Source organism: Alternaria triticimaculans (genome assembly GCF_023758025.1).
Source record: "Alternaria triticimaculans strain BMP 0046 chromosome Unknown scaffold_18, whole genome shotgun sequence".
Lineage (NCBI taxonomy): Eukaryota > Fungi > Ascomycota > Dothideomycetes > Pleosporales > Pleosporaceae > Alternaria > Alternaria triticimaculans.
The window spans coordinates 805-547,387 of NW_026055975.1; the positions used below are offsets into that span (position 1 = coordinate 805).

At 50.2% G+C, this 546,583-nt stretch overlaps 158 protein-coding genes and 4 non-coding genes across 162 annotated transcripts; 67 read left to right on the top strand and 95 right to left on the bottom strand.

Moving 5' to 3' along the window:
• Nucleotides 1-35,529: 35,529 nt before the first annotated feature.
• J4E78_008981 (uncharacterized protein) lies at nt 35,530-37,827 on the bottom strand (the record flags this gene model as incomplete). Its single annotated transcript, XM_049369579.1, has 1 exon — nt 35,530-37,827. The coding sequence occupies one exon, from the start codon at nt 37,825-37,827 to the stop codon at nt 35,530-35,532; it is 2,298 nt and encodes a 765-aa protein (XP_049218540.1).
• A 1,799-nt stretch (nt 37,828-39,626) lies between these two features.
• J4E78_008982 (uncharacterized protein) lies at nt 39,627-43,133 on the bottom strand (the record flags this gene model as incomplete). Its single annotated transcript, XM_049369580.1, has 3 exons — nt 39,627-40,442; nt 40,493-41,608; nt 41,658-43,133. The coding sequence occupies 3 exons, from the start codon at nt 43,131-43,133 to the stop codon at nt 39,627-39,629; spliced, it is 3,408 nt and encodes a 1,135-aa protein (XP_049218541.1).
• Nucleotides 43,134-44,865: 1,732 nt separating this feature from the next.
• Nucleotides 44,866-46,119, bottom strand: J4E78_008983 (uncharacterized protein; the record flags this gene model as incomplete). The annotated part of the gene is made up of 2 exons (XM_049369581.1): nt 44,866-45,505; nt 45,620-46,119. 2 exons carry the CDS (start codon nt 46,117-46,119, stop codon nt 44,866-44,868), a joined length of 1,140 nt encoding a protein of 379 aa, XP_049218542.1.
• Nucleotides 46,120-46,786: 667 nt separating this feature from the next.
• Nucleotides 46,787-48,596, bottom strand: J4E78_008984 (uncharacterized protein; the record flags this gene model as incomplete). The annotated part of the gene is made up of 3 exons (XM_049369582.1): nt 46,787-47,713; nt 47,762-47,944; nt 47,991-48,596. 3 exons carry the CDS (start codon nt 48,594-48,596, stop codon nt 46,787-46,789), a joined length of 1,716 nt encoding a protein of 571 aa, XP_049218543.1.
• Nucleotides 48,597-51,244: 2,648 nt separating this feature from the next.
• On the bottom strand, nt 51,245-52,575 carry J4E78_008985 (uncharacterized protein; the record flags this gene model as incomplete). Its single annotated transcript, XM_049369583.1, has 4 exons — nt 51,245-51,564; nt 51,611-51,865; nt 51,915-52,215; nt 52,267-52,575. 4 exons carry the CDS (start codon nt 52,573-52,575, stop codon nt 51,245-51,247), a joined length of 1,185 nt encoding a protein of 394 aa, XP_049218544.1.
• A 1,335-nt stretch (nt 52,576-53,910) lies between these two features.
• J4E78_008986 (uncharacterized protein) lies at nt 53,911-54,899 on the top strand (the record flags this gene model as incomplete). The annotated part of the gene is made up of 2 exons (XM_049369584.1): nt 53,911-54,643; nt 54,832-54,899. 2 exons carry the CDS (start codon nt 53,911-53,913, stop codon nt 54,897-54,899), a joined length of 801 nt encoding a protein of 266 aa, XP_049218545.1.
• Nucleotides 54,900-60,308: 5,409 nt separating this feature from the next.
• J4E78_008987 (uncharacterized protein) lies at nt 60,309-60,878 on the bottom strand (the record flags this gene model as incomplete). Its single annotated transcript, XM_049369585.1, has 3 exons — nt 60,309-60,493; nt 60,595-60,802; nt 60,870-60,878. 3 exons carry the CDS (start codon nt 60,876-60,878, stop codon nt 60,309-60,311), a joined length of 402 nt encoding a protein of 133 aa, XP_049218546.1.
• Nucleotides 60,879-61,391: 513 nt separating this feature from the next.
• J4E78_008988 (uncharacterized protein) lies at nt 61,392-62,279 on the bottom strand (the record flags this gene model as incomplete). The annotated part of the gene is made up of 1 exon (XM_049369586.1): nt 61,392-62,279. One exon carries the CDS (start codon nt 62,277-62,279, stop codon nt 61,392-61,394), a length of 888 nt encoding a protein of 295 aa, XP_049218547.1.
• A 1,327-nt stretch (nt 62,280-63,606) lies between these two features.
• J4E78_008989 (uncharacterized protein) lies at nt 63,607-65,576 on the bottom strand (the record flags this gene model as incomplete). The annotated part of the gene is made up of 4 exons (XM_049369587.1): nt 63,607-64,458; nt 64,508-65,067; nt 65,114-65,238; nt 65,293-65,576. The coding sequence occupies 4 exons, from the start codon at nt 65,574-65,576 to the stop codon at nt 63,607-63,609; spliced, it is 1,821 nt and encodes a 606-aa protein (XP_049218548.1).
• A 927-nt stretch (nt 65,577-66,503) lies between these two features.
• Nucleotides 66,504-68,156, top strand: J4E78_008990 (uncharacterized protein; the record flags this gene model as incomplete). The annotated part of the gene is made up of 3 exons (XM_049369588.1): nt 66,504-66,570; nt 66,618-66,679; nt 66,771-68,156. The coding sequence occupies 3 exons, from the start codon at nt 66,504-66,506 to the stop codon at nt 68,154-68,156; spliced, it is 1,515 nt and encodes a 504-aa protein (XP_049218549.1).
• Nucleotides 68,157-68,393: 237 nt separating this feature from the next.
• J4E78_008991 (uncharacterized protein) lies at nt 68,394-69,551 on the top strand (the record flags this gene model as incomplete). The annotated part of the gene is made up of 5 exons (XM_049369589.1): nt 68,394-68,459; nt 68,512-68,533; nt 68,623-68,691; nt 68,745-68,836; nt 68,886-69,551. The coding sequence occupies 5 exons, from the start codon at nt 68,394-68,396 to the stop codon at nt 69,549-69,551; spliced, it is 915 nt and encodes a 304-aa protein (XP_049218550.1).
• A 288-nt stretch (nt 69,552-69,839) lies between these two features.
• On the top strand, nt 69,840-71,454 carry J4E78_008992 (uncharacterized protein; the record flags this gene model as incomplete). Its single annotated transcript, XM_049369590.1, has 3 exons — nt 69,840-70,029; nt 70,082-70,614; nt 70,666-71,454. The coding sequence occupies 3 exons, from the start codon at nt 69,840-69,842 to the stop codon at nt 71,452-71,454; spliced, it is 1,512 nt and encodes a 503-aa protein (XP_049218551.1).
• A 221-nt stretch (nt 71,455-71,675) lies between these two features.
• J4E78_008993 (uncharacterized protein) lies at nt 71,676-73,067 on the top strand (the record flags this gene model as incomplete). Its single annotated transcript, XM_049369591.1, has 1 exon — nt 71,676-73,067. One exon carries the CDS (start codon nt 71,676-71,678, stop codon nt 73,065-73,067), a length of 1,392 nt encoding a protein of 463 aa, XP_049218552.1.
• Nucleotides 73,068-73,471: 404 nt separating this feature from the next.
• On the top strand, nt 73,472-74,537 carry J4E78_008994 (uncharacterized protein; the record flags this gene model as incomplete). Its single annotated transcript, XM_049369592.1, has 2 exons — nt 73,472-74,307; nt 74,513-74,537. The coding sequence occupies 2 exons, from the start codon at nt 73,472-73,474 to the stop codon at nt 74,535-74,537; spliced, it is 861 nt and encodes a 286-aa protein (XP_049218553.1).
• Nucleotides 74,538-76,501: 1,964 nt separating this feature from the next.
• J4E78_008995 (uncharacterized protein) lies at nt 76,502-77,878 on the bottom strand (the record flags this gene model as incomplete). Its single annotated transcript, XM_049369593.1, has 3 exons — nt 76,502-77,057; nt 77,108-77,643; nt 77,699-77,878. 3 exons carry the CDS (start codon nt 77,876-77,878, stop codon nt 76,502-76,504), a joined length of 1,272 nt encoding a protein of 423 aa, XP_049218554.1.
• Nucleotides 77,879-78,988: 1,110 nt separating this feature from the next.
• J4E78_008996 (uncharacterized protein) lies at nt 78,989-80,377 on the bottom strand (the record flags this gene model as incomplete). The annotated part of the gene is given in 4 exon segments (XM_049369594.1): nt 78,989-79,978; nt 79,993-80,055; nt 80,120-80,256; nt 80,374-80,377. 4 exon segments carry the CDS (start codon nt 80,375-80,377, stop codon nt 78,989-78,991), a joined length of 1,194 nt encoding a protein of 397 aa, XP_049218555.1.
• A 1,532-nt stretch (nt 80,378-81,909) lies between these two features.
• J4E78_008997 (uncharacterized protein) lies at nt 81,910-83,586 on the bottom strand (the record flags this gene model as incomplete). The annotated part of the gene is made up of 1 exon (XM_049369595.1): nt 81,910-83,586. One exon carries the CDS (start codon nt 83,584-83,586, stop codon nt 81,910-81,912), a length of 1,677 nt encoding a protein of 558 aa, XP_049218556.1.
• Nucleotides 83,587-84,759: 1,173 nt separating this feature from the next.
• On the bottom strand, nt 84,760-86,443 carry J4E78_008998 (uncharacterized protein; the record flags this gene model as incomplete). The annotated part of the gene is made up of 4 exons (XM_049369596.1): nt 84,760-85,540; nt 85,591-85,711; nt 85,879-86,233; nt 86,255-86,443. 4 exons carry the CDS (start codon nt 86,441-86,443, stop codon nt 84,760-84,762), a joined length of 1,446 nt encoding a protein of 481 aa, XP_049218557.1.
• A 308-nt stretch (nt 86,444-86,751) lies between these two features.
• J4E78_008999 (uncharacterized protein) lies at nt 86,752-88,335 on the bottom strand (the record flags this gene model as incomplete). Its single annotated transcript, XM_049369597.1, has 1 exon — nt 86,752-88,335. One exon carries the CDS (start codon nt 88,333-88,335, stop codon nt 86,752-86,754), a length of 1,584 nt encoding a protein of 527 aa, XP_049218558.1.
• A 951-nt stretch (nt 88,336-89,286) lies between these two features.
• Nucleotides 89,287-90,629, bottom strand: J4E78_009000 (uncharacterized protein; the record flags this gene model as incomplete). Its single annotated transcript, XM_049369598.1, has 2 exons — nt 89,287-90,486; nt 90,549-90,629. The coding sequence occupies 2 exons, from the start codon at nt 90,627-90,629 to the stop codon at nt 89,287-89,289; spliced, it is 1,281 nt and encodes a 426-aa protein (XP_049218559.1).
• An 879-nt stretch (nt 90,630-91,508) lies between these two features.
• Nucleotides 91,509-92,961, bottom strand: J4E78_009001 (uncharacterized protein; the record flags this gene model as incomplete). Its single annotated transcript, XM_049369599.1, has 3 exons — nt 91,509-92,656; nt 92,707-92,873; nt 92,924-92,961. The coding sequence occupies 3 exons, from the start codon at nt 92,959-92,961 to the stop codon at nt 91,509-91,511; spliced, it is 1,353 nt and encodes a 450-aa protein (XP_049218560.1).
• Nucleotides 92,962-93,470: 509 nt separating this feature from the next.
• Nucleotides 93,471-94,076, top strand: J4E78_009002 (uncharacterized protein; the record flags this gene model as incomplete). The annotated part of the gene is made up of 1 exon (XM_049369600.1): nt 93,471-94,076. One exon carries the CDS (start codon nt 93,471-93,473, stop codon nt 94,074-94,076), a length of 606 nt encoding a protein of 201 aa, XP_049218561.1.
• A 646-nt stretch (nt 94,077-94,722) lies between these two features.
• Nucleotides 94,723-95,372, bottom strand: J4E78_009003 (uncharacterized protein; the record flags this gene model as incomplete). The annotated part of the gene is made up of 2 exons (XM_049369601.1): nt 94,723-94,888; nt 94,942-95,372. 2 exons carry the CDS (start codon nt 95,370-95,372, stop codon nt 94,723-94,725), a joined length of 597 nt encoding a protein of 198 aa, XP_049218562.1.
• Nucleotides 95,373-97,160: 1,788 nt separating this feature from the next.
• J4E78_009004 (uncharacterized protein) lies at nt 97,161-100,380 on the top strand (the record flags this gene model as incomplete). Its single annotated transcript, XM_049369602.1, has 2 exons — nt 97,161-99,051; nt 99,101-100,380. The coding sequence occupies 2 exons, from the start codon at nt 97,161-97,163 to the stop codon at nt 100,378-100,380; spliced, it is 3,171 nt and encodes a 1,056-aa protein (XP_049218563.1).
• Nucleotides 100,381-100,832: 452 nt separating this feature from the next.
• Nucleotides 100,833-102,872, bottom strand: J4E78_009005 (uncharacterized protein; the record flags this gene model as incomplete). Its single annotated transcript, XM_049369603.1, has 2 exons — nt 100,833-102,309; nt 102,382-102,872. 2 exons carry the CDS (start codon nt 102,870-102,872, stop codon nt 100,833-100,835), a joined length of 1,968 nt encoding a protein of 655 aa, XP_049218564.1.
• A 1,596-nt stretch (nt 102,873-104,468) lies between these two features.
• J4E78_009006 (uncharacterized protein) lies at nt 104,469-106,201 on the top strand (the record flags this gene model as incomplete). The annotated part of the gene is made up of 3 exons (XM_049369604.1): nt 104,469-104,659; nt 104,713-105,853; nt 105,917-106,201. The coding sequence occupies 3 exons, from the start codon at nt 104,469-104,471 to the stop codon at nt 106,199-106,201; spliced, it is 1,617 nt and encodes a 538-aa protein (XP_049218565.1).
• A 384-nt stretch (nt 106,202-106,585) lies between these two features.
• Nucleotides 106,586-107,164, bottom strand: J4E78_009007 (uncharacterized protein; the record flags this gene model as incomplete). Its single annotated transcript, XM_049369605.1, has 2 exons — nt 106,586-106,856; nt 106,989-107,164. 2 exons carry the CDS (start codon nt 107,162-107,164, stop codon nt 106,586-106,588), a joined length of 447 nt encoding a protein of 148 aa, XP_049218566.1.
• Nucleotides 107,165-109,102: 1,938 nt separating this feature from the next.
• On the bottom strand, nt 109,103-110,132 carry J4E78_009008 (uncharacterized protein; the record flags this gene model as incomplete). The annotated part of the gene is made up of 3 exons (XM_049369606.1): nt 109,103-109,319; nt 109,370-109,860; nt 109,911-110,132. The coding sequence occupies 3 exons, from the start codon at nt 110,130-110,132 to the stop codon at nt 109,103-109,105; spliced, it is 930 nt and encodes a 309-aa protein (XP_049218567.1).
• Nucleotides 110,133-112,483: 2,351 nt separating this feature from the next.
• Nucleotides 112,484-113,710, top strand: J4E78_009009 (uncharacterized protein; the record flags this gene model as incomplete). Its single annotated transcript, XM_049369607.1, has 3 exons — nt 112,484-112,649; nt 112,697-113,626; nt 113,679-113,710. 3 exons carry the CDS (start codon nt 112,484-112,486, stop codon nt 113,708-113,710), a joined length of 1,128 nt encoding a protein of 375 aa, XP_049218568.1.
• Nucleotides 113,711-114,636: 926 nt separating this feature from the next.
• Nucleotides 114,637-116,907, bottom strand: J4E78_009010 (uncharacterized protein; the record flags this gene model as incomplete). The annotated part of the gene is made up of 1 exon (XM_049369608.1): nt 114,637-116,907. One exon carries the CDS (start codon nt 116,905-116,907, stop codon nt 114,637-114,639), a length of 2,271 nt encoding a protein of 756 aa, XP_049218569.1.
• Nucleotides 116,908-117,502: 595 nt separating this feature from the next.
• Nucleotides 117,503-119,374, top strand: J4E78_009011 (uncharacterized protein; the record flags this gene model as incomplete). The annotated part of the gene is made up of 1 exon (XM_049369609.1): nt 117,503-119,374. One exon carries the CDS (start codon nt 117,503-117,505, stop codon nt 119,372-119,374), a length of 1,872 nt encoding a protein of 623 aa, XP_049218570.1.
• A 116-nt stretch (nt 119,375-119,490) lies between these two features.
• J4E78_009012 (uncharacterized protein) lies at nt 119,491-122,863 on the bottom strand (the record flags this gene model as incomplete). Its single annotated transcript, XM_049369610.1, has 2 exons — nt 119,491-122,571; nt 122,852-122,863. 2 exons carry the CDS (start codon nt 122,861-122,863, stop codon nt 119,491-119,493), a joined length of 3,093 nt encoding a protein of 1,030 aa, XP_049218571.1.
• Nucleotides 122,864-123,236: 373 nt separating this feature from the next.
• PHO85 (negative regulator of the PHO system) lies at nt 123,237-124,720 on the top strand (the record flags this gene model as incomplete). Its single annotated transcript, XM_049369611.1, has 3 exons — nt 123,237-123,252; nt 123,466-123,752; nt 123,800-124,720. The coding sequence occupies 3 exons, from the start codon at nt 123,237-123,239 to the stop codon at nt 124,718-124,720; spliced, it is 1,224 nt and encodes a 407-aa protein (XP_049218572.1).
• Nucleotides 124,721-132,736: 8,016 nt separating this feature from the next.
• J4E78_009014 (uncharacterized protein) lies at nt 132,737-135,052 on the bottom strand (the record flags this gene model as incomplete). The annotated part of the gene is made up of 4 exons (XM_049369612.1): nt 132,737-133,438; nt 133,689-134,142; nt 134,195-134,944; nt 135,003-135,052. The coding sequence occupies 4 exons, from the start codon at nt 135,050-135,052 to the stop codon at nt 132,737-132,739; spliced, it is 1,956 nt and encodes a 651-aa protein (XP_049218573.1).
• Nucleotides 135,053-139,450: 4,398 nt separating this feature from the next.
• On the bottom strand, nt 139,451-141,949 carry J4E78_009015 (uncharacterized protein; the record flags this gene model as incomplete). Its single annotated transcript, XM_049369613.1, has 3 exons — nt 139,451-141,343; nt 141,390-141,754; nt 141,805-141,949. The coding sequence occupies 3 exons, from the start codon at nt 141,947-141,949 to the stop codon at nt 139,451-139,453; spliced, it is 2,403 nt and encodes an 800-aa protein (XP_049218574.1).
• An 808-nt stretch (nt 141,950-142,757) lies between these two features.
• Nucleotides 142,758-143,673, bottom strand: J4E78_009016 (uncharacterized protein; the record flags this gene model as incomplete). Its single annotated transcript, XM_049369614.1, has 2 exons — nt 142,758-143,402; nt 143,455-143,673. The coding sequence occupies 2 exons, from the start codon at nt 143,671-143,673 to the stop codon at nt 142,758-142,760; spliced, it is 864 nt and encodes a 287-aa protein (XP_049218575.1).
• Nucleotides 143,674-143,871: 198 nt separating this feature from the next.
• Nucleotides 143,872-145,218, top strand: J4E78_009017 (uncharacterized protein; the record flags this gene model as incomplete). The annotated part of the gene is made up of 2 exons (XM_049369615.1): nt 143,872-143,981; nt 144,078-145,218. 2 exons carry the CDS (start codon nt 143,872-143,874, stop codon nt 145,216-145,218), a joined length of 1,251 nt encoding a protein of 416 aa, XP_049218576.1.
• A 1,209-nt stretch (nt 145,219-146,427) lies between these two features.
• Nucleotides 146,428-148,559, bottom strand: J4E78_009018 (uncharacterized protein; the record flags this gene model as incomplete). Its single annotated transcript, XM_049369616.1, has 2 exons — nt 146,428-148,370; nt 148,412-148,559. 2 exons carry the CDS (start codon nt 148,557-148,559, stop codon nt 146,428-146,430), a joined length of 2,091 nt encoding a protein of 696 aa, XP_049218577.1.
• A 1,587-nt stretch (nt 148,560-150,146) lies between these two features.
• On the top strand, nt 150,147-150,578 carry J4E78_009019 (uncharacterized protein; the record flags this gene model as incomplete). Its single annotated transcript, XM_049369617.1, has 1 exon — nt 150,147-150,578. One exon carries the CDS (start codon nt 150,147-150,149, stop codon nt 150,576-150,578), a length of 432 nt encoding a protein of 143 aa, XP_049218578.1.
• Nucleotides 150,579-152,832: 2,254 nt separating this feature from the next.
• On the top strand, nt 152,833-157,462 carry J4E78_009020 (uncharacterized protein; the record flags this gene model as incomplete). Its single annotated transcript, XM_049369618.1, has 11 exons — nt 152,833-153,195; nt 153,256-153,391; nt 153,441-153,613; nt 153,672-153,693; nt 153,754-153,916; nt 153,967-154,046; nt 154,132-154,239; nt 154,290-154,404; nt 154,464-155,102; nt 155,999-156,222; nt 156,270-157,462. The coding sequence occupies 11 exons, from the start codon at nt 152,833-152,835 to the stop codon at nt 157,460-157,462; spliced, it is 3,216 nt and encodes a 1,071-aa protein (XP_049218579.1).
• Nucleotides 157,463-160,444: 2,982 nt separating this feature from the next.
• J4E78_009021 (uncharacterized protein) lies at nt 160,445-162,784 on the top strand (the record flags this gene model as incomplete). The annotated part of the gene is made up of 1 exon (XM_049369619.1): nt 160,445-162,784. One exon carries the CDS (start codon nt 160,445-160,447, stop codon nt 162,782-162,784), a length of 2,340 nt encoding a protein of 779 aa, XP_049218580.1.
• Nucleotides 162,785-164,658: 1,874 nt separating this feature from the next.
• Nucleotides 164,659-166,302, top strand: J4E78_009022 (uncharacterized protein; the record flags this gene model as incomplete). The annotated part of the gene is made up of 4 exons (XM_049369620.1): nt 164,659-165,174; nt 165,230-165,737; nt 165,792-166,194; nt 166,254-166,302. 4 exons carry the CDS (start codon nt 164,659-164,661, stop codon nt 166,300-166,302), a joined length of 1,476 nt encoding a protein of 491 aa, XP_049218581.1.
• A 929-nt stretch (nt 166,303-167,231) lies between these two features.
• On the bottom strand, nt 167,232-167,945 carry J4E78_009023 (uncharacterized protein; the record flags this gene model as incomplete). The annotated part of the gene is made up of 2 exons (XM_049369621.1): nt 167,232-167,376; nt 167,431-167,945. 2 exons carry the CDS (start codon nt 167,943-167,945, stop codon nt 167,232-167,234), a joined length of 660 nt encoding a protein of 219 aa, XP_049218582.1.
• Nucleotides 167,946-170,546: 2,601 nt separating this feature from the next.
• On the bottom strand, nt 170,547-172,084 carry J4E78_009024 (uncharacterized protein; the record flags this gene model as incomplete). The annotated part of the gene is made up of 4 exons (XM_049369622.1): nt 170,547-170,833; nt 170,931-171,332; nt 171,381-171,992; nt 172,039-172,084. The coding sequence occupies 4 exons, from the start codon at nt 172,082-172,084 to the stop codon at nt 170,547-170,549; spliced, it is 1,347 nt and encodes a 448-aa protein (XP_049218583.1).
• Nucleotides 172,085-172,800: 716 nt separating this feature from the next.
• On the bottom strand, nt 172,801-174,903 carry HSP90 (heat shock protein 90; the record flags this gene model as incomplete). The annotated part of the gene is made up of 1 exon (XM_049369623.1): nt 172,801-174,903. The coding sequence occupies one exon, from the start codon at nt 174,901-174,903 to the stop codon at nt 172,801-172,803; it is 2,103 nt and encodes a 700-aa protein (XP_049218584.1).
• Nucleotides 174,904-175,920: 1,017 nt separating this feature from the next.
• J4E78_009026 (uncharacterized protein) lies at nt 175,921-177,794 on the bottom strand (the record flags this gene model as incomplete). Its single annotated transcript, XM_049369624.1, has 2 exons — nt 175,921-177,719; nt 177,788-177,794. 2 exons carry the CDS (start codon nt 177,792-177,794, stop codon nt 175,921-175,923), a joined length of 1,806 nt encoding a protein of 601 aa, XP_049218585.1.
• An 808-nt stretch (nt 177,795-178,602) lies between these two features.
• On the bottom strand, nt 178,603-179,562 carry J4E78_009027 (uncharacterized protein; the record flags this gene model as incomplete). The annotated part of the gene is made up of 2 exons (XM_049369625.1): nt 178,603-178,683; nt 178,798-179,562. The coding sequence occupies 2 exons, from the start codon at nt 179,560-179,562 to the stop codon at nt 178,603-178,605; spliced, it is 846 nt and encodes a 281-aa protein (XP_049218586.1).
• Nucleotides 179,563-180,135: 573 nt separating this feature from the next.
• On the bottom strand, nt 180,136-181,838 carry J4E78_009028 (uncharacterized protein; the record flags this gene model as incomplete). Its single annotated transcript, XM_049369626.1, has 3 exons — nt 180,136-181,558; nt 181,614-181,696; nt 181,785-181,838. The coding sequence occupies 3 exons, from the start codon at nt 181,836-181,838 to the stop codon at nt 180,136-180,138; spliced, it is 1,560 nt and encodes a 519-aa protein (XP_049218587.1).
• A 1,311-nt stretch (nt 181,839-183,149) lies between these two features.
• Nucleotides 183,150-188,118, top strand: J4E78_009029 (uncharacterized protein; the record flags this gene model as incomplete). The annotated part of the gene is made up of 3 exons (XM_049369627.1): nt 183,150-184,031; nt 184,529-186,047; nt 186,110-188,118. 3 exons carry the CDS (start codon nt 183,150-183,152, stop codon nt 188,116-188,118), a joined length of 4,410 nt encoding a protein of 1,469 aa, XP_049218588.1.
• Nucleotides 188,119-188,228: 110 nt separating this feature from the next.
• J4E78_009030 (uncharacterized protein) lies at nt 188,229-189,250 on the bottom strand (the record flags this gene model as incomplete). Its single annotated transcript, XM_049369628.1, has 3 exons — nt 188,229-188,734; nt 188,788-189,133; nt 189,182-189,250. 3 exons carry the CDS (start codon nt 189,248-189,250, stop codon nt 188,229-188,231), a joined length of 921 nt encoding a protein of 306 aa, XP_049218589.1.
• Nucleotides 189,251-190,317: 1,067 nt separating this feature from the next.
• Nucleotides 190,318-191,268, top strand: J4E78_009031 (uncharacterized protein; the record flags this gene model as incomplete). Its single annotated transcript, XM_049369629.1, has 1 exon — nt 190,318-191,268. One exon carries the CDS (start codon nt 190,318-190,320, stop codon nt 191,266-191,268), a length of 951 nt encoding a protein of 316 aa, XP_049218590.1.
• A 391-nt stretch (nt 191,269-191,659) lies between these two features.
• Nucleotides 191,660-192,745, bottom strand: J4E78_009032 (uncharacterized protein; the record flags this gene model as incomplete). Its single annotated transcript, XM_049369630.1, has 1 exon — nt 191,660-192,745. The coding sequence occupies one exon, from the start codon at nt 192,743-192,745 to the stop codon at nt 191,660-191,662; it is 1,086 nt and encodes a 361-aa protein (XP_049218591.1).
• A 904-nt stretch (nt 192,746-193,649) lies between these two features.
• J4E78_009033 (uncharacterized protein) lies at nt 193,650-195,178 on the top strand (the record flags this gene model as incomplete). Its single annotated transcript, XM_049369631.1, has 3 exons — nt 193,650-194,536; nt 194,600-194,997; nt 195,126-195,178. The coding sequence occupies 3 exons, from the start codon at nt 193,650-193,652 to the stop codon at nt 195,176-195,178; spliced, it is 1,338 nt and encodes a 445-aa protein (XP_049218592.1).
• A 728-nt stretch (nt 195,179-195,906) lies between these two features.
• Nucleotides 195,907-197,940, bottom strand: J4E78_009034 (uncharacterized protein; the record flags this gene model as incomplete). The annotated part of the gene is made up of 1 exon (XM_049369632.1): nt 195,907-197,940. The coding sequence occupies one exon, from the start codon at nt 197,938-197,940 to the stop codon at nt 195,907-195,909; it is 2,034 nt and encodes a 677-aa protein (XP_049218593.1).
• A 1,275-nt stretch (nt 197,941-199,215) lies between these two features.
• On the bottom strand, nt 199,216-200,780 carry J4E78_009035 (uncharacterized protein; the record flags this gene model as incomplete). Its single annotated transcript, XM_049369633.1, has 4 exons — nt 199,216-199,647; nt 199,714-200,478; nt 200,549-200,617; nt 200,739-200,780. The coding sequence occupies 4 exons, from the start codon at nt 200,778-200,780 to the stop codon at nt 199,216-199,218; spliced, it is 1,308 nt and encodes a 435-aa protein (XP_049218594.1).
• A 734-nt stretch (nt 200,781-201,514) lies between these two features.
• J4E78_009036 (uncharacterized protein) lies at nt 201,515-203,737 on the bottom strand (the record flags this gene model as incomplete). Its single annotated transcript, XM_049369634.1, has 1 exon — nt 201,515-203,737. One exon carries the CDS (start codon nt 203,735-203,737, stop codon nt 201,515-201,517), a length of 2,223 nt encoding a protein of 740 aa, XP_049218595.1.
• Nucleotides 203,738-204,518: 781 nt separating this feature from the next.
• Nucleotides 204,519-205,893, bottom strand: J4E78_009037 (uncharacterized protein; the record flags this gene model as incomplete). The annotated part of the gene is made up of 3 exons (XM_049369635.1): nt 204,519-205,139; nt 205,397-205,704; nt 205,755-205,893. The coding sequence occupies 3 exons, from the start codon at nt 205,891-205,893 to the stop codon at nt 204,519-204,521; spliced, it is 1,068 nt and encodes a 355-aa protein (XP_049218596.1).
• Nucleotides 205,894-209,395: 3,502 nt separating this feature from the next.
• Nucleotides 209,396-210,436, bottom strand: J4E78_009038 (uncharacterized protein; the record flags this gene model as incomplete). Its single annotated transcript, XM_049369636.1, has 2 exons — nt 209,396-210,279; nt 210,382-210,436. 2 exons carry the CDS (start codon nt 210,434-210,436, stop codon nt 209,396-209,398), a joined length of 939 nt encoding a protein of 312 aa, XP_049218597.1.
• A 627-nt stretch (nt 210,437-211,063) lies between these two features.
• On the top strand, nt 211,064-211,701 carry J4E78_009039 (uncharacterized protein; the record flags this gene model as incomplete). The annotated part of the gene is made up of 2 exons (XM_049369637.1): nt 211,064-211,126; nt 211,267-211,701. The coding sequence occupies 2 exons, from the start codon at nt 211,064-211,066 to the stop codon at nt 211,699-211,701; spliced, it is 498 nt and encodes a 165-aa protein (XP_049218598.1).
• Nucleotides 211,702-212,522: 821 nt separating this feature from the next.
• J4E78_009040 (uncharacterized protein) lies at nt 212,523-215,330 on the bottom strand (the record flags this gene model as incomplete). Its single annotated transcript, XM_049369638.1, has 3 exons — nt 212,523-214,151; nt 214,199-214,383; nt 214,430-215,330. The coding sequence occupies 3 exons, from the start codon at nt 215,328-215,330 to the stop codon at nt 212,523-212,525; spliced, it is 2,715 nt and encodes a 904-aa protein (XP_049218599.1).
• Nucleotides 215,331-217,004: 1,674 nt separating this feature from the next.
• Nucleotides 217,005-218,014, top strand: J4E78_009041 (uncharacterized protein; the record flags this gene model as incomplete). Its single annotated transcript, XM_049369639.1, has 2 exons — nt 217,005-217,473; nt 217,530-218,014. 2 exons carry the CDS (start codon nt 217,005-217,007, stop codon nt 218,012-218,014), a joined length of 954 nt encoding a protein of 317 aa, XP_049218600.1.
• Nucleotides 218,015-221,764: 3,750 nt separating this feature from the next.
• J4E78_009042 lies at nt 221,765-221,836 on the bottom strand. Its single transcript has one exon. It is a non-coding gene; the product is annotated as a tRNA-Met (tRNA).
• Nucleotides 221,837-222,171: 335 nt separating this feature from the next.
• Nucleotides 222,172-224,388, bottom strand: J4E78_009043 (uncharacterized protein; the record flags this gene model as incomplete). The annotated part of the gene is made up of 6 exons (XM_049369640.1): nt 222,172-222,773; nt 222,824-222,943; nt 222,997-223,123; nt 223,227-223,427; nt 223,481-223,902; nt 223,953-224,388. The coding sequence occupies 6 exons, from the start codon at nt 224,386-224,388 to the stop codon at nt 222,172-222,174; spliced, it is 1,908 nt and encodes a 635-aa protein (XP_049218601.1).
• A 1,907-nt stretch (nt 224,389-226,295) lies between these two features.
• On the bottom strand, nt 226,296-228,265 carry J4E78_009044 (uncharacterized protein; the record flags this gene model as incomplete). Its single annotated transcript, XM_049369641.1, has 3 exons — nt 226,296-227,164; nt 227,214-227,667; nt 227,777-228,265. The coding sequence occupies 3 exons, from the start codon at nt 228,263-228,265 to the stop codon at nt 226,296-226,298; spliced, it is 1,812 nt and encodes a 603-aa protein (XP_049218602.1).
• Nucleotides 228,266-228,467: 202 nt separating this feature from the next.
• J4E78_009045 (uncharacterized protein) lies at nt 228,468-231,454 on the top strand (the record flags this gene model as incomplete). The annotated part of the gene is made up of 3 exons (XM_049369642.1): nt 228,468-228,611; nt 228,659-228,719; nt 228,963-231,454. The coding sequence occupies 3 exons, from the start codon at nt 228,468-228,470 to the stop codon at nt 231,452-231,454; spliced, it is 2,697 nt and encodes an 898-aa protein (XP_049218603.1).
• A 162-nt stretch (nt 231,455-231,616) lies between these two features.
• Nucleotides 231,617-232,288, bottom strand: J4E78_009046 (uncharacterized protein; the record flags this gene model as incomplete). The annotated part of the gene is made up of 1 exon (XM_049369643.1): nt 231,617-232,288. The coding sequence occupies one exon, from the start codon at nt 232,286-232,288 to the stop codon at nt 231,617-231,619; it is 672 nt and encodes a 223-aa protein (XP_049218604.1).
• A 1,865-nt stretch (nt 232,289-234,153) lies between these two features.
• Nucleotides 234,154-235,809, bottom strand: J4E78_009047 (uncharacterized protein; the record flags this gene model as incomplete). Its single annotated transcript, XM_049369644.1, has 2 exons — nt 234,154-235,187; nt 235,239-235,809. The coding sequence occupies 2 exons, from the start codon at nt 235,807-235,809 to the stop codon at nt 234,154-234,156; spliced, it is 1,605 nt and encodes a 534-aa protein (XP_049218605.1).
• Nucleotides 235,810-240,151: 4,342 nt separating this feature from the next.
• On the bottom strand, nt 240,152-242,356 carry J4E78_009048 (uncharacterized protein; the record flags this gene model as incomplete). Its single annotated transcript, XM_049369645.1, has 1 exon — nt 240,152-242,356. One exon carries the CDS (start codon nt 242,354-242,356, stop codon nt 240,152-240,154), a length of 2,205 nt encoding a protein of 734 aa, XP_049218606.1.
• A 1,586-nt stretch (nt 242,357-243,942) lies between these two features.
• On the top strand, nt 243,943-247,407 carry J4E78_009049 (uncharacterized protein; the record flags this gene model as incomplete). The annotated part of the gene is made up of 3 exons (XM_049369646.1): nt 243,943-244,169; nt 244,219-247,306; nt 247,390-247,407. The coding sequence occupies 3 exons, from the start codon at nt 243,943-243,945 to the stop codon at nt 247,405-247,407; spliced, it is 3,333 nt and encodes a 1,110-aa protein (XP_049218607.1).
• Nucleotides 247,408-248,178: 771 nt separating this feature from the next.
• On the top strand, nt 248,179-251,620 carry J4E78_009050 (uncharacterized protein; the record flags this gene model as incomplete). Its single annotated transcript, XM_049369647.1, has 6 exons — nt 248,179-248,533; nt 248,588-248,749; nt 249,604-249,967; nt 250,173-250,297; nt 251,039-251,222; nt 251,293-251,620. 6 exons carry the CDS (start codon nt 248,179-248,181, stop codon nt 251,618-251,620), a joined length of 1,518 nt encoding a protein of 505 aa, XP_049218608.1.
• Nucleotides 251,621-252,398: 778 nt separating this feature from the next.
• J4E78_009051 (uncharacterized protein) lies at nt 252,399-253,799 on the top strand (the record flags this gene model as incomplete). Its single annotated transcript, XM_049369648.1, has 3 exons — nt 252,399-252,726; nt 253,245-253,709; nt 253,765-253,799. 3 exons carry the CDS (start codon nt 252,399-252,401, stop codon nt 253,797-253,799), a joined length of 828 nt encoding a protein of 275 aa, XP_049218609.1.
• A 610-nt stretch (nt 253,800-254,409) lies between these two features.
• J4E78_009052 (uncharacterized protein) lies at nt 254,410-255,684 on the bottom strand (the record flags this gene model as incomplete). The annotated part of the gene is made up of 1 exon (XM_049369649.1): nt 254,410-255,684. The coding sequence occupies one exon, from the start codon at nt 255,682-255,684 to the stop codon at nt 254,410-254,412; it is 1,275 nt and encodes a 424-aa protein (XP_049218610.1).
• Nucleotides 255,685-257,016: 1,332 nt separating this feature from the next.
• J4E78_009053 lies at nt 257,017-257,120 on the top strand. Its single transcript has one exon. It is a non-coding gene; the product is annotated as a tRNA-Glu (tRNA).
• A 188-nt stretch (nt 257,121-257,308) lies between these two features.
• Nucleotides 257,309-257,430, top strand: J4E78_009054. The gene has a single exon. It is a non-coding gene; the product is annotated as a tRNA-Val (tRNA).
• A 331-nt stretch (nt 257,431-257,761) lies between these two features.
• Nucleotides 257,762-259,113, top strand: J4E78_009055 (uncharacterized protein; the record flags this gene model as incomplete). Its single annotated transcript, XM_049369650.1, has 2 exons — nt 257,762-257,768; nt 258,116-259,113. 2 exons carry the CDS (start codon nt 257,762-257,764, stop codon nt 259,111-259,113), a joined length of 1,005 nt encoding a protein of 334 aa, XP_049218611.1.
• A 479-nt stretch (nt 259,114-259,592) lies between these two features.
• On the bottom strand, nt 259,593-260,558 carry J4E78_009056 (uncharacterized protein; the record flags this gene model as incomplete). Its single annotated transcript, XM_049369651.1, has 1 exon — nt 259,593-260,558. The coding sequence occupies one exon, from the start codon at nt 260,556-260,558 to the stop codon at nt 259,593-259,595; it is 966 nt and encodes a 321-aa protein (XP_049218612.1).
• Nucleotides 260,559-261,770: 1,212 nt separating this feature from the next.
• On the bottom strand, nt 261,771-262,844 carry J4E78_009057 (uncharacterized protein; the record flags this gene model as incomplete). The annotated part of the gene is made up of 2 exons (XM_049369652.1): nt 261,771-262,417; nt 262,484-262,844. 2 exons carry the CDS (start codon nt 262,842-262,844, stop codon nt 261,771-261,773), a joined length of 1,008 nt encoding a protein of 335 aa, XP_049218613.1.
• Nucleotides 262,845-263,274: 430 nt separating this feature from the next.
• Nucleotides 263,275-264,735, bottom strand: J4E78_009058 (uncharacterized protein; the record flags this gene model as incomplete). Its single annotated transcript, XM_049369653.1, has 2 exons — nt 263,275-264,410; nt 264,510-264,735. The coding sequence occupies 2 exons, from the start codon at nt 264,733-264,735 to the stop codon at nt 263,275-263,277; spliced, it is 1,362 nt and encodes a 453-aa protein (XP_049218614.1).
• An 853-nt stretch (nt 264,736-265,588) lies between these two features.
• On the bottom strand, nt 265,589-267,368 carry J4E78_009059 (uncharacterized protein; the record flags this gene model as incomplete). The annotated part of the gene is made up of 4 exons (XM_049369654.1): nt 265,589-265,926; nt 265,983-266,429; nt 266,489-267,063; nt 267,115-267,368. 4 exons carry the CDS (start codon nt 267,366-267,368, stop codon nt 265,589-265,591), a joined length of 1,614 nt encoding a protein of 537 aa, XP_049218615.1.
• Nucleotides 267,369-269,322: 1,954 nt separating this feature from the next.
• Nucleotides 269,323-269,982, top strand: J4E78_009060 (uncharacterized protein; the record flags this gene model as incomplete). The annotated part of the gene is made up of 3 exons (XM_049369655.1): nt 269,323-269,359; nt 269,535-269,824; nt 269,863-269,982. The coding sequence occupies 3 exons, from the start codon at nt 269,323-269,325 to the stop codon at nt 269,980-269,982; spliced, it is 447 nt and encodes a 148-aa protein (XP_049218616.1).
• A 1,023-nt stretch (nt 269,983-271,005) lies between these two features.
• J4E78_009061 (uncharacterized protein) lies at nt 271,006-274,011 on the bottom strand (the record flags this gene model as incomplete). The annotated part of the gene is made up of 7 exons (XM_049369656.1): nt 271,006-271,040; nt 271,090-271,185; nt 271,329-271,527; nt 272,555-273,234; nt 273,295-273,516; nt 273,569-273,706; nt 273,813-274,011. The coding sequence occupies 7 exons, from the start codon at nt 274,009-274,011 to the stop codon at nt 271,006-271,008; spliced, it is 1,569 nt and encodes a 522-aa protein (XP_049218617.1).
• A 3,030-nt stretch (nt 274,012-277,041) lies between these two features.
• Nucleotides 277,042-277,852, bottom strand: J4E78_009062 (uncharacterized protein; the record flags this gene model as incomplete). Its single annotated transcript, XM_049369657.1, has 3 exons — nt 277,042-277,446; nt 277,597-277,759; nt 277,821-277,852. 3 exons carry the CDS (start codon nt 277,850-277,852, stop codon nt 277,042-277,044), a joined length of 600 nt encoding a protein of 199 aa, XP_049218618.1.
• Nucleotides 277,853-279,767: 1,915 nt separating this feature from the next.
• J4E78_009063 (uncharacterized protein) lies at nt 279,768-286,325 on the bottom strand (the record flags this gene model as incomplete). The annotated part of the gene is made up of 5 exons (XM_049369658.1): nt 279,768-279,797; nt 279,854-280,644; nt 280,900-281,078; nt 282,215-282,382; nt 282,442-286,325. 5 exons carry the CDS (start codon nt 286,323-286,325, stop codon nt 279,768-279,770), a joined length of 5,052 nt encoding a protein of 1,683 aa, XP_049218619.1.
• Nucleotides 286,326-287,821: 1,496 nt separating this feature from the next.
• J4E78_009064 lies at nt 287,822-287,930 on the top strand. Its single transcript has one exon. It is a non-coding gene; the product is annotated as a tRNA-Lys (tRNA).
• Nucleotides 287,931-291,173: 3,243 nt separating this feature from the next.
• On the bottom strand, nt 291,174-292,988 carry J4E78_009065 (uncharacterized protein; the record flags this gene model as incomplete). The annotated part of the gene is made up of 1 exon (XM_049369659.1): nt 291,174-292,988. One exon carries the CDS (start codon nt 292,986-292,988, stop codon nt 291,174-291,176), a length of 1,815 nt encoding a protein of 604 aa, XP_049218620.1.
• Nucleotides 292,989-293,772: 784 nt separating this feature from the next.
• J4E78_009066 (uncharacterized protein) lies at nt 293,773-294,504 on the bottom strand (the record flags this gene model as incomplete). The annotated part of the gene is made up of 1 exon (XM_049369660.1): nt 293,773-294,504. The coding sequence occupies one exon, from the start codon at nt 294,502-294,504 to the stop codon at nt 293,773-293,775; it is 732 nt and encodes a 243-aa protein (XP_049218621.1).
• Nucleotides 294,505-295,009: 505 nt separating this feature from the next.
• On the bottom strand, nt 295,010-296,127 carry J4E78_009067 (uncharacterized protein; the record flags this gene model as incomplete). Its single annotated transcript, XM_049369661.1, has 3 exons — nt 295,010-295,171; nt 295,226-296,005; nt 296,056-296,127. The coding sequence occupies 3 exons, from the start codon at nt 296,125-296,127 to the stop codon at nt 295,010-295,012; spliced, it is 1,014 nt and encodes a 337-aa protein (XP_049218622.1).
• Nucleotides 296,128-296,994: 867 nt separating this feature from the next.
• Nucleotides 296,995-298,310, bottom strand: J4E78_009068 (uncharacterized protein; the record flags this gene model as incomplete). Its single annotated transcript, XM_049369662.1, has 2 exons — nt 296,995-298,238; nt 298,307-298,310. 2 exons carry the CDS (start codon nt 298,308-298,310, stop codon nt 296,995-296,997), a joined length of 1,248 nt encoding a protein of 415 aa, XP_049218623.1.
• A 1,125-nt stretch (nt 298,311-299,435) lies between these two features.
• Nucleotides 299,436-301,496, top strand: J4E78_009069 (uncharacterized protein; the record flags this gene model as incomplete). The annotated part of the gene is made up of 2 exons (XM_049369663.1): nt 299,436-299,472; nt 299,542-301,496. The coding sequence occupies 2 exons, from the start codon at nt 299,436-299,438 to the stop codon at nt 301,494-301,496; spliced, it is 1,992 nt and encodes a 663-aa protein (XP_049218624.1).
• A 104-nt stretch (nt 301,497-301,600) lies between these two features.
• J4E78_009070 (uncharacterized protein) lies at nt 301,601-305,023 on the top strand (the record flags this gene model as incomplete). Its single annotated transcript, XM_049369664.1, has 5 exons — nt 301,601-301,607; nt 301,923-302,512; nt 302,576-302,924; nt 303,010-303,323; nt 303,644-305,023. The coding sequence occupies 5 exons, from the start codon at nt 301,601-301,603 to the stop codon at nt 305,021-305,023; spliced, it is 2,640 nt and encodes an 879-aa protein (XP_049218625.1).
• A 136-nt stretch (nt 305,024-305,159) lies between these two features.
• Nucleotides 305,160-305,906, bottom strand: J4E78_009071 (uncharacterized protein; the record flags this gene model as incomplete). The annotated part of the gene is made up of 1 exon (XM_049369665.1): nt 305,160-305,906. The coding sequence occupies one exon, from the start codon at nt 305,904-305,906 to the stop codon at nt 305,160-305,162; it is 747 nt and encodes a 248-aa protein (XP_049218626.1).
• A 2,852-nt stretch (nt 305,907-308,758) lies between these two features.
• J4E78_009072 (uncharacterized protein) lies at nt 308,759-309,361 on the bottom strand (the record flags this gene model as incomplete). The annotated part of the gene is made up of 2 exons (XM_049369666.1): nt 308,759-309,088; nt 309,320-309,361. The coding sequence occupies 2 exons, from the start codon at nt 309,359-309,361 to the stop codon at nt 308,759-308,761; spliced, it is 372 nt and encodes a 123-aa protein (XP_049218627.1).
• Nucleotides 309,362-311,250: 1,889 nt separating this feature from the next.
• J4E78_009073 (uncharacterized protein) lies at nt 311,251-312,569 on the bottom strand (the record flags this gene model as incomplete). Its single annotated transcript, XM_049369667.1, has 7 exons — nt 311,251-311,282; nt 311,338-311,404; nt 311,463-311,790; nt 311,846-312,018; nt 312,062-312,126; nt 312,190-312,296; nt 312,343-312,569. The coding sequence occupies 7 exons, from the start codon at nt 312,567-312,569 to the stop codon at nt 311,251-311,253; spliced, it is 999 nt and encodes a 332-aa protein (XP_049218628.1).
• Nucleotides 312,570-315,276: 2,707 nt separating this feature from the next.
• J4E78_009074 (uncharacterized protein) lies at nt 315,277-317,217 on the bottom strand (the record flags this gene model as incomplete). Its single annotated transcript, XM_049369668.1, has 2 exons — nt 315,277-315,882; nt 315,940-317,217. The coding sequence occupies 2 exons, from the start codon at nt 317,215-317,217 to the stop codon at nt 315,277-315,279; spliced, it is 1,884 nt and encodes a 627-aa protein (XP_049218629.1).
• An 831-nt stretch (nt 317,218-318,048) lies between these two features.
• On the bottom strand, nt 318,049-319,305 carry J4E78_009075 (uncharacterized protein; the record flags this gene model as incomplete). Its single annotated transcript, XM_049369669.1, has 1 exon — nt 318,049-319,305. One exon carries the CDS (start codon nt 319,303-319,305, stop codon nt 318,049-318,051), a length of 1,257 nt encoding a protein of 418 aa, XP_049218630.1.
• A 1,799-nt stretch (nt 319,306-321,104) lies between these two features.
• J4E78_009076 (uncharacterized protein) lies at nt 321,105-322,128 on the bottom strand (the record flags this gene model as incomplete). Its single annotated transcript, XM_049369670.1, has 4 exons — nt 321,105-321,490; nt 321,542-321,882; nt 321,938-322,043; nt 322,095-322,128. The coding sequence occupies 4 exons, from the start codon at nt 322,126-322,128 to the stop codon at nt 321,105-321,107; spliced, it is 867 nt and encodes a 288-aa protein (XP_049218631.1).
• Nucleotides 322,129-322,893: 765 nt separating this feature from the next.
• J4E78_009077 (uncharacterized protein) lies at nt 322,894-326,484 on the bottom strand (the record flags this gene model as incomplete). Its single annotated transcript, XM_049369671.1, has 5 exons — nt 322,894-323,857; nt 323,906-324,735; nt 324,788-324,955; nt 325,005-325,288; nt 325,341-326,484. The coding sequence occupies 5 exons, from the start codon at nt 326,482-326,484 to the stop codon at nt 322,894-322,896; spliced, it is 3,390 nt and encodes a 1,129-aa protein (XP_049218632.1).
• Nucleotides 326,485-327,862: 1,378 nt separating this feature from the next.
• On the top strand, nt 327,863-329,441 carry J4E78_009078 (uncharacterized protein; the record flags this gene model as incomplete). The annotated part of the gene is made up of 3 exons (XM_049369672.1): nt 327,863-328,176; nt 328,240-328,816; nt 328,938-329,441. The coding sequence occupies 3 exons, from the start codon at nt 327,863-327,865 to the stop codon at nt 329,439-329,441; spliced, it is 1,395 nt and encodes a 464-aa protein (XP_049218633.1).
• A 4,747-nt stretch (nt 329,442-334,188) lies between these two features.
• J4E78_009079 (uncharacterized protein) lies at nt 334,189-336,024 on the bottom strand (the record flags this gene model as incomplete). The annotated part of the gene is made up of 2 exons (XM_049369673.1): nt 334,189-334,370; nt 334,422-336,024. 2 exons carry the CDS (start codon nt 336,022-336,024, stop codon nt 334,189-334,191), a joined length of 1,785 nt encoding a protein of 594 aa, XP_049218634.1.
• Nucleotides 336,025-337,697: 1,673 nt separating this feature from the next.
• J4E78_009080 (uncharacterized protein) lies at nt 337,698-338,490 on the top strand (the record flags this gene model as incomplete). The annotated part of the gene is made up of 3 exons (XM_049369674.1): nt 337,698-338,041; nt 338,098-338,296; nt 338,350-338,490. 3 exons carry the CDS (start codon nt 337,698-337,700, stop codon nt 338,488-338,490), a joined length of 684 nt encoding a protein of 227 aa, XP_049218635.1.
• A 625-nt stretch (nt 338,491-339,115) lies between these two features.
• Nucleotides 339,116-340,398, top strand: J4E78_009081 (uncharacterized protein; the record flags this gene model as incomplete). The annotated part of the gene is made up of 4 exons (XM_049369675.1): nt 339,116-339,186; nt 339,233-339,393; nt 339,491-339,822; nt 339,880-340,398. 4 exons carry the CDS (start codon nt 339,116-339,118, stop codon nt 340,396-340,398), a joined length of 1,083 nt encoding a protein of 360 aa, XP_049218636.1.
• Nucleotides 340,399-340,784: 386 nt separating this feature from the next.
• On the top strand, nt 340,785-342,461 carry J4E78_009082 (uncharacterized protein; the record flags this gene model as incomplete). Its single annotated transcript, XM_049369676.1, has 1 exon — nt 340,785-342,461. The coding sequence occupies one exon, from the start codon at nt 340,785-340,787 to the stop codon at nt 342,459-342,461; it is 1,677 nt and encodes a 558-aa protein (XP_049218637.1).
• A 4,291-nt stretch (nt 342,462-346,752) lies between these two features.
• Nucleotides 346,753-347,769, bottom strand: J4E78_009083 (uncharacterized protein; the record flags this gene model as incomplete). Its single annotated transcript, XM_049369677.1, has 1 exon — nt 346,753-347,769. One exon carries the CDS (start codon nt 347,767-347,769, stop codon nt 346,753-346,755), a length of 1,017 nt encoding a protein of 338 aa, XP_049218638.1.
• A 3,671-nt stretch (nt 347,770-351,440) lies between these two features.
• On the top strand, nt 351,441-353,351 carry J4E78_009084 (uncharacterized protein; the record flags this gene model as incomplete). The annotated part of the gene is made up of 1 exon (XM_049369678.1): nt 351,441-353,351. One exon carries the CDS (start codon nt 351,441-351,443, stop codon nt 353,349-353,351), a length of 1,911 nt encoding a protein of 636 aa, XP_049218639.1.
• Nucleotides 353,352-357,672: 4,321 nt separating this feature from the next.
• On the bottom strand, nt 357,673-358,526 carry J4E78_009085 (uncharacterized protein; the record flags this gene model as incomplete). The annotated part of the gene is made up of 2 exons (XM_049369679.1): nt 357,673-358,392; nt 358,473-358,526. The coding sequence occupies 2 exons, from the start codon at nt 358,524-358,526 to the stop codon at nt 357,673-357,675; spliced, it is 774 nt and encodes a 257-aa protein (XP_049218640.1).
• A 1,535-nt stretch (nt 358,527-360,061) lies between these two features.
• On the bottom strand, nt 360,062-361,878 carry J4E78_009086 (uncharacterized protein; the record flags this gene model as incomplete). The annotated part of the gene is made up of 3 exons (XM_049369680.1): nt 360,062-360,904; nt 360,954-361,371; nt 361,502-361,878. The coding sequence occupies 3 exons, from the start codon at nt 361,876-361,878 to the stop codon at nt 360,062-360,064; spliced, it is 1,638 nt and encodes a 545-aa protein (XP_049218641.1).
• Nucleotides 361,879-362,470: 592 nt separating this feature from the next.
• J4E78_009087 (uncharacterized protein) lies at nt 362,471-363,343 on the bottom strand (the record flags this gene model as incomplete). The annotated part of the gene is made up of 1 exon (XM_049369681.1): nt 362,471-363,343. One exon carries the CDS (start codon nt 363,341-363,343, stop codon nt 362,471-362,473), a length of 873 nt encoding a protein of 290 aa, XP_049218642.1.
• Nucleotides 363,344-363,673: 330 nt separating this feature from the next.
• On the bottom strand, nt 363,674-364,144 carry J4E78_009088 (uncharacterized protein; the record flags this gene model as incomplete). The annotated part of the gene is made up of 4 exons (XM_049369682.1): nt 363,674-363,756; nt 363,806-363,869; nt 363,925-363,956; nt 364,003-364,144. 4 exons carry the CDS (start codon nt 364,142-364,144, stop codon nt 363,674-363,676), a joined length of 321 nt encoding a protein of 106 aa, XP_049218643.1.
• A 598-nt stretch (nt 364,145-364,742) lies between these two features.
• Nucleotides 364,743-365,725, top strand: J4E78_009089 (uncharacterized protein; the record flags this gene model as incomplete). Its single annotated transcript, XM_049369683.1, has 2 exons — nt 364,743-365,373; nt 365,427-365,725. 2 exons carry the CDS (start codon nt 364,743-364,745, stop codon nt 365,723-365,725), a joined length of 930 nt encoding a protein of 309 aa, XP_049218644.1.
• A 4,214-nt stretch (nt 365,726-369,939) lies between these two features.
• J4E78_009090 (uncharacterized protein) lies at nt 369,940-371,652 on the bottom strand (the record flags this gene model as incomplete). Its single annotated transcript, XM_049369684.1, has 3 exons — nt 369,940-370,904; nt 370,957-371,245; nt 371,296-371,652. 3 exons carry the CDS (start codon nt 371,650-371,652, stop codon nt 369,940-369,942), a joined length of 1,611 nt encoding a protein of 536 aa, XP_049218645.1.
• A 1,259-nt stretch (nt 371,653-372,911) lies between these two features.
• On the top strand, nt 372,912-374,048 carry J4E78_009091 (uncharacterized protein; the record flags this gene model as incomplete). Its single annotated transcript, XM_049369685.1, has 1 exon — nt 372,912-374,048. One exon carries the CDS (start codon nt 372,912-372,914, stop codon nt 374,046-374,048), a length of 1,137 nt encoding a protein of 378 aa, XP_049218646.1.
• Nucleotides 374,049-374,343: 295 nt separating this feature from the next.
• On the bottom strand, nt 374,344-376,096 carry J4E78_009092 (uncharacterized protein; the record flags this gene model as incomplete). Its single annotated transcript, XM_049369686.1, has 3 exons — nt 374,344-375,141; nt 375,191-376,036; nt 376,082-376,096. The coding sequence occupies 3 exons, from the start codon at nt 376,094-376,096 to the stop codon at nt 374,344-374,346; spliced, it is 1,659 nt and encodes a 552-aa protein (XP_049218647.1).
• Nucleotides 376,097-376,547: 451 nt separating this feature from the next.
• J4E78_009093 (uncharacterized protein) lies at nt 376,548-377,917 on the top strand (the record flags this gene model as incomplete). Its single annotated transcript, XM_049369687.1, has 3 exons — nt 376,548-376,614; nt 376,692-376,918; nt 376,970-377,917. 3 exons carry the CDS (start codon nt 376,548-376,550, stop codon nt 377,915-377,917), a joined length of 1,242 nt encoding a protein of 413 aa, XP_049218648.1.
• Nucleotides 377,918-378,242: 325 nt separating this feature from the next.
• Nucleotides 378,243-379,128, top strand: J4E78_009094 (uncharacterized protein; the record flags this gene model as incomplete). The annotated part of the gene is made up of 2 exons (XM_049369688.1): nt 378,243-378,467; nt 378,538-379,128. The coding sequence occupies 2 exons, from the start codon at nt 378,243-378,245 to the stop codon at nt 379,126-379,128; spliced, it is 816 nt and encodes a 271-aa protein (XP_049218649.1).
• Nucleotides 379,129-379,466: 338 nt separating this feature from the next.
• Nucleotides 379,467-381,938, bottom strand: J4E78_009095 (uncharacterized protein; the record flags this gene model as incomplete). Its single annotated transcript, XM_049369689.1, has 1 exon — nt 379,467-381,938. The coding sequence occupies one exon, from the start codon at nt 381,936-381,938 to the stop codon at nt 379,467-379,469; it is 2,472 nt and encodes an 823-aa protein (XP_049218650.1).
• Nucleotides 381,939-389,530: 7,592 nt separating this feature from the next.
• Nucleotides 389,531-391,574, top strand: J4E78_009096 (uncharacterized protein; the record flags this gene model as incomplete). The annotated part of the gene is made up of 7 exons (XM_049369690.1): nt 389,531-389,548; nt 389,593-389,761; nt 389,818-390,263; nt 390,358-390,404; nt 390,460-390,804; nt 390,853-391,049; nt 391,102-391,574. 7 exons carry the CDS (start codon nt 389,531-389,533, stop codon nt 391,572-391,574), a joined length of 1,695 nt encoding a protein of 564 aa, XP_049218651.1.
• Nucleotides 391,575-391,717: 143 nt separating this feature from the next.
• J4E78_009097 (uncharacterized protein) lies at nt 391,718-392,848 on the bottom strand (the record flags this gene model as incomplete). The annotated part of the gene is made up of 1 exon (XM_049369691.1): nt 391,718-392,848. The coding sequence occupies one exon, from the start codon at nt 392,846-392,848 to the stop codon at nt 391,718-391,720; it is 1,131 nt and encodes a 376-aa protein (XP_049218652.1).
• Nucleotides 392,849-394,902: 2,054 nt separating this feature from the next.
• Nucleotides 394,903-396,998, top strand: POB3 (FACT complex subunit; the record flags this gene model as incomplete). Its single annotated transcript, XM_049369692.1, has 5 exons — nt 394,903-394,908; nt 395,170-395,903; nt 395,954-396,559; nt 396,606-396,678; nt 396,729-396,998. 5 exons carry the CDS (start codon nt 394,903-394,905, stop codon nt 396,996-396,998), a joined length of 1,689 nt encoding a protein of 562 aa, XP_049218653.1.
• A 7,104-nt stretch (nt 396,999-404,102) lies between these two features.
• Nucleotides 404,103-406,400, top strand: AMTR1 (Transcription activator amtr1; the record flags this gene model as incomplete). The annotated part of the gene is made up of 3 exons (XM_049369693.1): nt 404,103-404,122; nt 404,172-404,401; nt 404,452-406,400. 3 exons carry the CDS (start codon nt 404,103-404,105, stop codon nt 406,398-406,400), a joined length of 2,199 nt encoding a protein of 732 aa, XP_049218654.1.
• Nucleotides 406,401-411,376: 4,976 nt separating this feature from the next.
• On the bottom strand, nt 411,377-413,164 carry J4E78_009100 (uncharacterized protein; the record flags this gene model as incomplete). The annotated part of the gene is made up of 1 exon (XM_049369694.1): nt 411,377-413,164. One exon carries the CDS (start codon nt 413,162-413,164, stop codon nt 411,377-411,379), a length of 1,788 nt encoding a protein of 595 aa, XP_049218655.1.
• A 10,006-nt stretch (nt 413,165-423,170) lies between these two features.
• J4E78_009101 (uncharacterized protein) lies at nt 423,171-426,357 on the bottom strand (the record flags this gene model as incomplete). Its single annotated transcript, XM_049369695.1, has 4 exons — nt 423,171-425,058; nt 425,107-425,596; nt 425,654-425,872; nt 425,922-426,357. The coding sequence occupies 4 exons, from the start codon at nt 426,355-426,357 to the stop codon at nt 423,171-423,173; spliced, it is 3,033 nt and encodes a 1,010-aa protein (XP_049218656.1).
• A 3,250-nt stretch (nt 426,358-429,607) lies between these two features.
• CWC22 (pre-mRNA-splicing factor cwc22) lies at nt 429,608-431,952 on the bottom strand (the record flags this gene model as incomplete). The annotated part of the gene is made up of 2 exons (XM_049369696.1): nt 429,608-429,889; nt 430,063-431,952. 2 exons carry the CDS (start codon nt 431,950-431,952, stop codon nt 429,608-429,610), a joined length of 2,172 nt encoding a protein of 723 aa, XP_049218657.1.
• A 240-nt stretch (nt 431,953-432,192) lies between these two features.
• On the top strand, nt 432,193-432,561 carry J4E78_009103 (uncharacterized protein; the record flags this gene model as incomplete). Its single annotated transcript, XM_049369697.1, has 3 exons — nt 432,193-432,195; nt 432,249-432,329; nt 432,382-432,561. The coding sequence occupies 3 exons, from the start codon at nt 432,193-432,195 to the stop codon at nt 432,559-432,561; spliced, it is 264 nt and encodes an 87-aa protein (XP_049218658.1).
• Nucleotides 432,562-432,709: 148 nt separating this feature from the next.
• Nucleotides 432,710-436,060, bottom strand: J4E78_009104 (uncharacterized protein; the record flags this gene model as incomplete). Its single annotated transcript, XM_049369698.1, has 3 exons — nt 432,710-433,173; nt 433,226-435,849; nt 435,900-436,060. The coding sequence occupies 3 exons, from the start codon at nt 436,058-436,060 to the stop codon at nt 432,710-432,712; spliced, it is 3,249 nt and encodes a 1,082-aa protein (XP_049218659.1).
• Nucleotides 436,061-436,742: 682 nt separating this feature from the next.
• On the bottom strand, nt 436,743-439,892 carry J4E78_009105 (uncharacterized protein; the record flags this gene model as incomplete). The annotated part of the gene is made up of 3 exons (XM_049369699.1): nt 436,743-437,536; nt 437,588-439,627; nt 439,712-439,892. 3 exons carry the CDS (start codon nt 439,890-439,892, stop codon nt 436,743-436,745), a joined length of 3,015 nt encoding a protein of 1,004 aa, XP_049218660.1.
• Nucleotides 439,893-441,875: 1,983 nt separating this feature from the next.
• Nucleotides 441,876-443,577, bottom strand: J4E78_009106 (uncharacterized protein; the record flags this gene model as incomplete). The annotated part of the gene is made up of 3 exons (XM_049369700.1): nt 441,876-442,439; nt 442,495-442,955; nt 443,010-443,577. 3 exons carry the CDS (start codon nt 443,575-443,577, stop codon nt 441,876-441,878), a joined length of 1,593 nt encoding a protein of 530 aa, XP_049218661.1.
• A 1,726-nt stretch (nt 443,578-445,303) lies between these two features.
• On the top strand, nt 445,304-446,565 carry J4E78_009107 (uncharacterized protein; the record flags this gene model as incomplete). Its single annotated transcript, XM_049369701.1, has 2 exons — nt 445,304-446,102; nt 446,153-446,565. The coding sequence occupies 2 exons, from the start codon at nt 445,304-445,306 to the stop codon at nt 446,563-446,565; spliced, it is 1,212 nt and encodes a 403-aa protein (XP_049218662.1).
• A 6,551-nt stretch (nt 446,566-453,116) lies between these two features.
• On the top strand, nt 453,117-454,157 carry J4E78_009108 (uncharacterized protein; the record flags this gene model as incomplete). Its single annotated transcript, XM_049369702.1, has 1 exon — nt 453,117-454,157. The coding sequence occupies one exon, from the start codon at nt 453,117-453,119 to the stop codon at nt 454,155-454,157; it is 1,041 nt and encodes a 346-aa protein (XP_049218663.1).
• A 204-nt stretch (nt 454,158-454,361) lies between these two features.
• Nucleotides 454,362-456,036, bottom strand: J4E78_009109 (uncharacterized protein; the record flags this gene model as incomplete). The annotated part of the gene is made up of 2 exons (XM_049369703.1): nt 454,362-454,616; nt 454,672-456,036. The coding sequence occupies 2 exons, from the start codon at nt 456,034-456,036 to the stop codon at nt 454,362-454,364; spliced, it is 1,620 nt and encodes a 539-aa protein (XP_049218664.1).
• Nucleotides 456,037-460,674: 4,638 nt separating this feature from the next.
• On the bottom strand, nt 460,675-465,740 carry J4E78_009110 (uncharacterized protein; the record flags this gene model as incomplete). Its single annotated transcript, XM_049369704.1, has 5 exons — nt 460,675-461,731; nt 462,135-462,445; nt 462,497-462,714; nt 462,764-465,112; nt 465,617-465,740. 5 exons carry the CDS (start codon nt 465,738-465,740, stop codon nt 460,675-460,677), a joined length of 4,059 nt encoding a protein of 1,352 aa, XP_049218665.1.
• Nucleotides 465,741-466,503: 763 nt separating this feature from the next.
• Nucleotides 466,504-468,021, top strand: PFT1 (Protoheme IX farnesyltransferase, mitochondrial; the record flags this gene model as incomplete). The annotated part of the gene is made up of 1 exon (XM_049369705.1): nt 466,504-468,021. The coding sequence occupies one exon, from the start codon at nt 466,504-466,506 to the stop codon at nt 468,019-468,021; it is 1,518 nt and encodes a 505-aa protein (XP_049218666.1).
• Nucleotides 468,022-468,802: 781 nt separating this feature from the next.
• Nucleotides 468,803-469,625, top strand: J4E78_009112 (uncharacterized protein; the record flags this gene model as incomplete). The annotated part of the gene is made up of 3 exons (XM_049369706.1): nt 468,803-468,944; nt 469,006-469,275; nt 469,342-469,625. 3 exons carry the CDS (start codon nt 468,803-468,805, stop codon nt 469,623-469,625), a joined length of 696 nt encoding a protein of 231 aa, XP_049218667.1.
• A 193-nt stretch (nt 469,626-469,818) lies between these two features.
• On the bottom strand, nt 469,819-471,561 carry J4E78_009113 (uncharacterized protein; the record flags this gene model as incomplete). The annotated part of the gene is made up of 2 exons (XM_049369707.1): nt 469,819-470,780; nt 471,102-471,561. The coding sequence occupies 2 exons, from the start codon at nt 471,559-471,561 to the stop codon at nt 469,819-469,821; spliced, it is 1,422 nt and encodes a 473-aa protein (XP_049218668.1).
• Nucleotides 471,562-472,251: 690 nt separating this feature from the next.
• J4E78_009114 (uncharacterized protein) lies at nt 472,252-473,954 on the top strand (the record flags this gene model as incomplete). The annotated part of the gene is made up of 4 exons (XM_049369708.1): nt 472,252-472,331; nt 472,381-472,407; nt 472,473-472,984; nt 473,032-473,954. The coding sequence occupies 4 exons, from the start codon at nt 472,252-472,254 to the stop codon at nt 473,952-473,954; spliced, it is 1,542 nt and encodes a 513-aa protein (XP_049218669.1).
• Nucleotides 473,955-474,158: 204 nt separating this feature from the next.
• On the bottom strand, nt 474,159-475,100 carry J4E78_009115 (uncharacterized protein; the record flags this gene model as incomplete). Its single annotated transcript, XM_049369709.1, has 2 exons — nt 474,159-474,449; nt 474,504-475,100. The coding sequence occupies 2 exons, from the start codon at nt 475,098-475,100 to the stop codon at nt 474,159-474,161; spliced, it is 888 nt and encodes a 295-aa protein (XP_049218670.1).
• Nucleotides 475,101-475,493: 393 nt separating this feature from the next.
• J4E78_009116 (uncharacterized protein) lies at nt 475,494-477,301 on the bottom strand (the record flags this gene model as incomplete). Its single annotated transcript, XM_049369710.1, has 3 exons — nt 475,494-475,505; nt 475,557-477,186; nt 477,258-477,301. The coding sequence occupies 3 exons, from the start codon at nt 477,299-477,301 to the stop codon at nt 475,494-475,496; spliced, it is 1,686 nt and encodes a 561-aa protein (XP_049218671.1).
• A 3,286-nt stretch (nt 477,302-480,587) lies between these two features.
• J4E78_009117 (uncharacterized protein) lies at nt 480,588-481,811 on the bottom strand (the record flags this gene model as incomplete). The annotated part of the gene is made up of 1 exon (XM_049369711.1): nt 480,588-481,811. The coding sequence occupies one exon, from the start codon at nt 481,809-481,811 to the stop codon at nt 480,588-480,590; it is 1,224 nt and encodes a 407-aa protein (XP_049218672.1).
• Nucleotides 481,812-482,580: 769 nt separating this feature from the next.
• J4E78_009118 (uncharacterized protein) lies at nt 482,581-483,141 on the top strand (the record flags this gene model as incomplete). Its single annotated transcript, XM_049369712.1, has 1 exon — nt 482,581-483,141. One exon carries the CDS (start codon nt 482,581-482,583, stop codon nt 483,139-483,141), a length of 561 nt encoding a protein of 186 aa, XP_049218673.1.
• Nucleotides 483,142-483,645: 504 nt separating this feature from the next.
• Nucleotides 483,646-485,547, top strand: J4E78_009119 (uncharacterized protein; the record flags this gene model as incomplete). The annotated part of the gene is made up of 3 exons (XM_049369713.1): nt 483,646-483,857; nt 483,906-484,304; nt 484,359-485,547. The coding sequence occupies 3 exons, from the start codon at nt 483,646-483,648 to the stop codon at nt 485,545-485,547; spliced, it is 1,800 nt and encodes a 599-aa protein (XP_049218674.1).
• A 258-nt stretch (nt 485,548-485,805) lies between these two features.
• J4E78_009120 (uncharacterized protein) lies at nt 485,806-486,666 on the bottom strand (the record flags this gene model as incomplete). The annotated part of the gene is made up of 1 exon (XM_049369714.1): nt 485,806-486,666. The coding sequence occupies one exon, from the start codon at nt 486,664-486,666 to the stop codon at nt 485,806-485,808; it is 861 nt and encodes a 286-aa protein (XP_049218675.1).
• A 624-nt stretch (nt 486,667-487,290) lies between these two features.
• On the top strand, nt 487,291-490,073 carry J4E78_009121 (uncharacterized protein; the record flags this gene model as incomplete). Its single annotated transcript, XM_049369715.1, has 3 exons — nt 487,291-487,295; nt 487,520-488,488; nt 488,600-490,073. The coding sequence occupies 3 exons, from the start codon at nt 487,291-487,293 to the stop codon at nt 490,071-490,073; spliced, it is 2,448 nt and encodes an 815-aa protein (XP_049218676.1).
• Nucleotides 490,074-490,893: 820 nt separating this feature from the next.
• On the top strand, nt 490,894-492,665 carry J4E78_009122 (uncharacterized protein; the record flags this gene model as incomplete). Its single annotated transcript, XM_049369716.1, has 4 exons — nt 490,894-490,975; nt 491,031-491,536; nt 491,593-492,114; nt 492,171-492,665. The coding sequence occupies 4 exons, from the start codon at nt 490,894-490,896 to the stop codon at nt 492,663-492,665; spliced, it is 1,605 nt and encodes a 534-aa protein (XP_049218677.1).
• Nucleotides 492,666-492,965: 300 nt separating this feature from the next.
• On the bottom strand, nt 492,966-494,515 carry J4E78_009123 (uncharacterized protein; the record flags this gene model as incomplete). The annotated part of the gene is made up of 2 exons (XM_049369717.1): nt 492,966-494,048; nt 494,099-494,515. The coding sequence occupies 2 exons, from the start codon at nt 494,513-494,515 to the stop codon at nt 492,966-492,968; spliced, it is 1,500 nt and encodes a 499-aa protein (XP_049218678.1).
• A 342-nt stretch (nt 494,516-494,857) lies between these two features.
• On the top strand, nt 494,858-498,090 carry J4E78_009124 (uncharacterized protein; the record flags this gene model as incomplete). Its single annotated transcript, XM_049369718.1, has 3 exons — nt 494,858-495,163; nt 495,935-496,883; nt 496,940-498,090. The coding sequence occupies 3 exons, from the start codon at nt 494,858-494,860 to the stop codon at nt 498,088-498,090; spliced, it is 2,406 nt and encodes an 801-aa protein (XP_049218679.1).
• A 543-nt stretch (nt 498,091-498,633) lies between these two features.
• On the bottom strand, nt 498,634-499,871 carry J4E78_009125 (uncharacterized protein; the record flags this gene model as incomplete). Its single annotated transcript, XM_049369719.1, has 2 exons — nt 498,634-499,141; nt 499,192-499,871. 2 exons carry the CDS (start codon nt 499,869-499,871, stop codon nt 498,634-498,636), a joined length of 1,188 nt encoding a protein of 395 aa, XP_049218680.1.
• Nucleotides 499,872-500,787: 916 nt separating this feature from the next.
• J4E78_009126 (uncharacterized protein) lies at nt 500,788-501,451 on the bottom strand (the record flags this gene model as incomplete). The annotated part of the gene is made up of 4 exons (XM_049369720.1): nt 500,788-500,882; nt 500,933-501,082; nt 501,136-501,365; nt 501,429-501,451. 4 exons carry the CDS (start codon nt 501,449-501,451, stop codon nt 500,788-500,790), a joined length of 498 nt encoding a protein of 165 aa, XP_049218681.1.
• Nucleotides 501,452-502,434: 983 nt separating this feature from the next.
• On the top strand, nt 502,435-503,910 carry J4E78_009127 (uncharacterized protein; the record flags this gene model as incomplete). The annotated part of the gene is made up of 2 exons (XM_049369721.1): nt 502,435-503,197; nt 503,477-503,910. The coding sequence occupies 2 exons, from the start codon at nt 502,435-502,437 to the stop codon at nt 503,908-503,910; spliced, it is 1,197 nt and encodes a 398-aa protein (XP_049218682.1).
• A 447-nt stretch (nt 503,911-504,357) lies between these two features.
• Nucleotides 504,358-505,614, bottom strand: J4E78_009128 (uncharacterized protein; the record flags this gene model as incomplete). The annotated part of the gene is made up of 2 exons (XM_049369722.1): nt 504,358-505,560; nt 505,612-505,614. The coding sequence occupies 2 exons, from the start codon at nt 505,612-505,614 to the stop codon at nt 504,358-504,360; spliced, it is 1,206 nt and encodes a 401-aa protein (XP_049218683.1).
• A 346-nt stretch (nt 505,615-505,960) lies between these two features.
• Nucleotides 505,961-508,445, top strand: J4E78_009129 (uncharacterized protein; the record flags this gene model as incomplete). The annotated part of the gene is made up of 2 exons (XM_049369723.1): nt 505,961-506,670; nt 506,717-508,445. 2 exons carry the CDS (start codon nt 505,961-505,963, stop codon nt 508,443-508,445), a joined length of 2,439 nt encoding a protein of 812 aa, XP_049218684.1.
• A 339-nt stretch (nt 508,446-508,784) lies between these two features.
• Nucleotides 508,785-509,687, top strand: J4E78_009130 (uncharacterized protein; the record flags this gene model as incomplete). Its single annotated transcript, XM_049369724.1, has 1 exon — nt 508,785-509,687. One exon carries the CDS (start codon nt 508,785-508,787, stop codon nt 509,685-509,687), a length of 903 nt encoding a protein of 300 aa, XP_049218685.1.
• A 331-nt stretch (nt 509,688-510,018) lies between these two features.
• Nucleotides 510,019-512,387, bottom strand: J4E78_009131 (uncharacterized protein; the record flags this gene model as incomplete). The annotated part of the gene is made up of 3 exons (XM_049369725.1): nt 510,019-511,384; nt 511,435-512,339; nt 512,370-512,387. 3 exons carry the CDS (start codon nt 512,385-512,387, stop codon nt 510,019-510,021), a joined length of 2,289 nt encoding a protein of 762 aa, XP_049218686.1.
• A 1,391-nt stretch (nt 512,388-513,778) lies between these two features.
• J4E78_009132 (uncharacterized protein) lies at nt 513,779-515,053 on the bottom strand (the record flags this gene model as incomplete). The annotated part of the gene is made up of 1 exon (XM_049369726.1): nt 513,779-515,053. One exon carries the CDS (start codon nt 515,051-515,053, stop codon nt 513,779-513,781), a length of 1,275 nt encoding a protein of 424 aa, XP_049218687.1.
• Nucleotides 515,054-516,292: 1,239 nt separating this feature from the next.
• On the top strand, nt 516,293-517,600 carry J4E78_009133 (uncharacterized protein; the record flags this gene model as incomplete). Its single annotated transcript, XM_049369727.1, has 3 exons — nt 516,293-516,320; nt 516,510-517,261; nt 517,310-517,600. The coding sequence occupies 3 exons, from the start codon at nt 516,293-516,295 to the stop codon at nt 517,598-517,600; spliced, it is 1,071 nt and encodes a 356-aa protein (XP_049218688.1).
• Nucleotides 517,601-518,179: 579 nt separating this feature from the next.
• Nucleotides 518,180-518,695, top strand: J4E78_009134 (uncharacterized protein; the record flags this gene model as incomplete). Its single annotated transcript, XM_049369728.1, has 1 exon — nt 518,180-518,695. One exon carries the CDS (start codon nt 518,180-518,182, stop codon nt 518,693-518,695), a length of 516 nt encoding a protein of 171 aa, XP_049218689.1.
• A 743-nt stretch (nt 518,696-519,438) lies between these two features.
• J4E78_009135 (uncharacterized protein) lies at nt 519,439-521,144 on the top strand (the record flags this gene model as incomplete). The annotated part of the gene is made up of 3 exons (XM_049369729.1): nt 519,439-519,670; nt 519,720-520,100; nt 520,156-521,144. 3 exons carry the CDS (start codon nt 519,439-519,441, stop codon nt 521,142-521,144), a joined length of 1,602 nt encoding a protein of 533 aa, XP_049218690.1.
• Nucleotides 521,145-521,795: 651 nt separating this feature from the next.
• J4E78_009136 (uncharacterized protein) lies at nt 521,796-524,192 on the top strand (the record flags this gene model as incomplete). Its single annotated transcript, XM_049369730.1, has 1 exon — nt 521,796-524,192. One exon carries the CDS (start codon nt 521,796-521,798, stop codon nt 524,190-524,192), a length of 2,397 nt encoding a protein of 798 aa, XP_049218691.1.
• Nucleotides 524,193-524,583: 391 nt separating this feature from the next.
• Nucleotides 524,584-525,046, bottom strand: J4E78_009137 (uncharacterized protein; the record flags this gene model as incomplete). Its single annotated transcript, XM_049369731.1, has 4 exons — nt 524,584-524,719; nt 524,834-524,876; nt 524,929-524,968; nt 525,041-525,046. The coding sequence occupies 4 exons, from the start codon at nt 525,044-525,046 to the stop codon at nt 524,584-524,586; spliced, it is 225 nt and encodes a 74-aa protein (XP_049218692.1).
• A 1,197-nt stretch (nt 525,047-526,243) lies between these two features.
• Nucleotides 526,244-528,066, top strand: J4E78_009138 (uncharacterized protein; the record flags this gene model as incomplete). Its single annotated transcript, XM_049369732.1, has 4 exons — nt 526,244-526,254; nt 526,395-527,633; nt 527,681-527,762; nt 527,815-528,066. 4 exons carry the CDS (start codon nt 526,244-526,246, stop codon nt 528,064-528,066), a joined length of 1,584 nt encoding a protein of 527 aa, XP_049218693.1.
• Nucleotides 528,067-528,406: 340 nt separating this feature from the next.
• Nucleotides 528,407-529,726, top strand: J4E78_009139 (uncharacterized protein; the record flags this gene model as incomplete). Its single annotated transcript, XM_049369733.1, has 1 exon — nt 528,407-529,726. The coding sequence occupies one exon, from the start codon at nt 528,407-528,409 to the stop codon at nt 529,724-529,726; it is 1,320 nt and encodes a 439-aa protein (XP_049218694.1).
• A 799-nt stretch (nt 529,727-530,525) lies between these two features.
• Nucleotides 530,526-534,097, top strand: J4E78_009140 (uncharacterized protein; the record flags this gene model as incomplete). The annotated part of the gene is made up of 4 exons (XM_049369734.1): nt 530,526-530,665; nt 530,746-530,915; nt 531,030-533,785; nt 533,837-534,097. 4 exons carry the CDS (start codon nt 530,526-530,528, stop codon nt 534,095-534,097), a joined length of 3,327 nt encoding a protein of 1,108 aa, XP_049218695.1.
• Nucleotides 534,098-535,497: 1,400 nt separating this feature from the next.
• J4E78_009141 (uncharacterized protein) lies at nt 535,498-538,228 on the top strand (the record flags this gene model as incomplete). Its single annotated transcript, XM_049369735.1, has 5 exons — nt 535,498-535,641; nt 535,689-536,516; nt 536,581-537,063; nt 537,117-537,416; nt 537,953-538,228. 5 exons carry the CDS (start codon nt 535,498-535,500, stop codon nt 538,226-538,228), a joined length of 2,031 nt encoding a protein of 676 aa, XP_049218696.1.
• Nucleotides 538,229-542,310: 4,082 nt separating this feature from the next.
• J4E78_009142 (uncharacterized protein) lies at nt 542,311-543,528 on the bottom strand (the record flags this gene model as incomplete). The annotated part of the gene is made up of 1 exon (XM_049369736.1): nt 542,311-543,528. One exon carries the CDS (start codon nt 543,526-543,528, stop codon nt 542,311-542,313), a length of 1,218 nt encoding a protein of 405 aa, XP_049218697.1.
• Between the last annotated feature and the right edge of the window lie 3,055 nt (nt 543,529-546,583).

Consider the following 546,583-nt stretch of genomic DNA (forward strand, 5'->3'; position numbering starts at 1 on the left):
TATATTTACTAGGCCTAACCTAGTTTATAGTATAAATTACCTAGCTAGATTTATGTCTAATTCTAGTCTAGAACATTATAAATATTTAAATTTTATATTTAGTTATTTATTAAAGACTAGTAATTACAGCTTAGATTTAACTCTATAATCTTTAGAATCTAATAATTCTAATAATAATACTATTAATAATATTAATAATAGTATTAATTAATTTATTAGGTATTAGCGATTTAGATTAGGGGGGTAATTTAGATTCTTGAAAATCTACTATAGGTAATATATTTATTTTAAATAATTCTAAAAGTAATTATAATAATAATATAGCTATTAGTTAGATTTTAAAATTGTAAAAAACTATAGCTATTTCTAGTGCAGAAGCAGAATATATAGCTTTAAAAGAAGCTACTAAAGAAAGTTTATATCTTAATAATTTTATTAAAGATCTTTTTAATAATAACTCTATTAAAGAATTTAGTTCTATTTTTAATAGAACTAATATTATTAAAACAGATTCTTTAAGTGCTATAGAACTAGCTAAAAACCTTGTTTTTTACGCTAGAACTAAGCACGTAGATATAACTTATTACTTTGTTAGAGAAAATCTACTAGATAATAAAATAAATCTAGTTTATAAAAATACTAGTACTATTCTAGTAGATAATCTAACTAAACCTACTAGTTATCTTAAATTTAAGAATTTTATAAATAGAATTAGTCTAGTTAAACTAGATTAATTATTTATAACTAGTTATTATTATTATTATTTATAATAATAAAAATAGTATATTAATACTATTACAGGGCTTAGGTTTTTAACCTCTAAGTTCTTATACCTTAGAGATTCTAGTCTAGGCTTTATATTTAGTTATTATTATATAACTATTTATATCAGTAAATAGAAATAGAAATAGAAATAGGTTTTTAGTTTTAAGATAGTTATTAAAACTTCTTATAAAATATTATTAATAGGTTAGTTATAAAAACTACTTATATTTTCTTATTATTAAGTTATAAAAACTATAGCTTAAGAGAGTGTGTAAAGATTATAATAACTTAGTTATTATTATCTTTTTATTATTAAGCTTTATTAAAATTACACTTATTATTTTTTTGTAATAAACTAGAATAATTCCTAGTAAATCTAATTACTTACGTAATTAAGATTTTAGTAGCTAGTTTTAATCTACTATACTAGAAGATTCTAAAATACCTTTATTTTTTTTAGCCTAGCTATTATTTAAGTTATTACGTAAAATAATATCTCTTATCTTTCTTATCTCTCTTTTTGCAATTACTAAAAGATCTAGTAATAAACTAATTATTAGTCTATACAATATAACGTATAGACTAATATAATTAGTACTAGTCTAGATTATAAATTTAAGAAGATAAGAAGAATTTAGTAGACTTAGATTATAAATCTAGAAATTAAGCAAATTTAACTATAAATTCTTATTTTTAGGCAGAAATAGGTAGATATTTATATAATTATTCTAGTAGCTATTTTCTATAAAAGAAATAGTAATTCTCTATAGTTATTCTTTACTTAGTAATAATATTATTATCTTTTACCTATTATCTACTTTGTAATTACTTTATTACAATCTTTATTAGTTATACTATTTATTACAGTATTTAACTACTTTGTTCTAACAAAGCTATATTCTATTATTAGAGAATAGTTTCTATTACCTATCTATTCTTTACAAAGATATAAGTAGAATAATTTATATAAGTAAGCCTATAAAACACTAGAATTAAGAAAAGAATATATAAAATTAACTAAATAGGTTCTTAAATAACTATTACAATAACTAATATATAATTATATTATAATATTAACTTATCGAAAATTTATTAAATAGAGTTTACTAACTCTAAATAATAATCTTAATTTAGATATACTTTCTAAATACGTTTTATTTACTATAATAGAGTATTAGGTAATAATAATTCTCTTTTAGTAACGATTTCTATAGATTTAGATTATTAATAATAAATACTAATACTTAGTATATTCTTTCTAAAAGCTAAAGTTAAGAACTAATTCTATTACTACTAGTAGATCTATTTAGAGTTAAATTTTGTAACTACTATAAGAAAGTTAGTAATTATAATAAGCTTTAATTATTTTCTAGCTAAAAGAGCTTTACTTTCTTATAGATTATTTAAATAACTAGTTAGTTTACTACTTGTTAGTAGATTCTCTCTAAGTTTTTTTAGATTAGCGTAATACTTATTATCTATCTCTTTTTTTCTTAAATTTGGAGTTTTAAGTTTATTCTAATTAGAGTATATTATTATTCTTTTATAACTTAATATTTAAAGTAATAATTAGTATAATACTTTATACTTATAAATAAAGATAACGTAATTAAAAGAATCTAGTTTTTAAGTATATAGTGTCTATTATAATTTAAACTTACACTTTAGAGACTATATTTTTTTAATACTAAAGGTTTTCTATTTTTAACATTAATTAAAGCTTTACTATAGTTTTACTAACTAGAGCTAACTAATATACTACTATAGAATAGTATAGAAAATATCTTATACAATATTAGCTATATAAAAAAATATCTAGTTATAACTTTACGTATATTACGTTTATTTCTTAGTAACATAATTTATAATATCTATTATCTAATATAAATAGTAGTATTATAAAATTTTAGATAGCTATATAAAAACTTTAAAAGTTAAAAATTCTATAAGCTAATACTATATAATATAGTTATAAGTAACTCTATATTTTAGAAAGTACTTAATAGTATAGTTAAAGCGCTATTTCTATATTATAATTTAATTTCTATAGTATATATTTTCTAAGTATATAGTAGTATATTCTAATACTAGTAAGAACTTACTATATTAAGATAGCTTCTATAAATTACAGAGAGTATAAAAGAACTAGAAAGTATGTAATTTTTACTAAAGCTTCTCTAGGCCTAGGAAATAGAGCCTATAGTGTACCTTTTCTAGAATTAAGTAATTCTATTATTACGTAATTACGTAATAACGTTTTAGTATATTAGACTTAATAGTAGACTTAAGAATTTCTAATAAAAGCGTAGATTTATAACTTATATTACTTTTACTTATACTACTACTACTATTACTACTAATATAATAGTTACTACGTACGTAATAATAATAGGCTAACTACTTTATATTTATTTTACATTACTAATAGCTATATAGACTTTAACTAGTACTAATACTAGCTTTATATAATTATATAACTCTAGAAAGTAACCTAATAAGTCTATCTATACTAGTATAAAAGTACTAAACTAATCTAAGGTACTTATATAACGCCTATATAATTCTTCTATTAATACTAGAAACTTATATTTTATATATAATTACCTATAAGCTAGCTATATTAGCTATATTATTATATTTTTTAGTATACTAACTATCTATTTTATCTATTATTACGCGTCTATTAGTATAGTCTAATACTATATTATATATATACTACTTTATATAGCTAGTAAAACGCTACTTACTTTTAGCTAAGAAAGATCTTACTTACTATATTCTAGATAAAGTTAAACTTATCTTAGTTTACTAGTATATATACTAACTTAGCTAGCTTTCTATTTAATATACTAAGTTAATTAAACTATTTCTCTATTATTATTATAATATTATAAGAAAGAGTTATTTAAGGTAAAATAATATTTACTTATAATATATAAAGCTATAAAGTATTTCTTATTAGTAGAAATAAATATATTTTATTTCTACTATTTTAATAAAATTCTTTTTTTAACTTTATTTTTTAGCTACATTTTGTAAGTTTTTAATTTTATAATTTTTAAAAGAAAGCTATAAAGTTAAATATACTACGTATATAACTAGTAAAGTCTACTAAAGCACTATATTCTATTATACTAGGCGTTATTATTATTATTATTAAAACTAAAGTCTTTATTATAAGTATAGAGAAATATTTTAGTATTAAGAGTTCTTTTTATTTAGTAGATATATTAGAAGATATTTTAGATATAAATAAAGAACTAAAAAAAGTTATAAAATAATAAGAAGTATTTTTTATTTTAATATTTTCTATAATTTTCTTAAGACTACTATTCTCTAAACTATATTTTAACTACGTACTTATCTCTAGATTTATAATACTATTATTTAATGTTATTTTAGATTAAGAGTTTATTTATATAGTACTATAGTTATTTATTTTATTTTATAGCTAATAAAAAGGCTCTAGTTTAATCTAATACTATATAATATATTCTACTTTATATTCTGCTTTATATTTTACTCTTTAAACTAAGACTTCTACTATAAAAGCTTTCTTAGAAATATTTTAATATTGCTATAGGCTTATAGCCTTTAAGCTTACTTCTTACTATCTTTTAGTCTACTTCTTAGTTAACTAAGAAAGCTTCTATTACTAGTACTTTTTAGAAGTATATAATTATTAGTATTTAAGTACTATATTTATAGTAAATATTATAAAAAGAGTTTTTTTTATCTTAATAGTTATATATAGTAAGTATAAAGTAGTTTAAAAATATCTTTATAAATAGAATTCTTTGTAGAGTTATAAAGTATATATTATTACTCTACCTTATATTAATACTCTACTATTATAAGTATTATATAGATATCTTAGGTTATCTTAAAGACTTTATACTAGTAATAAACTTACTAAGTTTCTTTCTAGTACTACGCAAATATATAAAGCTAGTGCTAGTATTACTAGTTATTAATTTAGATAGCTATTAGTAATATATAATAAATGTAAACTAGTTACTATATTCTAATTATACGTATAGTAAATATTATATTAGTAGTAGTAAAGGTATAAGTACTATAAGTTATAGAGTTTAGCTTATATTTAAAATATTAGAAGTTTACTTTTAAAGTCTAATATAGTAGATTATTCTTATATAATTATATAATGTTTTAATTCTTTAATTTTAGAAATAGTATAATATAGACTATATCTCTTAGATCTAGAGAGAATAAGTTAGTTATAGTATGTAAAATTATAAAACTAAAGAACTAAGTTAAAGTCTAATCTTTTATATTTAATACTCTAAATCTATACCTTAAGCTTAATAATAATATTAAGTACTTTTAGTGTACTTGTTCTAACTATAAAACTATAGCTTATATACTATAGACTATTAGATCTAAAAAGAGTTTCTAGAATAGTATTAATATAGAATTTAAGAATAAAGTTAATATTAATTAATATAAATGTATTTTTAATAAGATTTCTAGACGTACTTAGAATATAATAAAAAATATAATTACTATATTAAACTACTAGTAAGATTAAGATACTATATTGTACTATTTCTCTTATACTTCTTATAAATAATTTAGACTTAATTAAAACTTAATTATTTACTTAATAAACCTAAGCTCTACTATTAAAAGCTATACTAGCTAAAACTATAGAAGATTTTATACCTATAATTACTATAAATAATATAAACTTAGTAAAGAGCTTTCTAAAGTAGATAATTTTAAAAAATCTAATATCTAAGTACTTAGCTAGTATAGTTATTTTAAAGACTTAGTACTTAGCTCTCTTTTTTATACTACTTTATCTCGTCTTCTTATAGCGCTTTCTAATCTTCTTCTAATTTAAAGTTTAAAGGTATATTAGTCTAATCTTTAGTAGCTTAAACTTAGTAATTATAGTTTAAAATTAGTAGTAAGTAATAAGGTTTTACTTTTAAATCTAACTAAGCTTACAAAGCTAAGATTTAAGTATTAAGTCTAACTATTTATTACTTAACTAAGTAGAAGTAAGCTTTTTAGTTATAATACTATTTAGATTATATTAGACTAGTATTATTATAATAAATTCTCTTTTTCTTTAAAATTATAGCACTAGATATTATACCTAAATCTGTAATACTTTATAAAAGATCTATAATAAAAATTAGTTATCTATTTTATAACTACTTGTAATTTTACTTATTATTAACTTTTATCTACTATAATAACTTTAGTAATTGTAAGTAGCTATTCTACTTTTAAAAGCTTAAATATTTCTATTTACTTTTAAAATATTATCTAGTTAATATACTTCTTTTAAGTAAATATCTTTTAGATTCTTTTAAAATAGGTAATATACTTAATATAAGCTTTATACTATATAGTATAGTTTCTTAAGTCTTAGTTAAAGTTATCTTTATAGTTAAAAAATCTTACAAGATATTAAAAGAAGTTTAACAGCTCTAAGCTAGTCTCTCTTAGAACTAGTAGAATAATTTTAATATTAATTTAGAATACATTACTATTAGTAATAAGGTTATTACTAGCTTATAGTATAGACTAACTCTATACTTATCTATAGCACTTTCTAGTTTATATTATTACTAGAAATTACTAGAAATAACAAAATATATAGTAATAGCTCTAGTACTAATAGATCTTTATATATTTATTCTCTATTAACTAAGACTTTAACGTTATCTCTATTTTTTAATAATTATAATAAATTTATAATTCTCTTATAGTTATAGTTTTAATAGCTTTAGTAAATCTTTAACACTACTACTATCTATATAGTAATATTAACCTACTATAAATAACTTATAAATAATTTATTCTTATTATTTCTTTTATTACTTTTTCTAAGAATTTTCTATAAGGTATACTATTATAAGTAAATACAAATCTATATTTTATAGCTAAGGTATAATTTTTACTCTATCTTAACTAAATATATAGTAAAGTATATATAAATATTATCTACACCTAGAAAAGAGTACTTACTTATTAGTTTATTAATAATAACCTCTAGAACTCTAGTAATATATATAGCTTTAGCTACTAAGTACTTTATAATATCTAGATCTAGGTTATTAAAGAAGTACTCTATCTTATAAATAAGATTATTAAAAGCTAAGATCTAGTAAAGAATAATAGAAAAATTAATATATTTTATATACTTTTGTAGAATACTTATTAAATAGTAATTATTAATAGTTTTAGTAAGAAATATATTATTACTAAAGTACGCCTTTATAGCGTATATAGTTAAGAAAGTAAAGTTATATAATATTCTATAATACTATCTTATATAAAAATCTTTAGAAAGTCTAAAGAGGTAGATACTAATAGTAACATAGTATAGTAAAAGGTAATTTAGTAAGAATTAAGTAACTAAGTAGAGCTATAGTAAGTAAAGTAATATAACTAGTAAGAGATATATTTTATAATTATAAATACCTAGAAGAATAAAAAATAGTTATAGATACTAGCGTAGTATTTAGTATTAGATTTAACCTAATATAAAATATTTTTAGATTTCTAAGATTAACTTACAAAATAGAAATAGCGCGCTTTTACTAAGATTATAGAATATATATTCTAACTAGAAACTTTTAGAATATATTACTCTATTAGTTATAAGCTAATAGGTATATAAAGTTATATTATAAACTTTATAGAGATTAGTATTAAAATTATTCTATAAAGTGCTTAAGTATTAAAATAGCTTTATAGGTAGTCTAAATTTAAAAGCTTTAACTACTTAAAAGATAGTAGTACTAAGACTTTAAGCTCTAGTCTATTTTTTTTCTAAAGTAGAAAAAACCTTTAGATATATATTCTTTAGTATACTAGTAATAAACCTTACTCTTTTAAAACTAGTGTATAGACTATAGAATTATTAGTCTACTAATATAAATACTATATAGTTAACTTAATAAGTATAGAAAGTGTCTTAAAAGTCTTAATATAACATAAACTTTTATCTAGAGTTACTTATTTAATAAGTAATAGGCACTAAAGTAAAGTACTATAAATGCTCTAGCTCTTAAAAAAATATATACTATTACTAAAGTAAGATTTCTTTCTTAGTTTTATAGATAAGGTAAGCTATAGAGCTAGTGCTACTATAAATTTATAGTTATAATCTTATATAAGAGTAATCTACTAATATTAAGCTTTAGTATAAGTATTTATCTACTTTTAAGTTACTTCTTAAGTAAGATCTAATAACCTCTTAGACCTTAAGCTAATACTCTACCTAATTCTAGTTTAATAATAATATTTATTTATTATTTTTAAACTAAAAGTTAATTTTCTTATTAAAACTTCTAATATAAGAGAACTATATAAAAAGTATAACTTACGTATTACTATAGATTTACGTTTAAAGAAGAAAACCTATTATAATAGCTCTATTAGTAAGTATTATATCTAGAAGTTTAGTGTTATTACTCTATAAATTAAAATTTAGAAAAATTACAAATATACAAAAGATAATTAATAAGTATATAGTAATTATATTCTTATAATTATATTTATATTATACGTATAGAATATTTTAGAGCTTAAGATATAAAAGGTTAGTTAATCTATTATATAATAATCTTAAATATATAGTAGAAATTAGCTCTACTATTAGTATTTAAGGCTAGTTACTATTAGAGCTAGATATAAAAATTACTATAGAAGATAGTTCTAGTATATTATAATTATTTACTAATTTACTAAATTAGAATAGAATACTCTACTCTATATCTAGAAGCTATGTAGCTATGTATTTAAAAAAAGAAAATTATATCTACTTTCTATATTAAATAAAGCTATAGAAACGTACTCTAGAAGAAGGTAAGGTAATAGTTATAGTTAACCTTCTCTTAATAAAATTTATTATTAATACACTAGTGTATAGAGCATTCTTAAAGAATTATATTCTTAATTATCTAAAAACTACTTAGAAAAAGAAGATTATTTAATAAAAGCTATTAGAGATTGTCTTATTATGTACTATATTTCTTTTAATATAAAACATATTAGATTTAATACTTATATAGTAGTCTAGATAATTATACTTTTTTATAATAGAAGTTTTTATTACAAAACAAATGTTTTTTATAATTTCTATCTATAATAGCTACTATACGCTCTAATAGTAATATATTTTTATACTTTCTAATAAAGCTCTACTACTTTCTATATTTCTCTTCTATTTCTTCTTTTATAATTAAATAGAGATAATTAAAAATAGGTATTAAGTACTTAATATAGTTTAAAATAGATTTTAAGTTAGTAAGCTTAAGCTTTAAGAATAGATACTATACAATAATAATAGTACTCTAGTAGTTTCTTCTATAATATAATTATAATATTTTATATTCTAGAAGAGTCTTCTAATCTATACTAAGTTTTATACTAATTAAAATTTAGAACTTTTATTAATATTAAGAAAGGTTTAATATATTAAAATAAAACACTTCTCTATATATTATTAAAGATCTATAAACTATTAACCTTAAAAGAATTAATATAATATATTATCTTAATTAGTATATTATATAGTAGAGTAATAAAAAGAAAAAGATAATTTAAAAGTTACTCTTATTAAAGCTAAGTTTTTAAATAACTAAAGTAGCTAGAATATAACTTCTTCTATAATCTTATAAAGAAAATAGTAAACTAATCTTTATTAATTTAGTATCTTAGCTTAGTAAGTCTTAAAACTATAATATACTAGCTTAAAAATAAGATTTAAGTTTAAGCTCTTTAAGTTAGCGTATAACTTTTTTTATAGTAGAAAAGAGAATAGTTATAAAATCTTAGTAAAGTCTATATAGTTTTACTAATTTATTACTTATATATCTAAGTATTAGCTTTTATAAGTTACTTTAAAGTTAAAATAATAGATTTTAACTTTAAACCTTTTTAACTAACTTAGACTTATTTAGAAGAAAAATAATCTAAGAGTAAAAGATTAATAGTTTTAGATTAGAGCTATAGCTTTATTCTAAGAATAGTAATATTTATTTACAGAATTTTTATACTCTATAAGTAACACTACGTTAGAAGTATATAAGTTAGACTATTTAAGTTAGTTTTAAATAGAATAGAAGTAAACTCTTCTATTAGTAGATTAAAGCTATTTTTTTATTAGCTAAATTACTAATCTTATTATAAAGAAATATTAAAACTTTAAATAATTACGCGTACTATAAGGTATAATATATTAATAGTTTAGATAGAAGTAAAAGACTTTAGATATAAGAAGCGCGCTTACGTAAGTAAGCTAAAAGAGAAGACTAGCGTAGACTTTAAGGTCTATATAACTCTTCTACCTTAAAAAATTCTATTACTACTTTCTAGTAAAGCTAGAAGAGTAGAGTAGCTTAAATCTATCTAAATTAATATTAGATTTTAAACTATTATAAAGTTAAAGTAGCTAAAAGAAAATAATTATATAATATAAAGTAAAGTATACTTATTAAAGTAATTTATATAAGTATATACTACTAGTTTTTAAAACAAAATTTTAAAAGATAGAAACTTAATATATTAAGAATTTTAGACTTAATAGTAGTATAACTTAGCTAAAACTAAAGATTTAAAGCTAGAATTTTTAGTCTAGGCTATATAAGATAGAAGTATCTATATTAGAAAGAAATTACGTAATCTATATAAAGTTTTATTTTTAGCTCTGTTTTATATTTCTTAATAACTTTTTAAGTATGTTCTCTTTTATTCTAATAGTATTACTAAAAGTAGATAAAAATATTTAGATTAATATTAAAAAATAAACCTAGTAGTTTAAGGCTTTGTTTAAATTATATAGCTAGTTAAAGTAGAGTATTTATATTACTTATTTATTAATATTAATTTATAAGCGCTACAGACTTACTACGTATAGATAATAGTAAATCTTCTTAAATAAAAAGTTTCTAGCTTTCTAGATTACTATAAATCTTAGTTCTAGCTATTATAGTTATTTAGATATTAGACTTTAAAGAAGATATCTTTTTAGTATTTCTTTCTTTTATTACTCTACTACTCTACTATATCTTTAATATAATAATAAAATTTTATTTATAGAAATTATAGTATATTTTAAAAAGATGTTAATATTTAAACTACTAAAGATATTTTTCTTTTAAGTTCTACTACTCTACTATACTATATTACTTAAAAATATAAAAAAGAATAAAAATATTCTTAATAAATTAACGTTATCTTAGAATACTTAAAGAATATATTTATTACTTATTCTAAAGTAATATAAAACTTATATAGATAATAATAACCTTATTTAATAGTGTACTATCTTTTTAATAGATGCTAGCTAAAAACTTTAGAAACTTAGTATAGTTTCTACTAGGCTAAGTAAATAATTTATAAGTGTATAGCTATATATTAACTTACTATATTATTAGACTTTTTTCTTCTTCGTTTTTCGATTCTTTACTTAAAGTATAATACTTTAATAGAATAATTAAATTATAACTCTAGAAATATTTAAAAAACCTTTTTTTTATTATTATAGTTTTTATTCTAAAAGTTTAAAGCTCTTACTATTATTATTATACTACTACCTTTATAGTAATGTAAGAAAAGAGTTTTTTTATTTAAGGTTTTAAGCTCTTATATATATAAGAAAATATACTAAAATTATATATTTATTATTTTTATTTATAGCTTTAATTAATGCTTTATTATACACTTTTAATTATTGTATAATTATTATTATAATAAGTAGTATATTACTATAAGTTATTACTAGATAGTTAGGTTTTGTATTTACTAGATTTGTATATTTAGTAAGAGTTAGAATAAAAGCTAATAGGCTAGCGTAGAATTACTATAGGTAAATAATATTTTTTAGTATATAATCTTATAGACTCGAGCGAAAAGTAGATAGATCTTTAAGAATCTTATAAACTTTTTTAATTAAATTTAGATTTTTATAGTTAGTATTTACTTTCTACTCTATATTATTATTAAATAGAAAAATTAATTTTTAAGTCTTAAAATTATTTATTTAGTATTATAACTTATTATAAACTATTCTAAAAGAGGTAATTTATAAATAATATATCTCTCTCTAAACCTAAGAGATAGAGTCTATAGCGTACTTGTTTTAAAATTAAGTAATTAGGTAATTATATAATTATATAATTACGCGTTACTATATTAGATCTAATAGTAAACTTAAAAATCTCTAAGATAAGTCTAAATTTATAACTTATAATACTTCTACTTATACTAATACTACTACTACTACTATTACTACTAATAAAAAAGTTACTACGTAGATAATTATAATAGACTAACTACTTTATAGAGCTCTTAACCTAGACTCTCTAGTTTAAGTTAGAATAATCTACCTATATACGTCTACTGTAAAAGTTTTCTAAGCTCTTATCTTTAATAGCGTTTGCTTTAGCTAACTTTATAAAGTAATAAAGCTCTTAAGCCTACTAAGGCTGTGTAGCGCCTTAGGCGCCTACTACTTTAGGTAGCTATCTCTAGTACTTTTATAATACACCTATACTTATATCTACCTACTATATATCTATCTTACGCACTACTTTGCGTACTATATAATTACTCTACACTATATAGATTATATTATATTGCACGTATATATATACTAATATACTAAATATAGCTTTATATTTAGCTACCTTTATAGAAACGCTATTACTAGTAATATTATAATACTATTACTCTTAATATAAATAATTACTCTACTATATAAATACTAATACTAATATAATACCTAACTAATATATTATACGCGTCTTATAGGCGCTTATAAAATACGTAAGTATAGCTCTAACTTATTTTATACTTTTATTACTACTATCTAATTCTTATAGACCTATTCTATCTTCTTCTTATTTTTCTTAGACTTTTTATCTCTTTTATTCTTTCTAAGTAGTACTTAGTCTCTTAAGTTCTCTAGCTTCTTAAGCTATACTTTTAGAAATATATTAGTACTCTCTATATACTATTAGCTATAAACTATCTTATATATATATATATATACGTACACATATATATATATATATATATATATACTTTATATATTAAGATTTTTAAGAAACTTACTAAATAACTTAATAATATCTTTATTTATTATCTTATATAACTACCTTTTATAGTTTACGCCTGCGTTCTTTTACTTCTTAATAGTCTTAGCGTTTAGATTTATAAGATCTACTATCTATATAAGCTAGTATCTCTCTATATACTTAAGTAGTAACTATATATATATATACACGCATACGCTTATAATACTTACTAGCTTTTTAGAGTAGTTTTATAAAAATCTTCTATATACTTTAGCTTAATTATATATTTCTTACTTTAGATAAAATATATTTAATAATACTTTTTTTAAACTAAATAAAGTTCTTTTAAAGTGCGCTTTTTACTACTATACTTTTGTAACTATACTCTTAATTAGCTCTTTTTCTCTTAGCTCTTTAGCTACTATAGTTTAATATATAACTTAAATTAATCTAAATCTCTACTACGTTCTAGCTACTTAACTTACATTTACTATACTTACGCTTTCTATTCTATTTACAGCTACTATAATTGCGCTTACTACTTCTTCTTAACTACTTTATATTTATTATATATTACTATTAGCTATTTAGACTATTAACTAGTAATACTAGTACTAGCTTTATATAATTGTGTAATACTAAAATAAACCTAGTAAGTCTACTACTAGTATAAAGTCTATTATAGTAAAGATTTAATATAGAGTAAAGTAATAATATATAGTTAGTAACTCTATATAGTAATCTTAATATAAGTATACTTTCTATATATCTTATACTTACTATATATACTTATAATAATTAATAACACTCTCTTTATAATATTTACTATAAATATAGTACTTTAATAATAATAATAATAATATACTTATAAAGACTAATAGTAAGAAATACTTTTCTAGTATACTTAGAGATAGACTTAGAGGTAGTAATAGATAAACTATAGAGCTATAGAAATATTAAAATATTTCTAAAGTTAATATAGAAGCTTTCTAAAAGAAAGCTTTTAGTAGAAAAAGTAGAAGTCTAAATATAGTATAATATAGCCTTTCTCTTAGCTAGAAAAGTAGATAGATAGAAGTCTAAATAGCTATATAGATGAACTCTAGATCTAGAGTAATATTAAATTATAGTACTATACTACTATAAAATATAAATAATATCTACTTAGGTAAACTATAGTATAGAAAATAGTAGTCTAGAAGAGAATTATTAAGCTTTATATATAGAGAATACTTTTCTTTATTTTATTTCTTATTTAATACTTTTATAAATATCTAAGAAATCTACTACTATATTTACTAAATATAAAGAACTCTTTATACTAATCTTTCTTTTTATACTTATAATAGAGGCTTTAGTTTTTAGAATAATAATAATAATACTTAGTATAATAAAAAGTAGTACTTTAGTAGTTCTAACTTATTAGACGCTTAGTATATTAAACTTTTTAGTCTATTTTTAAGAGTTTTTATAAAAAAACTTATAAAATATAGCTTTAAGAATAAAGCTAAAAAAGAAATTTTATTAAAATAGTAAAAAATAGATAAAAGTAGTTACTACTAATAAAAGATATTTTATAGCTTTATATATTATAAGTATATACTATTTCTTCTAAATAGATTATCTTTTTAATATTTTAGTAATTATAATAAAATAGTTTAACTAGCTTAGTATATTAAATAAAAAGCTAGCTAATAAAGTAAAGATACTAGTAACTTAAAATAAGCTTAACTTTATTAAGCTTAAAGTAAGTAATACTTATTTTAGCTAAAAAGAGGTAGCGCTTTACTAGCTATAAAAAGTAGTATATATAGAGTATAGTATTAAGCTATTCTAATTAATATATAATAATAGATAAGATAGACTATTAGTATACTTAAGAATAGCGTAATATAGCTACTAATATAGCTAGGCTTATAAGTAATTATATATAGAATATAGATTATAAGTATAGATATTAAATAGATATTATATAGGTATCTTAGATTAGTTAAGAGACTTTATACTAGTAGTAGACTTACTTAGTTTCTTTTTAGTATTCTATAATTATATAAGTCTAGTACTAGTACTAGTTTATAGTTTAGATTGCTATTAGTAGTATATAATAAATACAAAGTAGTTAGCGCATTATAATTATATATATAGTAAATATTATATTAGTAGTAGTATAGGTATAAGTATTATAAGTTATTATTCTAGACTTATATTAGAGATTGTTTAATTTTACTTTTAGAGTCTAATATAGTAATATATTATTATATAATTATATAATTATAAAATTATAAAATTTTAAAAAAAGTACACTATAGACTCTATCTCTTAAGCCTAGAGAGAGTATAAAGTCTAATCTAATTTAAGATACTTATATAATACTTATATAATAACTAGTAACTTATATTCTATATATAATTATCTATAAGTTTAATAACTCTAAGTATATTATATAACTACTTTATATACTAATTCTATTTACTTTTACCTATCTACCTATCTATTCTCTATCTATATTAATAAGTCTCTAGCTCTTACTAGAGCTTTTAATACTAAGCTTTACTATTTATCTCTAAGTAGCTTTATAGTTATATATTTTATAAAAAATATAAAAGACTTTCTACTTCTATATCTTATATTACTACTCTAGAGTAAAGTTAATAGAGTTCTATATTTTTATTATTAGTAGTTTACTTTTAGTAATCTTAACTTTAAAAGCTTTTAGCTACTTATATTACTAAACTATAAAAGTCTCTTTTATAGTTAATAAGTCTAGACTTATTAGTATATATAGCTTACCTACTATAAAAATAGTAACTACTAACTACTTCTTATAATAAAGTCTATTTAATATTAGCTTATTTTTAAACTTTAAAGTTATACTTTATAATATATATCTATATATAGTAGTATATAATACCTATATATAGTTAAGAAAGACTTTAGTTTAAAATATAACGCTTTAGTTATAGTAATAGTTATTATATAACTTATTTAATATAGTATATTCTAATTTACTAGATTATTAAGTAATTTATAGAGAGCGCGCTAAAAGTAGCTCTCTTAGTAGTAGCTATAATTATAGCCTTTATAGTAATATTAAAGTAGAAGTTAGATATCTTTAAAAATATTACTTTATATTAAGTTAAGAAGATAGTACCTAGGTATTTAGAGTTTATATAAGATATAAAAAGTTCTTAGAAATATAAAATAAAGGTTCTTTAAGATAGAAAGTTATATAAAAGAAAAGAAGAAAAAAAGAAAAAGTATTCTTTATATATAAAGCTTGTTATAATTCTCTCTAGCCTACTATTCTTTATACTATAGTTTACTTACGTTAATATCTTTTTAATATTTCTAGTATAGTACTATAATTTAATATTACTATAGATCTAAAGTTTGTCTATACTACCTATAATTCTACTATCTACTTCTATAGCTAAGATCTACCTATTTAGTTTTATAGCTAAAAGAAAAGCTATATTATACTACGCTCTAATATCTACTCTAATTTTTACTTTTTCTACTAAAACCTCTACTAAGAGCTTTCTCTTAGAAAGCTTCTATATTAACTTTTAAGAATATTTTAATATTTTTTTTTAGCTATTTAGCTTTCTAGCTTACCTTTAACTACTTTTAAGTTTACTTAAAATACTTCTATTACTATTACTCTTTCTAAGTATATTATTACTATTTATATCTATAGTAAATATTAGAGAAAAGGTTTTTTTAATTCTTATAGTTATATATAGTAAGTATTATGTATTTAGAAAATATACTTATAATAAGATTACTATATAGAGTTACTAATTACTTATTATTACTCTTTTTTATATTAATACTTTACTATAATAAATAATATATAATAAGTAGAATTATATATAGTAATATATATTTAAAGGTAGAAAGTTAAAAATAAAAGTATAGTTAAATTAAAGTCTAGAGATAAATATATATATAAATAGAATTATAAATCTCTAGCCTAAACTTACTTTATATTATACTTTACTAAAACACTATAGTTTTATAAAAGAGTTTTATTAGTTAGTACTTTTATATATTATTTTCTAAAACACATTATAGAAGCTTAAAATCTTAATACTAAAACTAGATATTATACTACTAAGACTAAGAGTTATACTACTAAGACTAATAGTAACTATATTAATTACGCTATTAGTTCTATAGCTACGTTTTTCTTAAATTAAAAGAATATAGCTAGAATAGAGATAGTGTCTACTACTAGATGTAATTTAAATTATAATATTCTAAGTAGTACTATAATAGATTAAAGGCTATAGACAGATAACTTTAAATAAAAAAAAGAAGTAGTAGTTTTAAATAGTAATTATTTATATTAATTATTTTTTTACTTTTACTTAGTATTATAAGCTTAGCGCGTATACTATCTAAATATAAGTTATTTAGAGTTTTAAATAGATTAGACTTAAAGCTCTATCTACTTAAGCACTTTAGAGTCTTAGCTAATAATTAAGATAAAGTTTTAAAAAAGCTTTTAGCTACTTCTTATTTTATATATATTAATATTCTAGTAAAGCTTAAATTTATAAGGTTAAGCTTTATCTAAGCTTTAGCTCTATTTTTAAGTTAGTAGAGATTTAAAAAAGATAAAAAGAAAATTATAAACTTATCTTAAAACTATATTATTACTTAATATTTAGAAAGAACTTATATAGATACTTTTTAAGCTTAATACACTTATAAAAGTACTAAGATAAGTTATACTAAACTTTATAGAAGCGCTTAAAGTACTTAAACTCTAAAATACTATCTTAGAGTTAACTATAAATATAATAATTATATATTAGATATTATAGTATATTATATTTAAGCGCTTCTCTAACTAGCTTATATAGATAATAAATATAATTTAGATACTTAAGTTAAAATGTCTTAAACTTAGAATCTTTACTTTTAGATTACTTACTAGATAGAGTAACTATAATTTTAGCTTAAAAACCTTTACTCTTTTTTATTTTAGATACTTTATTTCTTAATATAATTAAATTATTAAGTACCTAAATTCTAAAGCTAAAAGGTAATAATACTAATAAAGATACTACTTCTAAAATAATAATTAATAGATTAAGACATATTCTAATTAGTAAAACTACTAAATTACTAAGTATATATATAACTTAAATAGAGAGATTAGTAGTTTAAACTAAAGCTCTTTTACTACTTCTTTTAATCTAAATATAAGTTAGTATTACTAATTAATATATTATTTTAAGTTGTAAGTATAAATATAAAATAAATACTTAGAAGAAAGTTAATTAGATTATTACTCTAAGTTATTATTTTAAAAGAAGAAAAATATAAATATTTATAAGTAGCTACTAAACCTTAATTATAAAATAAAGGTAGATTATTAGTATATAGAGCGCTATTATATAGAGTACTATTACGCTAAGCGTTATTATACTAAACTCTAATACGTGTACTATAGTTATAACTACTAAGATTGTTATATAAAATGCTATAATAATAAAAGCTATAGCGCTAATACTTAAAGCTATAATTTAAGTTAAAAGTTAAGTTATTAAACTAGATTATATTAGTTAGCTTTTAATTTAAAATAAAAATATAAACTTACTATAGTAATAGAAAGAATAAGAAGTAAGTTAACTAAAGTTTTAAGTAAAGTAAGATTTTAGATATATAAGATTAAAAGTATAAAGGCTTTATAGTAGTAGATTTTAAGTAAATTAAAGATTTAAATAAGTAGCTTATTATCTTCTAAGCTTATGTAATTTTATAATATAAGAAAAAGAATAATTATAGTAAAGAAGAAAAAAATTAAAACACTTATTTAAATTAATAAAGTCTTTTATTCTAGTCTAAGTATTTCTTATATAAGTAGCTAGTATAGCTATTAAGCTATAAGATATACTATAAATCTTACTTTAGAAAGGCTAGAAGCCTAAATCTGCCTATAAAATCTATTTATTACTAGTTAGATATCTTAATTCTTATAGCTATTAGCTAAATTACAAAATATTATAAAGTAATTCTTAACTTAATAGAGTTAAGTCTTAGACTATTAAACTATATTATAATAATTAAAGGTTTACTACTATTAGTATTAAATATAATTAAAAACTTATTTAAACTATAATTTACTACTATACTTTAAATTCTTAAGCTTAAAATCTACTAAGGTATACTAATTATAATAGATTTAATAAAAATAGTTTTAGTAAAGTAAATTAATACTATTACTACTTTAAAGAGTATGTAAAAGTAAAAATATAGTTATTATAAAATAATTATAGATATGTAATTTCCTAACTCTTAGATATATAGCTAGAGATTTTATTTTATCTTTCTCTAGTAGTATAATAGTTATAATATAGTTTTTTATCTCTAACTATAAAATATCTCTTTAGCTCTAATAACTATTTATAGTATATATTATCTATTAAATATTTACTTAATACTAAAATTATTAACTATATATCTAGATAAATAAAAGATAAGTAATTTACTAGAATTATTAAATAAGACATTAAAAAAGAAGCTATAAAATGTATACTACATATTAGATTTTACTAGAAAGAAATAATAAAAAGTAAAGTTGTAGATTATATTTAAGTATTCTACTAAATAATAAGTTTATAAACGTTCTTAGTAAATATATATAAGAAAAGCTAGTAAGTCTTTTCTAAAAGAACTTCTAAGAAAATATCTAAATAAAAAGTATTCTATATAATTTTATAAGCTAATAACTATATATATATTACTATAATACGCTAATACTTTAAATTTATTATATATAACTAATAGCTATCTAGACTATTAACTAGCACTAGTAGTAGTACTAGCACTAGTTTTATATAATTGCGTAATACTAAAAAGAAACTAAATAAGTCTACTACTAGTATAAAGGTTCTAAGAAAATCTAAAATATCTTTATAATACTTATATAATATCTATATAAATACTAGTAACTTATATTTTACAAATAGTTATCTATAAGCTTAGCTATATTAGCTATATTATATAACTAATACTTAGTATCTATATTTACTATTACTTATTTACTTATTCTTTATCTATACTAATAGGTTTCTAGCCTTTACTATAGCTTTCTATACTTAATAATAATACTTTAATTATTATATAGTACTTAAAACTACTATTTCTTAGCTTACTATCTTTATTACTAGTATACTTATACTTATAGCTTATCTTTAATCTCTCTAATAATATTAAGTATTTTAAAGTTTTAGATAAAAGTTTAGAGATAAAGTATATTTAACTAGATCTACTATTTTACTAGTACTTATACTTGTACTATTATTACATTATAAATTACGTTTACTTTTTCTTAATACTTAAATTTGTTTTATATAAATGTTTTATTTTTCTTTTTACTTATAGTATAGTCTATTAATAGCGTATTAATCTAGAATAGCTTAATAATAAAAAGTAGATTTTAATAAAAATAAGTATATAGTACTTTATTTTATAAGTAAAATTTATTTAGTAAAATAATATTTATAAATATTATAACTATATCTTTTAAAATTATCTTTATATATCTATACTAAGAGATATAAAGTATTAAAAACTATATTAGAATTACTAATCTTAGCATTATAAAAGACTTAGCTTATAAGTAGTACTAAGTAACTATTACTTAAGCTAAATCTTAAAGAGTTAAAAGTACCTATCTAAGTAGTAGGTATAAAAAGAAAAGTAAAGTTTAATCTCTTTAGAGTAATATTAGTACTAGTATTTAGCTTAGAGGTTATACTTAGATATTAAGCTAGGTATTTCTATTTCTTAAAAATATAAAAAGTTAATTAAAATTAAAAGTTATAAAATAAAAATAAGAAAAAAAAAGTATTTTCTATATATAAAGCTTTTTATAATTCTTTTTAGACTACTATTTTTTATACTATAGTTTAATTATCTTAATATTTTTACTATTTTATAGTAGTATAGTACTATAATTAAATAATACTCTTAATCTAAAGTTTACTTATACTATTTAAACTTTTGTCTATTTACTTCTATAGCTAAGAGAAAGGCTATATTATACTACGCTCTAATTTTTACTTCTTCTACTAAGATTTTAACTAAGAGCTTTCTCTTAGAAAGCTTTTATATTATCTTCTAAAAAGATTTTAATAATTTTATAGCTTTATAGCTTACTTATTACTACTTTAAAGTTTTTTTCTAAGTATACTAAAGAAGCTTTTATTACTATTACTTTTTATAAGTATATAATTACTCTTATAATTTTTAAATTATTATATTTATAGTAAATATTAAAAAAAGAGTTTTTCTAAATTTCTTACTATTTATAGTAAGTATAAAATAGTTAGAAAATAAATTTATATTAAGATTACTATATAGAGTTACTAACTATATTTTCTTACTCTACTTAGAATAAACACTATACTATTATAAACTTAGAACTATTATTAGTAATAATAATTAAAATGTATATTCTTAGATAAGAAATTAAAGAAAGTAGAAATAAAAAAACTCTATATAAAGAGTAAAATAGAAAGATATAAAATTTTAATTATAATAGATTCTTTAATTATAATATTAATACTAGAACTATAAAGATATATAAGAGAGTATAGAATAACTAATTATAATATATATTAACTAGCTATAATATATCTAATAAAGTATAGTAAAAGAAGCTAAAGAAGCTAATTTCGCTTAAAAGCTTTACTACTTCTACTACTCTTAAAACTAGTAAAGATATAAATACTTTTGTACTTCTTCTAAAAGACTATATTTTTCTTTCTATACTAATTATTATTAGTAGCGTTTAAAGTTAAAAGAATAATATAGTACTTCTACTTATTATAAGTATAAGTGCTTATATCTATTATAAATTTAATGTAGTAAAATAATTAAATTATAGAAGTTATTAATTTATTAGTAAACTAATAATTCTATAGCCTATAAACTAGTTTTAAATAAGTAAAGTCTATTACTAGTATACTAAAGAATATATAACTAAAAGTTTTAGTACTCTAAAAGTAAATAGGCTAAGGCTTAGAGTCTTAGCGCTACTACTTCTAAAGTAGTTAAAGCTTCTAAATTTAGACTAGCTATAAAGCTATTCTAATACTAAAGTACTTTATAAGAGAATTATAATATAATTATACACGCTTATTAGCTTATAACTAATAAAGTAATATATTCTAAAAGTATATAGTTAGAATATATATACTAAAATCTTAGTAGAAGCGTAGTTTTCTAATTCTTTAAATTTTTATAACTTTTAGAACTCTAAAGATATATTAAAAACGCTAATAGTAACTTAAAGCTAATACTAAAAGCTACGCTATTTAACTAACTCTTTTATAAGTTTTCAAGGTAATTATAAGTTAATCTAAAACTAATCTTATTACTAGTTATATTACGCTACTTTACTAATACTTAACTAAATTATTCTATTATTAATCTACTTTAATTACTTACTTTTAAATTACGTTACTATTACTATATAAGTTCCTTTAAGATTATTATAAAAAATAGCGTTATAGTAAATTTTATAACTTTTTTTATTATTCTTATAACTACTACTATTATTTACGCTCTTAAAGTGTACTATACTAATAATATAGTATCTACTAGAACTATTAAGAGTTATTACTTTATATACGTTTCTTATAAGTACCTAAAGTAGATAAATTCTACTATTATTTTTTACTAAGACTTTACGTTTAAGAATCTTATTAATAAGATAAAATAGTTTTTTTATAAGCTAAATCTTAATATTATAAATTATCTAGTAGCTAGAGATTTATATATTACTAGAATTCTAGAGAAGCTTATTCTAGGTATACTAATAATAATTAAGTACTCTATCTAGAGTAGAGATACTATTTATAATTACTTTACTATATATATTATATTTATAATTAAAATAAAAGTAAAGCTACGTCTAAATAAAGTAATAGAGAGTTATATTTACTAGTAGTAGACTATATTAAAAAAGATTTTTAAAAAGAGTAATAAGAAAAAAAATAAAAATAAAAAAGTGTTTATAGATTATCTTTAGTAGGCAAATACTATTACGTAGATAGTAGTAGTATTAGAGTTCTACTAAAGCTATTAAGAGTTTAACTATAAATAGTTATTATATTATAGTTATTAGAAAATAGAGATAACGTTATAGTTATAGTTAATAGAGAGTAAATATAGTAAGTCTTATTAGATTATTTATAGTTATTTCTAGTTATAGTATTAAGAAAGTTATATAGGCAAGTATAGAGTTAGTCTATAGATTAGTAATAATCTTATTACTATAGTAATATCTAAATAAATATTAAAATTATCTAGTAGCTTTAAAAGAGCTAGCTTAGAGTCTTTTACTACCTTTTAATATCTTTTAATATCTTTTTACTATAAAGATAACTCTAAATTAAGCTTAAGGCACTAAGAAGTTATTAATAGTATTTATTATAATATATATTTGTTACTATAGCTATTTCGCTAAAAGAACTATATTTAATAAAACTAAAAGTTATAATAATTATATAAAGTAATATACTAGTTAGTTTAGCTATAGTTCTAGACTTAAGATACTAGAGAGAATACTAAGAATAAAATAAAATAGACTTTAAGCTTCTTAAAGAAAAAGAAATCTAGATACTTCTTTTATAAAAACTAGTAATAGAGTTTATAAATAATAACTACTTAGCTAAGACTTATATGTAAATATAACTATACTTTATTTTCTTAAATAGAACTTATAATATTATACTTCTAGAATTAAAGATATAGTAATAGATTAAAGAAAGTAATAAGTATATATAAGTAAAGTTAGTATAAACTTTTAGTAATACTAATTAATTATATTCTAATATAGTTAACTAGAACTAAGTAAAGTAAAAATATAGAACTTCTTATAGTATACTTAGCTTTTACTTTTCTCTAATTATTAAAAGATTTATTAATTTAGTCTAATACTATATTATTCTTTTATTATAAGAAGATATATCTTAATCTAGTATTAATAAATAATAGATCTTATAGAGTTCTTACTTCTATATCTAGTATTTCTATTAAGGTAAATTAGATTTAGCTTATAAATAAAAACTTATAATACTAGTACTTAAATTTAGTAGATTTTAGTTTAGTATAGTAGGTAAAAATTTAAAAGAATATATAAAATATCTACTTAATAACTATAAAGTTTTTAATAATAATACTAGTACTATAGACTTTAATATATTATTCTAACTAGATTTAGAAAGCACTAGTAGTATTATATATATAAGGTATAAGAAGAGAAAAATAGTATAACGTAAGTAGAATATATAGAAATAATTATATAACTAGTATAAATTCTTCTTTTCTTAGAATTTATCTTATTAAGTAAGTTATAAATAGAATATACTTTACTTTATATTTATCTAGATAAGATACTATTATCTTATATATAATAAGAATATCTTTTAGTATTTCTATATTATAGACTATACTATACTAAAATTATTAAGAGTATAATTTAGTATTTTATATTAAAGAAGAATATTATAATTAACTATAGTTAGAAACATTCTATCTAAAAGCTATAAAATTCTAGTAGAAACTTAGAAAAAGTTAAAATACTTTAAAAACGTATATAGCTTTATAAAACTTTTTACTTTCTAAACTTTAATACTTATATATTATTCTTTAGTATCTACTTTTTACTCTATTAGATTAAAGTATAAATTATTATTATAGTATACTTAAGAGATATAGTATATAATAATAATATTAGTATATTTCTTAACTTCTCTATTCTATAGTATATAGTAGTATTCTTTTTCTTAAAATTTTTTTTTAGAATTTAAGACTAAGCTATAATATTAAAGGTTAACCTAATAAATAGAAAGAAAAATTATAGTAGAGTATATCTATATTCTAGATATCTATAGAATAGTATTTAAAAAAATTTAATCTATTATAAGCTTCTAGCTCTTACTTTAATAAAGTACTTATACTTAAACGTACACATAACGTAGTTAAGTAACATAATATATAATTATAATATAAGTAAATTTTCTAAATATCTTTAATTATAGTATCTAGCTATATATATATTTTTTTAATTTCTTTTAGCTATTAAGAGTAAGCTATAAAGTTCTAAGTTCTATAGCTTTAGAGAAAAGAAAAAATAAAAATAAATAGTACTAATTCTATATATTCTATAAGCTTTAATAGTAGTAAAATATATAGGCTAGTATATAGTAAAGTAGATCTAGGTTAAGAGAGTAGTAGCTAGAAGCTTAATACTAGAATTATAATACTACGTTAGCTAAAAAAAAAGCTAAAAGCTCTAGTAAAACTAAGTTCTAAGAACTAATACTTAAGGTATATACTTAGTTTAAGGTATATATCTAGTCTAAAGTATCTACTTAGTAGCTATACCTAGTTAGTTAAGTAAAACTCTAGCTTAAGATATATATACTTATAATATAAGTACGCCTTTATTAGAGTAGAACTATATTTTTAACTATAGTACTATAAATAGATAGAACTATTTAATTAAAAAGATTTTCTATAGTCTATCTCTTTTTTATACTTATACTCTCTTTTTTAAATATTAAGCTCTATAATTAGCTCTTAGAACTTTAATAAAACTTTCTAAAATTCTTAATATATCTCTTATTACTACTAACTATATTATAGAAAATAAGCGCCTATACTATAAGCTACTACTAGTATCTACTAATATTAAAGCTAATATAGCTATATACTAGTATACTTATAATAAAATAGAGTAGTACTTAGAGAAGCTTATAAGTATCTATATAAGTATCTATATATTATAAATATAGACTTATATTTATTCTCTCTACCTTAGTAATAAACTTACTAAGAATAAGCTTATCTACTAGCTCTATATTAATAATAGATTTATTATAAGTACTTTTATACTAGATAGTATCTATATATTAGCTAGTACTAAGATAAATAAAAAAAGATAATATATTACTTTTAAGTAGAATAAGTATCTTAAGAATTAAGCTAAAGTTTTAGATAGTAGGCCTACTATATATTTCTCTAATAAGTAGCTAGCCTATATTAATAAGATTATAAATAAATACTTTAATAAATTAATCTAACTAGTCTTAAATCTTATTACTTACTTATAATAAGTAGTAGTAGTCTATATATATATAATATAACGTAATAAAGTAGTAAATAATATAATAACTTTAGTAGTATAAATAGCGCTAGCTTTTTTAATAAGCTTATAATAAAATATAACTAGTATAGATAAGTATAAAAAGCTTTAAGGCTAGTATAATATATTAAGATAAAAGGCTTTTTTCTAGATACTATAAAGATATTACTACTACTACTAATTTTAGAATCTTTCTAAGCTTTTAGATAATAGTAACTATAATAGAAGTAGTAGTAATAGCGCTTAATAGACTAAATATAGTATAGTAGTAACTACTACTAAGTTATTATAATCTCTAAGTAGTGTTAGTAGTAATAAAAAGTTAATATAGTATTATTTATTATAAAAGTATAAGAAAGAGAAGTATAGATAAATAGTAAGACGTGTTTAAGTTTAGACTTAGTTTTAATAGCTTAAAAGTTTATTTATTTTTTATTTATAATATAGTATAATATTATAAGATATAATATAGTAGGCTCTATCTCTAAAGTCTAGAGAGAAAGCTTCTAGCTCTAAAAAGTCTAGACTAACTTAGTATTAGCTATAAATCTCTTATAATTACTATTATAGCTTAGTAGTTATTTACCTTTAGTTTTTTTAGAATAATATTCTAAATTATAGTTTAATATAATATATCTAGTATTTAACTAAATCTATAATTGTATCTAATATAAAGTAATAAAGTAAGAAAGTAGTAAGAAGTATTAACTTTAAATATTTAGTTAGAAATAATAGATTTAAAAAAATAACTATACTAGACTATTTAGCTATAGCTTTAAAAATTAAGGTTATCTAATTTTTCTTTACTTTTTTCTTATTTTCTCTTTCTTCTATATCTTTATTATCTCTTATATCTTCTATACTAAGTATTAATTAAAAGGTTCTACTATACTAGAATAGTAGTACTAAAATTCTAACTACTAGTTTTTTTTCTTTTATTACTCTACTTATAGAGCTATATATACTTAACTAATACTAAATAAAAGTATAGCTACTAATTAGTAAGCTAGAAGTAATTATCTAATTAGCTATAAAATATAATTATAGTAAGTACTACTATAAGCTAAAAGTTAGCGTTTTAAGCTTTAGTAAAAAGTATTAAAACTTAATATAGTCTAGAGAGTTAGCGTTTTATAAGCTTACTATAGTAAGTAGATATAATACTTATATTAACTTACTATATATACTATAAAGTATAAAATTATATATAAAAGTACTTATATAAGTAAGTAAAAAAGTCTAAATAAACGTAAAAAGCTTTAAATAGAAGTAAAATAATTATATATTATATATAGTATAAAGCTTAGTAATACTAAATAGTATAAACTCTAAGGTTAATATAACTACTAAGCTTTACTAAAATCTAATAATACTCTTTAGTATTAGCTAAAAAGTAAAGTGTTTTAAGTTTAGTATAGGCTTACTTTAGATTTTAACTAGATAAAAGTTTTAATTTTCTATTTATAAATATACTATAATAAACTTTATATATTAGGTTATAGCTCTAAAGAGCCTAGGCTAACTTAGCACTAGCTATAAATACCTTAGAATTGCTATTATAGCTTAGTAGTAATTTATCTCTAGTCTTTTTAGAATAATATACCTAATTATAGTCTAATATTATATATCTAGTATTTAACTAACTCTATTATTTAATATTTAAATTACTCTACTTTATTATACTTTTATATATACTAATTAGATATAATAAGCTTTAAAGTAGATCTCTTTAGCGTAATATAATATAGTAGTAAGTAAGCTATACTATTCTTACGCGTAATAGATAATAACTAAAAGAAATTAGCTTTTATATCTCTAGAAGTAGTAATATTACTTACTAAGAAACTTATAGATCTATTAGAAGCCTCTTTAAGTATTACTAACTTAGCCTTAATTATTAGAAATAGTAATATGCTATTAAAGCTTATTTTAGAGCTAACTAAGCTTTTATAAACTACTACTACTAAAAGTAAAAATAAATAAACTATCTTAATTTATAAACTTAAGAAGTTATATAAGTAGAAATAATTAAAGTATACTTATTAAAATATAGCTTATCTTAAAAAATTAAAGTATAAAGTACTTATAAGTAACTACTTAGCTTTTAAAGAGAATATTACCTACTATACTTTAACTATAAGAAGTAAGTTCTAGTTAAATTTAAAAGCTCTATACTTTAAAAACTTAAAGATATTTACTATATATAACTACTTATAGTATAACTACTAAGTATATAATTATAAGACTATTTTTAAAGAAGTACTTTTTATCTTTCTAATAAGTACTTAAAAAGTAAACTTTACTATAAAATTTCTTAATAAAACTACTTACTTTACTTAAAATACTTACTTTTAAAACTATATAAAGCTTAAAATGTCTTAGATACTTACTTAGAAGAAACTTAAAGTAGTTATACTTAATATACTTAGTTCTAAGTTATTATAGTACTTTATAGCTTATAATAAACTTAAGTAGACTAAATAGAAGCTAAATTAAAATTTTAACTTTTTTTTAGCTTACCTTAATATACTTTAAAGTAAACTAAGTAACTACTTAAAAAAGTAGCGCTATATAAACTTTATAAGCGCTTTTCTTTTTAATATTTAAAAAAAATATTTACTTTAAAACTAGAAAGACTATAATATAGTTTCTAAGCTTAATACTTTAGCTTACTACTATTAGAGTAAGATAAAGTATACTACTATACTTTTTAAGTATTTAGCTTATAAAAAAAAGTTTTATAGCTATTAAGCTTAGAACTCTTTTTTAAAGCTTTTTTAGACTTAGAAAAAAGCTAAAAAAGTAGATTTAGTAAAATCTAACTTATAACTAGCTAAATTAAACTAAAATAGTTAAAAAAATACTAATATAACTTATTAAAAGTATAATAAAACTAAATACTTCTAAAGAAACTATCTAAAGTCTAAGAAAAACTTTAAGAGCTTATTTAGCTAAAAATTAAAAAAAGATAGTAAGTAAAAAAGCTAAAGTTTTTTTTAGCTACTTATATTACTTTAAACTTAGTATTCTAGAACTTAAGACTTCTTTATAATATACTTTACCTAAAGCTAGTAAAGCTACTAATAGTAAAAGTATTACTTAGCTAATTAGAGTTTATTAAAACTTTAGTAAATAAAAGTTTCTAGTTAAATTTTATTTTAGTATTACTTACTATAAAGTAAAGCTTATTAGTTTACTTTCTACTTAAGCTATTAGTAGATAAAGTAAATAGTAAGAAATTAAAAATTTATAGTACTACTATAGTAACTATAAAAATAGTAAATTTTTATAGAAAATAAAAAACTTAGAATATTCTATATATTATTATAAAGATTTATAAGTATTAAGTATACTTAGATCTACTCTAGATAAACGCGTATTACTTAAAGATTAGCTACTTTATATAAAAACTACTTTTTTAAAGTACTAAGTTTAAAAATAAAACTATTTATAAAAAGATTATACTAGAAAAAACTAAGAAGTTTAAGAAGACTATACGTAATTTTATAGTAAATATATATAGCTATTTTATTATTTTAATACTCTAGTTTAGTCTAGAAGAAGCTAAAGTAAGTAGTTTATCTTTATAATATACTAAGTTTATATACCTTAAATTAAAAGATAACTTAAGAGTTCTTACTAACTATAGTTTATAAAACTTAGCTATTAATCTACTACTTAGAACTATAGTACTTTATTAGCTATTATATAATTTATTTAAAATAAAGTTAAAGCTTTTATATAAGTATTTAGATAAGTACTTAATATAAAAGTAGATTAAGTATAGTAAGTCTTTAGTAAAGGTGTCTATACTCTTTATAGAAAAAACAAATAGTAGTATATATTTATATATTAACTATAAAGGCTTTAATAAAGTTACTATTAAAAATTATTTCTTTTTACTACTTATTATAAAGTTTTTAGAAAAATTAGCTAGTACTAAATTTTATACTAAACTTAATATAAAAGAAGCTTACTATAAAGTATATATTAAGAAAGGTAATAAGTAGAAAACTATCTTTTATATAAGATATAGTAGTTTTAAGTATACTATAATACTTTTTAGCTTTATAAACGCTTTTATAGAGTTTTAGACTTATATTTATTAAGTTTTTATAAAATTAATTAATATAACTTATATTATATGCTTAGATAATATTTTTATTTTTTTTAATACTAAAAAAGAGTATAAAAGCTATATTAAGAAAGTTTTATATAAATTACGTAATATAAAGCTATTTTTAAAGCTTTTAAAGTATAAGTAGTATACTTAGTATACTAAGTATCTTAGGTATATAGTTTTCTCTAAGAGAATATAAATTAATAAGAATAAAATTAAGATAATCTAAGAATAGCTTAAACTATATATAGTATATAAGATTTAGATATTTATTAGCTTTATAAACTACTATAAGTAGTTTATTACTAAATTCTTCTAACTTACTCTACTATTAACTAAACTAATTTAAAAAAAGCTAAAAGTAGCTAAAAGTAGCTACGCCTAGTAGAAAGAGAAAAGTTAGATTCTTAACTTTAATAAAAAAGCTAAAAAGGCTTTCTAAAAGCTAAAAAACTCTTTTCTAAGTATTTTTATTTTAACTTACTTTAAGTAAGATAGAAAAACTAAGACTAAAATAAACGCTTTAAGTAGTATAATTATAAGTATATTAAGCTAATATATACTAAATAAGACTAAAAAGTACTAATAGTATCTAGTTAACTTCTTTTTATATAAGCTTATTATAGTAAAGTATAATTATAATATATATAACTAGAAGCTACTTATAATAGTTAAGAGCCTATAGTATTAGTACTAATATCTAAAGAGTATATACTTTAACTTCTAGACTAACTATTAGAATCTAAAATAGTTTATAAAAACTAAAACTCTTAACTATTAATAGATTAGATCTTATATTATACTATCTAGATTTAATTTTAATAACTACTATAAAGTAGAGTCTACTAACTCTATAAATAAGTCTTCTTACTACTTTAACTATATAGTAGAAGCTTAAAAATCTATATAAAAGTATAATAAAGCTTTTATTTAGTTTATAAAAGACCTTATAACTAATAGTAATAAAACTTCTTTTTTAGTAGCTATAGTATAGATACACTTTACTAAGTATACTAAAAAATAATAAAACTTTACTAAGAGTTTAGAAAGCTTTAATTAAGCTAGTAAATATACTATACTAGAGCTCTAAACTCTAGAAAAGTATAATAAAATAAATTACGTCTTCTTAGATACTTTAGATAAGTCTAAGTCTAAAGTTAACTAGTTTAGTTTAGATAAAGCTAAAACATACTATTATATAGTAAAAATACTAGTAACTACTAAAAAAAAGTTATAAGCTTTTTATAAATATTATAATAACTCTTTAGTAGACTACTTTAAAGTAAAATATACTTTAAAAAAGCTATTAAAACGCTACTTTTAGAAAAGTATATATAAGAATATAAAGTAATACTATAAGAATTACTTTTTATATAAAAAGTCTACTTCTATAAAGTATAAGCTTTATAGCTTACTATAGCCTTTTTTAATATTTAACTACTTTTAAAAAATTATAATAATAGACTTTATTATAAAACTACTACTTAGTATAGTTTCTAGTATAAAGTATAATACTATATTAGTTATTATAGATAGATTTACTAAAATAGCCTATTATATACTAGTATAAACTAACTAAAATAGTACTAATCTAGTATAGACTTAAATATATAAAGTTATCTAACTTTATAGTATACTAAAGCGTATTATTTTAGATTAAGGCTTTTTAATAAACTCTAAGTATTAGAATACTTTTCTTTACTACCTTAATACTAAAAAAGTTCTTACTTTTACTTTTTATTTTTAAACTAATAGCTAAACTAAAAGATAAAACTAGACTTTAAAGTAGTACTTTTACTACTATTACTTTTTAGAATAAAATAATTAAGCGCGCTAAATATTTATTAGAAAGTTTATATATAATAATAGTATCTACTCTACTACTAGAATTACTTTTTTTTAAACTTACTATAGAAAGTACTTATATAAAGTAAATAAGCTTAATTTAGCTTTTAGTAAGAGAAAAAGCTTTATAAAAGCTAGCTTTACTAAATAAGTAATTAAATTATAGTAAGAGTACTATAAGAAAATTAAAATAGTAAATACTTACTAAAAAAAATATACTAATAAGTACTACGCGCTAATACTCTTTAAGGTAAAAGACTAAGTTCTAGTTTTTAACTAATATATTAAGAGTACTTATCTAAAGAAAAAGCTAAATTAGAAGTTTCTTAGACTTAAAAAGATTATAAACTAAATTAGCTTTTTAGCTTTTTAAGTTAACTTTCTAAAACTTAATAGTATTTATCTAGTATTTTATATATTACTTTTAGAGTCTTTTAATCTAAAAAGTACTATTTTATACTTTAAAGCGTCTAAATAGAATACTTTAAGAGAATTTAGTAATAATATATATAAAGTAAAATATATTATTAAAAGATAGTATAGTAAAAATAACTAATAGAAATATTTAATTAAATAGATTAGATACTTAGAAAAAGAAAACTTATAAAAACTATATTTAAATATCTTAGCTAATACACTATAAAAGTTTTAGAATAAGAAAAGTATTTAGTAGTATAAAAAGTTTTTAAAAGTATAGCTTATAAAGTAATACTATAAATAGCTTTATAAAAAAAGAGAATAAGTTATATTAAGCTATAATAAGCTATTCTAGTATAAACTAGAGTATACTTTTATCTTTTTTCTTTATATAGAGTTTTTTAGAGTATTTAATAGTACTTTAAACTAGAATAGCTTATAACTATCTAACTCTAACTTACTTTTTAGTATAAAAATTATTAGTTTTTTAAGCTTTATAATTAGTTTTAAAGAATTTAAATATTATACTTTAAATAAATTTATATAAATAAATAACTTTAATTATAAATATAAACTTTTTTATATTTATAAAAATAAATCTATTTATAAGTATTAATTTAGACTAGACTAAGCTATAATAGTCTATATAAAGCTAAAAAAGGCTAGTTTTAGTTAATACCTCTTAACTCTAGTTAATTCTACTTAAACTCTATTAAACTTTATCTAAATATACTAGAAAAGCTTATATTACTCTAAGATAGACTAAAATAGGCTATAAGAAACTATTAGAGATTAGTTAAAAGTAACTTAAAGAATACTAGCTCTAAAGCGCTTAATCTTATTTTTTTTAGTTTTAATCTACTTCTTAATTTAGCTCTTCTTAGTAGTAGCTTTATTACTTTTTAGCTAGAAAATAAGCTTTATCTAAAAGTCTTAAATAGTATTTTATAAAGTATTAATATTAGAAATAATAGCCTACTTAGTAGGCTTTAAAACTAGATACTATAAAAAAAGTTAGTATAAGCTAAAATAGACTAAAAAAGGCTAAAAAAAAGTAAAAAAAAGTAAAGTAGCTACTAGTAACTTATAAAAAGCTAATTTAAATTATAAAAGTTTAGAAAAGAGTATTTTAGAACTTACTAATTACTTATATAGTAATTTAGTATTAAGCATACTAGTAACTTTAGTAGCTCTCTTTTTAAATATATAAATAGTACTATTAGTAAAGCTAGTAACTATAGCTTTAGCTTTAGTCTTATTATTAGAATATATACTAAACTTAGTAGTAATATAGCTATAGAGTATACTAGAATAAAATTATAAGTACTTTTAATTAAAAAAGTAGTTACTACTAAAGTTAGTTAAAAAAGTTTAAAATAAACTATTATAAGCTAATTTAGCTTTTTTAAGTTTTATAAAGACTTTACTAACTTTAGAAAAAATAAAAAAGTTTATAAAATACTTAATTAAGCTAAAATAAACTAATATAAGTTAAAACTTACTTAATAATATTATTATAAACTTTTATATACTTTTCTACTAAGTTTATTTTTAAATAGTATAAGTTACTATACTTAAAGTTTTTTATAGCTAGTAGAGTAAGTATTAAAGTATTATTAGAGGCTTAAAAATATAAAATAATAAGCCTTTTACTAAAAAACTTATAGTTAGCTAATAATTAGTAAATAATCTTAAATATAGCTTCTAAGTTAATAAAATTCTCTAAAAACTGTATTAGTTAGTATTAGTATAAAAAAGCCTAAAATAGGCTAAAATAAACTAAAACTACTTATTTTAGAGCTATTTACTACTTATTAGCTTTATAAAAGCTAATAAAGAGTAATAGTAGCTAAAAAAAAGTAAAATAAATACTTATAGTAAATTACTACTTATTTATAGTTTAATACTAGCTATATAGAATAGTTTAAGTAATAAAATCTCTAAATAGTACGCTAGTAATCTTTCTAATTATACTAGTAAAGATAGCATACTTTTTCTTATTACTAAGAACTAAAAAAGTATAGCTATAGTAGTTAAATATATAAAGCTTATTAAGCTTTTATAACTATAAATAACTAGTATATAGTATATAACTAATTTTAAAAAGCTTAAGTATATAGAAGTAGCTTAAAATAATTTAATTATTACTAAGTATAGTTAAGTTAAAGTAAAAAAGGTTATTAAAGCTTAGAATAAAGTAATATAAAGTATGATAAGTAAATATAAATAAAAAGAAAGTAAATTAGTATAAAGTATATATTAATAGTTTTAGTTAAAGTACTAGAGGCTAGTTAGTAGTAATTTAGTATAATTTATACTAGAAACTTTTAATTTAAGCTAAACTACTTTATTATACCTTAAAATAAGCTATAATAAGTTACTTTAGACTTTTTTAAAATTTTAGAAATAATAAGTAAAAAGAGCTAATACTTACTATTATAAAGTAATTAAGAAGTAAAAAATAAAAAAGAAAAATCTAACTAGCTAGAAATACTTAAAGTATATAAGCCTATACTAGCTTTACTAGTATAAATAGTAGCTTTATATATATATTTATATATAATTTTTTAAAGCTACTACTTTTTATAATAGATTTTTACTCTTTTTATAAATATAATATACTTACGCTAGCTTAAAGTAAGCTATTATAAACTAAAATAGCTTATTATAAGCTATAGTTACTTTATTTAGCTTATTATATAACTTTAAAAGTAGATTAAAAGTAATCTACTCTAAAAAAGAAAATAATATTAAGTTTTAGCTTTAAAGAGCTTAGGCTAACTTAATACTAGCTATAAATACTTTAAAATTACTATTATAGCTTAGTAGTAATTTATCTTTAGTCTTTTTAGAATAATATATCTAATTATAGTCTAATATTATGTATCTAGTATTTAACTAACTTTATTATTTAACACTATATAATAAGAGCTAAGTTTTATATTATAGAACTATATACTTACTAATATCTAAAAAGTAAGTAAGAATATATAATATACACTAGTAAAGCGCTCTATTTATTTAATATAAAATCTTAAGCTAGAAAAGTATAAGTGTATTATAGATCTTTTTAGTTTTTATTCTAGGCTATAAAACTCTACCCCGCAATAGAATAATAGTAGTAAACGATCTAGTATAAGCTATAGAGGTGCTATTTAAATTCTGCTATGTTCGCTCTGCATGTGTTTGTACGTCTCGCCTCCGCTGCTAAGCGTCTTCATGCAGAACCAGCAGATGTGTACCTGGCACGAGGTGCATGTCATGTGATTACAACCATCCGCTTTCTCGATCGGCACCCCGCACTTTGGGCAGTCTCGTACATCATGGTCTTTCTTCCACTTCGCGAGCTTTTCGTCTTCCTCTAAGGCAGCCTTCATGAGAGCTTTGCTGGCCTCACATGTGTGCCCGTCATGGGGTCCTTGATGGCAGCTCGTGCAGATAGAGGTGAGGCAGCCGTCGCAGTCAAAGTTTCGAGGTGTGTCAGCGCTTGAGATCCTGTAGAAACGATCGCTGTCGGGTGTAGAGCAGTAGTGGAATTCAGTTGGTCGACTACGAAGGTATGACGTCAGGGATGTCTGGAGAAGATCATCGAACTCCGTTCCTGAAAGAACTTTCTTGACGTCGGAGAGATGCAATGGAGAGTCACAAACAGCGTCCTCCCCGAGACATTTGACCGGGAAAGAGTCGGCAAGTGTGCATTGTGAGACGAGGCAGGAGTTGCAATAGACGTGGCCGCACGACGTCTCGATAGGGTCTTCCGGTGGGGTGAAGCAAACCGGGCAGAGTAGCTCGCAGTCATACTCGCCATTGGAAAGCCCGGCGGTTTGCGTTTCCAATGAAGACGATGTACACGATGCGAGAATCTCCTGTACCTGGACCGCATCTTCCGTGGAGCCTTCCACGATGATTCGCTTTGGGGTGTTGACGATGTCTAGCTTTACTTTGTCCTTCCCTAAAGCGGCGACGATTTTTCGAAATCCACCTTTGAGGGCAAATGCCAAAGCCTCGGGATGAAGAATGACGGTGTGAGATTGCTCCCTCAATTCTGCACACTTAGCCACTAGAGCGCTTTCGACTCGTTCGATACCCTTGTGATCTCCGTATAGTCGAAGGACTGATCGACGTAGATCCTGGTGGATGAAGACCCCATGTGAGGCTCCCAGATCGTTCAGAAAGCTCTTCGACGAAGGCCTGAAGTAGAATGGGTCTGTGATCGGGCCATGTCCGTCGGTGGCGATCTGACCGGCAAGCAGCTTCTCCACGGCCGACTTGGCTTTGGCAACTGGTTCTCTGGACTGGCCGAAGATGCGCACTTGTGCGTATTGTTTGCCCAGAGTCTTGTAGCACTTGATCTGAACGTAATCTGTTCGCCATGTTTGGTCGACTAGAGGGTCAAGCTGTGGTCGAATGGCTGCTAGGATTCGAGAGGAGACCGACAGTTTGATGGAAACCAGAGGAGTGACCTGTATCTTATCATTCGAGCTGGGATCGAGACTAGTTTCGTGCATCTTCTTGACCGCATTTCGTGCTGCCTCTGCTTCGCTAAACTTGGCGATGATCTTCGTTCTACTTCCTCCCTTCTGGGGATAAGGAATACACTCTTCGATGAGAGTACCGTGCGATCGAAGTTGCGTGATAGCTTTTTCTTCTAGCTGTTTTGCAGTGAGACTGTGAGATTGAGGTCCCCAAGTCACCTTAGTGGGCGGTGGATATGGAAGAAAGCGTCGAAGTTCTGCTTCATTCGTATCCAGGTCTAGATTGCCTACTTGCAAGGACCGAATTGGTTGATACGTGACATCGAGCTTCCGGCCCTTGAACTCATTTGAATCCGGGCGCCCGATGCGTTCGAGCGCCCGCTTCGCTTTCCAGTCCGCGTCATATTCGAGATAAACCACCTTGGAAGGATTGAACCATGAACATGTTACGCTGGTGAGCTGAAGTCGATTCATTCCGGATACTGTCTCTCCTGCAATTTGCATTTTCGACACGCGAACTTCCAAATCCCCAAGACGAACCGGAGCGTCCTGAAGACACTGGAGAAGCTTGTTGGCAAAGTCTGGATCACGGACTTTGATCACAGCTGTCTTATGGAGCTTCTCAGGGATTATTTTGAAGCGAACACAATCGTGGGTGACCTGGGGAAAACCCCTGTTGATCAAGAGGTCGACTAGATCCTGTACAGATGTATGTGGAGATAGGTCCGATGTGAACACGGCGGAGAAGTCCGACATCAAAGAGATCTTAGAAACAGATGCACCGTTGGCGAACTCCAAGGTGGCTCCTCCGATTGTCCTTGGTATTTCGGTTTCATTGTGCTCTTTGAAGGAAGGATTGGCGCGCGCCGAAGTGGGTGCAGTGAGGCCGACGTCCCTGATGGGCGTGTGATCCGGCAACGTCTTCGGCATGCCTAGATTCTCTCCACTCTCATGACTGAAGGGACATTGCTCTCCCATATTACAGATGCCCCTCTGAAAGTACCTACACTGTATACTGGGCCTGGTGTCCCTTGGTGCAGAACGGAAGTCTGTAGATGTGACTGCAGGTGTGGTCGGATTTGAATGCTCGAAAGTACAAAAGTGTCCCTTAGTACATGTGCCTTGGAGATAGAATTTGCAAGGTATCTTCGCTCTTGGGACAGAGGCGCCCAACTGCGAGCGAGTAACAGGTTCCGCTTTGCGTTCGGAGGAGGGAGGGGTGGGGACCGTATCGGGATGTTGGAAGCGACACGTCGACCCGTTCACGCAACGTCCAGCCACAAAGAAGTGGCATATCTTGATCGCCATCGTTGAGAAGAGGTGGTAAGGCGGGGTTCGAGTTCGGGCTCCAGCGTCTTTTTGCTCAAAGTTCGAATGGGCTGTGTAACGTCAAGTAGGCCAATCGCATATTGCGGCGCCGGGCCAATTTCGTCATGTGACGTAGTATCACGCGTTTTAGGCAGCAGCGATACGTGCCCAGTAAAATTACTGTATGCAACAGAACGGGTGTGACGTATCGCTCGCTTGATAATCGCCCGCATCGGTGTCACCCACCAAGTATCTTGCTACCCACCTACATTGTTTCATCTCGCTATCAAGCGATACTATTAGCGTAGGTGATACATTCATTGGCGGGTTATCAAACGAAGATGTGCTTCGCGATCAAAAGCTTTCACCCCACGCCGTCATGATTATTGGAGTCAGTTCTCTGGTGCGGAAGATTTGGGGAAGAGGATACCCAGTGGGCCAGCTCGACGATTGCGGTTCACACATTTGACATTCGCCCGGCCTACCTGCACATAAGAAATTTTCTGTCGTTTCCTTGATGAAAGCGCAGATGTTGCTGCGCTCAACCCCGATCGCTCGATATTGCTCAGTTGAGTGGTCGCAGCGGATTAGCTCAAGCACGCAGGGTTTCTACCCGAAACCCTGCCTGAACGAGTCTAGTTCAAAGCAAAGGGCGACACAAGCTTACAGATCGCCGTGTCCGGCGCCGGGCATCGAGACATGTTCAAACTGATCGTCTCGCACGTGAGTCAGATGGATGAGAAGGAGTCTTTGCTTGGAGCCAGAGATGAATTAGGCTACACGACCTTTCACAAAGCCGTGCTAGTTTGGAGAAGTCAGAATACCCTGAAGATCCTTGAAGAGATAGGGGCCAACATCGAAGCAGTGAATGGTGAAGATGAGACCCCAGTGCAGACCGCCGTTCGCAATCAAAACGATGGCTTAGTCTTACATCTTCTTCCAAGTGGCGCCAAGCCTCAAGTCAAGTCGAAGGATGGACTGGATATCTTAGAGCTGGCTGAGGTCTCCTTCTTGAAGAAGTTCATCGAACACAGAAAAGCGGGAATGAACAAAGCTGTGTATTTGTTAGCTTGCGAAGGAGTCGACAACTGTTTCCAGGGGTCTGACAGCACGATGGAGGAGGCCCACATGGCCAAGATCGACCTGATCAAGGCACTGCTCCAGTCTTGTTTATCGGGACGACTCTTCAGTCATGCGCAAAATGAGCAGCGCGTCTAGAGAACATTGGGTGGTGTAGCGTTAGTGGAGAACGCTTGCCCTTCCATGTTGCTTGGGTATTCGATGAATGATGCAGACTGTCACACCTACTCTCAATTTTGTTCCACTTCCTACAGTCACTTCCAAACAGCGCGAAAATAGCGTGATCCCGGGGATTCAAATGAAAAGCGTCAAATTCTAGGGTATCGTGTCTCATCTAAACTAAGTGTTGTACAAGTGCGCAGTCTAATGCCTCGGTCCAATCATTACGTTCATTTCCTGTTCTCAGCTACGCTCGCGTCATCACCGACCACGACGATCGCTGGCGCAGCACCAGCCTCAGCCTCGCTCTCCTCGCTCTTCTTCTTGCGGAAGGTGAACAAGGTCTTGACCTTGCGCATACCCGTGCAGCACCATCGGTACACGACGACGACAGGCTTGCCGACAACACGCGCGATGGCAGCAAACCACTCGTCGGGGAAGTACCTGATCAGCACTGCCCAAGGAATGCAGACAAACCCGACGACGATGCTGATAGCCCATTGTGTACCATCGATACCTCCGGGCTTGATCTGGAATGCGCGTCCACCGACAAAGACGATGAGAACCTGGAGGCCGATGATCATGACAACGATGCCAATGAAGAACCAATTCCTGAATACACCCTCAAGCACGTTGAGCTTGTTGTCCAGACGCCTGTTGTTGAAAATGTTGAAGATTTGCATCCAGACGAAAGCGTTGAAGATGACGGTGTCGAGCTCGAGTTGCTTGTTGGGGTCGGATAGATCGTAGCCAAGGATGTCGCCGCCAGCGAAGTATAGCACGAAGATGACAGTGATCTTGTAGATGTTCTGGCCCATGATTTGCTTCCACATTGTTGTTGTGATGAGAGGGCCTTTGCCCTGCGGTGGGCGGTCGAGGATCTTCTCGGTCGGTGGGTCGGTAGCGAGGGCGAGGGCGGCAAAGGTATCCATGATGAGGTTGACCCAAAGAAGCTGTACGGCTCTGAGGGCTGGCTTCATCTCGTCATCGTAGACCGCGGTCACGAATGCGAGAACCACGGCGGTGATATTGACAGTAATTTGGAACTACGCATGTTAGCTGGCTAGAATGAACTGGAAGATGGTGTATGGCTTACCTGGAGGAACTTCTGGACGGCGTCGTTAACAGCCCTACCCCACATCAACGCGGTGATGATGGAGGCAAAGTTGTCGTCCATGAGAATGATCGAAGAGGCTTCCTTGGCAACCTCAGTGCCAGAGACCATGGAGAAGCCAACGTTGGCTGCTTTCAGTGCTGGAGCATCGTTGGTACCGTCACCGGTCACAGCGACAATCTCGCCAAGGGTCTTGAGACGCTGAACAAGGATGCGCTTGTCTTCAGGCGATGAGCGGGCCAGCACCTGTAGTCGCGGCAGTACCTCGTCGAGCTGCTCTTCAGTAAGGCGGCGGAAGTCTGGTCCTTCCATCACCAACCCGCCCTCGGTGTAGATCAGGCACTCAGTCGCGATCGCTCGCGCAGTTTGCATGTTGTCACCGGTAACCATCCTGACCGTGACACCAGCCTTCTGTGCCTTGCGAACAGCCTCAGGCACACCAGGGCGAACGGGGTCCTGAATACCGACTAGCCCGAAGAATGTAAGATCGCGCAGCAGGGAGGCGAAGTCGACACTGCCACCCTCAGTGAGCGTGGCGTTGACCGGTGGCCATTGCTCGAAGTCGCGGTACACTAGTCCAATAGTCCTGAGAGATCGGTTCGCGTATGCGTTGATCGCCTGGGTCAGTACCTGGCGGTGCTCTTGCGACAGCGGCTCTGTCTCCAGTGACTCGAAGTGCGCAAATTCAGACGCAAAGCTGAGGAGGATCTCAGATGCACCCTTGACGACGAGGCGGTAGTGTCCGTTCGAGAGGTTCACAACGGCACCCATGCACTTCTTGGCCGAGTCGAAGGGGAACATGTGTACCACCTGCTCGCTGTCGCGGGTCTCTGACAGCGAGACGAGTCCGAGATGTTCCTTAGCGAGCTCAAGCAGCGCAGTCTCAGTCTTGGATCCGACGAAGACAGACTTGCCGTCCTCTTGGCCTTCGAAAGCTGTAGAGTTGATTGCGATGGATTGGATGAGAAGCTGCTTTGCAGCAGCCGAGACCTTAGATGCCCATGCCGAAATGGTTTGGTCCTTCTCGGAGGCGGCGTCCGCGTGAACGAAGCTGGTGGTGCCGAAAGTGCCGGCAACGACCGTCATTCGGTTGGTTGTCTGTGAGGTATTAGCATATGTTAATGTCCAATCGAGAAATACCACTTACCAAAGTACCGGTCTTGTCTGAGCAAATGGCTGTAGCATTGCCCATTGTCTCACACGCGCGCAAGATCCTGACAAGGTTGTTCTCCTTCAGCATCTTGGTTGTCGCGAAAGCCAATGCCAACGTGACCGCTAGTGGAAGACCTTCTGGAACTGCTACCACGATGATGGTAACAGCAACGATAAGGATATCCATAAACGCTGAACCCTTCTGAGATGCAGATCGGGTATCACCAGATAGCCCACCAACAAAACGGAAGAGAAGGACAAAGAAGAGGAGACCAGCAGCTGCAGTTCCGAGGTAAGCGATAGCCATGGCAAGCTTAGCGAGCTTCGCCTGTAGTGGTGTCTCCTCGATCTCGACGCGGACAGACATCATGATACGGCCAAAACTGCTGTTCTCTCCGACAGATGTCGCCATGAAGGTACCGACGCCCTCGAGAACCTTTGCGCCGGAGATGACGAAGGGGTCAAGGCCCTTGGTGGACTGACCAGACTCCAGTGCCTTCATGACGGCGGCGCCTGGTGTCTTGCGCATGGCGTCCGATTCTCCCGTAGCAGAAGACTCGTCGCACTTGACGTCGGAGCCATCCACAAAGATTCCGTCGACTGGAATGACATCGCCAGGCTCCAGGTGTATAATGTCGCCGGCTAGGACGTCGTAGATGCTGATCATAGCGGTCTTTCCCGATCGTGTGACTTTGATGTCGCGTTGTTCCTTCTTCGCATTGAGCTTTGCGAATGCCGCTTCTTTCTGCCAGTCATTCACGGCGGTGACGAGTACAACGATGACGATGGCTACAACAATTGCGCAACCCTCGACCCAGTCGACAGGTGTGGGAGATCCTGGTGGATGTTCCGCACCAAACGTTTCGTAGAGTCCAAGTGCAAGCGAGATGGCCGCTGCAACAGTAAGAACAATAAGTACAGTGTCATTGTACGCGTTCCAGACAAGTCTCCATAAAGGGGTGACCTTCTTCGGTGGTAGTACATTCCGTCCGTGTATGCGTATGCGATCCTCGAAGGGCTTTCCGTCACTTGGCGGTCGACTTGACTCTTTCTCCTTCGTAGGTGTCTGTGGGTTTGTTGCTTCGTCGAAGGAAATGTGCCTCGCAACTGTCGATTCGTCGGCACTCAGACCGGAGTGAGTGTCGGATTGTAGTCCGGCTGCGATACCGTGGATGCCTCCCAATGCTTGATATACAGGAAGCGATTTGGGGTTCAACAGCTTGCTGAGCTGTGATGGTGTGAAAGCAAAAGGGTTGTTCGTGTCGGCTTTAGCTTCAGCGCGCAACTCATTTTGCAACGCTGCATCGTAGTCTCCTACTACCGTCGATGCACCACTTGTGGACGCATTGCTTGGTGATATTGGTGTCCGGAAGGGGTCTGATGTTTGTGATGTGACCGTGTCTGCCTGACTCAGAGCACGCTGTCGCGTGTTGATTTGGAGTGTCGGAGGGGCAAGTTTGCCGGACTCCATATTTGAAGTATGAAAGTGATGATGCAAATGGAATGCTGGAAAGATGCAGTTGATGATCGTACTTCAAAGAAATAGAAACTATGTGATAACAGTATAAGAGCTGGATTGTAACAAGGCGGAGGACGGAAGCCTCTCAAGCTGCCATATACTCTTTCAAGGTTGAAGCGGGCTGTGTAAGTGTGGGCCACCCCCAAGACTGCCAGGCGCTTGGTGCGCGATATTGGTCTACCTGATGTGATACGTACTCCGCCAGAGCCTCGCTTGGCACCTAGTAGCCTCCTGAGGAACGATCATTCCGCGGCGTTTTTTTGCCTTCGCGGCCCAGGTGACATCTACACATCGAACACTTGGTAGAATGACCGAGAACTCAGCCTTCTTCCTACGTCGCATCGATGGTTGAGCTGTAGACTTGTCGCCAAGGAGGCGAGATTTGATGCTTTTGGCCACTAACGGCGTTCATAGCGAGATGAGCGGCTGTCAAGAAGTCCGGTGGTCTTGGAAGGGGGCAGTGCAAACCCCATCCGAGCGCAATGAAGCGCGGAGGCCCTCAGCGTCCGCTTCCATCGCATCGCTATGGACGACAGCACAAAGACTGTTGAAACAGAAACAAGGTGAAAAGAAGGAACAAGCGATAGTCTGAAGTCACGATTGAGTGTCGCTTCGATGTCCAACGTGCAGATCAGGACGAGGCTAGCAGGGCTTAACCTGCGCCACGGTAGCGCCACTGAGGCTTTGCTCGTCGCTTAGCCATCTTTGGTTTAGCTTACTCGACTCTCAGCTGCTCCAGCCTACCTATATAACATCTCTGCCTGGGGCTATCATCAAGAGTTCAGGTATTCAGCCTTCTGCTCGTGTTGCTTGGAGGTGACAAAGACGTAGATGCATCGAACCGTCAATAACCTTCCCGAAACCTCGCCACCCATGGGCACCTTGAACAAGAACCCCGATAGCATGATCGATCAGGCCGATGGAACTCTGCATCGCACATCGCCGTCTGAATCTCTTGAACATGCTTTGGAAGGTCTCATCCGTGGGCATATGCCCGATGAAACTTCCATGTCTCCGTCGAGACATGCTTTACCGCCTGAGGCTAACTTGACATGGCATCCAATCACAATTGACCAACTGCGCTCATCAGATTCTGCCTTGTCTTGGAAAGCGCCTGTTCGGTCTTATGTCGTGCGCATCTCGTCACACCCTCCCGCTCAGTAATCTCAGCGGGGCAAGAATGACAGCAACGATGAGAGTCGTGTTCTGGGCGTGCGCATCAGGGTGGCCGTCATCGAAGCTAGAAGAGCATTATGGCTGAACCTGTGGCGCAGTCGCTGTGGCGCATTATCTTCGAACACGGGGCTGCCGAGGTTCGACTCATTGGGATCTGGCGACTGCTTTTCGCGAGGAAATTGTCAATCTAGATGGTCGGAGGCGAAGTAGAAAGGAGACGCAAGGATACACCCGAGGAGGTTGGGACATGTCATCAAAGGGGAGAGAGATGATGTCATACGTGGGTGCACCGACTATTTGCCGCTTGCGACCTGGCAGCTGGGAGCTCGTCCTCGCGCATGCCTGATTTCAAGTTTGATTGCGGAAGCCTGGACGGCTATGCTTTGCACTGCGCCCATCTCGCCTTGTCAAGGCTGCAACATCAACAAAAGACCTTCAGATTATACGACAAAGAGTTTTGGTTTCCGACCGCCCGGATCTCAAAGCATCGTCTCGGCGGATGTCCATTTCACGCCTCCAGTAATCCCTTGTGAAGAATGAACTCGGGATCCACCGCAGGGGCCTTGATATACGGCATGTATCTCGTCTGCTCCAGATGCACGCTTCCATATCGCAGTAGCCCTGCCAACGTACCAGGTGCAGCATCTACACCCTCATTTTCCGGAAGGTCCAGCAACGTGCCAATATGAATCGTTTCGCCCAGCCCTTTGCCATGGGTGATCTTCTGCATCACGCTCTGCGTCAACATACCCCACGTGGCCTTCTTCGCCTTCTCGTATACCGCATCGGACTCGTCAGCATCCACGCTCATGGCCAAAAGCTTCAAAAAGTCTGCGCTAATATCGAAGCCAAGGGTGTGCTCAGCAGGAAAGTCCTCAGATAGCGCATGCCACAGCAAGACCTTCTCAGCCCAGTAGGTGACGCCATCGAAACCGCCGTTGGGTTCTTGCAGCCACGTCAAGCGTATCCAGGCGAGGCACTGCCCAATGTAACCGATGAGAGTCTGCTCGTCGACTTTCCACTCCCATTTAAATCCGGAGTCTTGAAGATCTTTGCTATTCATCTGCTTGATGAAGCTGATGAGAGGCGACTGCACCACGCCAGTAAAGTCGGTACGTCCCTTCCAGAGCTCCAGGAAGATCAGGTGCCTGTTCACAGTCAGTCTGATGAATCATGGCTGAGTGGGTATAACGCGCCAGTTCTTGATGAACTCGTCGCCTTTTCGAGAGGCGACGACATGATTCGCCATGAACTGCCCATACACCAGTGGCGCAGCGACTGTAAACGGGCTGTCGTCGTCCCCAAGCTGGTCCCAGCAGACTTTGTCGAGGTTGCGGAACACGATGCATCCGACGTCCATCCAAACACCACCATACGTGTACAGTGCTGCGCCACGCAGGAAGTCGGCGCTATGAGGACCTACGTATGGCCCCGTCATCGTACCCTTTACGAAGGTCTCTGGAAGAAGGTCGGTCGATATCCAAGTCAACGCGTGATTTGGCGAGTCTGGTACCGTGTCGAGCACGCGAATCGTCCACTCAGGGCCGTGAAGTCGCACCCAGTTGATGATGTTGCGCTGTGTCCATGTTGGCATCTGCTGTACGCCGGCATGCCAGAACGTCCAAATGTTCTTCTCAGACGTGATGGGTGCATGCTTCGTCAAGGAATCCAGAATCTCGGCATCGGTACGGCTGTCTTTCGACTCCACATATTTCAGCTGTGACTGGTACTTTTCTGGGATCTTGTACGTGGATTCCGCCATGATGCACGTGGAAAGAGGGTCGATGATGCACGTGATGATGCAGTCACCTAGGTATCCAATGCAGCCAAAGGACACTGTATACTTCGTTACGCGACTAGTGGGAGCTAAGGCACGCTTTTATATGGCTCTGAGGGTAGTGATCGGTCAATTGAGCTGCACAGCTCATCCATGCGTTGTGTTTCATTCACGGATTTAACCGCGAACACAGCATGATAGGAAGCAGGGTAAAGTGCAAACATGCATTTATCTCGCGCGCAACGTCGCTCCAGAGCATGACGAATCTGCCAATAGTTCCACAGAAGGGAGTTTGGTCCGAGATAAGCGCCAAGAGTAATGTCGTGTAACGGGTTCGACGTTGGTCGTTCGCCATGATCGTCAGCTCGTCATACTCCTTCTGTGTATGACTGCATTCCAGTAATCTTCGTCCTGCAGCTCTCATGGGCAGACAAGGGGTCATTGTCAGGGTATGTAGAGTACTATGGCCGTGGATAAGTCGTGATTGCTGGACATCAGCGGCTTCCTGACCTACATGCGACAAGGTACGAGTAAAGTCACACCACTTATGCGACGGCTACTGCCAATCGTAGGAGTCTTCTCAATGTACCTATCATGGTAATATGCACACAACAGCTTTATCGTACATCTCAACCTTCCACCGTTTCCAACCCTACTCCCTCAACCTCAAGTGGTACGTCTCCAACTGCTCCTCCGTCATACGATTCGGACTCTTAACCAGCTGATCCTCTCCTCTCCCACTCTTCGGGAAGGCAATGACATCCCTCACGCTATCCCTGCCGCACATAACAGCCATCAACCGATCCCATCCCAGTGCGATACCCGCATGCGGCGGGCAGCCGCTCCTCAACACATCAAGCAGATGTCTGAAGTCCTCTACGCGTTCGGGCTTCATCTTGAGAATGTCTTTGAAGATGAATTCCTGCATAGCGGCGGAGTGGATACGGCGACTGCCGCCGCCGAGCTCGACGCCGTTGACCACAATGTCGTAGTGCGCTGCTACCGCAGATGAAGGCGAAGTAAGTAGCAGGTCGACGTCTTCGGGTGTCTTCGGAGCGGTGAACGGGTGGTGCGTTGATGAGAAGCCAGCTGAGCCACCTTGGCCCGGTTCGCTGTCGCTCGACGGGGTGAACAATGGGAAGTCTGTGATCCAGACGAACTTGGTACTTTTAGGTGCTTCAATCAGTCCCTTTGCCATGGCTGCTTTGTGGAGAGCAAGACGCAAGTTTCCCAGCATGGTTGAGCCGCCCGAGAAGGGCGCATTGGGCCGTGCCTGGAGGACAAGAAGGTCGCCGTTTTCCACCGCCAGCGCTCCAGGGCCCTCCATCACGTATTGGTAGCCCAATGGTCCGAGGCCTTGCATGGGCTGAGAAAGGTCACCGATGAAGATACCCGGTTGACCATCGGGGTTGTCGAGGAAGACCTTTCCGTCCGGGCTGTCAAGAAAGTCGGCGACGAACTTGCGGGTCGTTTTAGGGTCATCTGATATGCTTATCTTCATTGCATCGACGGCTGGATCTTGGAGAGAACTGATCTTGCCGATCAAATCGGCTGTCAGGTGTTCCGTAATGGTGTGAATCTGTACTCATTAGCTTGAGGAGACAGCTAGGTCGCGTCAGCTACGCACCTTTGCCTTGAATCTTAGGTCTGGTTTATCAGATCCATATGCAGCCATTGCCTCCTGATAGGTCATTCGCGCAAATTTCCTCTCCTTCTTTATTCCAAGGACTTTGTACCACAGATCTCTCAGTAGAGCTTCTGTCTCGTGCATGACGTCTTCCTCATTAGCGAAAGACATCTCCATATCCAGCTGTTCCAGTTAGTGGAGTCTGCATCAGGTATATGATAGTGCTGACCTGGGTGAATTCTGGCTGCCTGTCGGCCCTCAGGTCCTCATCTCGGAAACACCTAGCAAATTGGTAGTATTTCGTGATGCCCGATGCCATGAGTATCTGCTTGTATTGCTGTGGACTTTGTGGCAGCGCGTATGCAAATCCCTTCTGCCGTGTCGGCACGAGAAACTCTCTTGCGCCTTCAGGAGTCGATTTGAACAGTATAGGCGTTTCGATCTCCTTCCAGTTGTAATGGTTCAAGTGCAGTCTTGCTCTAGCCATGGCTTTCGACCGTTGGAAGAGACCGTCGCGCAATTTCGAGTCTGTGCGAAGCTGTAGATGCCTTTGGTCTGGGCCAAATACAGTGTCATCTTTAATGATGATATCATCCGATATGTTGTTCAATGGCTGGACGTGCTCCACAGCGATCTCTCGGGTACCGAGCAGGTTCATACCCGCGAATGTGTCGGTTTTGGCCCCTTTACGCTCCACTAGCTTTCCTCGGACTATGACGGGAGTCCACTCTTTCAACAACCGCAGTGTCTTATGGGCGTCCGGTCCATCCGCTTCATTGTCTAGAGGTTTAGAGACGAGTTGGACACATACTCCTTGGTTCTTGTGGCGAAGCATCGTGAAAGAGAGTTTGCTGCTAACATCTCGCCGTGCGCTGATATAACCGGAGACCTCAACTTCCGTGCCTGGAGGACTATGAGTGACTTTATTCCATTCATCATTTAGGTCCTTCCATGAGGATGGTCGAACTATGACTTGGTGAGCGAATGCATTTGATATGTCGATGAAGTCATACTGGTGGCCTTGAAATCATCAAGAGTCTTTTGCAGATTTTCATCCTGATTGCGTGTCTGCGAAGTCGCAAAGCCTCGCGTTGCGTGCCCCCAACATAGGCCTGCACGAACCGGCTTGGTCCCGTGATGGGGTGTTCGACAAAACCGCGAAATCTCTGCGTAGGAGCTGCGCAAGCTGTTGTCCCGTTTCAGCACACCTCGTGAGACACGCGCAAGACTCATGGTGTATTGCAGCGAGCGATCGAGCTCTCGCAGGTATCAGCGGGATTACAATATCTCCAACGAGCGCGCAGCCAAATCTCGAAAACACGCCAAGCCCCACCCGCCACTAGCCCCACCCAGGTTAGCGTCCGCCCAGACCATGCTGCAGAAGCTTCAAAAGGTTTCCGGCGCCCACACCCAGTTCCTCTCGCTATCCCTCCAGTTTATAACACGTAAGTCACCCTGCTGTTGCGAATTTCCCTTGCGCCAAAACTAACAAACTCGCCAGATGATGAAAGCCTAGCGTGTATCAGCTGAGCAGCTCTCCTCATCCGCCTTTGAACTCTTCCTTTCGGGGGCTCAAGTGGTTCATTGGTAGATTTGGATGTGGTTGCATGACTTCCGCGTCCGGCACACACACCTTGTTACATAACGGACGCTTTGACGGCATCTCTGATTCAATAAACTGGTCGGTGTCTTATACATACCGCGCACCCCGCACGCGATGCAACGACGACGGCCTCCGCGACGCAATCACGACAGCCTTTGCGGCGCAATGAACACCGCCTTCGCGATCGAGGCGCGCAACGGCGCAATCGCATACTTGGTGGAAAGGGCTGTATATACTAAAGTGGATAGCAATACAATCAAGTTCCCCATGTTGCGCATGACATGTGAGTACCGGATACGTGATGTTGGAAGTGAGGATGAGCTCTTGAGGACCTGCGTTCAGCGCGAGGTACTCAACGACATCATCGCCGCAATTACTGCGAGTGGAGAAGTAGACCATCTTCTATCAACTCTCCTCAGTCGGCGAAAGAGTAACGCTTTGTCAATTACCCCTCCACCAATACTCTATGGGAAGAGGGGCGTAAAACACTTGCGACATACCCGTGCAATTGTGATTTCGGTAGAAGCCATCAGTAGAGGGGCCTTGCGTCTCGGTGTACCTTTGGACTGTGCAATGTCTGCTGGTTGACTGTTCGAAGGTCGATCGACCGCTCGTACCTGATGATACTATCCACCTTTGCACGGCCTAGACCATGTCTCCGGTCGAGCAGACATCAAGGGCATTCGCGGTCTACGTGGTGGCGTAGCGAGGCTTGATCGAACGCATGTTCCGGAACCGAAAGGATTTGTTCGTTGGTCGGCGCAATGTAAATGAGGCAATTCATCAAGAGCCGTCGATTGTTGGCTTCGGATCCGAAACCATTGTCCAAAAGGTGACTGGCTCGATGTTCTCGGTTTGCAACGGTAACCGAAAGGATGTGTTCGTTGGTCGGCGCAGTGCGAATGAGGTAGTAGTCGAAAGCCGTCGATTGTAGATTTCGGATCCGAGACACCCTCGCAGTTGTAATCCCTTCGCCATGACTTCGGGTCCGAGACGACGCAAGCATAAGGACATCTACGCAGTCCAAATGCGGCAATTTGTCGAAAGCTGTCGATTGCTACATTCGGATCCGAGCCAAACCAAACTCAAAGATAGGCTTTTATTCAGTCCATATGAGGCGATTTGTCGAAAGGCGTCGATTGCTGGTCTCGGATCCGAAAACGCTGGTTGCGGTATAATGAAGCCAAGGCTTACGCTCCTGCATGTGGTTCGGATCCGAGCCACGTCTGCGCTCTCCAAACGAGGCAGTTTGTCGAGAGCCGTTGAATCCAGCTTTCGGATCCGAGCCAAAGCAAGTCTAGGGGTAGGCGTCCACTCGAGGCAATGTATCGAAAGCCATCGATAGTTGGTTTCGGATCCGAGCCAAATCAAGCACTTTCGGATCCGGGCTAAAACAAGGTTAAAGATAGACGGCTACGCAGTCTACATAAGGCAATTTGCCAGGAACTGTCGAATGCTGCTTTCGGATCCGAGCCAAAGCGGGCTCGGATATGAGCGTCCGGATCCGAGCTCAAGCAAGCTCAAAGATGGGCGTCTACTCGCAATCGGTGTAAGCCACTTACGCCACTAATGGAAACTCAAGGCTCGCTGCAATGTGCACTCAGTGATGTCAAGGCTTGTGTCATTTTGTGAAGAAATAGAAGAGATCCCCTAGGTAGCGAACCATCACCATGCCCAGTCCCTTCCACCAAGCCCGCAACGCGGCGACACCCAGTTACAGCTTCTCACGTATGTGGACAGAAACACACCTGGAGTATGAAATGTGGTAGGAAACAGCATGGCCAATACAAGGCGCTACCGAATATACTCTTCGGCTGCTTGTCATCCTATGCGCTCGGCGAACGGCGCGACCCTGAGCTAGAGCTAGTCGACGAGCCGGTCTATGACTCCGAGCTGCCCGACTCTGCACTCGGTCCATTGCGGTAGCTCGAGTCGGATGTCATCTCGTACGACGACGAGCCGCGGTTGTGGTGGGCGCGAGGCCGATCTTCGGGATGGTTGACGGTGTCGGATCGGTGGCCATCGAGCGTCTGCATATGTACCGGCAGCGGTGCCGCTGGCTTTTCAGTGTGGCCTGTGGAGGTAGAAAGGGTGCCGAAGGAAGGCATCGCTTGACGTTGGGTCATGGTAGGCTGTCTGGTGCCGGATCGCAGCTGCTTCGCAAAGTCATACTCGTCTGTTCCATCGGTCGCCTGACGAGCTGCAGAGGGGTCAGTAGTGTTTTCAGAAGAAGCATGGGAACATACCAGACGTGGCCTCGTAATGGGTAGAGCTTCGACCAGCTCCATGCTCGTGGTAAACTTCGCGGCCATCGTGGTCTGCGCCAGGATTGGCAGTCTCGTATTCGAGCATCTTCATCAGACGGTAGAAGATGCATGCTAAGATAGCGCCGAAGAGGGGTCCAATCCAGTAAATCCAGTGATGTCCAGGCCATACACCGGTGACGACAGCAGGTCCGAAAGAGCGCGCTGGGTTCAGTGAGCCTCCAGTGAAGTATACACCTGTGTTTGTTAGCATTGATGTATTGCAAACTTCGAAGTTGGTACAGACCGGCCAGCTCCGCGATGAAGAGAGCAAGGCCGATGCCGATTGGCGCAACGAACGTCGCCTTGTGCTTCTCTGCCGCCAACATAAAGATAGTCAACAGCAACATGAATGTCAAGAACATCTCGATGAAAAGGCCTCGCGTTACTGAGGTTTCCTTGCTGAGGGTCGTGTTCACGGACAGTGGTCCTGGGAAGAGACCAGATACAATTGCAGCGGCAGTGATGGCTCCAAGAAGTTGCGCAATGATTAGCAGTAGGGCCTTCATCCATCCGAGTGCTCCGATGATACCCATGGCGACCGTGACCTAAGCCTCATCAGCGTGTCAACTTCTGCCAAGGAGCTTGCGTGTACATACAGCAGGGTTGAAGAGGCCGCCACTGATGCGAAAGAAGACCCAAGCCGTGACTGCCAGCGAGAAGCCAAATGCCAACGAGATGTACAGCAGTGACCCAATGTCCATAGGTCTGGTACCGCGGAGGTTGTTGGCGACCTGTGTAGCAGCGAAGGCGAAGAAGAGGAAGAGGAAGGTGCCGACATATTCACCCGCGAAAGAGATGAAGAGATGGCGAGCTCTGTTGGGTAGCCACCCGAAACTAGCGAGGCGTGGCTCGCCCGGTCGATTGGGGTCCTCGGTGTATCTGGACTTCATGCCTGGCAGAACCATGACGCTATCCGAGGGGGCAGCTAGAGGTTACCAGTGTCAGTTGAGGACTGATGAATGCCACAAACGGGTTTCTTACATGTGCGAGTGCGTAAAGGTAGGTCGTAGGTGATAGGCTAGTGAGCTGATGTTGGCAGCCAAGCAGATGAGACTTAGGAATGATACGAGTAGGAAAAGGGCTGCTGAGAGGTATGGAAGCTCGTAGTAGGGCTGGGTATAAGAGGAGTTGAGGGTATGAGAGGCGTGTAGGCTGGGAAGTCGAACGAGGCAAGATATGGGAGCAGCGTGACGACACGAAGGGCGAGGGGAGAGCGCAGGCAGTCGTGAAGGTGATGTTGATGGGGTGCTTTCTAATCCATACAGATCTTGTCGTAAAGCAGAAGCTGCGAGCAGACTCGGATGATTGACGAGGAAGGAGCGGCCCATGAGCACAGTCTAGGTGACCGTAATATCTCCAGCAATATTACCTGGGAGACATCGAATTTGCCATCGCTTTGGGCAGTCTTCCTTTGTTCACTGTCCATCCATGTCTGCTTCACCTCCACTCTCGTCATTGCAGATGTGACGAGGTGAGCATGTCTGCTAAGGTCAGGTGAGTGACGGCCGTGTATAACTTTGGGAAAGGGTGAGTGCATCTATTTGCGCAAAGCTTGAGCTTCTACCACAGATCTTTGCCGCTTAAACCTTCTCCTCATGCCAATCTAGTAGATGAGTTCTGAGAGCTACAGGATATTCGCAAACTGGTTGTTTCCAGTCGGCACGCTCTGGACGAAAGCGAGGGGAGGCGGTACGCAGACCCAGACAACGCGTCGCTCATCATCAGGCACTCCATTGCGAAAGGTGAAACGAAGTCATGGACCATTATGACAACGCAGACGTGGTGTTTGGTGTTTCTGACGTTTCTAGCATGGTCGAGTGCGGGGAATGGCATGCTTGGCACTCATCGCGCGCACGCGCAGCTGCCCGTGCCCCGATTGCACCAGGGTCTCGCATCACGACATCATCGGGCGCCCACCAGCCTTTCACTCTGGAGCACGCGCTTCCTTATCGCCTGCCTCCAACGCGTTTCCCGTGCTGTAATCGCTGCGCCAGCTCTTCCTGCACATGTGCGCCGTTCGTTGTCTCGCGCCACCCGAGTAGTGACGACCTTGACGTCCGTTTATTGCCGCATCATCCATCGCTTCCTGCCCTTCACTCGCCCGCGTGACCCTAGACAGGACCACATCCCGTCTGTCTCCTGATCTCAGTCGATGCCTCTACACTCCTAGACATCCAGCACTACTTGCTGTTCTTCCCTTCTTCACCTCCTCCTGTCGCCGCCCGGCTGCTTCCGCAAGCATGCGCCCTCTTCGCCTACTGCTTTCGCTGTCTACGAGCCTGGTCGCCGTCACGCTCCTCCTATACATGGTCGTGGGAACATCGCAAAACGAAGAACGGGAACGCATCTCAGTTGCGTCGAGCCGAGGCAGTTTCAAAGCCATGTTCTCCTCCCCATTCCCCAGCTCGTTGTTCCCGCCGTCTGCGATTATCAGTTTGACCGACGACAATTCGACCTTCTTCCTCGCCCGACCCGCTGCCTTCGGCCCGGCGCTACCCAAAGGAGGCTTGAGCGGCTCTCTATGGATCGGTAGCGGGTTTGGAGATGACTCCATGGGCGCGGGCGGTGAGCTGGGTTGCAGCGACGTTCCGGGCTGGGAAGATGGCAACGATGACCTCATGCGGGCTTCACGGCCATCGGGCTATTCCAAAGGAAAATCAAAGGACACCACACTGGACAGGAGTTTGCCTTCGAAAGAGGGAGTACCTGGCCTTAGCGAAGACAACACCAAGGACGCCGTTGCGGACGATGGAACGGACGATCACCTGCAACCGGGGCTTCCCAGCACGCACATACTGCCACGAAGCAAACACGCCGATATACAATCATTACAAGAGAGTGCTGAAATTGCTGGCAAGGTTGTACTCCTCAAGCGAGGGGGTTGTGGTTTCCTGGCCAAAGTTCAATGGGCACAATCGCGTGGAGGAGTGGCCGTCATCGTTGGTGATGACGTGCGTGGCGGCGCCCTCGTTCGTATGTACGCCAAAGGTGACACCTCTAATATCACGATTCCGTCCCTGTTTACTTCGCACACAACCGCGCATCTCTTGTCTTCACTCTACCCAGGAGACGGCATGCTTTCAGATTCTGCAGCCTCTCATGCCAGCGTCAAGGACACTGAAAGTCATGCGACTCTTTCAGAAACGCCACAAGCTGCACAGACTTCGGCTCACGGGAAGCAACACTCGCTGCCATCCAAAAAGAAGACTGCGGAGGGACAGCGCTCTAGCTTTTGGCACTCATTCCTCTCTGCATTCTTCGGTCATGGTTTAAGCAACAAGTCTCCCAAGGCTGGCAGCCGACGACTTCCTAGTAGCGGTGACCTGGAATGGGTCGAGGTCAGTGATTGGGAAGATGACCAAAACCCCATCAAGACAAAATCGGCAGTGCCCACGGCAATCCCCACCAAACTCGCTGACGGTTTCGTCATTGGCGAGCACGACTGGCGCGATCCTGACCTTTTGCCACTCACTGCAGCTACAAGTGCATCAACAAAAACAACTAGCGCAACTCCAGTGAGTACCAAAGCAGGTAGCAATGCCTTGCCTGGCAGTGGTGAGTATACACCAGCCAAGACAAAGACTAGTGTGAAGAGCCCTTGGAGCTGGTGGTCTGGCTCTAAACACAGCACTGCGTCTTCAGCGTCATCTAGTCGTGCGCGCACTAGGAGCATTACCTCGATCATCGATGTCCACTCCGCGTCTATCAAAACATCCTCGTCTGCGACTAGTGCTCACCAAGGCCTGTGGGTCACGCTTACGCCCACGAACGTTTCAAGCAGTCCTTTCTTCGACACTCTACTCGTACTCGTCGTCAGCCCATTGGTCACTCTGACGGTTGTGTACGCCCTTCTTCTTCTCAGATCTCGTATACGACGTCGCCGTTGGAGGGCACCCAAATCCGTTGTTGAGCGTTTGCCTGTCAGGACCTATCAGACGATAAGCGATTCTTCATCCGCAGCAACATCTAGCGCTGCTTCGCCTACTACTCCCTTACTTCAGCATTCTGCAACTCGTTCTAGATCTCCCGAATCTCGGTCGCGCTCGACTACCGTGTCAGAGACTCCCGCCACGTCGACATCCGTGCAGCATGCATCTCGTGACCGCGAAGAAGAGAAGCGAGAATCTGGGCTGGCGGCGTGGAGACGACGCTATGGTGGCCGTCAACGAGAATGCGTCGTCTGTTTGGAAGAGTACGTCGATGGTGTCAGTCAGGTCATGAGCTTACCGTGTGGCCATGAGTTCCATGCGGATTGCATGTAAGTATCTCTTCCATCTTATCGACACAGCCGATCTGACGTGAGTAGAACACCTTGGCTTGTCACGCGCCGGAGGACTTGCCCCATTTGCAAAGGCGATGTTGTACGTTCCTTGAGTCGAAGCTGGCACGATCGGCTACAGTCAGCATCACCAACGCGCTCGCCCCGACTATCTATCAGCGAAGAAGACGTACAGACCGAAGCTGCCGAGACTCGCAACATGTCACCTTCCGCGTCGCGACCTGTACCCATGTCCAGATCTGGGCCCGCCGATCCGTCTCCGCATGATGACGATGTTGAAGCCGGCTGGTCGGGGGACAACTCTCGGCGCACCTCTGGGGAGATCCCGCGAGCTTCCGAAGCGGGCCCCTCATTGCGTGAGCTAGCTTCCTCTGTTTCTACTGTAGTCTGGCGCGGCGTCGACGCGGTCCGATCGACGACTGGCCTCCAGCGACGGTCTCCGCCTGAAGACGTTGACAGGAATAGGTGATTTCGCTATTAATGAGTTACGGTTTCATATAATGGTTCTTGGTTGCATTGAAGGCCTATACCCCTGGGAAGCACACCGGCGTTGCATCTGAGCTTGCATTGGTCATAGACATAATTACACGTCAGCGAGTGGCTCGCTTGAGAACGACTTGGCATAGCCTTAGACAACTTACGCACCCTACTCAATCGATAAGTCGCTCCTTAAAGCTGCTGAAGCTCTGCTAAGTGAAAGCTCCGTAGGGTTTGTATTGACTAGTCCTTCTTACACGAGAGCCTCAGCTTCGCATGTTGTTGCTGCACTGCGTAGAGTACGATCAATGCGTGTGAAGATGAGCGTCGTCTGACGTAGTACGGAAATATAACCAGGCTCATGGCAAGAACGACGGCCTAGCGCCTTGGCGTCAGCGGCCCGCGTAGGTCATCCCTGAGCTTCAAATCACCCGCATTCTCTCGCATCCGTCCGTCACTTTTGCCAGATTTGTTCACCCGCGGACCTCTCATCGTCGAGCTTCGAGGACAGCAGACCCGATTCGTCCTCCACCGCGACTTTCCTCACCATCAGCATAGCTTGGCCAATGGCCATGTGCTTCGCGGCCACACCACGTGAGATCACCCTGCGACAGGCAAGACGAATGGAAGGGCGTACGACGTCCCGGCTGAGAGATGGAACCCCGGGAACCCTCGACTGAATACCCGGCATGCATATACAGTACCTAATATACCCATACAGAGTTGTCGTATTTCAGCCGCAAAAGCCTCCGTTCAATCAATATGCCGTCCCACCCAACAGGAAGCAAATGAGAGCTGACTCCAATTGCAACGTGCGACGGTGCCTGGATCCGAAGGCGTCTTCTATCATGATCTGCACCTCGCAATCGATAACATTATTCATGCTACCCGGTTACGCGGAAAGTGAGTTAGTGCTAATTTTGGTCTCACGTCACGGTTTCGCGCTTGCTCCCTAGCATGAGCTTGAACATCCAAACATCATTGCGTAATTACCGGACTTTTGACCGAAATAAAACGTCGCCCCGTCTGACGACACTGTTGGTGTTGTCTTAGGTAGTGGCTGGAGGGTACTTCCTTATACGAAAAATGCAGCATCATCACATAGCGGAACGCGCATGCCTAGGACGAACTGCCAAGAGCTTGGATGGCAGCTGTGAACTCGTGTTCGCCAGAACACAAAGTTTGGTGGCTTCGGAAGGCGTCGTCTGGTCTCCTGAGGCCACTCTGCGACTCTGACATGTCTTATAGGCTTCCTTGGCGATGAGTGTAAGATGACTACGCTGGTAGGTGAGACCAAGTATGCTTTCAGGGCGTCCAACGTGCTTTCCGAATATATATCCGGTCCGATCTCTACCTGCTGGACATTCAACCTCCAAGGCATCTACCGGTACCACTGCATTTTTATTGCTTGGTCTTCTTCTTGTTGACGATGAAGCTTCTCTTCTTCCTTCTTCCTCTTTTCGGAAGCGCCCTTGGGCGTGCATTGGAGTCGCCGCCGGACAGCTGTGTAGCGACATGCCCACCACCTAACTGCCCCGGCGACAGTGCATTGGTATGCACCCTCTTGTTAAAGCAGACAACGCCAATCACTGACGAAGACTTTTACAGGAAGCATGCGCGTGCCTCAACCAGCGAGAGTACGATTGTCAGGCGAAATGCCCCGAATACGAGCCCCGTATTCTGGTAAGCTAGGATCTCACCCAAGGACATGACAATGCTCATTACACATTTAGCACTGCCCTAGGTTGCCTGTCAGCACGCCAGAGCCCACACCCACCGAGTGTGTATGCGAGGAAGTCTTCTGCATCCTGTCATTCCCCGAGGGCTGCTACTGCCAAAACGATGCGAAGAAGGCGTGCTTCGAGAAGTGCGGTGGCGAAGAGCCGACATACCAGGACTGCAGTATTCCAATTGACTCCGTCAAAGCTCGCGCCCCGGAGCCGGAGCCCGTTCCAGAGCCCGTACCTGCGCCAGTCCCAGCACCCCAAGATGAAACCTGTGTCTGCGAAGATGTCATCTGCATTCTTTCTTTTCCCGAGGGCTGCTACTGTCGCAACGACGCGAAGAAAGCGTGTTTCGAGAAGTGCGGTGGTGAAGAGCCAACCTACGACGACTGCACTGTCGACATCGTAAACCCCCAGCCCGCACCAACACCAACGCCAGTGCCATTGCCAGAACCTATTTGCGTATGCGAGGACGTGGTTTGCATCCAATCTATACCCGAAAGCTGTCTTTGTCGTAATGCCGCGGACAAGGCCTGCTTCGAGAAGTGTGGTGGGGAAGAGCCGACCTACCAGGACTGTGGCGTTGATCTCACACCTCGTGCCGCAGAGCCCGTACCGGAACCAGTACCGGAGCCACAAGATCAAGTCTGTATCTGGTGTCCGGAAGCCGATTGCACTCTAGCTTTCCCTGAGGGCTGCTACTGTCGCAACGACAACGCGAGAAAATGCTTCGAGGAATGCGGTGGTCCAGAGCCGATTTACGAGGACTGCAGTATCGATATCGCACCTCGTGCTCCAGAGCCCGTGCCGGAACCAGTACCCGAGGCACAATCCGAGACTTGCACTTGTGAGCCCGTCTTTTGCCTTGGACCCGAGTCTTGTCGGTGCGCCTACGACGCAGCGGTAGCGTGTGCCCAGAAATGTGGTGGTCCCGCGCCGCCTGACTTCTGCCCTCCTCGCCCCATCGAAGCTCGCGAAGCAAAGCCAGAGCCTGAAGCCGAGGTTTGCACTTGTGAGCCCGTCTTCTGCATTCAATCTTGGCCCGAATCTTGTTGGTGCGCGTACGATGCAGCGGCAGCATGTGCCGAGAAATGTGGTAACCCCGTGCCTGTCGACACCTGCCCACCTCGTCCCATCGAAGCTCGCAACGCAGAACCAGAGCCGGTCCCGGAACCCGTAGCTGAGCCACAAGAAGAGACATGCGAATGCGAGCCCGTAGTTTGCATCGCGCAATGGCCCCAGTCTTGCTGGTGTTTCTACAACGCGGAAGTGAGGTGCGCCGCAAAGTGTGGCAAGCCCGCACCACCTCCCTCGACCTGCCCCCCAATCCCCGTCAAGGCTCGTGTAGCAGAGCCAGAGCCTGCTCCTGCGTCCATTCCTCCTCCCCCTCCTCCTCCAGAGTGCGAATGCCCTCTGGTCAACTGCATCTCGACACAGCCTGAGCTATGTGAATGCCTGAATGCTTCTGCACAGAGATGCTATGAGCTTTGTGGTGGAGAGAAGCCCGTACCTCAGGTAAGCCAACTTGCTACTAAAAAGTCTGAATTAATCTAACAATACAACAGGTCTGCCTACCCGACGCCAGCACAACATTTTCAACCAGCATCATACCCCTTCCAACCCCCGTCAATCCTCGCCAAGCTACCCCCACCAACCAGATCTGTGGCGGCGGTCGCGCAAGTCCTCTTCAAGAGTGTCCCGCAGGCCAGACTTGCATCACTGACCCTTTCACGCCTGACTCCTGCGGTCCCGCTTGCGATATGCTAGGTATCTGTGTCAGCGAGAAGCTGTGTGGTGGTTTTGCGGGCTTTGAGTGTGATATCCCAGGCCAGATCTGTGTTGATGACCCGAGGGACGACTGTGATCCGTTGAATGGCGGGTCCGACTGTGGTGGACTGTGTGCTTGGCCGCAGTGAGTTTCTGAGATGGGCGGTTGGTGAGAAGGACTTTGGGAATGAAGAGCGTGTATGTCAGAGGTGGTAGATGTGTTGTCATTCTTTACGACATTCCTTCATTGATATTAGCGAAAAATTCCATTCTTTTACCAAAATTGCAATCGTTTGATCTCGCCAGACTTCTCCGCTGATTTGTCTTTGAATCCTTTTTTCTTCCTTTATCCCCGCTTTTGGTTGACCATGCATGCGAACTGGAACCCGCCTCACATCCCAAGACTCCTGTTCATCTTGTTCCCCGCCTTGACAAACATCGTCATCAACACCGCCACACTAGCAGCCCACGTCCCACTCCTCAGATAACTCGTCTTGTTCTTCTCAACTTTCACATACAGGAAACTGTAGATGACGCGTAGACCGATGTACGACGCTACCATGGTGTTCATCGTTGCTGTTAGGTTTCGTCGTCAGCATGTATTCACATTCGCCCCATCGTACGCAGATGCCCATTCATCCCATCGCCCTCAACTGAACCACAAATAGAGGACTTACCAACATCCAACCCCACCGCATTCCCCGCCGACACCGCCCCAATGAAAAACGGCGCATTCTCCATGCTATTCTGATGGCAAGCTTCTGCACGTTCTGCTTTCGTGTAGATGGCTTCTGGGGTGCATTTTCGGTAGTGTTCTAGTGTTGAGGCGCCGCGCGGGTTGTTGTTGTTGCGCTGGCCGTTTGTGGCGGCTTTGAAGAGTCCTTGCTAGAGGGGGATGTTAGTGTAGGGTTAAGAGGTTGGAGTTGCGGAGGATGGGGGAAGTGGAACGTACAGAGTACATATGTGGGTAGAGAGCCATGATCCAGTATACAGGGATGGCGTGGAGGGAGTAGTTTGCCGGCATGGTGGGTTGTGTGAGGTTTCCCAATGACAAATTTGTTCTTTGTGGAATCCAGCGAATTGCTCGTTCTTGATACGCGGAAACGGTGAGTCTCTTATGCTTTCCAGATTTCCTTGATGTTTAGTCGTGTTGGTAGGTTGTTGGGTAGCCCCATACGCGCATTGACGCTTATGTGCTGCTGGTATGAGTAATCACAGGAAAGCGCTGGCAGTAGCAGACTATCTCGCAAGACTAGCCACGATGATGGTCGGATCGTCGCGAAATGTAGACGTTCTTTCGGCCGAAAACTTGTTTCGTCGGATCGTTGATCCATTACACACAACTCGGTATGGAGAAATAGTTGCGGTTCCCACGCTGTCGAAATCATTCTCAACAACTCTACACTTGTATTACTGATACATCGACAATCAACACATATGCGTCCGCTATATACACTCAAGCCCACAACACCATCTACAACACAATCTTATCCGCCATCCCCGCCCCACCCATCCACTCAATATAACTCTCAATACTCTTCTGCATCGCATCCGTCGCCTTCTCAATCAACCCCGTAATCGGCGTTAGACCCGCCTGCTCCTTCATAACATCGATGAAATCATTATTAAACGCATCATTAATATTGACCTTCGCAACACCACACTCAATACACTCTTTGAGCAGCTTCTCCTGGAACCACTCTTTACCCGCACCATGCAGAACGAGAGCAACGCGGTCCCCAACTTTGCTGTGTACGTTGCGCAGACGGGGGTAATCGAGTTGAGGACCTTTAGGACCGTATTTGCCGTGTACGTTCCCGAAGGCGGGGGCTAGCCAGTTGATGCCTGTTGCGACGAATTCTTCTGCTTGCTCTGGGGTGGTGAGGATGGCTTCTAGACCCATTTCACTCAGGTCGCCGACACCGTCTTCGCCGCCATCGATACGGCCTGGTTCGGCTTCTGTAATAATACCGCGCTCATTGCAGTACTTGACCAACTCCGCCGTCTTTTCCAGATTATCGTCAAAATGGCTCATGTCGACCATGATGCCGTCGAAGCCGTTCTTGAAGTTCGCTGCTTTCTTAACGATTTCTGGGGTTTGCGCGTGGTCCATGTGCAGGGCGACGGGGACGCTGGCGTTGTCGGCGGCTTCGCGGGCGGCGTGCAGGAGGATGCCGTCGGCGTAGTTGAGGGCCCAGGGGAAGAGTTGGATGATTAGTGGTGCGCGCTTTGCTTCTGCTGCGCGGACAGAGGCGAGGATGCCTTCAACGTTGTAGCAGCATGTTGCGCAGATGGCGTATTTGTTTGCGGCGGCGTGGGCGACGAGCTTGACGGCTTTGTTTTGGGAGAGGTCGGGGGCCATGGTGATGGTTGTGTGGGTTGTTCCAAGCGTAGATTTGGTATGATGGTATCAAATATAAGATAGAAGATTGAAGGAAGAGAGACGTGATATGAGCGATGATGCAACTTCCCCTCGTCGTTCCGGTTCCATTTCCGACATTCCGATGTCTTCTCTTATGGTGGGGCTGTCGGCAACTGCTGGATAGCCTCAGCGGCGGAAACACCGATATTCGGGTCATCTGCCGGCTAATTGCAGCACTTGCTGTTAAGCGTTGGTACCCGCGGAATGCCTAGTCGGGCATTACTTGCCGCGGTCTTTGCTTTACCCCAGATTTACCCAATAATTGTGACCTTAGAACTTCCACTCGATCCTCATCACCTAGATATCTATGGAATCGAAGGAGACATCCGAGATCTCAGGATCGTGAGAAAAATCGACGCATACTTGCTTAGAGTCGCGAAGTTCTCTAACATCATAGAAGACAATATCGGGGACACTTCGGATAGAACCCCTCCTAGACGATCGTGTGCGAAACCGCATGCCATTTTACGCACCGGCACTTCCACTAGAATTTACCTCGCTGACAATGAAGTTCGTCCAGCTAACAGATACTGCTCCCGTCAGATGGGCATGTTTCCTCGTACACTTGTTGGAGTCATTGCTCCTCCTCCTTCACACCACGACTCCCTCGCACAGACTGCAGGATGATGGATTTTGTTTGAAAGTTTCACGTTTGGTTTGCGTGATATCTGAGCTACTAATGTACAATCGTAATCATGAAAAGTCCAGCCCAAGTCAATCGACGGCCATGTACCCAAAGGGCTGTGATCCCTAGAACCTTGAACTCCAGCTTCAGCCCAAGATCCGCCGAAGCAAATGCAAAGAAGCACTACTCATCTGAGTGCCTAGATAGAAGAATATGGCATTCGCAATGGCCAGGAAGGATTAACCTTCAGGTCCATATCAGATAAACCACCCAAGCCCGAGACTATAGCATGTGCCTAGCTGTCTGAACCAACGCCGCCCATAATAAGATCCCATGGTATCGAGCCGCTTATAACGCCCAGAACGCCACACATGCTCATAAAGAAACACCCGAAGTTTTCATCGTAACCGTACAAATGCCGCTGAAATCGTCGAAGAAAGGAAGTAGGTGGACTGTGTCTGCGAATAACGCAGAGTGAACCGCAACAGTAGCGCGCTGTGATGAACTACACAGACACGTTAGTATCCCATCTGAGAAGTAGCATAAAAGCTATTCAGAGGTCCGGTTCACGAGAGGTTCGGCGTAGTTCGACATCAGTCCTATAGTACACTATCAGTAGAAGAGCAAAGCAGATAGAATAGTTCAGCGAATGACGCCCCAACTATCCATGCTGCTAAGACCTCCAGTGCGCTCCTTCTTCTTGAACGCGTTCCAGAAGCGAAGCGTCTCATCACCAGCACCAGTGACGATGACCTGACCATCCGGGCTCATGGCCAAGTAGAGTACACGGTAGGTGTGGCCCGTCAACGAGACGACTTGCTGCATGCTCGGGTACTTCCAGACAATGATCTGGTTCTGACTGTAACCGTGCGTGGATACGATCTCGTTGCTGTTCTTTGACCATGCTAGGTTGCAAACTTGGCTACCAGTATCAAGACTGTTGATGAGGTTTGCTGGTGCTGTAGGCGATAGAGGCACGTTGGCAGTGGTTGCAGCTGACGCGGCCGCCGATGCGGAGGCGAGTGCTGAAGCTGACGGGCCGCTTGAGCTGACGAGTGTGTTCCAGAACTTGATAGTACGGTCTGCTGTACCACCGCCGCTAGCGAGAAGACCACGCTGATGTGGGCTCCAAGCAATGGCCTTGACGGCAGCTTGATGCTCACTCCACTTAAAAGTAGGCTCGGCGTTGAGCTTGTCCCAAACCATGAGCTTGTTGTCGTTGCCTCCGGATGCGAGTTGTTGATCTTCCTGATTCCACTTGAGGCCGCAGACTTCTTGCTTATGGCCAACAAGCTTGCGCAGCCATTGCTCTGGCTGACGCACGTCTCGGTGGTAGATTGTACGGTCTCGCGAGCCTGAGGTGAGGATGTGTTCGTTCCATGCAAGGGCGCCGACCCTAGCTGTGTGACCTGTCATGGTGCGAAGACGGCGCTGAGTCTGCGCATCCCAGATTTGTACTTGGCCTCGGTTGGTTCCGACCGCAATGTGAGAGCCCTGATGGAGATTAGTATGTGCGAAATTTGATTTAGATGACAGAACTTACGCGCTGTATCCAGTTGACACTTGTAACTGAATCATCGCCAAGTTCACAAAGCTTGGTAACGCGACCACTACTCGAGTTCCACATGTAAACACATGATCCTAGTCCTACTCCCAGGGTGTTTTGGCTGCCCCAGTCGACGAGATTGAGGTAGAAGTCGTCTGCAAGATCCGGTGCATCCAGAACTTTGTATGGTACCTTGGAGACGGCGCGGGCCTGCCGTTGTGGGCTAAGAAGCATGCGTTGACTGCTGTACTTGATTGGTGATAGGCTGTAAAGATCTGAACGAGCGTTGAGGTTGAGAATACCATGTCGACTTGAGGGCGTCCGCGACGGAGTTGGCTGGCCCGAGTAGGAGAACAGATTCTTGTGCGGGGTTGATGGGGTTCCAGAAGGCGGCGGTAATGTCGCTGTGGTTCTAGCTGGAGGTGTGTGTGAGCGCCCTGCCCCTCGCATGTTGGCACTATCTGTCGGCGACAGACTCTGAGGAAAGGCTTGGGGCACGGAGCCCTCGAACATCTCTTGTCGGAGAACGGCGGAGTAGGTGCGATTGGCTTCTTCGGCTATGGCGGGTTAGTGACTGTATAGCAGAGGACTGCGAGTGCTTACTCTTTTGGAAGTGTAGCTCGTGGTGCGGAGTGCGCCTCGCTTTGGACGGAGTTGCTGGTGAGGCTTCATCGTGGAGCAGATTGTAGCTTGCCTGGAGGTCTTGACCTGCGCGATTTGGGATGAATCTGAGGAGACGTCAGTACAGATAATCCAGTGCGACTAGACTGTTGCAATCTCACCTGTCGCCATATATGCGCGGGCGCTTTCGGCTTGGGCTTGCTGTTGGTGTCCGCTCCCTAACTCGGCCAGCCTGTTCAATATGGCCAAGCGCTTTCGTTAACGCCGCTGCATCTATAGGTTCTGAGCCCCGATCGAGTGGGTTGGAGGGGAAGATCTGGTTGCGCTTGTGCGAGGCGGTAGGCGGTGTCTTTGACTCGGGCGGCGATATCAGTGTCGGGGTTGCGACGCCCTCTTCGGTCTGCGCATGCGCCGCAGCGGTCTCCCCTGGGTCGTCTCGCGCCATCGAGATGGATGCGCCTGGTTATGGGTTTGTTGTTGTGTAGATCGGTGCACTGTGCGAAGTGAAGTAACAGAGTCGTGGCGGGGTGAGGGTAATCGAAGATCGCGAGTGGCGGGTATACTGCAGCTGGCAGGACAATGGTTGCCTGAAACGAAAGTGAAGGCGGGAACAATGAGGTGAGTCGCGCAGTGACGTGGAGTCGTGGTATTGTGATGATTGATAGCCCCTAAGTCGTTTGCCCTCCTCTTAACCAATGACAGGTCGTCGCGGCGCACAACAGTGCAGACAATAGGTATGCTTTTTATTCAATTTCGCAGCGCATCGAATTGCGGTAGACGTGGGTAATGTCGGCGTGGTGTTGGCGGTGGGCGCGCAACGGGCGGGGTGGGCGGCGGTGACCTTGTTGTGGTTGCGGGTCGGAGCTTGTATGCTAGACAGGCGCAGGGTGCTGGGGGAGCAACGAGAGACACGGCGGGCGCACGTAAGGAGAGACAATAGTAATGGGCTGATCCGGGGCCAGCTAGGCTATGTGATGGTGAAAGCGAAGATGGGGTTGAAGATGTCGTCTGAACAGAGCAGCAGGCGAGGTGAGGGTGGCCGCTGCGATGCGCCAGGGCAAGAGCCGTCACGTCGTCGCTGCCATATCCGCATGTTTTGATGTTCGTACCTTCCACCACGACGCGTTCCTTGGGGTCCTCTCATCCAATCAGCGTCGCGCAGGGCCGCCGAGTGGAGTCTAGCGCTAACCTCCGACGTGCCCTCCATCGCCTCTCAATCGATACCCCACACCGCCCGCGGCCAGCTTGTAGACGTCGTGTCCAATCCCTGATGCTGCCATCATCCAAGCTGCGCATTACACTACTGCACCTCGCACCGACAACACCCCTTGTTGTATCACCTCCCAACTTTATACTATCGCGTGTACGAACCATGGCGACCAAACCCTCCCTCAAAGCTGCCGAGGACTTCCTTTCTTTTGTCAATGCCTCGCCCACACGTACGTCGCGTGCTGTCGTTACCTGAGTAGACACTGATTGTAGATAGCATTTCACGCTGTCAAGTCAGCAAAGGAAAGATTAGAGAAGGCGGGCTTCAAGCAGATCAAGGTACGCAACTATGCAGTCTGAGTGTCGACAGTGGGGTATCATGATCCCGTTCATGTATTCGGTGGTAGAGGCAGATAGTAACAATAACCAGGAGCGCGACTCATGGGCACCCACCCTGCATCCCGGAGGCAAATACTACCTCACCCGTAACACATCCTCCATCGTCGCATTCGCTATCGGCAACAAATGGAAGGCGGGCAACCCCATTGCCATGATCGGCGCCCACACCGACTCTCCTTGCCTGCGCATCAAGCCTGTATCCAAGCGAACGGGCGACGGCTTCATCCAAGTAGCCTGCGAGACATATGGTGGTGGACTATGGCATACCTGGTTTGACCGCGACCTCAGCATTGCAGGTCGCGCCATGGTGCGCACAAAGGACGGCAACATCGAGCAACGTCTGGTCAAGGTCGAGCGACCAATCCTGCGGATACCTACTTTGGCTATCCACTTGGATCGCCAGGAGAACTTCCAGTTCAACAAAGAGACCCAGCTGTTCCCCATTGCCGGTCTTGTCGCTGCAGAGCTGAACCGTCAAGGCAAAGGCGAAGAGACTAAGGAGGAAAGCAACGATGCGGAGACCGAAGGCCCCCTCGCTGCGCCCACCGCGAGGCACCACCCATACATAATCGACATCATCGCGGAGGAGGCCGGCGCTGAACCAAGCGACATCGTAGACTTCGAAATGGTCCTGTACGATACGCAAAAGTCGGTGATTGGCGGTCTGAACAACGAGCTTATTTTCTCTCCACGACTGGACAATCTTATGATGACGTATTGCAGCGTCGAGGGTCTTCTCAAGAGTCTGTCCGACTCGTCAGCACTGGAGAAGGATTCGACTATCCGATTGATCGCATGCTTCGATCACGAGGAGATTGGCTCCCAGACAGCACAGGGAGCAGACTCCAATCTGCTACCTGCTGTCATTCGCCGTCTCTCGGTATTGCCAGCGTCTGAGAGCAACTCCGACGCATCCTATGACAAGGTCGAAGCAGACACTGCTACGGCCTACGAGCAAACGCTTGCCACGTCTTTCTTGATCTCCGCCGATATGGCTCACTCAGTACACCCCAACTACCCAGCCAAGTACGAGGCTCAGCACAGGCCTGAGATGAACAAGGGAACTGTCATCAAGATCAACGCCAACGCGCGTTACGCCACCAACTCACCAGGTATCGTTCTGCTCCAAGAAGCAGCCCGCCGTGCCAAAGCGGCTTCTTACAACCCGAAGTCAGGAAAGGAGGGTGTTCCGCTCCAGCTCTTCGTTGTTCGTAACGACTCGTCGTGTGGAAGCACCATCGGGCCTATGCTGTCGGCGGCCATGGGCGCGCGTACTCTTGATCTGGGAAATCCTCAACTCAGCATGCACAGCATCCGTGAGACTGGTGGTGCGCATGATGTTGAGCACGCTGTGAACCTCTTTGACAGCTTCTTTGAGAACTTCGAGGAGCTTGAGAAGAAGATCATCGTGGACTGACTCGATCGATCAAAGCTATAATGAACATAGTGTCACAAGAAAACATAGCATGAATGAACGAATTGAAGCGTGAAATGCTGAGCAAATCAATGGGAGGTTGTGTGATGAGTACCTTGTGGACTTCGGAATCCGTCGGTATCGTTCCGCTGGATTTCAGGGTCCACGCCAAGCACCCCACCAGTGTCATCTTTCGTCCGTGTTTACTGACGCGGGAACTGTAACGAGACAATCGGCATTATGGCAAAACCTCAATTCCTGTCTGGTGACAAGAAAGCCATAGACGAGTTCTTGGACAAATTCGATGTATGCGCCTAGAATCTCCGGTTGCCAGATACTTTACTGACGAGATGCTAAGGTCTTCCTCTTTGACTGCGATGGTATGCGCCAGCCTTGTTCCTACGATCATGTCTCTCGCTCGCGACCACTATAGTACCCGTGGCCATCTACTGATCGTGACGAAGGATAGGCGTCCTCTGGTCCGGCGATCACCTGTACGAGAAGGTGCCAGAAACCCTTGAGATGCTGAGGAGTAAAGGTAAGACGCTCACCTCTAGGCAGCATGATTACATTCCAACTAAGTAACCCCAGGGAAACAACTCGTCTTTGTCACAAACAACAGCACCAAGTCGCGCGCAGACTACAAGAAGAAGTTCGAAAAACTTGGTATCCCCGCCCAGGTGGTAAGTAAGCAGGAGCCCAAAGTATGACCACCAGCTGACACGATATCAGGAAGAAGTCTTCGGATCGTCCTACAGCGCCGCCGTATACATCGCTCGCATCCTCAAGCTCCCCGCGCCGAAGAACAAAGTATTCGTGCTAGGAGAGTCGGGCGTAGAACAGGAGCTCGAAGCTGAAGGTGTCCCATACATTGGTGGTACAGACCCTGCCTACCGGCGCGAGTTCCGGCAGCCAGAGGACTTCGAGGCTATTGCGGACGGCAGTCTGCTCGATCCAGATGTCGGTGTCGTGCTGAGTGGTCTGGACTTCCACTCCAACTACTTGAAGACGGCGATTGCGTTCCAGTACCTACAACGTGGCGCGGTATATCTCGCGACCAACATCGACAGCACATTGCCAAATGCGCACTCTCTGTTCCCCGGTGCTGGCGCATCAGGTGCTGCGCTTGAGAGAGCTATTGGTCGAGCCCCGTTGTCTTTGGGTAAGCCGAGTCAGGCGATGATGGACGCGATAGAAGGCAAGTTCAAGTTCGACCGAAGCAGAACATGCATGGTGGGCGACAGATTGAACACGGATATCCAGTTCGGCATCGACGGGAAGCTGGGCGGAACTCTGGCTGTGCTTACCGGCGTTAGCAAGAAGGAGGACTTCCTGGCTGAGGGTGCGACAACTGTTCCGATGGCTTATGTGAACGCGCTGGGTGACCTCATGGGCTGAGGAATGATGTGATGAGAGCAGGGCTGCACCTAGAAGCAGGGTTGCAAGGGCATAGATAGGGTTCGGTATAGAATACAGGGAAACGATGCTAAGACTCGCATGCCATTCTGAACCGCTGGGTCTGGGAACATGGCAAGTAATGATGACCCAATCAGACACGCGAACAGCGCGTGCGCTACATGTGGCTAGCGTGCTATACGCGTGCACGCGAACGCGCCTGCCACTTTAACACCCCCATCAACCGTGGAGACGTGCAAGCCGCCGAACAACGCACGAAACCTCAACATCATGATCCGCCACGACTACTCTCGAGTTGACCCCAAGCGACGCGCGCAAATTGATCCTAAGAGGCAACAATTTAAGAAAGCAGAGTTCCAGCAGCAGAACTATGAACACCGACTGAACTTCTACACGCTGCCACCCACCGCAGAGATTACACTGGAAGAATTTGAGACATGGGCAATCAACAGACTGAAGGGTATGCACCTTTCATCACGATTACCTGATCGTGCTAACAGTGTGCGCTGCAGTCCTCTCCGAACTCGAAGCATGCAGTTTCCGCAACAAAGGCCCCGAAGAGACCGCCGAGTACATGAAGAGCATACTGGAGAAATACCTACCGCTGCGATCGGACTCGTCACGAAGCCAGAAACTACAAGAAGAGCGGAGGAGAGACCACTATTCACACTTCATACTGCGCCTTGCGTTTTCGTCAACAGAGGACCTGCGACGGCGGTTTTCGCGGCTAGAGACTATGCTGTTTACGCTGCGGTTCAAGGATGATGATCTGCGGGAGCGGCAACAATTTGTCAATAGCCTCAATCTGGATTGGACAGAGGTCAAGGAAGATGAGAAGCGGGAGCTGAGGGATGAGTTGCATGCGGCGAGTGGTATCAAGAAGACGGAGGATCAGGAGTGGTTCAAGGTTGATTGGGAGAGGGTACCTGAACTTATTGCGCAACGGAAGGTACTCTTGAAGAGGGGAATGGCGTATGTTCCGCAACGAGAACAGATGAGTCTGGTGGTTGCTGAGTTTACGAAGAAGCTGGACGAGGCACTAGAGGTACGGACTCCGCTACACACATCACGGGAGGCATTACTAACAAACACGTAGCTAACAGCCCGCGCCCTCCCCCGCCTCGACGAAGACGACCGCCTCGCCCCCATCCTCGCCCACCTCTCCCAATCCTTCACAACGCCCGACGCCGCCTACTCCACCTCCGACGCCAACATCGACGGTCTCTCCACCATCACCGCAAACAGCATCGACACACTCTCCCAACACTTCCCCCTCTGCATGCGCAACCTGCACAACAGACTGCGCGACGACTCGCATCTCAAGCACTTCGGGCGTCTACAATACACCCTCTTCCTCAAAGGCATCGGCCTCAGCCTCGACGAATGCCTCGTCTTCTGGCGCCGCAGCTTCAAGCTCATCACCGACGAGAAATTCCAAAAAGAATACAAATACAACATCCGCCACGCCTACGGCGACGTAGGCGGCGACGCAAACCGTCGCGGCCGCGGCTACACACCGTATTCATGCCAGAAGCTCCTCACCGAGGCCCTGCCTGGGGCTGGTCAATCGCACGGCTGCCCTTACCGCACATTTACCCCGGAAAACCTGCTCACGATGTTGCAGCGTGTGGGTGTTAATGATAGGGATGTGCTCAAGACGGTTAAAGAGGATGTGGGGAAACAGAGGTATCATGTTGCGTGTAATAGAGTGTTTGAGTGGAGTCACAAGAAGGAGATTAAGAAGGTCAAGGAGGAGGGGAGCTGGAGTAGTAATGATTTGGATACGATTGTGCATCCGAATACGTATTTTAAGAGGAGTTGGTTGTTGAAGCATTTGGGGGAGGGGAATGCGGGGGTTGTTGGGGGGGAGAAGATGGAGGAGTAGGGGGTTATGTTCTTAGTAGAATTGTATTTCAATGCCAGTTCATGCTGACTTTCAGCGACTTTCATCATACTTTTACGAGACGATTGGATTCCGTGAGGTAGTCGCAGCTTCCTAAGGCGCTATGGCATCTGTGCGTTTTTCGGTTAGTCGCCTATTTCGACACTCGCGCGAGCTCCTACCTTCACAATTCTCCAACTCCATATTCTGCCATCATTTCCAGCATGAGTTGGAATGTAGAAAAATCCATTGAGTTGCACAACCAGATTGTTGCCCATGCGCTCTCACATCTTCCGCCTGGACACCAACCCAACGTCGAGCGTGATTGGTTCGCCACACACCGGCTGGATCCAGCTTCCACGAAATCTGAATTCGATCTTGACGATGATCTCGTAGAATTCCTATCTGACGTCAAAATCGTCGCACCCGAATATAACGGTCATCTTTTAGATTTCTGTCCAGTTCTCGTCGGCGTTGTAAACCCTCGCGGTGATCACGGGCTGCGACCCCAGTCGTGGGAAGGATCTCGCGATCACGCTGGCCTCATCTCGCTATACCACAATGAAGGTCCCTATCCAGGCGGCTTGGTCTACAGCCTGGATACGCGACAGGTTACCTACTTGAAGGATGCGTCTACCTCACCCTTTGAGCCAGAGCTTCCGTGGGCCAATTTGAACGACGTCCTACAACTCTATTGGAACTGCATCGAGTCCGGGAAGTTCGTTATAGACGCCGGGAATTTCTTTGGATACAGCAATCCAGGGTGGAGGATCGAGCATTGTACGGAGAAAGAGATGGATCAGATGTTGGATGTGTGGGGTAGCTTGGTCGATTTAATTGCGAAGAAAATGCCTGCATCCGGCACGCATGGAAGACGAAACAACGCTCAAGACAAAATGGAGGACGAAGGACCCCGACGCAAGAAGAGAAGGACGCAAGAAGTAGGCTTGGTTTCTACCGAGGTCTTGAACATGTACCCAGCGATCCCGCCGTTCGTGCGCGCCTTCCTTTCGAGAGCTAAGAAACCTCCGTTCAAATCCATCGCGCCACAGCTCGATGTTCCTGATGAGGCTTTCGTTCATCGTATAGGAGCACAGATGCAAAAGAAGGACCCACAAGCTACTCTCATAGAGTCTCAGACCGAGGTTATAGGAGAACGTTTATTTCTGCTTTTCCCGTGGCGCACACAAGGCATGCCGCTCATTTCCGAATGCGACCAGCTGCGTTGGGAGCCTACCAACCGATCTGGAATTTTGGACAATCGGGGAGGACTATACATTCATCACAACAAGTTCTACTCACATTGCAGCACATTACTACTTCCATTTCCTGTGGGGGGTAACGGTCATGTTCTCCGAGGTGACGACACCAAAGTGGAGGAGCCGGGCCAGGACGTGCTGTATGATCTTGGCCTGCGCGAACCTTTCCTACCTGACATCGGAACGCCGCTGATTCCTATACTGCTCAACTGGTGGGAGCAAGTCGAAAATGACTCCTGGGCTGTTGACAAGAATGGAGTTGCAGGAGGAGGCGAGCTTTGGAAGAAGGCGGATACCGAGCAACATGCGGAGGACTTCCAAATCGAGTGGGGAATGCGTCTGGCCGATCTATACTAGTTGTTGCGCATCGCCAGATCGGTAACGACGAGGCTTGGATACGTGGCAGTTTGCGGATACATGCATGATTGCTTGAGCCAAGACGCGATGGTGCGGTGTCACGCCCTGCGAGTTTGTCAACAACAAACATGTACCTGCTCTACTCATTATAGGACGATATGTCTGGCAAAAGATGCTCAGGGAACTACGATCAGCCAACGATGAGCGACCGGGCTTCATCCACGTTCATTGGGGACAATACCCACGGGTCTACCCTGAACCAAGGGTCTATCGTCACTGGAGATGGCTCACACGTCGGTAACATAAACCATTTTCACACGGCTACACAGGAGGATTTCGCGCGCAAATCATGTCTGAGAGACCTTCTGGCAGCTTTGGGGGATGATCCAGACGACTATCGGCAGATGCTCGAAGACCGCAAAGGACCGAAAACACTGGGCACTTGTGAGTGGGTCTCGGAAACCGATGCATACAAGAGCTGGATCGCGAAGTCTTCCGGCCTACTATGGATCTCCGGAGATGCCGGCAAGGGGAAGACTATGCTTTCTCTCCATCTCGTCAGCAGCCTGAAAAGCGACTCTTCAGCTGCGCATGTCGTCCACTTCTTCAGCAGTCGAGATCAAGGAAGGAACAATGGTGCTTCTATCCTCCGCGGCCTTATCTATCAACTGCTTTCCCAACGTCCATCGCTTTTCAAGCATGTCTTGGATGACTACGACAAGCATGGTACTAGTCTTTTCGATGACAGAAAGTTTCAAGCCCTCTGGACCATCTTCGCTCGGATGTTATACGACAAAAACATCATACCCATTACATGCATTCTCGACGGTTTAGACGAGTGCGACGAAGACGGTCTCGAGGACTTCTGGGTGAAGATCAAGAGCCTATATGATACAGATCTTGAACGGGAAGTGGAACAATTTTCTCACCACTTGAAGCTTCTCGTTGTCAGTCGCAATCACCCTTACTCTATTGAGCAAGCAATGCATGCATTCCCCCGACTGCGTCTTGAACCCGACAACGAGCCGCAAATTGGATCTGATATCTCCAAGTTCATCGACGATCGCATGGCTGATCTACGCTGCCCAAGAGAGACATACGCATACATCAAGAGGAAGTTGTCTTCTCGGTCGGAAGGCACCTACCTGTGGGTCAGCTTTGCTATCAACGCCTTGAAAAAGGTTCGGGTCATCGACATGGAAAGCACTGTCAACGCTTTTCCACGTGGTCTCGACGCCATGTATCGTCGCATGGTGCTGGTGATATCAGAGCGCGAACGAGGTAGAGTTATAGAAATACTCCGATGGGTAGTCATTTCCGTCCGGCCACTCACACTTCGCGAGCTCGCCGTCGCCGTGAATACAAATCCCGCAAGGGGCCAAACGCTCGAGGAGGCCGTCTGTGATGAAGTCACCTATGCCGGAGACTTATTGACCATGAACAAGAAGCTCTGCGCGGACGACCAAGTAGTGAGCCTTGTACACTCATCGGTTCTGGACTTCTTTCGGTCTATCCCTCAACATGATATCAGCCTAGAAAGCTTTAGTCTCCAGGCGACAGCCACATACGCTCACGTGGCTCACCGCCTCCTCGATTACACTCTCCAGTCTTTGCTTACTCTGGCCCCCTCCGAACATGAAAGTACGAATCGCGATAGCCCGGTCCCGATCCAATGGAAAGAATATCCTCTTCTCGACTATGCACTTACTTATGGCATTCGACACTTACTGCAAAGTGGAGACGTTAAGCTTTTCGGAGACCACCATCGGCTACTGAACCCAGCCGAACAGTATCACATCTTGTGGTTGCAGCATACATTGCATGCAATGCACGGCTATTGGCCCCGAAAGAGAGTCACTATCGCACATCTGGCAGCCTTCGAGGGTCTTACCAATGTTCTCGACTACCTTCACACAGAGCAAGACGTTGACGTAAATGTCCAAGATGGCGATGGGCGAACTTTGTTGTTCTATGCCACCATGCGCCACAAGTTGGACACTGTGGCCTGGTTAATGAGCCGAGATGCAGATCCAAGCGCTCAGGACGTGGCTGGACAGACCCCCTTGCATCTTGCTGCGAGCTTCTACGGAACCGAAATGGTGGAAATTCTCACCCGTCACGAATCACGAACACGTAGCCATTCTTCCACCCACAGCGCAAATGGTGATGTCGAAAGTTTCCTACGTCAGGAGAATCAACTATTCAACCATGATTTAATTGATATTACCAGCAAGAGGCTTAAATGTGGCGGAACGCCTGCTCATATTGCTGCGACTGCTGGAAATGCTGACGCACTAAAACTCATACTCGACTGGTTCCTGCGTGAAGGTGGATCGATCAACGAAGCTGACGCGAATGGTCGTACTATCCTCCACCAACTGGTAGCCGGTAACCCATGGATCCCACGGTCCTCTTGGCATGTTTTGAACCAATCATTCAGATCTTTCGACGACTTCAATCTCGACATCCTGGACAATCATGGAGAGTCTGCTCTGCACATCGCATCAAAAAATTACGAGCTGACATACTTTTTGAGGCATTGGGAGGACTTCGATGGAAATGCGGAATTCGAACATGGAAGATGCGACTCGGTTTTCGCACTTATAGATATATTCGGCGCAGTTGTCGACATCCGAACTACCACTGGAGTAACCCCGCTACACCTCGCCTGCGAAATGGGGAATTTCAACTTGGTCGCTTGCCTTCTCCGCAAGGGAGCTAATCCGCGCTCATGTGATCAGTCTGGACAAAACGCACTGCACTGGCTTTGTAGCCAAATGCAACGCTGCAATGATAGCAGACCCAGGATCTTATCCATACTACTGCAGGACATTACTCTGGTGGATATTGAAGCTAAAAGAGCCGACGGTCAAACAGCTCGAGACCTTGCTACCAAGTGTGACGATGACTATGTTGAGTATACATGTTATTATGAGAAGGACTCGAAACTAAGTCGCTATGGGAACGACCAGAAACTAAATCTCGCGATGCGCGCGACCCCACAGCGCAAGTCCCTGAGCGCAGAGGTACGCTGGGTCGAGCGAAAATACTTCCTCTATTGGGCCTTCGAAGAGCTTCAGAGTCTCATCGATTGTAGCCTCATCATCATCAAAGGCGAGGGGTCAAAGAAAGATTTGGAGTTTCTGGAGCGAATAGTCAGCAAGCATCCGTATTTACAGCATTGGCTAGATAAGAGACGCCGGTACCAGGAATCTGAAGCGAGCAACTAATGACTGATCGGGTGTAGCTGCTGGCCACTTTTCGGGTGTGGTTGCATGACTGAGATGCAAGTATGGGAGCTTTGCATGGGGAAGGAAGAAGTGAAGATGTCAGCAGCGAACGAGCCGTATTTCCATGACTTGAATAGCATTTCATCGACTGGATGATACCGAGGAATGATGTATCCCAGACTGAGCCTTCTCCGGTATCAACCTTCATTTCTTGAAGATCTCAATAGGAAAGGCATCAGCGATCGCCTGATAACCGGCAACACTCGGATGCAACCCATCACCACTATCGTACCTCTTATCCAACCTCTCCGCATTCGTCTTATCCGCAACTATACTCGCAATGTCAACCGTGAAATCATAGTTCCCACTCTCCAAGATCCACTTATTCACCCTCTTCCTCGTCTTCTCCCTCTCAACACCCTGATACCCATTACCAGCAAAAGGCGCAATCGTACCGCCGATAGTCGTGTAACCAGCCGTCTTCGCATCAGCAGAAATCTGCTTGAACGCTGCAATGAGGCGGTCGCCAACGGAAGTTTGTGCGGCAGCGGTGTTGGCATTACCGCCGATGTCGTTGACGCCTTCGAAGACCATGACCCATTTCACGCCTGGTTGCTCGATGGCGTCGCGCTTGTAGCGGGTCAGGAGGGGTGGGCCGAGACCGCCGCTGAGGACGGTGTTGCCGCCGGCGGCCTGGTTGCAGACGGCGATGTTGGTGTGGTTGGTGGATTGGAGACGGGCGAGTACGAGGTCGGGCCAGCTGCGGTGGTATTAGACGGGAAGTAGTTTGCGGGGTTGAGTAGTGCTTACCGGTTGTTCTTGTTGTCGTCTGAACCTCTTCCGTCGGTGATGCTGTCACCGAGGACCATCAGAGAGCGCGTGGTGGTTGGTACGTAGGCTTGTACTGCGCTGACGAAGTACCAGTGTACGCTTTGAGTACCAGAGAAATTCGTAGCATTGACCTTGTTTCCACTGACGAACCAGCTCGTCGTCCTACTGCCGGGATGACCAGTGATGCTGCTGCCGCTCTGACCTTGCTGGCTGTACAAGCTCACAGTGAGCATGCTTTGAGGCTTGACTTCGAAGGCAATCTCATCGCTGGTAATGACCTGGCCCTTGGGTACCGTGAAGCTGGACTTGCCACCAACGGTAATGGCTGCGAGGGGTGAGGCTTGCATGCCACTGACGCCCGCAGCGCCACCTGCAGGAAGACCGACAGAGCCTGCGGTGATGGGAAGATCCGAGCCACCGAACGTGTTGGAAATGGTGATCTTGATCTTCGGCGCGCCAACGGACATGTGGAGGGTTTGGCGGAGCGTTGCATCGCGCATTACGCTTCCGGAACTCTGTAATCATGTTAGCATTTCTGGAATTCAACCTTGGATAGTTCAGATCGCATACAAAAGGCGCTGGCGGCATGTTGCTCGCTTCCACCAACTGCGGCATGCTCGTCCAGGTATTGATCCAATGCGAGCCATCCTGTCTCTTCTCAATCGCATCAATTGCACGACCATTAACGGTGGGAGGAAATAAAGAAAGCGTCGCAAACGCGACAGAAAGAAGTGATGTGTAAAACATCATGGCAAGAAACAAAGTTTCAATCGACTGGGATGATGTTGTCGCAATGCGGCTGACGACCGGTATTTGAACAGTTCATCTGGCATTTCGAATTAAGCATTTCGGTCATATTGCGTATGTACTGCAATTAGTTCCCAATTTCAGCAAAAGCGACTGCTCTGTCAATGCGGCAGGCGCAAATGATGTGGGGAGTCAGTCGTTCAGCGGGCGGACGTTTGGAAGTAATTAATCCGGCAGGGTGTACGGTGGCCGTGCTATAGCCAGTGCCTTTTGTCCTGGGGAGAATAGCCGGAGGCTTGGTCGACTTCGAGATTGGTCCATGTAGTGGTCTCACGAAGGACTGCCGAAGGTAATGTGAGATTGATGCTTGTGAGTGCATCGTCACTATGCTGAGAGTCGGGTGGGCATTAGCTGAGTGCACAGCATTGCAGCTCTATTGTGCGGACGAGTGATAGGATAAGGGGCGTCTGGTACTTATGTGGATGAAGTTACGGGTGAGCTCGCATTGAGCGTTGACGAAGGTGGCTCCAGGACAGATTGAGCGTCCATCGTGCAGGCACGAAAGTTGTGGTAGTAGCGACGCGCTTAGGTTCGTGTGTGAAGGAGAAGTCCGAGCCCTGGAGAGGACAAATGGGTATGACGTCATGACTCTGCCCTTTAGCATGAGGCCTATCCAGAATTTCTACACAGCACTGCCGAGTGAAAGTAAACTTGGGCGTGGCATCTAGTATCGCATTGGTCTTGGGCAGAGCGCAGCTCGATGATTGTGGACAATCGTTGCACGTGACGCGGTGGAGCTCCTTCGTGCACGGACCGCCGCGCTTTCAATCAGTTCCACGCCTCGCGTCTTGTTTCATCTATCACGCCATCAGACGACGTCGAGGCGCAACCAACCCTTAATACTACAGATCATCATATCCGCACGTCCTGCCGAGTCGGTATTGATCAAATGACACGTCGCGAATGTGCTATGCGTGCCGCAGGGCATACCAGTCGGGATCAGGATCGTGCAGCTATCTACGGGACCACGACGCGTATGTATTCCCGATGCAAGGCTTTGCGATACTTGGATGAATGCGAATTAATTACATTTTTAGTATTTTGTATGGTCGTCTACGGCACCTGAGTGTTCATTGCAACCTCGACAATATCCGTCGCGATCCTGTCGTGTTCATAAACACCAGAGCGACTCGTATCCCAAGACATTTTCTCTTTGTTGTATCGTTCAACAGCCTTTAGAAACTTACGATGCAACTCTCCCAATCGCGGAAATTGTGCATTGGTACGCTTGGACTGTTTCTTCTTCGCACAGCTGATGTTCATCAAGCGCACCAATTCTGCCCATGCAAGGAGTTTGAGGAAAGCGTCCTCATTTGAAAAGAAGCGGCTTCGCATAGCGGGATTCCACCCTTGGAAGAGTTGGACGGCGGGACGTACTACGCCTCCAAACCAATCGGGCTCTGCACGATTACCTTCCCATAGACGAAAGATCTCTTCGGCATGGACATCGACGTAGTCCTTGAGTAGACGAAGCTGCGTGACAGCAACGCCCTCCTCCGTACTGCATATTATGCCCTTACTCCGCTGTGGGAACTCGAGGGTGACCTCCTCTCGTAATGGATTGACTTGCAACTCAAAGATCTGTTCGATGTCATTGCCGATGCGCTCAGCCAGACTCCGCTTACACAAGGACATCTGGCATACTGGACACCTGCCGATCTTCTCGTCAAGCGTACGCAGATTGTCCATGAGACATCGATCATGCATAGAGCAACCGCAAGGAGGTGCTATGACAGGATTCTTGTCTGCGTCATGGTAAGACTTGAAGCACAACTGGCAATTCCCAGTAGGTGTAGGGTCTTTCCAAGAATTTGGTACAGCACAACGCTCAAGGAAATCCACCTGATCAGGAAGTGAAGACGGGATGGTTTCGGAAGCCTTGTGGAAACGTGAGCTTAATCGTTCGGTGTCGTGTGCAGGAGTAGACGTACTAGGGGGTGCCTCTGTACAGCGAACGCTGAAGCGTTTGGCCTTGGCCTCCAACTCCGACCTCGTATCCCAAGTTCGACCTTCAAGCTTCTTTAGCGTTGCAGTATGCCGTTGCTGTGGTGGCTTACCTGGAAGTTCGACTGGCGACCCACGCGTGGGAAGTTCAATTGGCGATCTACGCGCGGGAAGTTCTGCCACTGGTCTAAGAGTTGCTGACGCATCAAAACCGAAAGAATTCGCTCCATCGCCGTTCACGTAGAAAGTCGACGGTAGTAGCTCTTCGCTACCCTGCTCAACCACCCATTGAGGTGGGTTGCCCTGGTACCATTCGTCATAGGCAAACGGTGGCGACCTTTCGCTTTTAATGGTCCCAACACTGGACTGCCCGCTCACTACAGATAGGTTAGTGGATGTGGGAGGGCTCGTCTTGTTCGTGTACAGACCAGTCACACCCAGCATATCTCTAGCCCTTGCTACACTTGCATCTGTCTGGATTCCGGGAAACATACCCATCGTGGCCTGGGCATCTGCATAGATCGAGGACGTATCGTGAACGGAATCGACCCGATGATGGCGCGTGTGCGGCACGGCTGGTGAGGTTGCGCGCGTGGATGGGGGAGCCGAGCCCATGGGCGTGCTATCACGCGAAGAGCTACCGTGTTGAGAGATCAAGACCGATGGACGACCTTTCTGCCATACTTGAGGGGGCATTTCTGGCTCCCGTGCTGGAATCGAAGCACTGCGATGACGGCCTGGGATGATCGAAGATATACGCTCGGCAGTGTCACGTATCCTCGTCTCTAGCGAGGCTCGTGGCCTAGACTTCTCCCCAGTATGTCCGGACGAGCTTGGCCGCGAATCAGGCACGGAACTGGACGTTACAGACATGGATGTCATGGAACCGGATAACAAGTCTACACTGGGTGTGTAAGCCGGGGGCTCATCGCCATTCACGCCCTTCCACTGGTCTTTCGTAACAGTGTTCTTATCCTTGTGCATACAGAAGAACTCCGCACATTGCTCGACGATCTCAGGATGGCGCGGCGTCTGGTAGCTATGCTTCCTTGGTTGTGAGCAGCGGCATACGAAGTCTTTGTCCCGGCTGGTATAGTGAAAGTCTTCAACAAATACGCCTTCCATCGCCCATTTCGCTTCTCGGGCTGCGCGATACTTCCGGAAGTCAGCGAAATTGCAGGATTCAAGGCCATGGCGGTCGAGGTATAGCATTATGCTGGCGCTCAGATGCCTCGATTCGCATGCTACGGTGGACGTCCTCTCGCCATGTCGTCCCGCATCTGCACAGCGGCAGACGCGGGTGCGCTCCTCGCCAACGTAATGCAAGATGCGTTCCTCGGATGATAAAGAGGATAGGGAGTGGCGGTGGAGATCATCTGCGCGGCGGACTTCGACTGATCTTGTGCGCTTGCGGCGGACATAAACGTAATTACCCTTGTTGTGCGCGTAAGACTGCATCTTGCTATAAGAGTAACAAGACTTTGTGGATTGGCAGGTAGACGGGGATGTCTACTGGTAAATGTGACCCAGCGGTCTGTATAAAAGTACTGGAGTGACTATCTAGGTTCCAGGATCTGTGCATTCTTCCCCGAGTGAAGAGAACTACAACTAGGTTCTCCTTTCGTGACGTCGTGCACGCACCAAGTACAACGGCATCGTTAATACCAGAGACGTCACGAAGTTGACGTTGAGCACAGGCCTGCACAATGCGATTCATCGCAAGAGACCTTCAAACGCGTTGTGAGAAAGACACTGATACGATCAAACCATGGCTCGGTCACGAGGTCATGACGCGAAACCATTGTGTTTAGATGAGCGATGGTGGGTAACATTGCATATGAGTGGTAATCTTCGTTTCATCTTCTATTCGAAGTTGGCCACTATCATCAAGGACGCTGTTGTGGCCTTGCCAGACCTTTTGACAACCCTTCACATCGGCCGAAGCCACTGATGAGAATCGAACAGGTCGGAAACCCTTCTTACACTTCCAAACCGTCGTCCTCGAACAGATCGTCCAATGCTGAACCATTTTACTGGACGGCTTCTTCCGCATCCTCGAACAGTTCGTCCAAATTCGAATCATCAACCTCAGCACTCTCTTCCACGCTCAACGGCTCCTCAGTGGGCACTGATGGGCTCTCAGCCTTTTTCTTAGTAAACGCGGGATTCTTGTCTGGAATTCCAGACGGTTCATCGCTCTGCGAGATGATTACCTGCTCTGGTGAGAGCTGCAAACCCTGAGCCTCAAGATGTTTGATCTCCCAATATTCATTGAAGCGTGGCCAATTAGGCCACTTCTTCATACCCTCTAGACGCTCACAGTACTTGAGTTTGTGCTTGTAGTCTTTTAGCTTTTTAGCGACTTCCTCTTGAAATGCGGCCTCAGCGGCAGCAGCCTGCTCTTCTGGAGAAAGCTCAGAATCAACTTCAGAAGTAGACGCGACGTTCTGTTCAAGCGAATTCGGTGCCAGAATAGGTCCAGGTGCAGCTCCTGCATCGGTCGCATCGTGTGGCTGCTCTCGCCACTTCTTCCTCTGTTCCTGTCTCGCTTCTTTCTTCGGGCTGGTATCCGCCTTCTTTTCACTCCGTAATCGCTCTTTCTCTGCATGATGCGTCTTCTGGTCTTCCTTTTTATTGGGTGACTGTTCCGTCTTCCAAGTCATATGACTCTCATGCAAGTCGCCCTTCTTGACCAACTCTTCCATCTTTCTTTTCCACACCGATTTATTCCTAGAGATTGAAGCTCTCTTTCTTTCCTTTGTGACTCCTTCTGTGCAGCAGGCCCCGGTCAACCATTGGTGGTTGCATTTGTACATTCCGGTGACTTCGTGCGGCATGAAGTCCTCGAGCTCGCCGGGGTGTGGAGGAACCGAAACCTTGTCCAGGGGATGTGTTACCTGGTCTGGTCTGATGGGTTCTACCGGTATTGACGGGGCGAGGATAGATACAGGGGCTCTAGAAGTCTGGGGCTGTGGCAGTGGATTCTGCCCTGCTAGAACTTGACCAGATGTGGGCAGACGAGTCGTGACTGCGACATCCATCGGGGACGTCCCAGATGCAATGCCGCAATACTGGTCATAGGCAGCTACCATATCCTGGTCGACTAGAGTCCCAACTGCCTGAGCCGCTACAATCCGATCCCACCTTGCCCTAGTTTCAGCTGTATCTTGCTTGAACCTATTCGCAAACTCCACCTCGGCTCCAATCAAGCTCGCTTCGAAGGTTGTGATACGCTTCCATAGCGACTGGTTTTCTTTGCTAGTTTGGTCATACTCGCTCATCTGACGTCCTAGCTCTGCCATTTGGCGGTATGCGATATAACGTTTGTAGGAGGTTAGGGAGCGAAGGCGCCACACATCGCGTGGTACTAGCATCTCATCTTTCTGATCGACAGCAGATCCGATAGTGCCTTGATCGGCGGAAATGGCTGGTATGATCGTTATAACCGTTCCTTGGAGATCTGGATGCGCATTAATGAGCCACTGCTCTTGCTGAATGCGCGGCGTCGTTCGCGCGGCTTTCACATTCACAGCGGGGACTTGGGCACCGCGATGAAGCCCTTCTACTCCCGTCTGGTGAGAAGCACACCGTGTGGCTGCGACTGGAGTTGCGCTGTATTGGTGTGGTCCTTGTGTACCCACTAATGGCTGGATACGCTGTTGCTGCTGTTGCTGGCGCGGAACATTTGCGGTCACTGTAGGTACCATGGGGCCAGTTAGCCCATGACTACGCGTAGTCTGGGGTGTATGTACTCTCGGCGCATACTCGGGCCGTGTCGTTGGTGCAGGCTGCTGAACCGCCGTAGGCCCCATGGGGTGATTTGGCGCGTGACTATGCGCAGCCTGGGATGCATGTAGCCTCCACGCATAGTCAGGTTGTACCTCTCGAGCAGGGTGTCGGTTCACGTGAGATCCATAGCTTTGGTATAGATTCCCAAACCCCATCTGTGGAGCTGTCGGAGGCCGTGATGGGTGGCTGACACTATAATGCTGGTTGTTGCCGTGTATATACCCTAACGTGGAAGTATATAAGCCGTTCACGGAAGTCGTATATCCTGAGTTGACTTCCCGTGGGTTCAGTGGGACCGATGGGTGAGTATGCGGCGGGCTTAAGTACGGAGGATGGACAAGAGGTGACGATGGTGTTCGCGGAATGTAAAGCGAGGGTGTTTGGGTGTAGCAATCGTGGACGTCGCTGGAATCTTCAGGCGGCGTCCAAAGTCCATACTGGCGTTGGCGCTTGATCGGCCCAACTAATTCCTCTTCGTGCGCGCGCTTCGGTGGGCGCGGTAGCGTCGCAGGCGTAGATGGTAGCTGAGACATAACAGTATAACTACCAGCCGTGTGTATGGCGAGACGTTGTTGCTTGGAGACTTTTGGAAGCTCGCGAATTCGCGATCGAATTGTTGAGCGTGGCAGTGGATGGGTGGAGGTGGGTTCCAGAGGCTCCGGTGTTGCTGGAAGACCAGACCCACCGTCAGGACCAGCTAGCACATGATTCATTCGGTCACTATTGTTCTGGATACGGAGCGATGCCGGCGAAACGCACTGACGGTCACTCGGAAGTGGCAAGTGCTGTGTGGTTTTCACTTTCACTTTGCTTATGCTACCTTGCGTAGGTACGTGGTAGTCTATCCAGGAGCCTGTATTCATTGGAATGCATGCTAGATCGATGATATAATCAGGGGGGTTTTGTTTTGGTACTAACGTCTACATGAATAGGGTTCGTGGTCAGAGAGATCGTGTCGCTTGCCGCCTACATGGACGCTTGTATTGGAGAAACTAAACTGCATATTGGGACTTGGGGTATACATTGTCTTCTATACTACATATATGTGCCTATAGGACTCTGTGTATGCAGCAAAGTAATACGGATTATCTCTATTCGCGCGTTGAAAGGTGGTGCAAGTAGTCCAACGAAGTTCTCCTCCACTCCCAATCGTCCTCATCAGTGAAATTGTCACTGTCGTAGAGAGCCTCAAGATCGTGTTTTCCGTCGAACTCGAGATGCACTTTCAGTCCGTCGGCGCCATGTTGGTTGAGAATTGTGCCACGTTCAGTGTTGAAGAACATGTAGTTGCCTGGAATCTGGTTCACCTGAACTCCTGGTAACAGCTTCCTTGAATAGTCTTGTAGGGATTCATCCGGACCTGCTTTAGGCCAGTAGTCGCCTTTGGCGGAGCTCATGCCGCGGAAGGTCAAGGTCTTGAGATTTGGCCATGGTTCGGTGAAAGCTTGCTCTACCACCCGATGACGAAATCGGATATCAGGGGGGCATTTGACGTCTGCATCCGCTTTGATGTGCTCATCGACCTCGTCATGGCGGTCGACGAATATTTTCCGGTGTTCCAGCACGATCTCTACCGCGGTGAGACGAATAGATCGCAGCAGAGACGCCCATTGCTTCATTTGAGGGGCTTCGTAGTCAAGATCATTGGGTCTCTTGCGGAATCCATTGAACCAAACAGGCTTACACAGTAGCAAATGAGTGAGCGAGGCGAATTCAGGCCATGCTGCATCATGCCATAGGCCACCTCGGGGACCAATGTAGACCGGACATATAGTCTCTCCATACTCCGACAGCTCCAATTCGTGGCCTCTGAAGAACTCTGGTTCATCGAGAAGGCCGAGATCGAGACTGACGATAGTAGACGCTGAAGCCCTACAGATGGCCGAAACAAACTCCACAGGAACATAGCCTCTCAGACGTACATTCTGTACACTGGTTGCCGCCGGATGCCGGAGGCCCAGTTGAGCTGTGGGCGGCCCTCTCCGATCTTCGGATTAAGATGAATATATAAGCCAGTGGGTATCATCAAAAAGGTGTCCAAGTCTGGTATAGCCCTCTACCAGTATCAAAAAGGTCGTAAAATAAGAGTGAATGCAACATATCCTCGGCCTAGGGAAGCTCGGGCCAAGCCTCGCGGCTCGGCACCCGGGGATTACCCGGCGAGGTAGCTCTCCTCACAGTGATCAGGTAACAACAATAGCCCCACGTACGACCGTGGGATCTCCGATCTTCGGAGTACTCGCCAATAACCTCAATCGTACGGAGATTAGGGAGTGAGAGAATAGTGTTCCAGATGTCGGGCGGGCTCTCATGCGTCACCGTGAGGCACAGGTGTCGTACGACCGGCTTGATCCGATCCCAAGCTTCAGATTTGCCATTGGACGCATACATCTCCCTGATGGCAGCACGAAACTGCTCGTTTCTGGTGTCGTATTCGGCATCTACCCCGTCGTAATCGCGGTAGCACCATGGATGTAGCAAGTAGTCCTCCAGGTAGGCTCTGGGAGGCTGCTTGTGGGAAAGAGTGAAGCAGTTATCGTGGGCGTCTTGGCGGTGGAGCTCGATCTAGGAAGTGAAAGTCAGTACATGCTTCAGATACAGTGCTGAGTCACCAACACTTGTCCAGAGCGCAGACTGCGCAAACCCGCGATACCGTTTTGAAGCTCGTGCCAGCTGAGTCAGATCGTGAGGTCGCAGGTAGCTCATGACGTCGATGGTCAACTCGGCCGGCAGCTTATCGATCATGGCCTCCGCTTTCAATGAAGACACTGCCATGGTGGCGGCTCTGTTGCAGGGCACTACAGATGTATGTGGCTGTGGGGGAATGAGAGGCTGAAGATGGGCCCAACAGGCAGCCGTGACGCGATAAGACAATAATAGTGGGAGTGAGTGCGCATCAGAGGGAAGAGCGGAGGAGCGAAGCGCGTTATCACGTGCGCGATCCTGAAGTGAGACGACACTACAATAGAAAACTTGAGTTGCTGCATACAATGTACTATCTATTAACAACTGATCTGCATTGAAGGCAATGTATACTCCAGGGGTAGTCAAGTACTCAAATACATCTCCATCACCATCCCGACCTATGCTCCGTAAATGCGGAGATCATCATAACCATTCCGCCAACCTCTAGCCTTTCTCTGCACGGCCTTCACCACCGAATGCGGCAGTGGCGCCGTCCACCCCTTCTTCACCAGCAATTTCTTCTCCTTCTCGTAATACCCTTCTTTGCGCCACACCTCGAGTGTAACACCCAGCTTCTCAAGCTCATCTGCAGCGTACCGGAAGAAGGTGACATCCACCGGATCCAATTCATGCAGGCGAGGTGCATCTTCCCTCGGGTTATCCATCTCCATGATCACAACAAGAGCGAGGCGTTTGAGCGGAGGGAACATGGCGGCTAGAGAAGCGAGGCAGATTTGGAGTGCTTCAGTTTCGCTCATCTCATCGCTTTCTTCGATGGTGTCGTGGAGAGTGGTGGTGAGATGGTGGAGCTTGTCGATGTCGACGCAGTCCAACGTCAGATCTTCCAAGCTCGCGGGGAAGACGGCGTGAGGGTTGGATAAACACTTCAAGTTGGTGGAGTTGGTGTCGCTTTTGGGGACGAGGAGGTCGAAGTCGATGTGTAACTGGCGGAGATTTGTGAGATCTTTGAACGTGTCGAAACGTGGGTGGCCTTCTTGTCGGTCAGACTTCTGATTTGACCACTGGAGTAGTTCTAGGAGTGGGGTGTGTTTCTCTAGGCTTCGCAGGAGTTCGGCTAGGTTGTCGCCACGCAAAGCGAGAGGCAGATTGCGTCTGCTGCGTCCGCAGTCATCGACTACGAGTTCTCGGAGGTTGGCCATTGCTGGGTTGCTGACCATATTCTGGATTATAGCAGGAGTGATGTTTCTAGTTGTCGTAAATCGAATTCGGCGGAGGACGGGTTGCGCAGGCATAGGGGATGGATAAGCGAACATGGATGAAGTCGCTCGTGCTTCGACGTCGAAATACCCGACGTTGTACTCTAATGTTCGTAGGGTTGGCAATACCACGATGGAAGGCATCAGAGAAAGACCGGCGTTGTGGACGAGATGTTGAACGTTCTGAAAGGGGCCTTTGCCGTCACTCCAAGGTGCCCAAAGAAGGCGTAACACATGTGTAGGTGGTTCTTTGGAACCAAGTTCTAGATACTGGACCTTCTGCGCCATAAACAGAATGAGCGTGAAAATCTGATTGCTGGCTGTATAGTGATTCATGGGAGCCGTCAGAATATCACAATACAAGGTCAGTTTTGCTGAGAGGAATTCCGAGAACCCGCATCCTGGAGAGAGAACTTCATCCAGCACCTCTTGTATCGCGTGCGTGTAATTCCATACATCATATTGGAGCTTCTTCCTCGTCGGCGGCTTTATGTCGGCGTCGTGAGAGGACCAATGCTGGGCTGGTATGTAGCTCAAGCTCTTGATGTGAAGGGCGAGTTCCTTGCGGTCTAACAACGTGAAGAGCAGTCGCAGTGGTCTTTCAAGGTCAGATTCATACACTTCGATATTCGTATAGAGGTATGGCTCAGCAATGCCCCGGTAGTATTTGTTCGTCTTGGAGAAGGCGCTGAGAGCCTTAGTGTCGCCGACGAGGCAGCTGGCGATTTGGCCATCAAGCTCCGTCGATAGCTTCTGGAGGGACATATTGTATACTGTTGGGCCGACTTCGTTGAGGTGGTGGAAGAACAGTGGTATGAACAGAGGTCGAGTGGAGAGTCTGCAATTACGAAAGCAACCGCCTTAAAGTTGAAAGTTGAAGCCAGTGGTCGCTCGCGGTAGTTGATCGCTATACTTTTGGTAGCGGCGTTGAGACTGGCAGAAGAGCGGCGTGGATAAAGCCTGGAGCCGAAAGTAGAACTGAAGAAAACACAGTCGACCACACCGCTCGGACCCTCCTCTTTCGATTTACACACCACCAGTAGTGAAAGACCCATGAATTCCTACCTGTATGCGTAAGGGTGTCCATCTTCCTCTCCCCACCAACTCAGATGCGACTTAAGACCCTCTTCAGCCCAGTCACCCGCATATGCCCAGTTTGGACCATAGCTTCCTACCTGAGTGCACGTGAGTATTCGTTTCCATCTCCCCCAACGACCCAAATTCCACTCAGAACCCTCTCTTTCAATAATCACGTGTACGCTCACCAGCAGTGAAGAACTGTGGGATGTTTCCGACCTGCGTGCATGTGGACATCGCGTCTACTTCCCTTGCGCCCTTCAACACCCTCGCACCCATGACGTACCTTCAATCTTCAACTCTTTCTTGCTTGCACGCTGAGCCATCTGAATTCCGCTGCTCACGTGTTGGCGATACATCATACTGTTGCCTTCGCATCTCCTTATACTCTACTTCACCTCTCCCACCGCCTCAGCCCCATGAAAAAAGAAAACCAACACCGCACCCACTTGTGATGTAATACGATTAAACATTGACCAGCCCGAGCACCCCACTATCTATGTATACATATGCTCCTTTCCCATTAACGCCACTTCATAACCTTCGTTGAACGGATTTCAGAAAACGAACACGCTGATTCCGAAGAAAATGTTCCAAATGCGAGGAAAAAGATGTGCGAACGAACAAAGGTCTTTTCCATTACCTCAACGGCGACCCGGCCCTACCCTCCACCGGCGTCTCACCCGTCGTAACGCGTATACTAGGCAGTCTCTCTAAATTCAGATTCAACGCCGGTAACTGCGGCGCCCGCGTATTAATAGGACTTTCGTAGTTGGGAGGATCTTCATACGCAGGCGCGTCTTCCCCTGGTACCGGCCCACCATTGCTTCCACCAACTCCACTTCCACTCCCACTATAACTCCTCTCCGGATTCAAACTCACAACCTCAAACCCTTCGGCATGCGGACTAGGGCTAGGCCCAGCAGTAGAATGCGAATTCGAGCGCGACGCATCCGCAAAGTCGTAATCGTCGGACCCGCGGGATTCTACGGATTGCGTGAGAGAAGTGACGGAGAGGCCGCGGGCGTGGGCGTCGCGGCCGCGGGATTGGCCGGAGAAGGAGGCGGCGGAGTCGAGGAGGGGTCTGTTGTCGCTTTCGGAGGAGTTGGCTCGGAGGCGTGTGCCGTCGTGGCGCGCGACGCCTAAGTCGCCGTATGCGACAGCGCTCACGCGTCTGTCTCTCGACCGGGTCCGGGCTTGGTGCTCTGCGATGAGCATCTGGGAGACGGAGAGGTCGGCGGCTTCTTCTGCGCGGCGTCGTATATCAGCCAGGGCCTGGACGTCGCCGCGAGCGCGGGCTTCTCGTCGGGCTTGACGCCGGGCTTCGCGGTCGGTGGCTTCGATGCGGCGGGCGAGCCGGATTTGATATAGAGATTCCATTTCTTCTTCCCGTTGGCGCTCTTCTTCGTCGATGGTTTCGGGGAGTTCGAGGACCGTGTCTACGCCGCCGCGTTCGCCTTCGCGGGCTAGGACGCGCTCGTTTTCTCGTGCGGCGGACGAGTAGGCGGGGAGTGTCATGACGCTGCGGACGGATGTGTTTCGGTCGACGCCAGCACCGGTCGTGCTGTTTATTTGCCTCTCCGGATCTCCTGCTGCTGCTCCGCTCATTTCACCACTCGCCCTGCTTGTGCTCCCCCGGTACTCGGTATCCTGCAGACTGGTCGAGTAGTCATTTCGGCGCGGGCGCTTGCGGAACGCTTTCCACGAGAATAACGAGGGGAGTTTGTCGGCGGACGACTGTTGTGCTTTCTTTGCGGCGCGGTACGGGGCGCGGAACTTGAGGGTGGAGAAGTATGTGATTATGAGGATGGCGAAGATGGCGACGGCGATGATTCCGACCTGGGGAATGCAGGGTTAGCCAGTGCGTGGTAGAGTATGGTAGAGCGATGGCGTAAACTTACTACGACAAAGGTCCTGCCCTGCTTGGAGACTTCTCTCCTCTCGAGGGCGCCGTCCCTTGCATGCCGCGCGGGTAACAACATGGCACCCAAACAACCATGCACCGGGCCCGTCCAAACGTCAAATGCGTCAACCAGAGCCTGTCACCGGAGTCTTGTTTTCACAATGAGATCACTTGTTTGGAGAAGTGTGGATCGCCCAGGCTGCCAAAGGCCCGCCTTCTTGGTTCTGTTTGGCACTAGGGAGCTGTCGAACCGTTGTGTCGTGCGAAGGTTAAGGCAAAACGTTAAGAACAAGCGGCGGGAAGCGATGTCGTGGATGCGGTTAGGATATTGGGGGTTAATGGGTGTATAATTTGGCGACTACGGAATGGCCGAACAACAATGGGGGAGAGCCGCGAGTAATGGTCTGGCTAGGTCTGCGCCCGGAAGTTGGTCTTGGCAACCTGGCTGAGTGTTGATGCGGTTGCCGGGATGATGGAGCTGTGACCAGGGGCTGTGGCACGACGAAAGAAGAAGAATGCAGTATGTACAGTGTATGTACAGTGCATGCAGTACAGTGGCATTCCAACGATTCAATTCTATTCCATCTCAACAGTTATGCAAGATGACAACCAGCCAGCGGCAGACGCCAAAAGCAAGCCTCATGTCATCTCCAAAACCTGCTGCTATTCTTAGTGCGCCATCTCCCAGATTCAAGGTCCCCACTAGCGCCGGCTCCTGATTGGCGCATTCTACTGCAGGATGATCGCATTCACATGTTTGATCTACAGCGCCGTGGCACAGAGCCACAGACAGACAAACGGCGGTCGCAATAACGGTCGTGAACAAAATTTCGAAAATGGTTATACAGTATATTTTTTCGAGTACATGATTTTTGAATGATGTCGACGCTGGCTAATTCAACTCCGACATGAATACAATAGATACAAGAACCTGGATGCGCTTTCATGACATGATAGACTAAAACTTCTTATCCAACTTTTTCAAGAAACTGCCAATCCCCTTCTCCACTTTATCTACCCGCTTTCCGATGTTGGAGTTGCGTTGTGGTGCATTAGGATTCTCGTGGTCTTGTACTGCGGCTTCGTTCTCCGTCGGCCGGTACAGCTGCTGATGCAGGTTTTGTCCCTGTGGTGGGGTTCCTGTGCTACCGTACTGGTATTGCGCGTAGCCGGGAGAAGCCATTGGCTGGTATTGCTGGGGAGGGAATCCGGGAGATGGTAATGCAGAATGCGCGGGAGGGGATTGGGGGGCAGGAGGGAAGCCAGGCGAGGATGGGTAGTTGGCGTATTGGTGGACTGGTGCCGTGGATGTTCGCTTCATGGCTGGCGGTGGTGGGGTGCCGTTGTATTGGCCTGGTGGAGGGGCAGACGGAGGGGGTGCGAAGGACGGCGGACTTTGCGATGCACTCGGTGGGCCTGTAAAGCCCTGGCCGGGCGCTGGTGGTCCTGGGAAGTATGCCCCTGATGTCGGTTGAGGCGCGAACGAAGCTTGTAGCGGGTTGCCGTATTGCGCTGCATGCTGATCGTGGACTGCAGCAGACCCAAGTCCCGTACCATCATTGGCGTCTGGGGGAGGTGGTGTTTTCTCGCGATGAGCAATTGGCTCAGGCGCAGCTGGAGCTGCCGGGTTGTATGCCATTGGAGCGTAGTTGGGTGGCTGCTCGCTGGGAGGAGGTGATGTAGGGGCAGGTGCTGTGGGAGGGCCGGGGAACGACTGTGTTGTGCTGACACTTGGAGTGCGACTTGTGTGTGATATGGCTGCGCTCTCTAGCCTTGCGATGACTGGGCTTAGGGCATCGTTCTTGTGTTCCGAGTGCGTTGGTGTGGCATTGGGGTTGCGCACAATCTGCATTTGATGTGGCTGCAGCACCCTCCGAATAGAGTCGAGGAAGAGGCTTGCGTCTTCTGGCGTCCAGAAGTACAAGTCCACCGTGTGTAGCCTGTACATGTATTTGCCCTGGTTCGAAGGATCGGGTGTGGGGAGATGCCATTGCGACGTGTCTTGGTGGGGGCTCGCGCTGCCATTGTGACTCCTGAACGCGTCGACGGTGAGGGTAAACAGGCATGGGTGTTTGTATGTGTGTTCGATCTTGACTGTGTCCAGCTCTACACAGCATGTCAGCTCGTGTGTGATGGGAAAATGTGTCAGCACTCACGGCCTGAAAAGGCATCCTGGTTGGGAGTGCCCGCATGGTTCGCGACTTCTATGCGCCCACTCTGGCGCATAGGGTTGTGGTAGAGGTAGACATAGGAGCTCTTGTCGAAGCGGTGGTGCGGGGGGACCTGGGTAGGCGGGGAGATGTAGTAGTGGACGTCCGCGAAGCTATTCACAGTCAGTATAGGTTCAGGAAGACCCAAACTACAACTACTCACAGCGTCAAGAGGGACACTTCTCCCTGCTGCGGAGGCATGGTGTTAGTGTAAGATGGCAGTCTATCAGGCGTCCAAGATATGCTTCAGCCAAGATGTGGAGTACTAGGAGTAGCTGTAGTGAAGTAAGACGGAAGTCAGCACGCTTGCAGCAGCATCAAGCGAACAAAGACATATATAGGGTCGCAAGGCTGTCATCTCAGCTCCCCACGGGTGCAGCCAACAGCTGCGCGCTCTTCTATTTGCGTCGTGCTCGAAGCGCCCGCGGGTTAGTGCTTGTTTAGTAGGCGCCGGCCCAAGCTCTGCCGAATGGCCAGCGGGCAGCTCTGCTCCACCCGTGACTTGCGGACCTCCGAGCCAATCCAGAAATTTGCTGCATCGAGCATCGTCGAGCACGAGCATCCGCCCACGACACGCGCAATTGACCTGCATTGAGCCTCGCTGTCGACACTCGCTATCGCATAATCAATCGCTCTGCATACAAAACGCATCGCGCTCGCCCACCGCCGCAGCCCAGCGAGGGCAAATTCCCACGTCCACACCCGCCAACATGTCTCTCGTCAACCTCGCCCACGTCTGCTCGCACATGCAGAATGCGTCCAAAGCCCGCCTGGGACTGACGTCAATACCCGTCTCCAAGATGCACGTCAACATCGCACTCGGCCTCCAACGCGAAGGCTTCCTCTCCTCCGTCACCCTCGGCGGGCCCACACCACCCAAGCCCTTCCTGCTCCAAACGCAGCAAGACCCAGAGCAACACGAGCAAATGGCCCAGAAGCTTGCAGAAGAGCCCTGGCTCGCCTACCCCGTCGACGCCCCCGCCGGCACAAAACAAAAGTCACCACTCGGCGCCGAACAAGTCCACGACATACACGTACCCCAGAACCCCGCGCGGAGACGGTTATGGCTCGGCCTGAAGTACTGGCAGAACGAGCCTGTCCTGAAGAATATGAAGCTGATATCCAAGCCCACACGGAGGATATGGCTGACGAGTGAGGATCTGGCTAAGATTACGCGGACAAGAGAGTCGAGCTATGTGAAGGGTTTGACGAGGCCGGGAGAGTGCATGTTTGTCACGACGGATCGGGGGATACTGGAGGCGAGGGAATGTGTGGAGCGGCAGTTGGGTGGCATGGCGCTGTGCAGAGTGTGGTAGAGAGACGGGGTGGTTATGGACTGTAAGACTGCATTGTACCAGTATCATGATGAGGTGTGATTGCATATATGAGGGCTTGCATGGAGTAACGCGCGACGCATCTGTAGAAATATCAAACCCAATTACCATGTATTTCGAGTTTGACGGGCAGGAATTGGTCGGATGCGTTAGTGCGCTGACACGAGGGTTGGACTGGAGGGGTGCAAGAACCAAGGCGATGCGAGTCAACGTCACCAATGGCGAACAACGAACATCCTGGTACAAGAGACTTCGCAACATGGTCAGCCTGCTTGTCATCGCACATTGGGCAGCAAAATTCTTGTTGTGAGCTAAACATTGTTGTTGGAAGTGGTTGTTGACATTTCATTTCGCTGTAGTTCAGAGCATGGATTCGCTCGCGACCAAAGGCCAAATGAAGCAATTATCTACAAAATTCGTGCTAATCTACATAACATCCCAGGATATATCCTCGTAACAAACTTCGTAACCACGTTGCTTGCATCCCAGCGTCCCAATTACCAAAAATCAAAGGGGGAATATGTCCAAAGAAATTCGTAAAGATCTGACCATGGCCTTTTGCCAGATGTTCCCAAACCCCAACTCCAGTACCCGTGATAATCCTCATCATGCAGCTCTCGTCTTCTTCTTAGACGTAGCTGCGGCGGCTCCGGCTGTGGCTCGCGCGGGGGCTGCGGGAGTGGTGGCCGTGACGCGATCGGTGGACTTCGCGCTTGACGACGACACGGTCGTTGCGGTGGTGGCGGTGCACAAGGAGGGCCAGGATGGATGTGATGAAGAAGAAGATGATGTTCCTGCACAGAGATTAGTTTCGGGGATGGTTTCGATTTCGAAAAGTAGAACTTACATGATACCAAACGCCCACGAGGCCTTGAGCATGGCGCATTGGCGGTTGGTGTCGACGCCGAATCCAGTTCCACTGATAGTAGCAATACCCAAGTCGGCGCTGTAAGCACCACGTCTGCTGAAGTTGGTGCAATCAGCATCGGCAATGCCGCGCAGAGCGTAGACGGCTCCGATGAAGGCGCCCATGAAGAGAAGGTCGATAAAGGCAACGAATTTGGCCGAGTGCTTTGCGCGCGTGTAGAGGAAGAGGGTGCCTAGAGCCCATACTGCGCCGAGGACGGATACGATGAAGAGAACGAGGATGGACGTGGGTGTGAGCAGGTTGCGGCTGTTGTACCAATCGACGAACCACGCCAGCATACCCAGCGCAGGTATGAGGGTGATGATCTGGAAGATGCGCCAAAAGATGAAGGATAGTCCGGAGAACGACATGATGCAGTTGACAGGTACCGCAGATGCTTCGTGGGAAGACGAGCTTGCTTTGGTCGGGGCTGTCAGCTGAACCACGGTTGGTTGATGCCGTGTATTGAGGCAGGTGCGATGCGACCAAGTGAGAGATGCAAGACGACGACAAGGCGCTGAGGAAATGCAGGGCAGCGCGCTTTTAAGATCCTGCAGCGACAACAGACCAGGATGCGTCTTGCTTTGCGATCGGGTTGCAGAACGGTCGCGGTGTTGCGGAGTGACGTATAGTCGATGGAAACCGGGATGTATACTTTAAAGTGGGATGTCTGCTCGGGTGGTGGGTATTGGTGAAGGCGGGGGAGGCTGGTACTGTGTGGCTGGATCGTGCCTTCCTCATTTCGAGCCAACCACAACACCAAAACACTGCATCCTACGCCTACACCTCAAACACGCCATGCGCCGGCGGTAGAACACGCTTTCAAACCACGCCGGAGTACTAGAATGTGTTCGCATCCTGCCATGCTTTGATTTTCGCTGCTCGCTGCTCAATGCGCATTAGCTGCTTCGCGTGGAACCACAACAACACACGCCGCAGCTGAGAGTGGGCCTAGACAGCTGTCGGCGCCCAACCCGCTTCCCTCAGCCTAGACGGCACATGGGCGTCGACGTTATTCGTGGATGCTGGGCAGAACCGCCGAGCAAGCGGCCGTTGACAGCCAGCAATCACCTGAGATTCGACCCGACCAAACGTCTTTGCGCTCATCACCCAGCGCCGTGGGCCGAGCGCCCCAAACACAAGGGATACCTTGCGTGAATCCGGACGTTATGGAGCAGCACCGCGGACCACCTACACGTTCAAATCTCACGCCGCTCGCCTGTGCCGCTCTTCCTTTGCATCCTCGCCTGCGCCTAAGGATTGTTTTTCATTTCCTGCTGCATGGTGATGGGATGTGCTGACCGCCCAGAAGCACAAGAATCAGCCGGACTTATCACAGACTGCCATTGTCTGCCATCCAAGCCATTACACTGGGGTCGCTATTGGTCTCTCCACACGCACGATGCACCTCGTCCGCAATAGGGACTGCCATTGTGCTGGGCTGTTCGCTTCGCGGATAAACCTGCAGCAACTCGGTAGGATGCGTTCCTTATCAGCAGCCAGACCGCTTTCGATCACTGCTTACTGCCCTGTGCTCCACATCCTGTACGGCGGGACGAGCGGACATGGGTTTTCGAGAATAGGTTCAATATATACAACTCCGTACCGCATAGCTGTCACCCTTTTTACCCCTCGCGTTTTTCTACGCGCGTGTGGAATTTCTTGCCAATTCGATTCCGTACATTTTGATGCCATTGCACTCTTTCAGCCGTCATTTTCTAATCAAGTACGACCACGCTCTCAGCCGGCGCATCTCGTTCTTTCCGTGTCTGGATTCACGCGGCAGATATAGCATCCATCCGAATATACGAGGAAGCGAACCCCTGCATCTTCCAAGTCAATTTCCACTGCCTCCCGACGTATCTCTTAATCTTTCGAAGCCCTTGCCAGGAACTGACAGAACCTTGGGTGTATTGGAAATATCAAGCGACATTGTCTGAACAAGTCATACAGCCTGTCGCCGATCGAAATTTCGCTATCGACTTCAAGAGGACATGTCAGCACGAGGCGCTCGTAGTCGCAAGGTACAACAGAAAGAAGTTGAGAAAAAGGAAAAGAAAATTGCTGTAAAAGGAAAGGTGCCAGAAGCCACACAGGAAAGCCGAGATGGGTTTGCGGAATGGCGTCCATCACCAAACCCCAGCAATCCGAGAAGTGGCATGACACGCTCCTTTACAGTATCCAGCAACAACAGCCATACAACATCTCGGAGTAGTTCTACACACGATGGCGGAAACGGTAGCAGGCCGCGACTAGCCACCCTTCCGTCTGACGTCTCCTCTGGGTCCCGACCTCCGCCAACGAAATCATCAAAGGCAGAGTCAGTCTCAGACACATCTTCGAAAGGCAAAGAGAAGATAAAATATCAGGCAAAGGGCAAAGACACAAAGGCGCCTCGTGGTAGAGGTGGAGGAGTGCCGATCAAGAAGACCGTCGCGCCCTCACCTGGCCCTCCCGTCTTCAGATCTGAGTCGTCAGCGGGTTCCTACGCTCTTCCGCCTGACCAGAAAACATGGTCGAACTTCAAGATATGGACCGACGGAAGAGAAGAAATGCGTCCATACGCCGGGTTTAGCTATGACGAAGATATGCAACACGGCAGTGTACTCATATACTTCAAAGAGGAAGTAGACGAGGACCACCCAATCCCCTCAATTCGGGCAGATTTAGATGTCCTCCAAAACTCGGGATCCACCTGGCTGAGCAACGCCCTGCTGTATAGTCTCATCGATGATAACGACGTGGATGACTGGGCTCTCTCGGAAAATGCAAGTTCACCATCTCAACCTTTCTCGCCGAATTTCCCACAGCCAGCACAACGACGAATGCTAGGACCCACATCACCCGGTGGTCGGTCTCCACCGCCCTTCGACATTGATCAGTCACATACCAGTATAGATTCTCGGGCTACTTCTAGGGCTTACCATCCATCTGAGGCCTCTCATGGACGCCAACCTAACTCACCGCCTCCTTTCCAGCAGGGCTTCCAACGCAATCCAACTCACGAGATATGGTTTACTGCGCCTGACAACGTGAAGACACCACAGGCACAAAGACTTCATCATGTTGCTATTCGTAATTTCCTGGCCATGCTGCACGGCAAACCCATAGTTGGATCGGACGTGTTCGATATGCTGAGTACGCTGCAACCTCAAATACACGTCATGTACGATCTCGACACGGACACACGTTCTGGAATGACAGCCAGAGAGCGAAGCGTGCAGATGATAGTGGAATATCTTGGCCGGTATGGAATTGACGACCTGCGCAACAACATCCGACGAGCTCTAGGGCTTCTGGCTTGGGCAGAACAGGATAGCGTAAAGTGGCGACAGGGCTACCTCGAAAGCTTTGTTCACCTGGCTGGTGTCATGACGCAGGAAATCGAGGATCATCCAGATTTTAAGCGACTGTCAGTAGTCACAAGGCGGAACCTTGGATTGGCTGCCAAGACGCTGCAGTTGCGCGTCATGGAAGCAGAGGAAAAGTTGTCTACGTTTGATTTCGGTGATCTTTGGGAGGACAGGTTGAAGACCGCGAACAGCCCAGTCTATCAAAGCTATCAATCGTTTCGCCAGTTCCTTATCGGGCATTTCACACGCATCTACGGCAACTGGCCGCCGACTTCCGACAAGACATGGCTTAATCGCAAGGTTGTAAACGCCATGCAAGAAGACTTTGGTTCGCTGTATGATTACTTCGTCGATAGGGAGGTGATATGGAATCCTCGGGAAGAGCGGGCCTCCCGTAAGTGGGAAATGGCTCATCGGAAGAACGACAGCTTCAGGGCAGACCTGCCAGAGCTGGGGATGACAGACATGCTGGTCACCTACGATGCGAAGAATGGGTATGCGCATATCCCGCATCCGTACCCGTTACTTCCAAGAGAAGTGCCAAAGACGAGTAAAGACAAGGAGAAGAAAAGCTTCTTTTCGTCGTTGAAGAAGGACAAACCCAAGGATGCTACGAAAGACGCGAAGGCACAGCTGCAGCTCTCCATCATCTTCAGTGATGCAACGAATATTGAGAAGCTGGACGTCAACTTCAACGGTAATTAACATAGTACTGCTCTTCGATGGCACGTACTGACATCCCACAGGATCTACACTCATAGACAAGTTTGAACAGTTTGAGCTCACCACCGACCTGAAGCACATGTCACCACGCGAAGCCCGTCTCGGACGCTGGGTCCTCCTCTACGGCATCCTCCAAGTCCTCTCAACCCTATCCGTCGATGTCCAGGGTCTCAGACACACCGACGGCGTCCGCTCCTTCCTCAACACCGACTTAAAGCGCATGCCCGAGTGGGTAAGCAACGGCCAGATCGAGCACTTAGAAGCCCGTCAACAACGATCCTGGTGCTGGCAGCGCGCCTGGGACCCCATGCCGGCGCAGTCCGCACCCGTGGAACTCGAAGCCACATCAACCAATGCGAACGAGCGTACGAACCACCACGATCACCAAGAAGCACGACGTGCGGAGATATCCGCGCATAATTTCCCCAGTCCACCGCCTCAACACGCTCTTCCGCCGCCGCCTCCGACTGCGGTGTCGCATAATCTCGACGGCGCAACATTGATGCAAAACGACATTCGTCGTCTCGGCGAGAAGATTAATAACCTCTCCTTGTCCCACAACGCAGGTGTACATTTCAGGCAAGAATTTGAACGGCGCCGCGAAAACGAGAAGGTCATCCAGGATGAATTCCATGACCGCAAACCGCGATTACAAGGCGAGACTTTTGGCCCGAGGGCGGCTCGGGATCGAGTGGACAACAACAACAATATCAACAGCATCAACAGGAACGACACCTACTCCCCACCCCGCCTAGACTCCCTCGCCCTCCCCCCTCTCCCAAACTCCCACGCCAACACCCGCCCCCGATCCCGCGACCGCGACCGCACCCACCCCTCCCAACGAAGCACCTCCCGCCTAGACGCCACATTCCTCCTCACAGACTCCGACTACTCGAACTCCGGACACACCAACGACTTCATAGACCGGCAACAAGCGTCTCTCCTCCCACCGCCCTTATCCCTGCACGCCAACTCACGCAGCCATACAGCTAGTTTGACAACAGACATAGGCCACTATCCGTTTGGTTCGGGGGAGAACGAGGGAGACGGGGAGGGGGAGATGCAGTGGCCGGTTCCGCCGGGGTATAGTGAGAGTAATAGGGATAGACGGATGGATGGGGATGGGGGGATGGGGACGTGGAGGGAAGGGAGGGAGAGTACGGTGTTGGGGGATGGGTATCGGGTTATGAATTTTGAGGATGAGGGGTTTGGGGGGAGGGATGGGGGGAGGGGTGCGGGTGCGAATGCGGGTGTGAGGAGGGATGCGAGACGCGTGAGGGAGAGGGGGACGTGGGATACGTGAGGCTGGGGTTAGGTCCGGGTGGCGGTTTGGTGGCGGAAAGGAAAATTTGGCATGCATTGGATTCGGAAATTTCTTGGCCTGGATATACCCTTGGTTTTCGTTCGTTTTGTTTCTTTCATGGGCTGGAGTATAGTATCAAAAGCAAAAGATTGCATGTAGGGAAGAGGCTCCATAATGGTAGGGTACACTAGTCTTTTCGCATCGTGGATTATACGTGGTGACGGTGCATCCTTGTTATACTCCAGTAAGTTCTACTTATATCAGTCGAGCAGATGGGCGCTAGTGTACATGTACCTGTGTGTACTCATTACAACTTCACTCACATAAACTTCATCGTTATACACTCCATAAAACCACAAAAATAGAAAGCCGAGAAGCATATTTCCATACAACAGGTCCGTTTTAGGTAAGACTATCTAACAACCAGCCACACCAGAAACATACACACCACTCTACTTCTCCATCAAACTCTTAACCCACCCCGGCACAGCCGGTCTCTTCTCCCAGCCCTCCTTCCAACTCTCCCTCCACCCTTCTTTACTAGCCGGCATGGCAAACACCGCCGTAACAAACCACACCGTCTCCCCTTTCTTAACATCCTTCTGCAGAACCGGCAACACCGTCCTACTCTCCTGCAGATTACTATTCGCATCTGCAAGAATAACGCTTCCCTCGCGGTTCGTCTGGTAAACATCCGCGATACCCACTGCGCCCGTACGGGGCGAAGCCGCGAACGCGGATGTAGAGTCTGAATCGCCGCCCTCGGGGATGGACGTGTCAAGTGTACGCAGTGTGCCGTTCCATTCGGTGAGAAGACGGCCGTCTGATTCGCGAGCTCCGTACACAGCCCACGCACCCTCTGCGCTCTTGATATCGCGACCAGACGTCACGCGATGGACGCGGAGATGCCAGTTCGGCGTCTCTTCCGCCGGCGGCACAAGATACGACGTAATCTCCACATCACCCCAAGGCTTCATACTCGACACCAGCACGGGCACGCCATCGAAGTTCTCAATCGACGAGTCCCCGTTCAGCGCTCTTCGCATCTTCCACAGCTCGCCGCCGTCGTCGGAGAAGGCAAGTTGGGATTCTGGCACGAATTGCTCGAGTTCTTGGTAGCCGGTGGAGACGGAGTAGGCGAAGGCGGCGCTGTAGGCGAATTTTCCGTATTTTGCGTTGCTGTTCTTGATGGCGTAGTGGCAGGATTGGCCAGAGGAAAGCATGAAGCTGTGGCCGCCTGAGCGGCACACGATTTGACGGGGGTGAGGTAGCGGACGCACAACGCGCGTGTTGGCATAGGGATGCGGTTCTTCCTTTGCGGTCCAGAAGGGGTGGGATTCAGGGACTGCGAGACAGGCGAAGGCGAGCATGCACCAGTACGGGCTTTGAGGCGAATTGTAGTTCTCCGCGAGGTAGTAGTTGGGGTACGAGTAACCTACCGTGAGCATGCCGTTGGATTGAAAAATGTCATGTTGCGTTGTCCACCACCGGAGATTGCGCATCCAGATTCCTTTTACTACGCCCCAGGAGAGGGGGGCGGGCAGCTCGAGGTCTGCGTACGCGATTGCGCCCCAGAAGGCGACCATGGCCCAGCGGTAGGTCAGTGAGCGGCCGAAGGTGATGGCGCGGCCTTCGGGGTCGAAGAAGTGGACGAAGTCTTGGGCGTACATGCGTGCGCGCTCTTTGTACTCTGCAGCTTGCTCTGGGTCGATGTCTGCGGCGAGTTTGGAGTAGAGGAGTTGTAGGTATTGGATCGCGAAGGAGCCGGAGTAGTAGTCCATCTGGCGGTAGGTATCAGGTCCGTCGTTGGACCAGCCGTCACCGCGGTAGTACGTGTTCAGCTGTTTGATGTCCTTCTCCAGTTGCTCTTTCGACCACTTTGCGCCATTCCTCTCGAGTCCCAGGTTGGCGAAGACACGGAACCAGAGCCTGACAGAACGTTAATATCACGTCTCATGACACACGACAAGGGGACGTGAAGGAATAAAAGGGCCATCATACCAATTCGTGTCCGGCATCTTCTTATCATTCATACTCCCCAACCACGTCTCTACATTCTTCTTCTGCCTCTCCGTCAACGGATCCCAAAACTCTTTATTCGCAACCGCAAGCGTGAATCCAATCGGACACGCCTCCACCATCCTCTGATCCGTATCCTCCATATACCCCCAAAACTCCGGACTCTCAGGATCCGTCCCAGAGATCAGACCTTGAACAAACTTGTCCGTTGCAGCATACTTGTTACCCCCAGCTAGCAGAGGCGCAAGACCCCATAGCGGGCGAGCGAAACCTTCGACCTGCGCACCTGTCTCATCGAAACGTGTACCCGTGCTGCCTACTTTGATCAAAGCATTGTTGGGTGAGAAACCCGGAATGAGGGGATCCAGCAGTGAGCCCACAGCGGCAACGACATCGTCGCGCGTCTTGAGCGGATTCGTGGAGAAAGGATGGAGGTTGAACGCCCGATTGGCGTTTGCCGTCTTCGCCGCCATGCTTCGTGTGACCTAACGGTATTTGCTTCTGCGAGTGGCTTGACAACAATACGTGACGATCACTGACTTGACGGTGGCTATCGCAACGCCAACTTCCGTGTTCCGCTATCTCCGCTGCGCGGGCGATTATGTTCAGGCTTCCTTGGCGATGAGTTTGGCCTGGAAGAATCTTGATGTAAGATGCGGGTGGATGCGTATTGGTGGTGTTAAGCGCAGCCGATTAATGCCCAGGAGCCCAGAACCCCAAGACGGTAGAACAAGATGCAGGCAGCGGATTGGGCGTACTGAGGCGAAAGGCTTGACTCCAGTTCGGTATTCGATTTCGCCGTCGTCGAGCACAATCACAGACACACAGTCTTTCCAATGTTTGACGCTGTTCTCTTCGTTCGTGGGGTTGTTGGGTTTAAGTGACGGATGCAACGTATTGGTGATGCGCAACCTCGGTGCAAGATCGTACCAACACAATCCCGAACCCTCTCTCATCAGCCTGAACACATACAAAGTAGACAAGTAGACCAGCACCCCACGACCAAATTCGACAGGCCACAGACGTCCATAACCGTTCCACTCCACAAGTCATCCACAACGCCTCGTGCTCGACCCATCACGCGTCGGCGCGGCCGTGGGGCATCCCTCGCCCCGACCCCATCGCAGGTCTAATACGCGGATAAATAGCCACAACAACCGTAGCGCCTTCCTCAGCGGGGAGAAGACATGTGTCGGATTACTCACCTTGCCCAACACGGAAAGGTCGCAGGCCGTTGCTTCCCATTCCACGCCCCCGCAAGAAAACGGAAGGACAGCGGGGGGAGACCCCAGACCGTGATCGAACCTGGAGATATTACTCTTGGCAACCCTTTGATATGCAATCCAACTCGCAACGCCACCCAGCCGTCAATTGGACGGAAAAAGAGCAGGACTTGGCACTTCCAAGACGGCCTTTCATAGCTCCCACTAATCCCACCGCGTGCTTTCCGCCGAGCCAAGGCTATCTCACTACCAAGCATGCTTCGACAGAGTGCGGCGCTCGTCCTGCATGTGCCCCATTGGCCGGAGCCACAAAGGGACGTTCATCTGATGCTCTGGGTACCCTGTCTGTGTGGCTAGCGGCAGCAGCTCTCGCTGTGTGTGGAGAGAAAGAGCAGTGTGGAAACGTGGAGTCTGGGGTCTTGAGTCCGGGGTTGATGGAGGATCACGATAGCTTGCAGGCCAGCCATGGGGCAAAGACCGCGGTGACGGACCAGGCGAGTTACCCCGTCTTGAGCAAGGAGCTAGTGCTGCGAGGATAGCGCATGGGCCGCTGTACCGTCTGGCTGTTTATATATCATGGCCATGCACATCCCACTGGGGAGCTTTTTTAGACCAGCAATCTGCGGAGACCTTCACTCTTCTCTCGCTATTCTCTTCGAACGACACCTGGTGTGCTATACACCAGCGTCTGGTCTAGGGTCAAGCTTGTGGTTTGATCGTTCTGTCTGTCGGTATGTATTCGGTCCTTGTGTCCCACAACAGCTTCTCCATGCGTCATACATACTGACGAGAAGATAGATTCATACTCCCACCGACACGGTAGCATCCCCCGATCTACCCGACATCATGGCAGCTCCATCCACCGGCGCGAAGTTTATTCGCATGATCGTCAAGAACGACTCCATCAAATCCGACCCTCACGAGATCTACGGATGGCGCGCTTTCGCCATGGCGGGTTCCGCCTGTTTTGGTGGCATGTTGTTTGGTTTCGATATCGGAACCATTGGCGGTGTGCTTGAATTGAAGGAGTTCCAGGAGTGAGTCTTTCTTCTTCACTCCAATCGCTCCGCGACACTGACAATCCACGCAGCAAATACAACATCACCAACCTTGACAAAGTCGGCAAAGCCAACTTGAACGCCAACATCGCTTCCACCCTCCAAGCCGGATGTTTCGCCGGTTGCTTCATCGCCTCGTGGGTAGCCGACCGCTGGGGCCGCAAGACCGCCCTCCAAATCGCCGGTCTCGTCACCATCGTCGGTTGCATCATCCAAGCCGTAGCCATGGGCGCCCTCGCAGCCATGTACGTCGGCCGCTTCATCGCTGGACTAGGTGTAGGAGGCGCCTCCATGGTCGTCCCTCTGTACATTTCCGAAAACGCACCCCGTGGTATCCGCGGTGGACTCACCGGTCTCTACCAACTCTTCATCGCCACAGGAACCTGCCTCGCCTTCTGGGTCAACTACGGCTCCCTCATGCACCTCTCCGGCGGCGCACAAGTCTACATCGTGCCTCTTGCTCTCCAGGCTCTCCCCGCCGTTCTCCTCGTCGGCTGCATGGCGCTGAACAAGGAATCCCCTCGTTTCCTCGCTAAGCAGGATAAATGGGAGGAAGCTACCACAGTCCTTGCTCGCATGCGCAACCTACCGCACTCGCACGCCTACGTCCAGGACGAAATCAAGGATATCGCCGACCAGCTTGAACACGAGCGTATGCTCGTTGCGGGTGCAAGCGTCAAGGACCTTCTCAAAGAGATGTTCACCATCCCTGGCAACCGGAAGCGTGCTCTCATTTCCATCGGTCTCATGATTTGCCAGCAGATGACCGGAACAAACGCCATCAACTACTACGCGCCCCAGATCTTCGCCGCCCTCGGTCTCAAGGGCAATTCCGTCAAGCTCTTCGCCACAGGTATCTACGGCATCGTCAAGATGGTCGGCTGCTTCGCTTTCCTCATCTTCGCCGCTGATTCTCTCGGTCGCCGCCGTTCGCTCCTCTGGACATCGATTGCACAGGGAATGGCCATGTTCTACATTGGCATCTACATGCGCGTCGACCCGCCGATCATGGGCGAACCGGTACCAGGAGCCGGATACTTCGCTCTCGTCTGCGTGTTCCTCTTCGCTCTGTTCTTCCAGTTCGGTTGGGGACCTGTATGCTGGATCTACGTGTCTGAGATCCCCGCCGCTCGTCTCCGCTCCCTCAACGTTGCCATCGCCGCTGCTACACAGGTTCGTTCTAATCCTACACCCCCCTCCATCCACATAAGAACACATAACTAACAAACCCCACAGTGGCTCTTCAACTTCGTCGTCGCGCGCGCAACCCCCAACATGATGGCCACCATGGGCCAAGGCGGCTACGGCACCTTCTTCACCTACGGCGCCTTCTGCTTCTCCATGTTCATCTTCGTCTGGTTCCTCATTCCCGAGACCAAGGGCCTGTCGCTCGAGAAGATGGACGACCTCTTCGGTATCACCGAGTTGGTTAAGAACATGGAGGCGGACCGTGAGAACCACGCTGATGACATGGACGCTAAGAATGCGACTGTGGTCAGGGAGGAGAAGGTCGGTCATTAGATCGACTGGTCTCGGGATAATTGATGTTTGCTGGTTTATTTACTGTTTGGGGTTGGCTAGGCGGCTGGAGCTTAGTAGCCTGGACATGTTGTAATGAAGTCATGGGCTTCGTGCCGCTCTTTGCACAGATTCTTGAGTTTTGTGACTTGAATACTGTGATGGTGAGGGTGTGTGAGATGCGAACGCTACTAAATGACTGTATCAGCAAGAAACATTCCATAATTCGTGATATATATACTGTGCAGATACTCAATGCCGAAGCAAAACCCCGTACAATTCCCCTCTCCATCTCGCCACCAACGCCGAATGCATTTTCGTATCGTTGTGCACATCCCCCATCCATCTCACCCTCCCCTGCTTCCTCCTCTACCCCCCTCCCTCCCCCTACTCCCTACCAATCTCCCCCTCATCCAAAATGCCCTTCTTAACCAGCTCCTCTGGGCTCGGCCTGGCCTGCAACCCCTTCTCCAAATTATCCGCGCGCATATGCATATCGAGTTCTTTCTGGTGTCCTTGCAGGGCAGGCGCGGCGTTGGAGGCAGGCAGGATGTTGCGCTCGATGAGGTCGGCGCGTTCGGGGCGGGCGTTGAGGCCTTTTTTGAGTTGGTCGGTTGCGCGTTGGCGCTCGAGTTCGAGGGCTTTGGCTTGGAGGGCACTAAGAAGGGGAGGGGGTGTTAGTGGAGGGTTCGGAGCGTGGGTTCTAGGGGTGGGGGTGGTGGATGGGTGGTAGAAGGGTGGTGTGACGGACGGATGGTGTAGGGAGGGATGGCGAGGGGAAGGGACGTACGGAGCAGTCGTAGTATCCAGTAGAATATGTCTGTTCTTCAGATCCTGCGGCTCAGGCCTATGCTGCAAATGTTTCTCCAAACTGTTCCGGCGGTCCAGAGAGCGAACGGGCGAGATGGGTGTCTCGTCGACGATGACCTCAGCCGCGCTTTCGTTCTTGATATCCTCAGTCGCCATGTTGGAAGTAATTCGTCAGTTCGCTCGTCGATATTGAGGTTGAGTGAGTAAGTAAGTAAGTCGAGCAAGTGGTAAGTAGTGAGTGAGTGAGTGTGTGTGATCAAAAGGGAACTTGTGAAGCTGCAGGTATGGGCTAGCTCCCAGGTACTTGTACTTGTCCGCACTCGAAGGGCAGCAAAGCAAGCTGGTTTGTCGGGTGCCTGCCTGAGCTTCCAAGCTCCCTCCCCATCACGTTGCACCGCACCACCCCGACCGCGGCTTGGTTGCGGGGCAGCCGCACATCCCTGCATGAGCAAACCTTGGAAGCGCGTCAGGTGTGTGACGGGCGTCACCTACGCACGCCGGATGAGCGACAAACAAAACATTCTTGTCTCCCGAGGTTTTTTCATCTGACATTCTGCCATGGCAACAGCTGTCATTCATCCTTCCCTCCTACCCTTGATTGTGTTTGGGGGGTCATCCAGGTACACAGCCACTGCCTTGATTTCGCTTTCGCGTCAGCCGGAAGCCCGTACCTGACCGCCAGAGCGTCCATGCACCCCAGCCGCCTGATGTCACGATGCGGCGGATGAGTCTTTTTACGTTTTTTCCTCGTTCAAGGCGCCGAAAGGTGCAGCGTCGCAGTTGTGAGGCTGCAGTACAGATGGGGGGACCCATAGCTTGGGCAGCTACCTGCGGTCGGTCGATCATCTGGGGCGCAAGTGCATGAGTGGGTAATTACGGCGTTGGCCGGCTTTACTACTAGTTAAACGACAAACACGCTAAGCTGAATCTACACGAGAACGGCCTGTACGACAACGTCAATGCTAACTATAGTTAACTTCTGTCATCTGTTTGGAAATATGGGTGAGTGTTTGGATGAACAGAGCAGTCACGGAAGGTGTGTTCTGAAGAGAGGAACAGAGGAGTATAGGCATATTCTTTGTATACAATATCCTACATCTCATACTAAACATCAACACCAAAGAAAGCTACAAGAAAAAGACCGACCATCATCTACCACCACCTCACACCCCACACTCATCTCAACCTAAGCCGACTGACAAGCCGTAACAGTCTCAGTCTTCGTCCCCGGAACCGTCGTAACAGCGGCGCACGCCTACACAAATCACCACCACAGTCAGCTTACTAGATCCACCAATAGCCAGAATAGTATAAAGAGTACGTACCGGTCCAAGACCACCGAGGTTAATCGTCTCAAGCGCACATCCGGCACAGTCGGTGAAAACAGTAGACGTCGTTGTTGTGGCGTTAAAGGTACAGGTTCCGACTTGGATATCTGGGAATGTGAAGACAGTCTTGGTGCAAGGTGTAGGCGATGGCGTGGGAGAGAGAGAAGGAGGTGGTGTCGTGAGAGGCGATGAGGATGCTGATTGCATCAGGAGAGTTGCGACAGCGACGGAGAAGAGTGAGGAGAACATGGTTGGTCTTGGTGATGCTGGAAGGTATCGATGTTGAGTGACTTCAACAACGAGCCAAGCATGCCAACTATATAGACATATGAACAAGACATCTCACTAAGTGAGATGAGATGAGGTCAAAGGGTTAAAGGGCCAAATTACATCACTCGTATTGTTCATTGTACTGGTGCGGCAGCTTAGAAGAGCTCGGCGGTAAGCCGGCACGGATTCACATGGAAGAGAGTTCGAGATCAATATCATTATCGCATTAACTATGAAACGTCCATATTATGGGCGTCCAATCCGTGACTATTGACAAGCCTCCAACTCCGGTAATGAGAAAGTTACATCATTGAGGAGAGATACTGCCTAAAGGACAGTCAGAAGCTGAACATGCCGCGTACGCTTTTTCCATCTTGGTCACTGGTTCCGGCCCTCTTAGTCAAGGTGAACCATGCTTGTCGAATCAATCTGTACTCGTGCTATGACACAGCTGACATGCTCACGAGAGTAAGACATTTGTGCTGATGAGGTACATTTAAGCACCGTCATCCTCACCAATGCGGATGGCACCCTCGCGGCTGAGACCGTTGGCCCAGAAGCCGTTAAGCTCAACATCGCTCTCGCGCATGTTAGCGTGGGCAACCAAGAGCCAGGCACCGAAGACAGCCTTGGCGAGAACATCGAGGACAGCGTAGGCAATGATCTCAGTGTCGACGCTAGCCTTGCGAGCACCATCGGCGATACCCCAGACGCTGGAACGGATTAGTATGAAATCGGAAGCGTGAGTGTTCATGAAACTTACATGGGGTAGGCAGTCCAAAGGACAGCGGTGTAGGCAGCGATGGAGATGAAGAAACCGCGGAGTTTGTCACCCTTGGCGCGGGCGTTGGCACCACCGTTAAGACCAAGGTGCCAGAAGACGAAGAGGAAGGCAATGCACGAGATGGTGTACCAGCCCCACTTCTGGGCAGTGTCCTCAGTACCGAAGGCAGCGAAGAGACCAGTGAGAACCATGATGATGTCGGCAACAACCATCATGATCATGTGTCCACCGGACATGCCAGCAAGGAGACCGAGGTCGAGGAGCAGGAGAGGGGTGGTGATGGTCCAGTCGACGTAACGGGCCCAGTAGACCTGGCGGTAGACGACATTGTAGGTGTCGGGGACGTGGTCGTGCTGCTCGCGCTCGACCTCCTTCTTGAGGGAGACACCAGCGCCGGAGGCCATGGCGAAGTAAGAGAGGGCAGCGGTGAGGGTGATGATGGTGGTGATGACATGGTAGAGGCGCTTGTTCTGGGGGGTGTTAGAATCTGCTGTCTGGAGTAGCTCCAGATGGTACTCACCAAAGGCACCTTCCAGGACATGACGGTGAAACCGGCAGAGGCGATCAGCATGAGAACAAAGACGACCCAGAGGGTCTTCATTCCAGCATCGCCGGCAACCTCGTAGGTGGGCTCAGGTCCGGGGGCGACGGTTGGGATGGGAGCAACCGAAGGCAGCGACGAGGCCGTCGCGGTGGGCAGCGGGAACATCTCCGAGGTCTTCTTCAAGACTTCCTCAATCATGATGGCGGTTTGGTGTTGTGATGGGACTCCGGGACCTGTACAGCAACAATTGGTGCTGAGGGATCTATGGGAGAGTTGACAATGAGAAGCAGGAAGAGGGTGAGACGAGGCGGAGTTATAAAGAGGAGAAGCTAGGCAGCTATGCGGTCACCTGTTGGAGCTGCGGCAGGAGCTATACGAAACAGGAATCGAGACGTCATAGCCCCTCACGGCATGCACTATTGATTGGTTCCCGCTACGGCCTGCGTGAGAAGCAAGGATGCGCCAACGCCAGCTCTGCGCCTGGAGCTTCAGAATAAGGGTCTCCGCCGGCTGCGCGAACATGTTGTAATCATGGCAGCGCTGTCAAGCTGGCTGTCAATTCACCCACTCTGCCCATGTGGTTGCGACATTGGGCGCTCTCGTGGGGTGGGGCGGGCTGGCTGGCGAGAGGTACTTTGGTACATCATCAGTGCTTCATCACGCCAAGCCGTCCAGGATGTTCCCCACAGCAACGCGCTGTGCACGCCCCCAGCAGCTCCCACTGCTCCCATTCTAGCCCTGGCAAACCGGTTTCAGTACCACCGATTGTATTAACTTTTCGATCTCCTCCTCCGTGCGCCGGCATGTGTCTCATGGATGGGTCCCACGATCGCCTCGATTCTATCGAGTTTGCTGACATCGCCATGCCCATCGAGCTGTACTCCGAGTATATGCGACGCGACCCCGCCCACTGTACATTGGCGCGCGTTTTACATTCCGTCAGTCCACAGCCCCTCACGGTGGTGTGATGTGGACCAACCATCCAGAGCTACTCGACAGCCGAACGGCCCGAAGTGCATAGCTTTGCACTTTATAGCCAGCATCCCAGACGACTCTTCATTGTAGACGCGCATCGCCGTCCATCACCTCATGTGTTGAGACAATACCTAGGTACATGTCACCGGATCACGCGGCAGTGCGGAGAAGGCGGAGTGCATACGCCTGTACACCCTCACATCAGCGCGGCCGGCCAAACCTAGATGCAGCTACCTGCTACAAGTGGTACTGCGACTTGCGTAGATCGACAGCCTTGTACGTTGTATCTGGCAATGCGCCAAGCAGGTACATCGCGACAGCCTCATCAGCTGAACAGAAGATTTCCACCGCTTCACCAATATGTATAGATCTTCGCGCAAGCCTGCCAGGCCTTGTCGGCTACCTGCTCGGTACTTGATGGCTTTGTAAGTCTCACCACCGCGTAGCCCGCCTCCTCTTTTTGGCTGTCGTCAAGGTAATCTTCTTTGTCAAGGTTCCGGCACGGCTCGGAATTGCCCTTCAAGATCTTTCAGCAATTTCGAAGCGCCAGCTTGATCGTACCTTCTGATCTGGGCGCCTGCATCGTAAGGAACTGTCATTCGGAATTCGGAAGAGTCGGAATGATTGCGCCGTTGCACTTCAAGTTCAGCATTGAATGCGCGCAAGCTAGCGACTTCAACTTTTCATTCCAGCCAGGAACGCGGCCAGTATCTTCCATCAGTGTCTGCAGTAGATGCACCGCATCCTGCAGTACCGCGCGACGCCGGTGACCAGACACTCTTGTCTTTGAACCACTGCGTCTATTCCAGCCCGTCTCGTATTTGAACGAAGGCCCAGGTCGTGTAATACGGGCATCGCGCTGCCGCCTTCATGTCCCTCGGTCGAGGCATGCGGCAATGCGGCTTCAGAGATTGATGTAGACGTGGGCCTGTTGAGGTTTCGGCAGGTCCTAGCTCAAGTAAGTGGAATCGGGCCTAGGATTGCGGCTGACTACTACTGAACGCACGTTCGCCGCATCGTAACAACCGCAGCGTCGCACATGCCACACCAACACCATGATTGAAAAAGTCCCACGTTCAGCGCGCTCTCGAAGGCACTTTACATACGCCTCCCCCCACGGGTGACAGCTATACTGGACCCCATAGGCTCTGCAAGCTATGCACCAGTGGAATATTTGCCCTTAGCGTGCCATCAGGGTACTCTGAGTAAGACCCTTCTGGTATATCGCCCGCCTTCACACGTCCAACCAGTTCCGTACTCCGTGAATCCTTCCTGAAGACCCATCAAAGCACCGTCAAGCATTTCCATCTGTCCATCAGGGTGCTTGATTGCGTTCAAAGGATCCAATATATAGTGCTTGTTGTTACCCAAGACTGCACAAGACACGCCCAGCCGAACCAAGCTTCTCCCAAGGGTTGCTTCTCCACTGAACCATTACCAAACATCTGGGTCACTCGGGTCCACGCCAACCAGAGATCGACAATATTAAAGTACATCTTGTCTAAATTTGTATCAAACGGACATTCCGTGCTATCACTACTCTTCACTCAGTTGCCAGCGTTCTATACACCAACATGGCTTCTACCGCCCTCGATATTGCACGTCTCGTCCTCCGTCAAGATGACGGCGCAGAGTCACAACCTGAGGAGGTCATCACCTGCGGCGGCGACAACGAGTACGATGGCCGCATGGGCACCCGTATCTCATCCATCTTCGTCATCCTGGTAGCATCCAGCTTCGGTGTGTACAAGAAACCATGCCGATCTTCGCATGCTAACATCGCACAGGTGCCATGTTCCCCGTCCTAGCAAGACGTTCCCGTAGCAAGCTGGTCCCCAACTGGGTCTTCTTCGCCGCCAAGTACTTCGGTTCAGGCGTCATCATCACAACGGCATTCATCCATCTCCTGGCCCCAGCAAACGAGGCTCTCGGTAACGAATGTCTGACCGGTGTTATTGCCAAGTACCCTTGGCCCGAGGGCATCGCCCTGATGACGCTCTTTCTCATGTTCTTCCTCGAGCTCATGACAATGCGCTACGCCAAGTTCGGCAGCGACCACGACCACAGCCACAGCCACGAACCCACTGGCATCTCCCCAGCCGCCCACGCTGACGACAAAGCCCACGACCTCGAAGGCAGCACCGGAGGCAGCAGCGGCAACCACAACATCCGCGGCGACGACCACCTCGGCCACCAACGCGACCATGAAGCCGAGCTGAAGTCCGACATGGCCCCCCGTCCCCTCGTCCCAGACGGCTACGCCTCGCAACTAACCGCCGTCTTCATCCTCGAATTCGGTGTCATCTTCCACTCCATCTTCATCGGCCTCACCCTTGCCGTCGCCGGCGAGGAATTCATCACCCTCTACATCGTCCTCGTCTTCCACCAAATGTTCGAAGGCCTCGGTCTGGGAACCCGTCTTGCGGAAGTCCCCTGGCCCGCGTCCAAGCGCTGGACCCCGTACTTCCTTGGTCTCGGCTACGGTATCTCGACCCCCATTGCCATTGCTATTGGTCTGGGCGTGCGCCAGTCCTTTGCGCCTGAGAGCAGGACTACGCTGTTGACGAATGGTGTTTTCGATTCCATCTCTGCTGGTATTCTGATTTACACGGGTCTTGTGGAGCTTATGGCGCATGAGTTTATGTTTAGTCCGTATATGCAGAAGGGACCTGTTAGTAGGACGCTCAAGGCGTTTGGTCTTATGGTTCTTGGTGCTGGTAAGTCTTGTCCGTGCCCCATACTATCGACTTTATACTAACGTAATATCAGGTTTGATGGCTCTGCTCGGTTACTGGGCTTAGATCATCGTCATTTCTTCATTACTCTTTCCACTGCTCTTTCTTTGCTCTGATACCCGTAGATCAAGGCTGGCTTCTGTGCTAACGAATTTCTCACCTCGATAGAGGGGTGCATGACGGATTAATGGATTTCACTAGAGAGGTTTATACATAGACCGGGTTCTTACCATGCCTTAATGGAAGCACATGTTCTTCATTCTTCTCTCTGGTCGATATTCGACTCGATGTTGTTCTCATCCTGCGCACGCTGGAGTAATCTATTGCGGGATTAACAGGAGAGACGGTCATGTGATCGAGTAAAGTGTCGTACTCAAGTGTGTGCTGAACCAAAAGTCAAGCGACGTAACGCGTTGAAACGACCTCATCCCAATAACCGTCAAGCGCATGCAACACTAAATCCCAACAAGGTTCTTCCAAAGTGTAAAAGCGACGTATATTGGCTATGTAAAGATTTCTTATATAAAAACTCTCTCTCTCTCTCGCAACTGAGTAGTAGTAGTTGTGGGGGGTATCATAAAAACCGAACTGACTTTGTGCACACAACACGCGTAGACACGAGCCCAAGTAAAAACAGCCAGACGACAAGATCTTTTCCAAGATTGTTGACGTAGGCCGTAGATTCAAAAACATTATTGGAGTTGAACGAGAGTATGTATGTATATATGTTGGCGGCCGTGAGAGAAAGTGGAAAAGAAAAACAAAGGAAACGGTCGTGGGGGGCGTCGAAATCGCATTCGACGCATTGTGCCGTTGTGCGCCGGTTTGGAAGTAAGGTGGAAAATGCAAAATGTCCTTTATGGTGTAACGCCGTGGTGCCCTATGCATGCTGCAAGATGAAGTAAGAAGAAAAGGTGGGTATGTGCAAAGCTGGTAAAGCAAGAGAGAGATAAGTGTGAGCTGTGCGTGCGTGCGTATGTATGCGTGTGTGGTTATGAAGATGCTTCCAGAGCGTCAATCGACGCGTGGAGGTATCTGATCCGTTCTTCGAAGGGGGAGCCAAGGGGACTGAGGGTCTCGTGTTTCTTTAGGTCGGACTCGCGGGTCGTTGCGTAGGAAATCCATGTACCGGGTAGTTTGGGACGGAATTCTTTGACAGGACTTCTAGACTGATCTTGTCCGTCGTCCGTAGGCGATGCTGCTCGGGAGTGATCGCTGTGATGATCCATGTGTTCGAGACCTTCGAGATCTATACCGCTGTCCCGGTCGATGACGCGATCGGATTGAGGGAAGAAAGGCGAGTCTAGAGCGTCGATGGCGTTGTGAATTGGACTCCAGGGGCTGAGAAGACCCCTAGATTCCTGTGGTTCGGCGGCATCGTTGTCGTCGTCTTCCGCAACGAGCACACGGCCACCAATCTTGACATCGCTGACGTGCACTTTGTACTCCAACGCCTTCTGGCCGTCTTTGATCAGCTGTTCTGTCCACCCGAGACACTTCTTAAGGCTCTGGTTCATCTTCTGGCTGTCGTTCAACATCTCGCGATGTTTGGAGAGGTCGAGCTGGAGACGCTTCTCGTCACGTGAGCGGTGTGCTTCGTCTCGCTCTAGCTGAGCGCTCGGGCTCAGAGCACCCTCATCGAATGAAGACTCGCTATCCTCTGGATCCTCCTCTTCCTCCTCAGGTGTTTCGTCCTCCTCTTCTGCTTCAGACATGTCCGACAGGTCCCCTATATTTCCAGAGCCAATGGCAGAAATTTCAGGAGGCGAGCTAGCCATATCAGCAGAGAAGTGCCCAGCTCGGCTCATGCGACGGAAGCGTCTAAGCTCCGCCTTTTGCTTTCGGACCTCCTTTTCCAATGACCGGTTGATGGCGAGGAGCGAAGAGTTGCTGATTTCGAGGTCAAGCACTTTACGCTCCCTTCGTGCATTGGCAGCAAGTTCGTTCATCATCTCGAGTGCGCTCTTGCTATCACTGTTCCTCTTGCTGTCTCGCGTTGGACTTGCTGATACCGGGGATCCAACAGGGGAGAATGCGGTGTAGCGACGAGCGGGCGTAGGTGCTGCATCATCGGGGAGGGAGGCACGATTCTCAGTCTGAAGTGGGCTTGGCTGCATGGCGGATGGTTCATTAGTCGATGCCTTCTTCGCACTCGTCACAGAGTCGATGGACGACAGACTGGAGCTCTTGACATGCCCTCGCTTTATAGTGGAGGCGACGCTAGATCTCCGTCTGGGGCCATCAGACACATCTGGCGTGTTCGATCCAGTCAACATGGCGAGAGCGGAGTTTCCTGAACTGCCTCTACTGAGGGCTGGCCGGACCTGAGAGGCTCCCTTGCGATATGAGAGATGTGCAAAGTCCTTTGTAGGCGAAGGCGGGCGAAGCGACCCCCCTTGTCCGCCTTCTAAGGGCGGGAGCAGATCTGGAGATGTAGGAGGCGGCGGAGTGAGAATCGGCTGACGGTCTTTTCTCTCGGAAAGGGAGTCGGCGTGGAAGAACTTGCTTTCGGGTTGGGAATCGGCATGGAAGAACTTGCTCTCGGGTTGGGATCTCCCTAGGGACGACAGCGGTGGCGATGGTACGGTGGGCTTCGCAGGGGGCTCATCCTGTCTTCCGTCGGCATAGAAGAATGCAGGCGCCTTCTTCGTGGGTGCCAGTACCGGTGCTGGTTGTTCGTGCGGACGTGCGTCGTTGGCATGGAAGAACAGGGATGAAGCGTCTTTCCTGCCAGCGTCGGACGGAGCGGTATTGTACATGGAGAGCGAGGGCCTCGGGGTCGGCGTGACATGGCTGCTGCTTGGTCCCGGTGTGCTGCGCGGTCGCCCCCCTACCGCTGATGAACCGCTCCTTCCAACAGCGCTGTGCCCGCTGAATCCGCCAGTCTGCTCCCTGGCGTGGTGGTCTACCGTGGAGCCTGGTCGCGAGCTGCTCGGGGTAACAGAGGGGGTACCGCTGGGCGTAGACGAAGCGCTGTCTACGCCGACCCGTGACTTCCTCGTGGAGGAGCGAGGCGTGACATTGCTGCTCAGGAAGGGCTTGATGGGCGTCACGTCGTTGTGCGAGGGCGCCGGGGCCGCAACCTTGGGCGTGGTGCCATTGCTGGTGCGGGCGGTGCGGGTGCTCGAGGAGCTGACGGTGGAGGAGGCGGTGGGCGCAACGGCAAGTCTCGGGGTCAAGGGCGTCTTCGCGGCGGTTCGGGTGCTGGCGAGCGTCGGCTTCAGCGGCCGTGGGTTATTTCGGTCGGTTCGTTCGATGGGCATCCTCTGGTGAGTGCGGCTATAGTTGTGGTGTTATACTGCGGATGCGGAGGGAGATCATGGCCTTGCCGGGGGGCAATGGGCGCGGCTCGGGGGGTAATGGCGGTGTTGACGATGGTGTGTTGATGGACGCTAGTAGCGTGTCGGATGTCTGCAGGTCATACAGCACGGCGCTCTACGTGTATTGCCCCACTTCTACAATGCCAGCGGTGGAGGAGTGCAGATGGTTGGCGTCCAGTCCATGGTCGGGGGCCAGACAGGAGCAGGAGAAGGGTTCAGGTGGGGAGGCGTCTGTGTTGGTGCGAGATGAAGTAACTTTGGTGGCCCTGAGTGATCCCGGAGGGTTTCAAACGCCGCTAGGCCCTGTCAGGAGTAGACGTGAAAGCGCGTCATGACCTCGAGAGGGCCTCATCTCGCGTTTTTATGGGGCCTCCTGTCGCCCTCACAAAATGACCCCCCACTTACCATGAGCGATGCAGGGTCCGCCCATTCACCACCATCATGCGCGCAGCCCCGTCGCGCACACGTGCCCCGGCATGCACCGAGTCACCGTAGTCACGACGCGTCCGACCTGCCTCGAGTGGCCACCACAACCACCATGACCACCGCCAAAGGAGATGAAGCCTCCCGAGATATACCAGAGCGGCCGCAGCCTGCCCGAACCACGTCCACCGAGCACGACTCCCTAAAGTACCACCTCCTCGGCCCATCGCTCACCAAAGCTGGCCAAGACAGTGTAGACCAATCGAAGGTCTCTGAGGTCATCTACAACGCGTCCAAGGGCTCCAAGTTCTTCAATAATGAGGAGGTCAAGGACAAGAACCTTACCGAGAAGATCAACAAGATCCTGGAGAAGAGACGCCAGCTGGAGAAGATCGACTTGACCTCCGACCAGCGAAGAGCCGATGACTACATCGCAGAGCTGGAGCTGAGCAGGGACCTGAGCCAGGTGATCGTACACCTCGACTGCGATGCTTTCTACGCGGCAGTCGAAGAGCTAGATCGCCCGGAACTGAAAGACGTTCCGTTCGCCGTCGGCAAGGGCGTGCTGACGACCTGCAATTACCATGCACGCAAGTTCGGCTGTCGCTCCGGTATGGCTGGGTTTGTCGCCATGAAGCTGTGTCCGCAGCTCATCTGCGTTCCTATGAATTTTACGAAATACATGGCCAAGGCCGAAGAGGTCCGCGAAGTACTGGCGCTATACGATCCTGACTACCAAAGTGCGAGTTGCGACGAGGCATACCTCAATCTGACAGAATACTGCCAGGAGCACCACATGACACCCGAGGAAGCTGTGAGCCAGCTGCGCGCAGACGTCTTTGAAAGAGCCAAGATCACCGTCTCCGCTGGCATCGCCGCCAATGCTAAACTCGCCAAGATTTGCTCAAATCAGAACAAGCCAAACGGGCAGTTCCTGCTTGCCAGCGACAGGCAGACGATCATGGAGTTCATGAAGACCCTGCCTACGCGAAAGGTCAATGGTATCGGTCGCGTCTTCGAACGAGAGCTGGATGCCATAGGCGTCAAGACATGCGGAGACATATACGCACATCGAGCGTACATGGCAAAGCTATTCGGGCAGAAAGCATTCCAATTCTTGATGCAGTGCTATCTCGGCCTAGGGCGCACTGTCATCAAGCCAGCGGAAGACCATGAACGCAAGAGCGTCGGCACTGAAACTACCTTCAGAGAGCTACAGGGTCGCGATGCCCTGCGTGACAAGCTTCGGCATATCGCTGAGGAATTAGAAGGGGATCTCAAACGCACCGAGTACAAAGGAAGAACGCTCTGCATCAAGATCAAGCTCCACACCTACGAAGTCCACACGCGACAGACAACGCCGCCTTTTGCCATACATAAAGCAGACGACCTCTTCAAGTACAGTCTACCGATGCTCGAGAAGCTCATGAAAGAGATACCGAACATGAAACTACGCTTAATGGGTTTACGAGCTACGCACATCATCAGCACGAAGAAGCCTGGAATCGACTTCTTCGGTCGCGCAGCGAAAACATCTTCAACCACTACCACTAAGACTCCCGCCTCCAAAGACGAAGGAGCATGGGAGACATGGCCCGAGGAAGAGTTCGAAGAAGCCGCACGACAAGAACGAAACAACGAAATGAACGAACTAGAGAAGCTGTCTCAGGAACAGGAGCAACAGCAGGATGAACAGCTGCCAGCCGAACCACAGTGGCAGTGTCCTATTTGCTCCATCCCGCAGGCGCCCGATGATGCAAGCTTCAATGCACATATAGACTTTTGCCTCTCGAAACAGACTATCAAGGAAGTTGTCAAATCTACAACACCGCTGCCGCCCCCGCCGCCAGCTTTCGAGAAGCAGTCTAGTGTCTCCAAGACGATATCCAAGAAGGGGAAGCGCGGACGACCCAAGAACGAAGGCACGTCTTCGGAGCAGGAAGCTAGGGAGAAGAGACGAGCGTTCTTTTCGCTCGGGAATGGATGATCTGGAATCACACATAGGTAATGCAGAAGTTAATCGACTACTCGTAATGCCGTCGTCGGCTGTTTGCGTTCGTGATGTGATCTAGAGACAAGATCTGTCTTCAATCCCAAAGCCAACTAACTAAACAGATACACTTGAGAAGGTAGATCCATAATCCACCACAGCCCTTTCACTTTCCTCAGCACACGCAAGTCCAGATCCCGTCTGTCCAGAAGTTTCCTGGCCTTTGCATCATCAGTTTCCATGTCAGGTTCAGTTTCGGATGAGTCATCCGCTGCTCTTTCCTTGCCCTTCCCTCCAGCTCCCGTTCCGTCCGCAGCGTCAGAACCCATTACACCAGGAGCGTCGTCCTCCACCCCAGCACACATACCTACAGCACCGCCGCCATCTTCCTTGACTTCAACAACCCAGCACGTACTCGTGCTCCTAAGCTTCGGCCTTGGCAACACCTCGCGTTCTGGATCATACGGCGTAGCCACCAGACACGGCCCATCCACATCAAAAGCCGCCAACAGCGTCCTCTCCCGCAACCTCTCTTTCCGATCAGACCATAGATCCCTCCGCAGAATCTCCGGGTACGTAACCATAGTGTGGCGCGTACCCCCCATTTTGCCATTCTTCGCAAGATCGCTCTCGATGGCTACGGTGAGGAACTGGCGGGCAAGTTGACGGCTTACAACGGACCGCATGGATGATGGGATGGCGGATAGTTGGTCGTTGTGTGCTTGGAGGTCTTCTTCGAACGTGGTCTTAAGGTGTGAGTCTGGAGGTGAGGTAAGACGGGCTGGTTGTTTGGGTGGCGTGTAGGTTCCGCACCAGAGGCGGCCGTGCTGCATTATGCGGTCGATGAACCATAACTGCGCGAGGCTCGCTTCGAGCGTCTCGTCGAGCTGTAAGGTGGCAAACGGGCGGTTTGCAACATCCGGGTGGGCGAAGAGCGTGTCGTCGACTTCATCTGGGAGTTGGTGCTGTGAGTCTGGGACTTGATCCGTTCGAACGGAGTGCCATATGCTGTTGGCCAGTCCCTTCATTAATTCTCCTTCTTCCTCGGGTGCGGCCAGCGTGTACCTGATGTAGCGGAGAATGCTAAAGACAATCTGAGCGATTGTGTCACGCATTTCGGGGACTTGCTGGACGCGCTTCGCATCGAGTTTTCGTTTTACTTGTATTCCAGCGTGATCGAGGTTTCCCCACACAGACGATTCATTTGGGATGTGGCCCCAACGGCGGAAATCCTGACGAGCCTGCGTGGCTACATTCGGTTGGTTGAAGCGCTGGAGGAATGCTACTTGACGCGCACGAGCTTGTTCCACTGTCTCGTCTTTCTGCCGCTCAAACAGTATGACCCAGCATTTGTAGGATTCCCATGTATCGGCCCACTCTGCTTGGATGGGTGAAAAGTCGATGTCGCGTTCCACGGACCAGAGATACGAATGGAGGAGCATTCCTTCGGCAGTGAATCGGCCTTGTCTGCTTGTTTGGAGTCGTATATTGATGTAGTCGCGAACTTCACAGTATTCAATCCGATGAGCCTCCAGGAAGATGTTCTGGAACAAGTTCGAGCTCGATGCACTTCCAGCGTAGATATCTCCTTGGTCTTCGTGGCCCTCAGGTAGATATGCCTCTGGTACTAGCAAGGACAGGTCGCCATTACTCAACGCCAATGCCAATATAGCTAGACGCAGTGAGTGGCAATTGGCGTTGACTTTCCTTGTGTCCAGTCGGAAGTCGTAATCGCACATGTTCGCTTTGATAGCAAGTCTGTCAGCATTGAAGTAACATTCGCGATGCTTCAGCAGTGTCGGAGCTCCCGCAGCGTTGATCGTAGGACGCTTTCCGTAGAACCCCTCGGTGTGAGCCTGCACGATCTGATTGATTGTGTTTGCTTTCTCGGTTCTTGGATGGAGGCGGTCTGCTACTTCCAGCACAGATCGAGCTCCCGGATAGACTTCTTCTGATCCGAGCCCAGATCTGGCAAGATAGTTTCCCATATGAACAAAGTCGCGTGTAAGCAGAGATCGCATCTGGTCGAGAATACGCCAGAATCCACGCAAGTGTATGCAGACGAGCTTTGACTCCCAGCTTCCACGATTATCGTCGAGCGAATGGTAGGGACGAAGATCTTCTCCCTCCGCTCGCCCAAACCGAAAGCTGGATTGGAAAGTAATCCCTTGGCCGCGCCGGAAAGCCAGCATCAGTCCATTCCCAGCACAAATCGACTCTTGAACAACCCACGCACGGGTGTACCACCGGTCTTGACTGGTTCGATGAAGGAAATCGAGGATTTGTTCGCAGAAGCGGCGATCTATTACGCTTCGCTTCCCTGTTCGGCCAGGATACAGCAAAGACTCAACGGCTGTAAGTTGCTCCTGCGATGTGATCTCGACGTCGAGTAGACCCGCCGTGACGACGGCTCTGTTATACACAATGTCCATCGACTGTATCCCGAGCTCTTGCTCCTCCCAGTCTTCTTTGGAACTGGTTTCAGTCGGTTGAGGGAGACACTCTTGATCGATCCATATCATGCGGAAGCCGTATGAAGTGGCAAAGTCCACGGCACGATCTAGAACATCGTCGAGAGCGCGACTGGCGCGGACGCGTCCGTCGAGATCACGGACCGTGTAGGTTCTCGGAGTCGGGTTCTCTCCACGAGGAGGCCAGCAGTATGACACCGCTACATAATGTATGCATATGTCGCGCGAGCTGACGCCGTTCCCACTGAACCATTCCGGATGATCAACCACCGGATTGACCAGACGGAACTTTCTAGGCTTCCACCTGTGCGGAAACTCGGGATATGATGCGCAAACGCGGCATTTAGTTTGTGTGGATTTGTTGGCTTGTTCTGAGTGTTCAGCGACACTGCCTCCCTTTGCATTTGGAACCTCGCCACCTCCTTCTGGGTCTTGGGCTTTGTGATTTCCAAGACTCATGTTTATAGCGTACTCCTCCTTTCCCTCTTCGTCGTCGCTGTCAAAATCGTCGAGTTTGACATCTGAGTCATCATAAACCAAGAAGCGAATGCGCCTTGACGCCCAATGTCGAGCATCCGCTCGCTCGAAGGCATGTTCGGAAATTTTCGCCATGTCTCCGAAGAACCCTGGTCCTATGGATGTCGAAGTGTTCATAAGATCATTCTCCATATTCGCTGTTTCGTTCTGACGATCAGATTTGCGGATGTCGATCTTCTTCTCTTGCTGTCAACCGTATTGTTTGTCTGCTCGAGCGTCGTCTTGGACTGATATACACGTGATTTGCTGCTGGTTCAGTAAGGTGCTTGAGATCGTACTGAGGAGCTCCTCATGTCCTGAGAATCTAGAGCATTAAATACCCTTACCGGTCAGAAGGCTACAGTTGCGAGGCTGACCACGCCCCATTCATTCCAAGTAGCTTGCGCGTACGGTATCACCAACCATTCAGGAGTCTTTGGCTATATTGGAAATAAGCACCAAAATTTGCGTGCAGACAATCTGTCACCCATTGCGGCATGCTGTGCGATGTGCAGTTGAGTCGTCTTACAGGAGGATACGTAGAGACGGATTGTATGCGTTCTTCCAGGAGTGTTGGCTGATCGGACGCGTGTACGACACGATACTCGGCATATCATGCGTGTATTGCAGCGACGTGGTGGAAGCTGTAATGAATAAGTGTGTGTCGTAGTTTATCGTTCAATGTCTAGCTGCAGTGCGAAGTCTCGCGTGTGTGTGAATGCAAGCGGCATCAACCATGTCTATGGTCTCTGCATTTCTGTAACAGCTGATATCGTGATTGTAGTCATTCCTGGCTTGAGGCTCTAGTGTCCAGTAAGAGTGCTCCAAAGCAATGCGTTTGATGAGTGCATCCAGAAATAGCAGTCAATTTGATGAAGAACAAAGCCCGTGGCTGAAGGCAGAAGTTTGGCGGGCATAGCGCAAAGGCAGGCGGCTACTCTCGCCCCACCAAACCCACTCACATCCCACCCGTGGACTCGTGCAACAGTCATTCTCCACCCAAGCGCCGACGAAGATCCCCTGCCCTGCTGTTCTCGCGACTGGACCCTTTTATTTAATCATCACCCCCCTCGCTCACCACGACGGCGTCACCAGCCCCAGCCCCCGACAAGCCCCCAAAGCCGCCCTCGCCTCTGCGCATCGCCAGCCAGCTCACAACCGCCTCGGCCATCCTCTGGGACCCCAAGTTCACCTCGCGAGCGCCCCCGGGCAGTCTCCAGCCCGTCCACGCCGGCACGCTTGTCGCCCCGCACCGCACCGACTCGTCCATCAGCGTCCGCAACCTCGGCGACGGCTACACACAGCCCATCGTGCCTACCATGGACAACCGCCGCCACCCCAGCTCCTTCCAGCAGCTCGAGAAGCTCGGCGAGGGCACCTATGCCACGGTAGGCAGGAGCGCCATGTCGGCTATACTGTGTGCTAATGTGCCCAGGTCTTCAAGGGTAGAAATCGCCAGACGGGCGAACTCGTAGCCCTCAAGGAGATCCACCTCGACTCGGAGGAAGGCACGCCCTCGACGGCTATCCGCGAGATTTCTCTCATGAAGGAACTACGCCACGAGAACATCGTCCTGCTGCACGACGTCATACATACCGAGAACAAGCTCATGCTCGTCTTTGAATTCATGGACAAGGACCTCAAGCGATACATGGACTCGCGCGGCGACCGTGGTGCTCTGGACCCCGCCACCATCAAGTCCTTCATGTACCAGCTGCTTAAGGGAATCGCCTTCTGCCACGAAGCCCGCGTCCTCCACCGCGACCTGAAGCCCCAGAACCTTCTGATCAACAACCGTGGCCAGTTGAAGCTGGCCGATTTCGGTCTCGCTCGCGCCTTCGGCATTCCAGTCAACACCTTCTCCAACGAAGTCGTAACCCTGTGGTACCGCGCCCCCGATGTCCTGCTCGGCAGCCGGACCTACAACACCAGCATCGACATATGGTCAGCAGGCTGCATCATGGCCGAGATGTACACTGGGCGGCCGCTGTTCCCCGGAACCACCAACGAGGACCAAGTGCAGAAGATCTTCCGGCTGATGGGCACACCGTCTGAACGATCATGGCCAGGCATCTCGCAGCTGCCAGAGTACAAGAACAACTTCCCCGTATACCACACCCAGGACCTGCGTCTCATACTGCCACAGGTCGACCAGGTGGGGCTTAGTCTACTCAACTGCATGCTGCAGCTGCGGCCAGAGATGCGCATATCGGCTGCTAACGCGCTGTCACATCCATGGTTCAACGATCTCCCACAACGGCAGCAGGAGATGCAGATGCAGGCTCAAGCACAGGCACACGCGCAGGCCCAACAAGCGCAGATGGGCGGCTACCAGGTGCCTCAAAACGCATACTAGAAGAAATACTGGAGGAGCGCATACTAGGCGCATGGCGCTTACTTGGCGTATGGCGTTTACCAAGATGCGCGAATTGCATGGTTTTTCACTCCTGCGCAGCTGGATGCTTGCCGCTCTGCAGCGGTAACTTTCGACACTGCTCCCGGGTTCCAAACGACGCGAGATGCGTTTTTCAGTCTAGGATTTTAGTATGTCTGGAACGGCCAAACGTACGTGGTCAATGACGTACCGCCTGGACAGCCTTTTTGGCAACATGGCATGCGTTACGCATGGACGTTGGGATTGGGTCACACCACCGCGTGCTCTCAGTTGCCTCAACGCCCGTACGTGTGTGATGGTGCGCTGCATATATGGCACGTGGACTTGTTCGTTCGATGTGGGTGGAATGGGTCTGGTTTCGTGGCTCCACCAGGCGTGCAGATTGCAACGCACAGATTGTAATGCATTGGGACCATGCTTAACGTCGCATTTGACAGCTGCGGATAGCTGTTAGAGTTATATTCATACCATGAAGCTCTTTCTTATTGGGTAGCTACTCCCAAACAACAACACATTACTACGAACTTTACTCTTCTTTGATAATGACACCACATATTCCTTTGTTCAATGTTTCCAGTGACGGGTACATTGAGTACGGACGAGCTTCTTCCCTCTTTTTAACACCAAGCAGGCACTTGTATTCTTCTGGTATAACAACTAGACGATAGCATCGTCTTCGCCATCGTCACCAAGGTACTCACCCGCACCCTCAAGCCTGTTTACCACCTCATATGTTAGTCCTGCCAGGCTTGACTAGACCAGTACATTGAGAACTGCCAATTAACACCCGCTAGACTCCACTTTCTTCGTCTCATGTCAGTTCCTCGAATAGACCTGCGTGCATTCAAAGTCACATACACCAGCAAATTCAGGAAGGCTACTATTGTAGAGCAGCTGTGATGGTTTGGTTACAGCAGCTTCTAGTATGTTTACTGCCGGAGCGGCGAGATCCAACTTACACATCTCTCATGATAACCCTACCGTCTTTAGTACTCGTTACAGATTAGTTAGACTTCTTATTCTGCCCGTGACGTGCTAGCTCTATTATTGATCTTTTTCCTCGTCCGCGTGCAATCTCAGAACAAACATACAATATATCTAGCCGAGCTAGACGTTCTAAAAAACATCGGAATAACCTCGAGAAGCCTACGAAGTGGAGCTTACACTGTAACACTAAGCTCTTCTCTAGCCGTCTGCTGCTACAACTACACTGTCTTGCCTCGCATGTATAGTTATTCTTTTCCGTGTTAATGCTACCGTTATCTATAGTACAACCCCGCTCCTTCTATTACAATGCCTAATCTTCTACTCTCTAGTATATTATACTTACGACTTCTCTCATCTGCGAGAGTGTCCCGTCTCTTCGTCTGGGTCGTCGATGTTAGGGAAGTTGTGAGTGAGTGGTTTCGCTCTGCGTTATTGCAGTACTATTGGGTAAAATGGAAGTTTACTCTGCAGAATGACATTTGGAAAGGTAGAGAGTAAAGCGCTATCTTCTTATCTTTGCGCTCGAAGCTATGCGGGCGATGTTACGAGATCGAAGGGTGCGATAGCGACTAGTTTGCGTGCGCTTGTAGAGTATCTGAAATGGGGAGATGAAGTAAGATGATTTACTAGAGAGGATGTGTGTTAACAGGCTTTTATTAAAGAAGAAGCAGAGAGAGTGAGAAGAGGAGATTAAGAGGGTGGTGAAGAGCTAGGGACGAGCTAGGAAAGCAGGAGTTAGTTGTGCTACTCTAATAGAGCAAAGGAATTGGGATAGAGAGATATAGTGAGGGATTTGGGCAGATTCTGTGAGTGACGACAGATTTATTTAAAGTGTCGGACTCGATGTATATCTCACACACACACTTCGGGCTGCTAACACCGATTTTTAATATGTACGGGAAAACTGCCTCAAAATTGTCATATCCTCGTTCTACAATCTTACTAACCTACTATCCGCTTAACCACAAGCTCTAAATATGACTGACAAGATGTTCGCGCATCTGATCGCGCATCTGATCGCTTAAATGTCTATATATGCTTTCTTGTAGCACTTAATCAAGTTGAACTACGCTGAAGTGGTGAGGGAAGGTAACGAGATGTATGCGCGACCTGCTCGAAAAGAGAAGTATCGTCAACACAAGAGCTTGCCTGCTCGGAGAAGCAATAAGTTCTTCTTAGATTTGTTTGTGTTCTTGTGCATTGTTGTTTCCTTTAAAAGACACGAGAGCTAAGTCTCGCGACTTACGCGCTTGCTCTAGTTCTTATTAAGCACTCCGATCTTGCTTCTTTTGCTACTTTGCGGCTTCTTATCCGTCTTTTCTTCGTTGCTTGGGTGTTAATCTTGTAATAATTGCAGCAACCGTGCGTATACATTTGTGTAAGTTAGGTTATCTAGTAGGATACAGATGTGAAGAGCTTTCCTTCCTTGAAATTCCCTGGTTGAACTATAAGTCCTAAGCACTACGAGCAGACTACACGAATTGTAGAAGCCTTGAAGACACGAGTAGATTGTTGCAAACACACTAGATATTATGCTATCAAAACAACTGAGAGGTGAGACGAGACGCGAAGGAGCATATTTGAATCTCTTCTGCAGTATTCAAATCCTGTATATGCATCTAGCCAAGAGCGACAACCACATACTGCAAACCATCGCGCAGATATCTTCAGCATGTACATCTCTACCAATCCATTCGCCAAACCCTGCCGCACTTGCTTTCCCCAAACCCAACATTCCCAGCTTCCAGGCGCTCCGCGGCAAAGTCCCAACTCCCACGCTGAGCTCATCGAAGACCAGGCATGTACCCAAAACGCGCGCGACAGTAAAAATCGGCAACACACATCAACCTTCGCTTGCTAAGCGACGCCGCGGAGCAAATCTGCAAGTCATCACCACAGCCCTACACCGTACTGAATCTCCGTACGACGACCCGTCTATACTCGCTCGACAAGCCACGCTGCGTGTGAAAGCCTCTACAAGGAATCCCCCCCCCTGTCCCGAGTCCGCCCGTGTCTATACCCCATCTACGCGCCATGCGCTCGCTCTTGGCCCGCATACTCACCAGCGACGTGGTCAAGCAGGCAAAAGAAGAAGAAAGAAGAAAAAACGCCTCATTATACCCAGTCTCAAGAAGTTTATTCCCGGCGGCACAACTAGCGGAAGCCCTCCTGCATCCATGTAGAATTGACGTAGAATCTTCGACGGAAAGGGAAAAAAAGGATATAGTAGTGACTGCAGGTCCTAGTTGCATCGGATAAGGGCGAATGTGGGTAAGTGGAGATGGGACGGGAAGGGGGGATGTGTAGAGTGGCTTTTTGCCGAAGATGCCGAAGATGCCGAAGGAGATGTCGTCGTGGTTATTGCTATATATCCTCGCGTGGTTAAGCGACAAGGAACATTATCTGCAAGTCATCACTACGTATATACGGAGAAATGGCTACGCATATACGGAGAAATGGCTACGCCTAATGGCGCTGATCTTTGTGACGTACTTTGTGAATCATGTTCAAACCATAAGCTTTCTCCGCGGCTGCGCGGCTACAACGGGTTCTTTGCTGCGATAGTTATAGAGAGAAAGAATGATGCGGAAATGTCTGATGAGCAGAAAGGGAAGTCGGAACGCAGACTTCGCAGTCCTGGTAAAACGGATAAAAGCGACTTTGACAAGTGGAGATGAGCGGGAAGTGGTACATCTAGAGTGCCTTTACCGAAGTCGCGCAGAAGGCTGAAGAGTTAGTTGCTGAGTAAGAGGTATGTGGCTATGTGTATGTTTGGTGTGAGATGAGGCTGAAAGTCAGTCGACGAGGCATTGGAGGACAGCGGGGCATCGAAGGTACTTCGTTTTTATGTCTCTTGCCACCATCATCCTCTTTTGAACCTTGCAGCAACCGTACTTGCATAACGCTAGATTTCTGCCACGTTCAAGCTTCGTCCCGTCTGCATGGTAATGCAGCTACGCAGATGTAGTCTCCGCGGACGTTGTGTAAGCGGGGAGACGGCATCGAGCCCGAGGATATGTAACGGTGATGCAGGGCCGGGTAAGGAAATAAAAATCTGGTGTAGGTGGTGGTCCGGGGTGGTTAAAGTGAGATATTGAGATGCATGGAATAGGCGAGACCGCTATGACGACAGCGACTTGCATATAAGAAGTATTGGCAACTTGGCTATGGAACTTGAACGGTAAAGTGATTTAATCGGTATGTAAATGCGACGCCTCCCGGGGGTTTGCTTTGATTGGCTTCGGGGTTCCATTGCGAGTGTATAGTCGGACTTGAAGGTGGAGAGTTGAGATCTAGAATGTGTAGTCGTTCTGCGTATCTTCTGTGATGGTTGTTAACTTGCGACAATTCGGGCTCAACCGGCTATTGCTCTATCCTATGTCAGTCTTGAAAAGAAATCACTATACCAGAGAGCAGATGCTACCATATGTGCATGAATTCGACGGGCGACCTTGCCGCTGGCCCAATGACTGTCCTGGGCTCGTATGCTACCATTATCAAAGGAATACCCGACGGGAATAAGTTCGCCAAAAACAATTCCGACAGTATCCATACACGGCAGTGTATTCCCGAGAGGATGTGTAGGAGTGAAGTCGCGTTTGCATCTGAATATGCAGCGTAGATTACATGACCCGGTAATCAGCCACAGCAATCGGATGGTGACTCGCAGCCACCAAAGCAGAATTGATAATCCAGATGCAGGAATAATTCTTATTCGGAGTACACCGATCAGAACAAACTTAACGTTTCCGCACCTCCATCGCTTGGACAAGATTCGGCTCAGCGCATAACAGCCAGGAAGGTGAAGGATCCAGAGGCTTTACTGGCGTGTATCGATAGGACCCTGAACGGGAGAAGGCGATCCGCGCATCCGGATCCTAGGGAACGGAGCTGCGCTTGTGGCACACCGATTGCAGTAGATCACCGCTCGCATTCGCGCGCAAAGAGAACGATTACGATGTATCTCTGCTTATTTTTTTTTACACACATATGCGCGGCGATTGGACGGCAAGGTTGGTTTGTGGCTGCAATTATTGGCCTCGGGATACGATTCCCTTTCCCAACTGCAGCCTTTGCGATCGCGCGTCGCGATGCGCATCCCCAGCCGCGGCTTTTGAAGTACGCGAGGATCGAGTTGGACCATGCCGGATATGATTGGGCCAGGCGTTCTTCGACAACGCAAGGCTCAAAAGCAAAAGGCGTCGTCACGATTGATACCGCGAACCGTCAAAGACTAGGATCACGAGTCCTTTTTCAAGTGCAACGCTGGACGTTTGCAGCCTTGCGCAGCGACGGCGCGCGCGTCCGGTGTAACGGTGCATGCACATGCCAGCCACACGACGTCCCGAAATTCAAGCCGTGCTGAGGTATGCCGCTGCAAGACGCACAATGGCGTGCAGGAAAAGCAACTCGTAGTGTGGTTGCAAGGACAATACTGCGGTTTTTTCTGCCCACTGCCCGGGCAGTTCCGCTGATTCAGCGGTTCAAGGAAGACTCCGCGCCAATGGGAGTGAAGTGAAGCAATTAGACTCCGTCCCGATGTCGCTATGGATCAGATGATGTCTGGGTAGATTGCGAAATGAGTATCCGTTCCGTTGTCGCTGCGCGCAGCAGAAATGTCGCATCGCATCTTGCCGCTGCATGCCGTGCGTTCCATTCCACATCAGTACAATATTGAACAATAATAATTTGTGCAGCTAACCAGGGAGCGAATGGGAGCATCCGGGGATGCACAACTACCACCGCCTGGGATTTCATGTGCCGCACAAGCCAGCCGAGAGCGAGTCAGCGGCCTCTTTACCCGCCAATCAGCGCCTGCATACGTCTTAGTCAGCTGCGCCTACCACATACGACGTAGCGCGAGAGTTGATGCGACGACCTGCAAGTCCGCTGAACGATTGCCATGCTCACATGACTAACCCGTGCGCCGAGACCCTTTGCATCTCCAAGCGCCCAGGGAGGGGAAGTGTGCCCCATTTCGAAGAGCCCGGCGATCGGTTCCTGATCACTCGGCGTGGTCATCACTGGGATGGCAGCGGAGTGCGAAACGTAGCGCTGTGGAATTCGGTCCGACCGGAAAGAAAGCATGGACGAAGGAATGCAAAGAGGGTGGAAGATACCGGTGCATGGGAGGAGCATGGAGTGAGTTGGTATAGTCGCCACTTTGCTACAACAGGAGTAGGGGATTAGAGTTTTTTGCAAACGATGGACCCCCATGGTCGAGCGTCACGACGTCGTAGGACCACGTTGGGCAATTGGGCCAGCTGTAATTGCAGCAAATCTCAACAATGCTAATGCTCAAACCGCCAGTCTCAGACCCAGTGCGTGCGCTGTACCAAACTATGCCCCAAACCTCGCAATACTAACGTGTCGTACGCGACAGCAACGTACGACTAATCGCGCAATCCCTCTGTTCCTCCGTCGCCAGGGCGGGCAAAGGCCACCGGATGATAACGAACTCTAAGACGGCGATTGTCATTCTTAGACGGCGATGCATTTCTCACCATGAGAGACTAAGCCTACCCTTCCCATGGGTTCACGGTCCATCTGATCACGTTGCGCCAAGCCTTTCCGTCGCCGTTGGAGGAGACATGGCCTTTGTTACCAAGACAGGAACGCGCAATCGACTTTCTTCTCGAAAAGACCAAGCCTTTTTCTTCCTTCCCACGAGGCTGACCCGTCCCTGATCCCCAGGGTCCCATCCAACGCCTCCAGCGCCAGAACCGCGACATGGTCCACCCCCGTCCCCGGCCGGCTGTCACTCAGCCAGCACTCGGAGGAAACTTTTGCGAAAAGTGCCTAAGCAAACGCTCCGACGTTAGACGGGCCGACCCCAGAGATAAAGCTTGAGACACTCTCAACGCGAATCGTGTGATTGGTGCCCAGATGGTAAAATGAAAGCCCTGTTGCAGCCCAATGGACATGAGTCGCTACCTTGTTGCATATGGCAAAGTCGCGTGGGATATGGCATGTGGCATGACGACGTGTTTCGCGAGTTTTAACGTATTCGACGTGTCTTGTGTAGCTAAGGCTGCCCAAGTTGCTTCACCACACCTATCATGTTTCGCTATTTTGGAATTGTTTTATGCATAAGCGATTGACTTTACTACAAGCAAGTTGAACGCGTGTACATGATGCTAGGCTGACTAGGGCTCACTTCACCCTATTCTTCCTTGTGAACCATTTATCCGGGTTCGCATACCTTGCTCCTTGAGCTTCATGATCTTCGCTCTGCACGCGTCGGTAGATTCCGAACTCGTGTTGTAATAACGACAGGCCGGGATTGCCATACCCTTCCCTGGTTGCGGGTCCCGTCGAAGCTACACAGCCGCAATAGTGTGCGACCATGTCATGTCAAAACCGGCTTTCCCAGACCTAACCGCCTCGTTCCGCAGTCAATCATTGTCCACCTCCAAGGATTCCGAGTGCCAGTGCTCGTCTCTTGGCTACGCTTTCGTAATCCTCGCGATCGAGAAGGGCGTCCGGGCCATGGCTGCGGTAATCCAGCACATGGATAGCCCTTGACACTTCATCTTGAAGAGGCAAGCCGGTGCTTCGATTAACCCATGGTACACATGTCAAATCGCTTAAAATATCCACGGTGGTCTTAGTCCTGCATGCAAGCTCATCCTCCCGCACGTGTGCTTCTGACACCATGAGCTCCTTCCCGTCGGAAGAACTACCGGAGGATTGACATTCGTAGCTCGTTAGATCGCTAATGACCGGGAATCGCGGTATTCGTGTGCTGAGCCCTGGCAACATGACGCTTTTGGATCTTGTGACATGGCGGTTCAACGTCGTCCGTGTTCCACGTGCTCCTTTTCGAAGCTTTGATCACTCGAAGATTGTAGGGCGGTTGCCGTTGTAAAAGCTGAACGTTACTTGAATGGTCAAAAGCTATACCATGCTACCGAATCTAAAATTGGCCCATTGTCGGGACGGAAACTCCACCGCGCCGTTGTTGATATTCCTACTCTTCAAAGAAAAAAACTATTGCTTGTACATCATAGGGTCGACAGGGTAACTCTGAATAGAAAACCGTGGGTCGTATGCTGTGGCATTAACGCCCATGTGATGACTCTGCATGTGGCCGTGCGAAGTGGGTAATTGCATGGTCGGATGACCTACGAGTTGCGACCCCCGTTGTGCCATTGGAGTCTCGTAGGGGCCCGGTGTCGTGGAAGTGCTCCTAGGAGCTGAGCTAGAAGAGTGGGAATGCGCTGCACTGTGGGAGGAGTCGTACAGGGACATGTCGCCTACGTGCGTAGTAGGTACATTGACCATGGAATGCTGGGTCGTATTGAAAGGGAGTTGGGCTCCAGTCTGCGCGGCCAGTCGACGAATCAGATCGTTGTTAGGATACGAGGGCGACGTTGCGTTCGGGTTTGCCGAGTAGTCGTCGGCGACATTGGAGGGAAGTGTCCCCGAGCCAGTAGAATTTAAGCCGAGCGTCGAAGCGGGAACCGTCTGGGGGAGGTTCAGAGACCGGGGAAGCGGAAGGTTCGGGAGCACTTCAGAGAGCTTGGTGAGCAGTAGAGGGAGGTATCGAGTCTGTCCTCCACGGAGAGTCGATATCAGGGTGAGGAATCGCGATACATAGTCGCGAGGGCCCAAAGCGAATGCGTCAGGCGAAAACGAGGTGCATGCAACGACATCTGCTAGACAACACGCAATGTCGAATAGCTTCTCGATCTGCAGAGCTGTTAGCTAACGTTTGGCGTGACAGATAGGGTAAAACGTGGCAGGGGTATAGGTGGAAGGGACAGTGCTGCCAGTTTGGCTAGTCAGGGCATGGACGTCAGAGATAGACGTTGCCTAGTGCGGCACTAGCGCGATCGAATACAACAGGGATTGTTGCAGCTGGAGATGGAGGGGCTCTAGCGGTGACAATCTCCAAAAATTGGGGGATGATGATGCGGAAAATTAACGGGAAAATACTCACCAGTCCGACGCCGTGCATCTCCATGGCTTGTTGCGAGAATTGATGCGAGATTGTGAGGAGGTCCCTTGCGATTTCGATTGGGTATTTGAATGTGAGGGGGATGTCGTTGGAGACGCTGCTCACAAGACCCTGGCAAACACTAAGCTGCCATGTCTGCGATCGCAGCCATTGTTGAGTTATGCGAATCTGGACTTCCTGGACCTCTGTGCACTCGAAGTATGCTGGTACCGCCTCGGAGAGCTGGGTTTGAATTTGCGTAATCCATGCAGCGCTTGCATGTGTGTTGTGCACTCGGTTCCAGAGGTTGATGTATGTGTCGTCGATAATCTTGAACATGTTGATCATAAGTTCCAGGCCAACGGCAATGGGTCGATCGGAGGGGACCTCGTCCAGCGAAGGAGGGTGGATGGTGGGGTATAATGTGATTGGGCGGTGTTTGTGTAGGGCATAAGTCCTGCGGGCAATTAGCAAAGGGTCTAGCAAGGCGCGTAGGTGTGAAGTCGTACCTCTCAGCGATAAAGAGGAGCCAGTATAGGACGCGCTTGCGCGATATATCCAGAGGGTCGTGTTTGTAAGTCTCCTCGTCGTGCATGCCTAGCAGTTGCGCTTGTGTGGTGGCTTCCCGGAGGTATGCCCATGCTGTGTTCTCGCGCGCAAGTCCAAAGTAGCAACCAGAGTAGAACCATGATGTGAGCACGCTCATCTGGGAGGGGTTCTCGCGGTGGTCGTAGCCTTGTCGCACACGGACGGACTCTTCCAGCAGGACATGGCCGATGCCGACGTTTGACATGTGGGCCATCTCTGGTCGTGGTAGGACGTTGACGGGTGGTTTGTGGTTGGCCTGGATCATGACGTATGCGCATAGTGCGACTACCATGCAATACGCCTCGGTGGAGCGGTCCATACCAACGGCGGCTTCTTGCGCTCTTTGGCGGTGCAGGACGGGTTCTGAGGGGTAGACATGGGCGAAGAAGTATTCTATGCAACTCTCAACGAGAGCGGGGGGCATGAGGCCCGGCGTGCGAGCGAATGTCGAGGATAGTGACCGGCCATCGAAGCCAAGGTCAGTTGGGAATCCGGCAGCAAGTTGGGCATTGCGTTGTGTTTCGCGAAGTTCGGACAGGACTTTGGCACGACTGCCTTTAGGTCCTTTCTTCTGTGGGATGGCATTGTATGTGCATGCAAGGCCAGCAGAGACGCAGTTTTTGCAAGGGGCCGTGCCTTCGCCAATGCACTTTACTTTTCTTCGGTGACAGCTAGAAGTTGATGATGTTAGTGGTGTGGCATGTGAAATGTGTACCGACGGCGACGTACCTATCGCAAGCCCGCTTGACCGGAGCAGTGGTGGTAGGAGTGGAAGCCATGTTGGAGGACAAGCTAGTGTGGGAACGTCTCGTCATCTACTTGATGAGGAATGCAGTCGCCGAGCGGATCCGCTGGTTCCTATTAGTACAACAGACATGTTGCGCCTACACTCGGGGAGATATCATCGAAGGTTCCTTGTGTCATTGTGCTTGAATGAATGCTCATTCGCACCTAGGTAACCTGGACGATTGAAAAGCCCAAGCGTCCAAAGTGCATATTAGACTCAACTAGTTAGCATCACTGCGCGAGTTGACATGGGGGTGATGGTTTGCGAGTCCAATGATCCAGCATGGAGAAGCGGCCTGCGTCCCTGGTTCCACGGCTGGGGAAAGAGTCTGCAGGGCAGCGCGTCGGACGCCGGTCAAACGCCTACCACACGGTCGCAAGCCATGGGGCTTAGGCGGTCTGGTGGGCTGGACCTTGCTTGGAGAAACATCCTAGCCTGACCGCTGGGCATCCTGCAGCGTTGGCACGGGCGGTTCTTGCAAAGCGACGGGAGCTTCGTTAGTGCCTTACTAGGGTGACTGTAACTAGCCGAGATTCCCCCGTTGGGCTGTTATGGGCAGGTATTCCGTAATGGATGTCCCGGGGTTTTTGCGATATATTTTCCAAGTGCTGATGCGGCTCTGGTATGATAAAGGGAACTGTGCACGCAAAATCTGGCATGGGCAAGGACGAGGGGTTCCGTCCGTGAGGCTGAATGGCTCCATGACGGGATGTCAGGCCTCTGAACACTGCTCCAACTGGCGACAAGGCCTCAACTCCGGACTGACCGCTTCCCGAACATCAAAACTGGTACTGACTGGCCATGTCCCACGGGATGGTCATGAAACGGAGCAATGGCGCCGACAGTTGCTCCATACTCGAGAGATTTCATGTACACCTAATTGGCGGTATGGGCCGGTGTTTGCCGCCGCAGTCGTCGTCATGCCACCCAACAGGTACGACAGAGGTCATGCATCTGGTCGGGAGGTAAGGTAGACTGTAGCCATAATCCGAATCCGTATTCGATGGGTAGTTTCAGCGAGGCGCAGCTGCGATGCGTTGGTAAGGTTCGCGGAAAATACCCCTGGTAAGCGTAGCGAGTGAGGGCTGCATGGGATGCCGCATTCGCCACGAGGCGTCGTCGACCATTGTGCTTCTCCGCACGAGATAGCAAACTCAGAGTTTCTGTACTGGGGACAGTAGCGACTCCCTCATGGCTTATATCCTCTTTCCTAAAGGGCCTTTTGCGGTCTCCACCGTCGGATCGAGACAGTCAAGGTTCCGAGATGCTGCCGGCAGCGATCAAAATTGGTTCAACGGCGTCGAGACCGCGAATGAGACACGCTGGACCCGCCTCCAGAAGTAGGTTTGCCACCAGTCGTATCACAGGTACGCCACACGTCATGGCTCGGGAGGCAGCAAGATTGCCCACTGGAAGAAACTCAAAAGTTCGTGAGATGCAGTCAGTCTTGGTAATGGGTGAATAAGCGATGGTGTTGAGGCTTGTTGTAGATCCGGGGCGTTGGCAATGCTATGTATGTACCTTCCCATGTCTATGCTCCGCTAGCGGCTGCGCCATTGGTAAGATTCGTGATGCTTGGCATGAGCTCCGCGGAGGACTGAAGCCAACGTCACTCGTTAGCATGAACATGGCGTTTTGGTGTCTCGAACATGCGATATGGCTCCATAGAGATGGATGTTGGGTCAAAAAGAAGCGGTTTCCTGCGATGACATCATGCAGCTTCATGCATGGTGTGGATAGAACTCTATCCCCCGATACAGAAGGCACAACTGCCCGTCCGATTTGTCGAAACAATGTAAGGCCATCCGTCTATGGTGGTTGAGTCATGGATCGTGAAAAGGCAGATCAGAAACTAGATACGGCAATACCTCCGGCACATCATTGTGAGGTTCGTACGAGGTACAACGCGGGAAGAGTCAGTGCCCTGAGCTCAGGCTGCACATCACAGGTAAGACTCAGCGTACATCGTCAGACGGGTTGTTTGTACATGGAATGATCATCATGACCTTTGCATATCTTGTTTGAACGTCAGATGTTACCGACTGTACGACGACTGTGTCTTCAGTCAGGTACGCACAGTATGGAGTCCATCTACCAACTTGCTTTGCTAATACCGAGTCTTCCCTTAGTGCTATGTATCGAGAAAAGCACCATGGCATCTCCGAGACGCCCTCTTGATGGATGAAGAGACTTGTTGACAAGTGATATGACTAGAACAGCACATCGCAGTACCGTGGATACGAACGGAGACGTACCAGTTCAGACTCTGTCGGCAAATCAGCGCCATTCCAAGGTTACACACCCAACCACCCAATGTACCGCTTACAACCGCTACAATCGAGTTATCACGAGACGAGTGCGATCGCAAGACGCCTGGGAGAGCATACTCACAGTTACCGATAGAGCTTTGAGACTACCAAGGTACCTATGCAGCAATCACGCCACCACATCACAAGTCTATTCGTCAAGGGAACAACAGCCGTCTCACCACCAGTGACTGGATTGGGGTAAGTATCCTGCGCAGAAATGTTGCCTTGCATTTCTATTCGCGCGGTGGACGCATCACTCGGACTCCGCGGTGGCCGAGCGGAAGAGTACCGTCTTCTCCAACTTCTCACCAACACCCAAAGCACCTTGGTATCTTTCACCACAATCACGGCATTCACTCCCGAAATCTGAAACAAGTAAGCGAAGTACCAACCTAATCTTTCTGACATCTCGCCTAGATCCGTCTACCCGTACAAGCTTTCGTTGGAAAGTCAAATACATGATAGAGATTGAGATCGTCGATTTCCAAACACTACTCATCCTTCCAACTCCCAATTCTCACCGGTCTACATAGGTACATAGTCAACTGGGCTTCACCAGACTAGCTCTAACTTCGCATCTTATCTGATCAATTGCTGTGATGAATGTACCGGTGCTGAGATGCAGACACTACGATACTATCTAGGTAAATAACACAACATAGTCTCGTGATGCTCGTCCATATCCTACGCTCACCCATCACATAAGAAGTACAGACTTTCCAGAATTACACTCGAGGGCTTGCAACAGCCCCTCATAAGCCACATCAATCCACACAGCAATACCTAGGTATTACCCATTCTTAGTCAAGAACATCAATCATCAAATATGTCGTCTTTGCAAAGCTTGATTCCGTAGTGTAAAGCTCGCACCGGCGTTCCATACTTACAGGGTAAGGGGGTATGACTGGATTCAATATATCGCAACCATCGTTCTCAGTACAGTTCCATCTCAACAACCAAATACATAACGATCATGTGCTGCTGCTGCTGCCTAGAAGAATGATGGAAGAAGAACACCGCGCACTAACGCTCACTCTTCCAGTCTTCATCGAAACCCATATAAAGTCCTCGCGCTTCCTTCTAGGTGCCTAGCTGAGAATCAGTCAATAGGTATGGTCGAGCCTGGTAGCTGAAGGCAGCACACATCTCAACCCACATAGTTCGTTGTGCTTTTCCACGACTAATTTCCAGTTGAGCCATTCCATGCCAACGCTCGAACATAAGTTGCGTGTTGCCCTCTCGTCCCATCACACCTCTTCATTGCTTGTAACTAGAGAAGAAGAAAAATTGCCAACGCCGTCTATCCACATACTCTTCTGTATATATGCTACAAAGGAGAAAAGAAAGACCCAATGAACATAACAATAACAACACAACCCATACACCGAATTATAGTGTCAAAGTCTTTTCGCTTGCTAAAATACAGCTTCGGTGACGAAAGCCCAGACAAGATCAGGCCCCAGTCTGCGTCAAAGGCGAAGTTTCTTGTTCGCTGAAATTACTAACTTACACAACATTCCACACTCCCCGCCTCTCCACCACTTCCTCCACCACCTCCTCCATTACGCAATAAAATACCGTATTACATCATACAAAGCGAATACCATGGAGCATACTACACCATCATACATATATCACTCAACATCCCCACTCTCTCATCACACCACACCACATCACACCAACTATCATATCAAACCCCACTTCCAACAAACATCACTCAACCTAAATCACTGAACCGCCGAAACATGCAAAGCTTCTACCACGCCGAAGCGCGTACGGATCCATTTATACAAAAAATCACACAGCTATGCTCAATCTATTTACTTCCATTCATCATCCATTCCATACCATTCTCGCAACGTAAACATGCCATGCCATAACGCTTCCAAACCCGCCCAAAGCAGGCCAAGCTCACAAAGCAAGACATCAATCGCACAAAAACAGGGCTAAAACAACCCACAAACGCCAGAGAAATGCCAACCAAACACGCTATATCAGCAACCATGCATCGTCTCCAACCTTTTTTCCCTTTTCTACCTCACCACCTCAACCACCTTCAAATACCGCGGAGTCAACCACCATCACGAAAACTCAACGCGACTCCCCCCCAACCTCGCCTGCTTAGCCTGCGCCCTTTCCGCCCTCCGTCTCCTCCTGTTAGAATCATAATTACTAAGATCCGTCTCAGTCCCATAAACCGGACTACTCAGCACCGTATCCGCGGCCGCAGGAATAGGAGGCGGAGGAGGGAAGCCGGCTTGCTCAGGCGCGAGATGCTGTTGCTGGCCATTACCGAACATCGGAGGTGGACCAGGTGGAGGCGGAGGAATATTGGCTTCAGGCATGCGCAAGGTGCTCGAACTGGGCATGGGCATAGGAGGAGGAGGAGCAGCAGCACCAGACTGTTGAGCCATTTCCGCGGCTTGAGCAGCTTCCATGGCTTCGGTTCTGCGCCAGCGGTCGCCGCCGACGCCGCTCATGGAACTTACGCTGCCGGCGCGGTTTTTGCGCTGGCGTTCGCGGCGGCGGGCTTCGCGTTCGGCGGCGGCTTCTTCTTCGTTGAGGCGGCGGAGGGTTACGTGGCGGCCGTCGTTGTGCATCTTGACTTTGACGGATACGGGAGGGGAGGCTACGTCGTCTCTGCTGCCGCGGCGTTCCCGTTTGGTGGGTGAGCCGGCAGAAGTGACTGTAGCTGCCGCAGCTGCACCAGCGGGTATTATTGGAGCGTCTCCCGTGCGGCGTCGGCTGTGGTGACGGCCTCCAGGTGAGTCGTAAGCTTCGGAACCGGAATCTGACAAGACACTGTAGACACCGGCGCGAGGGGGACGACTGGGGTTGGGCGTGACGGTAGAATCCATGGGTCGAGATGGGCGCTGCGCTACTGAGGGCGTGATACCGGTCATGTCGCTCTCAGACAGAATGGTGGACGGCGGTCTATGGCCTCTCCTTGGAGGTGCTCCATCACCCGTGTACTTCTTGCGGCGTTGGCTGTTCATGCGGGCGACCCGTTCCTCTTCCAGATCTTGTTGTCTCATCTCTTCCACGCGGTCGTCTTCCTTCTTCTTGCTGCGTTTGCTGAGAGAATGCTTCAGGAAACCGACGACTCCCATGGTAGCAACACCCTCCTTTAGTCCATACTGTCGATCTCTAGGCCTCATCTCAGTTTCTTCGCTGAGGCTTGTCCGGCTATCGAAAGAGTCAATGGATGTAACACTTCCATTCGTGCGGTGACCAGGTCGCATAGCACTTCCAGACAAAGCCGATGCTTGTGGGTTGTCTCGACGCCAGTCGTTTCGACGGTTTGCTGGAGATTCGGGTGCCCTTCCTTCTTCGAGCCTGGAGATATCGGTCTGAGTGACTTCGGATGGTCCCAACGGGCGGCTGTAACTGAAGTCGCTCCCTGTCTCGGTCGGAGGATGTTTTGGTTTGCGATTGAATAGTTTCTTGACGGCGAAAATACCACCAGCTGCAGCCCCAACTCCTAGGAGCTTGTCCTTCCATGTGGAACCTTTGTTGCCATCGGCACGGTATTTTTCATCGCTCAAGTACGATTCAGTGAACTCAGAGTCGGCGACGCGAGAGCGGGAATCACGGCGGGACCGAGAGTCGGGTCGGGAACTCAGAACTGTGCCACCGTGCCTGCTGCGGGTGCGGCTTCGAGATCGTCTTGACCCCAGCGCGGCTAATCCTGCACCGGCTGCACCGGCTGCTGCGAACTTTCCAGCGCCAGGGCCTCTGCTCGTGCGTCGACTTATCCTGGTACTGTATGAGCGGTCGGTGATGTAGGTGCTACGGTCATCAAAGTCCATCTCGGGCTGGGTCCTGTAGGAGAGGACGAAGTAGAGGATGACTAGGATGAAAGTCCACACTGCGAAAAGGATGAACAAGGCCAGTGGTGACCCGTATAGTGTCAGGCCAAGTGGGATCTGAGCAAGTCCAAGCAGTGCAATAGTGCGGCCTAGCCATTGATGAACCTATAAATGTTAGTCTTTCCCGTAGCTGTGCATGTTGTTCACTTACCATAAGCTTGAGAGGGATCTTGAATCGCTCCTTGCCCTTTTCTAGCTTGTGAATAAGAGCGCCACCAAGAAATTGGACCATAACGAGAGTGTATAGCGCAACGCCGATGCCGTGGTGAGGGTTGGTCAAAGATCTCTCGAGGCCAACAGCTTGGAAGCTGCAGACGATGGCAGCAGTCGAGAGTAGGACTGCTGCTACCTGCAACCAGATGTGGACTCGCAGGGCGGTTCGTGGGTTGCGATGGTAGAAGCGAGCCATGAAGATAGCTGCGGGTATTACGAATAGGAAAGCAATGACTGCTAATACGCCGTGGGCTATAATGAGAGCCTTGTAGCTGGCCATGCTGCGGAAGCGATTGCCCATGCCTGAATAGTCAGTCTCTGTATTCTTTTTTTTAAACAACAAAGATTCTTACCATTCAATCGCATCGTCTCAAAGTTCGGGGCTTGCAAGTTGGGCAGCAGAAAAGTGTTGCGCTGCGAGTCCCATGTGCCATCTCCCACATGCATCGTGGCCGAGTCGTAGACGCTCGACCCGGGGTCTGAGAGTTGATTCGACATTATCGCAATAATGTTCCGTTTCGCGCTCAATGGCCAATTTCTTCAGAACAGTCGTCAAGTAGGTGCGTAAGTCGTTAAACACACCAGGCTGACGGACGAGGTAACGACTGAAAACCGGATTCTCGCTAACAACGCAGGCAAGCAACAATACGTGGAAACAGAGAGTCGTAACGTCGTGACAGGCGTAAGAATAGCGAAAGTAGGCCGGGACGGGGTGGTATAGTCGTGCAGTCGTGTAGAGCGTGTCCGGTTGGACAGCTCGCGGTGGTGGGGGAACGTCAGCTCCTGGCGCCGTGCAATGGACGTCGTTGGGAAGAAGCGGTTTCCGTGACTGCAGGGAGCGAAAGTATTCTCTTCGGTGCTGCAGCTGCAGATGTCACGAAAGGATGGAATCGGTAGCCAGCTCAATTAGCTCGTCGAGGGCTCCACCAGCCGCATGTTTATGGGTGGAATGGCCTGGCAACGTAATCGATAGGTTGAAGGGCGGTGAGTGGCTGGGGCCGGCCAACCACAGCCCGCCGCACCCCTGCACCCAGCCGCCCAGTTTCTGAGACGACTCGAATTTCTGGTTTCCGAGGCCGATTGATTAGCTCGGCGCGCTGCTCTTGGGCGCGCATGCGCTGGCAGTGAGGCGGACCGTCGCTAGGCCTTAGGGGACTTGTTCAAGCACCGTGTTCGCAGTTGCATGGCCACGAATGAGAACACGGATTAACACGAGTTGGATCGCGCAGAGAAAAAGTCGTTTCATGCAGTGGTATCTCGAGTCCAAACGCCGTAACAAGCCCAACACACGCTCACCGCAAGGACGTCATCCCTCAACATCCAACATGTCCCTTAGCGCCTTTTCAGACGCTCGGAGCCATCTGCCTCTCTCTTCTAGTTCATCTCCGATTCCACCGCCCTCTTCCTTCCGTCTCCGGGCCTCTCTAGCTGCCGCCACGGTTCCCTGTTTCTGAGTCTCCAGCGGCCTCAGCTCACGCTCCAGCTTCTCCAAGTCTCTGGTTCGGTTCGGGATGGTAGCCTGCAGACTTGCGATCTGCGCATTCAGGGCTGCGAGCTCCGCCTCCCGTTCGCTGAGTACCCGTTGAGTTTCTGGAAGTGGGAGAGACAGCTCAGGGTTCGTCGAGACTGGTGTTTGCTCGTGCTTCAGTTGCTCAATGGTCGCTTCCAGGCCTGCAATCTCAGCCGGAAGTGACTCAAGCTGTTGCGTGCGTAGTTGGAGACCCTCATAACGCAGTGCGAGCTCTTTCCCCTTGTCCTCCAGCTGCTTCAAGATCTCAGCTACCTCCAGCTTGCGCTCCTTGAGCTCTGCCTTCAGACCCAGTATCTCCTTTTCCTTCTCGTCGTTCTCGTGAGCGTCGACCAGGCGGGGTGGGTTTTCCGTTATGCTGCGCAGGAACTTCTCCTTGGTGACCTGCTCGACGTAGCTGAAGCGTAGCTTGCTGAAGAGTTCCTGCAACAATGTTAGGCCTGTATCTCTCTCATGACGTTTCGAAGACGCGTACTTTGTAATGTAGTAAGTCAGCCTCGAGGGCAGCCGGGTGAGTGTCGCCATTCTGCTCGCTGTCCTCCGACGCCGCCGAGTTGCGCTTCTTCGCGGCCTGTGGGAGATCCTTTGGCGACAGTGTTTCTGCAATAGCCAAGAGCTTGAGTGACTTTGACTGCTGCAACTGCTCCAACACTGCTGCTGGTGTTGGCGCTGCCGATTTCCGCTTGGGTCCCATTGTATCTGTTGCAAATGAAATGGAGGATTGAATGTTTGTTTGGGATCGCGAATGCCCGCGTAGGGCTGAGTTCCCCGCGGCGACTACCGCATGCAGCTAGCACGGCTCACCGCGTGGAATGATTTCACATGGCCGCCCGGGATCTCAAGGTCAGACTTCTGCGACCCTTCCTCTCCACCCCAACAACAGTCGCCCACCATGGCCAGGGACCTGAACGACGACGCGTACATCGCAGAGCTGCTGAAAGAAGATGCAAAGAAGGCGACCAAGACATACGAGCTCGTTGGCATCGATGCCTTCAACCCGAGGTGCGTCATGAGCCTCCGTACACGCTGTGCAGTCGCATGAGCGTTGAAAGTACATGAGCACTCCATTATGAGAATGCTCGTGCTAATATACTATAGGATGAAGTCTCGCGCACCTAGACCGAACAAGGGCTTCCTGCAACACCTCATCCGACAGACTGACAGCCACAACTCTGCGCTCCTTGCCAAAGAGGCCGCCGAGTCTCGCGCCCGACTCAGAATGATGGATCGGGAAAAAAGACAGGCGGCAGAGCAAGGGGACGCATGGGCGCCAAGCCGACGCGATGTCGAAAGCGCCGGCAACCAGGGACGATTGGCGCCATCAGGAAGCGACGTCGACCGATGCGAAGCAGAGTCAAGCAGACGACAAGATCGCAGCAAGGATGAGGATAGGCATACGAGGAAGCGCAGAGAATTAGCCGCAGCGCTTTCAAACCCGATATCTCGCCGGCATCGAGACAGAAGCAGAGATGGACACAGACACAAGAGGAGACACGATAGTGAAGACGAAGACCACTCCAAACGCAAACGGAGAAGATCAAAGTCGCCCCGAGACAGATCGCGTAAAGACAAATACGGCAAAGAGCAAGAACGCTACAAGCCCCGGGGAAGAGACCACAAGGACCGCGAGCACGCACGGCGCACATCGCACAGCCGAATACCTTCACGGTCACGATCACGATCACCTCATTCCTCAAAGCACAGAAAACACAGCCGACACCGCGACCGGACTCGCTCCCTCAGCCCAAAACGCAAATCCGCCACCTCCAAACCGCCCAAACCCAGCCGCCACCCCACCAAACGCTCCCCCTCCCCAGCATCCTCCTCATCCGACCCCCTCGAAGCCATCGTCGGACCCCTCCCTCCCCCGCGCTCACCGCCCGTCCGCTCCAAAGGCCGCAACGCGTACAAACCGCAGAACGGCGGCATCGAATCGCGCTTCTCCTCCACCTACGATCCCACCACAGACGTGCGCCCGGCATCCGACGTAGAAGACGACTGGGGCGACGCACTAGAAGCACTGCGTGACCGAGCGCGCTGGCAGCAACAAGGTGCCGATCGACTGAAACAAGCCGGGTTTACGGATGATCAGGTGAGGAAGTGGGAGAGAGGGGATGTGCAGGGGGAGGAGGACGTGGTGTGGAGGAAGAAGGGGGAGGGGCGGGAGTGGGATAGAGGGAAGGTTGTTGATGAGGAGGGGGATGTGGAGGTTAGGGCTGATTTTGGGAGGTTGAAGTGATGATATGATCGAATCCATTTTGCAGGAGGAAGTTAATCGGTATTCCAAGATAAGGAAAATTGTCTTTCACGTTCCTGTTCCGTCTCCGACTCCAATCATTACTACCATCCCCATCCCCATCTCCATCCCCACTCCTTCCTCCTCCTCCCCCTCCCCTCACCCAATCCACCCTACATACTCACTCCCAATGCCTACCCACCAACCCCATCTTCCTCCCATCCACTTCCTCCTCATAACTCGCACTATCCGAATCCGTATCCGGGAAACTCAAATCACTCCTTAGAGTCTCGACGTCCGCTTTGTCGCCTACGACTGTCGTGTCGTCGTCGCCGAAGGAGTAGCGTGGGTTGCGGGGGGCGGGGCGTAGGGGAGGGGGACGCGAGCTTGACGCATTGTTGTTGATGTCGGTGGGGTGGGTGTTGTAGTTGGTGGTGTAAGGGTTGGGGTTGTGTTGGGGTATTGGAATCTTGGGCGGCGGCGGTGGTGGTGGTGGTGGTGGCACCGGACGACCAGCGTACGTATCCGGATAACGATGATGAATGCCTTGTGGTGAGCGCGGGAGAACGTCGAGTTCCACCGGATAAGGCGGATACCCTGTCATACCATTATGACTCGAATCCGGCATCCTCGCTGGCATATTATCAAGTTCAACCGCCCTCCTCCTCTCCCCTTCCTCCCTTCCTGCCCCAACCCGCCCAACCTCCTCATTCGAACTCGAGAACCCGGACCACAACCTCGGTATCCCATCATTCCCATCCCCATTTCTTCTCAGCACAGCATCCAGAGGACCACTGATAGTGAGCTGCTTTCCCGCTTGCTCCTCTCCCGGCGTTCCGCTTGTGCCGTCTAGGAAATTTCCTTTGTGAGGGGTCCTGATGAGGAAGGTTGCTATGAAGACGAGGGCGAGGGAACCGAGGAGGGCGCTGATGGCGAGGGAGGCGGGTTCGACGCTGGGGGTGTGGGGGGAGGGGAGGAGGGCGGGAGGGGGTAAGAGATAGAGAGTGGGTTGGGGGGTGGGTGGTGTGGAGGACATGGTGAGGATTGCAATAATACTAATATATTAGGGTGGTAGAGTAATATTCAAGCTGCTGAAATTGTATGTACGGAAGAGGAAGTAGGAAATATATGTATACCCCTCAGCAACAACTACTTGCAAACGCCGTACCATGCACTTCACATAATCATCCCTAGACATCCCCCTTCACAGCATCAACCACTCTTGACAGCACGCTGGCCAACCGCCGTAGCCTCGACATCCTCCTGCAACGTCCTTGTCTGCGTTTCCTCAGACGCCTTCCCACTCCCCTTGCGCTTTCTCAACTCTGCCATGGAGATGGGTGGTTTCGCCTTCCTCACCTTCTCGTCAGACGAACTCATCTTGCGCATCTCTGATTCCAACTTCATCGCTAAACGCTGTAGTAGCCATTGGGGTTCGGACTGGTTGCCCATGAGCGGACTACGGATGCCAAGCCAGCTCCAAGCACGCTTCTTCCCATCGTCCGCAGAGCCGATATCAGGAGCTTCGCCATCATCGTGCTTATGCGGAGTGTTGGCTTTGGGCTGGCGGTGGTGCGAAGGATCGTTTTCGTCCTGGCCGATTAGACGCAGGTAGTACTGCCATTCGTGGTACTCGTATTGTTTTGACGATGAGCTTTCGACGTCTTTCATTAGCTTGCGGACTTCTTTTGCGAGGACGAAGTGGTAGAAGCGGATGTCGCGTTCGAGATAGTCGCCATGTTCGCCGGCCTCTTCCGCTTTGCCTAGCTCTTCTTCTTCAATGTATGCTGCTAAGCGGTCCTCAATGCGGTGTTCGGTAGGATTGGTGGAGCCTGTCTTTTCTTCTTCGCCAATCTTGCCGGATCTGATGCGCGTCCATCCGACTTTGAGTGCGGCGCTGAGCCCTTCCTCGTCTGGTAGGACGGTGAGCGAACCGAGCCAGATGGTGAAGTCCTTGAAGGCTTTGATGACTGTGTCGCCCATGTTGGAGATGAGGATAGTTAGTGTGGGTACGGCGAGGAGGCTCCAGAAGACCATGAAGGCTTTTCCGGCATTGCTTTCGACAACGTAGTCTCCGTACCCGATCGTTAAGAGCGAGACGTAGGCGTAGTAGAGGGCGACGAAGTAGCTGAATCCTTGCGGCTTTTCGGAGTACATGAACACTAGAGCGCCCAGGAACCATAGTAGCATTGCTGCTGTGGTTGATAGGGCTAATGCGGTGTATCGCCTCTTGCGCTCGGATAGTGTTTGCACGCGGCGCATGATGTGGAATTCCTGCTCTCGCCTTTGGGCTTCTGTCAATCCTTTCGAGGAGAACTCAACCTTCTCCCATAGTGAGATGCGGATTGTTTGTGTGTCGCCATCGATAGACTTGAGGACCTTTTGTCTCTTGACCTCCATGAAGCGAGCAGCCATCTTCTGCTTTCCATGCTCTAGAATAAGAGATCGAATAGAACCAATGACCAAACCAACTGTGACTAGGCCACCAATTGCATATGGAATGAGGAGTGAGCGGCCAGTATGCGTTTTAGGCACAAACTCCCCGCCGAAACCTATTGTAAGAAGGGTAAAGTTGGCCCAGAACACGGCATCCAGGAACATCCAGCCTTCCACGTAGGAGAATATCAGAGCGCCGATAAGCAGGTAGACCATGAAAGCGATGGTCTGCAGCATCAACGTCCTCTGACTGGCCGTCAGCCGGAAGTCTCTAGCGTAATGGCCCTTCCACGCCCCGAAAGCCGTAAAGGCCATAAGCGAAGCGATAATGAAGTAGATACCCGCAGCGATGATAGCGTAGTAATACGCTTGGCTGAGAGCATGTTCTTCCATAGGCTGAATCCGGAACACAGATGACGAAGCGACCCCCACGAGCGCCATCAAAAGGAATCCAGCAAGATAGAAGCCGATGATAGTGATAGGTTGCGCAATCTCAAACGTCAGTCTTCTTGACATGTTGAGCAGCAAACTGATATTTGCACTCAGAGCAAAGACGAGCGAGACGGAGTTGACCGCGATAAGCCATTTCGGATCCGTAATCTTCGAGCCGTGTCCCTCGTCGCTTCCAGGCGGAATGTACACTCTCCATTTTTCAACGAGAGCGCAGATGGAGAAGCCGTTGGCGATGGGGCCGAATGTTCCTGCTATGAGGGGACTCGCTGTGGAGGCAAACCACCATTGACTGAGTTTGTCAGCGTACGTAAAGCGATGTCGAGGCACTGGGCGACATAACTTGGATCGAGATATTCCCGCTCTTCCTGCTCGGCTTGTTCGTCTTCGTCGTGGACTGTGTCATTAACATCTTGCGCTGCCGCGCCTGCTGGCTCGTCGAGGCCGGGGTCGTTCATTGCCAGTCAATTGGTAGTGTGGTGAAGACTGCAGTAGACAACAACGAGTCTGGGTGCATGTTGTACAAAGAAGAAAATGGAATCTGGAGATCTGGAGATCTCCTGCAGGTATGTGCACGAGGGGCGTGCATGTGAGATAACCAAGATGTGCGGGTTGTCGCGTGGACAACGCCAGGGAAGTCAGGGAGTGATGACGTATGTCTCGCTAACTTTATCAAGCCACCAATTCCGGGTGGCTTCAAGCACAACATCAGAAAAAACTAAACGTAGAATTATCACGATGGACGGTGGAATGCATTGGTATGATGTACTGTTAGAATACCATGTCGGCCCGAAATTCATAGGGTGACGACTTTGTAGAAGCTCACCTAAACTACATGCGTGACAGCCTCGCGTTTAGCGGCTGACTCGGCTACATGTTTAGCTCTCTAGGCATTCGTACGTGTGTGATGCCCAACGTCTTTTTGTGGAACTATGCTGTAGATCTTATGCAGCAATCCACAAGCGTTAGATAATGAGCTCGCCTTTGAGCTTGACATTGCTCGCCAGCCGATTGCACGCTACACAAGTAGAAGCTTACTGTGTCGACGGGATACATGTCAGAAGGAGAAGCAGAAGGCATAGCCCCTAGGAATGTTGGAAGAATGTATCCAAGGAACAGTGGATGTAGACTTGAGCAAGTGACAACACAGGGGACTATGTGACTATATATACATGCGGGCACTGTGACTTGGCCCAGCATATCAGAAGATCGAGGGGCGTGCTTTACAGCGATACTTCTTACGGGCTTCACTAAGGACAGTCTGTCGAGCTCGAGGACATTTACCTTCTCCAATTGCCATACTATGACTCGGACAGCTAATAAGCGGGCTGGCTGTTTGCTGTATCTCCGCCTTGACATCTCAATTGTTTGTTCAAGTCCATGCTCGTTGGATGATCGACTGTCTCGAGAGACAACAGGTGAGCATGACTCGGCCTGCTGCTATCTTCCTTCGCGACCTCGTTGAAAAGCGGTTCCGTCTGAGGCGTGTCGCAAGCTGGGGACATCGATCGGTATCCGAGGACTGCTTTCGAAGAGATGAACTGGCTCAATGAGCAAGAGGGATCTCGGAGGCGCCAGCGGCTAGCGGCGTCGCATGCACTGCTCCCAAGAGGTGGCAAAGTACAAGGTGATGGGGTGAGTGCGGAGGTGCAAACAGATCGTCCGAGCATTCCCAGGCAAATCTGCCTGTTGCTTCGTGCTCCTAACACAATCACCGCACCACCCTCAACGCCACCTTTATAATAAGAACCCCAGCTACCGACACATAAGTACCCGTAAGTTTCTCAATGCTCTTCGACTGTCTCGCAGTCGCCTCGAGGTATTCGATCAGACCACGGTCGCGCCATCGCGAGCATACACACGCATGACGGCGGGGTAGCAGTCTACCTATGACTACAATGCTACCTGCTTTGGGGAGAAGCTCAAGAACATTGAAAGACTCAATAGCATACTGACTTATAATAAGAGATATATCTGCATTGCACGTCTCCGCCGCGGTAAGCTTCAATCCCCGCCACTGTTGACTAACGCTGACGTAATATTAGATGGACAACTCGAGATCTTCCGCGCACTACGGCTCTATGTTTCTCGGTGGCAACCGTCTCGTCGACGGCAAGACCAAGCGCTTCGACCTAGGCGGCTTCGAGCCTACCAGCGTCACCCTCGCAAAGAGGGAGGAACGACAGAAGGCGGAACAAGAGAAGGCGGAGCGAAAGAGGGCAGCGGCGAAAGAGGCGGAGAAGGTGGTGGTGAAGAAGGCAGCCCCTACCGTCCCCAAGGTCAACGAGCGATACCCGCCGCATCTTCTTGCAGAGGTGGAGAAGAAGCCGGTTCCCGACGGCCCCAGGGGTGACGAGCAGTACATGCCGCTCCGTCCTGGAGAGTCGCTGTGGGATCCGAGCATAGATCCACGCCGCTACAGCAACCTCTTGGGAGGCTGGGGCAAACCGCCTGCAAAATGGAGGCGCAACAAGTAAGCCCAATCCACATCGACTTGAAGGAAGTCAATGCTTTTCCATTGATGGAGACAACATCCTCTTGGAATACACATAACAAACAAAGCTGACAAACTTCTAGTTGAACGAAGCATACGGGGGGGTTCTGGAGCAGAGAATGGGACTTCCGGAACGTCCTGTATCCTTCGTCATCTCAAAGGACTGTTGACGACGACTTGGACTTCGCGGCTCACATTGCAGTGGCCGGCTTCCAACATGACAGATGTGAGAGATGCTCTCTCGTGTAGAGAGAGAGAGCGCGCATCACCATGGCTGTGTGTCCGTGTTATTCCCCACCTCTTCAGGCGTATAGCTTCGCATGTCGGGCTAGAGACCTACGCGTGAGGTACTCCTATGGTGTGGGCTCTTCACCAAGAAGTTTCGGTCGCTCGTGAGGCGGCGTGTGCCATTATGGCGAAGAGATTTTTGTATCTCGCAGTACAGTAATCTGATACTTCGTCGCTCTGGTCGCTGGAGTCTATGCAGCTACGTGGTGTCGTCGGTACGTTGGAGTACTCCTGAGACTCGTGTGCATTTTCGGCGCTACATCTTTGCGGCACAGCTCTGTCTATCAGTTAAGTCCCATCGTCCTGCTAAAGCCTCTAGGTGTCTATGGCCGTCGACAAGGCACTGCCGATGCAGGTGGGTTTGCGCGTCTAAGTCAGCGCTGTGGCTGCTGTCGAAGCTGCGGTCGGCAGTGTCGAGATCGCGCAAAGAACAGCGGTGTAGTGAGGGAATACTGTGGGTTCTATCGTAGGGCACGCGTCCGACGCGTATTGCTATCGTGTACATGGTCGTAGGGCGGCGATCGTGGGTAGAGCGATCGAGGGGCTGAGGAAGCTGCGGAGGCTGCGAAGAAGTCTGTCAGTAGTGCCTTCCCCAATGCGCCGCAGAACGTATAGCTGACAACGACCATTCCGTAGTCTCGATCTCGGAAGTCGTAGTCAAGAAGACGAACGTAACGGCTGTGAGCGAAGTTGGAGTCGGCATGCATAGCGCGTCATCGCGCGTGTGAATCAGTCGGCCCGCCATGCATGAATCAGGCACGGTACGCCAGCTCGGTTCCGGCATAGTGTCCTCCTTGGGTCACGTCTTGACGACGACTGCTGCAGACGTCTTCTGTAAATCTTTACATATTCGCGACTTCTTGCGGCCGCGATTCCGTACTATCTTACACGTCACGGGTAACATACAGTACAGAGTCGTGCTATGTGCAGACAGGCCCGTTTGGGCTAAGTGTATTGCATCTACCTCACAAGGGGTTGGAAATGTAAGTTGGTCTCACCCAACGACTTGTAAGATGAAGCGAAGTCTTGACAACACTGGCCTTGTTGCAAATTTGAACCATGCGATAGTACCTAGGTAGGTTCAGTACGTGTGTACATGTAAGAAGATCTCCCATTGCGACCTTTCCATTCTTATCGACATCTCCCAATTCATTGTCAAGTCACTTCTCAGTCCTCATCTTCGCAAAGCGCCCTGCCTGTCACATATTTTAGAGGCAGAAAAGTACACCTTCGTTCAAAGTAAGAGAAAAGGAAGCTAATAGCTATTCGCTGCTCTCAGCAACAATTCTTCCATGTTGCTGTTGTGTGAGAAAATGGCAGCGAGCATGACAGACGTGTATGGTTATGAATCGATCTAAATGCCCACCGACACATCACTTTCAGTCTGATAGGATCCCTCATGCGGGCCTCGCCATCTCCATAACTCTCACCATTGTTCTCACCGTGGGGCCATCGCCTCGAGCGTCACTTCACCGCTGTGCCTGCGTGCTAGATATAAGAGCTCGGGTTTCATCTGGCCAGCTGCTTCTTCAGTTTGAGTCGAGTCGTTCATGCTTGATCCGGGATGACAGTCCACTCGTCAGAGCTGCCAGAAACTGCTGCGTCATCGTACAGTGCGTCGATATCATCTTGATACCGCAGGACAGATACCGGCAGTCCCATCACTATCTCCTTCACCTATCCTCACTCACCTCAAATGTGGAAGCTTCTGGCCTCTCGCTTATCGTCGTGGTCACCCAGGCACCAGTATCTCCTTTGGAAAGCGCGCTAAGGGACGCTACTGCGCACAGCTCCTACCCTTTACGTCCATATAAACAACACAAACTTTTCTCCCCGCGACCTCCAACTCCCTTACCCCACATCCCCAACTCTCATCCACGCTGCATTTAGCAACCTCGTTCAAGCAACAGCTACACTTTCTACACTTACTACCTTCTCCCCTCATCGTCATGTCTGACGCAGGAGCTCCCGAGGCAACTGCGACCGACGCCGGCGCTGCCCGCAAGGAGCAGCAGGCTCAAGATCTTGCGCGCGCCCAGGAAGCCGGATGGAACAACCCAGTTCCCTTCCAGTATGAGACAGTCGTTGGTGGCACTCCTGCCGAGGACGATACTCGCGACACTGCTGTCTGGCTCTCGGACGCTGCTATTTACCAGTGGGACGACGAGTTCGGCGATGTTGGAGAGCCCAACCCTGAGCTCGAGAAGATGCTCTTCACCGACCAGTATCTCCAGCGCGCCGGTGGTGCAATCAAGGCGCTCTCCTTCGACGTGACTCTCTCGGGTCCCACCAAGATCAGCCCCGTCCGCAACGTAAGTCACCGAAACTTGGGCCTGCAGGTCTTCGCGTGCTTCTTTGCTAAACTTTGTCAGTTCGAAGATGCCGGTCTCCACCCGATCATGCTTGACAACGTCAAGTTGTGCCAGTACAATGCCCCGACCCCGATTCAGTCCTACTGCATCCCTGCTATCTTGACTGGACACGATGTGGTCGCCGTTGCACAGACTGGTGAGTTGCCTCGTCCGTACTCACTCTACTTCCTACTAACACTACTCAGGTTCCGGCAAGACTGCTGCGTTCCTCCTCCCGATTCTGTCCAAGCTCATGGGCAAGGCCCGTCAACTCGCTGCGCCGCGCCCCAACCCGGTCCGCTACAACCCTCTCACCGACAAAGTCCGTGCGGAGCCGCTCGTCTTGGTCGTCTGTCCTACGCGTGAGCTTGCTTGTCAGGTAAGTTTCCATCATGTGAAGTACATGCTGAACGTATACTGACCTGGTTTTGTGATAGATCTTTGACGAGGCACGTCGTCGTAGGTACCCCAGTACAACATTCATGTGAGACACATACTGACTTCATAACCTCCGTTTAGTGTGCTACCGCACTATGTTGCGTCCTTGCGTCATCTACGGTGGCGCGCCCAGCAGGAATCAGCGGGAACAGCTCGAGATGGGCTGTGACATTCTCATCGCGACTCCGGGTCGGCTCATGGACTTTATGTCTAACATCAACCTGCTGTCCTTCAACCGCCTGAAGTAAGTCAAGCAATCCTGTAAGGTACTTAATAACTGACTAACACGAACAGGTTCACCGTAATTGACGAGGCTGACGAGCTCCTTTCCTCTGGTTGGGAAGAGGCCATGGAGAAGTTGTTCGCTGGTTCAGGTATGTCGACACATTCTCCCCAGCAAGGATTTCCAAGAATTACTCGCTAGATCATCTTTTGTATTACCTACTGACCACCGCTTAGACCAGAACGACGACGCCGACCACACGTATCTCATGTTCTCCGCCACATTCCCCAAGTCAGCTCGTCGTCTGACACGTGAATACATGGATGAGGATTGCGTTCGTATCAGTATGTTTTCATCTCCCCTGCTTAACGAATAGCCCACTCACAATATACAGAGGTTGGTAGGGTTGGCAGCACCCATCAAAACATCACCCAGCAGGTCATCTTCGCAGAGGAGAGCGCCAAGAGCCAGGCACTGTTTGACTTGATCTTCAGCGAAGGCCCTCAGCGGTACGTGCAGCCCCTCTGACATCCAAAACGAGCGCAAGATGCTAACTTTGTCACTACAGCACCCTTGTCTTCACCAACTCCAAGGTGAAGTGCGACATGGTCGATGACTTTCTCTATAACAAGGGCATGCCTGTCACCTCAATCCATTCAGATCGTACTCAGCGCGAGCGTGAAGACGCTCTTCGGTCCTTCCGTACCGGCCGCTGCCCAATTCTCGTCGCTACCGGTGTCACTGCGCGTGGCCTTGATGTCGCAAATGTCAAGCATGTCATCAACTACGACCTTCCTTCAACCATGCATGACGGCATTACTGAGTACATTCATCGCATTGGTCGTACCGCGCGTATCGGCAACGAGGGCAAGGCCACGTCTTTCTTCAACGACCGGAACGAAGACATTGGCCCAGATCTCTGCAAGATTCTATGCGAGAGCAAGCAGGAAATTCCAGAGTTTCTCCAAGAGCACATGCCCGAGGATCCCAACACCATCGAGTGGCACGACGGCACTGACGATGAGTCTGATGATGGCCTTGGTGGTGGTTTCGGTGGAGGCGATGCAGGCGGTTTCGACGCTGATGCTACTGGCTTCGGTGGAGAGGCTGCCGCTGACACTGGCTTCGGTGGCGATGACGGCGGTTTCGGTGGAGGTGGAGGAGGCTTCTCTGCTGATGCCGACGCCGACGACAAGGCCGCTGCCTGGTAAGCTGCTTTGGTTTTCCAAAGCCCTTCACCTTCTTCCAAAAGTGCTTAGCTAGCCTGCTCCATGCGGCTTGCTTTCGTCGCCTGCGCCTCCACGGCTTCAGGCTGAGTACCCCGGTTAACGATTCACGCTTCACGACATGACGCGAAAACGACTTCTCTTTCGCGGTGGTCTAGGGCCTTGCATATGAGTTGCAGGGTGCAGTACCGCTGATATGTGGCATGATGATTATGGTCAGCTAGTCTACGTATATCAAATCTCAGAGTAAATCTGTAACTCATGTGCTTGCCAATGCTTTTGTGATGTGACGTTCGGTACTTTTGACATTGCTAGGTGTAGCAACAAGCGCGTTCACTCAACGGGTCCTTTCGCACAGGCGTATGCCCCGGAGTTGTCAAAACCAGACTCATAAGGTATCTACATTGGGCATGAACTGACATAAGGCAGTGCTAATAGGAAGTGCCCAGGTGTGGTGGATGACCCCTGCGATGCTTCGCGCAATCAAGCTTTGGCCTAGCCGGGGCCGGCTTGAAACACCATCAACAATTTCGGCAACGCACGATCTCCCTGTATCGCATCGCAGCGCGAACAACATCTGACGTCACACCCGACCATGGCTTCCGTGCCTTCCAGCTGGGCACACAGTCCGCGTCCCCCTTAGTCCTTTTGAACGCGCAACGCACATTGCTCACTCAGCATTCAATGCGTGACGCAGCCGCATACAACGAGTCCTCCGCGTCATGAACGCCGTCGCCCTGTCCACCTTCATGTCATAATCACGATGAGCAGCTATTTCCATTCGATTGCCTATTTTTTCCGCCTCCCCTTCCACATACAATGGCGGTAGGAGATCCCGTAATGAATAATGCGCGAGGCCGACACTGACTGCATCCAGCACTGCGCTTGTCCAAATACCGCGATTCGTTCCTCTCTCCATCCTGCACGTCACGTCGCCTAAGGGGCCGCATCCTTTCCTCATATCGCTGCCGAGTCGGAAGGACAACCTCATCTACTGCTACGTCTTTGTTCCGCCGAAACCGGTCGATCTCGATGGCAATGGCGACCAGGAGAGGAAAGAGACTGGGGAATGGCGTGTGCCTGTGGTGCTGGATTTTCATGGTATGGAACTCGCATGTCTCCGAGAATGCTATGGCTAACGAAACCAGGCGGAGGCTTCATAATGGGATCGCCCTTGGAGCAAGCCCCTTATGCGTCGATGATGTCGCGTGAGCTCGGCGCCGTAGTCATCAGCGTATCCTATCGCATCGGACCCTTCCACCAATTCCCCGCCGCTATTCACGACGCGGAAGACGTGCTGTCCGCGATCCTAGACACCAGTGGAGTTTCGAAAGCCGGCAAGGTCCTTAGAGAGGAAATTCAGCGATACTACTCCATAGTACGGGATGGCGCACTGGAAAAGAAGAAGAAAGAACCTCTTGCACCACATCTTGAACACGTCAAGACCATCACCCTCGACCCTACACGTCTTGCGATTTCAGGCTTCTCGGCAGGAGGAAACATTGCCTTGAACATGGCTATATCAGTACCGCCCTGCCCTGAACTCGGCATGTCAACTACATTCGGTCCTCGCTCACGCACGAATGACCCTGCGCATGCAGACACCATGTCGCCTATCATGCCCGAAAACCGCAGAGCCACGATCCTAGACGATCCCTTCGAGTCGTGGCCCTCTCTCCTCCCTCCCCCTCAAGCACAGCCCCGCATGCTGCCGCTCCTCCTATTCTACCCTTCGCTCGACGCACGCCTACTCCCACACGAGCGCCCCATGAAGCCCTTGCCCAATGCGCTGCGGCCAGACGACCACCACAAACAGAAGCCGAAAGCACCTGGCCTATTCTCAATCATGGGCCCGACCTACCTCCCGCGCAAACTGCGACCGCACCCGCGAGCCAGCCCCGGCCTGAACGACCCAATGCACATCCAGAAGAACGCCGCCATCCTCCTCGTCCTACCCGAAAAAGACACCCTAGCCGTGCAAAGCGACGTCTGGGTCGACAAGATGAACAACAACGACTGGAACGGGCCTGTACGCTTCGGCGACGGGCGCTCAGGCGACTGGGATGGACGCCAGGGTGGACAAGCGGGATCGGACAATGTGCCCAGTAGCCAGAACGGAGGCATGGAGGTCTGGCACGCACCTGGGTGCAGACATGGTTGGACGCAGTTTCCGGATACTTTTGTACCTCAGCATGAGCGTAGTGAGAGGGAATTGGTGTTTGCACGGACGCTGGATTTTGTCAGGGATAATTGGAGGAGGGAGTTGCAGGTTGAGAAGCGGCAGTTGGGGAATCAGATTCAGGAGTTGAGGAGGTTGAGTATACCTGGTGAGGATGAATAAGATGGAGTTTTAAGTGCAGCTGTAGGCCTGGTAAATAGAATTCACTACACCGAAAGCGATATCTTTGCATAGGGGCAAGTCTTGGGGCGAGACGAGAATCACCACAGTTGTTCTCGATAGTGAGCAGGTGTTCTAACATGAACGTTTCGCAAAATTTCTGTATTGTTGTGCGATGTATGAGGCACGTATCTGGTACTACATCCTACAGGGAAAGAATGTTAGACAGAGTACCTGTCTTGTGTCCCATACCCAATTTCCAGCAATCGTTCTTACCCCATAGCCTCCACGCACTCCCCGGGGTTTACCCCAGTGTACTATATGCTGTTGGTCTCCTGTGTTCGGTCTTACTCGCACTGGATCAGCGGGTCGTGAAACAAGCAGATGACTAGGAGAATTGCCGAGGTGCTTGGCTGAAGTAAGGAGTCTCTTGGGGGGAAGGTTGTGTGTTGCTTAGGCGGCTTGGCTTGACAGCGCAGTTGGTGCGGGATGGACGGGACGTTGTTGTGTGACGGTGGGTGATGGGTGAGATGGGATTGGTGTGGTGTGAGTGGCTTGATAGGGAGGGAGTGTCTGGTGATGTGGGATGATGATACGAGGAAGACGTCTAGGTCTTGTAGAGGTGTGCAGAGTATATATTCTTCTTTCATAACGCATCTTCGATATACTTCTCTACATATTGTGGAACGAGGGTCTTGTTCGCAGTAAAGCAACATCCCAGTCTGTCACTACTAGCCCTTCGCATGTCGCGACGAGCAACCCAGCTTCTAACGTTTTAGCCAGTTTGAAACGACACTGCACACTTCAGGCAAGTATGGCGCAAGCAAGCAACATTAGTACGCGCGCCGCTGCCGAGTCAAACTAGCAAATGAGGGGTAAGAGCAACCTTGAACGCTGAATGTCCTTCTCTCCACATTCCAACACGTGGTGCTGGTGGAGGAGAGCGCCGATGTATGTGTGTTTACGACGCTGCTGATATCACGCGCATGTGAGGATCGGTTGTTCGGGAATGAAGGAAGGAACTACGTCATATTGCGATGCAGAGACAAGGATTAGATGTAAGAGGACGGCAGACAGCTGTTCAGGCCTGACCGCAAGTAGCAAGCCGTGCCGGATACCGGGTAATACCCAAGCTGCGTACTGTACACTGCGTAAGTTGTGTGGGGTACCTTTCTTCCTACACAGCCGTAGCATATACGTATGTATGGAGGAGTACGAAGCAACAGGACGCTGGTATTGGCGCGAAAACCACGCGTGGGGGTTGTTAAGCAGGAGCGTCACGCGTCATGGGGTACGGATACCTTCCCCGCGAATACAATGTCGGCGATTGGGACAGGCTCGTTTGGAGCCGGCTGAGGCGCTTGCTGGCGAAATGTTATACTGCGTCTCAGCGAACGGAACCCCAGACGTGAGATGGACCCTCTTGCTGGGCACTGCACGCGGCGATGCACGACAGGTATCGTGCAGCTGCAGATTGGCGGCAGAGCACGGTGGGTTAAACCGGTATCCCGTTCTTGAGGCTTGAATGGAGTCAGATGATGGACTACTTTCTACAGTGTAGACGCGTCCTCTTTGGACTAAGGTGAGGCGCGGGTGTAAGAGAAGCGGCGGTCAAGTAGCGGTGTGGAGGTGGTAGCAAGAGATGAAGCTGCCATGTGGAGCTGAGAGAAAGGAGAAGGAAGGAGGTATGGAGACATGGCGAGGAATGAGGCATTTGAAGAAAATGGGATCAAGCCGCCGTGCTTGGGGTTGAGCAGAGGGCGTGCATGTGGTCGTGTTGATGCATGCGACGTCGGACAGATGGTACAAAAGAAGGTGTGAGGGCTGGCTAGCGGGGCGTTGTCGGCGGCGTCGCGTTGATCAGGGTCCTGCTTCCGAAGCTTGCGGAATTCAGCATGGCATGGGCTGCGCTGCTCGATTGCGTCTTGCATCGGCTGTGCTGGAAGGATGAAACCTGCTTTGGCATACTCCCAGGTGCTGGAGTATTCTAGTCGCAGATGTCATCTCCGCACTGACAAGGGGAGGAAGTCAATAATCAACAACAAAGGCGATAACAAAGCAATACAAAAGCCGCAACAAAGTTCATTGATTGTTGATGAGTGAGGGTGACTGTGCGCAGAGATTGCCGAATCTGACGGCCAGAGGGCTCGTGTCACGGAAGTGCAGGTGTGGCAGCGTGAGCAGGTGCATTGCTAGACCAGTGCACAATTGACAAAGGCCCAGCGTGGCATTGGCTGCGCGGGCGTGGGCTCGAATTAAATTGCCGGCTACCCACTGTTTGTGCTTTGCAGACCATCTGGTGCCGAGCCGCCAGAGCGCATATCAAATTCCTCTCTCCCTCTCTCCTACGACCAGTCCCACCTGCGTTGCGCCACTACTGTTGCAGTCTGAAGTCGTCTGACAGCACAGCTTGGCTCTCGATCTGCACCGTCCCTAGCACCGCTCACTCACGCACTTGTCAACGGGCCCTCTGCTAGCCTGCGGCCCGTCGCCACACGTCGCTGTCGCTGTGGGAACTCGACCTCATCCTCTCCAGGTACCCCTTCCCACTCGACACTGCCCGACGCTTGTCGCTTCTGACACGTCTTCGAGCCCGCTTCTAGTTCCACCCAAGGCTCCTCACACACTGCTCCACCATGTTTCTGTCCATATTATAACACTTCGCCTCACTGGGGCCCCACTCTCCCACACACCCATCCATACCGCCCAGCAGTAATCCGCCGAACCGCCTCTAATTGCATTGCACTCGACACGATCGACATAGCACGCCTCCTGCTCTAACGAGGGTCCAGGAACGCTGCCGCAGGTGCATTGCGCCAAAAAGAAACCGTGAAACGCCTCACCCGCTTGCATCACGACCACACAACTTCACTATTACGGCATCACTTCGAAATATCATTCGCACCCAGCAATTGAATCTGATACACGACCTTGCACCGACCCCACGCACGTTCCTCGATCGATACACCACCGACTACAGAACACATGGCGAACGAGCAGGATTACTTTGCTAGACAGGGCGCGTTGCAAGTAAACACACAGCAGAACATGTCGAATACATGTCCGCCAGATATGACAGCAGAGGAGGAGGCGGTCGGCGACCTAGACGAACCCCCTGAACCTCGCGCGCAACGCCCTGCGCCCCTGGTGCTCCAGCATTCCTCCTCCACATCCTTCACCAAATCGAAACCCGTCATCGACCGCAAAGCATCGCTCCTTACCTCGGCGCTCAAGTCGGGCTCGAACGCGAGCTCGCCTGTTGAGGAACACTCGGATGCGAGCCCCGTCCGCGGCATGTCGTGCGTCTCGACATGGAGTAACAACAGCGGCACCGCAGATCTCACTAGCGACGGAGGCTTCACGAGCCCTGGCACACGGCCCTGCACGCCGAGCCCGCCACTTCCTTCGGCAGCGTTCCACAGCATGCTGCCCACGTTCAACAACAAGCCGTTGGAGCTACCCATCTCTGTGGTCTCACACGACGACGAGAACATCACCCCAGTACCCAAGACCGCGCCTGCTCAGAGCACCGAGCAGAGTATCGAGGCTGTTCTGGGAAGGAAGAGGCGCATCATGTTTGCGTGCGGGCCCAAGGAGGATAAGAAGCCAGCAGAGGCACCTGCAAAGCCTGCGCCTGTGCCTGCACCTCAGGCCGAGGAACCTCCCAAGCGCGTCTGCACCATCAAGTTCGCGTGCCCGTCGAAGCCATCGACAGAAGCAGCGCCGAAACCCCGCCGCATGGCCAGCCCCGCACCGCCACCACGCCGGATACCCTCGTCTCCCAAACCAACCACCAAAGTCCACCGCGACTCCGATTCTACAGTCCGCAACAATTCCCCCGTGAGCGTGCGTAAGGTCCGCCCGGTTGACCACACGCGGCGCTTGAGTTCCAACTCCGACCTTGCCCGCTGTGAAGCATACCGGTTCCACGAGTTTGCTAGCTCAGAAGAGGAGGTCGAAGAGTGGACGCAAGAAGTTACCTGCCATCGAAGCCGGCTTACGGTCCAGGATACGCTCAAGATTGAGAACAACCTGCGCAAGCTAGGCGAGGAGGTTGCTGAAGAGGAGGCCATCGATGAAGAGGACGAGGACGACGATGAGGACAACGTCGAAATGGATGACGACGATGACGATCTGCTAGACGAGGATGAAGACGATGCCGCGTACAGCGATGCGACTGATGAGGGTTTCCAGACTGATGATGAGAACGGATTTGCCGTCTCAGACGATGACAGCGATGCCGGGTCTGACTACGACTGGTGGGCGCCTGGAGCATCAACTGCAGCGACATCTGTAGAGCATCTGGAACAGCTTCGACTGAAGACTCACCGAACCGTCTCTGAATCATCGATCGGGTCTTTGGAGAGCCGCGAGGGTCTCAAGATCATGGACAAGCCTTCCAAGCGCAGAAAATCGTCAAAGCCGGTCAACATTCGCGTTCCTACCCCTGAGCTGCCCGACAGCACAGACTTCGTCTGCGGTACGCTTGATGAGGACAGGCCCGCTGAAGCGGCGTACATGTCAACACTCGAACGCCGTCGTGCGGCCAAGCACAAGCCTACTCCACAGGACATTGACCCTACGTTCCCGACATCGGATCCCGAGCTCCCTGACGATGATGAGGATGAGGTCTCTGAAGATGAGAAAGCTTCCGAGACTGATCATCTCATGATTCATGGCCGCATGGACCCTGTCAACATCGATGGACGAGGTCGCCGCAAAGAGGTTTCAAAGAAGCGTTCTCCTCTACCGTCACCAAAGCGCTTGCGATCACCTCCACCCGCCAAGCGTGCTGTGCACCGTTCTCCCCCACCACGCAAGCTGTTTGGAAACTCCCCCAAGCGTCACCATTCTCCTCCGCCTCCAATGCGCCTCAGGTCTCCACCACCTACACGTCGCGGCTCCGTCAACCCTGTGAACATGACCACACGTCAACGCAGCGACACTTCCATCCGCTTCGCCGGCATCGCCGAGCGCCCTGCACCAACAGTCTCAGCCTCTGTCCCACGCACCCCCATCACCATGAGGAATCCATTCGACCTCGACGAGGACGAAGACGCCGACGGCTCCGACATGCCCATCCGCCGCGCCATCGACATCAAAGTCGGGCTCGAGAAGAAGAGGCAACGTCGCAAGGAGAAGCTGTACCGCAAGCAACACCGCAAAGGTGCCAAGGAGAAGCGTCCCGCTCCTGGTCGCGGTGCAGAACGCATGCGCGAGATGGGACTCGCGGTACACGCTCACAAAGGCAAGACAAATGCCTTTCAACCGTTTGGTATCCGCAAAGATGCGGATGAGGAGGATATGCATGTTTTGTCGGCGTAGACGACAGACGTGTTGTACAAGTGAGGATCAGCGCCGCCGTATACTTTCGGCAATTTTACATGTTCCCTGCAGTCTGTTGTAGGGCTTGTTGGTCGCTGATCCCACTTCTTTCGCTCGCGTCGGGTCTAGCTTGAGTGAAGCAGACAGACAACGCAGCGATTTCAACTTCTTAGGCCCTTGTTTTTCCCTTCTTTGCCTACTTACCTTCTTTGCCTACTTACCTTCTTTTCCGAGCTTCTTTCACTACTTCAGGCTTCTCATGTACATAGCCTTTTTATCTATATTTTGGTCAAAGACCTTGGTGTGGCTTCTTCATGTTATATGGTTTTAGTGTCTCTTTTGTTTTTGACTATTGCATCTAGGAGTCACGCATAGCATTGATGGCCTCCTCGTAAGGTATAGCGGGTTGAGCGCCGGTTGGGGAGTTTGTGGATGCATTGTATGGAATGCGAATATCCCATGAACTGAATATCGTGCCACTGATCAAATCTTCTTCTGCCACGTTCGACTGCATGTCCATCACCATCATAAAGCCGACGTCCTCATATCTGTCATGACTCTCGTATGCTCCACCCATCACACACAACATGGTTCGATGATGTAAGGGGTACTCCACACCGGCACTTGCGCAGATGCAGACGTGCAACGGGTGACCCACTACCCACGAGTGTGACAACCATGGAACTGAACCACGACCCACAAACGCAGAAGAATTTAATGCCCGATGGATCAACACCTGCTTTGACGTCGGTTACATTTCAACTGCCGCAGGACGCTACTGGCCAAGTATGCGTAGAAATTGTATGCGCTATGCGAACACATACGCGTCCTACCGTATTAACTTGTATACTTGTTTGAAGCTAAATAGGTGCATCTGCATGCGCTCGCAGTATAATGTAATGATGATACGAAGACTATTGCCCTAGTCAATAGTCTCGACAATACACCTAGACACGTTTGAAGCAGGTGGCTTGAATGACATCAAGGAAATGCAGGTGGGTCGCGTGCGCCACCTAACTGGATTGGGCTGGCAGGTGCTAGAGGCCGCGCGTGCTTCAACAGTTCCAAGGGTAGCGCGCGCAGGGTCGCATCTCACGACGGATGCAGTGCGGTTGTGCTGGTATACTGTGATAGTTGCACCCTGAGTTGCACGGGGGGCCTGAAGTTGATAGACGAGGATCCTATGCTCGTATTCGCATCCTGCAGCGGGTGCAGCCGAATGCTTGATATGCGACTGACAACGCGTGGGGAAGGCGGGGCGTGTGTGGTGGAGGTCATTTGTACAGTACTGTATGCAGTTGTAGTCTATATTCTTCTTGTTTTCGCACTCGAGGTTAGAGTATCTGCTTGCGAACAGTCTGGAGATATAGTGTTGAGGTAACGACGAGGAGGCGTCGGTACCTTCTCGCCCCTGTCATACGTACTACTGTAATGTACTAAGCGTTGACCGATCTAAATATCCCGCCGCGCACTGCACTCCGCAACGCCCTCACCGTATCTCCCATTGGGGGCAACCCGTCTTGTCCATCACCATGCCAACTCCACCGTGAAGCGTCTATCGTCATTCCTCCCGCCGGCTGTCCCCATCGCCGCCCCTCTTCTTTTTTCACAACCGTCTTTGGAACCCTTCACCTCTGCCAGTCGCGTGCCGACCCTCGTTCCTCGTCGACGCCGTCATAGCGCTTCGCTTCCCTTTCACTTGTACATATTCATATTGGTAGTGTCGCCATCCATGTCGCCTCCAGCCACGCTCCGAAGCTCCCCAATTTCGATAATATAGACACGCGCGACCGACTTCGCTCGCGTGACCGTCCACGCTACCCGCACCCCCCATCGTCGCTCCGGTTCACGTCGCCCGGATCCCGCTAGCACCCATGCTCATGAAGAAGATGTGGATAGTGGAGGAGCGGAAGGACAAGACTGTATACCGTCGCCGCTGTCCGACTGGCGGAGAAGTCCTCTCCTTCTTCTTCGTCTCGGCATGCGCCCTGCTCTTCCTCATCATCTGCACCATTCTCTACGGCACGCGCACACAGAACCCTTCTTTGCCCCCGCTGGTCAAGGAGTACATGCCCGCCGGCCGTTGCTTATGCGAGTTCAGTACCACGTTCTCATGCGACACTTGTCTGGATTGCGCTGCAAACCAGGCTATTCTCACGACTAATGCGACCGAGTTGGAGGAAAATGGACTGTGGACTTTTACGTATCCAAGGGATAAGAATAATTATGGGCTTGATGAAGCGCAGTGCGATAGCGCTTTTCCGGGGCAATATGAGGATATTGAGCGTGCGGTTAAGGTGCGGAGTCGCTGGGGCAAGGTGACGCAGGCGGATCTCAATAGCTTTGAGCTTACCAAGGGGATGGTGAGGGCTATGGTTTATGATAGAGAGGTTTGTTGAGTCCCGGATAATTGGCAAGTGCTGAGCACATGCTAACGTACAACAGCTCTACATCCTCGAGACTCACATGGTCGATAACGTCAACCGCCAAAAAGCCATTGCAACTCTCAGCGCCATATACCGCGCCGTTCTCGCCGCCCCCTCAACCGCCGATATTCCAAACATCGAATTCGTCTTCTCCGTAGAGGACCTCCCTGCGCAACCCCACAAACCGATATGGTCCCTCACCCGCCGCGTCCAAGACCACAACCTCTGGTTAATACCCGACTTTGGGTTTTGGAGCTGGGACATGCCCGCGCTGGGCACACTGGACGAAGTTGCTCAAGAGGCGGTTCAAAGGGAAGCCGTCGAGTCGTGGGACCAAAAGATCGAGAAGCTGGTCTGGAGAGGCAAAATCACTTTCGCGCCTAAGCTGCGGAGAGCGCTCCTCGATGCAGCAAAAGGCAAGCCATGGAGTGATGTAGGCCAACTCAAATGGACGGATCCAAATTTCAAAGAGCAGTTTCTCGGTCCGGTGGATCAGTGTAATTACATGTTCATTGCTCACGCCGAAGGTATTATACCCCCAACCACTAACAGATTTCTGCATACTAACAATCCCCCCTCAGGACGTTCCTACTCCGGCTCCCTCAAATACCGCCAACTCTGCCGCTCAGTAATCGTCTCGCACAAACTCCAATGGATACAACACCACCACTACCTCTTCCGCTCGAACGGCTCCAACCAGAACTTCGTCGAGGTCGAACGCGACTTTTCGGATCTAGCATCCGCTATGGAAGATCTGCTCGATCACCCTGAAAAGGCGAAGCGCATAGCAGATAACTCGGTGCAGGTATTCAGGGAGAGGTATCTCACGCAAGCGGCGGAAGCGTGTTATTGGCGCAAGCTCATGAAGAGGTGGAGGGATGTGGTTGATTGGGAACCGGTGTTGTTTGCTGGGAGTGGGGAGGATGGGATCGCGAAAGAGAGGAATAGGGTGAGGAGGAGGGGGGTAAGGTATGAGACGTTCATGTAAGTTGCCTCGATCTCAAGTAAAAAGTGAAGATTCGGTTGGCTAACAAACCTGACAGGCTTTACGAACCCAAAATCCAACTTTCGTACCCGGAATCGGCGCATTGAGCTTGAGTCTCAGACTCGCTCGCACAATTATATAGCAGCTGACCTTGTTTGGCCGGTGTTACATCTTCTGGAGTATAGGAGGGATAGCTATTTGAGAGCGTTTATACCCCTTTCGCGTTTGCGAATTTTGTTTACTTGTTTGGCCGATGGGGGTTTCTAGAAGAGGGAAGTAAAAGCGATGTTAACTGGTTACGATACTATGTAGAGTAATGCGTAATATAGCATTGATTCAAACATAACTAGTTCACATGCATGAGATCTGAACTTATCGGCGTGTATCTTATGTGATAGTCTTATGACGTGATACAGACGGCTACAGTACCGTTTCAGAGCTGTTGAATCTGCGACACATGGTAAAAGACATCTCACACTTGAAAGGAGTGCAGACACGTGAAAGAGGGAGTTGAATAAATGTAACGTTTTGTTATTGATACAAGATCTCGTAGACCGTCAGTGCTATTCCCAGACCATCTATATGTATTCCCTGCTTGGCTGTTCCAACGATCCTGACTGTCCCCCAGCCATCGTGTGTGTGGTGTTGGCCCGTGTCTCCCAACGGTCCCCATGAAGGTGGTCGAAGTGCGGGATAACACGATGCAAAGTGCAGGAGCGTGTGTATGGAGACAGATCAAAAAGCCTCTTGGATGGTCTGGGAGGGGTACTGCGCTGTGTTGGCCTCTCCAGAGACGGAAGTAGAGTCCAAAAAGGGCAGTGCGGATGATGATGTTCTCGGATACGCCTGTCCAGGACGATGGCCGATGGTAGGTGTGGGTGGGTAGCAAGGAGCTCGGTCGAGCGTTTCTCGGCCGTTGTCTTGCTGCTCGTGGGGGATGTGAGTACTGGAAGTCGTGCGCTTCGAAGGAACCTCGTAGTAAACATCTAGCCGTGGTCTTGTGATCAGACCGGATAGTCAATCATATCGAATCCCCTCAAGAGTAGTCGGTAGGCATCCTCCTCGTCTCGGCCTTGACTTCCGCAGTCAGGGCCTCGACCTCAGCCGTCAGAGCGTCGAACTCGGCTCTGAGAGCCTTTTCGTCGCCCTCCAGCATGATAGCTCCAGTCCTCGAGAAGAACCTGTGCCAGATATTAGTATGTGCGTCTCTTTCACACAAGCTGTCAGCAACCCACCTCATCCACACCCACTCCCCCGCAACCCAAACCATCGTAGCCAACATAAACAGCCCCAGCACCGTCCCCACATAATGCACCTCCTGCTCGACGCCTCCCCTCCCCCTCCCACTCACCCCGTCAACCTCTTGTCCAAACCCACAAACAACCCTATTCTCACTCGTGACCCCGCTGCTCGGATCCAGGGGACTAACCTCCCCTCCCTCATGCATACTCTGCAGCAGATTGAGCGGGAGGGGCTTGGGAATGGCGAGTAAGGTGTCCATGGTGGTTTGGCTGGCGAATTGGATGGGCAGCGCGTTGGTGATGGAGAGGGAGAAGGCGGCTTCCCAGTCTAGAGTGAGCAGCTCTTGGTAGGAACATGGGGTTGGGGTGCGGCTGGTGGAGAAGGTGAGACAGCGGCATTGGAGGTCTTCTAGTTGGGGTGTAGGCTGAGGCTGTGTTGGTGCGGCAAGAGATACGCTGGTGAGGGCCATGATGGTAAGGAGGAGGGGGATTCGTCGGTTGGACGACATGGTTGTTGTAGTGGTGTGCTTGGTGGGTTGGATCTTTGTTGCGGTTGAAATCGCAGGCGTTGAATCTGGGCGAAACGAGGAAACCCAACGACTCTAGATTCGCAGCGGCGGAGCGGAGAAACCTCACGATATAGAGTCAACCTGCTGCTTTGGGTTGGAGGTAATATGGTCCAAGAGCTATGCGCAGCAATCTAGACCCTCGTTAGCGCAAGCCCTCACTCTCGTATATCTGCTCCTCTTGATTAAGCGAACAGACAACACCCTTAATCATCAACTCACCAATGAATATATCTGCGTACCTCGAAGTAACAATCGTCGTGAGCCACATGTGCAGTCGAGGGGGCGACAGAAGTGGCTTATGAACCCGTTCGAAACAAGCGTGGGTATGAGCGTTGGAACCAGGGCATGTATGCGCAAGCTTGCATTCACCCTCGCGTGGCGCTAAACCTCGGTAACTTAACTGGGGGCGCCCAGATGTGAGTGAATTCCACACACACCCGTGGACGAGCTCAGGACCCTTGCAGCGATCCTGACTTTCCGCAGGCACAATTCAAGTCTCACGAACAGATTTCACGCGTGCATGAGCGGCCGCCGGAACGGTGGTCATCCTATACGCCGGCTCCGGCGAGCCAATAGCTCCGATACATAGTCACATTCCAGCTTCAAGACCGTCTCCAGAAGGAACACCGGTACGGTGTCGTCGCACGCGCTATTGTTTTACTCGTTTCGTGAGAGGAGGATAGTGCCGGTGATAATTGCCTAGCTCAGCCACACGTTTCTGTGCACGTTGCGAGGGATGTAGGCGGATTGGTCCCTGATCGACTGGTTTGCGGCCGGGATGGGGTTAGTGCGTAAGCTCTCCGCGTCTGTGCTTGTGGCTTGAATCGACGCGCTGGCGTCAAAAAGGGCTGATGATGCGCGAAACAAATCTGGAAGGTTACGAGAGTGGTTTGGGGGGTCCCTGGGGATCGTGCTACAGTGTCAAAGCCGGGATTGGGTGGCTGAGTGTGCCCGGTCGTGAGATGTTGCCTGATGTCTTGCTCGAGGGGGATTGTCTGCTGCGTGCAACCGATGCCACGAAAGCAAAGTGGTGCAGGTATGCCCATGTATGCAAGCTAAGCAGCAAATCGCCTGATCAAAAAGTCCCATCTCCAAGCTGATAGGAGCAACGACTCCCCGATCGTCACCAGCCATGATACCAAGCTTTCCTAGACACCTGTCAAAACGATACCAAGCATTCTCAAAAAAGCTTATCCCTCCACAAACCCTGACGCGCAAGCCACGATATTCCCGGCTCTCAGACCATGCAGCCCTTCAAAATCCCTCACCCCCTCTCCCTGTCCGGACGCAACGTGCCTCCCGAAAGCCTAATTAGTTTCGAAACCGACCCTACCCTACCTATCACAGCCGCCGCAGCGTATATCGGACATTTAGACCTGCGTCCATAACACCGCGGACCGGCGTAGACTCCGAAAGTCCAGTTCGCGAATAATTACAATTCTGGCGTGAGTGCGTTTGGGTACACGAGATGGCTAGCGGGGCAAGCGCCGATCGTGGTGCTGGGTTAGTGGCTGAGGTGACGACGCAAAAAGAGGCGCAGGTTTGTGGTTCATTTCTGATCGAGCCGGTGTGTTAGGCGTGCTGGATAGGGCCGTTGGGTAACCAGATGGGGAGCTTGGTAATTCGGTGGGTTTGGGGTGAGATAGCGTGGATGATTAAGTACTAACGACCATTTTCACATACGGTACATACGACTTGAACATGGCAACGTGGAAAAGACTTGCATGTCTACCGCAAAATGCCTCATAAAGCATTTCGCTAGCCTTTACGTCCACGGGTAGCTCCTCCTCTTTTTCCCTTACCCTCCTCCCATACCACCACCAGCATCATCACTACCACCCTTTCCCCACCCTCTCATCCCATCACCTCAATCTCTAGACCCAACTACACCCCCTCCATCAAACCCCATCAAAACAAGACCAACCCCCGAACTCAGGTCCCAAACCTAGTCCCGCAACACCCGTATACCGCGTATAATATATCCACCGCAGAAGGAGCGGATTCGGCGTTATTTCTCCAAAGTGATCAGCGCGAGGTTTCGTGCCAATTGTGGCTTGTTTCCAAGCGAGGGCGGGCGGGTGAGCGTTAGTTAGGCTGTGCAACACAACGCCGTTTCTGCCGGTGGGTTTGGAATATGGCCGTTGGGTTCTATTGTGAGATAGGGGGACATGCGCCTGCATACCTACGCGCTCTCTCTTTGTTTGGAGCATTAGAACAGCTTTGGGAAGGCGTAGAGGAGATGTTGGTAAGCTAACAGTACTGTAATGATGACAACAATTTACATAGACATACATGCGATAATATCAGGTTTCCTTGCTATCCCCCTCCGCCATGCACGGAATCTGCTTTCAACCCCTCCTCCTCAACAACATCAGCCTTCACGTTCGCTTCCCCTTCTCCTCCTTCTTCGCGCACGCCATCGCCCTCTTTGGCGTCTTCTTCTTTAGTTTTCTCTTCCTGTCCCACCTCCAACTCCTCCACATCCTCATCTTCCTCATCACCCTCCTCAACCCCCACCAACCACCTCTCAACCTTGCACCTTCATTTCTCCTTGTCCTCTCCATACCCTGTAATCCCGCCCAGCAGGCCACCTACACCCTTTCCTACACCACCCAGTGTACTGCCTACGCCACCAATCACATCGCCCTTGCCGAGCTTACTAACGCCGTCGCCGACGCCGCTGGTGATGCCGCCAACAGCGTTGTTAGCACCTTTGCCTACGTTGCCGACGACGCCGCCGACAGGGCCGCCGACAGTGTTACCCAGGCCAGCGAGACCGTCGCCGACGGTGTTGCCGACGCCTTTGCCTACGCCTGTTACTGTGTTGCCTGTGGAGGTGTGTTAGTAGGGGCGTTCAGACATATACGACAAGCGCATATCGACGTAGCGAAGTAAGAGCATGAGATAGGAAAAAGGGGAACATACCAACACCACTGCTCGCCCCAGCAACAGTCCCCTTCGCATCACCCCTACCAATCGCCCCCGTCGTCTTACTAACCGTGCCCTGCAGCCCCTTGGTCGCAGACCCAACCGTATAATACGCGTTATCCACCGCGCCCGTCGCCGTCTTACCCACATTATCAGTTACATGCTTGACCGGCTTGCCCACACCACCCGGCAACTTATCAAGGCCCTTGCCCGCATACCCCGTCACGCCACCAACCGTATTATTCACACCCGTAGTCACAGAATCGGTAACGGTGTTCAAACCCCCCGTCGTCGTCCCAACAGTCTTGTTCAGCGTGCCCGTAGCCGTGTTAACACTTTTACCCACGATACCCGGCTGTTTCTTCGCGGTAGCGATGGTAGACTGGGGGGTAGGTTGGCCTGGAGCGGGATGAGCTAGTATTACGTCAAGAGGGGTTGGGTAAGTACCGTCGATGTTTACTTTGGTGGGCGCTGTGCCGTCGGGGTTTACCTTGGTGGGTGTGCGCTTGACGGGGCTTGCTTTCGCTGCCGGAGTGGTCTTTGCTGCGGGCGTCGATGCAGCCGTCGCTGTCTTCTTCACGGGCGCTTTGCTGACTGCGCTTGCGGGCTGCGATTGCGCGGCACCGGTTGTGGGGTTCTTGCGTATGGGCAGCGGCTTTGTGGTGCCGAGGGGGGTGCGTTGGCGGGCGGGCTTGGAGGCTTCGCTGACGGGTGTTTTGCCTGTCGTGACGGGCGTTTTCTTTACGGGTGTGGTGGTAGAGGCGGGCTTGCTTGCTGAAGCAGCGGTTACCGGCTTCTTTACTGGTGTTGAGGATGCTGCTGGGGTCGCTTTCACGGGCGTGGTCTTTGCTGGAGTTGAAGCCGACGCGCCGGCTGCATTGAGCTTCCGCGGTACTCTCTTTACTGGTGCAGCAGCTGATCCTGCGGTATCCGTAGCTGTCGCAACAGGCTTCTTCACAGGGGTAGCTTTAGTAGCCGACGTCGCTGTCTTTGCCGGAGTCGTAGAAGCCGGCTTCGTCGCGGTCGATCCAGCGACTTTGGAAATGTTTCCAACACTTGCTGAGCGCGCATTAGTCCCCGTCTTTTACATCATCTACCAACATACATTGCAGCGCAGCATTCTGCTGCTTGAGTTGGTCCACGGCCGACATATCGAAATAACAACAATGTAAGCTTTAGGAAGTTGGTGCTGGAACGTCAAGGTATCGTAATGACAGCGAAAAGGGAGGACAGAATCTAGTAGTCTATGGTCCTGTACCAAGAAACCGCGTTCTAGACATCTTGAACGCGGCTCCGTCCTACGTCATGCACGCTCCTCATCCCTGCTGTTGTGGAGGTACGAAACGGCCCAGGCTTGTGGAGATTCCTGTTTTTCGGACACGGGACGATCGCCGTTGCATGGGTTGGACCCTGACGTTGTGAGATGCGTCGCAACACCAAACTGGCATCTGTCAAATCTGACATCTTTCAAACAGGGCGCACAGTTAGTGAGGGATGACGGAAAAATGTGAGTAGTCTTGAGACGGTCGGTGGCTAGCTGGTATGGTGGACTACGCCCAGCCGCGTCGACCAGCAAGGCTGTGAATCAACACCACAAAAGCAAAAGCAACATCAAAAGCACAGTCAAGATTGTTTGAACATTTCATCATTCATGAAAACTACCCAGAGGCAAGTCTACGTAAGATACATTTCGGGATATCCATTACTCGTGATGCATAAAGTACCACCACTCTAAGACGCCATCGAAGATTAAGCTTCGTGTTACCATGCAAGTGAGGTGTAGAAAGTGAAAGAAAGCCATGACACATGAAAGGGATATCAGAGCGCCGACCAAACTTTTCAAAACCAGTCAAGACGGGCGATGCGCTTAGTCGACCTCCTCCATGGCGCTCTCGCCAGCCGCTGCGGGTGCCTCGGCGGCTTCGGTCTTCTCTTGCTCGGTCTCGACCTCCTCGTCGACGTTCAGGCCGAGGGAGACAAGCTTGTGGATGCGCTCAGCGTACTGGACGGGCTCGTCAATGGTGAAACCAGAGACAAGGAGCGAGGTCTCGAAGAGAAGCAGGGTGATGGACTTGACGGTGCGGTCATCCTCACCATCGGCCTCGACCTTGCGCTTCAGCTCCTTGATGATGGCGGACTTGGGTGAGATCTCGAAAGTCTTCTTGGAAGACATGTACGAGCTCATGGAGGTGTCACGGAGAGCCTGGGCCTTCATGATACGCTCCATGTTGGCTGACCAACCGAACTGGCCGGTACGGATAGCGCAAGGTGAGCCGACAAGCTTGTGGGAGACGACAACCTTCTCGACCTTGTCACCGAGGACAGTCTTGAGGCTCTTGGCGAGACCCTCGAACTCCTTCTCCTCAGCCTCACGCTCCTTCTTCTCCTCCTCGGACTCCTCAAGCTCGAAGTCCTTGGTGATGTCGACGAGCTTCTTGCCGTCGAACTCCTTGAGCTGAGTCATGGCGTACTCGTCAATGGGGTCAACAAGGAAGAGAACCTCGAAGCCCTTGTCCTTGAGGGTGTCGAGGAAGGGCGACTTCTGGACAGCCTTGAGCGACTCGCCAGTGATGTAGTACATCTGCTTCTGGTGCTCAGGCATGCGGGTGACGTAGTCGGTAAGCGAGGTCTGCTCCTCACCAGACTTGGTGGAGTTGAAGCGGAGCAGCTTGGCGAGGGAAGCGCGGTTCTGCGAGTCCTCGTGGATACCGAGCTTGATGTTCTTGCCGAAGGCAGAGTAGAACTTGTCGAACTGCTCACGGTCCTCAGCGATCTCGTTGAAGAGCTCGAGGGTCTTCTTGACGATGTTCTTGCGGATGACCTTCATGATCTTGTTCTGCTGGAGGGTCTCACGGGACAGGTTGAGGGGAAGGTCCTCAGAGTCGACGACACCCTTGACGAAGCTGAGCCACTCGGGGATCAGGTCGGTGGCGTCGTCAGTGATGAAGACACGGCGGACGTAGAGCTTGATGTTGTTCTTGGTCTTCTTGGTCTCGAACAGGTCGAAGGGAGCGCGCTTGGGGACGAAGAGGATGGCGCGGAACTCGAGCTGACCCTCAACGGAGAAGTGCTTGACGGCAAGGTGGTCCTCCCAGTCGTTGGAGAGGGACTTGTAGAATGAGGCGTACTCCTCGGTGGTGATGTCCTGAGGGTTGCGAGTCCAGATGGGCTTCTGCTTGTTGAGCTCCTCCTCCTCGATCTTGGACTCCTTGACCTTCTTGGTCTTCTTCTCCTTCTTCTCCTCGTCGTCGTCGACCTCCTCGACCTTGGGCTTGTTATCGTCGCCCTCGGTGGTCTCCTCGGCGGCGTCCTCATCCTCGACCTCCTTCTCGGTCTCCTTCAGGACGTGAAGGTAGATGGGGTATGAGATGAACTCGGAGTGCTTCTTGACGACCTCCTTGATCTTGGACTCGTTGAGGTAGTCCATCTGCTCATCCTTGAGGTGGAGGATGATCTTGGTGCCGCGGCCGATCTGCTCGCCCTCGGTGTCCTCGGTGATCTTGAAGGTGCCACCGGCGCTGGACTCCCAGACGTACTGCTCGTCATCGTTGTTCTTGGAGACGACGGTGACGCGGTCGGCGACGAGGTATGCGGAGTAGAAACCAACACCGAATTGACCAATCATGGAGATGTCGGCACCGGCTGACAGCGCCTCCATGAACTGCTTTGTGCCGGAGCGGGCGATCGTACCCAGGTTGTTGATGAGGTCGGCCTTGGTCATACCGATACCGCTATCTTGGATGGTGAGGGTCTTGGCCTCCTTGTTGGGGATGATGTCGATGCGGAGATCCTTGCCGCTGTCGAGCTTGCTTGGGTCTGAGAGGGCTTCATATCGGATCTTGTCGAGGGCGTCGGAGGCGTTGGAGATGAGTTCTCGCAGGAAGATCTCCTTGTTTGAGTAGACGGTGTTGATGATGAGGCCGAGCAGCTGAGAGATCTCAGCCTGGAACTCGAAGGTCTCCCCAGACATGGTGGCGGTTGTGTGGGTGTTGAGCTGTGAAAGAAGAGTCAGTCTGGGCTCAATGGTACTAGGCTGACGTGACAGGCGGGTGGGCGAGTGTGGGGAAGACGTACAGTTAGGCGGGGTAGTTCGGTTGCTGAGCTCTTCTAATGCGCGTGGGTAAGAGCAAGCAGAGCGACGTCGATGTCTGTGTAGTGGCAGTGGGAGAGAGCAATTCGATGAAGAAAAAGTAGTGGGAGGAGTCGAGTTTGGGGCTGATATAGTCTTTGGTGGAGCTCGAGAATCTTCTAGACAGAGCGGCAGAAACGCAGAGAAGGCCGCGGCTAAGCCAATCACGGTGGGGCGCGCCTTCCAATTGCGCCTCACCGCCAAACGCGCCTTCCCCGGCAACGTCTAGTAGCGAGGGGCAGAACAATCGCGACGTTGTCGATGCACTCACGAATTGCTTGTCCCGCCGGCGACACGCGCATAATTTACTTCTAGAAACCTCGCTTCTATTATTGTCACCGTCTCGATGGAGAGCACGAGCTTCCTCGGCGGCCGTCGCAGCTTCCCCTCACGAGCGCGCGCAGAAGCTCAGAGCATCAGCCTCGCCTGGACAGTCTCAAGCACCTGGGTAGTCTCGTCCAGCCTTGCGCATTGCTGAACTTGCATAGCTGCCTACATGCTCGCTCCGCCACAGCAATCGCTACTGCTGCCTACTCGCAGTGCAGCAAACCACAGCTTGGTCCACAAATCATCGCTGGTGCCTTCGCCCGGCTTCCCAGCAAGCTCCGCGCGCTCACCTTCACCACCCGATACCGCCGCCTTTCACCACGCTCGAATAACAACGTTGGATGCGAGATGTCGGCTGGATGAAGGTGTGATGTAGGAATAACCAGGAGCGCCAAACATGGCTGGACTACAAGAGTGACATGATGTAAAGGTAGGTGCGGAGTCTATTGTCACAAGGACCCCAAGACCCTCAACTGCATTGGAGAACAAGGTAGGAGGGGTTCCCCCTAAATTACGAATACATACCGCCCATCAAAAAGGCTCCGTCTGCCAGAAATCCAAGTTCGTAGGCGCAACCTGACCCAAAAACGTCTCGTCAAACCCAAATCCATAAGAACCAATCAAATCGTACATGTTATACTCGTTCCCCGCCGTCACATCTACACCCTCATCATTGCGCACCGTAGCCGCTTTGACAGGATCAAACACAGTCGTGGCAGCAGGCGAAGCAGCCGGAAAGCCTCCCTGGGTCACAGACCCCGACGGCGTACCCGCAACATCCAGCCGTTTCAACAAATCATTGATGCCCTGGACAATATGCGTCGTGATGTGTTTCTCGTTCAGATTCTCCGCTACTTTCGCTAGGAAAGAAGAAGAGCGCCGCGATAAGGATAGGACTTGGTTGATATTGAAATTGAGGCCTAGGCCGACGGGTTCGGTTGCCCACTCGGGCGATTGCACTTGTGCCATGCCGCCCCAGGTCTTTGCCATTTTCAATAGGAAAGTAGCGCAGAAAGCGACCATGGTGTGCGTGAAGATGGGTACTGCTGTCATGGCCTTGCGCAGATCAGGCTCCTCGAAAATTAGAGTGAGGGTGCTGGTTGCGGCTGTGATGGCGATGTTGGCTGCTTCGCGGCGGTCGTAGGAGAGGGATTCGGATGTGGCTGCGCTGGGCGGAGGGAGAGCACGCAGCGCCAGGGAATTCAGTTGGAATCTGGCGAAGTGGTAGTATAGTACCACGCCTTTCGACGGGTAGGATCCGATGGATGGACTGTCAGCGGATCGGGCTTGCCACGCGAGCCGCCATTGCTCAATGGCGAAGTTGAAGAGGCGGAGTTGTTGGAAGTCGGGTTCCGTCAATGGTTGCTCTGGATCGCTGCCGTAGGCAATGTATGCTTCTGTCAGGATCTTGAACAAAGTGACCTGCGCTCCCAGTCTGATATCTCCCGGTGTCGTTTTCGGACTGTCGAGGAAATTTTCAATGTTCTTGATGGCAATGTCTTCGTGGACGATAGATGGTCGTCCATATGCGATGCTGAACTGCTTGTCGCAGACATACAATGCGTACCATAGACGCACGTTGTCGCGCTGGTCCTCGTGCCCTCGCATCAGCTTCTGGTACGACATATGCAGATTCATCTCGACAGCGTTTCTGACAGCCAGGCCAGCCAACTTCCAGCTCAAATTCGAGAGATAGAAAGCGGCAAGAGCCAGCGCGCGGATATCATCCAGATTCTGAGGCCGAGCGAGAAAGGCACTGTAGACTAATGAAACGAAGATGTTGTAGCACTTCTGCAGTGCTTCGTCTCGGCCAGGCGTGTGTAGTGCTGAGATGGTAAGCACAGCCGCAGTGAGAAGAGTGGACTGGCGACGGACTGCATCCAGAGAGTCATACGGGAAAAGTACACCAGCCCAGAGATAAAGCCGAATGTCCTGCATATACCGTCTGAACAGATCCTCAGCTTCCGGTAACGACACAATGCCTTGAGCTATGAAGTCTTCCTCCACAGAGTTGGAATTGGGCTTCCATCGCACGCTACTCCGAAGGTTCCGGATCCGGGTGAGGTCGTATAAGCTCTTCATGGGCGCTGTCACCAAGCCAGACTCTTCTCCAGACTCGCGTTCGACAGAGGTATCTCTCGTCATATCCATGGGCGGCGGAACAACGAACGTCGCATGTCCACTCTCGGACATGACGTTTGTCGGACTGATGGTCATGGTGCGTCCTGTTGAATGCGGCGGCGTGTCTTGACTAACTGGACTATCCAAGCCGGGCAGTTTGTTGTGCTGCAGCAGACGCTGCACCGCAGAGCGCAACTGCGACAACTCGGCTGTCGCATTTGATTTCCAACTGAAGTACTTAGCGACGGTGAAGAGAGCACGTGTGATATGAACCTACGCCGCATCTTCATCCAAAAGCCGTTGATTCAAATTATAAGGAACGCATTCCGTTCCGCTGCGCAAGCACTTTGCGCATTTCGCTTCATTGTCGACGGGCTCACATTTGATCTTGTGTCTTTTACACTCCGCACCTACAGCAACACATTGTAAGAAAAAAAAGAGAAGCAATGATGAAGTGGGGCGCGTCCATCGACTTACAAGCTCTAATTCTCGGCGTTCGTGGTGCAGGTCGGCGCCCATCCTCATGCTCCGCATCCTCACTCGGACGCTTCAGTGGAGACATATCCAAGGGGCCATGGCCATCGGAGCTGCAAGAGATGGAAATAGTCGGAGATCTTTTCGATTTTACTTGCGGGCTTAGAACACCGTGCTTCCGTTGCTTTCGTGCTCGTGACGTGCTGAGATTATTTGGGAGGCTAGCCAGCCATCCTGAGCGGGATCTGGCGCTTTGCCGCATGCGGTGGCGGGGTGGGGTTGTCAGCTCGAGTCGAGCCGTGTGTGAACTGCGTGTTCCCCACCGGCTTGCGTTCTTGCTATTAACCTCCCTTTCTACCTGGTATAAGAGCCGATGGATAAATCCGGAAAATCTCAGGGGTACGGTGGCTAGTAGTTGTGGCAAGGCGCACGCTTGTAGAAAGCGACGTAGACCTCGGGGTGCCTTGAAGACGATTTCACAGTTTGACTCAGCTTCACCTAGCTCATCCACGTATATCGTACGAACACTCTTTTTGCCATTGCCTACCTACAATGATCTCAATGGTGAGGTTCGAAGAAGCTGGCATTTATGATATCACCAGCCTCGTCAACAGAATCCTAACCCATGTCACCACCACCAGAATCATCTTCGTCATCGTCGAAGAAGCCAACCATATGAGCCATACTATCAAGGTAATGCTGTGGCCCGTGCATTTGTAGCTGGAGGCGTACAGTCCTGTGAATCACAGAACCATTGTGGCTGAGTTGATCACGTTGGGGGTTAGGAATGGCTTCGTCGGCTCCAGTTCTTACCGTTTGCCCAAACATGTCGTCAGAAATATGTGGACCGGCAGTGGAAGGAGCCTGCACACCTTCCCTCGCTCCAACCGGGACAATGCTACGGTTCACAGGCGTGATCATTATATTCTCGGCGATGCTGTTGGCCAAATCTATATCTTCGCGCGTGATGTAACCTGCGGCCAGCCCTTCCGCAAGGTCGCGAGCATCCAGGTAGCAGTCGATCGTAACTTCGTTCGCAAGCTCCGATGTACGTCTCTGCACAGTCTCGATCGCACTTTCAAGCAGATTGCCCACGAGTGGACCGATTGTAATGACCTGATGCGGAGTGAGCATTGAGATGAATGCCTCGTTTCGTGCCCCGGTAATGAAGTTCAAATCATCAGCTGAAAGACGTCCTAGGTGGACGGTACCGTGTGCATGCGGGTCATGGCCTGGGAATGTAGTATACGTAGGAAGATTGACGGGCTCCTGGGGTACACGTACGCCACCGTAGCAAAGTGTACGATCGATAGGGCAAGTGTTTAGATGAGGGTTACCGGACTTCCACCATGACTCGATGCAAGTTCGGTGGAAGAAGTGTTTGTCGCCACAGACCTTGGTGATAACGGCTTCCATCCCAGCCTGGTGATTCGTGTCGGGTGTATGTTCATCTGTTGAATCGTAGACAGGAGGCACGTCCTCTAATGACTCCTGGCAGATAGCACACTTCTCGCCAGAGGGCGAATAGCGAGCTTCGAGAGCGGTGGACAGCGTGAGGGTGTGTGGGCTGACCGTCATTGTTTTGCGTTGGGACTTTGTGATGGGCTGCGCTGATCAGGAGAAGAAACATGATCTTGTTCACACCCCACCGGGAAGGCTGTATTGTGAACGAAGTAACGTGAGTTGCGATCCGCCACATAGTATTCACCTACCGCTTTCTGTTATTTCACACTGTCTGACCGGTCTTTAGTGGAGGTCATCTTGTTCGATCATCGAGCAATGTGGATTGGGCGAATATGGAGTGGTATGGACGCACGATAATTATCGCTTGAATAGGTCAACTGATTGCTGTATGTAAAAGGCGCCGAGAAAAGAAGGTATATGCTCCTTCTCCGGTGCACCACAATGCAAAAGGAGATGATATGATTCAGTACGAGGTTGAGAACTGTGCCGCTTGCTCAGGTTCTGTGGGTGAAAGAAAAGGAAGCTATTTGCTCCAAATTTTTCTGAGAAATAAAATGTTGAACGAAAGTGGTGTGAACCTGGCGCAGCTGACCGTAAGCGCGACAGCCTTTGGAAGCTATCACGCTAGCGTGCTTAGTCATCGGCGCGTCTCTCGTTCGGCAGGCGTCATCCGGCACCAGCCCTCCTTCATCGAACGCAATCGGGGTGCAACTCATGAACATGCTCCTCCCTACCCAGCTCTGGTACTGTCACAATGTCCTCTAGTTCGCTATCCCCGTGTTTGGCTGGCAACTCATGAAAGGTCACACTTGTCAGCTCCGGAGCTGGATCTGGCGCGTCGTGAGCCCCCTTCTCTTCTACCAGCACCGTGCTCTGCTTCCGCATTCTTCTAGGTTTCCATACAAAAACCCATGCGCATAGGATGCAGAGTACGATCGCTGCTACGCAGCCCACGACGATCCCAGCTATCGCACCACCAGAGATGCCCTGCCCGCGGGCTACCTCGGAATCACGGTCAGCAGCTGGGATAGTTACTATATCAGCTTCCCCATCATCCCATCTCGCCGCGCTGACGTTGAATATGCCATTTTCGAAGTCAACGCCGATGTAAGCTTCTTGTAGGAACGCCCTACCAATGGCGTACTGGCTCTCATTATCAGCTCTTCGAATCGGGAAATAGTTCGTCGCATTCGCAAAGATTGGATACCCTGCCTGCAGATCGAAAGCCGCATATGGGATTTGAATCAAAGTAGTGTTGCCACCCGTGAAGGCGTTGGTACCAATAGTGAACGTCAAGGTGGGATTGAGTCCCCGAAGTCGATCCCTGGCCGAATCCCTGAGGACGTATCTGCCCGACCTCTCATGATACTCCAGACCGAATACGGACTCAAAGCGATCGCAGACAGACTTCGGAAGCCATATCTCTGGGATGGACGAATCGATCGGAGCAAGGATTCGCTCATTGTCAACCAGCGAAAGTGTTCCGTTCAATGAATCGGTTACTATGATATCCTGGAGACCGACTGTAAGAGCTCTGGACATGTCGGTGTTGATGTCGATTGTCAAGGGCTCTGATGCACGTGCAAGATCATAGCCTCCAAGAACGAGGCTGGCGGCTATCTTCGTTTTGCGATACGGGGCGCCAGCCTGATATCCATACGTCAGACTGGGTATATGACCATCATCCTTGAGAGCCGAGATCAAAGATGGCGAGCTGATTGTCTCTGAGAAGTTTAGTGACAGCGGCGACAGTCCCATCTGTCCGATCCAGAAGCCGGGCGAGGCATACGCGGTGACCGCCAGATGTTCCAATGTGAAGTTATACAGCGCAACACTATCAAACCCATGGAGGCCGTTCCCGGTGATTCCGTGGATCCTTCCCATTCCGAGTTCATAAAGACCAATGGCTTCCCAGGTCGACGACATGTTCGCTTGGAACCCAGGACTTGGACTTTGTTGGAACGGAGATGCACCGCGAGAGCTGCCGCACGAGGCTGATCCGCCTTGCAGTCTGACACACTCATCGGAAATCGGAAGCCAGATGTTCTGAGCCTGAGTCGCCGGTAGCACATTAAACGTTTGCGGTGGCGTCCCTACTTGAACCAGGAACCTATTATTGTCAGCTCAGGCCTGGATACATGTAAAACAAATTGCGGAAGACGTACGTTGACCAGCTTCCGTCGTTACCAAACCAGCCCCCTGACGCAGCGAGCGATAGTGCTTCCGCCATCTTTTCAAAGTCTCCAGGCTGTAAAGGATAATGGTATTTTGCAGGTGGCGGCGATTGAGAATAACAACAGAACTGCAATTCTCCGCATGCGTCGATGCGCCTATACTTGATTACTACCGGAGTTCTGCGGCTGGTCTCGCCCTTCTCCACAACCAGACATTCGATGATATGGTTGGTGGGCTATGTAAAGCCTTACACCATGTATCCTGCAGAGAAAATCAAAGTTTATCGTATTTCGCCGGATTAAGGCATTGGAGTACACTCTAGCCAACCACGACGGTCGTGCCCAGACCATGGTTGGGGGCCGGTCGCAAGGCTGAAAAATGCTGGCTGGTCGCCCACCGATCAGCTCACGCCATAGAAGATATCGTATCTAGCCGGCTCTCTTCGACCACTCGTCCTCATTTTGTCTAAGGCGTTGCTTGTAGGTTGATACATACATCGACAATCCCCAAGATCTCGTATATTTCAACATGTGGTGGTCCCTCGCGAACACAGAGTTACTGTGCCGGATGAGAGTGGTTGCACTTGCTGTTTTGCTCTTTTCAGGTAGCTTTCTGGCTAGAAATACATGATATAGACTAATGAGATACAGGTCCTGGCGTCGCGGTAAACTTTGCTCGTTCTTTGACACCAACATCGGAATGTCCCGCGTTCATTACTAGTCTCACCTACGTGTCGACTGTCACCTCAACCCCGACCGAATTTGCTACCCCTCCTCCAAACGTAGTTACTGTAACCGCTTCCATAATTGTCCACATCACCCCTTTCAAAAACGGCACAACATCGACCAGAACCGAGGTAGTGGGAGTTACATCCAACCAGGCAGTGCCAATTACATCCGATGAGGGAACGAGACTTACATCTGATTCAGCCCTTGAAAAAAGGGCGGCGAAGGCCGCTGCGACGACTTTCACGTAGGTTCACCATGCTTGGACTAGCAGCATGCTCATCTTTCGCAGGACAAATCGTTATCTGAATAGCTCTATCGCGATGATGACAACTCGAACAGAGCCACGGACTGACTGCCCAAATACTACCCAGACGACAATATTCACCAGCGTCGTGACGATAGTGCTGCCGGGAGCACCGCAATCGAGTGCTGAACCTCCATTCACCGAGACCGTTATAACTGCTTCAACACTGTTCGATTATGGTCAACTTGATCCGGCCGTCTTGGAGCCCACCATTTCAGAATCCAGGTAAGCAGCAAGTTCATGTTAGTAACACTGCCAGCTGACCAGATCGAAGTACGTCTACAGTAGTATTGGCTCCCCGGCCCACAATCATCAGAACTACAACCCCGGAAAATCTCCAGACTAGTACGACTGACCAACCAACTATTCCTGCATTGCCTCAAAATACTCTTCCAGGTCGTCCGACAGCAACAGGTCCTGTGCCACCTCCGGTTATACCCCCTTCATTACCCATTAACCCTCCGGCTTCCACGGTAATCTCTCGTCCAGACGAAATGCAGACTACAGTCTTACCTGGTGTTGGCCCCATTGTGATTGACCCATCACGCTCGGCTATCACAGTAAGCGATGCTACAGGAGTAATCACACCTGGACAACAGACTACCATAAACGACGTTGCAATCTCATTCGATACTTCCGCTTCGTTCGTTGTCATAGGCGGCACTACGACGTTGGAGCTTCTTCCGCCGACCTCGGCAACTCGAACAGCACCCGCAATAATCGGCGGGACGACCGTTGACATTGGTCAGGTCGCTACACAGCTCGACCCAGGCGAAGTGACTACCATAAATGACATTCCCATCTCACGAGACACTTCGGCTTCGTTCGTGGTCATTGGAGGCACACAAACCATTCCGCTTCAGGGAACTACTCGACTGCCGGGTCCATCTGTAGTGACCATAGATGGGGCGACTGTCACCGTCAGCGAGCTTGCTTCTGAACTTGAGCCTGGCGAGGTGACTGTCGTCGGTACCTTGACTATCTCACGCGACCCTTCCGCTTTGATTGCCGGTACCACAACGATAGCGATCAATGCAGCAGCAAGCAGCGTGGTCCTTGGGGGCACAACGATTGCTCCGGGTGCTCTTCCTCCTGGATTCGCTTTCATTCCCGCAACCGATGGGGGAGGCTTATTGCTGCCGAACAGTCAAACCTTGATGCCGGGCGCCATGACGACTGTCAATGGTATCGAGGTTTCACTCACTCCTGGAGAAACACCCGTGGTTGTAGTCGAGGGGTCGATGTCCATCACCGCATCTGTTACCGCGGATGGCAACGACGGCAACTCTATCAACCGCGGTAGCGGCGGGTTCGGGCAGCCAACGAGCACCACTACAGGTGTTCTAGCGGATTTCACTGGTGGTGCGATTGCGAGCGTTCATGGTGTTTGGGACGCGCTGTGCACATTGGCTATGACAAGCTTGTTTTTCGGTCTGGTGCAACGTTTGTTTTGATTTTGGACATTAATATTTGGTATACACTCAAGCTGGAAGTCTGGAGCTCGCATGCTTCTCCTAATGAATATCCAGTCATGGCATGACTTCCGCAGTTGGGTGATGCGTACGTGCCCATTGAGGCTGTTGATGATGACGTAATTACGGGGTCTAACTTCCCGTGTTCAGCTCGCAAGGTCTGCCTAATTGGTCCTGCCTCAGCCTCTCGCGAACGCATGCGCATCCTTCGCAGGCGCAATGCTTACCACTAAGACGACTTTGGCATCATTGAGGACTGGTATACACGAATGCACTCATGCGATGCCTCCACCAGGGCGTAAGCCGCTCTTCGACGATGGAGTACTTACTGGTGTCGCCCCTGCTTTGGATGGCCAGAATAGTGCACTCCATATCCTCTCCTTGACACCATGACCACGCAGCTTCACCTAGAAGATGAAGCCTCTATATCGGAGACCAACGCGCAGCATGCAATGCTTCAACAAGCACAAGCTGCTGCTTCTGCCGTCCAGACTGAAACCGCAGGATCAACGAGACATGACGCTCCCTTACAAACGACTGACCTCGTCACTCCCGATGCGACCGACGAGGAAGTTCCGCCTCCCCCATATGGCGAAATCTATGGCGAGATCCGGAACGAAAAAGACGGCCTAGGCACCAGCGCAAGCGTCACCGAAGACGGCCGTGTCAACATCCGCATCAACCAGCTCAACCGACGTTTATCTCAAGTCTTTACCCCAACTTTACGTGAACACGTTCAGAATGTTCAAGACAGCAGCCCGCCTCTTCCTGCATACATCCCACCTTCATTAGGAGGTAAAGAAGGAGTCCCACCCCCAGCCCTAAATGTGGTTATCCAGGTTGTCGGCTCGCGCGGAGACGTGCAACCTTTTGTTGCTCTCGGGAAAGTCTTGAAAGAGACCTATGGCCATCGTGTACGTCTGGCAACTCATCCTACTTTCAAGAAGTTTGTGCAAGAGAACGGTCTTGAGTTTTTCAGCATCGGCGGCGACCCTTCTCAGCTGATGGCTTTCATGGTCAAAAATCCTGGACTGATGCCCGGTTTCCGCAGTCTAGCAAGTGGAGATGTCGGCCGTCGAAGAAGAGATGTCGCGGAATACATTCAAGGCTGCTGGCGATCGTGCTACGAAACGGGTGATGGGATGTCCGACGACCACGGTTCAGATCGCTCCGCAAACGACGCCGGTTCTTTCCCCTTCGTCGCGGATTGTATCATTGCCAATCCCCCAAGCTTTGCACACATTCATTGCGCAGAGAAGTTGGGAATACCCCTTCATATCATGTTCACCATGCCATATTCTCCCACCCAGGCCTTCCCTCACCCTCTGGCGAACATTCAATCTTCCAATGCTGATACTCAACTCACCAACTACATCAGCTACGCTATGATCGAAGCCCTCTCATGGCAAGGCTTGGGCGACATCATCAACCGGTTTCGCGCTAAGTGCCTCGGCTTAGAGCCCGTGAGTATGATCTGGGCCCCAGGAATGCTTCAGCGCCTCAAAGTTCCTCATACATACTGCTGGTCTCCAGCTCTTATTCCGAAACCAAAAGATTGGGGCTCTCACATATCCATCTCTGGTTTCTACTTCTTGAATTTGGCCTCTAATTATACCCCTACGCCTGAGCTGCAAAAGTTCCTTGACGATGGACCACCGCCGGTGTACATTGGATTCGGAAGTATCGTTTTGGACGATCCGAATGCCATGACCGAACTAATCTTCGAGGCCACGAAAAAGATTGCAGGCGGAAGACGTGTACTGCTTTCTAAGGGTTGGGGAGGTATGGGTGCGGAAGAACTTCGCGTTCCTGAGAACGTCTTCATGTTAGGCAATGTGCCGCATGACTGGCTTTTCAAGCACGTCGAATGCGTCGTTCATCATGGTGGTGCAGGGACTACAGCGGCAGGCATCGCAGCAGGTGAGTTATGTGCCTACTGAGCAACCGACCAACAAGAAGCTGACCTGTTGACTTTACTTCAGGCCGACCTACGTTAGTCATACCTTTTTTCGGCGATCAACCTTTCTGGGGCGCAATGATCGCGCGAGCTGGTGCCGGCCCCGATCCAATTCCTTACCGACAACTCACATCGGACACACTAGCAGATGCCATCAACTTTTGCTTGAAGCCCGAAAGTCTCGAGCGTGCCAAAGACCTTGCAAGTAAGATCGCTACGGAACGAGGTTGCGACATGGGCGCTCAGTCATTCCACCAGTATCTCGATCCCGACCGACTTCGTTGCACCCTCGCACCATCTCGAGTAGCCGTGTGGCGCATCAAGCGCACTCAAATCAGACTGAGCGCTTTTGCCGCCTGCACATTGGCCAATGCCGGTGTTTTGGATTTCCATGACCTCAAACTCTTTAGGGCGCAAGATTATGAGACTGATGAGGGTCCTCTGGAGCCTATCTCTGGATTTGGTATGGGGATACTGAGAACCTTGGGCAGTATGAGTATGGGAATAGCTGAAATGCCTTCAGAGACGGCGAAGGCAGTTCAAGCTCCATTTGTACCTAGTAGACAGCAGTCTGACACTTCAGTACGGAACGCCGCAAAGAGGAGCGAGCCGTCGCTATTAGGAGAGAGCTCCACTTCATCAAGCTCACAACAACACCCCCATTCCAGTGCAATGGAGCGGAAACCGCTTGCTCGCTCTCAGACCACCCCCAACCTCCCCACTCCAGCATCTCGGACTCCCAGCGTAGCATCCAGCTCCAGCAAAGACAATGACATGCTGCGCCCCACTGGCCTACGAACAAGCAGAGGCTTCGGCCGCATCGTAAAAGCCGGCGTCCAATCCCCCATGGAACTATCCGTGGGTATAACAAAAGGCTTCCACAACGCGCCCAAGCTCTGGAACGACACCACCGTGCGCCCCCAAGAAAAAGTCTCTGACCTAAAATCTGGCATGGTAGCTATAGGCCGCGAATTCGGTTTCGGGTGGTACGATGGTGTCACCGGTCTCTTCACACAGCCCTGGAAGGGTGCCCAAAAAGAAGGTGCTAGTGGTTTCTTCAAGGGGGTAGGGAAGGGTATTGGGGGGTTCATAGCTAAGCCGGGGGCGGCGCTGTTTGGTATTCCGAGTCATATGATGAAGGGGGTGCATAAGGAGGTGCAGAAGCGGTTTGGGAGTAGTGTGCAGACGTATATTGTTACGAGTCGGACGGCGCAGGGGTATCAGGAGTGGGTGCAGAGTGGGGAGGAGGAGAAGGAGGATGTTGTTGAGAGGTGGGGGTTGATTCAGAAGTATTTGAAGAAGAAAGATGGGCTTGATGAGATGATGAAGGATGTTTTGGATGCACAGCGGAAGGGGAAGGCGGTTGATGAGTCTACTGCGGATTCAGTCCGGTCTGCGGATGCTTCTATCCAGGATCTCGAAAGTGCCACACTCACCTCGGAGTACAATTCGTATACTACGGATATCGAGCCTGGAGTACCGCTCGGAGCGGCGGAGACTAACGGGTCCATCCATCAGCCAGTACAAGATACGCCGCGCGCAGACGCTGAAGTAGACTCCAGTGAGGAACTACTCCAGGCGATGGCTTCCAGCGAAGTCGAAGCGCAGCAACACTCAAGGGAAGCCTTAGAATACGAAGAACAGCTGAAACAAGCCATGGCGCAAAGTCTCCAGGAACAGCGTGAGATGAACGAAGACAATGGACGGGAAGATCTCGATAGGGAGCGAGCAGGAACATCAGAGCAAATGGAAGCTGTAACGAGTGATGGATCGGCAGGCGCCCATCGACCCCCTTCGTATGACCTGGGTCATCTTGCAGGTACAACGCAAGGTGAGTTCCAGGCGCAGCACCGAGGAGAGAAGACGATGGAGGAAAAGACGGAAGAAGAAATTGTGATGGCGTATGTCAAGAAGCAAAGTCTTTTGGAGGCGCATCATCAGAGTAAGGGCAAAGGGCGGGCTTCGACTGCGGAGAGTGGGGATGAGGAAGAGTTGCAGAAGGCGCTGAGTTTGAGTATGCAGGCGCATGAGTGAGATGTGAAGGAATATGAACAGGCTTGTTTCCATATCGCATCTCTCATAAGATATATACACATTGTTGATACATGATTCTTCTCTTACATTCCATTCATGCCGTTCGTTCCTCATGCCTTCGAAGTCTCAGCCGCCATCATCCTACTCGGCGCCTTAACAACAGGCGCCTCGTCTCCGGGGCTACCACGGAACGTCCACGTCCCATCCGCGACCTGATCATCCGTAGCACTATCCAGCCTCTTAAGCTCTCTCCGCATGTACCCCACAATCTGTGCCAGCTTCTCAAAGTCAACATCTTCCTTTGCGCCGAGCAGATTACGCCAGATAGCCGCCGCAAGCATAGCGTCGCCCTTCATGAGCCCCTCATCGTACGACAGCAGCACCGCCCGCCACTGCGAGAACATATCCTTGAGGTGCTTCTGACGCAGCGAATTGGCGTTGAATTTGTGCCATATGACCAGTCTGTCCTCGGCCGCGTAGAAGGCTTGGTTGGTGAGGTGCTGGATCCATACTGGCGCGTGTGACTGGGGGAACATGCGGAAGCGGACTTGTAGCATGTACATGTGGATGAAGGTGATTTGGGCCCAATTCGAAAAAGTTGGCTTGAGTCCGAGGGCTGTGCAGAATGTATTAGCGAGAGGCTTGGGTATCCTCATTGTGAGTACTTACTGTCATACCACCACCCTTCGGCCTCGCCCAGGTGTACACCGTTCTCGTCGACGGGTATCTCGCCCCGCTTTAGCAGGGCTTGGGGTATCTTGTATTCACCGGGCTTTGTGCATTCCTTGATGAGGTCTCGTGTTGCGCCATATGCGACGTACGTCTCGGTCATCAGCGGTGCCTTTTCGCGCAGCTTCTGGGCGAGGCCAGTCACGCCTGACGCAACAGCGGGATGCGGCTTCTTGATCGCTTCGGGCCTGACATCTGCTGACAGCGATTGCGAGGCATGGTAGGCGGTGGGTGAGGTGGTGGAGATTGTTCGACGTGCTTGGCGCAGAGACGCTCGATTCGTTCGCTACGAGAGTCAATTATCCGCTCTGGGGAAGGGATCGTGGCTGTGTACCTGGAGCAGCGAGGTAGAGGACCTCAATAGGGCCTTGGAGCAGGCTGTGCAGGTGTAGCTGGACGACATGGCTGGCCGTGTTGGTTGGGACGGGCGTGGGCTGCTAGAGGGTCAAAAAGTCCAGAAGTCGCGAGTCGCGCCCTCCATCGATGACGGCACGACCCCGGCGCCGCCAACACCACCAATGAGCATCACCACAAAGCGCCTCGTCATCGCGCAAGACACCTGCAAACACCACGGCAGGCCTGACAGACGGAGATTTGACGGCGATCACGCGAGTATTGCTTGTCGAAGCGTCGAGGCTGAGCCACCGGTGCTGATACGCGGGTCTTTAGGCCCATAGGGCGTCCAGGACAATCAAACCCGGGTTTGAATACCAAGATGGAACTTCGGCTCCAACTCGTGACACCCTAGGGCTTGGTATGGCAGGTCCCGAGGAACAGGGGCGGCACCGAAGCGACATCGCCGTCGATACTTGACCCCGTGGGCAGCCTTATACAATGCCATTGTTTTCCATAACTTCAATCATTCTCCTATTCTTATCATACAGTCGTCCATCGTCCATTAGCTGATCATGGTATTAGCAATAGCTGCGAGCGGCAGCCGAACTAATCGCAGAGACAATCCCGTCTACATCGAAGTGCTCAATCCGCCACCGACCTACACAAGCGGGGACTGCGTACAAGGCCAGCTAATCGTGGTGCCCACATCACAACCTAAACGCATAAGCATAAGTCTAAAAGGCTTCTCTGCTGTTGAAGATGCCCATGGAAGAAGCGTGCACCTCGAATTCTATGGACTTTCGCAATTCCTCTACATACACGAAATCGCAGCCGATGATTTCCACCTCCGCGCCAACAACGCGAGAGATCCCGCCAGAGTTGAGCTACCTTTTTCCTTCACATTCGGAAACCATGCTACGATACCGCCTCCCGCTGGTAAGAAGTATCGCTGTACAAACTGCACGTGAGACATGTACTGACTTCGTACACCTACGTTTAGGTAGAGTATGGCTTCATCCAGGGGACCAATGGAACCACCCCCGATTCCAGCATTCTCCTGGATTCCCTTTATCTCCAACGCTCAACGGGCCCACACCCACAAGTCCACGGGTCGTATATCACCTAGAAGCGTACATGGAGTCCGACCTACCCGGCACACCACCAGTGCGTGTCCGACAAGAAATCACCTACATGCCACCAGCACCCCCCTACGACCGCTCCCTCCTGCAACCCGACCTAAACTTCGGCACCAAACTACCCAAACACTGCAGCGCAGCGAAGCTAATCCGGACACGCAAACTCCTCCCCAACTACGGCGAAAACTCCAGCAAACTCGGCCGCTTCAAAGACAAACTCGCCGACAAAGAACTCCTCTTCGGCATCGAGTCCTTTGCAGAAATCCCTTACGCCCAATTCAACGTCCTCGCCACTCCACCCAGCATTCTAGTGATCGGTTCCCCCCTCCCAGCCATCGTAACAGTGCAACACACCAAACGCTCAGAATCACTGCCCTCACCACCCGATCTCTTCATCCGACGTTTAAAAGTGCAGCTAAACGCAAAAATCAACGTCTTCCTCCCCAACGAAGCCTTCTTCAAACACCCCAGCAGAGTAACCAACCACACCGACCGCCGCACCATCGTCCTCTGCGACCACAAATACGAAACAGGTGACGGCGAGCCCCTCTACGACGGCCTCAACCTGCTCGACGTGGCGAACATCGAACTTACAAAAGACTACAACAATAATACCATCGCGCCGAGCTTCACTAGCTACGGCCTGAATCTAGAATACGAACTCCAGATCGAGATCACAGGGAGATGTGCGGATAGAGAGTGGTCTGGTATCGCGTGTACGCAGCCTGTGCAGGTGGTTACGGAGTGGCAGGCTGCACCATCGATTGAAAGTGCGGGTTTGTTGGAGGCTGGGCCGGGGCCGCTGGCGTATCATGAGCTGGATGCTGCGCCGAGGTTGTATGAGATGGCTGTTCATACCGAGGAACCGCCGCCTTATCATGATGAGCCGCCGCCGTATAATAGGATGCTTGGTAGAACTGATGTGGGGGGTCCGGTGGGGGCTGTTTGAGCGGATTAATGTGTTCGTTTTGCGTGTTCTGGTTTTTTCATGGACTTGGAGCGGGGTAAGACATGTGGGGAGGAAGTTTTGTTGATGGGTTTGTGTAAGAAGATGGAATGTTACGCCCAGATCTGTTTGAACGATGGGAAACAGAAATATCAAGGAGAAATTGGTGACTTCGCTAGGGTTGTTGCGTTGTAAGATGAGGGCTTCGGTCTAACTTGTAGGCCAACTTCACCGTGTCTTGTCCTGGATGCGGTAGAAAACGATTGCAGAGCATGAGTATGGCGGACATCCCTTCGAAGCCGTGGTTCGATTAGGCCGTGGTCACATTAAACATCTGTACTAGACGCTTTGCGCAACCCGTGCCACATGCCCACCTCCACTCCGCCTCACCATCCTACTTCTCCCCCCTCGCCCTATTCCTCTCCCTCCTCCTTTCCCGCTCCGCCTTCCTCGCCTGATTAAAACTAGGCGTAAGCCCCTCCTCATCAATCTTCGCCTTCACCAAACTCTTCTCATCCACCTCGTCCAACAGAAAGCGTCCCATATTGCCTTGCCTCCACTTCTGAATCATCCACAACGACGTCGCTTCCGTGTCTATGACCCCGCCCTTGCCCAATCTACCAGTCTTCTTCGCGATCTCAGTAAGGAGCTCGATGATGTCGTTGGTAGGCGACGCGTATTCGGAGTATAGCGACGGCGACTGGAGGTTCAGGTGGTAGAGGAGGTAATCCGCGAGCATAACAGGCGCAATGATGGTATCCTTGACGGAGCCGCAGAGCGCTAGTTTCATCATGGCTTCTGCGTCGGGGACGTATGGGATGAAGACACCGGGTGTGTCAAGCAGATATACACCTCCTCCAACACCCTGAAGCTTCTTCTTCGCCGCTGCCTCCGCTGCTTCCATGTCGTCTTCGCTCGGTATGATTTTTACGCCGCTGCTGCTCACTTTGCGCGTTACACCCGGTTGTGCGCCCGTGGCTGCGACTTTGCCTCGACCGATTCCTTGCGCGCGCAGGGCGTTGAGGAGCGTGGATTTACCCACGTTGGGCATGCCGACTACCATGACGCGGTGGCCGACTAGCTTCCACCTCTTTTGCGCATGTTCACGCAGGATGTCCAGGAGCTTGATCACGCTCTTCCGTCCGCTAATTTCGCCCTCTGCTTCTTTCCCGTTCCGCACGAACATTGTCGTAGTAGGGTGATGCCATTTCGCAATGACATCCTCATTCCGGTTGTCGCGCGAGCCACCGCCCAAATCCCTCTTCGTGTACACAATGACCCGTTCTTTTTCCTCCAGCGCATCTTCGAATAGAGGGTTGCGCGAGGTGAGTGGGACACGGTAGTCGCGGCATTCGATTACTAGGTCGATGGAGGACAGGAGCGATTTCATCTTTGCCAGGCCCGCTTTGTGGTGGCCCAGGAAGTAGGACCGCGGCAGCGACGGGATTTGCGGGAAGGCATGGCGGGGGATGAATGACATCGGTTACATTGGTGTGTTGGTGGAGGGGAAGATGTGGTGGAAGTGGAGGATGGAATTATTGTGGATGCGAGTCAGACGAAGGCTGCGTCTTGGCGAGCATGACTGGTGCGAATGTCGGCGTCTGGTCTCGCTATTGCCATTGCCATTGCTCGCCCACCTTCGCATCGCACCTCTAAATCCATCTATCTGCATCGGTCTTATCACCACATGGATTTCAACAGCGTCGCAACTTCTAACAGTATCCCTTGCAGCTCCAGATCGGCTCGTTCATATCTCAGAGCGAGGGATAACAGGCCCGTACGATGGAGATCCTAAAGCGCTACCCACCGAAGCAATAGAAAGTGCGCTCCTATGGAATCCTTGCCGTCTGCAGGTTCAATCCGTTTTCGATTTGCCTGTTCCTGAATCCTTCGAAAATCGACTCTGTGACTATAATGGCGTAGTCCCAGGTTGGAATATGCTGTCAGCATTGCTTCCCCGTCACGGGTATTCCGCGGAATACCCGCGAAATGCTTGGCACTCACCCGTAGACATACCTCATGCGACCAACCATCTTCCTCCCCAGTCTAGAGAATATGGTTCTTGATTTCTTGTCACTATTCTCTGATTGCGATTGCCTACCAGGATTTCAAGAACCGTCATGCCAGCTTCCGGTGAGAGAGAACGTTCCAATCGCAAAGGACAGTACTCCTGTAACTTCTGCCGGTCGCGCAAGATTCGCTGTGATCGACCACTGCCATGCACAAGTTGTAGGTCGCGAGGAAAGACGTGTCAATTCGATCCTACGCCAGCGGCACGCGAAGTTCAAGGCCCTCAGACACCAGTCTCGATCGGGGCTTCGCTCACACAGCAACAGCCATATGAGAGCGTTCATATACCTTTATCTTCGACCGGAAAACCTGGCATGTTGGCTGAGATGGTTGCACTCCAGATTCGTGTGCAGGAGCTTGAAGAACGTATCGCACAAGAGACTACCTTTCCTCTGCAGGCCGGCAATGACGACAGCGAAAGTGTTCGAACGACCTTCGTTTATGAAACCACTCGAGACGAAATCGAGACGACCAAACCTTCCGATATTCAAGAAACAAAAGACATGGTAAAACATCTCGAAGGCGTCTCCATGAGTCAGAGCTCTTTCGAACTGTCTACCACAAACCATGTTACCTTCAAGATCGGTCGGATCCGCACAATACCACCAAAACTGACTTACACAACGCAACTTGTTAGACTAACACTAGATATATGGCTCCCACTAAGGGAAGAAGCCACCATACTCCTCGACATCTACATCACCGAGCTCAACTACATTCAACACGTAACGCACACCCCCTCTCTACCAGCCGTCCTGGACGAAATTTACCGTCCGCTCGAAAGCGGTGAGCCTGTTCATCCCAGCAAAGTCGTTCTACTGCTAAGTATCATCGCTCATACAACGCATGTATGGAGTATGCCGGACGGACTGAACAGAGAACGTCCCCTATTCTTGTCCTCGACCCAAGCCCGCTCTCAGACATCCACTTGGATCAAGGCCACATATACTGTGCTTGATACTTTGCAAGAGGGGCCCTCACTAGCTCTGGAGGCTATACAAGGCATCATAATCTTGTCATACGTCTTATGCAACATAGAAGGTGTATCGCTACGATACCGCTCCTTGATAACAACTGGCTTATTGCTATGTCGGGAAATGGGTCTTCACCGGATCGACCACGAATCCAATGCCGATGCGGCCCAGACGCTCAAAGCAGAGGTTGGCCGTCGTGTGTGGTGGTACCTGACTGCAACGGATTGGTACGTCTCTTCTCGAGAACTCAATACATGAAAGCTACAAAGCAGACTGACCGCTCACCCCAGGCTCCTCGCAGCGCGCTACGGCGGACCCAGCGGCGGAATCTACCAAACCAACCCTCTCCACTTCCACGTAAACAAACCCCTAAACATCAACGACATCGACCTCCTCCCCACCGGCCCCCAACCCTCCCTCCCCCTCTCCCACCAAACAGACATGTCCTACTTCCTCCAACGCATCCGTCTCGCAGAAATCTCCCGCACCCTCGTCGACCAACTCACCTCGGACCCTTTCCAACGCTCCGCCCACCTCATGGCCATGGACCGCCAACTCGTACAACTAATGCACGAAACACCCGCTTTCTTCCTACTAGACTACTACGACAGTAAATTCTCATCGGAAAAGCCAAACCACGTCTTCATCCAAGCCTACTTCCTCAACACGCTCATCCACACTCAGCGCTGTAAATTGCATCTTACTACGCTGACACGTCCATCTGCGTCGATGGATACCCCAACAGCGCCTTCGTCGCGCACTGCGTGTCTGTACTCTGCCCGGCAGCTTATATACCTCGAGACGAAATTACTGCAGTCGCGGCACCTGTTTGCGAGACGGCCGCAACGGCCTCCGGCGGGGCTGTATAGTATTTTTATTGCTACTATCGCGTTACTGATGGATGCTTGTGTCAATAGGTCGGGTGAGGTACATGCTGAGCTGCAAGAAGACAGTGATTTAGCGAAAGGGTTGCGTATGATTGCTGATGCGAGGGATGATTCGCTTGCGGCGGCGAAGTTGTATGAGTCGCTCATACAGATTGTGGTGAAGTATCGGGATGCTGGAGATACGGGAGAGAAGTACGGAAGTAGTGTGCGTGGCCAGAGTGCCGTGGAGTCTTTGCAAGATTTGCCCCCGGATGGATTGAGGGAGCAACAGCATTCTTCTCATGTGAATGATGCGATGCAGCTGGATTTGGTGGATTGGGATGATTTGTTCTCGAGTGTTTCTTCCTCGCCGTTCTTTTAGTTTGGATTGAAATGTACTGGAAGAAGTCTGGTGGGAATATCACCGATGTGTTATATATGCATTTAAGAAATAATTTGAAGGCAACAGCAAAGAACCAGAGCAATGTTTCCCATGTACTACACCGTAAGCTACCAGTAGTTGAAACGCAAAATAAAGATGGACGCACATCAAGCGGCGTTGAGCATGAACAGGAAACAGGTATCGCACGAGAAGGGAACAAGAGCAGTGTGGTGGCCTCGGGCCCAACAATCATACTTCAACTAACGAAACAACACTAAACAATACAAACAGAATCATGCTTCAACGTCATCTCCAGCCCCGTGCAGTCCTTCTCCTTTCCTCTGATAACTCAGAGATCGCGCAGCTGCTGGCGCTTTGAGTAGAAGGTGGTGTAGGGCGTGGGCGCAGATCTTCCGACGACAGTGACCGTGTCGCAGGGTGGCTCGGGGGAGACGGTGACCGTATCGCAAGGTGGCTCGGGGTCGACGAAGACGGTTGTGGTTGTGATGGAAACAGGTGCGGGGGTGGTGGTGCAGGGTGGCTCAGGGTCGACGTAGACGGTTTTGATGGAGTAGGGTTCGGTCGTGCAAGGTGGCTCGGGGGCGGCGATTATGGTTGTGGTGACGGCTGCAGGAGGAAACTGATGAGTGACGGTGACCATGGCAGGAGCCGAGATGGTGGTGATAGTAACCACGGGTTGAGAGCCAATGACCGTGACGACGGACGGAGGAGCGACGGTGACGATAGACGGAGGAGCGACGGTGACGATAGCCGGAGGATAAACCGTGGAGGTGCTGAAGATCACAGAGACAGTAGAGTAAGGGAGTACGACAGTCTTCGTCTCTGGAGTGGCGTCGATGTACTGCACTTGCTGCTTCGGAGTGCACTTCTTCATGTCTTCCTTGGGTTTTTGGATTCGGACTTCTGACCCCTTCGATCCACGCTCCTCCCATTCAGCATCTGCGCACATCTCTGTGCCAGGATACCACGGGTGGGTGAATCTGACAGCCCTGTGGAATGAGCGGCGTTCTAGATCGGCTTCCTTCTGGCCGAGCGTAATGGTCTGCATTGGCTGAATTGGGTTGCCGCCGATGACCGTTGTAATCGCATGCCCAGCGGTTACTGTAACGACTGACACGCTGGTGGTCGCTGCACCCTGGGTTACCGTGACATCTGGAGTATGTGTGACGGTGACGGTTTCGTTGGGATCAGGTGCCGGGCCCTCGCATGAGACGGGGTTGTTCGGTCCAGAGCGGCACTCGAACTTCCACAGATTGTCATGAGCCTTGGCGTAGCATTCGTAGCAAATGACCGCCTGAGACCAAGGGTGCTTCATCCATACACCAATCCGAGGGCCCTTCCACTTGCTCCTGCGGCGTGGCTCCAGAGCATGGGCCTCGGACTGAGGGTCGGAGCGACGCTCGCGCGGGTAGTGGCTGTCTTCGACATAGGCGGTTACGGTATGGGGCCGAGAGCTAGGAAGCACGGTTCCGTAATGCATCGGGGTGATAGTCTCTATGGAGGTCGGCATGATGAAGGGTCTTAGCGGGATGATCTCCGTGGGGTTCGGGATGATAGTCTCGGTGGAGGTGGGGACGGTCCTCTTCGTGGAATACAAAGTCTTGGTGGAAGTCGTCAAGACAGTCGAGACGTAGTTGGTAAAAGAGCTGCCAGCGTGCTTCCATGTTGTGAGATAGCCGACAATCCCAACCTCGGTGACCACGGTGGAAGTTGTGATCGGTTGCTGAATGATATAGGTGCTATTCGGTTGCGGAAGTACGGTGGTGACGGTGATCGTTGGTGGATATACGGTGACGGTATCCTTCGCTTGCTCAATTACCGTAATGGTGGTTTTGGCCGGTTGTTCAATGACCGTAATGGTGGTTGAGGCCGGTTGTTCAACTACCGTAATGTAGGAAGTTGAGATCGGCTGCGGAGCTACGGTAACGATGGTGGGTGGTGTCACCACGACGGTAGTCGTAAAGTTCTCTGACTTCAGGTCTCGACATCCAAACATTATGGAGAGAAACTGTTCGTCTGGTGACAAGCACTGATCGATGGCCCCGGGGAGTTCTTCGACAATTGATGGGTAGCCTGAGCAGCCGTGATGCTTGTATGTGGCGACCCAGCACTCTTGCTGTCCGAGGTTGATCTGGTTGAGCCACTCCTGGTGCTTGTTTGTGGAAGGCCTCATGCTGTTGGCGCCGCTGACAATGTCGTGACACTTGTTAACCTTGAGGTCCTCGTTGCCGCCGATAGTTGGTCCATTGCAGTCGTCGCTGGTGAAGAGGTACGTGCGTATTTCGCTCTTGATCTTGGCCTGGGCGAGGGGAGATAGGAGTGCGAGGACTGCACTCGCGACGACGAGGGTGGAGCGAGGCATGGTCGAGGAGCTCTGCTTTGCGTTAATGAAGGTTCATACTGTGTCGGAAATAAGAGGAAAGAGGAAGATGAGGAGACATACCGGCAGTAGTGTTCAACCGCAGCTCAGTTCGACGATGACGGCTCAGATCGATAAGAAGGATCGACTAAGTGCATTAGCACTTGTTGATGTAGAGCAAGACGAGGCGACCCACTCAAACAAAAGGCAGGATAGGAGTTCGACTGAGGCTGTAGTTCAAAGGTATGATGTGACCCTGTAATGTGTCAGTACACATGCCTGGAGCAGCATCGGATGGGAGAGGAAGTCGAAGGGGTCGCAGTGCCGGCATGGTGCGAACCAAGGGTGAGGAGGAAAAGCAATAGAGGGACGTACCAACTGAGTAGAAAAGCGGTGCAAGAGAAGCAACTGTCCAACGGTACTGTTGCTGTTGAGTGGTTGGGTGAAGAAGAAACGGAGAGACGGGAGAGGAAGTGGGATTATAAGGGTCTCGAAGACGCGCTAGAGCCAGATCTCGGGCTTCGTCACCGAGGTGTAGTTGAAGAAGGTAGCTTCCGTGGGTTGCGGAAGGAAGATGATCCATCTCGTGTGGTGGCTGCGCTTTGCGTGGTGGGATGACGAAGTCGTGGCGCTTGCGAACGGTTGAGCTGGGCAGGAAGTTAGCAAGGAAGGCAGTCGCGCCAAATGCTGCAGCAAAACAGGTCAGAGTACTGGACTAATGGGGCAGCAACAAGCTCATGGTTGTCATCACAATCGTCGAGCTTCTCAGACGTCTCCTTCTCCAGTTCCCCAGATGTGTGCAAGCGAAAGGCTTGATCATCTCATTGAGCGGAAAAGGCATCGATGACTTTGAGCGCTCTTCCGTGTCCATGCAGTGGCGTGACAGTCAGATCTAGCTGAGAAAGGTGGCTAGGTGAGATGAGATCGCGACGCAGGAAGGCATAAAAGTGGTGAGAGTGGCTGTTGGGAAGGTACGGTTTCCACGGCGATTATAGGAAGGAGCGAACCAAATACGCTTGACACGATCCCTAGAGATGGTAAGCTTGATTGAATCAGATGGGAAACGAATATAGCGCAAAAGCGTACCTGAGACCTGTGATGTTTACCATGTTGGAATCCATCGATACAAGTGAAGCCACATACAAAGAGTAAAGACGAAGCAACCTTCACAAACCGATAACAATACTTCCCATTCTTTGTCTAACCAACAACCAACCATACCAACCCACACCCGCGTATCCAACGCCCAAACGCCTCATCCCCCCCTCAAACCCTCTCTCACCACTCCCCCCACTCATCATCCTTCTTCGCCCCTCCACCTCCACCACCACCCATCCCCCCACCAGCACCCCCCTTCTTCATAGCACTCGTCCCAATGCCACTCGGCTTCTTCCCTGCCATGCCCCCAACTCCACCACCACCAGCCCTAGCTTCCCCCGCACTCCCAAACTCATCCCAAAAGTCCTGTTTGTCCTTCGCCGGCCCCGCTGGCGCCGCACCAAAGCTCTCCCAAAAGTCTTTACGTTCAGGTTCGCGCTGACCAGACAACGGAGCCCGCGAAGAAGAGGAAGAAGAAGAAGGGTGTGCAGAGTCACCTCCTTCGACGAAGCGGGAGAACTGTGTGTTTGCGTTTGCGACGCCGGATTGGAGGGTTTGGCCAAGGGTGCCGGCTGTGGTGCGGGCTTGGGTTGCGAGGTCTGCTTCTGCGAGCTGGAGCATGATGTGTTAGACGTTTGTTTGTGGTTCACGGGGTTCTTGGGGGGAGGGGAGATGTACCTTTGCCATACCGGGTTTCACCCAGCCTTCATACCCCGTTTTGCCTACTTTACTCACGCTTGCGCCTAGCCAGCCAAAGCCCTTGGTAAGCGCTGCAACAGGATCTTTCTGGAAGTCGTCCAGCGCAGGAGGCGCACCAGGCTCATCGTCCTTCTTCCAGGCATCTGGCTCGCTGCCAAAGCCGCCGTATTTTCCGCCTTGATTCGGCGCAACGCCATCGGGTCTGTTGGCGTTCTCCTGGCCCATCTTGGCGAAGTAGGCTTCGTTCTTCACTTTCTGACTAGACATGGCGTTGGTCCCGAGAGCAGGGGAGCCGGACCGCTGAAACCCTGCGTCGTTGCTTCGTGTCTTTCCGAGGGGTGTCTGGCTTCGGCTTCCGGCTGCGCTGGCGCGTCCGCTCAAGGGCGCGCCCATGCCGGCTGTAGATGCATTGTCCTTCTTGGGTAACCGCTTGGGTAGGTTTGCCTTGTCGAACTCTCTGTCCTCGACCTTACAGCTGAGTCTCTCCTTCCACTCGTCGCCCGCTTCCGAGTCGTATCGCTCTGATATAGATGAGGCCTCGAATGTACGTCCGTCTTTCGTATTCGAAGGATGTGTGTTGAAGAAGTCTTGGAAGGGCTTGTTGCCGCCGGCAGCCATGCGCACGAGTTCCGAGCCCTTGAAGGCGTCCATGGTGATACTGCGGATGAAGGAGATGTGCACACCCAGACCGCGGTGTACGCCCGAGCAGGAGAGGCACATGAAGATACCGAGCTTGGGCGAGGCCTAGGACAATTCATCTTAGTAGGTGTAGTCGGTGATCGCGTGCGCAGGTGGAGGAAGGGCGGTTGCATACCCATTGCGGACTCGGCGCATTGCAGTCGACGCACTTGTTGTTGTCGTTGGTCTTTTGTATCTCGAGCAACTGCGTACGGAATTGATTAGCCTCTGCTATATGCGCATGCTCGACTCATCACCTGTGCTGCCTTTACGCCGCAATTGACCCCTAACGTCCCCCTCCTTCAGCCGTAGAAGGCGCAACGTACCTTACTCCGCGTCTCCGGATCTACCTCCCACATTTTACTCATGATGGGCAACCGAGAAACTGTGCGATTGTAGTGGAATAGAAGTTGAGGTCTGGTCCCAGGCTGGGGGAACGTGGACGGGGTCGGTGTTGCGGTCGAGATTCAGGGTACGTGGGCCTAAGAACGCGTGGCGCGTGTGCAGTTGAGCCTCACAGGGATCTGCGTGATTTGGGTATCCACGCAGTCAAGGGGACCACGTCTGATGCTGTCGCTTTTGTCGCAACATGATCTTCATATTTTGCTCTTCTGATATGGCTAACAATACATCATGAATATGCCGAACATGATGGCCTCATATAATCGTGGAATGGATTACTTCGGTGACATTCTTGTAACGCATGCTGAGCAGCATGTACGCAGAAAGAGAATCAATAGTCTGTATGGAAGAAGCAAAAACAAAGCTATCTTGGCATTAGTGAGGGGCGCAATAAGTCTGCACTCGACTACACTTTTTAACCTCAACCAACTCCGCGTTGCTGGCTGAATACAAAAATAGCGATATATCCTCTCAGTCCCCAAAACCCACATCCCTTACTCAAACTTCCACTTCACCGATCCACCGATCCACCGATCCATCAATCCATCATCGCCATCACATCAACCCATACCCCTCTTGGCGGCCCCCTCGCTGCAAGATACTAATCTCATCCTCGATATCCTGCCTCGTCAACGGGCGACCTCCGCCAGGTTGAGGACCCAAGGCTGGCGGCGCATCGTCATCATTGTCGTCATCGTTGTCAGACTCTTCCTCCGTAGTTTCCTCCGTAGTTGAACTCGTCATCCTCATCCTCATCCTCCTCCTCACTGTCATACTGATCTTCCGGGTTGAAATGAGGCATACCAGGCAACTTGAACATGCGCTCCTGAGCCATCATCGTTTTCATCTTTTCCTCGATTTCTTGTAGGGTCAGGTTGCTGGCGCTGGGTAGGGGTTCCATGGCTGGCGGCGGATCGTCGTCGTTGTCGTTGTCCAAGTTGTTTTCATCTTGCTCGGCATCGCTATCGTTCGACCCTTCTTCTTCATCTTCATCATCCTCTTCCTCATTCTCCTCATCCCCGGCCTCCGGTCTATAACCAGGCATACCAGGCAAATTCAAGATCAGTCCCTGACCCATCATGATCCTCATCTCATTCTCGATATCCTGCATGGTAAGCGGGCGGCCGGGGCCAAATTGAGTGTTTGAGCCTTCTTCTCCATCATCTCCATCCTCCTCATTATCGTCGTTTGTTGGCTGCATACCAGGCATACCCGGCATTCGCCCCTGAGCCGCAAGAATCCCCATTTCCTCCATGATATCTTGCATATTCAGTGGTCGGCCACCAGCACTGGGATTAGGAGTTTCGTCGTTGTCATCTTCATCTTCCCAGTCGTCCCCATCACTGTCTTCCCTGTCCCCATTGTCATCATCCCCATCCTCATCCCCATCTACCTCTTCCTCATCATCATCTCCCCCTTCCTCTTCCTCATCACTATCCCATACATCGCCATTCAGCTCATCCCCCCTATACGAGCTCCCAAAGCGTGCCACCCACGGGTTCTCCCTCTCACCCTCAAAGTCCTCCAGAAGATGCACCCAGACATAGTCTTCTTCAATCTTGCTCGAAGCACCAACGCGCGTTTTAGTGTACCAACGTTCAGAGTCGCCTACAGTATCATGTTCCGACACAATCTTTACCCCTACCTGCGCAAACGCAGACTGGAGGGCAGCGATGCGGGTCTGGCATGGGAAGGTGCCTAGTTGCGGGTGCCAGCCAAAGAACGTAATGATTTCGAGATCAGGGAGGAGAGTTTTTATAGCAGAGCCCAGGGTGAGCAAGACATCGAAGCAGGTTTCCGTCACGTCGTGATAACCCGTCTTGGTTGAGATGCGCAGGTTCTTGAGGTGCTTGGGCAGGTTCCCGAGGTTTCGTTGTAGCGACTCGGCGAGGAATTCCTTGGTAACAGCACGACAATGAAGTTTTTCGTAGAAGATGGGCGTGGACATTTGGAAAGTCTCCACGTTTTCCAAGCCGCGCAGTTGTTCAAGCGCGCCTGGGTTCATCACTAGACGCTCGTCGTTGATGGCCATGTTGTTGAGGGACGCACAGTGGTTTCCGATGGCTTCGAAGAGCGTTTGTACGTCTCTGTTGTGCTTCTTGACCGAACCCCCGCCGCCGCTGAACTCGTAGTCGAGTAATTTGAGGTTTTTGAGGCTTTTCAGCAAGCGGGCGAGATCGAATATGTCGGTGGTAGTATGAGAGATTTCCAAATGCTCCAGATTCGATCCTTCTTTTTCCAGTCGTGCCCAAACGAGGTTGATGGCTTCCAATTCGGCGTCCTCGTGTAGAGTGGGTGCCAGTAGATCGGACATGATCAGCGTTTTCATCTTCGGCAGCAGAAAAAGCGGAAGGAGGTTTACAACGTTCGCTCCGCCGTCGAGTATCACCTTCTGTAGGTTTGTGCCAATCTTACCGACCAGCGATTGCACGAACCACATGCTTTCAGATCCCCACCGCTTCGTGGAGATGCAAAGCTCCTTGACGTTCGGCGTAAACAACATGAACGTACTGAGATACAGATCGCGTTCTGTACGAAGACGCATCCAGTTATTCACCTCCACCAGTTTCCCGGTGAGGAAGGTACTATGTCGTGGCCAGGCTGCGGGGAAGGGAAATCCCACTTTCTCCTTGATTTGATCGAACTCGGCTTCTGTGATCAGACGGGGGAACTTGAAGGCACCTTCATCATGGATGGGACTGTTCCACTTGACGCGTTGAACGCATCGCTGGAGATTGGGATTCGATGCAAGCGCTCGGATGAACAACGACGCGTCCTGACGGTCAAGTACGTAACAGGAGTATATGATATCGTTGGCAATCGCATGCAGCTTTTTGTTTGTGTAACTGATGCTCCAGAGATCCTTGCGGTCGCGGAGCAACTCGACGATCTCGGCGAGGACTTCCGTTGGAAGTTTATCCATCCTGAGGGGTTGAAGGGGCAATAGTGAGAAGTAATGGATTGACGAGATTGACTTTAAGGTGAACGTGTAAGATGCGACAGGTCGTGCTGGGTGTCTCCTTTGTTAGCGCCTTGGCGGGACGCAATATGGCCAGGGTTGATGATTCGGATCGCCGTTAACAAATAAACAGCAGGAACGAAAGTCCGAAAACACAAATTGACAAGTAATTTCTAAATTCAAGTATCGAGTGGTGATGCAGCTACTCGCATTCACGTACGCGTAGCAGTCCCATCTCTTCCAACTAAACTAATCTACCAGCAAATCCCTATTGCGACTCCGCCATCCCCATACACCATGACGGTGTGACCCATTAGGTGTGGCAAGGTGTGTCCCTTTTCTGCCGAGTGCCGTGAGGCCTTTCTGATGTTGTTCTTTTCCCACACCCCCTAAATAAGTATATACATTGCCGCATAACAGAGATCCAGCGAAGAAGGAGAAATAGTGTACACAGATGCTGGCGCCCATTAATGATGTGATCGAACCGGACAGGAGTGTCTCGAGTAGATGTGTGGCGTGGAGGCCCCAAAGACAGTAATGAAACAAACTAGACGGCCGTGCGTCGGTGCTATGAATTACGCCTGGTTATTTTGGATATGATGTTGTAGGTTCGTCAGTCGTAGCGCGGTGGTGACATCCAACTTTTCTGATGGTAGGTGTGCTCTGTGAATGTACGGAGTTTCTCCGGGTCGTGATGTAGTCGCACCCGTTATCGAGTCCGCAGATGATGGTTCAAGCTCTTCCCCTAGTTGACGTTCGGATCCGGATTTCGCACGTTCAACTGTCGTCCGTAATCTCGGCTGTCATCGATGCTTCCAAGACTTTCCCGGCTGGCGTTCGCGCCATGGAAGGTCAAAACAGCGGTTGGGTTGAGGCGCGAGTCGACTAGGATAGGTTGACTCAATCGGCGGCTCGATGGAGTAACGGGCGTGATCGATTCCTCGTCGTGGCGGCTCCGTTGCGAACCGAAGTTGGTGACAAGCTGGGTCGGTGACTTTTCGCTACGTCCTCCTAGCAGGCCGGCTCTGCTCATGGTGCTTACATTGCGCGAGATCCCGGCGGAACCACCGTCATGTCCGCCGTTTTGCTCGTCTTGCTGCCTCTTCCTCCGCCAGAGGACGAATAGTACACCACCTACGATGGCTAACAAAGCTATGACACCGCCAGCAACACCACCGGCAATGGCGCCCACGTTGGGACCGCTGTCATGACTGGTTTCCTCGGAGGCAGCCGCGGTCGGAGTGAAGACGACTGTTCTGGTGACGACACGACCGCTTTCGGTCAGGACGGTTGGCGTTGTGACAGGTGCCATGGCTGAGGTCGGTTCATCGTCGGCTTCGGATTGAGTCGCAGATGGCTTTTCGGTCTGGTTGATGTGTTAGCTATGTGCTACAGACAGGATTGAGAGCAAATACAGTAGAAGAAGAAGTAGAAGACGGTGCCGTGGTGACCAGAGAGATGACAGTCTCCGGGTCAGGCGTCACAGTGACTGGTGGCGGAGCCGGAGCAGACTACCACGAAGTCAAACACCGGTCGCACGATAGAGTACGCATAGAAACCAAAAAAGCAAATAGAGATGAAGAACAGCAAAGACGCGCGCAAGACAGGAGGGGTAATACTAACAGTCGGGGCTTCTGTAGGTTTATCTTTGGTCTTGGAAGTCTCGGCGGAGGACGTGGGTTCCGAGCCTCCAATGGTACCGGATACCTTGCCGTCCATTTGGATGTACATGAACAGGTTGTTGTCCTTGTCGCCGCACTTTTCGGCCGGGAAGCCAGGGCAGTCCTTCTGGCAGTCGCTGATATCGGCCGTCTCCCCGGGAGCGTAGTTGGAGCACCAGCAGTCGGTGTATTTTAGAACGGCAAAGGCATAGGTACCTTCCTCCTTGCAGTGGTTGGTGCAGTTGCCGTTGGACTGGTATGGCCATGTGTCTGAAGACGTTAGTTGTGGATCGTGGAGATAGGATTGACATGTCACTTACAGACGTCGTCATCGCTACCTGTGTTTAGACTGGAGCAATATGATTGCGTGAAGCCCTGTGCACTTGCGCGCTGGATGGACGATAGCAGAACAAAAAAGGCGAGGAAGCCCAGCAGCGTCGAGGCGAATCTATGCTCCATGGTGATGGATGTGTGAGGTTGTGGGTGGGGTGGTCGAGGTCGCTTGTATAGGCGCGGTCTTTGTGCGAAGGTCTTGACAATGCTGTTTGTCCCTCGGTAGTGAATGGGCGCTTGCGGCGATGGGGACTTGGAACAGCGATTGAACGCCTCCGACGTCGTGAACGAGCGATGAAGCTGGTGATGGAAGTTGGGAGGGCCTCGAGAGGACTCCAAGTGGGGTCGATGGGTGGAAGTGGTGTGAGGTGGTACGGGCCAGTCGCTGGCAGAAAAGCGCCGGCTCGGTGGGATAGGCTACTGGGGGTGGTCGCGAGGTGTTGCTGGTATGCTTCACACTATCGTCAGCATCGCTGCCCGTGATGTATTGTCGGACGGGTGTCGCCGGTAGCACAGCTGGTGTGGAGAGGGAAGAGGTTGATGGCGATGCGGCTGTTGAGGATGGGAGCTGGTGGAGCTGCAGGACTTACCAGCGCTAAGAGAGGTCTGTGCTGGTGAATGGAGCACTTTCTGGCTAACTGATCTCTCCCGCTTTGGCCGTTAGTTCAAGAGTAGCCTCTTCCGCCTCTTCCGCACTGGCACTAGGTCTGACTCGAACCGCGGTACTCCCTGCACTGCCAACTCTGGGTTTTTGGTTGGCGCCCTGGGTGCTCCGCCGGCGTCGTGGGATGGCTGTGGGTGCTGAAACTCGACGAGGGAGTCGTGTGGTCAAACGTGAAGCACTCGGCCTATCTCGTGGGCATGACGTGCTCAACCTCGGACACCTCGCAGATCACGACTCTTTCGATCGCGATAACGCAGCGGACACGACACACAAGCCGTCGGTGATTCGCAAAGCCGTCTTGGTGCTCCCGTGTCCAGTGTTACTAACGCGGACCCTTTCCCGGAACTGATATGTCTCGCGATAATCGATAAAGCGACCGTCCTGGGCAGTCCAACTACTTCTGATCTGTACCAAACACCACACAAACGAATGTATAAGCGCACTTTCGATAACGAATGTATGAAGAGAAAAGGGAGAGAATGTAATGGTTGGGTGCACAGCGCGGGACTTGCTGCATGTTTTGTCTTTTGATGCATGCTGATCCTCTGGCACGGGGCATACTAAACACCTTGGTGGCGTCGTATCGGACGCCTCCCTGTCGCTTACACCCAACCCAACCTGCAGCGACATCATCGCTACCTGCAGCCTGCAGTAAACAACATAAGCAGGTGTCCGCGCTATGTACCTGTTGTACCTGCAGCCCTGCTTACTGGCCGCTCTGTTATAGTCCAGGGTACAAGAAAGGTCATCCCCTCCGTGTACCTCCCACCCGCACCCTGTGTATGTACAACCTGCAGAATTCATGCCTCTACCTGTGCGACCTTCCAAAACCAAGTTGAGGCTTGCCATCCCATGAAATGCGCATGGCGCTTGGGCGCGCATGACAAAAAGCGCCGGCGCCCTCACGCCGTCGTCTAGCAACGGCGTTAAGCCTCGTCGCTCCCTCACCACTCAAGCGGCGCGCGAAGAGCACGGCGACGCGCCCGCGAATCGAAACGTGTCAGTCAACGGCACCTCTACGACCCGACAACCAGTCTGCACACCTGCATCTTCAATCAACATGAAGTCGCTTCCCCCTCGGAAGCTCACTCACCCTATCTCTCCTCATCTCTTTTACGAACCCTCCACTTCAGCCTAAACCCTCCGAGAATTGCCCAACACCACAGTAACCACACAAACACGCGCGCCGACCTTTAGCCAAACACAACGACGGCCCTACCCACCGCAGCGAAGATGCCGGCCAAGCACCCGCAAGCCACCGCTTGACCACGCGTCTTAGCCCACGCCAGTCCCAAAACACGCCAAACCTAAACGCTCAAATTTCGCTAACCGGGCACCGCGCGCTCGCGCCTGTCTCCTGAAAAAGGGCTATGACGCATGCATGGCCAGCCACCACCAGCCCAGTCCAGAAGGAGCACCCCTGGGTATCGATAGTGCGATCGACAGGGGAGCAGGGTAAGCCGTTGCTGCGCATTTTGTATTAAAACTGGAGCGCAGGCCTGGCATGTGCGGCTCGTCAAGGGGCGCAGATGAAGATGTTCACTCGCTCCAAACCTGGTGCTGCAATCCATTTCGTCATTCCGCGGGGACAAAGTTGGTAACGAGTGGGTTTTATTCGTGGATGCCTTGATGTGCGGCTGGCATCACTGGGTAGGATCGATGTGCTGGCATGTTGATCCGTGGGGAAGTGTGAGATTTTCTTTGATGTGCTGACGACGAGATGGGTTCCCGCTCAGGGTCGATGATCTCACACTCAAAATACACCTAGTCGACGATCTGATGCTTGGATGTTGGGGCGCGATGCTTACTGAGAGATTGACTGCTATATTCGTCCGTCCGCCTTTACGCCCAAGGCTCGAGGCGGAGGTAGGTCCTTGGACAAGTCTCTCAACGTTTGGTGAGATTGCAGCACTGATACCTGATGATCTCTCTCGATGATACTTTTGCTTTTGCTCAGCCACTACAGCCTTGATACAAGGTTCATTCCGTTTTGAACTATCGAACCTGGTCCAAAAGTCGTTGAGATTCGATTTCGATTCCCGGTGCTATAGTGCTCCGAGGTATGGAGTGGGCCGCGCGCTATACAACAGCTGGGATACTTAGTGCTGCCCGAGCGTGCCTGCACACCTCAGTGTCAGCCTGGTCTAGCATCACAGGGACTGTGACCAGGCGTGGTATACATGTTTGTTTACAGGAAAATGTTGAAAAGGCTGAAGCTCTAGGTAGGAATGCAACTGTTTGGCATCAGACGCTGACAGAGAGGCTTGCCTATGTACGCGATACCTTATATGCAACATAGATGTACACATCGTGCCACGTCCTCCCTGAATCATACTCAGCACTCCTCGGAACAGACGTATACATCACCTTCTGCTATGCATATATTGCATCATACATTATACTCAGACGCATACATACACTTTTATTGCGTCAGTCTACGAACCCGCGGAGACCAAGTACATCCTCATCATCAGATACGCTACTGTTGAGCCGGGTTTCATCCAAGCTTCTGTTGCTGATCCGAATACTTCCATGTACATGATACTCGTGCAGATGGCTTCGCGAAATGACAGGCGCAACAGATACGTCCAGGGCCGCTTTACCAAGTTACTCACGGTGCAAATCTCGTCATTGTAGACCCAAACAATTATACGTGAACGAGAATAATTAAAGGGACACAATGCACACATGGCCGGGTCACATACGCTTGAAATGCAATCTCATGTGAGAAGTGCTAATCTTACTACTCCGTTTGACGAAGACGCTCGTTCTGAAAAGGTTGTACGCGTTACCAAGAGACGCTCTGACAGATACATCGCCGTTAGATGGACACGACTATAAGCAAAAGACCTGTTGACTGCCTCCACGGCAGCGTCAGAAGGTACAACTCATATTATTCAGCGTCCTCGTAGCCCGCAAACCCGGTCTTCAATTTCCACGTGTACCAGTCTCTACATATCCTCTCTACAACTTACTCTTCTTCCCGCCCTTAACCCCCGTAACACTCTCCCCACTAAGCATGAAATCAGGATACTCGAACCCACCCGCAAAGCCCGCGGTATGCCACGCGCCACCATCCACAACAAGCGTCTCGCCATTAACAAAGTTACCCGCATCCGAGAACAGATAGATAGTCGCATCAGCAATCTCCTTGACAGCTCCAAAGCGACCAGACGGCACAGCCTTAGCCACCTTACTCTTAGCATCCGACTTGGACAGCCTCGCCATCCCCTCAGTCTCAGCAATAGGCCCAGGAGCAATGATATTGGATGTGATGCCCCGCGGCCCTTGCTCAATAGCAACAGACATAGCCATGGCGTCTACACCTGCTTTCGCGACCGAGACGTGGGACTGCATCGGTGTACCTGTGTAATGCAGTGTAGCGCTCACAAAGATAATACGCCCACCCGTCCCCTTAGCCGGCAGCGTCGTCCCATCCGTCCTATACCTCCCCGCCGATTCCTTAAGATACGGCAGCGTCGCCTTGACCGTATTATAACTCCCCAGCACATCGATATCGATAACGCTCTTCATCGCATTCGGACTGATCTGGTCGATGGTCGCGAGGAAATTGCCGGCTGCACCTGCGATGACAAAGTCCAGGCTGCCGAGTTCGCGCGCGCACCGGTCGGCGGCTTCTTGTAAAAGTTCGGGTTTGCGCACGTCGATGGCGCCGATGCCGAGGACGCGGGCGCCGGGGCGCGCGGTTGCGATGTCTTTGGCCATGTTTTCGGTTTTCTCGACGTTGCGCCCGATTATGCAGGCGTTTGCGCCGAGGGCGACCATGGCGCGGACTTGGGCGGAGCAGATTGTGCCGGCGCCGCCGGTGCAGAAGACGACTTTGTTGTCTGGGTGGTTGTTAGCTACTGACCTGGAGGTTAAGCAGTCTGCATAGTGGCCATAGGCCAGCTCTGCCTATCCACGCCTGCTGTCCAGTATATGGGACATACCAAAGATGCCATCCCTCCAGACATTGCTCATAAACTGGTACTTCTCCATAGGCATGGTGCGCGGTGTTTTCCAGGCGGGTTCTGTGCTATCGGGGTCTTCGGACTGGAAGCGTGCAGGACTGGCGGTGGTGAGTGAGCAGGTGACGACGTCGGGAGTTATCGTTCGAGCGGATGTACAAATATGGAGTGGAGTATAAGTAGCTGAGGTTGCTCACGTCGTGTGAAAGTTACGGCCGCAAGCCCCGGCTGATGCGTGCAGGATACGCGTTGGTGTTGTAAGCCGAGGTACGACTGGCGAGATTACTCGATTGATGCTTGCGATCCGCCCTGGGCGATACATCGCGCGCATCGAATACATTTTATAGGTTTGAGAGACTGTGCAGCGTACGTACGGTAAAGAGCGTCCTGACAATGAATCAACATCTTTCTTTCTATAGGGCGTGTGGCCTATGATTACTGATTGACATGTGCTCTTTCTCCGCATTCTGGGAAGGGGAAGCTTGGGCCATCCCGATTTCTCCGAAAGATGACAGCCTGCTCCGGATGATGCCCGCAGCATCTCCGCAATCTTCCAAGCGCTGCATGCACGTCAACCTGCATTGCCAACAGATAACTCCACGACAAAGTACCCTCGCGATAAACAGAGCGACTCAATCTCCCCAAACCTCACGGTACCATCACAATGGCCGCCCAAACAGTCTCAATATGTAAATTCGTCGGAACAATCACCCTGGGAATCGCAACTGTAAGATCACCACCCGCCACTTCCCTTCTCCAAGCTCCCCGCTTGAAAGCTATCAGAGCTCCAACCCACGCCTCCCTATACCAAACCCCCCAGCACAAACCCCAGAAGACACTGTCCAGATAACTAACACACCCCCTTAGGGCGTCTCAGCAACCGTCTCGACCATCGCCCTCCCCTCCCTCCTCGCCCTCCCCACCGCCATAAACGCCCGCACCTCCCTAATCTACCTCACCACCAAATCCACAAACCTATCCTCCTACCTCCGCCACATAACAACCTTCACCCTCTTCTCCGCCTACTGTCTCTCGCCCGCCCGCTTCCGCCACCCGTACTTGCTCTACACATCTATTTTCTCGTTTGTCTCTGGACCCGGTGTGGACTATGCGGTTGGTCTGACCGAGGGCGGGAACGAGAAGAGGCAGGTTATGGAGTTGGAGGCGCAGGGCGATGAGGTCAATGGCGAGCAGGTGCGCTTGGCGGTGGAGCGGAAGCAGGTGGTTGAGTGGGTTAAGACGGGGTTGGCGGGCGTGGCGTTTGCGATGCAGGTTGTTGGGCTGTGGGGGGATGGCGCGTAGAGGGGAGTTATGTTGTGATGGTGCAGAGAAGATTGTAGGAGTCTGTGTGTTGGATCATGGGGGCTGTGGGAGATGGGTGGTGGATATACGATACTGGTGTTCTTTGGGTTTGGAGTAGGAGATGCGGATTGCTGTTGGTGTACTGTATGGTTTTGACTCTCCTTTCATCTTTCGCGTGCTGGTACATACACATTCTTGTTAGCGTCTATTATTATATCCCTCTCAATTCCTCTTAACAGACGAATATCTCAGTGTGCATTGGAAGAGCGTGAATGTCTATAGCGTGTAAGAGGCATCGAGCTAGAGATATTCAGTGGACGACCGGGTTGATCACGTAAAGCATTTAATGTAAGCAAAGGTATGCTGGTATCTTGAATGTGATTCATGTTGCTATGACTGAGTACGGTCGAAAGATCGCTCGATGATGAAAAACTTTTGCGCAGGATAGACCGAACCCTGAGAGTAGGCTCAAAGTCGCCTGCTGAATAGAACGAAAGAAATCGCCAAACCAATTGCTGCTGTCGTTGAGAGAAGACATCGTGAACGCTGGAAAGAAAACAAGAAGCATACGCCCTAAATGATACTTTGCATACGCCTGCACGGCGATTGCGGCGTGACTCCAAACTGAAAAGCTGGCATGCAGCATAGCTCCGACTTTTGTCTAGCAGAGTGTTTGAAGTAGAGAAAGGATGATATGTAGCCACGACCATCCCATTGTCGGATAGTTCAATTGCCGAATTCGTAGGAACTTTAGTTGACGAGTAGATGATCAAGACTTGGTTCCGGAGGTACACGCCAGATCCTGTGTTGTCGAGATAGCCTCAGGCAGGCTCTGTCTTGATCCTCTTCACCATAGCCTTTGAGTTATCAGGAGCCTTGCGCTTGGATTTGGACACCTGCTCGATGAAGTATCCGAGGTCGCGAATACCATCACCAGCGTCATCGAGGAACTCTGCATTGGCAGCGGCTTCATCGCCATCCTCAGAGCCTTTGGGGAGATGGCCAAGTAAAGCCTCAGCTTGGCTCTCAATATATGGGAGGTGCTTCTCGAGCTGCTCTCGGACTTGCTCGCCCAGAGGCATGATTTTATAGTCGACTGGAGCGTGATCGCGGAGGTTTGTGCTATACTCGTCGAACATGGCGTTCAATTTCTCGAAGTGTTTGTCGATCAGAGCGCCCATCTTGTCGTCGAGCTGAGTCCGGAATGTTGCGATGGCTCTGTCAACGAAATGGTTCTCGGCTTTGAGGAAGCGCGCTTCCAGCTGAGATTTCTTGAACTTCAAGACTGGCATGTGGTACCGCTTTTTTCCTTTGACAATGGATTTGATCTCAGGAGTGGCGGCGAAGACGTAGTCGTAGATTTCATCCGTGATAGTCGCAATCATGTTGTTCTCGCGTTCATCTTCCAGGGTAGCCCGGTGCAGTAGGCGCTTCTCCTCAGCGATCATCTCGTCCATCATAGCCAGAATCTTACTCTTCATTCGATGCTGCATCGGAAGAAATTTGAGCTTGGCTTTCTCGACAGTGATGAGGTTTGCCGCGGAATCCTTCATCAAAGCCATTGTCTTGTTGAACAAGTCGTCCATGGTAAGCGGTAACGCAGCTCTCAGTTTCTTCAAGTGCTCCGAATGTACAGCGTACCACTTGTAGAAGCCGGGCCTCAGTAAGGTAGCCAGCTCCAAATTCCAGTTCACTGTGTTCTCTAGGCCCTTGGCCTTGGATGTTCCCTGCGGAACGTAACCCCTGTTCTTGAGAATGCGGTTCCAAGCGGCGTTCTTTAGGTCCAACCACTTCTTCAGTATACGTTTGTCCAGGGCCCCTTTGTAGACATTGATGTCCTTCTCGATCTTCGAAATGCTACTCTTTGAATAGCCAAGACAGTGCCAGTGTAGCATCTTGGCTAGATCACCCAAAAACCTGCGGCGGAGGTCGTCGAACTCGTCAGCAATTGTCACGAATCCAGCGTCTCGGTCTGACTGCGTGACAACACGTTTCAATTTCTCGACGAAGGCGGGAACCGTTACTTTTCCGTGCAATATATAGGAGCGCAGGTTTTGAGGGGCTCCTAGGTTGTACAAGAACCTGCGGATCGCCGGTACTCCAGTATGCTCCGCGGATAGTGCAGGTTGCTGGTCGTACTGAATCTTTCCAGACTTGATCCAGCTCATGTAGTTTGCTGTGGATGTATGGAAGATTTCCACGGTATCGTCGTGAGAGAGCTCTTGGAGGGTCGATCCGAGTATCCTGGAGATAGACTCTGCACGCTCTCTGATCATATACGCCTTCCTGTAGCGCTGAAGATACGACTTGTAGCGTGAAACCAACAATATCTTGGTGTTATCATCTTCTTCTTCCGCGGTGGTAGCGTCTTCGTCAGCCTGTTGCATATGGGTGTTGATTTCGTCATATACTGCACCAGAACACTGTGCGAGTTGATCTTCCGAAAGTGACTTTGGATGAAGTTAGTACATTCCCAAGTGAAACTTAAGATACATACGTCAATTTTGGTTGCCACAACTTTCACGTTCGATGCACCATGATTGAGCACACCAGCTCTTGCGTTGCTGATCACCATTTCGTCGGTACCGATGCGAACTGTGTCACCGAGGATGATCTCGACGTCGACAGTGTCTTTGACCTCATCGGCGTGTCGCGCTCGTGACATATTCGTATCACCAGACCCTAGAACTTGTTAGCTGTGATAAGCTTTCCTTGTCTCAATACTAACCTGGCAGATCGATAAACTCCAAATTCTGTTGAAGAAGAGGATGATTGAATCGAATCGTGACGCAATCGACAATAGGCCAAAGACAAACCTCGCCCTCGACGTTGGACAGAAAAGGTTTGATGACGTCTAAAAGTTCCTTCGGGGTGTTCTTGCTGAACATTGCAATCCCTTGGGAGTTCATGTCCTGATCTTGCATTGCTTCTTTGCACTTGAGCTGGCATAAGCTCTTGAATTCTGGGGTATTGACAGGGCTTGAGCTCCAAGCATCGAGGAACTCTTCTCTGGATCCAAAGATGGTATCGAAGAAGTCTTCGGCTGTTTTCTTGCGTTTTCGCTCGAGTTCATCCTGCTTGAAGGATCGAGTTCGCGGGCCATCTTCGTCTTCTGAGTCGTCCAGATCGTTATGGTAGTCCATATAAGAGCGAATATGTTCATCTACCATGGCTTCACGCTTCTCTGCATTGAGAAACTTGACTTCGGCAGAGAACTTGTCGCCCGGACCGTATGCGTATTTGACGATGGCGCTGGTACAAGCAAAGCCTTTTGCACCTGTCAGTGACAAACCGGTACAATCAAACAGAGCGTTGATCAGAAGGCTCTTTCCAGCGCCTTGGGCTCCGATGAGGGCAATCTTGATCGGGGATGCGCGTTCGACCTGGTCTAGCATCACTGCGGTCTTTACGACGTGCTCAAGTTCTCTGTCGAGTCCCGTCTTGCCCTTGGTGCATGAAGCGACTTTCTCTGAGATGTCTTTGAGTATGGCGTGGATCGTGTTTCGGTCCAGATCCCACCAATCATGTGGAGTTTTCGACTCAGCACTTGCATCGTACTTGAGGACAGTCTTGAAGAGATGGGCATGATCCTGGAACCCTCCAAAGTTGAGGAGCGGCTCCATTGCCATGCTTCGTAGCTGATACTAGACCTTTTGCTCTCGGCGAGGTGTAGAAGAAGAGGGAAGTTGTTGCAAAGCAAGTGGATTGATGGAAGACTGGAGGAGAAAAGAAAGGGAAGGATGGTGAAGGAGTGACGGTTACCAGCAGAGCAGCGGATTAAATAGTAGGGCAGTGACGCTAAACCGCCGGCCGTTGAAGGTGAGGGGAGCAAAAACCCGATTGCGTTGATGGTGAGTCTGGACGGTTGCTGAAAACACTCCAAGGTGAGAGTCTGACGATAGACTGGCAGGGAATTCTGTGCCTTATCGGAGGCAAAGGAAGCGGTGGGATAAGCAGATATTGTGCATTGAGGTAATTGACTGCAGACTGGACGAGGGTAAGTTTGGGAGACCGATATTTCAGATGCGTATGTTCAAAGTCCACCGCAACAACGTGCACATAGCGTATAGCAGATGTCCAGGCCCAGTTTGCTCATCATGTTCATCCAGACCTCGTGTCCCAAAGTAAGGGCATGCAAGCTTTTGCGATAGCATAGAGCATAATGCGCAGATGCGAACATTCCAAAGAACACGTAGAATTCAGTGAGTCTGCGGCTGGAGAGCTAGAAGCGCATGCCAGACGCGCGCATCTCGCGACGCGTCTGACCGCGCGGTAAACGATTCTCCAAGTATGACGGGAAGATGCCAGAGACAACTGCTGCGGCGGTTGTGTGATGAGCTCGGCAGCGGCATATGTTCGCACGATAGCATTTTGCGAACAGGAATGTAGGTTCAGCGTCGGGGAGGAGCGGAGTTCCAGGGTCCGCGCGAGATGCATTAGCGCGATCATGTGATAGGCTAGTTCCCTTGTGGAAACCACCCACTGGTCGCCTGCAGCAAACAGTCTGAACACCCTCGTGCATTTCTCTACTATGCCATTTCTTCCCCATCCGAAAATTTCGTACATCGCCAGTATGAACTATCCTGGAGGAGTTCGTAGGTTTCCCTTAAGCCCCAGAACTTAGCGTGAACTATCTTCCACCGCGACGTCCACATCGGCCCTTCACTTCATGTTCTGCAATCTCGATACCTTTGTATACTTTTGAGCAACGAGGCGCACTCTATGACACGATATCTCTTCGTGTTCCGTGCGCATCTTGGAGCCTGTTAGATGCTGTCACAACGGCTATATACCACCTGGGCAGTGTCTGCACCAGCTGAAGCTTCGAAGACCTCGGGAGTTCGTCTGATCTTCGGTTTCGGTGTAAGCCGGATGCATTTATACTTCCATGCGCGTTCATTCCATGTCAGCTAAATTATCTCAAGCCTAGTCGGCGGGACGTGACGAGCACGAACGTGACAGGCACGGCGCGAACGTGGCCTGCACGGCGCGAACGTAGCCTGCACGGCGCGAACGTGACAAGCACGGCACGAACGTGACAAGCACGGCACGAACGTGACAAGCGCAGCACGAACGTGACAAGCACGAGGTCTCCTGAAACGCGACGCGTCGCGCCCGCGATGTGGTGGGTATGTCGTCGTCGTCCCTCAGGCGTACCCTTCGAACACAACGCGAATTCCTACAAAGACATCTATCCATGAGCAAGCATGGCGCACATGGTACCCAGTTCTTATTTTGCAAGCACTCTTCCTTCGGAGGTTGTTAGGGCTCGCGAACACACCCACGCAACACGCGACAGCATCATGAGCTCGCCTCCGCGCTCACGTTCTTCAACCCCAGGCTTGAACGACTACGCCAACGAAGTTATTCCCGGAGGCGACCGATGTCTCAAATGCAATGCCCAGGGGCATTGGGTCCAGGACTGTCCGTTAGCAACTTGCTTCCATTGTCGAGAGAAGGGCCACATCATGGATGATTGCCCTGACAAGGCCAACATAAAGTGCTACGGATGCAGCGGCTTTGGACATCTTCGCAAAGAATGCCCGAAAATCGAAGATAATGCTAGTAGCATCGCGGTACAAGAAGAATTGCGTGAAACGCGTCGAAAACTACAAGACACGCAGGAACAGCTGCGGCGCGCGCAGCAGAAGGTTAGTCTGCTGAGCGAAGACTTGAGGGAAGCAAACGATAAGCATGAACGTTGGCGCAAATCCGCACAGAGCAACACCATGGATCCCTACGAAGCACTGAGAATGCTGGGACTGCACAAAAGTAACTTGCCCACTGATTCTTAAATGTTGCTCTATAGTACTGACGAGAACAATCAGATCTACAATACACCCAACTACGCAAGGTTAATCCCTATGCAGCGGAAGCGCAACTGCAATTCTATGGGCAATACGTACGGAATACCTTCAATCAAAACCCAGATATTCTAAGCCGCACGATAAACATACTCGTACACGACATCAACATCATCGAGGTCAAGCAGAGCAATGGTAACTTGAGATGGAGATATGACGTAGCCTTCGCTCTCGCGAGGCAGATATCTGAAGCACTGCTTAAGTACGGCTACGGCAGGACTCCATTGGATGGTCGCATATGCTTGGCACTGCAAGCCGTCGATACCCAACTGAGTCTCATCGTCGAGGAGATGCTTGAAAATTTCGGAGACGAAGTGAATTTGAGAAACCCTCATGATTGGATCGCGGCAGAGCAGAAACGCCTTAAGCAAATTCACGGTATCACGGAATACTACCCGGGTACCACAGTGTTGCTAGGACAGCGTATTCAACAGGTCGGATATAGATGAGCTCAAGCCTTCGTCAAAATAGGTCGCGACGGTACTCTCAATATGTACCAGGCTCACTTTCTTTGTAGTGCTATTCTTGGAGATAACCATCCATGTAAACTTTCCTGGCGTCTTACACACTGATGGTTCTTATCCACGATGCGTTTGAGTGTTCCTCGTACAGATATAAAACTGAACAGATCTGCAGCCTACACTAAGATGGACACATGCGAATTAGATGGCCTGAAGTCAATGTGGGCTTCAGAGCGTTCATTTTGTCTCTCGAATGGGATGAATTTACACTGATGTCTTGGATTCAGAGCCACCAAGGCCTGGATTTGATCAGGGCTGGGTCGTCTCATCACTGCGCATCATCACTGTAATGAGAATGACCTAGAACACAGTGGAAGAAAACCCCTACAAATTTCCCAAATACAGACGTAATTGAAGCGACCCTTTCGATATGCGCGGCACTGGATTGGATGTTGTTGTGGGGTGTGTTGGGAACCGTTTCATGGTACGTTCCTCGCTAATAATTCTCAACACTGCCAGATAATTCATGCCTGATAACTCAGCTCACTCATAACATCTCACCACTTTCATCAGCTCCTCTCGACCAGCCTACTTCTTCACGGCTTCCCTTACAACGCCAAAGATCCAAGCCAAAATTCGACATGGTGGCACCTTGTTTCGACACCACTTGCAAGAACCCAGCTCATCTGTGCTTGAGCTGTGGGGATCACGGCCATTACCGAGAGACGTGCGAAAAGTTCCCACCCAAATGCCTCCACTGCGAATTACCAGGCCATTTCATCGACGATTGCCCCCGGGCGGAAACTATTCTCTGCTTCAATTGTCAGAAGTGTGGGCATACGAAGACAGGATGCCCTCTCCCACAAAAGAAACGTAAGTCAGACACGACTGAGGAATCAGTCGGCACAAAAATGTTGGCAGAGGCGAACAAGAAGACGAAGATTGTGCACGACGGGTGGGTGGCAAAGTATGGAGAGTTAGAGAAGAAGTTTCGTATTTCGGAGGGGATAAACAAGGAATTGTGGAGTGAGAATAAAGACTTGAAGAATGAGAAAGAAGACTGGAAAAGCGAGAAAAAAGACTTTCAGGGGAAGATCGATCGCTGTAAAAAGGATCTTCTTAAGAGGGAAGCATGGAGTGAGACACAAGCGACAAAGATTGAGGATTTGGAGGAAGACAATATTGCACTATTGTTGATGAATGATGATCAAAAAGTGGAGATTGAGAGCTTAAAGGAGCAGTTCAGGACGTTGAAAGCATCAGTCAGGGAATCGCTGCGGGAGGCAGAATCTCGGCTCGATGCATGATCGGTGAGCTTATTCCCACCCGTTATCAATACACCAAACTCATGGAGTCAACAGGTCCGGCATGCAGTACCTTCAACACCCACGTCCGACAGTCAGACCGACAGAGACCCCGCTATCCGATGTGTAATACGCAATGACAAAAGATAGCCCTCCTGGCTCTCACAGCAGAACGAAAGCATATTCCACGCTCAAAACCCCGCAACGTAGGAGCCGTCCATATATATCAGCAAAATGCGACAGTTCCAGTCGGACAGGTTTCCACAAGCTCATCAAGATGTAAAAGCGCACAGCAAAGAGACATAGTGTAATGAAGAAGACCAGGACTTTCACGTTTACCAAGTCAGTACCAGTAGGACAAGCAATACCACTCTTACAGCCCACTTTTTCCACCTAGGAAATCTCCGATACCTTGCTTAACCTAAAACCGTACCTAGATACCTGCGTCGAGAGTGCAGTAGAAGCAAGCAGTGAGACCGTCAGTACTAATCGAGCGCTACGTACTACCCAGGTGAAGCCGACCCGCCACCACTCCACCCACCCAATCTCCCCTTCTTCCACCATCGATATGTCTTATTCAATCCTAAGATTAGTCATCGAAAACATTTCAAGGGCATGTGGTCTAGACTCATAAAGCGAGTATAGCAAGGCGCCCGTAAAGCTACTGTGCGTGCTAGTCCACGAGTGTATGCAGGGAGACCCGGATTCGAGTTTCGCCATGTTCAATTCATTATCATTTTTTTTGCTGCCCTATCTGCGCCGGCGTGGGGACTGTTTGCAAACTCGCTTGAGAAGGTATCTTTTTGCTAAAGTAGTGGTGACGCAGAAGTCTACTTCACCTCGGCGTGCAATGTGCGAGTCGCTAACTGGGGACTAGGAGACGACAAGATCGTTTCGCGTTAGATGTTTCATGGATATAGCGTAGGTTGAAGTATACGTTGCCTTTTGTAATACTTGTTCGATAGCATTTGATAGTGTGTATTTAGAAAAGGGCGGCCTAGCTTCGATCATCCCCTAGTAACGTCCACTGTCTTCGTTCCAAGCCAACCCACCAGCCCAGCTTTTGTCCGCATCTCCGCCATCGATACCTTGACCCTTTGTTACTGCAACACCTTATCTCACTTCTCCAGCGCGCCCATATAAACGAAGGCCATTTTCTCAGTAACAGGTACCTTGCGTGACCCAGCAATTTCCTTGCTAGACTCACTCCTTTCATTCGCGTAGAGACTATGGAACAACTCAATCAACCTGAGCTCCTCTCCATGGACCAATGCGAGTGAAACATTGTGTTTTATACGCCATGCGTGAGGCGCGAAGCAGTTCTGGCAGAGACGTGCGAGAGTCTTCATATTTATATACTGTGTGATATTGGTGTCACAGCCCTGAGTATCCCAGATCCGGCGGTGGAGGGCGGCATGAAGGTCAGCGAGACTGAACGTGGCCTGTGAGTGAATTCCAATGGCCATTCTTAGGGTGCTTGGAGCGAGTGCGATGATCTACGATTACAGCGTTAGTCCGAAAGCTGTTACTCTGAGCGTCTCTCACTTACCTCTTTCCACTCGAACATTTGAGATACCAAGTCCATTGCCATTCTGTTGACTCCTCTCCACGTCAATACAGTACCAATATCCATGTGCAAGACAACTTGCTGTTGCAATTCTACCGGAAGCCGAGAAAGTAAACCTAGATTAGGCGCGGTGGTGTAGTCTGGTCCGATAGCGTGACGGGCATCGTCGAGGAGACAATGACGAGCAAGGAGATCGTGATGAATAACGCCGTGAACAGTGTTTCCATTACGTACGTGAACACGTATGTTGTTGGCCGCCGACATGACAGTTTACTTGGCTTGAAATGATTGTTGTGGTGAGGTGTAGGCGTCCGAGTGTGAAGAATAAACAAATGTAGAAGACTGAGCGGACCTTTGACCAAGACTAGCGCAAGTGTAATGCGATTATCATGTGACAAAAGAAGTGGAACAGGCTCTGTCGAGCGCTGGTGTTGGCTTAAGTAGACGGTTCATTGTAGTGATTATCGTTGATGCCTATGACGCTTGGAACACTGCAAGATCATTAGTCACAAGAACCTATGTCGTGAATACGTATCCAATGAACAAGAAAAGATGTACACAGGTGTCAGGAGTAACACCTGCTGTAGAGATTTCGAATAATTAAGTTGTATTCCTATGGCTTGTAAGATGCGTCAGAATCGCGGTTTACGTCGGATTAAAGCCAGCAATCAATGACCTGGAGCCTTCTGTGCCTGGATGAATCTTATCACAGAATGCATAACATCTAGGCAGCATCTTAATTTCTGCGCGTGGAATTGATGCAAAAAGAATGTCGATAAAGGGAAGATAACACCTGGGCATGTATGCATGGTGCGCAGGGGAAAACAGGGCATGTGCAAGAAATTGGCAAAAAAGAAGGGATCAATCTAGCTGCTCTCGGTTTCGATCCGAGGTCCTCCGGGTTATGAGCCCGGCGCGCTTCCGCTGCGCCAAGCAGCTTTTGTGGTTGATTGGTTGATGGAAGAATCATAAATTCAACGCAATATGTCCACAGTTTAATCACAGATGGGTCTGAGGTACAGAGCATTATGAGAGCAAGTTACAAAACTTTCGTGTGGGAATTCAAGCGAGTTGTGGGACGTAGCGTGAAGATTCTGCTCTGACTCACAAAACACGACTGGTTGTGGAGATCCCTTGCTAAAACCCAACACCCCAACACCGTTACCCAACCGGATCAACAAAACCTACTCAATCAACCAAACGCCACGCTAACCCACATACTACCGAACACCACTCAAATAACACAAACCATCATAATCATACACACAACCCACTCACCTCGAGAACGCCCCCTCAGCATCATCCCCCAGCCCCCTAAAAGCAATCCGTCCATTACTCCTCAAAACCTCACAAACCGTCTCAGCACTCAACTCATACCCACTCTTCCGCCACCTCGCATTAAGCCAATCCGCCAACGCATCCGCACTACAGCTAAACCTTCTCGTATCCCACTCATGCAGAATCAAATCCACAATAGGCTGATCCGGCAGCGGCTCCGGGTGAGGATCCTGCAGCGGCACCGAACTCAACGGCATGGGTAGTGCGCGGGGCGGAAAGATGTTTTCGTAGGCGGTCAGGAAGTGGAGGAGGGTGTGTTCGGTGTGCGGGCGTGAGGCGAGGGTTATGCCGAAGGGTTGGCCGTTTAGTTTGAGCGCGGATAAGGGACAGGCGGCTGTGGGGTAGCCGGCTGCGGCTGCGAGGGCGGAGAGGGGGGCGTCGCCGGGGGCGACGATGAGGTCGAGGGATAGGGTTGTGAAGAGGTAGTCGAGGCCTTCGGGTCCGCCGGCGGTTTGGAGGTGTTGGCGTGCGGCGTTTACTTCTTCGCGTTTGGTTGTGGATTGTAGGGCGGCCATTAGGTCGTTTTGGTCAGGGCAGGCTGGGGAGTGTTAGTAAGAGGAGGAGATGGGGTGGTTTGGAGGGACGTACTTGGTGGCAGGCAGAGTTCGGGGTGGTCGAGGTTGAAGTTGATGATTTCGGCCAGCGAGTGCATCTTTGTGACTTTGAAGTCGCGGATGAACTCTGCTAGACAGTCTTTGAACTCGGAGTCTGCGTCGTATCAATATCAGTATACACCCAGCGCAATAGAGGAAGATACTAACAAACAACAGGCTCAAAGCAATTCTTGCCATCAATCGTCAAACTCGATTGGTTCGGCAACTCCACCGGATACACGACATCAACGCCCATCTCGATCATGCTCTGAACAATCATATCGTATTTCTGCGTCTGCACCATGTCAGCACTGCATAACCCAACACAACACCAACCCCTGCCACCAAAACGTGCGTTCTATACTTCCACATGTACGCAGAGGTAAGCGCTAACTCACCATAAATCGCTCGGCGTCAGCATTGATCCGCCCGCTTTTACGCCACGCCTTCCAAATACTCGGCTCGCAGATACCGATGCGGAGCGTCCCGAAATCCGGCTTGATCTTGAACGATCTGTGTGGACTGCTTGCGAGTTCTTCGCGGTTGGTGGGAACCATCATGGCGTCCATTAGCGCTACGAGGTCTTTTGCTGATTTGGCCTATGGTACCGTCAGTGCGTGGAGTACGAGCTGACGCATCCGCGTGTGCTTACCATGCCTCCGACGGCGTCGAATGTCTTGCTCAGGTTGAAAATGCCGTCCATTGGGATCTGCCCAGCTGTGGGTTTCAGAGCGTAGAGCGCGGCTCGGTTTGCGGGCGTGATTAACGATCCGATGGTGTCTGTTCCGATCGCAAGGGTGCTGAAACCTGAGGCTACTGCGACTGCGGATCCAGTTGATGATCCTCCTGGTGCGGAAAGCTCCCAGTGTAGCTTCCTTTTCGCGATGTGTCTTGAGACATACGGCGACTGACACTGTCCACCAACTGCTGACCATCCAGGAGGCATAGAAGGGTTCTTGAGACCGCAGAATTCAGTCAGGTTCGATTTTCCGATGATGATCATGCCGCGTTTGACCAATCGTTCGACAATTGTTGCGCTTTTCTTGGGTATGCATCCTACGAAAGCGTACGATCCTGCACAGCAGTAAGTCACTGGCCGGGATCCAAGTTAACTATCCACATACCAACTGTGGTATCCATGCCTAGCTTCTCATCGGTCATAATGTTATCTTTCAACACTATCGGGATACCATGTAATGGGCCTCTTATCTTGCCTCTTGCCCGCTCATCGTCCAGCTTCCTAGCCATCTTGATCACTTCATGCTTTGGCGCAACCGAGATCAATGCACGTAATTGTCTTCCTCTTCTGTTGTGCTGTTCAATTTCCTTCAAATACAGCCGCACAATCTGTACACTCGTGAGAGCTTGTGCATTCATGAGTTCAGAAAGCTCAAAGGCCGAAATCGTAAGCGGATCAAAGTCTGGCAGCCATGCATCGTCGGCCGAAGATGTGAAGGACGCTTTGCGCGACGCATTACTGTTGTCGACAGACTCTCGTGGTTGTGCGTTTCCGATGTTTGGCGCAAGGGCCGTTTTCAGATATCTGAATACCTTCGGCATGGCTGTGTTGGATTTGCGACCGTCGGCTGTGATCAATGTGGGGTGCGGGCGCGTGGGGACGGAGATGCCGGGATGTGTGTCGATCCGGGGTGATGAAAGCGGAGCGTGAACGTTGTTTGGAGTGCGAGTACGTGCGATCGCAAGACTGAACAAGCAGATCGTCAATGTAGGGAGATGAGACAGCCAAAAGCGTCTGCAGGGGACGTGGGCTCCGCTAGATTATGAGTGCTTGCCATGGCTGTCTCCGAAGCTCTAGACATCGCCAGTGGCTGCGGGTATGATCACTCCTTCGAGGCCTGACCGAACTGGACGTTCGCCTTCTGACATCCCGGTCCATGGCGTCCATAGACTGTGTGGAGTAATAGGGTTGGTGGTTCCATTGAAGCCAATCGAGGACAAGTGTTTCCGGTAATTCGTACTTTATGTTCTTCCTATTCGCAGATGCGAAAGCCCCGTAAGAACCACATGATGCGTGATCAGGTTGAAGTTGCACAACACTTTACCCGGAACGCAGGGCCGCACGGAGCTGTTGGCGGTTGACGTCTCGCTTACGGTCAGATGGTGGCTGCTCACCCTGCTCCCATCCAGCCGGCTGGATATTGGCACTCTTGGGTTCTGCGGAGTCGTGGTCTATTCGGTGTTTTTACCTCAAGAGTGTACCTGCTGCCTGGTGTCGGATGAGCTGGCTGATCTTTACTGCTACCATTACACATGACTCTACGGATTAATTCTCGTCTCTGCATCAATACCACCGAGGTTCATTGTTCATCATGAAGGATTTCCCTTCGTGATCTTCACCAAGGTCTGTCCCAGTGAAACTTAGCCGTTGCTCGAGATCTCTGCGCCCTGGTGGCACAGCGATATACTTCGTCGTGAGACGATAAGAAGACTTACCCTCTTAAACTCGAGCAACCATGGCGTCCTTCGTGTATACCGGACTGGGTAATGTTTGGGGAACCCGAACCCCTGTCTCGCTTCCAGACATAAGTTTGCCGTGTTATGCGGGGTATCGACTCCTACAGCTTTGGTGGCCTGATACGAGTTAAACATGGTTGCTGCAGTCGCAACACGTGGAATATGAAAGCGCTACGACGAATCGCTCTTCGATCGAGGCTGACAGCGCGGCCAGGCCCGCAGCACGCAACGCAGGAGCAACTGTCACTGTCACAACGAAGGACCGATCACAACGGCTGGCGCCGTGGCACAGTTCTCGAACAGTGTTCAGGCGGCGCGGCTAGTCAAGCCTAGAATAGCGTCAGCGCTTCAACCTGCCGCCGTGCGTCCAGATGGTCAAGACGCAATATGCAGCCCCATACTTTGCAATATGCGACGCCACGCTGTATAAATTACTACCCAGGTCAACTGATGCTACATCGAAGCCGCGATTGCCACTGGGTCAGCACAGGTGTGCAGCTGCCACCTTCAACTTCCCGCCAATCTGGACTGTGGGATCCTTCACTGCCGCAGTAGGATGTCAGAAGCCGAGGCAGGTCCCGGTACTGCATGCTGGGAATTTAATCAAAAGTGAATGTAGTACTATCCTGATGCGTCTTTAGCGGGATGCGGAGGAAGATGTCTAGTCATTGTACCGGTTTGGGTTGCTCGAGGCTGACACGTAGAAAGACCGACTGCATTCATGGCCAAGATGAGAAAGTAGAAGGCATCAGAGATGGGATGCAAAAGGTCTCGTGGTGGAGATTGGAAAAATGATCGTTTACTACCGCTAATTCGACGCCAGCTTAAAGCATCTTCTGCGGAGAATGCGACCTCTGCCGTCGTGTCGCAGACGTGATAGTGGATACCGTTTGAAACTGACAAGTAATCAGAGGTAGACACGTGTAGACTGCCATACAATGGTCGAGTGATGCTTGCACAGTACCCTTCGACTACCACAAACGAGCATGTCCCTAGAAGGTCGTCGTAGCCAGTCTGCTGGCCGCATTCTTCGCATCAATGCGATCATCATCCTCTTCAATACCCTTTTGGCTACCTGCCTTGCTAGTCGCACGTTTTCTCCCATTCACAGACTCTTCCTCATTCTCATCGACCTCGGGTAAAGGCGCCACGATACTGCCGCTCATGCTACGATTGAGGCCGTCACCTGGGCGCCGTGGTACACCGGACCATGCATCGCCCTTGGGACCTTGTGAACTGGCCATAGGAGTACGGCGCTGAGTGGGATGTGCTTCGCGACCCAGCCGGGAAAGACCACCACTACCGTCGATAGCGCGGATGTCTGGTCGTACCGATTCTAGTGTCGCAAGTGTACGACGCTCTGCTTCGATTTCTCGCACGACGTATTCGCGGATCGCTTGCCTCATGTCTTGTGTGGTTCTGTTGAACCATTTGCGTTGCTCTTGTAGGAGGTTGGCTGTGACGCGCTGCGCTTTGGTCGTGAGGTATTGTTCGTGGCTTCTCGCTTCGTCTAGGGCTGCGATAGCTTCGTCGACCTTGTCCCGCTTAACGCTCGAGCTGGCCTTGAGCCTATCGGCTGCGGACAGCTTGGACTTTGTCGCGGATTGTGCTTGTAGGAGCTCGCGGAGGAGGATGTGTCGGTTTGTGAGGGTTTCTTTCGCAATAAAGGCGTCGCTGCTGTGGTATTGGAGAGGGTCACCGAGAGTTGTAGCTTCGGCAGTACCCTGCGCTGCGTGGAAGTCGCCCGTGGCCTGGATGACCTTCCCGAGCTTCTTGTATGCGTGTGAAAGGCCGACGTGTGTTTCTTGGACATGTAACGCTGCGAACTTGGCACCGAGGTCGGACTCTGCGACGCCCAGATCTAGATCATGTTAGCCATGTACTAGGACGTGTGCCTGGAAAGCGCCTACTTCTCCTGTGCTTCACGACCTTCTCTAGCTTCTGCTCCGCCTCCATTGTGCCCAGGTAGAAAGCCTTAACGACTGGTCGTGCCGCAGCAAGCTCCGGTGTGTCATCTGGCGGCGGCGCAAACTGTTTGATCATCTTGCGGCGCACGCCAGTTGCAGGTTGCTTCCTTCGCACCACAGGGCTGTAGCCAAAGTCGCTCTCCACGAAGAAGACCATCTCCTCATCGCGTATCAGGATGTCATTGCTGCATACAATGTTCAGCCACCGTTGTAGCGAAGTCTTCAGGCGTGCCTCGTCTTCGTCGGTGCCTGCGCCTGCCGAGGTAGTCGCTGGCGGTACCGCAGGCACAATAGCCTCGGGGCATGCTGAGATGAGATGCTCGCCCAGCTTGACAAACTCGGAGTGCAGGCGTCGGACATCGCGGAATTGGGTGGTGCGGAACTTGGGGAGGTTCGTCTGGAGACACGTCAGTAGGAGTTGGAAATGGAGGCTAAGCGTGCGCGGTATTGGTAGGAGTAGTGAAGGTATGCAGTCCGACTGAGATGCCGGAGAAGCACATGTCTACCTTGCACCACGCCTCAATGTCCGCTATGTCGCGCGCCTCTAGCCCGGTCGTGTTGATGTTGTGGAGACGTACGTAGACATCGAATCGCAGTATCGGGTCCTTCTTGCTATTCCGCTCGAGTCCCGTGACTTTGGCCTGGAGCTTGTAGTGTTGCTGTTGCCGCTGCGGCCTGTTGCCGTGGTATCGCTGCGGCTGCTGCTGGCCCTGCTGCGCATTGGGTGACCGCGGCGCATCTTGGCCCGGCATCTGTGGTTGCTGCAGATGGTCGCCGTTCTCTGGCGCCGTGCCGGGCCGGCTTTGCGCATCTTGGTCGCCCATGTAGCCGTACTGCTCACCACCCTCATGGTACGGGGAAGCCTGCGGAGGCAGCGGGGATGAGGGGATGTCGTTGGTCGGCGGCTGCCCAAAGGACGTTCGGTTGGCCTGGGGCGACGATGCCCATGGGTCGCGGCCGCCGGGGTGGTCCGGGTCGTGGGCGCTGTAGTCCATGGTGTGTGGTGGGGAATTGGAGCTCTGGACAGCTGCACCGAGCTGTCGAGTGATGCGATGATGTCGCTCGAATGCCCTGACCTGCCCTGGAATTAGCCGAGCTAGGCAAGGCGCGAACGTCGACATCCTTCACATCACGTGCGACTGCCAAACAGTCAAACGCTGTCAATTCGCCCATCTATCGCACTGCGCAGTACTGGGCATGAGGGTCGGATGGGTTACGTCTACCCGTCGAGTCTTGCGGCACCATGTGAAGACTCCACGGCGCTTGCTGTCGACGCAACCACACCATGATCTGCTTTCCAAGGCCACCCGCAACATTGGCATCATCGCCCACATCGATGCGGTAAGTGCTGTTTTCTGATAGTTAGATTTGTTCTGACGATTCGGTAGGGGAAAACGACGACGACTGAGCGTATGCTCTACTACAGCGGAGTGACAAGGCGAATAGGAAGTACGTACCCGTCGTAACACTTTAAACTCCATGCTTTCTTTTCATTTTCAATTGCTTTTAGTTGAGAGATATGCAATATCCCTTATCTGTCTCCATTCCGATTCCTTTTCTAGACGTTTTGGAATTCTGACCAAGTGCTTCACCTGTGTCACCACTCCCTCATTCAAGCCTGGACATTACCATTTGGGTCGATCGTACATAGATTTCAGGAGTCACATATGGATTGTATCTAACAGTTTATAGACGTCGACGAAGGCTCGACAGTAACCGATTTTCTCCCCGCTGAGCGAGCACGCGGCATCACTATCCAGTCCGCAGCCATCACATTCCACTGGCCTCCCCTACCACCAAGTACTCAGACTCCGCCACCGCCACCACAGCTACCAGCCTCGTTCGACAATGTTCTAAGATCCTCAACATCCCACAACATCAATCTCATCGACACGCCCGGTCACGCAGACTTTACTTTCGAAGTGCTGCGCTCGCTTCGAGTACTAGATGGAGCTGTATGTATCCTCGATGGAGTTGCCGGTGTTGAAGCCCAAACGGAGAAAGTGTGGACGCAAGCTGGACATTACCATATCCCGAGGATCATTTTTGTCAACAAGCTGGACCGTGTGGGCGCCGCGTTCTCCAGAACCGTCAAAGAGATAGGCGTTAGACTGCACGGATGGCCAGCCGTTTGTCAAATCCCGTGGTGGAAGAATGGCAATGGCGATTTCGTTGGAGTCGGTGATGCTATCAACTTACGCGGTATGCTCTGGCAAGCCGGTGGCGATGGCAGAGACATTCAAGCTTTTGGGCTGCAAGATCTGAGTAAAACCGACGAGAAGTTTGCAGAAGAGATCAAGAAGGCGAGGATCGCCCTCGTTGAAATCTTGAGCGAACATGACGATGTTATGGTTGAGCACTTCTTGGAACACGACGAAGATCACCTGGCTATTTCTGGACTACAGATCATGCAGTCATTACGCCGAGTCGTACTACAGGCACCGCAGAAAGTCATCCCAGTCTTCGCTGGCGCCTCTTTCCGCAACATCGGTGTTCAGCCCCTCCTTGACTCGGTCGTTGATCTACTCCCCTCACCACTCGAACGACCAGATCCTGAAATCAGCATCTCCAACCAAAGCAGCACACTATCAACCCTTCTCAGTGCCGCAGCAGCAGCACCAACAAAAACCACCAAGCCATCGAAGAAACAGCAGCAAAACAACAACGAACTAGCCATCGCAGAAGTCAAAAACCTCAGCGCCTGCGCCCTCGCCTTCAAAGTCGTCAACGACGCCAAACGCGGCGTCCTCGTCTACGTCCGCGTCTACTCCGGCTCCATCGACCGCGGCGCCACCCTCTACAACACCAACCTCTCCCTCGCGGAGCGCGCACCCCGCCTGCTCAAAATGTACGCCAACGACGCCGTCGAAGTCGACAGCATCTCCGCCGGCCAAATCGGCGTGATAACCGGTCTCAAGCACGCCAGAACCGGAGACACGTTAATCGTCTACCGCGGCCTCCAAATGAAAGGCACACCGCCCGGCGGTCTTCACACCCTCCAACTGCGCCCCATCGCCGTCCCTCCCCCCGTCTTCTTCACCAGCATCGAACCGAATAGTCTCAGCGAACAGAAACACGTCCAAGAAAGTCTGGCCATTCTCCTCCGCGAAGATCCCAGTCTGCACCTTTCCATCGACGAAGAATCCGGGCAGACTCATTTGGCCGGCATGGGCGATTTGCATTTAGAAATCGCACGAGACAGATTGCTCAACGATTTCAAAGCCAAAGCACGCATCGGAAAGATAGAAATCGGATACAGGGAAACTATCACCACGATGACGCCAACGGAGCCGTACACATATGTGCTAGATAAACTCGTTGCGGGAAAACAGACGAGAGCAGCTATAACCGCTTCTGTGGAAAGCGTAGAAGACAGCAACATAATCCCGCTATCCCCAGTCCAAAACCAAATCGACGAACAACACGCCCGCTCAAGCCCATTCGAAACCACATACCCCCTTCCAGACAACAACCACCTGCACATCCACCACCCCCCGCTCTCATCCCTCGATTCTTCGGCTCATAAACAGCACATCCCCCCTCACCTCTCCCTCCCCGGTATCCTGCACGCCCTTCAAGCCGGTACATCCGCGGCCCTCGCCCGCGGCCCTTTCAACGGGTTCCCCGTTGCAAACACGCGCGTTACGCTCACACTGGATGCAAGTGCGCATCTCTTCCCCGAAACAACGCCGACGGCGATATCGATGGCTGCGCGCGCGGCTGTAGGAGCGGGGTTGAGGCAGGCGAGTGAGGCGCAGCCGGCTACGCTTATGGAACCGGTTATGAATGTGACGATTTTTGTTAATGAGGGGAGTATGGGGGCTGTGGTGCAGGATATTACTAGTTCGAGGGGTGGGCAGATTTTGTCGCTTGATGGTTCAGAGTCTTCGTCTCTATCTTCATCTTCATCGTCTGGCGAAGATGCGCTACCCCGTATCGACACCCACCTTATTTACACGCCCCCCGACCCCTTTGCCTCGGGGACGGGTGATATGGGCAGCGGCTTGAGCGATAGCCAGAGACAGATCGTAGCTAGGGTGCCGCTGAAGGAAATGGTGGGGTATTTGAATCAACTTAGGGCGTTGACCGGGGGTAGGGGCACGTTTGTGATGAGCGTGGATGGGTTTGAGAAGATGGGGACGCAGAGGCAGAAGGATGTTTTGGATGCTTTGAGGGAGTTTTAGAGATCTAGAAGGAGGAAGAGAGGGAGTGTATGAGTAGATAATGTAGTATAGAAAGTTGTGTATATGTAACCCAAACCATCTCAATGCAATATGCGCAATATGCTTTAAATCTATCCAGTATCACCAGCGCCATATTTGCCCAGTACGAAACATAACATATGCTCACGCCGTAAGCGCACTACTCAACCCCAGTATCCCCATTCCCGCAAACGCACTAACAAAGCACAAGCGCCTCGAATTCGTCAAATCCAGACTCTCCCCCAGCAGCTGCAAGCTCACCATCGCCATAATGCCCGCAGTTACAGCAAACATGCAACCGTAAATCGTGTCCATGCCCTCATCAGCGCCGTGCTCTCGACCCCTACCTTGGATCTTGAACCACAGCGCTGCGACACCAGCACCGAGGGGCTGACTGACACCACCCAGGACGGCAGAGATGAGCATGGCTTTCCAGCGGGAGCCGATGGCGAGGTAGAGGGGGAGGGCGAGAGCGAAGCCTTCGGTGATGTTGTGGATGAAAAGGGCGAGGAAGATGGAGAAGCCGAGGGTGGGGTTGGCGTGGTTGGTGGCGTAAGTGATGAAGCCTTCGGGGATTTTGTGCAGGGCGATTGCTGTGCTTGTTTGGAGACCGAGGGAGAGGAAGGCGTTTGTTGGGACGTGGTGGTGATGTTGTTGAGCCTCCTGGTCATGTTCGTCGTGGCTGTGGCCGTGATGGTGGTGGTGGTCAGTGTGCGATGAAGTAGTCGAGGATGAGCGGCTGTGCTTTTGGAGGGGTTGAATCTCGTGTGCTGCGTGGCCGTTGGTAGACGGTAAACTTGCAAAAGAGCTTTCCATGGTGGCTGGTCCGGACTTTGTAGGTACCAGAGGTGTTGTTTCGTTCACATCTTCCAACGCTGTTCGCCGATCATGCGGTCCCTGCGAAGTTTGGCTTCTGCTCATCCCAGATGGTCGTGTAATACTCAAGCTGCCTAGGGACTTTCGTGACTGCAAGCGTGAAGGCCGTACTTCACACAGATCACCATAACATTGTCCATTGTCAGTGTCGTCACATGCTTTTTCGGCACCGACAATTAGTTGCGAGACTTTGGAGGACAGCGTCTTATGAAGCGATGGTCTCTGAGGTAGGGCGGCTTTCGAGTTCACGCTACTAGTTCCGTATGAGGTATGCTCGTCATGTCCGTGAGCGTGCGGAAGACTGAGAGGCTGCTCTTGCATCGGTTGGTGGGAGTGCGATTCCTCTTCTTGAAATTTCCCCTGCTCTTCGTCATCGTGTTTGCTTTCGCAGTCGACAACTGAGTGTGGAATGTACTGGTGCAGTATTCCGGAAAGGACTGAGATGCCAAGAGCTCCAACAAGGAAGCAGCCGATCAAAGTCAGTATCGCATTGCGCGGTGACATGCCTGCCTTTTTCAGATAATTCTTCGCCGAGGGAAGCATGCTGTAAAGTGATGAGAATATCTTGAAGTCGCGTCAGTCAAATCCAAACAAAGCCCAGCAGCTCCACTCACCATAACACCAAAAGAAAGACTCAACCCCGTCGACAAGAACGCATTACTCTCTTCAATCTTAAAGTTCCTCTTGCCAGGAAAATATCGCACAATAAGGTCGACGCATATTATCGAAGCTAGCCAACTTTAGCATCTTCCCTGACTGAAGTTCTCGGAATCCCGGTCGATGGGATCAACCGCGGGAATAAATCTCACCTCCAAATGTACATGCTGTTTACGCGTTAGCTCATCTGCTTCCCCGTGAAATCCATGCAGCTTCCCGCGCGCAATCGTCAATCCATACCTATGCCGCTGACCGCAGTCATGATCCACCCACGCGTATCGTTATCGAGAACCATGGTGCCTGGCCTGCAGGTACACACTTTGGGAAATGACGTCGTTATGCCAAGCTCCTTGTCGCTTTCACGGGTAGGGGATAGTACGCGGAAATGCAAAGGCGATCAGATTGTTCTAGAGAGCGGGCGGCAGGCGGATAAGAGATGATGAAGTTTGTATGTACAAGAGGGTCCTGGTCAGATGAGGCGTCTTCTTCGCACCGTGTTGGCCTCCTAGCGCGTCGAGGACAGTCAAGGAAAAATCGGGTTTAGCGGCTTGGCGATCGTGTGATACTCGCGCGTCGTCATTGGCTGGAGCGAACGAGGCCGGGGTGTCGCGTTTCGCCTCACGTTGGATGACAGCTACAAATGGACGTAAAGAAGACTTGAGGATACAGTTTGAGGGCCTCAGAAGGGCTATCAAAGGGCAAGGAGATGGTCCTGGATATATGGGAGAGAGTGCATGAGCGGCAGACACACTAGTGCCCAACAAGGAGGCGGTGTATGAGATCAGACACGTGAAGTATGACATCTGACATTGTGTGGCTGACAATCATGATGCTACTGTGACTGTGACTTTGAAATTACGACTAGATGAAAGAAGAGAACAGGCCTCCACCTTGTCGATGAACACGTATTAAAGTGTTAGACCCAAAGTACTCCTAAGCATCCTTGACCAGCCCGCGCTGTGCGGCCAAGGACGTCGCTTCCTATCCGAAGCATGTTGGTGACCGTAAAGGTAAAATTCTAGAAAGCTCTGTGAGCTGCCAACGCCGTGTTTCCCATCCATCCCGCTATGCATAACAAAGGAAATTTTTGAAGTACTAAATGAAGGCCGTGAGAAAGAAGTCGTCGTCGATGGTCGTGTCTCGAGCGATCAGAGCTGGGGAGGCCTCGGAACAAAGATCTTGCTCCACGCACCAGGGCCGTGTTCGGGCTTCTCGTTGATAACAAGGAGATTGGGCGATGAGCAATAACCGCCAGGCTCTGCTCTCCGCTCCTGCTCAACGTAATGGCCTGCACGATCGGCTTCTGTCGCATTTTGTGCGAAAGCCGCAGCTGGGTGATCGTAGATCCAGACCTTGTCCGTCACGAGCTGCCCTGGCTCCTCAGCGAACCGGGCTTTCTTATCAGGGAAGCCGACGAAGTAGTTGAGGATATCATGAATCGGAGAGTAGAGGCGCTCCGGGCGACGGATGAAAGAGAGCCAGCTCAGCGTCTTCTCGTCGTACGCTACTCGAACGAATGGGTTCATGTATATCCTAGATTCCGCAGGTCGGCCTCTTCCAGACATCCGATACTGTAGATCTGCGTGGATTAGACAGCACTCGGAGGCCTCCCAGAAGGTTTCGTTGTCGTGACGGAAGCGGAGCGGGAAGATGCTGTGATTAGGCGTCCCATTCTGCGGGTTGGCGGGTTCGGGCTGGACTCCGGTCTCTGACTGGAACCATTTGGCGTCAAAAGCCACCATGCCGCCCCAGCAACTCCGTACCCGTACCGCATCTTTCCCTGCGAGCACATCACTTCTGCTGGTCCCTGTCCCTGCGCTGGTGAACCACGGGAAGAAGGGCAGCCCGGTGATCATGCCGTCGAAATCGCGCGTCGCGAAGCGGTCGTAGAACTTGAAGGGCATGATGTGGTCGACAGCGCATGCTGCAGCGTAGTCTGCCCGTCCGGTCGAGTCGATGTTGGTCGCGAAAAGGAGCTGCGCGGCTTCAACGGGGTCGAAGTTGACATCGTTCAGGTACAGGACCTTGTCGAATCTGACCCCAGGCTGGTCGATGGGCGCAAGGGCTCGGTTGCGCACCTCAGCAAGGAATGCAATGCGCTTGAGGCGTTTCTCGCCGTTGGGTAGCGTAATGTGGGGGAGGGAAGCGAGGTCGAGATCTTCGGACACAATGGTCGAGTTGCCTGGGGGTTGTTAGCGATCTTTGCACGGCGGCATGAGGCGAAGCGTCTCACATTTGACCTGGTCGCGGAACGAGTCCAACGACTGCTTCGTCACCAAATCTGGATTATCCTCATATATGCTCAGATGCACATTCTCTGGTCCCAGCAATTCCACCAGCTGCAGCACCTCTCTACCCCACGCACCAGACGTCAAATCGCCCTTCTTTTCGGCGAGGGAGGCGGCTATGAAGACCTTCTCGTTGTAGGGGTTCGCGCGCCCAGTGTCGGTCGCTCGCTTGCGTAGCTCGTCGTAGTGTGGAGGCCTGACTGTGTAACTCGGGAAGAAGATGCCGGCAACTAGCACTAGGACGATTAAGAGGTACGGTACGGAGAATAACGTCCAGTACAGGATGCGTAGAATGGAGCGCTTTCGGCGGCGCGGGGTGACGTAGTGGGCGTATACGGCGCGATCGGACAGCTTGTTGACTGCATTAAAGCGACTGCTCAGCCGGTTGAGCCAGGAGCGGCGTGGATTTGAACACTGTTCATCTTGACCGACAACAGCTTCCTCGCCATCTACATCGAGGGATTCGCGCGGAACCAGCTCATACTCGTGTATGGGCCGGCGGGAGGGTTTAAGCATCGGAGAGTCTTGGGGGTCGAAAGGGGCCTAGTTAACTCAGGTCCGCGGGCGCCATCAAGCGATGATCGGGCGCAGGGCTGCAGTGGAGGCGTTTTGTAGCGTTGACTACAACCACAGCGGGAGTGAGTGTTTGTATATCGGAATGGGAAGCGGCGGGAAGTAGTGAGTGACAGCAGTTGGCACAACGCAGCGAGGTTCCGCTTCTTGGGGACGCGCAATTCACACGGACTCGCGACTGTTTGGTTGGGGTCACCCATCGCACAGGGTCCAGCTCCCTGACGACAGCCCTGGAGTGGAGCTTGCCTTTTCCAGCCGCCAGCACCAACTCTAATCACGACTCAGGCCTGGATAGCCGTTTCGAGCGCCCGACCCTCGCTGGTCTGACCAGAGGCTAACCCTCCGCGCTGCGAACTGCCCACATCACAGTCGCACCACGCCCCCAGAGCAGAGCATGTCGCGAACCCTCTCACTGGCAACCCTCCTCGGCCACCGAGACTGCTGCATCATCATCAACATCATCAACAAACCTTAGCCCCTCCTGGCGGCTGGGCCTTCTCTCGGTGATTAGAACCGTCATCAGAATCTGCACATGGGTGGCTTGGCCAGATGCTCGGCCTCTTGGTCTTCGGTCATTTGGACGTCGATGCCACAAGCGAAGATCCATCTCCCGGAATCGCGCGGAGCTTTCCGTCGTACGACGCTTGTAGCAGGCGCGTACCTGGCAGCGTATCGATATACGAACGCGTGTATACATTTGCACTGCCTTACACTACTCCACAGACCTCAAACAACTGGCGCATGCCGTTGCGCAGACGCGTTATGCCTCACAACCCATACTACGGTGATTGCTAAAGCTTACACAGCATACTCGTCACATCGCTTGATGCCCGTGTCTTACGACGTACGTGATGATATCTGATCCAACTATTGGTCGTCCCCTCATGCAGAAGACCATCTGCCACGCTAGCGATGCAGCAACCCTGGCTTTGATCCTCCACGCTCGCAACACTATCCCCAGTCCCATCCCACCACTACTCGCCTTTGTGCAGACTCGACACGGCTGACCTAGGCGAGCTGAGTGGACTTCGTAATTGCGAAATAGGAGACAGTGGCGCAGACGCAGGACTAGCCTTCGGACGACCAACACTGCCGGAAGCCGACGGTATCTTCGGTGCACTCAGCTGCCCCTCAGATGTTGGAGTACATGGTTCCTCAACTACCGGCACCGGCATGGGGGAGTAGCGGGGCACGTCTTGTGTTGTTGGCGAACGCTCCTGATGTGGTTTCTGCTCGGACGGTCGATCGTTCCATCCGCCGAGTTTCGGTTCTTCGTCTCGGGAGCTAGTAACGACCCGTTCCCTTTCTTTGCTCTGACTTGTGTCGTCGTTTAGCTTCGTATTGGTCTCTTTCGCTTCATATCCTTCTCGTCGCGGCTCGTCCTGTCTTCGTCCCTGGTTCCTCGGGCTCGTCGTCCGCTGTCTCCACCGCTCGTACGTCCGAGACCGAGGTACGCTAGAGCCTATTACAATAATTGTCAGCATACACTCCGTGGAACAAACGAGACTTCAATCTACAAACGAGCAGCGGGATCAGGGTAGCATTACTCGGTGCGGGTCGCGTTCTGCTCGTGTGCAAACCCCATGGCCTCGTTCTATACCCGCTCATCGGCGTGAAAGGGGCGTACCTGGCTTGATTATCTAGTCCATCCGCCCCCGTTGTGTCGCGCATCCATTGCCGAGGATACGATCGAGGCGTATTCCACGCTCTTGTTGCTGAGTACGGATGCGGTGGGTACTCGAACGGCAACGTATCTGCGAAACCAGGCGTTGCTCGCGGTATTGACTCTCTTGGGACTTCTTGCGTGGCGCCAGACGGGTCGCTTGAGCATGACGACGACGATGACGACGATGGAGGCGCTGCTTTCTTAGGTGCCGCTTCCTTGAGTGCTTCTAGCACGATAGGTGGGTATTCATCGCAAATGTGGATGAAGTCGACTTTCTCGTGTCGACGTGCGCGTTTAGCCGGGGATTTTGGCTTCACTGGAGGAGTTCTGCGGTGGTTGGTCTTCGGCACATCCGTACTCATCGTTTCCGCATAGGGCTGTCGATGTTGATGCCGATCTCGGGGTTGATATTGAGGCGGATACTGAATGGGCTCAGGCATCGTTGCGGCCATCTGCTGAAATGGCTGTTGCGGCGCGCTTGTCGGCATAGCATAAGATGGCATCTGAGCCGCCACTTGGTTTTGCCATGGCACTGGCGTCCGTTGCGTTATACCCGGATGGTGGCACACAAAATTCGCGCCGGACCAGTCTTCATGCAAATCGCCTGGAGGATAATATGACTGTCCGTACGGTTGCTGTTGTTGTGGCCCACCAATCTGCAGCACTGGCCTAGCTCTCTCTCCATCTCTCTGCCCGGCCCAATTCCCATTGCCATTACCATACCCCACTCTCTGACTCTCCACATCCCTCCCTTCATAATACTTCCTCGTCTGCGATCTCTCGCTCCTTCCTCTTTCCCTCTCCCTCTTTACAGATCTAGACCGGTGTTTCGACGGCTCTCGGTATCTCTCCAACTCCCGCTGCTCCACTTTCTCGACATAGATAACTGGCGGCGGTCTCGTTCGGCTGGGAAAGAGATAATGGAACCAATGCTCGAGTTCGTAGCAGCGCTGGTGGATGTAGCAGTGCACATACCAGAGACCGAGGTAGACGAGTGCGGTGCCGAAGATACCGGCGAAAACAAGGGCGATTATGAGATTAGTCGTCGCCATGATTGCGCACTACTCGACTTCCAAAAAATCAAATCAAGATCCAAACAGAGGAACAACACAACACAGAGAACGCAGAAGCAAGGAGGACTTTGGGCACGACTTTGCATTTTACCCATAGTTGCGATCCCAGTCACACAGACTAACTTCTAGTAAGTTTGTCGATAACTAAACCCACTAACGATCGCAGCAAACATCCTGCATGTCGTGCGACACTGCCCATCCGACACTCAAGCTTGCCAACACAGTAGCCCGTACACCCGTGAAGACACGCTTGGCTCTGTAAGCTCGTTCTTGAACAGAATTTGTCGCGCAAGCTTGTCGAGGGGTCTAGCTGCAAGTGAAGTATACTCCGGCGAATGTGTTATCGGATAGTGGTACGTGCTTGACGGACAAACTTGTGTGACGGGGTGTAAGCGCTTGTGTGGGTGTTGGGCGTTGCACATAGAGCGAGGAAGCGAGGAGGATTGGAGTGTTTTTGTTTTGGGTATGGTTGGTTGTGAGTTGTGTAGTGCAACGAGGTCTGTCTTTGTATTTAGCGTCTGTTTTGATATTAGATGATGGTGTTGACATACCTGTCTTCGTTCAGACTTGATCTACCACTTGATGTCGTTGCCACCACCCGTGTCCCATGCTGCTGCTCCTCCTCCTCCGGTGGTGTCCCACTCTCCTCCTGCTGCTGCTCCTCCTCCTCCAGGGTTGTCCCAAGCGGGAGTACCCCCCTCGCCTGCACCTGCGTTGCTCTTCCCCGCTTCACCACCAGCTCCTCCGCTCTTCGCCTTGCTTCCTCCACCTCCACTCTTGCTCTTTGCCTTACTGCTCTCCACCCCTCCACTTCCTCCGTTACCATTCCCTCCCCCACCCGCACTCTCCCCCGCCATTATCTCTCTACCTCCACTCTTACTCTTACTCTTCCCTCCCGCACTCCTACCACCTCCCCCTCCTCCTCCTCCTCTTATTCCAGCCTCAACATCCCTACTATACCCCAATTCGTGAACTTCCAGATCGATAGCCCGCCGACAGCTCTTCATGAGGTAGTACCCGAAGAGACAGCAGAAGAAGGTTATGAGGACGAGGGTGAGGATTATGGCGTGGACGTAGTACATCGTGTGGAGTTAGGTTGGTTTGCGATTGAGCGGGTGAATTGGTGGATATGTGTGGGTGTATGGGTATGACGGAAGCGCCTGGAAAGAGGGCGCGGTGGTGAGATGGAGTGTCGGCGCGCCCCAATGTCTCGTTGGTGCTGAAGGGCCGCGAGCGGCTTTTGAAAGCGTGAGACGTTCTGCTATTCCTGTGCGGCTGAAAGCATGTTGGGAAGTGTAGGCAACGGGTGAGAAATGTGTCGAAGCGCGGTTATGGCGGTGGTGAGTTGTTGCGATATCGCGACCTAGAGAGGAATCCAGCTTCAACCTCACCTTCACTTTGCTGATAGTGATCAAAGAGTATATAGTCATATCCAAAGCCGCATTTTGAAACATTCCTCCTGGAGAGGAAAGTGGATTAATAGTATGGATCTTGTCTAATCATCATGTATGTTATTACACAGGAACATAGTTCACTGTCCCATCATTCACTCTACAGCAGCAGTCCCCGCCTCAACAGGCTGAGGATTCGCTTTCTCGCCCCCACTCGGCGTAGCAAGAGTGATACTATCCTCTACACCCACCTCCTTCTCCCCATCCATACCCTTTGCTTCTTCCTTCAACTGTTCCTGCACCGGCGTCTGCACCTTCGCAGCCGGCGTAGGTGTAGGCGGCGGCGGCTGCGCGACAACCTTCCTACTCGGACTACTCATCTCCCAAAACCGTCTTGGCACGTTCTTCGCCGGCGGCATACCCAGGAAGCCCTTTCCGCCCATACTCTCTAGTGGTTTAGCTCTGCCTCCCACGTAACATCCCAGATCGCCGCTCCAGACGAAACCGCCTCCAACTACACCTCTCAATACGCCGAAAGCGCGGGCGTCGCGGTATGCGATACCTGTTTCCGGGTCACGGTACCGGGCTATGGTGTTGGTGATAGGACAGAGCTTTTGGCCTGGTTTGAGAACAATCTCTGGCTCGGCTTTGGGCGCGGCGTTCTTCCGGGGTGGTTTTGGCGGCGCGATGAGGGTTTGTTGGATGTAGTTTGCGGCCTCGGCTGGGGTCCAGTTGAAGAGTGCGGTGTAGAGTTGTACTAAAGCCGACTTGTCCTTTTCCTTCAGGAGAGAGGCTGCTGTTCTGGCTCGCGAGGAGGATGTTGGTGGGGCTTCTAGGTTGGGGAAGTTGGAGAGGATGAGGAGGTTGCGGAGAGCTCGGCGAATGACTTTGCGTCGCGGTGGCTGAGGGGGTAAGGAGGGTTTTTGGAATTGTGCTAGGAGAGCCTGTGGGCCGATTGCTGAGTCGCCGTTTTGCTGGGGTAGAGAGGGATGTAGTTGGTTGAAGAGGGCTGTTTGTGCGTCTGAAGGTTGATGCTGTTGGTTCTGGAAGGTAGAGGCTTCCGTAAAAGGGAACGGAGGAAGTTCGTTGCCATGCATAGGCTGGGATTGCTGATCTTGGGCGTACTGATCGATGCCATAAAGAAACGAGTCTTGGCTGGGTGGTGCGAACATTACCGTGCTGGGATGCTGCATGCCGAACGAGCCCATGAACACGTCGCCGCCTTGTGATGCTGCTGCTGTCCATGGTTGTTGTGAGTTATCTTGTTGTGGGGGCATGGTGGCGGGTATTGACGGCATGTGTGTTGGGCTACTGAACTGATCCAGAGACGGAAAAGAAGGTTGTGCATTATCTGCGTGGTTATCTGGAGCTTGTACTGGAAGCTGTGTAGACTCTGACTGCGTCGACGTCTCCGCTGCCGTGACCTCCTTGTTGAGCTTTTCTTCGAGATGCTCCAGACTCGGTGCGTCCTTGCCTGTGTACTTGAGCTTATCATCGACCCAGATGCCCGGCCCGCTGTAATATCGGTAGAATGGCCCGTCGATCTGTCGATTCTTCAGGGCGTCAATCTTGGCCTGCCTCTCTGCTGCCCTGGCTTCCTCTGCCTCTTCCCATCTGTGCAGGGTTTTCTTGTTGATGCGCTCATTCCGAGCAGCCTCAGCAAGCCTCTCAGCCTGCGTCAAAGGCTTCTCCTTGGACTTCATCTTCCGCGCCTCTGCAGCCTTCATCATAGCCAGGGTATCATCGCGCCTCCGGTCCTTCTCCTTCAGCTTGGCCAGCGTGGCATCCTTGTTTGCCACTGTCTGTTTGCGCATCGACATACGGACCGGGCCATCCTCTTCGGTGGGTAGCCATGATGCCCTTTCGGACTTCTTCTTGGGTCGCGGAGGCGCAAGCGTGGGCGACTGTGTGCGGGGGACGTCGAGCTTGACCTTCTTGCGTGCTTGGGCGGCGACTCGTGCAGTGAAGGGATTTGTCGTGGCTTTGCGCTTCTTATTGCGCTCTTGTCGCTCGGCCTTGCGCAGCTCCTTCTCGCCCGCCTCGTCCTCGTCGGCATCGTCATCACCTTCTTCCGACGATGACGAATCCATGTTGTAGTCCTCCTGCTCATTGACATCGCCGCCTTGAAACTCCTCCTCGTTTGGCGCTTCCTCCCACTCCTCGCCCCATTCCTCCTCCTCGGCCGATTTGGCGAGCAGGATGGACATGCGATTGCCGGCATTGGATCGCTTGGCCCTGGACGTGACCATGAGCTCCGCGGGCGCTTCCTCCTCGCTCTCATCCTCGGATGCCTCCGACTCGTCATCGCGATGTGACGGCGGGGCATCCTCCATGACTGCCTGGGGCGGCTCTTCGGACATGGCGAATTGGAAGTCCGGCGGCAGGCGCGATGTAGGCGGGGAAGGTGCAGACGAGGGGACTGGAGCCTGAGGCAAAGCGAGTCGGACGGCAGCGATCAAGGTTTGGGCGAGGCTTTCCAGAAGGATTCCATGCGACAGCGACGCGGATTATGCGCTCCAAGTGTGGGGTGAACGGTTGGCAGCATGGACTGCAGGGCGGCGGATTCGTCTGAAGTGCGGTATTATGCGGATTGTTTCAAGCGGCGTGATGGCAGCATGTCGTGAATTGAGAGCACGCGCCAGCATGACGCGACGGGCCATGGAAAGTCGCCAAGTCAGCAGCAAGGCTTGGCGCGGCCCGTCTGCATCTGAAACGTAGTGCGCCTATGATAGAATCAGATAGATAAACGTCGTTCCAAGGTACCGCACCATCGGCTGTCAACGCCTCACTAAAGCTCTTTGGGTCTGCGTGGCCTGTCAGCCTGTCTACTTCAGGACGTGCAGCACAAGGCATATCCGCCGTGGTCTGACATATATGTTTTCCAGAAGGGTTGTTTCGACTGGGTGGATGCTGCGTCGATGCATTGCAGGGTCGTAGTCTGTAGTCTTGATTGCGTGCCACATTGCATGCTAGATGATAGCAGAGACTCAGTAATGGCGTACGCTTCGGGCTCAGAAAGTCTAATAGGCCGTTGGTATGCATGCAGGACCCCAACGCACCTCCATCCATGTTTAGCAGCAGCAGGCCAATCACGTCGCATGGCCGGGCAGAGGCACACAGTGTCCACGTCAGATTCTGGAGTAACGGACTTTCTCGACGCGCCTCTGTGTTTCAGACGCTGGCGGGCATGCGCTGCTCTGTCCCGCGGCCACCCACTAAGGACACAATTGCAGGACGCAGCCCTGGAGCCACCCGGGCGCCCTTTGTGTGCCCCTGAATTGTACAAAAGCAAAGCACCGCAGCCGTGCCATCGCAACCCTCACTCGCCGTTGCACTTAACAGCCCACCTACAACCGTAGCCGACCGCGCAGATCGTGCCGTAACCTGTAACGTGCTTGTTCTGGCAGCCCGCCCAATTGAGCTAGTTCCCTCGTGTTCCTGGTGGCTCCCCATTTCTATCAAGCGAACCTCACCATTCATTCCCTCGCAAGCATCGCTCCATCGCTCATCGCTCTCTTGCTCCCGCCGCGACAACTAGCTGTATCCGCCTCTGCACGAGCTCGAATGCGTAATCGGCCCTCGTCCGCCTAATCCTATTACTTCTGTTCTCCAGGCACTCCGGTGATCTGTCTATTCCGCCCGCCTGCTGCTGTACAGCACCCGTACCATAATCGACACCCGCCCAGTCTCCGTCACTCCTTCGCGGCCTCCCTCGCCGTCGAGCTGCACCCCGCCCCGGACTGGATCCAACCCGTGTCGTCGTCTTCACTGTACACCAGGCTGCGCTGTGCTGAGCCCGGTCTTGCTGGCAATAATCCCTCGCCTCACATTCCTTTGGCCGGCACCAACCCTCCTTCGATCCCTTACCCTGGCTTTGGTAACCGAGTCACGACGACTATTCTTCCCTATTAGACTACCCAGGTCACCGCAGGGTCTGTAATCCATAATGGCTCCCACCACCAACCGCCCCGAACACCACATCAACCTCAACTACATCCCCCAGCTGCCCCAGCCGCCGCACTCGGGCTCCTCGACGGGCAACACCTCGCCTGTCGAGCCGCCCAACAGCGGCTCTCTGCGCTTCGCTGGCAATGCCCCGAACCCGCTCGGCAACGCGAGGCTCGGGAACGGGTCCCCGTCGCATGACTATGGCGGCCGCCTATTTTCCAAACGGTATGTCGCACCCTGAAACAAGTTCCGACTCGTGCTAACACCCTGACAGTGCACGCGAGATTCAGGCACAGGAGGGCTTAACTCCGCAAATGTGGGGACCTCCTACCAGCGGGAATTCCACGCCGCTGCGCGAGACCATCCCCGAGTCCCCCAACAGCGAGAACTTGAGCTTCCCCGACTTCAACAACGCCGTGCCAGACACCATGTCAGCTGCACCTGCTCCCAACCGTCGCGCCCGCGCTGGCACCCTGCCCTCCCGCTTCTCCCCCTCCGCTGCCCCTCCCGGCCTCATGTCCGGCAGCTCGCTGCTCCCCAAGAGCTCCCGGCCAACACCCTCGACGAGCCCCTTCAAGCCTGGGCCAGGCACACCGACCGACAATTCGAGCTTCAACGCGCTCGGGTCTACAAACGCTGCGGCCAAGTCTGCACTGCTCTCACGTCTGCGTGCTGGCTCAATGCCTCAGCGACCGGGTGGCTACCTCCCTCCCTCCAACTCGCCGTTCGGCAACTCCATCTTCTCGGGCGGTTGGTCAAACCAGCGTGACCGCAGCAGCACACTCCAGAGCATTGCCTCGGTGCCGTCAAACGGACAAGGCTCGCCAAGGTCTTCCTTCTCGCGCGACTCCCTCGCCGACACCGATGTCAAGACCCTGGACTACCTTGGTCTGGTCGACACCCCGCAGCCTGCACGAGCTACCCTGGCTCCGTCCGACATCGAGCTTCTCCTCGAGAGCCAGAGGAACGCCAACAACCAGAACTCCGGTGGTGCAAACCGCTTCCGTTCCTACTCTGTCAATGCTAAGGAGAAGTACGCTGAAGAGGAGGAGGATCAATATGGCGCATACAGCGGCACCATCACTCCTGCCGAAGCCAACGCCCTTCTCATCCACGAGGCTGTTCGCCAACACAACCTCGAAGTTCAGGCCTTTGCGAACCTCGCTTCCAACGCGCGTCCACGTGCTCGCACCGCCGGCGTGCTAGATGCTCCTTCGCGGGGCATGATGCGGCCCTACTTGCCCGCCATGGGCCGATTTGACAACGGCATGGGAACCGGTGACTTGACTGAGGATGCAGAGTACAACCTTACTGAGGCTGTCAAGAAGCTCCACTTGCCTGGCTCAAACCTCGGCGACGATGGAACTCTGGAAGGACCCACTCGCTCGCTGTGGCTTGGCAACATCCCATCTTCGACCACCGTTTCGTCGCTACAGGTCATCTTCGCTCAGTACGGTGGGATTGAGTCTACCCGCGTCCTCACACACAAGAACTGCGGTTTCGTCAACTACGAGAATCTTGAGAGTGCCGTCCAGGCAAAGTCGACTTTGAACGGAAAGGAGATCTTCCCTGGTGCTGGCCCCGTTCGCATCGGTTACGCCAAGATTCCAAGCGCAGCAGCCACCCCCGGCCACAATGGTCTGTTCCCTTCACCAAGCCCTGACCCACTGTCAAAGGCTCAGGCTGAGGGCACAGCTGGCTCTGCCGCCGCTACCAAGGTGGCCAACATTCCCGCGAATGTACCTTTGACCACCCCAGAGCTCAGCGACATCCGCACCGACATTATCCAGATTGTCAAGGAGTTGGGCGCCACAGACGACGAGCAGACAAGGATCACTACTAAGGTCGAGAAGGCTGTTCAGTTCAACAACTACGTCGACGAGATCCCATCTGTCGAAGAGCCGAGCCACACTCGCATTCACGACGCTCCTAGACTGCGAGAGATCCGCAAGCGCATCGACAACGGATCCTGCTCCAAGGAGGACATTGAGAACATCGCCATGGCCATGCTCCCAGAAATCGCTGAGCTGTCTTCTGACTATCTTGGAAACACTGTTGTGCAGAAGCTGTTCGAGTTCTGCGAGGAGCCTACCAAGGAAGCCATGCTTCGCGAGATCGCACCCCACCTAGCCAAGATTGGTGTGCACAAGAACGGAACATGGGCTGCGCAGAAGATCATCGATGTGTCCAAGTCGGAGACTATGCAGAAGATGGTCGTGGATGCTGTCCAACCTTATGCTATGGCTCTCTTCCTCGACCAATTCGGTAACTACGTCATGCAAGGCTGCCTCAAGTACCAGAAGTTCAACGACTTCATCTTTGAGGTCATGCTGGGTAGACTCTGGGATCTCGCCCAAGGTCGATTCGGTGCCCGTGCCATGCGAGCTTGCTTGGAGAGCCACTATGCCACCAAGGACCAGCAGCGCATGGTAGCTGCTGCAATCGCTCTTCACAGCGTGCAGCTCGCAACCAACGCGAATGGTGCCTTGCTCCTGACCTGGTTCCTCGATACCTGCACCTTCCCAAGGAGGCGTACGGTCTTGGCTCCCCGCCTAGTTCCGCACATTGTCCACCTCTGCACACACAAGGTTGCATACCTCACCGTCCTGAAGATCATCAACCAGCGCAACGAGCCAGAAGCTCGTGACACTATCCTACAGGCACTCTTCTTCTCTCCCAACGATCAGGTATTGGAAAGCATCTTGGCCGACCAGAACTGCGGTGCCACCTTGATCTTCAAGGTACTCACCACTCCATTCTTCGATGAGCAGATCCGTGCGGATGTAGTAACAAACGTTCGCAACGTTCTTCTTCGCATCAAGGCGCAGCCCCAACAGGGCTACAAGCGACTCATGGATGAGGTAGGTCTTTCCACTCGTGGCGGACCTGGTCATCGTGAGCACTCCGCAACCCGGCCAGCGTCTAAGGACAGCATTGCATCTGGACCGCCAAACCCTGGGCAATTTTATCAGGGAGCGGCAGCTGGCTTCGACCCTGTCGCACTCCAGCGCACAGCAAGCATGGACTCCAATGGCTTCGAGCAATACCCAATGGGTGGTGGACCCATGTACATGCCAAACATGCAGGCCATGAACAACCAGCAGCAGATGCAGTACCAGCAGCTCCTGGCCCGACAGGGTCAGTTCTACCCTCAGATGAACGGCTTCCAAGGCCCCGTTCCGGGCATGGATGCCTACCGCAACGCGTCACCTGTTGCAGGCCCCGGCAGCTTCAACGGATCACCGATGATGCAGCCCGCCAACCTCGCCGGTCAGGGCATGCCCGGCATGTACCCTCCATATGGCATGTACATGCCACCCCAGCACCAGCAGGCGGCTGGAGGCAACCAACGACGTGGCAGAGTAAGCAGAAATGCGTCCCCTGCTAACAGCGTCCGCCGTTAACATCTCTTCAGAGATAAAAATCGCCTCGCCTGAGGGTTTAGATTTTCATCTCCTCTTAGAATTTACTGTGTTGCCAGGAAAAGCAGCACTATCTTCCTGTATATGATTCGGATCTTCACCTACAACGCATCTGCTAGCGAGCATTTTTTGCAAAGCGGCATAACACCATACTTGCCATGTCTTCTCCTTTGCTTGTCTTCGGACTCTTACGATTTTCATATCCTTTCTTCACTCAAATCGGCACGTGGGCTATCTGTCGGCCGACGATCGTCCTGTCTCGTCACTCGCTCATAGCCATCTCGCTTGGTGTTTCGGGGCGTACTTTGAGCAATGTTCTTCAATGTAGTCACGAGTCGAGGGGCTTAGCTTACCTTGACTCTGTCGATCGGATCGGATGATCGCTGTATCGATATGAAATGCGCATATGAAGAGTTTGGTTGGAATGATATATGCGATCTGGTGACAACGCAAAAGTACCGCTATATGGCATGACATAGGATCTTTGGGATGTTGGGACGTTTAGGTCCTCTTCCCCTGCGCTGCGAGGGAGAATAGGGGATCGAGCTCGAGCTTGCGAGCTAGGTAGAATCGAGATTTTTGCTACTACTATGTATCGCTGTTTACGTGTCGTTAGGTGTTCTGATGTTGAAGCTTTGTCCGTCGTAAGACTCATGGTAGCAGTCAGAGCGCGGACAGCGCAGTCATATTGCCTTCAACACAACTTGTTACACTTCTGGTTCTCGACACTACAACTTCCTTTGAATTTGTTACTTTGTTCCCGCTGAACAACCAAAATCTCGATCCTCCAAGCCGCCACTTTCACGGCCACAATGAGCTCAGCCTCAGCCTCCTCACAGGCTCCGCTGGATGCCAACAAGCTCATTCTCGATCACGTAATACACTACCGGAGCCGCCCTGGAATCGATCTACGGCCGGGCTGCACGAACTGCGACACCCTCGATCGCCTTGTGCAGTTAATACCAGCTGAATGGACCTGGACCCGTGACAAGAACGACTGTCACAGGGAAGGACTTGAGCAGTTGATAGCATCCGATGGACACAAGATATATCTCCTTGAAGCAAAGATAAATCTTGAAGATGTGTATGGGTCTGAGGATTTTAGGATGAAGATGGGCTTGGGTGATCTGGACGTCAGTGGGAAAGGTGTATGGGTAACTAAGGGTTGTAAGTAGGACACTAGTCGTTCATTTGTAATAACTGGACTGACAATCAGAGCAGTATTAACTGCGTGGACAAAGCTCCTGAAGCGGTATATGGAGAAAGGAACGTGGAGCGAAATCACCGATAAGCCAAAGCTGGAGGTGTACAAGCCCATAGACCGGCAATTCAGGTCAGACAGCTTGGACATCATCGAGTTAGGAACGAGGATAACAGGCCAATGTATACGTACTCCAAAGAAACGTACATGGCATAAGCTAATATCATTTACAGTGATACTTTTGTGCAATCAGCCGATCGCATTTTGGTTCAATGATTGCCTATATCCATCCAGGAACGTACGCAGAATAGTCCGCAGTGACGAAGTCGGCTATACGAATGGCTATACGAATGACGGGACTGTCGTGGAGGACGTCAAATTTATCAACAGCACGTTGCCTGATAAAGAACATTGGCATCTTTCCCGGCCGCGTGACACAAACAAGCCCCTGCTGGAGAGCTGCATAAAGGACGGACTGGGCATAGTGGTAGGAGAAAAGCGTGGGTGTATATGCCCTCGAACGTATGATGGCCGCTGGTGGACCAAGGACTGTAAGTTGACTGAATGATGTTGAATGGATCTGGCATGATGCTGACGATAAGGCAGTGCTTCAGGCTCATACCAAAGCGAAGACGAAAGCTTGCAAGGACGATGAAGAGAAAAAATTCACAGAGGAGAAAATTCGGTTATGGATGAAGGATCTGCATGTAACAGAAAATAGGGTGAGTGATGTGTAGAACCGCGCGTCGGGCCTCCGAAATGCAAGTAATTGAGGCTCTTTCTGCTTTACAGTCTTGAGGCCGTGTTAACGCTGTCATAAGTTAGATACCTCAGTCAACGTCTTTCCTGACTCTTGCCGGCGCGCGTACGACTTCCACAGTTGATATGTGACTGGGCTGTGACTGGACCGTGACTGGTATACTGCACACACATACGTAGTGTAGTCATCCTGACAGTCACTGCGCAGGTTTTTATGGTCCTAAGCATCTACTCTTATAACCTCTCACACCCTTCACAGTACCAAAACTTCGGTCAGATATTGTCATGAAGTTCAAGAAACTTTTTAGCTACTCTTCCACATGCTCAAAAGGCCCCGCGCCGATCGAGCCAGAGCTCTACTTGATAACTTATCCTGAGAAGCTTGCCAAAGAAGGTAACGTGCCTGATGAGAAGAAGATCAAGGCCCTCACAAACCTACCATTCCTCGAAGAATGGGTCTTCAAACTTATGAAGGACGTGGACTTCCAAGGATGGGAGGTTATAAAGATCGGCGGCATCACATACGAAAAGGCCAAGGGAAACTACAAGATCGAGGATGGAGATCCTGTGGAAATTCCAGAGGGCGAAGAATGGCACTCAGATGGCAAAGGACGATGGGCTACGTTTGGAGGTATGTCGACGTACGTAGAATCACGTACAAATTTATAAACTAATGCACTATCTAGTTCTGGCAAGACTTAGAGGTTCTAGATTTTATCGCATATACTACAGTACCAGGAGAAATTATCCTGGTACCTCCGCTTGGGGCTACACCAATGAATTCCACATGTTCGACAGGTTCGACAAAACATTGTCGTTACCGACCGATATATTCATAGCTCACAGACACTTTATCGCCCGAAACGAGAGGGATATCAAAGAAGCTAAGGAAAAGGATGGGGGAGCTGTGCCTATCGACGAAGATCTTGCGCACGGGAATACTGGGGACAGTGGATGGATCACGAAAGGCTGTAAGTCGCTCCTTTAGAACAGGAAAATATACCACGATAGCGACGCTAAACGATTGTCTAGTGCAAGACACGTATCTTGATTATCTTAAGTTTCTGGCTCAAGAGAAATCTCGAAAAGACAGCCGAAGCTAGCGCTATCGAATGTTATGGTGGATAGCAGATGATGAACACGAGTGTGGTGGCTGGAGCTTCTGTTTCGAGCTTGTATCCCGGTTAATGAGCCTTTTTGTCTAGGGATTGCAGACGTTTAAGCGATAAAGCATAGTAATAGAGTTGGTCGCATTGATTGAGGTCTCACCAACTTGGTCAGAACTACTCACTGAGATTCGACATTAGATGCCTAGACAGAATGGCTGAAAAGAAAAGTGTTGAAGGAAGCAGGAATGAACGAAGAGAAAGGTAAGACATGTTGAGCTCAGTGTCAACGACGACCCATCCTGCGAATGTTCCCGTCACTCATTCTTTGACTCACCTGCTGATTCATAGTAGAATGTAGTCACTACTGTACACTCATACCCCGTTCTGTCATTGTCGCAGTCAGCGTATGAATGCTTACATCTTGGTGTATCTGCCCTTACACTTCAACACACTCTTCACAACACCATTACTTCGATCAAATCCTCTCTTATACATTCATGGCTATCAGGATATCTCGCTTAGTTACCGACTTGACGGAAAAGTTAGAGCTCTACCTTGTTTTCTTTCCCATAAGGCTTCCTCGAAAAGGAGAATGTGCTGCAGACGATATCGACATCGGCTTCACTAATTCTTCCGTCGTAGGGAAGGAACTCATCAAGGCATTGGCCAGACACCCCGACCTACCGAGATGGGAAGTCGTGGACCTGAGTGCCCTGAGCAAGATCGCGAAGGAGAGAATTCTGAACCACTACAACATCAAGAAAGAGGACCTCTATGAGCCACACGGGTGGGAATCACTATTTCATGGGTTTTGGATCACTTCTGAGTGTATGAAAAGTCACATAGACTTATAATAGACTACACGGACTGACATACTGCGTAGTACTTTCCATGCTCGAACTTGCCAAGTTGCACAAGATACAGTACGAATGGAACTCCGGTGCGGATTGTTTTGTGAAGATCGGTTACACGAACAAGAAAGTCATCGCCGACAACGTCAAATCTATCTGGGAAGGGAAAATACATGTGGAGCTCATCCTGGTAAAGAACCAAGAAGAGCTCAAGAAGCTCCGGGAGGAGGACGGGGGACCTAAGTATCCTTCTCAACCACTTACATACGAGGGTGAGGCCGAGGGTTGGATTACAGACGGCAGTAAGTTCTACCTGCAACGTTCAAATGAGTAGCATGAGAGTGGTACTAAAAACTTCTTTAGTATGTCTTGCATCCCGCTTTTGCTGAGCAGGAGGATGATCGGAGTTATGACGCTGAGATTCGGCATCATAATCCCCCAGTGGTTCCATAGAAATAAGTGAAGATACAGCTCGAGCCCCAGACCTCTGCCGATGGACTTATGGTTTTCTGGTTTCTGCTGCCGGCTATACTAATGGCATTTTATCTGGGTCTTCCAACTATGTATGTCATGGACGTATCGCATCATGCTTTACCCTCTGGCTCAGACGTGATTTGCTGCAGTCAACAGTCACAGTTCAAAGTGTCACTCCTCGCTAATCGACTCACCATGTCGATGGAGCGGTTCCAATAGTCATTTGGCATGTGTCAGACTGCGTTATGTTCACAGTAACCCACACCATCGAACCTCTACGCAACGCTTCACTGCACCACACTGCATCCATTAGGTCACCATCACCTATAACGACGATGCCCCAAATTTATTTCATTACGTATCCAGATACTCTTTCACAGAAGGGCATCGGCCCCGAAGAGAAGACGAAAGTCGGCCTCACAAACCACAAGCCCCTGCAAGTACTCGTTGACAAATTCGCCAAATATAGATATTGGAAAGTTGAAGTTCGATTTATCACGAAACAGGCGGCTAAAAGAAGAAACAAACGCAAACATCAGGATGGAAGTCTCGTAAATATTGCTCTTGGGGAGTGGGAGTCTGATGGTAATGGTCGGTGGGCTACTGCTGGGTGTATGTAAATCACGCAACCCAACCTCATGTTGGATGAGCTGATGTGTTTAGTGATGGCAAATCTCAATAGCCTCAAACTACTTTACGAGATTGAATACCTCGATGAACCTATCCCAGGCGTGCGAAACGATTTCATGACCAGCTACACATGCAGTCACATCATCGGCAAGGGTATTGAGTACATCTTGGAGTCACCGCATTCGTCCTGTTCGGAATTTGTCAAATGCGATGTAATCATCTATGAGAATGAGAAAGAACTCAGAGAATACCAGGACAGTGATGGAGGATGTGAGCGTCTCTTGACAAATGACAAGGATGGGAAGATCGTTGACGATGGATGGATGACGAAAGGCTGTAAGTTTTCCTTGCGGTAGTTGGAAACGTTTCGGAGAAGCTATGCTAAACAACAGTCCAGTGTTTGCCGTATGTAAAGTGGCTGCGGCATCAATTCGCCAAGAGCAAAAGAAAGCAAGATGTGCGACTACTCAAGAGCAAGAGAGAGCAGAAGAGAGCGAGGTGTGCAGTTACATGAGATTCATCCAGACAAGGAATTCAGCAGCAGACATCGGCTGAGATTGCGGCGACTAGAGATAAGGCCTCAATCCTAGACATCCATTAAAGAACAAGTATGTTCAAGCTGCGTTGTGCAATGAAACGTGGTGATAGACTCAGGAGCGTCGGCTACAATGTCGCCATATTTACTATGACTACTTACCCCTTGACTCGTTGGAATATCGTAGTCAGCAGTGACCACGTAGAGCCGTGACAAACTATATCTTTGTTACTGAACTACTCATCACTAGGACTCATCGTGGTAGTCACAGTGTACGCCTATCAAAGTGTTAGATATCCAGACCTACAAGATTCTATAGTCGACTTCATTCCTGAAACCTACATCAGTTTCGAGCTCCTGTTCAACGCCACCACATCTATTGAACCAGCCCCCAAGCCTCTACTAGCCTCGACTATGTCAGCCCCAACCGATGAAACTCAGCAAAAGACTCCAGGTCCGCTCTTCACCGTCTACGAGATACCCTATTGGTCGCGCAAAACCGGTTACGATACTGGCTACACGGACAATCCAGGTATATACTGGACAGCTCGAAAGATACCTTATTGCAATCGACCTTCAGCTGTCCCCGAAAAACTTGAGGTCACCGCCACACAGCTCAAACGCTTGAAAGGGCTAGACAAAGGAAGCGAACCGCTGAAGAACCGCCAACGAGAGCTCCTCTTCTGTTTCAAAAACTGGCCTAAGGACGCCATAGACTACCTCGGCTACGAAGAACATGACGAAAACTATGAGGTTTCAGAGGATCAATGGGCAACGGGCGGCTGTAAGTCTCTTACACGTAATTCTTGACTAGATAGTTTTGCTAACGAGCTACGCAGTACTTGAATTCCTCGGAGACGTTTTATTTTATTAATGTTATCGGAGGTTCCGCGGCCGAACAAGCCATTCGTTCTTAATCCAGAACGTGGAGCGAATTTGATGCGAGAAACGCCAGATTGATATAGTCATAGTTGTTCGACTATTCAAGACTTGAGACCCCTTTGTCCTGTCTCACTTGGAGATCTTTGTGTCATGATAGTTTGGAGAGCCATCTTGATTACTCAAATGATTTGCCGATGTTATGGAGATGTAAATCATCACAAGACGACGTGCCGTGACGAATGGGCTTATGTTATGCGGCCTCTGAAGTCACGTTGTTGAATGAACATCTGCCTGGAGGAGGGAAATGATGACTGACGATATCAATCACCTTTGGGATAGAGTGAAGCTCCTCGCAACTATCTGAGCGACACACAAATGTTCACACCACCATAAGCAAGACGCCTGTGACGAAGTCAGACCACGGAACTACCGTATAATGAACAACAAAACTTCGATTTTTGCCGCCCTATATGAACTGAGCGTGGGTATCATCAACTGCGTGAACGCGCCATAACTCCCTGACAAATCCAACTACATCTTAAACGTTGAAACACATTGCTAGTAGCAACCCCTAGGTTCTCATAGCGTCAAAACCCAAACACTCAGTGACCGTTGAGACCATCGCTAAATTTCCGCTTCTTAGCCTCGCGCTCACCATCCTGAGGCGGGCGGTATTGGTCCAGCTTGCCCTGTAGCCGGTACGACTCCCTCTTGATATTTTCGGCATTAGCCAAAAGGTCCATCTCGGTAACCGGAGCTTCAATACTAGCCAGCACGCTCCTAACAGTGCTGATATGATTGGCATCCTTCTTGTCGTCGCGCCAGCGCGGCGTACCGTCCGCCTCAGCCTTGTATTTCCACTGTCCACCTTCTGTGCGGTAACATTCTATGATACGGCCGTCGAGGCGTTGGTTCAGGGATTTGAGTGTTTCCCATTCGGATGGGGTGACGGAGAGGGTGGCGAAGACTTCGTAGTGGTTCGCGTTGTGCTGCACGAGCAGCTGTAGGGGGGTGGGCATGGCGTCGTAGTCGGGGATGAGGCCGTCTTCGCCGTCTTGCGGGTCTATGAGCGGGAAGTCGCCGAGGCGGAGCTTGAAGTCGATGGTGTTCTCGTGCGGTGGCTTCCACTTGAGGATGTGTCTGTCGGTACCGAACTGGTAGGGTGTGGATACGCAGGTGAAGATCAGGCCGTCGTTGCCGTGTCGGAGGTTGGGGAGGATGCTGCTGAACATGTCCTCTAGCTTGTATGCAGGGTAGGTCTTCTTTCCTTTGAGTGCAAACGGCTTCAGGTCGTCTGGTGTAATGTTCTTGCCAAATGTCCTAGTCAAGCCGGCTTCGTACGGCTTGATGACCCATTCATGCAGCCGGCCCAACCGCTTGTCTAGTGTCCTTTGTGTCACATTTGTATTATCTACCGCCAAGCAATCGAAGACATAAAAGTTCAGACGTGGCGCCGGCTCGTTTGGATATTGGTCGTGGACCAGCTCGCCGTCCAGAAGAGTTCCGAATAAGAATGGCTCGGCTTCGTTCAGGTGCTGGTAGTGACGTATGCGAAATGGAGGCTGGACGTTGTAGTAGTTGTTCTTCCTGTCGATCAGGAAAGTCACAGGCTCGAAAGCTCCGGTCGGTCCCTCTTGCCAGTGCAAGTAGAGCAGGCAGCGCAAGCCGTCCGTCTTCTCGCACATGTAGTATTCATTGCGTTGGAGCTCGGTGACGTGTTCGCGCGAAAAGGATACGGGTTGCGCGCCGGGAAAGCGCGGATTGTCGCGTTCGAGGAGTTCGGCGACAGATTGCTTGAGTGAATGCGCCTCGTCATTTGGGATCTGGAAGCCTGGAATCTGCGGCGGCGCGTGCGATGGTAGCGTGGCGGCCGGCATATTGGGAAGATACTGGAGGTATTCGAGGCTCCGTGAGAGTTGGGACGTCGAGCGCGATCAATTTCGTATGCGGGAGCGGCTGCAGGAGGGTTGGTTCTCGTCCGCAGTCGCAACAGTAGTTGTACAAGCGATGGATCGACCGGGCGAGCTTACGCGCTAGTGAAGGGTCTGCTTATGTAATCGCTGGCTACGGCTGCCTAGGCACGGCTGTGGCATGGCCCATCATGCTTCTGACCTCGCCTAAGATTCAGGGAAGCCTTGATGTATCCGCACTACAGTTCCCACCATGCCGATTGTCTTTTGTCGCATCAATTCCGTTAAACGTCATTCTGCCAGCGTACCGACTGCCCGATATAATCTATTGCAACCATGGTACTACGACCACGCACAACGCCGCGCCTATAAGCCATTACCAAGCATATGACACCAACATAGAAACTGAAAACTCAGAGGCATAAATTCCTTTGCTCTTGCCGAGACTTCTCTCCCTGTTCAACAGAATCATCACCACAATTCTCACATCCAGTTACTGCCAGACTCCATACATACGATGAGCGACTTACCCACTGAGATATGGGCCATGGTGTTCGCATATTCCGACGATACCGAACACCTCTGGCTTTCCTGCCGTCACGTCTCCAGCAATCTGAAGGCTGCCGTCGAAATATACACCAGCACCATCTTCCTCCCAAATTTCCTCACGGTATCCCTCGAATATCAGAGAAAAAACAAATCGACCATATCCTGCAGTCGCGGTCTTTTCAAAGGATACTCCCCAGACAAAACCCTTGCTTACTTCGATATGAGCCGTAACGACCGGCCATTCATTCAGTACATTGACACGCAGCGAATGTGTCTCTACGTCGACAAACTACAAAGGGGATGGACAAACAAGGGGTTTGAAGTGCTGGCGAAATTGAAAGGGCCAGATCACGACCGTGCGATCTTTGTCAGACTTTTGGATGGCGTCACTGCTAGCCCTGCGGATACTAACGAGGGAGTTCTCACCTTTGGGCTCGACTTGGAAGATAAGATCCTGTCCTTTGACTGGCGAGAGGTCATGACTAAGAGCTTCATGGATAGTACTGATTGCGGAGGATATCTTATCGACCACCTGGCGTGGCGCGGTCGTGATAACAGGTTTCCCTGGTGGTGTTAGTGGTGGTTTTGGACTGCTCCATCGGAGATGAAGTCGGGAATGTCTGTGGGATGAAAAGGAAGAAACAGCTCTGATGTGTTGCTAAGGATAGGCTCTATCGCGATTGCACGTATCAAATGGAGAGTGTTTGAGGGCTGTATAAGAGGTTTTGTTGGCACTGAACTCCAATCAAAGGGTATGTAGTCTAATGGCCAAGACGCCCACTCTCTCGAGGGTGTCGTCGGGCTAATGAGCTCGACGGTTCATGGAGATGCGGGTTCGAGTCTCGTCATATCCAACTACCTTTTGCTACTTGAGTCGTTCTTTGGCCGGTCTATTGGAGATAGACTTAGAGATGTCTGGCGAGGGACAACAAAGAACGCTCATGAACAAAGCGGCGAAGAAGCGCCACAAGGGCTGTATATCGTGATCAAGAACCTTTTGGCAGTACATAAGAGGTATTGTATGTGTTAAACCTCAGTCAAAGGGTACATGGTCTAATGGCAAAGGCGCCCACTCTTACGCAAGTGAGAGTGACGCTGGACCCAGCCGGTAACGGTTGGCAATCCAGTGGAGAGGAGATGCGGGTTCGAGTCTCGCTGTATCCAATTGCATTTTGCTGCTTGCATTGTTTTTGTCTTCATAGTTGTCATCTCGTTCTGGATTTGTGCTTCTTGGTCGACACATAGTCCTAGCCAGTCTGAGGACTAGAGACTGCTGTACTTTAGCTATCTCGTCAAACAAAACAAAGGATCAACCAAAATACTTCAAGTTCCCGCAGCTATGTGTGCTGGGGTAGGCCAATGTTTTGTTAAGAGGTAGACGTTGGTGGACGCGAGCATACCGAGCTCGCTTTTCACTAGAAGGCCAGGCCTTATATTGGGAAAAAGCGCCTCAGCATCCAAGCTTTCACTTGATTCAACGCCACTTCCTCGTACTATGGAAGGTCTGCGCTTTTTTTCGAAAGGGCAGATTAGGTGTTCTAATATAGGCCTTCAAGTTTTCGAAGAGCAACCCATGCATAACTCCACCGAAACCGCCATGTTGTTGCCAACCCTTTCCCTCTTTCTGACATTCGTCACCGCTTGTCCACCGCCTCTTAACAGCTTCAAATATGTGGCCAATGATACCCACACAACATCACAGATGATCTCAAGTCTACTCGTATCCAGAGACGAATCTTCTCCACTAAATCGCAGATGGACTGAGATTGTGACTATGGTATACTCATCCCTACGCTCCAACGCCTGACGACCAACTGACCGTTCAGCTAGACCGGACAGCCACGAACAGTATGGCCCGACGGACTGGTCCGATACTGTTACGAAGACGAGAGCGCCCGTAATAACTTCAAGGATGACATCGACGCAGCCTGGAAACTCTGGGTGGACAAGATCGGTGAACCCGGTTGCCCAAGCGGTCACATACTCCAGTTCAGGGAGTACAGAGTCAAGGAAGGCGTGTGGCCATACTGTTACAACAAACGCGAAAAGGACGATGACCCCTGGGTCTGGAATAAGCACGTCAAAAACGACATTGCCGTTATCGCGGAGTCCAAAGATACTGAGACTCAAGCCTCTTCAGTCACGGGATACATACCTAAAGACTGGAGTGACGAGCAAGGTCGGCACGGCATCCATCTCGGTCTCGCCTTCAAGCAAAAATACCCGCCAGATTACTGGATCACAACTGTGGCCCATGAACTAGGCCACCTATTCGGCTTCTGGCACGAGCACCAACGTGAAGACCGCAACGACTACGTTCACTTCGACTGCTCCAAACTGCGGGGTTACGCAGCTGCGAAAGCGAAGGTCGAAGCAGCCAAGGAACATACCATGGAGCAAGTCTGCGCCGACTACCGTCTAGCTCTCCAATACGACTTCCCCGCTGTCCAAGACTACGATACGATTGACCATATCGCGCCTCTCCGCGAGGGGGGCATTGAGTTACCATTGTACATCAACAGTGACATAGAGTTTGACGACGAATCTATCATGTTGTATACCTCTGCGGAATTCGCGAACGATGGAGCCAACGCAGACGACGTCCTACAAGTCCCATTAGCATTCTGGAAACACCGCGGTTTAGGTTTCGATCCACCAAATCCAGTCACAAAAGAAGACCTAGAAATCATCGACGTGCGATGGAAAGTCAGCGACGGAGATGCGGACGGCGTCCGTCATCTCTATCCCTACGTGGACTCGGATGAAGAAATGGAGAAAAGAAAGAGAGATCAGCCTGGCCGCCGGACTTGGATAGAGTGGACGTCTGAGTTCAATAGCATGGTATAAATGATCGAATACCAAGGTGAAGTATTATGTATTAGAAACATATGTAAACGGCGATAGGTTCGTTCGGTCAACGAACAGCGCCGTATCCGTGAGATAGATGAAGAGCAAGATCTTGAGTGGGGTATATAGCGAACCGAATGAATCCAACCGGCCCAGTACGTCGCCGCGCAAGATCGTCCAGTCCATCGTCGTGTGCCGTTAACGCCGGGGATCCAAAGTCCAAAATCCAAAATCCAAAACAAGGCGCGTAGTCCTACATATCGTACATAATGTTACAGCGTATTACAACAGGTTTGCGAGCCAGCCGGAGTCTCGTAACTGGATCCAAAATAAAACGCCTCGCTGGAAAGAATGGTCCCGGATCCCGTCGTAGTGGTGGTGGTGTTACATATATTACAGATGACATGTTCTCGTAAAACACGTCTCAGTCGCGTCGATCGGTGAGATCAACGCGTGCAGCTCCTCTCCTCGTCGCACATCTAGAAGAAGCCCTTGCTCTTTCCAGCTCCGAGTTTCGGACTCATCGGTCCAAAGAGCTTCATGTCGGTATTCATCTTCTTGACAAACACCAGATATGCCTCTAGCGCCTCATCTTGCGTCTTGAACGTCTTATCCCGATTCATCCACATTTTCAGGTATTTGTCCGCACCAACATCCTTTAGCGCCGCGTACCAACCTCCCGAGGATCGCTGGCGCAGCGATATGGCGAGGTTCTTGCCTTTGAGACCCGTAACGTTGGACGCTTCGCGCAGGCAGGCGGCGCGTAGATCGCTGTATTCGTCGTCTTCGAGGGAAGAAGAGGAGGACGTTCGCTCCATCTTTGGTCGCGACGAGGAGGTGCGAGCATCGAGCTTAGGGCGCGAAGGTTCTTTAGGTTTGGGCGCAGGTTTCGATTCGGTCTTCTTGCGTGACGGGGTAGAAACCTTGGGTTCTGGGGCTTTCTTTGGCGGCGCGGCGGCTTTGGGTGTTGGGGGTGTCTTTGGTCGCGAACTTGACTTCTTCTCTGATTTAGACGACTTCTCGGCCTTTTCGGATTTTGACTTTTCTGACTTTTCGGTCTTTGAAGACTTTTCTGGCTTTGATGCGGAAGGTGTGCTGGTTTTTGACGGCGCGGAGGGTTTCGATGCGGTAGCTGTCTTGGAGGACTTCGACTTCGACGGTGTTGGAGGTGTGGGCTTCTCTGGTGGCGATGTCCTCGCCTTGAACGAATCGAAAGGACTTGGCCATGCGCCTATGGCTTTTGGTGTTTCCTCGACCACCGGCGCATCTTTCTTCGACCTGGAAGTTTTCGCGGGCGTCTTTGGTTCTGGGGCCGTCTTAGTCGCAGCAGAAGCCTTTAGTGGCGCGCCTCTCCTTCCCGTCGCGACCGGAGGCGGAGGAGCAGCGTCAGGAACCGCAGCCTCTCCAAAAAGCTGCCGTGCTCTATCCTTCACACTGGGAAACATCGCGTGTCCGGATCTGGGGTGGTATAACTCGGGCCGACTATACTGCTGATAGAATACAAAGTGCTAAACGCGCGATTACGATTAAGAGGTACTACAAATACACAATGACAGCGCGCGTCAAGACTATGCGAAATGGGAGAAGTAAACAAGATGCGTAAAGAGATGGAAACATTACTGGGGGACCTCGGGATGGGGATACGGATTATTCTGGTGCCTAGTTGTGCAACCATGACACGCCCCCATGCCGCATCGGCCAGCATGCGAACAGGCGTTCACATCCAAATTCTGCGTAAGTGAGCTAGCGGCCGCTTCTAGAACGCCTGAGAGCATCTCGGAATGCGGGTGGCAAGCGGGTCCCGCGGTTGTTGTTTTCAACGTTATCGATTGAGCATGCTGGACGCGACTCTTGCCATACGCGCCCAACATGACCTCAGGAATATTGCTCGACTTGATCAGTTCGACTTGCCATCTGACAGCTGAAAACAAAATCGTTTCATGGTGAAATGGTGTACATTGCGATGACCGTTAGGGGCAGTAACGTTACGAGCCACAGTGGCCCCTTTTCCGGAGAACCGGGCTGTGCGGGAAATTGGAACGGGGACGAAGGACGGCGCGGCAAACACCTTCCGGATGAGAACAATGGCCACAAACACTGCGCAAATGGTGTTGGAGGAAACAGTTGCATCGCTGTCTTACGTTCGTGATGGAGATGAGATGAGTTGCGATAAGGTGAGTTATCTTGGGCTGCATTGTGCATGCTGCACGTCAGTCAACGTGCAGCGAAACGGGTTCGGGATGTGGTATAGCGGGCTCCACCCCTTTAGCGCACCCTATTTTGAGCCACGTCTCTCATCTCATCCCAGATACCCCATATCTGTCCTTCGCTTACCCAGTCGTTCGCGATCGCTAGGGATGCCTTGACATCCTGCTGAACCAGTCGCTTGGGATCTCAAACTCTGGAAACCCTGTGTCACAATGGTAGCTCCAAGGTTGTCTACTATTTGTCTGTGATTATTCCAGCGCGTCCATGACACCCGGATCACTCCCAGCTCCCCGTAAACTTTACCAGTCCCAACCATTCTGCTTTTCAGCCGTTACTATGGCGTCCCCTCAAGAATCCATCGGTATGGCTCTCCCCAGGTACTGGCCAACGACCCGATCAGCAGCTCCAATACACCGAAGCGAGTAAACCGTACGTAAAACACCCAAACGCTAAGCATGTGGCCCAACAATTTCCTGTGTTTTGGCCCAAACCTTGTCCTGGGCGCCGCTCGCCCTCAATCTCGCCAGCGGCTTCTCGTTCAGCGTCGTCTCACAAGTATGCCATATCAGGAACAAGCCTCCGTCTTTCTGTCCGACCGTGTTCTTCCCTTCTGCAACACCTTCTCTCAACGGCACACCTTTCCCTCCAAAAGCCGCACTGGTAATCTGATACACATACCTCTCGCCGGCCTCCTCTTCTCTATACGTCATGATCCTGATAACCGGATCCATAAACATCCAAGCCGCCCACGAGCCCCAAGACCCTTCCTTGAACCCGCGGAACAGATTTCCCGTCCGCACACTCCCTGGACTTGCGTGTATGAAGACGATATTGTTGTTCTCTGGTATTCCAGCAAGGCGCTCAAGTGACAGCGTGGTCATGTTGATCATATGTATCATCGTAGTCATGCCTCCGAAGGCGCCTGGCGCTTCGAGTAGTAAATCATCTGGTTTGAAGAACCAGTCGGTTTCCATTCCGCCCGCGCGTACGCTTATCACGCGTGCGCGATCCGAAGCGCGGAGGAGAGGAAGGAGGTTTTGTGTGAAGCAGAATCGCGCGTAGAACTCTAGTACTTGGCTGATGTCTAGGCCTTCGGCTGTAGCTGGGTATGTAAGTCTTTGATGAAGCGCAGTTTGACAGAATCAGGATAGAATGGACTTACTTTCTCGTCCAAAAAATGGTACGTATCCAGTTGTCAGGAAGAGCAGATCGATGGCAGTCTCGAGCTTCTTGATGTGGTCGCATATCCGCTTTACTTCTGACAGCAGCGTGACCTGGCCTTCTACCCATATGATACTCGCATTCGGGTTCGCCGTATGTAGCTCTTCGATGAAAGGTTGGAACGCTGCCTTGCTCTCTCCTCTTCCAACGACGTAGGCTTTGAATTTTGTTCCAAGTTTTGCTACCGCTCCCAACGTGATCTTTCCTATTCCTGAAGTCCCGCCGACAAACACTGCGATCCGGGGCGCTGTCTCTTCGTCGATTTGCGCATTGCTTTCCTTGATCTTACTAAGGTGCACCATGTTGCCGTCTGCGGTGGTTGATTGTGAGGACTGTGGATTTGGATTGCGTGGGTTGATATGGTGGATACACACTGTGTAAGGGTTGAGAGTGCCTGAATGCGCAGGCGCAGTTACATGGCTGCGCCTCGTGGACGAATTGCGCACGGCAACAACGACCGGATGATTTCGAAAACCTCCGCGCAGCATTTTGTGGCAGTGACTGCATATGCGCCAAGTGTTTGTGATACCTTCCGAGGTCATTTGTGGTCGACAGCTTCCCAAAATCAAACGAATTCAGCGCCATCTGTTGCATTTCACAACATCTCCAAACACGAGCGCTAAGTGTAATGAGAGGACGGTATGTAAAATGCTAATCTGATTGTATGAAAAATACATGTTTCCTGCCATGCTCCTACACCCATAACGCCTTCAGATTCTTGTCCATCTAAATTCACGCCTGCGCGCTGACAGGCTTGATGCCAACCTCAGTCATCTTCGTCTTCTCCACTTCCTCCACCGGGCTATCCGCCCTCTCTACAACATCAGTCAGACCCATGTACTTCAAGCTCGCCGACCAACCGAGGTCATCGCCAAAGTAGTTCTTCATGACCTCAACACCATACTTGATGCCGTTCTTCGGGTCGTATGTCAGACATTGCTTGCCAACTGCTAGACCAATGACTGCATCCCATGCTGGCAGCTCTGTTTGGGTGTACTGCTCGATTGAAGGAGCAAGTTCTGAGTTTAGGATGGCGGAGTAGATGTTTTGTGCAGCGGCTTGGCCCATGACTGTTGCGCTGCCGGCGCGCTTGATACCGGTCCAGGCGATGACATCACCGACGCCGAAGTGGGATGATGCGTTTGGGATATTGTCCTTGAACATCAGAGATTGGTGGACCATGATCTCCTTGTCCTCGTTCAGGCACTCAGTAGGCAGGACACCCGTGGTCGGTGTGCCCTTCTTCGTCGAGTCAATGACGAAGTCGGCTGTGATTGTGTCGTTGTTTGCGAGTGTGACTGTGAATTGACCATTCGGTTGTTCCGTGATAGATGCGCGGCTACCCAAGACCAGCTTGACGCCTTCTTCTTCGAGCAGGATCTTTGCACGCTCCTTAACGTCTGCTGGTAGTGGCTCTGACGACAATACTTCACTCCGTGAGTGCACGAGTGTGACGTCGATCTCAGGGTAGTAGCTCTTGATCTCAGCAGCGAATTCGACACCGACAGCACCAGCGCCGATGACTACAACTTTTCTCCCTTCACACTTCGATGGGTCGCCACCAGTGATCTTCTCGATGAAAGCCTTTGAATCTCTCTGGTACTCTTCGAAGCTTCCAGACTTTGGCACAGCAGGGAACGGTCTCTTCAGGCCGGTGGCCATGACTAGGTAGTCGTATGATTGGTGTTGCGTCTTGCCATTGCGATCGCACCACTCTGCAACCTTGGCTTCAGGGTTGATGTTCTTCACACTCCCGTGCTTGAAGTGTAGATTTGGGTGCTTCAGCTCATTTAGATGGCTATACCTCTTCCACATGTGGGTTGTGTACTTTGGTGTAACATGGGCGAGCGGTGCGCCAACCGAGTGGACTGCAAGACACAAGCATTAGCTAAATTTCCTCTAACGCAGGGTGACAAGGTGGGGCAATGAAGATGCTGAGCCTCGGCTAGTGGGGTAGAGTGACGCACAATAACCATCGCGCTCATCGATGACAGTAATTTCAACCCCTCTGTTACTCCGTGCACCCTTGAAGTCAGGACCTGGGTAGACACTCTGTCGGGCCTTCCCTTGTGAGAGTTCCAGGAGGTTGACGACAGTAGAGATGCCTCCATACGCGCAGCCGACAACGAGTACGCGGTTGGGATTTGATAGGCTGAGATTGCCCAGTGTGTCTGTAACGCCTTGGAGCCTCATTGTGAATATTTGATCTGATAAAGGAGGGGTCGTGGGGGTGTAGGAGTGTTGGCAGGGCGGGATGAGAGGAAGATGATCTGATTAGATTACAAGTGCAGGTGGCAGAACGCCCACTTCTATATGCCGGCAGCGCACCACACATACACCACACCGACATCGGAAATCAGCTAACTATCGTCGCGCCAGCAAATAAGCTATTCGCAAGTACAGGAGCGATCCACCATCGTCGCGGATGTGGTGGTCGGTTTGCGATTGGTGGATGGCTGAGCATCTTATCAGATCCGAGCATTATCCGGTGCAAATTTTATCTGATGCCCCACTCCAACTGCATCTGCCCATCCTTCGTGTCTTGCCAAGGTGAGCAACCAAGGGCCTGACTACTCAACGGTGTTCAATGACAGCCTAGTTTCGGTTGCAGCTACCGGAAAGTCGCGTATTTGACCGCTTCTCGACTATATCTCCACATCAGGCCTCCGCTGGTGGACACATGTGCGGAGACCAAGGCCGCTGGTGGCAGTCACGATTCGCAATGTTACAATGAGTCCGTATCAACGAGGAATAGAGTACGCGTTCGACTCAGACCAGGGCTTACTTTTGGCCCAGGTTGCCTAGGTGGTCATTGAATGTCATTTCAGTATACGGTTTGATTGCGATAGCTTTGCTGCATGAGGTCGTATTACGGATGCCCGCGGGCACGATTGTTCGCGGCACGTGCCAATTAGATCAGGTTAAGTGGAGAAAAAGTCTATATTCAATCTTCGTCTTCATCGTCAGATCTATTAACATCAAACCCAAGTAGCTCATCGCCCTCTCCTTCTTCATCCTCACCCCTAACCTCTAAATCACGTATCTGTCATTCGCCCTTGAACCCATCCACAAGCACAACAGGACCCTTGTACTGCTTGCGTCCGCGGATAGCATAGTCAATACCACTCAGAACAGCGACACCAACGAACATAACAACAGCCCAGTTGAAGTACGCCAAAGGTACAGGCGTAGACTCAGGCCAGAAGCACCAGAAGAAGGCGTGGGAGGAGTAGAGAACACCGCCGATGTTGATGGGTACGCCCCATTTGCCGAGGGACCAGCGGCAGTTGGGGAGGAGTTCAGGGTGGCGGATGCGGCGGTAGAGGACGGCGCCGATGGAGAACATGTATGTTATCATGAGGGCTACAACGTTGAGGGAGATGACTGGAGTGCGTTAGCTGACATTGTAGAAATGTGCGGATGGAAAGGAAGAAACATACTAGCGTTGAAAGCAGTATCCGAGCCGATGTTAATCAAACTCAGCGCAACGGTGATAAGACAAGTCACCGTCACAGCATTCGCTGGAATTTCCAACTTTGGGTCGACGTGGCCGATCCAGTTGCTAAATGGGAGACCCTTGTCTCTAGCGAAAGCCCAGGTCTGGCGCGAAGTCGACAAGTTGAAGGTCAATGTGCCGGCGAAGATGAGCACCGTGGGAATGGCGTTGAGGGCTACGACACCACCGGAGTTGACGGCTTGGGCAAATACCCACATGTGCGGGTAGTCCTCAGCGAGTGCGGCGTCGACATCGGTAATCATGAACATGTAGCTGATTAGGAAGACTATTCCGAGAGAGCCGTTCATGAGGTACGCGCCAATCATCGCGCGGGGGACGGTTTTGCCGGCATCTTTGATTTCCTCGGCCATGTGGGCTGCGGAGTCGGAGCCTGTGATCGGATCTTAGCCTGTGTTCCAACGATGAAGCTTGAAATAGATATAGACTTACAGATACAGGCGTAGATGGCTGACACCTGACCCACCATGAGAGCCAAGCCAGTTGAACTCCAGTTTCCGCCATTCTTGAACTGGGTGAAAGTCACTTCAGCAGTAGCCCGTGGCGACAGGACCCAGAAGACGATGATGATGGCCAAGAAACCGAATACGTGAACGACCAACATGACGTTCTGGAAGATAGGCATAGCCTTTGAGCCCCAGAGATTCAGGACCCAGACCAAGAAGGTCACGGCAATGACCATGAGTGTCCCGTGCCAGCTGGGGGGATCGTATTCTGGGTACATGACGATGACGGAAGCTTGGATTAGAGTGCCGACGAGGAAAGGTCCGGAAGCTGTACCGGCTTGCCATGATAGTGTTGACATCCATCCGATGAAGTAGCTGAATGGCTTCTGGACGCTGGGAGGCGAGAATTCGGAAACCCAGTGGTACTGGCCACCAGCGGTCGGTGCCATCGATGCCATCTCTGCTAGCGACAGCATGACAGTGCTGAAGCCGAACCATGTCCAGACGAAACTCCAGATAAGACCTGCTGGACCTCCATCGAGAAGGCCTTGGTATGTTGCACTACGATATTGTCAGTTCCTAGTCCACATTCATCGTACCAAGGTAACGTACGTCAAAAGCACTTCCCAAGTTCCCTGCAGGATAACGGTGAACGCCAACGCAGACAACGGTCGATAATTCCTTTTCAGCTCTTGCACCTTGCCCATGCGCTCCATATCCGCGCGATCAGCCCTCGTGAAACCCCTCAGAGACTGGTGATACTCCTGACTCTCATCCCCATCCAACGACCGCGATGCATTCGCGCGCGACTCCAACGTCGCCTGCTTATCCATACTGCCAAGCGGCTGAGCCTCGTAAGCAGCCATAACCAGATGCGCGCCTTAAGATATGCAGGAACGCAGCGCCTCAATAAAAATGAGACCCAAGAAACAGGAACAGCAAACGCAAACAAACAAGCGAGAACGGTGCGATGGTAAGTAAGAAGAAGGGATTGCCCACACGGACACACGAAATGGCGTGCACATGCATGCTGGCGAGATGGGCTCGTCCAGCCGCTGCGAAATGCCTTGTCTGCCGCTTCCACGAAGAAGTGGGGTGCACTAGACCCAAACCCCCTTCACATACCCGGCATCTCTTCTTCTTGAGCGGAGCCAGGGTCCAATGGTGCAGATACACTCCGGTGCACATGTCAACCAACAAGATCGTCGCGGTACACAGTGCGTGGCCCTCCGACTTGCCATGAATGGTTTGACGTCCTGTCCGCCCAAATGCCACTATCCCTGCCGCTAGCGCGACACCACGCGGCCCGCTTCCTTATATGGGGGTTTGCTGCGGCTGGGCCGTAGGCTATCGCTGCAGGAGTCGTACATTGATTACATGTAGTTGCATCTGCCGCAGGCTTGTGTAGGAAAAGATAATCCGCCGAGATGACACGTTCGTGAGAGGTGGAAATGTCTCTCTAGGGGAAGCGGAAGAATTCGTTCTGGACCTTCTCCAGCCTTACGAGGTTGAAGGGAGCCAGGGTGAGCATCAGATTAGCGAATGTTGATCATGGTATGATTCGTAATTCATGGTACGATTTGTAGAGTTCTGTAATTCTGTACCCGTATTGCTGCTTCGGACGGATATTACCTAGGAAATCTCAAATCAGTCATGCTGGTAGCCGAGCTCATCAAACCCGAGGGAACGGTAAACTTTCACAAGAATTTCTTGTCCCACCGTTCAGTAAACCGCTTTCTTCGCGCTAGCTACCTGAATGTCATTTCAACGTATGGCAGCATGCGGCTGTCATTCCGCCGGGCGCCGAGCCTTGTTGGCGTCAGCCACTGTAGCACATACAAGGACGAAGAGACCCTTATGCGTTAGGAGTACTTGGTCAGGGCTCGCTTAGCATCAGAAGCCATCTTCAACAAGATCTCCCGTGAACCCGTGTACATGGGTCGCATTCGGTCCTGATCAATAAGCGATGAGCGTGAGGGAGGACGACGTGAAGGGAGTGACATGGGCGGTATAACGTCCGCGCGAGCTCTCATTGGGCTGGCCATGTGCAAACCACAGGCGGTATAGGTACATGTCAGACGCAGGAGCAGCGGTACAGAACCCAAAGGGTCGCCCTCTGACAACTGCCGTGGAATCTGTCTGCCTGTCATCTTATGGCCGCCACTCTGTTGTACCTTTCGTTCTTCAATTTTTCCCTTGATGCTCGATGGCTGGAGAGGTGATTCCTCCGCCGTATGTTATATCTGCGGATGACAAGCGCGGGCTCATTGTCGTGACTGGTGCAGCTGTCTTGGCCTTTGTCTGGTCTTGTTTTCTGATCAGGGTATGGTTGCGCCTACAATCGAGGGAGTGGCGATCTGATGGTAAGTGTCTTAGAGTCGGTCTGTACTCGAGTTGAGACATTGTGCTGATGGCGTGTGTGCAGATTGGTGGCTCGCAATAGCGACATTGCTCGACACGGTACAATCGGGAATCATATTCCATCTCGTCAACCTAGGCCTAGGGGCCTCACAAGTGGGAGTACCGTTGTCGCAACTCCAGCAACTTGGTAATGTACGTAGTGTTTAGGTTTTGGCGATTCAGCGACCCTCTGGATCCGCGCGTGGGTGTCGGCTCCTTGCTTCCTTCTGGCGTTCGCGCAGGCCCGCAGGGCAGCCGCGACCGAGTGAACCGCCGAACATCTGGGGAAACCGCGTCTAACAACCAACAGGAAGGTTTCGCGTCGCAGATCATTTATATCTTCGTTATACTCGCCTCAAAGCTATCGGTACTTTCTCTGTACCTACGGCTATCGCCAGGCGGATCTCATCGCATCGCGTCATGGTCACTCGTAGCACTGTCCTGTCTATGGGCACTGGTATCCGTCATCCTGATTGCTATACCATGCAATCCAGCGCAAACATATATAGACGCGGGCAACTGTACGAACAGGGTAAGCCGACTAACCTAGGCGACTAGGCGCATTCTCTTCCTCGATGAAATACATCCACATACTAACGCACCACCGCAGTGGCCAAAATGGCTCAGCATAGGCACCTTCGACATCCTAACCGAACTCCTAATGTTCCTCGCCGCAGTCCACCTAATATACTCCCTCCAAATGCGCCTTCTCGCCAAACTCCTCGTAATCTTGGCCTTCAGCGCCCGCCTCCCCGTCATCGCAATCGCCGGAATCCGTCTCTACTACCTAGACCTACGACTTAGCGGGTCAAACTTCACTTTCGACTACGTAATCGCTACGCAATGGCAGATGGGCTATGCGATCATGTCGAGTACGATAACGGGTATGGGACCGTTTTTGAAGCCGTTTGATAAGGAGTATGTGAGTAGTACGTATAAGCAGTATGGAGAAGGGCATAGTGGGAGTGGAAGTGGGGGGAGGTCGAGGATGGAAAGTGCGTTGACGACGCATTCGAGTGGGATGTTGCCGCCATCGAGAAGACAAATGATAGGGCACCATCACCATCATGGCCATCATAGGCGGTCGGCGGATAACATCTCGGAATCCTATCTCATGGATACGTTGCCCAGTCGGCGGGCGAGCAAGCAGTCCCTGGGAGACCAAGACGGCTCCCATGCTCTCGAATTGATGCAGTCTAGCAGTCCGACGAGAGCGTCACCGCCAGGGCATACTCATGGCTTTATGACTGCGGACGAGCACTTTCGTCCTACGCATATGTACCGTGGGCATGAAGCGGAGGTATGGGTTGGCGAGAGGAGTTTGAGCATTACGAGGGAGGAGATAGATAAGGCTGCGGAGTCTGGGGGGAGTGGTTCCAAGTCTGGGACTAGGCTGGTTATTGGGAAAAAGAAAGAGTTCAAGATCGAGGTTGATCGCGCGAGCCGTCTTGTGTAGGCCCTGTGCTGCATTGTTTGGGTGGATGATTTGCTTCGAAATGAGTTTAGAATACCCCTTTGCAGTTTGCGTTTGTTCAATGGAGAATTTAGACCAGCGAGGCGGAAGTATACAGACACGAAGTTATGACATAGAAAGCCCTGTGGATTGAAGAATCGTATTCGCAACATGTCCGAAATTCTTGAAGTGTTGAAGATTGCTTGCATGTGCTGTGATGGTGAGAAAGAAGGACACAAGCGCACATCTCAGCTGCATTGATGGTCCTCCTATTAGAGCCCCAGACTCCAGCTATTGCCGGTTCCATCACGGTGAATTGATTCAACAGACTTCAGTAAGAACGCATTGTCAAAACTCCTGATTCCAATGGGGACTTATAATACAGCAAGCAAAACTAGCAGTCCCTGGCCATACGAGCTTTCCATCGTCCTGCCAAGTCAACGGTCAAGATGATATCCTGATACAATGCTTTTACGGTTCGTCCCATGCTTTCTATGCTTGTGCCCAACGATCGGGAATAGATAAGGAAATAAACACGGGTAATCGCAAACAGAGATTGTGAGAAATGTTGGGGTCGCCGTAGTAGAGGGCCACCTCAACGTAGGGGGAATCGGTCGAATATTGTAAAGGGTGCATCTGGGAAGATGTGTTTATGCGGAGAATCGACGCATGACCTTGGCGATGACTGGGAGCTGTTAGATTGATACTGAACTAGGAGGTTCCAATGTACATACCGTGGAGAGCGACAACGCTGAAGATGAAGACAACGGACAGGGTCATGACCACGACCGGGTCGACCTTGAGACCGGGGGACTCATCAGTGTATAGCCCTGGTAATGGATGTTAGCCAATGTCCCACAACTGTATCTCTGCCAACCGCCGCATGCCAAATCCGCTGCTATTGTGCCTGACCCGCTCATATCAAGCCACATCCTCCTCTTCTCTCTCTCTTTCCAGCTCGGAGTGCACTTACTCAGCATAGTGCTTGAGCTGCCACCAGCGCCGGCCGCCCTTGTGCTGCTTGGTCGCAGGTTTGCGGTCTTCTCGGCGCGGTCAGCCGCAGCTTTCCTGCGCATAACAGTCGCGGGGCCACCTGGGGGCTTTGGTGACGCAGGACGCGCAGTTGTTGAGCCGGTAGAGCCCGTGGCGGGGGAGGTAGCGCGTGCAGCAGACTATCCGCGATGTTAGCAATGATCTTCGTGTTCTGAGGTTTGGCTTGTGCGTGAGGGCATTGTCGCGGGGCTTCTTGGATGGATCGAGAAACCATGACGTCTGGACGGATAGCAGACAGGTCGAGAAGTGACAGCACGCGACACCAGTCCAATAGTCTCTGTGACATGTCCTCATGCTCTTGCTCTCCTGTCGCATGCTCCGGAACGACAGCCAGGTGTCCTCGTGCATCCAATGGCCTCCTCAAGCGCCAAGGAAGTTGTTACTGACCATGATGTGTGTTTTTGACGGTGACCGGGGCGAGATGGACGGAGTGGTTGTGATGGAAGATGTTGTGGAAGCAGCTGGTGATAGTCGCTCGGCGGCTCTCAAAGGCCACGATTCTGGAGCTGGGGTTGCCGCGCCGCGCTAACCCTGACCTCGACTGCCTCGCTTAGGATGCCGCTAGCAAGGGTCACGTGTTAGCTCCTTCACCACGGCAGCGGTTATCCCGAACAGGCAGGTGCATGAACAAAGCGGTGGTATGAAGAAATTCACTGGAGACATCGCGCAAAGCATTTTCATCAAAAGGATGGTTTGTCCCAAGCCACTTTTCCCATTAGACCATTTGATATACCAGGCCAGATAGCGTCCCAATATCATCAGCGTAGGACCTAGCCCACTTTCGATGATGTAGATGCCCTCGACCAGATCCGAAAGCTAGCAACCGGTAATAGCAAGTCATCCTTAAGCAAACTCCCGCAAGCCCCGTAAACCGATGCCGACCCTTAACCTTGCCTAGCAAACACCCATGTAACCGCCCGTAAGAGGTATATTATCTTCAGCAGACCCAGAGATGTGGAACGTAGGCGAGCATGCTGCAAGTGCGCCGCCAAACCCACAGGAAATATTCGCCGACCACCAATTGACCGGCTCCACCCATGGTTGTATCTGAAAGACCGACACAGTATGCCCGAGACACCTGAAATGCAGTAACTCCGGAGGTGCATCCTATCTCCCTAATCAAAACTCCGTTTTCTAACCCCAAACAGACGCCTGGACTCCCTGGGTGGGGGTGTTGCTCCAGGGTCCGTTGTTCCAAATACCAACGCCCTTGTCAGTGACAGTAGAAGAAGGGTTCATAGAAGCAGATGTCGTCATGTTGTTCTGCTCGCTCGCGTTGTACGAGTTGTAGCCGAGAGGCGACGGCAGCGGTGAGTTTGCGCGCTTGCCCAGGGTGGCACCACCTGGCTGCTGCAGGTTCTGGTTCTGAGGACGAGTGCCGATGGGGGCGACGCCAGAGCCGTTGGCCTTCTGACCGGGCACGGGGGGAGAGCCTCCGGGCGACGAGTTGGAAGTGCGGTTCGCCTGCTGCGCATCGAAGAGGTTGAACGCGGGGTTCTGAGTACCGGACGGCGAAGAGGTGCTGTTGGCACGAGCATCCTGAGCACCGCCAGTAACGTCCTTGTCGCGGGGAGGCATCTGAACAGAACCCTCGCCGGACTGGGCCTGCATGCCGAAGGGGTCAAAGGCGAGCGGAGAGGGGCCACGGCCGGCAGCAGAAGTCTGAACGCGGACATCCTGGCTCGAGGTGGGGTTGCTGTTGTACAGGGTGGAGGTCTCGCCATACAAAGCACGGTGCTGGCGGGCGATGAGTTCGCGGCGCTCATCTTCATTCATGGCATTGGGGCTCATGGAGCGGTCCGACTTGGAGCCTGAGCCTGAAACGTCTGTATTACCCTAGTCAACCAACTGTCCTGCCTATTGTTGCCCAGATTCCGAGTCCTTACTTCTGTGGTATTGCTGCTCCTGATGATAGTTGCGCAGCTCACGCTCACGCTGAGCCGCCATCCGTCGCTTCGCCTGTGCCATCTGGTCCGCGTCGTTGGGTCGGGGCGCATAGCCGCGCTGGTTCTGGTAGAAGCCCTGGACGTTGGTCGCCGAGTGGGAGCGGGAGCCGTCGTACTCGCTGACCGAGTGGTGGCGCTGGGGGCCGCCCATGCGCTGCTGCTCTGTGTCACATGTCAGTGGTGTGGAGGGGCATGCGTGGGCAGAAGTGTGTACCGAAGTCGGGGTATGGGCGGGGAGCGCCTCCCATCATGGGCATGGACTCGCGGCGGTTGGCGCCCATGGGGGTGGGAGGGAAGCCGGGGCCGAGGGGCTTTCCGCTCTTGCTAAGGTTCTCAATGGCGCGGTCGACCTCTGTGGTTACTGGTCAGCACTGCCTCGCCTATGGTTGCGACGGGGCCTGTCACTGCCATGTCGGGTCGCATTGGCTCTGACAGACCCCACCGCCGGAACTACGTACCCTCAAACTGCGAGGCAAAGGCATTGGCGACCTCGCTGTTGACCGTGGAGCTTGTGCCTACATCCATGTGAATCGCTGCACCTGCGCCGTTGAATCCCATGTGGCCGGTACCTGAGCGCGAGGGCGGTTGGGGCTGCTCCCATGACTGCTGGCGGCCGGGAGCGGGTGTGTTCCACGACGCGTCGTTGTAGTAGGACATGGCGGGCAAGAGGCAGTCCGGTGGCTTCGTGGGAGTCGGGGTAGTTGCGCAACGCCAAAGGGCTCGTGGGCGGGACTAGTCTAGATATTCTGGGTACACTGGTCAGTACGGTTGTTCTGGTCCAGCAATGGCACGCAGCAATTGGCGACTGAGGTTCGGCAACAAGAGGTTCGGCGGTCGGCGGCAGCCCGTGTTGACGATATGGGGGCGGGAAATGAGGTCGAGGCGGGCAGCGGAAAATTTTGGTGGAGAGCGGAGATGTTTTGGACAGACAGGGTCGTGCCGCGTACCGAAGAAAGTGAACCGTGAACTCACCTTCACCGCGAAAAAGGAGCGACAGCTGTTCACCGGGCAGGCAGCAAGTGAGGCACCAGGAAAAGCACAACTGAGAGCGGGTAGGGGTCAGGGAGGGACTTCGGGAGATATCGCGGGAATGTGAGGACATGGCGAAAGGGGATGCTGGATTCCTCGCGCTAAGCAGGCCGAGCAACGACCTATCCACTTAATTCATCTCCGCTTCGACGACACGGGCCTCACCAGCTGCATGCAATTAGTTCGACATGCCTTCCATCCCGTCCTGGTCCAACCGCGTACTTCGTATGACAGACGCCGCAGCCTCGCGTTGGTGACTGCCGTTGTCCTGGAAGCCCAACTCTACGGCTCTTCAGCGGTCGGCGAAGTGGAAGAGCTGGCGGATGACGTCCGAGAGGGGCAGCTGCATGTCGTCGTCGAGGACTGCGGGATATGCAGTGCGAGCAGCGGGCGCGTTTAGCGAACCTGCAACCGTCGTTCGGGCTCTCACCACCCTATCTGTCGTCGGCTATTCGCAACAAAGCCCCGCGCGTCTCCTTTACACGTGGACCCTACCGCTCTGGCTTTGTCACGGCCCTGACATACACCGACTCAGGGTCTGCGTCTTCCCATAGACATCGACAGCTGCGTCGTGGCCGTCATCTGCGAACCTCGCGTTCGCAGTGCCCCGCCAGTGCGCCCGCGAGTGCAGCAATCCATGGCTGCCAGGCCGACGCATGCCACGCCGTGCTGCCAGCATGATCACTGCCCTCCACCATCACGCACCATGTGGAAGCGCTTGGGCTGTGATGCGGGGCAATCGGACGAGCAATGTGGGCTGCCTCCAATAAGCACCCACCAAAGACAGACATTCGTCAAAATATCGACTTGTGGCTTGCTTCTCCATCATAGCACATGCACATCCACCAGAGATGATACTCCTACCATCGGTGTGGTTGTCGCCTGAGTCCGTTTGGCTCAGAGAAGACCAAGATGGCCAACGTCGGTGCCGGCCTTGTTTCCAGATGAGGTTTAACAAAGTCAAGATAGCAACGCCATGCACGCCGAGCTTCGCACGCTGATATGCGACGTCAGTATCCGTCCACCATGTGGGGGGTCGGAATGCGCTGCCGAGTCTCCAGATACACAAATCTTTATACAAAGCCAGCCGACGCTCGAAAACACCTCACTGTATGCGCAATAACAAAATGGCACGTGCGTGAACCGACCAACACAGACAAGGGTTTGACCCATTCGGCTAGGCCTGCGCTCCCGCATACCCCAGCTTCTGTAGTTCGCCAACTTCGCCTACACTCCGCCGTTGCGCTATAGCCTCCAAAAGTAAGCCTTGCACACGTCATCCTGAGGAATGTATTCTCCTTTCGCCTATCCGCTCAGTCACCCTGTCTATTCCATCGCATCGTCATCACACATTTCGAGTCATCAACATCCAACGCTCTTTCCCCTTTCATTTCTTGACATCACGCGCCTGCCACCGATCATGAGTCTAGGCATCACTCAAGCCATCAGCCACACCTCCGACATGACCACTCATGCTCCCTTGCAACATATACGCCCGATAAGCCCGTCACACATGATGAAGCGCAACGCCCACCTCACGCATGAATATGAGACACCGCCCTTGGAAAGGAGGCGAATTCATGGATCCCTTATTAGTAGCGAATTCACCCTTCGATGGACGGGCGCTGTTCGTCTTTACAGTCGAACGTGAAATGTCACAACGGTGGCTATACAGTGTGAATGACTCCACCGATATGGCTAAGCAGATGGGCCTCGCCTTGTGCGCGAGCGTACTGCATCGACCTCCTCCTACGACTGTTTCCAATCCTCAGATTACGAAGACCCACGAAGTATCAACAGCCACCTCTGCCGAGCGTACAAGAAGACATGCCCGCGAAACCAGCACAGCTCATCAACCTCCCGACTGAGCTTATCCTCGATATCGCAGACATTCTTCCGCATGATGCGATAGTCGCCCTCGGGCTCACACAACGACGACTCAACAGCATAATATGGCTTAATCAGCGACGATGGCAAATTCCACGCCCACAATGTGTACAACGCGCCATTCAACGTCATCTAGCTGCACCGTCTTCGAAACCTACCCATCGATACTGTATCTTATGCAAAGTTACATGCCCGATCGGTAGTTTCAAGTCATCGCTCAGTCCAGCCTGTCTGCCCATGGCGAGAGTCAACGTACCGCACGACGTTATCGAATTACCGCCTAACGTCTGCTTCTGCCATGTTGCGAGGTTTGCGATGCCTATCGAAACCGGGCCTAATACATTACTTCCGCCAAGAAACGAATGGGTCAGTCAAAGGATCAAGATATGCCTACACTGTGGAGGGACTCCTTGGGATTCTAACCAGTGCAATTACGATTGCCAAACCTGTCTGACTGGGGAAGTAACGACGTACATCCGATACTTCACACCGCGTAAAGAGACTCCAAAGTTCGTTTTCTGGAGAGAGACTCCCAGACCAGGGGAGCAGGAAGCTGGTCAACTTTGGGTTCGGGAAACTCACGAGGATACGATCGGCACTGTGTCAGTCATCAACTTTCCCGTGCTGGATGAATCACCCAAGAAGGTGGAGGGATCTGCTCGGCGTTGAGCTTCAATCGCGATCCAAGCAGTCTTGAAAGCTACACTTCACACGCGAGCTGGTCTCGCGATTTGCGCCAGTTTTGTTCATACTCTTTAATTCATAAGTCATTTAGAACTCCGTCTTTTCGTCATATCGCACGTAATCCCTCTGTCCAAGGCCAGCCTTTTCCACGTCATCCTCGCCACTCCTATCCTGACCACCCAACTCCTGCCCCCAACTTCTCACACTGCACAGCGCCCACCACTGCGCGCCCATCAGACTCAATCCCAATCCGGCAATCGCAAACTTGACGACAATAAAAGTCATCGAGCACTTTTCCAACCACTCGTCGTCCCACCCAAATCCCGCATCGATATCGCGACACAACAACGACCCATCAACGGCATAGCTCGGAATAACCGGATTGAGTAACCGGAAGTCGAAGGGCAGAATCAGGTTTACGAGCGCGATGGTGACGAAGGAGAGTGTGATGGCGTGGACGATGGTGTAAGCTGACACTAGGCGCGGTAACAACTGGAAACAGGGCGTTAGCACATTTTCGCCTTGTCTTACTAATTGTCTTGCACATGTCTTGGATGATGCTTCCTCCGAGCGACCCGGACCCATCCAAGGCCCGCCAGTCGCACAAATCGCGGGGATGAAGAAGGTGGCTTGCTTGCTTACCCGTATTGCGCCTACGAGGCCTAATATGCTTGCGCTGCCGGCGATGGCATTGTATGTGATGGAGAAAACGGCGCGGTTGGGATCTGAGCCCGGGAGCAGGAAGGAGAGGGCGAGGAGCGTGTGTGTGCAGAGTGTTAGGGAGGGGAGCACGACGGCTAGGAATCTGTGGCAGCGAAGTCAGTATTTGCTGCATGGCGCAAGCTTCGCGCGTTTCGCGAACATACCTCATCTGCTTTTGTTCGACCGATAGTGCCATGTTTCCCGTTCGGTCCAGGTCAGGGAAATGAGGATGGGATTCAGGTATGACGGTGTGGATGTGGATGTGTATGCGAATGCGCCTTGATCAGGACTCCAAGTAACAATGCGCTGCGTTGCGTTTCGTTTCGTTTCGATCCGGCGTGATGCGCGTTAAACCTCCGTATAAAAAGCAGATTCAAATCAAATACGTCAGACAGACTCCGGGGGTGGGTATCAAACAGCAGATCAGTTACCGGCGCGTCGGATTTCAGGATCAGGAAGGAGCAGAAGCAAAAGCGAAGGATCCGGCACGCAGCTTCCTTGTATGTATATCGTAGTCTTTCGCGCGGGTAACTAGCTAGCAGGTAGCTAGTAAGTAGTACAATCGTAATCGCAATGATCGCAAGCCGGTTGCCGGAAGTGTAGTCAAAGTCAAGAGGAGAAAACGTGGTGGTCGCGTGCAGTAGTTCAAGTAAAGTAAATAGCCAACGACCCTCGGAAGCTTGATGTCAGTTTTGCCTGAGTTGGCCGATAGAAAGAGCCCTCTGGATTGTTAATCGGTCCTGCGTTTCGGTGTTCCGATGCAAAAGATTTAACTTTGTCGTGACCTAGTACATGGGGTAGGAGCTTTTTTTTTCGGACTAGCTCCGGGATCCGCGGATGCAGGATGCAGGATGAGGTGCTGCCCTGCGATGTGCGGCGGACGACTCGGACGATGCGCGTGCGTTGGTGATGTCACGGGTTGAACATCCATGGGTCTTTTGGGTCGCTATCAATGCGCACGCGCGTTTTAATTACTTCGTGAAACTGATGCGCACGCTGAGTTGCTTTCACGCAACCTTCTACTTCACGTTCACGCGCAGATTTCACCTCTGAAGTCCAAATGCGCCATCAACAACACGCATCACACAAACAGGTCTAGCCCTAGTCCCCCAGCGCTTGCCATGTGTGGTGTATGTGCCAATGCCAATGCGGATCATGCGGCAAGCGGTTGTTCCAGTGGAGCACCTTCCGGAGCTTAGCGGAAACAAGAACCTCGAAGACCTAGAATCGCAAGCGCGTCATTCCGTGCCCTTGCAAGCCGTACAAGTCCAAACGTTATCTATGTTCTTTCTTGGATATGCCGCGCTTGTACGGCTGTCGGCAGGTGTCTTTTGCCTAGGTATGCGATGCCCCGCAGTTGGAAGGCGTAGTGCATATTCATGGCTGATGGAGTTTTCATGATGGGATTGTTGATGCGCATTCTCGCATGCCCATCACACATCTCCCGAGTCTCGTTCTCGACAGAAAGACCCGGATGCCGACGCTTCCTTATTCCGTGACCAATCACTCCCATCCCCTCTCTCACCCCGGTCGCTCAGACAGAAGATCTTGAATATGAAAACTAAGGACGCCCCATCCCATGCACAACCAGTACAGCAAAGCCATCACGATTCCACGCGCCTGCAGGGCTGGTACAACAGAACGGGTTCTAGACGTGGCTTGTACCGTGGAGCGGACGCGTTAGGTGCATGCTGTGCTTGGCGCGATGATGCAGTAGGGGCTAGAGCGAGTGTGACAGCTATGACAACAAACTGGCGTGTGGTATTGGTGTGTTATCGGATAGTCCGGCGTGGTTAGGTGTGCTTTGGTTTTTGCCTGAAAGCCGGCGAGGAGGGGTGTGTGACGGTGCGTTGACGTGCGTGTTGAAAGGGACTGAGACCACTCGTTCGGAGCTTGGGTCAAGGGTCGCGAAACGGTTTTCGTTCATCGTCACTCATTCACGATAATCGACAGTGTGATTTGGACTGTGGATGAGTGTTTTGAGAGTATATTCATTTTCGCCATCTGGCCTTGCTATCTGGCTATCAGCGCAGTGCAACGCGCCGTGCCGTTTATCTATTTATTCATATCGTCATCCTCAATCGTCCACCACTCCTCCATACACCATCCATCTATGCGAAGACGTAGCAAGGGATACCGTACTGCAATACATCATTAGCACTCATCCTATACCGCAAAGATACGCATCTAAACTTACGTTGGTAGGAGCGTTGAACTTCAAGTTCTTGTCCAGGCCCGAAATCTCCGCAATCTCGCTGTCCTTGAGATCAAAGCTGGTAACATCCAAGTTCTGCTGCAGACGGTTCGCCGAGTTGGACTTGGGGATAACGCTAAGACCACGTTGTGTCGACCAGCGGAGGAGGACCTGCGCGGGTGTCTTGCCATGCGCATCAGCGATCTTCTTGATGACGGGGTGGTCAAAGAGGAGGGGTGTGTCAGCCGCGATCTTCATGTCGCACTCGATGAAGCTCTGGGGGCCGAAGGAAGAGTATGCGGTGACCTTGATGTCGTGCTGCTTGGCGAGCTCGATGAGGTAGGGCTGGACGTAGTAGGGGTGGTGCTCGATCTGGAGGGTGGCGGGCTTGATCTTGCAGTAGGTGAACATGTCGAGGAGGAGGGCGCCCGAGTAGTTGCTCACACCGATGCTCTTGGCCAGGCCCTTGTTCTTGAGCTCCTCAAAGGCTTCCCATGTGCTTTGTAGGCTGGCATTGCTGTGCTCGATCTTGCTCTCGCCGTCGACGAACCAGCCCGGTGGGTAGCGCACCTTGGGGTCGACGTACTTGAGCGCGACGGGGAAGTGGATGATGTACAGGTCGAAGTAGTCGACGCCCCAGTCGGCCAGTTGCTTCTTGCAGATGGGCTCCACTTGCTTGCGCTCGTGGAATGTTTGCCACAGCTTGCTGACGATGAAGAGGTCTTCGCGCTTTACGAGCCCGTCCTTGATGGCGCGGGCTACACCCTGGCCGCACTCGACTTCGTTGCCGTAGTCTGTAGATGGGACTGTCAGCTGTGATCATGCGCGGCGCTGTTCCGAGGAAGGGCGCTAGCATTCCGACGCAATGTAACCTTGCAGAGGATGCAGAAGCCACCGGTAAATCGGAGGGAAAACCCCGTCTGCGATTGCCGATAGATCTCTGCTCTTTACGGTTTACGGGCCGATGGAGCGTTTCGTAGTAATTGTGACCGCTTCCCCAGACCTCCGCCAACTGCGGCTCTGGGGACGAGGAGAGGGGATGAACGTACCGCAGGCACCGTCGAACAACCTGTATCCAGCCTTGATGGCGTTGTAAACAGTGTCGGCGCAGGTAGCATTGTCGACCTTCCACAGTCCAAAGCCAACCTGGGGCATCTTGTTGCCATCGTTGAGCGTAACGTAGGGAGTGTTGACAGCCATGGTAGCGAAGAAGTTGCGATGCGCAAAGCTATTCTTTTGTAGTAACGTAGGAGGTGAACGTCCAAAGCAAGGTCTTGTCGAATGAGTAAAAGAGGAAGAAGCAAGAGGTCTGCAAGTAGTAGCAACGGCAGAAGAACAGGCGGCACGCAGCGTATTAATACTGCTAGCACGGCAATTGAAGCGCCCAGCAATCATGTCCCTGGGGGGTAGTATATACGTGTATTTTGCAGACGGAATAACAGATTTTGGCGCCAGGTACAACAGCCTGCCGTCTATATACGCCGTGTCAGAGGCTAGCATCACCATATGACCCTGCGTCTTCAACCGGACGACTGGGCTGCCATGGCCGTGTCTGCGCCTTTACCCTGATGGGTTATGGTTCCGCCTGCCTATTTATCCTTGTTGCGCCGCATGCTTGTGGCGGACGCTGAGCGTGTTGGTCGGCCTTGGTGTTTGGCGTCGCCTGCAAAATACTACTGCAATGTCACTTCCTTCCTTCCTCCTGTCCGGCAATTCTCAATACATGGGTAAATAGCGGCTCGTCTCAACAATGCTCAATCAGAAACTTCTGCGTCCTGAAACTGCATGCGAGCGCCGTAACGCTGGCAAAAGAGCGCAGCTGCAATCACGATCACTACAGTGACGATAGTGGGGTACCATGTGCCCCTCCCTACCCACAATTTGGCCTGCCACCACGCGGTCGACGGGTAAAGTAGCTACTAGTCTCGACAGCTCGAGGCACCGGATAATTAGTACGCGCCATGGTCGTGATTTACCGTTCGTCCATGGCATTGGATAAGCGATGAGCCGGCGTGGGATTTCTTTTTGTGCTGTTCGCATGCCGTGGTGGGGCGATGAAACGTTTGAGGCTCTTCGGACATGCGACATGACGGCGTGATTGTTGCAATAGCCGGGAGTGAAGCGGCATTAGAGCACATCAGCGACAAAAGGAAAGGTGAATAGAGAATAAGTCATTAGAAACTACGAGCAAAAGCTTCGTTGATTGACGCTAACATCAATAACACTATGCAGTACCGATATCAAAGACATCATGCCCACTAGGAGCGCAGTCGTACACGAATATCATTCCGCCCATTCCCATGCGCCAAGCCAACACCGATGAGTGAAGTTCATTCCCGCGATCATCCCCAGACCCTGGCTTACTTCCGAGAACTCGCCATTTCTCCGAACCGACCTCGTTGCTGTGTGGTGTCATAGGCTTGCAACACCCTAGCTTGCGATTCGTCTGTTTGAGAGAACGCATAACCACGTTGTTTGCGCATGCGCTGCACTTGTCGGACTTTTCGGATTGCTTTTTGGAATTGCTCCATGCTAATAGAGAGTCAGTCAGATGTTGCTAGCAAGTGTAGATAAACATGGAGTAATCATACCGTGGCCGATAATCTTGGATGTTGTACTTCTGGATTTCCTGGACGTGATGGTAGCTCTGCGGGAAGTACATCCTCTTGGCGTACTTCCACGCGAAGTCTCGGATAAGACAGAGTGGCGGCAACACCAAGACCATTGCCCAGAACCGCGGGTCGGGGAATAAGCGCTCGATGACACCAACGTACTCGGTGGAGATGTTGACCTTGGGAGCTACAACGGCGTAGATGGGCATCAAGATGAACCATAGCAGCATGGAGCCTGGGATGGCTATTACTGTGTACTTCGTCCAGATGTTGGTAATGAGAGAGGCTTTGAGAAGAACGGTCGCAAGGTTGGCTGTGTAGGAGGCAGTTCCCCAGACCCAATGACCTGCGTTTCGGCCATCCCATTGCGGCCAGTCCCACAGAATGAATGCTTGAGCGCCGAAGTAGAGGATTAGCGAGTGGTAGAAACCGTTTCCGACCCATGACCAGAAAGAGTGCATTCTAAAGAACACGCCAGACTGACTCAGTCGGTAGAGTTGCGGATACCTGTCCAAAAGCCTTGCGCTTACGAATTGATCGAAAATACCCAGGACGAAAGGCGGTGCGGCCGTGAAGAACACGTTGTACATCGTCAATGTCCACGATTCGTAGATAATCTGGCCGGAGAAACCGTTCTGGAAAGCGTACCAAAATTGCGTCATGAACATGGCAATGTTCTTGTAGAAGGAGTACAAGATGACCTTGCTAACACGCTGGTAGCTCCACGCGCCGTGGACAAGGAGAAGCTTACGCAGGTAGCGGAACTGGCCAATCGCGATATCCGCGCTACGAGCTGCCTGTAATCCCTCCATACCGCTGATACCAACACCAACGTGAGCAGCTTGGATCATGGAGACATCGTTCGCACCGTCTCCGATGGCTAAGAGGATAGCCTTGAGATGGCGTTTGACAAGCTTGACAACAAGGGCCTTCTGGAGAGGGGAAACACGGCAACAGATGACAGCCTTGCACCTGACAGCGAGATCCAAGAACTCCTTCTCAAGGTCGCGTTCAAGAGCGTAAGTGAGCGACTTGCCGTCGATGACCAGAGCGAGAACGTCCATTTCTGCACCGCCTTGGCTCTGGCTAGTGACTGCTTGGTACTTTTTGCGGATGTTGTCTCGTGTATCTTCCTTGTTTTCCTCGTTGATGATGAGCAGACTCATGTCTTCACTAATCAGCTTGCAGCTCATGCCAATATTGATAGCGGTTTCTTGACGATCTCCAGTGAGAACCCAGACCTTGATACCGGCTGATTGCAGAGTAGCGATAGTGTCTGGCACGCCTTCCTGCAGCTTGTCTTCGATAGCAGTCGCGCCAAGTAGAGTCATGTCACGCTCAATAAGCTCAGCGGCCTTGTCTAGCTCTTCGGCACGGTTTCCGCTGACTGTGGTTTGCGCAGTGTTGAAGATCGTCCACCATTCCTGGAACTCGTTCTCTGGTATTTCTCGCATAGCAAGACATAGCGTGCGCAGTCCCTCAGAAGCGTATTCCTCAAGATGCGTCAACGTCGTTTCCACATGGGGGTTGTCCTTGCTAAGTCTCTCCAGTATGACGGTGTCAGCACCTTTGGTATAACACACGATCTTGCCTTCGGGAGTGCGGAAGATAGTCGACATCCTCTTCCTGGTGGAGTTGAATTCGCAAACGGCCAAGAGCTCGTATTCCAGCTCGCGACCGTCGACTTCGATAATGACGGCGCGCGGCTTTCGTGCGATGAATTTGTAACCAAGAGTCACCGCACCTTCAACCAAAGCACCCTCATCAGGAGACGCAGCTTGGTACTTGATAGCGGCCTTTTCACCCTTTCGCTCGGGAATGACTGTGTGGCAAGTTGAAAGTAGAGTGAGGAACTGGTCAATGATATACTTGTTGTGGTGCGTTTTGCGATTTTGCTCGAGCTGCTTGAAGTCGTGAATACCAACCTCAACGCCGTCCTCAATCGTAGCACGTCTGTCCTCAGGCACCTCGTCGGCATACTGAATACCAGCAATTGTGGACTGCTTGAACTCCATCACATTGCAGGTCAGAGTACCCGTCTTATCTGAAAAGATGTATTCAATCTGACCCAGTTCCTCGACTAGAGACGAAGTTCGGCATTTCGCAGGTGTATCCGTTGGTTCGTAGTAAATGTCCAGGTCGGAATCGATCAGACTGCCAGTATAGTACTTGACGATCTCGATTGTCACGAAAAGTGAGATGGGTACCAGGTTGGAGTATAACACCCAATATGTCAGAAGGTCTCGGAAAAACTGCTTGGCGCCGTTGAAAGTCTCAAGCCTAAGGTACTCGAGGCTGTCTCTTTGCGTGGATTGGATGATGACATCGCCTATTGAGCTGATGATACTTAGGATTATAAGAATGACGACAAGCATGAGGATCTGCTTGTTGACCATCCTCTCCACTGCAGTAGTCTTGATAGGTGTAGCGGTCGCATTCCTCATCAGCTTGGTTTCGTGTCCAGTGAAGACAACAACGCCGTGTATCCAAGGGGTGTTTCGTAATGTAGCTCCACGTAACAACAGCTGATCAGGTTGAAGTGGTAGTTCCTTCTCTCCGCCACCTGCTGCGATAGTCAAGGTTGCTTCATACGTGTATAGACTACTGTTCGGCTGTTCTGATCGGATGCGGCCTCCCAGTCGCGCTAGCTCAGCAGGACTGACATAGTCAGCCGTCTCAGGGATAGCTTGCTTGATCTTGAGATTCGTCTCTCCGTCCAAGTTGGCAGTTTCGATGTAGCACAGACCCTCGGGCTCGGAAGAAGCGAGTAGGACCAGATCAGTTGGGAAAGGTGACTCAGATTCGACGCGCACAATGTCGCCTACTGCCACGTTGACCCATTTTGTATCCACGAACGAAGAGCCTTTGAGAACTTGCGCCTTCGAGTTGTTCAGGTCCGAATCGGACTGTTTTCGCCGGTAGTCCTCAATGTATTCCTTCACCGCCGAGACCAATAGGACTATGCCGAGCGGGACAATTGTAGTGAATCGCGACGTGGGTGAGATACCGGGGATCTGTTGTAGGATGGCAGTGAACAAGAAGAAGAGGTTGGCGTATTTGGAGAACTGCTCGTAGAGGAATTTCGGGAGGAAGGTGACGACGTTGTATTTGGAGGTGGAGATGTGGTTGTCGACGTATTTGTTCGCGGCGTTCGCAGGCGGGTTGTTCAGGTGGATGATTCGGGGCCCCAGTGTGGATGGGTCTGGCGCACCCCGACCGAAGCCGAACTTGAACGTGCCCAGACCCTTCTTCGTTTTTGCCGACTGGCCATCGTCGCGTGCGCTCGCGGTCGCGCTGGGCTGCCGTTGGTGTGCTGCGTTCTCAGTCAATGGAAGGTCCATCTCAGAGTACTCGTTCCCCTGCCCGAACATGTTCTTGACTCTCCCCGTCAGACCACCTCCGAGACTCAGGATACTATTCCTGTTGTGTGCCTTCTTGGATGCCCCGCGCTGTATACCTGGTGAAGCCTGATCATACGCCCCTCCTGCAGCATAGTAGCCCTGTGTTGAGGCATCGTCGTCGTGTGGTATATCGGCGTCCGAGTACCGTTGGTAGTTGTTCAGGTCCGACGTTTGCGAGTAGGCCCTGTTATTGTTTGCTCCCCCCAGATAGGGCGAGGTACCCGTTGGTGCGCCAGGCCCGCCCGGCAGGCCTGCCGTCGCCCTCCCACCCCCAACAAAGTCATCGTAGGACACCGAGGGCCGGCCCTGGGGCGCCGCGTCGGAGCTGTCTATGTCGTACCGGTGGAGGAGGTCATGGTCGTTTGCGGGTGGTGGTGCGCCCGAGTAGTATGTGGGTTGGTGGTCGTCGAAGTCGATCAGGTTCTCGCTGTGAGACGGTCCCCCCGGCGGCCGGCTGGCCATAGCGGCCGAATGTTGTGATGGGCGTCTGTCTCCGAAGAGCGCGGCTTCTCTACCACTTCATGTACGGGTCGCCAGTGTGTCGTCTGCGCTGCAGTGTGTGGGCGCGTCGCGGAGGTATACGGAGTACGGAGGTCTTGCGGAGCTTCCTCGTAAGCCGCCCTGGTAATAGTAGGTCACACAGCTTGGCCGGCGTTTCGGAGTTGAGTCTGTACGGGTTGCGCGCAATGTGTCGTGATCGCGTGTCTATCGTGGAAAAGCGAACGTCAACCTTTCACCGGCGCTGGCAATGGTCGCGGATTTGTTTGCAAGGTTTCGCTGCTTGCCTGTCGTCGAAAGATGGAGGCACGGACCCAAGTGCTGAGGCAGTGCCTACCCCGATCCTGGACAACCTGCTGCAACCGCGCCCCTGGGGTCTCGATATATCGACGAATGATATCGAATTCCCTTGGCCGTATGTCTCAAATTGCACCACGCTGCACGCATGCGCGAATGCTGCAAACTACCCTACTTGCAGCGACATTACGCGGCGCCACGTTGTGGGGAGAGATTCGGTGGAGACCCTGACGTTGCGCCAAGTCTGCTTGCTGATACCCTCAACAACGTTCTTGATTCCTTTTCCCAGGGACTTGTTCTAGAATGTACAAGTTCATCCATCAATATGTCTGACATCCGATGCGCAACACTGTTAACCTCCTGCTAGAACCAAAATACCATCCGGCTGGTCGGACTGCGCCAAGTACCGATACGGCTTGTAAGGCGGGCACACTACAATTTCTCTCAGCCCGGTTCGTGCTGCGGCATGTTGAACTCATCGAAGATGATTAGATCTAAACGACTGAACGAATCTAGAATTTTGCTCATATATCAAAATGCCGAGCTCATCAAACTGTGCATCTGTCACACAGTCGAGAATGCCCATTTTGTAAATGCATTAATATGCTTCTTCTGAGGAGTTGACATTAGTTTTGACGGTTAGGACTATACGGATCGTTGGTAGAGTGAGGCTGTGGCTCGTAAACTTGTACTCAAGGCGCAGCCGATGCGCCCAAAATAGCACCATGTACTCGTGGCCTGTAAATCGTTGCATATCCGCCCAAAGGCAGTGTAATTTCTTGATTATAGTACCCGCGTACAGTGACCGCGGTTTGAAGACTACTTGGTAAGTAGTTTCCGTTAAGTTATCTCACTGTCGCAACAAACCGTAAGTCCGAAAAGTAAATATCTTGCAGATGTGTTCAAGGTAAAGTGATCAATACAGCCATGGCCAATAGCCAGCAGGTTACGGTGGTGTTTTACCGAGCATGCAGATGGTTGGTGTTCCACTAATGAAATTTTCCAAGCGTCCCACGGACATCCTCCCCGCCCCGCCCACCATACTTCCAGTCATGGCAAACTTCATCCTGGAAAGCTGTACAACCATGCTCTTGAGTTAGAGATTGCGCTGCTTGGTATATGACGGCTGTTTGAAAGGTGTTTTCCATCGAACAACATTACTAGCCCGGCTAGCTCAATCGGTAGAGCGTGAGACTCTTAGTCTTTCACGGTCTAACAGACACGATTACTCAGTACATCTCAAGGTTGTGGGTTCGACCCCCACGTCGGGCTTGTACGTTCTAGTCTTTTTGTTTCGGTCCATTTGGTCGTTGCAGCTCTTTTTTTGATGTTGAGGACGTGGTGGATGACATTTTCATCACCACAACCTTTTTGCACCACCCCCACACCCTACGAAGCTGTATCAAGGTACTAGAACAGTCGCAGCTCTGCTTCAAGATGTCGTCGCATCTCTTGTATTTTTATCTGGTCTGTCCCGGGCTGAGACGTACAGTTTGTTACTCGCCCGTCGCGCTAAGCAGCTTTTGAACACCCAAGCATAGTCGAAGATACAGACATAGGTGGCTGCTGAAACCCTTGCGGATGAATATCCTCTCGCCATGTATGTACTCCTTCTAAGAAGGCAAAGGTATCGACTTGCCCTAGAGACATCGGGACGTTTAACAAGAAAGGCGAGTTCAGACGACATCTAACATCCCTTCGCCAGCAAACTTCAAGTATGGAAAGCGGGAAGGGAAGCATATTTAGCGCCAGCACAACGTGGCATATCTTGTCGACATGAACGTGGATGGCACATTTTTTCGTTGCCCTGCCCGGAGGTTCTCACCCAACCCGTCTTCCATTGCCGTGGCCTTTACCCAATCCAGTGGCAGGCCACCAACCTACGGTATCGCTGGCATTTTTTCGAAGAGCGCAAAGAAACTGTTATGCGAAGACGTCGCCTTTCTACAGGTTGTGCGCATGACCAAAACCTATCCTGGAGGTATTCGCTGCATTTATCCATGGTATCTGTACGCAGAAATGTGTTTGGTCTTTTGTACAGCTGGTGGAAAGTATATGTGTGCTATATTAAGGATCTTATATAACCGTAACACTTCTTCGCGGGCATTGCGAGAAGAAGGTATGCGCTACTTCTCCCTCGGTAAAGAACCCCTCTGCTAGACCGATGCGGCGGCACGTCGAGCGTCCATCGTCCAATTGTACTAGAACAATGCCACGAAAGGACCACCGACCCTTTCCAGACAGTCTTGTATATAGAGGCATGCAGAATGCTTGATCCACCATATCGCCCTCGGTGTCATAATGGACCATCGCATTAGCCTCAACAACGAGAGGTCTCTCGAGCACTGAATCTGGGTCGAGGTATGGAAAGCGCACCAGGCAACGAGTACTGAACTCTCTACCTCCAGTTGCTGCTGTGACAGCTTCTAAGGTTGCCCAAGGACCCCTCAGCTCGAGCTTACCATCAGTGACTTCGCCTGTTTCCAAACCATTCTCATAATGCGTTACCGCGGTACAATCCGCATCGCCGACACACCATGTGTGATTATCCCTGGATGGCGCCCGGTACCAACGCATCGGTCCATCTAGTGACATTGGAGACCAAGAAGGAGCTCGATAGACAGTTGGTCTACTACCAAATGTGTCCAATGACCAGCACAGACCAAGGCGAAGATCTTGGGCCCATAAGCCAGCAACGTATGTATGCTGTATACCGGGTTGGCGGGTGTTCAATGCGAGTTTCATATCATCAGCTAAGCCAGATATAGCCACAAGCTTGTCAGATGCATGAGTGAGTTGGCAGCTGCTGTAATGTGATAACATTCTATACCACTCGCTGAATAGGTCATCATAAGGGCCTGAGGAGTCGATAAACAGCTTTTCGCCGAGCAGTACTTTCCATAGTCTTGTTGCTTTTCTTCGAGGTGCATGAGACGCCGGGATTGTCTCACACGCGTGCTGTTCGTAGCATTCCCAGAAAACTTGTTGCGCTCCAAAGTGTACAACACGAGATGGTAAGAGACGTTCTTGAAGACACCAGCCACGCTTTGTTGTGACGTTGCCAACTCCCCAGATGTTATTATTATGCACCAGTAAAGACTCCATTGCATGTAAAAAGGGCTTGGGCTTATCGCATGATGAGTATGCGATATTAACGACGGTTGGCTGAACTTCGACGGGTTTCCGTGGATAGAACAAACCAGAGGCGTTATGAGCTCCCACCACGGCTGAGATAGTAAGGTAGGAGTTGCGATAAACGGCTTGCATCGTAGAAGCTTCAGAACGCCAATCCTGTGGAGAGTCTTGTACGATACAGAGCGCATCGATCCAGATATATCGAATGCCTAGTCGTGCTGTGACGTGAATGGCATCGACATATGTCTTTGGAAGGGACTCAACAGGTAACCCAGTGCGTAAAGTATTGAATGTTGTTTGCGAAAGGCACAGTCGTCCTTGATTCGCTGTAGTACCCCAACAATAGGACAGTGTAGTATATCTCGAGGGACAAGACACTTCTTCTCGTAACACCAGGCGACATGTAGTGGGGTTACTGACATCCTCGAAGTCAAGCAATCTCGTAGGCAGAAAGGCTGAGTTACCGATTTGTCCGCATTGTTGATGATTGGCAAGGCAATTACGATCCCATTCGTCGATCAGCTTCCGGGCGTGCTGGCCACCAGTGCTATCGTCCAACTCGAAGCTTAACTCGGTATCCTTCTGAATGGATTCGAGGGGCCAGAGGGAGAACGTCCCCCAGTTCTTCGATCCGCTACACATCAGGTGTATGTTCAGCTGTGATTCATTGACAGTCAACCGAAACGTCGTGAAGTAGTCATCATTGACAGGTGTAGAGTTATGCCCTTCGTCTTGGAAGATCACACAGAGTAGGCATAGCTGCTTTATTGACTGTACCAACGAGTCACGTGTACGGTGATGCCCGAACACGTACTTCTCAATGTCGAACAAGCTATGACCAGAGTTGTCGTCTTGCCGCGGTACGACTTGAAGGCGCGTTGTGACAGTGGGGTCGTTCACTCCCTCTAAACTTCGCTTGCAAACATGACAAAGCATCTTGGAAACGGTCGTAGCGAGCGCAAAACGAGTGTGGGGAAAGTTATTGAAGTGGCGCGTTTGGGAGGCTCTTGTTGTGCTTCAGCCTCGCTGTGAATCGTCCCGGTCGCAAGCCTGGAAGTCATAAGCAAGATTTCGTCTAGAACATAGATGCATAATATGGCTGATGTGTGACAGGCAGATAGTGACGTGGCAGTAGAATCAGGTGTCATCACGTTGTGCGACTGTGTAACCGTTCGCGCGGGGTCATATGCCTGCGCAAGGCTCAACGTACGTCATCACCATAATGCACGGGCGTACATGCGATGATTTGAGACACACCAGGAAAATGCGTTGTTGTCGTCACGAACAGTCCATATGCACAACAGTTAAGCATTTGCGAATATATCAAACGTTTAATATCATCATATATACATATCAGCAACGGTGAGAAGAGAACAAGCCCTACTTGTTGAGCCTCTTAGCCCTCTCCGGATCTCTCCACCAAGCACATTGCTCCATCCTGATAGCAGTACCCTCATCCTCCATCATCGAGCCACCCTCAGTCGGGGGGTTGATCACGAGCTGCCTGCCGCCAGTACCCTCGTACTGCTCCCACTTGGGACTGTATCCCAAGCTGTATGTGTTTGGGTCGCCACTGACAACGAAGCTAGCCCAGTAGGCACTGTACATGTCTGCAATCTCAGGGTACTGTGTGTTCGCCTGTCCGTTGAAGTACGAGGAGTCACTTGCGTGCGGTACACCCAGGTATGTCGGCGCCCAGTTTGGTGTGTTGAAGCGCGCTTTATACACGGGAGCGGAGGTAGAGGCCATGACTGATGCGGTGTCTTGAACAGGGCAGATGTAGGAGTAGTCACCGTAAGCTGCGGATACGCGGGCGAATTGGTCTGAGACGTAACCAAGGGTGCCTTGCTGGGGCTTGATGTCTGGGTACAAGGTCTCGAGATCGGCGAGATCTTCAGGTGTTAGGCCTGGAGTGAGGGTCTTCCAGAAGTTGAGGAACTCGGCGTTGGTACGGAGGTCTTGGGGCGCGAAGCCTGTGCCTTCGTCGGTCACGGATGAGATGAGCATCGGGATGTTGAAGAAAGTGCCGTCTTGGCCGGATGTTGAACCGCGCTTCTCGAGGAGGGGACCGGGAGAGACAGGTTGCCATGGCCAAGTGATGTTGTAGTTGTGGGCGTTGTATAGCGAAGAAGACATGAACTGGATGTCATCGGCCTCTGCGGCGCGGAGACAGTCCAGAGCGGCTGAGCTGGGCGACTCTGGGCAGTTTAGGTAGTCCATGATGTCTGCGACTTGCTTTTGGTAGAGAGGGTAGTCGACACCTGGGAATGCGCGAGCGGTCGGTGAACCTGAAGACAAGATAGCCTTGCTGAACAAAGGCTTTCCGGCATCCTCTGCGTAGTTGTGGAAAAGGTGGATACCGACCGAGTGGCCGCCAGCACTTTGGCCGGCGAGCGTGATTTGGTCTTTGTCGCCTCCGAAGTCGCCAATGTACTTTTGCAAGAACTCCAGTGCCATCTTCTGATCGCGGATACCGAGGTTGAGAAGACCCTCTTCTTGCATGAACTTGGCTGGCAAGCTGCCGAGCGCACCCAGTCGGTACTGAACGGTGACAACCATGAGAGGCGACTGGCTCTGCTCCACAAATAGAGGACCGTCAAAGCTGCGGTGAGAGCCCGAGACGAACGAGCCACCGTGCAAGAAGACCATGGAGGGGAGTTTCTGGTCCATAGCGATACCCGAAGGTCGGTATACGTTGATGGTGAGGCAAGCTTCCGACTGCCCAAGGGAGCCGTACATGTTCTGGAAGCAAGCCGGTCCAATTGAAGTCGCATCCTTTGTACCATCGAATGGTTCAGGCCATGTTACTGGCATAAACCTTCCGTGACCAACAGGCTGCGTAGAGTACTCAACATTCATCCACGCATCCACTGGCCGACTCAAAGTCTCCGTCTTCTTCAGGTTCATAAGAAGCTGTGTTCCCTGGAAAGACCCATACTCCGGCAAGGTGACGAGAAGAGAACCATCTGGTGTCTCATAACTCGGAGGATCCGGTCGTTGGGGTGTACCAGGCTGGTATGGCCTGGCCTGGCTGAAAGCGCCAAAGTACCAGAATAGCAAAGCAGTGCTACCGGAGAAAATCATGATGATGGCTAGCCTTCTCTTCCACCATCGTGGGGAGAAATGCGTTGCTTTCATAGTATTTTCTTGCTCCCGTACTTCTGCCGATGGCGGTGCAGGGAGTCGGTCCGCCATGGGTGCCGACTGGCGCTATCGGCAACGGATAGCGGAGAGACTGCGGGGATGCAGGCGATGTGACTATTGCTACGGATAATCTCACATGCGCTTATTCGCGTTGGCGCTAGCTTGCGGTCGTGATGGGTACAACGTTGGTGTTGAAGGGTGAGAACGGCACGTGGCTGGCGAATAATGACGTTGCCGAGCCACGATAGGGCACTACCGAGTCAAGATATCGGTTGTGCAAGGGTGTCCGGAGCCATGTTGTGAACTTGCATCTTCACTTGCCTCCGAAGCTTACCCCCATAAAGATTACTTTCCCTCTCCAAGGCGCTTGAGTAAAGGTCCGTGGAGGCAATTTTCTCTCGTCGCCCGCTCACCGGACGCAGCTGGGCATCCATGATGATTACGTGCCTGTATTAGTACGGCACGGCTGCAGAACAGAGCTGCAGAACAGAACTGCATCGCGCAGGAAGATCGCACATAGACCCTATCCTCCCAGTCTGCTTTTGGGATGATCAGCTCATTTCTATTGGGAAAAAGCTTTTTGAGTTCACAGCGAAGCAATAGATTGTGGCGTCCGGAGGAGGAGAAAGCATCTGCACCCCGCAAGCTAACGCAGACTAATCACAGTGTTGGCGGCCTCGCGCGGCAAATGTTCTGGGTCCGAAAAGTAACTGGCGCCAAGGCTGCGCTTTGCATTGATATCTTCCTTGTTGAATCCAGAACAAAAGTTGGAGTACTTCTAGCGTCCCCCACCTCCAGTGTCAATGCACACAACCACACAATCTCCCATCTCTGCCTACTTTCCCTGCTCTGCGGCCTCCTTTTCCACGGCATCCGCCATGTCGGCCAACGTGTCGAACTTCCAGTTATATACAGGATCATCGCGGTTTCCCATGACCGCACCCGGCCTGTAAATCCATGAACTCTTGATTCCCATGTCCTTTGCTGGGTGGTGGTCGTGATATTGAGATTGCGCCGTTTGCAGCACCTCGTGCTTCTCGACTCCGAATTGCTCCTTCACTTTGGCCAGCATGTATTCGAAATTCCTTAGGTCGGGCTTGTAAGATCCGATGTCTTGGGCGGTGTAGACGGCGTCGAACTTGTATCCCTTGAGCCCGTTCGCATTTCCGATCTTGAATGAATCATGGTCGACGTTGGAAAGAACGACAAGCTTGAAGTACTTGGACAACCTCTCCAAAGCAGATGGTATATCAGCGAATCCAGGCCAGTGTCCGATACTCGCTCCAAATGCTTTGTTCTCTTGTTCACTGGGCTTCTCCAGACCAAGTTTCTCACACAACTCAGGAAGCACCATGGCGAGTACCTCTGAGTACTTGAGATGGCCGTGTTCGCTCTCAACTCTGGCCTCGATCTTGTGCATGACTTGCATAATGTGCTTGCGATCCATGTTCTCTTGACCAGACTTCTTAAGATGGGGCTGGAGGGCGGTCAAAGCGCCCGCCTCCCAGTCTATCAGGGTGCCATACACATCGAAAGAGAGGAGCTTGAAGTCGGTAAGCTTGGACATGATGGTGTTTGGTGTGTTGTGGAAAGATAAAATTGTGTTTGGGTTTGAGACACTTGAGACAACTGAGATTTGTAATGATGGTTTTGAAAGCGATGTTGGCGATTATATACCGCATCATGACTGTACAGTTGAAGTTGCCCAGAGCCTCTTGGAACCCCACTTGGTACTATGACGTTAGCGGGGCACCACAACACGCCCTTCAAACTACATGCTGGGGTTGCGACGATCAAGACTGTGATAGCAGCTTATAGGTCTTGATCTAGACGCTGCATACGCTTTGTAGTGGGATATGACCTTGCTTTGGGGTTGAATTTCGGGTTATGTAACGCGTCATACACATAGCTGGCGCGTGAGTCGCGTTTAGTTCGTCTCCCTTCCATGGAACTTGAGTATGCGGCATCGTTCATTAGACGCAAGTGTGATAAACTGTGGAGCGTATCTAACAAGCACCTGAGTCATAATCGGACATTATCCATCCAGAATCGGACCGCTATTTACCCTCGGTCTACGCAGTGTTGACAACTTCAGTTTTCATCTCGTATGGCAAGCTATCAATCTTCGACTCCAGGACTTCCTTGGTTAGCCTCCACAAGTTTCTCTGCAACTTCTCATCCCTGGCCTGCTTGGACGCTTCTTGGACCTTCTTATCAGGAACGATGTAGGAGTTCTGTTGGCAATTAGCTTGAGTTTCTGATGAGGAGGACTTCCAGAGTCGACTTACTTGAATCTGCTCCTTCGGAACATCGGGCGACGCTGCGGCAAACAAGGCTGGGCGACACCCCTCCGCTACTGGGTCTTTCATGAACGGTCGCACGGCTTTGACCCCAATCTTTCCAGCAGTGCCATAGGCCTCGATTGCTTGATCTTGCTGATCCGTTATCACGCCACCAGGGTGCGTCGCGTTGATCCACGGTAAGCCCGTGCTCTCTGTGACTTGACCGAACTCTCCAGCCTTGATACGGAGGTACAGCTCGCGAAGAAAGAGGATCTGCGCTAGCTTGGTGCGGTTATAGAGCTTCATTGCACCGATGTCTTGGTTGATCTCTTGGATGGACTCAAACTTCATGCTCGAGTCGGCTCCCCTGTGTAGGTCGGAAGATTGGTGTACAATGCGCGAGTCGGGTGTCTTCTGCAGTATAGGCAATAGCATGAGCGTGAGGTGGGCCTGCGAGAAGATGTTGACCTGCATGTGGCTATCCAGACCATCCCGAGTCTCGTTGTATACGCCAACGCCCAAACCCGCATTGCAGACCAAAGCATCAAGCCTGTCCAGCTCTTTTGCCAGCGACTTGGCTACTTCGTCGACTTGTTTGAAGTCTTCGAGATTGCACTTGCGCCATTCCACTTTGCTTATGTCACCCCATTCCTTGAGCGCTTCTTGAGCTTCGTCGGCGTGTTGCTCTTTGTTCGAAAGGAGGTAGATTTTCGCGGGGTTGTGCTGGAGGAGGTGCGCGACGATGCCGTATCCGATTCCAGCGGAGCCGCCTGTTACGACATAGATCTGAAAGATGCATTAGAAACCTGCACATGTAGAGGGAGGGATAAGCTTACCTTTCCGCTGAGGTCGGGGATGTCTGTGTTGGGATCGAAGGCGCTGCCGATGGCTTTCTTGATGGTGTCCATGATGCTTCAGGTTCAGCTGGTTGCTCAATACCTTACTTGTTCTTCTTATTTGTATGGTAGACGGTTGTTCCAATCCAGGCGAGACCTAAGGATATATCACGTTGCCCCAGAACGCGTCGCGCATCGTGTCGTCATAATGAAATGGGGTAGGCTGCACCTCTCAGCCAGTAGCTACGGCGTGTGCATGTCGCGTCAGTAGACTCAAATATGAAATCAGTCGGTCGAGCCAAGAGTGATCAATGACCGCTCTTCACATGTGGCTGCGTGGACATGGAGGGCGAAGAAGTGTTGGTAAGAGACATCAGCCCTGGAGGGTTGAGACGCGCTCCGCGGTCGATACGGATCCTAGTGGCACTGACATAAAGTGCCACAAGGTCTTTCTCACATATTACACCAACATCAAGATAGCTGCTGCTCTGAACAGGATCAATGCGATATGCATTTATATTCGCCGAAATAGTTGAGGACGTAGTGGTGATGTTAATACTGAGAGAAGACTTTGTGTGAGGAGGCGGAGATGGCAGGCGCGTTGTGAGCCTGATGGCTGGCAGCCCCGCACAGCTACCCGCATCATCGCGCGTTTCTCCTCTTCCTTCGCTATACCCTCCAACCAGACTTGTCAATGCACCATCCTTCGCATACCGTCTATATGATGCGTATACACTCTCCAAGGAACTTTATCCAGTCTTTGTGGCAAATCCACCACAAGGCTGAAGCAGAAGAAGAGCACCTCGGATCCACCACTACATCTTTTCTTTCGCAACTGATTGCGCAAGACCATATTCGACGCTGAACTACGGCTTTGACCAGTCATCTTTCATGGCTTTTCTCAAGCTTAGTTGGAGCAGTATGTTGAATTGAAGCCAGCTAATTGCTAACACTACACAGTATCTTTGGCCCTAGCTCAAGCTTATTCGCAGCTTCCCAGCTATCCCAAGGGCCTTCTCGCCGCCGAGATTGGCGTAAAAGAGTGATGATGCGCTGAACCAAGATAGGGTCCTCGCAGAATGTCGCTGTAAAAAACAGCGAAGGAATCGTGTCGCTATCCAGCGTGAACATTGGCCGTCCCAACCACGATGCCTCCATACTATACAAATGCCCCGCCATGTCCAGGAGCTCATAGTTGAGCCTCGATAACTCTTCGTCGTTGTCTTCAGTCTCTGGAAGTAGGATTATTTCCAGTGCGCATCTGCGAAGCATGAGGACAAGTAGTTCGCGCTGAACTTCCTTCGGTAAACTCCGTGAGTCGGCCAAAGCTGAGACGAGGAGGTCGAACTTCTTCTTCCAACGCTCGAAAGATGCGGTGAGCTCTATCGTTTCGTTATCTAGACCACGATCTATCGTAGTCTCTTCATCTCCATCACAACCAGGATCGGTATTGAACAGCCTGATTTCTAGGTCCCATAAGGCCTCTTTGCATTCTGGGACGCTTGAAAATGGTGTACGCTCTTCGTCAATTTCGATCAATGGCGTGGCGTATGGTGTCATGTCGGAGATGACGTCTTCGTCGTCGACGAGCATGGCTGCGTCCACACCGAAGCGAAGTAACACGGTCCCGATCTCCTGCATCAGCTGTTTTGAGTCGTTTGAAGCGGCCGACAGGTTGCATGTTTCCAACAGACGTGCGCCGGCCCGCATGTGACGAATGCCCTCGTCAAAGCGACCGAGCAAGTTCTCCAAGCACACAAAGAGTAAACAGCAGGTCAGAATCGTGACCTCAGCATTAACGGTTGTTGACGTCTGAGAATCCTTGATGCTCACTAAGTCTCCAATGGCTTTGTTATAATGCTGTGTGGCGATGACTTCCAGACGGGCCATCGACTCGTTTGTATCATCCAGAAGAGGCGCTGAAAGCTTTTGGAGGTAGAGCTGATGGGCTGCACCGAGCGCAACCACTGCATGTCGTACCGCAGGCTCGTTATGGCTCATTGGAAGCACTCTTCGGGACCAGAAGTCTTTCGGAGTGGCGAGACGGACGAAATCGACGATGGTGATGGAGCAGAAATGGTAGAAGAAGAGCCGTTCGCGCGCGCTACCGAAAAGGCCAAAGCCAGATCCGACGTCTGGGGATATGCTACGCGTCTGACGACGAGCGACGGTACACTTGCTTGCTGCAGAGGCTTGGATGGCTTTCTCTCCAGTAGGTGATTGCTTCTTTTGAGGTGGCAGTGGCGCATACCCATCACACTTCACTTGGCCCTCTCTACATCGACGGCAGGTTGGTTTCTCTTCGTCACATTTCTTTCGGCGTATTCTGTAGATCAACACGCGGCATGTCAGTATGTTGAGCCTGATATGTTGGGCGATCGTGGATACCACGCTGTTTCCAAACACAGTTGCGGAACACAAAATCCTGGTATGAAGAAAGAGGTGGTGCACTGGGGAGATAACGCCCAAACACACTTACTTGCTGCGAAAGCACATTAGCAAAAGCTCCGTTGTGTCGACCACCCAAATTGTCGCGCGCAGAAAGGTCATCTTCGGTGTATAACACGGTGTTTCTTAAGGATCGCAGGTACAGAGGCGATAGAGTGGGAAGAGGGAACGAAAGAAGATGAGGCAGCTGCACTTCACCACGATTCTGGAGAACGTACCATGTATTACATCCTGTGCGAACTTTGGGAGAGAAGGTGCGCACTCGAGGGCCCTTTGTCAATACCGGCAGATCCATGATCATGTTATTGGCTGTGGCGTATGTCGGGTACTTCACCTTATAAATACGAGTTCACCCACAAACTCAAAATGGTTGAGGCGGTGCTATTTTTCAAAGAAGCCACAGTCGAAGTAAGGGCTGAGGACGCGCAATTGTTAGGAAGAAGAACAAGGAGATGGGAGTCCCGATCATGCGTTCTAGTTCATCTTATCGGCCCGACACGACGACCGTGATTGGCTCCAGCGTATAATCCGCCGGTCGGAAACGCCAATTTGACTGTCATCACCTCCGTCTCCACTGCGACAACACCTGGGCATCCACAACATCCACTGATCTCGTTAACAAGCTACTGGAGTCGACTCATTTCGGGTAACGTTGTGCAAGCTATACGCCGGCTGTATGATGCCTATCTACAGAGAACACAGCCTCCCGAGGTCTTGTCGACGGAACGCCCTTTTCGGAAACGTCATGGCAACAAGATTGGCATCGGCTGGTGACGTCCTCGCTATCGGGAAGCTGTATATAGAGGCAACGTTTAACTGAGTGGAAGATCATCTCGTTCTATATCTAAGATTCGCTCCAGAACGGCCATCCTATAAACACCCGGTGAAGCGTCGGGAACAGTTTACATCCATCGTTCCGAGCAAGCTTCAAGATGCGTTCTCAAGCGCTTCTTGCTCTCTCAGGCCTCTGTAAGTATCAGACCAAGCTTACCCATTACTCAATCGTTTTTCAGATGGACAAAAGCTAATTCAAATCAGGCCTTGCGTGTCCCGCCTTTGCCGGAGTCGTCTCGCGTGGATCAGACGCATCAATCGATCTAACACCAACCAATGCATCTACAACCAGCAAGGTCAAGGCCGATATCCGAGCTGATACCAATCGAGACGGCACGGTCGACATCACAGACGTGGAAGACTGCGAGGACTGCGACGGCAAGACCGAGTGGACTGCCGACTATGGCGCCATCTTTCTCCCCAACATTGGAGACACGAACAAGCGTTGCTCTAACGCCCTCCTCAATGGTCCTTCGGTCAGCAACGAGCGAATTGATGCTTGCAACGATGCTTCTGACAATGTCATGCGCTCCGAGCAATATCTCGCTCCGCTCCGCACAGTTCCACTGCCTGAGCTTCCCGATGACGCTCATGGTCGCATCTACATCAAAGATCCCGTGCAGCGCAAGTATGTCCGCATCTTCCACAAGGCGAGCGAAAACAGCACCTGGAGCTATGTCGACGGCAATTCCACTTTCAGCGCAGCCGCTCTGCGTGAGGGTCTTGTCCTCGGTGTTGACGGACGCGACACCCGTCGACCCAATGGCTGGGACGGCCGCGTTACTATTAGCTTCGATGTCGAGAGCTCGATAGGTGCCTCTTCTGATGATGTCATGCTTCGCGCTGCACCTGTCCTCACCCATACTCATCTCGACCCTGTGCAGCAGGTCATTGCTGTCAAAGGTAATGAGACCGGCAATCCATGGATCCTTCGCTTCACCGACGCCCTTCAAACAGCCGTCAACGAGTCTGGCCTCGAAGAGGAACTTTACCTCTTCTCCGGAAGCGATGATATCTGGGCGCAGGACTTCATGGAGCCTGGCTTCGCTTCGATGCCCGGTCCCGACGGACCCATCACCCTGCGTATCATGATCCGTTCTCCCCAGGACGAGCGTGTTGCCGGCAGACAGCTCTTCGAATACTACCGCGACACTGGTATCGGCGCTGTTCAGCAGCTCGGTGGTGCCCGCGATGAGATTAACTCCGGTGGTAATATCGAGACTATTCCTCCCTACGAGTTTAATGGCACTGCTTGGCCTGCCGGTCGTCTGATTCTTGGCAACCATGGCGAGCAGAAACACTTCATGCTTCCCTTCTTCCAAGCTCAAGAGACACAAGATCCCCTTCTTCTCGATACAGACTGGCTGGTCATCGGCCACGTTGACGAATTTATCCAGTTCATCCCTGTCGATTCACCTCGTGGTTGGGCCGTTATGGTCACCGATCCCATGATGGGCGTCGAAATGCTCCAGCAGCTAAAGGACAGCGGACACGGCTCAGAGCACGCCTTTTCGCGCAAGAACGATAGCCAATCATTCGACAACTGCACTTCCGATTTCGCCTGTGCTGCTATTCCCGTTCCGCCAATCACTATCAATGAGTTGCTTGCCAATGAGGACCTCATGTCTGTGCAGAAGCGCTGCGCCGAGCGTATCGAGGGTAATCTACAGATCCTCAAGGAAGCAACAGGAGTTACTGACGACGAGATTATTCGCCTCCCTGAGATGTTCAACGGAAATCCTTTCGGCGACCTTTCCGCAATCCTTTCCGGTAATGCGACAAGTGGCTCGACATTTGGCGGAAACTCTTCCGATAACGCGACAAATGAGCTGAAGGTCGGTGCGCTCTTCCCCGGTGTTATCAACGGCATTGTCTTGACCGACTTTGACACATACATTGCCCCCAACCCCTGGGGCCCCGTTGTGGACGGAACGGATGTTCTTGCCGAGAAGCTCAAGTCGCTGTACGCCAGTGTGGGTATGGATGTCATCTACATCGACGACTGGAACACACATCACAACTACGGCGGCGAGGTCCACTGCGGTACCAATACCGTGCGCGATATGGACACAGAGTGGTACTCGTCATGGGCATCCGATGAATGTGATGATGAAGGTGGAGATGACGATGACGAGGGGGGCGATGGCGAGAATTACTAGGCCTAAATTTATCTTGTAAATACCGGCCATGATCTCGATGTCGCATTCATCTGCTGGTAGAAGAGAGATCTCGTCTTCAAATTAGCAGCTACTTTAACCAAATCATGCTATGTATCTATTTGGAAACTCTCTCGAAGGTCGCGACGACGTCTCGTCTGCGCACAGTTTTTCGTCCCCATATGTACGTGTGGCTATGTAGAATTCACCTTTGAGGTACTCGGATCAAGAACGCGGGTTGAGGAAGTGTATCCACATGGTATGAGATACAGTGACTGTCGTTAGCTGCGACATTACTTTTCCTCCGCATATTGAAAGATCGATATCAAATCAGAGACGTCTGTGCTTTCGCCCTGGTCGTCGACTTTTCGCTGCTACAAACGAGAAAAGCTTGGACCTGTGTGGCCTTTGCGCTAACAATCTACCTAGGTGAGTCTACTTTGAAACCATATCACTCTCGCCGATACTTCTATCGTACTGCGATGGTTTCGAAGCTGTTCGCGCTCGGCGCTGTGCTTCTCGCCTCTGCCATCGCTGACATCTTCGACTCGTCTCGGACCAATATCTCCAGCGCTGCTACTGAGAACGCCAAGGTCGAAACCGCCGTATTGGATGACCCTTGGCTGCAAAACCCCGCCGATGACGCTGTATGGAAAAGGGCGAGAGACAAAGGCGAGAACTTGATGCTAGGCATGACCTTCAACCTTCCAGAGGCTGGTTGGGCCACCCAACCAATCATTAGTCCCTGGGATGGAACGCTCAAGCACGAATTGGAACTTTGGGGCTATCAAGAATTTGACAACACGCCGGAGCGTTGCGATCTTGAGGAAGACGGCGAAGGGTTTCAAGATATGCTCAAAGAGTTAGGTGCGGATCATAGGGATGTACGTTTAGGAGGGGACAACATCTGTCATACAATTTGGCATCGAGACGGCGCTACCGTGGAGAAGGACGAGAACGGCAACATACCACTGAATCCTGCGGACCAATACTACCCCGTCCGTAATTGCAAATATAGGGTAACAAGCGCATATCATTCGAAAGGGCTGAAAGTCCGCACAACATAGCTGACATTGCTTCAGGCTACCAGCGCACAATTCACCATTGCCATAAATCCAAAGGCTGGTATCATCTTTTTTCTCTACCGTTCGAGCCCCGCGAACATGGCGAAAGCTATATGGGGAGTAGACTCCGTCAGCCCGGACCAATTGCCTGCCCTCAGGTCAAGTTCAGATATTGCCTGGGGTCTCTGGAACAGGCATAGCCAAGGAAGCCTCTCCAACATCAACTACTTCTTCTCAAGCCAAATTGTGAACCGGCAGACGCTCAATATCATCACTAGAGCTATGAACAATAAAAAACAGGACCGCCTGCTGCAGGCGCCGGGATACACATTCAAAGCTGGAACTCCCGAATTCTTTGCCCTGATAGGTACGTGTACGATTAGAGACTTCTCTGATACGTGTACCAGAAAAATTCAGCGGCCATAGTGCTTACGCTAACCATCAACTCTTAGGATCGCCGAACCTCAAAGCAGCAGCCTGGTTTGTCGCGCAGCACAAGGCCCAGTTCGGCCACAGTCGTTATATCTCTGAGGTCCGTGTATTCCAACCGAACAACATCATGTTACCCCAGGTCTCGATGCTTGTGAAGGTCGAGCGAGCGCCAACGCCCCCGAAATTTCCATCTGAGTTAATACCACCTGAAATGAATGCGGATTCAGGCCGCGCGAAAAGAAGGCAGTCCAAAGGAAAGCTAGTCGCATCGCTCGACATCGATAGTGAGAAGGATGTGGAACGTGTGGATCTGACCCACGAGGATGTCAATGTGGTTAGGCGTCATGTTATCTGGGTTTAGATGTATCTACACCGATGGTAGCACAGGCTTCAAATGGTGAGCTACTACACCTCGTACGAGGGGAAATTTGATCACCTGTCTTCTAGAAGTTTACAGTGCCTGATTTGTTCATCTCAGCTTATATGCTAATGTAGTCAGCAAAACAAGTTTCCACATCACAGTTTTCGTGCTTTCACAACGTACCTAGGTAACTATTGCACATCGTTGGCACACGAGCTCCCACTCTGCACAGTTAAGTGATTGCCCGCTTCCTTTTCACCCACCACACCACTTTCTCGATTGCGCATCGCTAGACCAGGATGCCTACCGAGTACGGCGACGAGACCGTGGCTGAGCTCGAATGGCTCCCGCCGAAACAAGAATATATTGCCAACCTACGCTCAGTCGCACCCCCAGCGGACGAGCCAACGTGTGCTATATGTCGTGGTGAGTGGGAATATCCGGCCCAGGAAGTCGTCGAGCCAAGCCCTCACTGCTCTCGACATCCTCTTCACAAAGACTGTCTTCTCATAACCTTTGCAACGGAAGACGGAGAGGAGGTCAGCAATCTGTGTCCATTTTGCCGTCGTGAGCTTTTCGAGAAGATCACACAGCCGCCTGTGGAGCCCCCGAGTAACACGAACACTGTCTACCAGCAAACTGCCCAACTATATGACGGCCTTGTGGCGCTTCATATTCAGATTGAATACAACGACGACAAAACCGAAGATCCACAGCTGCTGTATCCTTCTGGTCCAACTATTGAGGACGCCTTGCAGAAAGACGGTTACTGGTCTGCTCTTCCCCGTTTCTTGGACGAATGGTACCACCGCAATGCATTTCAGATTATCGAGCAGAAAAAAAGCTATAGGGAACCACTGTCGATCGTGGAGATGGGTCGCGCAGCTTTTACTGCGCTCTTGGGTTCTGGCGAGCCACCGTCTCGCAGGATTACACGTCTCACAGACGAAGGTCGCGCAGCTATCACTGCGCTCTTTGCACACGAAACTGACAAATCAGACTTGTGTCTAAAGGCTACAGAGCTATTAGATCACCAACAAGGCGAAATTGTCATGCAATGTATCCGCGCCGCCCTCATGTACTACGACCAGTCTGCCTTCCCCCAACACGTCGAGGATCTGCAGGGCAAAACTCGTTGGCTCATTGCCTACCATGTCCTTACTTCTCTATTAACAGGACGCAGACGCGCTGATGAGGACGTCTGGTATCGAGGAACAAACATACCCCGCTGGCTCCAGCTGGTCCGTTTCCGTAAGATGCTGTACCGAGGAATCGACCAATGGGCCTCACCGACCTTCTTCGCCAGCCAACCCCCACTCGAGATAAATTTTCCTTACGGTCACCTTATGGGTGTTACCGAGGGCTTCGGCGAGCATGACTTATTGGAAATACAGTATTTCCGGTCCACCGATGCAGAGCCGTATCGAACTCGTATTGGACCCATCGATCGTGGTCATAAGATGATCATAAAGGAGGACACCTCGGTGTGCCCTTTAGATCCCAATCTCCCGAATGGCACTATTTTTAAATTTCTGAAGGACGGAACCTTGACAGTTCGGGAACTCTGTCCTGCCTTCCTTCATGACATTTCCTGCAACCGTGAGGAATGTTTCTTCGATCTCGTTCACGCGAATGGGAGTATGCTGAGGATCATCCGTAGGGTTATGCCGTAGGGGCACTAGGGGTCGCTAGGACTCGGGCTGCATGTTGCTACATACATACTATTAATTGTTGACAACTAAATAGCTTGTAAGGCAGTGTATACTTGGCTAAATACTATCTTCAGCAACGTTTTGCACCATGAGCTTACTAGTTCCCATGCGTATCCGCGATCTCCTTCTGGCCCTTCCTCACCCACGCTTTGAACGGATCCTGCACATCAGGATTCCTCCTCAACTTCTCAATCTGATCTTCGCCCGACGGCACCAAAAGCCCTCTCTTGACTGCATCTCTCTCCTCAATCTCCTCACACCACTTCTTTAGCTTCGGAAACTTGGTCACCTCAATCCCCGCCCATGGTGCCCACCGAACCCATGTAAAAGTCGTGATATCCGCAATACTGTACTTGCCACGGCCTTTGCCTGCGAGATAGTCTCTATCATGGAGTCGCGCTTCTAGTACCGAGTAGAGGCGCTTTGTCTCATTCTTGTACCTCTTCGTGCCATAGTCAATCTTCTCGGGTGCGTAGCGCACGAAATGGTTCGCTTGTCCTTGCATTGGGCCCACGCCGGCGTTCTGGAAGAAGAGCCACTGTATCATATCCATCCGCTCGTCACTATCCTGGAAACTGAACTTGAAGTCTTTGTCATAGTGTTCGGCGAGGTACAGAAAGATGGCTCCAGATTCAAAGACGGGGTATGAGTCTCGGCTGTGGTCTACAATCGCGGGTATGCGACCGTTGGGGTTGACTTTGAGAAATGAAGCGGACTTCTGCTCGTCTTTGGATAGATCGATGGCGGTGGTCTTGTAGGGGATGCCGAGTTCTTCGAGGAAAATGGAGATCTTTTGGCCGTTGGGTGTGGCCGCTGTGAGGAGCTCGATGTTGGGGGTCGTCATTTTGTGTTTTTGCTCTCAATTTGCAGTGTCTCTCCTATGTGAGATTTCTTGAAGAGTAGGCATCAATGCTGCAGTATCACTGCTTACATAGATGCGCTATACCCGCACTACCGATGGTCCCGTGGACTCGTATCATGATGACGTATGCTTGAAGTAGCTGAAGAGGACGTCATTAGGGTGTGCTGCTTAACTGCCCGCATTCCGAAGGTAACTGGATATTTTCATCAAAAGAATGCATTCGAATTGAAAGAGCCGTTGTTCAGCTTGCAATGTAACAAAGAAGTGGAGAGCTCTTCCCACTTTCAACGCGTGTTGGCATTCGGGTTAGCGCGGCGCTAGTCCACGCTCAGGTGTCGCGTGCCTCCCGCAACCACCTGGGCATCATCACCACGACGCACCACCAGCCTGGATCTCTTGTGACACATGAACTCCTTCCTTCTCTTCTCTTCTGCAGGTTCAAACAAAGAGGATAGCTCTCGATCGCCGATAATGTACTGGTACGCCGATGCATAGCCATGCCGTTCGTTTCGCGCGGTGGTCTGATTTTCTTTCGGCTTTAGTCCCATTTGGCCCAAAACAGCAACCATCATGCCACTTTTGAGAGCAAGATCCAATAGGTGTGTAAGGGATCGTTGCATGTGACTGATGTTGAGCGACTTTCGGGGCTTGAAATACTGCTTGTATGTGGAGGCGACGATCTTACTCCCTCTACCGTAATTCTGTTGTTCATTCCTCGTTGTTCGTTCTTTCCTCCTTCTCTATCGCGCAAACTATTCTCCACGGCTTTGTGACCTTAGAGTCTATCTACCATTCGGATAACTCGAGATACAGCCTGGCAAACCACCGTTGGAGAATACTCAAACTTCCACCGCACAGAACCGAGATTACTCGCGCAGAGACTCCAAGATCGAGCACGAAGCACAGAAAAGCACTCGCAACAAGGTGTGCGGAATAGGCTGAGTACAAACAACGCCTACTTCTCAAATCACACACATTGGGAACCCGCACTGCTACAGCCAGACCACATTCGACTCTTTCTCAACTCCTCATTTCAGACGAACCTTTAAAGCTTCCAACACAACAAAACCCCCCACAATGTTGATAACCCGCACCTTCTCGCTCACAAACTTCCTCATCGGATCTTCAGCGCTCTGCTTCCAAATCTTCGTGCTCTACCCATGGCATGAAAAGCTAGAAGAGGAGTTCGTGGAACTGAAGAAAGAACACGCGAGGTTACTGGAGGAGACGCACGAAAGGCACAGGGGAGAGCTGAGGGGGATCAGAGAACAATTGGAGTTGGCCAACGAGCGGAGGAAGACTGGGAAGTTTTGGTAGAGTGGGAGGATTGTGGGAATTGATAGAAGGGAGGGTTTTGCTGAGGAAGGGGGAGCGGGAGCGGAAATGGAGAACGCAATGGGTTGTGGGATATCTAGACGGACGGGACATGTCACAAAGCTAAGCAAAAACATTCGAACGATGTTGAAAGCACCTGTACACAATCCCTGTTCAAATCCCAACCCCATCCTGTTGTCGCTACTCGGAGCATAGCATCGGATTCGAATGAAAAACGGAGTATCGCGCTCTTGATGTGACTAGATATGCCCAATACTCTAGGATGGGGCACCACCATGCGAAAGTCGTATGCGTATCTGAAAATAAACAGGCAGACGCAGCCAATAGTACATGTAACGAACAACAAAGTTCACGAAAGCGAATGCATCTATCGAAAAACACCACCTCCGTTCTCTCCGCGAAAACTCTCTTCTTAGCCTTACAGCAACGAAACAAAGAAAAAGCTTCACACACAATAAACTACTCCATCACATCGATAACCCTCCCCTTCCAATAGCACCAACGGCTTACCCTCCCTCCCTCCTGTCAAGTCTGTCAAACGCGGACCCAACTCCGCCACTCGGGGTCCATCCAATCCGTCCGACCCATTCAAATCCACCAAGCCCACCAACCCAAAAACAGCCCTTCCGAGCGCCGATCTTAGGGGGGCAGCAAACCAGCGGACCAGCAACACCCCTTACCCATCCTCCTTCTCCACAATGACGCCAGCAAGGCGCGGAAACAGTAATGCAGGTTATGGTGATCAGCACGCACCAAACAAACAAAGCGCATGCAAAGGGATCAACACGCATGCAGCGTGTGCCGAGCCGCGTGGGTTGACAACTGACGTTTGACGTGCCGCGTTGCAGGTGATTGATGGTTAATTCGCGGCAGGCTGGCATGATCATGATGATGATGATGATGATGATTATGTGTGGTGCGGGACGGGTTGGCGTGGGATTGATTGCGAGACGCGCGTTTTGCGATTCAGACTGTACAATGAGGCGATTTTCACGTGCAGAGATACTGATACTGATAGGCACAGGGCAGTTTCGTAGTCATTCGCATTTCAGTAGATAAACCTGAAAGGAGGCAGGCGCTAGGAGACGTAGAAAAAGCCCGTGAAGAGTACAACATGCAGCATTGGAACGGGAAATGGAATTAGTAGTAGGAAATGTAACGCCTTGGTATAGTAGTGTCGAAGAAAGCTCTCGATCCGAAGCCGTCATGTCTCGGAGAGTGATGAATGGTCCTCCTTAAGCAGCACTCGCAGCCTTTGTGTCCTGCTGCGGATCCGGCTGTCACCCAGGCCTAGCAACACGCCGCCTGGCCCCTCGATTGTACCTGCGTGTGCTCCCTCCCGCGCGAGAACAGATTTCTCGCATGCTAAACCCCCAAAATCCGTGCCCCATAAGGAATGTGACCGTGTGCATGGCCGGCTGTGGCTGCGAGCAGCTGTCGAATCGCGGCTTCCCTGAACGAAAAAGATGAAAAGTGATGTTCGCGACAATCCTCATGGCTTATGTCTGAATCTCCTTCTTCTCTGCGCCCTTTGGCCGGAAGACGGCGTCTTGACCTGACATGCGACGTGCGAGTGCGCGGTCCAGCTTTGCTCCCAGCGCCAGCTTGCTCATGTCGTCTGTCTTGCGCTCGTTGAGGGCGTACCGTTGTTGGACCAGGCGTTTGTCTTCGAGGCGGTCAAACCCCGCGTTCCATGTCTTGATGTCGTGTGACTTGGGGTCGCCGGCTGTTGACGAGGCTTGCGAGAGGTGCGAGGGCGCGATGGAGGGTGTGAGGGTGGGTGTGGCGCTGTAGGTGGACATGCGGGTTGATGCGCGGTTGGCGGCCGACTTCTTCTCGTTAGACTGTGCTTGTTCCGACATGGTCGCTGTGTGGTGTGCGTGTTTGTGTTGGTGCGGGCGTGTTGGAGCGCAAAGGCAGGTGTTTGTGTGGTGAGTGTGAAGGGAAGGGAAGGCGCAAAGGAGTGAATGTCAAGCACGCAGTGCAGGTGCTCCTCGGCGAGCATCGACCACACGCAGGGGACGTCTGAAACGGGCAGTGGATACGGGAGAATGACTTACGTTGGCAAGCATGGGCCGCGAGGACTCAAGAGAGTTTGTCATGATGCGCGCCACGGCGAGTCCGGTGGTTAGTAGGTGGGCGGGGATAGCGTGCTGCTTGCTAGGTCGCCGGAACTGCAATCGTACGACGGCGATTGAAGGGTATAAGAGAGGGCGCACGCAAACAGAGCAGTCAGAGGCCGGTGTCCGTGCTGGGTCTGTAGAGAAAAGCGAGGAGATGGGTGTTGTAGTCGGTAGAAGTCCTGTGCTCAGCCTGCCTTACTCCTGCGCGTTTCAAAGGGCCCAGATCGGCAAGGGGCGTCGTGAGTAGCAAGATGCACGCGCAGGGGCACCACGGTTAGCGAGTCGCAACGGGCGGCGGTGATGTTTGGTAGGATTCTAAGACGTCAGCCTTGCAGACAAGCAGCGGCATGTGCGTGATCAAGACGCGTAGCAGAAGGCCCGCCGCCGACGAACACGACGCGGTTATGTAGGCAGCGGCGGCTGTAAGCAAGGAAAGAGCGACCCCTCTACCACTACCACCACCGGCATCATGGCAACCACCAGACGGCTCTGAAACGGCCGCACGTAAGGATACTGCATCTAGGGATACTTGCATTTCGATAAAGTGCTGAGTGAGTTGCATGCAGTCAGCCTCCACTCAAGCCATTCACGCCGACCGCGACACCCGACCAATCCCCTTGGCCACCGCCCACGCTTGCATCGCCTATGCCACGTTTTTCTGCGGGAACCCAGAACCCACGTTGGCCGCTACAGGGCCCCGTGTTGCTTAGGTTTAGCTTCGTCTCCACCGGTGCCCGCGCATTGCCGCTCCTGGTTTGGTCCTGCCATGAGCCATGCACTTGTTCCCTGACTGAAGAACTCCTTGCATTATCTATGAGACATCCATTCCTCGCGAAACGGGAGCAGTGAATATCGACAGTATCGCATGCCCCGTCATCCGTCAGCCCGAAGTCCTTAGGTTAATCAATGCAGCGTCTCGGCTTCTTTGAAGTGACTGCAGCTGATCCCTCGCACTAGTTAATCAGCTCGCCCAGGCGTTTGGGCACCGGAGGACGCTGCAGTCTGGCAATGAGCAGCTAAACGTCAAGGCACTGAGTGCCGCCCCCTTTCCATTCCAGTTAATCTCGACCACCGCATCTGACATTTGGCGAGCGCATGTGAGGAAATGCACGTCAAAATGATCTTGCAGATGCGTCGCCGATAAGGTTTGCCCACCCACCAGTAGCCAAAGCAACCCCAAGCTTCAACCCCGTCCCCCATTGCCCATCATCCCGTACGCCTTCCAACCACATCCTCACATGCGCAATCGCCTGCCCAACCCCACATGCTCCCCAAAGCGGCAGCACGACAGAACCTTTCATCCAACGTCCGAGCGCCTGCATGGAAATGCATGCTCACCACGTGGTCGCAACGTGGTTTCCGTGGACGCACGGCCCGCCGCTGTCTGACAATTGCGGGTTCCTGGCACATGGCATCGCGGTGGAGCCAGCGCAAAGGTCGGGCTGCATCGGAGCACCATCCTGGTGATGAAACCGCTGAGCTATGCATCTCACTGCACGGTGTCGCGCGCATGATCTAGTGCGTAAGCTGTATCTATATCTGAGGCTCACGATGGAGGAGGCGAGCACTGCATGGTATGTATGTCTGGATGGGCTGGAATGTGGCGTTTGAGGGTCTGGATGAAAGAAAAAGCATGTACGATGGCTTGCGGGTTCGCTTGCCGAAGAGTCTAGACTGCGATGCGGGACAGTCTTCATCAACACCGTCTCTAGAGACAAAACATCTCCGAGGATATGGCAAAAGTGACGGAAAAACGCGACTCAGAAACGACTGAATTTGTGTAGATACGAAGTCCGCAGATGAAGTAGATCACAATCTGGTATCGCCGAAAGTACGAGCCTTGACTCGTGCTTCTCCTTACCGCTCATCTACATCGCCATACCGGGCATATGGTCAAGCCCTGATAAGGGTTGTCAGTATGAAAACGTCACAGTGTGACTGAAAGAACAACTTACAGCCATCGATATTCTCCTTGATAGCGCTCTTGACTTGGCATTGGTTCATGGCCTGAACATTCTGACTCTACAACTCCTTGTTAGCAGCAACACCATGCTTCATGAACCCACACTGCATCACATACCTTCAAAGGTCTTCCATTCTCGCAAGCTTGGAACATGCAGTTGTTGTCCATCGCCTTCTGTAGACTGTCGTCTTTCCAGCCAAAGAGGTAGTCCGCATGGGTACCATAGCCCTTGTTGTCGTTGTAAGAAAGGAAGAAAGGGTTGGAGCCATCCTTGGGCCACATGTTGCTGAACTGAGTAGTATCCCAGAGTGTCTCATAGGCAACTTGTGGCATGCGCACTGGGTGCGAAGACGGACACGCGCCAGCGACAGCGAAGGCTTCCTTGGCTGTATTGTACATGTGATCTTGGTGGTTGGGCGAGTCGACGTTCTTGCCGTCCCAGCAACTGATGCATATGTCAGTACCCTCTCAGATGAGTCTGTTACAAGGCAACGACTTACGACGGGAAGTGATGCACAGTCATGATGCCACCTTTGCAGGCCTTGGGTGGGAAGTCTGGGCTCTCAGGGAAGCGGGTGTTCTTGTCTTGCAGACACACGAAGCGAAGACCTGGGTGCTTCTTCGCGTCTTCTACCGTGTTGGTTGTAGGCGAACCTACAGTCATTCGGAAGCCCTGAGTGGGTTAGTAGTGTTACATGTGCCGCAGTATGACTAACCTTGGGAAAAGCAGTAATCTTCTGGTTACCATTCCCGTTGAAGTCTTGCTGTGTGTAGTAGATGGCTGCGAAGAGGTAGACAACTAGTCAGTGTATGTCTCACCTGTGTGTAGTAAGTTAGAACTCACTCATGCCACCGTTGATGCCGTTCGGCAAGGCGCTGTTCTGCATGATAGGCACTCGTTTGTACGAGCCGTTGGTGTGTTTGAAGAACATCGCGGCGGTCCAGTAATTGCTATATCTATCAGCTTCAGTTGGAAGACGTGAACAGGCTGCCAAACCTGAAGTCCTCTGAGAACGTGCACGTCGTGCAGGTAGCCAAGGTAGATGGGTCTTCCTGCATAGTCGCATTGAATGCATTGCCACCAACAATTTGATGAACATGAGCTGAAGGAAGTTTACCTGGCTCAACGAGCGGGTCAAGCCGTTGAATGCTCAAGGTTGAGCATCCGAAGCGTAGTGCGGCCTGAGCAGGCACTGCGAGAGCGGCGATCTGGTACCACTTCATTGTCGTGTATCTTTGTATGGTTCTTGTAGGGGTGTCTTTGCTGGAAGATGCGCGAAGGACCGCCCACGATCTTAAGCTGAAGGATTGTCAATAGCTTCGAGTCTTGGTATCTTGATGTCAACCCTGCTCCATGGCATCGATGGTGTCTGGTGTGGATATGCTTTATCCGTTGATTAAAGACCTCTGCATGTGACCAATAACGGCTATGACTTTGAGAAATCCCCGCGTTAATGTTGAAGACCTAGCCACAGTGCTACACCATTGCAATCAATTCCAGATTTCGGCACTTGTCTCCCGCGTAAACCTCCGAGAGGCACGGCACTTCTCGTTTGGAACGGACAGGGAGATTGTCGCTATTCGCATCGTAGAGAGAGGTGAGAATCGCGCACCATGTCGTCAATGAGCGTACGTCTGAACAGACGGAGGAGAAAGACATGTGTGACAATACCGCGCTCACCGACAATCGCTCTCTTCGAGTGCCTTCAACAGCTACTCTAGCTTCCTGCTATGCAGATTCGCGCGTGACAAGTTATTAAGAGCTGAAGTCGCAGAGGTGCTATACGGCAGATGTTGCCCCCGAATCAGTAGCCTTGGTACTTCAGATAGAGACTTCTCCCGTCGATCAGTCGAACATTGTAGGAGCTTCCATGGGATCATGAGCATCCAGTTTCTACGGTTCGTGGCACCCTGCCAAGATCGGCGTCATGTCTGCGAGACTGTAGAGGCCAAAGAATATCCGTGCAAGGAATTGATTGGTACTGGCTGCCATGGTACGGGTGTCTCGCATAGTGCTAATCCCAGCGATTTCGTGGCGAACATTGACGAAACTGAACGGAATCGCAGTGCAGTAAGGTCCTTCTGAGAAGCCGTCAAGGGAGATGAGTGACGGGAAGAGCGAGCAGGGAAAACAGCGACGTCATGTGTGCCATGATCGCGGGTAGCATCGGTGCGCCCGAGATCTGATTGTAGCCCAGGTGGATGCATGCGCAGACCAAACCCCGATGACAGTGCATCCCTCAGACCAAACTCATTAACAAAACCACGCCGCCATGCCCAACCCACAAACCTCAGGCCATGTCCCCACATCTCGCGCGATCCGTCCAGAACACCGGGGCACGCTTGACGTAACCGCGGACGTTGAAAAGGGTGCAGGTGCGCGCGCTACCATGTTCCGAAAGCTTATTGTGTGCCTGACAAGGAGGGGTAAAATTGGGCGAACGACGTTCGCTACAATCCATGGCTTGGCGCACCCGCCTGCCTATCACGGACAGCGCACGTCGCCTGGTATGGGATACACACCTTATCGCAGTTTTGGGCACGGTGGGACATGAGATGGAAGGGACGTGCGTGGGAGTGAGGTATTGTGGTCTGTCGTCATTCTTACAGTCTCTTCTGGTAGTCAGACTATTGATGACTGGCAAAGGTGCCCTTTGATCAACCTGCACATATGCTAATCTAGCTGCCAGATACTGGTAGACCTTCTGAAGAGCGAGCGTGGAGCGATGCAGCGCAACGCCATGTATACAGCTGTCAAGAGAATGCGCATCTGGACACAGACGAGACCCGACGATGATTCATATGGCCCATTGCCAGAAGACAGTACTCACCTCATCGCTACTACCATTTCCTTCCATGCAGCCCAAACACCATTGCTTCAAACATGCGAAGATAGTAGAATAACGTCAGAAACACCAGACACCACCTGAACTGTCTTATGAACTCAAGCAAACAAAGTCATGCCTTCATGCTTTATCACAAGATCTCCATCACGTTCATATATATCTCGTTCTTCTGACTATCATCATCAGTAAGGTATCACTCCCATCAGTTCCCGTCCGGTCTATAAGAAAAGGCCGCCAACGCCCTCATCGAAACCCACTATCGCGACCCACTCTCTTCCGAGACAATGGCGACCTCATTCAAGCAACAAGTTTCCCATCAAAAGGAGCCAAAAGCATCTACCAATGCCAGCACGCGTAAGCTACGTAGCAAGCTGAAGCCTGTATACGAACACAACCATTCCATACAGGAGCCATGCGGTGAGCCTGGAAGAAACGAAGATCCTCTTCCTCACCCCACCGCACCCAAGCAAGACCCTCACCCCACCCAATCTCCCCGTAACGGCGTCCGCGGAGGCATACTTCCGTCCAATCTCAACCACATCAACCATCGCCGTCACATCCATTCCGAAAAAACCGATAACAGCTACCCCCTCCGAAAAGGCTACAGCGCCGCAGACCCGCGCCGCAAGTGGGGAAAGGCCAAGAAGCCCGCTGTCAAGCCAGATGTTGTACGCCCATATAAGAAGACTGCGCCTATGCAACTCCAGAAGTGCTGTAGTGTGAGCTATGGATGCTGTCAATGCGACAATGGCACGGTGATCAAGCGAACGGCACACAACCCTGATCGGGCCTACCAGTGTGAAGCTATACGTGCGGTTGGACAATGTGGCCATAGATGGTGTCCGAAGTGTCCTGTTATTCGGGAGGAGTGGATGGAGGATGTGCTTGAGCCGGGTAAGAAGGGTGGGAAGAGGAGCCATGATCGACAGCCTAGGCCCAAGTATGTGATGCCCGCAGCTACTGAGTGACGTGCTAGGAGGAAGGTGGTTATCAGATCATGTAACGATACTCCATAGCAATGCGATCAAGTAAACATATACTCCCACACAATACATACTCCACAACACCCAGTTCCACATCCAAATCTACCCCACCACCCCAGCAAAATCCACAAGCTCAACAAGCACATTACACACGCCATCAGCCCAAACAGCAAACGCCTTCTCCCTCAGCACACTATACCAATCATCCGCATTGCGAATATCGCGCCATCCCTGCGGACCAATGGACTTGATAGCGTAACGGGGCAGAGACTTGGTTTCCGCATGACTGTCGACAGGGAAGACGGGGTGAGTGCTCACTGCCGAAGTGGGTGTGGGAAGGATAGCGGCGTTTTCATCTTCGGATGATTGAGGGAGACCGTTGGATGGAGACGATGTTCCGTGGAGAGCATGCTCCGTTTGCAGTGCATTGGCGGCAGCAGCGAGCCCACGAAGATTGTCTGTGCCGGGTTCATTGTCTCGAAATCCAACACCGACGCTGAGTTCGGGGTATCTGTCTTTGGCGGCTTTGAGGAGGAGGATGACCTCTCTCATGAAATCGTTGTAGTCATACCATGCCAGGTGTGTTTGTGGTTCGGCTGTGATGCGCTTCTCGTCGAGCTTGATGCCAGGTCTGCCGCTCGATGAGGCAAGTACGAGGAAGATGTTGATGTGCGAGAGATTGGGTTCGGTAGGGCTGGTCGTGGGTAACTGTTTGATGGGTTAGCAGTGTCAATCATGCAAAGAGCATGAAGGAATCGACCCTACCTTCAAACTTGGCTGTGTGGTTGCGTTGGACTCTACCGCTTCTCTGGAATCCGACTTTTCATCATTGCCTCGGAAGGAAAGCTGCGGCGTCACGGTTGTGAGTCGTGTCGATGAAGCTGTCTGCTGTGACGGCATCGGATGTTGCTCCAAACTGTGATCGAAGATCGGCTGTGGCCGCTGCTCGACTCCACGTCCTGCATCATCATCGCCTTGCTGGAACACAGCTTCAGCACTACCTTCTTTGTCTTTCTTCTTCGCGCCGCCCTTCCTAGTCTCGATCGCATACTGTCGCTGCCGCTCGTTCGTGACCATTCGTCGCATCAACGGAGTAACGAGACTAATGATCTTGTTCCCGTCCTTCGGCCATGTCAGTCTTTCTCCAGCATCAGGGGACTTGTCTTCTCCTAGTGCGCGTGCAGCTTCAATCGCGTCCTTCTCGCCCGGCTTCTCCACATCTTCGCCAAAGAACTGCTCACCAACGCCTTCGTTCAGGAAGTCCCGGACGCAGTTGAAGAGCCGCAACTTGACCATGTCGGTATCACCTTTGCCACGGTTTCCAACGCAGCTCTGCCGCTCAGGATGTGATGTGTCGAGCATGTAGCCTTTTGCTAAAGCTTGTAGTTGAAGGAAGTTCTCTGGGCTCAGCTGGAGGGACATGAACAGCTTCGACATTGGCGGTCGTGTGTACTTGCGAGACGTTCTTTCGGAGGAGCGGCGGAAGAGAGCGGCGGCTGAGTGAACACCTGCGGCACGGGCATCGTTCAATAGAGACTCACTGGAGGGCGGCACAGTGTCGTCGACAGAGTCACCATGCATATTATGGCCGTGGTCCTGAAGCCGAGGATCGGTAGATCCGCCAGTTCTACGTCGTTTAGAGTTGATGGGTCCATCGGCATGATGCGATGCGTCCTCGGCCGGAGAGCTGGTACGTCTTCTTCTCTTGCCTCTATCCTGTAGTGGGAGAGTCACCATTCCAGCATCTCCAGTATCCATAGCATATGCCACCTGACCTGCAGCTGTCGCAGCCTCCAGCAATTCAACGAGGTTATGGTTCTCCTCCAGTGTGTGTTCGTCTGACGTCTGACGAGCAGTGTGTTCGGCGAACAGGTGTGGGTTGAGATGATGTTGGGGCGGCGATGCGAGGGGAGCGGGACCAGACAAGTCATATTCATCGTCGTCGGACACGAATGGGGGCGGTGCACCGTTTGTACTGTTGGGCGTGGTGACGAACTGGCCGGGGCGCATCTGGTAGTATGGCGCGTCGACGTTTGCCCGCATCGTGGTTCGTATCCCCCGAGATCAGACGGGCCAGACGGTAGGAGCCAAACAGGGCTGGGAGGGATCGGTCGTATGAGCTGTCAATGCACAGATGGTAAGTCTTTGGATCAAATGTTGAGATGGAGACAGCAACTGAGTTCATGCAACTTGGAATGCGAGTGGAAAACGACTCGATACGTCTACATGGCGAGCGCGACACCGAATCTCTTTTGTATGCAAGCGCCCATGAGGTTTGGTTTGACACCGAAGCAGCGACATGTTTTGGTTTGAGCGCAAGAGGGCAGCATTTGCGATTCGATGGAGAGGGCAAAGCATGGTTTGACCCGACAAGAGGAGAGGGTGGAGTGCAGTTTGATCCGTCTCGGCGACGTAAGCTGGCATCGAGGTGCGGAGATTAGGATCGTGGTTTGGTTTGACGCGAGATGGTAGGAATCAGATCAGCAGACACACCTGATTGCTGTCGTGTGAGAACGACAAGCGGGCCGGCCAGCGGGCCAAATCAACTCGGGATGGGGTTGAGTTTGCTTTGTTTGCACGATGACGCGCGCGCATGTGACTTGGCTTGAGGCGATTAGATAAGCCATCCTCCCCAACACGCGCACTTGAACATGAACGGGGAGAGGTAAACCAAATTCTTTGCGTGACGGAATGGTAGCATTAAAGAAGTCAAGTGTGATGTGAACGTATCGTATAGTGTATTCTTCATCTTCTTACAACAGTATCTCACCCCTAGATAGCATGCTAAAACGCCCTTCTAAGACCATAGAAAATCAACGCCATACAGCACGACATCATACGCCGGCCAGAAACCCAGGGTATCAAGAAGAATATCTAAAAACCATCCCCCTCATGCCACTCTCGTCCCAACTCCTCAGCCCTCATCCTCGGATCCTGCCCCCTCACCTCAGCATCATGTTTCAGGCTGTCGACAATGGGCCTCAGTCGATCGATCTCCCGCCTATATTCAGCGTCCTTCCCTACCTCTGGTATTTCCAGATCTTGCAGCTTTGTCTGATCGTTGTCTCGCGTCGCTTCTTCTATCGCCTTTCGCTTATCCTCCCACTCTCTAAGATCCCTTTCCCGGTCTCCGAGTTCGTTCTTGAGGGCAATGAAATTCGCGTATTGCTCTTCGCCGCCGAAACAAGAGCCAAATTGGTCGCAGAAACAGATGTGTTCCTTGGGGCACAAGACGTTCTGGCCCGTGAAGACGAACTGCCATACGTACTCCCAGATGCGTCCGCTGAGACGGTCTTCCAGACGTGTGTTGAATAGCCAGTCTCTGTACCAGACGTATTGCGCGTAGGGCTTTGCTTGTATGCGTTCTCGTGAGAGGGCGAATTGTGCGCAGCAAGGTTGTGCGAGGACGGTGGGTACTTCGTCGAGGGGGAAGAGCTCGCTCCACGACTTGGCTAGGAGGACCTCTTCCTGCTTCTGGGGGTCCAGCTCGGTTGCTGCCGGGTGCATCCAATCGGGACAGCCGGGATGCCAGCTGCATCTCATGTTCACGAAGCCTTCTCTCCAAACGCGGGCTCGGTTGAGTCGGCTTATAAGCAGATGCGCGTTGTTGCCGAGGATCTCGTCGTTGTGCCAGGACAACTGGTGCGCGTGCATGAAGATGGCGACGTCGGGGAGGTTGTCGTAGTTGTCAATGATCCACGAGAGATATATCATGACCTCGTGGCCTTTGTTCTTGGGTGGATGTAGCGGTGCGGAGGGGTCGTCGGCTACGTAGACGGCTGTCTGCTGCTCCGGCATCTTGTCTAGGATCCAGTCAACACTCTCATGCTTCGTCTTGGCAATCACCAGTGTCGAGGTATAGTTGTGTTCTGCAGGCATTGGTGAGCCTGGCTTGAATATGGGGGTCGGGTTCCAATTCGCATAATCTGGGTCTTTGGTCGCATCTTTCGAGGGCTCGACGGTGCCGGTACTCAGAGGTGGCCGCTCGTCACTACCAATGTGGTCTCCTAGACCGATATGTTGTGGTAGACCCCGCCATGCCTGGCTGGAGTCTATGCCAGAATAGAAGAATGCGACTACGAATAGTGTGAGGATTAGCGCGAGGACTGGAATGACGTTTCGTCGGGTCATCCTGCGTGAGTTGAGAGCGAATGACTGGCAGGGGGCGAAAGGCGTAAATCGCCAAGGTCAGCGTGAGGTCCGGATGGTCTTATACTGTCGCATTGTTAGCCGGGCATATTTGGGATCGGACTTGTTAAGCTCACGGTGCTGGTGGAGTCGCCGCGCGGCAGCTGGGGTTGGTCGAAGGAAAGCTCCGCAGTGACGAACGTGGAACGACGAATGAATGACATAGGCCACCGGAGCGCGTATGAGCAAAGAGGCGAGGCATCGCGAAAAGACCAGATATACAAGACCATGGACTTTGACGCTACACCCAAGTCACAACGCACAAGACACAGGCGTTGCACCTGTGGCCCGCTACGGACGCCGCAGCGATGGCGACGGATGACTTTGGGCTGAGGTTCGGTCGTGCTAGAAGCCAGAGACGGCCCGCTACCTGCTGCAGGCTGCATCCAACCCTGCATCGGCCTTTCAGTCGGGGCACCCCGCGGCTCCACGCCTGCCGTGGATCTCCAAGAACAGCTTAATTCTTTAGCCAGGCACAAGCGTCGAAGTGTATCTCACTTTGACATTCTGCATGATCAAAGATGGACTTGGCATGATTGGCATTCAACATGGCTCTACGGAAACTGCAAATGTTGCAGGGGCTGAGGAGAATTAGCCGCGCATTAGGTTTGACGTTGGCTATCTGATTCATCAAGCGACTGTGGACGCCTCAAAGTCCTATAGTGGTGATAACATGTGTGCGACAGAGATGACTAAATCTCTTTGGTCGCGGGAGCATGAAGTGTGATGTTGCGGCGTAGCCGTTGCGCAACGCCTTGCACCGTGTGCTCATTGCAGCACACACATCTACAAGTTGGTGACGATGCCAACATTCCGCTCTACTGTCGCCAAGATCAAGTAAGTGTCGCGTTCACCAGTTTACCTTGTTTTGCAGTCGACGTTTGCATGACTCCGACTCAGCTTGTGAGTGGCATGGTGAGGAAAGCACGAGTGACGAAAAAGGAAGTAACACAAACGAGATTGGAGGGCACGCACCTTCGAATGTACCTTACCCCCGGAGCATACTTGCACACACCGCCTCGTTTGCATGGAGCAATCGCGACGCGTCTGCAAGCTACCATCACGGGCTCTGGCGTCGAATTTGGACCTCAGGCAAGGTGCCCAACTATGCTGTTCGAGTTGCGCGACACCGACACGCAACTGGAATGCTGTGTGGATACATCTCAATCATCCGTTACGTATCGGAGCGAGTTTACATTGCGATATGCTGTGATGGTCGGGGGTCGAGCCGGGCAAGCCCATTAATGTTACTGGGTCGGGGCTGCGTTGACATGGATGCGGTCATGGTGGATGATAGGAAGAGTATTTAGACAGTGCTGGTCATGCGGAAGGTGGTGTGGACGGGTTACTGGATGTCCAGGTTGCATCGTGAGCAGTAGATAGAAGTACAATTTGGTGTCGATCAAGATGACTGGTGCTCCCAAGGGCTATAGACGTTGCCCCGAAAGCATTTACCGAAGTGCTGAACCGTTTCTCCAAGGAAATACCGAGCCGACGAAGGGCTAAGACGATGTCGAGCTGCAAGGCGCCAGATCATGGTGTGATCTCACCTTGCTGCGAACCATTCGAAGAACTTTTGTCGACCACATTTCCTTTGTGTGCGTGTGAAAGCCGTATTAAACTGAACCCAGTGAAGTAGCCATGGGATTACAGGAATGAAGTGCTGAGAGAGGCGACAAACCGAGGAAGCCATACGAACCCTAACTTAGTACCGCTTGGGTTCTGCCTGTGTCAGCTGAGAGCTAGCGGTATGAGCGATCGTAATCACCCTCGTACGAGCGTCCTCCACCGCCGTACGCCTCGCGCGGAGGAGGGGCGTCGTAGGCGCCAGCAGCTGGGGGCGGGGGCCTGTCGTAGTAGCCACCTCCGCCACCCCGGCGGTCATCGCGTCCGCCATCGCGTCCTCCATCGCGGCCGCCATCCCTGCCACCGTAGCTGCGGTCAGAAGCATAGCGGTCGACGCCACGAGGACCGTAGTCGTCGCGACGGCCGCCACCGTAGCCGCGATCGTCGTATCTTGAGCTGCGGGAACCGTAGTCGTCGCGTCGGCCGTAACCGCCGCGGCGGTCATCAGTGTAGCGATCGTTGTAGCGAGGGCCGCCGCCCCGGCCGCCACGTCCACCGAACTCTGCAATGTAATTAGCACGGCATGTACGCTGCAGACAGCGAGCAGACTTACCACGCTTGGGCGGTCCGTAGTACTTGCCCGGGGTGGGAGTACGAGGACGCGCACGGCGAGCCTTCTCAATGCTGAGTGTCCGGCCCTGGTGGACCTCTCCTTGTAGACCCTCCTTTGCTGCGTCAGCCTGCTCGGAGGTGACCATCTTGACGAAGCCAAAGCCGCGAGACTCCTTAGTGTGAGGATCGCGCATGATGTTACACTGCTCTACCTCGCCATACTTCTCGAAGAGACGGGTGACCTCCTCCTCGCTGAGAGTAGGATGGATGCCGGTGACGAAGAGGTTGGAGCCTGAGTTGCGGCTCTCATCGTCATCGTCCCTGCGCTCTGGCGGCGGGCCACTGGGCATTCGTTAGCGACAGTTCCATCTAGATGGGCAAGCAAGCAGATACATACCGGCTGTCGCGGCCGCCAGGTGAGGCGCTGCGGGCGCGCGCGCCATCGTCGCGACGGTCACCACGCGGAGACCTGCTGCGGTCGCGTTCATAGCCGCGAGGCTCGTCTGCAAACCAGTCAGTAAGGGCGCTGGCATCACACAGGGCGGGAGACAAACCATCGTAGCCGCGCTGTTCGTTTTCGTACTCCATGGTGATGATGTTGTGGTGGGTCGGGGGAGTTGGTAGTTGGTTGGTTGAGGAGAGGTGTTTGCTGAAGCTGCGAGTTTGGGCAGTTTTTTGGCAGGGCTGATCGACGGTAGCCGCGTCCCTACTTAGTAAGCGTCGCGCTAAGGACAGCTGCTGGCTGCAAGTGAGTGGAGTAAAAGTGGAAAAGGTGATGAGAGAGCGGAGGCCAGATGCTATTTGTAGCTAAATGCGATGTTCGTTCTGTCAAAGGACTGTCCTGACTGTCCTGACGGCAGCTGCGCAGGCTCGAGTGAGGCAACTGCTAGGGGTAAGAGCAGCGCCCCGGTCGCCCTGTCTAAGCCGTCAACGTCAACGTGCGTCAATATTACTAGTGCACCGCCGTTTCTTTACGAGTGAGGCTCTGCGCTCCCCACAGAGGACCTTCACGAACGGAGTGAAACAATCGGTCAGGTGAGAATCGATGATGCGCATTACCACCAAGTATATTCATAATCAAGCCAATCGCAATGGGCGCTTCGTTGACCGAACCCCGCTAGACGCCATGCAGAGTCGACCAGCCTTCCTCCAATTACTCCTGCCAGAATGCTCTGCCGAAACAATACATCAAAGTGCGGTATCATGTTCCAACTCCGAATGTGAACGCCTTGCGCCAGTAGCACCTCATCTACCCATCAAGGTAGCTATGCTGCAAATGCCAATGATAATACAAGACATGGCTCAGGGAGCACATGCCAAAGAAAAGGATAAAACAAACGTGAACCCAATCATCTACCATCCCCTCGATCTCTTCTGCCTCTTGCGTGCCACCGCTTTCTTGATTGCGGCGACATTCGACTCAGGCGTGTCTGTGGGCCGAACTGGATCAGAGTCGGCCAGGCCGTCGAGTTCGTCGTCGTCTAGCTCGCTAAGCTCCTCGCTCATGTCTCGGAGTACCTCACGACCGGTGTACCGTTCTTCGTATACGGTTGTGCCATGTACATCGAAGTGCTCAAAGTACCAGGGAACACCGCCATTGCCCAGAGGGTTGAGTAAGTTCTTCTCGGATCTTGGGGGCGTGAGAGGCTCGGGTCGGCCATTGGTCTCCACACGGGCTTCCACCACTGCGTTCTCGGGCTGGTTGCTGGACACGCGAAGAGCATCTTGGCCAAGTTGAATGGCGATGGCCGCCTCGTCTGCCGCCTCGTCATGTGCATGGTGTGTGTGATGTGCGTCTGCGGCGTTCTCGTCCGGTGTGGGCGCAAGCTGCATCTCCTCTGGTTTCTGAGTGAGCACAGCAGCTTCTTCGCCATCAACTGCAATTTCCTGAGCTTCCTCAACAGTTGTCGGGTCGCTTTCCGTCGTTTGTCGCACAGTCTCGTCGTGAGACAGGACGCTCGGCCTGCGTTGCAGCTTCTGGTTGAGGAGTGTCTCCAGGTCCGGTAGTTTTTCGTAAGGCCGACCAGCCAGCTCAGACTCCTTACGGATCGCGTCCTCAAAGTAAGGTTGTAGGCTTTTGGTGATTCGCTTAACGACCTTCTTCAATTCCTTCTGCTCAGAGCTCAGACTGCTGTGCGCACTCCTGTTCAGCTGATCTTCAGCATCGCCAACGTTGGGGACAGCGGCAGATCCAAGCTCAGCACTCAAGACCGCGGCCACATCGTCGTTGAATGTCTGCACCGAAGTATAGTATTTCTCATCAAGCTTGGTCTGAAGCTTGTTGAATCCGTCGCTGAAGTAGCCTCTGCTATCAAGTCTAACGCGAAGTTAGTAGGGATTCAAGATCTAGAGGTGGATTGCTTACGTTTGTGCTCGGACCAGGATAGGCTGCAGTAGCTGAGGTATTGGGAAGTAGATGCAATCGACGATCTGCTGCAGTATCAAGACGTCCTTGAGCTTCTCAGCTTCTCGCTGTTTGACCATCTCGCAGAGGACACGTATCTGCTCCATGTCATCTTCAAGACGTTCTGCAAACTCAATGCGTCGTTGGAGTCGGGGTCTGCCAGCTGCTCCCATGCCTGCAAAGTTGCGGCGAGTGATCTCCATAGAAGAGAAGGCCTCCATTTGAAGCTGGAGACGCTTGAGAAGGGCCGCACCTCGTCGTGCCTCGCGCTTGAGCGTCCAGTACTTGCAGGCTTCTTGCACAAATTCCTTACGCTTTCGTACATTAAACTTGATCAGCGTGTTTTCAACGTTGTGGTAGACAGCCTGAGGCACAACCGGAGCTCCAGATGGCAGTCTCCAAGACTTGGTAGATTGTCCACGTTTTCGCTTGTTGGATCCAGGCGTGTCGTCATCCGGTCCTTCGATGGAAGGCATCGCGTGCGAAGATCCAATAGAAAGCGCGTAGGCTTGGCTGTCCGGCCAGCGAATGTGACGCATGGTGTGACGGTAGAAGGCCTTCGCATCTGCGATTGCACTCTCCACATCAAATTCACGCTTCCAGTCGGACGGAGTGTGTCGATCGCAATAGGCCTTGAGCACAGTCGTATCTTGCGGGTTCGACGATTGCGAGGACTTCATGCGCAGGCATAGTCTAGCCCTCCGTGCACATGTGACGTGGAAAGCTTCGAAACAGGACTTGTGGCCGCATTGTATACAGGCCCCCATCTTCTGTTTGCAGATATAGCAAGACTAGTAGGCGATTAGTGCGCTACTCGGACAATGAGGAATCTTGATCACTTACCAGTTTCCACCTAGTCTTGGGCACTTTCTCAACGTCTTGCACTGGCTCTTGAAATGTCGCATTGCCCAGTGATACCTCTGGTATCCACATGGCGCACAGCAGATGTGCCCACTTCATTGTGGTTGTCTGTTTGAATGCACCGTCTATATTTGGACAGAATATGCAACCCTGTGAGTGTCAGCATGCATTTGGTAAAGCAGCAAGGAACAGGTCATACCGGAAGCTCGCTGACAGGGGTGCCGCGCCCGACCAGTTGACACCGTCTGCACAGCCATTGTCCCTCTGGGATGAAAGGCACGCCATAACACTCCTGGTGGACGGCTAAGTCGCAACCATCGCAGAATACTATTGCATTTGTGTTCTCGCAGTCGCCGTCGTCGCAGATGGCGCACTTCGTATCTTGCTCTTCGCCTTGGCCAGCAGGCTCTCCGTTGACAGCAGCTGCACTGCTCGAGCGTGGGCGATGTGTCTGAGGTGGCTTCGGGTTGGGTTTGGGTATGCCTTTCACATGTCAGCCGTTACGTTCGCTTCGTTTTAGCACCACAAAACTTACGCTTTTCCAGCGCGTGCCACTCCTTCTCGATCTGGGTGATGGTTACTTCGAATATCGCAGGCTTGATACCTTCGACACCCTCTTCTTTTCGCTGTACATTGAGTGCTTCCAGCCACCGGTCGTCTTGCTCATCCATGTCGTACTCGACGCGACCTACAGCAACTGCGCCAGCAGTACCTTCGGCCTCTGTCTGCAGAGTAAGATCCAGGTCTTCCTCGATGGAGCCTTCTGGTAGCCTAATGAGGCTGTTTTCCGATGGCCTTGTGAAGATCTCGCTCTCTTGGTATCCGATGTTCGCCATGGTCTTGTCGACATAGTTGACCTTGACGCCCTCGCTTTCTTCGTGTTCCTTGAACGGGTCGACTTGGCGCACTGATGGCTTGGGTAGATTGAGCTTCTCCCTTGGATTCATAGTCGGAAGGGGGTTGACTCGTGGTCGAGGCGGCGATCCGAGCCCAGCTAGCATAGAGTCTCGGTTGCGAGGCGGTCGACCTGGGCGTCGCTTTGGTGTGACGAAGGCGCCTGAGCCGTTGACGGCTAAGCTTGCGTCCTCCTGCTCTTGCGCGACATCCTCTGCTTGTTGCGTCCGTAGGCCGTCAAGAACCGCGGAGAGACCGCTGTCGACGGCGTACTGGCCCGTCGATGAGCCATTGAGCGGAGTCCCCGGGGCGCTGTCTGCAGGGCTGATGCCATCTATCTGGTCTGCGCTGAAGACGGGGAACTCGGCGTCGATGTCCAGTTCCGGATGAAACTCATCCCAGCTCCGCTCCTCGCGCGGCTTGTATCCATCGTTTTGAGCCACGGCGGCGGCGACTGCGGCGGCCGAACTGGAACGCGGTCCAGCTGGCGGCCTTTCGCGTCGGGGTCTGGTGTATGAGGGCGACGGCGCTGATATGGGCAGGCCCTGCCGCTCGGCGTTGATGCGTCCTACACGGCCACGGGGACCAGTATACGCGTATCCTCCAGGTCCAGTTCCTCCTACGGGCGTCTCCAGCCCCTCGTCATCCACGTATCGTCCCCCGCCTCCTGGTCCGCCTGGAACGTACTTGCGCCGCTTGCTGGCTGGCGCTGAGTCAGATATGTGTCGCCGGGGCGGTCGTGTGCTTCTCACGCGTGGTAGTGGTGTGTCAGGAACAGGCGCCATGTAGAAAGTGCGGATGTGTCCAGAGACCCGCAAGGGTGAGGTTGGGCGATCGCGAAATGACGCGCCGGCGCCGGTCCTGTCAGGTGCAAGCTACGGCAAGCGCGTAATCACCCGGCAAATCGAGTGCACCGTGTTCATCGATTCGGGAGCCAGCGGTGGGCGATGGGCGGAGGGGCGTTGGCTGCGAGACAGGCGCGATACCGTGATGCGCCTGCTTGGAGGTGCGAGCTGGGGTCGACTAATACGGCTAGTGTGCCAAGCAACATGTGGGCTACCTAGGCAGTTCGTCGCAGCTCCCGTTCACTGCACCCTACCGCCTCGTTTTAAGGCCGATCCGTCGATACCAAGCTCGGTAGTCCAGTCGTCTCTGCCGACGTTAGTGACTATGACAACAGGTGTTTCCGAGTTCGATCTGCCCTCACGTGCTACCGGAGTTCTTCCCATTTCACTCAGCCATCTAGAAGGTTTACTGAGCCGCCTTCTGCACAAGGAAATGTAAACCGATTCACACACATCACTAGATTAGGTTCGCATTCAACTTCATTTCATGAGTCGCGCAGCCGGGAACATCTGAGTTCCACACGACATCTTGTGTCGGGCCAGGGCTGCAGATCCCACTACCCCAGGTTTTCGACGTCACAAGCGAGCTGGTTCCTGCATGGACACAGTCATTGCGGCCTTGTTCGGCAACTTCGTCACTTAGAGGTGTCAGCAGTGCTACCAGTCCACCAAACCACCCTGGCTACGATGTTAACAACGAGTTCCGAAGCATTCTTCTGCCGATCTTTCCACGTCTACTCACAATGCGCATCGTACCATTATCGGAAACGGGTACAAATCTTTTGCAACCGTCGTTTGGACGGGGTATATGGTTTTCTTCCACTGCAGCAAGCTCGATGCTCATCGCGCATCTCTCGCGTAAGGCTGCTTCCATATTGACTATTTAGGCGCGACGCTGTACAAACAGTATCCTCACTTCCACACCACCAGATAGAACAGCGCCTGGATCAACTCCGACTGATCTGACTGTACTGCATTCAAGACATGGAATACATTGCGCAAGCCCTATGACATGGCTTGCCTACAAAGTAAGAAGACGCCCGAGGCGCTCGTGTCAGCATCATCGAAACTGAGATAAGGCACCAACATTGGAAGCCTCCCTTGTGGCACCACCCGATACTTGCAAATCATAACCATTTAGATCGATACAACACGGCTCATAAAGTAGCAGGCTAAATTGTATGGCCCAACAGGCGTCATCCAAGAACAATAGTAAAGCCGCAGTGATTCGAGTCACGACCATCCCTTGCTCTAGGCCTCGCACCTAAGACCCAGTGTTCCCCAACGCAACCCTTGCATCATCATCGGAGAATTCATTATGGCAGACGAAGATTCCACATCCCCAAAGCCATTTCGGGTCATTGTTATTGGTGCCGGTATTGTCGGCTTGTCGCTCTCACACGCTCTACAACTAGCCAATATCGAACATGTCGTTCTCGAAAAGCACGACAAGATTGTTTCACTAAAAGGCGCAGCGCTGATTATCTGGCCGGCTGTCGCACGTATCTTCGACCAGTTTGGTATTCTCGATAGAATCACCAAAACCACGTCGCCCGTCGATGCCTCTTACAAACGATGGCCAGACGGGAGTTTGATCTGTCGCGATGATACTATGCAGGCTGTGAGCAAACTGTACGTTGCCACACTCCTCTGATGTGTGTGAAGTGGACGCATCACGCGCTGACCCCACAAAAGCTTCAAAATACCGAGCATCCTGTTCGATCGTCAGACTTGTGTGTCGCATCTATACGAAGGGCTCCCGGATAAGTCCAAAATTCACACCAGCAGCCGCCTTGAACGTATCGAGCAAACTGACACGGGTGTTCGCGTCCACCTAACCGATGGCTCTACCGAAGAAGGCGACATGGTCATCGGCGCAGACGGTGTACACAGTCATGTTCGGAAGCTCATGTGGGACCACGCCGACAAGTTCGAACCAGGCAGCATACCCCAAACCGACAAAGAAGTCATGTCCTTCGGCGAATACAGAGGTTTATTCGGCGTCAGCACGGTTCCAGACAATGCTCAACTCGGTACCTCGAATACAAACATGATACTTGGTCAGGACGTTACCATGCTTCTATTTTCGCAGATGGGCAGAGCCATGTGGGGTATCACTTTCAAAGACGAATTTCAAAAGGCAGAGCAGAAAGGTAAAGCTACTAAGGCAGAGATTGAGGCGGTGGCGGAGAGATTCGCCGATCTTCCCATGACAACCAAAATCACTCTGGGTGATGTATGGAAGACAAACGAGCGACACGGTCTTCTCTACGTTGAAGAAGGCGTCCTGAGTAAATGGCATGCCGGGCGCATAGTTCTTGTAGGAGATTCAGCACACAAAGTACACCTCCCAGACTCATCCCCACCAAAACGTATCACTAACGCAAATCCAGATGACAGCCGACCTCGGCATGGGCGCCAACATAGCCGTCGAGTCCGCCGTCCACCTCTGCAACATCCTGCACCGCGAATTCGCCTCCAACCCCACTCGTCGTATCTCCACCCCCGATCTCGCCGCCTTGTTCGCCGAATACCAAGCCGGTCGCCACGCACGAGCAAAGGAATACGTCGAAACCAGCGGCAAGCTCACGCGCATGAACAGCTACCAGTCACGCTTTAATTACTTTTTTGCTGGGTATCTGCACAAGTACATTGTGCCGTCTCAGAAAGCGGGGCTCATCGAATCGCTGAGTGTGGCGCCCAAACTGGATTATGCCCCCACGAGGACGATTGACGAGAGTGCTGAGGGGTGGCACTGGATGGAGAAGCAAGAGATGAAGAAAGGGAAGAAGGGTGGTTGGTTCAAGTACATGGTCTTGACATCGGTTGTGGGGGTGACTGCTGCGTATATGGCGCGTGCTGGGGTACCAGCGCTGCTGATGAAGTTGACTGTGTAAAACGTTGCGAATTAAGTGTAATAGTTTTCTATCCCTGTTGTCGGCTTCGCAAATACTGTCTTTCCAGCTTCCGCCGCGTATAGCAAATTCAGCCCTCATTAAGTCCTCCATGACAAACACAGTGGCTCCCCGTGTTCCGCGCAAGTGTGCTGGACGCATAATACGGCTTCAAACACTTCCAGCAAAAGTGGACATGGCATTTCGCACCTATCATATCGATCAGCCTCAACGTCCCGTTTCGAAACCCCTACCTCTTCTCCAGGCACGACGGGAAATATATACGTACATTCCATGTGATCACACCCCTTATTCTTCTCAATCGGCCTCTTACACCCCGGACACGCCTTTGTCGTTTTCTCCACCACCTTCCTACTCGCTTCCTCCTCCTCCTTCTTCAGTTTCCCATTTGTTCTGTAGTCGTACTCTGTGCACGTCTCTCCTTTATGCCATGCCACGTTGTGAACGACACAGGACGTCTTTTCGCAGGTGTTGCACCGGAATTTGGGTGTGTTGGGTAAGTGGACTTGGCCTGCTTTGCAGCCTTTGAGGGGGCACCAGTGGAAGCCCAGGCGGGCTTCTTGCTTGGCGCGGGAGGAGAGGGTGCTGTAGCTGGTTGTGTTGTTAGTGATGTGTTTGATTGGGTGGGGATGTGCGGGGTGTGGAAAGGGAGTAGGGATAGGGAGTCGTACCGTTTGAAAATATCTTTCGGCGCAAAGTCTCTCATATCAGCCGATCGCAGTTGCGTTTTGCATATAGGGCATGTTATATCGTTCCACAGTTTTGCACTGGACTCAGATGCGATCCATGTACGAAGACACTTTCGGCATACGTCGACTTCGTGCTTGCAGTTCTTGGTAGGCGGCCGGTCGGGGAAGTGGTGTAGTGAGAGCGAATTTGTGCATACTGTACAATCTTTCTTTTCTTTCTTGGGTTTATGCTCATCGTTTTGGTGGTGATGGCTGTCTACTCGGTGGATCGACTTGTGCCTTGTACTGCCCCCCTCGGCTCTTTTGCTGTGGATGTTGCTAGACTCTGGCTTGTGTGGAGCTTCTTTCTTGGTTCGATGCTTGTCGGATGTTGATGTATGCTCTTTCTTGGCTTTGCTTATGGGTATTACCCGGGTAGGATGTGATTCATGTGAAGAGGCCGACCTGCGGTCTCCGCGTCCAGGTTTGGCTGTCACGCCGTTGGAAGCTGCCTGGCTATACCGATGCTGTCCGGTTGAGTCTGCGTCAGAAGAGGAACTATGGCCTCTGTCGTAACTTCTATTAGATTTTGACTGTCTCGACTTCAAGGCGACTACCTTTCCGCGTCGCTCATAAGCTGCTTGGATCGTTCGCTGACCGCTCCACGACTGGCCCATGGTAATATCTGATGTACGGAGAAGTCGTAAGAGACCGGATAAGGACGTTGAGCGTTCTTGAAAGTACTTCGATGCTGCTCGATAGCCAGTATCGGTGGAACAGAGTGCTTGGGATGAGCGTAGGAAGCCTTTGCGTGGCGGTGCATCCAGACCGGAGTGAAGTCTGCGGTCACGTCGTGGCGGGCGGTGCTCTGGCACCCATGAACTGCATAAATAAATAAGAAGTCGAGAGCAGTTGCACAAGTTGGCAGATGCGTGTCGATGTGGGTGTCATTGTGCGCGGGGTCAGCCCACTGCAACCCTTGGAACCGGTCACCAAACCGGTGAGTAAGCTTGTCGGTAATTGGTTATCCACCCTGAAGGACTGGATACTTCCAAGAAGGCTGGGAAACAGTCTCTAATACACTCAGACATGTGCCATGATAGCCTACCAGCCTACTAAGTGACTTCGGAATGTAAAAGCGTTATCCTGTGCCAATGCTGCGCTACGCCATCGCGTTTAACGGTAGAACCAACCCAATTCATACCGGTTGCCGTAACAGTCAAGTTCCCCAGCTTCTGAGTTAACCGGCTTCCTCAGAACCGTGATATCCCCAGGCCAGTACCCCGCTAAATCGGGTTCAGCCTCGCCTATCTCCACTAAATTGTTGTATGCGGCCTTCCTTTCTCGCCGAAACTTGCCAATCTCACCCACCACATCGATGAGCGGAATTGTATCATGAAGAACTTTACTTGTGTCAACTGGTGAGACGGGGCTGCTAGGTGCAAGCTCCAATCCGCTCATAGCTGCCAAGGGCAGAGTGCGGCCTGACTCACGACCAGGCTGTCCGCACTCTTCATCGTCGAAGAAGGAGAAATCATGCGTTGCTGCCTCCCAAAATGCTTCAGAGTCCGCATCTTCAGTAGTTGACTTTGTTGGATAAGCCCGCCAACTAGTAGAGATTTTCTTAGGCGCTGACTGCGGCGCCGCCATTTCAAGTACTAATCTCCGAAGGGCAAATTGGTTCCGTGCGTACTCTTCTTCTGCTATGGCACGCCTACGTCCTGGAGGTAGCACATAGGTATGCCTGGCCCGTTGCTTGGCGATTGAAGACTCCTCGGCTGCATCCTTGATAAACTGTTTAATCCGATGAACAATTTCTCTATCGCTGGTCATGGTTGGCACATCCGTCAGAACGAGAGTGTGAAGCTTCGGAAGCATCCCAGGATGTAGTCGAGGTTCACTTGCTTGGCGAAAGTCCAGTCGGACTTTTCTGTCCTCGATGTAGTAGAACGAATTGCCTCGTGACCTTGTCGTAGTCTTGGTGATCGGTTGATCCAGTGTACTGCTGCCGTGGGTCGGCGTAGATGATGAAAGGCGTTCTCCAGGACCATGCCTGTTTGCAGCTGCATGAGGCTGGTAGATCCCGTTTCCCAGTGGGCTAAGAGGGCTCAATGGCGAGTCTACAGGTATGACCTCCGGAGCGCAGGCAGGATCTCGGTTAATCTGTAGTGATTGCGGAGTAACGCATATTTTAGGGACGCTTTTGGCGTCTCGCCTTTCACCATCGGCAAATTCTGATTCTGGCCTGTCGTTTTCAGCGAGTTGAGGCGTTACAGGGGAGCCGGGAAGCTCAACCGGATATGATGAGTCCCCTGGAACCTCGTGTACAGCTATTGGGATGGAGTCGAGTTCGGGTGTCGGTGGCTCTACAGCTTCGAGCTCATGCGCATTTGAAGGTTTGTAGATAGCAAGATCCCCAGTGAGTTCCGCGCGCGGCGAATTGGGCGTTTCAAAAGGGGCGTCTTCTGTCACCAACTTGTAGTTGATCCGCAAGTATCGCAGTCTAGATGAAGCATACTCTGCAAGTACTGGAGTAAGCTTTGATACGCTAGGTAGTTCCAAGTCATCATTCGGTGTTTCGAGCGTGAGGTTAGAAGGATGCGTCACTACAGCGGGTAGTATACCCACATCTAGGACTTGCAAGCGTCTTGATCGCAGCAAAGCCGATATACCTTCAACAGTTATTGCGTTACTGGAGAGATACAAGTGCGAGACTCCGACATCGCTCGACTCCTCAATGCTTAGGCTCCCGATGAAGCCGCCTGTAAGCTTCTTGCGAAGATGGCCCACGAGGTTTTCAGACTCAAAGGTCTCTGGTCCATCGGTTGGATTCGCGTTCTCGACAGGCGCCAGTGGTCCACGAGAAGAATGCGTCACAACAACCCTCTCTTTCAAGCACAGTTCAAGAAGGAGTCGCACGCTAGTGTCCGTCAAAAGGTTGTTGCTGATATCAAGGCTTCTGACGCGGCTGCTGATTGCATGCGCAACTACTGAGAACTCCTCATCCCTGATGCCAATTCCACGAAGATTCAGCACGCGCAGATTTCGGAGGTACTTGAAGGTCGAAAGAACCGCCTTGTCTCTCGCGGCTGCAGTCTTTGATAGATCCAGCGAGACAAGATCTGGAAAGTGCGGTAAAGCTTCTGCAAGGCCCATCGATGTAGCATTTGTACAGCTGGAAGCATCTAGTAGGCGTAGGCTGAATACCGGATATGCGTTGGGGCGAGTTAACCTCCATTGCAGGCTTGAGTGTCGCAAGCTGAGAAGACATGCGTGATCGAAGAAGGGCAGGCCGTCCACGATTAGGCACTGCAGACGAGGTAGGTGTTCCAAACAGTCTCGAAGCCATTCTGCGTGCGGTCCATCATACAGCTCTGCATGAGCCGGCGGGAAACGAAGAGTATGTGTGAGCTCTCTTACAGAAGCTCGCGCATAAGGTAATGTGCGCTTGAACCGTGTGAGTGCCACTATTGGATATCAATATGTATCAGTGTCTCTGCGTCTTGATAACCCACCATATACAGTATCATTCTGGATCCCAAAGTGCGAAGCCGGGCTACCCCAAAGGTTCGGTGTGAAGGTCTGGTGCCATTGCCGGTTGACCAAAGTTGCTGAGCAGAGGTCTTGAGAGGGCAGATAGGGAGCGATGAGCACCCAAGGATCGCGTCGCATTACACTTTCGTAAGATGGAAGGAGATCGTCCATGGTTATGAGTGAGCTGAAAGAGCACTTATTGTTATGGCAAGTTCCATTAGTCGCCACTAAAGGTTATGGTGGAGATCGGAAGGAACGGTGCATGCATCTCTATGGATTCCGACGAAGGTGAGGTGTGCGTGCGCATCTTTCCGTGGATGTTGGCAGCTGGCAGGGCTGACTTGTGAGGCTGTGCAAGTGTTGCAGTTTGCCGGGTCACAGCTGCGATGATGCAACAACTGGCCTGACTAACCCGATTCGGCTACCAAGGCTTACTTGCATCTGGCGACAGCAGTCACGTTCGAATTTTTCCGTTTATTGAACAATGAATTGCTATGCGGTATATCTATCAAGCACCATCTTGCCTCTCAAGAGGTGACATCCATAATCTCACTTGCGAACTTACTCCTTGCTCTAATCCTAGGTCCGTAGAACACCAGAATCCACGGCACAATGGTCAACAACGCGCCAATCCCGCCAAGCAGACTACTCGCAGGACCATACCCAAGCTTATTATACATTTGGGTCGTGATGAGTGGGAATATGCCACCTAAGATGATATCAGTATGCATCCAGTCGTGATGAGATGGAGATGACTTACCAAGCATATTCCGGCAGAAAGACTGCGCCGCCAGTGCCGAACTCGCATAACGATGATACGTGTCTGCGAGGAAATTGAAGGTCGCCAGGTAGATACTGAAGATGCCAACGGTAGCGATACCGATCGCAATTGCGGGTACAACCCAATGTATGTCGGGGAAGCTCGTCCATCCGAACATGAAGAGGCCGATGGGCATGCAAGCGCTTTCTATGCAAGCGAAGTAAAGGCGACCTTCTGGTGTGCCGGTCAACTTCCCGCTCTTCTTCGCAATCTTCTCTTGGTAGATGGATAATATGGTCGACAGGATGCTGGCTATACCCATCGATGCAAAGACTGCGTTGGCCTGTTGTAGCGAGAAGCCGTGATTGCTCTGAAACACTAGCGGAATTGCCGCCAATGTGAGGTAGAGTACGGCCCAGGAGAAGGCTACCCAGAGGGAGAACCAGAACACGACAGGTTCAGTGAAGAGGAGATGAAATGGACGGTAGAGGGAAACGCCTATCATCTTGCCAAGCGATGCTCGTTCTTCATCTGATCGCACCTTCCACCTCAAACGCAGCGACTCCATGGATCCTGGCTTTTCGGTGTTGTTGACATTAAAGCCGTAATATCCGGACTGCTCGCGTGCCTCATACCACTTGTTCAAAACTTTGGCTTTCCTGGACAGGAGAACCGAGCCGCGGGTCTCCTTGAATACGACACAGATCAGTACCACCACCGCACCGCATGAGATAGCCTGTACGTAGAAGATCCACCTCCAAGTCGTGTTCTGCGCGATGAAGCCACAAACTAGAGGGCCCCATGATGTACCAAAGAGTGCAGCACCTGAGAAGAGAGCCATGGGGGTGTTCCGATCCTCAGCATGGTAGATGTCTGAGACCACGCCACCAACCATAGTGGAGAAGGTAGATCCGCCCACGCCCAAGAAGAAGCGTGCGACGAGCATTCCAGCATATGATTGCGTGAGGCCAGAGCAGAGCTGGCAGATGACGAATAATATGCCTGAAGCGAGGAAGACTGGCCGGCGACCGTTGATCTCCGAAAACGGGGCAAGAACCATCGGCGCGATAGCGAATCCTGTGGTGAAGGTCGTGATGCCGACCAGCGCTGCAACACTGCTGACGCCCCATTCCTGCGTCATCTGCTCAACACCGGGGCTGTAAGCGCCAGCCGAGAACGCTGTGAGAGCGGTGATGATGCATGAGACACATATCGTGAATCTCTTTCTTGTCTCTGACCAGTCGAAAGGGTTTGTGTATTTGACGAGGTTCGGAGGTTCAGGTGGCGCTTCTTGGTCGGTTTGAGTCGGATATATCGTGGTCGCGTGTGGGAGTTCTGTGTCGAATGTGAGATAACGCCAAACGATTTCTGAGTCCTGCACGTTCTCTTGCGGTATGAACTCGCTACTGGTGCTTTGTTTTCCATAGTGGGAGTCTGTCTCTGGGTCGTTATCTGGTTCTGCTGTGGAATTTCGATCCCTCGGTTCCTCTGCGGAAGGCGTGCGCATATCCGGCAATATGCTTATTCCCGCTTGGCTTCTTGAATCTGCGCACTCTCCGAGCTCAGAGTCTCTCGGGAGGTTGATCTCCGGATTTGCACTCATGCTGCCATAAGGTCCTTCTCTTCTGTTGAAATGTCGAAGAGCTACACCGAGGATTTCGCAATGAACGCGTCAGAGTCTAAAAGCAAGCGTGAACCCGGTGACGCTGAAAAGCGCGACCTTCATAGCTTAAGCGGCGGTTAGGTCTGGTCCGCTAACCCACAGGCGTAGCCGATATGCATCCCAACGAACAACTGGACGGTGTGGGACGCCCGGTTCTCTCCCGACGGGATTCGTAGAAATCGTTTGCATTGGTCGGGAATAGGACTCCTTCTCCATCTTCCAGGCCCACATGCATGGGGGCGTCCCGCTTCGGGGTAAACTTGGGAATTTATCGTGTACACCGACATGCCAAGGCCGCCTCGAAATCTCTGGCTGCTGGAGCGCGTGCAGAATAGGGTAGATCCGGTGCGTCATGCGGGAAGGAGTCTGGCGCGCCTCAAGCAAAGGCATCTCGACTCGGACAAGCAAATGGCTCCCCGACATCATCGGCGGGAAGTATCGGCACCTGGGCAAAAGCAAGCAGCCTCATCGTCACTCAATCCTGTGATAACCAGCACAGATATGCATCGTGTCCTTGATGAGTCGCCGCAAGGGTTCCAGCTCGGAAGTTCGGCCCAAGTTCACTTTGGGGTTTCAGGCGAGAAGAAAGAGGACCCTGCCGAGGTTGCCGATGTGAAGCTGTCCTAGGAGGGAGTAGCGACGTTGGAGCGCGTATGTAACGTATGGAGGTGTAGTCAGGTGGCTACCTAGGTACTCGCTGTGTATGCTACAAGCGTGACCCCGCGACATTAGAGTTCGCGCGACGCGTGGGAACGGCGTGTGTGTTCAGGCGGGCAGTCACGAAATTCTTGCCGCCATGAAGCTACCCATCTCAGAAGAGTTTCGCGTAACCTCCGCACTGCCAGCTGCTGCTAATGTTTGTGAAAGCGCACTTGTTGGAAGAGCGCGACTTCCCCAATCGTTCGGTTGAGCGACACGGCCAAACATCCCGCCTTGATATCCATGGAGGCTGCTGTATCCCAATGTCGCAATTGCATACTGATCACCCAGTCTCACACGACAAACGACAATGCGCGCAGTTGATGCACAAAGCTACCGAGAGATTGGATCAAGCAAACGCCATATCAGTCGTTGGAACGTCTGCAAACGCTCTGACATGGTTCGGAGCCTATTCGAAGTCTGATAAGTAGGGATATCGCTGAGAAATCACCAACAACAACATCATTGGCTTCTACCTGCTTCCAGTTGCGACGAATGCTCGGCAGGAGGGGCAACAATTGGCAAGCGATACCGCCGGAGATGTCGAGTCTGTGATTCGTCCACTGCCCAAACGACGTGGGCAAATTCAATGGCAGAAAAAGCTCTGGTGGAGTTCACGTGAGATACGTGACGATTGCGCAATATACGCTAGCTGGAAGTGTTGGTCGTTCAATGTTGTGTATGGCCTTACAAGAGGACAAAAAGGCATCATCGACCCCTCAACTTCTTCTCTCCCTCATAATACCGCTCCAACATCCCAAATTACAACTAGGAGATACCTCGATATCTACCACAGTCCCACTCAGACACTAAATCACACAACCAGGTACGTTGGCTGCTTGCGACCTACCCCGCCACCCCGCATGTTTGCGCAAATCGCTGGGACCTGAGCTAACATGGGCGCAAAAGACACAATGAGCGACCGACCAGAGCCTCTCCGTCTGGGCAGCAAGGCCCCCAACTTCAAGGCCGAGACGACCCAGGGCCCCATCGACTTCCACGAGTTCATCGGCGACAACTGGGTCATCCTGTTCTCGCATCCCGAGGACTACACCCCCGTATGCACAACTGAGCTCGGCGCTTTCGCAAAGCTCGAGCCTGAGTTCAGCCGTCGCGGTGCTAAGCTCATCGGTCTCTCTGCCAACACCGTCGACTCGCACGATGGCTGGATCAAGGACATTGACGAGATCTCCGGCAGCAAGCTCAAGTTCCCCATCATTGGCGACAAGGACCGCCAGATCGCGTTGGCATACGACATGTAGGTAGAGATTCGTTGCGACCTACGACTCGCGACATGGCTAACGACATGAACAGGATCGACCACCAGGACGCGACCAACGTCGACAGCAAGGGCATTGCCTTCACCATCCGCTCCGTCTTCATCATCGACCCCAAGAAGACCATCCGCCTGATCCTCTCATACCCCGCTAGCACCGGTCGCAACACAGCTGAGGTTCTCCGCGTTCTCGACAGCCTGCAGACTGGCGACAAGCACAAGATTACCACCCCAATCGTAAGTTTTGACTGTACGAAGTGCATGTGCCACATATACTGATTTCGTACCAGAACTGGATCCCTGGTGACGACGTCATTGTTCACCCAGCCGTCAAGACCGAGGATGCGAAAAGCATGTTCCCCGACATCCGCATTGTCAAGCCCTACCTTCGATTCACCCCCCTGCCTAAGGAGAAGACCACCGCTGCTTAGAGAGCCCGATACCGACGACGCGACACCACGAAACGAGATAGCCCTAGGGCTCATACCCGTCTTGTAGCGGTGGACGCTGGGCGAGATTGGATAAGGAGAAGGCACGGTAGATAGGCCAGTCTACGATTAGATGCGAAAAATGAAATGGCATGATCACGACATAAGTCTTCCCATTTGCGCGTACTTCGCTGGCAGCCTCTGTGAAGGTCGTGACGCTCAGGGCCGTCTGTGATGAACTATCTGCATCTATGGTAACGATGCCTCATGAGCGACGGTCACATTCTGAGAAGTGTGTTGCTGCTATACGACAGGTCGTGAGCTTACCTGGCTGCGCAGGCGCGATGGACAGGTACACGCGATGTCTATTAGGTTACTGAATACGCTTTCTCATCATCATAGAAACCCGGACGATAGATTCATATATGCGCAGCTTGAAGATCGAGAGAGACCCGGGACACACGAGCGGGCAGTACTGACGATCCCACCCTCGTGGTTCAATTGGTGCTGCTGATTGCGGCCCCCAACGCGCCGCCACGTCCTTGAGCGTACGCCGCATGCCTGCTGATGAGCAGCCCACCTCCGTTTCTCTGCCTCGCATGTACAGTTTCGTCGTATAATCAACAAGATGCCAGAGATTACATTCGTGTTTGGACCGCGCAATAGCTTTTTCTTCGACTGTCGCCAAACATGGAAGTTGTGAGTTGCGCATGCTGGTGAGGAAAGCGCGGCTAACAGGGTGCAGCCACGAGATACCGCAGACGCTTCGCCAGTTGTTCAAGAGCTCTATGAGCAATCCATGGAGAGTCGCAAGCCCTTACTGTCTCGCGCTTGCTCCTCAGGGAGACTCTCCGGAGCCGATTTGGTATATCGGGTGTAAGACGTTAGATGGGGAGGACAAGCTCTGTAAGTAGCACCCCGGCCCAGATTCCGCGACCATGAAACGCATGGCGATGACGGCGCGGGCCAGCCCCATCGCACCTACCAAGCTAATCAGGACCAGTCCACTCACGGACCTACTTCGATCTCAACTATCCCGATCTCGCGCAGTGGCTAAAGTCGTTCCCGAATGCAGCCAGCTTGTGCTTCGTCACTTTCGGCCAGAAGTTCAGCTACTTCGCGTGCGCACCCGGGCAGGGCTCGATATGGGCTGCTATACCTTCAGGTCTCGAGGATAGAGTGAAGAAGTCGCTGGTCACGCCGACTTGTGTTGGTCTTGGGATGAAAGATGCCTGGTTCGTTCTGTTTGCGGATGGGCATCTGGCATGGAACTTCAACGGCTATTACACCGGATTGAACAAGATTTTGATGGAAACTGCACCGGGTGCCGTCAGTGTGAGTTCAGGAAACAAGCCTTCATGATGACATGAGTACAGCGCTGATGCAACCCAGTATGTCGCCATATCGCCCTACAACAAACAGCATTACTTCATCGCCTTCACAGATCGCCGCGTCAACTACAATTTCCAGGGAGGCCCTTCGGAATGGACGCGACTTATGAATCAAGTCTTCGAGTTATGGGCCGCTGAAAGCAAACGATTGCAAACTGCCAACGCGCCACGTTGGCATCAGCCGCAAGTACAACCGTATGTGCATGCGCAACCATCGCCAGCGCAAACATATCTTCACTCGCAGTCGACACACATCGTCAGTGCTTCTCGACTACCCATGGCCATGCCGGTGTCGCCGACCTCAGTGCCGAGTACGCCGGCGCCGATGTACGTCAGCCCTGTGCAACAGAACGCCGTACCAGACATCGCGCCCGTGGATAAGACGCCGGAGTATGGTGTTGTCGATGTACCAGTAGAACTTCCTGGACAAGCAATGTTCTCCCCGGCATATACGATGGCGAGTGTACCAGAGAAAGAACCAGCGAAGAAGAGGAGAAGCTTCTTATCCAAGCTGTTCTAGGCCAGCATCATGAGCATTGCTGGACTCCGCCTTGCTTCTCACCATCTCCAGTATCTCATAATGCTGTATGATAGCGAGCAAGAGTCGCAGCTTACATGTGCCGGCATCCTCGTCGGTGCGACTACACATGCAGCTCCGTACTTACCTTCCTGATTGGCGCGCACAGCCGAACGTGCAGGTGCACCTCTGCCGATCACCACGGACATGCATATCCACCACAAGAGTGGGAGAGCCATCACGTCACGATGCAGGGTCTTTTCGGTGCTTCTTATGATACGCCCTATCATTGCTAGCTTTCAGAACACTGCCAGCTGCAATATACAAGTAGAGCTTCTCCCCGCTTTCGTTGTCCTGCGCATTCATCTCGACGGGTAGTCACCAGCATCATGGCAGCTATTGCAAGAGCTTGGAAAGTGGGGGCGCTCACAACGTTCTTTCTGGCAACGATAGCGCATGCTACTGAGCCCACGGTCACAGTGCTGAATGGAACATACGAAGGCGTACATCTCCCTTCGTTCAATCAAGACATCTTCTTAGGCATCCCATATGCGCAAGATACGGGAGGTCAGAATCGCTTTCGCATACCACACTCATTGAACACGACATGGAATGGCACGCGCCCTGCCAAATCGTACGGAGACAGCTGTCCGGATCCCTCGGCTGCCAACTTCAGCATGAGCGAAGACTGCTTGAGCATCAACATCGTTCGTCCAGCGAGTCTCTCACACAACGACTACGCAAAGCTGCCCGTTGCGCTATGGATCCATGGAGGAAGCTACCAAGTCGGCACCAGTGCGCTTGCGAACTACAACCTGACATACATTGTTCAAAGAAGCGTGGAAATCGGCCAGCCCATCATTGCAGCCAGCGTCAACTACCGCAAAGGCGGATGGGGTATGTTATACTCGCGAGAGATCCAAGGTACCGGCCAGACGAACCTTGCGCTTCGAGACATGCGGAAAGGACTTGCTTGGATCTCAGAGAACATTGAAGCATTTGGCGGCGACAAGGACAGCGTGACTATTTGGGGCGAGTCTGCTGGGAGCTTCGCAGTAGGCCAGCTACTCATGTCGTACGGCGGCCGAACAGACAACTTGTTCCACCGCAGCATCCAAGAGTCTGGGTCTGCGGCGACGGCATGGTACAATGGCACAGACTGGTACCAGCCCATCTACGATAACATCGTCGACAAGGCAAACTGCACAGATGAAGTCGACACGCTCGCCTGTTTACGTACCCTGCCATACGAAGCCATCTTCCCACTCCTCGCAGCCCCAAGCCAAGGCCCAGGCTGGTACCCCATCGTCGACGGCGACATCATCCCCGCCTACCCCACCGAGCTCCTCGCCTCGGGTCGCTTCGCCCACATCCCGCATCTCTACGGCACCAACTCGGACGAAGGCACCGACAATGCGCCAGCCGGCGGCGTCATCAACACCGACGAAGACCTATACGCCTTCCTCGCCAACAGCACAGGTTTCGACTTCCCCGACGCCGTCATCAAGCGCATCATGGAACTGTACCCCAACGACCCCACCATTGGTATCCCGCTCAACACCGGCGTCGAGCTCTTCGCCGAACAAGGACTTCAGTATAAGCGCATCGCCGCCATCATGGGCGACGTTTTCTACCACGCGACCCGCCTCGCCGACGCCCGCGCTTACTCCAAGTACTCACCTACGTACATTTACCGCTTCAACACACTCCCCTGGCAGAATAGCAACACCGCCAGCGAAGGCGGCAATCCGCGCGCTTACAAGGGCGTCGCGCACTTCACTGAGGTGGCTTTTGTCTTTGCTAATCCTAACTTTTATGGCCCTTGGGAAGAATACAAGAAGCTGGCTGAGCAGGTGAGTGCGCAGTGGATCAGGTTTGTGGCGAATGGCGATCCAAATGGCGAGGCTCTGCCCAGGTGGCCAAGGTATGATGAGAGTGAGAGGGGGCTGGATCTTGTTCTTCAGGCGCAGGGGAGGGGGTATAATGGGAGTTATGTTGAGGAGGATGTTTGGAGGATTGAGGGGAGAGAGTTCTTGAGTAAGTGGGCGAGGAGGAGGCATGTTTAGAGTGCGGAGGTAGTAGTAGGGGGAGGGTGTTGTGAAGATAGAGACTTGTACAAAATGTATAGTAGTGTATGCACTCCAAGCAGATAGAAAGTTGCAAGAAGTCTAGGGAATTAAGTCTGTTTGTTGCAAGTAACAAGTCTAGGAGAGAAGCAAGTGAAGTAAGAAGTAAGAGCTGTGTCAAGACATTAAGGCAAAGAAGAAGCAAGATGTTCGACCAAAGCAAGTTAATGAAGAAGCCAAACATAGAAGGTAAGTAAGAAATCAAGTCAAGAAGGAAGCAAGTGAAGCAAAGGCGAAGTCAAGTCAAAGAAGAAGCGAAGTGAGGTATATGATAGATTCATTGATGCTGAGGCGAAACCTTGAAGTGTCCTTGAGAGATATTCCAACCAAAGTCCAACCAAAACCCAATCACCAGATGAAGCCCATATCCACCAGCCATCAGCAAACCAATGTCCAAAACCTCAACGCTAATCTAAAACCCAATCCAAACATCGACCACCGACTGCAGGCACTCTCACCTCAAGTCTCTCATACCTTTCGCATGCTGCATTTCTCGAATTGATCCAAACTCCTAAGAGCCGCCATCAAGAAGTGTGCAGGGGAATGATCTGGGCGAGCAAGCTCAAACTGGCGAAGAACTTCAAATCTCCAAGGTAGGCCCAGCTTAGTACCGAAGCACCATAGACTGTCTGTCCTCCAGCACCTTGATGTGAGAATGAAGTCTCCTCCAGATCATGTCCACCAGCCATGGGGCCTTGCCGAAGCAAGCCTTGTAGGCTCAAAGCGAGATCCCATCGAGATCTGTAATGTCCGTCTCTTACTGTCTTTGACCATGGTATCCTGCACTTCCCACCAGTATGTTTCCTTCACCAAAGTATCCAATCCATCCAAACAACTTGACTTTCGTGCGACCCGGGGTGTTGTGAACATGCGATGCTGGCCTGAAGAGGGCTTGAGGTGGATGCTGAAGAGCTCGATCGTGGCCTAGAGTGTAGGGCTTTGAGGAGGTTGGCGACGATGTGAGCGAAGGTTGGAGCGATCCGAAGCGAAGTGAGTGTGGTAGAAGGCGACAGCAAGCTGAAAAATGTTAGAAGACTGAATAAAGAAGAAGCCAGCAAGATACTTACCATGTTCAATGGCGAAGGTGGATGTTGGAAGAGTGACCATGGCTCATGGTGAAGGAAGGTTGATCATCCATAGATGTGATGTTGGACCAAGGTTGGATGAAGTGTTGATGACCAAGTAAGGTGTGAAGGTTGTTGAGCAGTGATGTTGATTGAAGAAGAGTGAAGCTCAGTAAGGTTGGAAGTGGTCGACATATGAGTGAAGGTATGATGTCATGTGACAAAGTGGAAGTGATCCAAAGTAATGATGAAGTGTTGAGCCATGGTCGAAGTGAGTGAAGGAAGGAAGTTTGTTGAAGAAATGAGTGACAGGTAGTTGGAATTCTTCGAGTTGGGGTAAAAGATTGTGGGGTTTGTGGTAAAAGAGTGTAGGTCGGAGGGGGGAAATGGGCTTTATATGTGCCTGCCAAGAGTCTGCGCACGGGCAGGCGCTAGGAGCCGGCGCTGTTGCTCCGGCCGGTGTTCTGCCGGCGACAGGAAGGTCGGAAACACCAGGTGAAGGCGGGTATAGAAGGGCTTCGTCGGCGGTGGAGGGCCGCGCGGGCGTTGCCAGGTGAGAGTGAGAAACCACCAAGTCAAAATACGCGAGGTGGGATGGCCCGTGCGGCCTCATCAGGTAAGAGAACACGAAATTCCAGCAGTTCAAGCAGAGACTGAGAGATGTGATGTGTTTGCAGACATGTATGAAGCCAGTGAGGGTGTGCTCGACGGGCAGTGCGATAGTACGCAGGCATTGACTGACTGAGCGAACGTGAAGATACGCGAGAACATCGAAACTCGAGATTAAAATATGATTATGCGCTGTTCTTGTAACAAATTTTCAAGACAGCGTGCTCAGTGCGCAAGGCGTATCAAGGCTAGCCCATTGATATAGCAATCGTGAAAGTACGTGGCGAGCTTTCGAGAGCCAAAGCTGTGGCATTCGCTCGGGGAATGCTTCTTAGATGCTTCTCGCTATGTTATGTGAGCCATGAGCGCCTTGGACGAAGCTCAGCGAAGTTGTTGAAATTGCTTAGTAGGAGCTGAGCTTGCCGACTTCGATGGGTGAGTTTACAATGACGACAGCAAGGCCAGACTGACGGCACACGCCCGAGACGGCGAGCCAAACACTCTTTGAATGTGCAAGATCAATGCCGCTATACTCATGGCCCAGGAATTCGACTGATTGCGTCCGCGACGCCGGTACTCACCTGGGGCGGACGAGATTAGTACGTATCCACGATACGAGTCGAGAATGAGCAGCGACAAGGTTGAGCGCCCTGACCAGTCGCTAGAAGCGCAAGTATCAGTCTTTTTCGATGAGTCAAATCCCAATCCAGCGCTGCATAGCTGCTACTCACTCGCGCCGACCAAGAGCATGTCGTCGAAGCTGTTTCGTGCAACATACGAACGCGGCGCCTAGTTTCACCTCACATACGACACAGACAGCTGTAGTGATGCGGACTTGGTTCGGCAGACGGAGGGCGAGCATACGAGATGAGACATCGGCCAGACGCTTTTGGGCCTGCGCGGCAGGAAGACACCATGTGTCACATCTAGGAGGACAAGCAGGCAATGAGGATAGCGTAGGAATACGGATGCAATTGAGACATATGTGATATTGGTAGCGGTAAAACATTGTGGGAGGAGCTGAGCGCCATAGACATTAAATGTGTTGACAGCGAGCATATAGAATCTTGTGGCCTACGCTGTCCTTATACCAGAACCTGAGCGTCTGACCGGCACCGGCGGTCAGTTAGAAGCTGCTAGACAGAGCCTGTATACTTCAGAGCGCCGCCCTAGAGTTAAAGGAAGCTTCGTGGTTCGACACTCTCATGTGTCGGTATGCTGTCCCATGGCCTGAGAGATAAAGTTGCGCCTTCATCGCCGAATATCGGGATAAGGCGAAGCGCGGGCACGGAGAGTGCGGTCGCTATAGAGAAGCGGAGTTGCGTCCATATAATAGCACATTGAAGGGCAGATACCTAGGTAGAGGCGGGTCAAGGCGACGTATGGTGTGGAGCAGAGCTTGCTCGTCGGCAGCGGTGCGATTCGTTTCGGCGACTTAGCTGAGGCGCCGGCTGTATTTGCTGAATATGTAGCGTCTGCGACTGTTGAACTTTTTGCCCTTCTGGAGTTTGCGGCATGCGTGGCGGTTGCGGTTTCTCATGTTGCTGTACTTCTGGAGCTTGCTGCATACGCTGCGGTTGCTGCGCAAGCTGTCGCTCCCCGAGCTGAAGCGGCATGTTGCTGAGCCATCGGAGCATCGTCGGGTAGCTCTATACTCCCAGGAATCATGAAGCGTATCGAAGTCCCGACATCAACCCGTATGCGTATGAATCCAAAAATCCCTCTCCTTCATCCTCCCCTCATCAATCCCATCCAAAACACCCCTCACCCACCTCGGCGGCCCCCTCGCCCCCTCCTCTCTACCCATGTCCGTCCCCGTCAACGGACAAGTAACAAAGCCCCTCTCTTCCGCCAGCCTGCCCACCTCTTCAACGATCTTCAGACCCTCCTTCCCAGTACCGGACGTAGCAGCATCTAGCCGATCACGACGTTCCTGCAATTTGCGCTCTATGAAGGAGGATGCGGAGTCGAGGCCATGGGAGGCGAGGCGCTGGAAGGAGTGTATGAAGCGGTTTATGATGTCGATGAGGATGCGGTAGGCAAGTTCGGTTAGGATTGCTGTGCCGGTCTGTTGGGTGAAGAGGTGGGAGGAGATGAGGGAGCTGGAAAATGAGCGTGTTGTTAGGGAGGTTGATGGCCCTGGACGGTAGAGTGTGAGTGATGAAGAGACTGTCATGGTGATTTGTTGCTAGTAGGTATGGATGCAGGTGGCTATGGAAGCAGTGCCGTTGCGAGTTCGCTGAAGGGATGTGTACTGGAGCCTGAGGCACAAGCAGCGGAACTTCTACATATGTACGCCTCATATTCCTATACGGCGTCCACGGCGTCCTACCTAATAATTCAATCCATTGCGCTACGCCGATAAGCTGTGGACCTTGGAAAACTCCCTGCGCGATGCTGTCGCAAAGCTAACTACTCGGAGTTCCCTACCACCGACCGCGAGATGCAGCCCTGGAGATTACGGCAGCTGCCCGCCTTACCGGGGCCCGCGGACGCCGAGCTGCAGCGCCACTCCCCTCATCACCGAACTCAACACGCGACTCCATTTTCGCATGCGCTTACGTGAGATGCCTTTCCTCACCGACGGCATCTCCCATTCGCATGTCTCTCTGTACGGGCAAATCTAACTCAACGAGCCAGGGCGGGTGTTCGAGAACGCCGGGCTCAGTGCCTTCCATCGCCGCGTTGACGCAGAGCGTCTGCTGTTTGTTGTCTCGGAACTTTTGAGCGGGGCCTGGTGGCAGGCTTTTGAACCCCTTTCTTCGTGCTGAGTTCTCGCCTATCCAGACTTTGGTTATTGTTCTAGTGTCGTTACCTGCATCTAGTTCTGCTTCTCCTCTGCCGGTGAAGTCCAGCACGTGTGCTTGGTAGAACCAGCGACGCGGCGTGTGGATGTGGCCGAAGCAATGCAGTCGTGGTTGCACGCGAGCGATGGCGCGGCGTAGGTGCTCGCAACCTGCACTTTGGTCGTCAGAGGTCGTGTCTAGGATGTATTTTGGGGGGCCGTGGGTCATGACGATGTCGACGTCGTTGGGGATGGTCGAGGTCTCGGTACCGACGTTCTTCGCCCACGGTGGAGTGCCCGAGGGATTGAAGCGGTCTTCGTTCGATGGGTACTGGAATGCCGATGCGCCGTAGAGGGGCGTGTATGGTGAGGCATATATCTTGAATGTAGCACCGCATGCTAGCTTGAAGGTATGCGTGCCTTCTTTCAGGAAGGTGATGCCGTTTCTACTTGCTTCGGAGCCTGCATCTGAGCTCACAAGCGCCTCTGCTCGTCCTGCATCGGTCTCAGTTCCGCCCTGGGAGACCCAGTATGGTTTGTCGAGCGAGATGTCGTGATTGCCAGCGATAACAAGCTTCAGCTTGGCTTCGACTTTGCCCAACGTCTGGAGGGCCGCAGAGATGCTTTCCGGGGTGCCATCTTCTGTCAGATCGCCACAGTGTAGGAGAACATCGCATGGCGGGAGGTTCCCCGGAAGTTCAGCGCCATGCGTATCCGAGAATATGAGGAAGCGGACGGGCGTCGAGAGAGTATGTGCGCCTTCAAGTCGAACACGTTTAGCAGGTCGCATACGTTGCATCGTAGAGTGCAGGAGTTTCAAGACGGTGAGATGTGTTAAGGAAGTATGTAAAGGTTAGAGCATGAGCGCATGTGCAATTCTTACAATCTCTCATCTATGTAGACTTAAGCGGCAGTATATAATGGAAATTTAATAAATTTGCATGTTTGCTGCGAACCAAGGTTGAGAAGTGAGCTAGCCAACGCTCACGAACGACACTGAGGCGCCTCGTACAAGAGCAAAAATGAACAGGTCTGCAGACTACATGAAGACAAAAATGTGTAAAGTAGGTAAGCTAACGTCGTTGTAGGCTCCCGAGGTCCATGGTGTCTAGGTTTTCCCTAGGTCAACGCGGAGGCACGAAAGTATGTTTAGTCTTCATAGGTTTAACAAGGCTATCATCAAGACTAGCAAAATGTTCGATGAGTGCGGACAATGGCGTTTGATTATTGTCATCTACTAATACAAGTATCGAAGGTATCGTAAAGCAGCATGCAAGGAAAACATCGCCATTGACCGTCCAAGGGAGCAACCGCTCCATTATCAATTAACCCAAATGATCCACCACCACCGCTTGCAAACCTACAAGCTAGCAACAAGCGCCGGCAGCACACTCCTGCTAGTGTAAGCCCAGCTGCTGGAGCTATCATGCGCCCTCCACGCAGCACCCGTCCAGAAAGTGTTGCGCTTGCTCTGCAGAGCATACAAGTCCTTGTAGAAGCCGTTCTTGGTGGCCTCGCCTCCGACCATCATGTTGTAGGGGCTGTGGTTGCTGAAGGCGACGATTTCGGGCTCGGGGCCGGTCATGTTGTTCATAGCGTGGAAGCGCTTGAGGTCCGCAAGGATGGCGGCCTGGGCCTCCTCGTCGCTGAGGTGCTGGCCGACCTTGGTGCCGTAGAAGACCTGGTTGAGTGTAGGGTTGACGGTGGGGAAGACGTTGTAGATGGCGGGCATGGGTGGCAGCGCGTATGGCTTTTCAAGTGCGAGGTTGTTGAGGGTGACGTTGGTAGGGGCGGCGTGCCTGATGATGGCGGTGTAGTAGCCGACAGAAGTGAATTGGCTGAAGATCTTCATCTCATCACCGCTGGGGTCGAATGGAGTGAGATTCTCGGGCGTAGGGGGGATGGCCATGAGGATCTTCTTGGCCTGGATGAGACGCTGGCCCTTGGGGGTATCGACGAGGACCTTGACGCCGCCATCGACCTTGCTCACGCGCGCGGTCTTTCGGACCCTGGAGGATAGAAGGACAGAGTTGGAGGCAAGTAGCTCGGCAGTGAGTGCCTCGAAGAGCATGCTGTTGTTCATCACCGAGCTGGTCTTGAAGCTCTGCATGGTCTTCAGGAGACCGAGAGACATGGTGCGGATCTGCTGGATGGCAGGAAGCTCGAGGATGTCACCAAAGGCGGAGGTGAGACCGAAGATGGTTTGCACTGCATCTGCGATGTCGTACTTCTGAACGAACTGGCCGAACGGCATGTAGAGGTCCTCGGGAACGGGGTCGGGGAGGTAGAAGCCACCCTCAAGTTCAGGCCACTGTGCGATGACGGCGCCGTACTTCGCGAGAGCAACAGCCAAGGCGGTTTGGTTGGCAGGAGGGAGGCCCTGCAACACCTGACCAGTCCTGAAGTCAACCTGCTGGGTTGGGCCGGTAGGGAACGGGCTTGCTGGGCCTAGAGTGAGGTTGAAGCGTGCGAACCACTGGTGCACCAAAGGTTCGTCATGGTACAGCTTCACTCCCATGTCGATGGGGAATCCAGTCTCGAGGTCCATGTAGGTTTCGGTGTGACCTCCAAGGCGGTGCGAGCTCTCGACAACCACGACCCTCTTTCCCATGTCCTTGAGTTGGATGGCAGAGTAAGCACCCATACCTCCACCTCCGATGATGACAACATCAGTGTCAATAACTTGCTCCGGGTTGTAGTACCTAGCCTCCATCTTGGACGACCTGGGCGCTGCCATAGCGAAAGGAAGGGCGACCACCGCCGCGGCGGTGATTGAAACGAATGAACGCATGATTGAATTAGTCTTGCAAGAGAATATGAAAGCTGAAAGAGCGACTGAGGTTGGTGATCGTCTAGCATACCAGACCTATTGTATTTATATTGCCACAAGCATGGCCGACGTATGTGCGGTGGCTCTTCCAGTTCGGTCCTACTGTGTGGATCGAGGTGTAATCAAAGTAGGACCGCGCATTCGGAAGAATCGACGACAAGCATCGCTACTAGCTTTGAATGGGGCATCAAGAGTCCGTTTACAAGGGGAACAGTCCAGGGTGTGTGCTGTAGTGCTGATGGGCGCTGTAGAGCTACTGCAATTTGAAGCACAACAAAGGAGTACTAGAACTTCGTATAGTCTACTAGTCGTCGGTTTGTCCCATAATCATGTGGGTTTGATGTTGGAGAAGACGAGGCATTCAACGGCTACATGGCGTTACCCGGAAGCCTGTATGACGCTCACGGTTTGTGGTGATATTCCTTAGTATCGGTGCGCCAGCTTGGGCATCCTGCCACGCCGTTGATCACCATGTGGTGTTGGCTCAGGACCACTTCCCCGGATCGGAGTCGACACCATGATAAATTTCGCCGCTAGCTCACTGCTGGTGGAGATACTGTACTGATGTTAAGGCTGACGCTGACCACGCTCAAAGCGCCGTGTTCGGGGCGTTCGTCCGCGCTTAGGACGTGTTCATGGGCCGTTGAGGCTCTCGGCATTACCTGGGTTCCCCTTGAAATCCTTGGAGCATCGACGATTGGTGAGGGAACAGAGAGGTACACTTCAGTCTTCGTGCAGCCATGCGGCAGTCGGCACCTCTTTTGCTTACACTATGTCTGTGAGAGCGTTCGTTCTCGATGTTTCGTGCGCAATTGGCTTTCTGCGAAGGCTCCTGTCCCGTGATTCATGAAGCCTCCGCAGAGATCCGATATAGAGCATTGATGAATTTCCTGGTTAGCACCCACCAATGATGATTTGCTGCAGAACAAAGCTTGTTCTGATACGTAAGCGCAAAGCTTCATGTATGCCGACTGATGGTCTCCTGAAAGTAGGACGCCCAAACCTCATTTTGGGACGCACCTAACGCGTGGCCAAGCCAAAAGTGGCTGTGAAAGTGGATTCGTGGTGTTGATGGGTCGTTGGAGGCTACGGCAAAAAAGAGGGTTAATAAGGTAGCCTCGCTGACGCCTACCTGGGCAGTTGCCAGCGACGGCACGTGCGTGAACAGATCACAAGTGTAATGCGCCGGTACATCACACCGCGAAGATAAAGCCAAGCTACCGAGACGTCGTGTAAGATGACGATCGCTTCACGGTCGCTCTCTGTAGTCATCCGAGTGTGCCTAGATCCTGCTTTCCATGTTCGAGGGTGTAAGACCTAACAAATGCCGGCACTAAGATGTCATTGCAGCGACCGCCTGAAGCAATTTCAACATGTAGATGAAAACATCAGAAACCAATGGGGAACTAGCAAGATGGCTTTAGATGCGAGATTGGTGGTATGATGCTGCCCAGATGGGTCGCAGATTGTGAACCAAGGATGATGGTAGCGGCAACGTGACGGCGCGTCATTTTCGAGAACCCCACCAAAATTTGAGCGCGCCTCTACACTCCCACAACTGCTGGATCGCATTACGCAGATGTCGACGCCAAGACAACCGCAAGCCCGCTTCGACATATACTGCAACGAAGATGTCGTTATTTGGTGGTAGCGCTCCGCCACCGCCCTCCTCCTACGAATCCACAACCTCATCGTCTTCATCGGCGCGCTCGTCGCCGTCAGTCGAGGAGATCCCGGACCCGCGTAACGTGCAAGAAGCACAGACTCCCGCTATCCCGATTTCTTTAGACGTAAACGATGACCTGGATACCGATAGCGAGTCGGCACACGACGAGTCTGAAGAAGAGGACGACGACGAGGAGGTACCGGCGCGCCCGAATCGCTTCGACGGACCGCCCCAAACATGGCAGAGCTACACAGAAGCGGATCGCCAGATAGCCGACTCCCTCGATCAGCTGCAAGAGACAGATCTTGCAGTACATCTGTATAACGCGCATGCGCTCAAGCGGCGGTTACGACGGCCCCCAGAAGACAACGCGAAGCTCCACAACTGGCAGAGTAGGGATAACTGGCTCAAGACTGGAGAGGACCTTGAATACGTGGATGCGGCAGGATTTACCCAGACGGCGGTCGTGCCTTCCAAAGAGTGGACCGCATGGCCAATCCCTCCAGACGAAGAGCCTCCAAGCTACCATGTGGACGAATGGACTATTGGGAGTGCGAACGCCGGAGATGCAGGAGATGAGCTGCGAGAGGAACTCCTAGCTGTTTTCTTGCGGCTGGCCAAAGAGAAGTGGAACTCACGCGAAACGCCCTCGTCTGACTCCGACGCTGGAGACCACATATCAGCTTCGCGAAGCAGATCTCGATCACAAAGCGCCGATACTGCAAAACCAAACAACAAGCCCAGGGTACAAACCACGACGGACGATGTCGAGGACGGCAATGATACCGAACGTGATCAGACGACTGGGAAGAAACGTGGCAGAAAACCTCGCACCGAGAGACTCGTGGAGCCGACTTTGTTAGCAGACGACGCAAGGGCACAGCGACTTCTCCAGCCGACAATACAGAACATGATGGGGAAGCTAGACGAGCTTGCCCTGGCCATCCGCCGAACGCGCGTCAATCACTTTGGTCGTGGAGAGCCAGGCGATTCTTCCATGAGCGAATACACGTCAGGTGCAGAGTCGAGCGGTCCAAGATCGAGGTCTACATCGAGAGCCCGATCGAAGAGTGCGACAAGCCGCAGATCTAGCACTCGACCACCTTCGCGCGCAACGTCTACGGAGGCCGACCGCACGGTACGACAAAAGACAAAAGCCGCCAGAAAGGCAACAGATAAAAGCAAGCCCGCGGATGACGATGACATATCAAGCGGAGGATCTGACTGGGAAAAGTCCAACAAAATCCCTCGCGAACGGAAGCGCCGCAGATCCTCAAGCAGTATGGGCGATAGCGATAGTTCAGGAGACGAAGGCAAACTAAGAGAAGGGCTCTTGGATTGGAGCGAAGTGCTCGGCCTAGCAGCTGTACAAGGCTGGAACGAAGGAGCTGTCGCACGCACTGCCCAGCGCTGCGCAACTCTATTCGGCGAGGGCATGTCTTTCATGCCCTTCCACGAAGCCCTCGCATCAAAAGGTCCTCCCGAACCCGTGTCATACACCCCATCAACCATACCACCTCCAACCATCCCCTCGATCTCACAGCCTCCGCCACCCAAACGGCCCTTCTTCCAGATTGGCACACTGCGCTGCCCGCACGCAGATTGCTGGAGGCACGAGGAAGACGCCCCGTTGGCCTACCGCGTCGTCGAGCATTGCATGCGAGTTCATGGCTACGACCCTAGAACTAATGACTCGGACAATGAAGAACGGACGGTTGGTGGTGTGCATATTGATGGGTTCTTACGGCCTATTACAGCAAAGCAGGGATGGTTGGGCAATGGGAGGGCGAAGGCTGGGAAGGTTAAGAGGGCGAGGACGGGGCAGAGTAGTAGTCGGGGGGTTTCTGAGGCGGCTTTGAGTGCTGGGGAGGAGTAGGATTACCAGTTGCAGAGATATGTTTACGCTGTGGCAGCGCTGGAGACTTTGCGACTCGCACTAGCTATGAAACCAATGAAGCCATCAACACTGCCATCGCAGGAGGGCGAGAGTCTGCCAAATGCGCGTTCTTTTTCGTATAGAAGCTATACAATGCCTCGATCATCGAGAAGCTCAATCAATCATCAATTTTGGTCTTCTCACTATTATGAGGCCTCTTTCTACGCTTTCAAAGTATTGCAAGACAACTATTGTAATAACATCCTGACAAACGACCGTTATCGACGTACTAACCCGGAGTTGCGACAGTATTTGAAGCTCGAGCGCAAAGCCCAGAAGAAGTATGCATATGCACCCCGCATGTTGCCAGACTGGTTGCGACGGGAGCTATACTAATGGGGGTTAGCGCGATGACCAGCCTCGCCGGGCGCGATTTGGCGCGTCGAACTCGGCTCGAGAGCGACCATTCGCTCTCATCGCGCTGCACCCCGCACCACAGCTACCTCCATCACACCCTTCGCTATTGGCTATCACTATCTTGGACATATCATTATTCTGGTCGCCTTTGTTCTTTTTGAGTCTCTTCAATGAGCTGTCCCTTACCGTGAGCCGGCGCAACGGCGCATACGATCATTCTTACCACCACGCCGCATACAATCCAGTCGACTGCTACGTCATGTCCGGTACGTGGTTCCCCTCCCCCTCCGTAGTGGTTCGAGTATGAGCTTTGAAACTTACCGCATGAACAGATGGTCACGTACCGAACCGGTATCCGGATGATGCCCCTCTCGCTACCGTTCCTACGACACACCCACCGCAATCCTCACCATACACTCCCTTACGTTGCGCTCCTTCCTTCGACTTTCATCCTACATCATACAATACGAATAGTTCACCACCGCCAATGGCAGACCAAGAGAACATCCCACCCATGGCTACGCCGCCAGGGACAAACGACAGGAAAAGAAAGCCAGACGGCTACCAATTCGACGCTTCCCCAAAGCGCCCACGACAGGATATATCTTCCAGGAGCCCCAGAACCCCGCTTGCGACGCAGAGCCAGTCTCGAAGCAATGCCGGCCGCCAGCACGGAACCCAGCACAACAACGTCGCATACCCAGCAACCCCAGAGGCAACCCCAGAGCAGACAAGAAAGACTCCGCAGACCGAAGAATTAGAACGATTTACATCGCTGCAAGATCTGCGCAAGGCCGGCCTGTACGTTCAGGAGCCCGATCCATCTGCACCAAACAGCAAATATCACGCAGTTGCGTTCGGGAAGTTCCCTGGCATTTACAGAAAATTCCAAGACGCTTTCCAGCAGAAAGGTAACGACATATATAAATACTTACGCGGAGACTTCTTCACAGCAGAAGAGGCATTGGCGTTCATGAACGCCAACAGATCCGCCATTGAAGAAGCGGAACGGCTCCGCGATCAGAGGAAACAAGAAAGGCTCAAGGAAGCAACAGCATTGTACGAGCGAGATGTTGCGCGCTTAGCACCGCGCCCAACACCCAACATCCTCGCAGACTACTACGTCCCCGGAACCAATATCAAACTGGAACCCGAACAAAAAGCTGTGGTGCAAAAGATCCAAGAGGGGGAAAATGTGTTCTACACTGGTCCTGCAGGGACTGGTAAATCAGCCATCCTCAAGACCTTTGTCCCAATGCTCAGAGAGCAAGGATGGAAGGTGCAAATTATAGCGCCAAGCAATCTCGCTGCGTACAACGTGGGTGGCCAAACAATTCACAATTTTGCAGCATGGAACATAAACAGCTCCGGGAAGAAGTTGGACGACCTAAAAAAAGCTGCTCGCGGGAAGAAACAATGGAAAAAACTCAACGACGTCGACGTGCTCGTCATCGATGAGATAAGCATGGTTCCGAACTCTGATCTCGAGCGATTGAGCGAGATTATGAAAGCTAGCAGATCTCCAAGACATAACTCCGATCTACCATTTGGTGGTGTTCAGGTCGTGGTTACCGGAGATGTGAGTCGCACCATAAAATACGTCACATCCACGCTAATCATCCCAGTTTTGTCAACTTGCACCCGTTGAACCTTTCAAGCATTGCATGGGATGTGGCACAAAGCTTAAATCCAAGGACGAAAAGGACCCGCTGGAGTGTGAAATTTCCTGTGAGACCAAGGGATGTGGCTACGGCCCCTGGCGAATGGCTGATAAGTGGGCTTTCTGCAGTGAAGTATGGCAGGTATGTTAGACGTCCCTTCTGTTCTTTACTCCTATTGTAGAAATGCACTAACGCAGACAGAATTGCAACTTCACACATATCAATCTTACCAAGATTCACCGACAAAGCGACAGGAAATTTGTTGCTATTCTTCAAAAGATACGCAGAGGTAATATTTTCTCATCGTCGAAATGCTGCTTCGACACTATTTTTATGCCTGGGGGCAGCAAACTGACGCGTATCAGATGGTCAAATTCTTGCGCCTCACGGACAGCTTCTACTCCATCATCCGAATGAGACAAAAGACGCTGTTCAACTACACTCGACACGTAAGAAAGTGAAAGAAGTTAACGATAAAGCTATCGAGGACATTACTGAACGGACAGCGCTTGAATACAAGTGCTTGGATCATTTTCAACAAAACGACCGTGATGACGAATCTTTGGTGGACTACAAAGAGGCAAGCACAAAGCATCCTGCCAACCTCGGCTGTTTAAAACGCTTGGTATGTTACTTCTGTTGTCTTTCCGGGTCTCACTAACAATCCCGACAGGATGGGTGCCGCTACGATCCATGTGTGCTTATCAAAGGAAGTATGCGTGTAATGTTGGTGGCCAATATTGACCCCGCGAAGGGTCTGGTGAACGGTTGCCAAGGTTCTGTTACCGGTTTTGAGTCATACGACCGCAGCAAGCTGCCATGCAAAGAAGGCCGTCATGGTTCTTATGTACAATCTCAGCTCGTATCCTTCGCCAAGAAGAATACGCCCAAACCATGGCCAATTGTCACATTCGACAATAAGGAAGTAAGGACGATCTACCCAGACTGCGCTGTCACCGAGGTCATAACCTATAAAGAGGGTGGGAAAGTCAAGATAACGAACCGCCTATCAAGGACGCAACTCCCACTCTTGGCAGGTTATGCCATCACAGTGCACAAGTCCCAAGGCATGACGTTAGATCGCGTTACTGTCAATCTCTCGAAGGCCTTTGAGGCAAGCCAGATCTACGTTGCTCGTAAGTTATACTGCATGTTTTGTTGCGGGACACAAGTTAACTCCCCGACCAGTCAGTAGAGCACGCTCGCTCCACGGGCTCAACGTTGTGGCGCTTCCGGAAAATACAACACTTCGTGCCGACCCAACAGTCAGAGAGTTCTTCGATACCTACCTTGACCCGACTTCGCCGCGGTATGCAGGTCAAAGACCGCAAGCGTCGCAAGCGGCGCCTCAGTCCTTGGAGATGGTCCAGTCTTCGCCGATGTCTTCGTCATCGCAGTTGCTCCAATCTTCGCCAACGCCGCAAGCGCCGCAAACCTCCGAGTCATCGACGTCGTTGATGGCACTACAGGACTACCTGGCGTTGGTAACTCCTCCGTTATCGCAAGAGCCCGAGCCGGAGCAAGCACCTCCTTCCTCCCAATCATCGGAGTCATCGCAGGAGTGGTTGTAATCCTCAGCAGCAGCGTCACTTCAACATCACGTTACTCTGGTGCGTGTCATTAACTCGATTCCCTTCTCTCAAAAGTCGTCCGCATTCCGCCCAGAATTCCCCATACTCGGCATCGCAGACGCCGCAGTTATTGCAGTCATCGCAAGCATCTACGGCGCTATAGTCATCTCAGATGTCGCAGTTATCGCAATCTCCGCTGGCACGAAAGTCATATCGGATGTCGCGATCATGACAGCCCTGACGAGCGCAGTGGCTATATCGCGTTCTTTCATTCACTTCCATTTTCCGTTTGTCTACGTTTCATTGCAGATTTGCGGGACAGCTAGTCGCTTAAATGGCTTCTTTGGTGGCATAATCTCACTGTTTCTATACACCAATTGACCGCCTAAGTCAAAGATTGAGTAGTTGTCAACGTGATTCAATCAGTGGGTCGCGTTGACAACAACTCAATCATTGACCTTTGCGGTCAATTGGTAGATGGCAGCTGTTTGTTGTTGTTTTGGCCTTATATCTCGAATGCATAGATACCTTTGCCTACCCCAAAAGCTCATACACCAGTTTACCTTCGGCGTTTGGAGACTACTTGTACGATACCAAAATAAGATAGATACATCCAAAGACCGGAACCCGTCTACGCGAGAGTAATCTCCCTGCAGCAATAACAAAACATCTTCAAAGACGCTTTCCTTCTATGCCCATCCCTCCATCCACATCCCCCACCCGATCCAATCTCTCATTCTTCTTCGCACTCCCCTCCAACCCTGCCAAAATCGCCTTATCCTCTCCCGGTATCCGCATCTCGAATGTCTCCCTCACAACCGCATACTCATAGTACCCACACCTAGCGATCGGCTCTGTCTTCCTCACATCGATCTTACCGTCCGTCAAAACGCGCTCATCGATGTGCACACCAACCACTTTTCCAATCACAACATCTGCCGAGCCCATCGGTGGATTACCGGGAAGGCGCAAGGTTGTGTAGTACTCGCACTCGAACTTGACTGGACTGCGCTTCACCATCGGTATCATCATCTCTCTTCTCCCCTCTTTCCCCTCAGCTCCACCATGACCAACAACCACTCCGCTAACCCTACTATCCTCCTTCTCCACGCCCGCCGTTTCGAACTCATCAACGCCGTACTCCTCCTGCACCGCACTCCTATTCACCTCTTCTCTCAGTTCATACGTCGCCAGATTCCAAACGAATTTCCCCGTAGCTTCGACATTGCGGACGGTGTCTTTCTGGCTGTTGGTTGGTGTTTGGTTTGCGCTGAACATGACGTAGGGGGGGTCGAAGGTGAGGTTGTTGAATTGAGAGTAGGGGGCTAGGTTTGCGTGGCCCGTAGGGGAGAGGGTGGATATCCAGCCTATGGGGCGGGGGAGGACGCATGCCTGCGGGGTGGTTAGGTGGTGCATGAGACTTGTTTTTGAATTTTATCAGATTGTCTCGATTGCTTGGATAGTAGACTTACTTTGAATGGATCGTACGGCAGGCCATGGTCTTCTTTCCCAGGTTGATAGAACATAGTGCGCTGTTTGATGATGGCAGTGGAGTAGCTGTGAGTGTGATGGGTTATTTTATCGTCGGAATTTTCGGAATGGTAAATAAATAGAGGTAAAATGTGTCACTCAAGAATATCCAGATCCAGATACCGCGTTAAATCCTTGTCCGATGCCGAATCAGTCATGCTGGTCATTACCCGTCTGTCGTCAACGGGTAGACTGCGGGGAACCATCCTCACCTCCAGATCGGCAAACATAGGCGGGATGGACCCTGAGGCGCTTGACCCCCACTACGTCCGACGCCATGACTTATCGCAGTATAGTATCCTTCAACAAAATTGCCACATTCAGGTGTGATCCGTACTACATCGACTGTGTACCTACTAAAATTTCCACAGTTGACGCCGACACAACTCAACTTCCAACACACCAACGCACTAAACCTCAACACCACATCCCAAAATGCGAGCACCATACATCCTGATAACAGGCGCATCCTCCGGCCTCGGGCTCGCTTTCATCGATCACTACATGCAGAAGTCGACCGAATGGGGACACTTCGTCATAGCTATAGACAACAAACCATTCCCAGTAGCACCTCAAGATTACCCTCGCGAACCTGGAAACCTCATCATCTTCCACCAAGCCGACATAACCTCTCTTCAAGATATTCAAACATGGGTTCAAAAGCATTACAGCACCCCCATTGAACTCATTATCCACTGCGCCGGCGTCAGAGGTCTCGTTCCTGCGGTCGTCGCACGAGAAAAACAGAGTAGTAAAGTCGTCGCCGAAGCAGAGACACTGGAAAATATGGACCATACGACTATGATGCGGACCTTTGAAATAAATACCTGTGGCACGCTCAACGTTGTTAAAGCGTTCTTGCCACTCCTTCGATGCTTCGCCGCTGAAGTCGATGAAGACGCTAAAGTCACAGGAAAACCAAAAGTCCTCATCCTATCTTCCCGCATGGGTTCCATATCTGCCAACACAGCGGGTGGCGGATACGCGTACCGGGCTAGTAAGGCGGCGTTGAACGCGGTAGTGAAGAGTCTCGCTATAGATTTACCCGATGTGCAATTCTTGATGTTGCACCCGGGACGAGTGGAGACGGGGTTGGTGGAGTGGAAGGAGGAAGGGGCGATTTCGGTACAGGAGAGTGTGAGGGACTGTATGAGGGTTTTGGACAAGATGGATAAAGAAGGGTGGGAGAGTGGGAGGTTAGTTGATCGTTTCGGGGTGACCATTCCTTGGTAGGATGGCGGTGGGAATCCGGCGAGGGAGGTGGAGGGGGATGGAGGGGGATGCGAGAGAAGAGGTGAGGAAAGATGATATATATTCGCATGTGTATATCCGCGCCTATCTGGCATTGTATTTTGAAATGAAATCGCTGAACCTCTGATATCCCGCCTTTGCTCATCTATCCGTACATTCTCTCCCGCCTCAGATGTTCTTCCATAACGCCATAATATGCATGATTGAGATTGAACCACTCTTGTTCAACCAACGAGCTAAGAGATCAGCCGCGTGCTCGATTTGTGCCGATGGACACAACTTAAGCCACAGCCGAAGCAGTGACGGTGGTGTAGTTAGTAACACCGTCCATCGTTGTGCCTATAGGCTTCGTAGATGACGCCCGAGGAGTCTGTACAGTGGTGTAGTTGGTAATGCCTCCGATTCTTGTACCTGTAGGCTTGGCAGATGTAGATGTCGCTGACGGATCATAACCGCTGTAGTATTTGCCGCCAGTGTGTGTGCCCACGGGCTTGGTAAATGTCGCCGATGATGCTTCCAATGCTGGAGCCGCCTCGGAAGCCGTCAACAAGAGACGTTTGTTGTGGAAGGTGATGAGAGTCGTGGAGGATGCTGAAGGGTCATAGGGAGTCATGTTATTACCGCCAGTTAAAGTGGCAGGCAGTGTCATAACCTTCGTTGACGTAATGACCGTTGTTACGGTAACTACCGTGGGCGCTGCGCCGTAGAGAACCTCGAAAGTTGTTGGAGCTGTGGCGGATACCGAAGAACTGTACGGGACATAGCCAGATCCGTGAGTCAACGTCGCTGGCAAAGTTATGATCTTCGTAGTGGTGATGATGGTAGTCGTGACAGCTGGAAGGGGAGATTGCTCTGCAGTCATCGCTGAGAGGCGCTCATCTTTGGATGAAGTCATGGACGTTCGGGGCAGAGAAGGTAAGAGACTGTTATCCTGGTAGCCAGCACCGGCATCGTTCTGATAAACTCTCACCGAGTTGATGAGATAGTGCACTTCGTTAAACTTGTCGGGGTTGGTCGCAACATAATGATTACAAGATTCGTCGTGAGTCTCTGCTGCGCAGTTTGTGTAGCCAGACCAGGCATTGCCTCCAGCCATGGAGCCGCAAAAGGTAATGTTGATGATCTGTCCTATGTTAGTAGGCACTCACATCCACGAGATTGAGTGTACTTACGATCTTCATCTTCTTGAACGTATTGCGAATATCGCAGCCATCCCCAACGAAGTTCATGACAGGCGTGCCCCATGAGTTGGGGTCAGGATTGGCGCTATCCCAACCCGATGGCTCGTGACCCCGAGGAAAGAACCATGCCTTGATGCCATCGTCCTCGACTTGGGCTGCCCAGATACCACCTCGGTTGTCGTTGAAGGCTTGACCGAAGGAGCTCTCAGGACCATTGACGCCGCAGTCACGATGTTCCATGCATTCGAGGTCTGGGCGCGTCTCACCCGATCCGCCATTGTCTCGCATCTTGCATGGCGTATGGCCGGTATGAAGGCTGAGCGAGTTGCGGGAGTTCATAGAAACGCCTTCGATGATGTCGAACTCGGAGTACCAGTCCTCTTGATGACCTGTGTCGTGGAGAAGCCAGCTGCAAATGGTTAGCATGTGTACATGCCTGACGTGGCACACAAACGATGATGAGCACAAGAGAGGGTGCGGGAGTCGGTACCGACTCGAAAGTTCGAGAAGGTGATGAACAGTTAGGAAGTGAGACTCACAAAGCAGGCCACATGCCACACCCACTAGGCAGGTGCTCAAAGTCGGCAATGAAGAGTCCGTTGTCGAACGTCTGCACTCCTTCTAGTCGGACACTCTTGCGGCCATAGCCTTCACCGGGCTCTTGCGGAGGGAGTACTTGAGTTGTATCGACACCGAGATGTACCTTGCCGTCGTCGATGCGTGCAAGTCCAAGTGAAGTTGCTTCTTCCTTGGAGACGTAGAGAGCCATGCCTTGGGTGAACTGGTCCCAGCCGTTGTAGAAACGGAAGGAGCCATCGTCGAAGAAGTTGCTCGCGTTGTATTCCGCCTTGAGCTCATAGCCTGTGGTGAGGCAGAGCACTGAGGCAGCGACGAGGAGGGTGCGTAAGATAGCCATGATTGATACTTGACTGTAAAGCTAGGGAAATGATAGGAAGTGGAGGTAGGGAGTGATGAGGAAGCTTGACGCAGAGAGGTTTGAATCATATAGTGGGTGCCCGTGCCCATACCGTCCCGCCTCGCTTGTAGTGAGAGAAGGAGGGAGGAAGGAGCGACCGGCAACAACAGAGCGGTGAGCCAAGTGAGAGAAACCGTGCTGAAGCAGATAGCCTGTGTCTATCACATTGCGGCATGAAGCAGAAATAATACATCGTGCTTGAATGCTAAAGGAGCTCACACTATGCAACTCGCAGTCTGTGATGGGTATAAGTATACAGTAGGTGAGGAAAGACGGCATCGCGCCGTAGAGTCAAAGCCAGCATACGAATGTCGCTCCTGAAGTTAATGACTGGCTTTTCCAGAGGCGTGTATGACTGTTAGATGTTACGGCATGGATGCTCGAGCTGAGCAGCCAAGCACGCCACCAACTACAAGCCGTCTGTGAGTCAACACAGTAGTAGTAGCAAAGAAGCGCGCGCGCTCCATACAGATGCACAATGAACGAGAAGTGTGACCCGAAGCCACTTGCGAAACAGCAGTGCACGCCAGCATCATGCGTCATCACCCACCGTCTTCTCTACGTCGCCCTCGCGGATATCAGTCAACGTGCCCTGGTCTTCCTCTCTTGACCGCGCGCCTGAGATCTTGCTAGCAGTCTCTAGTCCTCTTTCAACATCTCGCACTAGCCCATCCAACGCGTCGAAGATGTCGCCTTGCTGTTCCCTCGCCTCGGTCAGCCTGTCCTGCCCAACTTCACCCTTGCCTTTGCCCTTGCTCTTCCTCGGTATGTCGATGCCTTGTATGCGCAGCATGTATCCTTGATCCGGCGAGTCCTCATCGAACGAGGGAGCTATCCGTACATCCGTATCGGTGATTTGCCACTCTGACGAAAGCGACTGCGCATCTACGACTGTGCGCCCGTCTGCACCGACATCGATTATGAGGTAATGCTCCTTGACACCCGGTATGGGCGGGGGCAGCGGTGACTCGACTGGTGAGTCTTGCTCGTCTCCTTCTTCGCTCCCTTGATTGCGTCGTCTCTCCCCTCCTCCCGGCGCGTCATGCGGGAGGTACTTTGTATCATCCAGCCCCAGGCCTCGCATCGATGCAGCAGTTATGATGGTCGGGTCGTCGTCGGCAAAGACATAGTGTGTATTCGGGTGATAGTGCTCGCCCGACGTCGTGTCTTCGATCAGGGTGAAGAAGGGTCGAAAATTCGGCGGTGGTAGCAGCGGTTGCTCGTCACTAGGCTCGGGGTAGGGTATGTCGTCCTCATCCTCGTCTTCTGGCGCATCGCCAGGCTGCTGTTGCTCGTGGAGCTCGTCGTCAGGAGGGTCTTCGGCGCGCTCTATTGACTTCGATCGTGGAGAAATCGATGCGCGGCGATCTGAACGGTACTCTGTAGTGTTAGGGTTGCTAGACATGTTGTGAGAGTTGATGGAAGACTGGAGTTAACGGAGTTCGGGAGCTCTAGTAAGGTGCATGATCGATAAGGGACGTGGTCCATGCACACTACCTCATCAACCCCAAGGCAGCAAGTCAGGTACGGAATGCGGTGAAAGGCCCCTAGCTCAAAGGCTAAAGTATGTAATGCAGTCCTTAGGGTATCATCCAAATCCAAACGCCGATAGTAACATCCATGTGCAAGCCAAGGTATTGAAGCGCCGCTTCCCCAGCTTCCATCATATGCCTGCAGATCGAGGTGACGACAGGCTTCTCAACGAGTTTCCGTAATCGATCGCGTGATCCAAAAGCTACAGCGGGCTTGTATCGGTTTCTTGGGTCGGTGCCGGGGTTTCGGTGGCTGTCGGCGCGTCTTGACTCTTCGACTTGAAAGCTGGATGAACAAGTTAGCTGAAGATCTGGTGGATCATTTGCGTACATACGTTGTCGGCACATGGGACACTTCTCTAGAGAGCTCTCTTGCTTCAACCAGGAGAAGATACAGTGCTGAGACGTGTTAGTCGTTGTCGCCCAGGGTGACTCCGTGGGTATGGAGTCGTACCATGTGAAACGAGTGGTTGCACTCTCCCAGTACTATCTCACGTTAGTCTAGACGCATCATCGCCAGGGTCAGACATACATAGCGGACACTCATCGCCCGGAAACTTGCACTTGGAGCAAGTGCTGTCGTAAGGGTTACGACAGATACCGCAGACATCGTCGTCCGGCATATCCCAGCGCCAGGCGGCGACGGCATTCCACTCGCGTATAGTGACTTTCATCGTGTCTTTCGTCGCTTGGAAGGTAGAATTCAAGGTTGGCGCGTAGTTTGGGCGGAAAACAAGATCAACAGCACCAAAACATGCCGAGGCGGCAGTTTACGGCGGTGAGGGGCGGCGATTGCGCGTTAATTCCGCTGGGGTCTGAGCTCAAGCTGGAGCTCCACGCTGCAGAGCGACTATCACGCATCACCAACACACAATCACGCAATTTCTGTTATACAGACACGCCGTGCTATGGTGCATCTATCATGGCCGTCTGATAGAGGCTACGCCACCGATTGCTGTCATCAGTCAATACAGGGGGCAAGGAGATCAGACCCTCTTAAGGTTTGCTGCAGTTCCCCGCACTAACGCTGAAGCTCGATGCGGACCCTCTACGCTGCACGAGGATTGTAGATTAGGGAAGCTTCACCTCGCCGTCTAGCTCCACAAATCTTGTTTCCTTCTTCCCTTCCTCGCCGACCAGAGACACCTTCTCAATTCACTGTAGCTATCATCAAATTCCAAAATGTTCGTCTCACGCTTCCGCTGCTCTTTACGTCCGCTCTCTTCTACCCCCTCTATCCGCTTCCCCATAGCTGTAAGCAGCAGAAGGACAATGTCTTCTCAACCCGCCTTCTCCTCTTATCTCGTCTCGCCATCGGAGCTCAACTCGGCGCTGAAGCACAATGCTAGCAAACTTTCTACGGAACCCCGCATTGTCCCACTTTGCGCTTCTTGGTTCTTGCCCAACGACGGCCGCAATGGCTACGACACCTTTCTTGCACAGCGCATTCCGCGCGCACGCTTCTTCGACCTCGATGCCGTCAAAGACATCCATTCGCCGTACCCGCACATGTTGCCCACTCCCGAAGACTTCGCAATCGCAATGAGACATCTTGGTATACGACGGGAAGATAGCGTCGTTGTCTACGATACAAAGGAATTGGGCATCTTCTCTGCGCCGAGAGTGGGCTGGACGTTGCAGGTCTTTGGTCATCCGAAGGTGCATGTGCTGAACAACTTCCGCAAGTGGGTTGAGGAGGGCTTTCCAACGGAGAGTGGAGAGCCAAAGGACGTTGAACCGACTGAATATCCGGTGCCGAAGTTAGAGGAGGAGAGAGTTGTCGCTTTCGAAGAGGTGAAGGATATCGCAAAGGAATTGGGCAAAGAAGGCGCAGAAGAAGTGCAGATTCTGGATGCTCGTAGTCTTGGAAGATGGAAGGGCGTTGATCCAGAGCCCAGAGAAGGTATGTCCATCACTGCATGCGATTATCACAGCCTGGCTAACCCAAACTATTAGGCCTCTCATCTGGACACATTCCCCACTCAACTTCCGTCCCCATCACAGACCTCCTCGACCCAAACGACAAGACGCTCCTGCCTGCCTCCGAACTCCAGGCCATCTTCAAGTCGAAGGGCGTCGATCCATCTAAGCCCATCATAAACAGCTGTGGCACTGGTGTCACAGCAGCGATCATTGACGCGGCATTGTCAGAAGCTGGTTTCCCTACGCAACAGAGACGGTTGTACGACGGCAGCTGGACAGAGTGGGCACAGCGCGCAAAGCCTGGCGAGGGTCTCATCCGGAAGACCGAGTAGACCGGTGCACGAAGAGCCAGCGTGGCAGGTGCTATGGTGGGCTTCCTTCCAAAATTGATACCCCTTTTATGTTCGTGTTTGTAATTTCTGTATTCGAATGTATCGTCCAATTCTTTCGAAGTGACCACGAAGACCATGCCAGAAGTGAATAGTGGTGATTCATTAGGAGCACTTCATCATACACGCGACGCAGTCTTGGTGAGCGTATAAGACACCATTTTCTTCTAGTACAAAGATGTCATCTGAACACCAGAATCGAATGAGGTATTTAAGAATACCTACATTCTTCCACCAGGATACCACCATATCCGCGTGGACAGTGCGGAAGATAGCGAAAAGTCGTGCCGAAGGAAATACATAAATGATAGTAATAATACAACAAAGGAAAGTCTGTTTGATTAGGACTACTACCTTATACAACGGGGAAACCGAATCCCGTAGAGCCTGCGTCAAGATAAAGACATGCAAAGTAGGGGACCTAACGTCAACGTAGGCTCTAGGGTATTCAGCTTTTCCCTTGTATACGATGCTGCAACAACAGAGAAGCTTGTGAGCTCTAAAATATCGAGTGCGGCGACTTCGGGTCGAGATACGTGTTCAAGAAGAAGCTGACCTGTGGCTTAGCACCGCCCAGCGCCACGACTTCCAGACTTCCAGTAGCAAAGAACAATAACGTATAGGTGGTCATACGAGGACCGATATCTCCGATACCTAAGCAGCCCGGAAGCTCCGATAGAACCGCTGAACCTCCGGGTTTGGCCCATCCTGCTCGTCCTCTGGAAGTGCAGTGACGGCAAGACGCTCGAGCGATCTCGCTCTACTAACTATTTGTAACTATCAGCAACATTCCCAAGAATCGGAGCGGGTTGTAAGGAGTGACCTACGAGCGACATATACCTGTTCCTCTTCGAAAGCCCTTGCCAAATTCACTTTGACACGATCAAGCGACATGCCCTATTAGACGTGTCAGAATGCACGTGCAAGTTCAGAAAGTGTTGGTGACACATACCTGGGATTTGTGAATAGTCATAGCATAGCCGGCCATCAACGGGACCTGTGTGCGCGAGATGCGGCTAGGTGGTTTGCCGGTGCCATGTTCCGAGACCAGACAATCGGGGTATATGGTTCTGGTCTTGCCATTGTCGAATCTTACGATAGGCCATTCTGGATTGCCATTTTCCTCGCAGAATCGTTCGATTTCGTCTTGAGCGTACCGCGCATGAGGACCGCTCAAGTCGACGTTCTTCTTGGGTAGCTTATCGAAAGCAAACGGCTCGAAGCCAATCAGTTGGCCTTGTGATCCGTTGACGAGACCTTCCTCTGGGGAAATGTTCTTGGTCAGTACGACGCGCATGTTTCTCTTGAGTGTCAGGGTTATCTCATAGCGATGAGATTCTTCGCCCTGTATAGACGTTAGCGTGTATCGGTCTGTAAGTTGATTCCACGTACGATAGGGCCTTGAGGCCGTCGCTTGAGATGGAGTAAGTATTTGTTGTTTCTATCGGCGTCTTTGAGAGACAGAAAATCTTTGCTTTCGTACACTCTGGGCCTACCCGGTAGCCTCGCAACCTCTCTTTCATTGACCTCCCTAACATGGTCGTTGTGGGTGGATAACTCCATGGCACCCTCCATTCCTGAACGGGGCACAAGTAAACGATTCTTGATCTCGCGTGGGGTCTCATCAATCCCGACTTCGTGCTGTTAGTAATATTTCCAATTTTTCAATAACATCCATCGAGATGTCAGACTGATGTGGCCGTGACTTACGCTGTCGAATGACTTGTAGAATTGACTGAAATTGTTCATCGCCTTGTCGATAGATTTTCGTCAGATGAAAGCATTCGAAATTACATTCCTGATCACGTAAGCGTCATTCTCAAACTACCAGAACCGGAGATTGCTTACCCTCCATGCGTTGCTGAGGAAAGCCCACTTGTTGCGGTCGTAGAACATCGTTTGCTCGCAGTTGTAGTTCGTACACTCGTATCTGCTAGGCTTCCAATTTCTGTCGGGTTTAAGCTGGTTTCCGCACTGGAAACAGTTTTTGAAGGGTTTCACGGGTGGTAGTTGACAGAACTACGATGGTTAGGATTTGAGGTTGCTGAGTTTGGCGTGCCAACTTACATCTCCTGTGACGACCATCTGCACTCCACCGAAAGGTTTGTCATTCCCTCTAGCAACCTTCATCAAGTGATTGAGGCGCTCGAGGAAATTGCTCTCCGACATACTGATTTCATCGATGACGAGAACGTCAGTCTCTTGTATGTTGGCGATATCGGTCTGAAATTTATTGCTCCTGAGACCTATCCTGTTGGTGTTCACATGCCAGTTGGCGTAACTGTATGTCGTGATGCCTCCTACGTTGAGCGCAGCAAGGTTTGTGGGCGCAGTCACAAACACGCGCTTGCCCATCTTTTCCAGCCTCTTTTTAAAGGCTCGAAGTACGACAGACTTTCCACAGCCAGCAGAGCCCGTGTAAAACACGTTGCGTCCTCGCATGATGCGTTGTACCACCCGTTCCTGCTCAAGGCTCAACTCAACCTCAGGTTCAGCGATGTTTGTTTCTGACTCGATATGTTCCTCATCAGAAGCGGGCTCTTCCGAAGCATCTTGAGAAACTCGTGAGCTTGAGCCTGAAGAAGATGCATGCTGATGCGGCAGTCCGTGAAGTCCAAGTGCTTGTTCGCGTTCTAGCAACCCTTGCATTAGTGCTTGTTGTTGCTGAGGGTTTAGTCCTCCTTGTGGTACTAGTACCATCATCTGTTGTATTAGTCTCAATCGGTGTTCTCGTGGTAGTTGCTGGAGCGAAAGCTGCTGCTGAGGAGCTTGCTGCTGCACATGAGGGATGTGCTGTTGTGGCGGATGAGCAACTTGTTGCTGGTGGTGAGCAATTAGTTGCTGCTGTTGAGGAATTGGTTGCTGCTGTTGAGGAATTGGTTGCTGCTGCTGCTGAGGAACTTGTTGTTGCGGCTGATACAGTGCAGGCTGCAGAGCCAACCAGGCGCGACCTTTTTCACGCTTGAGCGCATCGTCAACCTGAGTGCGCCTCGCATGTAGCCATTGCCATGCTTGGGCAACAGAATTGACTTTCAGTTTGCCGTTGCCGCTGAAACCTTTGAGCACGTTCTTTTCGACATAGTTCCAATCAGTGTATATGCCGGGGACGTGACCCAGAATTGCGTACATCTTGGTGGTGCCGAGTACATCTTTGTCGACAAAGAGCCCCCATGCTTGGATTGGGCGACTCATACGAGGTCTCGCCGCTTCTCGCTGCTCTAGTGCCGGATCGAGTCTCACATGGCGTCCACGCAGATAGGATATGAGCTCACTCGTTGGTATTCCCGTGTCTGTTCTCTGTTGGCTGTGTCCGTTGTTTCGATATCCTCCCCCATGGTTCCCATGCCCTCCTTGATGTCCTCTATTTCTTCTGGCCATTGTCGCGGGCTCGAGGATGCGACTACGAGTTCGGGACGCTGGAGGATGGAGGCAGGAGCAGGTGTCGCAAAGATTCCTTGATTCGTACGATATCAGGAGCGATGATCTAGTCGCAATGTGCGAAAGCTCTCTCGACGTGTCCAAATCCACCTGTGACGTATCAGCATCAGGAGTCGCACCTCAGCATCTCCACCCTCCGTCGCAAGCCGAGACGAGCAAAGCGGGCATTTCCAAGGTTGTACATACTTCGAGTAAAATATACGGCTAACGATAAGAATATTCCGAGTGCGATACACAGGCCGGCTGGAGATGGGTAGTACCAGCTAAGAAGATGCACCGTTCGTGGCACAGGCTCGCCGCGGAGCCGTGATCAGGGACGCGTCGCGTAGCTTTCCCGCTAGCACGGGTGGTGGGTCCGGCCTCGGAACATGTGGGGATGGGGTCGCTTTTCTTGTGGCCGGACTCTATCTCAGGATGATCCGATTGCGATTACTTTTGGGTACTGCACTGCGATTAATTGGGCATATCATGACGCTGATTTTCCGAGAGAGTCGGAATTGGTACGTCTCCATTCCTGTCCACGGGCGCGGGACGGAACGGTGTTAGTGACATTTCTGCAAGAAAAGCAAGTACTGGGCAGAGACGATAACCTATCACCAGGACTAGGGAAACAAGAAGCAATGAAACATGATAAGTAAGTCATATCATAGCTCATTCGGCGCATGCAATAGCTCATACTACAAAATCTCCACCACACACCCCCTCCTGTCAGAACCCCCCTAGTAAACATACCTAAAGTTAGGGTTCTCCTTATCCGTCAAATCATCAAAACCATGCGCATTGCTAATATCCTTTCCAAACTCCCTATCCTTCTTCTTATTCCTGAGCGTGAGGTTGAACCTCAAAAACGCAATGACAACCAGCAGCGCGCTGTAGCACCCAAGATGGATAGCCAGGGACTTGAGATAGCGTGGGTCGCCATCGAAAAACACCTTGGGTCCAATCGCATTGCCCGCGCACCACGCGAAGAAGTTCATGGTGATGCAGACGGATTTCTTGGTCTGCCCGCCGACGTTGCGGGTAAGCATGGACATGCCGAGACCCTGGGCGGCCCAGAAGGTGAAGACGATCCAGTAGGAGATGAGCAGACCGGCTTTGGTAGCGTTGTTTGTGTTTTTGACGGTCATGATGATGATTGTGCCGACGAAGGCGGGGATCATGAAGACGGCCATGGTGAGCAAGTTTTGCTTTGTTTTCTTGACCATCCAGGCGGAACCCATTAGTGTGGCGATGATGACGACACCGAGGACCATGGCGAGGAGCTGGACTTGGAGAGTGTCGAAACCGAGGTCTTTGATGATGATGTTGTAGAAGGCGCCGAGGCCTGACGTGGGTAAAGTGGTGAAGATCTGAATGCCCATGTAGCAGTAGGTTTGGGGGTCGAGGAGGGCTTCTTTGAATTGGTAGGCGCGGAACTTTTTGTTTTGGAGACCGGTTTGGTTGGAGCGTACGCGCTCAACCATGAGCTTCTTGTCTTCCTCTGACCAGCATTTGGCGCGCATGGGGCTGTCGGGGAGGCGGAAGATGACCCACAATCCCCAGATGAAGGAGAAGCAACCGTATGTGATGAATATAGCTTGCCAGGATCGGATAGAAGCGTTACCGGGGTTCGCAGAGAAGCTAGGATGTCTGATGTTGGTGAAAGCGTATGCGAGGAGACCGCCGACAATTTGTTGCATGCCGTCTGGAGGTAAAGATTAGTTCGTGTTGTAAGTCTTTGATCTCGTATAACTTACTCATCATGTACCAGTACGTAACGATCTGAGCCTGCTCCTCACGCTTGTACCAGAGAGAAGTCATGATGAGGAAAGCGGGCTGGCAGACAGCCTCGAAGATACCAAGGAGTGTTCGGCAAACGACGAGCGCAGGGAAGCTGAAGCAGGCTGCATGGCAGGCAAGTACGGTACTCCATGCAAGAATGTTGAATCCGAGGTATTTGGCTACTGGTACTCGTTGGAGAATCCAGTTGGTTGGGTATTCGACGACCAGTACAGCGAGGTAGATACAGGTGGTGAGCCACCCAAACTGTCATGAGTCAGTGCATGATACTAGTGCCCACAGACTTTGCAACTCACAGTCTCTTTGGAAAGAAGTGCGGGAATATCCTCACGGATACCCATGATGGAGGTAGCGGACATAGTGCCCTTGTCGAGCGACTGCAGGAAGTACGTGATAACCATAATAGGCAGTACCCTACGGTCAATCATCTTCTTTAACCGGGCGTTCTCCTCTTCCGAGATGAAAACCTCAGAAGCGTTTGCGTATTTGGCAACCTCCTTGTCGATACGGTTGTAGTCGGCATGGTCGCCCTTCTCGTCTCCTCCTTCGGAGAACACGCGCTCGACCTGGCTAATGTCCTGCTTATCGTCCGAATGGCGAACAGCCTCGGGTGTGTTGTGCACGCCATCGGCACTGGCTCTGGTGGTAGCCATCTTGAAAAGGACTTCCGAGAGCTTGACAGCGGAAGAAAGAATGAGGTTTGCAAAGAAGAAACCCCAGGACTCGGGAGTGAGCTGGCCAGGATGGAGGAGCGGTCGAGTTGATATTTCTACCCGATTTTAGATTGTTCCGTCCAAGCGTTCCCCGGCCTCAAGCTACCCCAGGCTGGCAGGCCACTCCGCAAATCCTGGGATCCAAGAACCTGCACGTTCAACGTCTAGCCGGTATTGACTATTGGTGATCATCTCCTTGTTTCCGCACCCCAGTTCGAGGTAGGATTCTGGAAAGGCGTGCTGCGAGCGCGACCCTGTCGGCGCCAACGCTGCATCTTGAGTCGCTAGCCTCTGGGGTTCGCCAACCCCGCCACCATGCCGTCCATACAGATAGTGGAGTGCTTGGGAATGCGGAGTAGGATCAAGCAGTGTGGAGAGTGCCACCACTTGGCGGGGGTCCGTTTGTGGTAAAACATCGGCGTAGATGCTGCCGAAAGGCCACCCGCGTCACTCGTGAAGGCATGTGATGGGTCAAGCTCGCGCGAGTGTCATGCGAAGCTTCGTTGCTGGGCCCAAGGCGGCTGGTGGAAGATTTCGTCCGCCTGCAGCGAGTGGGCGGCGGCTGGCTTTCCCAGGATGAGTCGTGTCAGGCAGCCAAGCTCCTTCACGGCGGTCGCACTTCCCTCCACGGTGTCTTCCGGCCCTCCAAGAGGTAAGCGATTGGTGACCTTCACGCCGGTATTGTCAGTTTAGTGATCAGCGAATCTCGGTGCAATGCAATGCGAGCGCGGCAGAAACCCTGGAGTGGGATGTCAGCAGCAGGCGTCCGTGGTCTCGGTGTTGATGTTTGACACGAGAAAAGAGCCGCGCCTTCCAGGAACCCATCTGCTGGAGCGACTCCACGTGTGCCCAGTGCCCAGTCGGGGTAGAGATGGACGAGTCGGTGCAACAGGCCACGAAATCTGGCAGTGACATGCAGCATCGATGCAATCTACGCGGTTGAGGACCCTGAGCGTTCCCCAGTTTTTGCTCCCCGCTCTGTTCCTGGGTTGAGCTCTACCGACGCGTGTGACCGATGGCCTGTATCTAATACCCACTTGCTAGACTACGCGTGTGATGACATCTGTTCTCTTGCTGTCTTCTTCTAATACTTGCGTTACATTCCCCAATTGCTTGCATCGCTGTAATCTTCAGTCAATTGCAAACACCCAATAAAACATCCGCTGCAACCGCGACGTAACCCATCGAACGCGCCCACGATGTCCACACTCACAGTCCACGGCCTCACAAAAGGCCAAATAGACGAGAAGATCCTCCTCCTAACCCACAACCTAATCAACATCAACGACACAACCGGCGAGTTCCTGCTAAAACTCGACGATGGCCGCATCATCGACACCAAAGGCTGGGACGGCTGGGAGTGGACACACGGCATCGGTCTCTACGGCCTATGGCACTACTACACGCTGACGGGCAGCACGGCGACAATGGACATCATGCAAGGCTGGTTCGACAAGCAGCTCAGCAAAGGCACAACCAAGAACATCAACACCATGAGCCCCTTCCTCACACTAGCATACCTATACGAAGAAACCGGAAACAAGACCTTCGTCCCTTGGCTAGACACATGGGCAGAATGGGTCATGCACGGTCTGCCCCGCACCAAATTCGGCGGCTTCCAACACGAGACATACAACTCGTTCAACAAAGACGAACTCTGGGACGACACCCTCATGATGAGCGCGCTGCCCCTCGCCAAAATCGGTCTTGTGCTCAACCGACCGGAATACGTCGAGGAGGCAAAGCGCCAATTCATCCTCCACTGCCAGTACCTCTGCGACACATCCACAGGCCTCTTCTTCCATGGCTGGAAGTGGGAAGACAAGGGCGGCTTGGAAGTCGGACATAACTTTGCGCGAGCACGGTGGGCGCGTGGAAACTCGTGGTTGACGATTGCGATTCCGGATTTCATTGAGCTGCTTGATCTTAAGGAGACGGATCCGCTGCGCCAGTTCCTCATTGGTATTCTCGAGTCGCAATGCCAGGCGCTGTTGAAACTGCAGGGCGAGAACGGCATGTGGCGCACTCTGCTCGATATCCCGGTCTCGGAAGGGAGCTACGAGGAGGCGTCTGCTACGGCGGGTTTCGCATATGGTATGCTCAAGGCGTGTCGGAAGAGGTATATTAGTGGGGATGTGTATCTGCAGAGCGCGGTTAAGGCGATCAAGGCTGTCATGGGCAAGATTAGTGCGGAGGGTGAGCTGACAGAGACGAGTTTTGGAACGGGTATGGGCCATGATTTGCAGCATTATAAGGATATCAAGATTACGAGTATGCCGTATGGGCAGGCTATGGCTATTATGGCGCTGGGAGAGTTTATGAGGACATTTATCTAGGGATGATGTATAGATGGGAGTATTGAATGAGAAACGAAAAGAAGAATACCGTGCTATTACTTGAGCCAAAAATACAGACATTCGAGGTAGACAGAAGCACACACGCATTTCCACGGAATAATTACACAAATGGATTTGAACTTTCAATTGAAGACTAACAAGGCGTCTTGCTGTATCCCGTACCCATCTCAACGCTAATCCCAAACAAAAAAGCGGTGATTTTCCCATCCATCCCATTACACCCAAACGCCAAACCGTGCAATAGCCACTCGCATCCCCATCTCTCGTCGCTCACTCACTCCTGATTCGCAACCTGAATCGGCATAACATTCCCGGAATCAACAATAATCTGCGTATCGAGCCTCTTCCCCGTATCCCCATACTCCAACCTCTTCCACGTCACAATCCTTGCCTGATTCGTATCAATCTCAAACACCCTCAACCTCCTGTGAAAGTGATTATAACCCCCGTAGCCACCAAAGCCACTACCACCCGCATAGCACATCCACAGCTCTGGGTCACCGGTCTCGGGTTCTTTGGAGAGGGCGCAGTAGTCGTTTACGTGGTCGTGGCCGCAGGAGACGGCTTTGATGTCGTATTCGACGAGGGCGTCTTTGAAGTGCGTGTTGAAAGCAGGTGCGGTGATGGGCTCGGTCCAGTTGCCCACGCGGTCGTTGTCTGGGTTGCCGTATTCGGGGAGGGGGATGTGGATGAAGGCCATGTTGAGGTGCTTGTGCGTGTAGTGACTGTGTGCTTCTTTTAGGCCGCCGGCGGTGGCTTTGAACCAGTCGATTTGGTTGGGCTTGAGCCAGTCGTAGCCCCGGTAGTGGGTTTCGTCTGGCGAGTAGGCGTGCGTGTCGAGGAACCAGAGGGTTAGGGCGGAGTGCTTGCTGCTGTGGGCTTGGATCTCGACGAAGTAGTTTCCTACGCCGTCGATTGTGTTGGGACCGGGTTCGCTGACGGAGTAGGGGAGCGAGTCGTAGAGGTCCATTTGTGCGTGGCGGGAGAGGGTGCCTTCGTCGTCGTGGTTGCCGAAGATGGCTGCGTATGGTATCTTGCGCTCTGCGAGGGGTTCGACTATCTTGAACATGGCCTGTGAGATAGTTAGCTTTGTGTCGCGTAAAAGATGGGGGGTGCCCTACGCTCTGCACATCAGGTGCTGTATCGCCGTTGACTTGATCGCCAGACAGAACTACAAAGTCTGGCTTTTCATCGTCTAGCACCCTCTCGACAAACTCTATGGTCCTGGGGTCGGCGTCACAGTGTCCGCCATTGTGGCCTGGCGGCTCTGCGTCTCTGCAGTGGCCGAGACCAGTGCTGAGATGCAGGTCGGATATCTGCATAATCTTGAATTTGCCATCCTTTCTGATCTTGGGTACCGGCTTCTCGAGCTTGGCTGCTGGGCCTCTTCGTATGCTCAGGCGGGGATCTGTGCTTGCTTTGCCCGTCTCAAGATGTAGGGCTCCGTTCTTGACCAGCTCCCAGCCAGGCCGTGGCTCTACTGCGTCGGCGCCGAACAGGATGTCTACGGCCGTCACTGCCTTCTTGTCGTCGCTCGCGTGACGCTTCAGCGAGCGCTTGATCCAGAGGCCAGCTGGGCGCGACTCCCACTTCTCCGACGCCTGGGCCTTCTCTCCCACGGAGGGATCAAGCTTGCCTGTGCGAACATCGATGATGACCTTGTCCTCTGTCTTGAGCTCCTCCTCCCGCTTGCGCTTGATGTGGACGTATCCTTTGGTGACCCAGCCGGAGCCGAGGTACAGGTCCTTCTCTATGCGATGCCACTTCTTCTGGTCGAGCATGCACTTGGAGAGGGGATTGATGGTCGAACATGTCTGTACGGTGATATCGGTGATAACGAGGCCATCGTGGTGCAGTGGCATGTGACTGTGGACAGATTGGGGGAGGACGCGGTAGCGGTTATCGAGGAAGAATATGGTTAGGGAGACGACGATGGTGAGGGCTATGAGCTGGATGCCCGTCCGTACCTGGGATTGTTAGTACTGGCGGAAGAAGGGTTATGCTGTGCGTACTATGCGGCGCGTCATGGTGGAGGCTCCCGAAGGTGTGAGTAGTGGCGCATAGAGCCAGCGTCGGGTTTAGGATATGTGTCTTTCGCAGCAACGCGATATCATCTCCATGACATGGGCTCGTTTGCTGAGGGTGTGAAGTCAAGCGTGTTGGGCGAGGCGCATGCGTTGGAAGTGTGCAGGTGCTCCATGTTGTTCTTGGCCGAACCCTGGAGTCTCGGATCGTCAATGGCGATGCAGGGATTGGAATCACCGCTGTGACGTTATGCATTGTGCAGTGCAGTAGAGTTGATATATTGATATGCGACGTAGCAGAGGCAGGAGCTATGTTAAAAGGCTCAGTTATCTATGTAAGATCTACTACATTCCTACGCCTGCAGAGCATACTCGGTGCCCTCCTGCGGTCGCGGCTCGCTTGGTGCGGAGAAGGCGTCACCTCCGCATCTGACATCTTTCTTCTTACAAAGCCATGCGATCGTCCTCTCTCAACCAGCTACGCCGTGCTGCACTCCAACCGCGTGCGCGACACTTTAACAGTAGTTCCTGCCTCCATCGCGCTTTCCAAGGCAAGACCTCCGCTTCCACCACCCCGACCCCGCTCACAGGCGCATAGAAGGCGATGTTGTGCTCCTGCGCGAGAGCAAAGAGACGCAGGATGGGCGTCTCGTGAAACTGCAGGCGGCCAAGACCCTCGGCACACACCGAGGCGTCGTCAAGCATGCAGATGTTATTGGAAAGGAGCCACGGCAAATTGTCCGTTCCCACAAAGGCGACACCTTTCGCGTCTACGAGCCTACGTTGGCTGAATATGTCAGATTGACACCGCGCCTTGTTACTCCAGTGCGTATCCCATGCCACGACGAGACATGAGACTCATGCTGACATACTCAGATCTACCCTTCAGATACCAACCTCATAGTGTCTCTACTCGACATCCATGTAGATACTCCATCCGCGACCCCCAGCACCGAACCACCTCTTGAGATCCTCGAAGCCGGTACAGGCCATGGAGCGCTGACGCTGCATCTCTCTCGCGCTGTACATGCCGGCAACCCTCCAGTTCCAAGAACGCCGACCTATGTCACTACCCAAGAAGAACCCGAAGACGCAGTATACCTCGGCGAGTCCATATCGGACCTACAGGAATCAGCATTATCCTCATGGAAGCAGAACCGTCGCGCTATAATACATACCCTGGATATATCCAGTAAGCACTCAGTACATGCGAAGAAGATAGTCGAAGGCTTCCGCCATGGCATGTACGCGGGCAACGTCGACTTCCACGTAGGAGACGTGTCTGAGTGGATCGCCAAACAGAGAGCGTCGAGAAAGACCGAGGAGCCATTCCTGACACACGTGTTCCTGGATCTTCCCAATGCGACAAGCCACCTCGCCAATGTCGCTCCTGCGTTGCACGTCAATGGCATGCTCGCCGTCTTCAACCCCAGCATCACCCAGATCGCCGAATGTGTCGAAGCTATTCGGGAACATAAGATGCCCTACCTCCTTGACCAGGTCATTGAGCTAGGAGCAGGTACAATTCGCGAGTGGGATGTTCGCGCAGTCAGACCGAGAGCGCCTATGAAGAAGGCTCAGCCAGAGCAACCTTCCGAGCCTTCGAGTGATGAAAGCGCAGACTCGGCATCAGGCCAAGAAGGACGCGATAACGAGCTAAAAGAAGATCTGAGCAAACAGGAGGAGAAATGGGTAATGGTGTGCCGACCAAAAGCTGGCCAAATGGTTGTCGGAGGTGGCTTCCTGGGTCTATGGAGGCGTATGGAGAAGCCAGAGAAGAAGGAACCAGCGGAGAGGTCTGACAATGAACCATTAACTGAGTAGCTATAAGAGGCCCAGAATCAACACCGTCTCACCGTCCCCTGAGGCGGTCTGATGTTCGGTTCCTGCACATCCACCTTCTATCGCGTCCGCCCACCTACACTCTGACGTCAACACTGAACTTCCACCACGTTCCAGTGAAAGTGAAAGTGAAAACCAGCCCAATGCAAACGCGCAAACGCACTAACCAAAATCTCTGCATCGCAGCCTAAAGTTACATCTCTTCCTCGCGCTCCTCCATCCTCGCACCACCTCACACCAGCCGAACCTCTTCTGCTGCCCTCTGCTGTGATCCACTGCCCACAATCCTAACACACATCACCAGTACATGCCCAGCCGTCGTCGCACCCGCAGCGGCCTCACCCAAAACAAACTCAAGCAGTACATCAAGAAATCGCTACCCTACACCCGCAAACTCCGCTCCTCAACACCAATGGAGTACGACCCCGATACCCAGCGCATCCGCGCCCGCCTCGACGCCTACGCTACACCGCAGGAGATTGCCGAGGAGGCGTACCGTGTCTGCCGCAAGAACGCGGAGTTGAGGAAAGAGGTTTGTTTGACACTGTCTGGAATGGAATGGATGGGAATATGTTTTACTGACTACATGTCTTCGTTTGTAGTTGGAGAGCGTCAAGAAGAGTGTTGTGGTACCTACACACCTCCCCGTTCCGTCCGTAGGCACATCTACCACGCCATCGTCGTCCTCAAACACCACCACCGCCGACGCTATCACCACCACCGCCGGTACCGTCTCCGCCCCGCCCGACCCCACCACCGAGACCAAGGCCACCATCAAAGCCCTCAAGAACCGCGTCGCGGTCATGGAAGATGCCCTGAGCGAGATGAGACGGGAAGCACCCAAGATGCGCGAGTCCATGGCGTGGATGTGGGAGATCATTGGTGATAACCGCGTTCACGTCCCGAGGGACTTGAGAGATATGTATCATGGCAGTATGACTGTTGATGCTGTGGATTGGATGGGGGGGAAGAAGGGGGGTGGCGGCCGGAAGGAGAGGGGATGGAAGGAGGGGGGTGGGGAGAAGAAGAAGGAGAGTGGTGAGAAGAAGGAGGGTGGGGAGAAGAAGGGTGAGGGTGGCCTGAGGGCCGACAATGTCGTCGTGGGTCGCAAGCGCAAGGGCGCGAGTCCGCTTGCGGACTACAGCAAGAGGGCGAGGGTCGAGAGCGAGGAGGATGGGGAGCTGGACGGCTAAGTTGGGGGTTGGGGTGTGTGAGCGGAAGGCTCATGTGTATGCCTGGGGACGACATAGACGAGGGACAGTGTGAGAAGACACTGTCATAATTGTATGTAGTCCTGAAAGACCCATCTAATGAACACCAGAAGACACAAAACATCAACGTAGCCAAAAAGTGATATCATGACAATTCTTTTATTTCTATAGGACATGCATCGCTAATTATTCAATAGCCATCCACCATAACACATGCACGAATGCGAAATAAACCAACTCAATTCAAGGATGATACAAGGAATATTATCGCAATCAGCTACATCGTTCGTCTCATCCAATTCTCATTCACAGACCCCATTCTACGAAACGTGAACAAACTGTCCCATGGCGGGAACACCATCAACGACAACGTAGATGACGTAAGGACCGGCAGGGGCAACAGCCTTGTTGGGAGGCATGGTGACGGTCAAGCTCTGGGCGGTGGCGCCAGCCTTGAAGCCGGTGTTGTCGAGGAAAATCATGCGGTGACCCATGTGGACAGAGTGGGTAACGAATCCACCGTAGTAGAGCGAGATCTTGACGTTCTTAGCGTTGGCAGGAGCGTTGAACTTGATGTTGAACTGCTGCTGGACCTTGAGCTCCTTCTGGGAGATCTGGACGGCGGAGGGACGGGTGGGGTTGCCCTGGAGGTAAGGGGGAGTGTAGATCTCGTTGCGGAACTCGGTGACGAAGGGGTTCTTGGCGTCGGGCTTGAGGATGGGCTGCTCAACGGGGTTGGAGCCGGAGATCAGAAGAGTACCGTCGAGGAGGAGGAGAGCGACAGAGTGGTAGAGACGGGCGATGGTGGAAGCAGGGCCAGTGGTGAAGCGCTTGCCCTTGGGCTGGTTGGGGTCGTACAGGAGGACCTCGAGAGCAGGGTCCTGAGCAACACCGAAACCTTGAGCACCCTCTTGAGCACCGTTGACCCAGACGACGGTACCGTCGGGGAGGAGAGTTCCCTCAACCATACCACGGCCCTCGGGCATGGAGTCCATCTCCCACTCTGGGTCGGCATCGAGAGGCCTGATGCGGCCGCAGGATGGGTCAGCAGGGGCAGTGATGTCTTGGTAAGGGCCACCACCGCAGATGACGATGTCGGGGTTGTAGTCGTTGGCAGATGAGAGAGGGAGCATGACGGATCCACCAGTGTTGGGGTAGGTACGGTAGGAACCGGGGAGGTCGGGCAGCATGCGGACGACGCTTCCGGTCTCGACCTTGAAGATCTCGGCAGACTTGGAGACTTGGACGAACAGGTTACCGTCCTTCATCAGGTGCATGAAGGGGTACATGTAGTAGGGCTGGTTCTTGCTGAGAATCTCCATGTTCTTGCTCACTCCGCGAGGAGAACCGTCGGCGTTGAGCATCTCGTAGGTGGGGTTGTTGTTCTCGGGCTTTGAGGGGTCAAGGCCGTTCTTGGATCCAGATGCGACAAAGATGGAGTCGTCAGGCATGATCTGAACGGAAGCGTACCAACGGGGAGTGTCGAGCTGAGGACCGGGCTCGTTCCAGGCTTGTCCATCGAGCGAAGCATCAGAGGAAGAGCGCTTGAGGAGACGGATACCCCTGAAACCATCGCCGACAGTGGGGTCAATGAAATCGAGAGGAGCGTTACCACCGAGAGAAGCGAAGCGGCCGTCAGCAAGGAAGATACCACCGGAGCAGAAAGCGTTGGTCTTGTAGGCCAAGGGGGTGAGCTTGTCAGTGACCGGGTCCCACTCGGAAGAGTAGGCGTACTGGCCGTTGCCGAGCTTCAATTCAGTGTAGTTCTCGACCTTGTCAAGGAAAACAACCTTGCCGTTGGGCATGAGACCAGCGTGCATAGCAGGGACACCGGAGCGGCCCTTGAGCTGAATGCTACCGGGCTTAGCGGCGCGAGGGGCAGGGCTGGCAGCAGGAGCAGGAACGGAGGGAGCGCGAAGGCAGGGACCGTTCTGGCAACCCTCACCGCAGTGAGAGGTGGTGTTACCACAGTAGCCGTACATGGAGCAGCAGCTTCCCTGGGCCCAGTTACCGCAGACAGTGTTACCGAACTTGGCACCGCAGCTGCCATCAGTAGTGGCGACGCCGGTGGGCTTGGAAGCGGGAGCAGTCGAGGGCTTACCAAGAACTGGCTCGCCGGAGGTGGTGGTAGAGGGAGGACGGCTGCTGACAGGGGCTGGGTTGCCCTTGGCGGGTTGAGTAGCAGTGGCGCCCTTGCATCCGTTCTGGCATCCGTTGGCAGCGAGACAGTGACCGTCGGTGGAACCGCAGTATCCGTAAGACGAGCAGCAGCCGCCGTAAGCACCGTTGGCATCGCATGTAGCGCCACCAAAGTCCTTTCCGCACCTGCCGTCGTCCCTGGGCTTAGCAGCACCTGAAGTGGTAGCCTTGCTAGGCTGGGGAGCGGGCGTGGAGGCACCGTTGTCACAGCCAGACAGGCAGCCCTGTGTGCAGTGAGCGGCGGTACTTCCACACCAGCCGTACTGCGAGCAGCATGTGCCCTTGTAGACAGTGCTGTTGGGGTCGCAGAGGAGGTTGCCGTTAGCAGGGCCGCACTTTCCGTCCTGAGAGTACTTGGCAGCCTGTCTCTTGGCGGGAACAACGCGAAGAGATGAGCGCGATGAGCGCGAGACGAGCTTGGAGTACTCGCTCTTCAGGTCAGGTACGCAGCAGTCGGTTTCGTCGCAGTGCTGGCCAGTCAGGCAGAGGGTGTTAGGGTCTAGGTGGTCGCATGTGGGGTTGACCCAGAGGAAGTTGATGTTTGCGCTGGCCAGGCCGGCGAGGACGCCGAGGCCGAAGAGAGAAGCCTTCATTATGAGGGTTCACCTAGGCAGGGTGTTAGAAACGAGTGTGGTAGAAAGAGTGTGTAAGCCGACAGATGTGGCCGGGTAGTCATCCGCGATGTCGTTGTAGAATGAGGATAGCAGGGGTATAAGTAGGTGATGAATAGCATTGATGATCCAGGGGCGGCGGCACAACGGTTATGAAGTTTGGTTTTTGGCGGGCGGGTAGGACGTCGTCGCATGGCGAGGTTGGTGTAGCGAAAAAGAAGGCTAACACCAGCATGCAGAACAACGTATTTTGGGAAGCGGCTGCGGAGCCCCGCGCGGTAGCGAAAACACAAGGAAAGTACGTACCTAGCGAAAACAAATTAAGTATTACTAGAGGTTTGCTGTATGGGGTCAAGGCAGCTGGAAACGAGTGACAGCGGCCGAGAGGTGGTAAAGAATGAAGTGCTGAAGGCAGGTACTTGAGATGCGCCTACAGCGATGGAGGTGAGGAGGATAGCAGCGGGCGCGCCCAGATTCAAGTACCTACGACGATGCCGCGTATACGAAGGACGTTCAGCCATGCTAGTCATCGCGTCGGCCTTTTGCGACTGGAAAAGGAAAATTCAGGCACACATTGGACGCATCGACCAATAACGGTATTGCTCAGGACAGCCCTAAGGGGCACGAGCGGCAATCTCCACCCTAGCGCAGCCAATGCGAGCACTGTGCGGTAAGATCATCGCGGGGATTGGCCTCGTCGAGCTTCTATTTCTGGGCGCAGGGATTGGTTCGCATTACACGATGAGAGGGGAGCACGGCAAGCGGCATGCGCTGGGCCTGATCCGATGATGTGGTGGGGATGGTGATGCTGAACGTCCACATGTGCCCTCGTAAAAGGTGGAACGCAACAGCGGCGCTATTGATAAGGCACGCAGAACTCAGGGCCTAACCCGCCAACGCAGGATCGTCCTGACAACGTTGTCGCGCTGTCACCAAGCAGACGGAAGAACTCAAGCCTTCGCTAGAGCCAGATAAGCTTCAGGCGCTGGCCAGCTGGCGTCGAAGAGATTGCGCCCACGGCTCGCCTGGCAGCCATCTGGCCCGATGCGGTAACAAGCGACCCCACAGATCCGCCCGATCCGGCTAGTCTGACAGAACAACCTGCGTCAGGGGTAAGGTGCGACCAACACACTGGCAACACCAAGACACGCACCTGCGTGTTGCGTCAAAGGTCAAAGAAAACCCTGCGCCCAGCAGCGCTCAAGCAGTCAACAAACAACAATTTCACGCTGCTGACGCCGCCCTCAGAGACACCGCTTCCATAGTTTCCGGCGGGCCTTCTCAGACCCTGGCCGCTCCCGTATTCCCACACACACCGGCCATCCTTCTAGCCCACAAGGTGGGCCATCACTATCACCAGTGCCGCGTTCTCCGGACCCGACACGAAGCGACAAGCTTTGGTGACATCCGCGCGGTCGGTTACAAGCAACGACAGGCAACGATGATGCAAGACGATCAAGTCCATCTCTGGCCCGTCCGCGTATCGATTAATGAGCAGTTCGTAAGGAAATTACCTCGTGGCAGATCACGAGAGACGCTCACGCCACCATGCCAATTCTATCGCATCCATCATGCTTCAGGCGTCGCGCCTTTTGCTGACTGCCAATGCCGGAACAACACCGACGTATTGAGATTTGACCGACCGCCTTAACTTTCACCAAGGCGTGCAGCCACCCCGCGCCAACCACCTCGTCCAGCACCGCCACTACCTCCATGCTCGTCGCCCACCCCTCTTTTTACAAATTCCCGATTGTGTGCCGACACCCGACTTGACTTCTGACATGTTTGCGCTCAGCGATTTCTTTTGTTCGTGATCTGTAACAGCTCATCAAAACATACTGCAGGGCTAAGTCGGGCAGTTGTACCGATTTAGAACGTCTCAAACAGCTTCATGCTTCCTTGTCTTCACGCTTCGAGCTTTCGTGGCACCGCGCCATTATTCCCGCAAGCCCTGTGGTGTTTGTCGGTAGTTCAGGTACCTTTCTACCCGCGGCAGCATCGGTTGAAGTAGCCAGCAGCCCGTCGTTGATGGGCCCCAAACTATTGAAAGGCTTGCTGCTAGTCTTGAGCTTGCATGAGCTTGCCAACACCACCGCAACTTCTGTCTCGTCGAAATCTCGGACCTCATCGTTTCCGACTCGTATCGATTGTGGTCAATGACGTCGTCTCATTTGAAAAGGAGTAACTATGTGCAGTAATGTTGGGCCAAGTGATCGGATGCCGGCGTGGTAATTCAACCCAAAACCCAACGGTCAGCATCACGTGGTCCTCGCATTCTCCTACTGCTAATGTCATGGTCATGACCAGGGGGTGCAGAACCGAAGACGATTTTGGTAACTGTTAATTGTTAGTCACATTCGGCCCGCCCGAGACCTTCAACGTTCACTCTACACGCTCGTGTGAAGCTACACAATCTCAGTCGACTTGCTCGCAACTTCCAACTCTCGCCTGTCACTGAATGAGTTGACAACAACTTTGCATCACTTCCTTACTCCCGCTGTCAACTTATCAAACCATATGGAGATTGAAGTGTGATCAAACTCTAACTTCGACGTGTCGCACGCGGCCAAGAACGACATTTCAACCTCGAAACTCTACAGCGCGGATTTATCCGTCTTCACACGCCAGGAGATGAAGAAAACAGAAGCATGCAGCTGGCCCTTCCATCAAAACATGTAATTTGTCGTCGAAAGCACACCCTACAGTGGGCTCAGTCAAAAGTCCTAGAAGCCAAGGTCAAGGCGGTATATCCGAAACAACTGACATCTTCGCCCTGCTAACTGGCAGCTGACATGTGCACCGACAAGCTCAAAGCGATTGTAGGTGCGTCCGCCACTGTGCGACGAATTGCTAGACGTGGCCAACGCCTATCGTGCCTCCACACCGCCACTTGTGATGCGCGAGCGCATACCACGATCTCGAAGTTGCGATATCGCAGCCTGTCCAGCTATCTACCGTCTTGCGCAAAACAATCACTTAGCTCAGCACCAACTTACCACTAACACCCAAAAACCGCGCACACTCTTAACCACATACACAGCACCCAGGTCTCAAACCTAGACAGTGCACGCACGCACAAACAACCCCAAACCTCAGAAGCCCAGACCGCCCATCCGCCCCCTTCGTGTAACGTTCGCCTACAACCGCTCAGCCCCGCAACACGTTACACAACGGTGCGTCTAATTCAGTATGGTGACCTCACCGATGCTTTGCAGCACAAAGCGTAGCCACGACATCCGCATTTCACATACCACCAGCTTGATCAGATGTCCACGGCCTCGGTCGAGGCGGGCGATTGTGCGACGTTGATACATGGGTTTTACATTGCGGGGGAGGGTGATAGGTGGTGTTAGGGAGTTGGTAGAAGGGGGTTGATCATGATGGTGATGGGTAGTGTGGATGAGGTTGTAGAAGGGCCATGATGATGTCTTAAGCTGTCATGAGCAGCTCATCGCAATCCACTCCACCGTCTAGTTCAACCCACTGCCAAATATCCCCCACTCACCTTCCACCATACGACCAGACCTCTAAACCCCCCACCCCACCTCAACACATCCGCCTCGTCAGTCGTACCCAGCCCACATCACCGCCTCCCACAGCATCCTCGCTTACCCCTACCACCCTACGCGGGCTTTTCGGCCAACGACCCTGCGAAAGACTAGCCATGGGGTCACCGCTCGCCTACCCGCATTTCTCACCTCTTACCGGGTGGATTGCGCGGGAGCGCGCAGCGAAGTGTACGCGACTTCGGTAGCAGGGAGGGAGATAGGAAGGTAGGTATGTAGGTAAGTATGCGGATGCGGGTGCGGGAATGTGCAGGAGGGCGTTTAGCGGTGGAGGGTGTGTGTGTTGGCTTCGAGTATGGGGTTGGGAATGTTGGGATGGGTTTGTTGGGATGAATAGGCCGGATTCCAAGATTGGCTTGTAATGGTAACTGCGCGCTGTCGTGGAGAAGTAGGAATGTATCGCTGAGTGAGATCGCGAAAGCGATGACAATGCAAGTGACAACGAATGAATATGAACTTCTTCTGAATAATATATTATACGTTATGAGTTAAGATAGCTTAATCGCCTATGTAGTCGTAAAACATGTATACCATAGAATCCAATACCTGAACACCAGTCCAACATTTTGCGTGGTATCATCCTTATAAATATATCGCCCATCATAAACACCTTGCTCAAACCAAAACGCAAGGAAAGCAGTAACCGTGTTAAAAAAACTTACCCATCAGTATCGCTCTTCCCACAAGTAATCGCCCTGATAAACCCACTCGGTTTCTTCTTCGCAAGCTTCTGTTCCGCGTCCCGCCGCCTTGCCCTCGCATTCTCCGCAGCTTCAATCCTAGCGCGCTCCAAACCTTGATCTTCTTTACTGATGTTCATACTCTTCTTTGCCTTCTTGGGTGTCTCTCTCAGACACAGACTGGGCCTCGTGGCGTCGTTGTCGCTCTCAGTGCTGTCCATACTGCCTTTGCCTTCTCTGGGCCCACTGCCTCGACCCTTGGTTTTGCGCCGGCCCATCCAGCTCGCGAGACCCGCTCTATCCGCGTCGTCGTTGTCGCTGTCCCAGTCGTCCCAGGCGCTGGTTGTGTTGTCCAGTTTCGTTGTTAGTGTGGTTTGGATGGGGCAGAGGGTACTGTATTCTGATAGGGCTACACTGTCGGTGCGCGCGTGAGGGTAGGCGGGCTTTGGCAGTGTTGCCGCGTTTGCTAGACTGGATCGTCGCGTGGAAGAGCGAGAATGCGTTGCCCATGGCGGTGGTGATGTAGGGGTTATGGGTGGTGAGTTCATTGTAGACCGGGGTAAAGGTGCTTGTTGCGCGATTTGTAAACGGAGGAATGGCTCGTTGGGGTCTGTGAGAGATGTCTTTCTTCTGTTTCGTATGGGGTCATTGGAGAAAGCTTCCAGTTCGGGGGGTGGCTGGAGTGTGGACAGCCGGAATGAGGGGTCTGCAAGGTGCGCTGGTAGTGGACAGTACGACGTTCGTCGCGATGATGTTGTTGATGTTCGGATGTTGACATCTTCCCCATATGAGTTCTTGCGCAGTTTAATGAGGTCAGTAGAGGCGAAGTTCCGAGAGGCTGGACTGATAGGCGGAGTGGTTTCGCCGCTGGAAGATGGCAAGATGATGGTTCTTGTACAGCTTTCGCAAACTCCAGAGACATAGGTGATGGGAAGTGTGCAGGACTTGCAGGTAGCCAACGTAGTCGAGACCGTGGTCGTATGGCCACGTCTTCTGAAGTCGAAGCTCGGTATTGTCGGTGAAACGTCGTTTGGTCTATGCCTCTTGTCCTTGATTGGAATCACTATGCGGTGGGGCTGTGGTGGCTGCATAGTCCTCTCTCTCGTTCTGGCCGTCTCCACAGCTTGCCTCTCATACCTATCCCACATCTCCGCAGTCGTCGCTGGATTTCCTGGTGGTGGTCGGGGATCCATGAAAGGTGATGGGTTTCTTGCTAGGGCTGGAGAGTTCTGGGGCGCGAATCTGACCACGGTCGATGTAGCCATATAGCGGCTATGTTTCAGTGTTGGAAATGGTGAGGAGTGATAGCGTGAGGAAAGGGAGGTGTTGGGCCTATGATGCGAAGAAACTTTGGTGAGAGTCTGGGTCCGTAGACGATATATACTGGTGCGAGTCCAGGGTACCGGGGCCAAGCGGAGAGACAGGGTGGTTATCAGGTTATAAGTCTAATCCAAACAAGTCACCATGCTTTGGCGGTGGCGGGGATACACTCCGATAGAGAGACTTTGGTGTAGGCTAGGATCAAGCGTCACGTTGCGCCGCATCCGCGGATTCGACAGCGCTGTACTCTATTGATCTTCGGTCGATGAACGTGCAGTAGCAGTAAGATCTCCGCGTCTCTTTGGCTGTTTAGCGGGAATGCGATATGTGCTTGGTCCAATAGGCGCCACGCCGTGCAACGCAAGGCGTCACCGTGGACCCGATGGGCAGGGTTCATGGGCGAAAAGCAAAGGTGCAAGGAAGCACTGTCTTGTCAGCATGCGATGGCGTCTGTCGAGAAACGCTCTAAAACGCTGCAAATATGCCTGCGCATGCGGTATGCTTTGCAGCGCGCGTTGATGGCTCTGCTGATCCTCTTGACGGACGCCATGGGGAATCGGAACAAATGCAGTACATTCACCCAATTCAGCTAGCAAAGAAGTCGTGTCACTCGGACTCATTTGTGCGGTCGTAGACATGGCCGTGGGGTATTGTATTGGATCTCGTTCTTGTCGTACGGCGTCATTGAAACGTAACTCCATGTTCATTCTGAGACCCTTCATTGTTCGAGGGAAGAAGAAAAGACCGCGCATGATTCGTGTCGCAATCTGAAGAGGACGATATGACGAAGATACATTTACAGCTTCATGACGACTGGGCGCGCAATCCGAGACGTTGTGGCGTAAGGAAAAACGAGCTGTCGCGTCAGATAAAGCCATAGATGCGAACGTCAGCGTCATCAGAGAAGGAAACCTTTCACACTGAAATCGATCACTCGCCATACGATCCATCTCAACTGCCCCTCCGTGTCATGTTCTGCGATGTGTCCAACGTTGCATTCGGGAAGCATAGCTCGGCTTCCATCCGTATCGTCGAGCGTCTGAGCACTGGCCGCGCGACCACCACCTTAGCAACGTGATTTGATAACGTGAGCGGTAGAAGCCGAGTCAATCCACTGGGGTGTGCTAGTCGGGATACTTGGGTGGAGAGTGAAGTTGTGGTTCCAAGGTCGAGTCCCCCGCGGCCTTCACGCTGGTAGGCTTGGCGCGACGATTAGCGAGACGGGACGGGATGGCGCCGCAACAACAAAGATGCACGGCTTCTTGAGCGTCACTAAAGTGATCGATAAGTCTCCGACATGACGCAAGCCTCCTCTCGTCGCGTGGTGGAGATGCCTTGGCTCAGACCTCGGGGAATCTCCACCCGCGGTAGGTAACATGGAGAATGTTTGACTCGTTCCAAGGTCGTCTCATGAGGGACAGGCGCAGCGATTGAGGGCGCTCACAGGTTGACAAAGCAAAGAGATGAGCGCATGGCGACGCAATCTCACGAAGTCGTGATTACCACCGATCGTGTGTACGACAAGGACTGGCACGGCTGCCAAAGTTGGTTGTTGACACCATAATCGATATTCACATTGCCATCGACTGATCCACGCAACGGGATCGTGGCAGTCGGCAGTCGAAGCACGAATATACACTACTGCCTTTCACTCCGGCATCTCCCATGGCACTTGAACGTTTCTTTTGTAGAGAAGGGCCTTCAGAATCGAGTCTGGCCGTCGATCATGGTGGGCACGGGATCTCGACCGGCCCCGCATGTCCCGGGACTGCATGAACGTCCAGCATGTCAGCACCAGACAGACCCCATACCCATATTAGCCATCTCCATTCAGCCAACCAAACAAGCAAGCATGGAGACACGACCGCATGTGTATATCAACAAATCTGGCGCCTGCTGCGCGTGAGAACCTTGGAAAGTTTCCTGGTTGACTAGTCTGCACCTGTAATCTTGCCTTGCACGGAACTCCGTAAGCCCTACATAGCATGCGTCCGACCACATGTCAACAATGTTTACCTTCCGCTGGGTGCTCCCCATGTCGCCCATGAAAGACAAGACTAAAAGCGATAGCGACGCACCTGCTTGGTCCTGGTTCTGAGTGGCAGTTTCCTACCCGAAGTAAAGGATCCCAAGGTCGAGATTACTGCTGGTTCCAAGGCTCTTGACATCATGATGGGCTTCCATTTCACCAGCCTGAGGGCTTTGGATCGCACTGACGGTACGGTGGTGTTGCAACAAGGTATGGTGATGCTCGTCTTTGTCCGTTTGAATGCGGAGCTAATTCGGCGCCTGCAGCTGGGTATGGTGAAAGTTCACCAGTAGACATCGTCCTCTTCCCACAACCCTCGCCAACCGACCCGAACGACCCTCTCCGCTGGCCACGATGGAAGAAACATGTCGCATTCGCTTCGGTGTGCGCCTTTACTTTCCTGACAAACTATTCCATCGCAGGCTTAGCGCCAGCGTTCCATATTCTCTCGCTCGAGTTTGATAAGCCGATGGACGAGACTGCGCATCTACTTTTATACCCCGTCTTGGTCTTGGGCGTGTTCAATTTCTTCTGGGTACCAATGGCCAACCATTTCGGGAAACGACCGGTATTCGTGTTCGCCAGTGCCTTGCTGTGCGCATGCTGCGTCTGGGGCGCCATGGCGAATTCATTCAAGAGCCTTTTGTGGAGTAACATTGTCGCCGCGTTCGCAGGGTCTTCTACAGAAGCTCTGGGTGCTGCAATAGTCAACGTGAGTAATCCTGTACTACTTGCTCATATCCAAACCCAATCAAAGGGCAACGGGCTGAGCGATCTTGACCGACGAGCTGACTGAGTTTTCCCAGGACCTGTTCTTCTTGCATGAACGAGGCAGCAAGATGGGTATATATATGTGAGTACATATCCTCTCCCTATGGGCTCTTTTCGGTACGCTGACCGTGCGCCAGGAACGCGATAGCAGGTGGTAATACGGTGGGACCATTGGTCTGCGGCTTCATTGCGACCAACCTCAGCTGGCGATGGCACAAGTGGATTGCTGCAATTCTGACCGCACTCAACTTCCTCACGATACTGCTCTTAGTCCCTGAGACTCGATACACGCGTGAGCATGTCAAGGGCGCTGGTGTGGCCATCTGCCCTTCGAACGATAAGATTGTCATGGCAGACGAGAAACATCTCCGGCCAAAGTCGAGCAATCGTATCTTGCACCAGGAGGTGAAGAACACATGGAGGCAGGAGCTGAGCCTATGGAGTGGTGTCTCGGAGACGAGTTTGGTGAAGCTGTTTCTACGGTATGTAACAGTCCAGCTGGGTGGGAACTTGATACTAACGTCTAGCAGACCGTGGCCGATGATTGTGTACCCCGCGGTTATATACGCGTTTCTCTGCTACTCCATATCCCTGGTCATTACTATCGCGGTCAACATTCTCAATCCGTTCGTGCTGCAAGCACCTCCGTACAATTGGAGCCCACAGATCAACGGCCTGATCAATATCCCAGGCCTCTTGGGCAATGTCATCGGGGCTTGGGCAGGGGGTAAGTCACAATCGAGCACCACGCGGCCAGGAAACGTGCTGACTGAATGCAGGTGACCTCGTGGACATGTGGTGTAGGTGGCGAACAAGGAAAATGCTCGGAATCTACGAGCCGGAAACCCGACTATACCTGGTGTGCATTCCGTTGGTGATCACAACAGCAGGCTGCCTTGTGTTCGGCTATGGTGTTCAAAACGACCTGTCGTGGGTTTCGCTCTTTTTCGGGTACGGCATGATCTCGATTGCGCTCACAGCCATGCCAACGATCACTATAGCGTATGTGAGCGACTGCGCATTCCCAGTCAACTCGGACGTACTGCTGCTTGTGAACGGGCTGAAGAACATCGTGGCATTTGGCTTCCTCTTCGGTGTAATCCCTTGGGCTGAAGAGGCGGGTTTTGTCCGAGCTTTCGGTACCCTGGCTGGGGTCTTCGCTGGCATAGTCGGCATCGGTGCTGTCTTGTTGGTTATTTGGGGCGCCAGCATACGCCACACTTCGGCACAGTGGAGGGTCATCCTAGAGTGAGCAATGCGGTAAAACCAATGTAATGTGTAGATTGAAAGCCTGATGAACACGTGTAAGATGCCGTGCGATCCAATGACCCGTATCGGAACACATGCCGTGGAAGGCAAAGTACAAACAACGCTTGCTCATCATGTCTGGGATTGCTATGCAGGAGTCTTGTCTATGAGCTTGGTGTGCATCTTCTCAATCTCGGGGATGATAAGAGATTCGATTTCCAGAGAAGGCTCGCCCTGCGGTACCCCTTTCTCTGTTGTAAGTGATTCGCCTGCTTGGACGTCGTTCTTGGTCAAGGGATCGGCCAACCCGACAAGTGATGGCATTCCTGACAAGCTCTTCGTTCTACGGCTGGTGGGTACGCGTATCCATTTTTCGTCATCGAAGACGGACACGAACACGACTTCCCATTTCCGAGTGGCTAGTAGATTTCCGATTACAAGATGGTGCGAGTACTTGTTCAGGGCGTATTTGGCTTTGGTAACCAGCAAGGCAGGGTCAGTCTCCAGCTTGAAGCTCACAATCATCGCATCGGGCGCCCAGCCATCCACCAGCTGCTTGAGGAACTTAGGTACCGGCTCGAGATCGATGATCAGACTCTTTCCTTCAGTGCGCGCAGCCGGTGGCTTCACGTCGCCCCCACGGGCGCCATCTGGGCCCTGGTGGAACTCTTCGTTGGACTGTATCTTGTGTTCGACCATGCGGTCTTGGGGTACGAAGAAGTCAGACACGGCGGCGGCCAAGTAGAACATGGCTTTCGGCCCAAGTGGACGCATGAGTTGCGCAACCTCGCGCAGATTCCACAGGTACTCGGTGATGGTCACGTAGGACAGGATCAATAGCTTGTTCTCTCGCTTGACCTCCGTGTACTGGCGCAACACGCGCAACATCTGGTCCTGGTGTTGTTCATCCACCACTACCTGTCCATTTTCCTCCTTCATGTAGTCCAGGAATGAGCGCGTGTTGTGCGAATAGTGTCGCGAGAAAGGCAACAGCGAAAACTGTCGGTGCAGAAAGATGACGGCATAGCCGTTTTGGAGGAAGTACTCGGCACTGGTGGCTCCTCGAGTACCGGCCGAGAAGTTGTCGATATAGCGGACTGTCTGCTGCTCTAGAGGCACTGTGGTGCCACCTGAAGTGACAAGCACTACGCGACGGCCCTCGTCGGCATGACGCGTGATGAACTCGCGCGCAAGGGTCGTGTTCGTTTTGAGATCTTTTGGCGGGGGCTCATTGGCAAAATAGTGGCTTTCAGCCTGTTGTGCGCTCGTATCCGTCATGGTGTCATGATGGGGGTGTTCGGTCGTGTCGAAGGAGCTGAGCGAAGTACCGGCATGGCGGGGTAGCTCCGAGCTCACCTGGAGGGGCATGCTGAGTAAGACAGGCAGCAGATAACGTCATAGGAGCTTTCTGTTAGATGCTCCAATTAACATTATCGTAAATGTTTCCTTGCTCTGCATCGTTGTTTAGATGCGTTCAGCCGCCGTCCCATGGTACTGCGATGACCTAGAGGCGGACTAGAGACGACGAGTCAACCGCACCTTCCGCATTTCATACGACTCACACACAAGGAGATGCTCTTGAATGAGAAGTATCGCAACTGCGAGGACTTATGTCATTGAATCTGAGGAAAGCGCCCGTTCCCTTAACGAAGCGTCCTGCAGCTGTTTAGTGCTCGCAATTCACCCAGCTCGGTACGTACCTGGGTGCAAGCTCATACCAATCACACCGTTTCCGGGTGTCCATCACTTTCGCACAGCAGATTCAAATCTATGACGAACATAGATCGCGAAGACTTGTACGTTGCCCAAAACCTGCCCAGGCAGTGACCGATACGAGATGAGAAGCCTCGGTTCAAGATTCCTGAAAGTGACCAGAATTCGTTTCGAGGCGGAACATATAAAAGAGCATCCGGATGCAACTCCGAAAAGGTGGACTCATTTCACCTAGTAACCTAACCAGAGTTGGACATTTCGGCTACAGAACATGCGAGATTTTGAGTTCCCGTGCGACATTTACCATCTCCCGGAGTATACTCCTACCGTACGCTACTGTCGTTCGTCGACACCTTAATCTGGGGCAAATGCTCGGGCAAATGTTCATCACTTTGACCACAACAGCCGTGGGGGCTGGAAGAGCATTGTAGGTGATCGAAGGGTGTGTTGATCCGGTTAATCTCGTGCATTCTAGTGGCGTGCATGTACGCCCAGGAATATAACAGTCAATGGATCCATCCACCAGAACCCAAGTCGCATTATTGAAGGGGCGTATCTGTAACGTTTTGATGAATTCAACGAATCAGACCTCGTCCCTCCAAAGCCAAATAGGGATGAGTTGCGTCAGGTACAGCTGGACCGAGTTCAGCATGCGTCACTTACGAAGTCTTCAAACTTCAGTCTAGACAGCTCAGCTCAGGAGCTAGTATACAGGGCGTTTAGGCGCTCCGCAGCCGAAGTGATGACATTGCATATTCACGCCGACGCAAGTGATTGAAGGTACCAGCGCAGTGGTCAGTTTAAACTCAATGACTGCGACCTTGAAAAATGGACACTGATGACCAGAGCGTGCACCGGCAAGGCAGTATCCGTCCTTCCTAAAGTTACACTCCTTGGGCGCGACGAAACAAGTGGAGTGTTGGCTGGAAATGGATAAAGGTGATGCGACTGGAAACATGTGATGATATTAGCTTTGAGGCGAAATGAGCTGCGGTCCGTAAAGTACTGTAAGGGCACAGCCGCAACTGACGTGGCATATCGCCACAAGTAGTGAACAGTCCAGAACAGGTCGATCATCCAGTTCATGATATGAAGCCTTGCTGCAAATGACTCAAACCTCATCAAATCGATAGGACAAACTGGTCCGAAGAAGGGCATGGGCAAGGACTGGCTAAGATAGCTCCAGAGACAATTGCGATACGAGCTATGAAAGTATGAAGTGACAGCATGGTGTCTTCAGGCTGAAGGAGACTGATTTCTGTTGTAAAGCGGAGTCTGGTCCGTCACAGCCATGCGCGACTCAAATTGATAGTCGTGATCGGTTACAGATGCTTGGTTAGATGACGGCATGCGCGAGGGACGGAAATCCTGGGTGCAGCTGCTTGGACAGAGGCACAGAATGAAAGAGTGTGTCTTTGACTCAGACTGCGGTCTGGTCCTTCGGGCAGGTCATTGAGATGGTACTTTGGTATGCGGTATGATTGCGATAGCTTTGATGTTGTTCCCTGGAGTGTCTGGTGCGTCGTTGAGGCGGTAGTATCTCCTTGACGTTGGCCAGTCATCCGAGAAACTGTAGCGACTGATAATGACTCTCTGCTGTTGGTGCCATCATCATGGAGATGGAGGTAGCAGGTGAAGTTGGTTGCAGAAGACGCGACGGAAATCGCGCTATCACGTGCGATCTGCCACTAGCGCATTTAGGTAAGCAAACAGCGCGTTTACGAAGTGAGAGCGCCAACTTTCCGGTAACGACTTCCCCCCGTCGCGCCTCCAACTCCCCATTACCGTTGTCGTCTTGCTTCATAAGTATTATAATATTCTGACGCGACCGCAAACATGTAATAAATTGAAGTCCGCGACAGACCTGACAGGCGAAGCTAACACAGCGCAGGGAGGCGTTCAACGACATTTACCTCAACCTTTCGCGGAAGCCTGGCGCGACTCGATTCTCCGACTCTGGCTTTGGCTGGAAGCCCGCAAACGGCGAAACCTACACTTGCGACCAGTCACAGATCCAACAAGCGCAGTGGAGCCGAGCATCACGCGGATACGAAGTCAAGATTCTCTCGCGCAACGACGGCGTGATACAACTCGATGGCTTCAAGCAGGAGGATTTCGACCGTGTCTCCAAAGTCTTCAAGACTTGGTACGGCATCGGGCTGGACAACCGGGAGCATGCGCTGCGTGGCTGGAACTGGGGAAAGGCCGACTTTGGGAAGGCTGAACTCACCTTCAACGTAGCCAACCGCCCCGCCTTCGAAGTCCCCTACACCGAAGTGTCCAACACGAACTTGGCAGGCAAGAACGAAGTCGCCGTCGACTTCTCGTTGCCTGCTGATGGCGACGCTGGCGCAAACGGAAATCTGGGAGGCGCAAGGTTCAGAGGCAAGAAGTCGGCAGGCGCCCGCGACCAGCTTGTCGAGATGCGCTTCTACATACCCGGTACCGCGTCGAAGAAGGAGAAGACAGAGGACGGCGAGGACGCTTCTGGGGCCGAGGACGTTGAGGAGACCAACGCCGCCAACCTGTTCTACGAGACGCTGATGGAGAAGGCCGAGATTGGAGAGGTCGCCGGTGACACATTCGCCACTTTCTTGGACATTCTACATCTCACTCCCAGGTATGACGCTCGTATCTGCAGTTTCGGAGCAAGTACTAACCCATTGGCAGAGGTCGATTCGATATCGACATGTACGAGAGCTCCTTCCGGTTACGCGGTAAAACATACGACTACAAGATCCAGTTCGACTCGGTCAAGAAGTTCATGGTTTTGCCAAAACCCGACGACATGCACACTTTGATCACCGTCGGTCTCGATCCTCCACTTCGCCAGGGACAAACGCGTTACCCGTTCCTTGTGATGCAGTTCAAGCGCGACGAGGAAGTTAATCTCGACCTCAACATGAAGGGGGACCTCTTGGAGGACAAGTACAAGGACAAGCTTCAGTCGCACTACGAAGCCCCGATTGCTACAGTTGTGGCAGATATCTTCAGGGGACTCAGTGGGAAGCGCATCACCAGGCCGTCTCGCGACTTCATCAGCCACCACGAGCAGTCGGGTGTCAAGTGTTCCATCAAGGCCAACGAGGGTCATCTGTTCTGCCTCGACAAGGCCTTCATGTTCATCCCTAAGCCTGCGACATACATCAGCATGGACAACATTGCCTCTGTGACCATGTCGCGTGTTGGTGGAGCCATGGCCGCCAGCCGCACATTTGACATCACTTTCAGCATGAAGAACGGCATGGCTGAACATCAGTTTTCAAACATCAATCGGTGAGTTTACCCCCACAACCCGAAAAGCCGAGCTAACACCACGTAGTGAGGAGCAACAACCACTCGAGAACTTCTTCCGTGCAAAGGGCATCAAGACTAAGAACGAGATGGCGGACGACGTGAGTATCAATGTCCCTTTTGCTTGAGACGTGCTGACATAACGATATAGTCCGGAGCCATTCTGGCAGCTGCTCTCCAAGACGAGGACCTCGCGTCCAGTGACGATGGAGCTCCAGCGAACCGCGGTAGCGCCGACGAAGATGACGAAAGTGTCGACGAGGACTTCCAGGCCGATTCGGAGTCGGAGGTTGGCGAGGAATTTGACTCCGACCATCAGAGCAGCGGGTCCGACAGCGATGCTGAAATGGAAGATGCGGAGAGTGACGCCGGCGAGGCGGTACCAGAACGTCCCAAGAAGAAGCAGAAGGTGTCGCAATAGCGACAGCCCTTGCAATAACCGTAAGCGCGCACGGGTGGGCGGGTGGGCGGCGGTGAAGGCGGCCGCACCAGCATCCGATGCTTGCGTGCTCATCGAAGATTAGGAAATGCGATGATAAGAGAGGTAGAGCTCCTAACCCCAAGTTTAATAGTCAGACTATTTTTGCGCTAAAATCGCCCCTAACGCACAACCTAACGCACAGCCTACCCTACTAAAGTTTACTAGTAGTCTTATATTATTACTAATAATTACAGTATATAATATAGTATTATTACTAACGCCTATATATAGAAATAATACATTATTATAGATATTATAGTGCTATTTTTATATTACGCATAATTTTTTTAACGTTTTAGGCTATATTAGAGCACTTTTAGCGCGTTTTAGACGTTGTTTTTTACTTTTTCTATAAAATAATTACTTATAGATATTATTTTATATAATATATATATAATAATAATATTATCTATAGGCTTTTTTATAATTTTATATATATATAAAGAGACTATTAAACCTTAGAATAATATAGTTTTTCTAAAAAGCAAAATTTGTATATAAAAACGTTAGAAGCTTATTTTAAACGCAAATTTAATAGTTTTTAATATATAAAATTATAGTTTAAACTATTTTATTACTTAAAATATTATAGCGCTAATATTTTAGAGGTATATTAATGTTTTAAATGCGTAGACTTTTCTTAATATAGGCTTAGCGCTAATAAGTAATCTTTAGAAATAATTATAGTAATGTTATTTATAATTTAACTATTTTTTACTATATTTTTAGTATCTATATCTTATAGTTAAGGTTATTTCTAACGTTTCTAATACTTTTTAGCTATTATTAGTATATATATACTTCTTAATCTTATTCTACTCTTACTATATAATATAAAGTTATTATACTTAACACTACTAAGCTACTTCTTTACTATGTTAGTATTATTTTAGTTAATATTTACTTTTCTTCTCTTAATTAGTGCTAATAGAAGCTTTAATATAAGTATCTATAGCTATTCTCTAACGTCTTAAATAATTTTACTATATTTATCTTATATACTATATATCTTATATACTTACTTTTAACTTAAGTTTTTTACTTTATCTATATATATCTATAATAATATAGATTAGTAAAGGTAATATAAAGTATTATCTTAGATATACTTTATACTAATAGTAGTTTTATTTATATATATTCTATATTTTAGAAGTAAAACTACTACTATATATAAAAGGCTATAAAAAGAAAAGTAGAGGCTAGCTCTTAATTATTATAAGTGCTCTCTTTAGATTATTTTATATAGCTTTAAAATTATAAATTAGTAGCTTTATAATTAGTAAAAAGATCTAAATATTTTCTTTACTAAACGTTATAGTAACGCCTCTAATATTAATAGTTCTTATTTCTTTTCTTTAGTAAGCGTCTATAATAATATTACTTAGTTAGGTAGTATTATTAATATAGCTTTATATATTCTCTTATTAAGAATAACTATATACTATTTTCTCTATCTCTTTAGACGTTAGTAGTATAGCTATAGTATACTATATATTATATATAATATTGTAGTACTAGTAGATATAGAAGTAAATAGTGTTTATACTAGAAAGTAGCTAAACGTTCTTAATAAGTGTAAAGAGAGACTAGTTATATAAGTTAACTTATAAAAGTATAAATACCTAGTAATATTATAATAGTAGTAACGTTAGTGCTACTACGTTACTAACGTTATAAGCTAGTAGTAGTAAAGTACGTTATAGACGTTAGAGCGTATAGATAGAAAGATTCTCTAGTTTATAAATATCTAGATCTTTAGTATATTTCTAACGTATTAGAGCTAGCTATAATTATTAGCTACGTTTTTACTAGATAGTACGTTATTATTTTTAACGCGCTTACTTAATTACTACTTTTTTAGCTACCTCTCTTATTTATATAGATATTTTAAATTTATTAGCTTTATACTTCTATATTTATAATAATAACGCTTACGTATATAACGCTAACTCTTAGTCTTTAGTAAAGAGAACGTTATAAGTATTTAGTATACTAAGAGTACTACGCTCTTAGAAGTGCTAAATTTATTTAGATATCTTCTACTTTAAAGCGTTATAAACTATATTAAATAATTATTAAGAGTAAATAAAGTAGAACGTTAGTAAGTTAAAGTAGTATCTTACTATTTATTACGTTATTATGTTTATTATTAATAATAGTAAGTAGGCTAGATTTATAGTAGATAATAATTAGTAAGGTAGAATTATTAGAGATATACTAGAAAGGTCTTACCTAGTTATATATATAAGCTCTGCTACTTTACTTTTTATAGTGTTTAGAATATATACTATATTTATAAGTATAAAGATATCTTTACTTTATAACTATTATACTCTATACTTATTATTATTATACTCTATAATACTACTACGTAAGAAGAAGATAGTAATATTTAACTTACTTAAAAAAGTGCTAAATATAATTACTCTTAGCTAGAGCGCTAAAGATAATAAGCTAGAGAATAATAATAATTTTAATACTATTAACTAAGATAATCTTAGCTATAAGATTAATATTACTACTAAGTACTAAAATAAGCTTAAATAAGTTAAGTAGAAATTAGTGTTTACAAAAAAAGAGCTTTAATTATTAAAAATAACTATAAAGTAGTCTTATACTTAATTTATAATTAGAGCTTATAAAGAGTACGTTAGTAATAATTATATATAGTAGTTATTAGCGTTAATAATAAGTCTAAGATAGTAGAAACGTTTTAAATAATAAGTTAAGGTAAAACGTCTAGGTTTAGAGCGTAAGCTTAATAATTCTAGTTCTTAGATGCTAAAGCTTATTACTCTCTAGATATAGAAGTTATATAATACTATATTATTAGTAATAAAAAAAAAAGGCTAGTTCTATTATTATTAATATTCTTTAGTCTATTCTATTACATTCTTTACGTATAAAAACTCTACTTTAGATTTAAGAGCTACTTTAGTAATATCTAAGGTAATTAGAGATAAGCTAGATACTAATATATATAGTAGTTAATTATTCTCTTATATCTAAAAGATAAAAGTAATAATTAGCTAGTACTATAAGTATTAAAAGAAGTATAGTATAAGTAAGTAAAAAGAGAAAAAAAATAGAAAATATACTAAAAATCTATTCTATTTTATAATAGTGTTAATATTAATAAAAAGTATTAAACGTTAAAAGGTATATTCTCTAACGTTTTTAGAGAGTATTATTAATAACGTTTAAATATAAGTAGGTAAAGTAGCTAAGAGTGCCTACGTAGTTAAGAAGAAAAATTTATAAAATATATAGAATAATACTTAGACTAGATTTCTAAGTAGTTATAATAAAAAGGCTTTTTCTTAATAATTACTACTTAATAAGCGTAGTTATATTATTTAGGCATAATATTATTAATAATTAATAATGTACTTAGTATATATAATATTATTCTAATACCTTTTATAGCTTAAAGAGTATCTATAAATTAAGCTATAGATACTATAAATTATTAACAAAGAGAAGAGAATAATTAAACTTACTTTTCTTTTCTATAAAATACACTAGAATAGAAGTTTATACTATTACTCTATATAATTACTTCTATTAATGTCTAGTATATAGAGATTAAGCTATTTATTCTTTACGTTAATTAGCGTAAACGTTATTTCTTAATTCTAGACCTATTACTTAAGTAGCTAGTAATCTTAGAGATTTAGGCTAGCTATCTTTTTTAATAATTTAATACTTTTAATTATTCTAAACTATAAGATATAAAAGTAATTATAAGTATATACGTTAGTATTATTTAAATAGTAACGTTACTAATATATTATAAGATAGTAATAGCGTTTATTAAGAACTTCTATAACTATCTTATTAATATTAACGTTAATAGTAGCTACTACTTTAGCTACTTATTTTATTAAAGTAGTGTTTAGTATTTCTTACTTAATAAACGTTAGTAACTAAAACGTATATATAAATAAAGTAGGTAGTTAATAGAGTTTATGTTAATAATAATTATAAAGTATCTTATTAGTATAAATAATAATCTAAGTATAAGATAGAATAAGTATATAAACCTATTACCTTATCTAGAATAATTATATTAGTAATATAGTTAAACATGTTTTTGCGCTTAACGCTAATAATAATAATATAATACTACTTTTTTCTTTATTAATGTTCTTAATAGTGTAATATTAAATATATTATATATTTTATATATAGTAAACGCTTACCTATTAACGCTATATACGTTTTCTATTAAAGTAGTAAATTTATTACTATAAACGTTATATATATTAATCTTTAAAGTAGTAAATACTTATTACTATAAATATTATATACGTTTCTTATTAAGGTAGTAAATATATTACTATAAAGGTTATATATATATATATTCTTAATATAGTAAATTTGTATTACTATAAACGTTATATACGTTTACTATTAAAGTAGTAAATATATTACTATATTACTATAAATATTATATATGTTAGAGCTTACTAGTAAGTTAATATATTACTATAATTATTATAAACGTTAGACTTTACTAGTATAATTATATATTATAGTAATTATTATAAATATTTTAAATATTAGTAGAATTTAACTAGCGCTCTACTAGGTAAAACTTCTACTTCTTTAGTTCTAATAATTATAAAGATTATTATAGATAATTAAGTAGGTAAGAAAGTATTATAGAGAAGAGAATAGTTATAAGTTATAAGTTATAATAACGTTTCTAACGTTTTAAATAAGCTCTTTACCTAAAAATAAGATTATTTAAAACGTTATAGTAGATTATTATTAATCTTTACGCAATTACTATAAGTTTTATAAGTAGCCTAGCGCGCTTTATACTAACCTTTTCTAGATATAAGCTATAATTATTAGTAACGTTCTAATTAGAAAAGGTTAAATTATTACTAACGTTCTTAGAGTAGTGCTTTATATTCTAAAGGTTAAAGATAAAATTCTAAAGGCTATAATAGAGGTTAAATAGAAGTATCTATAATAATTAGCATATTATTAATAACGTTTAATAAGACTAAACTTATAATAATTTTACTCTTAGAGGTCTTTAGTAAATAGCCTTTCTATATATATATTAGTATTATTAAAAATAATTAGAATATTATTACTTATAATAATAAGAAATTCTTTAATAAGCGCATTTTTAAAAAAGTATTTATAAGAAAGAGTATTATTATTATTTAAGCTAAGAGAAATCTAAAACGTTATTAATAATAGAATATAATAGTATATTATTAGAAATGTTTATCTAGTTACTAGAGAGGTTTAGCTTATTACTAATATAGCAGAAGTAATATTTTAGAAGTAAACCTATTAAGTATTAGATTATTATAGATAATAGTAAAATTATTTATAACAAACCTTTTTTACGCTATATTCTACTATAGATTACCTTATTACCTTTTTTATTATCTAGCCTATACTAATATTAGAATATTCTAGATAATTATAATATAATAATAACTTACTTAGTATTAGTACTTTAATAATCTTACTACTACTTAACTTTACTAGTAATTATTAAAAATAATATTATAATTATTATAAATATTTATATACTAAGTGTTCTCTTTAAACTGCACTAAACTAATAAACTTATTCTTAAAAATAGCCTTCTACTTATAATATTATTAGTAATAATTCTAGATAGGTAATTTTAGTACTTATAAATTATTTACTACGTTAAAGTAAGATAGTTTTTCTTCTTTATAAGAGCGTCTACTACTAGTACTATAGCCTTTTTTAAAAGTAGTTTTAAGCTTAGAGTCTAAATTATATAAAATGTTTTTATAGTTCTACTTAGTATTTACTACTATATTAACTTTAATAATAATTATTTATAATAATATAAAAGGTAGTTACTATATATTAAGAATAAGATAAATTTATAGATAGCTAGTATTAATATTATTAGTAATATTTATAAAAATAGTACTTATTAGCTAAAGTAAGACTAGAAGTAGAGTAAAGTTAATTAGTTATATTATTAAAAAAAATTATATAGTAAAAGTAAGTTAGTTTAAGTAATTATAAAAAATAATTATAAAGTAAAAGTAGGCTAGTTTAAGTAATTATAGTAAATAATTATATAGTAAAAGTAGGCTAAAATAAAGAAATTATTAAAGATAATTAGCTATAATTATTATAGCTAATTAGTTTAAATTATTAAAGCTACTTATAGTTATAGTATAGTAGAGTAAAAAAGTAAGAAACTTAGTCTAATAGGCTGTAATAAGTATAGTAGGGGCCTCTACACGCTAGTAGCTACTAGGCCTAATTAGGCCTAGATCGCTACTAAGACTGTCAAACCCCGAGTAGAAGTTTATCGCGCTGCCGCTGTTAACGCTTCCAGCGCCTTATCGTCAAAGCTCGCTCAGGTCGTGGAGGTTATTCCGACATTTCCCATAGGTTATTATGCTTCTTGGCGGGGTTGTAGGAAGTGAAGTTCCGGCTGTGAAGACAGGGAAAACCGCCCCTAATGCGTTGGTAGTCCAGGTAGAAGGGCCGACCTGCATCCCTAGCCGAACGCGCAGCGACCAGGAGAAAAGTTTAAATTCAGTGGCAAGTTAGCGTCCATAATCCGGCTAGTCTTCCCCCAGCGCACGTCTGCAGCGTCTGCAAGTGGTGTATGCATAGCAACTCGGCCATGGCTCGGCTGACTGCGGCGCTTGACGCGACCTGGCGTGGGCGCGGCGGGCCCAGGTTAGTTCCTTACACTGAGGTCTGGCTTCTCACACACCAGCTAAATTGAGCAACGCGAGCGCGATTCAGATTACTGCACTAGCCCAGGAGCAAGCCTTTCGTCGATTTTCGTAACCTTGCTCATGGTGACGGTGGATCCGCAACTGGCGCGAACCCATGCTAGACCCCGCATCTAACCATCGAGTATCAAACGCTTTATCGCCCGCGACATACTGGTATAGATATAGGGCAGCTCTCTCCGACTCATGTGGATGCTTTTTCTTACCCACTTCCCTCGGCTCGAGGCTATGATATCTTAAGCTTTTCGCATCAAGACCCACACGATTGAACTACGTTGAAATGCGATCACGAACCGGATGGTATGTCGACCTGTCTTTCCACGTCGTCGCCCACTGACGCCTCCCGCAGTCTCACTTGCCGTCAGCGGAAGCTGAAGTGTGATGAGAAGAAGCCCGTGTGCGGACAATGCACCAAGGCCTCAAGAGAATGCATTCCATCCTCAGGCATCGTCTTTCGCCACCAACACAATGCCTCCATGAACGGCGAAGACTCAGGGGACGAGAACTCGCTGAAGGGCTTCTACGCCTACAAAAACACATTCGATGAGGACGCCATCTGGATGGATATCCCCAAGCATGGTAGGTCCTGTCTCACGTAACCCATGTAGCTTGGCTAACGCCTTACCCAGTCACCTTCATCAACACCACCAACCCGTACCTGGATCCTGGGACACCCGACTTTGATACAATGTCGACAGCTTCCATGGAGTCACCTGGCCCATTCGAGGCTCGCTCTTTACCTTCATGGCGCACACACAGCAACTTCCATTCAGTTACCAGCACACCATCGAGCATGGGGCCCGAGATGCCTCCTACCAGCGTTCCTTTCTGTTATACCCCCGACCTAGAAAGCCTACCACCACTGATGCAGTCACCACCCGCATCTGTTGTAGGCACCCCACTCTCGCCTCCTCTATCATTATGCAACCGAAGAATACATCCCGTGATGGAGTTCCCAGCTTCCACAGCGTCGCCGCCTATCGATCCTCGCCTCAACTCACCGTACGACTCCGCCGACCACATGCACCGCTCAGTTTCGATTTCAAGCTCACGGCGATCACCACCTCGTTCGGACGTCAGCATGTCCACTCAAGATGACCACGAAATCGCGTTCCTTCTCCGGTGGTTCTCAGAAGGCCCCGGTTACTGGATGGACCTATTCGACCTTGGCACTTACTTCGCATCTTACGTCCCCGTACAGGCGCGTGACAACCCATTACTCAAGTACGCAGCTGTTGCCTGTGCGGCGAAGGCTCTTGCTCGTGTTCAGGGCCGTAAGCCTGTCATGGGAGGCAGTGTAACGCGTCAAGCTAGGATGGAGCAGTACCCCGAGGCGCCACTGGTCGACTGGAAGCACAAGGCAGCAGTATACTATGATACTGCTGTGTCACTACTGTTGCACGCCCTCAAGATGGACGTTGCCTCCTCTCCCGACGAGTCAGAGTGCGAGCAAAGGCATCAAAACTCCGCCTACGATGGGCCAGCACACAAGCGACGACGGACTTCCAGCAACACTTCATTCGTAGCGAACACCGACGAACTGCTGGCCGCATCTGCTATTCTTTGTGTCTATGAGTTCTTAGACACTTCCGTTTCGGATTGGGCGAAGCACCTGAACGGTGCAAAGTCCCTCCTTGTCCTTTCACAAGAGCATGTTATGCCATTACAACTACCAACACCTACATCATCGATGCCATCCGCAAACTTCAACTTCACATCAAAAGCTCGGCGAGCAACGTTCTGGAACATTGCCAGACAAGACATGCTCGCAGCCTTCATCAACAAGACAAACACAAGGCTAGACACCGATGACTTGACGCTGTGGAGAGAGGCTGGCCTCATGATCGACGAGCGAGGCTACATTATGCCTAGCAACACGACAGCAACCGGCTACCCCGACGAGGAGAAGGTGATGAGGGAAGACCTCATCTGCAACGCCCTGGTCTGGCTCATGGCCAAGCTAGTCAACTTCATGGCTGCGGGAGACGAAGTCTCAAACGAAGCCGGCATGAGTTGGGCTGGCGTTCCTCAGCGGACCCTTCTGGATTACTGGTTTAGTCTCCGCAAGCAGTTCCAGGTGTGGCACGACGGACTACCGGTGACTTTCAAACCTTCTGCCAGGGTGGCACCCGCCCAAACATCCGGACCGATGTTCAACAACGATAATGCCTCCATGTTTGCAGAGGTCTGGTACTCGATTCCCATGTGCGCCTCGACGATGCAGACATACCACATGTCGCAGATTCTCCTCTTCATGAACAAGCCACACGAGTCCACCCAGGGGCGCAGCACCGTCGTCGCACGCATGAACTCGTACCAGTCCGTTCTGGCCATGTGCCAGAAGCACAGCCGCGAAATTGTTGGCATTTCGCTCGCTCGGTCAGATGAAGCGGTCCGGATCCACTCTGTGCAGCCCCTGTTCACTGCGGGTCAGTGCCTCAGCGATGCTCGAGAGCGCCAAGTCGTATTACATCTCCTACGAGACATTGAGTCGGACATTGGTTGGGCGACCGACTACCGCGTGCGCCAGCTATTCGAGCAGTGGCAAGGCGAAGAATCAGAGGGCCTGGTACCATGAGCACTCCACTTGGAGGCATCCAACCAGCCACAAACTTTGTCCCCTGGGCCCTTAGCAAGCCCGCCGCCAGCCTGCTGTCAGCTTCAGCCATGAGTCTAGGTACCTCCCGACAGCTTAGTCTGGGATGCAGAGTACCTGCTACGAGGAGCCACTAGCGTGCGCCTGGCCCTTGTCCATGGTGCGGGAACTATCGGAAGACTAGAGCAACACGAACTGTCATTCCAAGCCGACACATGTTGCCAGGCCCCTTTGAGCGCAGCGCCGATGATCGGACGGTCTGCTGCAATGCGACCGCACGGGCTGCATGCTTCAGATTACTGAAGAGACGTGTGTAGAAAGAAGGTTAGATAGCTAGAAGAAATCAGGATTGCGGTATTAGCCCATTCCAATCTAGATAACACATATACAAAATCACCATAGAAGCTTATCAGGCTCTACACCAATTTACTTGCCCACGTATCTTGTCTGCACGTGTGACCTGCAAACTCGCTCAACCCTACCCTATAGTCACGATGCACCAAACAACATGACAACATGATTTCGAAGCTGAACCCTTTGACCGCTACCGCCTGTGCCGTTCTACCCGGGTAGCTTCATCCGTACCCCATACCCACTTTGCACGCCAGATTCTAGCTCCTCCACTCTCAACTCTACGCACGAAGTTTTCCTTCCAGAAGACAGACTTGTCGTTGTCTAGCAAACGCTGCTACACCGGTCGGTGTTTGACCACGAGCGCAAGTCTCATCTGAACCCCCACTTTTCCGCCTTCGCCGCCAGTGCGGATCCGGTTCGCGACCGGATGGCTACTTACGCGCGAGACACAATCGAGAGCCCTGCATATATTGGCCTGTACTTCTTTGCAATCACGGCGGCCCAATTTGCTCGAGCATGGATTGGCGATGTATGACGCACGCCTGAATACATGCGTGCTATACCTTGGCAATGTCTGAGACACCCATGGTTGTTGTGCTCCAATTTGCTAGCCGGAGCCTTTGCCCGCGGTCCTATGTGGCGGTGCTTCGGCGCAACGAAGATCATTATATCACAGGTCACCTTATCCGTCACCTTGTTAGGCAATCCGTGATGCGGTTGCTGTCACAAGACACGTAATTGTGAGGTTGGTGGCAGGCGTCGCTGATCGCTTCGGACGCGTTCTCTGGTGATATTCTCTCGGCGAATAGAGAAACGTGGTTTAGAGTTTGGTCCCTAGAGGAAACGCCTGGGACGGGAACAGACGAGGTGCGTGCGTGCCTCGTAACGAGTCGGGGCTTTAGCATCAGGGTATCCCTGCTCGGTGCCTTGGCGGGGGGCTTTTGTGGAGGATGCTTGGTAGTCTGATGATGCACAATAACTCCACGCCTTGAATATGCACGCGTTTGCTGGCTGGCGAGCGGGAACTGCCTCCATGACATCACTCTCATGCACCTTGAATCCTTCGCTGTGTAAAGTATGGCCGACGAGCACTGTGGGCGTCCCACGGCGCGTTTACAGCGTGAAGATTATGCATCTTGTACACCGCAACGCTGTGACTACGCTAGCTGGTCGATGTTTGACCTGACCGGACGGTGGCTGCGTCTCCCAGGTCTCCTAATCTTAAAGCTGCAGCTACGGCACCTATGCACATGCAAGCAAGACACCGCTCCCACTATGCACGATGGCGTAGCCATGAAAACCATGGATAAGCGAAGGATAGGATACAAGGGCTTCTCGAAGATTTCCTGCTGCAGGTTAGTGAGGCTTAACGGCGCGTAGTGCACGCTACTGCAGGTTTTCATGCATTTCGTTAGTGCGCGGGCAGGCTGATGGTGTAGGGATCACCGGATTCCCCTTTTGGGGGCCAGCACCTGCGGCTCCGGGGTTTTGCCGTGAGTTGGGCGATGAAACGCAACACGCGTAAAGTAGGTGTGAGATTTGTGGTCTGATTATGACGTATGGATCTACTGCTTTGAGCTTTGAGATGATTGTTTGCGGACCTCTGTACAGCCGAAATAGCCATCGCATCCTAGTCCTGTGATATGTCTCGAATAATCTTGCGTAAACTTCGTTCCAAAGTGTGACAGAAGTTTCAATCCGCTAGTGACCTCTAGCTTGGCCAACGGAACAGTAGGTCAAGACGCTCGCGCAAGGTGTCTCAGTACCCTGTTAGGCCGTATGTGGAAGAATGCACGAGATAGTTTGATGCATGGCAACGTGCATACCTCGTGGTTGGGCTCGAGCTAAGACATTGTCCAAGCAATTGATAGTTGCACTTGCTCCAGAGTACTCACTATGCTTGCTGCCGATCCATCGCCGATACCAGCTTTTGCAATCCCCCACGGCATCTCGATGGCCCATGCAGGCATTTGCCGATAGTCGAATTCAAAATGCAGTCTGGAAACCGAATGGCCTTTGAGAACTAGACACGAGGCTGTGTACGCGGATCAAAGTATGCTGTTGAGCGCCTCGGTTCATGTCGCATCTTGCCTCAGCTCTCGCTTTCACTGACCGCCGCAACGCTGGGCGCTGTCGACAGCGTGCGATACGACGGCCACGGTAGCCGGTCTGAGCTTTACCAGCCACCCCTCCACATCCCGCTTGCCCTGGTGGTGTTGAGAAACACGTTGTCGCGCTAATGGCTACCTGCTTCCGATTTAGCCGACTGCCAATATCCATTACACCTTCGCGGGCAGGCTGAGGTCGTTTCGTATCAACCGTAAGCTGTTATCGCCGACCTTGTTGGCAGAGAGAGCGGCCAACCTCGGTCTGAGTCTGCGACTGGGGTGGCGATGTCATCGCAAATCGGTGATTTGATGAGGGGTGTTGATCTTGGGGTCGCGGTAAGTAAATTGGCGGGTCCCTGAATCCCAGTTAGCTGGTTGGAAAGATCTATCCGACGGAACGATGGAACCGGAGGACCGTGCGTGCGTCAGCCAAAAATGTTTTGTCCTGTTGACATGTGCTTGGAACCGGGCCGGGGTAGGGGAGTGGGTGGAATGTCGCGGGCTCATAGTGTTTTCGCCGTTGTCGCGGAATCAACCGTGGGCATGCATGACATACTCTAGTAAGACCGAACCTTGAGGGGGGCAATCTTCACCCTCGAGGGAAAAACATCCCCTCCCCCGGTATCTGAGACGTGGGATGTGGGTGCAAAGGTAAATCGCGCCGCTTGATACCTGGAAAGTATTGACGAGACGGTCACACGATAACCCTGTCGACGTTGGTGAGATCCATCCATGGATGCGAGGGGTCCCATGACGTCACCGCAAGGAATCCCGCAGCTCCCCACGTGCAGCTTTCAATTTGCAACCCTCGGGCTGCTGTGCAGGCAATTCCTGTCGCCATGATGAAGACGTTGAGCTGGTATAACGGTATATGCCGGTCCCAGGCCGACACCGAAAATATTGCGAGGCGGCAGCGGTCCAGCGGCTGAACGCTGCCGAAGTTCGACGAGCTCGTTCGGCGAAATGGGGATCTTTAAGGTTATTGGAGCTTCGCACCCATGAAGCAAGAGAAGTTTTCAAAGGGTTGAGGTTGAATTTGAAGGCGTTGGATAGTGTCGTGTCCAGTATGTGGTGCCATCCTTCGAGAAGATCTAGGTAGGGCAAGAGCGAGGCGGGCAAGGCTGAGAAGACGTATGCGAATCCGAATCCGAGAATTGCTATACCGAAGCTGAAGAGGAGGCTCTATTCCTACTCCTACACTCAAGTCTGTCGAACATAATTTAGGTACTTCGTAGCAGCTTCTAGCCCCGTACCATCTCTGTCTTTAAGTCCTCTCGCCAAGACTAGGCCTTTAACGTCACTTCGACGTAGGAGTTCTCTGACCCAAAAAAAAAAGCAAGCAAAAGTAGGATGCAGAAGGTTTTGAAGCTCAAGCCGCAAGGACATGCAACAATGCGCATTCCCACGTCCCACTTTCGCTATCAATCTCAAGTCCCCACGAGAATTTCTATCATTTTCGCAATCTCGTACATCAACCCAGTCGCAAAACGTACAACATCACATCACCACATCGTGATAGCCCGCCCATGTACTACCTAAAAAGGCTAGTTGCCGCCTGAGATACCAAGCATTGATCAACACCATACCTTAGATCTAAGCCAACACCGGGTATCGGCAATCTCGCAGCATACACAAAGAAGAAAAGTCGTACGTTTTACGGCTACGCACACCGGCAGAGCTGGAACGGCCCTTCCGCCGCAATCAATCCTTCTTCTTTGGGCCATGTCATCGCTCCACTTGCGCATTGATCGGTGAGGAAAATTGTTGTCGCCACAATACGAAATGGCATAGCGTTATCCCGTATGCTGGGAGAAGGAGAATTGTTGTCTGGATGGGGCTTGGGCCAGGTAGAGAGAGGTGCAGCTGAGGCCATAGGTGGTGGGTCTTCCTCGAATACATCATGTTCCTGAATGCGACATTCGAGACGAATGCGACGTAATGGTCCCACGGGAAGGGCACAGGACCTAGCTCGTCTTTTGCTGTTTTCTAGCCCAGCGCTCTAGCTGCATTCGAGAAGGAATAGAAGATGCGTTAGAAGCTGCGTTAGAGGAGCCACTCGATGGAGCGGAGTCATGATGATGATGCTCCTCCCCCTCACCTGTTCCATGGGAGTACAAGTGACAGTACCAGTATCGCTTTCTTGTGGTCAACGCACAGACACACATGGCATTTAGAGGACACCATCAGAGGAATCGCATAGGCATCGGTGTCTACAGACCGACAATTATTACTGCTATCATACACAAGAGTTGCGGCGCTTGCGGCACGGCATGTACGCCGAACTGTGGACCGGCGGCAAGTGTCCGCCACGGACTCGCCGCTAATCACGCTGTAGTACCCACATAAGGGCCCTGCTCAAACGAGGCCACCTCTGCCATCCCTACTCTGTTATTCTACGGCCACGAGAGAGGCTGGATCCTTCTGTGGGACGCATCTTTAACCTAGATATTGACTCGCAGCGTCTCCAGCTTCGTCGATCATGCCCCCTGCGAGGATCTACGCTTCTTCTGTGGGCATTCTGGCTGCAGGAGGGCGATCAGGGTCTTGCGGTATCGTGGCGCTAACGATGTCCACATTGGAGTGACCCTGCTCTTGGAGCTTGTTATCAGCTGATGTAGACGTGTTCAGCTCCGTGACGAGGTCTTCACGCTCCGCGGGTGGCTGTTGCAGAGATGTTCCTGTCGCGATAGCCTTCTCTGCAGCAGTAGGCGTGTTTTGAGTTGACACTCCAGGGTCTTCGCGCACAGCATCCTCCTTTCGCACTGGAACTTTCTCAGAATTGGGGCGAGCATCTGAGAGATGGTCTAGGTCTCGCGTACTTGCGATGCCGGTATCCTCAAGGTTACCTGAGGTTGGTCGCAGAATCCGAGACCCAGACGACGCCTCAGGTATCTCAATTTCCGGTTTATCGTGATCTGTGCATAAGGCATTCTTCCTTGGCTCGAGTTGCGATTGGTCATATCCAGATGCGACTGTTGGTTGAGACTCCACACTACTGGTGTTTGGCTGAGCTGCAATACTCTGGCACATTGCCTCGCTAGTCACTTGCATATCCTTGTGGGGCTCCTCGTGGGGTGTGGCTGGCTCTCGTACTTGATCGGCGCTCAGTGCCGCTGTGGTTTCTGTTCTGGGAACAGCGTCGTGTCTTCGCTCCAGACCGTCGTCTCCAGATGCGATGATCTCCACCCGACCTAGATCTCCGTCCGAATGATGATCATTTCCATGTGCTGTTGTTGTGGTATTCGAGACGAGGGTAGAGTCACACGCAGTCTCTGGGTTATCATCCACTGCACCGACAAGCGATGGTTGTTTCCCTTTTCGCAAGGTGCCCCGGCCCCGTCTACTTGTCGTGCCCCGAGCTTGCACTGATTCTGCGCTTGTTCCCTTAGCTCTTCGTGCAAGTCTTGCTGCACGAGCATCTTGAGGAGCATCGTCATCCTGCCTCACCTCTACTTCTGCATCGGCCTCCGGTGTATCAGCTTTCGGTTTCCCTGCAGTTGCGAGTTTCCGCAGCTGCGCCCAAGTCTTTGCTTTTTCGCTCTGCTTTGCAAGCTCTTCCTCGCTCAGCTCAACCCATTTGGCGCCAACTTTCTTCATACCGGTGAACTTCAGGAAGGTCAGACCCGATCCACTAGTGTCCATGTACTCGGAACCCTCAGGCGGCGCATTTCTCCCTCGCGCATACGTTTCGCTCGGTCGGTGATACTGCTCACTGGTCCTGTAATTCTCATGGAACTCGACTGAATCGGAAAATTTGAGCCGCTTGCGTGATATCGAAGCAGATGAGCTGTGCGATCGTTTAGGCGATGGCCTGAGAGACAGCGATATGCCTTGCTGTCCATGTGGTGCTGTATCGGATGATTCTCCAGACCGCTGTGTAGTAGGCGAGTAAGATCTTCGACGCTTGGGACCAGCTATATCTTGTTTGTCGTCGTTGATAAAGTCGCCTCCTCCATGGTCCTTGTTCTCCGGGTGTTCATTCTGCGCGTCTCTTGCTGGTCCAGGCGCTTCGACGGTCATCAACCAGTTGTCGAACTCCATATGAGCCCTCTTGTGGTTGTCTCGCGCGAATGATTTACTGATTGAGTCGCGCTTGTTTTCGAGTACAGCCCATTCAGTATCGGCTTCTCTAATCGCGTCATACAGAGAGTCAAATCGCTGACATGTGCTGCATCCTGCATGGGAGGCATCCGGCGAGGTCGTAGGTACAAGCCCAGTGGCTGATACCACAGCGAGAACTCTAGCGCACGATTTGCACTTTACAGAGTCGTATTTGGTGGCCATCCGGGTGGTATTTAGTTGCGAAGGTGTTGAGTCGCTGGAGTAAGCGCGTTCGATGGACAAGGTGTGGACGTGAAGTTCGCGAAATTTTGATGAGTAATGAATGCGTGCACAGTTGTATTTGACTCATATGTGTGGAAGCGCACTGATTGTAGTCGTAGTGGGGTGAGTAAACAGAGGGTGATGGAGACAAAGACGCGACTGTGGAGATGTCACGTCTGCAACGAGCGCGCGTCGCCCTTTGACGCTTCTGCAAACAAGTGTTGTATTATGTGAGAGCGACAATCGCAAGAGACGCATTGAAAGAAAAGCAATAGGATTGAAGTCGTAAGACTTTGTTGTCCGAGCAGCAACCACATCGTTGTTGCCTCGCTATCGATAATCCCTGTCGGCAGTCCCCTTTTTGCACGTCCACAAACAGCAATTGCGATGCTTCATCTTCACTTCGCTCCACACCGCCGGCCACCAACCTTTGGATTTTGTCGCGCACATGCGTCGTCTCAGCATCTCATATAGTCTTCGAGCTGCGACAGTATGCAGAGCTCAGTCCGTTGTGATGAAGCGCCCGACAAGCTCCGCCATCCACCGGCGACAATTACGTCATCAGAGGCATTCGCAATCCCAACGTGCATACAGTCTATCTAACTAAGAGCGCGCTAAAACATAGCATGCGCTAACGTAAATAGGTAATTTTTAAAATATAGTATACTAGCGTTATACTACTTAAGAAAATTAGCGTACTTAGTAATAAAATTTTAATTTAAATAATTTTTAGATTTATTTTAAATTAATTTAAACTAAATTATACTTATATTATAATATAGAGCCTTTTTTGCCTATATTTAATACTAAGCTTAAATTTCTTAACTTTAATATATTAAACCTAGATATCTATAAAAAATTTAACTTATATTTATCTAGCTTTAGTAAGAGTAATAATAGTAGTATTAAAAACTAAGTTAAAGTATATAGTTAAATTAATTTTAGAATAATTCTAAACTTATTTAAACTAAAATATAGTTTAACTTACTTTTAAAAATAGTAGCGCGCCTTTTTTAAAAGCTAGAGTTATTAAGTATACTATATATTTACTCTAATACTTTAGTATAGACTCTAAAGGCTATACTTATATTATTTAAGTTTTAAAAGTAAATAAGTAATATTTTTTAGTTAAAAGAGTATTATAAAATACTAAAAGTATAAGTAGCTTATATAGACTATTTCTAGATTAATTTAAAACTAATTTAGTATAAGTAGTTTTAATACTATAAAGCTAGTAAAGTAGAAAAAAAAAAGACTTTTAGCTTTTTCTTAAATTTAACTACCTTAAGATAAGTTTTTAAGTACTCTAGTATTAAGATATATAAATATATTTAGAATTAATTATAAAATTTTATCTACTTATAAGTAAATAAAAGCTTATATAAGATACTTAGATAGATAAAGATATTTATAGACTAAATTAAGTAGAATAGAAAAAAAAAAAGGCTAAAAGCTACTTTAATAAGCTTTAGCGTTAGTTTAAAGATAGTATTTATACTAATAAAAAGAGTTTTTATAGTTTAAAGTTATTTTAAGTAGAATTAATAGTATATATAGTTAAACTATTTTAGAAATAATTCTTAACTAATTTTAGTAAGTAATACAGCTTATTTCTTAGTTTATTACCTATAGTAATTACGCTTTAGGTAATATAAGATACTATATCTAGAGAGTACTACTAGAAATTAATATTATCTATCTATAAGCTCTTTTATATAGTAGAGTAGAAAGCTTTTATAAAAACTATAATATAGTTAAGCTTTAGATCTTACGTTTAAAAGACTATAGTAAGTTCTTAAAAAATATTTTTAGATTAATTCTAAACTATTTTAAGTACTAACTATACTTAGAGTTAAGATAAACTTATTTTATAAGACTATAATATAGTAATTAATATTATTATCTCTCTATATTTTAAGTAGATTTTATACTTTATAGTAGTTTTAACTAGTATATACTAGTATATACTTTCTCTACCTTAGTAGCTAGATATAGAATTAGTTAAAAATATAGTTTATATATTCTAATTAATATTAATACTAAATACTATAAGATATAAGCTATTTTATAAATATTAATTCTAAATTATTTCTAAACTATTTTAGCTACTTTTTTATAGTTTAACTAGTTTATCTTCTACTTAAAGTAGTATAAAGTTTTATTAATTAAAAAACTCTATACTACTTAGGTAAATAAAAACTATCTTATAAGAATAGCTACTACTTAAAAATTAATTATATTTTCTTTAGGCGCTAGCCTAAAGAGAGTTTTTTTTAAGAAAAAAGTAAATTATTCTAACTCTACTACTATAAGCGCTATTTAAATTATTTTCTAAACGTTTCTAAATTAATCTATATAAATATATATTTACTAAATCTTACTAGCTAGTAGAGGCTATATTATTATTTAAGTATAGAATAAGTAAGCTAAACTACTTATAAAATAAGAGACTTTCTAAGTAGATATATCTTTTAAGCGCTACTATAATAGTTAGAGAGAAATTCTTTTTACTACTATACTAAAAAGCTATAAAAAAAGTATATAAATTACTTCTAAATTAATCTATAGCTAATCTACGTAGTTATTATATTTAGGCGCTTTACTACTAACGCTAAGTTCTCTAAGATATACTAAAAGGTATTTACTATCTTTTTCTAGACTATTAAGAAGTATTTAGATTAGCTAGTATAATAGTAGTATCTCTATATACGTAGTTTCTATAGTATTACTATTAATATAAATACTAAGTAGATAGCTAGTAAGTTAAATTAATTTATAATTAATTTACGCTTATTTTAGCTTAGAATTTAGAAAGTACCTTACTAGCCTTAACTAGCTTAATAAAGACTAGAAGTACTACCTTAGCTACTATATAAGATTTTATATTATTTACTTTCTTTGCACTATTAATAAGGCTTATTCTAGTATACTATATATTAAAAATTCTTTATAAAGTAAAATAAAAGTGCTACTTACTATAGTAAGCTAGGCTAAGTATTTTAAGTTATATAATCTACTTATTAGTAAGTAGTCTAAATTAATTCTAGAATATTTTTAAACTATTCTAAGAAAATACTCTAATACTTATAACTAAAGAATAAGTAAAAAATAAGAAGAACTCTATTATTACTATAAAATTAAATATATACTATAGTAGTATATCTAAAGCTATCTAAGATATACTAGAATTCTATATAAATGCTATAGAATAAGTATATATAAAGAGCTATTATACTAGCCTAAGATATAAGCTTCTAGTTAGTATTAGACTATATATTAAATTAGTTCTAAATTATTTTATAACTAATTTTACTTAGCGCTATATAGATAGACTTATAGAATATATAAAAATATAAGATTTATAAAAAGTATAGTGTTAGGCATAAATTAAGGTAAAAATTAAGTTTAAGTAGCTACTTTTATAATAATATAAAGTAAGAAAAGAGTAAGTATTTAGTTATTTATATATAGATTAATTCTAAACTATTTAGAGTATAAGAAATAAGAGAAAAAAAATAAAAAGAAAAATAATATTCTTAAATTACTTAAATTACCTAGGCTATTAAGATAGTAACTTTACTAGCGCCTAAGCTTCTAGCTAGCAGCGCAGCGCTTACGTATATAGATATTCTAGTTATTATCTTTAGCTTTATTCTCTTTTAGAGCTAATTTATTACTAGCTTTATAAGTATAACTATTTCTAGATTAATCTAGAACTAATCTACGTAGAAAACGCTCTAACTTAGATATAAACTTAGAAGAAAAGAAGTATAAGCTTAAAAGAAAGTATAAAAAAGTAAAACTTTAATAAGAAAGAAAGTTACTTTAAATCTAAACTAAGAAAGCTAAGTTAGAGCTCTAAGAAAAAGAGCTATAAGTTTACTTTTAGCATAAATTAATCTAGAACTAGTTAAGAGGTAACTAGACTAGTTTTAGAATAGTTAGTATAATTAAAGAGTTTTTAGCGCTAAATAAAATCTACTAAAATCTATCTTACTCTCTAATTCTATCTTTTTTATATTAAATATAGTAAGTAAAGTTCTTTCTAATAAGATTTATCTCTATCTAACTAATTCTAAATTAATTACTAACTATTTTAGCCTACGTATACCTAATATACTACTCTTACTATACTTTTATATAGCTCTATAAAGTTTAACTTTAAGAACTTTAAGAAAAGATATATTATTTTTTATAAAGAACTTTTTTATTATATAAAGTATAATAAAAGCTTCTTAAGTCTTTATAGTATAAGTCTAATAGTTACTTAGAACTTTTTATAAATTAATTTTAAACTAATTCTAGTAGCGCTATAAAAAAAAATTAAACCTTATTAAATATATTTATAAAACTTACCTCTAGTACTTTATTACGCTAAATTCTACTAGTGTAATATCTCTATAAATATACTATACTACTTATTACTTTTTTTTAAAAGGTAATAAAGCGCTATAATAACTCTAAAGTAGTAGAAAAGAATACTATTACTAAGAAGTAGATTTAAAATAAACTTTAAAATTATTTTCTAATTAATCTAGAGCTAATTTAACTTACTACTTAACTAGCTACTTTCTCTACTAAACTCTTATTAGAGGTACTATGCTTTGCATTCTTAAATAAGTAAAAAAAATAAAAAAAAAGTAAAATTAATTTCTAATTAGTTTACTACCTACTACTTAAAAATAATAAGTCTTTACTATATAAATTTTACTAAAGCAGAAGATTTAAATATAAGCTTCTTTTTACTATTTAAACTTTAATTAATATATATTTTACTTACTAAAATATAGCTTATTACCTTTATTAATAGTATTATAATATCTTTACTTTTTAAAACTTATAAAGAATATAATAAAAGTTATAGTTTTATTAAATTTATTTTATATATCTATTTATTTTTAAATTATTTCTTAATTATTCTATAAATAATTCTACTATAGTTTTAATTCTTATTACTATTAGACTTAAAAAGAGTAGCTAGGCTCTTAGACTTAGAGGTTTCTCTAAAAAAGTTATAGAAGAACTACTAAGAAGTATATATAGTAAACTTATTATAGAAGAAAGTATAGTTTAAATTTTATTAGAATTAATTAAGAAATATTTAAGAAATAATTTAAATAAAGCTTACTCTTTAGGTTTTTAGCGTTAAAGCCTTCTACATTATACTCTTAGTAAGAGAGGTTAAATTTATTATTTAGGTTAAAGAAATACTTTTAGATATAATCTATTATAAAGTTATAATTAAGCTATATTAGTTAGAAATAATCTAGAAACGTTTAAGAAATAATTTACTTAAGTTTAATCTTTATTAAGCTAAATAGTATTTTAAGAAGAGCTATTATTCTTCTTTTCTTCTTTCTCTTAGCTAGAAATAGCGCTCTTATCTTCTTATTTCTACTTTTTTTTTTTTTTTTTATCTTTTTCTTCTTCTTTTTCTTTATCTAAATTATTTAATAATTAATTTAAATCTTTTTTAGTAATAAAGAAAGAAAGATTAGTAATTATATTATAGTTAGCTATAATATTTATATAGAAAACTAAGTAGAATTAATTTAGAAATAATTAAAAAATAATTTAAACTTACTTAATTTAAGCTAAATTAGCTAGTTAAGAAGTATACTAATCTACCTAGCTATAGCTATAATTAATTTATAGATAGTAAGTAAGTAGTTTTTAAGAGAAGTGTAGCTAGTAAACTTTCTTTAAAAGAATAGTTAGAATTATTTAGAAAATAATTAAGAAATAATTTATATACTATAAAGACTACTACTAATATTAATTATATAGTATAGCTAACTTATATAGATAATAAACTAACTTTATATATTTATAGTAAAGACTAGTTAACTAAATAGTAGCTAGTTAAGCTATAGAAATTACTTAAACGTAGGCTAAAATTTATTAAAATTAATTAATAAATAATTCTAGAACGTTTTATATATTACTATAAAGTATACTTATAATTTAGTAGACTATAATTTAGCGTAGTAGATAGCGTAAGATTTAGTAGCTTAGTTAGTAGTATAGGTAGTATAGTAGAGTAGTATTATTATTATTTTAAAAGAATTATTCTAAAAATAATTTCTAACTAATCTACTAAGGTACTAACTTAGCGTATATATAAGCTACGCATAGACGCCTTAGCGCTCTAGCGCTCTAGCGCTCTAGTACTCTAGTCTTTTAGCACTCTAGTAAACTCTAGAGCTAACTAATCTATAAATATTTTAAAATTAATATATACTAATATCTTACTAGCTATTCTATCTATTAAGGTTCTACTAAATATACTTATTATATTTTATTAAATTAGTATATAATAATATCTAGAGTTATTTTAACTAATATACTATTAAGTATTAGTCTAAGTTAGATATATAGTTATAATATAGTTATATTATAATTACTTATAACTAGACTTTAAGCTATATAAAATAGTAAAATCTTTACTAAAGTCTACTTTAGTACTATATATAAACTAATAGTTAGAATTACTAAATAAAAATATAAACCTAGCTACTTATATACTAATATCTAGCTTATAGTAATAAAATTAAATCTTTAATAATAAGTAAAGTAGTTCTACTTATAGTTTTAATTCTAATTTAGATATATAATATAGAATAGAAAAAGATTTATATAAGTAAATACTTATTATATTTATACTAAATAAAATTATAAAGTATTAAATCTAAAACTAGTAGAATATAATAGTAAAGTAGATATTAATAAGTAATTAAAGTAGTATTCTTTTTTAAGAAAGTATAAGATCTAAAGTTTAATAAAGCTTAGTAGATCTTACTAGAGCTTATAATATAGAATATATTCTTAAAGTACTCTTAGAAAGTACTATATATAACTTACTAGTATAGATTAAAATAAAATTTTATATACTTTACTACTTAAGAAAGCTTTTTAAGAAAGATTATAATATAATAATTTATTTTCTATTTATTTCTATTATTCTAGATATAGTATTAATATATATAAAACTTTTATAATAGCTAAGATAATATATAGTAATAGTCTAAGAGTATATAGAATATATACTTTTTTATCTCTTTTTCTTTATAGAATCTAAGTTTATAGAGCTTAGAAGTCTTAAACTCTATAGTTTATATAAGAATATAGTCTTAGACTACTAGACTAATATAACCTAAAAAGGTAAGAATAACTAAGATAGTATTCTTAGTCTAAGATAATATATATATAGATAGTAAGTACTTAATTATTAGTATATTAAGAATATACTTCTTTAGAACTTTAGTAATATATAAACTTCTAGCTACTAAATAACTAATAATATTAAGATCTAGCTTATAAAAGAGCTACTCTATAAGCTAGTACTATCTAGTACTAGTTTTTATTAGCTTTCTTTTTCTTTTTTATATAAATCTAGCTAAACTTTTTTATTCTTAGATTCTATTATAAGAGTCTTATAAAGTTTAGATAATTAAAATATATAGAAGTAATAAAAAATATTTTTAATTTACTTATAGTTATTTTAGAACCTTATAAAAATATTATTTAGATAGTATAGCTTTAAGTATTAGCTCTAAACTACTATTAGTATTTTTAAAATATCTTTAGAGTTCTAAATATTATAGAAATTTTAAAAGTATAAATAGTATACTTCTTCTAAATTCTTAGTATATATATTCTAACTATTAGTTTTTAGAATATATTACTATAATAGTTTAAAGCTTATATATATATATTATTATTCTATAGTTTTTTTAAAGATTAATTTTAAATTCTATTATAAAGTACTTTAGTATTAAAATAGCTTTTTAGCTAGTCTAAGAGATTTAAAAGCTTTAACTACTTTAGAAATAATAGTACTAAAACTTTAAGTTTTAGTTTATTTACTTTTAAAGTACTATAATCTTTAGTTTTATATTCTTTAGTATATTAGTACTAAACTTTTTTCTTTTAAAACTTAATTATAAGCTATAGAATTATTAGTTTACTAATAAAATAGTATAATTATAAATAAATCTTAATAAAGTATAATATACTTATAAGTTTTTAACTATTACTTAAATCTTTTAATAGTAGTAGCTAAGTAAAGTTTATAAACTTAAATAAAAAATACTTTATAATTAACTATATTTTACTTAGTATATTCTACTAAGTAAGATATAGTATATTATTCTTATTAATAATATAATAATAGTACTTATTTGTAAAGTATATAGTAAAGAGAGAGTTATATAATATTTATTTATTTTATTTCTAATATATATCTTTTTATACTAAATTAATTCTAAACTATTTTAGAAATAATTTACTTAGAAATAGTACCTAACTACTTACTAGAACTACTACTCTTAGAGAGAGTAAGTATACGCTTAGAAAGAAAGTCTAAAAAGAACTAGTAAGATTTATACTTATTTTCTTTATTCTAAAAGAAAGTATAGTCTAAATTTATTAGAAATAATCTTAAATTATTCTAGAAATAATCTAAATAAAACTTACTATAAATAAAGTTTATATCTAAGCTATTAATGTTATACGTTTAGTAAGAGAAGTTATCTTTAGCCTAATTATTATAATAGTTTTTAACTATATTAGTTATAGTAGTAAAGTTAAGCTATAAAAGTTAGAAATAATTTAGAAATATTTAAGAAATAATTTACCTATTTTCTCTTTAAATTATTAACCTAGATAATATTCTAAAAAGAGTATTTTTAGTTTTTCTACTTTTTCTTTTCTTTCTTATTATTTAGTATAGTAGTAAGGTTCTTAAAATTATTATAGTTTAAATTATTTACTAATTAATCTAACTTATAGTTTAAATTACTTAATAAATAATCTAACTTAGACTTATTATTAGATTTTACCTAGACTAAGTTAGTAAAAAAAATAGAAGAGTTAGTAAAAGAGATAGTAGAAAAGTTAGTAATAGTATTATAAGTAGCTATAGTCTAAATATAAAAACCTAGGTTAAATTAATTAAGAATTAATTAAGAAGTAATTTAAATAAACTTATCTATCTTAGCTTAAATTAAAGTATTAGTAGAATTTCTAACTTATTTAGTAAACGCTATTCTTAGCTAGTAAGCTTAGCGTAAGTAGTTTCTAAGTATAGCGTAACTAGTATACTTCTACTAAAAGAAATATTAAAAATAATTAAAAAATAATCTAGAAATAGTTTATACTTTATAAAAAATTCTACCTTAAATTCTAATATAGTAGTATAGCTAACTTATATAGATAATTAGCTTATTTTATATATTAGTAGTAAAAAGTAAGTACTTAAATAAGTATTAGTTAAGCTAAAGAAATTACTTATAAGTAAGCTAAATTTATTAGAATTATTTATAAATTAATTTAGAAATAGTTTATATATTTTTTTAAAGAATACTTTAAATTTAGTAGACTATTATAAGTAGCGTAGTTTAGTAGAAAAGTTTAGTAAAGTTATATTATTATTATTTAAGTAAGATTATTTTAAAAATAATTTATAATTAATTTACTAAGGCGCTACTTTAGCGTATATATTAACTACGTATAGATGCCTTAGCATGCTATGTCTTAGCGCGCTCTTAGTTAGATAGCCTACATCCTGCAATCCTAACACGACCTATAGACCTAACAGCAGAGCCGGCCTTAGAGTTTAAGCGGAAATAAGACGACGTAATGTTCAATAAATGTCGCGATACACCCGTACGCTAAACAAACGCAGAGCTTTCACAGGGCAAAACAGCCGTAAGCTACTCAACATTAACGCAATGCTAAACGACCTCTGTGTGCGACGGAGTATCGATGACCCACATCGCATCTCTGGCTATCAGGGTGGATAGTAGTAATTCTTTGGGCTTCTGTAGGCTCTCTATTATCGTTTGTTTCATACAGGCTCAAACATTGCGCTTGATAATGTAACATAAGTTTGCTCGGCAACGAGAAGATAATTGATGGAATTCGGTTGAGAGTTGGTATAAGTTTACATGCCTTCTCAGGTCATGTGTTACATGTTCGGTGCCCGTTTCAGTTTCTGCAATACCAGCTTGTCCATAGCATCAAGAAGTTTGCTTTCCCTCTCGTCGTCTTTTGTTATCCCAAATTCCGGTCTGAGACAAGTCCGTACTGCATGTCGGTAGTCTGACCCGACATGAGTGGCCAGACTATTTTTCATGACGTCTGTCATCCAGATCTGTACATCTTCCTTTGTCACCTTGATGTCTTCGTCTTTCTTTGAGGGCGTCTTTTGTCGTATTCTTACGTTGTGCTCAACCAAATCACGAGAGGACCTCCAGAGCCCAATTTCCAGCAGCACAACTCCCAGAGAGTACAGATCGTGTTCCTTCTTGTGACCATCTCGCGTTCCTCCTTGAAGATCTGGATGTCGATAAATGTCAAGCTCGATGTTTTCCATATAGGGACCGATCGAGGGCTTCGCATTTGGCCGCGCAAAGTCAAAACCATGCAGCAAAGGGGCTTCGAAGTTCCACCTATCGCTTATTCTGCCAGAGATAGACTTCAAAAAGATGATGTTGTGAGACGACATGGACTGATGCACCCAGTCAACTCGGTGCCATTGCGTGACCGCTTTCGCAATATTGTAGGCCATCGTCAGCCGTTCCTCGAGTGTGGGTCGCGATTCGCCGATGAGAGTTTTGATCGCTTCATGCAGTGTTATTGGCCCTTTCTTGTACTCATCTGGAATGAGGAAATGATACACGAACCGACGATGACGTTCTTCGTGCTCCCATCCATAGAGTTGGAGACAACGAAACGAGTCCGGCTTCTCGGCTTCCAAGACGGTTGCGAGAAGGCCTACACGTGCCTTCATATCTGCGATCTCTTCCGGACTTTGGTGTTCATCGTAGACTTTGTACTCTTCCATTAGTCGATCCGAGACTACGTATGTGGCGGGTGTAGTTTTCGTCACCTTCCCTTCGAGCTTGTGGCTTTGTTGACAACAAATAATTCGACGGAGAACCAGCTGTCTTGTCATTCCAAGTGACTCGCATACTGGGTCTTCGAGTACTTTGTCAATCAAGGCGGGAGTCGAAGATGAAGCAGACATCATGACTGCCTTCTCTACGAGTTCAATAACCTCGGCATTGCCAGCATTCAATCTCTCAACAAATTTGCCGAACTGTACCATGCGTTTTTCCTGCTCTTTGATGTCTAGTAGACTAAATTGTGACTTGTAGCGGGATACAAGGTGGTGGAGCTCTCCCCAAGCCTCTTCCATCTGAGCCAATACGGAGACATCTAGCGATTGGGCGACAACCCCAGATCTTTCCGGGAGCGAAAACTTAACGAATTTGTTGATGCTGGCAGTCTGTCTTATCACTCTTTCCACTTTGAGCCCGGTGAAAAATGGGTGTGGTGCCTCTGCGTGTAGCCACCTCTCCATCTCATTGAGCATAGCTGAGTTCAACGGTTCTCGCGAACCAATAGTAGTACCTACAGCTACTTTCCAAGCGAGCGCACTATCTTCGTACTCTCCTGGTGCTTTGAGTCTCTCCAGTACGACACTACGCTTTGCGGGACCTTCGCGGATAGGCACATAGAAGGGAGTAGTGTGCAACCTCGCATCCCGGTGGACAAGTTTGGTATAAAGCTCAGTTATGTCGAAACGATGATCTTCTTCAATGAGCTTTGCCATGATCTTGATCATGATTGTCGTGAAAGAGCCATCTCCCGGCTGGGGTTTTTCGGATCTATCACCCGCAGCCGCAAGTAGTTCCACACGATCAGGGGGCTCATCGGATGATCCCTCTCCTGCAAATTCGCCGTCTTGCGCGACATGACAGCAGTCAAGCAGAAGAAGAACATCAAAGGTGATATCGCGGAAAAGCTTTTGTATCTCGTACCATCGAACGTAAAGCCCATCTCTACGTTCGCTACATATCGTTAGATATTGCAAGCTTTGAAAGTAACGAAGCACTTACCTCCGCCACACAAATTGACGTCTCTGGAGTCCTTTAGGTCCGGTGTTGTCACGAAAGTCATCCATGCCTGAGTCGCCACCGTAATGCATGATCAATAGGCACGGGGCGTCGAGAAGACGCATCCGCCGTGCGAGATTCAATTGCTGTTCGAGAATAAAGGCTTTGAGTTCGAGCTCGCTGTTCTGGGAAGGTATTGTGTAGAGCACCGTCTCGAAAAGTAAGCCCTGAAAGAAGCTTCCAAGTTCGGAGGCTTCTCTGGCATAACTGTTGCCGTAGAGACCCGGGTTCTCCCAGTAGATTATTACGGCTCTAACAACAGCATAAGTCACACGAGGCATATGCGTCTTGATAGTTTGAACAGGATTTGTGGTGTTGCTGTCATCCTTGACTGATCTGGACGGGTCTGTTGGACCGACTGACGTTATCGGGACGTTCAATCGTGATGTATCAGGTAATGGATTGTCTAATGGAGGGGCTGTTGTAGTCATGTCTACTACTTGTTAGTGACTCTGAGAACTTCAAATCATTACTGTTGGGCGAAACGCACCTTCATCTTTCCGCTCGCGTAGTGTCCGTCGAGCCTCGTAATTGACTATATCTCGCGGAGTTGCAACTCTCGCTACATTCGCACCAACTAACCGCGTTATGGTGTACAACATTCCTTCAGCTGGAAGCATGTGGAGGTATGAGCTTGAGGCATTGCCTGCGTATATGACGCCTAGGAGTTTTCCTTCTCGGACCACCCAGGAGCCCGATAAGCCAAGATCTATCTCGAGTATTAGACATCTCTCAACACACTAGATACAGAAACTTACCTGGAGTTGTGGTGACTTGTATCATCTTTGTAGACAGAATAATACCTTTCACAATGATAGAAGCATCCCCCTCTACCATATAACCCTCGTCCAGGTACTTGTTGCGACTTGTAATGATCCACACAGGTCCAGCACATAGATCACATGTTCTTTCGATACTGGTGACCGTCTCGGTTGTCTTGCGATTTGTGTCGTAGTATGTGTTTGATAAAATGATGAATGATGTGGGATCTACCAGGGCAAAGTCTGAAGCGCCAACAATCGGCTTGTCAACGCTGATCCCGCGGAGGTACGTATTGTCCAGATACGCGAAGGTCGTTGGAAAGGACAACTCCGTCCAAGTGCTCGAATATGATGCTGTAGGAAAAGGAGCATCTGATATTTGCTCCATGCCTCCAATGAGAGTAAGCTGAGGTGACTCGAGAACATGAGGCATGAAAGCGTGGGCAGTCGTCATCGCGAAGAGATTGTCGTCCACATATATCAATCCGCCAATAGTGGAGTAGCACTCAATAGTACCATCCGACGTTGCCATTCTAAACCTAGCTCTAGCACCACACACGGTGCTCAAGAGGGGGGAGTCATTCTGGATCGCCAACGACGGTGCGCGACTTGCTAGACGTGGTGAGCTTTTCATTGCAAGAGGATGTGGACCGTTAGCGGAGATATAAGGCATTCCCAATAGCTGCTGTCGTTTCACAAATTCCTCAAGCCAGGTGACACAGGATAGCGATCGCAAGATTGGCTTGATCCACGTCGTGTTATGGCATTCGATCCAAATCGTGGGTTCCAGCAGGATCTTGTATTGCGGAGATCGACGTTTGTCGTAGAGACGTTGTATGACGGTAAGCTTGACAGCCATACACAGATAAGAAGCTATCATGGAATTTCTTCGGCCCTCTTTTTGACCCGATGACGGTAGCGTCTTTGTAAGCTCTGCAAGGATAGTGTCAAGTTGTCCGTGAATCGTGTTGAACTTTGTCTGCACTTGAAGTGGAGGCGGAGCATCTCTCAAGGTGCCTACACGGTAATCACCAATTCTTCTGGTATGACACAACTCGACTGTCCTTGAGTGCGCTCGCTTTTGAAGCGGCAACAGGGCTCCGTTCATTCTTCTTCGCTTAGTGTGTTCCAAAATGGCCTGCGATGTGAAAAGACCACATTGAATGGGTCTTATTGCTAGTAACCCTTGTATACGATCAGTAGCTGGAGTGGATAAGTAAGGCGTTCCCTCAAAAGGCCACTAGGTCGTGACTTGTCAGCCTTGCGACTAAGTAGAACACTCAAATATCTGAATCTAAACTTACAAAGTGACGCGCATGACATATGGCTTCCGTCAGAACACTAAGTCATGGGTGCTTGCCATCGTAGAAAGTGGGAGCAGTGTCTTGAGCATGCAAAAGATGAGGGGCATCAGCTGAAGGTGTGCGTGGCTTCACCGGATAAACCCACCTACGTCGCAGCTGAAATACATGCGCGCTGACGTCCCGAGGTCCTGAGGCTGGGACTGGAAAAAGCAGGTTATTGCGTTTTGACGCGCATACCCCGCGTCCAACTGAAGGGCAACGCCTGTACACGAGGATGCACTTAGTTTCCCTTACCGCATAAGAAAGCGTCGTGATTACTTCGACAAACTAGAATGAATCGCTACCATGTCGCTCGACAGTAAAGATCTGTTCTCCAAGTCATATTTGCAAGACATTCTTGGCTTCACACCAGAGGAGAAATGTACCTTAATCAACTCTTTCTGGCCTCAGCTGAACCTTTCAGAGGATATTTACAGCGAAGAGAAATATGCAAGCTTGCTAAGCTTTTGGGGTCTTACACTACAGAGCCTGCATCCCCCTAACTCCAAATTTGCGACAGAAAAGTGGGGAGGCCTTCTTGCTATAGTGAGTGAGCTAAGGTCCGATCGGAATAGCACGAGAGAAGTGTTGGTCGCTAAGGTTGAGAGGCTGTACCTTAAGAACTTCGAAAATGAGCCTATCTCGGGTTCCATTGAGCTTGCAGTCCAGCTTTGGCTGGGGATACATCTTCACTCCCGCGGATCGCCCAATCTGGTCAAAAACCCGATGGTCACACGTGTACCTTGGGCGGACAAGCAATCTCTCGAGGAAGCGATCGCTACTCAGTTCTCTCAATATGCGAAAGCAGCACAATCCGTACAGAACTGTACGCTGGACATGTCATTCACTGCCATGGGCCTGAAGAATACGCACCGATTGGTTCTACTCTGGACCGACAGCCTGGTGGATCATTTGAAGCTTGAAGGGTCCCCTGGAGACCGACGATTGTTCATCTACAGACATAAGACTTGTCTTGTAAACCACCGGAGCGGATCAACACCACCGATGATATCAGCGGACATCCTGGACGAAGCCATTCGAACTCTCGACCTCTTGTTTCCAGTTGGCCACAAGCAGACAATGGCATTCCTGAAAGAATCTGGGGTACAAATGTGGATTGAGAACCCATTACAGTCCCCGCGAGCAACTGAGTTGAACGAATTCGTGTACTGGAGAAGCCGTCTCGCACAATTGCTGAACTTGTTGAACAGTCGTCCGGAGACTGTACTTCAAGCACTGAAGGATACAAGAAATCCTGTCGAGTTTGTAACATTGTGGGGGGCTGTGTTCGGAGTCTTCCTTCTAACGATCCTGTTTGGCGTCCTCTCGACAGTTTACTCGGTCAAGCAGTATAATGTCGCCGTCGATTCATACCAGCTTGCCCTGGCCCAGGCCTGCTGCCAACAAACATCTCCACTGTTACCGATCTGCGCGCAGTCGACCGCAAAGCTGTGCTGAGATCGGTCGATACCATGAGTGTAAGGGGGCACCGCGGCATCTAACTTACGAGACAACGCGGCATTTCAAGATCGAGGCTTTCTAAGGTGAAAATCTCATAGAGAGGGGCAGAGGGTAGGGCTCTAGTTTCTGTATTTGTGACATCTCACTAAGAGGACCCGCTGGTATGGCGCTGGCATATGTCTCGGAAGTTGCCAGTGGCGCGTTGCAGGTAGCTTGTTGGACGCTTCCTTCATTATTGGGCTTTTTAAACGGCACTTGGTGATGCATCTTTACTAGCACTACAAACACGCAGCGAGCCGGATCTTGGACAAGTTGGACAAGCAGGGCTTCGTGGACAGTGCACACCGGGATGGCTAGGGGAGAAGTGCTGAAGACTGGTTGCCGATGCTATAATATCTCTTTTTTTATAGCTATACTAATGTCCATCGATATCGAGCCTCTCCCACATACCTCGCTCGCCTAACCATCGCAATTATGCTTGCAGGAAAAATATGCAATGCTATCATCCCATTCAATCTCTCTTCTCACAAAAGGACATGAACGCCAATTCCCCGATGTCATGCTTCCTCACACTCATCAACTTGTACCCAGAATCCACCCTACGAGTCCCTCCGTCTCCTCGACGGCGGACTACTACCATCCGCCTTCACCCTCGGTGCCGGACTCCCACTATCATCTCTCTTCATCCTCGGCGGCGGGCTAGCACTAACATCCCTCGCCTTGCCATTAGCCTTCGACGGTGGCGGCGGGGAACTAGTATCCCTCCTGCGACTGCGGCGCGGAGGCGGACTACCGCTATCCGCCCTCGCCTTCCCTTTACCCTTCGATGGCGGGGCACTGCTCGAGCCACGTCTACGCCTGGGCGGCGGAGTGCTAGAATCACGACCACGACGGCGCGGTGGTGGGGATGGCGAACGCGAAGGGGATGTAGTGTACTTCCGACGGCGTGACGGTGGGGAGCGGGATAACGAGCCGGATGGGCTGCGGCCGCGGCGTGTTGTCTTGGATTTCGGGGGCGGAGAACGGGATCGGGAGGACGAGGGGCTGCGGCCGCGTCTCCTGGGCGCGGGGGAGCGGGATCGAGAGAGGGAGGTTGAGTAGGAGCGCTTGCTCTTGAGTTTGCGAGGCGCTGGGGAGCGGGATCGAGAGCGGGATGCGGAGCTGTAGGAGTCGCTTCTGCCACGGCCTCCACGTTTGCGGGCTGGTGTTGGGCTGCGTGTGTACGAGCGTCCTCTAGAGTCGGATCTGGACCTGGATCTTGAGTCGCGCCTTCTGCGAACCGGGCTTCGGGAGCGTGAGTAGCTGCTCGAACTGTAGCTTGATCTTGACGAAACGCTGCGGTCGTCGTCGGAATCGCTCTCTGGTTCGGGCAGCGGTTTCGGCTTGGGCGCAGCGTTCTTGAGCCAGTCGCGCATGCCTTCAGTAAGCACACCCATACCGATCGCGGTGAAGTAGTTGATCGAGAAGCGGGTCTTGCTCTGGTCGTCGGCATCGGTAGGGAAGAGTCCTGTAAGGCTGTCTTGTAGCATGGGGTCCTTGAAGCGCTCCACAACGACCTTCTGCCCGAGAGAAGCTAGGAGCTCTTCGAACAAGATCTTGACGAAGATACGCGAACTGGAGGTGGTATCTTCTTCCGTCATCTTGACCACCTGGAAGACGTGCCAGCCGATACCGTCGGATGCTAGCAGATGCGCGAAGAACTGTGCGATAATACGAAGGCGGTTCGTTTCGAAGCGGTGGATAGTCTCGTAGTAGTGCGCGAATGCTTCCTCGAAAAGGTCGGTCCACATCCTGTTCAGCTTGCAGAAGCGCTCTCCAATCATGCCGTAGAACTTCTCGTATGTGCGCTCCTGGCTGGCGCACTCGACGATCATCGTGGTGAGCTCGTTTTCCAAGCCATGTGGCAGGTTGATGCGCATGAGTTTGTGCACGCACTCCTCAAAGCCACCGCTGCTCTTGATGGTCAAGTAGATGGTTCGGCGCAGGTTAACGAGATCCGCGTTGGTCTGATCCTTGACATCCATGGCCTTCACTTCCTCGTCCTCTTCATCCTCAGATGACGCATCTGTGTATCCATCATCTTCGCTGCCCTCCTCTTCGCCTAGAATCTCTGCCTTGATCTTCGCGTACTCTTCCTCGTGCGCTTCGTAATCGGGGTCGACCTTGAAGAGGTTGAGACCATCCTCAACCTTCAAATCCCCCTCGAGCGTGTGGTTGTGGGTGATCTGATCCTCCTCCTCTACCAGGTCCAAGTCCTCCCTGATAACCGGGTTGTCCTTGTACTTTGTGCGTCGGACCTCGAAAAGAACCTCAATCATGTATTGTGTGCGCTTGTCGATGTCGGCTTCGTGGAGGATGTTGCGCATCTGGTCGAAGATGGCATTCGCGATCGCAGGCTTCATCTCGTCGAGGAAAGCGCCGACCTCTTTCATGATACCGACGGCGATCTCAACAGAGTCGTCGGAGGGCTTGTTCAGCAAGAGAAGCAGGATCTCGGCGATCAAGATCTCGTGGACGACTTGCGTGTTGACGAGGTGCGAAAGGAACATGGTACTCGATAGCGCCACGGCCTTGTCGTTCCTCCTGAAACCCTTCCTGAACTGCACAATCAGGCGCCGAACCAGCAGATCGCCAACTTGAGGCAGCTTCGTGTTGACAATGGAAACCATAGCCGCATAGATAGGCGTGAAAGGCAAACTCGCCGCTTGCGCCTTCATGATAGCTCTGCAGAACAGCCCGCGTCCGCGCACCAGGTTCTCCGAGAACAGCTCCGGCACAATCATCTTGATATTCGCAGTATTCGTCTTGTTTATCAAACCCTGGATCGACTTCTTGAGCGCCTCCCAAGCCATGCGCTGGAACTCAGGGCTGCTCTTATCCGTAATCGACTTCTGCATCTCGCGCAGGCGCGCCGGCGGGATATACGCGCCTCCAGCGCGTGTCTTTGAGTCGTCAACAGGCAGCTTACGGTTCGCGCTGAAGGCATTCTGGAAAAGCTTCAACCGCGAGTCGTCATCCGGGAGGTCGTTGGTTGTAGGCTTTGGCGGCGGGCGACGGCCAATACCACCATTGCGACGGTCGTCCTCCTCTTCATCTCTCCTGCTTCGCTTTGATGGCCCAGCACTCGGTCCATCGTATGGGGAGCGCTCGCGTTTGCGCGGAACCTCTTTGGCGTCGAGCTCGGGCTCCGGTGAGGGCAGACGGACGGCAGATGCGACCTCCATCGTCGCGCAGTGGGTCGTGTTGGAGGTGGAGGATGGCGAGTGTTGAGGCGGAGAGTGACGCGCTTCGCAAAAGTTTAGCTTACAGGCGGTTGGGCGATCGAAGGTTGCGGCGAACGGGCCGCGGTTTCGCCGACAGGGGTCTTGGCTTGGCGCGACTTTGGGGGGAAGGGCCAGCGAGGTGATTGTAACAACCATTACTCCAAGTTAATACACTCGTTCACTCTTTCGCCAATCTTCACAATGGTATGCTCTCACACGTGTAGCATTCGAGGCTGTGCACTGACCAACCATCACAGGCCGATCGCCTCGTAGGCCTCAGCATGCTCGTCGCAGCGACTGCCATCTTCGTCTACTACACTGTCTGGACTCTGTTCATGGTATGCTTTGGTATGATCACTTCGTTCTGGTACATGTACTGACTTTACACAGCCCTTTGTAGACGACGACCACATCCTGCACTCCCTCTTCCTCCCACGCGTCTGGGCCATCCGCATTCCCGTCATCCTCCTCATCCTCGGCACTACGGTCGTCGGCAGCTTCCTCTCAGTGGTCATGATCAGGAGCAATCGAAAGAAGGCACTGAAGGCCAAGCAGAAGAAGGCCTCATAAATGCTTACGGCATTGGGTGCGAGCAATAATCTTCCACAAAAGGGGTCAGCTTGGAACGGCGCAAAAACATTTAGTTGCGTCAATATAATTGGATTGGTAGCTGGAGAGCCGAGAGGCATAATGAAGTCGTTCAGATGTTCAGTCTCGCCTACATGACATTGCAGTTCTCTTCTGTGATGACAACCGGTCCACCACCCTCTCCTTCCTCATCACCTCCACCACCAGCACCCTGTCCACGGGCAATATGCCGAGCCAATTGCGCGAAGACAGCCTGACTGATGAAGTAATCGTCTCTTCCGCCTTTCCGATCCATATCGTTCTGACTTGTAATCTGATAAGCTTGGTGCATCCTTCGTCGACTGCTGAGTCCACCGGGGGCAACCTCATCGTCACTGTCGCTAGGGACATCGACGGCAGGCTCACTTTCAGCCTCAGGTTCGGCAGCGCGGTTGCGGCGGCGACGACCGAAGTTCAGACTGGAGAAAGCAGCCGGATCGGACGAATGCACTCCGACACCTTTCCGTGCGTTACGCTGGAGCTGCGCATCTGGAGAGAAGATTTTGATCGTGTGGTCGATACCGGAAACGGCCATCGTAGGTTCGTAGGGGTGACCTAAACATGTTAGAGCCTGTATCATCTTGGTTGTGTACTCATTTCTCCTTACCTTGGATGACGTTGACCACCTCTCCATCTCCCTCCAAGATGTTGACAAGCTCCGCTGTCTTACGATCCCAGATAAACACGTGGCCCGAGTCGCTTCCACTGACCACATACTCATCCTGCAGTCCGAAGTAATTGACGTCTTTGACTGTCCTGGCGTTGCAATGTCCAGTGTAGACACGTGTATGAGGTACACATGGTACATCGCGCTCCACCTTCCATCGCCCGTAGCGACTGCGGCCAAAGTCTGACCGCCATAACATGTTTCCAGATCTTGTGCGTGATAAGCCTTCTTCGTCTTCTTCGTCGGTGTCGTCCTCTTCTTCTCCATCATCCGATTCTATATCACCATCACTGTCTTCATCGTCATCATCATCGTCGTCCTCTTCTTCTTCTTCATCCCCGTCTTCGTTCTCTTCGTTCTCTTCATCGGCGCTCTCAATGGCCACAGAACCCGACTCGTTCGCATTAGCAGAGCTGGAGGTAACGCCTTCCTGATCACTACCCTCTCGGGCTGATGTGTTAATGAGTTCTGCATCGCGGACCGGGCCCTCATCTACAGAGGGATCAATCTCCTCCTGCTTCTCTCTCAACGCCTTCTCTTCAGCTCTGATCGTCTTGTCTGATATGCCCTGGCCGCCGTAAGCGCGGTCTACGAAAGCGAACTTGATATCTTTGGCGGCATTGCGTAGAACACCCCTCCCAACATAGTACACCCATCTCCGTTTTGCCGTAGCTCGGGTTTGAGTGGGCTCGCTGGAAGATGTTGCCTCTGATGTGGACTCATTCTCGCCGGTGAGATCCGCAAATGGTATCGTGATGGCATGGCCGAACGCATCAACAGCCTCAAACTCAGAGTCATACAAAACGCGGGTGCTGTCTGTCTCATACTTGGAGGCATCGACGTTGACGATTTTAGTGTCGTCTGCCAATTCGATCAGGTATGGGATCAGTCGTTCTTGAATCGCATCCATATCCGAACCATGGGGGATGGGAAAGCGAGTACTACCATTTCGGCTCGAAAATCCTTCCACGACTGCTCCAGGGCCACTGTCGATCCATAACAGTATGGCTTTTAGAAAGTCATATCCAAACTGCTCGTGTTGTGGTGGATCGCGCTCCCGGGGCGCCGGTTGTATTGAGGCGAAATACTGGGCGATCAAGGCATCAGAGCTTGATCCAGTCAAGAGTTGTCCTCCCAGTACCCGTGCCAATGTCCCGGCTGCTTGCACGAATCGACGAGACGCTGCCCTGCTATCGCGAAGCTTGTTCTGTACTGCGACGTCCACGGGATCTGGATCGATTGGATATCCCCATGTCCTATCGATGTCGTCCATGTCGGGCAAGATCGAGTTCGCTAGACCTACAATGGACGTGCATGCGAGGTGGATTCCAGACTCTCCAAGCTCACCTAGCTCGAAAATTCGCTTCGCTATCTTGACGGTTGTACTTGCGATGCGGTAGTGGTCTGATGCTCGTAGATCGTTCAATTCCTCCTGGGTCATGCGGTTCTCAGCAGGAGGATGAATGCGGATGTCTTCGCTCTGGCCATTTCCATATGTCACTCGCAGTGCCAGATCCTCATCGGCACTCTCGGTACGTTGTCTCGACTCGGCTCTCTCGACGCCTTCTTGCGACAAGGTACTAGACTTCGGTCGCTTGCGTTTCCTGTTCGTGTCCTTGACGCGATGGCTAGATGCACTATTCGATGTCTTGATGGGCGTCACGTTCTCTCTAGCATCTGGCGCCCGTAGAATATCGAAACTGTAGATGTGGTCTTGAGACCAGCTCACAACGAGCTCATTAGGCTCGGCATCACTGATTTTGCATGCTGTGATGTGACCGCCATCATTTCTCTTCATGCGCTGCTTTCCGTTGGGCGCAAACTTCTTCACACATTGCGTCGCCTTCCCTAATAGCTCATCGTCATTATCGGTCCAATTTTCTGGACTCGAAAGCCTAGATCCACGCTCGTTGTTCCAATCGCGGCCAAGCATCCGGCGGTCATGCAAGAAGCAATGGAGATGTGCCCCACCTAGCGCAATGTAATGCGGCTGACTAGGCGAGCATGACACGGTATTGAGATCCAGTCCATACCGAGCATACGAGATGAGTGGCGGCGGGATGCTGTCTGAGCCGTCTTCATCTCTCGCCCACGCGGGCAACATGGTATCTCGTGGAGGCGGATATGCCTTGGAGGGTTGCCGTACATCCCATTGTCGGACCTCGCCATCGTTTGAGCACGTAAGGAAATAGAAGGGGTTGTCTTCAGTGACGATCCGCTTCACCGTGTCGGCGTGGCAACGGAAGGCCTTCGCGTTGGTATCTCCTTCTGTGAGCGTCAGTCTACGGCGTGCTCTACCTGTACTGCCCGCATTGCCTGTAGACCGGAGGGCCGAGTGGCCTGAATGCTCGATATCGAATATCCGTACATCGTCTGTCGCGCTGACAATTGTGCGATCGTTGGAGTAGGGCATGAACTTCACGGAGAAGATGTTGGAATTATGTCCTGTCTGGATTGAGGTGGTGAGATTGAACTGCGACGTCGACGATTCGGGGTGGTACGAGTGGATGTTGATACGATGGTCGTCGGAGCCAGAGGCAAGGAGGCGGCCAGATGTTGACCAGCTAGTAGAGTCAGACAATGCCACCGATGTATAATTAGGGTGACTGCATACCTGAGAGCATTGACGCATCCATTATGGCCCTCTAGTTCGTTCACGATATCGAGGTCGTCCACCCATTTGCGGTCGCCGTATATTGATCGAATGTCCGAGTATTTCCTAGGCTGCTGTCCGACTTCGCGCTTAAGTAAGCGATCATATACAGTATATTTCATCGTGGCGCGCTGTGTAGTTTGGTAGAGGCTGGATGGATCTTGAAAGCGCAGCTCGAGGAAGTCGCGAGAGGCAAGAGGTACCGGAGGCGATGCTTCCAAAAACAGCTGAGCAAGTGCGATGTGGGGCTGTGCAGGTAAAGTCAATCAGGTGGCACAATACGCAAGTAAAATCGCTTGTGTATTGGCATCGCGACAAAGAGGTTATGGCGTTGGTGTAAGTTGCGCGTTCGCGTGTATTCCATGGCCGCGAGGGAATGACGAAGGGTGACTCCACCCACGTTTTGGAGCTCCAAGCTTCACCCCCGCGGCCTCCCGCAGCCGATCCCCAACACCCGTCTTCCCCCATGCATCATTAGAAGGCTGGGGCCAGCCCTCGACATTCTCAACACTCACGAACAATAGCTCTAATATTGCGCTATCCATTCATCAAGACGAAAGACCTTTGGCTTGACGCGCATGTTGTCGCTTGTCTCTACGAAGCGTGTGGATTTCTGGCATCTTCAGGCTTGCATCGTGTGAAGTTTGGCGGACATAATTGATATTGACGAAGTATGAACAGGAAGAATAATCGCGCGTACTCGCATGGCATACAACTACACCTAGTGGTATCTAAAAAAACGTACGAAGTGACATGAGAAACGTAAACATCCAACTACTAAACAACACTCTCCAATCATCCAGCCTAGAAAAGTAGAACGGCACCAACAACACCAACGAGCATCATGAACCCAGCCCCAACACGGCTAGCAGCGCCCTCGAACTCCGCAGGCGGCATGTACTGGGAAGGCATGGTAGGCTTGCCAGTACCAGTTGGCATAGGCGCGTACATGCTGGTACCGTTCATGGCAGGGCCGGCGGGAACGTAAGGAGCACTTCCAGCAGTTGGGTAAGGAGCGGGAGTGTAGGTGGACATTGCGACCTTGGTAAGGGTCATGTACATGGTGCTAGTGGCCTCCTGCTCGACTGGCTTCTTGGGGTACTCGGGCATGGCAGGGTATTCTGCGGCCTTGGAGGCCTCGGGCATAGATGGGTACTCAGCGCCCTTGGAAGCTTCAGGGACGGATGGGTACTCAGCAGCCTTGGAAGCCTCAGGAGCGACAGGGTAGGCGGGCATCGATGCTGCAGGAACAGCGGGGTACTCAGCAGCCTTGGAAGCCTCAGGCGCAACAGGGTATGCGGGCATAGACGCCTCAGGGACGGCAGGGTATGCAGGCTTGCCTGAGGACACTGGCTTGGCCGGGTAGTCTGCAGGGTATGCGACGGAAGGAGCAGAGGATGGGTATGCGGGCACGTGGGTGGCGGTAGCGATGGGCTTGGTGATGGTAACGGTGACAGTACTGGCAGTGTAGACGCTGGTAGTCCAACCCTCGGGTACGTCGGTCGAGCCGGTAGGCTTTGCGCACTTGGTGCAGACGGTCGCAACGTAGGTGGTGGTGACGGTGGTCAAGCCAGTAGGGCAGACATCGACGTAGGTAGCTAGGAAATGTCAGTGATATCTGTGTGCTATCGGGTTTGTTGCAAACTTACTTGTGACGACTGAGGTGGTGGAGCCGGCGGGAACCTTGGAAGACTCGGGGTACTCAGGCTTCTCCGTTACGGATGGGATGCTCACGTGGCCAGTGCTGGATGCAACAGAGCCCTTGGAGCTCTCAGCAGGGTATGTAGCAGAGACAGTGTCGGTGGGGTACATTGGCGATGCGGTGGAGTATACACCAGATGAGTAGACAACAGACGAGTGGACTCCGGATGGGTAAACGGCAGAGAATGACATGCTGTACTCCATGGGAGGCGAGTATGGGGTAGAAGACGCAGCCTCGGGGGTGGAAGCAGAGACGGCGCTAGTCGGGTACATGTCACTGGAGCTTGAGGCCGACGAGGACACTTCGCTGGAAGCAGAGGTCTCGCTCGGGGAAGGAACGTAGACGGAGCTGCTGGCGGTCTCGGAAGCAGAGATCGTGGCGACAGATGACGGCTCAATGAGGGTGCTGGAGACGGTCTCGATGGTGCTGGAAGTCTCGTATACCGAGCTGGCGCTGACAGTGGCGGTGATCTCAGGGACGGAAGACGACTCAATCATGCTGCTGCTGGCAGATTCGATGGTGCTGGAGGTCTCGTATACCGAGCTGGCGCTGACAGTAGCCGTGATCTCAGGGACGGAAGACGACTCGACCATGGTGCTGCTGACAGACTCGACGGAACTGGCAGTGATAGTCTCAGTTGGGAGAGGAACGTAGACCGACTCGCTGCTGGAGGCAGATGCAGAGATGGTAGCGATAGACGAGGGCTCAATCATGGTGCTGCTGACAGTAGCAACGGAGCTAGCGCTCTCACTGGCAGTGGGCATCTCGCTGTAGACTGAGCTGCTCTCCTGGACGGAAGAAGAGCTGGGGGTGACAGAAGACGATTCCGCGACGGATGAGCTGGAAGAAACGTGGACGGAGCTGCTGCTGGAAGCCGAGCTCAAGGTGACGTAGGCAGACGAAGATGAAGCACTGCTGCTGGTGATCATGCTACTGGGAGTAGGAGTGCTGGAGGAGACCATGCTGCTGGAGACAGGAGTGCTGGAAGTCATAGCGCTGCTGGAGATGGGAGTAGAAGACGAGGCTATCGTAGACGAGACAAGGGTGCTGGAGGATGAAAGCTTAGTCGAAGTCGGGGTAGCGGTCAACGAAGACAGAGTGCTGGAAGACACGACGGGGTGGAAATCCTTCATGAAGGTACCTTCAAGAGACTTCTTCATCCAAGTACCGTACGACTGGCCATATGTGGGGTTCCTGACAGACACAGTCGCCTCCCAGAGCATAACACCACCAAAGCTGGGGTCGTTCTTGTAGAATCGAAGCAAGAAGTCTGCGTCAAGGGGCTCGAGGTAGTGGTCCTTGTGGTTCTCGACGCCGTCAGGACCGGCAGGCAATCCAATGTAGAACTTGGCGTTGGGGTTCGCTGAGGCCTTGATCTCGTCGATCCACTTCTGGAAGGTGAAAGTGCTGGGCTGCTTCTTCTTCTTGTCATCAACCTCCTTGGCAGCAGAGCATTCCCAGGTGTTGTAGAATTGGGTGAAGATCATGTCGAATGACAACTTCTTCATGATAGGGGAGATCCTAGCATCAGGGACGACACACTGGGGAGCAGCAGAGAGAAGCATGTTCGAATGCGTCTTGACGTAGTTGCCGAAGTGTTCGTAGTTGGCATAGATGAACTTCTCATCACCTCCGGGCATGTTGTAGAATTGCGCTTCGAGATCGAAGTCGAAGCCGTCTACGAACGCGTTACCGAACGGACGCGGCATATCGGCAGCTTTCCACTCAGGGGTGACTTTTCCGTAGGCGCCGAGCAGGAACTCAGCAGTCCATTCTGCGACGTCTTTGTCCTTGAGGTAGTAGTCCGTAGGCCAGCCACCTCCGAGGGAGAGCATAACCTTCTTGCCCCTCCTGTGGCAAGCATTGATGCCTTCCTCTATGCCAGGGCAGGAACTGAACAGAGTGCTGTTTTCTTTCAGGACTGGATCGTAATATACAGCATCACCACACGCGTTGGCATGGTTACTTCCGGGGTATGCGCCGACCACTGTAGGGAACTTGATGATGACTTTTTGTTCCAGAACCGTTAGTATTGCTTCCTAGTCGATAGATGAAAGATAGAGTAACTTACAGCCGATGTTGACAATGTCAACATTTGGGTCAGTGCAGACATCAATCAGTGGGATCTGGTTGGATCCTTGACCCCAGTACATAGCAATGTTCGTCTTAGCGGCAGCATTGTAAGTCGCAGCGGCGCCAGAGACAAGGAGTCCAGCTGCAAAAGCAGCGCGAGTGAAGGTTGATGGAGACATGATTATGGTATTAACGATACAAACAACGATATGCGATTTTGAATGATAGGACGGCCGGGGGCCAGTAAAGATCGTGATGAGCGGGCTCAACGAAAGGACGCAAGCAAAAATGCTGCAATTAGGATGTAGACTCGAAAGAGTGACTTGACGACGAACTGGAAAGCAGTGCGACTGACGATGAGAAAAGAAGACATGGGAGATTGCACTATATCTAGTCTTGGCCCACAGGGCTGAACCTGCATGAGCGAGAAGGGTCGGACGCTGACTGCGCCGTTTGGTGGCATGAGGCCATCGTGCAGATTCAGACGGCAGACATCGTGTGCCTGCAGGAACAGAACGATGGCTTCCGTAGTTCCATGCCATTGGTAGAGGTGCCTGGATCCTAACTGCTTCGGGTCTGAAGTGTCGTCGGGCGTCCAGCAGTACCTGCGTCTAGGCGAGCGCTAACCATCAACATGGCTTTTGGAAACGCTTCCATGTGATGCCTCACCCTAGCTTCAAGACCGGTGAATGGGCCGTGTCTAAGTATCGATAGCATCAATCTCGGTTAAACCGTCGAGAGTGCTCCTTCGACCGTCAGCAAAAGGAAGGAGAGTTGCTGATGCATAATGGAACGGCTCAGGACGGCATTCGGTCCAGCTTCCCGGTGGCGTCGTTGTTGCATGCCTATAGTATGGACAGACAAATAAAGCCAACAACCTCTGCTCGGGTTGGTATTGCGTCTTGCGCTGGTTTGGCAATCCCGGGTGAGTTGGAAGAAGAAGATCCTGGTGCCAAAGCGACCTCCTGAATCTGCAGTCGGTACCCGTGGACAGTGTAAACACCGGGTCTCTCGGTGGCTGCCTGCAGGAATCTTCTCATGGCTGCATGGTCGCAGTGGTTTCATCCCAATGGGGGTACCGGTCCGAACAAATTGGTGAGTTGGTGTTGGGATGGCGTCGGCTACGGCTCAAGCGATGCTTAAGTCAGGGGCACCGAGCGTTAACCATTCCTCTTCGAGACAGACCCTTTCAGCCCTGTCAGAACCGCATCCTTCAAATAAGGGTGTCTATCTTCAGCCGTCTTGGCTTGTGTGACAGTAGCGATGAATACAAAGACATGGTCTGCTCGAGCACCTACGCCTTGTTCATCTGGCTGCGCCCTTCGTATACATATCATCCGCCTGACCGTTCTTCTGACGGATCAGTCAGCCAAGATTTACGGCGCAGTATTCTTGGTGGAGAGGTGTGTGGGTCTAGCCTGAGACTAAGTTTTCCTGCGGGAGGTTCGCGACAGTGGCTACCCATTGGCATCGCGAAAATGACACGCCCAAGGGCTAGCAAACGTGCTGACGCGGGACCAATGGTTTGACCACGGCGGGAGCTATTGAAAGCTGCATCGCAGCATCGGCCGTAAGGATAGCTTCTCGTGCTTCTGAGTCATCTGCAGTGCCGATGTCCCGTCATCGTGAGCATGTCGCAGGATTTTGGAATGTAACCTCGGAGCGCGCGCCTGCCGCAGATTGCTGGGCGAAGGAGTTGGGAAGGGCGCGCAACTACATTGCTGGAGCCTTTGTTTGAGAACTCGCTAGAATACACTACAAGTCAGAATGCGAAAGCCAGAAGAAGAGGATATATGCGCAGTGGTGCGGGGTCTGCAACGTGAACGGGTTGCGCAGTCGGTGCGAGGTGATGTGCAGACCCACGGCGGGTGGGTGCCCCAGCCCAGTGCAAATCATGGGCTTGCGTTCGCCGATCCCCATCCAATACGACCGCGCGGCACTCTTCTTTGCAAGCTTAAGCAGACCTCACATCGCCTAGGAGAACGACAGTGGTGAGTGAAGTTGTACAGAATTCGTGTCTATCTATTCAGTCTAAGCATGGACTATAAAAGTCGTAAATTTTCTCTAATGTCCTTCCAAAGTACGCCTGTCCATCTCGTCTCATTTCCAGTCGGCGTTGACGTAACGCAGCTAACAAGCCTCCATTCATTACCTCACCCTCATCAAGCGACAGCAAAGCGACTCCGCTCTCGCAATGTCTTGCCGTATCTGTACAGTGCAAAGATGCCAAACGAACACAACACCATGCATCCCGCCAGCAAACTCACGCCACCATCGATCCCAATACCCTGGAACATGGGTCTGGCGAACAGGATCGCCGCAAACGCAAACGCGCTTCTGCTAAGACTATTGGCACTAAAGATGCTGGCTGCGTATGTCGGATAGATGTTGGGGATGTACAGCAGAACGCTTTGCGCGATGAAGTAGATCCCAAAACAAGTAAGACTGAGACCAATGGTAGGCACCATCCAGTGGACTGAGGGTCTTGATGCCCATGCAAACATGAACAGCCCTACGGCGATGACGGGACTAGCCACCATACCGGGCCATAGATGGTTTTCGAGCTCGCCAAAGGTCCCGTTCATGAGGCGGGGGAAGACGCGGTACTTGAGGTACAGCACGTGTGCGGCGAAGGCGCCAAGGCAGGCTGGGAGGATACAGAGGAAGACGAGGCCCGTCGACTCGGCGTTGAAGCCGTAGTATACAGGATATACGAGAGGTAGGGACTATGATGGATGCGTCAGTGAGCGTCTTTGTGGCTTGAGCAAGGTGAGTGCTTACCTCGAAGAATGAGTAGTAGATGCCATAGCACAAGCCCATGTACACCGTCGTGAACAAGATGGCGGGGTCGAGGGCATTGATCTCCCAAGGCTTGACCAGTGCGTCGAAGAGCAAGCTGCTAACCTTCATGTTCTTCTGCTTTCGCTCGGACGCCGACATCAGCTCCTGGTTTCCCGTATCCTCTCGCATGCGCTTCGCTTTGTAGTACAGGATCGTAGGCCCGGAGCTCTCCGGCAGGACCAACAATATGGCGAGGTATACTGGACCTGCGATGATGAGAAGCTCCCAGCTTGAGAAGCGCCATCCCAAGTCCTTGACGGCATATGAAGATAGGGTAGGTCCAAGTGCGGGGCCGAGTGTCGCGACCGCCGCCCAGAGCGCAACCGCAAATGGGAATTCAGCCATCGTCCAGATGTCACCGAGCGATGCGCCAGCCGTGGCGAGACAGGGTGAGGCCATGACTGCGCGTCGGAGTCAGTATGTGTCGTACAAGTGATCCAAAGAACTTCACTTACATCCCAAGAGAAAGCGCAGTACCATCAGACCAGCGAAGTTGTCCACCAGCGCAGTCGGTATGCACAAGATGATGAAGAAGAAGCCGGACACAGCATACGGAGGGTTCCTGCCGATGGCCGGTACTTCAGATAGCGGCGAGAAGAGCAGACATCCGATACCATAGCCCAGAACGTAGAGCGCAATGCCAAGCGAGGCCGCGACGTGACTGACGTCGAACTTGTCCATGACCGCTTGTTGTGAAGACGTGTATATCGAAGAGCCGACGTACACGGCAAAGGTGTAGACACATAGTAGCACAGTCACAAGTATCTTGTGGGACTGGGGCCAGTTCTGAGGGTTACTTGGGTCGCTTGGTCCATCCCAGTCGACGAGGGTGGTCTGGTGCTGCTTAAGCTCCGTGCCAACAGCATCTCCAGCTCCAGGGACGGCTTCCTTTGGGAAAGGAAGATCGTCAGTCGACGACGATGTAGATATTGGCTTTGCTTTTGTACGCGCATAGTCAAATTTTCGATGCTTGATGTAATGGGCTAAGGTTCCGATGAAGGAGTGCTTGAAAAGGTATGACATTTTGGCGATGTTATCGTAAGGTTGTTGGCGATTGGGAGGAGATGCTAGACAGAACGAAGAGGTAAGTAGAGGTAGCAGTAGCGGCCCTGGACTGCCAGATGTGAGGAAGATAGGAAGGTTTCCAAGGAAGGCGGGCTTGTAAGATAAGTATTGAAACGTGGTGATGTTGCACAACACTGAGAGTCTGTGTTACAGGCTTATATCCTCCATCGTGGCTGCTATCTTAACTCCACGTCTTACACGCCCAGCATCTGGGTTTGTCAGACTCTCGCGCAACGTGAAGATACAGCTCTTGGCGCGAAAAATAAACGACACGATATGGACGTTGTGTCAGCGAGTTGAGCTCTGGCGATAGCGTGCTCTTCGCATTTGTCCCCGATAGCTCCTAAAACGGCAACAATCTACGAGGATGAGTCTCACTCTCGACCACGTACCGATGCGCCATTGCAGGCTACAGTGAGTACTAGGCCGATCTAGAGATTTCCAGCGCTGCAACTCGTCGGACACTTCTCTGACGTTAGTTCAACGAAAAGCCTCTGGTGTTAGCGGAGTCAGCGGACATAAAACGTGATCGGACGTCAGATCTGATGATTCATTGACCAATACCTGCGGCATGTGTAGAGTGTGTACATATGATGTTGTCGCTTGGACGGACGAATGTGCGGAGAGGTCGGAGATGCGAATGCTCGAGACACCAGATTGGCGGGATAGGAAGCGAGGTAAGCATGTAACACCCGAAAGAAGTAATTACCGATCAGCCTCAAAGCCTCCGGTCGGAGTCATCCTATCAATGTAGCCATGAGAAAGCGATGCGTACTCGAACATGATGAGATTACTGATAGCAGGCTTACCAGATTGTCAGTACATAGGGTATCGATAGTCCTCCAGTGAACACGTTCGATAACATTCGTCCGAAACCACAAACTCTCCGGAATTTGTAAGTCGATACTGTATGTGCGAAAAAGCAGGGTTGGAGCTGCTGACAAAGGAAGGCTGCATTATCAGATGTGGCTGCTCGCAGCTTCTGCTATTCGTTGAGCCAAATCTCTTGTTGATGGCGTAAGCAGTGAGCACTATGATGTCTTATCGCAAACGCATACATGCGTCGATGTCGCAAAAGAAAGTAGTCGGTTTGAAAAGATCCATTGTCGAGGTCAGGAAAGGTCCAAGGCCAAGTCGTCCTGTCTGGCCTCGAGAGCTAGTTGGGTGGGGCAACCACGTGATGCGGGGACATTGACGTAAACGCGTCCGTCGCGTCTGGCCCCTGACGCCGTCGCTGTCACCCAAAAGTCACCCATCACACTACCACAAGATGGCCCACCAGCTGCACTTATACGTCGCATCACCCTCGCGCAATCACTTCCAAACGGGTTCCACGGAACGGAAGGGAAATTGATTAGACTAAAAAAAGGTGCCGAGTGAAATCCACGGTTCACCATCGTGCCCCCTCGATGAAACGGCCATCTCGGCTTTACTACAATACGACCCAAGTGCCGTTCCTAGCAGGACACTAGGTTTGTACCAAGGGCCCGGACATTTGCTTCGCCCAAACGTCTAGGTCAGGAGCTTCAATTGGAAGCGCGAACGACTTTCGTGGTATGTTGCACCTGCTCCATTCTTTCACTCGCGCGCCTTCACCACACACTTTGTCCTTGTTGCTTCGTCGCGAGCGCCATAACCTTCCCTTCTCAATGGCACTGTAGTTACACCAGAACCTAGTCTCCTAATGCGCTGTCATAGATTCTACTCCTTCCGCCGCCATCCGCTATATCCAGCATTCCGGATACTGGTCCTTTTCTTGCTTGTCTGGGACTCGCTGCACTGCCTCTCCTTGTCAAAATATCAGACATCTGCGACGACCGGCCCGCCTCCACCCCGAAATACGAAGCGCGTATACATAGCCTCTCAGCACTGGAACGATGCGCGACTGCTCCGGGAGCATTGGAACAATGCGCTGGTAGCTTTGGTACAAGAGTTGGGTGTCGAGAACGTGTTCGTATCGATATACGAGAGCGGCAGCTATGACTATACCAAGGGCGTACTGGAAGAACTCGATGCTGCACTGGAACCCCTGCAGGTGAAGAGGTCGATACAGCTTTCCGACAGATCGCACGCGGACGAGATCGCGCAGCAGCCGACGGACCACGGATGGATCAAGGCATCGGACGGGGAGACATACTTGAGGCGCATGCCCTTTCTGGCGACCATACGGAATCATGTCTTTGAGCCCTTGGAACGCCTGGCTGCGGAGGGCGAGCATTTCGACACCATACTGTTCCTCAACGACGTGGTGTTCACCCCGGAAGACGTACTGCGATTGCTGGACACCAATGGCGGACAGTACGCGGCAGCCTGTTCCATCGACTTCAAGAAGCCACCGCAGTTCTACGATACGTTTGCGCTCCGCGACTCGAGCGGCCATGAAGCGTTGATGCAAACCTGGCCCTACTTCAGATCATACGGCTCGAGGCATGCAGCTGAGAAGCTCTTGCCAGTACCTGTTGCTTCATGCTGGAACGGAATTGGTAAGTCAGCCATTGTCTTACCTCCTTAGAACTTACTAATAAATGCGCAGTTGCTATGCCCATCGAGCCCTTCCTCGCCAGCCCACCCTTGCGCTTCCGCGGCATACCTGACTCCCTCGCAACATCACATGTCGAAGCGTCTGAATGCTGCCTGATACACGCCGATAACCCTCTCTCCGCGAGCAAGGGTGTGTTCCTCAACCCCAATGTCAGAGTCGGCTACAATGGTACCTCGCATGATGACGTACACTCGCCGGAGGTCATACTGTCTCCATTTCAGATCTTCCGATCTTTGTGGCGGAGTCGCATATTGAGGTGGACTACAACCAGTCTGTTCAAGGAGCAGGTCGTACGTATGAAGTTGGGAAAGTGGACTGCGGAAACAAAGAAGTCGGAGCCCGGCGGCTTTTGCCTTGTCAACGAGATGCAAGTCATTATTGAGACCGGGTGGAAACATATGTAGCTGTGAAACCAAGATACCCATCCTGTTGGATGCAGGTCCTGCTAAGATTTAATGTGTTGACTGTGGTGAATCTTTCGCACCGTGTGACTTCGATCCATAAGAAGTTTGTTTAGACGCATCTTTGACGTGCATCGGGAAAGGAAGCAGAACTAAGACGCACGTCTCAATCCGAGTTGATTCAGAAGCTGTATTCCTGACAAACTAGTCGTAGCTCAAAGGAGAGGATGGGCTTGTTGCCTACGCTGATGGCTCCCATCAGCGAAATAGCATAAGTCTTCTTCGCATTGCTTCTTGGAGTCCGCGGGAGTAGGAATTCGTGAGACTAAACCAAACCTCGCCATCCAAATGCGGCTTAATAGGCGTTGCATTGCTCTGCTAGTAGCTTGACTTACTCGTTCCAACGCGCGCTTTTAAGTGTTGTGCTGCGATCTACTGCGTGTCTCGTGCTCCAGAACCATAAAGAGGAGTTACTCGCGAGCACAAGAGCATGCTGCGTCGCACAAAGTCTAAGGCAGATGCTCGCTCTGTCTTCGTCGTGCTAGACAAGGCCGCTAAAGCTGCTTGGTCATGCCGAAAGCGCGGGTGCAGTGATCGCAAAAACATGTTCGCTCAAGGCTGTGATAACACTCTGGCGACTTGTTGCTCTCTAGACTTCTTACCTATGCTAATACAAACGTAATCCGTACGTTGTAAGCATACAGCATCTTCACCTAAAAGAATCGCGAGCACTCTTGCGTAGCAGAACAGCGTGTGCTCGCTTAGCGGCAAAAAGAGAGATAGAGGCAAAAAGAAGACAGGAGCAGGAAGTTATGTACATAGCAGAGCAAAAAGGAAAAGCAAAAAACAAAAACTTCGGATCCATGCAGAGAGCTAACTGTGAAGCTGCCTGCATGGATCCTACATGTTTATTTCACCTCTTAGCCGAAGCCGAACCTCTTTGTTGCCGAACCTCTGTGTTAGTGATAGGAAAAACAGGACGTACCTTAGCCCACCATATTTATATACCGCCTGATGGGTGGCGGTCAGGATCGAACCTGGGTGTGAACCACGGAAAGAGGTGAGGTGCCTTTTCCATTACGCTACGCGTCTTCACCGCGGAGGTGGGATGATGGAATATAGTACATTCGAGGCCTTTATATCTTGATAGGACCTGAGTTTGGGTATATCTGGTGTAGAAGTTGGTGAGACTTTGTGGGATCTTAGCGAGAGAGTCGTGCGGCGATGACGACGACGAGGCGGCAGCGTTGCGGGGATTGTATGCACACAGGGTCCAGTTTGTTTGGCCTGCGGCCCTGGCAACGGGAACGGCAATGGGGCGTGTCAGTAGGCGTATGTCTCCCTTGACAGCATGCCCTTTCTGCTCCCATGTCTCGACGAGCATCCAAGAGCTCATGAGCACTTCAGATCCCATGGAATAGGAGGCCTTCAGCTCTCTGAGTCTAATACCGCATCTGAGATGGACTCGACTGATGCTGAGACTCCTTGCAAAGGCTTAATGCAATGTCTGATGTCCATTGGCAGCACTTAGGGGTTGGCCACCTGGAATCATGAGCTTCCAAAGGGTCGTGCAACATTGCAGCAAGCTTGCAGTGCCTCAATGCTTGTTGTGGAGCGATCCTGAGATCTCATGATGATCCTCGCAGACCACAACAACCCTTTGCCTCGACCAACAACAGACCGCAAGCTGCAACTCCTCAATGTCGATGAAGAATCACTGCGGCGCTGCTGCGGAGCTCCTATTGAGGGATAAGGCTTTCACAATGCGAGGTACTTCGAGATCATGTTCTTGTCCTTTGCCGCCTCTGTGACCATGGTGTTGAACCTGGCGCTGGCTTTGGTCTCCTCCGCGGCCTCAACACCATCTCCAGACCACCACGATCACCGCAACCAGCACCACCAAACCGACAACGGCAGAGCTACTGACCACCGCAGATAAGCTCTTGTGATGCTGGAGCAGGTCTCAACAGCCTTGTTCTCGCTGACTTCGAGACTGACCAGGCCTCTGGAAGCGCTCCCTTAACAGCGGACCTCTTGCGACAGCAGTACCATCGCACGACGGGTGCGCCTAGACAGCAACACCATCGAGCAGCCTTTGCGCAACATGGCCTCCATCCTCGCGAGCCGCATGACCCCCTGAGACCTTGCCATCGAAGCGGAGGTGTCTGCTCGACGACTTTATCGCATCCCCGAAGGCATCCCCGCAGCGCCCGACAACTGTCTATACCGGCGGCGACGACAGGTTAACGCAATGAAGTGGCTTAACGGAGACCTTCAGGCAATTCGCAGAGAGGAACGTGTGGGTATGAGGCGGCCGCCTTTACCTCCTCTCGGGGGCTGCGCCTGGAAACATCCTGAGAGCAACGAGCGGGCATCAAGCGATGCAGGAACAGCAAGCTCGGGAACCATCTTCTCTGCTTCTGCGGCAGTGCTTAAAGACTCAGACGATTGTCCTTCTCCTCATATCGCAGCGCCTCTCCGAGCAAGAAACACCCGAAGCCCGAGTCGCCAGTAGCGCCCCACCAGCATGTCTGCACGGACAACGAAGCAGCGCCTTGAACAATGAATCATCAAAGACCTTGCAATGCAATGGACTTTCGCCTTCGCAGCTCATCGAAGGGAGCCAGACTACACGACAGACCCTCGACCGATCGGCTCTGACGAAGCGACATGGCTACAACGACCACAATGTTGAGTCTTAACATTGAGACATAAATCGGTTGAGGAATACAGAGCGCGGAGATGGTCTCGAGGACATCGCCCATGAACGACTGGGACGAGGGTAGACGGCCAAGCCAAGCTCCCGAGGATACCGGGCATCTATCTGCTCTGACCTGGACGGAATACACAAGCGACGGCGACGGCGACGGCGGATGCTAAGCATGACTGGCGACGGACCGAATGATTCCGAGTACAAGATACCCTCAGCCCGCGGCGACCCATCTCCACTTCGAGCTTGGGCAGCGTCGCGCTGCCTGCCTATGAACATCACCCAGGCGTACAAGGTTGGGCAAATCTGAGTGGACTCGACACAACCGGCCTCGAAGAAAGGCAACACGATGGAGACTTCGTTGAAGTTTGTCGATGATGTTTGCTCAAACCTCCGCAGATGCGTTACAGCAGAACTTGGCGCAATTCCATACTGGGCTTGAGAATGAAGGCCGCTGTCGGTCGGCCTGTCCTGGAACATTTCGCTGTCGACCCCAACGTCCCGTTGACGTTAAAGACCCGTCTTCATCCATCTCTTGCTCGACATGGTATCTCTGGCGACAAATGAAAGGACATTACTTCACAATCATCTATCATCCATGACGAAGATTGTCAACTCCTGTATGTCTTGAAACCATCTCCTTGCATGGACGCACTAGACCTCGCAAGTACCCCCGCTGGCGCTTGAGAGTGGGAAGACCGTTGTCATGCATGCCTGTGGACCTTTATGACCGGACAGGCACACATGCTTTATTGGCCATCTCGTCGACGACGAGATCCAGATACCAACTGTCATCGTCCGAACGCTAAAAGACCTATCATCGAGACCAAGAATGCGAACAATCCTCTCAGCTGATAAGTAGACGGGGCGATCAGACATTCCTTGATACCAGCGCTGAGAGAAGTTTGCAACCTTGGCGGACGTGCCATGCTGCTGTTGTACATGGCCGGTCCGATCAGATCGACCAGAAGCCCGACACAACGCCAGACGTTGTTGCTAGCCTGAGCAGTCAAGCAGGTGGATGCTTGTTCTTGCAATGCCCGGGGTTGAAGGCATTCTTCTGATGTTCTTGCTGCTAGCCTCCTACTCTGACCTTGGTTCATCAACATCAAAACTCTGGGTCTACCGTGGCCGTCCGGAGGTATCTTGTTTGTCGTTATTCGCGGCAGTGCCGTTCGCACGCGCTTTTGGCCGTCGATCACAGCATTCGACCTCCGTTGCGGTACCAAGTGGAACAAGGGGACCTGTCGTATTGGGTGGGTGTCGATGCTCGATCCACGCAGTCTTGACAGCGAGCGCAGATCGTAGGTCGTGCCGCCAGCTTCCCACTATGGTACTGCGAGCTTCAGGTGTATCCCGGTCTCCTTGTGGTAGTAGTGGATGCCGTCTTTGCATGTGGTGGGAGTTGTCGCGACGCATGCGGCAGGCCTGCCGAAGAGGCGGTACAGGAGTCGCGCTGAAGTCGCGCTGAAGTCGCAAGTAAGAGACAACCAGCGCTGAGCCTGCCCGCCGTACTACCGTATCGTGGTAAAGGTCGACCGTGATCCCAACTGACGGGTGTACATCGAAAGCGAGCTCCTCGCCGTGTCATCGGTAGTCCGCCGCGGGGGCACTCTTCGCTCGAGGCGTTGCAATGCGACCACGCATCAATGACGCTATCACTGTCATCACCTGCTGTCGATGGGATGAAGGCCCAGTCGAAAGCTGGTTGCGCGATCGATAGGCGGGGTGTGTATGCTGGCTTGCTCGCCGTGGTCGAGAGGAGGGGGTAGAGGCGAAGACGGGCAGCTGTATGTCAGACTCACGAGAGCACTCTGGTCGCAAGTAAAGGGAAGCTGCCATCATGGGCAGTCGCCGGAAACCAGCTCTCTTGACCTTGATCGCTCTGGTGGTGTCGCTGGTCGTGTCATGACTGCGGAGATGCCTTCGGAGCTCTGTCCGCCGCCGCCATCGATGTCGCGACGTCCTGGTGGAGCTGCAAATGGACTGGGCAGTCTCCTCAATGTCCAGGTCGCCTTTTCCAGGCCTCCTCTGCCTTGTATGATCGTCGTAGCGTTGGCGCGGAGAATGTAGAGTCCTGTGTCTGCGGCGGGCATCCGAACGAAGCTGCGGCGGCCTAAGGAGGGGCGGGAAATTGACGCTTCGAGTATCAGGTCGACGGTCTCGCGAAGACGTATCAGCAGAGTGCCGACTGCTTGTAGACGATGCTGCTGTTGCCGTGAAAGCGGTGGTGTGGATGTCGTTGGTGGGGGAGAAGTTGCGGCGGCGATGAGGGAAGCCACGAAGCTGTCGTTTAGCGGCGCCGCGAAAATCGATGCGAATGAGCGAGCACTGCAAGACAGCAGAACACACTGGCTGCATGCATAGCAGAGGGCCAACGCGTGTCTCGTGGGAGCGCGATGAGCAAGACGGCGGCGAACGAGCGAGGAGGGCGCAGAGTCGCCCTTGCTCACCCCCGAGAAGGCCGTACTATGAGCATACGCTTGATGCATCTATAATTATCAGCGGCCGAACGTGGGCACTTCGCTCGCTTGCATGCTGCTGCTGCTGCTGCTGCTGCTATGGGCGAAAGAACTGCTTGCGTGCAGTCTCCGGTTCGCCGTAAGGCGTGGGGGCCTTGAAGGCCTTCAGGAGGCGCATATGCATCTTTGACGCAAGCTGCAACACCGCGACGAGAGTTCTCAAGCCACAGACAGATGGATTTTGATGCGATAATGATGGACATGCCATCTCTGAGGCATGCAACGACGTCGAAAATGCACTGACGTAAACTTCGCCCTTCCCCGTTGAGGCATGGCTTCCGACATGATTCGCGCGCCATCTCGAACTTCATCCCATCTCTCTTCCTCCATCCTCGTGGAATTCTATCAGCAGCAGCGGCACGACAAACCACCACAGGGACTCAGCATATTTTCTGAATCGCATCCTCTGGTCACCATGATGTTGCTCGTAAGGAAATTGCCACGCACGGTCCGCACACATGGGATTTCGACCTCCAGCCCACCAAGCCCTTCACCACAACAGTGCCCTGGATATATAAGTCTACTATTTTCCAGTTACTTCGCCTTCGGGCATCTGGCATTTTGTAACGATACAGAGAAGCTTAGCATGGCCCCTGCACTAAGGATGACACGCTCAAAGCAAAGAGTAGAAACCATTTTTTTGCAGTTTTTTTAGGCTCAAGAGTTCGATACCAGCGACCGACCTTTACGATCGCCGGGCGTATTGCAAATTTCTCTTTTTGGCAGCGTGGCGGCGCAGGTGTGCAAGGCGCGGTACACTGCCGACTCAGTATTTGGCCAAAGTCTAGACGATTCTCCAAGCACCTGAGGCCAACCCGTTGGCACCGTAGAGCGGGCCACTTCTCGATGTTCTGGTACAGCTTAGATCCTACGATGGGATATTGGCAGTCTTGCGTCAGAGCATACAGCAGTCTCAGGCATTTCATGCATGTACAAGAGGCTCAATCCTGTGAGACTCAGGAGCTGAGGAGCTGACATGTGTCTTCGCACCAAGAGCCGACAGTCACAGTACGCATCGCAGGTGCTTGGAGAGCTTTAGAAGACACTGGACATATACCTCGGCTGCTATGTATGCGGCAAGCTCTCCTAGTCCTGTCGTTGTGTTGTTGCTGCCCGAGGACATGTATGACGTGGTGGTCCCAGCGCGCACAAGACCTTTGTTTGTATGCAATTTCTCGACTTTCCCCAACGATAGCTTTGACCGCACACTCACATCCCCGCGCTCCCCAAAAATTCAGACTATACAGACCTGCCACCACATCTTCTCATCATTTCATACCACACACACACAGCGTCTATCAGCAAGTCGCAAGTCATACACAATGTCACAAGCACCCTCTCTCCTTCCGCCCTGGGCAAGCCGCGAGTACTGGTTCCCGTCAGAGCGCGAGCGCGATCACTTCGCTTCGCAGTATGGAGAGTTCATCATCAAGATGCTGAAGAGCGAAAACTGGGACGAGTTTGATAGCAGGGACGCGGTCGTCCGCATGGCTAAAGCGTACATCAAGGAGATGTATGAGGATCCATACTACGACGTTCCCGCCCCCAGGGTATACGACCCCGCGACCTTGACCGAAGCCCATTTCGTCTTCTGGGCACATACCTCGTCAGGGAGACAGGAGGTCGAGGAGTGGAGAGACCTCCGAGGAATCGTCTACAAGGCCTTCGCAGCTCCCCGCTTCCTCCGCGAAATCCTCACCAGAGGTACTCGACTACACTCCGAGTGGTCGAGTGGAGGAGTCCGACTCACCGCCGCCCAGGATCTGGCGACAATAATGCTGCGATCTGAGACGGTCGTTTTCATGGAGAGGGACATTTTTTACTGCATATGGTGGGGCTACCGATACCATGAAAGACAGGACAAGATTGATGAATATGTCTTCAAAGTACAAGACAATTTCGACCAGGACTTCCCTGTCACCGGGATGGATTTCCGTGGCAAAACCCAATTCACCATGCGGCCCGGACAGGAGAACAAGATCTTCGCCCCATGGTACGATCTTGGCCAGATCGGATACCACGACATCCCCGACTGGCCCGCAAATTCGAACATCGCCTCGCGATTGATGACCGACCTGCCCGCCGAGCTCATGCTCATCGTGCTTGAAAACCTCTTCAAGTTCGATCAAGACATCCACATTGTCTTCGACCACGACGTCGACGAATACATCTTCATTGTGGAGCGGGAGCAACACCTGAAGGAGTTCCCGCATGGGCTCCAGGGTGTAGAGATGCCAATGGGCAATTTCTGGAAGCTGCCATACTGTCACGAATTCTTCGCCTTTGGGGCGACTGGAGAGGCGAACCGCGCGATGATGATGGGCGTGTTCCACAGGAACAAGTTCATCGTACATGATGACTAGCCCTAGTCCGTGGGGACCTTCAAAGGTCAAACCGAAGGCGAGGGAGACGGTATAGGTATGCCGGGCGGATACGTGGGCTGGGGAGGGGGAGCGGTGTCGCTGTGGTGAGGATGGAGGACCTTCTGGGGGCTGTATGATAGTTTGAAATTTGACTTTTTGTGTACGCCTGACGTATACCACACCACTACTTCTACATGATGTTGCTCATACGGGAACCCTCTGAGATACACCAGCCCAGTACTTACACCTCTCCTCTAGCAGGGCGATGCCACCTTGTCGTAGCCCACTCGCAGTAACCAGAAATTGCTTTCCCTCTTCCACATCCGGCACGCCTGGTATGCTCGAATTCGTCACCTTGTGCGCATTCGGATCGCCAGTCTGGATGAATGATGCCATAGCGCCAGCGTATCCTTGGTAAGTCAGAGCATCTGTTTGCTGTATTGAACCGATCGTGTTCCACTAATGAAGTCAGTATCCTGCATCAATATGAAAGAGAAAGTACACTTGGACTTACATATTGCACATCACTAGCATGCTTAGCAGGCGATATGGTGTACTCAATCAACCACCCGTTCTCCGCCTTCTTCGAGAGCCAATACGATGGACACGCCAGAACGAGATCGCGGTACAACAACCCAGCGCGGATGTAGGTCGAGTTCCAACTAATCTCCTCCGCTGTCCCCACCGCCGGATACAACCTCTTCACCTCCTCTCGATCCCCCTCCGTGAAGTCCGGCAGAAAACCCCTCAACCACGCATCAAAAGATGCCTCCGATGCGTTGAGCCCATCACTCCCTGTCTTGGCATTCGCAAACCCAGGCGGAATAAAGTTCTCCCCCTCATGCAAATTATAACTCGTCAGCACCATCTCCGCGTTAAGCCTCCCCTCCTCCACCACACTACTCAACTCCTCCGCCAGAAACCCATCATCGATCACCGGCCCGTACGTAAAAGAAGCAGTAGTATACTGCTGACTCGTACTCAACCTCAACGCACTATCCCTCAATCTCTGCACATCCACCTCTTTCAAACACCTAATCTCATCTTCCACACCTGCACAGCCAACATCGCTCAGCGTCTGACTATACAGATCCTCCGCCCACGCGCTATCGTAACGGTACGTCTTAGGCCAAAACGGACTACTCGCCAACGCTTTTGTAAAAAGTCCTTTTCCTCGATTCCCCGTCGCAATCGTTTGCGCAACTACACTGCCGCCGCCCGCCGACTGTCCCCAGATCGTGACGTTGCGTTTGTCGCCGCCGAAATGGTGGATGTACTTTTGTATCCATTTCAACGCAGCCTGTTGATCCAGTAACCCGGGGTTGAGATCGACGTCTGGATGTTCTGCTATTTTGGATCCGGGCAGGAAGCCGAAGACGTTGGTGCGGTAGTTAGAGTATACGACTATGTAGTCGTTGCTGCTGGAGACGTTTAGCACGGGGTAGCCTGAAGGCGGGATGCTGAAGCTCGCGCTGCCGCGGATGAAGCCGCCGCCGTAGAAGGTTAGGAGGACGGGTCGCAGGTCTTGCTTTTTTGTCCAGGGGCGCGAGTAGAGGCCGAGGTAGAGGCAGTCTTCTGAACCGTTTACGGTGCGCTGGGGGCACATGTCGAAGGCTTGGTCGGTGTCGTATGTGCCATTGGTGATGTGGAGCGGTGGTTGGGGTGCGCGGAATCGGTTTTCGCCTGCTGTTGATGCTGCGAAGGGGATTTTGCGGTAGTATGTGAGGTTGTATTGGGAGGATGATGCGCCGCGGAAGGTACCATAGTCGAGATGGACGATGGGGTTAGATGCATTTTGATGGGGATGCTGGGCTGGTGATGCAGAAACGGTACCGCTCGCCACGAAGGCGAGGATAACAGAAGCGACGGACAGTAACATCGCAACCAATGTCTACTAACGAAACTCATGATTATAGAAGTGCGGTTGCATGTACATATATAGAATTGGAGATACCAGCCTAATGCCATATTAGCCCCTTCTCCGCAAATTACAGCAACTCATCCCCGGCGCCCGGATTGCGGGGACGGCTAAAACTAGGATAGCATGAGATGAACGTCAACAACAGTCGTCCATGAGTCGCGACATTCGGTGTAATTTGCGCCGAGCCTTTGTTGAGAAAATGGGCTAGGCTCAACTCTGGAGATGTTCCGTATGACGTCGATCATGAGTTTCTCCGGATGACGTGACTAGAGCGGATGTGGCATGGTGGAAGTCGCGACATCTAAACAACATCATGTCCAAGAAGCCATGATTCAAGAGTATAGAAGAATGCATTTCCCAGTTGACGCCCAAGCTGTCTACTATCAACGCCGTCGTAACCCATAAAGCTAAGTCGTAACATCATAATGCCAACCATACAAGGCACGCTTCACGTCTACTTCCTCTCGCCCTTCCTTCCGGTCTTTTTCAACCTTGCAGCAAGATCTATCATACCGTCTGCCCAGACAGACATTTCCCTTTCTTCCTTGATCTCGTTACCGCAGAAGTCGCGCAAGAAAGCGCCCATCTTGTCCTCGCCGTATTTCTCACCGTAGACAACCTCCGCTCTCATATTGACGTTGGTCTCGATGCCCTCCTTGCCTAGACTAACGCCGACTTCGAATGTAGCCTTGACCTTTGTTTGAAGGGTTGGCAACAGCATGTTCGCGGAGATTGCCATGCGCTCGTCCGAGAGGATGAACTCTTCGGTGATGTAGCTATGCTCAAGCCAGCGAACACCCTCTGCGACTGCAACAGCGGTGGCCCATCCATTCTTGACAAGGGAAAGAAGCGAGGAAATTCGGGTCTGCGCCTGCGGGATACCATGAAGATGTGCGCGGATGAGCTGGAGGAAGAAGCGCTTGCTTGTTGTCAACGCACGAGGATGTGGTGTTGCTGAATCACCGATGTAGGCAAGCGAGATGGATCCGTTGGGTGTGTTGGAGCCGGTGGCGAAGGCAGAAGGTACGAAGTAAAGTTCGAGGTCATTCATGTGTGTCATGGTGATGCTGTTCGAGGAAGCGGACGTTATGCTCCATCCGTGGGCTTGTTCAAGGGCAGTGAGTTTGGCTAGTGTGCTGTTAGTGGGGTTGTTGTGCAAAGAATGAGCATTACATACCTCTCAGACTGCTGACCTCGCTTGTAGACCAGCCGCGGCACTCTTCTCGTACACGTTCCGCTGCTTTGATCTCTTGGATGCATTCGACTTTGCGGTCCTTAGCTGCCTCGATGCTTGTTTCCTTGTCGGCAAGCTCTTGTTGCAGCTGGGCAAGAAGCAGCTTCTTCTCTTCCAACTCGGCATCAGTAGCAGTAAGCTTCTCTCTCGTCTGCTCAAGCTCTTCCCGGTCACAGCTGTTGAGTTCATCGTGGCGCTGCTGTAGCTGCTTACACTCAGTGGACAGACGATCCTTCTTCTCGACCAGAGGAGGCAACGTTTCGTCAAGAAGGCGCTCCTGTTTGATGAGTGTGGATTCGTCGTGGTTGAAACCGTCCATGGTGTGGAGGAGACCAGCTTTGAGATCGTGCAGCAGCGTGCTTCGCCATGTATACCACTCTCCACGAGCCTCGAGGCGCGCGTTGGTCTTGAGGTTCTTGAACTGGTTGTCCATGACAGCGCGCTGGTCCGGGGGTGCAGTGAGGTACTCGCTAAAGAGCAGTGGGTTCTCTTCTAGTACGTTGGCCTCCATAGTACGGACAAAATGGCGACCGTCTGAGATATACTTCTTCATCTCGTGGCATGCATGCTGGTACAGCTCGTACTCAGGCAAGGTGCACGCTCCAGCCACAACGTAGCGATCTAGGGATTCCTCCTTTTCCTCTACTTCCACATCGTGGAAAGCGGAAGGAGCAGCAGTATGGCGTCGCTTGGTCGTACTAAGATCCATGAAGCGAATCTTGGTCATGTCGAGGAAGTCTTGTAACGAGATCCGCTCAACATCCGACATATCTTCTGCCACACCACCCTCGTCGTTGTTCTCCTCCTCTGGCTCTTCACCAAAAGCGACGCGCTTCATTGGGCTCATGCTTTGCCTGAGGTTCCCCTTCTTGGGTGTCGGTGTCGGCTGCTTCGGCGTTGGCTGCTTTTGAGGAGTCTGTGACTTCTTCGGCGTCATCCCTTTCTTCACTGGGGACATTAATGTCTGTTTTCGCGGGGTAGATAACAGCTTGATGCTATTGCTCAGAAGTGCCGTGCTCTTGAGAGTAGGCTCCTGACGTGGTGCATTCAGAGGACTGAATTGCACTGCAGACAAGGACGAACGACGTCGGTCAAGTATTGTAGCTGCAATTGGGTCCTCAGGAATCATCATGGGTGTCCTCTGCGGCGTAGGGTTTGAAGGAGTCGCAACAGCTTCCTTCTCTTTGGTTGCACTCAGCGGAGTCCGGCGCACAAACGGCGAAGGCTCGACCTCCTCAATATCCTTCTGCCTGACGATCTCTGGTGTACCAGGGTCAAGGGTGGGATAGGCCACATCTCCTGTCGTACTGGGAGTGATGTCTTGCAGGACCTGAGGCGCTGATTCGGCCTCGGCCCTCAGAATGGAGCTCCTTCTTCGTCCAGGCGACTTCTTCGGAGATTTCCGTGGTGTCGGTGTTTTGGTTGCTGAAGCAGGAGTGTCGTCTACGGGTGTTTGTGGTGTCGTTGTTGAGCTGCCGGCACGCTTAATACCAGGTCCAACGATCTTTGTGAACTCCATGGAAAGATCTTCATCTTCGACCTCATCCTCCTGATCTTCCTGTGCTTGTTGCTTGCCATTCTTAATGCTGCCCACAGCCAGTGTGAAGTCCATCGTCGCGTCATCAACGACGCTTCCAACACTAGCACGTCTAGCTGGCTCCGGCTGTGGCGCTTTCTTAATCGCTCCAATTGCCATTGTGAGGTCCATGGTCGCGTCTTCTTCGCCGTGCTCTTCGGATTGTCGACGCTGTCGCAAACTGGTACGCCGGCTTGCAGTGCGCTTTGCAGGGCTGCCTTGGTTTTCATCGAGCAATGAGACCCTCCTCTTAAGACTCTTCCTCCTGTTTGCTGGTTTGTAAGATGCGGCCATCGCCTGTATGCTTCCAAGTGGCATAGTGAGGTCCATGGTCATGTCATCGTCGTCGACGTCCGAGCTCGCTGCGTCTGAGCGTTGTTGCTGCTGCTCCGGCTGCTTTTGTTGTGGTGGTGGGGGTACGATGCGGCCTACTGCGCGCGTGATGTCCATACTCATGTCGTCGTCCTCGCCGGCTACGGTGCGTGCTGGGGAGAAAAGCGGGCTTGCATTCTCCTTGTCATATTGTGCAACGAAGCTCTTCTTTGCCCAGGGCTTGAAAGATGCGGTAACTTCGTCTTGGGCGATCTCCATGCTCATATCTCCGTCATCGTCGTCGAAATCCAGCTTCTGAGTGCCTGCCAAGTTTGCAGCCTCGCGCAGCGCAGCATCCAGTCGAGCGCTGCTCTGCGATGAGTCCTCAACATCGGGTGAAGCTCCTAGACTTTCTGTGGCATCTTCGATATCCATATCCTCAGAGTCGCTGCTCCCGTCATCGTTTCCAACAGGCGAAGCATTGTCTCCGCTGAGCGGGCTTGAGGAGTAAACATCGTCGGGGTTGTTGAAGTTCATCGGCGGTATGCCCGAACTCCGGCGATTCTTCTTTTGGTGCTGCGCGCGCTGGCTCTCGGGTGACGAACTGGGCTCTGGTTGAGGCTCTTCAGCTTGTTCTGGTGGTGTAGACGGCGGTTCGGCGGGGTCTGATGGAGGGGCAGGCGACGCCGGTGTGGATGCTTGGGAGACGTTCGAGGCTCTGCGTGTGGCCTCCGACGAGGCTGAGGAGGTGGTCGCATCGCGCATGTACTCGACTACATCCCATGTGTGTAGAGTGGCTTCCGGGGCGAAAGACACGCGTCGCCTTGCTAAACATTTGTTAGTGAAGCCTCCAGATTGTTTCCACGCTTAAAACACGTACCCAACGACTTGCGACGCGCTTCGCGCCGCTTCTTCTCATCTTCATCGTTTGAGGCTAGAATGGACTTGACGGCGGGGATAAACGCAGACTATCTGGTCAGCATTCACTCGTACAATCGCGTGTACGAATCATACCTTTCTGCGGTTTCCGAAACTCTCCTTGAGAGGAGGCGCTTCCAATTCCCCCAGACCTCCAGGGCCGATACTCTTACTACGCGTCTTTTTCTTTGGTGATAATGCTGCTTTCTTCAGAGGCTGCGTTGAGGCCTTGAACGAGCCATTCGCGATTAGGCCGTCGGCGATATTCTCTTTGCCTGCTTGCGCCATGTTGGAGTCGCGATTTGGTGTGTGGTGGTGGTGTTCGGGATGACAGCACTCATGTAAACATGGAAGGCGCCAACCCAAACAATGGGGTAGGAGGGCCCGTGCGCATTCGCCTGGTCTTGTGACAGCGCTCCCCGCGTCTTGCATGACATTGAAAGCTGCACGTAGGCGGCCGTTTTTAGTCTATTGTCTATTGCGAGTCTACCTAAACGCCTCGCTTCTATGTAGAAATCAACGCTCTCGAGGCCTCTGAATATGTCCGCCTTCAACATTAGAACGGCACATCCATATCCTCAACACTTTCCTCTTCCTTCTTTCCACCACCCTGCTGTTCGTGCAAAACTTCCTTGATAAACCCAATCAACGCATTGACACTAGCTTTCTGCGTGCTTGGTAGGAAGTGACCCCCGGGATGATACACAACGTACTTCTCCTCGCTATGTTCGCAAGCCTGGACCAATGCCAGACTGCGCGCCTCCTCAACCACGACATCCTGCGTACCCAGAAAATGTAGCATCGGTGTCTTGATCTTAGGCTCATAGAAAGCGTGATAAGGGTTCTTCCCACGCGCTGCGAAGCCGCTATAGCTAACCGCGAACTTCAGCGGCGGATGTATTGTACCCTCCATGTACCCGGTGTCCTCTTCGAAAGACTCTGGGAACCTCATACCGCCCTCAGGATACAGCTTCTCAAACGCAGCACGACGGCCTGGCTCGAGCAAACTCGCGACCATAGCTGCCGCTGCTCCACCTTGTGAGAATCCCACGACACCATCGAAAGGACCTTGTTCTTTCAACACGCTTGCGATGCGCTCCAACCCTTGCTCCATGCCTTCGTATGTATACGGTTCGCCTGTGCCCTTCCTCCTCCACCAAGCCCATGCGTCGATTTCCTGCTCCTCTCCATCCTTTGCATCTTTGCCCTCGCCATCTTTACTTGTGTTTCCTGCCAGGAACGATTCGTCGGCGGGTGTTAAACGTATCGGCGCAGTAGGGTATACGAGTTCGATGCCTTTGGGGAAGGCTTTTTGTAATGTCTTGCGCAGTGCGCCGGTCTTGGCTTGGAATAGTGATCCGGATTGCGTGTATCCGTGAAGCATCAATAGCTTTATCGGGCGATCTGGGGGCGGGGCGGCGGCCATGGTGCGCCAATGGGAGCGGACGCGGAAGTTGGCGAGCGTGTAAAGACGTGGGTCTGAGAGGGCGAGGAAGTGTTTGAAGCGCATGTACAGAATGCGCGTGGAGGCTAGGGCGCGGAATTGATAAGATAGCTTGTAGAAGGCGCGATGCTTACGAAGTTTTGGGTGTTGCCTCGGAATGATACCGATTCTCGGGATGCCGATTGCGTCATGGGCTAGCGGGAGAACACCTGCGCAACTACTCACGGCGCGAAGACACTTTGCGAGCTACTCAGGATAGATGCAGACATAAGTAGTCAGATGTATGTATACAATAGATTGACGATGATCGCAACTGCATGAGAGCAGAAAGCTCGATGGTCGCAAGGGCAGTGAGGAACAACAAGCCCTTTTATCTAGAGAAGTCGCACCTTTGCATACACTTCTTGCGTCTAGCTTGACATTCACACATGCACGCTCAATCAAAATGACTTGGAGAGCGCGACGATCTGGACACGCTGTCGACCCCACTGTCTTCCCCCGCATTCATGTACTTCCGATACGGATTTGTGGATTTCGAAGTCCGTGAAGCCGCAGAAGACGGCGCTGCTGACCTTCTTGATGCTTTGGATCGAGGAACAAGGAACTTGCTGACATCGCCAATATCAGACTGATCAGCATCGGAGCCTGCCGAACTGGGGCTCTTTTTGCCTCGCGTCTCTGCATCTGTGTCGTCGCAGACAGTGGAGTTCTCGCCCGAGTACACGGACGGTGCAGAGTGCGCTGATGACGCATACGTGGCTGGATAGGCACTCAAAGGTACTTCGGGATCCTTGTCGAAATGCCATTGTAGCTGACGGTGGAGGCGCCGGTAGTTGTTTTCTCGCATGAGGAATGATCGTTCAACAAGTGTCTCGATGTCGTTCTACTACGCATTAGTTTCGCGTTCACAGTGGCAAGCTGCATAGGTTCTTACATATGTCAATCTACCGTCGAGAATATATAAACCCATATCGTTGCTCTGAAATTGGAAGCCAAGCTCGACCAGCGCATACTCTTCCACAAGGGCTTTCTGAATAGTGATCGATTCTTTGCCTGACGCTGTCTCAGATGGGCAAAACTGCGGTTCGTAGTCAGGGTCAAAGAAGTAGGTATGTATCGGTTGACTCCCTAAATAGTGAGTCTGACCTTTGCCTAGACAGTGTTAGTACATGGTTATCAAACTTTGGTGACGCATCATTACCTGATATACGAGTGTAGGGTGTTCTCCATCCGGCTTGCCTCATGGTCAGCAGAAGCTCGCTTCCTAGATTAAGCGCTGAGGACTCCCAAAAGATGGTACTCCTAACAACCTGGTCATCCGTGTTGTCGTAATCATATTGTATGAGTCGACTGGTTTGAAATGGTTCGTCTTCAGCGTTTTCAAAGACGGATTCAATTCCAAACCCAGCCAGCGACTTTTGCAGCCTGTCCATCCTTTGAGAGCGTCTGTCGGCTTTGACAGGGAAGACGATCATCTGCTGAGACGGTGAGTTACTTTCCAACGTGGCTGTACTTCCTAATGAAGTACGCGAAGCATGCATTGAGCCCATGGAGCTGCGAAAGCTGTCACGACGAGAAGTTCTTTGGGGACGATCGCGATAGCTCGGCCTCATGTCCAGGCGCGCGAAACTTTCCAAGAATGGGGTGGAAGAAGATGCTGTAAGCGGAGGTCGTCTGCTTGTCGCATATTCTGTTACATCCACGCTGCGATTGCCTTCGGCTATGCGAGTCCGTCTTATGGTCTGATCGTTTTCTTGCTCTGAGCTCAATTGCCGCTCTTGTATCCCATGAAGTAGCTCTTCGTAGCGCTGCAATTGCGACCTGTGCACTTCGTCGGTTCGTTGTCTTTCCGCTATGACCATGGCGTCGGCTTTTCTCCGTGCCTCCTTCTCGGCTTCCAGCCTCTCAACATTGAGAGCTGCTTGAGCTACTTCCTTAGCCGACTGTGCCGCTGCAATCTCTTTCGCTGCCAGATCCCTCACTTGTTGAGCATGTTTTGCGGCTTTTGCTTCCATAGTCTTCCTTTCCTCCGCCCACATGATCTCCATGCGCTTTTGCTCTGCCCTTTGAGCTGCTACGAGACTTTCGAGTTGCTTCATTTTCTCCTCTTCCTTTTCATGGGCATCCTGCATCTGCTTCATATACACCTCAGCTGTTGCATTGGCACGTTCCCGTTCGTTTTGGACTTCTTGTTCCTTGAATATCTTCGCCAGTTTCGAGAACGGTGAGTCCTCGTACTCAATGCGGGGTTCTTGATTGCGCTTCTGAAGTAGTGTCTCTACCCGAGCGAGAACAGCAGTTTCTCTGGCCTCATCCTCGGCCGTTCTTGTCTGCATCTCCACGGGTGGAGCAGGCGGCGGGGGTGGAGGAAGAGGCATCGGTGGAGCTTGAGCTTGGGCAGGAGACGGCGGAGGGGATTCAACGGCTGGCTGATGACTTGGAGGGTATTGTGGGTATGGATCGGATGTATATGCTTGTCTCGGCGGCTCAGAAGGCGGGAGCACGTGTGGTGGTTCCTGCCATGGCGGACTGTATCCATAATTGACAGGGGGCGGAATGTGACCATGTCTGAAGGGATTTGAATACCCTGATTTGGACTTGTTCCTAGGATCGCGAATGTTGACCCTGTCACGGTAGGGTCTGTCGAAAACTCCATCATCATCATCCTCATCATCCTCATCATCACCACTATGAATCGTGTAGACTTTGGAAGGACGCTGTCTCGTTTCAGCCTCTGCAGGTAGTGGCTTCACACCGTGTTTCCTTTGCTTAGATACATGTTGACGTGGATGGCCGGTTGACGTTTTTCCAAATGTCACATGTACTTCGCGAGCCTTACGTCTGGGTGACGGGGGGTCGCCGTAGGTTGGTGATGGTTCGTATGTATGAGCCCGTGGATCAGTACGGTTAGAGTTCTTTGCACTCCTTATGCGGGCTTTTTGGGTGTTACTGCGAAAGTTGTACGGCGGTGCATTAGTATCGACCATACTGTCTTCTTCGGCACTCTGGAATGCCTCGTCGTCGGACCCGACAGGCTCATTCTGCTCTTCCCATTCGTCAAAAGATAGGTTGTCGTCCTTCTTTGCTTCCTCTACCATCCTGAGAATTTCCTCCCTCCAGGCATCGTCCTCCACAACGCCCTCGACACCGTGTTGACGAGTTGAGCTGAGACTAATTTGATTCGGCGAGAGCGTGGTCCATGAGGAGAGTAGTCTGTCTACAACCAGATCAGGTTCCGTTTGCCTACTCCACAAGATCATGGCCTTCTCATCTGGACTTGAAGATCGTCTCTCGGGTACTGCGACGGGCTCTGGAGATGATGCATGACTGTTTCTAGTGGCCGTTTCGGCGCTTTCATCAACGACGGATGCTTGGTGGAGTTGACGTGTTTGTGGGTATGGTGGCGGTGGACTTGTGTCGCCAGAGCTGAAAACCAGTTGATAGAGCCAGGGCGCAGTGTCAGAGGAGCCACTCTTCCATAGGGCTAGTTCAGCCGAGGAGGAAGGTTGCGTGGCCGCCTCGAGCTTTTCGTCTTCCTGTTGTGCACTCTCTACAACGTGCCTGTTCGCCTGGACAGCGCTTTCCACAATCCGGCGAAACCGATTGAATCTAGGTCTACCATGGGTTTGACCGTTCGAGTTGAATTCTGGAGTTCTGGTGATGTAAGCGATCACGAGAATCAGGACACAAAATTGATCATGCTTACGGCCGACTAGCCTCTTCTCTGGCGAGGCGAATAACGTTCAACTCCAGAATCAATGCAGTCTTGATTCCCTCGACCTTCTTCAAAAGACCTTTGGCTTTGGGCTTTTTCAGCGGCCACTTGAGCCCGACCAGGCTTCGTCTCTTATCAATTAGTAGCCGAATCTCCGCAGCGACCCGTTCGTATCGTGATATGATTGAGCGAGTATTGGTAAAAAATGCAGGCTTGCACAAGTCTTGATGAGCATCAAGAATCTCCCCAAGGGTCTGCAGACTTCCCGCAAGTAGAGATATCTCATCCGCTATTTCTGTTGAGTATGATGTACGCTCAATACAGGAATTCAGGGCCTACCGATCTCCGCTATTTCTGTGGGCGCATTCTTGATTGTCTGAACTACGCTGAAGAGAGCAAGCGAGAGTTGGGCTGCGCTTGCACCGATGGTGATCGCCGACGCGATGATGCTAATAGGATCCATTTGAACGTAGACGATGCGAACGACAGTTCAGCGGACGCGGGGAACGATGCGCTGGCAATAGAAACTAGAGAACGTAGCCTTGTGGCTTACACAGCCTCTAACATGCTCGTCTCCAGGTATTACATAGCCTCGCCGCTTTGCTGCAGGCTGACCATCGTCCATTGGTTGTCAGGCCCATGCAGGTTACACGGAATTGTGTTGACAGTTTCGAGCTGAACGTGTGGGGGCCATGCTGCATCCACAAGCCGGGGGCAGCAATGCGGCTAGGACAAGCGATGTCATACGGGTCTGAATTGAACAGTTGGACGTGCATGGCGAAAAGGTGTGAAGCTCCGATCCAATTCCAGAATTACTTGAGAGTTGACTTGGTTCTAGGACTCTATGCTGAACATTGCCTGCATGTTTCCGGTGTAATCGTATCATGGAGCATCCGAGGCATCGCGTATTGTAGCTGTTGTGCTATTCGGCATCGCCTCCAGCTCGAAGGAGCTCCATGCTAGTCCGCTGATGCCTAGTCGGATGATTGCAAAAAAGCGACTCAAATCTTTGTTCCGTGTTGCGATATCCGGTGAGGAGCGCATATTAGTGCTGACTGGGTATTGTCGCTTATCAAGATTTCGTGAGGCTGAGAAGGGGACGGGATAAGTGTGGAGTTGAAATGCGGGATGTCTGAGTGGCTAGCGCGCCTCGGCTCTTGGCAGGTGCAATCCAAAAGTTATCGCTCTCATGACGACTGCCCGCTGGAGCTCAACCCCATGCCGCCATGAGCTTTCGACCAATACTGCCGCGGCCAATTGCAGCGCGGGATGCGAACACACTATGTCTACGGTGTTGGCGCAGACTCGCAAAAGCGCCGCTGCAGTCCCGGAGACCATTTTCTTTCAATCCGTCATATAGAGGCGACGCCATAGTAGCCGGACGAGGCGGTACTGCTTTCGGAAAGGACTACTTCCGCGCGAACCCACTACTGAAGGACACATTCTGGAGGTCAGGGCCAGAGTTACAGAGCTCGATTCTGTCTGTCAAATCGGCGAACGCAGGCGGGCAGCAAGCGGCGAAGGACGATGGCACAACTGGCACAGAAGAAGTGTTACCACATAGGCGGCGGAAGAAAGCAAAAGAGCAGGCAGTAGAGAACCCAGAGACGGCATACCCAATACCACACGATGCGTCGTCCAAGCTGGCACACATATCCTCGAGCCTCCCGCAGCAGTCGCTCAAGCGCATGATGACTACATACCTCTCGCTATCGAAACCGCGCCTCTCCTTCCTCGTCGTCCTCAGTGCAACGGCCGCATACTCGCTATACCCCGTGCCAGGTCTGCTTGCCCCCGCAGCAACAGCCACTCCGTCCCTCTCGACCCTCACACTCTTCTTCCTCACATCCGGCACTGCGCTGTGCTCGGCATCCGCAAACGCCTTCAATATGATCATGGAGCCCGCACACGATGCTAAGATGAGCCGTACGCGCAATCGGCCTCTCGTCCGGAAGCTTATCAGCACACGAGGCGCCATCATCTTCGCCGTCACTTGCGGGGTGCTTGGTACCGGCGCCCTCTACTACGGCGTCAACCCCACGACAGCGTTCCTTGGCGCCGCCAACATCGCCCTTTATGCGGCCGTGTACACACCCATGAAGCGCATGCACATACTGAACACCTGGGTTGGCGCGATCGTGGGAGGCATTCCGCCGCTCATGGGCTGGACGGCTGCAGCGAGTCAGTACGCCCATGACGGAACTTGGGAAGAACTGCTGTTTGGTGAGGGCTCGGCTGGAGGGTGGCTGTGCGCTGCCTTGTTGTACGCCTGGCAGTTCCCCCACTTCAACGCGTTGAGCTGGGCCATCCGCGACGAGTACAAGAACGCGGGCTACCGCATGACAGCCTGGGTGAACCCTGGAATGAATGGGCGTGTCGCACTGCGATACTCTATTCTGATGTTTCCTGTCTGCATCGGTCTGTCATACTGCGGCGTAACCGACTGGAGCTACGTAGCCACGAGTAGCGTCGTCAACGGCTGGATGGCACTCAAAGCCTGGCAGTTCTGGAAGGCTGAGGGACAGAAAGGAACTGCTAGAGGTCTGTTCTGGGCTAGCATCTGGCACCTTCCTATTGTTATGGTACTCGCCATGGCCCAGAAGAAGGGACTTGGAGAACGTATTTACCGCAGCATTTTCGGCTATGCCGACATTGACGAAGAGGATTTGTACTACGAAGCCGGCGAGTTTGAAGCAGAGGAGCAGAAACAATTGGCCCTCGTCGAGAGCAGACGAAACGCCTGAGATTGGCGTACCTGGGAGACCCACATTGCATGCTCGCTGTCAGGCAAGCACATTCACCGTTCCCGCTCACCCGTTGACGATCGCTCGATCAACAGGTACATGTTTCCATACCCCACTGTATCATATGTCATTATCACGCATCTAGAAGGTCGCGATCGGATTTAACGAAAACAAGCTTCATGTCCATAGTGTTTCGCATCTTCGTCCCGGGTTTTCTTCAAGTCCTTCCATGCCGCCACGATACTGCAGTCCACACGCTCAATATATTCTAGCAGCCACTGCGCATCGCTTCGAGTAGTCGCCTCCATCCAACGTACGCTTGTGGTGCAACTAGAGACGCCATTCAATCTACCAGGATGGCAAAGCCGCCTGTCGCAATATCGGAACCGGGTCATGTGTTTCGACTACCGGACAGGGGGACGCTGCCTGCCGACCAATGACTACATGCTAGCGCCACTAACCTCATCTAAACATCCATATGTTTCCCATGAATTAATTGTACTGGGTCTCGCGTTTCAACACCTCGGTTCGGCAACGCCCCATCGCCTACCATCTCTTTTACCCGCCGGAACATTATCGACCTACTCGTGCGCGAGGCGGCGAAAAAATGAAGTACCACACGCCTGAGTCTGGGGCGCATAGTACTGCAATATAGAAGAACCTGGATGTGTGACGGCTCCACTACCAAGCCAGCAGGATAGTTGTATATATAGAGGGGGGTTTGTTACTTCGTATAGGCATCAAGATACCCATCATCACATCTTCTTCACAGTAACCAACCATGAAGTGCTCCGTCCTCACCACCCTCCTCGCTGTCGCCAGCACGGCCAGCGCCCACTACACCTTCCCCGAACTCGTCGTCAAGGGCCAAAAGACCGGTCTGTGGCAATACGTCCGCAAGACCGCCAACTACCAGTCCAACGGTACGCCTCCCCATTCATACCCATGACTTCCCTTCCAAACACCCATCTAACACCCGTCTAGGTCCCACAACAGACGTAACCGCCGACGCCATCCGCTGCTACGAACTCGCCCCCGGTACAGGCTCAAAGACCTACACCGTCAACGCCGGCGACTCCGTCGGCTTCACAGCCGCATCCAGCATCTCGCACCCGGGTCCCCTTCAATTCTACCTCGCCAAGGTCCCCGAGGGCAAGACAGCTGCGACCTGGGATGGAAGCGGCGATGTGTGGTTCAAGATCTTCAGCCAGGGCGCTACCTTTTCTGGTGGGCAGATGAACTGGCCGAGCAACGGTATGTTTCCTCCCATCGAGTCTCTCCTCCTTCAACGAACATTCCACTAACATGATCATTTCGTAGGCAAGCAAGAAGTCGACGTCACACTTCCCAAATCCCTTCCTTCGGGCGAATACCTCATGCGCGTTGAGCACATTGCTGTGCACTCTGCGTCCACAATCGGTGGTGCGCAGTTCTACATCTCGTGTGCGCAGTTGAAGGTTGAGAATGGTGGCAGCGGTACTCCAGGACCCAAGGTCGCTTTCCCGGGTGCGTACAAGGCGGATGACAAGGGCATTCAGCTCAACATCTACTACCCGGTTCCTACTAGCTACACACCTCCTGGCCCCGCTGTGTGGAGTGGTTAGATGGACCAACGGTGAGGGAGAAATGGGGAGAAATTGGTTTCGTGTATATACTTCAGAATGAAACTTTCATGTCACATACTCTCAGCTTTGTTGAGGATCTTGAAGTCGCATGTAAGCGTTGTGAAATTGTTCTTGTTATATATTCTTGTACATTCTTTGGCCTCGTAAACCATCTCAATACTGGGCTTCAGTCCTATTTCGCGCTAGAGCCAGCGTGTGAGCTTCCGTGCTTCCTCCGACTCGAGCTCTTCTTCTCCTTCTCCTTCTTATCCTTCTTTTCTTTCTCAGCCTTCTCGGGCTTCTCTGGCTTCGGGTCCTTTTCAGGCACCTCGGGTGCTACTTCCTGTTGCTCCCGGACCTCCTCGGGCTTACTACCAACCCTTCTTACGGCCCTGACAACGTCGTCTGCTCGCTCGATGGCGACTTCGTGGCCTACACCGTCGAGTACCTTGACCCTGACATTTTCCTCACCCAGTACTGCTCTCGCATCCTCGGTGACTTCGTCGGCGATGATAACGGGGTCCGTTTCGCCGAGGATGAGCCAGACTTCCTTTAGTGGGCCGGCGCGGTTCTCGATGTTTTCGCGGATGACGGCCCATCGCTCTTGTTGATTCTGGATGGGCGCATGACGGATGGTCGATATGAAAGCTGGCACGAACCCCTTGTGGTTTTGTATCTGCCAATCCACGACGGAAGAGACGGTAGAGTGCGGGTTGCCGGGCAAGAGCATTTGGTTGCTGCTCAGATATGTCTTGTCTCCTTCGCTCGCAGTCGTAGTAGTCTCGGCATTCTCTACTGCTTCAGGGTCGCTCTCAACTACTTTGCGTCCTGTCCATAGTTTACTTGCGACAAACTTGCGTACCATCCATTCCGGCATCCAGGAGCTGTTGTAGAGCATTTTGCTGGAAATGGAAATGCGGTTTTTGCGGATGAGCCCACTAGGAGCGACAAGGACGAGCCCGCGGACCAGCGAGGGGAAGTACGATGTGAAGTCTGCAGCGATGGCGCCTCCCAGAGAGTAGCCGACTATGGTGAAATGTGACCAGTGGATGGGCGAAGATTGCAGAGCGAGCAAGATCTGGCTGGTGAAGAGGCTGGAGTCATAGTTGGTTGTGTCCGGGTTAGGGCCATCAGAGTAGCCGCGACCAAAGAGGTCTGTTGATATCGTTAGTATAATTATTCTGTAGCATAGCACGGACTGTCCACGATGCAGTTCGGTAATCGTATCTGCAGTGCACGTGGTTGACCGTTGGTAGGGCTGGCGGGCCCCTTTCCAAAACGGGTAAAGCAAGGAACCCCATGACACAGTCCTGCGCCCGGTTCAACGTGGGGCATGCAGATGTGGCGATCATAGAAGCTGCACAGAAAAACCATGTTCTGAATCTTCAGGAAGACGGTGTTTGGTTTCACGGCTTTAAAACAGCGAAGGAGAAAGTGATGGGGCAAAGACTAGCAGTGACAGCAAGGAGGACCCACCAAAAAGCATGACACGTCGGCCCCTGCCAACCAGTTTGTGTGCCAGGTCAGTCAAGGCAATGCTCGGAGTCGAGATGCCATGGATGAGCAAGACTTTTTCTCCATCTCTGGGGCCGAACTCATACACGCGGATAGTACCCCATGGCGAATCGACATCGCGGGCTCCGGGCAGTGCAGCTGGATGGTATGGAAGTTCTGCAGCGTCCTCGGGAGACAGATCCGGTAGCAGGGAATCCCTGGGAGAAGCAATCGGAGGCCGTCTGGCAGACTTTGAAGATGAAGTCAAAGCCCATAGGATGGATAGTCCGCCAACAGAGGCAGCGCCTATGATGGCATAGCGCTGGACCTTGGGAAGGCGCTCGAAGCGGGACAGCTGGGTGGCGGTGATGTTGGAGACCCTCTGGATGGCAACCTCGGCGGCTTTGGGCTGGGGCTTCTCGCTGGCGAATAAGGAAAACATGGCGATACAGGAATAGATGTAGAGAGTCGGACCCTGAGGCGGTGGAAGAATAAGCTGATCGCCATGGCGCTAAGCGATCGCCGCTTCCGCTGGATGCGCCACATGGAACAGGCCCATTGTTGCCATACCGTATTTCTTTTACAGCTCGGTTCGGATGCCATCGCCTGCCGGGCATGCGGCCGGCCTTACTAGAGACGCTGCCGCATGCATATCACACGAACCTTATCGCGACGTAACGTGAAATAATGCTCCGCGTACCAAGGCCGAGTTGAATTGGCGCTGATCTCGAGGCGGCTAGCCCTGCTGCTGTGGAGTGAGCCAAGTCTGGGAGCGCGTCAGCTCAATCCTCACAGCCACAAGCTGAGCACGGAGACGCTGCGTAGTCGGCCCTGCACTTCTACACATCCTCCCTGCCCACGGCGTTGCTGACCCGGGGACAACCACTGCATTTGACGAACCCCACTGTCTTTTATCTTCTCGCTGACCTTGCATTTCCCTTTCCTTCTCCTCTCCGCCCCTGCGCCATCCCCAAGGAGGGTCGCATGTCTGGTGCCGTCGTTTGCGGACCCCCGAGAACATTCACGCCTACATTTTCGCATATAACAATACTACAATACTAGAGCAGTCGACTGCCATTGAGTCTGAGACCGCAACGAAGCATCCGCGATTGGCTGGGTCCTGTAGCGCATCATGGACGACTGGACGTCGAAACAGCTCCCTGAGCGCCTTCCCTTCTCCAAGAAGCGCCTTCCCAAGAAGGTCATCTTCTCGTGCGTACAACTATGCATGCATAAGAGTAGTAGAAACTGACCAGCACAGATATATTGGCGACTACCTCATCATACTGCAAGACCACCCTCTCCGCGTCACACGACCTCCTTCCCAGCTCGACCCGGCTAACAAAGCCATAGTGTTCTCATGATAACCTTCACCATTGTCGATAAGATCCCGCCCTTCCACCAGCACTTCGCCCTCGAAAACTACACCCTGCACTACCCATTCGCCGAACATGAGCGCGTACCCGTCCCGTGGCTATGCGTCTACGTTATCCTCGCTCCCGCTGCGGTCATCGCACTCTACACCATGGTCATCGATGGGCTCTTCTCACACCAGACGACAATGCCCGCAGGCAGGGCTGGCATCAAGCGCCTATCAGGGAGATATCGATTCAAGGATCGGTTGTGGGAGTTGAACTGTGGCATCCTTGGCCTTGGCCTGAGCATTGGCGCCGCCTTCACCATCACAGGAGCCTTGAAGAACGCGATTGGCAAGCCGCGGCCGGATCTGATCAGTCGCTGCATCGTCGATGAAACCAAGCTCAACCTTGAAAAATACGCATTGCAAACCATCGACATCTGCAAGCAGACCGACAATTACATTCTACAAGATGGCTTCAAGAGCTTCCCCTCTGGGCACAGCAGCGGTATGCAACATAACCGCTCAAATAAAGCATCTACTAACGCCCTCCAGTCTCCTTCGCCGGTCTCTTCTACCTCTCTATCTACCTCGCCGGAAAGCTACACGTTCTCGATGCCAAGGGCGAGGTCTGGAGATCATTCCTCGTCATGGTTCCCGCCCTTGGAGCCGCTCTGATCACAGGAACCCGTATCATGGATGCTCGTCACCACCCATTTGACGTCCTCTCCGGCGCCCTACTCGGCATACTCGTGTCCTGGGGCTCCTACCGCCAATACTTCCCTCCAGTCTCCGAGACATGGCGCAAGGGACGCGCATACCCAATTCGAGCCTGGGGTCAGGCATCGCGCGCACCGCCGCAGCCTACGATCATGGTTGACGATGATGTACAACCGCTGCAGCGCATGGCCAAGCCGGTGGACGAGGAACGCGGAGAGGCGTCTGGTTACTCTTCTACAACGGCAGTGCCTGAAGGTAGCGGTGAACACACGGGCAACGTCTTCCGCCAACAGATCCACAACTCGCAACGCAGACGCCAGGAATCAGGATCGCAGTATGGCGTTGATCGCAGCGATACAGCGGCATCGAGCAACTACCGAACTGGCACAATGGGGTCCACCATGACGTCGAAAGTGCACACGTACCAGAACCAATTGCCAGCTACAAATCCCTTCGCAGTAGATGTTGCGCGCCAACGTCAAATGGACACCTACGATTATTCGTCTTCAGAAGATGACGACAACTACGAGTTGCAAGCAAGGACTGGCGTGTACAACCCAGTATCTGGGAGGTTGACAGACACTGGATACCACCCACCAGTGGGTCTCTCCCCAGTACCCACACCACCGCCTCCAGTCAATACCATCATACCAAACCAGCAGAGGACGATGTCGCCTACGGGAGATTTGGCGGATAGCAGAGGCGCTCCACCAATGCCACCACCACATGCTATAAGTACGGCGCCTCAGCAGATTTGACAGGAAAACGAAAAGCCTTGTTTAGCAGAACGCCCGGAGTTGTTTTCTAGACATGCGATTAAGCATATGTTAGCATGTTAGTGTATTGAATATACGTGTAATCTTCACCCAAGCATGGTCAAGACGTCGCGCATGTGAAGTCTGTTTTACAACTACTAATTCAACAGCCCACATCCCCAAGAAAGAAGCAACAGAGAGATAAGCCTATCCCCTGCGTCTTGTGCTTGGACTCTTGCCCGCGGCATTCGCATACGAAGGCGTAGCACCGCTCGAGACGGCGCGCGCCATTTCCTTCCTGTCAGCCGCGATGGGCTTTTCCAACTTCTTCGACTCCGTCTTCTTGGACGCGGGAGCGTTCCAGTAGTATACGACCTGGCAGAAGAGGATAGCGTTGAGGGCGAAGCCAGCGATGAAGCCGTAGAGGATGAGCGGGTCGTCGACTTCCTGGAGAGTAGTAAAAATTCGAGATAGCGATCCGAGGAGATAATTGACGACCTAATCACCAAATTAGTAAGCCATCTCCTGTAACGTAAAAACATGAAGACTTACAGCAAAAGCGCTCAACTGGCCCGTCCCACCCTCACTCCACACCGTCAGAATCTGAGGCACCTTACTGGCAACACCCAACACACCAGCCGTCGCCTGAAACAAGCTCAACTTCTCATTATCAACCCACTGGTCATTAAACAGCGCCGCGCCCGCCGCCGCCAACCCCCCAATCCATCCGGCAACGCCCACACCCCGTCCACTGTACTTGAGCACCAAACTCGCAATAGCGATATTCTGCACGAGAATAAGCGCCGTCTCCCCATACGTGCTAAACGGGAATCCGTGGCGGACGTTGTACGCAAGGCTAATGAGGTAGCTGCTTGATTCGAGGAGGTAGGATAGGAACGAGAGGCCCTCGGCGGACTGCGAGTTGAGCAGCTTGAGGAGCTGCGGGATCTTGACGATGGAGGAGGCGCCGATGATGCCGATGCCGAGGCCCTTGGAGATGGCGAGTTTGACGCATTCCGTGGCCGTGATGTCGACGTTGTAGATGAGGGTTTTGTAGCATTTGGGGCCGAGGAGCGAGATGCCGACGTCGGCGATGGGTTGGGGCAGGTTGTGCGTTATGGGTTGGATGGCGGATTTGAGGGCGTCCATGGTGGGTGGTTGTGCGCTGGAGGCGACTTGTGTGCGGGTTGTTGGGTTGGGCGGAGAGAGGAGGACACTTTGCGGATACGAGGCGTGAGGGTCTGAACTTTTGGCCTGCACGCACGCTGACGCAAGGCTTGGCACGCGTAGGGGTTCGCGTGTCTAGACAGACACATGGATGGCGCATCGTGTCACATCAGTTGTTACCTTAGCTAATTGCTACATCATACATTACTACTGCCATTACTGCCATTACAACCATTACAATGCTATCCCGCCCTAGTCACGACCGTCGAAATGCGAGAAGAATGCTATGGTATACTACAAAATGGTCCCGTCAAGTAAAAGGTGTCCGAAGACTCGCGAGATGGTAAAAGATCAAAGCGACGGTCCGGTATCTACTTAAAACACGTACTGCAGATATGTCAGCGACGATTCAGTCAAGACGCGATATGTTGGACTTACCGGAATGAACAAATAAGGCACCTGCCTCTCATACTCCTTCCATGCCTCGCCGTACTTCTCCCGGCACTTCTCAATGTCTCTCAGCGCCCTGTGGATAATCATACCCGCAAAGAACACTGAGTAGAACCATGGGAACGGGCTGCTGAAACCAGTGATAAGACCCCAGCTGATTGCGAAGAACAGATCGCACGTGTAGTGAATCTTACGCGCTTTGCCGTACCAGCCGTCAGCCAGAATCTTGTTGCCGTGCGATGTCTGGATGGTCTTGGGGTTCGCGATGCGTCCGTACTTGAAGTAGGGGAAGGTAGTGCGCTCGTCGACAACACCACGCTCCTCTTGACGGAACTGGTTCTTTTGCGAGTTGGTCGTATCCCAGATGTAGTAGACGCCAAGGTAGGCGAGGGTGAGAAGTGCGGTAAACCAGGTCGGGAGTTGGTATTCGGACGGGTGGTGGTTGGCGATGAACAGGGTGCAGTGGCAGTACGACAGAGGTACGCCAGCCATGTTCCAGAAGATGAGCATGAAGCCGAGTTTCTCGTAGTACATATCCCAGGTTGTGATGATCAGGTGTTCTCCCTTTGCGCAGGCGCCGGCATACAGGTAGTGGGCAAAGAGCAGGAAGATGGCTTCTATGGATACGTAGCCATACTGTTCGTACTGCTTCAAGCAGGTCCCGAGCGAAAGGAAGAAGAGGATGAACCATGGAATGCGGACCTCGAGGAACATCTTGAAGTCCAGAATACCGAACAGTCTAGGGTTGAGCTCCGCACCAAGGAAGAAGTCGACAATGGGGTTGTCAGTCATCCGAAGGTCAGCGCCGCGAACGCGAGCTGAGACGTAGGCGATTGTCGAGCAGAGGAAGCCTGAAAGGATGGCTACGCTCATGATGTGGCCGAACTCGTCGATCAGAGTGTACAGCTTGAAGACACCAGTGAAGTGGAGGGTCAACATGATGACAATGCTGGAGTAGAAAGACCACATGGCCGAGCAGTAGTAGTCCAACTGCTTTCCACCAAGATGAGGCAGAGCCTTGCCCTTGCGGTAGACACCCGGCATGAGCATGTAGAAGGCCATCTGCATGAGTCCAAAGAACCAGTAGATCTGCCATGCTTTGTTGTTCGGGAACGCCTCGGTCTTTACCAGATACCACATGTGTCCAAAGAAGTCGCCGTAGCTCTGGCCCGCGGTCGGTGTAGGGAATTTGCCGTCGTAGAAGGTCGCTCCGATCCACATGTAGTACATGAGCGCTGGGAAGCAGATCATCATGCTGCTCATACCAATGGCGCCTCCGAACTCGTGCAGGCCGGACTTGTCCTTTGGCGAGAAGAACTTTTCCGCCTCCATCTTGTAGTCCAGCTCGACGATCTCCTTTTCGCTCTTTGTGCGCCCGTTCGCGTTTCCATTCGTGTGTCCATTCGTGTAGCCGTTGGCGTGTCCGTTTCCGTTGGCATGGCCATTGCTCTTTTCCTCGACCTCATGCTTCACATCGCTGTCGCCAGATCGGAGGGGCTTCAAGAAGTTCTCTGGCTCGGGCGTTGATTCGTATCCGTCGTCGACATCGGACGCAAGCGATTTGCGTTGCGACTTTCTGCGCCCGGGGGTCTCGACAAAGCCAGGACGGTCAGGCTTTCTGCGTTATGCATGTCAGCAACTAATGCACATGTCTGTACAGTATGCACGCGCGACCTGGCATTCACTCACTGGGGCGTCTTGCCGGCCTGCGACCGCGTCACTCGCATTGACATGGCTACTGTAGGTGCGGGTGTGGCGACGCGCTGTTTCAAGGGGTTCAGACTCGAAAAAGATGAAGCCGAATTGTTGGCAAAGATGACAAGATATGAAGTAGAAGAACTGCCGCTGAAAAAGGTACAAATGCCGTCACAGCACGATCATAAAGGCTATGTACACCGCGCGAATCACCAATGGCACAAAAAGCGGCGGTGAAGTCTTTGTGTTTGTTGACAAGTAGTATGAATTCGGGAAGTTGCTCAAGGCTAGGGGTAATTTGCGCCAATCGGAGCGCGTAGGGCCCGAGTCCGTGACATCAACATGGGACGCTACTGGTAAATACGCCCTATACGGATGTAATTTTGCAGTGGAGCGCCTGACGTCGCGACGTGAAGTCTGAGAGAGTGACATGACGTCGTAATCTTTGTAAGTACCCCGAATGCTAAATGATGCTAGAAGTTCCCAGGACCAGCATGTGCTTAGCGAAAGTATAAAGTTCGCTACAATGAAATCTCCCGCCATCCACCGCTACACCAGTCTTCCTGTGTGGTACTTGCATGTCGTCGTATGGGCCGAGTTGCCCACTCTTCTGACGTTGTTGTAGTTGCAAAGACAGATCCAGCAAAACTCAAAACGGCATTTCGAGCCTATGAAAGTCAGCAAGCGGTCATTGACGTCTAAAGCAACGCGAAACTTACACGTCATGTGGTCGCAACCATCGTTCTTCTCAATATTCCATGTACACCCGGGACCGGGACACTTCTTGGTCAGCTTCCCGATCGCTTGAAGACTCGCTTCTTCTTGTGCTCTCTGGTCTCGCTCCTTGCGACCAGAAGATCGATATTCAAACTCCTCGCAAGTTTCCCCTTCATGCCATGTGTTCTCGTGGATAATGCAGACTTTGTGTCCACATGCTACACATGTAAAGATATTGCCTTCGACTCCGCTCATGTGGATCTGACCGGAGTCACACGCTCGACACCATCGGAAGTTGGCTGTGCCATTGTCAGCATTTGAGACCTAAAAGTGCTGTTGCTACGACTTACGATCTTCGCTGAAAGCTGCTCGGGCGATGAATGTGTCGTATTGCTGGAAGATCTCCGGTTGCGCGTATAGCCGGATCTCATGGTATGACAGCACTGTCTCGCATTTGCTCCCTGGACATTTGGCTTCGCGCCAGCTACTGCTTTGAAGCTGCGCGGTTATCCATCCTGAGTAACAGTCCGCACACGTCTCCGGTCGATGATCACATTCAGCAAGAGAGGGTAGGTCGACAACATGAACACTATCGCCACAGACGACGCAATCACGACTCCGCAGATGCGTCCTCTCATCTACGTAGGTGTTCGTCATCTGTGGCGTATCGACCGGCCTTGCGTTGTATTGATGGAAAGGCGATACACCATCAATATCCATAGGCTCTCCATACAGCGCCACATAGTCTTGGATTCGCGCCCTTTCGGGGACAACAACTTTGGGCTCGTCGGGTTCGGGGTCTAGATTGATTGGATGCTCTCGTGTGCCGATGTTGGTAATGGCCCGCCGCAAACTGGCCAATCTTCCACTCTTTTGAGACGGTACCCGAGGAGACGTAGCTCGAGGTGCAGATGATTCAGACTCTTCCGCAACGCGCGACGCTGTGGTTCGATAGGTCGCATCCTCTTCCCGTTGCAGATGCTCAGCTAACAGACGGTCTTGCTCTTCTTGAGCTGCGTAATCTGTATCTCCCCGCGGAAACCTCAACCCGTGTGTACTTCTTGTAGCTTGGATTGGGTTCTGATTTTCGATTTGCGCAACACGAGCTGCAAGGTCAAACTCCGAACCTTCTGAGCTGTCCGAGCTATCGGGTGTTAGCATATCTTCAGAGCCACTGCTCGATGAATCAGGACTTTGACATCGATGGTCAGGCCTCTTTCGTAGAAACCTTGCCTTCCGAGTTCGTCGTCGATTCAGCGACTGTCGTGATAATCCGCCTGACTGGAAGAAGTTTGTGTTTTCGAAATTACCTCCAGGGCGGTTCGAGCCTGCAGTCGCATCAAGTTCACTGTCATCGTCGATCATTATGGGTTCGCTATGTGTCTGGCCCTGACGAGGGCGGTTCACACCCGGCTGTGTCGTTTGTGAACGCGGCTCCTCTCGAAAGCTCGGTAAGATGGGATTTGAGACCGCCATCCTGTTCCATGCTGCTTTGGCGGCTACGGTCTTGGTTGAGGTGGAAGATTGGAGGGGAAGTGAGAAGTTTGTTGCACTACTAGACGTTGACAAGTCGGCAGGTGCGAGTGGCACATTCGGCAGTCGCAGCTTCCCCCACTGCTCGGTGAGTGCGTCTCTCACTGTCAACTGTGGAGGTTCCTTCCTATGTATCCGGGGCACGTGGCCTTGTTCATCCGACTGTAAAGGATCGTACGAAGATGGTTGCGCGGAGATTGGGTATACAAGATGTGGCTCGGGAAGCACAAGCGAGGCGATGCTGAGACTCCTTCCAGGCTGGACAACTTCGCTTTGTTGTGTTTGTGGACGAGTCTTCAGAAGCGATCGTGGGGCGGGCTGTGACGTAATCCGGCGCGTGCGCACGTGGTCAGCCATATGTGGTTCTCGCGCGCAAGACACTGGCAGTGCAACTCGAGGATGATTGGCATTAGGCGTGACGGGAGATGACTCGGTTATCGACTGCTTGGTTCTCCCTTTCTTTGGCTTGAACTTGTGGGAAAGACGTTTCCCGAACGCGAGCTTCGATGGTCGATCCGGCAGGTAAGTCTGAGAGAATCTGGATGATATGTTAGGACTTCATTGTAAACATGCAACATCTCGAGCAAGGTTGTATCGCACTTACTCTGCCATGGTTATGGTTGCTGTGTCTACGCAGAGGTCAAAGCTGGCTCAGCCCTGCAGACGGTTACCTAGGTAGGCTGTGCGCGAAGCACATGTGTAACAGTCTCTTCCGGCCTCCGTAGGGTTGAGAAACTGCAATGGGTTGAGGGGAATTCACGCAGAGTTGAAGGTGCAATATCTGAGAGCGTCAAGGAGTGTGATGAAAGCTGAAACTCAAAGGCTGTATGCGAGAAAGCTCACGAGGCTGGGCTTCGTGTGGCTAGAGATATTTAGGGTCCAATGTGCAAGGCTCAAAGGACCGAAGATTCATTGGAAGGCTTGAATTCAATGATCTCTCCGGTGGTAGTATGCAGCCACTCGCATCTGTACCACGCTTGCCGACCAATTATTAACCAGGGCGCTACCCAACCACTGGTCAACTCACCCAGAAGATAGACCACGATTGCTCAGCCTACTTGCATCCGAAAGCTCTTAAGCCTTCCGGGCGGGCTTCACTGTGCCAACACATACTCCAAAGCCGACACCAGTGCTTCCATCTCCAACAACGCCTGTGTAACGCACCTCGTCCCCATCATTGAGGTAGCGTAGCTCAGATCCATCGCTCAGTTTGCTTGGAGCCTTGCCGTTCTTAGTCAGTTCGAGCAAACATCCATGTTCATGTTCTTGTTCGCCCGACACTGTCCCGCTAGCTACCAGATCTCCCGTGCGGAGTCCACAGCCGCCGATAGTGTGGTGCGCTAACATATGCCTGAAGGTCCAGTACATCGTCTCGAAGCCAACCTTGCAGGTCGTAGTCTGAGTACCGTTTCGGATGATCTGACCTTCAAGCTGGATGTTGTAGTTGATGCTGTTGGGATCGTCCATGAAGGAAGCTACAGGCTCCATACGAGGCGGGGCCGATACCTCATGAGGCTTCAATGCTTCTAGCGTAACGACCCAGGGGGTGATTGAAGTCATGAAATTCTTTCCGTTGAAAGGCCCCAGCGGATTCATCTCTAAGCCTTGGATATCTCTCGCGCTCCAATCGTTCAAGAGAACTAGTCCGAAGATATGGTCATCCGCGTCCTTTGCGTTCAGATACGTTCCAGCTTGAACGGGTTTGCCGATGACTGCCGCGATTTCCATCTCATAGTCCAAGCCTCGTGACGGGCCAAATATGATCTTCTTCTCCGGAACGGTGTAGTCCTCGATGAACTGACCCAGAGGTCTTGTAACGGTTGCGCCTGAGACTGTGATTGAACTCGACCGGCCTGCGTAGCCCACGGGGTATTTCATGAAAGCAGGTGGATAGGCACGAACTCCTTGCACCGCTTCTCCTGCATTCAGAACATGGTTCGCTGAAGCGCTGTAGTCTGTGAAGTCTCCGACACTGACTGGCATGTGGAGCGTAACATCGCTGATGTTCTCTGAACAATTGGCGTGTGACCTGCTCTTGTATGCTTCTTGTATCGCAGAGCGTACTTGACTTTGTATGTCTTTCCCCAGCGCAGCGAATGTGTTCAACTTGGATTCGCGGAAGACGGAGGATAGCGGTGCTGAGATGGTTCTGAGGGAATCATGCTCCGCGAGCTCTGCGAGGAAGATGACCTCGTCGCCGATGCGCGTGGCACACTGTGGTGCAGAGCGCTTCGAGGAGTTTGCGATACCGTATGGGATGTTGTTGACACCGAAGTGCGATGCGTAATTGTCTGCCATTGTGTCGTGAGTCTTAGGTATTCTGGTGTCAAGATTTCGGTCGACTTGTTAGCAAGGAGCGATACACGTTATCCAACTCGCAATACTCAGATTTCAGACTACAGTTACCAACATTAACCCGAACCTAGGCTCGCGAGACATTGTGTAGGTGGGGATTCTCATCTCGGATACAGCTCCTCCACATCCCATCAACTCCTGTAAGCTAATATGTCCGGAGCTGAACACGGCAATGGTCGAGAGTGGAGACTGAGCGTTCCATGGTTATCCGGCTGACGTTGATGCAGCTATTGATCGCGTCCAGTCCAAACTTCGCGGGACAACCTTCAACCTTCGGCCGTACGCGTTCGGTCTAGTACCGAAGTGGGCAAGCGCATCCGTCAATCGATAAGCAGGACACGCGTCATGTTCGCTCTCAAGCAGTGGCAGTACTTGTCGCTTGCTCACATCTCACTCCAACCCGAAGACCTTCGTACGACCCCATCCAACAACTCTATTCAAAACGGTTGGGGAAGCATGTGTGCTATGCAGAACCCCGCACGGGATATACCGAGCCTGCGCCGGCAGATGGCGGATGCAGGGTCTCTGCCCTCCACATCGGGATCCTGTATATGAGTTCACTAGACGGGTTCAGCGCGACGCGTTTGAAATGTTCATGATCATCAGGTCTTGAATCTTCTTTCAAATCACACGAAGTGTCTGTATTCATACACTACAATCAGATAATCTTGACGCTCAGTTACCTCTCTATACCCCCAGATCACCTCCAAAAATGGCCTCCAAACCCCAAATCGCCAATGACCTTCCCAAGGTTAACCGCTTCATCACAACCCACGATCCCACCACCAAGAAAGCCATATTCTCCGATGCGGTCCCTGAAGAAGCCAAAGTCGACCATATTCCCAATGCCGACTTCCGGCTTGGATACGTTACCAAGGGATTTCCCGTCGATCTGAACAAAGACGCCGACCTCGCGGTTTACAAGCCTTACCTCGAGTCATCTCCAGGTCTGGTCGTTGGAGGAGGAACAGTGCTACGCTTTGTAGACGTAGCACCTGGTCATCTTTCACCTATGCATCGCACAGTCTCTCTTGACTACGGTGTCGTGCTGGAAGGTGAGATGGAGTTGGTGCTGGATTCGGGGGAGACAAGGTTGATGAAGAGGGGAGATGTTGCAATTCAGAGGGGCACGATGCACGCTTGGAGAAATACCAGCACTACATCTTGGGGACGCATGATGTATGTTCTACAAGAATGTAAACCAGTGGAGGTCGGTGGTGAGGCCCTGAAGGAGGACTACGGAAACATGCAGGGTGTTCCAGCATCGTCGTAGTCGCAGTACTACTTGTGGAAACATGAAGCCATCGCATCGTCGCGCATATACATCATCTTGCTCTGAGCCGTGCTGTGCCATATGTAGCTTCAACTAAATTTCCTGACATCGTGAGTGCGGCATACGACTGCCTTTGATGGCCTAAGTTGAAATGGCATTGTTAGTACAGGGAGCGAAAGCTCGGCTGACGCCGGCTGATCAATTTTCCCGAGGCAACAAAAAGTGAAAAGCTCGTACGAGTTCAGACGAGGTGCCAGATGTTGGTCTGTAAGGAGGCGTGTTCCACCTGTTCGCGTGTCTGTAATCGTGGAAGGTCAACTTAGGTAACGCGCCAATTGGAAGGTGGCACCTCCACATTCCGAAATGTGCCCCTCGAACACTGCCGCCGCACCTTACCAGCGGCGCGTTGTCGGCACGAGCATCCACTACGCGTCGCAATATGATGTATATATCCAAATGCTGGATGAAGTATGTTTCTTTCTTCCCAAGTACCAAATACGCAAAATGTCTGACCAGCTAGAAGTCAAAGATGCTTACTCGATTGACGAGTCGTCGTTTCCCTACCTGTATGAGCAGAATGTCGCAGTGCCGCTGAAGACATCCTCAAAAGGCATCATTCGATGCAATGTGTACCGGCCGAAGTCCACGAAGGAGGGCACGAAGCTTCCTGTGCTGGTGACGTACGGACCGTATGGAAAGGATATCCACTACAAGGAGTAAGTCAAGATGGACGTTCTCAGCCGTGCAGCAGCTAACATCTCCAGCTTTCACGGAAAGTCGTTCGCCGAAGTCAACCCCGAACATCACTCTGATCACTCAGCATGGGAGACGCCAGACCCAGGTTTCTGGACGAAGCATGACTACATCATCGTGCGCGCCGACGAACGTGGCTTGGGCCAGTCTCCAGGCTTCTTGGACACCATGTCGCGAGGAACAAGCGAGGCTTTCTTCGATGTCGTCGAGTGGGCCGCTGAGCAGCCGTGGTCTTCTGGAAAGGTCGGCCTACTCGGTATCAGCTACTATGCTGGATCCCAGTGGCGTGTGGCAGCGCGCAAGCCCAAGGGACTGGCTGCAGTTATTCCCTGGGAGGGCATGAGCGATTACTACCGTGATCGATGCCGCCATGGAGGTATCTTGAGCAACAAGTTCATCGATTTCTGGTGGTAAGTATCTCCCGCAATCTGCTATACTTCAGATACTAATTTGACTTTCACCAGGAATCGCCAGGTCATCACGAACCAATATGGTCGCCCAGGTCGTGCCGAGCGCAATTGGGGACCGGACACCGTCGATGGTAACCTCTCGGAAGAAGTGCGCGCAAAGAACCGACAAGACCAGACGATCGATACCGCCGCATTCAAGTACCGCGACGAATCATACTATGCAAGCAAAGAGTACGACATGAGCGACATCGAAGTACCGCTGCTCTCGGTCGGCAACTGGGGTGGCATTCTGCTCCATCTCCGCGGAAACATCGAAGGCTACGCACATGCCGGTTCTGAGTTCAAGTACCTACGGATGATCACGGGAAGGCACGACTTGCCGTTCTACTACAAGGAGGAAGTGGAGATACAACGAAGCTTCCTCGATGCTTTCCTCAAGGGCGATGACAGAGTTGGGTGGTCTGTCAAGGGCAAGCTTCCTCCTGTTGACATGGTACTGCGTAAAGGCGACATTGGCTTCAACGACGCCGAGAAAGAAAAGGTGTACGAACGACGAACGGAAAACGAGTGGCCCATTGCACGAACACGTTATTCGAAGTTCTACCTTACGCCATCCCAGACTTTGACGCAAGTCCAGCCCATCACCAACAGGCCACAGAAGCTGTCATACGAGGCGCTTGGCACCCTCGACAACCCCAAGCTTCTCCAGTTCACCACTGCGCCATTCGAGGAAGAGACTGAGATTACCGGCCACATCGTCGCACACCTGAACGTCTCCCTCTCAGCACACTCCAACGGTGTAACGCCATCCGACATCGACCTCTTCCTCACACTACGCTACATCTCGCCAGAAGGCAAGGAAGTCTACTACACCGGCACAGCAGGCGACCCTATCCCCCTCGCCAAGGGCTGGCTGCGCGTCAGCTTCCGCAAGACCAACCCAGACCACCCCAAGCACCGCGAATACCTCCCATGGAGAGATTACTTCAGCACCGACGTCCAGCCCGTCATACCCGGCGACGTATATGCCGTGGATGTGGAGGTCTGGCCGACCAACGTCATCGTTGAGAAGGGTGGCAAGATTGTGTTCGAGATTAGCAGCGGTGATACACAAGGTAGTGGTATCTTCCAACACAACCATCCTGAGGACAGGAGCGAGGAGAAGTTTGCGGGATGGAATCATTTGCACTTTAGCGAGAAGGCTGTGAACTATGTCACTCTGCCGATTGTACCGCCTAAATAGATCAGTAAATATGTTGTTGGAATGAAAGTTCAAATCTCGTTACATGAACTTGTCTCTACCGTTACCGCAATATCATGTGTTCGTCCTACGTCGCATAAGCACAAACATACGCGGAACACCAACGATGAGGAACAGCGTTGATTCAAGTCTTCAAGCATGACAGTAGGTGGAATCGCAAATTCGTTGGGAGTGACGATGTTGTGTGACGGTCATAAATGCGACAAGAAGTGAATTGGATATATATAGTACTCAAAATTTCTACTCCCATCTTCCGACAGTGAACTGGCTGTTGCACATATTAACCAACTCCCAGTCCTCAGCCCCAAGCACACACTCGTCGCCATCCCTCTTGCTCCCGTCAACAACCCCAGCCACAAAGCACGCCGCCATATAGTGATCGTCGGTGGCATGCGCATCCCTGAACATGGGATGTTTCATCAACCTTGTAATACCACGAGTCAGACTACCCTTCTTCGCATCCTTCCGACAGCAGCGAACGAAGACGTCTTCGACACTCTGGCGGAACTCCAGCATCGGAGCCTCTGGTGGGTAGGGCTGGGCAAAGTTGTCCGAGTATCTCAACATCTGTGCCCAGTGATTTCTGTATAGATTGTGTACCGCGCCACCTGTCCCGATGATCAGGTAGCCCTCGTCGCGGAACTTGGCCAAGATGTTACCCACACGCGCATGCAGATGTGGGTCGAATCGTGAGTTCATACTGATGATCGTTGTTGGAGGGCATTTCTCAGGAAACATCCTAATGAGAATCAAGTATGTGTCGTGGATCCAGTCAAAGGTCTCATTCGGTCGCGCATCGATGCCCTTTTCTCTCAGCGCTGCTATGCACTTCTTTCCGCTCTCGAGATCGGGGACGAGCTCGTAGTCTTTGTATTTGCGGGGGTGAACGTATGCGACGGGGGATTTGATGGGCTTGGGGTTCATGGCTACGTCGATGCGGTTTACGCCGCGAGCGTCCCAATGCGCGCCCATCATAATCACGCCTTTGAAGCCGTGGGAGAGGGCTTCGTCGCCGCAGGCTTTCCAATAGGTGGCGGATTGGGACTCCTCGCCCAGCATCATTGTTGAGCCATGGGAGAAGAAGTGTACGGGTGGCGCCATTGCGGTGTGTTGTTTCAGCCGAAGACTGAGTTGGAAGGGATGACCAAGATAGTAGAAGATCAGGTTAGATGTCCGTGTCGCGAGGTTGTGGCGGACTTGTCGCGATATTGATATCACACGGCCAAATTGTCAAACGTCGTGTCCAACACGCGGCTTCACTGGAAGCTTTACCCATTATGATCAACGCTGTATAGGCAGTCCCAGGTGCTTACGGCGGCAAAAGTCGTGATGTGGGGAGGGTTGGAGGAGAGGCCGAGCGTCTAGCCGAGGGGAAGAAGGCACGCCCGTGTCCTGTCGATCTCCGCATTCCTCTCCACCCACAACCTTATCTCCAGCTTCCCTCCACTTTCCTCTGTCCCTCCGTCCCGATGCCATCGTTCTTCGAAGCCACCCGATAGCACCTCAGCATGCAGACTGCCCCGACATCAGCAAATGTCCAGCTAGCCAGTGCAGAAGCCGAACCACCACGCCTATTCCAGTGTAGCACCTGCAAACGGTCCTTCACGAGAGCGGATCACCTTACGAGGCACGTGAGGGCGCGTAAGTGCTTTTAGAATTAGTGAACAATGTGGTCCGTCAGCCGTGTGCCTGACTACTTGCAATTGAAGCTAGTTGGCCGTCATAATGGCGTCAGACGCGTTCGCGTCGTTGACTCGCGCCGAAAGAACTGCTTTTTCGCGTCTTGAGCATCTTGTTCGCATATGATGTTCATCATGTCCCATTCGCCATGCTAATCCAGCACTGACAGATACGAAATCTAAGCCTTACATCTGCCCCGTGTGTTCTAAAGGCTTTGCGCGAATGTGAGTGCTTTATTGCATGCAAAAAGTTATACTCCGCTGATTTGTTACAGAGATCTACTCAAAAGACATGTAACAAATCACGACACAGAGCCTGCAAGCAAGCGACAAAAGCGCGAGATCGCTCGCGATACCAGAGTCGTTCAGGCCTGCGAAGCTTGCTCCCAAAGCCATCTCCGCTGCGAAGACGAGAAGCCATGCAGTCGATGCAAGAAGAAGAAGATACCCTGCCGGGTACCTGAAGTCCCGGTTACAGACGAAAACGACATACATGAGATTGATGCAGTTCATGCGGCGCAGGATCTGCTCGATTTGTCGAATGGCTTCGATTACCCCTCATCGCTGCCGGCTCACGGCGGCAGCGTCAATACATCTGCATCCACGACCTCAGAGACTCCAGAACCTTTTCACAACCACGCGACCCTAGTCGTTACCGACGCGAATACAATGCACCGACACTCCGTAGCTTCAGGCGACCTCGAGACAAGGACAGCAGGTATGGGCGACATGCAGCCGCCACCGCCCAACAACGGCGGCGGCCTTGTCGCGATGAACCAGAACTACGAAGACCCGAGCGCATCTATGCCTTTCTTCGATAATTCGATTGCGCACTTTGACAACACGCCAGGGCACAATCCCTTCTTGCCAGACTATTTCCGCAGCATGCCCCCATTTGAAGCGTTCCTGTCTGGCCAGGCAACTCCACGCGGTATCATGGACCTCAGTTTCGATCTAGATGTTGGCTTGACCGACCTTGATCTCGGTCTCCTTGATCAATACAACTTCCAGGTCCCGTTCGCTGCTGATACACCATCTACGGACGCCCATGGCGCTGAGCAACCCGTACCCGAGACTGATACGGCTCCTGTGAGGGCGGAAGCATTCAAGCAGAGCATCTGGCGTTATCTCCCCCAACGGTCCAGGAACCCCACTGCGGAACAAGTCAACTTGGCTGTACCGGATACAGAAAAGGACGGTTATAGACGTTCCAACTTCACACACCGCCGCGTCGTGGCAGAGAAGTATGTTTAGCTCCGCGATTATGGCGTACAATAGATATATACTGACGTTCCTTCTAGACTACCACGTGCCAGCCGCGACCGGTTGATGGCTTTGGTTCTCGACACCTGTAGCCGAGAGAACGTCAAACGTATTGCATCGGCATTTCCTAGTATGGAACTACTGGACGGTCTGATCCAGTATTTCCTCTCATCGCCATCGATAGACGCGCCAACGTGGTTTCACCTTCCTACCTTTTCACCTTCGAAGTTGAATCCGGAGTTGCTTGCTTCTGTCGCGTCTGCTGGAGCTGCCACTCTTCCTGACATATCCTTGCGAAAGCTGGGCTACGCTCTGCATGAGGCTTCCAGGTTAGGGCAGTCTAAATCATTTGAAGAGGACAACACAGCCATTAGGGATCTTCAACACTTGCAGACGTTCCTGCTGCAACTCAAAGTTGGTATGTGGAGTGGCATCAGCCGGAAGATGGAGATTGCGGAGAGCTTTCTCCAGCCGCTGATGACGATGCTTCGTCGTGGTGGTCGCTTTCGTCGTTCGACTTGGAAAGAGATCAGTCCGTCTCCTGACGATCAGGGCTCTGTTTTGGAAGATAAATGGCTGAGTTGGGTCAACCAAGAGTCCTTTCTTCGCTTGGTTCATCGCGCCTTCGAATTCGATCGGCAGTCGTCGATGGCATTGCTTAAGCCACCACTGCTTTCCTACGCGGAGATGCAACTACCCTTGCCGAGTCCGAACTCATTATGGCAGGCCAAATCCGCTGCAAACTGGAAAATGGCGTACCTGAATGACGCATCGGCAACTGCGAAGCGACCATCAGCGACCGAATGCCTACTCGATCTGGAGCACCTCACTCAACACGACTATGCCAATTCGACTTATCTGTACCTGATGTGGGGTCCAATATGGGAATATCGTCAGATGTGCGCCTTGACATCTAGGTCACAGTCGCTGTCAACCAACAGCCTCATTCTGTCGTCGCGCTACCAAGAGCTCACAAAGCAGCTGGAAGATTTCAGGCTCAGCACACCTCCCATGACTAAGAGCGTTGAGATAACACTGGAGATGTTGCTAGTTCATCTCAACGCACCTCTCGATGACATTCAGCTCTTCGCGGGTATTGAAGGGCAAGAAGAAGCACGCAGCGCGTACCCTGGTCTTCGAGACTGGGCAAAGACTCCCTCAGCGCGTCAAGCACTGTGGCACGCTGGCCAGATCTTGCGCGCCGCTGAGGTGCTACCAAAAGCTCTGCTTAGTAACTTCAACGCCATTGCTGTCTATCATGCGGGGCTTATACTATGGGTCTACGGCTTTCTCAGACGATCTGTAACAACGGAACAGATTGATACGGCTGTTGTGCTCAACGGGGACGACTCGTTGAGCGCCCGCAAATTCATCACTCTGGATCGCGGTATACCAGCGATCAAGAACTCCGGATCACAACATCCTACCCACTTGAGCGATGTTTGTGGAGTCATGGACGGTTTGACGCAACTGCTTCGAGCGCATCATGACGCGTCAGAACCTTCTCCGCCGCTGGTCGGCAACTTGGTGCAACTGCTGGAAGGCCTGCGATCTGCCATCAAATGAGCAAGTCAGCATGTATGATGGTAATTTAAACTCGCGCATGTACGACTATATGTAGGATTTCATGAAGCGCCGGCGCATTGCTATACTTCATCAACATTTGGTAATAGTCATATCTCATCTATGAGATGTTCGGTCTAATTCAACGCCCGAGAGCCAGCCCATGCGAATGGATGACTCCCGCTTCAAGCCTGTGAATAGCGATCAAGACCATCAATCCTTGGTGCCGACCTCGAGCCCAGCGCTCTGGATGGTTCTTACGCACGTAAATGCCCATGCTTGCTCATCACGCCAAGACAATACTGTCACTTGCAGCAAAGCCGCGCACGTTCCCCATCCTTACTCCACATGCCAATGCATCTCGCTGCATCCTTCCACCGCACAGCCGGAAAAGGTCAGATCCAAGGATTCCAAACTCGATCTCGCGCCGTCATGTTAGCTTCTCCCTTGCACAATCCGCTGCAACTAGCTTTCTCCAGATGCAAACCCCGCAAATCTTGGCCGTATCCAGATGGTCTTGGTCGCCTCCACATTCCGAGTTACCCCAGACTGGGGATGCGACGGAGTCCAAGCGTCCAATGAGATTGTTGTGAGGCGCTATGAAGCCTGTCTGATTTGTCGACGGCGAGATGCCAGGCGTAACACACCGACGTGCCTTGCAAAGGCGTGTTGTTCAACGGTTCGACCGTGCGGTCTATTTAGATTGGAGGACTATGGCCGCAAACACCACTGTTGTTGGATACCGCTGGTCGTTGGCATCGTATAATCATCTCCGCGGTTTTCTTGCTCGGCTAGAATCATCACATTTTACTGATTCATCGCGATGACTTCTCTAAAGCAGGCGTTCAGCATCTCGAAAGAGGAGGTGAAGAATGCCCGACCGCCAGGAACCGCAACGCTCGTTGGTAAGATGTCACCAACTCCCCTAAACGTCTTTCTTGCTAACGAAGCTACCATCAGAACATCTCGAATGGACAGCGTCGCAAACAAACCACGATGAAATCCGCCTCGTACCTCAGCCATCCGCCGACCCAGCGGATCCTCTCAATCTGCCCATGTGGCGCAAGCTCGCAGTCCTGGCTGTCATGTCGATACATCCGTTCGTTGTGAATTTCACGAGTGCCTCCATTTCGAGTGCATTGCCCATCTACGCGTCCACGGGCGTGTTCGGCTTTCCGCCAAAGACATTTTCGCAGTTGACGTACTTCATCGCGTGCAACATTCTCATGCTGGGCGCGTCGAACTTGTGGTGGGTGCCGCTGGCGAACACGTTCGGTCGCCGCCCGGTTGTGCTGGGCAGCTTGTTGCTCCTGATTTTCTCGAGTATGTGGGCTGGTCTTGCGACTAGCTTCAACAGTCTGGTGGCTGCGAGGATCTTCATGGGTATCGGGGGTGGGCCGGCTGATGCTGTGAGCCCGGATGTTGTTGGTGAGATCTTCTTTGTGCATCAGCGTGGACGTGCTTTGGTAAGTCTTCTTTTCCACATCTTTCGAGTAGACTGGCACTAACAGAACGTCCATAGGCCATATACACGGTCATGTTGTCCTTCGGCTCCCTCGTAGGCGCCGTTGCGGGTGGCTATATCGTCGCCGACATGGGCCTTTCCTGGCTCCACTGGATGAACGTGCTCCTTTCCGCCATCACATTCGTCCTATGCCTCTTCTTCCAAGCCGAAACCCTCTACGACCGCAAATCCACCACCGTCACCTTCTCCGACGACCCCGACAAGCAAACCGTTGAGACCAAAGAGAGAGTCGTCGTCGCAGATGCCGCTTCCCCGTCTTCTTACCCGTCTTACTCATACGCTAAGTCTCTTCGACTCTGGTCCTACCGCCCTGGCCTCGTGCAAAACTTTCTCGCTCCATACAAGACTCTCAGACTACCAGGTGTTTGGCTAGTATCAGGATGGTACGCCGGACTCGTCGGTCTCATCGTCACCATGTCGAGTGTAGGCCCGCAACTCGTTGCCGCGCCGCCTTATCTGTGGGGAAAGAACGTCGGACTCATCAACATCGGCGGTATCTTTGGCGCTCTTCTCGGATGCGTAAGTTCCTATAACCCTACCATCAGCGTTAGCGTTTACTAATACATTACCTCTAGGTCTACACCTACCTCATCGCCGACTTCGCAACCAAGCGTCTCGCAAAGAAAGACCTCCACGGCTTCTCGGAACCTGAATCCCGTCTTGTCACCGCACTGCCCGCACTTGCCCTCGCCACAATCGGCGCTCTTATCTTCGGTTTCGTAGCGCAGAACCCTTCGCCTACCGGGTGGGTTGGTCTGCAATTCGGATTCGGACTCGTCGCTCTGGGGCTCATGCAAGCGCCCTCCGTTGGCTTCAACTACTTGATTGAATCCTACGGGGTGCTTGCTGGAGACTGCTTCGTTGCTGTTACGTGTGTGCGTGCTATTATTAGTTTCGCATGGACGTTCTTTGTGGGCGAATGGGTTACGCATCAGGGTGCTGCGGAGCCGTTTGGCATCTTCGGTATGCTGATGGGTGTGTTTGGGTTGTTGACGATTCCCATGTTGATCTGGGGGAAGCGGTTGAGGATCTGGACTGCTAAGTGGGTTCCCGAGGGTGCGGGCTTGTAGTGAGATATGCGGACCTGGGGTAATTATTGCTGAGTAGCTCCGTTAGTGCTCACTGTATTACGTAGTGTACAATCTCGGATCAACGTCTTCATTGAGCGTGTCTTCTCTGAATTTCCTCGTGGTGTCCAAGTGCACCGTGATTCTAGCTCTTTCTCCTAAGTCTGCCGCCCTTGTTCTTGATGACCAGCGAGCATCGCGCTGCCATCTTCATGATTAGCGCATCACGACAATCACCCAACACGATAACCTAGCTCTCTGTAGGAATGCGCAATACCATTCAATCTATATTACACCCCACCCTCAAACAAAAGCCCACCTCCTCAAGCCCGCCCGCACACCAAAGAAAAGCGCCGAGCCAATACATGTCAGAATAGGAATACCATATACACCCAACCCAATGAAGATACCCTGTTCAAAGTAGCCAATCGCGATTGACTCAGCACGCTTCTTCTCCTTAATCTCCTGCGTCGCTTTGCTAAGGAGCTCAGCCGCGGCCTTCTTCGAGTCCTTACCCGAAAGAACCTTCGACATTGTCGCTTGCGAAGCAGGCGCTGCGATATAGGCGGGCGAGATGCGGGTGAAGTGCTGGGCTGTGTATCGCTTCTCCACATCGACGGGCTGGAAAGACGGAGCAGCCGGGCCGAGGAGCAGACGGAAGGGGATGTTGTTCGTGAACGACGCGTCCGCGTTGACGAACTGTGAGAGGTACTTGCCCGTAGACGGGGTGCCGAAGTGGTATGCAGCTAGCAGACTCTGTTGGGGGTCTAGGTCGTCCTCCACGAGGCTGATGGCATGTTCCAAAGATGTGATTGCTGAGACGCAGAAGACGGGCTGTGGGGACTTGGTTGGTAGGGAGGAGAGGTTAGTGAGCTCGACGACGGCGCCGTTGTCGCCTTGTGTTATGGTGTTTAGCTTCCAGGACTTGCTGTCCGTGAGTCCTTGGAAGGTTTCTGCTACGCGTGAAGATTTCTTGTGCTCTCTTGTGTTGGTTGAGCCGTTTGACACGCCACTGGATCCAGCAAGGAAGGGAAGAGCGTGTCGAAGAACGTGCTCTAGGAACTCTTTCTTGATGAACTCGTTGACGAGGACGACGTCGGGTGCATATGGTGATGTTCCTCCGAATGCGAAGCGTGCTGTTACTAGTTGCTCGGCTGCTGATGCGAGATCTGCTGTGCGGTCCACAACTGCGACGATTTTGTTTCGTGGTGATACGAGTTGTGTGTATGTTGGCGAGCTGACTTGTGTCTCTTGGAATACTTGGAGACATGCTGATAGTGAGTCTGAAGGAGGATCGGAGGCGATGACGGCAAAGGTATCCGATTCGAGGGCTTCGGTAAGCAGCTTTCGGAGCATAGAAGGGAGTGCACGAAGGTTGTTTTCGAGCTGCAAGATCGTTAGATGATGTTTCATACTGAAGTTTGTAGAAAACGGACCTTCAGTGCTATGCAGCTGCCGGTTGCAAGACCAGCGCTCAAAGGTGCAATGACCGAGAAGAATGGCGTATGACTTCTTTGAGGCTCGATATACGCAACACCCCAAGGTTCTCTCTTATCACTAGCATCTTTGCCATTGGTGATTCTGTACTCGGCTTCCAGCTCTTTGGCCGCATCAATCGAGCCATAATGTTCCTTGACCACATCCAGGGCAAGTGCAACCTCAGTGATTGCCTCTTCATCCGACACATGAGTATCTTGCTTCAGGGCATCTGCGATTGCATTGCTGTTGTTGCGCAGCGCATCGTGCAGCGATTTGAGTTGTTTAAGACGGAAGAGAGCGTTGTGGCAGCGGGCAGTAAGCGCAGTCGCCTGCAGATTGGCCAGCGCAACTTCGGGGGTGATGGGCGACGACATTACGAATAGCAGGAACAGACTGAACAACAACAATGATTTTCCAGAAGAAATGTGCTCCAGACTGCGATATGTAATGTAAGCTCTAGGAGGTGTACGGATATTCTGACACGGCAGTCAGCCCATTTGCGCCGGCAATGCTGCCGACAGTACGCGGGCGCGATGAATCCCCCCACATTCCGACGATTGCGACCCCTGCCCCCAGCTTCTCCGCGTGTCTCCAACTTTCGGACCGCGAGGGACGCGTACTTCCATCTCACGTCGCTCGGGGTAGTAATATTGTTGATTGATACCATAGACGTCGTCGCCCAACTTTGTCCCACCAAGTTCGCTATCGCTGTCAACATGTCTGTAACAACCACCGCCAACCCGATCCACTACAACCTCGAGGCCACCCTCGCAGACTACGATCTCCATCACAGCGGAGAACAGACTGAAGGACTCGATACAAGTCTTAATGCGCATCCGGCACCGAATACTTCGTCAACGCAATCGCAGCAGAATCCTAGCGACTGGCCGACGGAACATCGCCGTGTGCCTACGTACCGCCCGATCAACCAAGAACTCGATCAGAGCGAGCGGAGAGTGTACTTGAACGGCATTGAACAAGCATTTGTCGGAGTCATGTTCACAGGCGTGTTCTTGGAATCGGTGAGTTTGTGAGCTTGTTTAGGAGGGCATGCATGCTGATAACTATGCGCAGACAATGTCCAAAGCGTGGCGGAATACCGTGGGGCGATTCTGGAATGTTGGATACAAGATTGGTGGGGAGTGGTGAAGAGACGTGGTGTACATAGAACAACATTTTTCCGGCGCTCGCAATGCTCAATTATTTTCTACATCCATGATACTGCTGCAATCTGTTGTGAAACATTTCGCAGTACCATTATGATTCATTCCAAAGCATATCTCCCAACGCGCATGTCGATCTCGTTCAGGCATCCCTCATGACATACATGCAGCGAACACCACATACGCGCATCCTCGGCTCAGTCAGCATGCGCCACCAACCACCACCCACATCGCATTTAGCCTGCGAACTGCGACGGCTCACTCCGCAGATAGTAATCACCTTCGGACTCCGAGAGGCACCTTCGCAGTGCCCTGCATCAGTCTATACCAACCCACCCATACTAACCCGCATGCCCACCCACAGCGCCGGGAAGTGGAGGGCCCATCCCCCATCTTGAACCGATCATCAAGGCAAACACGATTTGTGAACCGGCAGAAGTAGAAGGGATCTAGTTGGCAGAGCTATCTAGACAAATTTCTTCTGGGGCTTGAGACATACTCTTTGCTCTCTTCTCATACTGTGCTGTTGCAAACCTCAAGCATCCTGCAACGCTTCTCTCATACACACCCATCATGGACTTTACGAACGGTACCAACGGTATCAACGGGCACACATCCCCATCCTCACAGCCCCTCAAAATAACAATATGCGGCGCTGGCATCGGCGGCCTCAGCGCAGCCATCTTCCTGCGTCAACGCGGACACACAGTAACCCTCCTCGAAGCCTCCCGTTTCGCCAACGAACTCGGTGCAGCCGTGCACCTCGCACCTAACGCCAACGGCCTCCTCCGCCGCATGGGCATGGTTCCAGAAGCCCAAGGCGCGGTAGCATGTCGTCTGATGACGCAGATGCTGCCGAACGGCAAGGAACTCTTTACCGTGCCGCTCGAGCACGACGCAGCGCGGTGGCAGCATCCCTGGCAGCTTGGGCATCGTGTGAGTTTGCACAGTGAGCTGAAGAGACTGGCTACGTGTGAAGAGGGGGAGGGGAAGCCGGCTGTTCTGAGATTGAGGGCGAAGGTCGTGGATGTTGATGCTAAGGCTGGTGTTGTTGTACTAGAGGACGGAGAGAAGATCCAGAGCGACGTTGTTGTTGGCGCAGATGGCGTGCATTCCAAGACTCGACCCCGGATTCCTGGCGCGGAAAACATCAAGACTTTTGGGAGTGGGAAGAGCGCGTTTCGTTTCCTGATACCTAGACAGCGGGCGCTGGATGATGAGATGACGCGCAAGTTTGCGGAGAAGGAGGGCCATCTCATCATGATCTTTGCGCGGGATCGGAGAGTGGTGGTGTACCCGACATCCAACAACACGTTGTTGAACTTTGTTTGTATTCATCCGACATCTGAGAGTCAGATTGACCCGAAGGAGCCTGGGAGCAGCGACTGGCAGAACCAGGGTAACTTGAACAAGATGTTGGATGTGTACAAGGACTTTGAGCCTGCGATACTCAAGTTGCTGGGTATGGCGGACGAGGAGACGTTGAAGGTGTGGGAGCTGCTGGACATGGACCAACTGCCGACCTGGACAGATGAGAAGCTGGTGCTTATTGGCGACGCTGCACATCCATTCACACCTCGTAAGTTCAGTCCTCGCTTCATCATCGTAACCAGAATCAAGCTGACCACATCCCAGACCAAGGACAAGGCGCAGGCCAAGCCATCGAAGACGCCGCCTCCCTCGCCGTCATGCTTCCCCTCGGCACACCCCTCGACTCCATCCCTGCACGCCTCAAGCTCTACGAAAAATGCAGATACGAGCGCGCCTCCACCATCCAAGAGTACTCCCGCGTAGCAGGCAAAGATCTCGGCAGCGGCCCACCAGTCGACCCCCACAAGTTCACAAACTACAACTTTGGCCACGACGAATGGGACTACTCCAGCCAAATGCTCCGCAAATGGGAGTGGGAGAACAAGAAAGGTCTGTTCTGGCGGATGCCTACGGCTTTTGGTCCTATGCCTGGGCCGCGGCAAGACTTCGCTGGGCGGCCGAGAGATGGGTCGAAGGCTACGTTCAAGACTGCTAGTATCAAGTTCAAGACAAGCAGGACTGTGTTGGAGAACCTTCTGCCGACGGAGAAGTTGAAGTTTGCGGTTGCCGATACAGCTTGCTATGCGAGTTTCGCGGTGACGCAGCTAGACAATCTCGAGTGGCTTGGTGGTAGAGGATACAGTCATTTCGGACTGTACATCCACGGCATCCAGCACACGAAAACGGATGGCGAGACGGTGACGGGCACATACCTGCCTGTCCTGTTCGAGAACCTGGCTGATCCCATACTGAGTGGAAGGGAGGAACTAGGCTTCCCCAAGCTCTTCGCCGAGCTCGATGTGAAGAGTGACGGCGGCAAGTGGACGCTCGACGCAGGCTGGATGTCATCCAAGTTCTGCAGCATGTCACTGTCTGGGCTGCAGGAACATTCTGCAACGAATGGTGAGACGCCAAGAATTTCCCCTCCTCTTCCGAAAGACGAGGGCCTTTTGTTGCACAAGTATGTACCGGCTACTGGTAACATGGGTAGCAAGGAGCGCGGGCAGGCGGATGTGGAATACACCGCTTTTCTGCCGGGTGAAGAGGATGCGAAGACGGTGGAGAAGAAGGTCGAGCGGACGTTGAAGGCGAGCTCGGCTGAGATCTCTTTCGATGCTCTGGATTGGAAGGCGCTGCCGACGCTGCATCACATCGTTGAGAGACTCAAGGAGGTGCCTGTATATGAAGTCATCGAGGCAAAGGTCGTCGAAGGTACCGGTGTAAGCGACGTGAGCTCGATCCGGAAGCTAGCATGAGCTGTATCATCTGTAGCTATTAGCAAGTCTCCTAGTTAGCATAATCCCAATTACAACTTCCAAAAGCGACTTCCCACCTGCAGTAATGTAATGCCTTTCATTCTTCATCTATCAAAAGGCCCCCAACTCCTACAAATGAGACAAGCGCTTGTCCTGAAGCTATAGATATAAATGGGGTATTACCAGGTTCTCCATCTATCAGTTGCCGCCGCCAAAAACACCTTACTGCCATGCCATATCAATGCAACAAATATAACATAGGAAAAAGAAGTGGTGATCAATGCATCTCATCTGAAGAGTTTGGAAACATCGAGTCTGTGCTGGTTTGTTGAGTCGGCTTCTTGGGCGCCGCCTTCACTGGAGTGCAGTCGGACCAGTCTGCCTCTGCCGGCGGTTCCGGCGCTGTGCTGGCGGAGGAAGGATGCCAAGAGGGGCGAATATATGCGTCCTTGTCCGGGACATCCGCGCCTGTACTGGGTCAGTCGTGAGCCCTGCAAAAGACTCGCTGAGGTAGAACAGCCCAGAGAGACACGCAGGTAAGATCTACGCACTCGCGACGCCCAGACCCTCGCAGAGTCTCTTCCTCCACTGTCCACAGACGTCCTCAAACCCATCCAGCACATTCGCACAAGCCCGTTTGGCTTCCCTCTCTTTGAGCCGTCGGTCCCAGTCCCCATGCTCAATGTATTCCTGTCCCTCTTGCGTCTTCTCGTTGTCGCGTTTCCAGTCCTGCAATTGTTCTTTGCTGACTTTGAGTCTTCTGGCTGCATTCGCCGTCGTTTGCCGTGACATGTGTAGGGTATCGCTGACGTTTGAGAGGTGTTGGATGAGTTCGCGGCTCGAGTGGGTAAGGTGGGAAATGGCAACGAGCGGATCGGCAGAAGGGTGGGGTAGCAGCTCCAGTGTGGTCTGTATGATGGGGAGAAGTTCGTCGATGTCTTCCGGGTCGGGAAGGATGGCGAATGGACCTGAGAAGGAAACGGCGATGGACGTAAGGGTACGCGATTGGTGCGTCAGATGTGTTGTCAGAGCTTCATGAGCAGTCTTTAGTCTGGGGGTTGTTAGCGATGTTTCTGGACATGGCTGCGAATTGTAACATACCTCGTCGCTCCGTTCTCCATAGCAATCTGGCTGCCAAGATCTCGGAGTTGTTGTGTGACTCTCTTCACCACCTCGTCCGATGCGCTCCCATTCTCCTCCATTCCTCTCCGTGCTAGACTCTCGATAGCAGCCATCCGCGCGTCGAGCGCGGGCGAGATGCCCTCATTTTCCAGGTCAGAGTCGTCACCGTAGTCGGAGCCATCGTACAGCGACCGTTGCCTTGTGTGCTTTTTCGTCTTAACGGCCGACCCTGGACTGAGGCGCGCCGGAGACGAGTCCTGCATGGCAACCCCACTATCCCGTACACCGTTGAGACTAGCTGCGCTGTCGACTCCATAAGAGCCGTCGTGCTCTACAGCCGTGCCGATGTTCTCGTCTTGTGCTTCGTCCAGTTCCTCGCCGTATTCGCCCTCCATGCCCTCGTCGTCATCGTCGTACATCTCGCCGAGCTCGTCGGCCAAGTTGCCCAAGCCATTGCCGTCTCCTCCGCCGTCGAATTGGTGCGCGGGGCTGTGTTCGAATTCATGCGATGAGCGCGGCGTTATGGGCGAGTAGCCAGAGTTGCGGCGGGTGAAGGACTGCCGTCTCGACGAGGTGTTGTGTGACATGTCTAGGCTGGAGGGGTGTCGGCGGTGCGAAGATGCAGGCCGCTGGGTGGGAGTGCTGGGAGGGGACGACATGGCGTTGTCGTGGTATTGCGATAGTCGCCGGTGTTCCGAACACGTCGAAGGCTCGTGAAGTCGCGGAAATGAACAAAGGCGGACCGCATTAGGAGTCCCCAGTCGGAGATCTACGCGGGAGTGAACCGTGATCCAGGGCGCGCAATGCGCGTCAGCCTCGCAGCACCTGCACGACGCGGCTCTGCCCTAACAAGCCGCCAAAAGTCTATGTAATTGCGCTGGGATAGGAGGTCCTGTGGCGGGGTATCAGCGTCTTGACGGCCTCAGACCTTCAGCGATGGTGCGGCCTTGGCTGTGGCTGCGGAAATGCGCCTCAGGTACCAAGTGCTATGATGCGTGATGATAAGTGGCTTGTGCCGCTTAGCGATAGAGCGCGTGTAGTGAGGGCGTGCGAAATAACAACGATGGAGCCTCGGTTGCCGTCGAGCCGTCGAGCCTGGTGTTTGTTGACGCTTGCCGTGTGTTTGTAATTAGTGGCTTGCGCAAAGGCTTGTGGACCCTTCTTTGCACGAGTGAAAGGGGTATGGGTATCCTGGTAGCAGGTGACCTTGATACGATGACGCTCGTATTTCACTCATACTAGTATGCAGCAGTTGTATCTGATATAGTAACGACTGTGGATTCTTCATAGCTGATAGCACGTTTTGACTCAGACACATGTCAGACAATACGACCTTTTACATCCGAACGCTCTCCAATGCTGTGTAACCTCACTCCCAAACACTTTCAAGATGGGTATCGCGTGCGATCATCCTAAGCTGGGCCGAAACACGCTCACAAACTCCAAGACGCCTGAACATGACCTTACTCATGCCGCTATAGGTACTGCCATATAGCACCCATGCAATTCAATGCCCACAGAACTCCTGTAATGCCCTCATAATGCCGCTGAAATGGATATCGGGTGTGTATGCGATTATTGCGCGGGTTTGGTCTGCTCGAGACTGGCGATCTGCTTCTTCAGCTGTGTGAAGAAGTCCTGGCCGGTCGGCATGAGGTGTGTCATGGTGCCTGGTCTCTGTCAGTATGCCAGCCTCGGTAGTGGTTCGATGGCGCCTTACCTCCTTTGCCCCATGCGCCGGTGCTTCGGGTCGGGACAGAGTCGCCGGGGACCTTGTGGTATACCGAGGGTTGGTCTGGATGCATGTTAGTCCTCTGGACATGCGCGCGGGTGATGGAGAGGTTCATACTGGCTGTGCTCTCAAGGTATTCTGCAATCGATTAGCTCATGCCATATCATGTACCAGCAATGCCATAGACGTACTCTTCTTGAGGAAGTCCCTGACCTCGTTCGCATTGAACTCCTTCACAGGTACGTGCTGGTCGGGCTGCGCTTGAGCTGGTGCAGCCGCGGGGCCTGGTTCTTTCCCCTGCTTGGCTCCCCATACGTTCCCCGTGGGCGCTGGCATAGCCTGCTGCCGGCCTGCATTGTCCTTGGTGGGGGTGTTTGCGCCCGAGTTGGAGTTGCGGTTGGCTTGACCCTGCCGCCGCCAGCTGTACCAGTCGTCAGTATACATAAGCTCCCACAGCTTCGCGTGCGCATTGTCTCAGACGTACCGATTTTCACCCGGGCCACTCATGTTCGGTATGGAGCAACGGTGGGATGTGAGGAGGGGTCGGGTCAAGATATAAAATGGTGGAAGCTCTCCAATCGCTCATGCAGCGCGCGAACTGCGTCTGTGCTGCAACGTCTAAACCAATGGGCGCCCGATGACATATTATAGCTGCGACCTCTTTCGGCCAGCTCACCAGTGCTAGCCGCTTTCAGGCCTATTTCAACACTATTCACAGCCATTATCCAACGAGTGGATGGCAATTTTTGGAGCTTTCTAATCCGCGCCGATGTGTTGTACATCACGTGTGCTGTCCTCCAATGGCAGGAGCCACCGGACGTGTCCAGCCTACGCTAGCAACAGGGTTCTCAAGGCCTCCATCCATGCATGAACCACGGCAACGGCTCCTAATGGACGAACTTGTTCTTTGTTTCCCATCTTTGCTCACCGTCATTGTTCATGGCCCGTCTCGGGATCGAGTCGGTCGGCTTGGGAAAGGAAGAGGCTGGCATGTTGTGTCATCAATCCGAACATACATCGCCGAACCTAGCCCGGTTCAGGTTTGCAGAGTCAACGTAGGAAGTGACGACCGTGATTTCCATTCTACGAGTTCAGGGAGATAGGAATGTTTGTTTCTATACAGAACTCATCTCAATCGCGAGATGGCTGACACAGCATCCTAGAGTAACATCATGCCCAGGCCGGTATCGTAGCCAATTCTTTGAGCACCTTCACCTCGCGCCCTAGTCATGAGTGAGGTGGACAGGTGAGAGACTGCCACGATGAGAGACGACTTTCGCCCTTCAGGTGAGAGAGATCTAAATGACAGCGGAGCCTCTGCCTCTTCTACTTATGTCTGAGTCTTCCTCTCGTCTTCTCACTTATTGACAACATAGTCACTACTTTTGCAATTCGAGACAGACTCATCAAAGTTTCTGACTTGTCTATTCCCAAACTTCCAACAATCAAGCTTCCGCCATTGCATTCACAGATACGAGAAAACTACGAAGATGAGAGCCTTCCCAGTCAAGTTTGTTGGACTTGCGCTCTACATCCATGACCTACAGTCAGGCACATTGACTCTACTCCACGAAAGGCCCAACAGGAAGCCAAAGGTATATGTATTGAACGAGGAAGATTTCGAAGACGGCTTGGACGAAATCGATGACGAGACCGTGCCAACGCTGGAACCCGGTCTTGAGACAAGCGCCGTAGGACTGAGTCTGCGACTATGCAAGAACGATGGAGCTCTCAGAATAACCTTCGAAGGCGAGCATGGCGGGGTCGTAGACTGGAAATTCCAAGGCTTGGAAGGCTCCAAAACGGGCAGCATGACTGCATGTGCCTTCACACAAACAATGCCTGAGGCATCGCCAGGCTGCAAAAGTGTGGAAGTTATGCCACCCGAAATCTCGATCAGCAGTATCCGGACAGTGAGCACCGATCCCATTCCGCAACGCCTCGTTCAGCCTCTACCGTTAGGTCTCAGCATCATATCGACTGCAGAAACCCGCCCAGTCAAGCCTCCAATCAAGCCTACGATCACGCTCAAGCTTCCAAAGGAGAACCCCGATCTCTTCTCGCCAACTGTCAACAAAGAGATTGGCCTCAAACGCAAAGCGACAGAGGAAGTCGAGCAGCCGAAGCCACACAAACTCGCAAAGAGTTCACACGACTCTTCACCATGGCCATCTCACCTGTACATGACGTGTTTCCGTACAAATCCTTTCTCCAAATGCGATGTCGGAACATTGCATATCGACTTAGTTGAAGGTACGGTGTCGTTCGAGGGCTGGCATGGCAAAGCAAATGCACGAACTTTCGAAAGAAAACAGGTTAATCTCAGTGACATTTCGAGTAAGTTTTGACTGATGAGGACTTCTGGGTCTCGAATCCACTTGAAATACATACAAAGCAATGTCTAACATCTCAACCCAGCCTGCGTCGGTTATTATGTCTATAAGAATCTTGCCGGAACAGACGGCTCCACTCACTCCCTTGATATTTTCAAGCCAAACACGAGAAACCAAAAAAGTTACTTGTTTACCGCAGACTGCACCGCACCCGGATGGCAGACATGGGGTTCAGACATAGAAACAAGCGCACCTCCCCGCGATGTTCTCACAGCCAAGGAGATAAGAGAGCTCAAAGAGGCCGGCAACATACGCAAAATACCATCGTCTCTCCCCATCGGGACAACAACAAACATCCCACCTGCCGTCATCGTCGATGCGATCATCCACTGCATTGACCGCACGTCAAAACGTCAACCTGTCCATGACCCAGACACAGACCACAAGCTGTCAGAAGATATAGAGCGCTACATCAAACTTCGAAGAGACAGGTGTCTGACTTCAAAAGGGCGGGTTGACCTGGAGTTCACAGAAAATGAAATCGAGACGAGAAAGGCCCGCAGAGATGCGTACAGGACTGTGGCGGGCGAGGAAGAAGGTGACAAGAAGGCCAAAATTGGGGTTTTCTTTTGAAACAGGGCGGACATCGACTTCGATCTTCCAAAGATCAGATCGTGGCTGCTGGGCCACAGCGAGAATTAAGCTCGTTCAAAAGTGATTGCTTTGTTTGCCGCCGCGGTCCTTGGGAGAGGTCGATTGAAAGAGTCCGCAGTCCGACTACTATGAGTCTTTGGGAGTTGTGCATTTGGTCTACATTCAAACCGAGCTCACCAGTAGCTGAATATCCAATCAGTCTTTCATGAACTTGCATTGAGCTCGAGAATACTACCATTCTAACAGAAGAGGTAATATACCCTCGAAGTGGACACAAAACGTAGGCATATATATACTGAATAACCTGCGCTGCTCGTGCATAAATCAAATACTCATTGGTATACATAAAACCGCACTTCCTTGCGCATAAACCCAAAGTCCCAACTCTCAACGAAACACAATTGCACTTGCCTCCCATGGATATATCTACGCCGGCGCAGCAGCTCCCTCGCCATTCTCCCCACCATTACCACCCCCACCCGTAAGACTAGACATAAACTCCTGCCATCTAAACACCTCCGTCCTATTACCCAAACTCTTCCCTCCCTTAGCGAAAGCCCTCCGCCCACTAAACCCCTCAATAGCCATATCAATCTCCCGCTCCGTCAACTTCCTCTCCCCAGCCTCAGGCGCCGTATGCAACAAAGCGTCTTTCAACTCCGCCAAATCAATCTGCCCATCGTCGTTGTCATCGAAGGCCTCAAATGCGGCGGTGAGCTCGTTCTGGTGGGAGAGGTTGCCGAGGAGGTCGGAGAGCGTTGTCAGGTAGGTCGCTAGGTTGATAGATTGTGCGCCGTTGAAGTAGGTGGAGAGTTGGGAGGGGGTGGCGGAGAGGCCGAGTTGGGAGAGCATGTCTGCGACGTCGGCGGAGTTGACGTGGCCGTCGTCGTCGCGATCCATGACGCTGAAGGATTCGCGCATGCTGTGGAGGAGGGGCGGGGGCAGTTTGGAGAGGGCGTCGCTGGAGGCCATTCGTTGCATGGGTGCTGGTCGTGCTGTGCGCTCTACTGGCTTGTAGGTCTCGACGGGTTTGTATGTCTCGACAGGCTTGTAGGTTTCGACTGGCTTGTAGGTTTCGACTGGCTTAAACGTCTCGACTGGCTTGTATGTCTCGGCCGGCTTAGGCTCCTCAACTGGAGTATGAATCTCGACTGGCTTGAGGCTCTCAATGGGCTCGGTATTCTCGACCGGTGGTGACTTCTTCCTGCTAAACAGAGGCGGTGGTGCGTCGTCCCTCCCGGCGGCCTCAAACTTGGCTGCGATGGATGATGTGCTTAGAGGGCGCACCGTCATCTGCGAAGACGAGGAGACATTCCGCGTTGGCGAGACATTGCGTCCAGGCGAGAGATTTCTAGAAGGCGAATTGGGCGCTTCTGGGGTGCCCGTCGTCCCCCGTGTGTTCAGCCAGGATGGCGGGTTTTGCGATGGGTTGCCCCCGATGGACAGACGGTTGGGGGTTTGCGCAGGGGATGTCGGAGTCTCTTTCGGCTTGAGAGGCGAACTGTTCGGCGTCGATGGTCGCAGGGTAGACGGTGAGCTCTCTCTGATGGAGCCTGGTCTGCGGAAAGGCGACTGGCGCGGGCTGTTGAAGGAGAGAGGTGAGGGCTTGTAGGGCGTTGGTGTTGTAGACTGCATATCTGAATTAGTCGCATTCATACATTTCACAAGGGTCCAGCATACCATGGTGCGTATATTCGTTTTGGTGATGTCGCTGGTCGTCGCGTTGTTTGGTGTTGTCAATGGGATGGCCTAGCAACGAGCCTATCGATAAGCTGACATGGGTAATTGGCGTGGGCATGCAGGGTTCGTTCACCCTCTGCGGGCAGCATAGCGGGTCACACGCATAGTCACAGCTCCGGATACTATGCGGTAGCCATTCACGCCTCCAGATCCACGGCCTGCTGGATCAATCCCCCATCGCCGCCAGCTACAGCGCGTCATGTTGTTTCGGGACGGTTACATTAGGCTCCCCTAGCGCCGTCGATCTATAATGTAGCATCCGAGTCGCCAGGTGCCCGTACAGAAGAAGATGGAGACACTCATGGCTGAAGTAATCGCACAGCGGCCAAGCGGGCCCAATACCGCTCAGCCTGTTTCCCTGCAGCGCCAGCCCTCCTTCTCCTCGTTCCCTCCCTCGCGATCGCCCTCTACCCGCAATGGCCACCATCCGAAAGCTCGCTCCCCGCAACCCCCCATGCTCCGCGAGGGCGACGAAGACGACTCGATCCAGTCCTCGCACGACGAGTCGTACCAGTCCTCCATGGCCGCCATTCCCAGAGGAACCGCCAAGTTGCGCTCGCAGTATCCCGCCGATGCAGTTGAGAACCATGTCGAGTACATCCTGGTCGCCTCGTTCGACATTGACCGCGGCTCCATCATGGAGCACCAGTACCCGGCGGCTATCAGTGGAGACGAGACTATGCTAGCAGAGCTCATGTTGCCCGATCAGGCCCACGTGCGCAGTCAAGACTGGACCATCTTCTTCCTGCACAAGGACACCACAGCCGAAGAGGAGGAGCGCGAAGCACGGAGAGAGCGCAGGAGGAGGAGACGCCGGCGGAAAGAGGGCCTGGAAGAGGAAGGCGACGACGACGCGACTGCCGGCACGGAAGAGCAAGACGACGAATACGATGACGGCGACGACGACACAGAGAGCGAAGGAGAGCCAGACCCTGACGGGCCCCCATTGGTCTATGTCTTGAACCTGGTCAACACCAAGCAGGACAACACGGTGAAGAGGTAGGAAGAACATTTCCATAAACTTGGCAAGACTAACAGTATGTAGAGGTGCTATCGTCAAAGCTATGGCTATATGCACGCGCCATCCTTTCCTGCACATATACAAGCCCCTGCTACTGCTGGCTCTCGAGGAATACTTCAGAGCACCTGTCCTGGAGACGCTCGAATCTCTGTACAACGCCCTCAATGCCATGGACCTCTCACTTCTCCCGAGGCTCTCACCCCTGGAGAACTTCGTGCTTGGCGCCAGCGATGCCAAAGACATGTTCGTGGAGAAGTTTGAGCTCATGGTCCGGCAGCGGAAGAAGCTCGATGCTGCGAGAGACTCTGTTGAAACATCTTCAGATCCTCAGTCGCGCAAGAAGACATACACTGTCCCGCGAGACACGCACGAGTTTGAGTCCAAGATCAACTACAACGGCATACCTGTCCCCGTCAAGATACCCACCGCTCTGAGTCCAGAGACCGTCGGCGACTTCTCCTTGATAAAGCTCATTCAAACCTTCTCCGCGCCTCATGCGGCGCAACCGCAGCCCTTCGCTTTACACCCGCATCTGACCACGAGCGGCGCATTCACTCACCCCATCATCGTCCTCGTCAACGCCCTCCTCACACAGAAGCGCATCATCTTCATCGGACATAATCGCCCTTCAGGCGAAGTTGCCGAAGCTGTGTTGGCAGCATGTGCTCTGGCCTCTGGTGGCATCCTCCGTGGCTTCGTGCGCCATGCGTTTCCATATACCGATCTTACCAAAGTAGATGACCTGCTGAAGGTACCTGGCTTCATTGCTGGCGTCACCAACCCAGCGTTCTCCTACAAGCCCGAGTGGTGGGATTTGCTTTGCGATCTACCGACTGGTCGCATGAAGATCAGCAATCGCATTGAAACGGCGTCACCCACAGAGGGCTCCATGTTCTTCCAGCAACAGGGGCTACCACTGAACGGGCCAGGTGCACCACCAGCCTTTGACGGCAAGGGCGGCGGCGTTGACCCGACCGGCGACACCCAGTTCATGGACAGACTTCTCGAGAGTATCGCCAACCGTCACGGCGAGAATGCTATCCGAGCGAAGTGGCGTTCGTGGGTGCTCAAGTTCACCCGCATCGCAGCTGCTTTCGAGGAGACGGTCTATGGCGCTTCGGCATTGTACATTGGCTCCCACGAGACCGATGTAGGCGCATATGGTGTCTCTGGACATGGCTACGTCTGGCCAGACGAGAACCATAAGTTACGCGAGCTCGCTGCAAATGTACACCGTATCGAAGGTTGGCGCAACACAAGGAGCTATTACAGCTGCGTTCAAGACCTAGCGAGACACTGGAAAAAGAGGCCAGTCCGCGGTCTTGACATTGGCCACCAGCACGACAAGCTACGATGCTTGAAACTCACGCACGATCAATCCGCGGGCATCTATCTTGCACTCGCGCGGTGCGTTGAAGAAGCAGGTTCACCACCTAGTGAGAGTGCGAATGCCTCTTCGAGTGATTTGTCGTCCATGGCCCAGTCACTTTCCATCGCGAATGACTCTGAGCGCAAGGCGAATTCGCAGCTGCAGTACGACACCATTCTGCAGCTGCTCTGTGTGATCCCAGATGCTGGTCTCTTCTATCTTAGTCTAGGCTTGTTTCATCCTCGACAGGATGTCAGGATGGCGGTCGTGAGATTACTAGAGAGGATCATGGACCACTCTGCTGGTCGGCACTACTGGGGTCAATTAGGACGTTTCGCCAAGCTGGCGTTCTTCAGAGTGAAGAGAGAAGAAGCGCAGAAGTAGTTGCGGTACGATAAGGCGTTGACGGCGTTGGCTGGAATTGCCGGTATAATACGTGTCATGGAGTTTGTAAATGCTGTAACGTAGATATCTGAATGAATGAAATGAAGTACACATGGAGTGCCTAGCTACCCTCATGCAAACTAGTCGCCATGCAGCAAAGTCACGTCTGTCCCCCAGACACGCTACGAACCGTTGGATGCGCGCGCATCCCTGCATCGCATCTCATCTCCGCCTAAATCATACTCGCCCAAAATTTCCCGCTTCACCCCTCGAAATGCGCCCGCCCTACATCCTCAGACACGTTGCGCATGCTGTCTGCACGTCAATTGAATAGCGACAATGGCATCACTGCCACCGAGCGAACCCCCGGCGGTTAAGAAACGCGGACGCCCGAAGAAAGTCGTAGCCGAGGATGCGGGGGCAATACCAGCGGTCGAAGCAAGCAAGGTGGCCGTAAAGAAGATCGCCGCGAAGCCTGCTGGAAAGGCGAAACCCGTGGAAGTCAAGAAAGAGAAGAAGACGGTTGCGAAAAGCGCAAAGACTATTACTCCTCCTGCAACTCCTGCCGCGAAGAAAGATGCGCCTCAGTCGCCAATAGCGGCCGAACAACCGACGCCTGTCACACCCTCCACAAGCAAGATATTAGAGGAGGTACAAGCGAAAGGGACGCTGAAGAAGGCACAGGCTGCGAAGGTCGAGGAGAAGGTAGCGTCGGGTACGGATAAGAGGACTGCGGCGCCACAACCCCAGACCCAGGAACCGACAACAAAACCAGCGTCGAAACCAACACCAGCGTCCACAAGTCCTCCTCCTCCAAAACCGACTACGATTCCCACCACTCCACGCCCAACAACAATCCCCCTCCCCTCCAACCCCACAAAAGCACCATCACCCATCTCCTCACCACCGCCACCTCCCTCTACTACGAACCCATACCCACGCTTCTCCAAACCCACACCATCAACCCGCCACATACCACCGAACCCCTACCCAACAAGCATCCGTCCCTCAAACCAACAAGCACCTCCATCTCCACCGCACCGCCAACACCCCACACGCCTCATCGAGCCCACACCCGACATCAGACTACCGCCTAAATACAAGCCCGCGTCGCGCCGGGTTACCGCGATAATGGTAAGCCTGCCGATTGTGTTGGTGTTTGGGTATGAGTTGTTTGAGCGGTGGAGGGGGAAGGAAGTTAAGCAGGTTTTTAGGGAGACGGAGGGGTCAACGAATGAATGAATTGACAGGTTGGTAATGAATGGGTGAGGGATGGAGGTAATGATGATGACGACGAGTAATGTTGGATTGATTTTGTACTTATACTATATATATGGTCTGGTCTCTGCTACTTCTTATGTATGTTTATAGAGATACGGTACACAGAAGGGGTATCACTACTCTTGTGTGCTGTTGCTGTTGCTAATCCAGTCTACTCTCTCGAATCGTGTGGCGACCTATCTGGTTCGCCTTCCATGCTGGTTGAACAAAAGAAAAAGTGTGTGAACAGAATGTGAAAGACTATGTATAAGAAGGGTAGTCGCGAAAAAGACATCAAGCTTAACCACCCACGCTACATGTAACTCTTCTTCCGCAGCAGCATGCCGCGAGTCCCCGATGGATCAATTGGCAGACCCGATGCACTACCACGCCGGCTACCAGGCCTACTGGCCGACGGCGAACGTGTGGTGTTGATGGGCTCTACATCCAGAATTGGTGGACCTACACTGACATCGGGAGTAGCGGGCCCTGGCGGGTGGAATAGGCGCTTGTACCGCAGCTCTGGTGAGCTTGGTACGTTTGGATTTGAGGATCTTGCAGCCGAGGTCATGGTGAGGTTGAACAGCGTGTTGGTACGACGACTGAGCGGACTTTGAGTTGGCTGTGGTGTGGGCTGTAGCGTGGGCTGTGGGGCAGCCTGCATCGTAGCTTGAGGAGTTGAAGGCCAGAGGGTGGGACCGGTGAAGGTGGGTGATGTAGAAGGCGAGGGTGAAGAGAGCCTGTCTGTAGTGTCTGACTCGGGATCGGCAAAGTAGTCGTGGTCAGACGTGTCGTTCGTGGACGACATGGGATCGAGTTGGATGGTCTCGGTCCACTGGCGCCTTGCATTGTTTGCGCCTTGGGCTTGCTTCGCAACGGAAAGCGGTTGTGAGGACGCTCTCAAGGCTGCACGAGACAAGAGAGGACTGGTGGGTGCAGATTTCCGCAGCACAGGGCTAGGAGGCTCCGTCCTGAGCTCGAAGCGCGTCATCTTATGCGTCGATTTCGCTCGCTTTCTTTGAGCGAGATCGTTATCCTGAGAGCTGGTCCGCCTGATATTGATGTCTTGCTGTGGTGTAAAGACGAGCCGTCCCTTGAGCTTCTGGATCGTGTCGTCCAACGCGAGCTCAATGGCGACATGATTTTGTATCCGCGAGAGCTTTGGCCATGTAGCTCGCTGTCCAGTGAGCATGCATCCGACCATGAACTCGGGCGTGGGGTTGCTCAAGACTCTAGGGAAGTCCGCGTAGTTGATCTTAGGGAAGATGTTGATGTCGCCTGAGTATCGCTGGCTGAGCACCGAACGTCCTTTTGTGACAAGGTTTGGGAGGAATCCAGTATCCGCTAGCTGTTGGAGGCGGTGCATTACCTCACCCTTGCAAAGACTAGCTGAGAGACTCATCCAACCGGGACCAGTGACGGCGTCTTGGGCTTCTGCAGCGACAATCTCCTCCTCTTTCGCCAGAAAGGGAACAACGTGCGGGTTGACCTGCGAGACAATGAAGTGATTCACGTTGAACATCTCGGCTAACCGGGTCATCGGTAGGTCGTTGTCTACTGAGCCATCGATCCATGTCGCGTCAGGGTTTGGATCCCAAGGTACTTCCAGGCCGGTCTTCGGGTCCTTGGCCAGCAGAGATGCCTTCTTGTAGACGAGCGGAACTGAGCAAGAGGTGCATCTACGTAGCGTTAGCATAGCCATAATGGTTCCTTGTTTTCGTGCACTTACACTGCAGACCAGATCATCACGTTCGGTGCTGTGATGTAATTCAAGAGTCTGGGCAGTTCGTAGAGCGACGAAGTTGAAACAGGAATGTTCAAAATACGTCGAGTCCGGTTGTATGCTTCTTGAAAGGTCAAGTCTCCAAGCAGATCACGCATAACTCTCATGAGATGTGCAATGTCAAAAAGAGCTCCAGACTTCATCAAGCGCATTGCTTTGTTGATCATGCCTTCTGGGTGATCCGGGCTTTCAAATACGTTCAAGTCTCCAAAGCAAAATTGGTGCATAACCTCCGGGATCTCTGCATCAGTCTTTGCGCATAGAACAGCACTGACGATGCTTCCTGCAGAGGCTCCCGATATGATGCGTGGGAGAAGACGAGCGTCCCAGAGACCCTTGACGACGCCGATGTGGTTCATCCCAAAGGTTCCACCGCCTGAGAGCAACAATGCGCTCCTACCGAATGATTGGCGTGTTTGAAGCAGTTGGTCGACCAGCCGCCGCGGCTCGATAGGACACTGATCTCCCTGCTTCTCCGAGACGTCCAGCAGAGCGGCCATAGTTTGCTGAGCCGACTCGATGTACCTCTCGATCAGACGCTTGGTTCCAATATGCGAGTGCTTGTACAGACGCAGGTCGCCCATGTCGCCCAGTCCGCGTGTGAGTGTGGTCCTGATCAGAAACAGCATCCTCTTCACATCGCAACTCATGCGAGCATCATCCAGCTCTTTCAGCCGGGCAGCAACCAGATCCACATTGTATTCCGGAGTGTCGTCCTCTTCTTTCCAGGCTTCGTTTCCTTCTAGGATATCGAGCTCGGTCGCGGCGGCTTTCCATTGGTCGTATGTCTCGGCCTGCGTGGCGATCTCGTCAGCATGTGAAAGGGCACGACCAATCTGAGGAACCCACGTCTTTCATGTGCAGGTACAGGACCTGCCTACGATTTGCTTCCGCAGCATCCACGGCTAATTCAGGAACATGGTAGTCGCCTGCTGGGTCGCCCAGAGTACCCAACGGATTCCTGGCCAGCTGCACCAGGGGTCCGAGGAAGCCACCATGGCTTTTGCTCTTCCTTATGGATTTCTGCCCATGTTGTCCTCCTCTTACGTGCAGTCGCGTACTGCCGCCTGTAAAAATGGTGTCAGACAGCAATGACATCGAGCGCCGGTACACGCCATGCGCGAATCCTACGAAGCCTGGCTTAGCCGGTGGTAGGAGGATCGGTAGATCGGGTGGTCGTGAAGGCAGCTTGCGGTGGTGTCGAAGTAAGGGAGTCGGTTTCCAGGAAGTCTGTCGCGGTCGAGGGAGTCTGTAGCCTAGTAATAGTGCTTTTCGAGAAGACGCGGTGTAGGGTGGCCGGAGATGGTCAACTGCGGGTGGTCATGCGCCTCGGTCGCGCAAGTCGCGGAAGGTGCGTCACAGGCTTGCCGCTTCAATACTTCTGCAATGTTGTCGCCGGACGACGAAACGGGCGCGAGAAGGGTCGGCATTGACGCCTTCGAAGTATTCGATGCGTGCAGCGCATGCTAGGGAGCGTGGGGACATGCGCATGGTACATCGTCATCGGCAAGGATCAACTAAACAAAGCCGGCGAAGGTGTCGCGTCGGCAGTAGTCATCAACCGACGCTGATACGACACGCATCTTCCACCTGTACCTGCAGGTCCAGTGTTGGCAGACTACTGCACATGCAGCCATGGATCATGTGTCTTACGTGTAGCTGGTATCAAAGCCCGAGAGTCCTCTGACCACCTGTTGCTGTGCTCAACTCCCAAAAGCCCTTAGTTGTGAACTGTGGGCACGCAGCATTAGTTTAGAAAGGCCGTGTAGCGCCGCGAATAGTTGCTCGTCCGAAATCGCGATCCCGCGCTGCAGACGGCAGATCTGGAGAAGACTGCAGACGTGGGGCAGCCATCCCTACCTGTTTTGACCGCCATCTTCGATCTTGTGAGTCCACGAGGCTCTATGCATAAGACAATGCACCCTCAAAAAGAATATGGGTGTGACACAGTCAGTCGTGGCCATTCGCACAGGGAGCCGACCGGCTTACAGCTGGCGCCTCTTTCACATGTCAGACTTACACCCAACGGACTCAACACTCCATAGGTGTACAAAAAAAGAAAGAAGCAACGCAACTGTCCATGCAGATAATCGCCTCTGTTCTGAGAATCTATTTCAAGCTACCAGATGAATATTGGCCTTGGCCATGAAATGGTGGGTATGTAGCTGGATCATAACGTCGTTGCCATGCCGGGTATCATGCAAGCGATGAGTAGAAAATGCCATGCAGTCGCGCCGAAACTCCTTTCAAGCCCTCATGTGCATACTCATGCTGCCATGCATGCCTCACACTACTTCACGACTCTTGCAAGTCTCGGCTTCTCGCCTTGAGTACGCACTACACGGTACCACCCCTTAGGCTTTCCCTCCTGTGTGACTCCTAGATACACCTTGCTGACGTTGCTCAAGTGGGCGAGTGCATTTGACCCGGGTAGCTGGTCCGGTAGTAAAAGCTCCGTGAAGGCATCGAGATGCTCGCGACGCAGGCGGTCCTCCATGAACAAGAAATGGAACATGATGCTATACGAGCCGAAGGCGATCAGGTTGAGCCTGTAAGGCAGCGTCGCTGTTTCCTGGTACATCTGACGGCAGACACCGTTGAGCAAGGTAAACACGGTGGGCCTCTTGACCCAGGGCTGGGATATCGTCTTAAAGGGATTCTGATGACCATCGTACACTGTGCACTGGTACTTGAAGATAGGTGTAACCCGCTTTACCTTCTTTGGCTTTGCAGGATCAAAGGTGAGGTGATAGGTCTGGTAGCCGATGTTGATAGTCTTACCACCAAGTGCGTAAGCGTAGATGAGATTCCTCACGTTTTCGGGGAGCTGCAGGAGAGGCGAGTCGGTCTGGTTTATCTTGAATCTGATATAGTCAGTTCTGTGCATAAGTTGAGTATTGTCTGAGACATACTTGCGGGCTTGGTCTGAACTTCTAGACAGACGTTCCCCCATTATAGTTCGCCGTGGTGCTGCAATCTCCTCAGCTTTGTATGTCTTCGGCTGATATGGTTCTTTCGGCTGCTCATTCTTAATGACCCGCTCAAAGAACCGCGATGTCTGGTTTGGCGCCGTAGGTGACGTCTTTAGTGTCGCCACCTCGCTCCTGTGAGTGATTCCCCTGTACCGCGCGAAATTCTCATCTCTCCGTGCTTGCTGGTGGGCTTTCTTCTGGACCTCCGCTGGTGGCGTTGGCAGAGAGCTGTTCCTCGCCCAGCCATTCTGTTCTCTCGACTTGTGCCCCGTTTTCATAAGGCCTTTGAAGTTCTCACGGTCACCCTGGATACCGCGCTGATGCGGCTTTGGGGCTTGGTGCTTCTTGTTTTCGAGAACCTTATCGAAGATGGAGCGCGGAGGGTTCATGTCGTCATCAGGAATGGAGACGGGACCGTTGAACCAGGATTTCTTTCCTCGTCGGCTTGAGGGTGGTGTCGGTAGCCGCGATCCATTTGGCTCGGTATTTGTTCTAGGACGCTTGTGACGGTCGTCGTTCTCATCTGCTGGATCGCGGTCGTGAGGTGCGCGACGTTTGTTTGGGCGCCGTGAATAAGTGACTTTTCCCGCCATTTTGCGGAAGAAGTTGATGACTTTTGAGAGAAGTGCGAAAATGGCGAGTTCGGATTGGGGAGAGCAAGTTTCCCTCGCCGCAACCGAAGAAAGTGCGAGGCTGCTCTATTGTGGCAGGTGCAGTTTGATCCACCTATTACCAATTAAGGTAGCGACTCGTTAAATGAAAGAATGACGAAGAAAGGAAAGTGAGTGAAGCTGGTCGTGGAGACCCAGTGTGCGTGCTTTCGCAGCCTTGAGCAGCTCACCACGCGCAACAGCCGCTGCAGGTGGTTAAGCAAGCAAACCCAGGGCGTGAGTACGGTGCGGAGGAGTGATTGCGTTCCCTGAACCGTCGAACGATGCCTACGCGAAATCCCAAAGCCCAACGAACCTGTGTGCACGACGATCGGATGTAGAAATAGATCTCCGCTTGTCGCGGTCTCACGTGGGATAGTAGTAGTCATCAACGATGAATTTGGTTAGCGGCCGGTTCTTAGTGGCACCGTTTCTGAGGCAGCACAAACCTCACCGGGCACATTATCAAGAGGAGAGCTACACGCGTGTCTGGATGACAACGTAGCCCGTAGAGAAAGGCGCATATTCTTCTTCGTTCACAGAATCGTGGGCGCAGCTTCTGAGCATTGCGACGAATCTCCCTCGTCGTCTTCAATCTCACCCCAGCCATTGCCTCCGCTCGGGTCGATAAGAAGAAGAAGCTCTTTTCATTACTCTATATCTGCAACACTCTAGTAACTCGCAAGAGGAACTATTTAATTTGGAATACTCTGCGAAGTCAAGCATGCGATGTCCCTGCCGAGGTGAGAGACGCCGATGCCCCGTGACGTGGCTTTGCTCTTCCCAGTCCTGCCTCCTCTTCTATTGTCTAGTCTTCAGATCATCTTGTCATCTCGCTTTCCCGAGCATAGTCTTTTCACGTACAGCAATATCCAAATTTTCCATCGCATAGCTACTATTCCATTCGAGTAAGCATCTTAGTTGAGTTAAGTCTCGCTCCTACCTGGGGGTCTTTCGATATTAGCAAGTCAACGTCATTGCGTGGTCACCCAGCAAACGTTCCAGCTGCTGGTGCTCCAGGCTGCTGCTTCCGCTTCGGGAAGTCGCGCTCACCTCGAATCTGATCGGCGGCAAGAACTAGTCGGCTGCCTCGTCAACAACCTTGGCCGCACTTCTTCTTCCAACCCTGTCTCAACATCTGCGAACTCAGTATCTCCTACCGCTCGCGCTCGCAAAGTGAGTATGCCGTTCCTCACGCCCAAGAATACAGGTGAGCTTTCTCCACGACGCCGCAGGTCAATCTGCTGTTGTGTTGACATCGAAACACTGACCGATGTGTAGTCACTGCGGCCCCCGCCCTTGTATGGGATGCATTTCCTCCGCCGCCCCCAGAGGCTGAGACGTGTATGCAATCTCAGACATGAGAATTCTCGTCACGCACGCTGACGTAGCGATATAGGGCAACCGGATGCAGACAGCATCGCTAGGCCTGGACGTCTTCCGGACCCGCGCTTCAATCGCGATCCGGAACACGACCGCCGCAGTAAATCGTTCCGACGGGAAGCGAAGATGCTTGCCACAAACCAGCTTGGTGCCTCATCTTCATCCGTGAACGGAAGCTCTCTGGGCCGTGGAATCGGCCAGTGGCCAGCTCCAGCTGCACGCAGCACCGGCTTCCCTCGAGACGTGATCCAAAGTGCTAGTCCCGCTTCACCTCCAGCGAACGCTGTCAAAGAACATGTTCAGACCTCTAGGCCCAAGCTGTCCGCGATTAAGCCAGTCACACGTGTCGCGGGTCCTCCTAAGGGAACGATGGAGTCAATGTTCGTGCTACACTCTCGCCGTCCAGAGAACCCAGTAAAACCGAAGGCCTCCACAAGTTCAGCATCACCCACCCAGAGCCAACCGCCAGATTGGGCTGTCGCTATTGAGAAAGCCATGCAAGAAGGCGCTGGACAGGATACGTTGACTGCTAGTACAAAGAGCCCTCGCCCTGAGAGCATCCGCAAGAAGTCGATACCTCCTCATTTGAGGACCAAGACCGACGACCTCGTCCAAGCTCACAAACAACTCAGCTCGCTAGACCTGAACCCGAACGCGAAAGTGTTCGAGGCGCCAGTCAAGGTAGTTGAGGAACAGGTCAACGCCACGAGCGAGGCTTTGGCCTGGAAGGTGGCTATGTCAGAAACCGGTATCGATCATGTTGAAGAAGTGAGTCTCGACACATCTATGCAATGTATATCCACTAACAGATTCTAGGGCTTGCGCGTGCAACAAGATTTGCTCAACGCATGCATTGCTAAGAAGTCTACCACGCCTAGTATCCCACCCACGACTGTCGCTACCACCAACACCACCAACCGCGCTCCTCTCGACCACGAAGCCAAGAAGAATATCATGCTCATACGCGCAATGGAGCATGAGATGGATCTTGAGAAGGTGGCACCTGAGCGCGAGCTCATGGTTATGCAGCGCGCCGAGCTTGACAGATACTTTGTCAAGGTCTGCTCTGCTCACCAGCAATGGTGGGAGGCTATGGGATCGACATGAACTGTGTCACACCCCGGGTGTGCATTGAAACGGCGGCTTATGTGGTATGCATATACTTCCTTTCCTGGCAGACTCACGCTGATCACAAACACATCCAGGCTCTCACTTCACGAGCGGACGTCCGCCCGCACCATTCAAGGCTCGGTGCTGATTGAGGAGTCGGAGTTTCGGGGAAGGATTATCTTGATCATTAGTATGCCCATCTTCTTGACTACTGTGGTCAAAGTGGAAGGACTCTGCTACTCGATGGGGTAGGACACTGGTGAACATCGTCGCACAGTAGGAGCGACGTCTGCGACTGGTGCATACGCATGTCGTCGCCATCAGTGGAAAGAATACATGACACGAACATCATTGCGCATCTAGACAACTCGTGTACTGTGGAGTCTCGTGGCAAATTCTTTGACACCACTCATTGTTGGTCGTTTGCTGATCACCGAACAATGAGCGTTTGTCTCCGAACAGAGAGACATGCGACTGACTGCTTGCTTGTGACGTTTCAACTTCGCGTTTGTAGTGCGTATAGAAGTGACACAACTCTTCATTTCATGCTGGTATTAGCTAAGTATCAGCGCCGCTATGTCAACGCAACGCCAAGATTCGCAGCACGAAGCCACACGGGGCGCTGTCGGTACCAAAGTGGTAAATAGCGACTCCTCGATGAACCTAGAGATGGCCTACGACTATGTAAAGCATATGAACTCAAGCGAGAGGACTGCGCCTATGCCAGACACAAAGACGCTCGAGATGGAACAGAACGGCAAGCCATCCATCACACTCACATCCTATAACTGCGACTCCACTTCTCGTTCCCCAGTCGAATCCCGGCCACTGGTGCATCTCTTCAAACCCATCAGCGAAGATGAGATACGCAACCATACGACCCACATAACTTCGATATCCCGTGCCGAGGAAGAGAAGGTGGCACTTACGCAGTTGAGGGCAGAGTTGGTCGCGCACTTCCAAGTTCTACAGCGCGAGTTTGAGTGCAAAAGGGGAATCAGCTGGACACCGTTGCGGCCGTGGGGTGATGAAGAGTGGGAGTGGAGCGATGATGGCAGTGATGAGGGGGACGATGTGTTCGACTGGTCCTGAGAATCACATGCGCGGCTAGAGAGGCTGAGCATCGTGAGGTGGTGATGAGGTATTGTTCATGTGACTTGCACATTTGCTCGGGCCAATGGAGAGCGATGTAGATAGAGTGTGGAGAGCATACGCGAGAAGACTTTGCTCACGTGCCTCTCAAAATGGCTGGAAATGGTAAACTGGTACACTACTTCTGAGCGAGGGGTTTCGGCCCATGATGTGCCTGCATGATTGTAGTGGTAATGCTTCCCCGCGTTGTTCCGAACCAGACTTTCATTCCTGGGGAGGGGTTGGTGTGCATGAACTTACGCCTGTCGAGCAGCAAGTGTTGCGAGAGATGTTTTTTGATGCCATTCCAGGCTAGTAGTGTCTCTGCTTGAGTCCATTTAAAAGCGGAGATATGTTAATATTGAATCGAAGAAAATGATGCTGGTAATCGCGAGCAAATGTGCGCGGACGCATTCGAGGACCATGGTAGCAGGGGACGGGCCGTCTCGCGCTTCCGTCAACGGGGTCCACTACATCGAGGTGTATTGCATATGTGCTGACCTTTGTCAGTACAGAGCTGGGACTCTCGTCCCAAGTTCCATCGCCGTGCATGCCAGCCATAAGATCTGTCGCCTCCCCGCACTCTCCATCTTTCAACCTTCACATTCCCAGATTTACCGCCGACTGCACCCTGCCTTATCTAGAGTTCAGTGTCTTACAGGCCATTCACTTCCACGACTGAACTTACTGATAACATCCAAATCATGACGACCCAAGTTAGGAACGACAGCGACGCCAGTTCTGGTGGCTCTGGCCCCCGCAACAAGCAAGCTGCGGATGCGATAGAGATGGTTGCGACGCATAGCCGTCAAACCCAACCCAGCGGCCCCCTGGAGCTCAACGAAGTGAACGCATATGAAAAGACCGGGTATGCGTTCTCAAACAAGAAGAAATGGGCGATTTTGACTGTCGTTGGACTCTGCCAAACCAGCATGAGTAAGTGGTCTTGCCAACCGTCTAGTCATACGAGGCTAACAGGCAACAGACTATAACGCAGCGGTCTACTCCAACGCAATTGGGCCGCTCAACGAGCACTACCATCTCGGCAGCAACCATTTCACCAACGCAAGAGCGGGTATGGCTTGGTTTTTGATCCTGTACGGTATTGGGTGCGAACTATGGGCACCCTGGTCCGAGGAGTACGGACGTTGGCCAGTTATGCAGATATCCCTCTTCACCGTCAACATCTGGCAGATCATGGCCGGTGCCAGTACGTCCTGGGGCCATGTGCTGGCTGCGCGTCTGCTCGGCGGTATCTGCTCTGCCGGCGGCTCCGTCACACTCGGAATGGTTGCGGACATGTTCGATCCCGAAGATCAGCAGCTCCCTATCCTCTGGGTCAGCTTGTGGAGCTGTCTAGGTTCAGGTATGTAAAGCTCATGTCGTAGATGTCTGAGGAATGAAATGCTAACTGTCTTCAGTGATTGGCGGCATCTGTGGAGGTCCCATCGAGCAATTCCTTCACTGGCGATGGAACTTCTGGATCCAGCTTATCCTAGGCGCCACTGTTCAGTTCGTTCACTTCTGCTTCGTGCCGGAGACCAGGTCGACAATTATGCTTAACAAGGTAGCCAAGAAGCGACGCAAGCAGAACCCAGATGCCAATGTCGTCGGTCCGACAGAGACGGAGAAGCTGAACTTGAAAAAATGCGGCAAGATCATGGGCCGGCCATACAAGATGTTAGTCTGTGAACCGATCGTTGGCTTCCTGTCACTGCTCAGTGGATTCAGCGACGCCCTCATCTTCAGTTTCCTCGAGTCATACGGCTACGTGTTCGGCAAGGAGGGATGGGGCTTCACTCCTAGTCAGCTAGGGCTCGCTTTGTTCGCTCTCTTCATCGGCTACTGGCTAGCAGCAGTGCTATACGTACCCGTTATCCGGAAACACAATCAGCAGCGCAGCAACGGGAAAGTGCTGAGTCCCGAAAGCCGACTATCAGCCCTCCGCTGGATCGTCCTACTCCTGCCGATTGGCCTATTCGGGTCAGCGTTTGTAGTATCTGGCCCACCCCTGCCCTGGATTGCGCCCCTCATCTTCGCGGTCCTGATCGGATGCGCGAATCTCGCCATCTACTTCGCCACGATCGACTACATGGTTGCCGCGTACGGAGGCACGTATTCCGCTTCAGCCACCGGTGGCAATGGCTTCGCCCGAGACGTCCTTGCTGGTATTTGCTCCTTCTACACCGGTCCGATGTACAAGAAGCTCGGTGTCACAAATTCGACCTGGGTCTTGTTCGCCATCTCCGCTCTCGTTTGCGCCCCGGTCTTCTTCATCTACAAATGGGGTCCTACCATGAGAGCTAAGAGTCTGTATGCTGAGCGAATCCAGCAGGAGAGAGAAAAGAACGCCGCTGCCAAACAAGCAATGCGGGAAGCTTCAGAGACTGTGTCTGAGGTGCAGGCATGAAATGGGATGGAAGAAGATGCTGTTTTATCGTTATTTTCAGGTCCATCGCTCGTCTGCTGTTCGTTTTGTGATACCCAAGAGGGTCATAATTTTGGGTTGTGCGAGTTACTGGTAGAATACTGTAGATATCCTAATGGACATTTTACCTTCATCGCGTCACAAGTAAATGGCTACTCGCTCATCGTGAAAACGTGTCTCTGCGGATCTTCCGAATGCCCAGGAAGAGTTTCGGCATTGGAGAATGAGTATAATAGGTGGTTGCGGGTAGGTGGGGGGTATTTGGACAGGTTGATGATTGCAATCGTGAAGCTCTGAAGTCGCTGTTGTGGTCCATGCAAAGACGTCAAGCTTAGTGCAATGGCACGGCAACATTGGAAGAGTGACTTTGTAGTTTAGTGTGACGCTGAAATCAGTGATGGGTAATGCCTGATCGCGATTGCTGGGATCGTGAAGAGGAAGCAGGAGCGCTAGCGTCTCACCTGACACCGCGACATCGCGCATGGACTCGGCGCACTTCAGCCTAGAGTCGTGAACACAGCCAACGCCACACGAGAACATTGCGCGCGCAGTCTCACCGCGAGCACAACAATGCGCATCCCACCCGCCGTTTCCTCGCCCACCTTGTAGCCCTCTCGTACCGACGCCTCCACAATGTGGTTCCTGGAGCACGAGAGCCTCTTCGGAGGCAAGCGCGTCTGGCTCCGCCCCGGATCACAGCAACTTTTCGGTCGCACCAAGTCTGACGATAAAGATGGCCCACAAGGAAAGAACTGGAAGATTGACAACAAAGCGGTCTCACGCAAGCATGTCATGCTGAAGGTGTATGACGCAGCACCAGAAGACGGCACAAAGCTCCACAAGAGGTCACAGATTGAGGTGACAGATCTGAGTTGCAGGCAGGGAGTCACAATCGACGAGAAAACTACTCTGAAGAGCCAGAAGGCCTCCGATGGGTCCATAGAATACAGCCGCGAGACCTTGAAAGGCACCGAACATACCATCAGATTGGCTGCCAGCTATGCGCCGTTCAAGATTGTCTGGCGCCCAGTCGTCTTTACGTATGCTTCGAAGGAGTCAAAAGAGAACAAAGCCCGCAGCGCGGAACTACACACCCTAGATATCAAGACTACGACCGATTTCGTATTCGACAAGACCACCCACGTCGTATCCGCGAAACGGAACCTTCCCAAAGTCCTCTCGGGTCTGACTTCAGCCAAACACATTGTCACTACAGAGTTCCTCGATAAAGTCCTCGTTGTGGCTGCTCCATCGGTCGATGAAGAAAACAATTACTTGCCTTCGAAACTAGAAGATGATTTCGATGCATGGTGGCCAGCGGAGAAGGAATACATACCTGGAATTGACAAAGAGCCGGTTCACCAGCCACATGAGATGTTGCTACCTGATCCCTCGCGGTCAGAAGTCTTCTCTGGGCTGACCTTTATATTTCTGAGCGAAAGCCAACACAGTAGTTTGCTGGATCCCGTCACTGGTGGAGGCGGCAAGGCATTACTATACAATCTACAACTTGGCGAGACAACGGTAGACGAGTATGTCGATTACGTTCACAACGTGGCAGGAAAGAAGCGACGCGGCAAACCTGGCGACAAGCTCCCTGTCATAACGGTGCGCTTGAACGTACTAGTCGAGGACGAATGGCTCAAGAGCTTTCGGATCGGCGTCGATCAGGCACTTGGGCAGCGCTCAATCGAACAGAAGGAGTTTCTCGACACGATTCTCACAAGGGACCGTGCCTCAATACAAAGCCCGCCCGCAGACGTGATTGCTACTGCACCACCAGAGGTCGCAAGCAGTGGCCGGTCTATGCGTCAACCAACACCAATGTCTGAATCTAGAGCACCGTCGCAGGCCCCCGAGGAGAACGAACCTCCTGCGGAAGAGCCCGCAAAGATCAATCCACGAAAGCGGATCCACCGGCCAAAGACGAGCCGCTTCACGGGCTTTGATGATGACGAGCCCATCCCGAAGAAGAAGCTGAAAGTTGAAAATCCTCCAGTGGAAGACGTACAGCAGTCTGTACAACCACGAGGACCATCGATGACAGCTTCGCAAGCACGCATCGCATCAGGTACACCAAGTCAACCTTCTCCGCCATCAAACGCCCGAAAGACGATCGAGAAAGAAGAGCAGATGGATACCCTGTTCCCGACGGCCGCAAAGATGAGGGCACAAAGAGCGGCTACGCGTGCGCCATCGGCTTCTGTCGAGCCCGAAGAAGGGGGCCCGGTGAAGAGAGCATCCACTATAGCAGCTGCTCGGGAGCGACTCAACTTGGCAAAAGACAAGTCCGAAAAGGAAATTAATATCCGCGAGCATACCCGTAAGCGCATCAAAGAAGAAGAGGAGCGTCGCAAGGCAGACGAGGAGAGCTTGCGAGAAGCGCTGGAAGGTATCGACATCACTGAGCTGAAGAACCTGGCCCAAATAGAAGAGATGGACGTTCTACCTCGGCAAAACAGAGGTCCTTCGCGCAACCAGAGTCAGACCAACAACGAGCGCTGGAACGCTGAGTGGAACGGTCGCAAGAACTTTAAGAAGTTCCGTCGCCGTGGTGCCGAACAGGGCGTCCAAGCCCACAAAGTCATCGTCACGCTTGAAGAAGCACCAGCCAAGAAGGGCTTCGGCCTCACTGACGCCTTCTTCCTCGAAGACACCGAGCCCTCTTTCCGTTCACGCGATAGCCGGCGCGGTCGCAACGCAGCAGCGGACGATTCGTCAGAGCCAGAAGTCGGTGGCTTCACTCGTCGGAAACGGACCACGCAGTCTCAGGCGCAGCAAGAAGTTATTAATGTTGAAGACAGCGGACCGGACGACGAGGAGGTTCCGGAACAACGAACACAGAAGAGTAGTGGGCGGACGCAAAGGGTTGTAGAGACACAGCTTGAGGGCACGCAGACGCAGAGGGGGAAGAAGAGAGGATCTGACGCTGCGAGTGGCCAGCCTGCTAGTAAGAAGGGGAGGTTTGGCAGAAGGGACGATGATAGCGATGATGAGGAGACAGGTTTTAGGTTTAAAAGGAGGACATGAGAGTAGGGTCATCAGCCTGTTTTCTCGATTTATACATATACGCGTATGATACCCTGCATGGAGTGGGTAGCGATAGCCAAATAGGCCTGAATTCATCTATAGCGAAAAGACGACATGTTGGAATAATTTTGATTCGTAATCTCATTGACAATGGTTTCGCCCCAACGCCGTCTGCCTGCTAATCGAGAGGGAAACTCGACGCCATGCTCTTCATCCAACTTCCATACCGACAAGGTATCGCCAAGCTGTGCCCAACGCACCACGACTCATCTAGCCAGCCCCAGCTGCCAGAGCTTCTAGTCGCCCGCCTCGTGTAGCGTTTCATCTTCCGCACATCCGCAGATCACATTTTCGCCGTGACTTCGTCGCTGATTGTGGGTATACAACGCATCTATCGCTTGCGCTCAAAGTAGGAACTAGAACCGAAGAAGGCGACGCTCTGGTCCATGACGGTCTCGCCGACCCAGAGGTAGCTCTCGAACCATTTCTGGGCGCTGGGGTTTTCGCCGAAAGTATCTGGCTTCACACTGGGTCTGGGTTTAGCTTTAGCTCCGATCTTGTAGTTATGCGCGGCTCGAAACGGGGGTTTGTGGAGGAGGGGTAGGTTGGGTGGCGCTTAGGAGGGATGGATGGGGACATACGTGAGGCCAGTTGAGCGGCGGACGCCGGCGAGGAAGGCGGATACTGGGGTGCTGTTAGCGATAGATTTGGTTGGGGCGAAAGTGAAGGTGCGTACTTAATACCGCATCGAAGGCGTAATGTGCGACTTTGCCGAGCTGTTACTTGTGTGAGTTACGGAACATGCGACTCGGTGGTCCACAAACGCAGTAGTAGAGTAGTAGACATACGACCATGATGGGCGACGTGGGAGGAGGCGGATGAATGTGAGGCTACGTGAGGCTGCTTGGGGAGAGCGTGGCGACTGGGGTTCAGGAGGTTCGGTGGGTGTGGGTGTTGTTGTTGAGTGCAGGATGCGGGATGCGGTGTAGAGTGGAGGTGTGGCTGGTGCCCTTCCTTAGTCACTTGTCTGCATGTGATTGCGCTGGCACACGACCTCAGGGTTCCCTAGTGTAGAGGGTCTAAAAGCCGATGTGACAGGTGCATCAATTCGATCGAGCTCAGGTGCTACCCATAGATGTGCATGTCCGTCGCGGGACTATCTCTATCGACTACCTATGCGACTGTCCGCGATGTCCTACAGGCTCAGATACGCAGAACGGTCCCCACTAATATGGAACTGGACCGTATTGTCGCATCAATGGGACCTTCCCTTTGACCTCGGGCAAGCATGCGGAGCAGCTGCGGGTGATTTAGGAGCGGACCCTACGACAGGTGCGCCTGCTATATAACAAGGGCCTGCCGCGACGATGTCTTGCTCTTGACCCCATGAAACCTCCAAGACACGACCATCTCCGCGCGGGTAACCCACTGAAAAATCCATTACACGCCAGCAGCCGGCCGCGCACCAGCACAACCGCCCACTAGCCGGATACGCCCAGAGCGCAGGCGCCGAGATTTTTCAATCGCTTTGCAAATGCGCGTCGGATGGCTGGCTTATCTGGGCGGGATGTTCAAGGGCAATGAGGCGACAACGTGGGCGGAGTGGAAGAAGCAAATGGGCGTCACGACAGTCAACCATGGGACGTGTCCAGCAGGCAGTCGGCCCAGGGTTCGGCGCATAACGAAAGACTCTTATTCAACCAAACCGTCTCCAGACCATTTTCTGACTGCAATCTGTTTCCAATTCTCATATCCAAACCGCCGCAGGGTGCAGCAGCCCCACGTACTAAGCAGCATACTAGCGCGCTACTAACTGCCCCTCCAAAACACGCTCAACAGCCAACAAAACTTCTAGCCCGTCGCAGCTCAAGATAAACCCGTCGACCGCCGTTTTCCAGAGAGCAGCTTGTTCTTCTCTCCTCCTCTCATCCCCCAGCCGTCGCGCATTCAATTGGAGTCCTTCATACAGACTCTCTAACCGGCCCCGCACTCCGCGACAGCGACTCAGTCTTCCCCCTTCACAGCCCTCTCTCTGAACACTATCAGCAGAAATGGCGAACGCGTACGTACAGAATATTCTCTTACAACAGAACGCCAGCAGTTCTTCATAGAAACTCTTGCAGTTGAGCTCATATCTTCACGCGTTACAAGTTGCTTCTACATAGAAGCATCCAACTCCAACACCTACTGACAGCAATACAGTCTAGACCACCTCAACTCCGGCAGGACCAGGATCGAGTGGCTCAGCCAGCTCAACACTGAGTACACACCTGCCAAGGAGTACCGAAGAACCTCCATCATCTGCACCATCGGTCCCAAGACAAACTCCGCCGAGAAGATCAACTCCCTCCGCAAAGTTGGTCTCAATGTCGTTCGCATGAACTTCTCCCACGGCTCCTACGAGTACCACCAGTCCGTCATCGACCATGCGCGCGAGGCGGAGAAGACACAACCCGGCCGGCCTCTGGCCATTGCCCTTGACACCAAGGGCCCAGAGATCCGAACTGGTAACACTGTGGGCGATGCCGACATCCCCATCAAGGCTGGCTCCATCATAAACATCACCACCGACGACCAATATGCCACGGCATGCGACGACAAGAACATGTACGTCGACTACAAGAACATCACCAAGGTCATCGCACCTGGTCGCATAATCTACGTCGATGACGGTGTCCTCTCATTTGAGGTCCTCGAGATCACAGACGACCAGACACTCAAGTGCAAGTGTGTCAACAACGGCAAGATCTCGTCGAGGAAGGGTGTCAACCTGCCCAAGACCGACATTGATCTTCCCCCGCTATCCGAGAAGGACAAGGCCGATCTCAAGTTCGGTGTCAAGAACAAGGTCGACATGGTCTTCGCCTCGTTCATCCGCCGCGGCAGCGACATCACTGCCATTCGTGAGGTGCTCGGCGAGGAGGGCAAGGACATCCAGATCATTGCCAAGGTCGAGAACCAGCAAGGTGTGAACAACTTCGACGAGATCCTGAGGGAGACCGACGGTGTCATGGTTGCTCGTGGTGACCTTGGTATCGAGATCCCGCCCAGCCAGGTCTTCATCGCCCAGAAGATGATGATCACCAAGTGCAACATTGCCGGAAAGCCTGTCATCTGCGCAACCCAGATGCTCGAGTCCATGACCTACAACCCGCGCCCAACTCGTGCTGAAGTCAGCGATGTCGGTAACGCTGTTCTCGACGGCGCCGACTGTGTCATGTTGTCTGGAGAGACCGCCAAGGGTGACTACCCCGTCGAGGCCGTCACCATGATGCACGAGACCTGCCTGCTCGCCGAGGTCGCTATCCCATACGTCAACGCGTTCGATGAGCTGAGGAAGCTGGCACCCGTCCCATGCCCTACTACCGAGACCTGTGCCATGGCTGCCGTCAGTGCCAGTCTCGAGCAGAACGCTGGCGCCATCTTGGTTCTGACCACGAGGTGAGTCTCCTAGCATGTTGTACATTTGTGATTCTAACGTGCATTAGTGGTACCACCGCCCGCCTCGTCTCCAAGTACCGCCCCGTCTGCCCTATCATCATGGTTACCCGCAACGAGATGGCTGCTAGGGTAAGTTTTGCTTTTTCCAGTGCACAGGGATTCCCTTGGCTAACTTGAGTAGTATTCACACCTGTACCGCGGCGTTTACCCATTCTACTTCCCCGAGAAGAAGCCCGATTTCAAGACGGAGCCATGGCAGGAGGATGTTGACCGCCGTTTGAAGTGGGGAATCATGAACGCCATCAAGCTCGGTGTTCTCAGCAAGGGAGATCCAGTTATCTGCGTACAGGGCTGGAGGGGAGGAATGGGACACACCAACACACTCCGCATCGTCCCAGCGCAGGAGGACCTTGGCCTTGACCAAGACGCGTGAAGGTAGCGTCGGAGCGGACGTTTGGTTGTTTAGATAGAAGGTGTGGAGTGCGCTGCATGGAGGCGCATATACATGACTCGTTTGCGCAAATGACGGTCTGGCGCATAGGGACACAAGATTTGGTGTAAACACTAGCGGATCAAGCAAACTCTTTAATGATTACCTCTTCGCACAAGTTCCAAGTGATGGTCGCATGCTAGATAGGCAGTAGCTACCCAGGTACCTGAGGCGGCACAACGTTGGAACAAAGGAGCCCAGAGTGGAATCGTCCGTGCGCCCAGCAACACTAGGCATCTGTACACGATGGTGAGTCCGACGCACAACCCTACCACAACCCACGATGGACATATCTGCGCTAGTAAATCACGATGGGGAAGCATCGGTGCTACCGCGCCGTTCACTCTCCCACCCCCATTCCCTTCCCGCATCCTCCCCTGTCACTCCCGCCGCAAAGATACCGACGCCTAAACCCAGCCAGCAGCAGATGTCGCTGAAACGGAAGCGCCATGACCCCAAGCCCATCTGGGCGTATCGCGAAGGCGAACAGCTTCCACCTGAGCTCAGGCAGCTGCAAGAGCAACAACGTCAACAGTCGCGTCCCCCTCCGCCTGCTGTAGTCCCCCAGGCACACTCACGCGCGCAACCTGCGCTTCCATCGCACCCTCCTCCGCCGCGACCTCAACCGTCTCCGAACGCCGAACGAAACGGACACGCGCACAGCGATGCCGGCGCGCCGCCTCCTCCAGCAGCCACTGCATCTGGACTCTCTCGCTTCGCGCGGCCAATGTTCCACGATGCGCAACTCTACGACGTCGTCGCGCACGAAGTATGCGAATTCATCTGGGCCACAGCCGTTAACAACGAGGCGGTACGAAACGCGATCGCAGATCCAAAGGTGCAACTGGAAGTCGAAGCGCGCTGGGGTCAGATCCTAGAAAAGCAGACTGACCAGCGACTGCGTGGGGTCTGGAACACAGAATGCGTTATCAAGTCTGAAGCCCTGGATGTCAAATTCGAAAGCACTATGACTGCTCTTCAACACAAGCGCATGAACCACGCCCTCAACGCTCAGGTCCAGCAGTCGAAGATACCCGGTGCTCCGCGCCCGCCGATCGATTACCGACATACCTACGAGACGGACATGTTCTACGAACTCGACCAGGAAGGCTTCTCCACGTTGAATCCTATAGTCCAGCGTCTCATCAGCGCATCCGGTACCCGGCAGAAGGTCCGCGTAACCCGCGACAAGAACACGGGGGAATTCGTGCGAGCCATGATAAAACATCGGATAGGGAACCTCGAGATCAGCTCTCCTAAGACAGAGTGGGACTATCGCATTGGTATCAACCTCGAAATCGACTTCCCAGGCCCGATTGACAGCCTCAAGGCCGCGCTAGAGCCAGGAAAGACGCTGGAGAGTATGCAGCGACAAAAGGACCGCATGTCATATTCATGGCTGGGCGCATACCAAATTGATCTCACGCAGGTCACACAAGGGACTAGCAAGAACCATGAGCTGGAGTTGGAGTTGGATTCTGATATTCTCATCGCTGAGGCAGACAAGGTGAGGCTCAAGCAGCCTACCGAGTTTGAGGACATAATCAGCGGAATGATGAACAACCTGCGGGTTGCGTCACGCATAATCACGCATGCCGCTTAGAGAAGGGGAAAAACTCAACACCGTGGAGCCTACATTGATGCTAGATGTTCAATTATGCTCATTTTTTGTCCCAATGTAGGCGGCAGGCCTGTTCAGGTTCTGCCTTGCATGAGGTGCTTTGTATTATTATTATCTGATCTTTGCGGCGTTACATATCCACAGGCACAACGAAGATGGGATCAGCAGCATTATACGGAGTTTAGTCTTTCGAATTAAGATACCCAGTTTCACCTACCTCTTATAAAGCATCACTCTCGACACAAGCCTAGGAGACTGCATTACTTTGGGATGTTAACAAACTCCTGGTTTTATGCTGATGTTGACTGCAAAGAACCTGTCAATTCGGATGAGTTGTTTCATCCCTGTTCGTACCATGCAGACTGTCATCCAAGTGCATGCTCAAAGTGACGTGGAAATCCGGAGCTTATCGTAGGAGTGATGCGCCAGTAGCGTATTATGTCATGCTCAAAGTGGACCAGGGTCGCCGCTTCCGAAACTCACGAGCTACTGTTTAGACCATCACGTACACGATTCCCCGAACACCACAAGGGCGCCACGCCATCCCCCATCAACCACCCACCCTCCATCTTCCCGTCCCTCTTTCACTGCGACCGTCACCATAGACTCCGCCGCAGCACCGCCTCAGATTATCCTTTGACCTTAGGCAAGCCGCAGGCGCCACAGCGCAGCTCCACACGCTTCTACCCACTTCCGCAACAACAGCTCCCTCTCTCACCACCAACGCGGACGGCCGTCCCACTACACGACGCCATACATTGCTCCCGCAAGACACAATACAATGGTTGGCCTCACGTCCGCCGCCGGTGTTGTCGGCTTCCTCTCGGAACCCGACCCGGCCCTGCGCTCGTTCGCCCTCCAGCGGCTGAACGAGGAGATCGACCTGCTGTGGCCAGAGGTCGCGGGGTCTGTCAGTCAAATGTAAGGAACTCAGCTGAGCTATTACGCGCGCTCATCGCCATATCGCCATCAAAACAGCTGCTAACATGGGTGCGTCATAGTGAGGCGCTCTACGAAGACGACTCGTTCCCCGAGCGAGAGCTGGCCGCTCTGGTAGCCGCCAAGGTGTACTACCAGCTGCAAGAGTACAATGAGAGCATGGTCTTCGCCCTGGGCGCAGGCAAGCTCTTCGACATCCACAAGGCAGCCGAGTTCGAGGAGACAATACTGGGTAAGACACCGCGGACAACCGAGCTTCACTTTCAGCTCATGTTTACCTTCATCATGAGCTGAAACAGCGGGTTCATCAGACTTCGAGCACAGTTTGCTAACTTGCTTTTTCCAGCCAAATGCTTAGACACGTACATCGCGCTGTCCGTCATGCACAACCCCCCGACACCGGTCAGCAAGGCGAGCCAGGCCCCTCCTCAACTGAGCACATCCTTCTCCGGAAACGCGGCAGGAGGTGCCAGCACTGCAGCCAGTCTTGCTTCGCCGATAACGCCCTTCTCCCAGTCCGCGTTACCCTCCAAGTCGCTTCTCTCCAGGGAAGACTCGTCGACATTCGACCCTACACTCCCCGGAGGAGGCAATGCCGGTGTACCAGGGGCCCACCCCACCCCGATGGTATTGCAGCGAAACGTGCAGAAGAACCTCCACAGCACTGTACGGCGGATATTCGAGAGCTGCTACGAGAGCGGCAACTACAAGCAGGTCGTTGGAATCGCCATCGAGGCGCGGAATCTCGATGTCCTGCGCGAGTCGATTGTCCGCGCAAGCCAGGACGGAAAGAAGCAGGGCAAGAAGCCCGCGCAGCCCTCCGCACAGAGCGAGGACTTGATGGAATACGTTCTCGACATCTGCATGAACGTGGTACAAGAGCGAGGCCTCAGGAACGAGATCCTCCGCCTGATTCTGGATCTCCTGAACGACGACCAAATCCCGAACCCCGATTACTTCTCCATCGCCAAGTGTGTCGTATACCTCAACCAGCACTCGCTGGCTTCGAAGCTCATCCGGCAGCTGATTGAGCGAGGAGACGACAAGTCTCGCGCAGTCGCATACCAGATCTCCTTCGATCTCTACGAGAACGGCACACAAGAGTTCCTCACAAAGATCATGGAAGAGCTGCCGGAAGCTGAGAAGGAAGACGCGCAGAAACCCGCGGATGCAGGCGAGTCGGACTCTCTGCTCGCAGATGTGGATACTAGCAACTCAAAGGGTGACCAGGCGAGTGAAGATCAGATCAAGGTCTACAACAATGTCCGCTACATTCTCCGCGGAACCAAGAGCATCGAACTGAACCTCGAGTTCCTGTACAGAAACAACCGCACAGACAAGGCTGTACTCAACAAGGTCCGCGACAGCTTGGAAGCTAGGAACTCCATCTTCCACTCCAGTGTTACCTTCGCCAACGCCTTCATGAATGCTGGCACTACCAATGACACATTCTTCCGCGAGAACCTGGAGTGGCTGGGAAAGGCTGTCAACTGGTCCAAGTTCTCTGCGACCGCTGCTCTGGGTGTCATACACCGCGGCAACATCACACAAGGGCAGAAGCTTCTTGAGCCTTACCTGCCAAAGGACAGTGTCTCATCGGGCTCTCATTACGAGCAGGGTGGATCACTGTACGCTCTTGGTTTGATCTACGCGAACCACGGATCCAACGTTCTCGATCTCCTCCTGAAGCAGTTCCAGAACGCATCTGAAGAGGTCATCCAGCACGGTGGTGCGCTCGGTCTTGGTGTTGCTGGCATGGCCACTGGCTCCGAGGAGATCTTCGAGGCGTTCAAGAACGTTCTGTACACAGACTCCGCCATCAACGGTGAGGCTGTCGGTCTCTCCATGGGTCTTGTCATGCTCGGCACTGGCAACATCAAGGCACTCGAAGACATGATCCAGTACGCGCACGACACACAGCACGAGAAGATTGTTCGTGGTCTAGCTATGGGCATGGCACTCATCATGTACGGTCGACAAGAGGCTGCTGACGAGCTCATCAACGGTCTCCTCGACGACCCAGACCCAACCCTGCGATACGGAGGTATCATGACTATCGCTCTTGCGTACTGTGGCACAGGCAGCAACAAGGCCGTCCGAAGATTACTTCACGTTGCCGTCAGTGATGTAAGCGATGATGTACGAAGAGTTGCAGTCATGAGCTTGGGTTTCATCCTCTTCAGGAAGCCAGGCAGTGTTCCCCGCATGGTCGAGCTTCTCGCAGAGTCATACAACCCACATGTGCGATACGGAGCCACCATGGCTCTGGGTATTGCTTGCGCGGGAACTGGTCTCCCAGAGGCCGTAGATCTGTTGGAGCCAATGATGAAGGACTCAACCGACTTCGTCCGACAAGGTGCTTTGATTGCGCTGTCCATGATCATGGTACAGCAAAACGAGGCAATGAACCCCAAGGTAGCATCTATCCGAAAGCAGCTCGCTAAGGTGGTGAGCGATCGCCACGAGGATGCTATGGCCAAGTTCGGTGCTGCTCTTGCCCTGGGTATCATTGATGCCGGAGGTAGGAATTGCACAATCGGTCTGCAGACGCCGACCGGCAACCTGAACATGGCTGCCATTGTCGGTATGGCCGTCTTCACCCAGTACTGGTACTGGTTCCCTCTGACTCACTTCCTCTCGTTGAGCTTCACTTCTACCGCCGTCATTGGTTTAGACCAGGAGCTGGAGATCCCGTCGTTCAAGTTCCACAGCAACACTAGGCCAAGCATGTTCGATTACCCGCCAGACGCAGAGGTCAAGGCAGAAGAGGCGCCTGAGAAGATCAAGACCGCAGTCCTATCCACCACCGCTCAAGATAAGCGACGACGGATGGTAAAGGAGCGCCAAAAGCGGAGGGAAAGCATGGATGTGGACCACACTCCTACCACACCCAAGCCTGCGGACGACGACAAGATGGACGTAGACGAGGACCCTAAGAAGGAAGATGGCGAGAAGGCTGACGGTGCCCAAAATGTGGAGTCTTCAAAGAAGAAGGTTGAGAAGGAGAAGGTTGGCTACGAGCTGGAGAACATGTCGCGTGTACTGCCGCCCCAAGTGAAGTACATCAGCTTCCCAAGCGAACGATATGTACCAGTGAAGAAGGTTAGTCATTTGCTCACCACGCCGAAGATCCTTAAGCTAACCCATCACCAGCCAACACTCGGTGTCATTCTTCTCACAGACACCAAGCCTTCAGAACCAAAGACGCTCCTAGAGCTCAAGGTAAAGAAGGCCGTGCCTGCCCCTGCCCCTGGCGCGTCGGGCTCTTCAGGAGGTCAAGGACCAGAAGGCATATCAGTAACAACTGCTGCAGCGCCGGTCAGTGATAACATGGTGGATGAGGGCGAGGCCGAGGCTTCCGCTCCGGGTGAGTTTATCTACGAGTCCGACACGAACCCGGACGACGACGAGTAAACGACGTCGTCGGACTTGAGCGTGAGCGGTGTGTTTCTGTACTATCAGCCTATTGGCGGTTGGACGTCGCAGTGGAGGAGGTAGCTTTTGCATTCATCATAGGTTATAGGGAGGCTTGTAGAGCCACCTTTCCCCGTCGCCTTTTAGACTAGGATGCATGTATAATAGCCAGAGGGTTTATCTTTGATATTAATGACTCCAGCGTGCGCAAGTGGTGATGTAATGACAGCGACATGTATTGGCTTCCAGAACCCTAAAGAAGGTATGGCGGATCACACGACACGAACATCCCTGGTCTTTCAGGAACCGCTGGCATACTATATCGGTAGTGGAGGTGGAGCTCAATATGTGTATATTAAGAGGCCGAGTAGTGGCGAGCGGGGCTGGCATTCAGCGACAAGACTGCAGATGAAAGGTAGCTTGCTGATTGACCACTGCTAGCTGTAAATACCGTCCTCGTGAGCGGAAAGCAGTTGTCGGTGCAATTGTCGCGAAGAAAAGCTGAAGACGGCTCAAGTGTTCTGGACAGCGGGTCGCACCTCCCCTGCGTTCCCCGGATTGTTCGGTCCGCTAGCTCGGTTTGCGGGTGGAGGGCGGCAGGGCCGTCTTCTAGACTTCATCTTTCGCAAACATCAACGTTAGCAACAATTCTTGAACGATAGCATCAAACATGTACCGCAGACTGCAAACGTCGTTCTCGCCGCCGATACTGCAGCTCAGTGGTCCAGGTCTCACAAGGGCGTGCAATGACCTCTGCATCTGCCCTGTGTCAGAACGCCAGGCAGTCGCGAAGCGAAAGGATTGCGGCATGGTACGAATGGGCGGCCTCGGTGGCTTCCTCGATTCTTCCATCGCTTCCGCGAGGTCTCACTCTCTGAAACGGAATACTTCCATTCGGTACAAAGGCTTTTCCACCAACATGCGGGATGCGCCTCCACCAACACCCAACTGGCACACAGTCAGAAAGCTGTCGCATAAGCTACATGTCCTTGAGCAGCATGTGAAATGGCCACCCACAACCCCAAGCCTTCTCATCTTACCCTTCAAGCCAGACTCCAATCATTGCTGTCTCCCCAGACTTAAGCGAATCCGCAGGTCTGCAAATACCCGGTCATCATGCGGGACCCCCCTGCACTGTGCCACATGCATGCGAGGCTGCGCTTTAAGGACGGGGATGTATAGCCCACGCTGTTCTTACTGGCGAGGCGAATCTGGATTCCTTGATCGCGTGGATGGGCGACGGAATATATTACTGTGCCTTGCGTCCGCGCTCGCAGCTCCGCGGTGTTTCTGTCTGTCGAATGCTGATGCGTGGATCATGCTTTTCGTTACCTTGGGCTTGAGGAAGACTTCATTGTTCAATTCATTTCAACAATAGTATTGTTTTTCCCGTGGTCGACATGGATTACCGCCACAAGAGGGATGTGCACACTTCGCATACGGAGCGCAGCAGCTCGACGCAGATTCGCCAGGTGCAGAATGTTGCTTTTGCCGATGCAACGGCCAAGGCTAATGTCCGGCCATGGACGAAAGCTATGTTTAAGGTATTATGACAAAACGTTGTTCCAGGATGGTGTTGACGGTGTGATAGCTATATCTCTGCCTTTTCATCGCCACACTTAACTCGTGCATCAACGGATACGATGGATCGCTCATGGGGGCAATCAACAGTTACCCTCAGTATCGTAGTTATTTCAACTTTAACGAGACCGAGGGAACTCCTACTACCGGAATCGTCTATGCCATTTACACCATTGGGAATCTAGTCGGATCCTTCGTTGCTGGCCCTGCAACAGACTTTAGAGGAAGAAAATGGGGGATGTGTATTGGTACCTCAATCATCATAACCGGCGCCTGCATCCAAGCATCGTGCTCCAATCTAGCAGGTTTCATGGGCGGTCGTTTCGTCCTCGGTTTTGGCGTTGCTATTACTTCAACCGCTGGTCCCGCTTATGTGTCTGAGATGGCACACCCATCCTACCGCGGCATTTGCACGGGAATCTTCAATACCTTCTGGTACGTCGGCGGTATTCCAGGCACTTTTGTTCCGTATGGGACCAGCAAAATCGACGGATCACAGTCCTGGCGTTTTCCAATATGGCTTCAGACGATATTCGCTGGTATTGTGTTTGTGAGCTCGCCGTTCCTGCCAGAAACGCCTAGATGGCTCATCGCAAATGACCGACATGAGGAAGCCCTGGATACCATGGCACGCTTTCATGGCGAGGGTAACCGCGATTCGCCTATCGTCAAGCTGGAGTATAAAGAGATGGTCGAAGATATCAGCGTTACTGGATCAGATAAAAGATGGTGGGATTACCGAGAACTCTTCAATTCACGAGAAGCTCGGTACAGAACTATGTTAGTAGTCTGCATGGCGTTTTTCGGTCAGTGGTCAGGGAATGGCCCCGTGTCCTACGTAAGTTTTGACTGCACGACGTGCATGTGAGACATATACTGACTTGGTACCTCTACCTCTGCAGTACTACCCAACTATACTTCAGGGCGCTGGAATAGCCAACAATCGCACGCGCCTTCTTTATAATGGCATGCAGAACGTTGTTTCGTTTGCCGGCGCAGTGTTTGGTGCCGTCTACACCGACTCTTGGGGCCGTCGACCCCAACTCCTCGTGTCCACCGGCCTACTCGTTGGCATCCTCACTATTGTCTGCGCCCTAGTTGCCACCAATCTCAAAAAGGGACCAGATGGAAAGCCAATCTACGATGCAAATCATACACCGCAAATCGAGAGGATCGGACAGGCAAGAGCAGTGATCGCGTTCTTCTTTATCTTCGGGTTTGTCTATTCGACAGGTTACACGCCGTTGCAGCAGCTATATCCAGTCGAGTGTCTACGGTATGAATCCAGAGCCAAAGGGATGGCGTTTTACAACTTCTGGGTGAACATTGCAAACTTCTACAATACCTTTGTTACTGGAATTGCGTTTTCAGGCGCAGGATGGAAGGTATGTCTGATCACCTCGTCAGCTCATAAACCCCGCTAACCTTTTCCCCGCAGTACTACTTCCTATTCATCTTCTGGGACATATTCGAATTCATCGTGATCTACTTCTTCTTCGTCGAAACACGTCGCCGCACCCTCGAGGAAATCAGCGACATTTTCAACGCAAAACAGCCAGTCAAACACTCTCTGAACAAGACCCGTATCATTGTCCATGGGAACGGAAGAGGTGTAACAGCAATGCTTGACAAAGAGGAGATGGTCATGGAGAGGGATTTTGGCAACGATATGGATGGCGCCGGGGCGAGAGTCATGGCGAGGAGGGAGAGGGATTCGGCCGGGAGCGAAGGCAGGCTTGTGAGTCATGATTCTGTGAGAAATTCTTTGAGGGACAGAGTTATGGATCCGGGGAGGGGAAGTGGTGAGAGCGAGGGTATGACCGGTCGGTATGAGATGAGTAGTTGGATGGACAATGGGGCGAAGTACACAACCACTTGAACATTCTTGTAGATATGTTTTCTTCTAATGTACATTTTGCAATCCATGGTAGTCTTTGAACAACTAAGTGCGTAATCGCGTGAAAATGGCGAATGCACATATATACAGCCCCTAGAAGCAGTCAGTATGCTTCCCGACAAAGATGAATGTACACTCACACAAGACACCACATACGGAAACCCCAATCCCGCACCTCCCACTTCAATGGCCTTAACCCACAGCACAGTCATCAACGGCGCGCCAACCAAAGAGCCCAGTGTCTTAGTCAACATAACAATACTGAAGTCCTGCGCATCAGAATGTTCAAGTGCGACAAGCGACGACTTGACCAGCGACATAGTGAACACCGGCAGAGCAGAACCCAGGGCATATATAATGAGTGCTAGACACATCAGCTCATATATTCCACGAATCACGGAAACGCCAGAGAGAACGTACCAGTAAGCAACATCCAGAACCTCTCCGCCACAGCTATACAAAGCACACCCAGCACCGACACCGCAATACTCACCCTCGCGCCCATCACGTTCAACCTAACATCATCGCCCCTCACAGCTTTCGCCGAAATCGACGTGCGGATAAGTCGGGGGACGACTACGACGAGTAGCGTGAGGTTCACGAGTGCTTTGGCTGAGAGGAGGTATCCCGCCTGGGCAAATGTCCAATTGTAGCGTTTGGAAATGTATTGGACGAGGAGCTTTGTGTCGGAACTTGCTAGCGCGGTGAAGAAGAAAGTCACCAAGAGGACTTGGAAGTTATATCTCCCGATTACTAGATCACGTAGTCGATAGAGGGTCTAGGCGATAGTTCCCTTGTGTCTTACCTGCGGCCATCATTACCTATACAATTATATATTCTATAATATATTCTATTTGCTCTAGCATAAGGTTCTGTACTTATTCTTACTATCTAAGACAGCTTAAACACTAACCTACATCTTAACCTATACATTATAAGAAGTAAAAAGTATATTAGTATGCCTCTACTATTCTATGTTACTACTAATATTACTTTAAGTAAGAAAAGTAGTCTTTACCTAAGAAAGCTAGTAACTTAGCTAACTTAAATAAATAAGTAGTGTATTTACTACAGCTATCTTAGCGTAAAAGAAGTATTTACTTACTTAGTGTAGACTTACACGCTATTAGCGTATACTTATTATAAGTTATATTATATTACGTACTAAGTAGGCGCTTAAAGTAAAACTTATATAACCTAACACTCTATTAAGCGTATAAGTTTACGTTTACGTTTATAAGTATTTATAAATAATACTTAGCTTATATAGCTACTTAATAGTAAGTTACTTTTACTATATTAGTAGGTAAAAGCTAGTAGTATTTAATATTAATAAAAATATATAGTTAGATTAAGATTTTAAAAGCAATAGAGGTAAAAGAAAGTGCTATAGTATATATATATATTATATAAGTAATAATAACGCTAAGGTACCTTATATACTCTGCCTCTAACTTACATTACTATATGCGCAAAGTTATACCTTAGAACTATTACCTTTATTCTATAGTATACTTAATAACTTATTATAATAAGTAACTTATAACTTCTAAAATTTATATATACTTATATAATTAGGTCCTCTTAAAAAGAGAAGTATTGTTAACACAAGAGCTGGGCGATGGTTTAGTAAGTGGTGGGTGAGGGGTTGAAAGCGGTGCTGTAGCGGGTTGGGCTGGTATCTGTGTTCTCGAGTAAGGGCCCGGCTTCCTCTATTTCATCCAGGGGTCCGGACGTAGGGTTTCTGGTAGTGTGTCGAGGGCTCGTGGTGTTGGGAAGTAAGTAGATCGTTGGTATTGCGCAGAGTAGGAGGGCGATGTTGAGCCAGAAGGGCAGCCAGAGGTTCTTGCTCATCGTGAACGCTGCTAGGGTTGGGCCCATAAAGGAGACGATGTATGAGGTTGAGCTGATGTAGGAGAAGTATGATGCTCTATAGGTTTTTAGCGTATCCTTCTATATGGTAGAATGTCTACTCACCGCTGAATATACTCGCTTGTCAAAGCCGAAGTAAGCGTGAAAATTGTTGACTGGAAGACACACTCGCCTCCTAGAATATTGAAGATCGGGCCTGCGAGAATGGATTCGGTTGGTAGAAGATGTGGAAGGTGTCCTAGCATAATTTAGAGTTGTGTCGTTACAAGATAATATATTGTGATGAAGCACTGCGATCAACACAGCTCATATTGGGACGATACATACCAACAACAATAGCCCATGCACTCATCACAATCCGTGGGACAAGATTGCACCACAATACAGTCCTGACACCCCACTTCTCCGCGACAAAGCTGAACGGTATAGTCACAACGAAGTCTGATGTACACAGTATTAGCACGAACGGCTTCTCTCTCGATACTAGACTCATCTATCACATACCAAATACAACACTCATCGTCTCCATACTACCCTGCAGCCACGCCAGCTTCCTCTGAACATCCTTGATTTTACACAACAGCTCCGGTATCGAGCCATCAGGTTGAATGACAGATACATCATGCTTTTGATAATGTTCTTGACATAGTCGCAACTCTATCACTCGATTGAGAGGTAACGTGTATAGAACAGAGGATAGCTGGACCAAGAGGAGAAGAAGCACGAGAGGCCATATTGCACGTCTGCGAGAGGGCAACGGCATTGGAGACGGACTGCGCGATGATGGTGAGGACGGTGTCGCGACGCTTGTAAGTAGTGGCGCGCTGCTGTCAATGTTAGACATCGTCTTAAAGCTCAGTCAAAGTCATTGTGTATCATCGCGGAACATTTGGCCAGGTGTGAGATTATGGTGTGCTATTGGTGTGTCCTCCAACGTGCGGTATCGCGGTGTTGCGATAAGATAGGCTTCACGTGAGCAGCGATAGTGAACCTCAGAAGGCCGTCCACAGCACAACATCATTGAACAAATCCCATCGTATCTTAGACTGGACTCAGGTTCACTGATTTCTCGAACCTATGCTCTGTATGCTCGTAGCCGCGTGACTCTGTTTCTAAATGCACTACCGGACTTTATCCCGTGAACCTGTAGGGCTACCCCAGCCACTACATGCCGCCAACGCATCGCAATCTGCAACACACCAAATCGCGTCCCGGTGAGCTGATCCGCCTCAACACTAAGCGTACCGCGTTGATCCCTTGTCGTTCAACGACCCGTCTGACATACAGCGCACCTTCCTTTGTCGCCCAAAGACTGTTATTTGCCTCTTCCTGCGGAGACGTGGCTGGCTGCGTCAAGGGGCCTTCCTTGCACGGGATGTGCTGTCGGGTACTCCGGCCAACGCCACATCCACTGATTTCCTGACAGTGCGTATGCCGAAACGGCGAGGCTGGGAGATAATCGTCGATTTCCTGTTTTCGAGTCTGAGTGAGGATTTTCCCATGTGCCGTCTCTCTGTATGCATGATCATGCGGCGTCTGTGCTGGATTTGCTTTTCCCATGCTTAATTGTCATGTATCCACCTAGCGCGCAACCAGCTACAAGCAAAGCGAGGAGGAAAAGTAGCACCATAGCGCGAACTTTGTTCCTCATCCATCGACTCCGTAGTGTATTGCCGCTTTGCCTTCCATGGTTGTCCAGGGATATGTAGCCTCTCCGCCAAGGTATGCTGTCCAATATTTCGAAGGACTCGACGGACGCAGGGGACGGCGGCGCAGACGTGGGGTCAGACTCGGCATAACGCGGACAGAGCGTGTTGTGTGCGAACGTAGTATCGTCGTCGGTATAGGGTGACAGCAGTTTGTAGCCTGCTTTAGACGAGTTTGCGGTAGTAATAGAGATCTGGGGCGGTTAGTTGCTGGAGGCGCTGATAGGCCCCTACAGGCGCCGTGTAATACTTACTAGAGGCATACTCGCCAGCGTTTGCAGTTGAGTAAAGGAGGGTCTGCGTGCTTCGATGAGCAGAGCAAGGCAATCTTAAGCAATTGAGATGGCATTGCTTGCTGTGAAACATGCGTGTACCCTGCGGCGTGGACTGTGTAGCATCCACTCGCCCAACATATATCACCAAGAATATCGCATGATGAAACACAGAAACAACGGGATGCCAGGGCGAAAGCGAGCATGGAAGACCAATTCCTCAATTTTGGGCGACCGTTTCTATACTATTGATGCTCTTCGTAGCTCTTCCAGCCCGGCTGTCCAGTAACATTCTGATGAGCTTGCAACAACACGCCCACATCACTTCAACACTTTTTCACCATTCCACCGCATATGCAAAAGGAAAGTAGACAACCGTGAACAAATGAGGTGTCCGAAAAAAGTTTTGGATTGAGAAAGGAAGGGTATCTCGGCTCGCGTAAGCAAACAACAGTTGCGAGTGAGCCTGGTTGTGCTGGCTTGTGTATTTCCAATTTCAGCCTGTAGCCGCTTATCCTCCCCACATGCTGCAGAACAGATCAAACAACCCGTATTAGATGGACTTTATATCCAAGAAGAAAGGGTGCTCGACCTGATCTGGGCTCCACTAGCCACCGCAGGCTAATGCCGTGCGCATGGCAGCAGACGACCGGTAAATTTTGGTCGGACCTAACAAAAGAAATGCTCGAAACAGAAAAGTGACGTCTTTGATATCGCAATATGACAGTAACAAGACGCTTGTAAATGCTGGAAGAAATGACCTGCTATGACGCTCATACGAGTATTTTTGGTACAACGGAGCGCGATGGATGTGATCATGACAGTCCATGGCAGTTGAGTTTTTCGACAGCGGTAAGAATGGCCACTGCCTGGCGCGGTGATGTTTTAAACATGGAGGTATTGGTTGTGGAAGTATTGACCCTGATGTTGCATCGTGGACTGGTGTTCCGGAGTAGGTGTCGTGGGATACATTGATTGAGGCTGCGACTTGACAACATGACCATACGTAAAGTGCTCACCCTCAGGCGTAATCGGTGGGGTGGGGCATCCGTTCTGCATGACAGAGCTGTATGGGTTCTTGTTGGGCGTCTGCGGGTAGGCGTTGACATTGGGCACGGGCTTGGGCTCCTCGATGGTGACGGTCGGGGGTGGCGTAGGAGGGGCAGCCTGGCGGCGCGCGATCTGCGCTTGTCTTTGCAGGAATTCCTCGACGGTGGCGGACACAGTGGACAGATGCATGGATGCATACTTGCGGGAAAGTACCGGGGATGGCTGATACAGGTGGTTGGACAGACCGATGACTGTTTGAGGGTCGTAAGCACCAGACCAGTCGGTGTTGCGTGCTTGGGGTCGGGACAGGACGCATCTCGCGAGGGCAAGGGCGGATCGGGCGAGGACGGATGGCCGTGTGGAGACGAACTCCTTGTGGAAGAGAGCAATCTCGGCGATGTAGAGAGCCATGTGCTCAACCTCGGCATCGTATGGGGCTTCCGAGAGGGCGATCTGGAGGAATGCGTCGACTGTGGTGTGGCCGATCATCCAGTTCAGGGTTTGCAGAACGTGCCATTCCATCTGAGTGAACATCTCGTCATCGTAGAGAGAGCAGCACATCGACTTCAACTCCCGTACGGTGGGTACGCGGTCCTTCTTGTCACCGTACTTGGCGGCAATGAGCAGGGCTGCGCAGCCAACGAGCTGGTAGTGACGCTTGTAGACAACGCGGCGGGAGCAGTAGCGGTCGAGGAGGTTGACCGCCAGAAAGAGGGTCTCGGGCAACAGCTGGAAGGCAGCGTGGGCTTCAACCAAGAAGTCGAGGAGGTAGGGGCGCATGAACCACTGGATCTCGGTCTGGATGTCAATGGAGTTGACGTCTGGCAGGGTTTGTCCTTCCATGTGGATCATGTGTTGCATGATGTCTTCTTGGTATTCATCAGCGGTCATCCTTGATAGCTCTTCGGCGATGGCTCGTTGTTGCATCTTGGAAACAGCTCGGTGGCGTTCTCTTGCCTCAGCTCGCATGGCATAGATGCCATCGTCGTGCGACTCTACGAAGTAGGAGTCGCACTGGCCGTAGCGGGATTGTTGTTGTTGGTGGTACGCCATGTTGATGTGTTCGGTATGTATCGGGTAGTATCGTCAGGTCTCCGGGATAGACGTGGTCGGGTGTAAGGGGTTTAGTGAGTGGACAGCTTCGAATGATGAGCCGGATTAGAGAGTGGCAGCCTGAAAGGCAACGGTACAAAGAGTGTGATTAGCTGGTATGTAAAAGAAGGTCTGTAGTCGGCGATCCTCTAGTGCTGAGGGTCGAATGTGTTGGTACAGAGCTGGACAGATTTCGTTAGCGGAAGTTTCCTGTCCAGAACCCAATAGATATCCATACCTTTGCAGAATTAATACAATTAGTGTAGTGAGCGAATGGAGTGTACAAAAACACGAGCGGAAAAGGTCGAAGAAGGCGCAGATTTCATCCAGAAGACTGATTGACGCGGTCTCGTATATCCCTTAGTAAAAAGGGATGTCGTAGGGCAGAGCACGAGCTAACGAGTCCGCCGGGCTAGAGGTATATCGTCGAGGGTACTGGCGACTGAGATCTAGGCTGATGTGTGAGCCTTGGGTCGAGAGATGGCGATGACGATGGTGAGTACGAACAGTGCAAGTCCTTTTCGGCGCTGAGGAAGTAGGTACAGCTAGTAGTAGACAATCTATGAGAAAGACATGTTAGCGATTGATCAGAACGAAAAGTTATGCCCTGAGTAGTGGGTCAGACCCATTTAGGTAAGGGTCCTGGTCGCTAGTCGGATTGAGGCCATAGCGAGGACGGGACGAGGCGGTGAACGACGGTCAAGAACCGTGGAGATCTGGCAGGATGGTGTATAGCGACGTCTGAGCTGTCACGATAACGAAGCCCAGCTGCCAAGGAGCATACGACTGTTATATCGGCTACTGCTGCACTCCATATCCACATCCATTGTTCATCCACACGAGTGAAAGAGCAGACGTCACAGGACATCAGGATCCGGGATTGCGCGATACTGGGGTGAAGCGTGGCAGTTCCGACGAGACGGGTTCTTTACGAGGTTGCTGAGGCAGTGTTCCGATGGTTGTGTTCGTGGCTGAACGCCCTTTGTCCGACACCCTTCTTCGCCCACACAAACGCCCGACCCCCAAATCAATGCCGTCCATGCATGTCGTCCTGGTCTTCCTCTCCAGTCCCTGCTCTCAATGTTTCTAATCTCATCCCAATGTTCTTCGATGGTTCTGTCTCCTTTTTCGAGTCCATAGGGCCGGGAAATCTTCGGGTGAGCACAGCCAGCATCGGTGGAAACCCCGGAATCAAAGGAACAAGAAATAAGTGACCTACCGAGATGATGGCTCAATCGTCACACACGAGGCTGATGGTACAGGTATCGGGTGGATAGCTGTGTAGAGAGCGAAGGACTAGAGTACAGCGAGTTCGTGTTCTCAGCTATCTCTACGTCCAGCGAGAGACGAGGGAGGAGGTCGGCGGAGGAATGAGGGCGGAAGGTACAGGGAGTCTGGACTCTTCACGATCCTATTTGAGGAGAGACGGCGGTCGGGTTTAGGGGACCGAGAGCAGGAGATGGGGAGTTTTATGGAAAGATAGGAGCCGAAACACTCAGCACCACATCAGATCCAAAGTTTCTCCGTGCTCGACCGTGGTGAAAGAGAGATATGAGGAGAGGGAGAGGAGGTGAGAGGAGAGCACGATACAGACGGACGTAGCTTGGAGAAAACGACTGGGCGAGCAAAGCCCTAGGAGGTTGCCGCTAACCACATCTGACGCACGGCAACTCGCACAGCATGGGAACAGGGAACTTGATACGCCCACAGCGCCCAGCCAGCCGATGCGTATTCCGCCGCCGTCGTGCCCCATTGTGGATCAACCATGGCGTTTTTGCGTCTGGGAAGCTTCGGCCAGGAACACGCTCGTTGAACGCGTCCTAGTCCCGTGTCTTCCGCAACCATCACCACCACGCCCAGCCCCGGTGCGGTGCTGCTCCCGTCGCGGTCGCGCGCACCCGCTGCTGTGCCCGCCGTGCTGCACACCGCGCCTGACTGCAGCGTAGGACTGACTTGAGTGCACTCGCACCAATACTCGCTGCTGCACTTGCTTTTCTCAACGCGGCACCGACGCTCTGAGCAGCGCCGTGGCTGTAATCTTCGCCTGGCCCCGCTCGAATTAGAGCCCTGCCAGGGCGCCGGTGAGGCCACTCATGCAGCTATACAAGGTTGCAGGATAGCCTACGATCGCTGTCCAATGTCGCCCTCGCCTGCGCACAGGAAACAACTTGCTTTGCACACGGCCAAGACCTGCATAGGGCGTTGTGGCCGCCGCTCTCGCTGCTTGCATCCCAAACATGCCTGCGCCAGAGTCGTGGTTCCCCTGGCATGCTATAGGAAGCTGAGGTCATGTCATAATTAGCCCATTAGGACACGCTGAGGGCTCCTCCTTTGTTGGAGCGCATCAACGCTGCAGACGACGCCTGTCGGCACGCTGCATCCTTGTCACGCGTCGCACCGCCATCACCGCCCAAGGTCGCCTCCGTCGCGTCCTCGACATGCGCATCACGGCTCCACATGGCAAATCTCAGAAACTCAGGAGTAAATTCTGGAGACTCGTGAGCCTTGGCCGACACCGCACTCTGCTCACCATATTCTGCATGGCAGATTACGCGATAGGGGACCCTGGCACGACATATCCTGTGCGACACAGACCCCATACCGAAGCCGCCAGCCTGACCGTTGGACTCATCGTTTCGTAATGCCCTTGGTGTTTCGACGATAGTAGTTGCTAGTCCCTCTGCCCGATGATCCACGTGTTTAGTAACATCAGCTAGCAACGCGTGTCGGAGCCTAAGTTAGCTGCTGAGATTGCCAATTCTCCTAACTCGCTGTGCGCAGGTCCGTGGGTTTGGCAAGCCTCCACCGCATAGTTTCTAGAAATCAGCCATAGCCCGGACTTGACCTTCCCTTGCTGACGAGCGGGATTATGGCGGGGTTTGCTTATAGGATTCGTCCTCCTATTACAGGTGCGGTCCCTATTACGAGGTGCGGTCGTGCCGCATGCAAACGAGTCACTTCTTGCAGCGCTTCGATGTTGCAAAAGCGCGTTGACGCAAACATGTGCGCAGACGCG